The 467,755-nt window shown below is 42.9% G+C and overlaps 18 protein-coding genes and 1 long non-coding RNA gene across 92 annotated transcripts; 9 read left to right on the forward strand and 10 right to left on the reverse strand.

The window, feature by feature from the left end:
- The first annotated feature begins 1,719 nt into the window (after positions 1-1,719).
- Positions 1,720-49,576, forward strand: rims1b (regulating synaptic membrane exocytosis 1b). Of its 43 annotated transcripts, XM_078108958.1 has the most exons (34): positions 1,720-2,356; positions 13,971-14,184; positions 22,656-22,957; positions 23,188-24,092; positions 26,533-26,573; positions 26,711-26,821; positions 27,536-27,635; positions 28,516-28,639; positions 28,739-28,795; positions 29,093-29,139; positions 29,281-29,396; positions 29,590-29,720; positions 29,836-30,007; positions 30,270-30,423; positions 30,664-30,720; positions 32,025-32,178; positions 32,992-33,108; positions 34,181-34,243; positions 34,652-34,729; positions 36,200-36,319; positions 37,063-37,152; positions 38,133-38,210; positions 38,691-38,756; positions 39,570-39,683; positions 40,174-40,280; positions 40,480-40,583; positions 40,686-40,846; positions 41,092-41,244; positions 44,030-44,247; positions 45,177-45,321; positions 45,580-45,692; positions 46,264-46,365; positions 46,588-46,727; positions 46,845-49,576. In XM_078108958.1, exons 1-34 carry the CDS (start codon positions 2,190-2,192, stop codon positions 47,061-47,063), a joined length of 5,040 nt encoding a protein of 1,679 aa, XP_077965084.1. In that variant the 5' UTR covers positions 1,720-2,189; the 3' UTR covers positions 47,064-49,576. The 43 variants fall into 43 exon arrangements, with proteins under 43 accessions (XP_077965084.1, XP_077965091.1, XP_077965088.1 ...); XM_078108965.1 differs by lacking the exon at positions 41,092-41,244; XM_078108962.1 differs by lacking the exon at positions 39,570-39,683.
- Positions 49,577-52,827: 3,251 nt separating this feature from the next.
- On the forward strand, positions 52,828-121,502 carry kcnq5b (potassium voltage-gated channel, KQT-like subfamily, member 5b). Of its 9 annotated transcripts, none has more exons than XM_078109006.1 (16): positions 53,027-53,543; positions 53,640-53,800; positions 103,629-103,719; positions 103,914-104,040; positions 106,086-106,261; positions 106,368-106,493; positions 108,086-108,196; positions 108,400-108,495; positions 109,326-109,420; positions 111,318-111,344; positions 113,130-113,186; positions 114,306-114,529; positions 116,138-116,246; positions 116,687-116,818; positions 117,355-117,481; positions 117,747-121,502. In XM_078109006.1, exons 2-16 carry the CDS (start codon positions 53,679-53,681, stop codon positions 118,989-118,991), a joined length of 2,865 nt encoding a protein of 954 aa, XP_077965132.1. In that variant the 5' UTR covers positions 53,027-53,543; positions 53,640-53,678; the 3' UTR covers positions 118,992-121,502. The 9 variants fall into 9 exon arrangements, with proteins under 9 accessions (XP_040041621.2, XP_040041623.2, XP_077965132.1 ...); XM_078109005.1 differs by having other exon boundaries at positions 53,414-53,543; positions 103,629-103,767; XM_040185687.2 differs by lacking the exon at positions 53,640-53,800 and having other exon boundaries at positions 52,828-53,543.
- On the reverse strand, positions 121,359-126,050 carry LOC120824718 (elongation factor 1-alpha 1). 2 transcript variants are annotated; one of them, XM_040185699.2, is made up of 8 exons: positions 125,931-126,050; positions 124,533-124,701; positions 124,207-124,386; positions 123,690-123,986; positions 123,121-123,271; positions 122,615-122,871; positions 122,287-122,521; positions 121,359-122,163 (listed from the first exon to the last, which is right to left on the reverse strand). In XM_040185699.2, the coding sequence occupies exons 2-8, from the start codon at positions 124,674-124,676 to the stop codon at positions 122,039-122,041; spliced, it is 1,389 nt and encodes a 462-aa protein (XP_040041633.1). In that variant the 5' UTR covers positions 124,677-124,701; positions 125,931-126,050; the 3' UTR covers positions 121,359-122,038. The 2 variants fall into 2 exon arrangements, with proteins under 2 accessions (XP_040041633.1, XP_040041634.1); XM_040185700.2 differs by lacking the exon at positions 125,931-126,050 and adding an exon at positions 125,558-125,702.
- A 905-nt stretch (positions 126,051-126,955) lies between these two features.
- On the forward strand, positions 126,956-131,595 carry LOC120824720 (uncharacterized). Its single transcript, XM_040185702.2, has 3 exons — positions 126,956-127,086; positions 129,139-129,325; positions 129,745-131,595. Exons 2-3 carry the CDS (start codon positions 129,308-129,310, stop codon positions 130,876-130,878), a joined length of 1,152 nt encoding a protein of 383 aa, XP_040041636.2. The 5' UTR covers positions 126,956-127,086; positions 129,139-129,307; the 3' UTR covers positions 130,879-131,595.
- Positions 131,596-132,898: 1,303 nt separating this feature from the next.
- LOC120824716 (glutamate receptor 2) lies at positions 132,899-168,374 on the reverse strand. 4 transcript variants are annotated; one of them, XM_040185690.2, is made up of 20 exons: positions 168,089-168,374; positions 162,145-162,285; positions 158,380-158,619; positions 158,041-158,162; positions 157,023-157,097; positions 156,404-156,457; positions 155,726-155,884; positions 155,303-155,470; positions 154,843-154,947; positions 154,641-154,748; positions 154,455-154,518; positions 153,987-154,129; positions 153,467-153,682; positions 152,839-152,993; positions 152,506-152,704; positions 151,904-152,151; positions 144,903-145,017; positions 141,241-141,375; positions 139,784-139,959; positions 132,899-136,652 (listed from the first exon to the last, which is right to left on the reverse strand). In XM_040185690.2, exons 1-19 carry the CDS (start codon positions 168,189-168,191, stop codon positions 139,789-139,791), a joined length of 2,721 nt encoding a protein of 906 aa, XP_040041624.1. In that variant the 5' UTR covers positions 168,192-168,374; the 3' UTR covers positions 132,899-136,652; positions 139,784-139,788. The 4 variants fall into 4 exon arrangements, with proteins under 4 accessions (XP_040041624.1, XP_040041626.1, XP_040041625.1 ...); XM_040185691.2 differs by lacking the exon at positions 144,903-145,017 and adding an exon at positions 143,878-143,992 and having other exon boundaries at positions 133,502-136,652; positions 168,089-168,363; XM_040185692.2 differs by lacking the exon at positions 139,784-139,959 and having other exon boundaries at positions 168,089-168,363.
- LOC120824722 (uncharacterized) lies at positions 167,825-169,233 on the forward strand. The gene is made up of 2 exons (XR_005713038.2): positions 167,825-168,200; positions 168,313-169,233. It is a non-coding gene; the product is annotated as an uncharacterized LOC120824722 (long non-coding RNA).
- Positions 169,234-174,745: 5,512 nt separating this feature from the next.
- Positions 174,746-179,804, reverse strand: ankrd49 (ankyrin repeat domain 49). 5 transcript variants are annotated; one of them, XM_040187242.2, is made up of 3 exons: positions 179,604-179,804; positions 178,617-178,865; positions 174,746-176,155 (listed from the first exon to the last, which is right to left on the reverse strand). In XM_040187242.2, the coding sequence occupies exons 2-3, from the start codon at positions 178,851-178,853 to the stop codon at positions 175,676-175,678; spliced, it is 717 nt and encodes a 238-aa protein (XP_040043176.2). In that variant the 5' UTR covers positions 178,854-178,865; positions 179,604-179,804; the 3' UTR covers positions 174,746-175,675. The 5 variants fall into 5 exon arrangements, with proteins under 5 accessions (XP_040043176.2, XP_040043174.2, XP_040043177.2 ...); XM_040187240.2 differs by having other exon boundaries at positions 179,442-179,617; XM_040187243.2 differs by having other exon boundaries at positions 179,477-179,607.
- A 2,533-nt stretch (positions 179,805-182,337) lies between these two features.
- On the reverse strand, positions 182,338-188,824 carry gpr83 (G protein-coupled receptor 83). Its single transcript, XM_040187681.2, has 4 exons — positions 188,254-188,824; positions 187,762-187,887; positions 184,700-184,833; positions 182,338-184,324 (listed from the first exon to the last, which is right to left on the reverse strand). Exons 1-4 carry the CDS (start codon positions 188,695-188,697, stop codon positions 183,604-183,606), a joined length of 1,425 nt encoding a protein of 474 aa, XP_040043615.2. The 5' UTR covers positions 188,698-188,824; the 3' UTR covers positions 182,338-183,603.
- Positions 188,825-198,141: 9,317 nt separating this feature from the next.
- cdk2ap2 (cyclin dependent kinase 2 associated protein 2) lies at positions 198,142-201,700 on the forward strand. Its single transcript, XM_040186509.2, has 5 exons — positions 198,142-198,404; positions 199,273-199,428; positions 199,831-199,922; positions 200,553-200,673; positions 201,338-201,700. The coding sequence occupies exons 2-5, from the start codon at positions 199,374-199,376 to the stop codon at positions 201,403-201,405; spliced, it is 336 nt and encodes a 111-aa protein (XP_040042443.1). The 5' UTR covers positions 198,142-198,404; positions 199,273-199,373; the 3' UTR covers positions 201,406-201,700.
- A 554-nt stretch (positions 201,701-202,254) lies between these two features.
- Positions 202,255-205,852, reverse strand: aip (aryl hydrocarbon receptor interacting protein). Its single transcript, XM_040186506.2, has 7 exons — positions 205,599-205,852; positions 204,835-205,017; positions 204,556-204,744; positions 204,031-204,207; positions 203,771-203,912; positions 203,217-203,446; positions 202,255-203,121 (listed from the first exon to the last, which is right to left on the reverse strand). Exons 1-7 carry the CDS (start codon positions 205,695-205,697, stop codon positions 203,116-203,118), a joined length of 1,026 nt encoding a protein of 341 aa, XP_040042440.1. The 5' UTR covers positions 205,698-205,852; the 3' UTR covers positions 202,255-203,115.
- A 689-nt stretch (positions 205,853-206,541) lies between these two features.
- Positions 206,542-209,885, reverse strand: tmem134 (transmembrane protein 134). Of its 2 annotated transcripts, XM_040186508.2 has the most exons (8): positions 209,584-209,885; positions 208,921-209,186; positions 208,762-208,829; positions 208,595-208,681; positions 208,370-208,446; positions 207,759-207,803; positions 207,009-207,062; positions 206,542-206,896 (listed from the first exon to the last, which is right to left on the reverse strand). In XM_040186508.2, exons 2-8 carry the CDS (start codon positions 209,140-209,142, stop codon positions 206,814-206,816), a joined length of 636 nt encoding a protein of 211 aa, XP_040042442.2. In that variant the 5' UTR covers positions 209,143-209,186; positions 209,584-209,885; the 3' UTR covers positions 206,542-206,813. The 2 variants fall into 2 exon arrangements, with proteins under 2 accessions (XP_040042442.2, XP_077965134.1); XM_078109008.1 differs by lacking the exon at positions 207,759-207,803 and having other exon boundaries at positions 209,584-209,811.
- A 1,879-nt stretch (positions 209,886-211,764) lies between these two features.
- Positions 211,765-215,749, forward strand: serping1 (serpin peptidase inhibitor, clade G (C1 inhibitor), member 1). Of its 2 annotated transcripts, none has more exons than XM_040186684.2 (11): positions 211,765-211,919; positions 212,195-212,312; positions 212,482-212,590; positions 212,688-212,855; positions 212,993-213,283; positions 213,376-213,591; positions 214,061-214,204; positions 214,333-214,536; positions 214,613-214,752; positions 214,919-215,141; positions 215,388-215,749. In XM_040186684.2, the coding sequence occupies exons 1-11, from the start codon at positions 211,780-211,782 to the stop codon at positions 215,633-215,635; spliced, it is 2,001 nt and encodes a 666-aa protein (XP_040042618.2). In that variant the 5' UTR covers positions 211,765-211,779; the 3' UTR covers positions 215,636-215,749. The 2 variants fall into 2 exon arrangements, with proteins under 2 accessions (XP_040042618.2, XP_040042619.2); XM_040186685.2 differs by having other exon boundaries at positions 211,820-211,919; positions 212,148-212,312.
- Positions 215,750-215,827: 78 nt separating this feature from the next.
- Positions 215,828-242,190, reverse strand: doc2g (double C2-like domains, gamma). Of its 2 annotated transcripts, none has more exons than XM_040186686.2 (11): positions 242,051-242,190; positions 239,672-240,077; positions 239,092-239,171; positions 238,458-238,532; positions 235,363-235,472; positions 229,793-229,919; positions 229,540-229,596; positions 228,715-228,839; positions 222,488-222,569; positions 222,144-222,240; positions 215,828-219,536 (listed from the first exon to the last, which is right to left on the reverse strand). In XM_040186686.2, the coding sequence occupies exons 2-11, from the start codon at positions 240,057-240,059 to the stop codon at positions 219,397-219,399; spliced, it is 1,281 nt and encodes a 426-aa protein (XP_040042620.2). In that variant the 5' UTR covers positions 240,060-240,077; positions 242,051-242,190; the 3' UTR covers positions 215,828-219,396. The 2 variants fall into 2 exon arrangements, with proteins under 2 accessions (XP_040042620.2, XP_077965135.1); XM_078109009.1 differs by having other exon boundaries at positions 217,554-219,536; positions 239,672-240,143; positions 242,051-242,178.
- Positions 242,191-251,065: 8,875 nt separating this feature from the next.
- cabp4 (calcium binding protein 4) lies at positions 251,066-268,711 on the forward strand. Of its 5 annotated transcripts, none has more exons than XM_078109011.1 (11): positions 251,066-251,138; positions 254,517-254,573; positions 255,091-255,192; positions 255,539-255,665; positions 260,533-260,563; positions 260,797-260,940; positions 264,033-264,142; positions 265,513-265,660; positions 265,804-265,863; positions 267,561-267,630; positions 268,038-268,157. In XM_078109011.1, exons 2-10 carry the CDS (start codon positions 254,518-254,520, stop codon positions 267,587-267,589), a joined length of 807 nt encoding a protein of 268 aa, XP_077965137.1. In that variant the 5' UTR covers positions 251,066-251,138; position 254,517; the 3' UTR covers positions 267,590-267,630; positions 268,038-268,157. The 5 variants fall into 5 exon arrangements, with proteins under 5 accessions (XP_077965137.1, XP_077965138.1, XP_040041564.1 ...); XM_078109012.1 differs by having other exon boundaries at positions 268,046-268,157; XM_040185630.2 differs by lacking the exon at positions 265,804-265,863 and having other exon boundaries at positions 268,038-268,711.
- Positions 268,310-278,807, reverse strand: lonrf1 (LON peptidase N-terminal domain and ring finger 1). Its single transcript, XM_040185628.2, has 12 exons — positions 277,706-278,807; positions 275,531-275,637; positions 274,711-274,833; positions 272,878-273,069; positions 272,546-272,759; positions 272,317-272,422; positions 272,113-272,227; positions 271,898-272,019; positions 271,626-271,784; positions 271,263-271,425; positions 270,905-271,057; positions 268,310-270,037 (listed from the first exon to the last, which is right to left on the reverse strand). Exons 1-12 carry the CDS (start codon positions 278,310-278,312, stop codon positions 269,879-269,881), a joined length of 2,220 nt encoding a protein of 739 aa, XP_040041562.2. The 5' UTR covers positions 278,313-278,807; the 3' UTR covers positions 268,310-269,878.
- A 2,494-nt stretch (positions 278,808-281,301) lies between these two features.
- dlc1 (DLC1 Rho GTPase activating protein) lies at positions 281,302-346,404 on the reverse strand. Of its 7 annotated transcripts, none has more exons than XM_040185622.2 (18): positions 345,614-346,404; positions 342,949-344,759; positions 338,314-338,448; positions 337,940-338,059; positions 327,773-327,806; positions 296,614-296,685; positions 294,834-294,915; positions 293,654-293,717; positions 289,972-291,737; positions 289,120-289,299; positions 287,472-287,631; positions 286,732-286,939; positions 286,107-286,323; positions 285,643-285,757; positions 284,521-284,736; positions 283,411-283,628; positions 283,111-283,284; positions 281,302-282,985 (listed from the first exon to the last, which is right to left on the reverse strand). In XM_040185622.2, exons 2-18 carry the CDS (start codon positions 344,698-344,700, stop codon positions 282,886-282,888), a joined length of 5,613 nt encoding a protein of 1,870 aa, XP_040041556.2. In that variant the 5' UTR covers positions 344,701-344,759; positions 345,614-346,404; the 3' UTR covers positions 281,302-282,885. The 7 variants fall into 7 exon arrangements, with proteins under 7 accessions (XP_040041556.2, XP_040041555.2, XP_040041557.2 ...); XM_040185621.2 differs by having other exon boundaries at positions 294,834-294,930; XM_040185623.2 differs by lacking the exons at positions 327,773-327,806; positions 337,940-338,059; positions 338,314-338,448; positions 342,949-344,759; positions 345,614-346,404 and adding an exon at positions 320,478-320,701 and having other exon boundaries at positions 294,834-294,930.
- A 7,402-nt stretch (positions 346,405-353,806) lies between these two features.
- slc44a1a (solute carrier family 44 member 1a) lies at positions 353,807-360,567 on the forward strand. Its single transcript, XM_040186146.2, has 16 exons — positions 353,807-354,080; positions 354,285-354,371; positions 355,158-355,300; positions 355,909-356,045; positions 356,229-356,322; positions 356,578-356,747; positions 357,196-357,285; positions 357,397-357,539; positions 357,719-357,905; positions 358,388-358,556; positions 358,677-358,833; positions 358,933-359,016; positions 359,101-359,238; positions 359,328-359,564; positions 359,804-359,878; positions 360,105-360,567. The coding sequence occupies exons 1-16, from the start codon at positions 354,057-354,059 to the stop codon at positions 360,126-360,128; spliced, it is 1,959 nt and encodes a 652-aa protein (XP_040042080.2). The 5' UTR covers positions 353,807-354,056; the 3' UTR covers positions 360,129-360,567.
- Positions 360,568-364,211: 3,644 nt separating this feature from the next.
- Positions 364,212-378,624, reverse strand: spock3 (SPARC (osteonectin), cwcv and kazal like domains proteoglycan 3). The gene is made up of 11 exons (XM_078109013.1): positions 378,374-378,624; positions 378,079-378,201; positions 370,977-371,016; positions 369,409-369,517; positions 368,613-368,721; positions 368,364-368,472; positions 367,992-368,105; positions 367,620-367,841; positions 367,174-367,236; positions 366,942-367,079; positions 364,212-366,431 (listed from the first exon to the last, which is right to left on the reverse strand). Exons 2-11 carry the CDS (start codon positions 378,199-378,201, stop codon positions 366,274-366,276), a joined length of 1,185 nt encoding a protein of 394 aa, XP_077965139.1. The 5' UTR covers positions 378,374-378,624; the 3' UTR covers positions 364,212-366,273.
- Positions 378,625-387,327: 8,703 nt separating this feature from the next.
- ugt8 (UDP glycosyltransferase 8) lies at positions 387,328-400,872 on the forward strand. Of its 3 annotated transcripts, none has more exons than XM_040187112.2 (6): positions 387,328-387,753; positions 391,053-391,885; positions 393,777-393,919; positions 396,492-396,568; positions 397,488-397,707; positions 397,889-400,872. In XM_040187112.2, exons 2-6 carry the CDS (start codon positions 391,055-391,057, stop codon positions 398,268-398,270), a joined length of 1,653 nt encoding a protein of 550 aa, XP_040043046.2. In that variant the 5' UTR covers positions 387,328-387,753; positions 391,053-391,054; the 3' UTR covers positions 398,271-400,872. The 3 variants fall into 3 exon arrangements, with proteins under 3 accessions (XP_040043046.2, XP_040043045.2, XP_040043047.2); XM_040187111.2 differs by lacking the exon at positions 387,328-387,753 and adding an exon at positions 390,610-390,776; XM_040187113.2 differs by lacking the exon at positions 387,328-387,753 and adding an exon at positions 390,703-390,845.
- The last annotated feature ends 66,883 nt before the right edge of the window (positions 400,873-467,755 follow it).

Below are 467,755 nucleotides of genomic sequence, written 5' to 3' on the forward strand. Positions count from 1 at the left end.
GATAAACGTAAATTCTTATAAAAGGCTTTTGGATATCTAACTTTACTCCAGAGTAATAAGGCCACTACTTCTTCTCAGCCTTTCATTCAACGTGTTTCTCTCAATTATTTGCCATTACAATTGATTTCATACTGCACATGTTCCCTGTCCACCACTCAGGAAAAATATAGTTGTGGGGAAGTTTTTTTTTCAACTTTCTGTGTTGTTGCTTGGTTGTTCCTCATCATTCGCAGTAAATGAGACACATCTCATGCATTAACCTTTGGCATGTAATATTTCAGAACTGTGCATGTTATCCCATATATCTTCCTTAACATAGTAGCGTTTAAGCTGAACACATAATAAATCCAGAGGAAAGAGCCTTTAAAGCAGGGACTCTCAGTGCCCTATATATATATAGACTCACACTTTATTTATAGTCAGATGTCTGCAGCAAAGATCTACTCTGCTGTGGCACGACTGTGTCACTCGAGGCTGGTGGTCCCTAGTCACGACACGAAATCATGACAAAATTCTGCACCACGGCAAGTTGACGTCAGCGCGGTACGGTCACCTCTTCGGTGACGTCACGTGACGGAGTCTTGGTGGCAACAGTGGGAGTTGATGCCATCTGCTGGATGGACCCTGCCACTCACCCGGCATTACGTCATCGGGGAGAAACCGGTGCCAGCTTTGCAATCGGTATAGCCTGGGAGTCTGGATGTGAATGCACAACGAGCCGAGAGGCGGACTGGCCTGTAGTAACAAAGGCTGTTATTGGACAGGGTACGTTCGATCGGGCAGGGGGCTTCAATCATTCGAGATAATCTGACATGAGAAACACCTTTTGAAAGTTCCCCTCAAATAGGAAATATTCTCCTGCGCCCCATAGTTACATTTTGTTTGGCTTATCCGATGTGGCAAATAGGAAATAATTCACAGTTGTGGAATTGTATTACAGGCAGTGTAAATAATAAACAATAACACACAGCATAACATAAGATATTCGTGTTTTTATTGAGTTTTATGAAGTCGGTTTTGCAGCCAGGTGAAACAGACACACACACACACACACACACACACACACACACACACACACACACACACACACACACACACACACACACACACACACACACACACACAGATTGACTTATGCTAACCATAAGATACATAGAAATATACAAAGAAAAGACAATGGTAGAAGCTGCATGTGCAAAATGATAAAATAAGATCTCTCTGTATCAAATTCTGCCAATTTCTTTTTTTTCTTTTTTTGTAGGTGTGCTGTTCAGACAAGCTGCTGTCCATGGTGCTGAAACACGAGTAGCCGAAAGATAACGTTTGCACGTCTACTGCTTTAATTCTTCATTTATTGGAACAGACCAAAAACAATACCGCCGAGAAACGGTCGATTAAGGTTGGTTGTGGCCGTTACACACATCCTCTTGTGACCAACTCTGAACTTGGTGTGTCAACTGTGTGTGTGTGTGTGTGTGTGTACAATTGCACAGGATAGTGATGAAAGCCCCATTCTCAAATGAGTAAGCGTGCCTCCGCAAAACGGGAGAGTGAGAAGGGCTGCATTCCCATTGACTGAGTGAGAGACATAAGGTGTGAGAGAGAGAGAGAGAGAGAGAGAGAGAGAGAGAGAGAGAGAGAGAGAGAGAGAGAGAGAGAGAGAGAGAGAGAGAGAGAGAGAGAAAAGCAGTACACAGACTCCGCCTATACCGCCCTAACATCCAGCTCCAGTCCGACGACGGCACCACAGACCAGCCGGTGATCCAGCCCCTCCTCCTCCTCCTCCTCCTCCCCCCCACACACCCCCCTTAGCTCGACTCAACTCCCGGTGTGAAAAAAAACGGAGATGGGCTCCACGTGAATCCGGGCGGTGGAGGGCAGAGGCGGGCAGGCGGGGGCTGGGGGTGGCGGGGAGGGGGGTGGCGGTGGTGGTGGTGGACCGACGACGAAAGAGTGGTGTGAGAAACACCCGAAAGGACAAACAAAGCACAACCGAGCGTGACCTGCGACCATGAGCGGCGCGCACTGCTCGCCGGAGTAGCGGCCGCCGCTGCCTCTATGCCCGCGGACCAAGTCGTGAGGTGTGGCTCGGAAACGCTCCGGGAAACCTGTCAGCCGAAACGACTCGCCGAGGGGAAGGAAGAGGAGGAGGAGGTGGTGCGGCGGTGGTGGTGGTGGTGGTGGAAAAAATGTCCGCCTCGGTGGGGCCCCAGGGTGGCTCTCACCCACCCACCGTGCCGACAACCATGCCGGATCTGCCGGACCTCAGCCATCTCACCGAGGAGGAGAGGAAGATCATCATGGCAGTGATGGCTCGCCAGAAAGAGGAAGAGGATAAAGAACAAGCCATGCTAAAGTAAGACCAACCATTCGTTTTCTTGCCTGTGGAAGTTATGCGTCGCGTAATGCGAGCGATCCCCGTCACAGACGTCCCTGGTGCACGCTGCTGCCCAATAACACCCGGGGTTGGCGTCGTTGTGGTTAACACCGCGCACAACCGGCAACCAGTATGGCTAGCTGATGCACATGCAGCTCCGCCTCGCAGAGGTGCTGGTGTGCTCCTAAACATGTACCCGGAGAACGCAAGAGCGCAGGATGGGTCTATATTTAGAAGTCCTCATCATCAGCAAGACGGCGAGTAGCCTTCTGGGGCTCGATGCCGTTGAAATCAATCGGTAAACGCAAAACAATATGCAGCCACCGTCAATGGAGATGACCCGAAACAAGGGTCAAACGTGTTACAGGTGTAGATAGGGCCGCGGGGATGGGGTGTGACGGCGCTGGTGGAGGAGGAGGAGGTGGGGTGGTGGATGATTCATAGCGTTATCCATCATTCACCTGCTCGTTTTCATCAATGGGGACTGCACCCCATCCCTTTAGTTTACACCGCTCTGACTCTCCCTTTACGCACGCACGCACGCACGCACGTAGGATTGACTTTATCACTGTAGATTTTTCTTCTTCTTTTCACCGCGGAGTGAACGCGTGTGCGTGTGCGAGAGATCGCTTTGACAATAATGGGAACAACAATGACATTAGAGCTCGCAGGGCTACAGCGACACGATCCGTTTCAGAGGCGCGACCGACGCATGGCGGTGAAGCGGCGTGGACGATCGTTCGTGCTCCCCTCCGGCTGAGAGAGGAAGATGGGGTGTGGTTGGCAGTCTTAGCAGCCCCGAACCGGACACGGTACAGACGGGGAAAAGAGACCGGATACATCGTAGCACCTTTGAAAACCTTCTGCATATTGATCAAATTGGCGAACCATCGCCGAAATCACCAAGAATCTGAGCTGCGTAAGAATACTAACCAGAAGGAAAGCTCTATAGGCTCTACTGAAACCTCCATACCAAAGTAGCATTGTGGTGAAATGCAAGGAGACAACCAGGTCACTTCAAACTCAGTGTCTGTTCTTTTAGAGGAAGTGTTTTGTCCTCATACAAAGCACTGGTTGCATTTTGGTTTGACAGCTCAGGTGTTTCCACCACGAGCCATGGCTGTATAATCCACCCAAGCTGCATACACGCCTGCACTGAAACACGTGAGGGCCCAATGTCTGGCTTCACGGTGGAGGATGTTACAGTAGCAGACATGCAGCATCGCAGGGCACTCTGGCTTGCTTAGATTCTAATGGCTGTTTTACAACGCGAAAGGAAGCTGGGTGGGAGATGGATCTGGAGAGGAAGTGATGTATTTAATGTTCCACACAGGCTCGGGTTCAGTCAATAATGGCTTCATCGTCTGGTTTACCAATGATGGGATCTGCCCACCATGGTGAAACTATACTACGTACGGACAGAGTAAATAAAAGAACAGGGAGGAGAGGAGACAGCAAGTTTATCCATTTTTATTAATTTAGGTAAACTTCATGTGATCAACTCAACTTCTTTTTTAATTTGAATACGTACATAAGTCAGCGATTTAAGCATTTCACACACAATTTTAAAATATCAGAACCCCCACATTTTAAAATCTCTGGACTACCTTTTGTGTTTCCCACTTTTTTGTCAGTGGGAGGAGGATGTCAATGGTGTCACATTTCCATTTTCCATACCCAGTATCTTACGCTATGAATCAAATGGCATTATGGCACATGCACATGTTTACACAAAGCACTGCGAGCATGCATAATATCTCGTACATAGAGCATTGTGCATGGATTGCACCCTTTATTAATATGTTTATTAATGCAGAACAAGCTCAGTTGTGGAGTAATACATATTATTGTATGAGCAAAAGTGAACAAGTCCTTTAGTACTTATAATGCTGTATGGTCTTGTAATCATGTGTACTGGGCATCTGAGAAAGCCCTTTTATGCCACAATCCAGTTGGATTACAGGAGAGTTTTGGTCCCTTGAATAAAAGAGATAACTGGCATTGATGGGAAACATGGAAAGATTCATATGTGATAAGAAAAAACATGCACACTGACAGGCTTTATTTGGTCACAGATCTAGTGATATACATTGTTGTCATAGTTACAACAGTCTCCATCTGTACTGGGCTTTGCTGCCACGCATATAATCTTGGTAGACAAAGATATGTTTGGTTTCCACACTTTTGAATTCTCGGTCACAGGAGTTGGACAAGCAATTCAAATAGGTCTGATTACTGAAAAGTAACTGAAAAATTGCATCAAACGCAGATTTGTATCAATGTTATCTGTTCAAAACAAAAGGTCAACATTGACTCATTTTAGCTAAACGCCAAACATACCTTATTCAAGCCAAACCGACATGTGTAACTAAACATGACGAAGTAGTTTGGTTCCGTTTTGTTATTAATTGTGTCGGTTCACATACGTTTCCCACAAACGTCCTGTAGCTTACGTCAACACCATTCACCTGGTCGTCACTGGTCTCAGCGTCGCCTGAGACCCGAGCAGCCGGCAGCGATAAGGTCACAGAGATACGGGACTTTATCTGAGAGTGTCCCGGTGTGTTACTGAGACAGAACACCTGTTTCAAGGCCAATTATTGGCTGAGAAGGCGGCACCTTCGCCGATTCACTGCGCTAACGAACACTCAGTCCATGCCTAGCACACTATAGACTTCCAAGACTCCCTCCATTGACTTGCTAAACCTTCCATTGAATTCCTAATCCAGAGGATGTTTGTGGAGGGGAGCTGTCACGCTGTGGAGAGCGAGGGAAGTGCTGAACGCAGCAGCGACCGACCTGTTTGATGCTGTTAACGCGCCACCTTCCCATCTACCAATGGGAACATGTAAATAAAGAAACTATGTGACAGTAACTTTCATCTACTCTTTTCTGATGCGTGGGCGCACAACAAGGGTTCGAGTGGCTGGACTTTGCTGCTGCACACCAGATGGACAGAAGAAGAAATGAGGACCCGGGGCGCAGAAGGAGGCAGAGCGCGCAGGATTTAGAGGTTTTAAGGATTAGAGTGGTGGAAAGAGAGAGAAAAGGGGGGGAGACGGAAAAAGTGGGAGGAGTCTCTGTCAGGGGTCTCACATGGACACAGCGACACACACACAATGACACACACACAATGACACACACACAGGCACACACTGAGAGTTAATCTCTTTACCCAGGACTCCCCGAGGCTGCAGGCTTCAGGCTGCATGTAGAGGGCAGCGTACCCCCCTGCCCTCCCCTGCTGGATCTCTGATATGGCTGCTACTGGTCACTGGGAGGTCAACTGGTGGCCAAGGTCAAGCATAAGCTTTAATTTTTTCTTCTTTTTTTCTACTATGGTAAGGGCTGCAGATCAATATCTTTACATTAACAATAGATAAAAGGAATTGCTCATGACAATGAACCCTGTGTTTAGTTATCACTTCACTGTAGTTCCTCTCAACTCTATAGAGCAGATTGCCGCCCTGTAACAGTCATTACAAGATACTATTTCTTTGGAGAACAACATCTATCGTCTTAAATTTAATATCGTTACCTGCAATAAACATTGAGCCACATGAAGAGTTTGAATGCACTGAGTGCACTATGTATTTATTGTGTGAAGGGTCAACTTCATTTTGCAGAAAAAAAGTTGTCTCAGCTGAGTTTAGGTTGTTCATATGTTACTTATGAACGTCTTACCGTAGATTAAAAAACTAGGTTTGCCAACTCATGAAGTGGTATGTTTCTATATCAACATGAGTTTTTATTCATAGTAAGATTTCATTGTTTAAACCAGTGAGCTTCAAGAATTTCTCAGTCAAATCATTAGCACCATTACCAATGCAGCAAAAGTCAAAATGCCAAAACGTTTCACAACAAAACATTGACCGCTTTTGATAGCAGAAATCTTTTTTCTACTGTCTATCTGTCTATTGTTTCCTACTTTTATCAAATATTCCTCACTATTATATCTCCTGTATCATTATATTCTTTTAATAGATACCTATCATCTAGGTTGGATAGCTTCACTGAGTTGCACAGTTTAACCTTGTTGCAGCCAGCATATGTCAAGTTACCAAAAAAAAAAAGAAAATCTGATTCCTACTAAACCCAATTTGGTACTTTCAGCTGAGATAAAGAGAAACATTTTCCAGAGCAGACCTAAGAGTTTTAAGGTTTCTGTGAGAAAAATGCTAATGTTGAATTATGGATCAGGTCTGAAAATAGCACTCACTTGGAAGCAGTTCCTGAAATATTAAAATGTTCAGTTCACTGGTTGCTGTTGATGTTCTGAACCTCCTTTTCTTCTTGTTAACCTCTTTCAGTTTTTACCCTCTGTTGTAATTTAACTAATTACTTTGTGAAATGCAGATATCTGATTGCGTGTGTGTGTGTAATGATTTGAACATGTGTTTGTGTGTGTGTGTGTGTGTGTGTGTGTGTGCGTAATCATTTAAACAGGCTCGTTCTTATACATACATACGTCAACACATGTGCTTATAGAAGTACACTTTTTCACACACATACACCCACGGTATCTACACAGTTTGTCGTACTGCAGTACGTCTAGAGGCAGCTCACAAAACCCACCATACGCCCCAGATGCTGTTGCTGTTTTTGGATGAAAGCTTCCAGAATGAATGTTCGCTCTTGCTAAGACAGAACCCCCCGTGTTGCTGTAAAGTTTGTCCTGTTGCCTTGCTGTAAAACTGACAGCTGGAGAGGGTGACAATCCACTTCATACATGTGTGTGAGTGCGCGTATTCAGAGTGTTCACGCTTGGATCTTCACACACTTTGCTCTTAATTAAAGGAACTCAAAAGCAGTCGGGTGTGTCTGCAACACCTGGAGGAATGGAAGCCAGTGTGTGGTGGGATGGGGAGGGAAGGGGAGGGGAAGGGTGCTAAAGTTGTCTGCGTGTACAAGATTTCTTTGTGCAACGCTATTGTGTGTGTGAGCAGTTTTGCCTACATGACTGTCATTTCTGCTGCCCGTCTCAAAAAACCTCACTCTTATGATCGCTTGTCGGTTTTTCGTTCACTCACGCGAGTATGCTTTAGTATGCATGTGCACCTGTGTGTATATAAGTGTGTCCACGCATGTTTTTAAAATGTTTGATCCTATGTGGGCCAGACTGTGAGTCAAGTAGCCAGACATCTTAACACCAATGGACCTAAAAGTATGACATTTTTATTTTAGTGCACCAGCCCCAATTACATTCACGACCCTGCTTTATTCTGAAAGGGTTACTGTAAAAAAGCCATAATTTCACTTAAAAGTGCTAATTATGCAGGTCCTGCATCATACCCTTCGTGTTCATCCATAGGGTTATTTCAACATATTGTGTGAAAGAACTCAACTGAGGTGCTCTACCTCGCCGAGCCTTGGTCTTTTACCATCTGGTGCGATCTGGGAACCGGCCTTGCAGTTGTGTGTTTAAACAGCGGTGCAGATTTGGTTAATCATTAGCGATAGCAGCTGATAAATGGGGAACAGCACATGGCCTTTCTCCTTCACGGAGATGAGGGAGGAGATGGTGCGGCTGGGTGTGACTCTGAGCGAGTGAGTTGAGAGTGCGAGACCCTGAGCGAGGCTCGGCGAGGAGCCTCTTTAGAGCTCTCAGACGTCCCCAGCATTAAAGTTTAATGAGAATGCATTCTACTTGGGCTGACCAGGCTCTCCACATCTCTCTCCTTCCCTCCTGCCATCTCTGTGTTTGTTGTCAGAGGAAGTGATGGGATTATATCATAAGCAACCACATTTGTTTTTATTAATCAAAACAGTGACCTCTAGTGCTCTGAATGCCTCCCTGTTATCCGTAAAGTGGCCATGCTAAGCTGTGAGCATGATTAAATACGACACGCTATATTGTATGCATCTGACTGTATATGTTAGTTCACTATTAGAAAATAACGTTAAATAATTTGCTTTATCAGCACCGTTAAGGGTAAAGTTAGTGCTTTACTTTAATAAGGATAAACAAAATGAATCGATGAATCAATTTTTGACATAAACAAATCAGTGTGCTCGTGCTGGATCGTGCGCAGCAATAACGATTCCATTTAACGGTATGCTTTATTTGTAGCTTGTTATGTGAGGAGTCATATTTGGCCGTCTAAGTGTAGGAGGAGGGGGGCAGTGGAGGAAGACGAGGCTGGTGGGATGGAGTGAGGCGCATAGAGGTCGCCCATAATTACTCGATGACGACTCCATCGACTAGATTCATGTTTCACAAAGCATCTGACCTCACGCCCAGCAAGCCGCGTGAGGTCAGATGCTTTGTGTCTCAGTATCCAACAGAGAAAGACACAGAAGAAGAAAGTGCAAAGTGAATTATATATGTATGTATATACGTATATGGAAAAGAAAAGAAAAACATATGAGAATGAGAGAGATGCAGTCACATACTAAGGATGTCATGTCAAAAATGCACTTTGGTCTATAAATCTGGGTGAAATATAAATTAAAAGAGTTACCCACATCTGAGCACTACGGGAAGGGCTGCTTAGTCTGATGCTATAGGCCGAAGAACTTTATAGGAAAGTGAACTGAAATCACACAATACTCATCACAAAGTCTGTTCATTTAATGTCTTTGACAGCACGAACCCTTCCGTGACTCGTTCACGAGTGTTGTGCGAGTCTTGGATCTTACTGTACTTGATTTGAACTCAACTGGTCAACATCATGTCAGACGTCCTTCAGTCTTCAGTCAATCCCCAGCTCTGCTAACCAGCATGGCAAAGTGTCCTTGGGCACGACCCTTAACCCCTTGGCTCCTGTGACTGTGAATAGTGTGATTGTTAGTTACTGACAGGCAGATGGCCCTGTGTGTGGCAGCTCGTGTGACCAGAGTATGAAAGAAAAGCACTGTGAGCTATGCAAGTACACACCATTTACTGTTTAGCAGGTGTTTTCTAATTCTTAGCTTAGCATCTTAGCATCGTAACACCAGAAAAAATACAGCTGAAGCTGAAATGTGATCGACAACATTATCTCAGTTTATTCTGAGGGCGGCACTTCTTAACAAAATGTTATGGTAATCCATCTAAAGGCTGTTCAGACATTTCACTCAAAATAGCAAATTTGAACCCTTATTTTCAAAGTCTGTAGGATTCACAGTAATGAAGATATAATAAAGCACAGACTAACACCATGTGGCTATTAATTTAATGCATGTATCCTTTCTTTTATATAGGGGGACCCAATGATTCACAATTACCTTACTTAGGATTGTTTATTGTTCACTACAAAAAGACCTTCTTAAAAACTTTGAGCCTCCTCAACAAAAGTATATGGTTGAGTGATTTCAGATTGTTTCATGGTCATTTTAAGAGCTTTAAACATATTTTGATGGATGGCAAATTGAATCACGCTTCTCAATAGCAGTCTAGGTTCTTCTAATAAATGATGGGTGACATGAGTGCTTACTTTATTTAACATAGATAGCTGTGTACTAGACCAGCAGCCAGATGTGACTGTAACACCGGACTCTTTTACAGCTGTGAATCTGTGAACTCTACCAAGCCAAGAAGGACCGGACAGATTTCTTGAGAAATCGCTGAGCTGTAGATAGATACAGACTGGCCATCTGTGTGATTTATTTCTGCTAGTATTATGACATTGTGCCTCTTTTATTGCCTTTTTGACGTTGAAGAAAGCCAAACACATAACAGTTGTCATGGAGAACATTATGTCAAGACAAACAGGAAATACACAAAGAAGTCGTTTGCATTTGGTTTTGCACCCATCTGTTGCTCTCCTTTGCTCTCTTTGTCTCCTTCTCTGTTCTCATCACTTTCACATGCCACATTCCACTCCAAATGTTTGGTTATTTTTTTCCCACCTAATTATTTATTTACAATAAATCACTCATTTTATAACTGTAATCTTTCCATCACACTGTCTTCATCCTCTTTCCATCATCCTCTCCTCTTCTCGAGAGGTATTTATAGAGTGGCTCCGGATGCATCGGCTTCTCTCCTCCGGTGGTCTCTGGCCTACGCCTGTTTCCGGCTTGGCTCTCATCCTTCATCCTTTTCCTTCTCCGATCACCTCCTCCTCTCCTGCAGACAGACGCTTTTCAGACGCATTCATTTACCCCTTAAGTTCACCCCCCCCTCCACCCCTCCACCCATGACTTTGCTTCCTTACAGCGGGTGTCAACCTGTCTGCTGTCTTCCCGGTCTCTCTCCATCAGAAGCTTTTCCTATCCAGCATGCTTGTTTGGTTCTTCCCACTAAAGGGCCTCTTACGAAGAATGCGACAATAGTTCTATAGTAAATGTGTTTGAAAACGTCTAGCAGAGCTGCGGGGCGATCCAGGGCGCATCTGTCCCACGCTCGCACTAACAGCACCGCTCGCACACCTGACATGCCAGACGGCGGCTTCCTCCCTCGCTCCTGATACGAGAGCAAACTTTGTGAAGTGCACTTCAAGAATTCAGACAGACACAACACAGTCTTCATTCTGCCTTCGTTTCTTGGCTAGAAAAAAGCCAAAGCCGTGGTGCGGTGCAAAGCGCCGAAATAATGGGTTTAATGCTGCGTTTGAGTCTGAAGGGACGTGTTGTGTCTCCTCAGACTGAGGAAGAGTCTTCTGCAAAGCGTCACCAGGAATCAGCTGATGAGACCAAAATAGTACTGCCCTACACACATACACAAACACACACACACACACACACACACACACACACACACACACACACACACACACACACACACACACACACACACACACACACACACACACACACACACACACAGCTTCCCTCCCCATCCTTGGGCAATGTATTCATAGCAGTGCTAATTAACAACACCATACCAGTGACTGGTGAAGGGAGCGGAGGCCTGAGAGGAAGGGAGAAAGAGAACCAAAGAGAGAAAGGGAGAGAGAGAGCAAGGAGGTCCTTGGACTTTTTTTTTTTTTGCCTGTGTCATTGTTTATATTTGTGTATGTATGAGTGTGTGTGTGTGTGTGTGTGTGTGTTTTTGCAGTGCGGCACCTAAATGCACACGGGCCGACCCACCTATACGCATGCGCACGTTACCCACAGAGAGGGAGAGGACCAACAAAGTGTGAGCCGCTCTTAAAATATTTTTGTTTTCTATCACCACATTTGATCCCAGGTTCACGGTTGCTGATCCCTGCAGAGGCAGCAGGCTCACACACATTGAAAAGGTTTAAAGCCGTAGTGTGTTTCCACATTTGTAGTTGGGAAGGTTATGCAGAAGTCATTTAATGACTTCTTTAAAGATTATTTAATGTTGTCTGGGGTGGATCTCTCTGACTCACGATAGACGTTTATAGACTTTATCAAAATAATGATTGAGATTTTCATTTAATTTCATTGTAGATGTGCAGGACACTGTCCAGACCTGACATCCTAATTCCCCCCTGCTATATTTAGAGATTCCCGGTCAAAGAGGATGAGACCCTAGTCACAGCTGTAGATCACCTTTTGTGATTTAGGCTAAGAACAGATTAAAAAGTCACCTCGTGCAGCTTAAACAGTGCACGTCTATGGAATGTGTGGAAGTCTTAAAAATATTGCATGAAGCTATGCAGAACAGCTGGTGCGCTGACACCCGCTGACTCTCTGTGGTTGACGCCACCAAGTTACCATGACAACGGCTGTGCACCCTCTGTTTCTGACAGCTGTTCCCATGGTGCCTGAACTTGGCTCAGCTGCTGGACTCCCGTCGGAGGGATAGATTGCTCTTCTGGGTCAGAGGTCATGTTTATGACGTTGCTGCTGTGTCATGTAATGTTGTTTTTTCCTTTAGAATAACGCACAGATCAGTTTAACATAGGTTTGTGTCAACTCAAAGTTCCATTTATCATTATTTCGGGATATTATGTTAACAAAGCCAAACATGAAACATTTCATGTGAGAACATGCACATGCAATTCAGATTCTATTTAGTATATTTGCATGTACATACTTTTGTCTGTCGATGTCCAAAAACTAAATTTCTACAAGATTTAAAGCCCGTTTAGAGCCTCACAGTGAAGCACAGCCAGAACTGCTGATGGTTAAAGAGCATTGTTTAATGGTGTTAAACAATGCTCTCATGGTATAGTGATGATCTCCGTTGGATTAACATTTTGAATGAACCTCTGCATTGAAAGATGGCACACATGCTTTTATGCTGAGCCCCGCGGTTATTACAGCGAGTCCCCTTCGGGAATTACAAAACTGCAGCATTCAAACTTACACATTACAAACCAAATATTTGAGCAAACCGCAGGGAAGACATGCTAATATTCAAAATATAATATATATATATATATATATATATATATATTTATTTATATATATATATATATATATATATATATATATATATATATTTGTTGTGATAAAAATGCTGCATTAAACTTGCCCCGTCCCCAAATAGCTGTCCCTGTTCCAGCCTTCTACTTGTGTCAGCTGACTTGGCCAGCCAAAGATTCTTTTCTTGAGGCTGTAACCATCGCGGTAACACCGTTTAGTTTGGACTGCCCGTTCTTCAGTACAGACAAAGACCAGCCTCTTTTTGCAACTCAAACGTATTTTGAGAAGGCACAGCATCGCCGTGGACTTTGGACAAGTCATGGTGGAGGACCGTTATCTCTTTTGTCTTCTTTACCAACCAAGAGCTGCTGACCACGGATCAGGTGTAGGGAAGACATGTCTGCTTTCAATAAATCAAGGTGATCAAGTTTGACTGATGGTGATGAGATTGTTGTAAACTGATTGTCTTTGGGTTTATTTGACTGATGGGCTGAAATGTAATTTGAACATTTTTTTTCTTGTTGTGTTTGACGTTTTAAAACGGTGTCACCTTTATTCATCACCTCCACCACTAATCACGTGAAGGAAGTATTCAGTGTCCTGCTTAGCAGTGGTCCTCCCGCTTACTCAACTTTGGGGCATTTCTTGTGTGGATTTCTCATTTTTACCTTGACAAAAGTTTGAATGCCAATGTGTTTCATTGTCTTGATGAATTTATTTTTGACAGCCCACGGTCTGTGTGCCGACAGAGGCTTAACTAAAGTTTGTGCGCTTTCACAAATAGGCAAATTGGCTGCAAAGCCGCAAATGAATCCATCGCCTTCCTCTCTATCTCTCTCACTCAGCGAGGCAATTAAAGGGCCTGCCTCGGCCCGCTATGCGAGAGTCATGGTATGGTGATGCGGTATTGCTTTGACAGGTCTGTTGAGACAAACATTGCGGGTGTTTTCACATGAGGCTGATTTGCAATTGACACTCTGGCTATTTCCATCATAGGCATCATTGGAAGCAGGCAGGGTGAAGGCTGTGAGCCTCAGAGGACAAAAACTGAGCCGAAGTCTAATTTAATTGCGTTTATGATTTCTGTTGTTACCTTTAAAGTGGAGCTCTTAGTTATTTATCATGAAGTAAAAATGTTCTTCGTCGCTGCTGTTTCATTTATATTTATTATAAAGAAATATTAAGTTCTCCCGCTATGTATTTGTGCTGAACGTACGGACATTTAGCGAGGAATGTCTGCCTTAACTCCACAGGTGGGTACAAACATTTTGTGAATACATGATGTTCCACTAACGGGCCATCTTCATCTTCCCCCCCCCCCCCCCCCCCTCAGAACACTGCACCAGCAGTTCGAGAGCTACAAACAGGAGGTGCGTCGCATCGGGGCGGACACGCGGCGCCAGCCGACCCAGCTGAAAGACGACGCGCCCACCTGCGGCATCTGCCGCAAGACCAAGTTTGCCGACGGCTGCGGACACCTCTGCTCCTACTGCCAGACCAAATTCTGCGCTCGCTGCGGCGGGCGGGTCTCCCTGCGCTCCAACAACGTGAGAAACAACTCCACCCATGACCTCCAACCTTTTCCTTTTTACCTCTCACACTCACACCTCATTCCGAGGAGCTGGGTTCATCCGCTTCTGCGTCTGTCTGCTTTGATGCCTCCCGGTCACACTTTGGTCCCACCAAAGGCACCAGTCACAGGCCCCTAAAAGGCCCCTCATTTCAAGTCTGAGGCTGCAGTGTTGTGGAATGGTTATAAATCGTTCGAACCACTTGATCTCACTTGAACATGAAATCATTTATGTTGTCCTGTGTCTCCTGTGACGTTACTGCAGCCATCAAAACATGAACCTCCTCCAGCAACGTGGCTGAACAAAGTAAAGACAAGCACAAGGTTCAGATGGGCTGTAGACAAGGCTGTTGGGTAGTAACTGCGTAGCGAGGCGTACATCTAAGCTAAAGGCTTTAGAGGCCACACTGTGATAAAACAAAGGCACACACCCCGAAAAACATGATCAGATCCTTGTTTGATTTGCGAGGCCTCCATTTCTTAAACAAACACGTTTGCACTATTTTAAGACTTGGCCCTCATCCATTCAAGTATTATATGGGCACCAATCCAGGAGAAGAGCCCCCCCCCCCTCCCCCGGGTATACGGTACCTGTCTGTGGGCCTTCCATCCTTGGCCTGCCGGTCCCCAATCTGTTCTGGATCCGCCGAGCCCAGCTGGGTCTCATCTCACACTGGCACCACACGCACGGAGAGCTCAAAGACCAGGGAGAGAAGGGGGTGAAGATTATTCTCCCTGTTCCTGGAGCCCTTTGTATTACTTTCACAGAACCTATAAATGATAGTTTAGAGGGAGACTTCTCATGTTAACATCAATCAACACAGCAAAATATTTTTAGCGTTATCACCCTGCTTTTAGTTTAGCTTTTGTTTGTCCGGGAATTTTAACAGGTTTCCTCAGGTTTTACTCCTGTGAGAAAAGCTTGGAGAATAAAATCTGGCATCATGTCTTCTAAAAACCCAGATTTCAGTTTTGTGTAAAATCAATGTTAACATTTTTGTACAACTACAGCCAAAAATCTAGTTTTTCACAAGTTTGCAAAAGTATTACATGTAATCACTTGCTTTGATATGATTTAATAAACTAAAACATATTTCTTGAGGCTGTTAAATAACTCCCAATGACAAACTCCCAACAAATAATCAAGCATTATTTATTAAAATGATTAATATTATTAAAATTACTAAATGATAAGTCACCACCTTGCTAACACGTTTAGCCAGTTATTAGTTTTTTAGCTGCTTTGCTGCAATCATTTAACAATTCCTAATGATATTTTCTCTCTTGATGTGAAACCAAAGTACTAACATCTGAACTGCCTCCATTATAGAGTAAGCCGTAATTTCCTCGGTGACGCATCCGGACGCTGTCTCAGGTCATGAGTCATGCCAACGTCATGCCAAGCTGGGTCATGCATGTTGCCGCATTCAGTTGTCACATCAGTTTTCACATTCATCCACATGCTATTGTCCCCCACCCGCCCGCGCTCAGTCATTGAATATGAAGTATGTGTATCGATTCTGCAGAATGTAATTAACAAATGTTTGCACCTCGTCCTCTTTCCCCCTTTTTCTCCTTCGTTCTTTCCCCCTTTTTTCCTACAATCTGTCCGCTATCGCATTTCCCGAATTCACCCTGTCTGCATTTCTGTTTCTTAAATCTTTTATGTTCTTTTATTTCTCTCCTTTCTATCCTCTCCTGGTCTATTTCCACCGTCACTTTTCTCAATACTCACTGCTACCCGGACTGCATGCCACAAAGGAGGACAAAGTGGTTAGCATCTTTTTTTTTTTTTGTGTTCTTTCTGTGCTGTGACTTTGATGTTTGTGCCAGAGGTTTCTCTTGTCTGTTTACGCTGGAAAGGTGATGTAGAATATTTCTAGGATTAATTTTCTTTTTTGCTCAGACCTATAATTTCACAGCTGAAAGAAAGAAAAAGGATCGGACATGCAAGAGATAAGAACGGAGCCCGCGTGTGTGCGTACGAACCCACTCATGGATTACTGACATAACTGAACATGGGTCGCCCCTGATCGGCCGTGGTTTTTGTTTTTATGATTTCTCGCTGCATTACTGTACTGTGCGGGGCGGAGCCACTGTGTCCTCGGAGGATTTTCTTCCGAGTGTAAACCCTGACTAACTCTGTGACCGTTGTCTGTCTCCTCCCCTTGCAAAGTATGTCATAGTAAAGGACAGGGTAAGGCTTGCTGGGTGATGGATTTTGTTGCATGGGCCACTATACTGTTGTCACCCCTCCCACTCGGGTCTGTGCTCATTCACAGTATCAGAACAGGAATTAGATCCCACTATCGGTTTTTCTCCTCACAGATTGTTGGGGTCTAAGAGGCCACGGGGCAGCTGAGAATGACTGCAGACCCTGAAAGTCAGCTAGTGGGCAGAGCGAGCATGAGCCACACTACAGGGCGTCTCAACCCACCTGACCCATCCTGACCCCTCCTCCTATGGCTGTAAGGCATGGCTGTGCTGAAAGAGGGCCAATGGATACTGGTTGAAATCTTTGACAAAAATAGGGGATGGGAGATTGGCTTCTCAGATGGCATGCATATATGAAAGCACCACACCCGCAGACTGTTTATCCGAATGCATAACGAATGCACACTCATGCCTGTGCATGCTTTTACCTGCCTGTGTGTTTGAGGCCAGACCAGCCTTGCCATCGGGAGACGGGTTGGGCCCAGGTGTATGTCTCACTCTGTCCACCTCCCCTTAATGTTTGGTTGCTGCGAAGCCAGGATCATTGAGTAGAACGACATTGAATGTTCCTTTTGAGATTCCTTGTTTGTCCACACTTATGATTTCAGATAAAGCAGCAAATATGTCAGAGTAGAATATAGTGAATATGGTGCACCTTTGGACAGTTTCTTCATCTGGAAAAAACAGTGTCGCAACTACTTTTTGGCCTTTTTCCTCTAAGAACACGAAACACGTTATTGTATTTGAAGTGTTTTTCATTGCCTCTGTGCAGCTGCCCTGCCGCTACTGGTGCTCTAGCTTGTTAATGGCTAGTGTTTGTTTATGTGTGTTCAATGACAGCTCCAGATTGCTTCCAGAAACTGACCAAACCGCTCACAATCTTTCTCCTTAATAGAGGAATACTCCACCCCAGTGGATAGCAGGCGGGCACTGAGTCCTAACGCACACAGACATATACAATCTTGGCTTCATAGATTTAGAATGAGACGTATGTATTGTATTTAAAAAAAGACTATTTGCTTCTCTTTGAACCACAGATTATACCAGTGGCCCTTTATAGTTGTTATATGTATTCAGTATGATAGAATTAGTTTCACGCCCAGTTTACCCATCGTACACCGCAAAGAGACACAAGCTCAGACTCTCACTGATGCCCACTGCATTAAGCTGACACAGCACTTTCTCTTTTTACCGTAATGGAGAATGCAGCGCATAATATTCTGGTTCCCAGTGCCAGGTGACTAATAGCTCCCCCTCATTCTCAATTCCTCTCCTATAATAAATGACCCGTTGTTGCCCCTGTAAACTTCCTTTCCGTCATCCGTCCAGTCAAAAGCCTGACCGACATTATTGCGAAGTTTGATTTTGTAGCTGACTGTGTCCCTTCCCAGCAACTGCCTGTGTGTTTAATAATAGGGCCGCCCTTACTGGATCTGGCCAAAGCAAATAGCAATTTTATACAGCTAATTAATTGCTGATCACTAAATAGTCTTTTGAGGCCCGAAATATGCAGTCTGACAATAAAAGATTTAAAAATGGCTGAATTCAGTCATTTTAGTATTAATGTCACTATTCTGCGAGCTCCTGTTCCAGTCTGGTACCCTCGAATAGTGAATATCACACTGACTTTTTAAATTCATTTTGTGTGTTATCTGTTACGGTACGTTGGGGCCCAAATGACCAGACTAAGAGGCAGAGGGGAAACTTGTTTATTCCAGGCAGACAGACCGGGGAACCGGGAGGACGGATAAATGCAAGGACACAAATACAGGGTCAGCGGAAAAGCGGGCAGACAAACAATAAACTGAACACACTCTTCAAAGGAGCAGCCAAGCGCAGCCGCTACCAGGTCGGCCTGGCGACCGGTGGACGAAGAACCGGGGTAGATACACTGCAGGGCGATTTCTTGATTTGAAGACAGCTTGGTTACCTGAGCAGGTGATCAGACTAGAGCCACGCCCCTAAGCACGCCACACAGGCAGGTTGCGTCATTATTCTATAGCCATTGCGTACAATCAGCATCCACGTCACAGTGGTAAGACTTTAACAATGGACTTATTTATCATTTTTCAAGAGCCAGGTGTAACAGGGGCATCCTGCCACGTGCCGCTTTAGACGGCAGTTACACACATCGTACGGTATGTTGTTTATTTGAATGAATTGTCGCTGTGAAAAGCGAGCGTACTCGCCGCTATCTGGAGCTCTGCTTTCCTATTGGGCCTCCTCGCCACTGAACGCGTTGCATCCGCTCGTTGAGTTGATCTACCACCTTATTAGAGGAAATGGAGCATTATGTCGTTTGCGTCATCGCTCTTCCCACCATTCAGGATTTACCATTCCCTGAACGATGGCGGTTTACACCCAGTGCTGCCTCATACATCATTCTGTCGAGGTGTGTGCGTGTGTGTGTGTGTGTGTGTGTGTGTGTGTGTGTGGAGGGCAGGGTCACTGCACGTGCTTACTGAAAGACCAACCCCCCCCCACCCTCCGCCTCGCCACACCTAAGGCTCCTATTCATTCTCCCCATTTAAGGAATAGCTGATGTTCACACAATGCCAGCCTGAATGGGTGCTGTTCTTGTTGTAGAGCTGCTGTTGCTGCTGTTGTGCGCGCCTTCACCATTTTGTCAGCAGATTGATAGAGCGTTGCCGGGGCGGCAGATGAAGGGAAGGGAGTAGAGTATGGGATGGTATGAGTGACAGGTGTGTCAGCTGAGGCAGTGGGTGAAGAAAGGAGGAGTAATAAGACGGGGAATAAAAAGAGAAGAAAAAAGACAGCACTGAAAGGAAGTTAAAGACAAAAAGCAAAGCATGCATATGTGGAAAGAAGGAAAGAAAAAAGAAAAGTAAATACAAAAGTAAATAAAGCACATCCGGCCAGATCCCTGCGGGGGGTCCAGTGAGGCCCGCCGGAGGACTTTGCTATTGTGAGAAATACCGAAAGGTCCCCACGCATGCCGCTTCGCTGCTGACAGACGAGAGGCTGGTTGTGTTTTTTCATATCGATCCGCTTTGCGTTTCTGGCATGTAGTGCAGTCGTTCCGTACGGTTACCGCTACTTCTCGTAATTACCATTATTCGGGCGATTAGAGGAATTAAAAAAAGAAGAAAAATGTAAAGGAGAATGAAAGAACATAAACTAAACAAATAGCTAAATGTAAATGAAGGCACAGAAAAGGAAATCTGGACTCTGGATGTTGATATTAGATACAAAAAATAATGGTAACTTGAGGCAGCTTAAATTTCTGCAGGTTTATTTTTTCTCTGCTGTTATTGTACTTCAGTACTGACGCGTCTTTCACACACACCTACACACACTCACACACGCACACACACACACACACACACACACACACACACACACACACACACACACACACACTCATACGCACACTCAAACACCACATTGTTCCCCTTTCTCTCACTAGCTCTCCTTGGTTTGGTTACCATGGAGAAGCACATTTTTTAGGCAGAAGGAGGTTGACATTATTACATGAGCGAGATGGCACCGTTAATTCCGCATACACACAAACACATACACACACGCACACCTACACATCTCGCCAAGAGGCGGTCGCCCACGTCACGCGCTTCTAGGCAAGAAGGTTTCATAAATGTCCTACATATAGGTACTGTTCATATATCCGCACGGACGCAGAAGAATTCTCACAGCACTTTGCACTCCACAGTGAAGAGATGAACGTGAGGTGACACCTTAGTCAGCTGCCTCTGGACGGAGGGAGCCGATTGGTCGATTTGGCTGAGGGTCTGGCATCACGCTCCGCCTGGTCCAGCACCTAATAATACGGCAAATACATCTGTCACACACACTATGGGCTTTTGCTGAGGACACAAACACACACACCTAATTAATTCCCCCTACAATATATTTCAGGCTATCCAGGAACACAGAGCACAATCACTCCAGTGAAGGATTATATGTGTTATATCCTATGCGTGCGTGTGTATGTCTGTGTGTCTTTGTGTTTTGTATCTTCTTTATGGTTCACTACCGACCTCCATACAGTGCAGGCTTTAAAGAACATAACTAACACATGGATGAGAGCACTTACAAAATGAGATCTTTCAAATGTCTGTCTTTGTCCTGTTTGCTTGTGGAGCACACTGGGCCATCAACAGTCGGCCCATGATGTGCTTTTCTTCTATAGGATGCTCTCATTCAAGGATTAAGATTGTGGATTAGAGCATTTACTCTTCCTCACGGGCAGCAACCATACAGCAAAGTATGCTATACATACCCACAGCCTTACAAATACATTAGTCTTTTTCTAAAATAGCCCTTTTTTTTCACAAAAGAAGTTCAATTCTAGTGCTATTCAATTCTGGAGTCTTTGAAGTAGGAACTATATAATTATGAGTCGATCACATATAGTCACATATACTCAGAACTGGATGCTGATTGAACCTTTGATACTATGATAATGGAATATTATGCATATGTTTTAATACTGTATTGTAAACGTGTTACAAGCAAGGCTTTATTTGAAGTAGTATCCAAAAAGTCAATAGGCCAAATATTACATTTTGTTTGCTTAGGAACCTTATTTTCATTGGTTGACCCTCAACGCTTCCAATACCGTCCGCAAGTTTCCTTGAACGGGACACTGATCCCCAAGTTGCTCTCTGGGTAATCTACAGCAGACCAATGCTTTCAAATCCCAGCTCAAATTTCATATATGTACATGACTTTTTCATTTATGTTCGTCTCTCCACATTTTGTTTTAGCTTAAATATAGTATCTTATATCCCATCATGCACAGGGAGGGTGGGGAGCAGGGATTGGGTCATCTGGGCTTTATCTCTAGCCCTGTTCTGCCCTGAGGGGGTTGACGGAGGGAGGAAGGGGGGGGGGGGTTAGATGTTACGAATTGTGCGCTAGTATTGTCATCTGATGATGAGTTGAATAATGGTGAGGGGCTGAAAGGATTACCGGCGACTGCTAATCTGTGGCCTCTCATCTGACGTTAAGAGGTGGAGAAAAACGGAGAGAAAGAGACCGTAGTGTTTAGCTGGGTGGCTGCCCGACAGCTGTGGGACGTGCGGGCAGCTGATTTACTTTAGATTAGACTGGACGTGCGCCAACAAGGACTCAATCAGGCTATGATGAATGTGCGTTGGCACGCTGAAGGCTAACTGCTAGCTGCTAAACAGTCCATCCCAGTGGTCGTCAGGGAGTAACATTGGGGGTTTTCCAGAGGTCCCACAGGGGGGGTTTGTTTTGTTCGAAGGTCCCGCAGTGGAATACGAGGGAGGACTTTGTTTTTCTCTTCACTTTGGATTTGTTCTCTAAAAAAACAACAACGTTGGGATTATAAATACGGAGGGAGATAAATCCTGTTTTTGTGCTGTCGGTGTGATATTCAGTAGCCATGGCTACATGTGAGTATTCAATGTTGTCAATATAGCTGGATTTAGAGGACGAAGGATCGCATGTTATCACATGTTACATTGCTGTTTGTCATACATCTTGTGATGTAGCATTTTATAGAGGCTGAATGAAAAATGTAAAATCATTGCCCGCATCTGCAAAGATGATGCACTGACTAGAATAGCTTTGCTCTTTTTTATGTTGTTCACAGTACATTTGGAGTTACATATAGTTATTTTCAACTCTCTAAAAAACCAACCAACCAACATGCGCATAATTCAATCCCAAAAAAATTAATACTTTTTATCGACGGGTCACAATACAATAAGATCCAGACCAATAGAACCACAGGGCCGGAGAAACCTGTTAAGGGGTTCACCGTAGTCTCAGCCGAGCCGTGTTTACAACAACGAATATGTTGAAACAGCACAATCTTTCATGTCTGAGTGCTCTCTAATATTTGATTAGCTGTAGCAAAGGTAGGAGGTGAAACACGTTGCCGGAATATGTTTTTCACAGGTGGCTTACCGACATTTATGGGAGTTGACAGACACTCTTAAAGATCTTTTTATGCCCTTTGCCTGAACAATGTTGGAAAATAGGTTTTATATTTCCTTGGCACTATCATGGATAAATAAAGGACACATAAATTGTTGATGTCTTTAATGCTGCCTTTGTTTTGCGCAAGCCTATATGTTGAATAAAATAGTGTTTTTTTCTGATTTCTGACTTTTGAGTCACAGGCATGCCTAACCCTTTTCTGTTAGCTATTCCATGTTTAAAATATTATGTTTTCAATCTATCAAATCCAGCTTTCAAACACTTTTGTCCTTTCGATCCGTGTAGGTAATGTGGGTATGCAACCTGTGCCGTAAACAGCAGGAGATTCTTACCAAATCAGGAGAATGGTTTTCGGAGTCAGGGGTGCGGCCTGGGAGCCTGGGCACCTCCTTGAACAACCCAGCCCGTGGAGGTGAGACCCAACGGGACAGGAAGCTGATCCGCTCCAGGTCCCAAGCCCCGCCCTCCAGCACCAACAGCAACGCCGGGCAGCTCGACGGCACGCAGCCGGCCGCAGGTGTCGCTGCTGCCAAGGGTGCCGAGACCATGCCCGGCTCGCGCTCCCAAAGCGAACCGCCTAAAGAAAAGTAAGGGGTTTGTTTAATGAACACAACTCCTTTGAAACGTTTAAACTCTAAAGAAGGTTTAACTTTAATGAGGGAATGGGAAACCAAACCCAAACAGATACCAAATAAAACAAAAGCAAGTCTTTTTCATTTTACAAATACCTGTTGTAATAAAAATGATGCACCTGTGTTTATCACTGTCTTTGTATACAACATACAACACGGGTATAATGAATCATCTCCTCACACAGGAAAAGGCCAGTTTCTCTCCACGAACAAAACGGTAAGGGAGGCATGGGCCGTGGCAGTGGCCGAAGGCCGGCTGGGAAGCTGCCATCTCAGTCATCCCTGGATGAGCGAGTGGTTCCTGGGGACAGAGGAGAAAGACGTCTGGGAGATGGACGGAGGCTGGAAAAAATCCATTCTCAGGACTACGAGGACAGAGAGGGCAACTTGGGTCGCGCAGAAACCCACCGCAGGCGACCAGAGGATGAGGAGCAGAGGGAGCGCCAGCGCCGCGAGGAGGAGTTCCAGAACCGTTACCGAAGTGATCCCAACCTGGCACGATACCCGGTGAAACCACAGAAGGAGGAGCAGGAGATGCGCATGCACGCCAAGGTGTCCAAGGTCCGCCACGAACGACGACACAGTGATCTGGCAATCAACGAGGTCGGACTTGGGCCCGGTGAAGGTGGTGGTGGCGGAAGTGGAGGAGGGGATGTGCCTGAAAACCGTCTGGCCAGAAGGGGTGGAGGTGGGGAGGGAAACCACAAGGCCCTCTTGGAGAACCACCACGTCTTCTCTGTGGATAGGACCGCGGGGGTTGGAGGGGCAGCTCAACCTGCAGGAGGCGGAGTGAGATCGGGACCTCAACCTGAGGGGCCGGTGGCTCCAGATTGGGGGACGAACAAAGGCCGCCTGGAGCCTGGGACAACGCGGACACCAAGGGACAAGGGTGGGGACAGCCTCCCAAGGAAGGACTCTCAGAGCTCGGACCAGTCGGAGTCTTTGCGGCCGCCCCCTCCGCGGTCATACAAGAGCAAACGCGGAGTCAACAAGAGGCAGATGTCCATCAGCAGCTCAGAGGAGGAAGGCGGCTCCACGCCCGAGTACACCAGCTGTGAGGACGTGGACATGGAAAGCGTCAGCGAGAAAGGTCAGTCAGACAGATGTGTTCACTCTACTAGCTTACTAAGCTAAATATATTCACACTTGCATACCTTGCACTGATTGCTAGCATCCATTTCTTTACATTAGACACTGTTTGTATAGTCACAGCTGTCGTATTCCAGGCATCGAATCTTGTAAATGAGCTGCTGCACTTCTCACGTACTTAGCTTGAATGCTCGTCCCTTAAATGTCCTTCAGTCTACCTAAAGCAAAAACGCACCTCTGCATATGTTGTATTCTTATCTTATCTTTTCAAGAGCACTTTCAGGCCGTTCCTGAATTAACATTTCATACTGAGTGCAGCGTGCGCATCATTAGAGTCACAGGCTTGATGGCAAATTGCAGTGGTTGATTGTTGTTGTATTGTATTGATCTGCAGCTAACAGTCTGAAGGATATGAATATCTTGATTAAATCATTGTACAAATGAACATACAATTTATTTTCAACCTAGGAAGAATTGTTACCCAGATTAAAAATAAACCTGCAAAGTTATAAACTCAACAAAGTTTCTTGATGAATTGCCTCTTCATGAAAAGTCGTAACCTTCTCCCACACTTGATGATGATTCCTTCCTAGCGTTAGCATCTAAAAAAGCCAAAAAAAAATGCAGCAATATTTTGACTCAAAAGATTATTCTAATACCAAAACATTCTAATTTGGCACCGTAAAACTGCGCGATAAGTGATGGGATGACGGACCCACCCAGCATACAGTGAATCACTATCCGCGTGTGTCATCTACACCCCTGTGCTGTGGCTAAACCCGACCGCTCCCGGGACGGCTCTCATTTATTTGAAGGGTCCCTGTGATTTAGGCCAGCAGATTTGTGGAATTAGGTCGGTGGCTCGCATGCCATGTAATGCTTCGCAAACAGCCGGCTGCACCGGCAACCCGCATGGACCGCCAGCGGAAACCAAGCCTCGCTGTGATCGCGTGCTGCATGGCCCCCTCCGGCTTTTTTTTCGATACCGTTGCATTTTGTAGCTCACCCCCGTCAGAGGAGCGATTCTATGCTGTGAGCTACGGGAGAACTCAAGTTCAACCGGCAGTGGGAAGAGTTGGATGTGGTCTTGGCAGCTTATCTCTCTCACTGGTCGCAGCAGGGGCCTGTTCCAGATGTTTTAATCCAGATTACTCTAACTCAGGGACTGGTAATGGGTAGATGGTGTGGATTGGGATTATTAGCTGTTTTAAACGGTCTTTAGCTAGCTGCGCCTCCAAACAAGATTCCTTCTTTTACTCATCGCTGGAATAAAGTGCGTTTTACCGGATAATGTGTAACGTGTTTCACTATGTAGATGCAATAGATTAAGTGAGATGCTAAGGCAAGAGCAGTTATATTTCTCTTTAAAACGGAAAAAAGACATACGTGATTTCCTCTGCAATGTTACTACTTTCATTCACAAAACAGCCAACGTATTTTCCCATGAATTATGACAATGTTTCGAGGTTGGAAATTAGTATTTCTGATATCTCTGAATAGCTATACCGCCTCTTATTTACACATGAGCCCATGCAGGAAAAGCTCCTGGACATTTAGGGACTGGGTAGCAATTAATTAAATGTCATGCCTGGGCTAGGATTAGTAAATTCTGTTAAATGACACTAAATTAGCCGATTCTGCTGTGTCAACCCGTTATTACCTCCAACGCTTCAAAAACACAATCGCTGACACGTGTAAAAATAATGTCAATTTTCTTTTAGATTTTGTGATCTCTAGAGCAATCCTTGTCACTCGACTGTTATTGCTTATCTTCTTACGTTTTGTTTACCAGAAATTTCTCTCTCACAATGCTGTTGTGTTTTTTTTTTTATCAGTGGTGGAAGAGTGGCCACAAATCGCTCAGACTCTCTGGTCTGATTCTGGGCAAGTTGGTTAGTCTCAAGCCGACCATCTGTCAGTGCTTATGAGAGTCATTGGTGTCCCTTGCCAGTCTCAGGCATGAGTTTTGGACAGGCCACTACAGTGAATCAATTGGATTATGAATGGAGTGTTGTTGTAATTAGATTTTTATTTACTACTATTATTGTACAGCTTGTATGTCTTTTGGATTCTTAAGAAGTCCTGATCAATTATATATACTTATTGTGTATTCTGTGTAGCTCAAACCACCACGATGGTCTGAAAACTCTAAAATGCACTCCTACTAAAAATAATGAAGGTTGTATCGATGATGTTTTTTATTTGACCGTAGGATGAGAGGTTGCAGCAACTGATGAATACATTTAATGACTTTGCTTTTGTGAAGTGTATTTAAAGTGTAAACAAAAGTATAAAAAATACAAACTTGAGAAAGGTGAAATCTGTTATCATCTGGATACTATATGCATTTTAAAAGTGTAATAGATTCAATGTTGCCCTAAACTGTATCAAAATGTTACATTTAGAAGTTCAGTAAACCCTCTTTCTCTTTCATTGTGCAGGTGACTGGGACTGTCATTCTTTAGATCCTACAGTTTGGCATGTAAGTTAAAAAAAAACGGACGTAAAATACACACTAAAATAATTACAAAACATAATAATGTTTAAATGTAGCATTATATACTATTTTCGTCCCTTCTTTCTGTTTTCCTTTACAATCCTAACAACCTTTCCCTGTAGCATCCGGTCACATGGCAGCCGTCCAAAGAGGGCGACCACCTGATCGGACGCATCACTCTCAGTAAGAGGTCAGCGATGCCCCGCGAGGCTGGCTCCCTCCTCGGCCTAAAAGTAAGCAGGGAATCTCTCCTTCCTTCAGACCTGGTACACGCCCAGCTGGCATTTCGCTCCTAATAATGTCTTAGTGCTCGTCTTAACTTCATTTGATCGCCTGATCAGTTCAAACTAGAAGAACATTGTTCCGGGGATGAAATCTTTTTGGAAGCCACCCAAAATCTTTGCGCTGGCTCATTTGATTAAGAGCCAATGGGATTTTTCCTTTGGGATTTCTATTTTTTTGTTCAGAAAGTTAACCCTCAACAATCAACACACTTTTTAATGCTTGTGGAAAGTGCAACTGCAAGAATTAAAACGCTATGAGTGTGACATGAGCGGAGAAATGGTTGGCATTATGATGTTTTGAAGACATGTTAAAGATTAAACAAATCAATACTGATGTATTTTTTTTTACATATTGAAATTTTGTTAACTACGGACCTCATTTCGGGTATTATTCCAAAAACTGACTTTGAGACAAGAGATGTGGAGTTGCAAAGATGCTTACTCAATTGGTTTTGGTACGCAGTGCTTTAGCCCTCTATAGCGATACTTTGTTACTCCTGTGAAAGCTGTGTGGTGTACTGGCTAACCAATATTTAAAGTTAAAGAGTATTACACAAACAACACGACACAAATATGTAGATTATTGCCAGTTGAGCAACTGCTGATTCTCGCAAACATCAACCTCTGCTGCTCTCCATTCTCCTTTCTCTCCCTCGTGTTCAGGTGGTAGGAGGGAAGATGACAGAAACAGGGCGACTCGGGGCCTTCATCACCAAAGTCAAGAAAGGCAGCCTTGCAGATGTTGTGGGACACCTTCGAGCAGGTGTTTATTGTTTCCTAGCAGCAGCTATCGCATCGCCGACTTTACCTTTTCATTCTTTGATGACGGTGGTTTAAGCACGAGGCAGGTTGTTAAAGCTTAAATGAAAGTGTGCTGTATGTCTTTGTGGGGGTGAACACACAGACGCCGAGCCAGTTCACGAGGTGACATTTGTTTTCCATTACTTTTTTACGATTTGACGCCTCCCTAAATAACCGATTGTCAATTAATGGTTCTTGGTTCAAATCATGTGTTAATGTTGAGGTAGAGATGTTATAGAGCTACCTTGTTGATGTAATATTTGTTATAGAACACTTCCACTAACCCCAGAGTGTTATTTAATACACAATAAAACCCTTTCTAAGATGTAGGCCCTTTTTAACATTTACATTGTGTTTTTTTTTGTTGCAAAATGTTCAGTTTCATCCATATTTGTTGGCGTTTAGCCTTTCAAAATAGATGTTTTTTTGCTCTCCAGCTTGCCGCACTCAAAGGGAGGCGCGCACCCGTACTAAGGGGGTACAGGGGGTGAACTCTTTCAAAGACCTGGTCTTTTTGGGACAGGGGAAAAGTTTAAAGATGTCACAGGCTGGATACGACTTTTAAAAAAAAATGACCTCTATTGACGTCTATTCCACTTCCACTACTTCCAGGTCATTTCACTCAGTTCGGAACCTTCCTGAGCAAATTTGACCATTCAAATCCAGCCACGGGTCACTTCTGCAGATTGTAGGAGCATTAAAGTCTATAATTCATCTGACGTGGGGAGAATTTGGATATTAAGATGTGCGATTTTCGTTCCCTGTCCTTTTCTAGTAAAATATACTACCCCATGGGCCTCAGGCTGGATCATCAATGTGTGTTCTTGTCATCTTGGTTCAAGGTGACGAGGTGCTGCAGTGGAATGGAAAGTCGTTGCCGGGAGCAACTAAGAAAGAAGTATACAACATTATCCTTGAATCCAAGGCTGAATCTCAAGTGGAAATAGTAGTTTCAAGACCTATTGGGTAAGATTAAAGTTTTAAATGTATTTCAACGGTCAGTAAAGTACTTAAGAGACGCCATTGACAGACACTTCCAATATATTTCCCTCCTTTATCTCAAAGCTCTATCAACAGAATTATGTCGAAAAACTTCTTGAGAAAAGTGTATAGAGCATATCAGTAAGTAATGCTGATTTAATGGGTGGACCCTTTTCCTTACGCCTTCCTGGAAATCCTGAGATCCAAGAGATGAATCCTTTCTTTCCAGCGATTCCTTCCTCCTCTCCTCCCTGACACGTCTGACATGTGAACCTGTGTTTGATTGACTGCTCGCTCTTCTTTTTGTTGACATGAATCTGTTCCTCATTCATTTTATAAAGATGAATGCACACTAAAGTATTGACTGTGAATTAACACTTCAAGTGTCTTGAAAGATATCCTGTGCATTCATAAATAATTCCCTGACTCTCTTTACAGAGACATCCCAAGAATCCCAGAGTCATCTCACCCTCCTCTAGAATCCAGTAAGTGTTAATATGTAAAGCTTTATTGGCTATGTACTCTGCTGTTATTAACATTCTATACTGCTAATGTAGTAGAAATACACCCCCTTACATGTACAAAGTATGCTTTAACTCCAACATCCGTTGGTCTCGGGCCAACAGCAGGATCCAGTTCCTTCGAGTCCCAAAAGATGGAGCGGCCCTCCATATCAGTAATGTCTCCCACCAGCCCAGGGACCCTCCGAGACCTTCCTCTGGTACTGCCTGGACAGCTCTCTGTGAGTATCTGAACAGGGCACACAGTATAAAGAGCGACAAAGAAGATTTCCACCCAGGAGACTGCTGGTTGTGTCTGTAAGATCCCAATGGGACATTTTGGGAGTGCGAGTGCGTTAAACTGAGACGGAGTGCTTCCTGTGGATCGATAGAGGTACGGATGGAGGCTAAGAGCCCTCTCAAAAACGTTCACAGGTGAAGCTGTGGTACGACAAAGTGGGTCATCAGTTGATCGTCAACGTCCTTCAAGCCATAGATCTGCCACCCCGACCGGACGGACGACCTCGTAACCCCTACGTCAAGATGTACTTCCTGCCTGATAGGAGGTGCGGTCGTGTATTTCATATGTACAGCACATCAACATTTGATCTTTTACAGTCCTTTTCAGAAACACGCCTTGCTCTTGTACTTTAAAACTGTTTTTGCACACGCCTCTGTTAGCGATAAGAGTAAACGGCGGACGAAAACGGTGAAGAAGAGCGTTGAACCCAAGTGGAACCAGACCTTCCTGTACTCCCACGTCCACCGGCGGGACTTCAGAGAGCGCATGCTGGAGATCACAGTCTGGGACCAGCCCAGAGTCCAGGAGGAGGAGAGTGAATTCCTGGGAGAGGTGCGACACACATTCAACGCATACGTTATTGCAAGCAAGGCAAATGCAAGCAATTGTGTATGTTATTATATCATGTTACTCCATGATCAGCGGCTCCCCCGAAACCGGAGCTTGGTTTGTGAGGAGGACGGGTTCTCTATGCAGATATAAAGGACTCATTCTAACCATAAGATAATTACAGGAAATGTGCAACAAAGCCACATGCCAATATATGTTTATAATACATAATACAATATGATTAAACCTTTCTATGCTCTCTCAGATCCTCATAGAGCTGGAGACGGCCCTGCTGGATGACATTCCTCATTGGTATAAACTGCAAGCGCATGACATGTCCTCCATACCTCTGCCCCAGCCCTCCCCGTACCTCCCACGCAGACACGTCCACGGAGACAGCCCCAGCAAGAAGCTACAGAGTATGTCTTTCTACATAGAGGTTTTTTTTTAATACTGTGTGTATTTATACGTTTTGTGTGTGTATGTATGACTCACCCTGTTTTGTCAAAATTGAGTCCTACTGGGTGCTTGGTTGCTAACCTTTCCTTTCCTTTGCTTAGCTTTCTCTTTCGTGTCTCTCAGTGTGGGGGGACTAACATTCACAACCTCTCAGCCTTACCCTGTCCTGTACGTGTGTGTGTGTGTGTGTGTGTGTACAGGGTCTCATCGCATCATTGATACAGAGTTTGATGATGGTTTGATGGTAGTAACTAAAGGTGGGTGGGGGGCATGGTTACTGAGCATCTCCTCGTATTAGCCTGTAGGGGCCCAGCGCTGGTTTGAGAGAGCATCTTCCTCGCATCCTTCAGCCCCACTTTGGCTCCACTGGAACAAATTGTACCCAAAATAAAACTAGTTAACATTTGCCCGTATCAGCTAAAGGCGAACGCTCTGCAATTCATCATATTTCTACGACTGCCTATTTCGAATTCCAGTGTTGTAGTGTGCGGCGTTTACAGCGGCTGAGGCTGCAGTGAACAGTTCCTCCTCCTCTGCTGGGCCATAGAAGCACTGAAGCACTGAGTGCATGTTAGACTGTAGAGCTGCAGTTGTTCACTGCCATTCCACTCAGTTTCCTGCCATTCCCGTGCATGCAAAGTACAACCGAACATGTAGAGTAGAAGCTGAATATGTATTATTGTTGTTTGACTGCTTCCGCTGTGGCTTCGGTCCCTGTCAGCTGAATGTTTAAAATAGTCATACTTTTTTATAATCTGGTTTTGGTGTTTTCCAAGTGCCACATGGCTTTTAGATGTTAAAGATAGAGTAATACGAATGCAGTAATGTTCAATATTGCGTTAACAATTTTACTTTTTGTTCTCAGTTTCTGACGTTCTACTGGTTTCAGTATACTGCTTGAATTACATGAATCAAATTGAACCAAATACAAAAGGCACCAATTAACAAAATAATTCACTCTTAAATTGTATGATGTGTTTGTTGTGCAAGTTGACATTGTAATGATGTTTAAAAAAAACAACTATTGTTCAGCCCAACTTTAGCCACTTTAACTTTAAATAGTGTAAAAAAAGCATCTTGCGGTTACCTATTCTACGTGGCTGTAGCACCTCTCAGTCATAACTCTCACCTCATCTGGCCCCCGAAGCAGATAAAAACAAGAACGGCGAGATGTAAATCTCACTGATCTCGGGTCTGACAGAGACATTGCAGAAACAGTCAGCTTCTCAGGCAAGCTCACATGTTAACTAAACTGTAAAACATCCGAACGTGATGTTCTACAGTCTGAAAGAGATTGGCATCTGTAGTGGTAGTCAGTAGCTTACAACTGGTGCATCCTTATTAAAAGAAAACACACCTCTAATGCCTGGATGTGTGTGTGTGTGTCTGTTTGTGTGTTTCTATGTGTGCACCATTGAATCCACAAACGTGATTGTATGAATGTATGCGTGTATGTGTGTATGTGTGAATTGTACTTTCTTTTGCCCTTGTGTGTGGGATGCTGGATCGGTGTTTGTGCGTGTGTGTGTGTGTGTGTGTGTGTGTGTTTATATGTGTGTAGGTGCAGAGCGTAACTCCAGGGAGAGAGAGCGGGGCAGTACGCTGGCTGTGCCTGAGCAGCAGCGGCCCGTCCAGCACCGCTCCCGGTCCGTGTCTCCCCACAGAGAGGACTCCTGCAGGGCTCGGTCACGACCTGCACACGTGCCCATGCAAAGGTCAGTAACACCGGACAGAACAACCTGGTAAGCGCTGTGTGTTGTCCATCAATATTCCAGCATTAGTAGGTTCAGTTGTACTTTTTACATTATTAGCTTCAGTTATACCTCTTAACTGATATTTAATTATAGGGAAGTTTATTTATTATGGCAAACCAGACTGAATCATGTCAACAACAACATGAGGTTGTGTGATGTTACTCAATTTACTCTATAGAAATGCTGTCACTTCCTCAGACGTTCTGTTTTTTTAAGGCCCGATTAGGCCTAATGTATATTCTTGATTTGTGAGGTGGCCAACATGGTCACTAGGAATGACCACGCAATAAACATGAGGCTGAACGGATTACGCTGTATTACAGTGGCTCAGTAGTAGTACTACTTCAACTAATTAATTTATTAAATGAAAAAGGAGCAATCATGCCCTTTGTGCCCACAGGAATGATTTCAATATTTACCTGTGCAGAACGTGTGGAGTTTCATTGATCGTACGTTAACAGTAATAAAAAAGATGTCAAAAGCAGTTGGTAATAATTTGTGAGTGAAAAGAAATATGTATATATATATATATATATATATATATATTTACGATAGATCAATTATTTTGCACAGGCACGCTTTTTCTAAATCTAATAATGTTTAATAAAAATAAGAAGAAAACATTGCATGGTTATTCTTGTTGAAAGTCTCCCATTTATATCCATAATCCAGGCAAGAATATCAGAACATCTGCACAGCTCCTCATTTTGCAGCCCTAACCCTACAAACCAGAATAAAATATCAATTTAAATAGAGATTTTTCTATTTCTTCAGGAGCCTGGATGAGATCCACCAGAATAGCCACCACTCCCACTCAACCCTCCGCTACCACGACTCCCGCTTAGAGCACCAGCGCTCGGGTGACTCGGACTACGAGTACTCAGAGGACAGGTAACCTGTTGTTGGGATCTGTGGGCATCATGACTGTCACGGAATGGGGTCATGAATATGTTTTGGTTTGCTTTTTACTTGTTAAGGATCATTCAATGGGATAGATTTGGATTTTATGATGTAGTTTATGACTACATTGCAGGCGGCGTTCCCTCAGTGTAGAGAAAGAAGGCTGGATTACCAGCTAGAACAAAGGAATCTATAAACCCACCTGCAGCTCATGATATCTTATTTTCAGGCAGTAAGATCGCCCTTCTCAAAGGCGCACTGGAGCCGTCATACCACTCTATGCTCTCTTCAATGCAATTTTACCCTCCACAACACTGGAGTTTGCAGGTCTACTGCTGCATCCGTTGGTTAGTTTGTTCATCTTCGTGTGGATTGAGGCAGAGGCAGACCGACGTGTCCTGTGTTCTGCAGCAAAATCGCTGGTGTTGTGAGAGGCGTCCGGAGGCTTTGAACAGAGCAATGATAACGGCTTCAACTGCCTCATCAGAAAAAAGGCTGCCTGGCGGTAATGCAATGTGGAGTAAATATTCTAAATATAGCATACACTTAAGCTGCTATTGATTAATTTAGGGCAGCCAAAATAAGTCTGCCTGCCGCCACTGTCCGCAGCGGTGCATTGCTTTGCTTCTGTGCTGGTATTCATGTCTGTTTCTCCAAACTGGGTGCATGCCGGCTGCCATCCAGTGTAGGTAAATACACTGACTGTGGATAATTACTTTATACAAGCCCACTTAACACAATCCAATCCATCACTGAAAGAATAAGATGCCCCACGCTTTGGATCCGGGCTCCTGGTGGGGTCTTCTGTGCAAAATAAGTGCGGTTACCTGTTTTGGTCGATTAATATGTGCAATGTGATATTGCCAAACCAATTTCTACTCATACTACTAACAATGTGAAACTATTCATTGCAACATTGCAGATTGAATTGAAATCTCCGATTTTAGATTTCCTGGTTTCTCTCATTCATGAATTCACTTTACCTGTCTGAGTTGCCATCCTCTTCTGTTGTGTTTTCTCGGGTTGTTTGTCATTTGTTTACCCATCGTCATGGCAATGACAGTGAGGTCCTGGAGATGCACAGGTCTATCCGTGGCGGGAGTGCCGAGTGCCTGCACACAAACAGGTAAAAATGATAATAAAAAAGGGACAACAACCACCACTTAGCTTTATTTCAATGAAATATGCCCTTTTATTTTATATCCATTCCCAGTATTCTTTAACAACTTCATCTTAACACATGTTGACATTTTCAGAATGTATGTGGGCTCATGGAAAACAAAAACGCACTAAAACGTTGTAGCAATGGGACATGAATTGGTATCACTGTCTCATAAAAACACACACAACATGGTGATCACTGTGTGAGGGGATTAGAGACCTGCTGGGTGGTTGACCTCAAATAAGGCAAAGCTCTTTTGATTCATTTATTTTATTGAATTTGATGTGTTCACTCACAGAAGTTGTATATTTTTCCACTTTTTTTTTTTTCTTGCCTTGCTTTACGATGCATGAACTCTACTGGTACAACCAGGGGCATAGGTAGATACAGCAACACCCTACCCCCCAAAATGCCCCTGTTAGTAAACGGTATCCATAAAGACATTTACAGGTAAGCATTTCCAGTGACAGGCAGTCTTGCATTCCCTTCTCCGTGCCTCTCCAGCTTTGTCATACTCATTTGTGGAGTTGGTGGGTCATTTAGTTTGCAGTAATGTTCTCTCAATACAGTAACTGCCCAAATGGCTCCTCAAGACCACTGTGCTGCTCGTGCTTGCTTTGCTCAGAGTGTTGTGGAGTTTTGTCATGCAACCCTTTAACAGACCATACTTCTGCTCTCCAATGTTGTAGTCCATCAGCCACAAACCACATACACTTTACATCACTTCTGATGGTTTTCTGAGACATTTTTGCGACACTTTTCCTGCCTTTAAGGTTGAAATTGAAGTTATTCGCACAGTTAATGTACCAGGCAAGACGACCAAAAACACCATTAAAATTGTGCTACTGGTAAAAGAATAGTGTTGACTCTTTATGTCAAGGTAAATTAGCTACACAACTTTTAAAGTGTAATGTCCCACTTGTCTCCGTTGTCACGTCTATAAAAACATCGTCATAAGAAGACATAATTTCTTTAAAATAGAAAGCTTAGGTTACGAGCCTAGACTGAATAAAATAACTGGACGTAGTTGACGGCAACCGTTAATGAACTGCTGTTTTGTGACGTTCGGCTGAGTCAAATGGACCATGTGAGGATCTGTTTGCGAACCTTTAGTTTACAAATAGTCAACAAAATGTAACAAATGTGTGCGATATCTGATTGCAGTTAATGAGCTAAAACATGCAAATTCACCTGTATTGTTCTTCAACATTTTTATCAGATTATGATACTGGGGTTATAGTGTATATTGATATGTAGCATACCATTACTTTTTATTTTCTCTACCAACATATATAACCACCTGACAGACAGACCTGCATCAGCAATTTTGTCCATTTTGCTTTATTCTGCTCTGATCCTTTTCGTGGCACTCCTGCACATTATACAGATCTACTGTAGCTCGGTTTCCTTGCCAGATGGCTCTAGATCTGTAGATTGTGGTATATAATCAGCATTACATGTAATCTCATGTGGGGTCAATCCACAGGGAGGGCGAGAGGAACTCTCTCTACTTTATTACGTAACGATTCCCTCATTCTGAGGTCACAGATGGGCGGATGCACTTCATCTCATGTGTTCGTTTAGTGGTTTTCCGTGTGTGGCGTTTTTGTTGATAACCAGCATCACACAGCAGGCACATTTCTGATCTGATCTTTTTTTTTCTTGTAAATTGGCTATGGTGAGAAAAAAACAACATCTTTTTTTTGTTGCGCCTTAGTGTGATGCTGAAGATGCTGCTTCTTTGTCTCTCCTCATCATTTTCAAGAAGCCCGCACAGTTTCACGCTTGTGTTATCTTCCCCTTTCACTTACTTTGCCTCTGCGTATTTCTGTCAGTTGCATGTGTCATTTTTGTTTTCCTTTGGCTTCCTTTGCACGCGGTCTTTCCCCCACCTCTTGTGGGCGGTGCTCCGGCGCACAGCTCCACCCTCCCAGCATGCCTAAAGAGAAAGCCCCCTCTCAGGCAGGAAGGTGGCAGCACCATGCCTCGTAGCATCCTTACTCACCGTGTGCTCAGGTTCACTGATGAGGTCACGGTTAGGTAAGAACACACCGACTTCGCACACCATCTACCCGCTCTTCCGCCGCGCCTTATCGCTTTTTTTTTTTTCCCCGGAGGATGACAATGCAATGGAAGAGAGTTAAGCGTCTCCGTGCAGAGCATTAAGCAAATACTAAATCCTAAGCCCTTGTCAGTGTGAGGCATTTGGCCTGAAAACATTATGTGCAACGTCATGCGATGACACAGAGCCAGACATCTGTTGAAAGCTACTGCTGTCACGATGCAGCGTGACGTGGCAAACGTAGCCGGGAGTAAACGGGAACGCTGGCCGGCTCTCTCTGCTTCACTCATTCTCCCCCTCACTCACTTACTAGCAGGCCCCTCTGCCACCTGGTTCCCATAGCAACTCACCAACCTTCCATCTGAGTGGTCTCACAGAGTACAGCCGCGAGGAATGGCTGCCTATGATAAATGAAGATACAGTATCAGAGCCATTACATGTTACTGCACTGTTTGTCTGATGGCCCCCCTTTATTTTTTTCTGTGTCTCTCCCTCAATTTCCTTTCTGCCTCTTTTCTAATCTTTTCCTTCACATTATCCTCCTTTTTCTCACTTTTTTTATTGCATTTACTTTCACCTACCTCCCGGTCATCCCCCCCTTTTTGTTATTATTCACAAACTCTTCTTCCTCCCGCCCTCTGTTCTTGTGCATCTTGTCTTCCATCTCTGTCTCTTTTATCTCCTTTCTCTCCGTCTCTGCTGCCATGTTGTGGTGGTGCAGCGACCTGCAGCCGCCGTTGGACAGAGTGAGGAGTGCCAGCACCACTTGTCTGAGACCAGACACCAACTTTCAGTCCCCTGACAGAGACAGGTAGAGAAAGAAATCCATACATTTTGAATGCGGGTGATGGATCAAGTACATTTAATGAGCACAACATTCTGACATTTTATATAAAAGATAAATTAACAAAAACAGGGATTATAGACTCCGCTGAAGTTTCATCAGATTTTCTGGGCTGCATGTGGGAACCATTCAACATTTGGCATTGAGGGTGCTGCATGTCTCTTTACGCCAGTTCATGTCATGTGTCCGTTTCATATGTGAGGGAATACGCATTGCACACTCCCATTGAAAATCGTCTACCTGCTATTTGAATTTGTAATTTCCTTTCAGTAATGTTCTGCAAGGAATAATTAGGGTCTAAAAAAATGACAGCGCAGGTTACAAAGCTAACAGATGAGTGTAGTCAAATGAGAAGGTGTTCATAAAAGACAGATAACAGCGGTAGAACAATGCACCTGGCTCCGTTTTATTGTTTTTCTAATGCCAAGCTTACTGTTTTCTGACTGTCAGTAAGCAAGAGATACAATGTATTTCCCAACATGTCACCCTATTCCTTGTAAAAAATAGTATTAGTAGTAAAATTGTCTTCTCAGACATAAAACTGCATTGTCAAAAAGGGAAGAGCATTTTCTTATGGATTTCATTTTTTTTTGCGGTGTCCCACATGAATTATTTTAAGGAACGCATACAACTTGTGTACCTAACTTTAGCCACGTAACAGGCCTACTTATGGAAACCCAAGCCGTGGTATTTCACTAAACCTAACACAGTAGTTATGTTTCTATTCATAACTATCTATTATGAAGTTCAGTTGTATTAGAACATAATTCTTAAGAGAGGGTTGCTTTGTACAGTAATTATCAGTCTAGTCAAGCTGAATCTTTTCACTGATATTCTGCCGCCAAATTCAAAGACAAGTTATAATTTCAGAACCTTTACTCACTAACGACCTCTCCCGGTGTTCCCACCTTTTGGATGCTCCTCCTCCACCCCGGCCGCCCCTCTAGGTGCTCCAACTCTTTGCCCCTCAAGACTCCCCCAAGCCCCCGGATCTTAGTAGAACATGTGGCCCCTGAGGAAGACAGGTATACCAGGCCCGCCCGCCCCCTCATGCTGCCTCCAACTCTTAAACCACGACGCTACTGCTCTGCAGCTCCGCTTTCCTGCCTTCAAAGCACATCCTGTAGCCTAGCGCTAAATCTAAAGCGACAGTGTTGTGCAGATCTTACGCCTGTCGCCTTTCCCCTGTAAATATTTGTCGTCTAAAGCTGTGTAATCCCTCCACCTGCCCTTTCTGTTGAGCGCCCCTTCTGAATTTCCCCCCCTGGCTTGAAAGCGCTTTTTCTTTTCTGCTAACACTTTAGCTGGTAGGAAATAATGTTTATGGAATGCACAATTCTCAGCTCTATTTCTTATGCAAACCGCAAAAAAAAGAAAACATGCCTTCTACATTAAATCCAGAACATCAGTCAGTATTCAGTTTTTCCATTCTGTGGCTTGTCACTCTCCATATTGTGTTTTTTTTTTTTCCTCTCTGTCTATGTTGTTGCTGTTTGCCAAAACAGGCAGTGTAGCAATTCATCAAGTCCAAACTGTCACAGGGCCAGCAAGGGAAGCCTGGAGGGGGACAGGTAAGATCATTCATTCATTCACTCACTCACCGGCTCGCCTTATTTAATCTCTTCTCATTACGGCTGCTTTTTCTCCTCTCGCTGGAGGGATGATATCCACCGTCTGTGACTGGTTGTTGTTATTGACTGGTTATTGATTTTTTTTCTTCTTCTTTGAAGTCACAACTTATACAGCACAAAGACTTGACCGCTGGCTGAAAATAAAAATACATGCTCCCTCGTAACGCTATGCAGAAACATATTGGAAACATGATTGAGAATAAACCTCTTCTGATTTAGTATTACCATTAATTTGTTACAACTATATATATATATATATATATATATATATATATATATACATATATATATATATATATATATATATATATATATATATATATATATATATATATATATATTCTATATTCTGTTGCACAACAACACATTTACTTTCTTAGGAGACAAACAAATCCTGGTATTGTTTTTCCAATCATTAATAAGTGCTGCGCTGTAGGGAAGGTTTTCTCTGTTAGGTTTTAACAGAAACAAAAAAAGGTTCTAAGAAATGTAAAACTGAGCTATTTTTGAGATCTAGTGATTATGTTTGGGTTGCTTGGTTATATCGTATGTTGTGTTTTCTTCTGTATGCAAAACATTGTACGTCTTGGGACGCAAAACAGATTCCAGACCAATATTACTGACAGTAAAGTAAATCAAATTTAGCTTAAGAAGAAATATCTACGACGTGCTTACTCAAAATTCCATTTGATTTCATTTTATTGTATTTATAAGGTTCTATATTTTCATTTTCTTTGTATTTGCTGATGGCAGTCGAATCCAGCCCACCTCTATCCTGAGGGGCAGTAGGGGGAGAGGGGGTCCGCTGAGGCCCTTTGGCCAGACAGCCTTGGCCGGGTCCGGCCCAAACTCGCCACGGCTAGAAAGGTGCATGCTACAGTCAGCGCTACGCCTCCACTCCCCTGTGTGCCGATATCACACTGAGTGTGGCAATGCTTTATGCACCAGTGTCACATCTCAAGGAGTCAAGGTCACATTAAAGTCAATTGCAAGAAAGACCGATATCAACTATGTTATTTGAGGTAGTGATGTGAATATATTTTACTGGTTTAGGTAGTTTTTGTAAATGTTGAGTACCTTGATGTAAAGTATAGCATAGAGGGGAAAGATAGAAAAACTCAGATACTGTGCATATCGTCTGTAAACACACTCAGTGCCACTTCCTTTACTTCTACTGCTCCTTTACTTATTTGGATCTATTCCTCCCCTACCTTGATCTTTGACCTACATTACTGAGCATCACTTTATTCTCTCTGTGATTCAGTTTTGGGGGCTTTGACTTCATTTAGGGTAGAAAACAGCTATAATGATGTGGCTTCTTTTATACCTGCTTTGTGTCTTTGTGTGCTTGTCTCAGAGCCCACCCTCACGGCAGCCCCTCTTCTCCATCGGGGACGCCCTCATCAGGTCGCAGGGGGAGGCAGCTGCCTCAGCTCCCTGCTAAAAGCAGCAGCATAGAGCAAGGTATGTTGTCCTCGGGTTTGGTTTCACAAATCGGGAGTGGGGGGGTAAAGTCAACCCATTCTCACTCCCATCTGGTCAACCGCCAAGGACGTTTTACACGTCTGTCTGATCAGTACACAATATGCTCCCATCTAGTGTCAGAAACTAGATGCTGCATCTTTTTTTTTTTTTTACCTTGTTTTGGTCTCTTTCTTCTCAGCCCTCGCAGTAGAAGAGCGAGCCCGACAACTGCAGGTGAAAGTACATTCCTACCGGCCTTCAGCTTCCCACGACCCCGAGATGGACCTCAAGACCAAACGGGAGGTTGGCCAGTTTTTCAGTCGATCTTCACATCCTATTTTTCTGTTGTCATCTTCAGTATTATCCTAATTCCCGCCCCCCACCCCTTTCCGCCTCCGTCCGTAGATGTACGCAGAACAGAGGCGTAGCAGCGACAACATGTCGGCCAGATCGTCCGACAGTGACATGAGCGACGCGTCGGCCCTCTCCCGAGCCAGCAGTGCCTCCCGTCTCAGTAGCACCAGCTACATGTCCATCCAATCAGAACGACCCGGAGGACGACTCAGGTCAGCTCCTCGTTCGCTGTTGGTCACGTTGGTCACTCTTTAAATCCAGCCACTCAATATCATCTTCGTCTTTGCATATTACACGCATGCTAATTATGTTTCTCTCTTTGTTTTATTTCTGCATGCCAACTGCTGCATGTTTCGGTCCTTGTGCATGTTTTATCTCCTTTTTCCACACCCACGCGCACACCAACACACACACACACATACACTGAATGGTGAAAATCGAAACAAATCAAACTCAGATCCAAGTCGTTAGAGGAGGAGAGGAGGGAAAGGAGGATCTCGTGGGGGTTGAATGGAGAGGAGGACAGGAGCAGGGCTGCAGGGAAGAGACGATTCTCTGAGGAGCTGAAGCGCCGGAGACACACTGTAGCTGGAGACACCAGCGAGTCCAGGTAACGATCAATAGATCCCCAATGGTGAATTTACTAATGATGGCGGACAATCCATCTTCTTACTGAATAACCAGATCTGGATCCCCACGATAGATTCCTTAAATCCCCCATTCGTTTAAAGACAGCCAGGCAAGGCAAGTGTATGTCTATAGTCTATTTCAACAACACGACAGTTCAAAGTGCTTCACATAAAACGATTAAAACCATCACAACATCATGTAAAAGTAAATTACATTTTAAAACATTTAAGTAAAAACGGGCATCAGTTTATCAGATAAACAGTAAAAACATCCACTTCATCCCTGAATCTACTAACTAAAAGCAGCGGCAAACAGAAAAGACTTCAGAAGAGACCTGCAGCTTCCCAGGAGTTTGTTTGAGATTTGTGAAAACTGAACACTGCTCCATGTCTGGTTCTGAACCTCGGAACAGAAACGAGACGCGTCGCGTCCCAGACGACCCGAGGGGTCTTGATGGTTCGTAATGTAGCATCATGTCGGAAATGTATTTTGGCCCTAAACCATTAAGTGATTTATAAAAGGGGAACTCCACTGACTTTCCACATAATGATTTCATTTGTCAATAACAGTCCTCCTCAACCCTGATGAATTAGAAATACCAGGACCTTATGTAGAATGCAATCGTGTTGCATTTTGAATGAATGAATTTTAATGTAAGCCATAAAGACACCCGCCTACCCGAGGGGAAAACTATTCACACCAAAATATGAAACGAAGGACTGAAATTTTAACAACACCACTTGTGGTGAACTTCTGGTTTCTTTACCATTTTGGTAGTGCAATAAACCATACAGCAAGGTTAAGGCTTTGTTTTGTAATTTGCCTTTGAATATAAAAAATAAATTAATATAGATTTTGCATAGTGCATACCATTAAATCATAAATCACAATCGCAAATTAAAAACACCTAAACTATAGCAAAACATTTGCAAAAATATAAGTAAATAATTTATTAAAAAGTAGAAACTCACAAAGGATCCCTCTGTATGTGCACACACTTTAACACACAAAGGCGACGCACACATCCCTGGCTGACCAGCAGCAGTGTGCTGACAGGAACAAACGACCCTATCCCAGTGGACGTCAGCGGGCCAAGTGTTGATGTAGTGCAGCTTATTAGCTGGTTAATGTATTGAGGTCTGGGAGAAGAAGCGAGAGCGGCCCCGGTCTTAATGGCTTTAGCACAGATCAATCCAAACAGAGTGTTAGAAAAGCAAAGCCCCACGGCCCTTGACACACTTTCTAGATTCAGAGGTGTGCACGCGAGAGTGGGAGACAGTTTTATACAGATAAAAAAAGATTTATTCTTTATATTAATATTCCTCAAAAACAAAAAACAAACCCTACCACAAGCATACGGCCAATCGTGTAGGATGCCCAAATATAGCCTTGTTTTCTAAGGCTGTGATCAGAGAAACAGTAAAACACATTTTTTATTTTACAAAAGCATCTTACCATTTATGAAATGAGACTAACATTGCTGATTTAGCTGTATTTTTTAAAGCAAATAGTTGGTAAGACAGTGATGAACAGGGGGGGGGGGGGGCTGGCCTCGGGTTAGCTTTCCCTCAGAGGAACATACTCACATCTGCTTCAGGCCAGTTGGATAAAGGAGGTGACTGAGTACCCACTGTACAGGAATGGAATCTCTTCTATCCTTCTTCCATCTTCATGTATTACTTATTCTCTTCAACCAATTCCTTGCTTATAGTTTTGATCAACTGCTCATCAGTTTCATAGAATTCTTTGAACATAAATGTTTGTTCCTTCTCTCCAATTGATTGAAATTAATCTTCAGATTATCCATCTTCTATTACATTAATTTGCACATACGTATCATCTCTTGCTGTTGGATGAAAATATATTTCAGAATTAAACCACATAGACGTTTTCCAACGTTCCATATGACACGACTATTTTTCTAAAGATTACACATACATCCAAAACTGTACATTTTATACAATTTTCATTTTTTTAAATGTTGTTTTTCATTTGTGTTTTTCATATTTGGCTCTTGTTTTCTGTGTATGTGTGTGAAATCCCCTCCGCATGTCTCAGATCCCTCCTTGCATGCGTCCTGTGTTGTGACAGCCAGGACCTCACCCATCCTCCAGACCCGGACCCTCCCCTCCGATCTTCCCCCTCCGCTGCGCGCCTTTCCTTAACCCCCCCGCAGGGGTCAGCTGAGAGGCCTCAAACCACCCTCCCCCTTTCCAGTCTATCACTGGACCCCCTGGCCCACTGGACTGTGAATGTTAGGGCCCCCCCGGGAGTCGGCGCTATGGGGGATAGGGGCAGCATAGCTGGGCTCTCTTGCAGCACTTTCACCCCCTTTGAGGGGACGGACATTCGGGGGCTCATCCGAACACCTCGGAGGCAGCGTCGATCGCTGGGCGGGCTTCTGTCCGGGTGTAGTGGCTTGTTGGAGAATGAATGAACTTTAATACATGACATGATTATCAGCTTTGCAATCCTTTTAACATGCCTTTCCAATTTGGTAAGATATGTCCTCATCATTGACCTTCTGTTGGATACCAGGTGTTTTCTGTTTTAATTCAGATGTAGTGTGATTAAGCATTAAACAACTCCTCAACAACAGGTAGTTTGAAATATTACAAGTGTGCACTTCTTCTTGTCAACTCAACAACTGTTTCTGAAACCTTGACAACAGCTCGGTCTCATTACACCAGATCACAGTGTCACTCAGCGTCTTCTCTCTCTCTCTCTCTCTCGCTCTCTCTCTCTCTCTCTCTCTCTCGCTCCAGTCGGCAGATGCGGTCGTCGGCTGGCCGCAGCATGCTGAAGAGCTCCAGCGTGAGCGGAGAGATCTACACCCAGGAGCGCACGGACGGCAGCCAATCCGACACGGCGCTGGGCACGGTGGGTGGCGGCAGCAAGAAGAGACGCTCCAGCCTCAGCGCGCGAGTGGTGGCCATCGTTGGCAACCGCCGCAGTCGCAGCACCTCGCAGATCAGTGGCCCCGGTGAGTTGCCATGGTGGACCTTTTCACCGCTGACTGTGTATCCCGCTAGTTATTTCAGATGTCCACGTGGCACAATTACTCATTTTCTTTCTCTATACATTTTAAATACGTCAATTAAACTTAATTTAATTTACTCAACCTGTTATCTGTCTGCAATTATGTATTTTTTTTTCCCGATGAGCAGACTGCACCGGAGCACCGCCGACGGAAGTGTCTCTTTGTTGTGTGCGCGACGAGCTTTTCATAAAGAACAATGTGAAATAACATGTTTCAGAACATTGTGGCTCAGCAGCTTTGCGCCCAGTCACATATTATTGTCTGGGGGCCGGGGGGGGGGGGGCAAAAACTGTACTCCTTCGTTTACAGAACATTAAGCCTCTTCCTGATGTAGAGAGATTCAAAGATAAACCTTCATCCAAAAAAATCTTTCCTTCAGATGATAGATGAGGGAAAAGGCATGAAACTTATTCTCAAAGAAGGAAAAATCTCATGCTGAGATTGCAAAGGGAGGCTCAGAAATGCTGCTACATTTTTGACCGATATAATGAGTCAAAAGGAGGACTTATCCCAGTCAGAGATGCCACACACTGGTGGTTATTCTGCCCAACCATTTCCTGTTTACCAGTGATTACCAGATTCAGCAGGACATGGGTGTGACTTTGAGTTTGCTCCAGAAACAGACATTGTGAAGTCCGTCTATGCTGCCATTTGGAAACCTTTTCTTAATCTGTGATTTTTCATGTTCTAAATGAAACATTCTGTGAGGCTGCACTGATTGTTCACATTAAAACACTATTCGGTATCTTCTCACATAACTGTTTTCAAGAAAGAGAATAAACGTCCTCACACCTAAATTGTGTAAAGACATTATTGATATTATTATATTCATAACTACACATAATACATTTGTTCTGTCCCCTTTTATCCAGAGGGGAAGAGTAAGAAGGAGAAAGGTGCACCCATCCAAAGGAGCACAGAGACCGGCATGGCAGTAGAACTGACCCGAAACATGAGCCGCCAGCCCAGCAGAGAGTCCAACAACGGCAGCATGAACAGCTGCAACTCCGAGGGGAAGTCAGTAAACCCAACACTTCATTCTTTATCCAACCATCCAACCACACTCCACTCCAATATTTTGACCGTATCACATTAAGGCCCAGTGTTCTTTGTCATTGATTCTCTTGCTTGCACAATTTCTGAGAGGTTTTTCATGTTTCAAAAGCATCTCCTGACAGCAGCAAGATGAGTTCAGAATTCTAGATGTAGTCTGTGTGGGGATAATTGACAATTGTGATGATTAATTGATTAATGTTGATGTGCTTTCTGTGATAGTTTGATCTTCTCTGGAGTCAATGTGGGGGCCAGCAGTCAGTTCAGTGACTTCCTGGATGGCTTGGGACCGGCCCAGTTGGTGGGAAGACAAACGCTGGCTACTCCTGCAATAGGTCAGATACTGATGATGCTCCTCAAGCTTTTTTCTGACGCTCCTCTCCTTGTATAGGTTTTCAAATAATTAATTCCTCATTTTCTTTCAATGCATTATTGCTAAACTTTTACATAAATGATAAACACTTTATTATTCATATATACAGCTTTTATTTTCTTTATTTCAAAATGTATTTGTTTTTAGTTTACACATGTGCCTTTTGATTCCAAGGGAGTGCAGTTGGATGAACTTAAATAATTATAATTATAATTAATAATAATTACATTATTAATGACAATAAAATAAAAAATATAGTGATAAAAAACATGAAATGAAACTGTTGTTCTATTTCTTTGATATGTAACTAGTCTATCCATAGACTAAAACAGGACGAGGTAATTCATATATTATGATAATTACTCATATGCAAAAAACAACAGTAATAAATATCCTGCAGTATGTTGGTATAAAAGGTTTGCAGTCACTACCACCCGTCTATTTTTTATGTATTAATGCTCTACTTGCAGATGCCCCTGATGTCTTCCTTTTGTATGACACACATATTATTTTCCTGTCTCTGTGCTTCCCAGGTGACATCCAGATTGGTATGATGGAGAAAAAGGGTCAACTGGAGGTCGAAGTTATCCGGGCTCGAGGACTCGTACAGAAGCCGGGATCCAAATCCCTCCCTGGTAAGAATGGGACAATCCTTTAGATACGACAAAGCAACTACGCCCTCCTTTCCTCCCTCTCAATACATCGATCATGCACTCTTCCCATTGGGTTATACCGTATATAAACTGTACATTCTACAATTAATAATTAGATGCACATGGCCAAAGCTTGCTCTGTACCTTCCTTTCCCATAACCAGCTTATCTAACCGGCCCTTTTATGCTTTATGTCTGCCTTCAGCTCCATATGTCAAGGTCTATCTGCTAAATAATGGAGCCTATGTAGCCAAAAAGAAAACCAAGATTGCACGGAAAACCCTTGACCCACTGTACCAACAAGCCCTGCTTTTCGAGGAAAGCCCCCAGGGTAAAGTCTTACAGGTGAGCCATCTTAAATCACAAAGTCAAATGTTGTATTCCAAATTCACAATGATTGATGTGTTATAGTGGGAGAAACTAGATCAATGTGTAATTTGACGAAAACCATTTTTCCTTAAGGTGATTGTATGGGGCGATTACGGCCGCATGGACCATAAAAGCTTCATGGGAGTTGCACAAATTCTAATGGAGGAGCTGGACTTATCAAGCACAGTCATTGGCTGGTACAAGTTGTTCCCCCCGTCATCCTTGGTGGATCCGACACTTGCCTCCTTAACGCGACGGGCTTCCCAGTCGTCCCTCGACAGTTCCTCTGGACCTCCTGGAGTCCGGTCATAGTGGACCAACACCTCTACAACCCCCCCTCCCCCCGACAAGTAACAAACTCAGAGACAAGACTAACAAAAACAAAAAAAAAGGTGGCGGATATGTAGAACAACAAGAACAATCGGAGGCGTCCCAACCAGAAAGCTTTGTTGAGATCTGACAATCACTCCTGTCGTGGGTTAAATTTGTTTGTTATAGGGAGCACCGCATTTCAGTGTGTCACATTCATCAGGAAAATGTCATCATTTTTCTCTGTGTATGCTGAAGAAGCCGGGCCGTCCACAGGCAGCGAGAAGTAGCTCCCAGAGAGGGAGGGAGAGGGAGGGAGAGGGAGGGGGGGGGGCGGGGGTACAACGACAAGGAATCAAATAAAGCAGGGTGATTTTTAACTGAATCAACAAATAGCAAAGAAATGTACGTTAAGCATCGGAATGTATGGACTCGAGACAGAGGTAATCACCCTCCACGCAGTCTCCATCTGCAGTGGCCTCCTCCAGAACCCCCAACAGACTGCCGGCGCTCCCGCCCCCCCCCCCCCCGGCTGGGCGCTGGCAACAGTGTTGGTATTCAGTCTGGAAGCACAGGGCCTTCTTCTGGTGCCTAGACCACGGAGCAGCATCACTGGTCCCTTCTCTCTGTTGAAAATCCTCTTTTCAGAATCTTTACCGTGGCTTCTCCGAAGCCGCCGTTTTAGCGTGTTTGCTTTCTTGCCTATTTCTTTTCCCCTTGTTACTACCGGCACAAAATGTTTTTTAGTACGTAAAATGCTCATGATATTGTTGTCAGTCTGGTGTGTGCATGGAGAGAAAAAAAAAAAACTAAACACAATAGAATTTTAAAAAACGGTTTAATGTCTGCAAGTGTTAATGCAGCGGGGAGATGATGATGGTTTAGAATTTTACACTTTGACAGTGAGATTAGCGTGCAACGTTGTTTTCCTTGTTTCACCACTGGCCAAACGTCCATGCCAGTTGTCTTTGTATAGATGTATATTAAGCCTCCTTGGAGGTTGACCAATAAATACAATTTATGTCACTTTGAAAAATCCCCATTGTTCAACATCACTGTAAAACAATACAAAAAAAAAGTAAACGCAAAAGCGAGGCCCCTTAATATTTTCGTTTCGGGGAATGCATTCCCTCACCACAGCACGTTTTTATCAAAACCTTAGTTTGCATTATTTCGCAATTTAAAGAAAAGCACAAGAGCTTGATTTTTTTACAACAAAAAGTTTAACTTTTTGAAAAAAACAAACAAACCAGAAAAACATGTTGTTAAAAAAAGGGGGAAAAAGTCAACAATCCTTTCACCGGTTCCATTCATTTCCTTGTCAAGTGGTTTGGAAAACAGACTAAGTGGAAAATAAGAATGACACCCAGTGTTGCTTCGTGCATATCTGCGAATGTGAAAGCAACCGATTAGACCGATCCGAGTCACGTCGCCGATGCTCGACCTCCGTTCGGCCAGCAGGACTCCTCCCAGCGGGAACACGGCGAGGCCAAAGCATGACTTTGGAACCTGTTCGGAGCTGCATGCACATTTTTGTAAAACAAAACAGATACAGAAAAAAAACAAAGAAGAAGCTGAACTAGATACGTGTGTTAGTTCCACATACTGTAGGGCCGCTTGTATGTTGCATGCAGTTGTACAGTTTTGCTCGTACTTGAATATTAAAGACATAGAAACCAAGAAACCGAAGCCATTCCCATCACACAGAGGCATTTTAACACAACTGCAGTCGTGTCCACATCACTCAGTCCGGTGCTGAATGTCTCTGAAACTAAATCCCAAGATTACGTTGATGTCTTTCCTCGACCTGCTGAGAGATGCACTGTACAGAAGAGCTGAGTGGACCTCGAAGCCCTTCCTACTGTTATTCCACATTAGAGGAGACCTCCACGGGGCTGAGATTATGTATAAATAAATATCTATAAATCAGATCTACTTATATGGAAATATGAATTATGTTTCAACATAATGATTTCAGATACACTAACACATGAACTGTTAAGATATATAAAGAGTATTGCAGATGCACAGAGAGTCACGCACTGTAAATACGCAGCAGCCATTGCCCGGGATTTCATTGGGTTCAGTAATAATTGCAATGGGTCCAAGTCACACAAGGAGGAGCGATTAATACGTCATTCAGGACCGTGCAGCGGGATAAAACAACGGCGGCGGACTACGAGTGTACCATTAGTCTAAAAGTCGCCGTCTGAACACTTTGTGGTTCTGAACCCCCCCGGCCATGTTCAGATGAGTTGACTTTTCTTTTCACCGTCCGGTGAAGCTGTTTTTTCTTTTCTCTTTCTTTGTCAGTATTAACAGGAAAAAAATTGCTGATTGTTTACAATTTCTGTGTTCCAATGAAACAAAAAGAGAATTATAAAAAAAGTAAAGCATTCACTGCAACATTACTTGTTTGTATAACAGATGTGGCTCAAATGATGTGTATGTTTTATATTTTAAAAAAAAAGGTTCATTTTTATTATTTACAAATAAAAAGAATGTGTGAAAGAAAACGGCCTCTGAACTCGCCTTATCACTGTTTCCCTCAAACTCGACCTGAAGATATCTGAAGGACAAAGTGAAAAACATATTTCTAAATGGGATATTTTACGTGTTAATGTTAATATTTTCCCTATTCCAACAGTGTATTAGGTTATTAGATTGAATCATGAAAATGAATAGTTCCACTCACTACATTTCGAAAATCTAATATTGTAGTCTTTATTCTGCTACATCTATCTGACAGCAGTATTTACTAAATATGTTCAAATGTATGGCTTTTAATTATTTTGAGAGAAACCGGACCTCGGTGCCATAGATTTGACATTCATCACTTTGGTTGAATCGGGTTATGGTTTATAGCCAGTAAATGTATTACATGTATCACATGGACCTTGTATCTTAAGCCCATTGTGTGCTACCAAACCAGCAACAGCAGACACACAAAGTCAGCAACAAGCTGGTGAACATACACTTTTGAATAACACGAGGGGCAGCGATTGAGAGGCTAACATGAAAGAGAAAAGGACATTTGGACAGGGCAAATATTACAGTGCGTTTGGCTTACAATTTGTATACCCTCTTTAAGTGTGTTTGAAAATGTGTTGAATGGGTGGTAATAAGTGAAAATAGAAAAATGCATGGTTATCTGCATGAGAAAAACACATCAGTTGTATTATTCCATTGTGAATCAAATAATACATTAATGATATTAAGCAGTAATTTGCTATTGAATATTAAACTTTCTGTAACATTTTGAGTCGCATACTTGTGAAGGAGTAGTCATTCCTTTATGTATCTTATCCAAATTATATCAGTAAAGTGATATTAATTGTAATTTAAACAGATGACAGCCGTGTACTAATAACAATTTAATACAACACCAAAACTCAATGCCCTCTGCTGCTGTAATACGTCTCACTGAAGAGGAAGTCCAACCAAAGCGGCCTCATGTGTGACCTCACATGTAATACAGTGCAGCAGAGGGCTTGGGAGATTTATGTTCCACATCCTCTCGTTAAATAAGCAGAGGGCCCCCAAAACAACATCTGCATGCAATCGCGACTAACCCTCCCACTAGGCCTGCCACGCCAGCCGGTCTCCCCCCCCCCATGTCACAGCATCGGGGGGGTCACAACCTCCTTCTACAAAGCATGAACATGGACTTTGGCAGGAGTAGAGAACCAAAGAGCCATGTACATGTCAGAGGCCAAGATGAAATTTCCACAGTGCTCCCAGGAAATGGGTTAATCTTTCAAATCAGGTCAATGGTCACGCACATCGATGGAAAAAGCGACAATGACTCATTTTTTTTGGTGTCTTATCAACTGAGATGACTTTTGGAAACAAACTGGGCAATAAAAGCAAAATAAAACCTAGATCTAGATTTGAGCCAAATCATGTCTCTAGAGAATATGGTTTACTTCGAGGCGGTATTTCTCCATTCTGGAGTCTTATTTGTTGAAAGTGTATTATAGGCGACATGCGCCGGTTTGCAGGAAGCCAGCCCATCATGTGACCAGATTAGATGATTACTGCACCGTTTGCAAGCTCACCACAGCGTTCTCTCGAGAGGAACACAGGAAAGGTTGAGTCCTACATAGACATACACAGTCACACTACATTTAACCAGTTTTTGCCCTCAGTTACTTTTTTTTTAAGTAGACAGTCAGGTTTCCACTCCTGTATTTCTTGTATCACCCCTAACCCCATGATTGTTATTTTGGAAAAACCCAAAAATTAGACCCACCATTGTGTGACAATATAGTAGTCTTTGTAAAGATGGATGTTATGTTTTTGGATTACATGGATATACATAGTGTATCCAACAAAGTGGGTACTTGGTGTACTTGGTGTAAGAGATGTCAACCACAAAGCAACGTCTCATCAGCAACTTGAGTTTGGATCAGCTGTTGTTTTGATGATGTCATACACAGTGCTTTGTTTGTGTCATGTAAACATGTTGTACGATTTTACTGTGTGAACTTTGTCCACCGATGTGGTTTAAAAACCGCGGAAAAACAAGTAACTGGACCCTTGCATGGAGGACAGTCATTTCTAAGGTCAAGAAAAAAAAGTCCATTTCCCCCTTTTCCAGCCACATTTGGTACGTTGGGATAACTAGTGTCATTTAAAAGGTTCTATGAAGTTGCACAATGTTTCGCTGCACTGCATTGGCTTTTTTTGGTGATGATTACTTCCCTTTTATTGCAACAGAGCAAAGGATACAGTATTTGAAAATGCAAAGGAGCAAAGTAACTATAACATGGTCACTCAGTGCAACACCAATACTACGCATAACATCCATCAAACTGTGTGATGTTGTATTATGTACTTAAAGAGCAAAATGAGAATCAGCAATGAGAGCGACATGGAAGATTTCGCATCAGAACCGCTGGAAGTTCTTCTGTAAAAGTCTGCGCGGTGCTGCAGCACCACCAGTAGATGGCGTAGTTTTGCTGAAAGAGGGGGAGGTGTTCAGTCAGTCAAGGCTCTGAGGTCGAGTCCCGCACGCGCAGCTTCTAAAAAGAAGAACTCACACTTCCGTAATCTTTGGCCGCCTGTCAAGTGACAAGATGCCGACTCTCTTCCGACAAAGCTGTCCGGCCCAAATGACCGAGCCAGTGCAACCTTTTGCCCAATAGCTGTTTGTAAGAGGACGCTCTCGCAAACAGATATTTGTTTGATCAGAAAGCCTTCAGATGTAAAGTGAAGAAGAAGAAGTCTAAAAGCGAGCACGTGCGCCTGTGAAGGAGAAAGTCCACGCGCAAGTCGTGACAGAAATTGCACTTTTGTGCCACTGTAGCACAAACGAAACACTTTGATTGATTTCACACCCTGAACAGACCGATACAGGTCACGAATCTTCACTGTGCATTTGTAATATATCATAAATGATTCACATGTGAATCATAAGACATCAGAAATGTGTATCTCAATCATGCAGCTGTTAACGACAGCAGCCTTAAAATAACGAGGCCTTGATGAAAGCGAAGGTTGCACAACGCGTATTACAACATGTTTTTTACACAAGTGAATTGGCTACTGCGTAATGTTTTCTGCAGGTGTTAAGTGAGCGGTCGTTGGTTCTGCCGACCAAATGGAAAATCACCACAACGTGGTGTAATTTGGAACTTTTTTCGGGAAATGAAATAGGCCGCCGCACACGGAACGATGGTTTACCATTTGTCTTGATCAACACTGACCAAAACTCTGTGGGGTTTGTGAAAGCTTTATTATTAAGCAATGTGGGGGTGAGATACAAATCCAGCTCTTTATCTATGCTACGCGCTGACAATCATCTGGCGTGGACGCGCAGCTGTGCACTAAAGCAACAGGCGGCACTGGAAACGGAGCTGCACCCCCCCCCCCCGAAAAAATAATCTACCCTCCAGCTCCAACGGACACATTTTGTAACACTGGCGCACGCCGCAAAGGCGCGTGGATACCGTTACGCGCGCATTGGTGTTAATGGCTCCAGATGCGAGAGGAAAGAGGGCGGTCAAAGTGTGACGGTAAAGCAGCTCACTCAGCCAGCGACTATTAGACTGCGTCTCACGCGTTTAAGGCACTGTTCAGTCCGGGGCGCCGCTCCCACCACGCGCATGCTGGTGAAGACCTCCGCGCACTTGATGCCCACTCCGGCGATGCCATGCCCCGCAACCACAGCGGAGACGAAGGCGCCACCGGGCTCTGGATGAGGACGTCGCCGGGGCACCGAACCGAAGGCTGCGGCATGAGAGATGTCGAGTACGGAAGGAAGATGATGAACAACGCGGGAGACGGTTTGCTGTCAGCAGGTGGTGCCGGGTCGGAGAGCCTGAGGGGGAAGCAGGGGGCCCGGCTGAGCCTCCTGGGGAAGCCGCTCATATACAGCGCGCAGAGCGGCCGGAGAAACGTGCACTACCGGCGGCTCCAGAACTGCCTGTACAACGTGCTGGAGAGACCGAGAGCCTGGGCGTTCATCTACCATGCCTTTGTGTAAGTCTATTTCCGTCATTCACGTGTAGCCTAAAGTCTGTTGTTAAAAGCGGTGCCGTTGCACACCTGTTGATGTTGTTCCACTAAACTCTGCAGGAAAACCTTTTCGCACAGAAAACACTGCAAATTGCATGAATGCCGAATGGCACCTGGCTTCGTCCAACAGCAACAGATCAGCTCCGCGAATCTGGTTTTACACATCACTTTGTCACTTTAGTCGCCGAGATGATGGCCGACATGCGACACGTGATAGGACGGTAAGACCGAGCTCATCTTTAAACATTACAGACTGGCTCTCTGTCGTTTCCTGGCTCTCTGTCGTCTGACAAAAAAAAGCACATCGAAATCCATATGCAGTGATACAAAGAGATCCTAACTATGCATTATTTTCTTTGATGACAGAAGTCTTAGTTAAATCTAATTAAATATATATGGAGATATATATGGACATACATAAAGGTTTCACAATGAACACCTCTCCATCGTTCTCGGCTTCCGAGCCACTTGTAGCCTATTGGATTTCCCTTGTGCAACTTGTTTTTTTGTTTCATCATGTGTCTCTGAGAAGAAGGAAGTTGAAACACATGGCCACTGAAGACGAAAGCACCATCTTTTTGGTGTGGGGGTGGCTATAGGTTCTGTCTGTTTCTGTGCACCAGGGGGAGGGGTTGGAAAGGGAAGAGGTTGATGGTGCGCTGCTTGAGCTATTGCTCTTTGTCCATGCAGCTCATGAAACTCGTGACTTGTTATTTAGAGCATCCTTGAAGAAGCGGCTTGTATATCAAATGGACACCACTAAGTGTGAATGATATGTGTGCCACTGCAATTATCCTTTGCCGCTGTTTAAAATCCGCAGCACTTTGCAGGCAGTTTCAGACTGTAGACGAGGTGGCAAAACAAAAATGAATAGTGAAAAGGGGAAGTATCCTAGAAAGTTAGGGATGTGAGGACTATTAACTACAGTGCGTCCACTGGCGAGCTAATTGGAAAACATAATAGCATAATTCCCTTAACTGTTTACTCCCACAGGCATTAAACAATCAGGATTCTAAATCTTTTTAATTCAAAACCATTTTTCTGAGTGGGACAATATGTTTATTTATTTCTTCATTCAAAATACACATTTGGACAATTGACTGTCCGACTCAATGTCTCCTTAATGGCGCGTTACATACAAGTCAAAGGCATGAAAGAGCAATGCAGCTGCAATGGCATCCTTAAATCTCTCCGCCTCTATATTTACCCATCTCAAAAGCATTCGCCTTCAACACGTCTCTCCCAACAGCCCAGTTTTCCACAGGAACTGGGCTAAATTAACGGATTTGCTTCAACTAAGGCAACTCTTATCTCCTGCCAATCAGTGTCTTGAATCCCAACATCCGTGATGTGCGTGATGTGCAACCTTTGCTTTAACTGGAGCTGTTAGGCTACATTTGGAAACCCAATCATTGTATATGAGGATTTCTTTGATATATTCTTTGCACAATGTCCTAGCTGTTAACAATAATCTGTCGCCGCTCCCTTATATTAACTGTTGCATTATAATTCTTTGCACAGAAGGATGACATTTATTGGATTGTGAAAGTGTTTTAGACATCAATTCAGTCTCTTTTATGAGGGATGTCGAGATTTGGTGCTCAAAGAGGTTTCGCAGTGATGTTAATGAGCACCAAGAGGATCAACCGGTCAAATGATGACCTCCCTTATGCTCTCTAATAGGGCCATCATTTAAAAGCGACACCATTGGAGCTCCAATGTGGTCCACAACTCTGCTGAGTCAAAAATGCTAATTTACATATCTTATGAAAGGGTTGAGTCACGCACACCCACAAGCGTCCTTAGACTCGGTTCCTCTTCACATGAACGCTCACGAACGCTCATGAACGTTAGGAACGCACGGCCGGGTGACTGGCAACTTGGTGAAGGATTTAACTTCCATTCCTGTTGCAACAAGCATGAGCTGGGAAATGGAGGCACTGAACTCCCGCTCAGGCCTTTGGTCTCTCTCCTCAAATGAATGCACGCTGTGGTCAGTGGCCTTGAAAGGTTTACTGGTCTGCTGATGGGACAATTGTTGCCGCTGAGATCCGCACAGTCATTGTTTGCAGCTACACAACACGATAATATCCACGACCAGTCGACGATGAAGCTAGCTGTAGTTTCAATTGATTGCTACGGAAAATCTCAAATTCATCAATGTGTCTTTGAACTAAATTTATGTTAATGGGACACTTAATAACTGCTGTTTAGAGTTACAAGTTTGCAAAAAGGAAGTAACTATTTGAAATTGACAGGAATTCAGAAAAGTAACCATAGCCTACAGAGCAAGCCGTATCTCTTCAGTGCCCAAAGGGACGTTTGGTTTTGGAGTCCTCTTAAAAACTGATGAAAAACCTACTAATACAAAAAAGATGCGCTCCCTGGGAAGGTGGCTGCCTTTAGGTTGACCTGTCAGCTTTTGAAAGAAGCCTTTCCTGATACGGGAAATCCCTGAATGACTAATCCCAGACCAATTACATATGGGGAGTTTGAAAATAATACCCTTTGATCATTATGGGAACTTTTTTGATCATTATTCAAGGATTTTCTGCCTCCCATAAACAGTGTATAAATGACACATTTTAAAATATGACAAGAAAAACTACTACCGTCATTCTGACAGCTGTTAAGGTAGTAGACCAAAACTGTAAAGTTGTAGTCGAGGCCGCTAATCAAGCTTTCACAAACTCATTTGTATTAACTTTAGCGATGATAATGTTTGTGTTCTGTTTGCATCTTTGCCCCCAAGTGGCTAAAAGAACAATTACTGCAGCTTTAAACTATTAATTAAATCCATATGTAAACTATTAATCGTCCATTGTTCTTGCATGTGTATGCGTTGTGCAAAGGTTTTTGTTGAAGTAAAATATATTCTTATTCTCATTAATATGGGTGGAGTTTATTCCAAAACACGTCATATGGAAGGCATTTATCAGCTGATAATTGATGTTCACATGCTGGTACATAACTTTTGATGCAGAGCTCGTACATTATGTGCCAACATCATCATCATCATCATCAATATATCATTGTCTAGGGACATTAGTATAAAACAAGTTTATGGCCAGACACATTTGATAATCCTCAAATGTAATCCTAGTTTATACCTCCTTGTCCTGCCTCCTTTTTTATAACTCTATCTCATCAAATCATTTAATCAAAGATTCTGTGGTCAAAATGCTTCATTGTCATTTCTTTCTCACAAAGATTGTTTGATTGATACTAATTTGGTCAAGCGGTTCTGCCTGAACAGTTAAAGCGCCGTTTGAATAACTCACACAAGTTCAATTTCACCATCCAGTGCTTTCAGTAATAAATAAATAAATAAATAAATAAAAGTTATTTTCCTTCCTTATCTGCCTACACATTGGCTCAGACAACACACGGGTCAGAGGAAGCAAATACGCTTGCAAGGTTGCCCTGGCAGCACCCAGTTATCCTCTGTCTGACGTGCCCAAAAAGCACATCCTCACTGCCTTTGATGCTCAAAGAGATATTTCACCTTGAACTGTTTTGGCCTTTAGTGACACCAATGCCTCCAGGGAAAATGAAAATTGTTCCAAAAAGAAGCTTCTCAGCAACAGGGTCAACTTCGGCATAGTTTTTTTTAAAATACAGGAAATGCTGGCATATCTACCGATTTACCGCTGCGCCATCGCCAACTTTATTCTAAGCAGTGATTGCTGACTGAATGTAAACATCTTTACATTATATGTCATTTTGCTGCCGCTTTTATCCAAAGCGACTTACAATATGCACACATGTGCACTGTATCGGCTGTGCTGTTGCATTTCCCCGTATACTGTATTGCTCTGGCAAACGTACACTTTTGTATCCTTTCCCAATGTGTGACAGCGGCTGTACTGAGCCGGTCTTTGTGCAGAGTTGAGTTGTGCCTGGAGTCCCAGCCTGCCTTGCTTCCTGCCTGCACACACACACACACACACACACACACACACACACACACACACGCACACACACACACACACACACACACACACACACACACACACACAGGGCTGCCATTCATCTCACCTCTGGATTAACAAGCTCTTATCCTTGCAAGTATGTTTGGGGGGGGGGGTGGTTCCTTCACCTTAGGTTTCTGAACTGGCACGCTGAACTAACCTGAGCGTTGACATGAACTCGCTGCCCTCACCTGTTAAATATTTATAACATAGATCCTATTTAATAGCTGTTTGGAAGACATTGTTGGGTAGTCGAGGCCAGCGGAAACAAAGTGTTCAGAAGACATCCAAGTGACTAATTACGCTGCTCAGAATCTCATTAATTTGATGTATTATATTTTGACCCGTCGTTTATGATCAAGCCATTGACATTCTGTCACTTACAAAATATGTTTCCCTGTAAACCCAGTTTTCATTATCTCTGTGAGAAACATGCCCTTCTCTGTAGGTGCTGGCGTCTCTCTCTCTCTATATATAGGCATATAGGCATATATATATGCCTATTTTCCATAAATGTAGCGGTGGACTTGACCTGTGTGAAACATAAGGACCTTTTGTGTCGACACACAGTCGAGGCCCACTTCTGCTTTTTGAGAGTGTGATCCAAAGAAAAGAAAAGTGCCTCATATGAACAGTGAGAGTTTATATCCGTACATGTACAGGCTGGTTTGATCAGCACATTGGAGACATAAAGCAATGCGTGATGTCTTTGTCCAGATGGCGGTGTTTCTTGACGCTGTGTCAGTGAAAGGGCGACGAGCAGAGGCGGTGTCAAGATGGTCGTGGCATTCGGCTGTGGTGTAAATTCTTCAATGGCGGCTTGATAAGAGGAAGGGGAAATTTGATTCAGATGTGGTAGGACAGGATTTGTCCGTTTAATGTAATTGCTTTCTATTGTGTGTGCATTAACTGTCAAAATTTGTTATAAGCATGAATTATATTATTGTGGTTTCAATATTTCATTCGCTTAGCTGTGATATATATTTTATATTACTGAATTCCTGAGTAACATGATTTTTGGAAATTGAGTTTCTGCATTTCAATTGGTTTCCACAGTAGGATATGAAGCCAGCACCATGTTTGATTGTCGTAAATATCTCAGGCAAGTAAAACCTGACTCTTGGGTGCAGATTTTTTCTCTTTTGTAGAAGATGTATCATCTGACTAAATAAAAAATAAATTTCCTCAGTAATTTCCTAAAACAAATGGGCTTTAGATAAAAAATAAATAAATAATTAAATAGTACATTTATTTCCAGCTGTGGAATAATATCAATTTCCGGCAGCGGGATGATGTTTATGGGAGTCATTGTAATAAAGGAAGACGCCATTCTCATCAACAGAATCGTCGATGTGTTTCCATTAGTTTTGGACAACAATAGTGCCCAATGGCACAGAGCAATAAGAAACATTAAGCTTTGGATACACAGTCAAGACATTTCAGTAGGATCAGTTTGTGCAGAGGAAATTCTGCACCTCTAACGCTGTTACTACTGGTTGCTTACTTACTCTTCAGCTCAATAAAAAACAAGAAAGCAGGTCTTCTACTTTGTAATTAGTTTCATTATTCGGAAGATGAACAAATTCAAATCCCATCATGACAGTAGTGATTAAAACTGACTGATCAGTTTTAATCACTACTGGATGATTAAGTAGTGAATCCATATGGATGGATTTATGTATATTTGCAAATCCCTTTGCAAATTTGAATTCAATCAGACTGCTTACTGAGATCGACGGCCTCAGGTCTCATATTTCAGGCTGGCGTTTACTCAGAGGGAGTTCCCCGTGCTCGGCTTTCAGAGACGTCCTCTCTGTAAACCCAAAGAACAATGCCCTGGTTGGTACAGGGTATCCTGCATGCCTACCTGACAGACCTGTACACTCATTTTTGTTTCCAACAGGTGCCATGGCCAACCAGTAACTGGCTGCGGCGTTCTCCCTGCCTTAAATCAAAGCTCATGTTTTTATCCACCTGGCTGCCATTTAAGTCTCACTACCTAATATGAGGGTTTTGTGGCGGGTTTTCCCAGCGAGTCATTTGAAAAAGCACTCAGTGAGTCATCTTCTCTCATCCAATCACACCATTTCACCTCATTACCTCTCTTTTCTCTATTAGGTCATATTTACTCTTCTGCCTCCTCCAGGTATTTCTTGTTAATCCTACCAGTTTCCTCGGCGAGTCTTTCCTCTCCCAAGAAAAGCCCGTAGATGCATTAAATCAGAAGGACCCACACCATCAGCTGTGAGTGGTGTTTAACAAACATCTCCGCAGTCTTTATCGTCTCTTCGCTTTCATTGTCCCTTCTTCGCTCTCCCCCTGTGGGCTGTGCAGACAGTGCTGCTCGTTTGCATTTCCGCCATCACGGCACCGTCGTGAGCGCCGTGGCAGAAGCCCTTCTCTGGAAGAAAGAGAGTAGCAAAATGTGCGCTCCAACCTCTCTCCGGAGTCTATTTCTGTCATCTTTTTAGTCTTGCCTTGTTTCTGGGACTTAAATCACAAATGTGCTGGCAGATGCATGCCTCAAGGCAAGAGATACGGAGGGACTTAGGCCGCTTGACTAATTTGGAGTGTAATAGTTCATCAGATATGGAGTGTTACGCAGGCAGATTGCGGCCCAGTAACTTGAGTTTATCTGATGGCTGCTGAGGTGCTTCAGCAGAGCCTCAAGTAAAACTCACACCGACGCAACCAGCCAGCCTCCTGATATATTTTCTTGTCTAAGAAAAAGTTTCCATCTTACAATGGCAATTGATACCTCCACCGTAACAAAAAAATAGATGTCTATTGTGTGTGTTGTCAATAAGAAATGTATTAAATAAATGGGAGAGTGGCCCTGTCTTTGTGTGCATGTCTGTCATATGCCGTCGCTGCTCTTTCACAGTGGCATCTAGTCCATCATGGCTGATACAAGCCATTCCCTAGCCACCCCTGCAATACTATATTTAGATATGCAGTTTAGTGTTCATGGGCCTATGGTCCTGTCATGGGAGTAACACAGCTACCCACAGACTCCTAATCGGATACTTGATGCAGGTCTTCCGTTGTTTTTATTCAACATCACATGTTTTTCTGGATTTCACTGTGGTTGGGCGGTTATTGCTGTCGCCTCACAGCAAGAACGTCCAGGGTTGAACCTCCCACACCCCCGACCCACGCCCCCAATCCCGTGATGCTCCGAGGGTAAGTGATATAGAAGATGACTGAAACACTAACTTTCCGTAACTGAGTTTGAGTTCTCCTCCAGGATAGCTTATTTCGCACAGAATACAACTCAATCAAACACATGTGAAGACCACACTTTGAACTGATACTGCAGCTGACATCCCCACGGCCCACAGTACCAGCTTGGTCCAAAAATAGCACCACTGTGGCTGGTCCAAGTGTGACGTAGGCTGCTCGCTACAGTAGTCATAATGTGTGTGTTTGGGGGCTTCTATGCAAGGACAAAGGATTTACCGCCATCTACACACACACAGTCAGGGAGAGCATAGATGCTGAGTATTGGCTCTGACTGGGATGGGGTTTGGAGGGGGGGTGGCATGGCAGAACATCATGCGGATTCAGGCTTCAGGGCACTCGGTTTGGCACAAGCCTGGTAAGACTGTTCTGTAGTTGGTGACCCGCCAGAGGCTCTCTGACCTCCATGTCTTACCCACAGGGCCACCGCCACAGCTGGATGCAATAGACGTTTGTTCATGACATAGTAAAACAAACTTGATGACATTAATGACGGTTCAGTGCCCTTAAGTGTCCCAGTGAAGCCCGGCATGCAGCAAAGGTAGATTTTCCTATTATGTCACATTGTGTTCTGTGATTTGTGTCTCCAAGCTAGGAAGAAGCAAAAATAAGAAACGTAAAGGAAAAATGGAGGCAGACCAATAGGGAAACAGAATAAAAAGCAACATGAAGACAATTTAAATGTCCACCTGTGATGCTGTTTTTCCTCCCTGTTTCCTTTTGCATTACAGAAGTTCTTCTATGCATTTCTTGGTCAGCCTCACAATATTGACTTTTAACCCGAATGCCCAATAGAATTTGTTGTTTGACAACGGAATAGCCTCTTTGTATGTTGGTCCATGCAAGTGCAATGTATGTAAACCTACAAGGCTTGTTTGTACAACTGTATGTATGATAAAAAAAACCTGTAATGGGTTGGCTTCTACCGTCCCCCCTTCTAGCCCCTTCTGCAAATACAAACACAGCTTTCAGGCCTTTATTTCCATCTCCTCACTTTACTCCTCCTGTAGTCCCTGTCTTCATTCTGAAGCTCAGACATACAGAAAAATAAATAAATATCAATATATTCCCGTCGCGCAATGTAGCAGTGAGCCTATACACAGCCCATCTGTTTGGGAACATAAAAAGCTCAGTGTTGGAACATCAGTGAAACTCAACTCCAAGACTAACAGCCAGCTTGGATAAGGCAGTATGTGTTTGTCGAGATCCTCGGCTAATGCAGGGAAGTCGGGTTTCGAGTCATTTTGCGATGCTCTATGATTTTTGCCACATCCCAGGTTCCCTTCGGTTCAGGTTTTTGTAGACCGCGCTCACAAGCGTCAGCGGTCAAATCAACCTGAGACTGAATTCTTTAAGAGGAAGCCATATTTTTCTGGCCGACACCAATTTTTTTCACTTTGCTGTGCTCACACACACACACACACACGACCCGGCGAATTAAATTCATTGTCTAAAAATGAGGCAAACATTGTCCATGAAAATGGTCGTCCGTGTTTACAGGACTGAGGTCAAAGTGCGGAGGTATGGATGAGCGCCGGGGTCATTTTAGCAATCCAATGTTTCTGTTAGCACTTCCTTGTAGCTCACTTGTCAGAGCGTGTTAGTGGTGAGTTTGGCCCCGAGGTCGCCTCAGGCGAAGTCTCCTGTCATCCAGACACAGTTGTTGTGTGCGTGTCTGTTTTTATTGCAGGAGGGGGGGTTGGGGGCTAAAGGACTGCACATGCTGCTGACACAAAGAAGTCTTCGTGTGCCACCACTTTTTAAAACTCTTCTCAAGGCCTGTGGCACTCTGTCTGTCTGTGTGTGTGTGTGTGTGTGTGTGTGTGTGTGTGTGTTTACTTCAGTTATGTCAACTCCTGCAGCTGCATCCACTGTGCCTTTCGCAATGCCATCGTGTGTACGTTATATTTGAATGTGTGATGAGCGCATATGATACCAGCATCTTTTGTAAAAGGACCTAAACTCTCGTGTGGTATTAATCGCAAACACAAATATTAGCTAATGTTAGAATGGCAATTCGTTTATCTTGGCCGATGTCATAGGGGCCTCAGCAAAGGCAAAAATAATCAAAAAGGCAGAAGAGAAGAAGGTCCCTGAAATAATGAGGATGATTTTTACAAACACAGGAAAACAGGAGCGTTGACATGAGCCTCAGCCTGCTAATTATTTAACATTTCCTTTGCTAACTTGGTCTGCCATTTTGAGATTTTTGATGGCCAGCAATTTTGTTCTGGCAACTTCTCAAAAAATAGGGCCATACATCCTCTGAATGTCTTCTCGTGAACACAAAATAAATCATTGGAGTAGTCTATGCGGAAAGCTTAACTTACTACATTTTGTATATTTTGGACAATTATGACAATGGTATTAACCTACTTCTTGGCAAGGAGTGAATTTCCCAGAATGTCAAACTACTCTTTGATTTTAAAATAATCGATCAAGAATCCATTGAAGTCTGCAGCTCTGGGATTCATAAGTGAAGTTTGAGAAGGCCGTTATCCAGACAGCACCCTTTCTCAGCTCTGCCGTACTTGATGTTCTGAAAGCTGGGGTCAAACCGTGTTCTCTTTAAATCCAGATTTACCGATGTTGACTTTGTTAAAAACTGTCTGCGCAGAAACCTCGTATCCAGGCCCTAATTCATGAGGAATCCCAGACAGCAGCTTGAATGTCAGAGACCACCCGACATAAATCTGTTAAATCGATTTTGAGCTGCTGCCCGTTGCATTCGTCTGCCAAGTCATGTCTGCCTGCAGCTCGACAAAGTGATAAGTGTTTGTCTTTGTAAAATAAGCTTGACCCCACAGCATAGGAGCCCGTGTGTCGGGAGGGGAAAGAGTAGCCGGTGTTAGATTTTGGGAATCAAGCTGAGCGGGAAGACAGAACAGCTGCTTGTTGGAATTACAGAGTGGCTGAAATGACTGCATTGCATAGGTCATATTACCCCCCCAGGCCTTTAATAGACTAGCTTGACTGCAGAGAGAAAAGATTAGCATGGCGTACAGTAGCTTGATCACAAATCATGGATGAAGAAGCTCAAGAAGTGTGTTGACAGAGGAACAAATTGCCTTGTTGTGTTCTTTGTAAAGGTTTGTTGGGAATAGAGAAGCTTATGATGAAGCACTTTTCTCAGCAAAATCCTTATATTTGCTAATTAAAAGTATGTGCTTTTTATACTGATAGTTCATTGATTCCATCCCAAGGGTTTTTCTGTTGAAATCTCCATCAGACTGACTTGTCACAGAAATTAAGTTCTGCTCTTGCTCCACTAAAGCTCCATTCTAGATTTGGCTATATACTGTGGTTTTTGGAAAAATATTTCTTATATTCTAGATGGGCTTTGCTGGTGAGGATTGTAAAACATAATTTTTCCTCTTGGCAGTTTGCAGGGATGGAAAAACAAATGTCATTATTATTTTTTATAGGATAATTAAATATATTTAATGAGAGATTTTATTTATAACTTGTACTTGCAGATCTGTTCTCCGCAGCTCTTGGTGCTTTGTCCGTTTTCTCCTTTGCGGAAAATGGATATTAAAGTTATAAAAAATGTTAAGCACACCCTCAGCTCCTGCCAATTTCCTGTCAAGATTAAGAAGTAGCGTACATTATATATACCCCCAAACCACAGGCATTTTAATGTATTCCCACTTTAAACTGAAATCCTCAAGTTATGAGTCATAAGTTATTGTAATCTAGCTGCATGTCTACCGAGAGTATTTCTCTGCATTACAGTTAATACGGTTGCCAGCTGTCAAATCCCATTTCTTTATATTGGGTGTTGTGTCGTGTGCGTGTGTGTGTTTTATGAATATTTAGTTTGACGGTTGTATTACAACTGGCAAACAAAACCTGTTTCCTTTTATGTGTAAGAACCAACAGAGACCGAGTTGGTTAAAGAACCAACAATAAACGTACCAAGCGATACAATGCTGTATAAATCATACAGTCTCACACAAGTTTAGCGTAGAGAAATATAAAATGAAGTACACATTTAACATAGCGTATCTATGAAGAATGTTCGTGAAATTGGTCATTACAAATGACAAGGTACCATTTTGAGGCCCTTTGAACATTTAGCAATTCAATATTGATGCTGAAAATGAAAGTTCTCTGCCATTGGATAACTTCAATCAGACTAATGCTTATCGAATACTATTTAAATGCACAAGTAACCTCGGATGTTCTCATCACAGTGGTTCCTTCAAAAAGAAAAGCCACCGAGCGTTTCCCATTAAACTCCCATCCGACTTTTGGTTATTGCAGAGAATAAACTCAACAAATAGAACGTAATGAACACAAGTTCACGATACTTGTGTTCTGTGCATAAAACTGCATGTTTTTTGTTCAGCACGACAAATAAACACCACATTTCTTATTTTTGAAGCGTGAGCGCAGTCGGAGGGAGTGGAAGTTCATGTTAGGCGATAAACAAGCTTCCCCATTGTTTAAGGGGCGTGAGCATATGCGACGGGGCTATAAAGGCGTGTTAGCTGTCTCATCTAGCCACTTGTTAACAAAAGCCTTTTTAAAGACACATAAAGCATCCAAATTCACAAGAGGTGTATTTACTGACAAGTTATATTGTAAAACAAAACGTTTAAAAATAGATTACTGTTTACTGAACAAAAAACATACTATCTTTAAGGTGCATTCAGGTTTGGGAATAGCTGTTTCTCTTTGGGAAAATGAAATGATTCCTTCACTCAGTGGAAAACAGAAAAACATCACACCTAACCGGCATATGTTGAATCCCACATTGTCCCAATTCTTTCCCTCAAAATCAATTTTTTGTTGTTATTCTTCTAATTGAGTTGAGTGTCTTGTTGTCGTGTGCATTCGATGAGTTAATACTCACTACATGGTCTCTAACAATTACCCAGCTGTAAGCAGGTCTTGCTCTTAGTATTTTTATACTCTATAAAAGTCTGAAAAAACAAGAAGTTGATTTTCTGGCACTGGTAAATGTATTTATTTATAAACTGAAATGAAACTGAAATGTATAATGCCTGATGATAAAAGCATAGTAAAAAGTATTATTAAAAACACAGCAGAGAGGACGGTTAACAAGAGAATATATATTTTTTATTGTTAAACACGCGAGAATTAGAGAGTGTCTCGGTCATAATGAATATATTCTTTTAACCTGAGACTGTAATCCTGTATCTTGACTTCTGCCTGGCTACTCATGAATAGAAGAATACAATGACTTTTGAACAGATCTCACTGCTTATGCATCGGTGTTGCTCTTGCTTTCGGTCTCTTCCTCTCTTTGTGCACCTGGATGAACATTAATGCATGCCAAGCAGCCTCCTCCTCAGCCATCTGCTGCTTCACCCTGAAAGGCCTTTTGCTCAGCCTGCTTCCACCACCTACCTTGTCTTCCCTGCAGGGCTTCACGCAGCGACCTTTTCTTAATGGTAACCCTGAACACAAAGTGCCATTTAGAGCAAAGTCCAGCATTTCTGTTGCCAGACCGACTAAACCGAAATGAGTTGACCTCGAGTTGAGTCCGTAAGCCCGTCATACAGCGGCAAACTCGGTGAATGTGGCCGACCAAAAACCGAATTAGGAATGTGAACCGGCGATCGCTGCTCATGAACTATCGACTGAAAAAGCAGGTTTATTTGCTGATCGATTGGTCCTCCTCCAGGTTGCAAGCAGTCTCAGACTGAATACTCCGTTACACTGGACTCAATGTATTGATATCTTTTTAAAATCTAATTTCAATTTCAAATCTAGTCAGGTCAGGCAGTTTTGTATCTAATGAAAAGAGCTCTAACCTGCTCCTGATCCTGTAGGATCTATTTTTCCTCGCCGTCCACAGTTATAAACCTTCCGCGGCGGAACAACTTTCCCTCCCGTGAACAGCTGCTGTTTACCCCTCTTAACCACAGACTGCTGAACGCCGACCCCGACCACTAATGAATAAAAATTGCATCATATCGTGCTCAGCCCAATGTAGCTTAATGATGCCCGTTGCCCTATCACACACTCTCACTGTAGCCCTTTTAACTGGGCCCACCCACTGTTCTTATGGAGGGGTTTACAAGCATTGAAGCACCGCGTCTTTGTGGGCAAGCGTCTAGAAGACTTCTCTGTCATGGGCATTTTGAGCAGTAAACCTACCACTAAGAGCTGTTAAATCCACTGTTTTACACACTGTTTTCCTCTTGCATGTATTTAAGACCTCCAGGCTTGTTTTGTTTTGGTTTTTTTCTACGGATAACTAATTTGCCGTTGTAAAATTTTACGCCGTTATGGTGTCTGCTGTTTCTTCAGAACTCCGGTTTGGTTAAATAATGGGGGTGAAAATGTCGAAGCGGGACTCATTACGACTGGACCCATCAGTGACAGCTAGAAAAGGCGATGTCTATGATAAAGTACAATAAACAGGGCTAAAAGTTGCCTGCTTATTGGATCTCTAATTAAACCGGCACACAGAGGGCGTGTTGAATAAACACGTATACATGGCAGCCTCTACAGACAACAGCCACGTTATTGTTCCACGGCAAATGTCACAAGGTTTTCGTCTTGGAGAACACCTGCTTTCAATTTTATTAGCCTTGGCAGCACGATTCACTAAAACAACAATTATAATGAACATAAAGTGAGGAGTGTGGGATACGCTGTCAAGTAATTTAACATTTGTAGATACATTTAACATAAATGTCACGATTGATTTGAAATGGTTCTTAGACAAATTTTGAATTTTGAAGCATATATATCCTTGAACACCGCCATTGATTGTTCTACTGTAGTTAATAGATATGTTGAATTAGTTTTGACTACATAATAGCTGCACTTTGGTTTCCATCTTACACAAAGCACACTCTGGGAATGATGAATGTAAATGTTAGGAGGTACCATGTCCACCTGCAGTGCGTGCCTCCAACACGCAGCTGGGCCCCACTTGCATCTGCTCCACATTATCATTAACGTAGGGCCCAAATGGCTGCTCCACTGCTGCTATTGCCCTGAGACACATAACAACACAGCAGACTCATTGTATGTTTTCTTGATAGCCCATGTTGTCATTATGGACTGAGACCCGGGACATGGCCTGTTTCGTCGGCATTGTCTCATTAGATAATAATATTAAAGCCCACTGGTCTACTGCGTGACATATGGACGTAGTCTCCATAACGTCCCCCAGAGGTTTTTTTGAAGAGCTCTTTGAAGCTCAAAGCGTGCTGCTGCAGCTGTCGCTATTTTGGCAACGAAGTGTAACTCTAGAGATGAGGAAGAAGTGGATCGTCAAGGGGGTCGAGCCTTTCTAGTCTTCTGGCCACTACACAAACAGGACATGTCATGCATCCATTCCCACCCATCAGTACATAGCACAGTCTTTGGAAATCAACTATTTTGCTCCCTAATATTTCACTTGGCATTGACACAACACGGGCTGGAGGAGAAAGGTATTAAACCACCAATATGCTGATGGAAGCCGATTTTGGTTTATTTCTGCTGTGAAGTTCTGCATTTTGACATTGGTCTCGGGGGTTGAATTGCCTTCAAAAAGCAGCCTTCAGTGGCCATTTGAACAGCTGCAAGTTCTCGCTCACTTTGCACATTGTTAATTTATCAGCATGGACAATGTCTGTGGCATCCTTGTGTCCTCTCTGCTGGTGCAGCTCGTAGAAGCACACTTGACTAGACGTATCGTGTGAAGACAATTGTGGAAACGCGTCGGGCAGCGTCTGGTCAATCGTGAAATGCGCTCAAAGGTGCGAGTGGCGGTTGTTTTTTCTACAATTTGGAAATCTGTATTAATCGTGTATTAATGAAAAGAAAGCGGAAAAGTGGAGCTGCCGCCTTTAGAAGGTGGTGAGGCAGACATAACGGCGCCCTGCAAAGCACCGGTGCTGTGGGCAATAAAATACAGGCACATTCCTGGTAGATTAATTTGTAATGCGAGCAATGTATTTCTCCCATTTAAATTGAGATCTTCACCACGGAGGATAAAACGATTGAAAAACTATTGTTCAAACCAGCCTTCCTGGAAGGTATTTAATTGTATGGCAGGTAGCTGAAACAGGACAGCTACACCAGGTGTAGTGGAGATCCACGGAAGGATGACGAAACTGAAATGTCAGACACAATCTGTAGTAATCGACTTCCCTCTGGAGTCTATAGGTCACTTAATGCTTTCAGTTTACCATATGCCATATGGACCGACTTGAGGAAAGATTAGGGTCAATCTCGACACTCAACCCTGATTTTTGAACTATTCGACCTGCGTTAAGGCCTGAAAGGCTTTATGACCAAACCTTTATAATTTTACGAGCGTCTACATTCCGAAAGAGGGGCAGAAAGACACTGGCACGTGTCCAACTGTTGACAGTTGATAAAAAGTAACCAGTGTGACAATTGCTGGCTGGCTCAGATAGCCCACATTTAAATGATAGAATCATCAAATAGATTAAGTAAGTAAAAGTTGTCAGTCCATTATTTATCCGCGTTACACGGTTCTGACAGTTACATTATGATGTGTTTAGTCTTTGTTCGGTAAGAATAAGTATTGCGCAAATGTGTTCACATGTAATCTCGTAAAATAAAAATCTAAATTGTTTTAGTGATTAACTCAAATAAACATAATTATTAAAGGAAATATTTTCATATAAATATAAAGTAGATAAATGATTCATCAGACTATATAATACTATTATTAAAACTAGTAATTTCTGTTAACAAAGTAAAACAATTACATTTTCAATTTTCGTTGGTTTGCACTGATATCAGATCAAAAAGGCAATCATCGGCAATTAGTAAAAAACATAATCAGGGACTTTAAAAGTTAGATTTGCTCTCCTTTTGAGCTGATCTGTCATGTGATCCAAACTGTGAGTTTGAGAATTCATTGCACCACTAAGTAGCTAGTATTCATTATGTAAAGGAGGATTAAATACGATAATCAAGACAGTGGTTCATAAAGGAATGCTTCCTGTTTCCACCAGGAAAGTGTAACACAAGAAGACGTTAGAGGACACTCCCCTGCTCTTTGACACTCTGACTCTGGAAACATCCTTTTAGGTTGAACACAAATCTTGTGTCCGACCGCCGCCTCAAGGCATCAGGGTTATTTCTCAGTCGATTATGTAGCATATTTTTGTTGATTTAGTCTCGCCCCCCGTTAAATTGTGAAGTCGCGTTGAACTTCTGAATACTTGTATACAAATCTTGTGGCAGAAATATGCAGGCAGTGAATTCAAAGGACAAGTGAGGAGGCATTTTCTCGAACACTTAAGAGTATAAAAAACATTTATGTGCTTAATTTCTGTACTTTTACAATATTGGTAATCACTTTTTTTATGCTCACTACTCTGTGAGCTCTAGATAATATGTGAAATATTTACTATTTAATATTAACAAAAGCATTTCTCTTATTTCTGTATGGAACAACGGAGTTGGACATTTTCAGATAAGGATTTATGTGATTTCAATGTGAAAGGCAGCTGCCGCGTGTTTATTGCTTCTCCCACACATTCACTGTCATGCTTTCAATTTGAACCCATCAGCTGTTTTGCACCCTGTGCTCCATCTCTCACACACACACACACACACACACACACACACACACACACACACACACTCACATATACTCACAATACTAACCCAGTGACCACTTATGTTTACAGTACACCCACCAGGCACGAAAAACCTCTCGCCCACAAACTCACACACAAACACGTACAAGCACACACACACACACACACACACACACACACACTTGAAGCCCACACATTATTTAATCCATATGCACGTCTGTTCATACCGCACAGTCACCTACAGAATATACAATACATCCACTCTGCATCCCCTGTGTGTGTTGCCAACAGACCAACAGTGTCTTTCTTCATATTGGACATGTGAACTAAAATAAAAGTGGGTCTGGGTTTGGGAGTACAAATAATCATAAATTATGGATTTAGGCTTCCGTACTCGCCCTTATCCCTGATTATCCCTTTGTCCTTGACAATCTAGAGTAGGGGCATTCGATTCAGATCAACTAAGAGAATCTCCTCATTCTACGGGTTGGAACATCACATGTTTTAAATTACTGCTTGGTTGTGCTTTTTTATATCTATTCGAAACGCTGACAAATCAAAATATGAAAGTGGAATTAAAAAGGAACCACAGACTTTTCACCTGTTGACTGATTTATAATAGAAATGTGTTGGAGTTGCGGAATTTGGAAACCGTATTTGAGGTGTAAATTGAAAGGTGCAAAACTAGTGAGGACACCTCTTTTAAGTGAAGATGTGAAAGTTCTGTTTTTGCTATCTTCAGGTCAGAGTGCATGAGTGCATCAACCATTTATCAGTGCAACCGGAGTTGGCAGCGTCTTCCTGGACGTCCTGTCAGCAGAGGCCATCACAGAATGAATAGCCTGCTGGGTCGTCTGGTTTCTGTTCACGCCTTCTTTTTCATTTTTTTTTCGGGACGTGCTTTACCAACTGATTCAGTCCTACCCACCAGGATCACATACATTTGGTAACATATGCAGATCATTTTAAAAGCAACTCGTGTGTTGCAGACATGAATGATTTGTGATCATGTGTGACGTTTGTCACAGCTTGGGTACATGTCGGGTCACGTTGTTGTTAGTCCCTTCTGACGAACGTTTCAGCACTGCCGACACCACTTGTTTTATGTCCATGTGCACTAATTTGTCTCTCACTAAAAATTAACTAGCTGTTATGTCACATCACATTTCTGGATTAAGTATATTTCCAAAGACACAGTAGTTAACATGTGATGCGATATGTCACATTCTCTAGAATTGGACTGCACCTGCTGTGTTAAAGTATTGCATAATTAAAAGATGCAACTAAGATGAAGGCAGATGAGTTACCCATACTTAACATATAAATGACATCATTTCATGAGCAGGCTGAATATACCACAGCTCAGTATTAAATGCTCAACAGCGAGATTTGTCAGCGTGCTGCAGACTTACGGTTCAGTTTGTATGCTCCGTGCAGAGAGAGAGAGAGAGAGAGAGAGAGAGAGAGAGAGAGAGAGAGAGAGAGAGCGAGAGAGGCAGAGCAAACATTGGACATTCATCTGCTAAACATCTACAGCCTCAATTAGAAGCCTAATTACACAGGGAAATAGGATGCTAGGGGAAGGAAAGCGAGAAGGATAGAAGAGGAGAAAAGGAGTTGGTGGCAGTGCTCAGAAATAGACCGCCGCCCTCTAAACCCCCCCTGCCCCTCCCCCACCAACACCGAACACCCCCTTCATCTGCACCATATGACCTGCAGGGGTTCCAAAACACAGCAGCTGCACCGGCCGCTGAAGCCGGCCCTCAAGCCGGATTCAACTTCCCTCACGCTGCGTTCACACCAAACGCAAAACGAAAACTGAAACTATCTCTGAGCTCGGCAACTAGATACCGCTAGGGTGAAGTGTCACACCATGTGTGTGCAACGTTAAAGGCAGGACTCCTCCAGGAGACCCGTCTTCGTGTTCGGTGTGAGACCAAAAGTCAACCAGTGACTTGTTGATTATGATGCTTAACTTGTGTAGTAATTTCATTAACAATACACTGCATGTTACAAAAGATGATTTTTGTAACCCAAACCATGATGTTTTTATCCTAACCTAGTTCCGTATGAACGGTCTGAAATAATGGGCTGGAAAACCTGAAATGCAATGAAAATGAGGATTAAATGACACATTAATATCCTTAAAGCGGTGTGCTGCCAACCAGAATATTTTTATTTATTTAAATATTATTTTTTTTATCAATAGACTAAAACACATGAAAACGTACAAATAACGGTCAGTATACGCACACGCACACATACAGACCCACCTATTAAAACCCCAGATTCTCTGATTATTATTGTGGAAATGTGTTTCCTGTGTTTGAAGACCCCCCGCCAAGTCTTTGTGTGCTTCTGCGACCGACGGACAAAACGACTGCTTAAAGACTCACAGCTCACAGTCGGCTCTAAAGCAGAAAGTGCAGAAAGAAAATTATTTTCAATGCTGTTATTCCCGGACTAGAACCACTCAGTTAGAGAAACTGGTGATTCAGGATGTCATTGGCATTATCCCGTGCTCCCATCAGAAACATGTTTTAACACTGTTAAGTTCTATTTTGTTTTTACTAAGACAACAGCCTATCATGTTTCGAGATGGTGTAAATTAAAATACAATAAAAGTTGTTGTCATCCGTGTTGTGCTGCTCACTGCACAATCATATTTCTGATTCTTTCCATTTCCTTCATACTGAGAAATTTCATACGCAGAATATCAGAAAATTACAGTATTCAGTCATCAGCAACGTCCTGTTCAGATTTACAGATGTCATATTGAGGTTTCCGTTGCTTTTTTTTTTTTTTGTGTATGTCCTATTTTCAATAAAATGCTGCTCGAACACATCTCGCACCTAAATTGCAGCTCCATTTGCTGGCTCTCCTACAGCAACATGATTAATGTAAATGATAAAGCAAAGAAAGACATGGATGCATGACTTGTAAATGAGTATCATCCCCACATAATCTCTCTCCTCTCCAGTAATTTGTATTATTCAGGAAATGAGGGAGTAAAATAGAAAGTCTCAGATAAATGCACTGTGTGAACCACTCAGCAAATGTAGATTCTATGCAGTGTCTCGGGACCCATTCAGGCCATTAGATTGTACCTGAGAAAGAACTTCTTTTGAATACAATTCTGCACGAGGACAGATGCTACTACGCCACACAAAGTCTGACGCCTTTATGTGTCAGTTTTAATCCAGCCAGCCGTTGTCCGCTCACTCACATTTTTCATTTAAATATAAAAAAATGGATTCTACCCCTCTGGTATATCGTATCTTATACTGACAGCCAAACTGCTGAGCAACACAGCAGCTAAGACGGCATTAAAGAAGACAAACACATGAAAATACGGACGAGGAAAAGAGGGTTACAATGACTCACTAAGTCTGCTTCTTTCTAGACCTACATCCCTTGAAAGCTCTGAAGAGTAATATGAAATTCAGCCCAATGTGCGCCTTCCCAGCTAGTCCTGAACAGTGGCCTATATCGTGGGCACATGCTGCTAATGCACCGATTGCAATGGGACAGACACGTGAATGGGTGCGATTTTTAGAATGTAGCTAGAAGTTTTGGGATTTTTGGGGGGTGACTTTGTGATGAATAAAGTATTTGCATTGCATTTTATACTGATATTCAATCCAACACTGCTGGCATTGAGAACTCCCTTGAAGTATTTTTTTACAATAGCTCAATTAAAGTTTTGTTGGGAACTTAAAACGACGACTCCTTTCCTGTCAGTTGACACACACACGTCACATTCATATCACAACAGCACGTCAAGGAAATGAGAACATGGTTATGTAATCTGTAGCTACTAAACCCGCATTATATCTTACGTGAGAGAGAGTGTGTGGAGATGTCCTTTTAAAGTGTCCTCCCGGGTGAACTGCTGCCTCGTGGGTTTAAACTAATTGGAGCAAAGTTCAGGATACGGAAAGAAAGAGCAGAGAAACGCAGAGCGGGAAAGAGAGATGCAGCTGAGCAGGACAAGGAGATGATGTGACAGCGGCGTAAACAAAAGGGGAAGAGTGGGTATCACAGTACAAAGTGTGTTTTCGTAGGGGCCGCAAGTCTACAACGGAGCATCGAATGAGTGAATGTACTTTATGTATGGAAATATATAAATGTGAATGAAAGTACTGTTTGTATATTTCAGAAATGGTTTAAAAAAACGTCAACGTAAAGTCAAGAATTCTTTTTTTTTTTTCAATCTGCAACCTGGTTAATTCTTGGGGAAGGGAAGAGCATCGCAGTCCTGCACCAGCTCTTAACACCCCGGCTCTTCATTATTGGAAATGTCTTGAAAGCCCACTATTTTAAATGCCTTCAGTAGGATTTACTCAAGTCACTCAGTCTGGTTTTTCAACCAAAGTGCAGCACCAACAGAGACTGTGTTTGTTTACCAGACGCTTTTACTGTTTCCAACATCCAGCCCACATGAATCAACCTTGTTAACCCTCTCCGAAGGCTGCTTTGCTTCTGTATACACTGACACTCCTGCAGCAAAATCCAAATATACAGCCAAGCAGCTTGTGGAGGCTGAAGTCAAAACACATTTACGGATTATATCATTAGTCAGAATAATGACTGAATGTAAAAGGGATTTAGGTGAGGACGTAGTTTAAGTTGACTGGTTTCAGAACTGCACTGTTTATGCGTGAAGTAGCATTGAGTCAGGATGCTGCTGCTCTTGGCCCTTTTCTTCTGTGGAAAATAGCAAATAATTCAACCGCAACAGAAATCTCTTCGTCCAAAAGCAGTCCCTATTTGTCACATAATTCACTCTATTTCCTTTCCTGTATGTCATTTTAGATGTATGTTTTTTGTAAATGCATCTACTGTGAAGTGCTGTCAAGCTATTTTGAACCAAAGAGTATTGTCCATTTGTCTCGTGAGACCGGGCCTGCAAACATACAGTAACCAAAGAATATACTGAGGTTATGAGGTGTGTTGATCCGCGTTTTCAGTGTGTCAGCGCAGTTATGTAGTTAAAAAAAGGAATTTGTCAATCTTGGATCTAATTATATGAATCCTTTACTGATAAATGAATGGCCACAGGCTTGCAGTATTGCCCCTGAACCGCACCAAGCTCTCATTATCTTTTGGGTTGTCTGAAAATTAATTAAAACCCTCAATTCTGAGATATCTTGCTGAATAGCATCAAACATTTCTTTGGTGTAGCCGCTGAGCCCAAGGCATCATAAAAAACCCTCTTAAATACTCTTTTTACTCAAGTCTCTCAGTCTGATTTTAATGCAAGGTGCCAGCACCAACAGATGCAGTGGTTACCCTTGTCTTTCCAATGCGACTCTTGACGTCCGATCGTGCCAGGACGCATTAACTGTTCGCCCTGAGAGCACATCTAGCTTTCATCTGGATCTGATCAGCCGCACTACGTGCCGAGGTGGCAAAAACGTAATTTGTCGAGAAATTAAACTGCTTCCCAACTGCCCTGTTGGCCCTTGCTCCTTCCTGTACAGTAGCGTTGTTGATGTGCAATGGTCTTGCTCCAGGGCATTGCTTCATTCCAGCAAATTAGCTTTTTCCATTGCCTGCGATGTCTCTGCACGCATCCTTCTCTGAGAGTTGCCTCTGAGCCTCCTCTTTGTTCTTGTTCTCCAGCTCTTAGAAACAGGGTTTGCTTTTTCTAGGAGCTTTGATGTCAGTTTGATATCTATTTTCAATACAGTGAACCTTCTTCTGGTATCTTCGGATATTCCCCAAAAGGACTGCTTGTATGTTTTTCTTGCATGCCTAGCACAGGGAAAACAAAAAAAATCTTTTAAGAATAGGAGTACATTGGGCCACGTTTGATTACAGCAAAACAATATAAAGGATCTGTTTAATTTCACACGTGCAGTACAATACAAGTGTGATTAATCTAGTCATCTGGACACTATTTTCTCAAACACGTACTATTTAATACACTATTTAATAATGTATCCTTTTTAATATTATAATACAGAGAGGTCCGACTTCTTGAATGATAATTGCACAAGAAAAACACTGCCGCATCTCTGCAGTGGAGGCCTGCATAAGAGCACAAGAAGATTTCCCCTCACCAATTCAGGGAAACACGTGATGAGTAATAGATCATCAGAGCCATTTTGGGAATGAGGTAGCATGGACTCAGTGAGTGTATTTGCCACCATATTTATTTTCATCTTCTCCTTTCTTCTTTGTTGTTTTTAATCTGACTGACTGAGAAGCCGGATTGAGGGGCCAGATATCCAGAGTGTAGGCGTACTCTGCAACCCATAATGCACAAGAGCCTTTTGTATAGCTCATAATGCAGTGACACACCGAATGACTACCAGCAAGATACATGCGCGTGTTCTTTTAGCGGTGCTCTGTGTGAAGTGAAATGTCTGAAGCAGTGTGAGGAGGCGAGAAGGGGAGGAGAGGCCGCTAAGTGACTGGCATGTAAGGACAAATGTGCATGCACTAAATAACCATGTGAACCCGCAGCCACACTTAATATGTTATATTTCTCTGCCAGTGTGCAAGGAATGGTTGTTGTTGCCTTTTTAATGGTCTGTCATATTGAAATGTCTGGTGGGGCTGGTGAGTCACGACGCAGGTTATTAGAAAGCTCCCTCAGTGAGTGCTGCACTCTGAATGTGCGGGGGAATGCTTTCAGGTGTGTGAATGTCACAATTTCCATGTGCAACGTTTCCAGAAAACCCACATTTGTCGTGATGGACTCTGTCTTGACCCACTTGTAGCTATACGTTCTGAAAAGGTCAAGTTGAAAGGGTTTATTAATTAATTTCATTGGCAGTACCGTTTTTCCTCAACAACCTTATTTTTTTCATTTCTTTCTTTCCTTGGTAATTATGTTATAATCTTTAAATCGGTGATGGAACGTAACAGCGTTAGATATTGTGGAGGGATAATTTTACCTTGGTACTTCTGCCCGGCAAAGGTCACTTATATTTTCTAAACGCTTAAAAAGTTGTTTTTTCTATCTTTAATTTCCCCTTGAGTTTCCAGTTGGCAGTTTTTATTATTATAAGTTATACATTCAGACTTAGCAAATACTTAAAGCTGTGTCATGCAGAGCACAATTCAGGAGGTTTTATTCAGCAGACATATTGGATTTTGCCAAAAGCTTAAAATGCCAACTGGCTGACTTGGATATTTCTTGTTTCCGAGGGAATAGGGAAGAGATTTTTTTAAATTTTAATTTCAGCAAGTCATTCACCCTTTCAACCAGACTATAAGGAGAAACCTATCGGGTTCTGTAGCTTTCCAATAAACTTTACAAAACAAATTGAACATCTCATTTGATTATTCATAACTGGGGAACTGAGGCCTTTAGTCTCACCGGCATCTTGATGCAATATATCAAGTTAAATACTCTGTAGAAGTGCCTTGTTGCAAGAACAGAATTAGTTTTCTGCTGGTTTGTATTCGGCAGAGTTTTAATCGCTTGGTTTCCAAGACATTGCAAAAATTTAGATCACTAGCAGGAAGCAAACAAAGTTGTGTTTGTATGTATTGGCATCAACTTCAATTGCCACCAACATTCATACATTACATTACTATTTAGTTTCAGAAAAATAATATACTTTTTTCACCTATGTTTGCAGTCATCATAATAACGCTTGTTTCTTGAGGAAACCATTAAAGGCTCTCTATAGAAAATGCAGAGCATATCATGTACCTCCACGCGGCTCTCCGCATGCAGACTGCTTAGCCAGCAACAGAATTACATCACACACAGAGAGACTTCAGAGGCCGCTCAGGTAGACACCAATCCCTTCAATCAAACGATGCAAATCATATTTTTTCCTTATTTCTTAATGCTGTGGATCCCCTATAGTTAATCTTTAAAAGGAAGATTGTACAGACACCCGTACCCAAACAGCATAAATCCTGCAAGGACCAAGAGCTTTTTTTTCTGTGTCAAATTCATGAAAATAAAACACATTTGCTGGTTATTAACAGTTGCAAACATTTCTCAGCTGATGATGACTATATGTTAGTTCAGTAATACAATGGATGGATAAAATGAGATTGGGTATTGGGATTTGAAAATGGCTTTCCTTCACAGTAGAATATTAAACTCTGATTGTCTGTGTGTATGTTCAGCGGGGTGAGCCTGTGACGTGGAGGGAGACCTGCTGTTCGCCTGCCTGTGTGCTGAAAAACTCAGTTTTTCTTTTGAATGGATTTTCTAAAGAAGCAGACTTGACTGACTGACATGACTTTGGAACTAAATGATTTAGCAGCTTGAAGCAGCTCGACCTTTTTAGTATATTGACGTTTTCAGGGCTGACTTAATTGTTAGTAAAAAAAAAAGATATGAAACATTTATTTTCACATCAGATAAAATTATCTTGTGTTAATTTATGTTTGTGAGTTATTTAGCTAGTTTACCAAATCCTCCAATCCGCCCATGCTCTTCCTCAAACCAAAAGGATTCTGAATTTCCTACTGCATTTTTAGAAAGATGCATGCTGGTTATCATATATTGACATGGCGATTAAGCATGGACTGAAATGGTCACAACTTACCAAAGTGTGCACTGCTACGTTTTGCAAAACCACGTCACGGTGAAATACAAACCTTTTGGGGGATCGTGACCTTCAGCCGACTGCACAGCACAAACAGCAATATGACCAGTTTTGACAGTTCAATGCCCTCATCTGCACAATGAAGCTCACAGATCCCAGACTGGCCTTTCAAAAGATGAGCCATTTTATTGACAAACACATGCAAAATATGTAACAGGAATCGCTGTGGCACCGTATACAACTCCTGTACACCACTGATAACAAGATTCCAGTGTGACACAGAGGGCCTTTGTGGTTATGAAGAATATGGGAAATTATTAAAGTAGTAAAGCGTATAATCCTAAATTACATGAAATAACAAAAAGATGACCACCTCTGGCTGCATTTTGTAGGGTTTTTTTTTAGTTTGAAGGCTTTGGCTGCTAGGCAACGGGAGTAGCACAGGAAAAGCTGGTGACGCAAAAACGGGAAATCCCCCCCGCAGGCCAGACCGTCTCATTTTAGAGAACACTCGGTTCAGCCCTCCCGGTCGGAGTGGGATGGGTCCTTTGTGCAGCCTCTGAATTGAGACACAGGTATCATCCCCCGTTGGTTGGATTGTTTGTTCTGCAGGCCTTGTAGTGGGACGTCTAGAGGAAGAGGACATTTGTAATGTCAACCGCCTTCACACTGGGGAAATCGGTTCTTCTTCATTTTGTAGAGATAACATTCAATGTGTGTTACCATTTTCTGGTGATAACTGCTGCGTGCAGTTTAAGCCACTCTTTTCTGTATTCCATTTCCTCCATATGCAGTGTGCGTAGTAAAGGGGTTCTTTACTTCAATCCATAAATTTCTCCTGCTATTAGAACTATTAAAGCTGATGAGGGGAAGTATTGGTTTCTTTACGTATTTATCTGCAGCTTGATTATCATCTCCGCCAGGCAGATCATGTATGTGCGTCTGTGTGTTTTGTAAATGGCTGAGCACGTACTTCTGTATATCTAATCTCTCATTCTGCTGCAGCAAACGGCATAATCTTTTCGGTGGCTATCAATCAATAGCTGCATGCTTCTAGGAGGATTCTAGTGGTTTGAGTGATTCACACTTTATCAAAGTACCTTTTACTGACTGCTTTGTACTGCCATTGACTGCCTGCTGACTCCTCACCCACCACTCATAATTGGCTCCCCGGCCGGTAGGAGCCGCTAGTGATAACACACGGCTCTGTGCCAATCCCCCAATCTGCTGCTCTTTGCTCACAGTGGGGGAATAACTGTTTGCAGAGTCGACAATGTGTTTCGCTCACGGAGGGAACATAGAGACGCAGCTTCTGAAATTTCATTTTTTTCACGGCAAGATTATATGAGGGGACTCACAGGATGACGTTGAGCCAATTCCCTGTATACGTGACCACTTGTTTGTTATTTTTACACTGTTGTTTTTTAGAGAGGGAGTCAGATATGGGTTGTATTGCTACTAACACAATACAACAGCGGATGCTGCAGACGCGCCTAGTGAAAATCTGTATGCTTTTGAGGGTCCCTTTTATAAAAAAACATTATATTTTGAGTAATTGGTCCTGATCAAAGAGTTGTTGCAGCACATTGGAAAAGCAACAAGAAAATTTCACAAGGACACAATGTTGAGAGAAAATGACTGATGCCTCTGCACTGGATGTTGTCCTAAAATGAGAAGGTAGCTAAGTATTTGACTCAATTCACAGTATTGGTTTATTTTCCCAAAGCATACGGGATGTTTTCAAGGTATCAAAATATGAAGTTTGATGTCTCTTGAAACTGGTCAACACCTGTTTTGTTTAGCTTAAGTGGTTTCAGCTGTATTTTCCATTGCATACACATCAAGTGAGATCTGTATTGAGTTTGGTATAAAGACAAAATCATCTTAATGTCCAATTCTTCACTTCTGAATAGTGGAATGTAATTTTTGGCCTGCGCCTCAATCCTAGCCCCCCCCCCCCCCGTACGCTCCTTTCTCTCTCTCTCTCTCTGTGTGTGTCTTATGCTGTGAGGCCCAGTAGTTGCAGCCAGCTGTTCCACTTCAGAGACAATTAAAACAAGCTGTTCTCTGCTACCGCTGATGCTGTTATTGCAGTACCATATCTGTTTTAACCCGAAGCACCCGACCAAAACAGCCCAGCGATCTCAGTTCTGCACTTAAGATTAAATTGAACAAGCTGCACCCGGCTCCAATTAATCCAGTTCTGGCCATCTCCATGTGATTTGTTTTCTCTGATTCATTCCACTTGTTTATTTCTCACTGTCCATAAATATTTTGGTCCCTTGAAAGCTAAACAGAAACTAACAATAAATTGGCCTATTTGTAAAAAGAAATAATTCTCAATTGGGTTTTACTCTTATTCTCACCTCAAACCATGAATGTCTTTCTCCTGAATGTCACTTGGTCTGGTCCGCAAGGCTTTTCCTAGGGTAATTAATAGTGCCCAAGTTTTCTTTTGATCAAAACCGTTCTCCTTTTTGTAGTAGAGTAGGAATAACGCAGTCTCGCCGCCAGCTTTGACCACACCTGAAAGCCAGAGGGCTGTCAACCGTGTGCTTGTTAACTTTTTGACCCTCCTCCAACACCTTTCTTTTGCTTGTAAAATGGTATCATGTGTGGTTAATTTTGGGTACTTTTGTTGTTTTCCACTATAAAAATCAGATTTTTCTTTTGCGTGTGTCCCTCTCACTCTCATTTTCCGCTCAGCCGGAGTTTTGGATAATGGAAATGCTGAACCAGAGAAAAAAACGCAATACACTGCATATAATGCCAAATACAATGCACAGATGCTACTGTAAAATGTGTTGCTGTTGCTCTGTCGCGTGCAATCCAGAAGGATGTCTCCAGTGTTCATTCAGGAAATACCTTAAAAATTGGCCTAGACACTTTTCAGTAGATTTTTGGTTTTATAACACCAATGTAATGCATGGTTAACTATTCACAGAATCCAGCTGTTCTGTCTGGAGTTCATATTTCCTCTTTGTGATGATAATGAGGCCATATTGAGCTAAATTTGGAATTTGGGTGCCGTTTCCCAATACTGAACAGTTTGGGGTATTGAGGGTGTGGAATTGACACACATGTTTCCACACTCTCAATACCACAGTAAAGTCGGCTCTCGGTGAATAGCAACTTTTTTTGCTGGAAATTACTGAATTTTCTTCAAACCTGAAGCCCAATTGGAGGAAACTTGCTGCTGCACATGCAAGACACATAAATACTGTAGATACGCACAGCCCAAACTCAGATAATGCAATGATATTGTCTGGACAATCCATCAACTCAATTTTGGTACAATCTTTGAATTTGACTTTTGGGCATTAATAATTAAACCCTTATGGAAGCCTCCAGCATTTAATGCTGGATTTAGGTTATTTAAATGACACTCCAAATCCACTTTCATTTTAGTACAAAAGGAAGACTTACTAAGAAAGAAAGACTGAGGCGTTGCCCGCATATCAAGAAATCACAGGAAAATTCACAACAACATTCCATACGCATTTCATGTGCCATGCTGATTTCATTGACTTGCGTGTGTCTTTATTGCTCCACTCGGCTCAGCCCCACAGAGGTCGTGCCTCTTTGGTGGAGAGGGGAAATTTGGGCTTTGCGTTCCTATGTTGACCATAAAGAGAAACTGTCAGCCAGTCCAACAGAAAGACAGACAGTTGGACTGGATGAAAGACAGAGGCAGGAATAGAAATTGAGCGGACGACCAGATACACAGCGAGAACCTGCAGACAGACAGGACGGCAGACGACTGAACAGCGAAGTGGAAACACGCCGGTGGTCTCTGCCGGTGCCGCCAAATGACCGTGTAACTCAGACGGAAAATAAGGAGGGGGATGAAAACGGAAAACATTGCCACAGTTGTCCACGAACTATTGCACCCGCTCACTCTTTTGGCCTCCGTCTCTGTTACCCTCTCGTTTTACTCTCTCCTCTGGTTTTTCAGTTTCTTTCTACTCTGGAGTTGAACCTCTTTTGTCTTACTTTACTCTTGTCTGTTGCCACTTTCTCTGCGTTGAAACCCATGTGTCCCTAATCTCTAGCCCCTTACCAGACATCAGCCCTGTCCCACTCTCTCTCTCTCTATTTTTGTCTTTTTTTGTCTCTTTTCCCACCCACCTGTCTGAACAGACGGACAGGCAGACCAAGGCGGCTTCGTAGCCTGTGATTGTGCAATAACAAGGCTCGGTAAACAGGAGTTATATGTATACTTACAACCGATGACAGCCAGGGCCTTGCCTTCTCATTAGCGGTCATATTAGAGTGGCTGAGAGAATGTAGGAGCATGATGATGGACTCCAAACTAGTTTTTTTTTTGCTGTCCTGACACTTGATGTACATACCTGATCACCAGCGTGACCGTGCACCCCTTCATTTGTGACCACAACTGTGATGTGGAAATACACCCAATAAGATTACAGATGCACTTGTGCGCTACGGACATGAGAGAGATAGACATCAGACCTGACGGACACATAACTCTCCTGCCCAACTGTAATTTTGAACTGAGGCAAATCTGTTATTTGTGGTTGATTGACTGTTGTGTGGTGGCAGTTTTGGGATTCTGCGGTTAAATACTGTATGTCAAGTCCTGTTTTGGGAATGACAGTCTTCCCTCCCCTGTGTCTGCCATTATGGCACACTTGTTTGTGCAGTCACGGGTAGATTTCATTAACTAGAGGTGTCCTCGCTCGCATGTGGACACGCACACACACACACACGCACACACACACGCACACACACACGCACACTGATTCCCTGCCAAATAGAGGGGTTTGGATGACATGCAAATCACACCATAACTTCTCTCTTGTGGAAAAAAAAAAGAGTGCTGCTGTTGCTGGCAGACACTAGTCCCACTCTCTTTCTCTCTTTCTCTCGCTGGGGCGGATATTCTTCAACTTCCAGTCTGCCTCGCACACTTTGTGCTTGCATCTCTGGCCTGCTCCTTTTTTACTGCCTCTGGAAACACACCGAGACTCCCCCAGCGGCCCCACTCTTACACAGTAGTCGTTCTGAGAAATCTCACTGCCATTTCCTTTCTTAACCCCCCCCCCAGTCTTTTCACCATCCGACATTAGCTTGAGTCTGTTACAATATTGTTTGTTAGCCTTGGCATTTTTTTCGTATTGCATACTTTTTTGCAAAACTTTACCATCATGACAAATTTGACACAATTGGGGGTGGGTGGTTCTGGGTTGCCATTTCTCAAGCGTATATGTAAATGCTCCTCTACGTTGAACCTGTTTTTTTTGGGTGACTGGGGTCCCATAGGGAAATTTGTCTAATTTCCTTGGCTCCTTCCTGTACGTTTCCTCTTCCATCATAGACAGCAGGGTGTGATTCTGTGATGCTATTTTCAGTCCTATCTATAGCCAGAGTAGCACGGAAACAGGGGTGTCCAGATTAATGAATGTAAGGGAATTATGAGGTCACTACTGGGCTGTTATTTTTTTTAAAAATCTAGAAGTTGTTTACGTTATTTCATCTTACTATACATGACGCGTTACCATTTAATCCTGCAGTTTACCCAGAATCACGTCAGGGTCTGATTATTTTGTTTGTTGTTCCGCACAAAAATGTGCGGAAGTTTTTGTATGTTCGTATTCTTTTTTTATTTAAATGCTGAATGCAGCAGTATTTATTTGCACAAGTGTGTAAACCATGTAGTGCCTTTGGGGGCCTTTGGGTTATAGTTCAACCAAGTGACCCCCAATTTGTGTCTAACATTCTCGCATTTACAGAAGGCAAAGTTGAGGGTGGTTCTTATTTTCACTGTAGAGAAGAAGGCTTATACTGGCATTATGTAACACTCTCCAATCCTTCTGGGACGTGAATAAAAAATATGCAGCATTGGTATTTCTGTAGTAGTTCTGTTAGCTGCTTTCATGGATGGGTTAGTTTTCAGAATGTTCTACATGCTGAGCTTCACTTCGAGCAAATTGGTGTGAAACAGTTCAATGTAGCATACAGTGAGATAAACATACAGGGATATGTATGTGCTTGAATTCCATGCTGCATTGATTCCATTATATATGTTGTATGAAGTACATCATACGTATTTGTTGCAGGAAGTACATTATATATGTTGCATGACACATCTTGCATGAATCCCATTATATATATGCATATACTTTATTTTCCATGTTTTCATACTTTGCGATAGCTAAAAAGGAAGTTTTTAGCTTTTCTGTCGCCTACTGTGCAGCACTTTAGATGTTTGACAATGTATAATATGCATAATATGTTATGTTCTGTATGTCATTTTCTCAGCTTGAGACTCCCATTGGATTCATGCAGGGTTTATGAGAACATGCAGGAGAGGGCTTTTAGATGTTTGAGTGCAAATTCTTAGCAGCATCAAAGTGTTGTTGTATAATCTGATACCAATAGCCTGACTTTGCATTATTCTGCTAACATTTTGAACATCGATGAATGTGATTATACACTGGAAGAAATCTGTGCAGTGTTTAGGTAGACTTTCAGTTCTATTCTATTCTATTCATACTCTGCTGTGAGGCTAATAATGACACGAAAGTATCTGTAAACTGATTTTAGGAAGCAAGTACACTAGATTCATCACTGTAAGAGTGATTATTGTGTTGGCTTTTGGCGGACATTTGTAAAGTGCCCCTGTAAGGTAGGGGCCCTATTGTTTTATCACTGAAGTGAAGCAGCGTAAATAAAGAGAACCGCATCAATTATTTCAGGGATGTTTCCTGAAATTAATTTGAAAAGAAAAAATTACATATTTTGAATTTATATCTTTAAAACGTGTCAGCTGAAAGCCAAACCACAACTCTGTGTCCAACTTCTTTGGCAGTAGCGGTGTCATGTCATTATTTTTCTAGTGTTCTGCTTCCCATTAGAGTCTTGCAGAAAGATCCTTTGTGGGTCAACCACAGAGCACAATCAAATTCTAGCTTTAATGTTACATAAGCGGAATTTGGTTTGGAGACACTTCACAATAAAAGTGCACAATAAAGCACGTAATAAAAGGACAAATAAACGACAACTAAACACAATAAACAAAAAATAAAAGCAGATGATGTAAAAAAGGGCACTTAAGAAATGCTACGACCTAACCGTTGCGGACAAACCGTAAACAGCTCATTGTGTTGCCATAAAAGTTGCCTTTAGGAACGACATACAAACTGTTGTTGGTGTAAGATAATCATCATTTCACTTGGTATCATGTTGCAGCTTCTTTCATCCTCTAGTGTTGGTACTGATGTTATATTGTGTTATGGAGTGAGAACTGGCTGTTTCTTAACTCATAATTAAACTACTCAGGCCAAACATTAAGAAAAAGCTTGTGTTGTTTCTATTCTGTCCTGAACACTCTCAGCTCTGCTGCTGTTTGGATTTTAATCCTAAAGCATCATGGATCTGGAGTGCTAATCGGATGGTCAAAACACTGATTAGCCATCCACTAAACCCTCACTAGCCAGTGCTCTATATCTGTGCCATGACAGGCTTTGCAGAAGGTGCCAGAGCCAGCAGGTCCTCATAATGGGCTCCATTCCGCTCCATTTAATGAGCTTATTCCCAGAGGCGGGGGGATTATTGGGTTTGTGGGGAATAAAGGCCCCCAGACCCTGCAGACCCGCATCACCACTGCATTGTTTTGGTGTGTAATATGCTAATCCCAATTAGCATATGTCTGCAGCAAGTCACGTCACATACCACGTATCCACATGAGTCACACAGGAGAGTGTATAGAAAGAAGAAAGTACGAGAATATGGTCAAGGACAGCCACCTTTCCACAGGCTCTGGTTGCAATATATTCTCCCTTTATCCAAATGACACATGATTATAAAAATAAGTTTTTTTAAATGTGTTTTTAGTTTTACATAAATTGTTGGTAAACAGCACCTAAATAACGAATACATGTTAAATCACTGCTTGAGATGTGTAACTATTATACTTGAAGAAGCATTGTGTGAGATGTATTAGCATCTAGCGAGGAGGTTGCAACCAACTGAATTCCTCCCCAGCTCATCTCTCCGAAGCACCGCAGCGGCCTTCAGCTAATGTAACTACTCAAGGTGCTTTCTCTCGAGCCAGTGTCCGTTTCATCATGGAATCCAAATCCTTGGGTTTGCTTTGTAATTGTGTTTCCCGAGCTTGAACCGGGTCAACTGAATCGGGCTCAATGTGATTTCAGGGGTGACGAATTTTTATTTGCTTTTTAGTATTTGTCCACTTGGTTTGGGTTGAAAGAAATAAGAAGAAAGGATTGCTTCTGTATACTTGATGAAGTGAAGTCTCTTTCACATCTACTTCAAAGTTGATGCTTTTATCTTTTACGGTTATTGACGCGGCAGGACGGGACCCTAAAATCTAATGAAAAAAACACCTCAAAGTAATACAGATTAGAAAAGGGAATTGAATTGCCTTTAACAATCTGGTTTGCCAATTTTGTTCAATAAATATGAAAACCAAATGAGCCAGAATGTGGCACACATACTGTACATTATGGAGACGAGTGTTTAGAACGACGCCAATCTGAGGTTATTTGGGGCACAAATTAAAAAGGCATTTTTGAAATTATAGTCATGCCTTTTTGTTTATTTTTTCTTTTTAAGCGAGCGGATGCGGAACTTTCCATCAATAGATGGTTCTTGGTAATATGCAGAAAAATGTAGACTTTTCCATGTCGTAAAAGCCCCTTATTTCCAACCACTTCACTTGGAAAGCACACTCAGCAAATCTCTTCTTTATGTCTATTTAACGTCAATAGGAAAAACAAAAGGAGGTTGTGGAGAACGTTAGCAGGAGGAAACATATGCTAAACCCTCATGCTGCCAATCACAGCAACATGAAAGAAAGAATATATGAAAAAAACACAGACACCAGGCTGTAGCCTGATTTATTTTCCCTCTTTCATCTCAATTCCAGGAATTTTATGAATGGAAAATGTCAGGGGAAAGGGCTTTCAAAGCCACTATGACCTGCATCTCATGAGTTTACCATGCTGTTCTGGTAAGTTCATGCTGTCTGTGGAGGGCCCCCGACGACACTGTTGTACCAACTTGAGGGTGCAAAATCTCTAAAATATACCACGCAACAATGAAAATGATGTATGTTGATAGAATTGATTTGAGGACTAAAGATTGAAGACCTGGAAAATCCATGAGTGAAGTAAACTAATGAAGTGAAGGAACTAATGAAGCTGAATTTATTTTGTTCATCTACTGGTCTGAACAAGCCCTCTGGCTGATTCTCCTTCAACCATCTGGTGGCCCTTGTGTTAAAGTTAAGTCTGTTGTTTCTTCCTCTTAGATAACATTGGACGATAGTTTTTCACCCAAAGGGCCATTTGTTCTGTCTAGAACAATATGTCTCCTTTGTGCAGGACACATTTTTCCTGTTGTTTTTCCATATGAATGACGGGAAGAATTGTCTTACAGCAGAAAGCCATTTGGCTAGTCAGCCTGATCTGTTGTCACACCAACTCTTAATTTCTAAAGAAGCAGAAAAAAATTGATCTTTTCTTCATCAGTGTGCTGTTAGGAAACTGCCATCTTCTGTTATATAATATGATGACACTACGATAGATGCTCCTTAAAAATGTAAAGCCTCTACTCGTAAAATCACTTTCCTATTTTCGCTTATGGCACAGAGGCATTTATCAAAAATACACTTTTGTGCCGTTTTGCAGAGACAATAACACTGAATTATTGAACATGTTGCTCACAATGTTTCGCCCCCGGCTTGGTATGCTCAGGTGTGTGCACAAACAGCTTTGTGTTGGGCACACAATCAAAGCGTTTACCCCATAGGACCCAATTTGAAATATTGTAATGTCTCCTTTTATATTCTCAACTATTCAGTGCTTAGGTTTCTTAATATGTTATTCCATCACAATCACTGAAAAGTGAAACGCATTCATTTTTGCTACGTTCATTGGATTATTGGATTTAAACATACTTAATTGCCTCCAAGGACTCTTTTAAGCATGGACAACTATAGTTAGTTAAAAAAAATGAGAGAAAGAGTGAGCGAGAAAAACAAATGGAGACAGAGTAATGCTGAGAAAGGAGACAGAGCTAACACAGCAGATCGAGGAGGACTGATCAAACGAAGGCAAAAAGATTTCTTTCTGCACGTTTGACTAGAAGCATTTGTTTTCAAAGCCTGTGGTGGTGGATTTTTCCCTCTTGTCTCCGTTGTTTGTTTAGGGTCCATTTTGATGTCTCGCCCTAAGCCTTTGTTGACGCGATTGTGATAGCTTTCTGTCACATGGCTCTGAGACAGACATTCAGCTGCTTGTGTTTCTGACCTGCTCATACAGCAGATTGTGTGAGAGAGACACTGATGCAGACGCCACATCGTTATCCTAAACCAACTTGCAAATCCTATTTCATCTACACGCAGCTTGCTCTGACAGTATGGATTTTTGAGTTGATACATTTCAATGTGTTTGTGAGTTTATGTGCAAGTCTATTTATTAATGAATGAACTTTCATTAAAAGCAGACTAGTAACCTACAGAATGAAAAAACATCAAATAACATAGCAGTCATTTTTCTGGTACTTTATACTGTTTGGTCCTTTATTTTTGAATTTGCAATTTCTGTTTTGAATAGCAGTGCTTTCACAAAAATATTATACAATGACATTTCTGATAAATAATTATTAATAATGTAGGTAAGTTGACTAAGGGCAAATCATAGAAAGCTAGTCTGGTGAGTTAAAAAAATGTAGTGAAACTACTCCTTTACCGTATGAAAGATCATATAGGCAAATATTATGATATTTACATCATTTGTATACATTGCCCAGCCCTACTTAAAGTTCACAGTATGTGGGAATACATCAGAGGCAGCAAGTGTGATTGAGCCATTAGGGACGACAAGACAACAGGCTTTTTGGCCCACTTTAAAAAGTGTCTGTAAAAACAATACTTTGGACGACACCTCATTCAAACCAGTCTCTCGACAGTTGATCATCCGACAAACATCGGCATCCAGCTACATGACAAAGCACACAATCAGCGAGTCATGAGCTGACAGGTGCCGTATAATTCCCTCTGTGTCAACAATCTCAAGAGAGAGGAGCGATCGCTCTCACACGTCCAAACTGTCCTGAGCCACGATGCCCACGGCGACATATGCTGCTGCTTGTCCATTTTTAAATGGCTTCGATCTTGATAAACAAAGAGATTCGACATCAGCAAGTAAAGACTTTGGCCATTGTATAGCAGCATGGGGGTTAGGCTCAGTTTGACAGCCAGCAATTTCTACGAGAGCCACAGCCAAAATGAGTTCAGGCGTCTTCCACTTCACCAAGAGATGATCGACTGCCCTCTCTATTTTCTTTTTTTCCCCCTGCTAGACTCAAAGGCTCTTCTGTTGTCAGCTCTCGAGTTATTGCTGACCTGAAAATAAAGTCAAAAACCTATTTTGGAAAGAAAGTCTGTGTATTTCTGAGATGTGGGTGTCTCATACAATATCGCCATGGCAACAGAAGTTATATGGCCCCTTCCATTAATGTCTGTTCATGTGCTGATAGAAAAACATTGGAAATATAAGACCCAGGTTGTAAAGAATTACCTGACTTATCAATTACAGGCTGTTTTTGCTTTCGAAATAGGTGAATCACAGAAGCCAAATATCTATGAAATTTCTTTTGTACTTTGTTTAGCTGAATCCTAGCTGTTCAGGAGTCTTAACATTACGATCTGTTCTGGTAGTTTATGAACAATATAGTTAAGCATTTAGATTAAAAAGTGTAAAACGGACGGAATCTTTTCAAAGCTACACTGCAGGTCCGGGACATGTTTTTATTACTGTTAACCAAACGTTTCAAGTGCCCGTCTCTCTGACCACTTTGTCTGTTTACATCTGGTATATATATAGTATGAGTGCTCGTGATAAAATGTTGACTCACAACAGAAATGTTACCAATTAATTCCATTAAGACAGTTAAAATATATATAAATATATATATACACATATAAATATGTGTATATACCGTTTACTGTGAAATGCACAAGCCAGGTTTTTCGGCCTACCTTTGCATAATTGGAGGAAATGGAGATGCGTTGCCCATTTATATATACGGTCTATGGTCTGGTGCAGTAGTTGAGAGTAATGCTGGCAACTTCTTACACTACTGCCTCCGAGTGTTTGTTCAGCCGGGTAATTTGATAATGAGATTGTGAGCCAATGGCTTCCAGATGTAAACAGTCTTGCACTTGTACTGTAGCGTGAAGTAGCTGTGCTGCCAAAGGCCCGAGCCAAGCAGCTACCTGAACACGTGATGTAGTTAAGAGGTCAGAGAAAAAATAATAATCACCAACCATGCTGTAAACAAGTCAGATGGAAGCACAACAATGTGCAAATGTTTCATAAACTTGATCAGCCAAACATTAATTAACCGCTAAATTGGGATGAAGATAAGAATTATACAACAGAAAATGAAGTTGAAGAACATGCACATGCACATATGCATATATATATATATATATATATATATATATATATATATATATATATAAGCATAAGCATCTTTGGTAACTTGTTTTAAAGATAAAGATGAAAAGGAAAACCGAAGGAAGAAGTAAGAAACGAGAGTTTGTTTCATTAATCCTCTAATCACAAACAAACATGTAAGCTGAAAAACCTTTCTAATAGATGCTTTAGGAGTTATGGTGAAAGTCAAATTGTTAATCCACTTTCTTGTTATTGTTGCCGGCTCTGCTTAAACGCACAACTTTATTGCTCTGTGTTTCACTGTATCACTGAAACCTCTGAAAGTGAAATTGAGGACAAGAAATCTGTCCGTACCTAATGTGCATGTTACATTACTGGCCAGCCACAGGTGGGTGAAAAGGGTTTTGTTGTGCATATTGTTCTTCTGCAAATAGGTCTGCTTGTAACCGTTGTTTTCAAATGTCTGCTCTGAGGGCCGTTTGGCTATGAAATGGATATACTGGCTGAATGGATGTCGAAATTCTTCGGTTTAAGGTCAATGATGCAGGATATGGGAACTAGAATGTCATTGTCACAGGGACAAAAGAACTGTAGGCCATTCTGTACCACAGAATGTCATTTTCAAATATAGTATTCTGCATTAAGCTGGCCAGTCTTGGTCATTGCAGATTTTTTTTCTGTTTGAATGCTTCTGTTTGCGACACCATCTACCAAATACAGCTGCTTTTTATTGACTCTGTGTCCTCTTTAGACTTTTTACCTTCTTTGATAGTTATTGTTTTAATCAAAATCTACACTTATATATTTCCTTTCTAGGGTTTTGTGGCATCAGCCACTTTATTCAGCCTCAAAGACTATAACAGAACAAACTCACCAGACTCTGAGCTAGGTTGGAAACGCCTATCGGACAAGTGGAACTTTGATGTTGATGTTTAGTGCAAAAAGGTATAAAATAAATCCCTAAAATTGGCCAAATAAAAGTTATAAGGCTGCAAATGATGGATAAAGAAGACAGTTTCCGTCTCAACTCGTTTGTCTTTCTGCTCCCTGCGGTGTGCTTTTGTGATTTCTGGTTCCTAGTCTTCTTTTCTGTGTTTTTGGCTTTTATTTTACTTGAGCGGAGAAGCTAACGTTTGCCAAAATGTCTTTGAAACCATTTATTTTGTAGCATCAGCTGTGATCATTCATATCCTTTGAGAGCACGCGATTTAACTCTCTGTGGCGTGTGCACGTGTGTGCGTGTGTCAGAGGGAGAAAAGCTTTGCTTGGCTTTTGAGGATCGATTACTTCTCACTCAAGTGAAACATCGAGCCAGAGCTCGCTCAATTATGATGGGATTCGTTAATTGGGTGAAACTGTGGAAAGTGAATTATGTCTGTATCTCATGCTACGCCACTGATGGATGGAAAAATACCTCCATCTCCGACCGCATCCTTCCCACACCCTCTAACCAGAGAACTCGTCATTTCCAAGTTGTGCCTTCTAAAGTGAACACATTCAGCAAATATTCATTACGTTTCTATTTGGCTTTCCTCATGGCCACGGCTCCTGCGTTTTATCTTCTTGACCCTGTGAATGATCTCATTCAAAGAAATAAGCGTGGCTTTTGGAAATGTATCTTACACCGGAAAAAAAAAAAAAAAGGTCTGGCTGTGTCTTTCCTGTCACTCTAAAACATTGGAAGGCCTTTTCAGTTGCTTCTTGATTTCTGTTTTGGATTTTGGATTTCTGTGTTGAACCGCCGTGGCTTGATGTTCAAATAACCTTGAACAGAAAAGTCAACAGTTTTTCCAGAAAGCAGCGTGCGAAATTACACGGGACCTCAATTATTGTTTCGTTTTACAAAAACTGAGCATCTCTGTCAGTCGCACGCATATGGTCTGACGCGTATCCACTTTGTAAGAATGCCGTGACAAATCCGTTTAACAGAGACACTGAGCACCTGCCAAAGAATGTGCTGTTCACCACTCTGCAGGAAGAGTACTGCTTTTTCCACAGGACTCTGCAATCGTCGTGCAATCAGGTGCATGCGTTTCCTCGGTTGTAATACCTGCTGTCAATCGAGCCAGAGAAATCAAAAAAGCAACACTCCCGCCGATTGTTTGTCATCCTTCTCATCGTCTCAACGGTGCAAAGAGGTAGAAAGGTGCTGAATTAGCAGAGCAAACGTTCCTCCAATGGTCGCATTGTCTACCTATGAGGCTGGAGATTAATGAGTGCATCTTCATCTCTTCACAGTTGTTGGTTGTAACTGCCTTAATTCACATTTCTTTATGATGCGAGGGGCAAAAAGCTGAACAACGGGCTGGGTCTAATCTCATCATTTCCAGAACATAATAATGTAAAAGCCATGCCTGACGTCGTAGGTTCATGATGAATATGCTTCAAAAAACACCATTGTGTAGATTTCTCTCTTCTGCAGTAGATGATAATGAAAGGGCCTAGAGGCACAGAGCTTACAAGGAACATCACAATGTAATGAAATGATGAAATATACAGGATGAAGAAAACCCCTCAAAGCCCTTGCTGGGAGCTTTGTTCAGAATGTTTTATCATACAGCTAAATATAAAGAGAAACAATATTTACAGTGACGTGTGTGAAAATGTGCTGGTTTTTAGTTTCTAACTGCCCGCTTAATAGACACGGCATGTCTGTGATACAAGTGTTTGCATGACTGTGCGTGTGTAGTTTTTGTTTGTTACATGAAGTGGGATAAATGATTATGTAAGAAAATACAAGTTAACTAATTTTGCTGCTGTTGATAAAAAGACGAATGTGAGTTGAAGCTGTTTCATTTTGTCCGCTTAAGTACAATAGATGTTATGTGTTTTTCTGCAGCAGTACTGCATTGAGTATTTCTTGCTGACACCTTCAGTTCGTTTGCATAGCCTGCAAATATGTTCTAAATGTGTTTGTATGCCAACACGTTGTTGACATACACATACACACAAATACACGTCGTATTTACACAAGTAGACAGAAAATCACAAGAGAAAGAAACCCATTCACCGACTAACTCAAAGAAGCAACAAAAGCAGGGTGACACAATGGAATTTTTAAACGGACAAAGACAACTTAATAGAACTCCACCAAAACAATGTTTGCAAATGAGATCACAATATCTATTTAGTTTTATCCTTCTAATTAAAAAATGTAAATCTTACTGCAGATAGTTTGGCAGGGACAACGTATTTTTGTGGGCCAATCCCCAAATTAGCATCACACTGGCTCCCTTAGCAAAAGTAATGATTAATTAATTAATAATTAATGTGGAATGTTTGTTTTTTATTTCAGTGACAGAGAAAAGGATTAGTCTGGGATTGCTATTCTTTTTTATTTAACTTTTGGTTTCATTCTTTCTTTTGTCTTTCCAAAAAATAAATTGTACACATTTTTGTACATTTACTTAAAAGGAATTTTATCTTAGACATGCTCCACCAAAAATCCCACCGAGCAACCATTTTAGAATGGAAATGATACATCAAGGATGCCGTACATGCATGTTTCTATTGAACTGTCTACACCCTGGCGCCTCTCCATGTTTCTATGAGATGAAGTTAAAAAAATCCTATGTTAAATAAACACCACAACTGTGATGAGAAATTATTTCATAATGTGTAGAGTTCCACAAAAAAAGTCAAATTATTTCCAGACTTGTTGATCCTTTGCTTGAAAAATGTAAGAAGGAGACTGCTTTCATTCGTATGTGTTACGGTCTTTTGGAATGCCTAGGTGTACAGGCTGTAACATGATAGAGCACTAGATTGTGATCAAAAGGTGGAACAAAGCAGACAATAACTAGAATAGGATATTGAGTTACCAGAAAATAGACCAACAAAGTAAGGACATCAGGGTCTCAATGGCCAAAACAATAAAAAAAAACTCCCTACTTAGTCACCAAACAGGAGAAAGCAAGTATCTTATAACACGTGGCAGAGAAGACGCACAAGGGCACACGTCACACAGCACCAACAGCAGAACAAAACGGGACAGAGAGGAGTTTATATGCAGCTTTTTGCTGATCATCTGATGCGTCACAGGTTTGCTCATCAGCAACTGAAGAGGGGCGTGACAGGCCTGAAACACACACCCATAGCTCATTTTTAAGTCTGGGGACGTTACAACATAATAATAATTCCTGTTGAAAGAATCTCTGGGTTATTGCAGGGGCCATTAGAGACACTCAATAATTGTCCTTGTTTGATGTCTGCTGAGACTCATTAAAGTCTCATGTTGTCCTCAGTGTTTTGGCTTCTCTGTAAAGTCCGTATTGCTTCCTTGAAGGTAAATTGTCATTCAAATTTCATTCATCACATTCCTAGTGAGGTTATAAGATATCGGACTTGTGCAAAACAAATCTGATTGTTGACAGAAACGTTTTGCAGTCCAACACGACTTCCTTTTGCCCAGGAAGTCATGCATTTTATGTTGTTAGAAGCAGAAACCTATGAAGAACTCTGCACATTTGACATGAGCAATGGAGGGCTGCACGGCACTTCCAAAAACATTATTTATTATGTTCGACTTATGCAGTGGCTGTAGGCAAACCTTAAGCCTCCATTGTTGCTGCTTGCACCCTTTTCAAGAGCTTTGAACTTGATACTGAGCTTCATCGGGTCCTGAGCGAAGCCAGCGTGAAGTCAATAAATATAACTATTATTGAGAAAATTGAAGGCTAAACACACAGAAAGACAGAAACTAGAGGACGGATTTATGTTCAAATTCCATCGCAACCGGAAAATAAGCACAACAGAGGATTTCAAGATTAGAAAGTGAAGCTTGATTGAAAAGCTGTCGTCATCTGTATAAGATTAATTATTCAGCTCTGGAACAGCAGCTCAGCCCATTTTCATGTTCTCAGCCATCAGTCTCATCCTTTGTTATTTACCAATTTCAGACTGCATTGAGATGGATGCTAGACATCAGCCCATCGACTGGCCCACTCTTGCATTGTTGATTAATGGGGTCCTTGCTACTTTGAGGGCACAAAGGTCTGCCTGGGCGGATATCGTAGAGAATGAGAATTTATTTCGCATCACTATGCCCTGCTCTTATTCTCCATATTCAATTAAAAGTATTTGTCACTACTATTGCACTGCACAGTTCTGCTGAAACTCTCTGATCTGGAATCAGAAACATTTATTTCCAAAATATGTCAGACATACAAGGAATTTTACTTTTGGTTGGTGCGTAACATCAGACAGTAAGACAATGGACAAAAAGACAGATAAGACAACATTGCAATTGCAATATGTGACGAAGAGTCACTCAGTGGGGGACTGATCCATCAGCAGATGGTCAGATTCCCACCTATAGGCGGACCCACCCCTACTGGAGATCAGTCCAATTAGGGTGGTGTCATCCGCAAACATCAGGAGCTTGACGGACTGGTGGTGCAGCTGTTTGTGTACAGGGAGAAGAGCAAAGGGGACAGAACGCAGCCTGGGGGGAACCGGTGCTGATGGACCGAGAGGCTGAGACATGTTTCCTCAGCTTCACATGCTTCAAGTCAGTGATGCACTTGCAGGTGGAGTCGGGCATGTGGAGCTGAGAGAGTTTGTCCTGCAGCAGAGACAGGTTGATGGTGTTGAAAGCAGAGCTGAAGTCCACAAACAGGATCCTGGCGTAAGTTCCAGAAGTCCAGATGCTGGGGGATGAAGTGAAGGGCCATGTTGACAGCATCATCTACAGACCTGTTGGCTCTGTAGGCGAACTGCAGGGGGTCCAGGAGGGGGTCGGTGAGGGTTTTCAAGATCTAAGCTCTGCTGACTATTAAGAATATTGTTTTCCGCTGCAGTCGAGCTGAGTGATATGGAAGGCTCTAATCTTGTTTTTCTACCATTTGCTGAATCATCCTCCGTATATGCAGTATGTGTATTTATCTATGGTTTTGACCTTTGGGTTTGCTTTGCACACGACAGCGGAGCGTGGGTGTGGTGGTTGCAGGTGCTTTTGGCCTGCGTGCCACCCGGGCAGGTGATTCCTTTATGTCCGGCATAAAGGAATTAGTTTTCTAATTTTCTATGGGTTTGGTCCAGGATGCTGCTTTCCTCCGCTTCCATGTGTGCCTCTTATTATGGCGTGACAATGAGAGCTCCCTGTCTCTATGCCACAGCTCGACCTCAGTGATTTTATTTCTAGGTGCCTCATTATCCCATCACATGGCACCATTTATACTTGTTTTTTCGAGAGCGGAGGTAGAGGTGGAGTACGGTCCAACTATTGACCCGTCGTTGGCTGGCAACCGTAGACTATTTTCTTCCATGTTGATCGATGGAAAGAGTCACTGAGAAGTAGAACACACCTTACGAGTCACAAGTCACCGTGGACACTTTTGACTACGGGATAGAATCAATAAACTTGCAACTGACACTGATCAATTTCTACAAATGATAGCTCTGGATAATATCCTCTCCCAGATCAGAGATAATGGGAGCGGTGTGTCAGAGATTCTAAAATTAATGTAGTGAGGAATCTGAGGATGAATCATTGTGGCAGTCGTATCCTAAATGGCCCTTTTATCTGCCTGTCTATCAATCTCAATTGGCCACAGGGTTTTTTGATGGTAATTCCTCTGAAGCTCTGTAATGAGAGAACAAAATAATAAATTATCAGAAAGCACTTATTGATACACAGTGAAACCATAGCCAGGTTTCAATTCAAGTGGATTGCAAAAATCAACCAAATTCAGTGGGAATCTGTAAAAGACAATGCGGAGGAAAAAAATAAGCTCTTTCCAATTTACTATCGTTATGCCCTTATTAAGAGTTGGGGTTAAGGAATAGAATACGGCTATTATCCAATGAAAAACATTTTAGCATAGAAGAAAAGGGCAAAATAGGATGATTTAATTAAACAGCTCCTGTCGAACATCAAGAGGTGAAAAGCAATATAGAAAACTATTTCATGTATATGTGAGAATGGACAGATCTGTATGAGTTATGAGGAACCATCAGTGGCAGTTAAAGTTACATTCTTGATGTATGTCAGTATTTATTTGCTAAAGCTGTTTACATTGCACTAACTTTACATATTTTAGAATTCTGGATGTTGCAACTCAAGTCTTTTTAAGCTACAAAATTGAAAATATTCATAGAAATAGGATGATTGACACTCTCCTAATGAGACCAAGTGAAAACATCACTGACACTGTGCGACACATAGCAACAACTGCGGCTCTTTGACAAGGTAATTATATCTGTTTCGGCATGTTTCCAAACACTGTTCCAAAATGCTGCACATCTCTGTTTCAGTCCAGCACATGACTGCACATGAAATATTCACAGTGATTCTGAGTTGCCAATTTTGCCGCATGGGTATCTGTCTGGTAGGAGGATGTCTGTGAGTCTGAAATGTGTTCTGTTTAGACCCCAGATGTCTTCGTAAACAACCACAAATGCCCATCACATGTTAGTGGTAAAGACTGAAGTTTGAACAGTCAACATTACATTACCTGTGTAAGGCCTTTTTTCAGATATCCTTTTTAGGATGTCAAATTGGGCATCTGTATTTTGCAAAGTGTAAATAATTAATGAAAATCAAAAAGATAATTGTGAACGATTAGATTTAGTATTCTTCAAATAAACGCACTGCTTTTTTGTGGGCTCCTTTGCATCAAGTCAGAATTATTCACTTCCTCCCGATTCACTTTCCCTTATAAGTGCTCCAATAGCTCTGCTGATGGAGTTTTTATTTGAACACATATGATTTTATCCAGGTGTGTTTTTCTGGTTTTCAACCAACCGTGTCAAAGGCCCTTGAATTTTCATTAGATACTTATGTATAGATAAGGGCTGCAACGATTATTTTGATAATTATTAAAAACGATTAATCGTTTATTTTTTATTTTTCGATTAATCGATGAATTGGATTAAAAAACAGCATCATAAAAATGCTGACAGATACATTCTGGAGTGAGCTGAGGTAGGAAAAAACTGTATGCGTCATGTACTTGCTTTTAACAGGACATTTCATAACACCACGTTAGCGCCATTTCAATCACTGTAATCATGTCAATGTCATAACAATTTAACATTTCACTTATTCTGCATTACTCACTCTTCCTGGGACCGTTTCTATAAAATATTGGTATAAGTCTGTGCTCATAAAGCATTAAACCAACTCCCAGCATCTTTACGGTTTAATATCCGCTCGGTAAATTTACTTAACTCATACAGTGTTTTAAGTCATTTTAGCTGTTCACGAGATTTAAAATAGTCCCCTCAAACTTGTCCTTTATTATCCTTTGTCTAAACTGCATGTTTGGTCTTCTTAGGTGACGTGCTAACGTTACCTGCACCAAAGAGCAGACAGTGAGGTAGCAACCAGATGTTCACATATTTCCGCAAATTTGAAACCGAAAGCAGAAAATGCAAAATGATCTTCAAATGGCCAAAAAATATGTTACTCCAAATGAGGAATACATTGATGTAAATAAGCACTGTAATACAGCAATTTCTTGTATGCTAAAAGGTTTGAAATGTTTACAATGGCTTGATTTAGGTTAAATATGCTATAAGCTTGCTACGAGAGCCTGAGTCTGATTAGAAGCAAATTAATCTTGTAATCACTGCCTAAGTCTCCCTGCAGTCTTTCAGAATATGTTAGAGGTGGTAGGTACCGGTTCAAACGGTATACTGGTATAAGATTTCCATACGGTATGAATTATGCGATAACAAATAATGTTGCTCTTCACCAGGCGAGGAGCGCCCAGCGGACGGAGCTACTTGTCTTACGTGTTGAGTCATGGTTATAACTTTATACAGCTCCGACTGTATGGGGACATTCTTTTAACACTGTGCACAGCAGAACACTTGACACGCCAACAAACAAACCCACAGGACTCCTCCTAAACACATTATCGCATCAATAGTAAGATGACGTGAAAATCCTTGCTCCAAGGGCGTCTTTGAGCCAACTTTGCGAGTCAATTTGCACGTTTCTAATCACCCAAACACATTCTGCTCTCCCTTTCAATCCTTCTCGCAGATTGAGATGCATAACATCAGCGTAATAGGGAAGGAGAAACACAATACCCCGCACCGAACAGCTTGACAAAATACAAAGTGCATTCCTGGCTTCATCCTTTCAAAGAGGTGCATTATGGAAATTGCTCTATCTGAGCTTTACAGTCACACTCACTGTCAGCACTGTGGCTTATAACACGTAGCGGCTGATGCACAGAAAATCTGCACATACTGTGCATGCTTTCTTGCAGAGTTTGTGTGTTTGTGCTTGATGCATTTTACTGTGAAGAAAGAGTGTAAGGACATATATATATATTGTAATATAACTAAACACGTGATCGCAATCTAACAGGCATTACTTGTCTCCTAAATTGAGTCTTCCACCATGTATGCTTCTAAAATGCGCTGACAGCACACACATCGTAATTGTTACCTGATGGTTGTTTGATGGAAGGTGAAGGGATCTCCAAAGTGACTACAATTCGTCCTGATGGTGGCTGTAATGTTTGTGGTTTTCAAATAGTTGTTGAGAAATTCCACAAATGGCCACCTCAACAGCTAATACAAATATCTGAGCATTTCTAATATTGCACTAGCATTATACACAATAATTTTATTTGGTTTTATACACACCCAATGTGTCAGAGGGTTCTTTTCGACTATAAAGTATTTTACCCACATACATTTGGAGGAGTTGTCATAATGCTGCAGCAGACAACAGGATATCTTGATTGTTAGTCTGCAGTATTGGCCAAACAAAAAAAAACGCCGGAACAATTCCCAAAATTCCAACTATTACCAGCTTGACCTTCTCTGCACAGTAAATGCCCTTTCAAACACCTGCTGCAATTCGTAGCAATGATTTTTCTGTGGAACCTTTACAAAGCCAAAGATAAGATAACCCTAACAACATCAGCAGTCTGTTGACCTACGGATGACACGGTACAACTCTTATTACCCGCTGAGTAGCACTAACCAATGCTATTTGGAAATGTTTGGAAACTAATTCAGCTGGATAGATTTTACACAGTAAAAGAGGAGAAAGGATTGATGGCACACAGGAAACGGCGGCATTGACGCCAATGTTAAGGCCTCAGCCTACAAGATAAATAGATAGTTTTATACTAGTTTTCGATTTGTTTAAAAGATATTGTAATTATTATTGTGCAGCCAATATCTTCCTCCCGGAGAGTTGTTTTCAGGACCATGGACAGCATCCGTCTGTGTCTATGTAAGGGAGATCTTCCTTTGTAATACAATTTGAGACAACAATTTGATTTTGCAGCATTATTCATCTATTAATGCACTGTGACACAATTATTTATAAATACTCTGGGTCTGCCTCTGTACCCAGTTGCCTTTCATATGTTCTTTATCAACCAATAGAATTGGAAATCACACAGTGTGAGGACATTAGTCTTAAAACTGCAACCCTTTTTCAAAACAAATAAATTAAATCCATCAAAACATATACTTTGTTTCTTAAAAGCCTTACCAGGGAGAAGAAATTGGCAAACTAGCTACGGCTGCATGTCCCAGATACATTGCATAGACGGCACTTTATTTAAATGTAACAATGCCTACATGCAGTTTTCCTGTCAAATATATTAATTTGATTATGCAAATCAGAGCAGCACTTACCCCTTGTTCAGTGGTTCGGTTTAGAACTGAGTGAAGGAAGGTTGAGGATGCATTCGGAAGAGGTAATTGGATGAGTAGGTGGAAGGACTGATGTCTCCGTGTTGCCATTGTGAGCGTGTGTGTGTGTGTGTGTGTGTGTGTGTGTGTGTGTGTGTGTGTGTGTATTAGCCTTCTTCATATTCAGCAGTGGCTAATTGGAAGGTTAAGCGCGATCACTCTGCTGCAAGTGTGGCGCGAGACACTTCAGATTAATTCTGCAGCCTATGAGCACAGGGCATGAGGACACACAAGGCCGCCTGAGAACACTAGTTTTTCAAACGAATTAGTAAACTTGGTTGAGAGCTTAATAGTGCTGCCAGGGTTTTCAGTTATTCTCTACCCACTTCTAGAGTAAATATATTCAAAATCAAAACATATTTGGCTATGGAGTTGATTGCCACTCTTGTATTTTTCGGTCTGACAACCTTGCATGTGTGAGAGGCGTAAGTGTGGCGGTGACAAGGAGCTTGCTGTTCCGATGACAGCGCCACAATAATTGTCACTGGATGTTTTTCTCCAAAATCAAATTCACATTATTCAAACCTTGGAAATGTCAACGTAGCAAACTTCAAACTTTTGATGCTTAACACTTCTGCTACACCCCGGACCAGCAATAGCTCTCAGCCAAACGACCGAGCCAGATGAGAACATATGGGTTGAGAAAAAAAGGACATAATCATCCAGATGGCTGTGGAAAGTGTTGACCTCCATTGTGCCTCTGGATGTCGAAGAGGGGCTGACTGAGGTCAGAGCGGCACAGTTGTGTGCTACACCGTAAGGACACTGGCCCACTCTGCATACTTACTATTTTCACGCAGGCTTCTTTCAAACAGTATTTGCTCAGGACAAAAAACACATTTTCCATAAAACGTGTTTTTGAAGAGATTAGGCCGGCTCATACTGTTGGGACACCGGTTCCCTGGGAGTGATCTTTACAACTGAATGTTTCTCAAAGAATGAAGATGCATAAAGGTTAGAGGTTGCTGTCTGCAGGAACTGTCTGCTCTCTGAAAGCCTGCAAAAAAGCATGTCAGTCTTTCTCCGAGAGGCCTACGAGGAGATCACGGATGATAAAACACAGATGTGCTCTCCCCGTTCAGCATCAAAAGCCACCCTAACTCCATGCTGCCGTTTCAGCCAGTGACGTGTTTTTGGAGGATCTATGTGATGGAAAACAACATGCTCTGGTTATGAAGATGGTAAGTTACGGTTTCCTGGCAGAGGGAGCGACGTTCGGAGTGTGGAACTGGTCGTTTTCAGTTTGTTTTCCAATAGCCGCGGTTTCACTGCTTATTTCTTGCAAATCGTGTTACACAAACAAGCCTGATTAACTTGATATCTCAGGATATTGAATAATAGCTGGTTCACTGCAGAGAGGAAATGGGTTCTGCGGTTTTGCTGCCAGGTTGTTCGTGTTCTGCTCAAACTTTATTGCCAGAATGGGTTCAAGAGTTTGACACAGGAAAATGCAGCGGTGGATTCCACTTTAGTGCACTTTGCTATGATCAACGGCATTTTTCTGACCAGTGAAAACGATCATTTGGAATTTGCCGGTCAGTGTGGTTATTTCAGAGGTCAGGCTCTTGATGTCATCTTCAAAGAATCTAGTTTTCTTGCATATGTTGTATTTACCATTCTTCCCTTTTTTTGTCTTTTCTGTTGCTCTGTTCAGGTTCGTCTTGGTCTTCAGCTGCCTGGTCCTCTCTGTGTTCTCAACCATCCCAGCTCATCAGGACTTCTCGTCCTATTGTCTCCTTATTCTGGTAACCAACACAACGCTGACGGCTGAAACCGTCACAGATCTTGCTGAAGTGTGTACTGCTAAGCCCTGAAAAGCTTGGTGAAATATCAGTTTTTTAGAGAATCCCTGAAAAGGAAAAGGCATGCTGAATGTTGAAGGTCATTACCATGGACATCCCGGCAAGGCAACAATTGTTTTCTGTGTGTTTTTGAACAGGAGTTTGTGATGATCGTCGTGTTTGGGTTGGAATACATCATCCGTATCTGGTCGGCGGGATGCTGCTGTCGCTACAGAGGATGGCAGGGACGGCTCCGCTTTGCCAGGAAGCCTTTCTGCGTCATAGGCGAGTTTTCGAATCACACCTTTTTGTTCACTCTGCTTTTGAGGCAGCAGATACAGATAACCCCCACCACCCAAACCCCGAAATAGAAAAAAGTATTCTGAATCAAAGCACCATTTGCTTTTCTTCACTGTACTCTTCGTTGCCTTTACCTTTACTTCCCGTTTATTGAACCTCAGTTGTGCCCTTTGTGAATGCAGTCAGATATTGGACGTGAGCACTGTTCCCCTGCACGCGATTGATCACAGTGTTCTCGTGTCATTATAGTTGTGGTCAGAGCTCATGAGAGCAGAGAGCATTTCCGTAATGAGGTTGCATTTACTGACTTTTATTCTTTCCACTGTCGGTTCCCTCTGCTCCTTCTTGGAAACTAGAGCGGGAGGCTTCGGGGAGGGAGAGGAGGGCGTAGACGTCACGCAGGGTGCCTCGAGCACACGCAGCGTAGTGGGTGCTGTAGTTTGCCAGCACTGAGGGAATATGAGCGTAAAAAATAATAAAGTAAGAGACGGAGGCAAGGAGTGTGAAATAGAGCCTAAAAAAGTAAGAGAGATCACGGGAGTGAGGAATAAGTTGAACACTGAGTAATACGGGATGAGAAAGTTAAGTAGGAGACGTGATGATCCGTCCTGTCATGCATTCGTGGCTTTGACATTTAGCTTTCTCTGTGTTCTATTTAACCAGTAATCAGAGGATCAAAGAGGATGTTATGATATGTTATGAGGATTCTATATATGAGATGGTCGGAATTGTACTTTCTAATGTTTTTTCCCTAATCGATTGTATTACATTTGTTATCTTATTTAGAAATTACATCAGTAGAACTCAAGGTTCACGTATTACCCTTTGTCGGTGCTTTTAACCAAATCTCATAGTCCTCGTCTGTGAATGGATGAAGTTGAATTACTGCTGGATAGTGCTCCACATGTAGGTCACATGAAGACACCTGAGCCTTTTCCATTATCTACATAAATAAGCCCTGTGTGTTACGGTTGAAAATCCTGAATAAATGAATAAGCACTTAGTTTTTCACATTATAAACGTATTGTTGTGTTTTTTGTTGTTGTCTTTTCAAGGTGATACAGACCCATTGGCAAACAGAATCCGGTTAAATGGTTACAAAAATGATGTAATGATGTGTGTACACCTTCAATAAAAACACAAATATTCGGGTGCTTAAGAGATTAGGGGCCAAATTTTTTGTGACAGTGCTTTCAACGGATTTATTTATCCTTATTTGTGCCTCTTTCTGCATTGCGTAACCTCTTCCTGCATAAAACAATGTAACTGTATTTGAGCAAGTTGAGATGGTGATGACATCACTGTGGTTCAAAGTTTAAAGTCGCAAGCCACAAAGCTTAATTGGCTTGAGTTGGATGTCTGGAAGGACTCCTATAGACTTCTGAACGGTATTTCATCCTGTACAGTACTTACATACACATGAAGTCTCCTGTGGGTGTCCCGGAGACTCATCTCCTGGGTGTCATTAATGCATTGTTCACGGCGCTATTGCTGACTTTTCCCTTTTCACACTCTGGGTCTGCCCACTGTCTCGTAGACTTCTCAGAAGAGAAGCCATTTAACACAGATCGGTCAGCACCTTTATTCAAAAGCAGGTTTAGTGGATTGACGCGAGCTGATGGGAAGTGAAATTTGCAGACGTTGTTGTATCCTACTGGCAGGCTGTGTTGAGATCTTGATCATTTCAGATCTGTGATTCGAAATAACCAGAACAATAGAATAGAAGCTTCAGAATATGTTTTTCAAGACATTTAAAAAAAACACACATTTACACAAAGATCCTAAAATTAAGTATTGCGAGTGGGGGAAAAAAAATTGCAGGAAGAGAGCTTTAATCATACCTTTACAAAATAACACAGCACATTAAGGGAAGTCATGGTCTAAAAAAAAATCCATCCAAGTTAAATATACAAATTCATAAGATTTAAATGTATGTTCATCACGATATACTGTACTGTATTTTGTTTTCCAGGGTTGAGTTGTAGCAAGTTATCGTTCTCCCTTGCTCATGTATCTTCTCTGCCCTTCAGACATCATAGTACTGATTGCGTCGGTGGCGGTGGTCTCGGCGGGTAGTCAGGGCAACATCTTTGCCACCTCGGTGCTGCGGAGCCTCCGTTTCCTGCAGATCCTGCGCATGGTGCGGATGGACAGAAGAGGAGGCACCTGGAAGCTGCTGGGCTCTGTGGTTTACGCACACAGCAAGGTGAGCTGCCACAGAGGCCTATGTGCAACCTTTGCTACATTGAATGAAGTGAGGTAGAACTGTTTATACAAAAAATGTATTTACTAGAATGAGTGTCTGCCTGCAGGAACTGGTAACCGCCTGGTACATCGGCTTCTTGGTTCTCATCTTCTCTTCATTCCTCGTCTACCTTGTTGAGAACAAGTTCAACAAGGACTTTGCTACCTACGCTGATGCTTTGTGGTGGGGCACGGTGAGTTTTTAGGAATATCTCCTAATTTAAGGATCATGTATCATCATTGTGCCACACAGGGTTAAACAAAGACGTGCAGTTGTAAACTTTTTTTCTATGCAGGATAAACCTGATAAACAACAACAAAAAAAGCATCTTCCTGTGCTTCTTTTGCATCTCGCATCAGGAGGAATGAAACAACAGCATCAAATCAATTCTCTTGGCAATATGGCTTACATCTTAACATTGAAATAAGAAATTTAAGATTAATATGAAGATTTAACAGCTGCCAAATCAGTTTCATTCCACTTCCAATTCATGTCAACATCTCTTGAATTTGTAGAATGCATTTCTGGGTTTCTTCACAGTTACACCTCTTACTAATCAGCGCTGCTACCTCTTCAAACAAATACGTCCTGCATTGGACGGTAATGTTTTTTTTTCAATTGGATTTATCTTTGCCTCGAGCATTTGAAAGCTCATCCATAAACATAAGCCATGCAAAGCTCCATTGACCAACATTTCCATACCAGCTCCAAAAATCACAATGATACCAAAAGGTTGTAGCCGTCTTGTCATTCAAAGCAGTAAGAGTCTAAATGAAAGAGAACCTAAACTCATCAGACTGCCAAAAGGAAGCAGTATAGAGATAGAGAAATGGATGGATGGATAGATATTAATGAAAGCAAGCAAGGAGTTTGGCCACCAATGCAAATTCCAGACCACAGGCAGGTTTATTTAGTGATTAAATTCCTATTTTCTTGGTATAACTGAAGACATTTGAATAGCTCTGTTCAGATGGAGGTACCCTCATTACTAAGAATCCATATTCTTTGACTGAATTATGTTCAATGCAATCAGTCAAAGATGTAAGTATTCTATAACTGCCTTCTCATTGTGTTTTCACCGATCATTTATGTAGCACTTCACACATAAATGAGGGCAAAAATACAAAAAAAAGCACCTCACAGTGCTTCAACATTTTTCTAGGCTGAATAAACATTTCAGCCAGAGGCTTTTATCATTGTTCTTCGAATCAAGGCCGTACTGTACAGACTCGTTCCCATAAGGGCCTCTACACAAGTCCAATCACTTGTACTGTGCTGCCTGAAGGCATCATTTTAAAACAAGCCTCTGTGTGGCAAGCTCAAGCATTATGCAAACTAACCAGTATATCCGTATTAATACAGTTACACCAGACCAAGATGCAAAACTCAAAAGTATTTAAAGAAGGCAAATACTAAGGGGTTAGTTGGACTAATTATGAATAATTCATGTAATTTAAAAGTATACTGACACATCGAGTTCAACCCTCTTAAAGAAAAGCTCAATTATATGCACCTGAGTGGAATTTAGTTTTTATTTTTAGAATCATTCACTAATACTTTATAGATACTTGACCAAATGAAGAATGGTTAATGTTTCTTCATAAACTAATTAATTTAAGCAAGCCAAGAAAGACTATAAGCTCTATAGCTAGCATATGGCTGTAACTAATTACCCGACTTTGTCTAATAAAGCTTGTAAAAGTAAAGCTTATACTTGTATGTTTTTCTTCTGCAAAAGCCTCATTCTGATCCTTCAGGACGTGATGATGAATTATGTTATCACAGATCACATTGACAACCATTGGTTATGGAGACAAGACCCCAAAGACGTGGACGGGACGGATGTTGTCCGCTGGGTTTGCCCTCCTGGGAATCTCCTTCTTTGCCTTGCCCGCTGTAAGTAAACCCTTCCTTTTTTTAAGAGTCAATGAATAAAGACGTTTACGTTTTATTTTGACATAACACGTTGTGTTTAACTCGCTGTAAGTTATTTACACAGCAAGGTAAGACATTTTTCACCCACTCACAAAGGGCGTGATAGTGGACAGTCTTTGGTGTGCACTCACATTCAGTATTTAATCCTTTCAATATTGTACCAGGGTATTTTGGGCTCAGGCTTTGCCCTGAAGGTTCAGGAACAGCACAGACAGAAGCACTTTGAGAAAAGGAGAAACCCAGCCGCCTACCTCATCCAGGTAAAGCATTACTGTCTTTGGACTATTCAAAACAAATGTTGTTTTAATGAGTTGTTGCTGTTATTCAAAACTATTTTAAACACCAAATCATCAATACAAAATGTCTTTGAACGATTTTTTCATTTTTCAGTTTCTTGTTTCTAATTGTCCTGTCTCAACCAATAAAAAGCCTGTAACATGTAGCATCACTCTGAAGGGCCCATTGGCCCCGTGATTCTCACATTGCAAGAAGCTCTCTAAACTCAGACTTGTTTTTAAGCCAAGAAACACCAGGTTGGCAAACCCATTATTGCCATTCCTCTCCCCATGTGCATCACACAGTGCATTTTATTGGTGCTGACTTCACATTGTCCTTCTCCTACATCTCTCTGTGCACTTCCTTATTTTCCTCTCACCAACTTTCCTCCTTCACGCTTTGTCATTTTCTCCCTCTTTGGTTCCCCCCTTCCATCCTTATCTCCCTTCTCATGTACCCATCCCCCCTCCACTTGTACTCCACCTCTTCTTCTCTCCTCTCCATCCTTTCCATCCCCATGTTGTACGAGGCTGCGTGGCGTTGTTACTCCACCGACAGCACCAGGCCCTACCTGGACGCCACTTGGCGGCCCTATAAAAGCCTCCTGACCTCTTAACAGGTCCATGTATCCATGCCGACCACAGACCTGGGACACACCTGTTCTTTGAGTTTTCAATTAGCTTTTTTAAATTTGTTTTCTATTCTCCTCATCCTCCCGTACCTTCTCTGTCATGTATTTATTTACTTTTTTTAACCTCCCTTTTTTCTCTTTGTGCTTTTTTCTTCTTTGTGGTTTTGTGTATTCTGCATGCAGTGTGTTTGGCGTAGTTACGCGGCTGATGAGAACTCGGTTTCCATTGCTACCTGGAAGCCTCACTTGAAGGCGTTGCATACCTGCAGCCCTACAAAGTAGGTACAACTGGCAACTGCTGTCTGTATGCGGTGCCACTTAAACCACGTTTCTAAAGTTATCTTTTTAAAATAATAATTCAACTGTTTTGCGTTTTCTTTCTCTTGATGGATGCATTTGTGTTGACCTCTTTATTTTGCATTGATTTTCTAATTATTATTTTGATGGCCAATTAGTTCACGGCAAAAAATATAGTTTCCAGGCTCTGTTAATATCAAAATAACAAAAACATCGAACTTTTCGCATTTTTTTCTGCTATTATATAAACCTCCATTTCATACATCCACATTGCAGTCAGGCTCTCAGTTGAGTCCTCAATGCAGTCGACAATATAATGCAGGTAGCATTATATGAGTAACTTTTGTTCCCTCAATGACATTTTTAATTTGCTGCACTTAAGTCCCCTTAATTTTAGCACTGATGCTCCGAGTGATTTAGCGGTACTCTCAAAGATACCTGACAAAAAGGAAGCATTAAAAGCTCTCGTGTACTCTTCTTGTTTCCTAAATTGAGGTGTTGGGTGTATTCGCCTCTCCGCCTCATCATCCCTGTTGATTGTAAATGTTGTTAGGGTTGCAGAAAGCTGATCACGTTAAATCTGCTTCATATATTATATCCATACACAGCTTGAAGCCATATTCATATCATGAATATTAGTTAACTAGTTATTGGGAGCTTAGTGGCTTGGGAAAAAGACTTCCGACTATCCGGCTCATAAATTCAGCCGGTCAGTGGAGTTGGAAGAAGAATCAGTTTGGATCACTAGAGACAGTCCTCACACAGCAGGGGGTCGGACAAACTTCAAAATCCAATCCTAAAACTACACCTCTCTCTTTGAAACACATCTGTCAGCGCTCGTAACTAACATACTAAAAGTGAGAAAGAGCCGCCTAAAGTTTCTGCTGCTCTCCATCTCAACATACCAACCACCAGTGTTGCTACCATTTTCTGTGTAAAACCAGCACTTATTCAAACCCACGGCTGTGACCAGATCAATACATGCTAGCTAACTCTTCAATCCCTTCCTTGCATATTGGACATTTTCCGACCATTATTTTGTGAATCAAACAGTTAGAATAAAGTACCAATTAAGTATTCATTCCCATTTTCTTTTTCTTTTTTTACCCCCATGTGTGTCCACACTCGTTTCTCAGAAGCCTGGAAATATTGTGAAAACAATCTCCATGGCTTATATCCTGCTTACATCATGCAGTCACAGAGTTATTGGAAGACACAGCTTAAAGTGATTACTGTTCCTCAGCCGATCCTCAGTCACCATCTCTGGTTGCAGGCGCTTCCTTAGTTTATCTTGACGCTGCATATTTATAGTGAGCTTTCCGGTTTGTCCTGGTCTATTTCCCTTGGAATGCTTATTGCTGAATGAGGAATCGCTACCCTGAAATCTTGTTAATGAACTCTTTCCACTGTGCTGATGAAGTGGACCCTACCGCCGAGTTTTAGCTTCTTAACTATAAATCATGTACAGTATGTCTATTTTTTTTTAAATGCAAGCTATTCAAATACTTTTCTTTATTTGGGCATCCATTGATTTCCATAATTTCTATTGACTATTATTGTTCTACTCACAAATGTATTGCTACTTTGACAAAAACTCTCTGACAAAACAATCCAGAATGGGTATTCAACATTGCGTTCTCAGCTATTAAGAGTCTGCTTATTGATTCTTATATTGTTCAAAAGTAAAAGGGAAAGAGTTGTTCAAATGTACATTACTCAGTTTGTCAACATGCTTAGCTCTAATTTAAGGTCTATGTAACTTGTAATAAATCAGCTAAAATAAGTAGAACCACTGGTCTGGTCCTTCAGACACAGTTGACACAGTATGATGAAAAGATGCTAATATTTTTTTTTCTTCTTCTCATTTTCCAACCCCAGGAAGGAGGCGGGAGAGTCAACCACAAGGTTTGTAACTACTGAACAAACACGGTCTCAGTTAGGTGGAACCGGGCTGGGTTTGACTCTTAATACTTTTTAGACTGAAAATGACAAACAGTACAAAACGTTTGTATTTCTTGATTAAGTTTTATGTTAATTGTTTTGGAAAGGTTATTCAAGAATAACCATTTGAGAAGTTTGACTTGTTAAAACAAAATCTTTGTAGAAGCACATGATTACATTCCTTGAACCTGAATATATTGCTTTTTGTCAATATATACCAGTAGGAGGGCAGTGCAACAAGCTGTACGCATAACACACTGTCACCTTGTAGAGCATTTTACTCTGTTGTGTTGCTGAGGACAATTAAACAGGTTTGAGCAAACTAAAGCAGTAAAGTTGTTGCCTATCAAACCCAAACCAAGTTAAATGATCGGATAATATTTCTTTGTTGGTTGGACCACTTCATCTTTACACATTGTCATTATTTTTGCTGTTATTATAAAAATACTCAATGGTGCAGGTTTAAAGGAACTTTCGTAGCAGAACTGAAGCTATTGTGTTGCAAGTAGTACAACATTTTGTCCAAACAACCTCCAGCCCTCTTTGTGGAATAACTTCAAGCATTACAAACACAAAGACCCTCGTGGTTCCACTTGTATTTGAACAGCACTCGGTTAGAGAGTGTCCGGTCGTGCTAGAGGCGGCCCGTAATGAAATGTTGACCCTGCGATGGCGACCCTTACGCTAGCCCTGTGTATGACTCATTGTGTCATCTTCTGGTTTGGTTCTATTCTCTATCTTTTTTTTATCATTTATTCTCCTCTCAAAAAAATAATAATCTCAAATGAAGTAGTCGTAGGCATAACGACATGCAAATGCCTGTTGTCTCAGGTATTTATATTCTGATAAGAAATGATATTTAGTTTTGAGTCTGTATTCAAAAAATTCTTAGGGATGTATTTTAGCTAATGCCACATGTAGGGCAGGAAGGGCTAATTTCATATTTGAAACCCTGAATAAACGTACGTCTGTAAACTACCACAGGACTCTGTAGGCAAACTTAGAGTTAGAGAGGAAGCCTAAGAATATAAAAAGTAAATAACCAAATTAAGCAGATTGAGGCAGGCAGGAGACCTCCAGCCTCCACCTATGATTTTGTTTTTGCAAGCCCCTAAATCTATTTACCTTTCCACTGCAGAGCAGGGGAGGAGATTTAAAGCCACACGGGGCCACAACTGGAGCTGACTCCCTTTATTTAGCATCTCGATTTATATATTAATCTTCAAAGCATTACATAACAGAAGCACAGTTATAAAACGCAGCAATAGGAGAAAAAAATTACATGAAAAAGAAGAACACTTCTGTTTCTTAATGCCCTCTGTGAGCCCACAAGCGTCCGTCGAAAGGTTACTGATCTGACACTGGTGACTCGTTCGCATTGCCCATCTGAATCGACATTGCTGGATTAGTGGTATCAGCACGAAGTGCGTGAGTCACCAAATTGCAGCCTTTTTTAAACGGTGCTGTCGATGTTCATTTTCCTCTACTAAGCTGAATTGCCTCCATTCTGCTGCTTCTAAATATCAGTGGTAACTGAAGCAGAACCTCAGTATTACCTCATATTTTGTAGCCTTCCTACATACGAGATTATAAAGAATATTTGCATTTATGCATCTGGCTAAAACAGAAAAATACAAGGGGAAATAAGGGTACAGAAAGACTCTATTTCAAAACTTTCAGAGTTAAATATTTCTACTTTGTTTCTTCATCATGTAACACATCCCCGTATGTCTCCCCTTGGTTTTTTAGTAAAAGTCATAGTAATAAACAGAAGCTGCTGAGGAGGCTTACCACATGGAAACATAGGTACACAGCGCTTCTGCTCCCGTGTTATATGAGCTTTTATTTGAGAATGCTGACTAATTCTTGGTGCATGGGTATCTGTAGGAGGCTCCGCAGCCTCGGAGGGGGCAGAGTAATTGAACGTTGCAGGGAGAGACATCAGTCACCTTGGTGGCAATACGCTATCTGCCTTTTGTTTGATCTTTGCCTGAGCAATGCGCATACTTCTGCCTCTTGTGATTTCCGTTTTAACAACATTTGCTCTCCGAATATGTGTACCAGTATTGTAAGTAGCAGATCCCCTTTGAAAAAAGACTGAATGTAGAATAATAATTTACTTGATGGATTAACATTGTGTTTTTCTTGCTGGTGTTACATCCCAACTACTTATCACACTGTACTCCTCGTATCGTAGGTCATCCAAACACGTCATGTTTCTCTGTGGCCAGAATCAAAGACAAGTTATACTCCATATTATTAAACTACTCAAACTCACCTAAAGAGCCACACCTGATGCTTGCGCACTGCTTTTTCAAGCAACTCCCCTACCTCCTCTTCTTCTAATGGCCCGTACCTTCACTTTCTCTTTCATGACCTCACTTTTGCTGAGTTGTCTCAATAAATCCTTTAGCGTTACATGGGGATTTGTGTGGTTAAAAGACATGTTACAATACGAACTTAAATGAAAGATACAAAATGTCACCATTTAACATGACGTTACAACATCAATTTTTGTTTTGCAACTTGCTACATATTTGGTCATATTGAATGATGTACTGTAGCTAATGCGGTGGATAGATTCACATCAAGAAACAACCTACACAACACAGTGTTGACATACCTAACCTGAGCCTGCATTTTGTGTAAAGCATGTGCTACAATGCTGCAAATGCATGCTGGTCTTCTCCATCTTGTCCTGCAGCCCCTCAGCTTCATAGTAGAAGGTCAAGTCCTGGATGATTACATGACACGATTGTGTAAAGGAACAGCATCATGCCATGAGCTCGGACGCTTTACGTTGTTTCACCTAAACTTTCGACTTTAACATAAATTCATGTCATTCCACCTCTTCACAACATCATTCCCTTCTTACTCTTCCCCTCCCGCCCGCTGTTCATTCGTCCCCCCCGTTTCGCCCCGCAGTCAGAAGTTGAGCTTCAAAGAGCGCGTGAGGATGGCGAGCCCCCGAGGTCAGAGCATCAAGAACAGGCAGACGTCTTCGGTGAACGACCGGCGGTCTCCGGTGGCCGAGGCGGGGACGGATGGCACCAGCCCTGCCAAGGTACAGAAGAGCTGGAGCTTCAACGACCGCACGCGCTTCAGACCCTCCCTGCGCCTTAAGAGCCAGTCACGCTCGACCACCGACGGTGAGTGACGCTGTCCCATTATTCCATTTCCAGACACGGTTGAGCTTAGTTATGGACTGATCAGCAGCCCTTTCATGGCGGGTAAGATTCATTGTCACTCTCGCACATGCGGTACTCAACACAGTGTTACCTTTAAACAAGATGGAAAAAGCTTTTTGATTAAGGTTAAATAATTGCTAAACGCTGAAATCATACAAATCTTAAAGAATAGCTTGACGTTTAGAAAATCTTGCGTGTGTTTACTCTCCTGCCTCCACCAGCGTTAGCTGGGAGCTCATTAACGGGCCCTTAAAGCTTGTAAAATAAAATGGAAAGTTGTGGTTTTATGTGCTATGCTTTTTGTTGATCGGGCACTTAAACTGACTATTGTCACTGTGAGGTTGCCAGTTTGTTAAATAACTATAGTATAGTGCTGACATTCTTTGGACCGAGACGAGTTTCCCCGTGCTTTTATTCTACGCTGACTGTTCTGTGGCTTTGACTTCATATTGACAAACATAAATGAAATCCCTCTAATCCAACTCTCAGCAAGAAAGAGAATAAGTAATGTCAAACAATTCCTTCAAGTCCAATTATGAGATAAGTGAAGCCCCTCAGTAGAGGTTTATTTATTGACCATCCAACCCACAACAACTCATTGCGCCCACTAATTCAGGCCAATGAGTTGGGGAATGCTAATGGTTATTTGTGCTTACATTCGGCCTTGCCTCTGCCGGCCTGGCTAACCCCCCCCCGGGTAACGGGCCAGTCGGTTGTTGTGGTTGGCGGACTGATAGATTGATGGAAGGTGGGTCTGTTGAATTCCAGCAGCCACGAGGGCCTCAGGAGCCGCCAGCTGGCTGAGGCCTGCTGCTGGAGACGGAGGAATAAATGACCCAGCTAGCCGAAACCAAAGTGATTGGCCGGTTCTTTCGGAGAAAATTACTGTCACCAACATGTTTGCTAATTGAGATGTTAACAGAGGGTTATATGAATAAGGCTTGTTTTGTTTAATGGAGCAAATCATTAATCCATTAATCGCTACTGTTTTAGATTTTCATCAGGTAGCTTTTACTCCTGTATCACACACATAACACACTGCGCTCTATCGAGAGGCCTTTTAAAGCATTTCATTAAACCGAGCAAATGGCTCGACCCTGCAGTCCAGCTCCTGTTCTGTAGCTCTGTGTGTACCTCCTCCAGGTGTCGTAACTCAGAAGGCCCATAAACAGAGAGAGGCATTGTCAAAAGGTTGCATTGTGAGCAATATATTTGCAGGTACACCAGAGGCCTGTTCTTTACTACTACTCTGTGTACTACATAGTAGTGTTTTAGACCAGCTCAAAACACATGGAGGAAGGAATTGCGTTGTTTTTTTGCTTTTTTTGCTCTTGTTACTGAAATATTACCGCAATTTTATGATTAAAAATGTCCCTTTTCTACTTTCTACTAAGACTGAAATCAATTAGACAAATCTGGTCACTGACTGCTGAGGTTTCGGAGTAGTACGACTAAGTCCCTGCATCACTATTGTATGCATCCATGTAAAATATGGCTGGGCACGTACTGTGTTCTTATCAATGAACACTGCTGAATTGATCTCCCTCCTTTGTACCCTCGCACGAGCAGCAGACTCCAACATGGCAGGGGAGGATAGCTACGATGAGAGAGGCTGTCACTGCGAGATGTCTGTGCAGGACCTGCTGCCCTCTGTGAAGTCTGTCATTAGAGCACTCAGGTAAGTCTCCTTTGTTTAAATCCTTAACATTTTGAGCCGGGCTTAGCTGGATTTCTCGCAGTCCTCGCGGATTTCTTCTTCTCAAACGAACACACTCAGTCAAATTTTTGGGGGATTTTTAAATGATGTGCACAAATTCAGAGTGGGTTTTTTTTCTTCGTTATGTTAGTTTTACATTTCTGCAGCTAAAATAATCAGCCACAACCTCAGTGGGTGTTTTTATAATGTTTAAGTGATTGTTCAGGTGTTCTGACCTGTTTCCATTTGTGTAATGAAATCATTTTTAAAGTAAAATAAATGTGCGGTTTGGTCTATTTTCAATTGCTACAATTCTTACAAAATAATCTCTCAGCTTCTGGACAATCACAGCAGGCCACGTGTAAACTGACTGTATAAGAGCTCCTCCTTGTGGCTGATGAATTCACCTTGGCTGTGTGCAGGATAATGAAGTTCCATGTTGCCAAGAAGAAGTTTAAGGAGACCCTGCGTCCTTACGATGTCAAGGACGTGATTGAACAATATTCTGCCGGTCACTTGGACATGCTGTGTCGCATCAAGAGCCTGCAGACCAGGTATGAAGACAGACTACACATAATGCAGGACAACAACAGCTGGAAGACGTCATTCATCAAGTCTTTGCTGTCCATCTAGAGCCGTTTAGGAACACACAAACTGATTCTTCTGTGTCTTGGTTTGTTTGTGCATGCACGTATGTGTGGATGTATACGTTCACCTGCACGCATACTTTATACATGCATTGGGGTATATGTATGTATGTTGTCTCTTTGTTGCATTTTGTGATTTTGTATGTATGTCTATGCACACATGTACCTGTGTGTGTGTGTGTGTGTGTGTGTGTGTGTGTGTGTGTGTGTGTGTGTGTGTTTGTTTGCCTGTGTGTGTGTGTATGTTGCATCACAGGTTGGACATGATTGTAGGCCCACTGACCCACAGCCGAGCCAAAACCTTTTCCTCCGGCAGTCTCAACGTTTCCCTGTTTGTTTGGATCGCATGGTTGATTTCTACTTCTAGAAATCGCTGTTTTTCTTTCAATCATTAATGTCTAATTTTGTTTGCTTGTGTGTTTGTGTATTTGTGTTTATTACAGAGTGGACCAAATCCTCGGAAGAGGTCAAATACCTTTGGATAAGAAGATCCGAGAAAAGCTGCTGTCTGATGGAGACATTTTGGAGGACATGAGCATGTTTGGTCGAGTCTGTAAGGTGGAGCGGCAGGTGTGTGTTTTCTTTATTGAAAATTTTATATCTGCTTCCCTGTTGTGTAATGTCCAGAGAATTAGTATATTGGGATGATGGCAAAATCAGCTCTTGTTTCACCAGAATTAGCAGCATGTAATCCTGCAACCAAAAATGACACTTTTTTTGTTTGATACCTTTACAAACCACGCCCGTTGTTCCACCGGAATAGTTTGAAAAGGTTATTATCCCATACAGAAGCTCCTGCTTTCTCATCTCCCATCCTCCCTTTCCCTCCCCACAGGTCCAGTCCATTGAGTCAAAGCTTGACTCCCTGCTCGACATCTATCGTCAGGTTTTGCGCAAAGGAGCTTCTTCAGCCCTCACACTCTCCTCTCTGCCCCTGTTCGAGTTGGAACAAACCTCTGACTACCACTCCTCCGTCTTTGGAAAGGACCTGTCCAGCTCGACTCAGGCCAGCAGCAACGCAGCCCTTCCCCCTGGTAGCAACTCTCACCTCTCACAGGGAGGCCTCCATCTCATCCTCGCGCCTCCCAACGAGCTCAACCTCAATCTCAATACCTCCCCATCCACGGGCCTCCCATCTTCCCCTTTCAGCCCGTCGCCGCTGCCTCAACATCATCATCACCAACATCGTCATGCTCATCACCTCCACCATCATCATAGCCAAGCTCAGGTCATGACACCTGAAAGTGGCACCGATGAGGCTGTGGGGAGATCTCCACCCATCCTCACCCCAAATAGTATTGGTATTGGTGGAGGAGTTGGAGATGGGGCGTTTCCTCTTCTGGCGAGGCTTCCACCACCACCCCCTCCCGGCCGGAGCCTGGGCCCAACCAACCTGCCGCACAAAACCTCCACAGGGGTGTCCCCTTACATGGACGACTTTGGTGGAAGTTTAAGAATGCAGATGGAGGGTAGAAGTTTTGGGAAGGACCTTGAGTTTGGGCCTGGCAGATCGGGCCAAAAGTCACAGAGCAGCACCAACAGCAACTGCAGGCCTTCGGCTAAGGAGGAAGGCTCCTGGAGGAGACATATGAGCCTGGAGCTGCACCCCCTGGTGGCGCCAGCCCTGGGATGCTGCTCGGGTCCCAGCCAGACGAACTGCTTGGGCAAGTCCATGTCAGTGCAGGACCTGATGCAGGCAGCTCCAGGGAGTGTCCAGGATGTCCTCCACACACACAGCATCTCATCTCCAAACCCCAGTACAAGCTGTGACTCCCCTATTGACTTCCACAGCTGTAGCCAAGACCCCGGGGGAGGTGGTGGCATTGGAAGGAGCGGTGGAGAGGGATGGGGTGAGGAGGACCTCTTTATCAGCGACAGGGACCTGGAGGCGCAGGGATTTGACTTCTTGTCACTGGGGACCACTGAGGCCAGCACCTTCTCATCAGAGCTCCTGATGGCTGACAACAGGGAAGGGACAGGTTCTCAAGGCTCTAACCGTAGCCTGGCCAGCGGTCCCACGTCCTCGCCCTCTGCTGGCAGCGCCAAATTGCTGAACTTGCCGCATGTGCGGCTAAAATAAAACTTGCCTTAATGTCTGAAGGCACATCTCACAGAGACCGTTTTTTTTGTATTTTTGGGAGGAGAGTGGGAGCGTGGGATTATAACTTTTTTTTTTTTATTTCATGTCGATCCATTTGATAGGAGTCACGGTATTTTCATACAGACTGATCATATGGCATGTGATTGCTATATGGTTTGTTTTAAACTGTGATTTGGAAATTGGAGATAAAAGATGAGGCATTGCATGTTTGTATTTAAAGATACTGACGTCAGTAAGTAAGGTTTATTTGTGTAGCACATTTTAACAACATGGCAATTCAAAGTGCTGCACATAAAACCATTCAAACATCAGGCAGAAATGACAGAAAATGACATTTAAAAACAACGTAAAAAAGTAAAAAACAGACATAAAACAATAAACAAAAAGAATAAAAAACATTAAAATTGCAGTGCAGTTTATGACCCTAACAGTCAAAAACATGCACTTCATCCATGAATCTGGTTTAATTAAAAGCAGCAGCAAACCGAAATGTCTTTAGTTCTAATTTGAAGCAGCTGAGCGTCTCAGCAGACCTCCAGCTTCCAAACAAAAGTGTGTTCCAGATATGTGGAGCAGAACGCTGCCTCTCCATCTTTGGTTCTGACCCTGGGAACAGTAGTAAGATACATTTAAACTTAAAGCAGGAAGGCACGGACGTCAAACACTCCCTCCGAGAACACAACTCACATTTTTTGTAAGTAATTGAAGAAATGGGGCTTAATTCTTAAATCTGACCGAAGAACATCCCCTTCCTGCCTCTTCAATCACATGACAGGCTTCAATATTGAAGGTGAAACGTCAACTTGTCGTTGCCAAACTGGCTTGTTTAACATCACCATTTCTATTTTATTTCCAGAATATTTTAGAAAACCAATGACTTTGGTTGTCCACAATCTTTTCAAAAATACCAAACACAAGGACCTGGTGTACAAGTTTAGGTTGTATACGACAGCTCTTATATTTTTGCTGACCATTTTTGAATATGGGCAAAACAGTTTTTTTGGGGGGGGGGGTACTTTCTACAGCTCCAGGTTGGCAATTGCGTTTGTAAAAAGGATCAGTTTGACTCCTGACATTTGCTTGAGCTGTGTCATTTTCAAGTATATAGTGTCTTTGTTGCAGTTTGCACGAAGAATAGTTTACATTCTACAACTATTTTATGCATTCTGATTTCCCCATATGTTCTGTAATTTCCTGGGGCCGAGCACATTTTATGTTAACTAGAGCCTTCAGTATATGACCTTTAAATATTTTTATATGTATTCTATTTACTCCTGACTGTAAAAAACAAGCCAACATTAACCTATATAAAGGCCCAGTAATGCCAAATACAAAATACATTGATATGCCAGAAAGCCACCAGAATCCAAAAAATATTGTGATACAGATTAACGCCGTGGAATCCGGGTACAGTTCAGACATCGAAAAGGAACCAGGTGCTGTTATTACAAATTGATTCTCTGATCAATTATGCACCGGCCAGTTGGTTTTCCAGCTGACTGACGGCCGTGGATTGACACACATCTTGAATGTCATTTCTTGGTTCACAATATCAGTTTGATGTTTATTCAGATTGAGTTGACAAGGCACTTTGTTTTGGTTCAAAAACAGATCCACTAAAATAAATGTTCAGAACTCTTAACTGTTTATTGCATTTGGCCTTTTGTTACCCTGTTTTCACATAAAATGATGGTATCTCATTTAAATCATCGTCAATGTTTTTTTTCATACAGTGTAATGTAGGATTATTGTTGCTTCCTTCAAGTGTATTTGCTGCAGAATGTATTCCTGTTGCATGGTACAGAATCAGGTTAATAAAGGTGGCACCACAATTGTCAGTTAAATAATACCAATAATGCATCCAAAGCCTCAGTGGTGAATAATCAACTTTAGCTTGCAGTACCTTAACAAAGATTTAAAAAAACTGAATATATGTGAAGGAATTTTGGGGTCAGTTTGCTTTGTGGATTCGCTTAGTGTATTTTTACTTTCTTTCAAATAATTACATTTATTTTGCATGAAGAGGTTGTCATATACAGTACAAATCAATAACTGAGAACGAACGCCACGTCCATAAGACATATTACTATGTATGGTTCAGCTTGATTGCATCAGAAGAAAAAGGACCTAAAAATGTGCAGTACATACAATATATTGGTGCCTTGCTTTTGTGGTACATATTCATCTCCATATCTACAATTTCCAGAAAAGTGCAGTATGTTCCTTTAAACAGAAATAGTTGTTGCACTGCCTTTATTTTGTAGATGTTCTGATTTAAGGAAATTTCACTTTTTTTGTTATTCCAAGATAATTTTGCTACAGGGCATAAAACACGTCAACATTCTGTCTCGTTTCTTTTAATTTATTTAAATTATGTGCACAGATTTACACACTTGTAATAACCTCAGTTGGATTCATGAAGCCTGTAATTAAATGGAAATACAAGTGAACTTTTATTCTTATTCATCAATAAAGGAAATTCTATGACGAGTTTGTCATTTGCTTTCTCATCATTCAGTGAAAGTGAGAGGTTCTACAGACAGCAACGATTCCAGCGACAAAGACTTTCCGTTCAAACATTTAACAATTATTAAAGTGAACTAAAACTGCAACAGTTACATTTAACAGAGCTACTGCTACTGCACAAAGCATTAAGAATCCAAGTATCAGACAGTTTCTGAAGCTTGTTGAACAGGAAACACTCATCTAAGTGTATTATTACTGGTGTTTCGCCTTAATAAATGAGCAGCTTATCTTCAACTACAACAGCACACAATTTAGACAGCAGTGATGCAAATGGGTCGTGTTCTTCTACAAAGTCAGGGACACTGAATAAACAACAGTGTTGTGACGCGTTTATCACTTGACGACTTGGTAGTCTTTTTTTTTTTTTTTTTCCTTCTCCTGCTTTTGCGATGCATTGTGACAATGGACCAGACGCTGACTATTGAGTACACAAGGTGCAGGGTGCTTGAGGGTCTACGTCCACGATGACGAGCACGAGGGGCGGCGGCCCAGAACAACATTCATTTGACCTTCTGCGCCTTCTGCGCGGACTTGGTGATTTTACCGCTGCCGATGGCTTTCTTCTCCACACCTTTGATCACTCCCACTGCCACAGTCTGACGCATGTCGCGGACCGCAAACCTCCCTGAGGGGAGAAAAAAAAGGTTGTTTTTGCTTGAAGTTATGGGTCCAAATTGTCGGTGAAGTGAGGCTTAATGTTTTCATTAGAGTGAAACAACAAACCCTGCTTGCATGGTGGTTAACTCACCCAGTGGCGGGTACTCAGCGAAGCTCTCCACACACATGGGCTTGCCCGGGATCATGTCCACAATGGCAGCGTCTCCAGACTTCAGAGCCTTGGGGTTGTCTTCCAGCTTCTTTCCGGACCGACGGTCGATCTTTTCCTTGAGTGCCGCAAACTTGCATGCAATGTGTGCAGTGTGGCAGTCCAGCACGGGGGCGTAGCCAGCGCTGATCTGACCAGGGTGGTTGAGGATAATCACCTGGAAAACAGCAAGGGTTCATTAATTGCTCCTTTTCTTCAGCGGTGGCGTTTAAAGTCAGTATAATTAGCTCCGCCCCCCCTGTAGGCTGACCTGAGAGGTGAAGCTGGCTGCCTCCTGCGGCGGGTCGTTCCTGCTGTCTCCAGCCACGTTGCCACGGCGAATATCCTTGACGGACACATTCTTGACGTTGAAGCCCACGTTGTCACCGGGCAGCGCCTCGTCGAGGGCCTCGTGGTGCATTTCCACGGATTTGACCTCAGTCGTCACATTGACGGGGGCAAAGGTCACCACCATGGCAGGTTTCAGCACGCCTGTCTCTACTCGGCCCACTGGTACGGTCCCGATGCCTGGCAGAGAGGAACATCAGCACCTTGGTACATCTGTATTGCACAGTGCTCTGAAAAAAAGGTCAGTTTCTGAAGGATATAAAGACCCAGAGGGAATTATTCCCAGAGCTAATTCAGTTCTGCTCTTTTTATCACACAGTGCTCTGATTCCCAAAATACATTCATGGTATAATCTGTTAAAAAAACGTCGTTATACATACAACCAATCACACACCTTTCACCCTTCAACCACACCATCGCCTGCCTCACCTCCAATCTTATAGACATCCTGCAGAGGCAGGCGGAGGGGCTTGGCGGTGGGGCGCGTGGGAGGATGGATGGCGTCCAGAGCCTCAAGCAGTGTCGTGCCCGAGGCATTTCCATCTTTACGGTTGATCCTCCAGCCCTTGAACCAGGTCATCTGAGACAGGAAGCTACAATGTTTACTGTGACTCTTAAATAAAAAAGCAGCCACACTGCCTTTGAAAAGGTTTTTGTGAATGCAAAAGCTCCCAATATGATTCCTTACTGTGTATTTCCGCGTTTCAATATTATGGAAGCTTTTTGTTAATTAAGGTGCTCAAAGACAGTGAGCAGAAGCCGCCCGGCATCATAAATGGCCCTTAGTCTGAACTTTCCAGCCCGCCTGCCTCCCACAGGCTGCTGCTTTTAAGCTTGTGAGCTCATAACACAGCTACATAAAGTTGCACCAAGTTGTATTTCAATTACCGTAACATTCTTTTATACTTTAATGTAATTGACGAACAGAATCCTTACTCCTTATCTGTAAATACTGTGAGCATACATACACCGTATTTTGGGTCTCACAGCGGACTCACATTGGGACTTGGTTCCAGCATATTGTCTCCGTTCCAGCCAGAGATGGGCACAAAGGGCACCGTGTCGGGGTTGTAGCCAATCTTCTTGATGTAGGTACTGACTTCCTTCACAATCTCCTCGTAGCGCTTCTGGCTGTAGTTGGGCTCAGTGGAATCCATCTTGTTGATGCCCACAATGAGCTGCTTCACTCCCAGGGTGTATGCAAGGAGGGCGTGTTCACGAGTCTGCCCGTTCTTTGAGATGCCAGCTTCAAACTCACCGACGCCTGCGGCCACGATCAGCACGGCGCAGTCGGCCTGAATGGGGGACGGAGATGATCAGCTTTCAACCAATCTCCGCTCAATTTCTAAACTTTTCAAACTTGTCTGCAACTAGTTTCAGTGGAGTGAAAAACGTCTTATGCTTTTGTTCACAAATATTGAGCTGTTCTGAACTGCTTTCCTCCTTCAGAGCTTTTCTTCTCTTTCTCATGCGTTTTCCCATTTTGTATTCTTTTTCTCTGCTCTCCCCCTGTACCTGAGAAGTCCCAGTGATCATGTTCTTGATGAAGTCCCTGTGCCCCGGAGCGTCGATGATGGTGACGTAGTACTTGCTGGTCTCAAACTTCCAAAGAGAGATGTCAATGGTGATGCCCCGCTCGCGCTCTGCCTTCAGCTTGTCCAGGACCCAGGCGTATTTGAAGGAACCCTTTCCCATCTAAAGGACAATAACACCATGTCATTTTCATTTAACTAAACATTATATTTGATAAATGCTTCAAATAGTTCATAAGCTCAATATACTTTAGAACTAGAACACTGCTGCTGTTCTAGTGGGAAAGTAGGACACAATAGGAGTCTCACCTCTGCAGCTTCCTTCTCAAACTTCTCAATTGTTCTCTTATCAATGCCCCCACACTTGTAGATGAGGTGGCCGGTGGTGGTGGATTTGCCTGAGTCGACGTGTCCTATCACCACAATGTTTATGTGGAGCTTTTCTTTCCCCATAGCGCCTCCGGACAACACTGTGAGACTGCAGCAAAAGAATGAGCAAAAACATCCAGCAGGAGACCAAGAACCCATATCTGTGAGGAGCTGTCACTTCCTTTACATATACCTGATGCATCCTGCAGGGGTACTGTATTTAACGCAGATTACATCATTACTATTCATATAGTAATGATGTAATCTGCGTTGGACGTTGAAGCTCAGAGTAACCAAGTGTGTAAGTACAGTACAAGTAACTTGAGACTTGCACATACTGAAGCGGCATATCAACCAATGCCGAGAAGATATTCATTAAATTTGGTCAGTTAAGCGCTTCACTCCCTGCTGAGCACGTTTAACCTGTAGGTACAGTAGTTACTGCAAGTGCAACTGGGAGAGAAGATTCTACGCGTTTGTACAAGTCAGACTGACCAAATAATCGGAAATTAAATTTAAAAAAAGGTCATCAATCAAATTAGTGTGTGCTTTAGTGCAGTGGCTCGTGTTAACGAAGTTAATCGGTGAGTTTAGCAATCAATTCAAGGCGGCTGCGTCGATCGATCCGTCCGTGGCGCGCACCGCGCTGCGCACGGACACGAGCGCGATTCCAAACTGCGCCGAACTTTATACGACTGCATCTTCATCCCACTACCGCGTATTCAAAACATACAGGGTCGTGATTTACAAAACAACAATTATCTGTACAGCTCCTTTCACGTTCCGAGATGCTAGAAGAGAAACACCACTCGACTGCCCCCTACTCGCATAAACGCGGCTTAGTTGATCTCCATCTCAGTGTCCCGATGGATTGGTGCTTACAGTATGTCAGGAAAATACATTTACACGAGACACTGCCACGACGAAGAAGCAGCGAACTGTTTGGTCGTGTCTGGTTAATCCACCTTGCAGACGGATACACGCAGCACCGTTTGGTTATTCTGCGGCGGCTGGATGTTGATGATGGACGGGAGGAGATCGGCGCATGAATGTCAGCTATCCGCTGAAACTGCGCCACACCGGCCTGGCCAGCCAGCAGCTACGCACCCCATGCACACCCGTCTGCACCATTTGGCATCAATGTTGAAATTACCATGACATCAGAGCCACACAATATTCAACTGTCCCTTTTTTTACTGTAATACACTTACATAACAGTTATTACAAACGCAGCTGATATTGCCAGTCTTTTGCAACATGCCTGATCGTGGATACTGAGGAAAAAAAGCATGTTAACTGTTGGTGTTAACATTGGAAAAGTTTCCTCTACCTTCCTACCTTTGTTTCAGAGGTGCGTTCACTGGTTCACTGCAATGACACAGGAGATGCTATTTTAACACACACGCAGCCAATGTAACACTGTGACAGGTGGCGTAGAAAGCGTCATGTGCTGAAGATGGCCACTAGGTGGAGTGCTGCCATAACAGAGAAATTAACCAGCATCGAACAAAAACAGGTTTGTTTTGTGCTTCGAGACAGATTTTATTTTTTTCAATTCCTGCTTCAGTTGTTATAGTACAGTACATAACAAAAATACTTAAATAAACACATGTTATGAGATACATTACTTCAAACATGCAACTTTTCCCTTTTACTTTTCTCAGATTGTCTTCATTTTCAACTTGGGGAACTGCAACCCAAGAAAACATGCAGTTTAAAACAAACTACAAAACTGCAAAATCCCAATACTAATTCAAAATGAAATCACAAAAAACAAAGCACTACATATTGTAGCGAAAATATGCATTTAAATTCAAGGACCTGTGGACTCGTGTCCTTATGACTAAAAATCGTCAACATGACAACGTCAAAAAATATGATGTACAATTGAGGGGATTTATTTGATACTTTTTACTCCCTAATTGGAACGTCTTCCAGTTCCAGGCTGTGTTCTTACAAGATAAGATGTAATTGTTCTTTTCCAAACCACTTCAACAATAAAAAGCAAAGATGGGAGACAAGATTGGAGGAAAAAACTATCAATGATACCAATGATACCAATCTACCAATAATTGTAATTAAATTAAATAAAGGTGAGACTATATATGTCATAAATAAAAGAATGATTCTGTCGTTAGATAATCTACGGCTCCACACGCCAGTCCACTAGGGGGCAGTAAGGCGCACGTGGGCTGGTCTGCCGGCCATCAATAAACACTAAAGGGAATTAGAATTATTAGATAAATAGGGTTACCGTAAATATCATTAAGAAGTATTCCAGAGTACGGAGGTTGCGGGATGGAATGGTTACTCGAGGGGAAATGATCTGGAACGAAATGAGAGGCACAGTAACGGACATTCCACAAGATGGCAGCAGCGAAGCGCCGCTGCGGTAAAACACCAATGAACAAGATTATCCAAGATGGCGATATTTGCGTGGCTGCTTCATAGTACGTTAACTGATAGCAGAAGATAACCCGTGGGGGAGCGAAATGTATGTGTTGTACTGTTTTAATGGCACGATTTGGATTCGTTGGTGGTTTAAAATATGGTATTAAAATGTAGCGCCTTGCTTTCCGGCTCCTCGCCGCTCTCTCTTGCTAGCTTAAATGCGTTATGCTAATGCTGGGCCGCGGCGGTGCTAAGCTAACGTTAGCCCGGTGATGACGAGCACTGTTGTTGTTTGTTGGAGCGAAATAATGAGATAACGTTACGTATATAGACTGCAGACTTAGCCTGATGGACCTCAAACTCCACTAACTCTATTAACGTGATCGACATCGTTGGACGCCGTGTCCCGTGTTTATTGGATGATGACACGTTAAGATGCAGATGGTAGATCAAATTGCGAGTGTTAAGGGCATTACGATCTCCCATTGCTTTGTGTGAGATGTGGGTGTCATGATAGATGGTCCAAAAGATATTTGCAGGTTTGAAACACCCTGTTTCGTTGCAAGCCATTTTCCTAAACTGTACCAAAGCACACACTAATCTGAAATGTGTCTGAAATGTGTCCATTGGAGTTTTACTTCTGCTCCCATTATTATACATATATCTTTTTTTTTTTTTTTAAACATACCACAGACAACATGTCAATGCAGGGCATGGAAAAGATTGCCTATTTTTACATTTCCCCTTCACACTAATTTGTGAGAGTTATATAATATAATAATATATATATATAACCCGCCCACATGCATTTATCAGTCACGATTCTTCAAAGCAGGTGAGGATGATCAGGCTTTGGAACTGGGCTGGAGAAAGTCCCGGTGGGGCTGTTCCACGTCAGGGGAACGCAACTAGTCTGAATAGATATTATACATTTCAGTCTGAGGATGGTACTTGAGGATAAGTCATGGTTCCTTAACATTGAGGGGATTCATTTACTCAGCATGAATTTGTTCACTTATTTCTTGGCAACCCACCATAGATTTAAAGGTGTACAGCATATCCATGGAGCAAAGTTCTATATGGCCGACTGATGCCGCCGCCGTTAGTTCCTGTCTGATGATACTCGATGATGATGATGATAATGAGCCGTAGCAATACTTCCTTTTTAGTTCTGTCTATAGCTTTTGTGGATTTTATCAAGACTTTGGACTAGAGCTGCATGGATTGGTTGATAGATTACAAAGCTGTTGATTTGATTCACAGAACCAGCCGTTGTCACTCTCTCTTGCTCGGGACGGGGGTTTCCGTGAAATGCAAAGACTAAATGAATCTGTGTTGCAGCCATCCTTTTGAATTCAAGATTCAGTATTTTTTTAAATGATGGAATAAAATATTTTAAATTGATCATACCTGTTTTATTATTTATTTGGGAGACCTACAATAAATCAAATATATTTTATGAATTAGTATATATTTATTAATACAAATATATAGTTTGGGTATTCCTTCTTGGGATTCTTTTTCTTTTCCCTTAAATATTTTAAGGGATCTTCCACAGGTCAATTCAGCAGTAGATACATTAAATTACATTTCTGGTCTCTAAAATCAATTATAAAACATTGATATTATAAAATAAATAATATAAAGAATTCTAGGATTGAGATCCATCATCACTTTTATTTGGGTTTAAAAATTACTGGATAAACTGGAATCATGATTGGCATTGTGCCTGCCCCAAATTATTTATGCTTACTAACTTTTGGCACAGCATGCAATTCACTTAAACCACCACAAAGGAAATCCTCTGATTGTTACTAATTTTTTATTAATATAACGTTACAACCTAAGGTGAGCTTCCAGCCCTAGTGTCAATCTTGTCCCTCCCTTCCACACTATTTCTAAAACTAAAAATCTCAAATGATTTGATGGAATTGATGGAGGGGAAGAGCTGATTCATGGTAATACACTGTTCTTACATTGAGAACATGTAACTCTTTCTCTCCACACTAATGTACTTTGATCGTTGTCCTCTACCTGCCTTTTTTCTGTAGTTTCCTGCATGATTTTAGGATATGTTGAACTGTCTCAGCCTCAACATTAAAATCCTTTCTTTGACATTGTATTTATTTTTACATGATCTGTTTTCTTTTGGCAGATTCCCCTTGCAACAAACTCTTCTCCTGGTGGCATTTGGCTCCCCACCACTCCCCAACTTTGTCAAGATATTTTTAATAACAGCTATGTGAACACGGCATCGAGAAAACTCTGGATTGCATTCAAGATCTGAACTTGGATAGCGTGACTTCCACCAATTAGCCAGTGAAATGAGTTCTTCAGAAGAGGTGAGATCAACAATATCCAGTATTTTTGTCATTACCAAAAACTCTAGCCCTGTCATCATCTTGTCCAATCATGTACTATTTCTCAGTCTGTTTGAAACAGAAAAGCAGTTGCAATATTGATGGTATAAAAATATATTGAAATCTATCACTGATTTACACAAAGCAGACTGAGTAATTAGGAAATGAAAATGTAGGTACATCTGCTAAATTTTGTTTGGACTCTAACAAGGTCCAAACAAATGTTCTGAGGAAAATGCAAAGCGACACAGCTTAGCAGTGGGAAGATGTATTGCATTACTTCATTGTTTCCAGTCAATATCAGAGACCAAGACAAAAAGGGACCTTAACCACCACCATTCATCAAGGTTGCCTTTCATATCAATTTCTCCACTGACATTTATCTCTCTCTTTTTCCTCAGTTGAAACCGAAGGACACAGACAGCAGCAGATCCCACCAGTGTCCGAAGTGTAGGAAATCTTTTAGTCGGATTTGCAGTCTAAGGAGACATGAACTCACTCACACAGCGGAGAAACTGTACACCTGTGAACAATGTGGCATCAGTTTCAGCCAACTAACAGTCTACAATAGACACTTGGAGACACATACTGAAGAAACTACATTCTGCTGTGAACAATGTGAAAGGCATTTCAGTGACCAGAGTTCATATAGAAAACACCTGCGCGACCACACTGGACCATACCAGTGTGACCAGTGTGAAAAGACCTTCAGTTACTTCAGTATTTACAAGATACACATGCGTGTCCACACTAAAGAAAAGCCATACAGCTGTGATCAGTGTCCGAAAACGTTTAGCTTTTTAAGTTCATACAAGCGGCACCAGCTGAGCCACACCGGAGAGAAGCCGTACCAGTGTGACTTTTGTGGAAAGAGTTTTACGCAGTCCGGGCATTTCAGTCTGCATCTGCGTAACCACACTGGAGAGAAACCATACGAGTGTGACCAATGCGAAAAGAGTTTCAGTGACCTAAGTAGTTACAAGATACATCTGCGTGTTCACTCAGGGGAGAAACCATACTGCTGTAATCAGTGCGGGAGAAGTTTCTCTCAGTTGGGTAATTACAAATCACATTTGCGTATCCACACCGGGGAAAAACCTTTCCGCTGTGAACTATGCGATAAAAGCTTCTCAATTTCCAAAACGTATAAACAACATGTGCGTACGCACACGGGGGAGAAGCCTTACCAGTGCAAAGAATGTGGGAAAGGTTTTGGTCGTCTAAGTAATTACATGCGTCACCTTCGTGTCCACACGGGAGAGCAACCGTACAGCTGTGACCAATGCGGGAAATCTTTCAATAGTTCATATAGTTACAGCCGGCACCTGCGTGTGCACACTGGAGAGAAACCGTACTGGTGTTCACACTGCAAGAGACTATTTACGCGATCTCAGTCCTTGAAGAAACACCGCTGTATTGCAATAGATGAAGACTACATGGATGAGCGAATGGATAACAGTCCAATGGTGTGTAAGAAAGAAGCACAACTGAGTTGCTCACCAACAAACGACGACCTACAAACAACAACAAAATAAGCTACTGCACGGTTACAGTCGCTAGGGGATGTGTCGCAAGTGTGGCTTTGTTTGTGTTGGTAATAGTTTTTAGCAAACAGTGGAGCCTTATTACACAGACGAATAAGGTAAGGCTTTGTATACACTCAATAACTAAGAATATATACTAATTGTTGTTTTTGTTCTTTTCATGGAACTTTTCTTCAAGTAATCTAAAATACATCAGCAAACCTTACTTAAATCATGTCTCTTTTCTGCATACTTTCAAGTTAGAGTTGGAAAAAAATAAGTTTTTATGTGTATGGCACATTTCTTACAAGACATGCAGCCCAAAGAGCTTTGAAGTAAAACGAATTCATCAAAAACAATGTTAAAAAGTGAGTTGAGTCACGTTATCCTGAATCATCTTTTTGAAAAGCTGTTTTTTAAACCATCAACTATTTAAGTAAAATACTAGCTTTCTAATTGTGAAACACCAAGCCCATGTTAACATTTGATATCATAATGTGACACTAATTTTCATAATTAGGATTTTTTTGAGACTCAGCCTCATTGATGCCTGTCAAAGGTTTAATTATGTCATTCTAATTTTAAAAGCAGTCAATTACCTGAAACACATCAGCTAATACTTAAAACACTTCAATATTGACTGACTTGTACTTGTGTATATTATACTATGTGGTGCTTTTCTGTACATAGTGGCTGACAAATTAAGTAATAAATGGAATATATTAACAATTGATGGAATACTCTTGTTTGAAATAATGGTTTTAATTGCATGTGCAATTTTTCATTCATTTATTTACCTACATTTTTTGATAATTTATGATACACCGACTTGACTAAACTATTAAATTGCGTCATGTCTTATCGTTCTTACTGGAACTCGGCTCTTATTATTCAATAAAATCCCCTGCATTCATATTTTTGCCATATTGATGTCATTTTTAGCCTTTGCTATACAAGCAAAGACATTCAGGTAGTCCTGTATTACAACGCATGCCTGCGGCTCTCCATCGTCTTGAAATACGTCACCGCCTGCTCAAAATAACTATCGGCCATGGAACCAGGACCATCCCCGCTGTGGTGCCCAGGCCGGTCTCCGCTCCGCAGCCTCTGTTCTTGCATCAAAATCATTGCAATATTTAAAACCACATGGTCACATTTCACACAAAAAAAATCCTCATCATCTTGTCAGGCATCAAGCAACCAAACAGCGCCATGTGAGGGGCTCACGTGCGGCCAGCTGTGGGCGGTGCTTGGACGTGTGCAAAACGTCATTAAGACGCGACGGTTTGTTCCGAACAACAACTCGTGAACAGGTTAGCGTAGATACTTCTAAAGCACCAGTTCTATCAGAAACTGGAGAGCCGTTATTTGTTGAAAGAAGAGCAAATGACTACAGTAAAAGGCTTGACTCGATGGCAAAGAGGTTCCTGCTCCTCTGCCGACCTGCTTCTGGAAGAGCTTGAGTGACAGATTGTTCATCCAATCACCTGGAAGTTGCTTTTTTTTTCATGGAACTCCATAGTTGCTTAAATTATTCACAACACGTCAACGCACCAGAGCACATACTCCTTCTTACATCATGAACACAGTGCTATTTATTTGGACTAAATTTGGACTAAATCTACCGCAAACACTTTACCCCATTGATATGCTCTTTTACAAACTAAATTGATGCAGCATTTTCCAGATGTCTTTGTTTTGAATAAATGGGCTTGGAACTGACTGAATAAGACAATACGACGAGAACACCTCATTTATCCTTTAGACAAGGTTAGGCAACTTATAATCATTTGGAAAAGATCCAGATTGCGCTATAGATTAATTGTCATGACTTGGTCCTCAAATGCATGCACACAAGCACAGTCAAACCCTACTAATCTTTAGTCTGTAAGGTGTAATTTATCAACTACAGAAATGCACCAACAAGACACACCTCTGGCAAGAACTAAATGCAGTTTTTTTAAATATTCCAAAAATTAAGTTAGTACAAAATTCAACATGCTTGCTGGACCCCAAGGATATACATCATACGTTTTAGTGAGTGACACTGAAGAATATCAGAACCTTTATTAGTTTACAAAAACTCCACAGTGGAGCTTTAATTGATGGTCCTCATGAGGATCTGAATGACAGTCTCCTACATAATAGTCAGATGCACCACAGACCTGTACACTAGTTCATCCAAAGAGAGCTGCCACCCTAAAGACTAACCTCCACAGAGTGCATCCAATGGGGACTCTGGCTGTGACTGGAAACTGTCAGCAAATATTTTACAGTAGACAAGAAAGGATGAAAAGTTCAGTGCGTCTCACGCTTCCTTCAACGTTTCGTTACTGTAATCTGATTCGAGCGGTTATGGTGTAATTTCTAGGTATAAAATCTGGAACATTGCAGAAGGTTGCCAGATTGCCAGGTTAACATTCTGATTTAAGGGGTGGGGGCGGTAGCCTCCAGGTTGACCGCATGGTAAGTCTATGGCGCCCTTCTATGCACTGCCTCTCCCAAACCTTTTGCACTTGTGCATTCGGTGCGAGACTGGTAACAGGTTTGGTTAAGTTTAGGCACAAAAACCTCTCAGTGGATTTTAGGATATGCAAGTGGCAAGGAAATATAGAATGAACAATGCTCTCCTCCGTCAAATTCACAACCCAGGCATGTTTAATATATAATGAAAAAGGTCATATCGCACAGAAGCTATGTGTTAATATTTGTAAAAAAAAACAACAAACACACTTTTTGGGGGGTCCAGTAATCCAATACTTAATTTGCTCTGTTGAAAGGCAACTAAAAATATGTTGTTCGAAAGTGATGAGTTTAATAGAAAATGAAACTGAAATTATACCAGAAGCAAAGCTGTAAGTGAAGGTGATCATGTCCACATTCCTCCCAGTGCTTGTCATGTTTGGGGGCAATCCCGTGGCAACTCCATGTCACATTATAACAACATCAAAATACCTCTGATAATTACAACATGTGGTCATTGAAAAAATGATACGAGACCATTAGAAGAAAAGGAAGTAGATCCCTTGACATTTTCTGCTCAACTTAAACCAGACGTTGATCACGTCTTGGGCATTTAATCATGTTGCGTGAGAAGCTTTTCAGCTACCGGCTTGCTTCTAACTAACAGCACAAATAACAGCTCCCTGGTGAAAGAAAGTAGCAGATTTGAGTTCTTAAAAACATACACTATACATAACAAGAACCACATTAATACTGCAATTAATATTGTTAATATTATTCTTATTACTATCATTATTAAACACTAAAATGCAGCCAGGGACAAAGCTTCAGGCTGACAAGTTTATCTGAAAGAAAAAACCCAAAGTGACATGCAAAAGTTCTCATCGTCCTCTTCATCTCCGTTGCCATCATCAGTGCAGTATATTAATTAGTAGAAAGGTCTTTTTTCACAGTTTCTTGTCCACCTCACAGCAGTGAGAGCTCCTACTGGCTCAGGTTTCAGTATCAGCAGCTGCCATTGGCTGAGCATGGAAAGCTCTGATTGGTTCTCAGTCTGTTTGGCACTTCATCCAGTTGGCATCAGAACTCATTTGACAATACGATGTGCCGCCTGTGCACAAGCAAAATGTGTGGCTCTGACTGTATATAAGTGTGTAGTGATATGTATATCTGATTGAGGGTGTGTCTTTTTGTCTGTATGGGTGTACTGACCTACAGACAGGGATGGGCAACATGTCTGACCGGTATTTAAAGTATTATATTTATATGAACATACATATATAGAAACTGACCCTCCTGGTGTCAGAGTGGCGTTATCTTGATCTAGAGAGATCACAGTGGCTTGTTTGGGCGCTGTTAGGGTAGACTTTGTGTCGATTTCTCACTTAGAAACTGGTATTAATTCACCTTCTTTCCCATCCTCTTGCTGTTTAATAAGAACAGAGGATCTCCACATACGGTTGAAGTTTTAATCAAGCTAACTGGGACTCAATGGTCTGGATTTCTTTACGCTAAATTTAAAATAGGATGAGAATTAGTTTTTCAAAGATCTTTCTGCCCACAGAGGGGACAAACCGAACACACCACAAGGGCACTGTGCCTTTAACGTTAGCTCGCTTAAGACAATGCAAATTTGTCTCTTTGTGTATCTACTTGCAACACGTCACATGCAGACAAAGAGGAATGATGCAGTCAGAGAAAAAGCTCTCTAAGTAAATTATGAATATTTTTAAAACAACCTGCACCTGGCCTGAAGCTTCACCTGAAGCAATGGTCTGAAACAGAACTGGAACCTGTTACAGCTGGCATGTGGCTCAAACAAATTACACCGTAATTAAACACTGGCATTAATTAAAGTGGTGCGTTTCTATCATATTTGACCAGGTTTAGATATTGCTACGTCCCCGTCAATCACCTGTCTGATGGCTGACCCGTCTCAATAAAATATTTATATAATAAAAAATGCAAATAAATATAATTCTGTTGCTAATATTCGGTAGTACCAAAGTAGTATAACAGTAATTTTACATGAAGTTTAATGGCTACAATGCCATTTTAAAATATGGGTTGTGTGTTTCGCAAGGCCAAAACAATCATTTTTTTTATGTTAAGCTATTATGCATAAACAGGTTAGTAAAAGTGGTTAAAGACACTATAAAATGTTTTAATGGAGTACTGCTAAATGCAAAGTATCACCACTAACTAAATGCTAATTTATCAAATGCGGTAGTATATTTTTGTATGGATATATTTGAAATATATTATTTTTACTTTTAATCCTTTAATCGATTTGTCATCCTTACCAGTGTCCTTGCAGCAGTCTAAATGTTGCTTTTGTTTGATGCTCTTTGGTGCTACAGGTCGGTGTAACCGTCAGAAATGCTAACATCCTTCAAAAACGGGCTTAAAATGTGAAAGCTACCAGATTTGGCCCATCCCTGTATATAGTGTATAGATTCATTCTGGGGGTTTTGTGTGTGTATTTATATGTATGTGTGTGTGTGTGTGTGTGTGTGTGTGTCAGTCCATGCATCTCCTGGGTCTCTACTAATTAGGGATATTCAGGCAGAAAAAAACAAACAATTAAGATCAATAACATCATTATCATTATTTGCTATTACAATTACTATTTTGTCATGGATGCAATTTTTCAGGACGTCAGGTTTTTTTCATTGCACTTGAACTCATTTAAACAAGATTCTAGTTTTAGACCCACAATGCCTGATCACATCCCTGATTAATGTTGTTATTGCGTTAACGTCAGCATCACTGTTGTCCTTAGTTTCTATAGCCTCCATGGCGAACATCTACGGAACAATGATGTGTGTTTGTTTAGAAAATTGTCCACTGTGCTTGATTGTTTTTCAGGAATTTGTATATGACCAACCATCTTTCTCGTTGACGGTCGAGTGATTTCGCTTCGTTGGTGGGCAGGTCTTTGCTAAAGCCTGACAGCCAAGCGGTGGGAGGACAACATCTGTCCAGTCTTTTTCGGCCAGATGTTAAATAGCAGATCAGGAGTCCTCAAAGAGAAATGATTGGCTAAACTCCGGATTGAGAATCAGGGCGGATCACCAATGTTGAGTGGTTAGTGGTCACCTGAAGGAGATGACAATCATTTCCACTCACTTTCAGAGGGGAAGGGAGGATGTGTGTTGATTGGCTGTAAGGCACTGGCTCGGGTGTGGTCAGGACATATCAGTCATGCTGAGGCTCATGGGTAATCCTGGACGGAGGTAAGCCACCGGGACACGACCATTCTCACTAGTCGATCCTGTGATGGATAGACGAGCTTTGGAGCGCATTGCATCTGTGAATTTCATCTGTACAAGGAAAAAATATGTTAATCGCGTTTTAATCATCAAACACCAAAACTAGATACACAGCTGATTCTGGCTGACCATCTGTGCTGATAGAAAGTTAACCTTGAAGGAATGGTTCATTGTTTTGGGAAACAAACATATTTGAGAAGACTGAGAGGAAAGCACAGCACAATTGAAGCATACAATTGTTAAATTGTTAAAATCATCAATCAATCTTGTGATAACAAAAGAGTAATTTGAATAGAAAAGCTATCTCATTCTGGTGACCCTTGAGAGTATCAAATCAAGTGTGAGCCCACTGAAAGAACGTTCTTGCAGAGACAGAAACCATTTACTCATTTACAATCTTTCCCATGACACTTATTCTGAATCAATGATATATTGATCGGTTGAATGGATCGTTGCGAGTTAACCAACCTCCTTTTAAGTATATTTTACATTTTCTGTATTGAAGAATTGCTGTTTCTAACTGGACCCAACACATTTCCCAATGACAGACGTAAACGTCATTTAACCGATGAGACAGAAGGAGAGAAGCAGAAAAACATAGTAAAGAGAAAAACGTGCAATCAAGAAACAGAGAGCGGGCAAAATGCCTATTAGGTGACTTGCATATATGGTAATGTACCTAATTTCTCTCGTTCATCATATGATGATATTCATCATTGCTTTCCTATCGGCTGAATCACTCAGCACAACACAAATAATATGCAATCCAAAAAAGCCAGTAATTAGCTTATTGAAAGATACAATAACCTTAGTTACTTCAGATGCATCTGAGCATAATATAAGCTTGAAACTACTTCCAGATAACTGCTAAGAGTCTCTCTTTGTGGAAGTCTTATTTAAAAGAAACCACAGTTTTAAATCTGTATTTAGGTGGAAAAATTATGACACAAAAAAGGTAACTGTTCAGATCAGATTTCCATCATATTTGGTGAAATTCGTAATTACAAGCAGGATTACCATTGTTTGATAAAGAACAATAGGCTGCTAGATGTAGAGCAATTAAAGACACGAAGCGGGTGGTGTGGCCCAAATGAGTGAAAAAGTCCCTATTACTAAGTACTTATATTTGTTGACGTTTAGCTTTTCAAAAAGTTTGGCACACACCTTTTAACAGGGCGGTAGAGCAGCAAATGTACCATAAATTACTCATTTATAACACAATGTCGATAAAACAAATAATTTCTAGGGGGAGGACATCATAAATATGACATCCAGACATTCAGAGCTTCATTCAAAAACCTCAACAAATCTTTGAATACTACTCAAAATCTCAAAATCAGGTAACAATAATGTGCCAAATGATCTGATGTTTTCCCTTCAACCAAAAAAAAGTTTTTTTTCTCTTGTTATTATTGCGGTAATCGAAAAGTAGTGGAAAGTAATCTGTTTACAACACTTTAACATTGTGACTTCACTGCATTGTTCATCGGACACATTGTCTGATTTGCAGTATGAGGCCATCGCAAAGGGCCCGAGCAGAGCCTGTCTGCTCCCGGGGAGTTTTCTACAGCGGCATTACCTAGAAACAGATGGCTCAGGAAGACTGCTCCCTGAGCCAGAGTGCTTTCGGAAGGCTCGACCTTCAACTCTGCTAAATCTTAAGGATATTCCATATGATTAACCCAGATACAACAGCTGGGAAATTTCTAAGAAAATGTATTTCGATGCAAGAAAAGTGTGTTTCCTAGCACTTACTCTCCAAATGTGGCTAATTATTGAAGGGTTGAGTACTGGACCTGACGACAAAATGCACAACTGAGTCTCAGTCAGTAGTTTCCATCACGCAATCATCCCAAGAAAGTCTGGTGTGTTCTCATTTGAGGCCGATGGAAAACGTTTTCTTCGCCTGTTGTACTTTAGTATTAGTTTTGTAATAGTAAACCAACCAATCAGAGCATAAGCTCTCTTGTCCTCGTGTAGGACATCCCACGTGTTGTAAAGGATAAATCAATTCAAAAGGAATGAGTGATATTCATCACTGTACTGCAGTGGTACTACGCATAATTGTTCAACCAAGAATCAACCAAGTGTTTGATGATGCTGCGAGTCCGAAGCATCCCATCTTCAAAATGAAATTGTGGGCCCGCCTACTGAAAAGCTGACATATTACATATTACAGATGGCAGCGATTGGCCAATGAGGTAGTCCATTAAAGAGCATGATTGGCTAGAAAGTAAGAAAGGAGGTGCGGGGAAATTAAAAAAGGGGAAAGTGGAGGTGGGTAAGAGGACAAGAAAGAGAGGAGAGGAGAGGAAAGGAAAGGAAAGGAAAGGAAAGGAAAGGAAAGAAAGAAGGAAGGAAGGAGGAAAGGAAAGAAGCAGGGAAGGAGTGCAGAAAGGGTAGAGGGTGCGGCTAACGGAAGAGGAGAGGTCAGGAGAGGTGAGAAAAAAAGGGATAGAGGAGGTGAGCAAGCTGTTGGGTAATGGGTGAACAAAGGAAAGGAGTTTCACAGCCATTTACAGTTTTGACAAAATACCTTGTATGCAGGAGACATTATTATTGTCTTCATGTTACTTTTGTTCATCAAGGACAACTGCTGCATTCACATCATTGCATGAATATGCCGTAGATCGTACCACTTTGCAATGCCAGCCAGCCTCAATGGCCACTTTTGACTTATTGTAGGGAAAATGCTGATAAGCAAAAAAACATCCATGTATATGGACATTAATGAAATCATACGCATTGGTGGGGTTTCACAGGTCATCCTGTTGATTGATTGTTACGTCTAACACCACCACCGATGAATTGGAAACAAATCAGCAGCTTGGAGTCTTGCTGAACTGAAACTTGGTACCCTTCTCCCTGGACAGTGGGAGATCAGTTTTATCCTCCAAAGGCAAACAGAAGGTTTGTTTAAATATGAGCAGCCTATAACGTTGCCTTAGTGGCTGTGGCAGTGATGGATGCATTTAAATGCGTTTAAATGATGGGTTTAATTCTTCAAGCAGTACTTGTAACATTTTGGCCCAAACGCCACTGTACCTTCCATGCACAACCATAAAGTGAATGCAGCTGTTGTTCGATGGTATCAATGGAAGCCAATTGAAAGTGAATTGTCTAAACTTTGTCTATGACTGTGAGGTTAGGAAATTCGTAGCCATCAATCATCGCTCTCCTACCCGTGTTAGATCTTGACACTCTCAATGCCGTAAACGTTGTAGCCCTCCTTATAGGTGGCGTAGTTTGGCTGGTGGCTGGGTGACAGCACGTTGAAGTTGGGGGCATGTTGAGGAGAGGACAAAGTGTGTGTGTAGTTTCCTGTGTGCTGGGGGGACGACAAGGTGTTGGCTGCCACCTTCATAATAAACAAATAAAGTCATGGTTATTACTATACTGATTGTAGCAATGACGACTCGGTATCTGCGCGATCGTAATGACTAATTCAACAATAGCTCAAGTTCTGACAGCACCAATGGCAGATAACTGCCGAAGCATTATGGGTTTGCAATACAATACGGTGTGAAAGGAATAGAAAGAGATAGAGAGAGAATGGCCTTTTGAGACCTGAGATAAAGAATCCTGTTAGTCTTTTTAAAGTAAATGACAACAGCATATGTCTTCTTCAAAGCTTAAATGTCATGCCGGAAATAATGAATGAAAACAAATAAAAGATGACAATTACATTATGACAGAAATGCATTCTGACTGCCCACTTAAGTGAATTGCCTAAATTTCCGTATAAATACAGGAATAATTATGAATAAGACAATATTTACTAGTTGCAAGAACAACAAGCTATTAACCAATATCTGTAAAGAAAATGCATTTTCCTGAAAAGTAATTGCAAGCTTTAAAAACCTTCCCATAAAATGTCTCATTTGCACCAATGGCCGTTTAGCCCGTTAGTCCTTTTGCAAATATAATGCAATATAGTATAGTAGGAGTGGTAATTTTGTGGAAAAGCTTTAAAAACATGCACTGTACACTAATCACTCAAAATAACCGCTCAAAATAAACAGTGTTGAATACCAACAGTTCTAAACCTTAAGTTTTCTGGTCCTCTCTAAAAACACCAAATCAGTGAAATGGCAAGGAACCTTGATTAATAAAGAACCTTGGTGGTAAACCAGAAGTCATTGCAGGCCGGAGGCAGTAGTTTGTAAATGCTTTGGAGCGGACAGACAGAGAGTGAGAAGATGAAAACATTAGTCTGGATATATACTGATGATGTTAACTTCAATAATAAGGTGTAAATCTCTTGCGTTTGGTGTGAATTTAAGGTGAGATTCCTAGTTGTACAGTTCAGATTTCCTATACACATTATTTGCTGATGAATTAAGTCAACAGAGTTACATTTAATGGAGTCTACTTCATCAGCCGTAAAAAACTGGCAACTGACTGGTAACTTAATAAATGGATGATATCAAATAGACACTGGCATACTATTTCTTATTACATTGAATGCACTTCTATATTAATGGATTTCACATATATCACATTAACCACACCGGATTTTCCCTTTGTTATTGTCCGACCAGAAGGCATTTGTTCAGACTCAGTATTTTTTTGTCAATAATCTTTAAAGTAGCAGATCTAAACTATAAAACTAATTACTACTTTAAAAAATGGAAGCTACCTTCATTTTTTTGGCCTCTGCACGGCTCTTGTAGCAAAACTCTACCAGCGCTACCATCATGGCCAGACCCAGACCTCCGACCAGGATGTAGAAGACTCCTGCTACGTTACTGAGGGACAGGGCGCTGGTCTTCTCCTAGTACACACACAAGCAAGAAAGGCAGCCAGACAGAGGAAAGGTTAGTTGGCTGTTGACATGAAAACAACTGACAGACTACCCGGAATCTCACATGTGCACACATTGAACTCATTATGAATACAGATTATTGGGACAACAAAGGGTACCAGACAACAATACTAAACCTGACCTGCACACACTTCAACCAATCTTACCTTTGATCAGTTTGTTTATGTGTTGATGTGTGTGTACCCTTTACGCAGTGAACTTTTTTCACTGATGGCACAGGAGTCCGCTTGTTACTTTGGTGTGTACAGTAGGATCCAAAATAATAGAAATCATGGAATCTGTTGTTCTATTGAATTCTTCCCAAAGGGCAAACGATGTGCGTAACACTGGACATTATCCTCCCTTTGTGACCTGGGATGAGGAGGGGCAGCCCGGCCTGCCGCCCATGTAGCTTCGAGCTGGAAATCCATGATTGCCGTTTAAAACTAAAAGCTTAGAATGAAAAAGCAGGTAATCAAAGAGTCTTTGTTCGCAGCCCTATGACTTTATGGACGCGGCAATGCTTAGGTCCTTCAAAGGCTGCAATTGGACAATCTCAGTTACTATTGTCTGTCTTAGCCCGCAGACAGGGGTTTACGCTCAGCAGAAAGCGTTATTGATGGGATATTGGCCAGCTATGAAGCTCGGCTACAGAGCTACAGAAGTGTAATTTAAACAATGCTTGCCTTTGTTCTTGAGAAACCTGTTCACTTTGACGACATGAAAATAAAAAGAATAAAATACATGCAAAATAACTCAAAATTACAATTATGAATATCAAGCAGCCACTCGGCTGGTTTAGGCATCATGGTAGCTATCTGCCAAAATGCCTTGGTCTCCAACAGATGATGCATGACTTGCATCTACATGGAACTTCTCCCTTCTGATGGGGTACAAGATGAAGCCCTGTTGTCAATGCAACTACCATATCAAGCGTCAAGGTGGTGTCATTTATGGGGACAACAAATGGCCCCACGACACATCACTAACAGGGATAATGCTACAAATAGTTCAGCAAGATAACCTCAATGGCCTCCATTGCACATACACTTGTCTTATACTACTAACCCATAGCATTATATTTTATTTTATTCCTCTTGCACTGTTGTTTTGTTGTCCATTGTCGAACTATCTGCCGTTATGCACCAACCAAATTCTGACATATTATGTCTGACATATTATGGAAATAGATGTTTTGTGATTCGTGATTCCTGATGATGACGACTCACAAAGCTGGAGCTGGCCGTCGTAATCCCAGGTCTTATGTGACTTTGTTCACATTAAATACTCGACCTGCGCATATGCACAAGATGGATAACATCCAGTGTTAAGCTGTGACTCCGGCGGTTACCCAGAACTCATTTACCTTTAATCTCCAAAATCGAGGGGAATTAGACAAATTTACTGTATAATCAATTAGTTAATAATTAGGTTGACGTTCCTCACTTACGTGTTGATGACACCTGATACACTTCTGTTTGCTAAAAACGCCTGCGATATGCCTGAAATGAGGTAAGTGGACCTGGGGAGTTAGTTCACGTACCAACACATTTCTATCTTACAAGAACCCCACATGGCTGAACACCAGTTTCAGCCACGTGACGAGAGCTTGAAGCTACAAAGGAGCTCTTTGCTGCCAGCAGCACTTCCTGATGGACCGCCGAACCACGGAGGACTGAAAACGAACCAGTTAGCGGTCACCTTCACAAAGTTCTTTTTATGCATCATATTGTTCTTAAAGATGCCTTGAGCTTGAGGTTACGGGAGTCATGGCATGGAGTCAGGCTAAGGAGTGGAATAATTAATACGAGATTTAAACAAAAAAGTAAACCAAATGTACATAATACAGTTGAGGTATGCAGGCAGTGTAAGGTTAAGGGTAATATTTTCCATGTAAAAGAAGCGAGGTTCCCCTAAAGGATCTGGGTGAAGCCTTGAGTCGATACACACACACCTAAACAACAACATAATGAAACAAAAACACATTGTCTTGATGCAACATACTCTCCAGAAAGTCTTTAACTCACAGGTCTGGTTCTCCCTTTCACTACAGCACATAATAACAGATTTGATTTTCTTGTACATGTATAGCTCTTAATTTGTAGACTCCAACATGGAAACTGTGTGTGTCAGAATCAGGTTTCAGACAGACGGTCAGACTTAAACAAAAGTGTTGAAACAGACAAAACAAACACATCAGTGAGCCTAACTGGCACAGTGAGTTTATCCTTTCAACACACTACTTGTTACTCTTCTTATCAACATTATACTTATAGAAAGCTGCACCCTCATGCTTTAACCTGGTGTTTCCTTAGCATTACACACAGTTGGAAATCATCTGCAATTAGCCATTCTGTACAAATTGGAACAACTTTAATCCTAAAGTACAAGCTATAGAACAAAGCAAAATGTGCACGTTGCATGTGTGAACAGACACTGTGTTTGATTGACCCACAGACATATAAAACTAACCTTATTGGTGGAGTCCTTGAAGCCACACTCTCCTTTATCGTACCACCACTTGTTTTTCATCTTGTCTAGGGTCCCTTGCTCATTCAGTTTCAATACGGCAAGGTTTATTGGAACTCTTTAATGGGAATAACATAAATAACATCATTATCAATGTTATCTTATGTTATTAGTGGGGCAGCAATTCTCACAATCTGGTCTAGTGACCGAGACAGGGCCCACTAATGTTTTTTTGCAGGGACTTCATTCGTCATGAAAGATACCAATGTTAAAGTTTGGCTTTACGATACCTCACCACATAACTTTCAAATCAAAGGCAGAGATGTCACATTAGAGGTTCATTTTGCAGAAGAAGGTCTCCTCTTCTCTATGGCCAGATGCTAACATGTTATATTGTGGAGATTATTTTAGCCACCAAGTGGAAGGAGTAGACGTTTAAGCCCGAAAAAAAAAACCCTGTAAAGAATGAAGTCGCCTGCTGCCATTGGCCCCTCTGTTTGGCCTCAGAGACAGAAAATGAGAGGTGCTGCAGTGAGAAAAACCTTCTGCTTTTTCAGCAGTAATATCCCTCCAGGCCAGAGCCATAGATAAACAGAGTTTGCCCAGGTTGCACAAACTCTTTATCAACAGCCCTTTCTCCTGCACTGTTGCTGCCATCTGGTATGAGGTCACCTGACCCTGACCTTGCCCCTGAAGCCTGCCCTAACCCTGACCTCAACCAAACAGGGTGCAACATATCTGTAGAAGAAGCAGCACAGACATCAACGCTACCTGCTGGTGGTGCTTATAAGACACTTCTGAATCTGGTATATGTAATAAAATTGAGCATTTTTTTTTTGGCGGGGGGTGGGGGGGGTTATTTGAAAGGCAATAGCTAAAGTACATTGGTACCTCCACATGTGGCGTTGTTACTGTGCTGCTTCTTTAGGTCATTTTTAACACCTGATAACCCAGAGTTACCTTCATGTTCGTGTGTTTTAGTGTGTATATGTGTGTGTGTGTGTGTGTGTGTGTGTGTGTGCATTAACCTTGCTCTCCCCTCCTCCGCTGCCGCATTCGCCCTTGTCATACCACCACTTGTTTTTCAGTTTGTCCAGCAGCCCCTGCTCGTTCAACTTTAACACCGCCAGGTTCACAGCATTTCTACATGAACACAGTGGCTGTTAGCAGTTCAGTTGTTGTCAACGTCAGTCCTCCTGCTGGTATGCATGTTAGCAGCATGAACTCTTAATCCTTAGCATAAACACAACATACACAGCTGAAACGCTTCTCTTTTCTAAGCAGCAAACTCATCAGCATTAGATTTAAGTAAGTAACCGTGGAAATAAAAAAGTCAAATATGGCTGTATTAGAGACACATTGTATGCTGTTAGAGAAGCATGGAGATGGGGTTGGGTTCTGATAGCCAGTCGTTGATTGATCATTTACAAATCTCTTATCGATTCCCTGCAAAATCCTTGGAACATTGAACTCGTGAAAATAATTGAGGTATTGGAATCTCAAACAGGAGAATTCCCTGACATAAAAGACCGTAAGTACGGGTTTAGGTCAAGTTTGTGATTACAGCAAGGGGTAATTATCATTTATAATAATAATATAAATGAACATATTGGCTCATATCTGGAGAATAGAGTTGTGTCATGTAAACTTTAGGTACATGCATGCTCAGTTTGCTCAGGCAGGTTAATATGTATTAATCAGAACTCTAGCTAATTGTATTAGGAAGCTTTTGATGAAACAGCAAAGGCTGCACCTAAATGCAAAAAAAATGTTTTTCAAAAGTGTTTGGTCTAACTACACTATTCTGAACGATACACCGTTTAGTCCTTTTATGTTTATCCAATTATATTCTAACATTTTTAATATGTTTAGTAACATTGTTTAGTTAGTTTAGTTTAGTTACATTGCCCTAAATTTAAACAGTTGCAGAACCATCCATTTATTTACAATTGTAGAAAACTGAGCCTGTCTGAATTAGAATCGATAAGAGATTTGAAATAATTCAGATTCAATAAGCTTGAAATATTGCATTCAGTTCCAAAAAACGCCAACAGATCCGAACCACATGTTAAATTATTTGCTTGCTTTGTTGACTCCACTATTCATTCTCCTCTTAGCCAGCTTCAGGGTTGTAATTCAGGGAAAACCTCTACATGAATCACTTTGAGCCTGGTAACAATCACTGATGCTGATTCTGGTCATTCATATTCATGGATCCTTTCATATCTCTGTAAGTCACTGAAAATGATTTTAAATGATTGCATGATTAGAGTAAATGATTTTAGCTTAGCAAAGGGAACGAGTGATGTATACTTTGGTGAGGCAGATAGATTTGGAGAAAATCAATTTTATAGCATACGTGTTAAGTCAAACTAAGGAATTACTTACTCAGAAATAATAGAATAGAATAGAAAGAAATAACCGCCACCAATGTGGTTAAGATTGAATGGATTTACTTAATTAACTATTTTTCAAAAATGTAACTATGCATACCTAATATTATGTATATTATGGTCATCTTTGAATCACATCAAATGTATGTCAAATTGTTGGTACAGCCAGTAATATTACAACTAGCATTTAACAATCTTTATGAAATTTGATTTGAAGAGTATGTATGTGTAAAGAGTTGGTAACGGAGTATCCTGGCTTGTGTAGCTTAACCAGTGTAATCATTTTGAAATGTAGGACGGTAACACACTCTCAAACAGTATTTTTTTTTTTTTCAAACTTAATTTGTTGTTTTCAATATGGCAACTGTCTTGGAAGCTCTTGTGACACCAGATTTGTCCGACACACCAGTCAAAGACCATATTTACACAGTCTCCAGATTGTGCTGAGTGTGAAAGAAATGAGCTTTTTACTGGTCAAATTCTATCACGCGTGATGCACAAAGGGCAGAAATGGATTTGCCCAACAACACAACCAAAGCCTCTTCAGCCCAGCCTTGGAGGGGGGAAGCTGAATGCTGGGTGGAGAAGCAAAGAAGACTTTGCAGCAGCAGTGCAGCAGAGGGAAGAGGTGCCAGAATGCAGGCAGGACAAAACTGAGACCCCTCGGCCTTAACTAAACCTGCCTTTGCTGCTGCACTGAATGGGAAATGTCATTTTTTTTAATGGATTCAGTGTCCATGTTGAAAAATAACAGCATCAGAATAGTTTCCTACAGTGAGGATTATTCGATTTGCAGTCTGGGATTCTGTGATAAACCATCCCAGGGATCTGTCTCCCTTCTTTATCAGGGGGAAAGTTTCAAAATGCCTACCCCCTATCTGCCTACAGTGATATCTGTTGTTACATGTGAGTCTTCATATGATGAGGGATTTTCAACATCTGGTAGCTTTAACCCAACTGTGCCCTTGAGATCCCGAAGGATAATAAAATTAAAAACATTGACTTGCATTGTCACCCTGCATCAGTGGAGGGACGTCAGCGTTTTTTTTTGTTGTGACAATGGACGCATCCCTGTTAGAGTGCAGTGCGACCACAACAGGCAGAGCAGTGAATGGCATTTGGTCCCTGAGGCATTATTTTCTGCACATCAGTCAACTCCAGCGTTCTGACTTCCATCAAGTTCCACAGTGGGCAACCCCTTTTGCGGGAAATAGATCTTCCACCCTCATGTTATGGAACAAATCTGGCAGAGAAAAGGTCAGGCAATCATTGATATCCACACCTTATAGGAAGGTGAACAAACGTGCGTTTTGTAGGGTACTGGGGTTGACATGCATTGAGAATTTGAGAGCTTATGAAGTCCAAGAGTGGTCTTCCTCTCTCAAAGGAAACACCAAACTAAGTTTGAAAAACAGCTTTGAGTTACTTGATGTTACCGTTCCTCTTAACAGCCTCATTTCTAAGATTGATGAAGTCTACATTTCTCAATCTTCATTTTCCAAACATTCTCACTAAGAACATCTATGACTGAACCAAATCTGTAGCGAATATATATATATATATATATATATATATTTTTTTTTTGATACCCAGGCAGGTTTATTTTTTTGTGTATATTTTAAAGATCTCTTACAAAGAAGAATAAGGGACAATCCAGGAGGAAGAGCTTATAACGTTAAAAGTAATGATGTAATGGCAAGACGAAAAGGCGGTGAAATTGATGCTAATGAGGAGTGGTATTTCTGTACCCCAGTGAATCAAGCCAGTGTGTCAATAGCAACCCTCATGTAGTATGTAGTGATTAATGCAGGCAAATGTTTTAAGACATCTAAAATAATGTTGGGTGAACAATGTGACTACTAAAATGGCATGGGCTCAGCTCACATCAGATTTGATGTTGTGTGATTTGAATTTGATGATTTTCACATTCCAACCGAGTGTGAATGTGTCTTTTTTCTGAACTAAACCCAGCATAGAAATCATATCAATATTCATCCACTTTGACTGTTATAGTAGCAACAAGGGGAAAAATACATTAAATGACAAGAGTAGGATCATGCTAGAAGCAGAGACATGGGAAGGTGTTGGAAAACCATATTGGCAGAAATTCTGAGAATAATTTGTCCACTATTTAGTTCTGATCAGCAGATTCTCTGACTGAAAGTCATGGAAATGAAGAATAAAATGTCTCTGGTTCTACCATGCTTTAGAATAGCAACAGTAGTCATACAGTAGACCTGTCAAGGGGTTAAAATTAAAGCTCCATTAAGCGATATAAATAATATTAGAATTGCGTCAAGTAATGTGAAGCAGGTTCACGGGCTGCTGGTCAGCTCACAACCGTCTTCCAACCTCTCTAAACTCATAGCGTCCGTTCACGTGTCCATCTGGTGGATCCCAGGTCCTTCTAATCAAGTCGTCATCCCCCAAAATCACAGCACCCAGTTGATAGATAAAAATCACGCTGTGCAAAGAGAGCACCAACACTCAAAGACGACAAAGAGTGTTGCTACCATCTCATATTTGGATTATGTCATCTCCTGAACCTGGAAAGATCCAGTGCACCCTGAGGGTGTTGAGAAAGAGTGGTCAAGAAGGCCGACACACTACAGATGCTTGACTGTTTCCAGGAATTTCAAAAAACACCATTTTTGACAGCCCATCCCGAGCATAAAGCTATGTTCAGACTCAAGAAGGCTACACGAGTCAAAGAAAAGGGACTACGGTAGTGCTGTGAGACAGAGCGTCTTTCCCTCACCCACTCCAGTTGACCGCACCAAAGGACCCTAGTTCAAGAGTAGAGAACTTTGGAGGACATGGTCCATGCCTAATGGGATGTAGAGTCCCATAGTCCCTTACCAAAGCCAATTAAAAATACCAACCCAAAGACCTAATGTGAAAAATGAGACATGAAAGACAACTAGGCAAGAAGAAACAAATTGCCTATGGGTTGTATTGTCAAAACTGGCAAAGATGGGATCGTACAATAAGTGGAAGTTAGGATGATACGGCACAAAAATGGGCAGATCTTATCAAGACCTCCCTCAGAGGGCCTCCTCCTTTAGTTAGAGTTAGGAGATGTCTGTGTGGCACCTAATGATGGGAATGAGCAGCCGGTGCACAATGAAGGCTGTAAAAATAACTCTTTTGGGAAGTACAAGCTGACAGATGAGCTGTAAGGGTGATAAGTGAACGTATATCATTTGCTGTATAAGACTCCTGCCCTTTGTGGTTTAGAAATCGCTTAATGCAGCTTTAACAAAAAATCCAACAAATACAAGGAACTGTAATTGTCACTGAAAACACTCTGCAGGGAAAAACTTTCGGATCCGACTGACAAAGACAGCAACACAAGGAGACAGAGAAGAGTGAGAAGGCAGGGCAGACGTAACCATTCAGCCATCTGTAGCGTGCTGAAAAGACACAAAGGTGAGACACAAACTCAGTGACAAGCATGCCGCTCAACACACAGACCTACACACACACGCGCGCACACACACACACACACACACACACACACACACACACACACACACACACACACACACACACGTATTATTATTTACACAAAGATAAGAAAATAAAAACTGGTTTGACGCAGTCGGTAAGCAGCAAAACCTTTTAGATTTGGATGCCTCTGTATTCTAGAATGTTGGATTGACATTGAAAGGTGACATTATAGTGGTTATTGTGGCTTTCAGTTCACAAACACATTTAAGTCAACAGTGCAGGTTATCTAAATTTTAGTAAAACAAAGAGGTAAGATTCTTTCTCTGTGAATTGCAAGCTGCTATTGACTGCATAGAATATATTCATTTTGATGACATTTAACGATATGCATGTGAATTTGTCCAATGCATTTTGGGTCCCAACCGTTGTTTGTAACAGTGTTTAATTCCTTCACTCTTCATCTGATGAGGAAATCATTTATTATCCATAGTTCAGTGTAAATCTCATTATAGTATTCTGAAGAACAAGAAAAAGATGCCACTAAATAGGGTTTGCACCAAAAGCTATGTCTTCAAATTTGATGAAAACATCCACCATACTACCATGATTACACAATTAATAAAAACGTTCGGGCAAGTGTTTTTCTTGTTGACTGCAGCTACGTGTGTTGAAGCTATTCCTGTACTCCTTTGGTGAACCGGCAACGCGGCGGTTATATCTGAAGTAACAGAGGTACCAGATTTGAATAGTATCAGACTGTATGCTGTCCCTGCTTTGGCCAAGTTTATCATCTTAGCAGTCAACCTGTCCCAATCACAGGAATAGCTCAGGCAATGAGCTAAAGTCAGAGCTTGGCTTTGCTTTATTATTATTGGGCAGCAAAGAAAAGGACCCTTAAGGGCCGGCATTGATGCTTTCAAGCCTAATCAAACATGTCCCTCTTAAGGCTCTGTGATAAATATGACAATAAAGTAATAGAGTTAAATGGAATTCTTAATGATACATTTTAGAAATATGTTGTCTAAAATTATAAGCAATAAGACTGTCTTCATTATTCCTTAAATGTGTACCTAACTAATATTCTTAGAAATTTCCTTTGAAAGAGGCTACAGTTACATATGGGTGTTGGTTAATAACTTTCCATTTTGCATAAAATCACCCTTTTTCCTGCTAGAAAACTCCTTAAAAACCTGTTCCTTTGAATCCTGGGATGAAGCAGTAACCAAAGATAGAATGTCTGGTGTTCAGACTAAAATACAACAAGAAATGCAATAAATTGCATTAGAACATTTAGATATAAAATATGTCTGAATAGTTATTTTGGAGGGAGACATAGAACATTTCTTATGGAGAATAAACACAGACATACACAGATACAGACGGACATACAAACACAGAAAAATGTTTAGGTCAGAAACTCAGAAAATACAATCCCTTGATCCAGGTCTTAAAGAGTCAGCTCATCATAATTGTTAAAAAAATTGCAGCCAAATTCTTCTTACAATAAAGAAAATGAATTTGTATTGGAAATTACTAGTTGAAATTTGGTCATTGTATCATGATATGCTTTTTTTGCAAAAAGAGACTTCATAATACCATTTTCACTTACACTCAATTAAACACCTCCTTTTTGAATTTTGGGATGAAGTATTTCATTAAGACCTGAAACAGCCCTCCCCGAGTTGTCACGGCAACCACCACTATCCGTTGGTCAGAGGTGGTAACCATGGTAGATATACAAACCACTGCGATGATGTCATCAGGGTAGGTGGATTATTATAACAACGAGTAAGCCGCCATGCCCCATTCATCACACTCGCATACTGCAACACCCAATTGGCACTAAGGCTTGGGACCCGACTACATTGCTCCCCACGGTGGGTTGTTTTTCCTGAGCGGAGCTGCACATAAACACAGCCACAGCTCACACACTGGCTAGAACCACCTGAGTCCTACAGCAGGTTGGTCAGCAAGTGTATTCTGATCATTACCATTGGGGCATCAGAGCACTGATTGAGGGAAAGTCTGAATCCACTCTCAACTGTAAGTGGACTCTTAAAAAAGCTTTTGAGTGGGTAAATGAGCTGTGTGAGTGGGGAGAGGGACGTTTCCTAGGCAGCATGTTAGTAGTGTGAATGGTACATGGCAGTGCAGGTTGGCTAGCATTGTTATACTGATCCACCCACCTTAATGGGGATCCTTTTGGCGTGGCGATGCCGTAGCCTTTGGAGTCGAGGTTTCCTCCCACTTTCATGGTGTCGCAAGGTTTCCGCTGCTCGATGTACTCGTTCATGGTGGATTCCAGCAGGTAGGCGTACTTCCCTTTGGATTTTCTGACGCGCAGGACGCCCTCTGACGTTTTCTTAACGAAGACAGAGGGCTCTGCTGATTTCATGTACTGCCACATTTTGTCAAACAAGGCAATTTTGGACCGCTGAAAAAGAGAGAGAGAGAGACACGGATGAGATACAACAACTCCAGTTGTGAAACTTGGTCACTTTTAAGTATATGTTAATAAAATTGATCACAGGGTACTAGATATACTGTAGAACATTATTTTAAGCAAATGTTTAACATGACTTGGGGAATAGATGTCCTTATAAAAAATGACAAAGACAACTTAAAGAATATTTGAAATGTCTAAGTCTCTCTGTTTCCTGCCTTGTGTGATCGGTGGAGTAGCGTGTGTAAAACACCCTCACACACTTCTGCGTAGCCATTATGTTATCATCTGTGGGGTTTTTAAACATCACATTTGTATTTTGGATCTGCCTAAAGAAGTAGTTACCCTGAAGAACTCTTTGGTGGATCCAGAGTCCAGCGTTCCATAACAAATCTCTGACTGTTTCGCCAGGTCTTCCGCGCTCTCGATGGGAGACACCATCCTCTCCACCGTCAGGAAGGCCGCCAAGTTGGCAGTGTATGAGGAGATGATGATCAGGGTGAAAAACCACCACACACCCCCCACTATACGACCTGACAGGGATCTGCACACACAAACAGACCAAAGTATGCCGTTTTATTGTTAAGTTATGTTCTTTGAGACTCATGACTTAAGACAATCTTGGGTATATATATATATACATATATATTCAGAATGGACTTCAATTGCCATACTAACCTTGGTGAAATATCGCAACCCTGCCGCATGAAAGCACCCAAAGAGAACCAAAGGGAGTTAAAGATCCCAAACTCATTGGTGGATTCAGTGGTCAGCGGCATCGCGCCATCCTCTGGTTCCTCTAGCGTCCACTCATAGGGGCTGAATCTGGATACCTAGAAGTCAAAGAATAATAAATTAAAGATTTGCTTTGTTCTGTAACAAATCATCCATGTTAATTGCAGAGTTGCAGTAACAAAGAGTCAGAGCAGTAAAACAAAAAATAACAAAGCATTTGACATAACGGGGCTTCTGTTGAAATGGATTCTGCATCTGCGTTCCTTATAAAACCCATTTAGGAAAACTACATTTGGGTGGTAGATGAAAATACAGGCCTGCAGATCTGCAGTTCAGCACCTTTTTATTTTTACACTATTTCATCAATTTTCTCCTCCATTTGTTGAAAAACATGCACTGTATGTATGTATAAGCCATAAGTCATATTACTGGGACCAGAATCTTATTATTGAGGTTCAACTACACATTTCTGGCAGAATTACTGCACACAACACACCCACATTAGGACCCTGGCTGCCGTGCTGACAGCAGGGTACAAACAAATACATCTACACACAACAGACTGACTTACCAGAAAGAGTACAACACTAACTCCAATATAGGCAAAGACAATGCACATCCAGATCTCATAGGCCAGTGGGTCCAGAAAGGAGAAGACTCCTGGTTTAGATTTCTGCGGCTTCTTGATCATGATGGAGATTCCCAAAGACATGAAGGGTTTGGAGAAATCGATCACCTCTTCACGAACGAGCGTGATCGTCAGAGGGGCAACGGCTATATCTGCTTTCTGTTGGGACGACAGAGACAGAGAGGGAGAGTGTTTAACGAGTCATTTTTAATGGAAACAGTTGGCATGAAGCTACAAACTGGCGGCCAACGCTTCCGCTACGTGACGGGCCTCACGCACAGCAAATCGAAGTTACTATGTCAACCAGCGCTTCAGCAACACTTTAACAGGGACTCACTGACAATGTGGCTGGTCCTGCGCGGCTGTTTTGGTGCTCACAGTCTAACCCTCTGTGATGCTTTCAACATTAGGAAATCTGAATGTTCATAAAACATAGTGTCATTTTGTGTCTTTTGAATCTTACCCCATACACCAGCTCTCCAACCATACCATTCCAGATCTTGGTTTCTGCATCTCTTGCTCCGTATTTGCCATCTCCCACAATTCTCAACTGGTAGCGGATTCCACAGTGCTTCGCAATCTCAGCAGCCAGGTCAACGCAGTAACCTGGCATTGGTTAAAATATTAAAATATAAAATAAACAAAAACAAAAAAACACGTGAGCAGGGCGACACAACATGTTAGATAAGTGTCTGTAATACAAAGAACAGTGATGAATACTTGATAATAAGATACCTATTTAAGACGTCTTGGGGATTGAAGACAAACAGTATATTACCAACATATTACGTAACTGTATGCAAGAACTGTTTTAGGACAGTGTGTTTTTTAGGTAGAGCTGAGTAAAAGGTCTGGAAAAACGTGACTGTAGAAATTATGTATTTGAGAAATAAAAACATAAACATGTACACAATATCATATACAAACAAACCTTCATAGCGCTCATTGTCTTGAAACTGCTCAGAGTTCTTCTTCAGCATTACATAGGGGGCTTCCTAAATAAATAAACACACACACACACACACACACACACACACACATTTGAGCTTGTGTACAGATACTGTTTTTTTCAGTTGTCCCACACATTCACATATAGGGTCATTCATGTGATTATTACCAGTATAGTTGAGACGATGACAGTCTTGTTTTCCATTCCCATGGTGTCGTTGGGGTAAAGGTCCGACTTTGTCACCACCATCTTATCTACCTCATTCCAATAGCCAATCTAAAGAAACACACGAGGAAACACAAAGGTGACATTATCATTACAGCTCTATTCTATAATTACAGTCAAGATGGCAAATTAATTCTTCAGTTACCTTAACAGGTCCACTGTTCTTCAGCTCCATGACGGTCACTGAGTAGTTGATTCTCTTCCCGTACTGGTCAAACTGAATGTTCCCTGTCAAACCATCCACACGCACCTACACGCAGCAAAAACACAAAAACTCTAGATTTAATCAATTTAATTGTGTCTGAGATACGTTTTAATATAGAAATTAATACCTGCATCGTAATACATTAAAAATAAAGAACAATAACAGCCATATTTAATGTGCAGTACCAGTCAAAAGTTTGGACAAACAAATTAAATTGATTTAAAAAAAAACTCCAGATCACTTGACAACAAAACACTTGATAGCTTTTTATAATGCTATATGCTTGCAGCCTAAAAGTGGGTGCAATTCTAGTTCATACTCATTCCATTAAACATTACATCAGGGTTCGTTGTAGACACATCTCTCTTTTCTTAGTGACGAGGGTCTAACCCATGGTTACCTGTTTGAGGGCACGTTCAATCTCCACCCCCTGTGCCCAGGGAACCGCTGGATTGGCTAGACAGTCTCCACTGTTGCCACGGCGACTCATGTCTATACTTTGCTTGTGAAGGAAGCGGAACGCCTCCGTCATCACGTGGACAGCATCATAAGTGAGAGCCGAGGTATACTGAAAGACAGAGAAACATTGGCAAAAATCATTATTACCTCTACAACAGGCTGCGAGCGGCAAGGCTGTGACGATTATAAAGACATTTTAGTAACAGTTCTAAAAGCCATCACCCGTGGCTTGTTGTTAGAAGTGGTGCCCGAAAAGAGGGGGAGGGGGGGACTATGTCTAGATAATCCTCCTTACCCAGTACCTTTCTTTCTTAAAGTAATAATAATTCAAACCAGCCTATGATGATAAACGTCCAACTCTTACTCTGATCCGTATATCAGCTCCAGGATACTCCTTCTCTTCGAGGGCCTCCCAACGCTGGTCAAACTTTGCCACCGCGGGATCATCAAAATCTACTATCTGGAACCCAGACACGTTTGCACCTCCATACTGGATTTTAGAGAGGTCGCCATCTACGAAACCCTAGAACAAGAACGACAGAAATGTTAATTAAATTGATGACTTTGTCGTGACAGGTTTGTGACCTCCCACTCGATGCAGATCAGCTATAGAACAACAAACAAAGCTTGTGAGTAAAGAATTAGGAGTCTACTGAAACTGGCTATGGCTATTTGAGCTACTACAGCGTGACCAGTTCATGCCTGTCGAGTCACAGCAGAGACAACATGTGCCATGGCACGACTTTTTAGATTGGTTTGATTTGGCTTTATATAGCTTGGCTCATTCACACCATTGACCAGACATTTAATGATTTTTTTCTTTCTTTTTTACAACATTGACTGTTTGACCGTGACCAACAACAATCGGCCCATTGCCAGTGCTTTGTTTAGCCTCTTCGTTTCAGAAATTCCTTCCTGTGAGTCTGTAAAACTGTTTCATGCCTGACTACCTGCCCTCCTATTGCAGCTAATGTGAATCTGCCAAAACTAGTCAAAACTAACTGGCTGAATGAATATGAATAAGAGGCAGACGGATACTTACCAAGTTAGCGATGATATAGTGGTATCCCTTCACATGTCGGCCTATAGTGATCACCTGATAGGAAAAGAGTACAACTTGTGTTAATATTGTCATGAGAAAATAACACATATATATATATATATATATATATATATCCATCATGTGATGCACACTGATTTAAAATGTTTTTTTCAAAGAGGTCTACTTTTCATAAGATGAGAGAAACAGTCCAGTTGGCAGCTTATAATTACATGGGATAATCATTGTATAATAGTATATTGAAGAAGTTAAATTATATTTCCAAACCATTATTAAACACTTGATCCATCAATTTCAGTCGGAAATATTGTAAATCACATATCTACCGGTTTTCATGGACTGTGAAACTATGATTTTGCTAATATTATGTAAAGTTTCTAAAAAATAATAAGTTGTCGTGCCATTTAAAGACAGCAATTAAAGTAATAATTGGGAACAAAGGAAGCCGTTGAGTATCACAAAAAGCTCTGCATCAGGCAATAATTTGGTAAAACATGAACCATAAACATTGGAAATAAACTGCAAATGATATCGTATTTGACAGAGATATAATGAACTGATACTATTACTTATAACACATAGTAAAAAGACTGGAATGCACCTGCTCCATGATGTCTCTGACTTTGTCTTGTTCACAGTCCAGGATTATGCGTCTCTCTTTACGGATCTCCAGGTCCTAGAAAACAGAAGTATTTCATTTCACGTTGTGCAGGCTGCCCGCTTGAAACAGCTCTGAAAACACTCAGAGGTATTTTCCCGAGGTGAAGTGAGGTTTTGGCTGGCAGTCTGCAGGGAGGTGCAACAGAGAGTGACGCATCCAGCTGGGCGCCGCATATCGCCTGCTACCGCGGGCCGGGTCAATGACAGACTTCGGAAGCTGTGCTCAAGTTATTTGTGCTATTCTTGTCACTTCAATTTGATAACCGCATCAATCAACGTAGACCTTCCTAGAAACCAATGACTGAAAAAATCCTTCACCTTACTGCACATTTATTTCACAGATCCGTAGTGAATTAATAATCAAGGAAGTGATGTCTGGCTGTTACATTACAGGTCATTTAGCAGACGCTTTTATCCAAAGCGACGACCACCACGACCCTATTAGTGTAGTGAGTATGGAAAATGGGCACTGTTCAATCTGTAACGTAATCATATATAATAAGTCAAATTGTATATAGTAAATGTCTTCACTTATCTATGTAATGACCATTTGTGTTTTATTTGGAAGGTATTTAACAATTGATTGAGTAAAGCTTCATTTGAACATGCGAGCAGAGACAGATGGCTCCCTTGCACCTCTGGGCACAAATGTACAAATCCAACATGGCTGACTCTCGCTCAGGGGAAAACATGGAAAATCATATGTGTTCGTAAAGATAAGAGCAACATTCCTCCAAAATTCCGACAAAAATTCTTCTAGGAGTTCTGAGAAGTTCCAAACCTCCAAAGAGCCAATCAGGGTGTATTGTCACCAGACCTATGACATCATTGTTTGGTGTTGAACATGGCATCGCAATTTAGCTTCAAATTAGTTAGGGGAATATACCAACAAAATTTATAATATGTTTGGCGTGTGTACAAACTGTGTGAGGTGTCGTGCAGGAGCAGAATATCAGTACCTGAAACAGCGAGCGGTAGGCTTCATCCTTCCTCTCATCTTTGAGGTTTCCTACATTGATTGCAGTGACAACCCATTTTTTCTCTGCTGCGGTGTCCAGTATTACCTGCAGAGTAGAAAGACCTGAACAAAAATGATTAGTTGAATTAAAACATTGTTTCGCAGCTAAATCAGAAATACAATCTAGTTCTCCCATCTTTGTTCTTTCAAAAACAACATGAAGAGGTCCTTAAATTAAAATTGTGTGAGAAGTTATTCTGTATAGGACACTAATATAATTGTACAGCTTTAAGCAAAAGCAATATAACTGCATAATCTATGATAAAAAATAGAGAATTACCTCGATCACTGTCGTAAAGATAGGCAAACTTTTCCCATTTGTAGTACTCAACTAGTGAAACCAGCGGCCCCTTGATGTCTGGCCTCATCTGGAGAACAAACTGATTCATTCCTTCAGCTGGGAAAGAAGGCGTGATGAAGGAGACATGTAATGTCTCACAGAAGGATGTGATGGTGTTTACTGACTTCTTGTCGTAGAAGCCAAAGATGGCGTAGACGCCTCGAGAGAACTGGGAACAAACTAAGAGAGACAGCGAGGGAAACATTTTAGTAAAACATGTATGGGGATGCACAGTTATCCAAAGATAACATTTAGCAGAGTGCAGAACTCTTTAATGCTACAGCTTCAAAGTGTTTTTTCCATAATCTGAGCAGGGGAGAGAGGTTGAACAGAAGAGGCCCGAGAAGGGAATCTGAGGGAATTCAACAACATAATTGTACCCTGAGACGTGCTCATCATCTGGAGAGCCTGATTGTCAAATCGGAGTGGATGATGACGGCTTTTCTAGAGGTTGGTATTTGCAGCGGGCGAGCTTCCTTTTACGAAGTGCGGGACAACACACTAAACGTCGTCTTTAGCACATGACGGACACTTTTCCCCCCCAAGTTTTTTTTCATTCTATTAACAAGCACATTCCAAAGCAAAATCCTACCAGTGAAATACTAGCGACGGTTACGGGTGACTGAGCTCGAGTGGGGAGCACGGCCATCCTTCAATCAAAGGATTGGCGCTTCATACCCCGGCTCCACTAATCCGTAAGTCGGTGTGTTCTTGGAGAAGCAGTGACTACGCTGTGTGAATGTTAGTAACTGATGGGGCGGCGGCTCTCTGTATGCTCATGCATCAGTGCATGAGTGGGTGTGAGTTGGTGATTGATGACATGCAGTTGAAAAAAGCTTTGAGTGGTCTGAAGACTAGAAAAGCACAATGAAAGTACAGTCCGTTTACCATTTATGTGATGCAACGCAAGCAACGTGAAGTGATTAAAGCAATAAATGCTTCAACAAAGGTCTTACGCAGTTAGATGTGTGTGGAATGTTAATTGTTTCCACAGAATTAAATGGCAATCAATCAAATAATCAAAGTCAGCATTGCCGCCCTTTGAGCTAGCATGGCTAAAAGCCATTGTATGATATTTGCAACACTAAAATATAATCATTTGGAAAAAGGTATGGCATATTGTTTAATTGCATTTTTGACCAATGAAGGCGTAAATTATTCTTAACAATTCTTGATAAAAGAGGGGTCTTTTTTCATTTGTAATATTACCATATGTTGTCAAACTGAGCTAGACTGGGCGATAATGTCATAGCACATCCCATTTAAAAAGGTGTCTACAGCTATATTTGGTTGTCCCACTTCAATGACCTGGTTTTTCCTCTAGAAATACAATGTCCACTGTCATCTCCCTGGGTACAATATTGCATTCATGTGCATTATATATCGTGGTAAGTCATATATTTATGTTGTCTGCCCAGATAATTTGTTCATGCTTCCAGATGACATCTCAATATATGAACATGGCTCAAAGACGACCAGAAATAACATCATGCATTGCTCGGTTTATGTAAAGTGGAGCTGCACAGATTTTGGAACGTAAAGTTACGCCATTAGAGCGTAAAACATAAAACAACATAATTGTGTCAAAATTTCTTATATTTAATTGTTGACGTTCTATCTACAACGCCTTCTCGTCCAGAGCGCTTTACATATGGATCAATTGGTTAATCGGTTGATCCATACTGGTTGTACACGGCGCTCAAGGCGCTCTGCCAAACATGAAAAAGCTCGGTCTATGACGGCGAGATGCTGAGCGGCGCTCAAGAACCTGAGACATGGAGCTTGTTTCAGGGCGCGTCGGAGAAACAAAGCTGTTGTTCTCGCCGAGCACTTTATGAGATTAAAGAGCGAGAGACGGTGCCTTTTTCTCTACAGTAGCTGAACCATCCTAACGGAGAAAATAAGTTTCTTCCTTCTAAAAGGGGCCCTTGGCAGGCGGCGTGGCTGGAGAGCAGCCGAAGATTTAAGGCGTGGATGGCGAGGTGGGCGGTGGGAGCGGACCCACCTTGCAGCATCGATCGGACCCTGAAAGCACCGTCTCCACCTCCACCCGCCCCGACGTCAAACTTTGACTGCAGTATCTTATGCGCCTTATAATCCGGAGTGCCCTATATATGAAAAATGTTCTAAAATAGGTAATTCATTGAAGGTGCGCCTTATAATCCGTTGCGCCGTAAAGTGCGGAAAATACGGTACTTATAACTTAAGTGGAAACACCAAAATTGAACCTGAATTGTCTCTGGCACACCTTGTTGGGGATCACAGCCATCACCTCTATATTGCGATTGAAGCGCTCCAGGCCACATTTTGGCAAACTCAAAGAGGAGGACACATGCAGCCATGACCACCAGTAACAGTTGATAGCAACAGATGACCTTAAGGGTGTTATTAGAAGAAAAAGGTTTAATTGACTAGCAAATTGTCATGGGACTGTGTGAATTTTGATCCTTGGATTTGTCTGCAACGGCGCTTTACACTGAAGAAGAAACTGTATAAAATAATTAAAAAAAACAATGTTTGATGTGCGCATAAGATCAGAAGTTCACTCAGTAGATCTGGCCAATTGATATCAATCCATCAAGCCAGAAAGAGACATACCTTTGACTCCATATTTTCACAAACTAGACTACTACTCCTTCAGTAGCTAGGACAGCATACATGTGCTGGTTAATGTGAATAGGGGAGATGTAGTGTTTTGAGTAGTGGGAAGACAAAAAAAGCGCTATTCGCCATTCTACCTCTCCACTCACCGGCCACACACCAACGTGCCTCCATCTCAGTCTAGAAAATAACCTCAGAGCGACCAAGTAAAATGTCAACATGAAGCCGTGTTCCTGGTCATGCACTGACACTAAGATAGAGCTTTCCGTTTAGCTTCCTTACATCCTAAACCAAAGCTTTTTATGCTGTTGATGTGGTGGTTATTTCCTTTAACAGTGTATCAAAAATTTGAACCTGAAGCACGTAGGTATTCCTGACCAAAACGAAACGCTCCCCCTCCCCCACCAAACATCCTGTTTTTGTGGCAGACTGTAGCCAGCGGAAAAGGAGGGCTACATGCATACACTGCTATCTCAACACTATGTGCTCAAATAGCAGAGCTTCGAGCCTCAGGCCGTCATTACATCACAGACTGATGAAGGCGGACTACACTGCGCGCTTGGAGTCCTCGTGCTCAATGCTACCCTTTGTCCCACAGCTGAATTTTAAAAGCAAAATGAATTTAGAGACAGTCAGTGCATAGATAGAGATAGATAAACTATAGGCATAATTTTAATCAAACTGCAGTATATGCATAATACTCATCCGACTCCCTTTTGTGACCTGTTTGTGTGTGCAGCAAACAGTTTTTTCCGCCTCAAAATGAGACCAGTGTGATGATGCAGGCCTCCACCCTGCGGACGGAGCTGCCATTGGTGCTCAAGGCTTCGTCAAGTGGTCCCCTGGAGTCTCTACAGCGCTCTCCACTGAAGTCACCGCAGCGGGGCTACCCTTAACCTTTATATCATTAAACTATGATCTTTGTCGCAGTTTTTGCGGTTGAATGTAAACATCAAGCTGAAATATATATTTTTTAAATGTATTTTTTTTCATAGAATAACCCCAGATCTAATAATGACATTGGTAGCAGCTTCAAAACACAACGCAGCACTCTGTTGAACTTACATTTCTGAATGAAGATCATTTTAAAAGAAAGATACTTACAGCAGTTAGTGACAGCAAAGCTGTTGGCCACCTCCAAGTTATCAATGTGTGGAGTCAGTCGGAAATCTGTCATCCCAAACTGAACCATGCCGACTCTGAATGCACTGTACTCCTGGTCTGCGCCCCTGGGGAACAACCCACCTGAGGCAGACACACAAGCAAGACCATGGTTAGGAAGACATTTTCACCGGATCTATTATATTTAAAAGAATAAACTGCTGTAAATCTGCACACTCTGCACATTATAATGAAGTAATATCACAGTTGAATCACTTTTTCCATTCCTTTTTTTTTGCCCCTGAGAAGCAGTGAATATCCCATGCAGGACTTTTGTTTAATTTTAACACAAAGGACCTGTTGTTTTCTCCAACAACCACCATGAAAAAAGCTCTGGAGTCTTAAAGCAACAGAACAATGAACTTTATTGCCATAAGAGGCGGTACAAAGGAAAGGAACAAACATTATGGATAAAAGAAAATGCCGAGGAAGATGTGCATTTTGCTACATTCTATTATTGGGCTACAAACTAGTATGTTGAAAAAGCATTTTAGAACAATCTTTACTTAAACGATCAATGCATTAGAGACAATGAGGGAATAATAACAATTTCTCGATCCATCCATTCATTAGATGTATCCTATATCAGCGGACACTGGCGAGGAGGAGGGGTTACAAACCCCACGCACACACATGCACACACATACAGGGAGCGACACTGTATTTATTTGTCTTACTTTGTTTTTGTGAATATATTTCGTAATTGGATATTATTTCATTTTATTTGTTGACTTTAAAATTTAAAATGTATATTTCTTTCTTTCTTGGATCCACCAAAATATATGCCTAGTGAATATTATCAGACCAGTAAGAACCAACCACCATGTGTTTACACAATGACAATAAAACAGAAAAAATTAAAAACAGAAAAAATGCAATTGAAATTGAAACAATTCTACCTCAGCTCAGCTGAACCACTTGTGGTGGAGTTGGCAGAATGAGGTCATTTTTCCACACACTCAATCTTTGGCCCAGAGAAGGGAGGCTGGGGCCATACAGGCCTAGTGTCTGCTTAGAGTGAGGCAGAGATATTGGCTTCTGTGACTGACAACTCTTAGCATGGTCGCTGAGCTTCTGTCCTCAGAAACAAGGCCTCCATTAATAATCGGCCATTGACTTTGTCAGGACATTGCATGCATTACTTCATCCGTAGCTTGCTGTAAACCCCAATGTTTGTAAATTGGGCGGAGGGTGCTTAAGTTGGTACAATGAAGTATACACTAAAATTGTGTTGTGTTGAATTCTCTATTTTAACCAAAGTATGTAAAAGGTAGAGTCATTTTTCCAAATCCGTACATATTGTATATTCATAGTGGGATCGAAAGTGGAATTTTGGAAAGTGGAAAGTTGTAGCAAATATACATCATATGGTCAAACGAATGTTCAATTGCATGCACCAAACATTCTAGAAACTATATATATAGTTGGACAAAGAGCGCAAAATGACCGATCAGGGGCATCAAAAACACAAAAAACTACTGATTTGAATGAAGTTCTGTGAGAAGTAGATATTGAAAAGGAAGTAAAAGTAGGAAGACCTTTGGTCAAAGTGGTGTTTTCTCCTTTCAAACGTAAAGCCTTCAAATTATTCCCTTGCAAATCAGCTGGATTCTCACCACATCAAGTCAAGTCAAGTGAATCACAGAGTCACATATCAAATCACAAAATCCATCTGGCTTGAAGTAATCAGTGTCCTACAAGCAGCTGCAGTCATGCAGTTATGGAAAATATATTTTTGCTTTTCTCCCAACTGGCTTTGGTAAGAGCTCTGATTGACAAATGGTTTGTCCAATCACCTGCCAAGTATTTCAAGGTCGGCATCTAAGATGGTTCTGTGAGAGCAGACCATCTGCTGTGTCAAATTATACAAAGACTGTCACACCGGCATTCAATTAGAAATCATTTGAGTCAAAACAACAGTTTATCACCACATAACAAAGACCGGCAACCTGGTTAAAATCACGACCAAATCAAAAAGGAAAAAAGAGGGGACTGAGTGGGTTCAGCCTCACATGCAGCCGAGCACACGCGCCCACCACATACACTCAAGCTCACATCGGCACATTTAAGGCTATTTAAACAAGCAGGGAAGTACTGCAGACAACCACGGAGCACCCACACAGTCCATATTCAAGGAGTCATTTTATAATCCACTTCAGGTTGCAGCGCAGAGGCCTCAACTCTGATAGTCCTCTCTCCCGCAGCTCTCTCTCTGTGGCGTGTACAGCTTGTGTTGCCCTCCATCCCCCAGCTCATCCACATTTTGTGTTCTCCTTCTCCACGCAGATTTGTATTGCAATTCATTTTTTAACTTTGTACAGGAACATTAGTATTCTCACAGGATTCTGGCTGTTGCCTAGCAACTCCAGGGCAATGTGGTCTACCTATTGCTAAGTGAGTTGTTTCTGGATTCTGGAAATGTGCTTCATTCCGACTGTCAAATAGTAAATATCTGTCGTGGTTAGTGGAAACCTACCTATAGTTTACCGATTTGATTAAACAAACATTGAAATGTTCATTTAATTCAATAGAATGTGAGGGGCCATGGTTCAAACAAATAGAAGAGGACAGGAGACCTCTGTGGGGGACAGATGAGGAAAAAGGAAAGAGGAGGCGAGTGGGAGTGGAAGAGCACACAGTAAAAATATCCATACGCAGAAAGTCTGGATGGGACTCAGTCAAGCTGTCAGTGCGACAATGGAGCTAACAAACTGTACTTTATGAATAAATATCTAATTTCTCACAAATAAAAAATGCATTTCAGAAGCAGACTAGAATGTGTTTGAAGGATATATCCAGGATGTCAAACTGATTCAGCTGCAAAAACGTGTTAAAAAGGTAAAAAGAAAAACTAAGGCCTAAAAGATCGCAGTGTTAAAGTAAACCAACACCTGGCGCTCAAGACGGAAGACAATGAAATACATGGGAGTGCTAACACAGTTAAAAAGGTAACACAGAGCTAGCATTGCTCTGCAGGTTTTAAACTGAAATGTTGGGCTTCAGAAACAATGGAGATTCAAATTTAAACAATTTGACCTCAATCACGTGGTTGGCAGAATGAGGGGTTTTTTTCCACACACGAGTTCGGAAACCCTCCTTAGAAATTAAGCCCTTTATTTACGCAATGCCATTGAAATATGAATTAGGTGCACATAATGATAAAAGCAGGCAAGCCATGACTGTCCAGATCATGTGCTCCATCATTAAAGGTTTTCTGGTACAAAAGTGGTGTCGGATGCTGAGGGAGCTCTCACTCATTCTGAGTTCAGGGACCCCTAACCAGACAGGGGCTTCAGGACCGAGCATAAAGTCACTCGGATCGCGTGTAAAACATGGAAGAATCAGTTTATATTATTCTTTCATGTAACAACATCAAGGTGTGCAACAGTAGTTGTGACAGGGGAAAAGTTATAGTTATCTACAACATCATCATCTTACGTGTGTAGGAATGAGAACAGCTACACACATTATAAAAACTGATATAACATATCACTTTCATCAAATATGGAGGAGGAAATTGATCAATCGACATAGGGAGTAACTTTGTGTAAAATAGAATCCAGTATCGAAGCAAAAAGTGTATGTATGTATCTAAAAGAGTATTACACTGGAACTGCTCCCTGTTAAATTACATTGTATCTGCGAATTGCAGACAAATCCTTTCAACTCATAACCACAGTCCAGGTGGCTGCTTCAGCCAGTAAGAGTAATTTTATCGCACGCCTCTCAAGGGAGCCAAGCTTCCTCGTCCCAGAGGCCTGAGAACGTCAGTGACTGGGAGCTAATTAAAGCTGCATGAGGTTGCCAAGCAACTGAATCATTTTCTTTTTAGAAACTGCAGACAGTTTGGCCATTTGTTTTTCACATGTGTCCCTTCAAGGCGGTCCGTCAAGTACAACTCCACACACACACACACACATATATATTCACACAGTAGAGCAGCAACAAACAGACCACCGGGCAGACGGTCCTTCATGTAAACAAAAACAGTTGAGCTGCGATACGGTTACACAAAAAGATAACCACTACTGTTGCTATTTATCTGCCTTCACATGAGGCTTCATGTCCACAATGACTAAAATACCACACATTTCTCCAGCCTGTGGACCTACATTAAAAGCATGCTAATGTTAACGCAACAGCTACAAGAGCAGAAAAATTGCAAAACTTACAGCTTCCACATTTGACGATGGTTGTAGCAGGTACAGATCGAGCCGAAGCTTCTGTTTGGAGGTGAATCCCGCACTGAACTCGCACTAATATAGTTTGAGAAGGAGTGTTCCCGGTGTGACTTTTAATAATAATATAATAATAATAATAATAAGTAGCGTGTTTTGCTGGTGCGAGCAGGTTCATGAGAAAGTAATGGGTGTTTTTTATGACAATGTGGGGGGGGGTCACACATAGCTTTTATTATATGTATATTTCATATTCATGTTTGAAAGCTAAGAAAATGTGCATTTTGCAGAATATGTGACCTTTAGTTTTAAAATTACCATTCTTAGACAGCTTGCCTGCAATGTTGGTATAGACATTAACATTCCCCTGAGGACAATTTGTAAAGACTAGTAATCATTTTTCTTTTCATCTTGAAGACTTGATGAAAAATGACCTTCCCATCTGCCACAGGGGCACTTTTTGTTTAGTGATATTGAGCAAATATTAGCATACATAAACACTGAGCTGCAGTAAACAGAAGTCTTGGGTGTAGTTAGCATATGGCGTTAGGGTTTAGCTCAGAACAACACTCAGCAGCTTCACAGAGTCACCGCCGTGTTCTCTTACGCCTGATTTAAACTCCTACGACCTACATGCGTTACATGCGACCGACTCCCACGTCTGGAATACAAAGTGCAGCAGATGGCAGTAGGATCACATCTCTGTTTAATTCATCACGGCGGTGATAAAATCCGTTGTCAGGTTGTTGTTTTCTTTCATTCATTAGATTGGAATCAATAGTTCTATATAAGTCTGGAACCCGTATATATGCACTTCAGGTGCATCCGGTAAAAAGATACGTTTCACATCCTTGCGATATTCAAAGTAGACAAAGTGTTGACAGACTTTGGACAAATGGGATCAATGGCACACAAGAATACGGCTTTGGGTAAACAATACTTGATAATACGTTGAATTCATTTTCATTCATTCAAGTTCGAAGAGTTTCATGAGAAATACAGTAGTTGACAGAAGATACACAATTTAACCTAATTTGACAACCCCTTTAATGTGGAATGATTGAAAAAGCAACACAGTAAGTAACCAATTTTGAAATCATTTTAATGGCTGACTAAATAGTCAAATATAATTCCAGCAATATAAAAATAAAGTAATGTGTATTGAACAATGGTAATATGAAGATATTTTAAAATAAATACATTTGTCTGAAAGTCCATCCCATTGTTTCAGGGCTTGTATGCAGTCCAGCACACAATGGAGTTCAGGGAAAATTCGTCTGGAGTGCTGGATTTGAATTATTGAGCGTTCACCTGGCTTAAGCCCTTGTGCTGTGCAAGCAACACCTTGAAGACAAGCAACACCCCGCACATATGCAAGCGCGCGCACGCTGCACTGGTACCCAGATGCACGCGCATACGGGCACATACACAAATATAAAAGATGAAATCGTTGAATAATTAGAACACTGCAGCAGCCAGGAGGCCTCTCCTTACTCAGAGCGGCACAAGGAGGACAGAAATACGATGAGGCCCATTTCCGAAGGAGGAAAGACACGGGGATGTCAGGAGGATGGGAGTGGGGGGGGCGATAATGGTTTGGGGGGGAATGAGAAAAGCCATCGGTGAGAACAGTTCAGACGGACGATGATGGACGTGCGATGTGAAGATGAGCGCCGTGGGGGCGACGACACACAGGGAGACAGTCCTACCGATCTGGACGCTCGGAGATCCGCAAAGCGCCTCGCTCCATAAGAGTGTCACCACGAACAGCAGCTCCATGGTGGTGTTCGGGCTCCTCCAGCGACGCCACATCAGCCGGGGGTAAGGGGGTGTGAGCGGTGAGGGGGGGTCGGGGGGGGGGGGGGGTTCCTACCAGAACATCACCTTCATCCCACCCGATGCGAGCTCATGGCGTCCTGTCCTCTCTCCTAAGATGCGCGTGCCGCTGCTGCCGGAGGATCGCACAGGAATGCCGATGGGACACGAAGAAGAACCGAGAGCAGCCGAGCGCGTGACGTAGGACAAGGGAGAGCAGCCAACGGCAGTGGCACGCCCCCTAGGGGCGGAGCTTGTGGTCACCTCTCTTTATCCCGCCCGAGATGCATGCGTCTCATTGAGCTAATGAACATTTTACTTAATCTCCCCCTTCAAACGAAAATCAAGAAGTTTGTCTTTAATTAAAATTTGTGTTGGGTTTGTCCATAATCCAAGTGGATAACATGGATGTGTAGAGTTCTGATTGCAGATTTTCTGTATGGTCTTTTGCAATTTTTGAGTGATTTGTGAATTATTTATTTTAAATAATAATGATTGTATTGCACTGGTAAATCGTGGCACATGTTTCTCTCTTTTTCTGATCTAACATAAAAAAGGATTAGATAGCCTCTTCAGATGGAAAATATTGTGTGGATTTATTTTATATTTGAAAATTAAAACAGGTGGCTTTGGAGAAGGAAGGCCATGTTGATATGGATCTACAATTTCACAGACAATTTAAATATTGGCTGGAGGCGGCCTCCTCTATAATTGAATATGTTAAGTGATAATTAGGGTACTTATAAAGTCAAAGGCAGCTGTAATCTTATATTGTTTGCAGAAATGTTTTTATTGCAACTAGAGACACATCTCTTTTTGACATGAAAAAGGCCATAGGATACTTCAGGTTTGCTCATTGTGTTGAAGCAGTTTAGTAGTCACAATATTTAGTATGCCAAAAATGCAAGGATGAGTACTTCATGCAGTCGCATTTTCCAGTTTGTAAGCCAGCATGTTTTTTGTATGTCTCAGTTGAATGTATTTTTAATCCAACACTACAGCGTCAATATGAACTAAAAGTAAAAAGGATTTTTTTTTATTTGTGCGTGCCTTTACATATTAACAAGAAAATCTATTTGACTCCTCATACATTTATCTGTACTGCCTGCCTTCATTGTCTTTATCCAAAGTTTATTTATCATTTTAGTTATTAGAAAAATGGTCAAGTAAATCATCAATTTCATCCCTTTTATTATTATTTATATTAATAAAATTAATATTTATTAATTTTCAACCAGTGTGTAATGATTTAGAAAATCGAAATAAAAGTTATGTTTCCATTGGTCCAGAAGATGGTGGTAAAGGGACATCATCTTGGTTTCCATCTTTCATTCTGAAACCACCTTAATTTATGGACAGGAAGGAATAGATTAATATTAACCCTGTCACGGCGGTACTGTGAGGTTGCAAACAAAACTGTCTGCCTGTAGGCTTATTAAAAAAGAAAAACTTGACATTTAACACTTCATTATCATCAGATCAGGGTATCAAGGAGCTGTATTTCACATAGTAATTAGTGTTTTAATCCTGAGTTCTCTTTACAGCTTGTCAAAGTGTCCTTCAGCAAGACACTGATTCCCAAAACCCCTTCAGATGTCGGACGCCATTGGGTGAATGTGAGGAATTGAAAAGCTCATTTACTCATTCACAGAATAAGTGAATTACAAATAACCCCAAGGGACTTACTGACGTCACTTGTTAAATAGAGAGTGAGTGAAGCTGCAGGTGGCTTGAAATGGTGGAAATAGGGATAGGACAGCACTTTGCAACAACATGTCACGTTACCATGACAATGGAAAAAAATATAATTTATTGTGTTCCAGGCTTTTTCCTCACAAGATGAGAGGTGAGTAAAATAAATGTTTCACTCCATGTGGCCTCTGATTCTGATCTCATGTGTCAGTATGTTCAATCTTTAATCTATAAAGTTTTTGAGTAAATGTAATATTATATATAATATATGTCTTGCTCAGGGACACTTCAACACTCAGGGACACTTCAAGACAGGAATTTGGGCAGCCGTGACTGGAATCATCAACCTTGTGGTTAACAGCATCCTCTCTACTCACCACGGTCGCCCCAAAGAGGCATTAAACACCTCAAATTCATGGTGTTGCTTGAAGAAGCTGCATATATCAAGTAATAGCACATTCATTTCACATCTCCATTCCATGTCTAGACAAAATGTCCCACGATCGTCAAATTGACTTATTTTTTGTCTTAGATTGTGTTAATCTGTATTAAATTGTATGGAAAACCAGCTCATACTTTTAGATATTTCCGTCTCAGGGGTTTAGCTTTTTATATATAAAATGTATATAAATGGAAGCCAATTTCATTAAAGTAGATTTAACCTTCGACCAAATTTCAGAAATGTATTTCATTCAAAACATGTTAGTGTTAACTTGATTTTCCTTTTATTTGGAAAAGAAACATTTCGGGGGAGTATCAGGCAGGCGGTTTTCAAGTCTGAATTCGAGGATCAAAAGTGTTGCTGGATCGAGCTGTAGCCTTGACGTTGTGAGGGAACTCATGCTGCTCCACAAGGTACCGTGATCAAAATGTAATCACACCTCTTTGAAGCCGTGTGCTTCCAGCTCTACTTTAAATGTTTTGCATTCTTCCATGTCAGCAACTCCCAACACATAATAATTAAATCATCCAATAGATGTTAATGTGTTTCTTTAGCAGGTACTGATCTGTTTTGGCCTTGTGGTGGACCTTAAGTCACAGGGTAACTTGCTACATCTCACCTGTTGCATGCTGGGAAAAGGACCCTTGCCCTGGAGCAAAGTAAGTGGGTGAAACAAACAGATTGATAGATTAGGTGCGTGACAAAGCATATGTTACTTTTTGTAAAATAAATATGAAGGCAAAGGAAACAAAGATCACTTGCAGGGTTGGGAAGGATAACATTCTTCTTCAGACGTTTAGGTAGAGCAAACCAAATAATTATGTTAAGAAACTGTAGTTCATCATCAAAAGTGTTTGACAGCCATTTAACTTTTGTTTTTTACCTTTTTATTTTGCTGTTGACATTTGTTTTACACATAAGATAAACTAGTAGCATGACGATGGTTTGAATGATATTATCGACGAAGAGGGTTTGGAGCTGGTTGACATGATTATACTGGAAAACAAAACAGTAACTGTGAACAGTGTGATCACAGAATCAACACTATAAAACATGCCTTGTGTACCACTAGATTAGATTAGCCGGCAGAATAGAAATGCTTTCATTGATCGGCCAGTCTCACAGCAGCGCTGCTCAAAGAGGAGAAACCTTGCTGAGTGTCTTTGGTCCCCTGTTTCTGTTCATTCTGTTTCCTTCTGACCCTTTCTTGGGAAAAAACTGTTGGAACAGAACAAACATAAGGTCTCATGATTGTATACAGCAGCATATGTAATCGAGAAAATTACATAGTGTTAATCCTTCTCACTAAAAATTAGCTGGTAATTATATGCGTCATCATATGCAACTGGAAAAATGATATATATCTTTGTTTTTTCTGACGAGTCCATAAGTAACTGAACCTTTTTTTTTCACCATATGAGGTGACTGAGTCACGGCTCTGTGACTCACACTCTGGAGGAGTAAGCCCACTGTGTAACAGGGTCTGAAGTGCAAAGATATTAACATGTCTTCTTACACATTTAATTTATTCTCCCAGACAAAATAAATCACTATTTGGAAAGGGTAGACCGGATTTCATGAAATTAAATTGGAGAGTTTAGAAATGAATGAATTACTTATTCATGTTTACTTATTACTTATTGATTTGTATTCGACATTGTTTGATATTTCAATCTTATATTTTAAAAAAGGTAAACATTAATAACACAGGTGATACCAGACTTGTGCACAGGCTTTTCTTTTAGTAGCGGTTTTGAAATTGCTCAGTTTGGGTTCATATATATTGAATTATAATTTGATGCTTATCTGTTTAACATTGCAACGGGTTTACTTGTATTTCTTTATTGCACACATACTATTATATATGCTGCCGGTCAATTACAGCCTGTGTTCATTGCAATACTGTACACTTTGTATTACAACTCCAGTCTAGAGAGATAGTTGTTTTATTAATACAGCAGGACAAAGTTTCTTCAATATTGTGCTGTTTCCATGAAAGGGATCTGCATTGATGACCAGATGGAGGGTCATGTCCTGTCTGTGGTCATGTGATGGCTTTGCAGTGGAGCTCTGAGAATCTGGAGACGGCGTCCAGTAGAGAAAACAAAGACTGTGAGGTGCAGTTCAAATTTGGGGAGAAAGCCGTGGGATGATTCGACTAGTCTATTGACTCTCTACCTCAGAAGGATTTGGCCAAGACAAAGGGCTTGAAAACAAAGTCCCTCTATACAAGCACGTGAGCAGCTTTATCCAAGTAATTCACTCTGCAGCCCCATGAGGCCCCTCGTTGTCCTCACCTTACTGCGCAATTGGAATTCACAACACAGACTTGGTTTCCCCTCGTTTTTTAATCAACTACCAGACAATTATTCAAACAGCAGTACAAATGTAATTACTTGGTTAAATATGTTTCTGTGAAACTACGGGGCGATCCAGCGGGAAGAAACCTCAGAACACATCCCTGGTAAAATCAATCAATGTGTTCCCACTTCAATTGCTGATTAGAGAAAATGCCTGGAAGCTATGAAATAATAAGCACTCATGCTTGGTCTTTCCCTCTACAACAGTATAACTAATAGAATAATAGAATATCCTCATCAAATATACATTATCATTTTTTTTTTAATGTTGTCTGCTCATCTTTCCAAATTCCAAATAAGTTCAGGGGAAACTTTGTATCCCCCTCACAGAGCTAAAGTTGGCATTTTGTACCTGGCTTTTTGCTTTAATTAAAAAACAAAAAAGATTGGTAAAATTAATAAATTAAAATAAATGAACTGCTTTGCTGTGTTTTAATGTAAATATCTGAGCAGGTTGGTATGATGTCCATGAAAGAAGTGGACACCATATGTGTGATCAAATGTTGCCATTCATTTGCAATGCGTGAGTGTGGACACCATATGTGTGATCAAATGTTGCCATTCATTTGCAATGCGTGAGTGTTTGGGCTCAGATTCACCTGGTGCATTACTGATTAAATGTTAAGCCAATTATCATCCGTTTCCCCTCCAAAGTAAATGACTCCACAAAAATACCTCATAATTGCCTCATCAAATACACATTGCAGATGTGTTGGTTATCTTTACTTTGAGGGTGATTGGGCCTTCGAAGTGACAGATGAGAAGGTTGGAAATACCTTTCATGGTGCTTTTATTGAGTTACTGAGTTTTCTGATCGCATGCTCTTCCCGGCAATATGTCCGCGCCTGAATGGTTCAACGCTAAGGCAGAGATGTGGTTATATTTAGAAGCTGAACATCCTGGTTAAGTGTAGAGAAAAATGATCTGAATGTTCTGGGTAAAATAATTACAAAGGAAAGAGAAGCATTGTTCTTTGGATTAAGGATAGAGGACCTTCGCCGCCATGGTTACAGCAATGAACACTCAAAGGGACAAACTGAAGGGTTTGTATGATTCAATGACACAATGCTAACCAAACTAACAGAAGTCTCTCTTGTTGAAATCTGATGTTTGGTGAACTTCTGTCACTTCTGCTTTGGCTGCTTTGTTGCTCAGATGTCAACAAGTGCTTCCACTTTGTGACCTTGCAAAAGCTGAAAAATTATATTATTTTGTATTATTGTGTCACTTAAAATAGGGACTAAAGCGAAAAGAATAACGAATACTGACAAACCCAAAGAAACTACAGGTTCTATGGTTGTTTTCATCAGCAGAAGGCAAATGTTTCCAGCTAATAGACATACAGTAGATGTTTGCTTACTCGGTCGCCATAACAACTCTATGTATGTTCATGTAATGTGGCCGGCTTATAGTATTACCATCAATTCACCAAAAATAAAGGAAAGTACTGGAAGTCTAATAAAAGGTTATTATAATGGTTTTTTACTTGTGTGGACCCTCATTGGCCCCTAAGTACTGGGTGGTGAACATCTTCACAGTAAAATGAAAATGTGAACCAAACATAGCATAATCCCCAAAGACAAAGTGTCCTCACTTGCTAATTTAGATTGGTCCTTACAAAGAGAGACAAACAATAGCCGCAGGCAGGTTTCCAGCACTTCATTTCCAGCAGCAGCTTTTGTACAGCGCCGCGCTACAGAAAGAGGGAGGTACAGCTAATGATGGGGACTCTTCATGGTTGTTGCACACTGCAAAACAAAGAATGTGGCAACGTATTGTGTCCTACGGTCGCAAGTGGAATATTAAAATGCAGGTAAACATCCTGTGACCTGTTGAGCAGCACAAGCAGTATTTTGTTCAATTCACAGTCCAAACGTGTACAAAGAGACATGATCAGGCGGCCCCTTGACTGACCACAAACCGTAAGGTCAACTCCATTCTGTGGAGTGGGTGGATACAAATATGTGTACCCAGGCAAAGGTGGTTAGCGCTATCCATGGAAATGTAAAAACATCCATCCGGATGAGATGAAGGGGAAGGAAAGGGGCTCTCATTCATTTGAATGTATTTGAAGCTTGTATTGGCAATCAGAAAATAATTTACTGTGGTTGTCTCTCAATTTATCTGCATTTTGGACAAAGGTCAATATCCGGAACTACAAAAAAATCCTTTTCAAAACGCTGGGGACATTCAGCACATCTTCTCCAAGCTGTAATGTCAACAAGGGGTCAAAACTGAAACAACAATCATCAGAGAAATGAATCTTGGAGTCTTTATCTGATGCATACACTTACTACAGCTACTGTTATCACGTTGAAGATAATATGAGAGTATTCTCACTATTTGCCTCAAATTCACTGGACTGAACTAATGTAGCCTTTTCATGTAATTTTATTCTACTCAAGTGTTCTCAAGTGTTCCATTCTGATTTCTACATCTCAAGGTGAAATGTCTTCAAAGTCTATGACCGTTTTAGCTACTACTTACTTCACAGATGAAGACAAACTTGGACCACAGATCCAACAGTTCATATAAATGTATCTCACTTCCACAATCAATGACCATATAGATTTTGATTTCTATTAATACTTTTGTAGTGTTACTTCTACTTAATAAAAGGTATGGACATCATTATTACAGTTTTTCTAGTACCTCGATGAGGAAAGTCTGACCTTTACGTTTTTCTTTTATTGAAATAGCTTTTTCTTGGAGTTTATACTACAACGTTGTACTATTATTATTTATTAGTATTAGTTCCAGGTAGACGCGCTTAGCGGAAAGAAATTCCTCAATATTTCAGCCAGGGGATTTAATTAAAGACACATTTTGATCTTACAGGGGCCACAGTTAACAGTAGCTCCAAAACACAACGCGCCTCGAAAGACTTTTACACAGTTCAACTAACGAATGCCAAGTGATATAACGCTCAACTTTAAATCCTCTCTATACCATCAGTGAAGTTCACGTAACCGCTGTCCACGGCCCTTTCAGGAATCAAAGGGCACCACTGTGACACAGTCCTCTACCATCTCAAACAGGGCGTGGTGTGGGCCGGTACGCCAGGACACCTCGCTGGCCGTCTCCCCGCTGCCGCTGCGGAGCCCTGGCTTCAGGCGCCGCTGGGCGAGGAGGAGCTCCAACGTGCGCGGAGAGTCTGTTCTGAGGGGGGTGGTGTCGGAGGCGGCCAGGTGCAGCGGCGTGAGTCCACCGTTGGTCTGGGCGTTCAGTTCGGCTCCGTGCTGCAGGAGGAAGCTCGCCACGGCGACTCGGCTCCAGCGGCAGGCGCTGTGAAGCGGCGTCCAGCCGTCGGCGGTGCGAGGGTCGACCCGGGACCCGGCGGCGATCAAGGCAGAAACCACATCGACATGGCCGCTGTACGCCGCGCGATGCAGTGGAGTGTAGCCGTCCTCATCGCAGCAGTGCACCAGCGAGGGATCAGCGGTGACCAACCTGTGGACTGTTGCGAGCTGGGAAAAAAAAACAAGCGGAAATGCTGAGGGTCAGAAAACTAGTAGCTAAAAGTAGTGCTCATGAGTGTCACGTCTGATCGGAATAAGTAATAATAATAATAAGCCAGGTAATGGGCTGGCTTATTCTAGCCCCCTTTCCAGACTTAAATGTTGGTGACTTTTACCTCTCTACACATTAAATAATCCACCTGAATGATATATTCCGCTTAGACTTATTCAGTATAATCACATATATTAGTATTTTCTTCCTTCAGCTGTATGAAGACCACTGTAGCAGAAGCAAAGGGGTGCTTGAACCTTTGTTCAAAGTAGGGTTGGTTGAAGCTTTTTTTGCAATGTATAATAAATAAGAATAAATAAATTAAATGATATGTTTACTGTGAAAAATGGACAAACATAACACTACCTGTGAGGTAAAAAGGTATGCAATTCTCTTTGCCAGAAATATTTTTTAGAACTATGACACTGAAAACATCGAAGGCTATTTTGGGGTTATTTTGGTGGCACATGGATGAGGAGACACTTTGAGCCTCCCCTGACGGACGTAGTGACTTCACTACAATTACAAGACCTCCTTGAGGAAGAGGACAAAATGCTCCACCCAACTAGAGATTTGAAGTGTTTCTTAAGATAATCTATTTGCAAATTTGCTGCACCAGAAATAATAATAATGCTTATTATATTTTATGGTCTTGAAACCTTTTATTCAGGGTTCAGAAAATGTGTTGGCTTTTTGTCAAATCTTTGCAGTGTGTTGTCTCGTGAAAAAAGAAAAAAACTACTGCTCTGTGAAGAAAACTGTTTTTAATGTTTAGTGAGGACTAACATAAGGGTAGTGTATTCAGATTTAGAGCTACATAAAACTTGTTTCATGTATACAAAAAGGGAATATTGGTCATATAGTAAAACACTAATACAACCCATTAGGATTTTTTAAATAATATTAATAATACAAGGAGTAAGAATAATTTATAACATAGTCATGTTGAGATTTCTGTGGTTTTTGGTTGAGAGAAATAACAGTAAATAAAAACGTTGGCTGTTTTTTGTTAGATCAGATTTAAAAGATCGCATTTGTACATGTGAAAAAGGATATCTGACCAGCAGCTGAAAGAACACTAAAAGTGAGATCTATCATTAAATCAGCCACTTCAACAAGTTCATGGATTATACATATATTATAAGTGTGAGGATAAATCAGGCCAATCAAAACCCCTATAAAAGCGGCACCTTGGGATGATTGTGTTTTCAACCACCTGCCGGTTTCTTATCCTCATTTTTCATTCCGTCTCAGGAAAAATAAAGATAAAGACACTGTGCCCTGTCGAATCACCCATCACTACATTGAACATGTTCTTTTATGTAAATTAGCCCAATATAGATTGAACAATAAGGGTATTTACTTGACTCATTGCTTAGACTGCAAAGTCTCTTCAGCAACAATTAAAAAAACAATCATGAAAATAATACATCACTGTTTGAAGCCCATTTAGTGGAGTGATGCTGTTTACTTTAGCGTTAATCATTATGGCCTCTAACAAACACATTTAATATGCTCCAATTGCTTTTCATTAAACAGAATAGACTGCTATCAAATAGCAGGGACACAAAAAACATTTCATTAGTAGTAAAATAATCACATGCAGTTTATGCACACTGTCTTAGCTCATCCTTTTTTTTTATATTATAAGCTTGTTGTGGTGAGTGAGGAGGGGGCGCGCTGCAGTGGGGGGGGGGGTACTGTTCATTCTTGCGAGTGCTCTTTTCAAGAGTTTATATCACTGCTTTGATGAAGTGCAATAGTAGTAGGGTTATTATTTGTATGGTCGATAACCACAGCATTTTTAAATCATTTTAACACAAGGACATGCGGCCGTCCCCACAATTAAGAAGCTGCATTAATCAGATGTTTCGGCATCATTTAAAAAGTAAAAAATGTGCATGTTTTTTTATTCAGTTGAGACCTAAATGATGTTAACTAATTATTATAGCTGTAAAATGGTTATCAGATGTCCATCTACAGAAAAGTACTCAAAGCACATTAGATACCATATTGCACAATGTTAATAAACACTGTGCAGCAACAGATTTCTTTATACAGTATAGACGCATTTTGGAAGATGATGATTATGACAGTCTTACACGTTTAAATATAAACCAATAATTTGTCATTAACCTAATTGCATTCCTACGAGCTTGACCTCCAGAGATCCCAAATCAATATTGTTTCTGAATTAAAATCAAGAGTTTCCTTTGCAGAAAAACATTTCCTTATACTTTGTCTTCTATTGTTCAATGAAAAAAGGTTTGTCGGAAAAAGATCCATATTGGTCAAAATAAGGTATCGATAGTGTATTGTTTTGAAATCAGTCCTAGTATCTTAAGGCCAGTTTAACCCCTGATTATCACAGCTAGAGGACGAGTCCCGAGAGCGGTGCCAAAAGGAAACATCACCTACACGGCTGTTCTGTGCCGCCCACAGGATCAGCAGCTTTGGTTCGTCTTTAAGAGTTTCTTCTTTTTCCAGATACCAGTCCTTGCCGCGGCATCCCTCCTCCTCCTCCTCCTCCTCCTCCTCCTCCTCCTCGACCTCCTCCTCCTCCTCCTCGGTCCACAGGCTGCTCGCCCCTCTGGGGATCAGGTGTCCATGTGTATCCAGGAGCTCCAGCTGGTTGAAATGTTCTGGAAACTCCATCGCTTAACATTACTGTTGTTTGACAGAGAATTGAAGACACAAAGAGAGAGAGACATCAGACGGACATACGGTCCTGACAAATAATGAGTCAAACTCACAGGTGGAGACGGTATGAGATCATTTGGAAACTGAACAATTTAGAGGAACATTAAAGTTTAGCACTTTTGTTTAAGTTGTCCTTTTTGCGGCTAATCAATTTACTCAATCTAGTGTATTGTGTCCATCAAAGGGGGTTTTAAACATCCATTCTGTCCCTCACACATACATGAACAAACATGTATCAGCAACTTTATGACCAAACCCTCCTTGTGTAACTGAACGACCGTTACACTGTAGCATTAGCTTTAGCTTTAGCCCAACTTTACGTTACTTTACGTTATTAACATGAACTGGCAGCCGTGTGACGTCGGGCTGTCGTGATGCCTGACGTGTAGATCAGCACTGGACAACGTCCCGGTTAACGTCGCATTCAACGCACACGTTCTGACGTTACGTTACGTCAACGCCGAGCACGGAACTGACAATTAAATTGCTGTTTAGCTTGTTGTTTGCTAACGTTGGTTAGCCAAATTAAATGACCTAGATTACCTTACGAGACCGGTGAACACAACTTCCCATGTTACCTTCACACCGCCCTGCGTAACGTTACAATGGTTGGTGTTAAACCTACAGCGCGAACATCTGCATAGCAATTCTCTAAGAAATGTAGGCTGATTTTTGACATTTTACCGTTGCCTGAATTTAACTTACCAGCGCTGCAGCAGCTTCTTCTTCTTCTTCTCTACTTTGTTCGGTAGCACTTTGCTCAACGGCGAATTACTGCCACCTTCTGCTGCGGAGTGTGAATCGGGCAATAACTTTACAATATAAAAGCCGCGCTGCACGGACTCAATGTAACGTTATCTTCCAAACTCTCATGCGATTGCCGCGATCCATGAGCTCTACTGCTCTAATTAATGTCTTAATTAAAGAGCAATTCATCTCCAGTTAAAGGGATGTTGCCAAGATATTCAACAGCCTCCCATTTATAACCCGTTTTACTCCCAATGTGCTTTGTGTCAGAATTCTTCATTCTTTTCATTATTAGTCCACTGGCATGCCGTCGAAATAGGTAAACGTATACATCCTTATTTGTGTTGACAAATTAGCAATCCGTGAAACCTTATACAAGCTGTAATTCATTCATATTTCACATCATATGCTTGAGAAAAGGGCGGCACGGTGGCGTGGTGGTATTTGACAATGGATGGATGGATGGATGCTTGGGTTTTTGGTGTTTTTGTTGATTCAATATTGTTCCTGGACTCAGTTCTCTCGCTTGATTTAAATTATTTTTTGTAATTTCATCAAAGCTTTGAAATTGTAAATTTGCTTTTAAGGCCATTCGACACTCAGTATTTCACCAAGGTAAAATTGAGCCTTCACCACTAATTTTTGCACCGTATATATTCTGGATTTAATACCATATCTGTTAATCCACCCTTCAAATACTCCACACATTCCTTATAGTTGCAATCTTGAAGATTCATTTTTAAATTAAAGGGTGTTAAGTCACAATGTGTTATCAAGCTTATGAGTGACTGATTAAGGTATCACATTATTCATTATTGGCCACTGCCCAAGACTCCAGACTGATCCACTAAATTTTAGATTAACAAAGACATATTGCTACTCTATATTTATTCCATTTAGCTCTAGTTTATTCTTGCGATGATCTTTTCCGGAAAATACCTTTGTATTTAAGAAGGAAGACCTTTACTCCTTAATTTTCTCTACATGCGTATCTTATACCATGCACACATTCTCTTTCCCCCTGTATTAACATGCTACGTGCACGCTACCACTGAAAGGAATATATTCTCTGACTTTCAACATTCCCAGATGGCTTTGCTAAGAAGAACATCAAAGAAATAGAAAATTAAGTATGATCAAGAGGTTCTCTCTTCTTCTCTGTCCCTTTCCTATTGATCGACCTTTGAGCTTCAGCAACTTGAAAACCTTTTTCTTTAAAGGTGGACAAAATGATTGAACAGATATTGGCTCTGTAGTCGTATGTTCTTAATGTGCATTGCAAGCTCAACTTTAAAATTAATTGCATTGAAATGACTTATCTTCATTCGATAATTTCTTTACTTTTCATGTTTTGTTCTAGACATTACTTTAATTGTAGGCATGCCTGCTGCTCTATTTCACAGAGTGAATTATTTTAGTTTTCTAGCAGACCGGATGCCTTGAGGCACATTACTGCTTCTCACGGGGATTGGGATTATATCCAGCAGCTTTTAAAAGAATATAGAGGAAGTCAGTGAAACAGTTGCATCCTGGTAGGTCCGATCTGTAGGTCACTTTTAGTGCAGCCAAGCATTTACCGTCATGGGTCTTTGTTCGGTAATGAGCAAGGCCAAATCACAATCTCCGGCGAACTCTGTGAGGGTTCAACGCAGTCTCACAGCAAAACGTGTAATAGCTACGTTGTGGAACGTGGTATTCTCACGCTTTTTCCCCAAAATTGTGACAATACTACGTTTTATTTCGGCCGGTTCATTTACATTGCCTTGCAACTATGTGACTAGAAACTAACAAACAGAAGGTCTTCTACATTCTCTGATAGAAGATTATGAAAATATAACACATACTTCTCGCTAGAAATGCAATCGAAATGCATACAAATGCTGATGCTTTCTTAAAATATTGTGTTTTTCACAGATAATAGACCGACAGTCTTTTCATTTTCTTTTTTTAGCTGAGGGAAACTTAATAGTCACGTGACCTCGTTGCAAACGAAACGTTGTATTGTCACGCTTCCTCCCCAAAAGCGTGAGAATACCACGTTCCACAACGTAGTTGTTACACGTTTTGCTGTGAGACAGGGTTGACATTACTGTAAGAATGAGAAATGTGAAAAATCTATTTTTGTCTCTGAGAAGCAGGTCGTGTGGACTTTGAGTGCCTGCAGTTGTGTTCCTTGTGGGTGTCTGTTGCTGAAGTACCTCACAACAAGACGAAGATGTGAAATCTGCCAGCCGACTACTGTGTGGTTTCATTACCAAAATAACCCACTGAATTTGGCAAGACACCAGGAGGACCCAGCTGCGTGACGACGAACAGCAACAGCAGTTAGAGTTTTATATTTTCCTCGAGACACACCAATATGAATTCGCGGGGTAAAGCGGGGTAGTCCAAGACATGCAGGGTCAGCGACGGGGAATCAGTCCAATTAGTGCGGGAAAGTCTGGCATTCACGCAGATTATAGATTTTATAATGGCCATGTCATCTTTTCCATGGTTACACTAAATCAGCTGACAACAGAAATAACTATGAGTGACTCCTTTTAAATGCAAGTAGTCGTTGTTAATATAAATGTGTTAATCATAGAAACATCAGGATTCACATGGTTTCTTTCAGGAATTTTAGAAGGTTTAACCATCACTATGATGTGTTTTCTTTCAGGAGATATAGACAGCAGCAATATGTCTCGTGAAATATGATCAAGCCAAATACCATTTATTTTAGTCAATGACAAACATTCACAGTAACAAACAGCAAAACACAATGTTGTTCGCATTTATGAACTGATGATAATTTCTTCAGTTGCCCAAAAGCCGACAATCCAAAAGTAAAGTAGTTTCAGTTTCTTTTAAATAAAACATGCACAAAGGAACATTTTAACATACAACATAACAATATATTTTGTTCACAAGGCAAACACGTGTTCTACATCTTCCCTGCAATCCTGCTTTTTGTTATATTACTGTTTGATTAACATACATTTCTATTTAACTTATTCAGCTACAAATTCTGAATGTAAAGATAATGCCTTTTTTTCTCAGCTAAATGCTGCTGTTCTTTTCTACTCCAGATTGTTCTGAAAATCATCAGCACCATTACTTTTATTTATTGTATCATTTCAGCTGCTTGGGTTTAAAAAAAAAAAACTAAAAATTGTTTTTGACCTTTTGTTCTCTCACATCTGTAATATGATGGAAATTTTTCAGAGGGAAAATCTGTTTTTAAAGTCATTCAAATTACTCTAGCAGAGGGCATAATACACATAGAAAGAAAACAAGCATAGAAGAACGACCATATAACCACTTTGTTTTTTAACACGCTATACTCTGGGTAAGCAGTTTGGGTAGCAACATGTACTGAATGGGACCAGTGGATCAATATGAACATGATTTTGTTCTTAACATGCACATATCGTATGTCCACTGTTCCTGTGGTCATGCAGACCTGTGAAGGCTGCTGAAAGAAATGACAGACAGACCTATTCAGAATATGAATATCAATGCCCGATATGTATTTTTGTACAATAAATAAGGTTTAGGTGACAAGATAAATAAGCTGCGTTTGCATCCCATTGTATTTATTTGACGTATTTTAGTCTCAATGATGCAACAGTATGAAAATCCTTTATACAAATTGGTGGAAAGCTGTAGAACATCTACTTAATGGACCATATGCTGAAATTGTTTGCTCTTTTCAAGATGAACATTTTTTTATGGACAAAATGAAAGCCAACTCGGGGGAGAGCACATTAAGAAACTACATTTTGAAATAGTATTCAAACTAATTCAAACTGATGCAAAAACAACCTTCTAAAATCTTCTATTTAAAGCCACTAATGAAACCATGTCCTCTGCTTCTATTAACATCCTGTGAAGACACGCCGAGCCAGCTCTGGCATTTTCTGATTTCCTGTCCGTTTTAAAACACCACCCCCTTCCAACTGCGGCAGTTATTTCCCACTCAGCTGACAGCCACGATGGGTTCCACCGAGAGGATGTCAATTTTCCCGCTGAGGACCTGTCTGGCCGTGAAGAGAACATGTGTATCTTTAAGGTTGTGGGAGTGACTGGAGGTGGTGTGACTCGGCTGCGAGGAGGCAGGCCCCGTGCGGGACAAAGCGGGCCTCGGCCCCGGTGCCTCGTGGTCGTCGGGCCAGGCGGTCCTGTGACGGGGAGGAGCTACTGGCCGCAGCTCTGGCTCCAGCTCGACCGCCGCCGCCGCCGCCCTTCGCTTCCTCCTGCAGATGTCGAAGAGGAGCCTCAGCTCGGCGCGGAAGGCTGGATTCAGACAGCAGTAGATGAAAGGGTTGTAGCAAGTGGAGCTCATGGCCAGCCAGTGGAAGCAGAAGTACAGGGCGTTAGAGGAGTGGATGGCCTGGCTGGACAGCAGCACCACGTAGCAGTTGAGGGGGAACCAGCAGACTGCAAACACCCCGACCACCAGCAGCAACATGGCCAACGTCCGCCGCCGCTTTCTCCTCTGCGCAGCGTGCTGCGCCGTTGTGGTGTCACCGATGGTGTTGTGGCTCCACAGCCGACAGGCCACTGTGGTGTAGGAGGCGGTGATGATGAGGAGTGGCAGCATGTAAAGCAATATGAAGGTCAGGAGGTCAATATACTTCCAGTAGACCTCTGCGGGCTCTGGGAAGTCTGGGATACAAAAACTGCGCTCTTTTTCCTTGCTGGTGAGGTGTGTTACGGGGGAAGCAAGAAGGACAGATTAGTGAGCAAGCATTAGGTCGCAGGAGAGTGTCGGCCTGCTCTAATAAAACATTTTTAATAAAACCACCGAAAATTGGGGATATAAGCCATTATGCTTCACCCAATGAGACTTGTTTATACAGCTTACTTTTGCTTGATAAAACCCTGAAAGAGTCCACACATTTTATATTGTATATGATTAAAAAAGCAGGAGGACAGTGTTGATGGAGTTGTCGACAACATGCTGGCCTGTAATCCCCTAATATCTTCTTCTATTACCAACCTTCTATATAAATGTTACACAACAATCAACAGGATCTCTCTTTGTTATAATGTTTGAGTGTGTATCATTTTACCTGTACATAAAAGTCAGGAGTTTTTGATAGATCGCATGCGGGAGGGAGAAGCAGCTAGCCATCATCCATACAACAGCAACCCAAACACCGCCTTGTGTCAGGGACATGCGAGGTCTCAAAGGGTGCAAAATCACCTGAAAGAAAATCACCACACAGATTTGAGTCCGTTTTTACATCTTTGAGTTTCTGTCTGAATTGAAGCCCTCCACCTCCATTGTCCTCATCTTCTCCAGTGCCTCGTGGCGCTGTGTAATCAGCTATGCAAATCAAACTCTCGCTCTTTTAGTTAATGCTGTTTTACAAACGGATCAGGTTCTGCTACACAAAATGAAGAAATATAAAAAATGGTTGCTGAAAATCTGTCTTTCACCTTGGGATTTGGTTCAACACACTCTGCTAATCCAAGTCAAAAATGATAGATTTTACCATAGATTTGTTTAAAAAATTTGAACTGTGTACAGTTTGGGGCGCTTCGGATCTCATCGTTGCTCTTTGCTTCCGCGTTCTGTGACCTCCAACTCTCACCGGAGCGGTTCGCAGCCGAGTGCGAAGCGTTCGGGGCCAGAAGACGAAGCACTCGACCTCCTGGTCAATCTTCGTTCCCACCCTCACCTACGGTCATGAAGGATCGATCATCGCCGATGATCGGGTTGCGGGTTCAAGCGACCGAAATGGGTTTCCGCAGGATGGAGGATGGATTTGATGAGTTTGGGGGGTGAACGTGTCGACGGCTGGAATAAGGCTGACTTTGGAGCTTCACTTCTCTCGCTCTAGATGTCTAATTCCCTCTCCTAGACATAACGAGTAGGGTAAGTGGTTCAGACCCCTCAAAGTGCTTTCTGCTTTACCCATTCACACACACATTTATACACTGATGCCAGAGGCTGTCATTCAAGGGGCCACCTGCTTCAGAAGCAGAATACAAACAGATGCTCGCTGACTCACAGACACAAATGGCACGGCCTTTTGGAACTGTTCAGGATTCTGAATGACATTTCAACATGAGGACGGGAGGAAACACAGGGAGCAGAGTAAGCCTCTTCACAGGTTTATGAATACTTTTATGCACCAAAAATAGGAAAACCCTTGGAAGCTTTTTCAAAGGGGCAACAACATCATCTTCTTCTCTCCCCTCGGAAAAAAAGTGGATTTAAACAGAATAGTTTGGACATTATTAATGATGACAAAATGTGCACTTTTTTTAAATGTTCGGGCTGTGGCAGCTGACAACGAGAATCATACAGACAACATTGTGTGAATCAATGTGTTTTAAATTAGGCATTCATAAAGTGCTTTGGAGGAATTTAAAACAATCATATAACATACAAATTATAACTGGGGAGCCATTCTAGCACTTAAAAATCCTTTTTTTCTCTGCACAGCAAAACCGTGCAGTATAGCATAGGAGGATCACAAAGAGGGTATAATAGGTGTAATTAAAGATTTAGTGGAATGAATAACAGCCTTAGGACATTCAAGGCCAATGAGTGTATGCATATAATATGAATTGCTATTGGAATGTGATTGTGGCCACAAGAGCATCAAAAGCACTGAGCTTTCTACCAGTAAAAAAGCTCAAACATATCTACATTTCAGTCACAGACCTGTCCCTTAGCTTTAGCCGAGCGCAAATATAGCAGAAATGCTGTAAAGTTGACATTCACAGATACACCGAATTAAATGATTTCACGGGAATGCCTGAAATATTCACTTCATCATCATCCTCAATCATTATTCACCAGCTTAACGATGTTGCAGCCTTCAAATTCAGCACCTCGGACAGTGTCACTGGTAGCAAACTGTGTCCATGCAGGATTTGAATCCAAACTTCGTTGCACTTGAAGAGAAAATACTAATGCATTGAGTAGGCACTGAAGTAGGTGTGTACTCGTAATAAAATACCTTTGAGCTTTGTAGAGCACGAGTCTCCCACAAAGCTTCGAAGGAAAGAAATAAAGAAATGATGAATGGTAATGAAAAAGCAAAGTCCTTTCCATAAGAGCTGTTCGAGGGTTGTATTTTCAGGGCAAATTTTAATTTCCCCACTCGCACTAAAAAGTGATGCTGGAATGAAAAGACTGTTGTTTATGTCGGCATGGCATTGATAATTAGTAGTATGTTGCCTATTGGTGTTTGAGAAATAAATATGTATGTATATATATGTATGTATATAATATGTATTATATTTATTGTTAAATGTTCATGTATATTGTAAATGACCTGAGCTTATCATACACCTACATTACAGTAGATTTGACAACATTTTAGGCAAATATCATTTGTTCTACAGAGGATTCTATTTACCATTTAATTTCTCACTGTCCATCTGCGATATAATGTAGTTAGTTCCCTTTCTTCTCCTTATTGCCGTGGCATTTGAGTTTTTTTGTTGCAATTCTTTGAACCACATATTGTGTGGCAAAATAAAACTATACATACATATCTACGCCTCCAGCAGTGAGACAAAATTGGGATTTATGAGAGTCTGAAATTGCTGTTTACATCTTCCTGCCCCCTATGTGGGCTTAGCATGTGAAGAGGGTTTTCTTGACATGTTAATAGAATCTGATTTGTAAGGGAAAGGGATCGGCTGTAAAACAAGATCAAAGCCTTTGATCTGTTCACAGGTATCTCCGCTGCTTACCAATGCTGAGGAGAGAGGGGTAGAGGGGGGAAGCTGGCCGGCTCATAATTTAATTATTATCTTAAGATGGAGTCAAAGGCAACTCAAGTTCTAGCTGCAAACCACTTTATCGACAAGATGAGAAGTTGACGCTGCAGCTGCTGCTGATCTCATACAAGGGCCCCTGTTCACAAGCCAAAGAGGTTGTGCCACTGGTTCAAGCTTAGGAAATTAGTTTGCCAGTTAATTAATAGGAATTGGAGCTAACTTTATCAGAAAAATGTGATGGAGTAAAAAGTACAATAAGTAAGCTAAAATAAAAGTTTCCACTACTGCCATGGACAAACATGGGAACCTTCCAGCTAAAAACACTTGATGGTATAACTTCAAATTGAGATCTCTGTACAGAACAAAGAAAGGTATCGAGCTGCAGACAAACCTGCCGGCGGTCCAGGGCGATGGCGGTGAGGGTGAGAGTAGAGACGTGCAGCGAGCAGTACTGTACAAAGCGACTGATGTGACACATTGTCCTCCCAAACACCCAGGTGCTGTTCACAAACCGGACCTGAGAGAAGAAGAGGTCACGTGGATCATTGCATCGAAACATCAACTGACACGGTTATGGTCTGTTCCTCTGTGACCACTAAGCGACTTGAGCATTCATGAAGCACATGTGTGTCTAGTTAATAGGCAATGGTAATCTGATTAAAAGCAAGTTACAAACTAAGAAATAGACCTCTCCCTCTCTCTCACACACTCACATATAAGGACAATATCCTGGAGATCATAACTACTAATTGCTTTATACAGTCATCCAAACCTTAAGTCTTTACCATACTATTTTAACAACTTTTTAAGGGTGAGTGAGTCTTCACGATGTTACTATCTAAACATATTTCTGTCTTCAGGTGAAACACACAGAAGTACTTACCAGGGTGAACGGAGTATTGAGGACGGTGATGAAGATATCAGCCACAGCGAGGTTCATGATGAACAAGCTGGTGGCGGACAAGTTGCGCTTGTTTTTGACCACCACGTGGCACACCAGGGTGTTCCCGAACAAGGAGATGACAATGATGAGGGAGTAGGCGGCCACCAGCAGCGCCTTGACGCCGCCGTCCTGCGACTCCCCGCCGCGGCGCTTCTTGCTGGCCAGAGAGCGCCAGTCCTCCAGCATCCCCTCGTCGAAGTCCAACAGGAGGAACCCTGAAGTACGGTTACCCGCCCGCCCCGAACCGTTGCGCAAATGCGCCGTGAGGGGAAACGTCTCCTCTCCCAGAAGTGAAGAGTCGTTGACTTTGCGTCCCGCCGCTACCGCTGCAGCAGCGCTGCCGATCCAGAGCAGCGCGCAAAACCAAGCGCACGGCGCTCTCATTTCAGCACTTTGCCCCTTTCAGTGTAATGTGAAAAAACTGCGTCCCCGGTGTCCCTGTGCGGATGCAGAAGCGAAATCAACAGGTTGTGTCAAGCAACTCAGCAGCAAGGCTGCTGATTTTAAAGGGAGAGAGAGAGAGAGAGAGAGAGAGAGAGAGAGAGAGAGAGAGAGAGAGAGAGAGAAAGAGAGAGAGAGAGAGAGAGAACGCAGACGCATCCTATCAGACACCAAAAGCTGGCAACCTAAAAAGGAAATAAAAAAAACAAACCCATGGTTGCATGGTTACTGTTCAATGGGTGATGCTGAGACACAAATACGCTTCCTTATAAAACGCAACACGTTCAATGAAATAACAACCAAAACCCAAGGACCACATAGAAGTGACAGCGTTCTTCTTGAATCCCTCCAGTCAAGCTGATTGAACTAAACTGAGTTGAAAGACTGACATATCTTTTTCTTTTTCATTTTTTTTTGGGGGGGGGGAGTTGAGGGGAAGACAGAACTTGACACAAGAGCCTGTGTGATTTAAAAACAACTGGCAGAGAGGCCAGTCTCCTGCCATCAGCACGAGACCCTGCGGGATAACAAACCTTTTAAACGCAGAGCTGGTTTATTTGGTAATCCATCCTGTTTCAGGATGGGTGTCAGAAGTGAACTCCACATGTAACCTTTATTTAATTCTAATCATGGGAGTGGATGTACTGTACAAAGGTTAAATTCTATGATTGATTATGATGATTCCAGCAGGGTTTAGGTCGACTAAGAAGGAACACGTTTATTGTCAACAACCAGTATCAGTTATCAGTGGTGTAGATGTGTATGTGTGTATGGCAGTGAGCACAAAACAGAACAACAGAGCAGCGGTCTCAGAGACCCCAGCAGGTCTTCTTTCTCAACCCCCGTTTGCCAAGTGGAGAAGAGATTTTAGGCCGTGCCCCCCCCTGGCTCAGGTGTGGCTCATCCAGCTGACGACACTCCAATGCAGCACCTGCAAAAAACAACTAAAACCACAAGGCCACCTGGGACATGGGGGGGTCTCACAAAGGTAAATGTCTAAAATGGAGTTGTATATGCAAAATACTAATAAGAAAGATGGTTCAAATTTGCTAAAGTTGTAAATGCTCGTTTATTCAAAAAAGCCTCTTTGATTATGAGAACAAAACACCTGCAAGGTCACCATGTTCACAGTTATATATTTTTATTTTGGTTGTTGCTAATGTGGACTAATGCAGAAGGATGTGAGCCTGAGCCTTTGTCTTCTTTTACTGTTTTTTTCTGTTTGACTGGTTTAAAAGGGTCTCCAGTGTCTGTCTGCACTTTGAAGAATGATGAGTGTCTTTAGTACATGGACTTTATACACCCCTACTTCCCTCGCTCTGTACGTGGCTTGTTGTAATGCATTACTTGTTCTACCAAAATGAACAACGCCACTATTTAACAAAAGAAAAAAGTTTGAAATGTTCTTTTTAAGAAGACTGTTGCGCCTATCACTGTGACAGGATTAAATCTAAGAAATATAGCTTGTTTGAAATGAGTCAGTGCACTATAGTAATCAATCAACTTGGAATTGCATAAATACAAACGGGTCTGCAAAACATTTCACGTCACCATGACAACGTAATTCCAACTGTGAGTATTTATTTCAAACTTCATTTGAATGTATTTCCTGGTCTGTCCTAACACGATGAAAAATAATTTCTCTTTTCTCGTTTTACAGTTTTCTGCCAAAATATCTTAAATGACGATATGATGAAGGAAACATTTGATGAATAAATGTGTAAATATCCTCCAATTTCATAAGGATGTTTTTCTATGTATCCATGCTTCCACACATTGCAATGACTTATGGGTCATTCCCTTCTGATGAGGTTCATAAAGGGCTCACAACGTCTGTCAGAGAGCCCTCAAACACTTGACGGTTTGACATTGGGAATGAATTAAATCCTCGTAATGTAAGTGTGCGCCCCCATCAGACTACAGGACTTCTCCTTAACAACCAAAGGGCCATTGTGTGATCCAATGATCACAACCCACGATGGGCTATGATTCTGCTTTCCTCTTTTCTTAAAGCTAAACTTTCTTTATATAATTATCTTCTTAAAGGACAGCTGACAAAATATGAGGAAAAGGTATACATTTCCACTATAAGTTTACCCTAATAGAATTCAAGATGTTTATTGTCACGTCTACAGTTAACAAGTTAGTCTGTACAATAAAATTCTTATTTTGCACAGTAATTACAATAACACACTAAGTGTTCACTTTTTTGTGAATTCGTTGTGAGACCAGGTGAGGTCCTCGCTGATGTGAGTTCACAGGATTTTAGAGGTTCTCACTCTTTCCGTCTTGATCTCATCAAGGTACAATTGTGTGTGCTGCATCTTCTTGGGTTGATAATCATCTTTCAGCGGCCGTGGTATCATCTGCAAACTTGGTAATAGTGGCGTTTTCCTGCGAGGCCACACAGTCATGTGTGAAGATGGAGTACAGCAGGGCACTCAGTAGGGGGGGGTCTCTGAGCACTTAGTTCTTGTGTTGGATTTACTGGTCCCTGCAGTGAAAAACACAATGAGATTCTCAAATTATTCTTATTCCCACAAGCAATAAATATGACTATTGAAGGAGGTTTGAGTACACATGCTCAGAGTATTATACAATGCAGTTTCTGAAAAAGAGCATCCTGTGTCTTCAGGAAAGCAAAAGAACGGATTTTGTTCAAACATTCAAGGTAATTAGAAAAGCAATCATAATGACGTAATGATCCCAGTAGTATGTGGTTGGAACTAACATTTTTCCCAATGAAGGACATCATATGAATCGGGATCCCCTGACTATCTTTTATAATTATGAGTTCCTGTTTTTCTGGGCAAGACCTGCACGCATAGCTTGTTGTTAAGGATTAAGCATAGACCTGATAAATTAGGTTGTTGATAACAGTGAAGAAAAGCAGTTGGGTTCACAATAAAGCTGTTACCAGGGTAAGGATCTAGACATGCTGGGAAGGTTCTATGAATAACATGCGATTGAGAGTATCTGAATTAAGATTTAGCCTTGTGCGCACAAGTGAGCGAAAACTCGAGAGGTGACGTCCATCATGATTCGAGTATTTACTGTGGGTTTTTTTTGCACCACATATGTGGAATAAACTCCCTAAAAGCTGAACATTTGCTTAGACTCTCAACGGCTTAAAAACAAGATAGAAAACTCTTCTGTTTGCTGCTCCCTCTAATTGAAGCAACTCAACTTTTAGCATACAGTATTTTATTTATTTCTTCAAACTGCTCTGCAAATGTTATGTTGCTATTTTCGATGTAACGGCAAAAATGTATGTAACCCTTCAAAATGTTTCATTGTACGAACAAGGTTATAGGTTGCAAGTGCTGGGGTGGTGTGGCCATGAAAAAGAGCTGGAGCGTCAGAGTCAGATGGCAGTCTCCTGGCCGTAGAGACACAACAGGTTGGTTTGGAGGCCACCTGCAAGTAGAAGAACCGCCTGGCCCTGTTGTGAGGGAGGGAGGTTCTTGGCAGTCTACTGAGCACGTAGCTGTTGTGACCTTTCCTCCCTAGCAAGGAAATAAACGGAGAAAGACGTATTTAATTCAGAGCCTTTATTCTCAGTTACCGATTGTCTGTGCAAAATCTTCTACCACATCGGCTTGTTTAAGGTTTTGACTGTTGAAAATTTTAATCAGTGTTCTTATTTGTTTTTCTTAGTTTTATGTGAAGCACTTGACAATGCCCTGTTGTTGAAATGTGCTACACAAATTCAAGGCCTTGCCTTGCCTAAAATAAAACAATACATAATGATTAAACATAAAATGGTATTGATCCCCTTGAGCTTCTTGTGTGTTCTCCCCAATTGTCTGGTGAGAGTGAAGTAAGCAGGTCAGTAAGCAGGTTAAAGAAAGGCTCAGTTATTATCGTTGTTTAAAGAACATTCATTTAGCAAAGCGATTGCAAAAGATTCCACTTGCTGCCATCGTTGCTTTCTTTCAAAGTCACTAAGATAATGTAAAACAATTCATTTTGCTATTAATTTACCTTTTCATCTTTTCCAGGAGCCTCAATCCATGTTGCATGCAATCTTTTCCCGTTCCGGCAGCATGTTTGGTCCGGTTTATACATAAATCGCATTAAAACTAAGAGACAAAAGTTGGCAAACGCAACAATCAAACAGATCTGTGAGTCCCAAAGTGACGACCAGAGAGAAAACTGTAAGAAAGGCAACTTGTTTTTCCGTACTTGCTGTGTAGGTCTATGAAATCACTCGATCCCTTTGGTTCTGACTGAAATGTGTGAAATGTGTGGATCCCCATGACATTTTATATGGGTTTGGCAATTAGACAATGAATTCAACTTTTTATTGCTAATGAGAACACTTTGCTTGCGCATCAATTATGTTTTAGGCACCAGAGGTCTAGGAAAAACATCATAGTCGAGCTTCAAAAAGGTTAAATTGATAAAATTGTGTTATATTTTTCTCTTCAGCATCCTTAAGTTAAGAGAAGGTAATTGATTTTTTTTTTCCAAAATGCTGTGCAAAAATTTTACTGGCCCTGAGGACATTGTTTTAGTCTTTTCAGAGCACTCATTGGGTTTGAATGCAAGAGAGTAAAGTATTGGTGAGGCAATTAAAATAATAACGAAGATATATGCCATTTTCTTCAGGTGAAAAGGCCTTTTATTCTTGTTGATGACTAAGTGGTGAGTGGAAAATGAAGTTTCATCATTACAAAATGTAAATGTCAGGTCAAAGTTGCAACACGACTGTCGATCCAAGACCTCAGTTCTCTGCTCAGATTGTTATCTGACTCTAGGCAGCTCAGTAATTAACAGCTAAAAGGTTCATATTAGGCTTCTGCTATTTCCTTAATATTTTTGAAAAAGTGTTCTGAATCGATTCCCTCTTAGTGTTTCCAGATGTACTTCCATTAAATTGTCAAGTGTATTTAAAGCAAACCTTTAAAATGTAGACGAAAAGGAAATGTATAATGGTCCTGTTTCTACCAGCTGGTTTGGAGTAAATTATCTCGGCTACAGTATAGTTTGTGGTTTAGGCTACATACTGCTCTGATCCACCAGTAAACAATGTACTAGTTAGAAGAACTAGAGGTTACAAACCAGGAACAATACATATACAAAAGCCCTTTCTGATCTAATGCAGCAAACCTAGTTGGTAAGGTATGAGGAAAGATCTGGGTTTAAATAAACCCTCTCTGGCTAAAAGCCTGTCAAACCCTTCTCCCTTGTACAGATTTATTGAATGTTTTTCCAGTTTCTGTAACCATTATTTTTTTATGTGCATAAAATAATAAATCTGCATGGCCAATGTTTTCAGGATGGAGTAGAATATATATAGTTAGAATTCCCAAACTGTTTGAAGTCATGGCCCCATTAATATTATTTTTTTCATGGCATACCTCACTCCAAACGAAACCAGGCTTACAGCACACTTTTGTATTCATGCACCGTTTTTAGCTCACAATTACCTTGTCTATCTAATATCATTCACATAATCCATCCTTCGTTCTCTGTATTTAACCCTGAACAAAAAAACTCTATCAAAGCAACATTTACTGCAGAACTTTAAAAGGTTTGTGATGTTATTTTTTTTTTAATTGAAAAAATTCAATTTGTAAAAATGCATCTTAAATAACTGCATTAATGGTTTTAGACTATTTTTGATTGATGTCTTCTGTGCTACACACATCCTTCCTGCTGTGCCTACACTGTTTTCCATGGGGACGTCCGTCATCTAAATCAAGTTCCACTTTTGCATCTTTTGAACAACTTACTACTTACTTGCAGCGAAGGTGCATTTACAATTCTTCTTTTCCAGCTATACCATGTCAAATTGATTAGCCTTTTCTATTATTACAGTCGAATAATCTGTTGTCCATGTCACAAATCCTTGCCTGAAGTATGACGATAGAAAAATAAGAAACTTATCGTAACAAAACACCTTTGGGGAATAATGAGATACCAACATAATTAATTCACAACCTTCAGATAACAATTTGAAAAAAACAATCCCAACTGTTCATGAGCACATATAACATGTGCATAGAGGCCAGAAACTCTTCTTGCAGCACAATGCTCCTTAACAGAACCCTCCTGAAGTGGGCAAACATACCTGATAAAAACTGTATGAAACCTGTCTAACTGATGTTGAAGACAAGGTCAAGAAAATGACAAGTGGACCTTGCCTAAAGGTAACTGTGAAACACCCTTGCAAAAATATAGACTCCTCGTCCTCAACAGAAGAGTTTTGTCAAAGTAGAAGTGGCCAGTATCATAGTTATTGCATTTTTTCTTTTTATTACTTTGTCACCTCCAATTTCGAAGAAAAAGCACAATATATCCGGTAATCTAAAGTAACACTTTATTTTTGCTGCAGAGTGGGGGAGTGTAATTACCCTTTTAAAGAGAAATGTGAAATGGATTATTGAATAAAATTGTCAAGTTACCTGGAAAACACTGAAAAATAGGGGAAATGAGATAACCACTGTGTCAACCGGCTTTATTTTAAACAGTAGGCTAGGCATGGTTCAGTTGGAATACCAGAGGTAGAAGCAAATCCCATCCCAATCCCTGTTTGCAGAACACCTGTGCACACCTTGGAGGTCGAGGCTCCGCCCCCTGTGATCTACAGCTTACGTTGCTGAATTTAGTACTGAAAGGTTTACAAGTAGATAGCACACAATAAATGAGTGGTTCACAGCGTATACGGTCACAAAACAAATACAAACAAGGAGCACCAAATAGTTGTATCATTTTCATCGCGCAAATGGAGCTTTAAGAGGGAGACAGGTTGTTTTTGAACTCCTGCAACTGCAAGTGAACCGTGTTCCTCTACACCGAAAGCCAAAACGAGTTTTCTCTGCATGAATAATCGAGCGCATATCTAAACTCTCAATACGTCTCCAACACTCTTCAAAAATGTCGTTCATGGACTTCATGTCGTTCTTGTTTCTTGTTCTTTTGGGTTTGTATCCTTATGGTTGAAATGCAATTATTGTCTTATAAATCGCTTTGGATAAAAGTGTCACCTAGATGACACGTAATGTGTTTCTCAAACAACCTTGTGTTCTTTTTCTCAAGACAGTGAGGTATATTTAAAACAAATTGTGATGGTAATCATTCTGAAGGCCAATTACGGTGGTAAGTGGTTTTCTGGTCATGGAAATTCTGTGCTCACGACCTGTAGCTGCAGTCCTTCATGTTCAGCAAAAGGCATTTTTTATTATCTGAAATCACACTGAGCAGAATATTGTGTCACATCAAAGCAGGTGTTTGTGTCATTAATTCAGCTCTTGTTGATATCAAATCGTGACAACCACTATGTAGTCAAAATATGTTAGGTTTTTACTTATGACTTAAAATTCTCCAACCTTTGAAAATAAATGATTCAAAAGTAAATTACATAATTTTAGAAAGCTGAACCAAATTGTCGGGCAGGGTGTGACGTTATCTCATCTGTCTCAATCTTTGTCCACTACCCAAAATAATATTGCACCACAGGCATATTATATATCCTGTTCTATTGAGTTTAAACTAACTCAACACACACCCGCCTCATTGGCATACAGTGATCTGGAATTAAAAAAAGAATAAAAAATAGCACACATTTGCCCCAAAAGCCAAACATGAGACATCGGCTCAATCAGATGGAGAACAGTACATTACAACTTAGAAGTCAGGGCTCCGCAGATATAGAACTGCATAATTTGTACTGTAATGAGGACACATTTTCAAAGGTTTTAAAGTCTGTGTTATTCAACAGTTGTGAACCAGGCCTGAAAAGGATGATCCACATCAGGTCTGAAAGTATGGAATGTTTCCAACAGATGAAAACCTTTTGGTTCAAACATGGAATGGAAAAAATGAAAGCCATTGAGCTGATTCACCCAATGTCACTTCTTTGTCCCAGTTCCGTGTCGCGGTTTGAGTTCATTCAACGAATTCGGCTAGTTTCTTCTTTCTTAGATGTTCTTTTGACCAGGAAATATCATCACAAAAAAGAAAATCGTGAATCATCTCCACCTGTTGGTAGAGGCCAAAGGTACTAGTTATTTCTATCACACACCTGCCAATCTTTTTGAAAATGTTTTTGAGGTACCATCTTGAGCAGCTGAGGAATGCTCATGCATTACATCTGGCACATTTCGTGTTCTCTTGTCAAAATAAGCCAAACTATCACAGCATTCATGCAGCCAGCGTTTGTAGCTTTAGCTAATAACACAAATCAAAGCACTGTAATTCAAAGATACTCCATTAAATCTGTTCATATGTAATCCACATAATCATGAACAAGGAAGCATAAAGACCTCGGAAACCACACAGGGTGGTTGAGAAAGGTGGATGAGTTTAATTACCATATAACATTTTCTGGGGGGGGGGGGGGTTCTTGCCTTTCACTGTAAAGTGTCTTTGGGTACCCAGAAAAGTGCTATAAAAAACTAAAGTATTATTATAACATCCAGCCTTAACCCCGCTGCCCTGATTCATTTTGACCCAATCCATGAAAACACTGTAGTTGTGATGCTTAAAGTTAAATATGTTGTTCAGTGTGAAGTTTCTTTTCAAAAGATGCATCCTGCACAAAAAAGGAGGAGTAACTTGTCAATAAGATATGACAACCATTGTGGGACACACAGAATGTACTCTACCCTTTCATTTTTCGATTTGATGCTATAAGTAGACTACAATTATCAGAACAATAGAAACATTTGGCTTCCTTATATGGCTTAAAAGTACGTTACGAATCAAATTACTGGATTAATCACCTTCAGCGGATTTATTCTGCACAATAACGTCGTCTGACCCCCACCGAGGGTTCCGTGTCTAGTCAAATGAGAAGTCACAAAATGATGTGGTCCTTTTGCAGATAAAACCGATGTTAATTTAGTTTTGAGAGTCTGCATTTATGGTTTATTTAACCTTTGCAGGAACATGGAAATAGATTGAGGTTATTAGTCCGCAAACTCCCCTCTGAATATGCTCGTGATCTGAGGATATAATGAAGATGAGGCAAAGGGAAACTTGGTTCCTCACATCCTCTGGTGGACAACATTATACGAGCACCATTTAGTTCCTCAACCCAGTTCGCTTCAAGCTGAAAGTAATGTCATGCTATTTACAGAAAATGTTGGTTTTGAACTTGAGGTCTCAAACCATTTTGTTTTGTTACAGGACAATATTGGCACTTAATGTTGAATTGAATGTATCTTCTTTCTCTAAATATGCAGGGGCTACAGTCTTTTATCTAAACAGTATTGAATGCAAGGAGAAAATATTTTTTATTTCCTAACTAACTATATTCCCTTGTGTTCTTCGGATGTGCAAGATCTAAGTGCCTTCCGGACCTCAGAGTCTTTCTTTCTGCCTCTTTCACGTTATGCTGTAATGGAATGAATGCAATAAGGATGACAGCGTTACCACATCGCCCAGTTGATACTCAGCCGATCAGACACACGTCGATTCACACATTTGACCTGTACTGTAGTGCGTTTGTGCTGTTGTGGCTTTTCCCTCGTGATGACAACACCTTATATGATGACAACACCTTATAGGTCCGTCCGTCAGCCAATCGCATCGCTCTAAAAGGAAAAAAAGGAAAACAGCGCGTGAGTTCACTACGCGTCTCTACTGCGCAGACTCACTCAGAGTCTCGCTTCCCACAGAGGATTTCTAGTCTCCTTATAAAGGTAATTCAAATCACACTCTTTTGAATAATTTCTAGTCTTGTCAAGGTTTAAGTAACCTCCGTGTCGTTCACCGCCTGTGCGTGAATTGTCATTTTTTTTGCGACTATTTTGCCTTTGACGTTAACTGTTAACGTTACTTGTGTTGTTATGCTAGCCGGTGACTGTTAGCTAATCTAGCTAACATCACCAAGTAGCGACGTTCGTTAGCTCGGCACCTTCCACTGAAACTAACGTCACGTCAGCTTTCGTTTCACTCGGCACCACCTGTCTCTGTACCGTGCTGACCGAGGATTCAGATAATCCTCCCTGTGTGTGTGTGCGTGTGTGTGCGTGTGTGTGCGTGTGTGTGTGTGGTGGGGGGGGGGGGGTTGTAAAACCGGACACACGAAACCGGTTAGATCCACATCATATTCATGTGTCATAAGGAAATAAAATGCGTTCGGTTGATTTTCCCTTCATGTGGTACAAAATGCACAAAAAATAAAACGTTAAACACGCGTTTGAAAGGATGCAGAACACTTTATTGCTGGACACAAACAACCGGGTGATAAAGTACAAGCTATGACATGATAATGATCAGTGGGGTTGGTAAATAAGTGATCAATTTAGACTGGAGATGATTACCAGACCACTACCAGAGGCCCTAAGGTGGTTCTTCCAGTATCAGTCAGAGATGTATTTGGTTCCCAGAATATGCAGAAAAACAAGCAACCAATTTGTTCATATTTAACAGTTAAAGGGGAACGGGGACGTTCATTGTTCTATCCCTTTCTATATCATCTGTTGGTTATTGGTTGGTTATTCTGAAGATGATTATTTAGACACGTTAAACCTTTTATTGTGTTTCTGTTTGTTGTCTTTTAATCAGCTCTTAGGAGCTCAAAACCACCAGTAAAGCTGTATAAGCACCGGGTTGACGGGAGCGAAGGAAGCGGCGCATCGTACGGGGAGCTGCCTGCCGAAATCGCCATGAGTTACAAACCCATCGCCCCTGCGCCATCCGGCTCCAACCACACACCCCCAGGTCCTTACACCACCCGGCTGGACACGCAGTTATTGGCCGATTGGCATCCGTGTTATGGGTGTAAACCACGTTAAGCGATGTCAATGGCCGTGGGACTTATTTTTGCTCAACACTCTTAATTACCATTATAAAGCTTGAGGAGGTAGTCTAGCCAATATTATAATGCAAAAAAACCATATCATCACGCTGTTATAATAGTTCAAATAATTGATGGTTAAACCTAAGATACTCACCGTATTTGTATTTTGGACTTTCTCTCATTGCATCACGGTTCATACCAATAATGAATATTTAGACACTACTGAGATCAAATAAAAGGTTTCAGAAGAATTTCTTCTCACTATTGTTAGTGTTACAACTTGAACCCATTGTGTGTTACATCCATTCCCTTCTTCTGTCTAGGCTCCTCTGTGCCCTCTCCATCCCTGCCCTCGTCGTCCAACTTTCGGCCAGCTTTTAGTGACTTTGGCCCACCCTCCATGGGCTTTGTTCAGGTATGTCTAAGGGATAAGACAGGGATAATAAGGGTTATTCATGCTGTAATGTTGTATTTGGCAGTGCATACACACAAAAGGCTGAAGAATATATAGCATTTTTTAAGCTATGTCCTGAAACACAATACATCTTAATATATTTTACGTGAAATAACTATTTGATCCATTTCTTTTATATGTATAATCATATCAGCATGAATGCTGTAATAAATTAATCAAAATTTAAAAGGAGCACTGCTTTCAGGGGCTTTAATTTTGAAATTACACATCAAAATCATGTGCCAATATAGTCTGAGTGGCACACAGAGTTGGTGGGCTTTTATTTTGAAGTAAACCTCTTCTTTGGAAATAGTCGTTTATGATTAAGTTGGAAGAGTCATTTACATAATTCATTCAATTTCCCATTCATTCATTTGAAGTCAGTTCACACATTCCTTTATTCATCTACCGCGAAACAAAGTGAGGGCTGGTTTGACCATCTTTTTCCATGTGGAGGCTGAACAATGGGTTCATGTGTCTAAAAGGAAAAGGTGTTTGTTGTTTTTATTTTTATTTCCAGCTGTAACAAAAGTAAATTCTCTATTTATTGTCTTCCCCAAACATGACTTGTTTGTGAAATTACACACACAGCCAGTCAAAGTTTCTCAAGGATCCACCTACAGTGAGCTTCTCTCTGTCATTGAGGAAATGAGCCGTGAGATCAGGCCGACGTACGCTGGGAGCAAGAGTGCTATGGAGAGGCTAAAGAGAGGTATTTTGACTCTTAACATTCCAATCTAAACAGATTGGAAATATGTTTTTCTAATAGACACCTGTAGATCAAAACCTTGCTGGTGGTTGTCTGATGTTTGGGATACATAATTTAAACTGAATATATTTTTGTACTTTTGTAGATAATTATGCCAACTGGAACAAACGTGTCTCATTAATTGTAATTTACATTGGATTTGAATGTACAAACAAAAAGAAAATTTTGATATTATCATTATTCTTATTAGTCTTTACTACACATACAGCAGTTGGATGTGTGCACACCAAACAAAGCGGAACTACGGCCATTGTCAACATAACATGAGAAGGTTCAAGAATTAAACTTATTATTATGCTACTCACCATTTATTTCCATGTTTTTAAATCCAGATAGATATGAAGTAATGGACTGTTGTGATTCAAATAGAATCACATGCATTAGGAAACCTCAGTAGCTTCTGCTGCTGTTGTGTCAATTCAAAAAGTCAGCAGAACTTAATTTTGCCTCTAATTTGACCTGCAGTTTTCCTGCATGCCAATAGTTATCTCAGCTATAAAGGCTGTATTGGATGAATTAGATTAGTTTTACTAGACGTATAAGACATCCCATGAATGTCAAACTGTTGATTTAATGCCTCCTTGCACCGTGTGTCGGTCTTTTCCAGGTATAATCCACGCCCGTGCACTGGTCAGGGAGTGTCTTGCAGAGACGGAGAGAAGTGCCCGCACATAACCTTTTCAAAAGCTCCCTTCACTCTTCATTCTTTCCCTATAAAAAAAAACCTGGTCTTCATTCAGATCCCCATCGTCTGTTTTCCAACCAGATCTTTTCACATTTTGCTCTTTTCTCAAAAGGATTTTATAGATGCATTACGACCTTCTTGTCTCCATTGTTCCCGGTGTTAAACTTTCTGTTTAGGCGAAATGCAATTTTGTATTCATTTTTAAATTTAATTTGGTGAATTTCTAAACAATTGAAATGTTAGCTGTGTGTGAAAACCTTATTAAAATGGATGGTAATATTTGAAGTAGTATTTGCTCAATAATGGAAATCAAGCCAAAAAGTCTGCATTTTTCAAAGATGAAATTTATGTTGCAACTCTACCATTGCTCAAGTTTGTTTTTGGATCAACCCCTGAATGTTAAGTTGATTGGGACATTTTCAATAGACCATTTCTATCCATCCTTGCTTTGCTTTAAGGTAATGTGAACACACATTACACGTTTCTCGATCCTCAAAACACTGTACATCTCAAGTCAATTTGTTAGTATGGAAATTTTGTAAACCGGATTTTTGCAGTTATGTATATCTTAATTAAATAACAGAAAAAAATACTTTCAGTGTTTGTTTCATTTGTGAAATAGATTTCTATGGAATAAATAAAATGGGACTGTAGTTAATTGAATCAATTACACAAGTTTATATCTTCCTTTGATGTCAAAATGGCTGCTGTGAAAATGGCCTAATCAGTAATGGGCTCCTTTTTTAAATACTTACAAAATGTTACTCTAGAATACAATGGAGAATGTTTGTTTTTATGAATTACGTTTGAATGTCAAATATAAATAAGTAAAATGCAAATTGGGGATAAACACATTTATTGTCATTTACATAATTGACAAACTCAAGAACGCCTCGCTTCAGAAAGGTTGGCCTAACAACCCGCTGCTTCACAACAAGGGTGATGAGTATCTCTTTATTAGCAAGTGAAGTAGATAGTGAGCGCTGCGTTGAGTGCATCTTGACAATAATGATACACAATGAACTAAGTTCAAAGGAAAAGTGAATATAAGACACAAGTCCTTGTGTGTTGTATGATGATTGTCGCAAGACATCTTGGTTTCCCAGTCGCATCAACCCAAATCGTGGTTTGAATCATTTTAGGATCTTCAAAACAGCAGTGCTCATATTTCAGAGAAAGCAAGACAACATAAAAATACTTAAAACTACTTGTTTAAAAAAAATCCTGTGAAAAGGATAACATGCTGTCGGTAATCGCTCTTTAATGTGCGCAAGTTATTTACCGAGAGTGCTGACATTTCAGAAGCCATAATGGGCCAAGTGAAGAACAAACAAGATTATTAAAGATTGGAAAGTATGACGCTCTAAATTGATGATGCTGTTTGCATCGTCAAGTGCATACCTGGGATTCTGGACTTTTAAGTATGTCAAGCTGATAATGTCAGCCTGCCTTAATCATGGAACTTAATATTACTTTGAGAAAGGGCATAAGGCAGCAATCCAAATCGCTCCGTCGTACATATGCGTGACTCTGCATGTAGAACCTGATTCCTTTGAGAATATTTTTGCGTGTTCCATGGAGGGCTGACTGGCAACAGTTTTTTGGCCTGGATGCGTGGATAAAAAAACAAAACAGCAGTGAGCGCTGTTTCTCCTCCAATCATGAAATCCACAGGCGTCCTCTCGATCCCACTGTAAGATTCAACCCTGCGAGAAGGAAAGAACAGACACCTCTGAATCCCTACACTAGATCCAGATTGGAGATTTGCAGATATAAGAAATACAACTTAGAGTAGACTGACTGTAGTGGCAGTGGCTGGTTGTGCGTTATAGTTGAACAGGCCTTTGTAGCGTCCCTTCTCCTCTTTCTCTTTGGTGCGGATCTTCTCCTCCATGGCCTTCAGCTCCTTGGCGACAGATGGTGCCAGAGAGGGGTCCAGCTCCAACACCTTATCAAAGTCTGCTCGTGCCTCCACCTCATTCCACACTGCAGCGTGGGCCTTAGCTCGCTTGTAGAAGGCCTTTAGATTGTCTATTAGCAAGGGGAAAATTAAATGAATAGACTGTCCTAAAAAAAACAAATGGCAGTTTATAGTATTTTGAAAAATGTGCTCTTGGGTTATGTTATGGTCATGCTATTACATGGCATGGTAGCTAAAACAGGTTTAATGTTTTTACATTACAAATAAATCTTCCCAACTAGCTTTAAAATGCAATTTAGAGATGTATTTGCCACATGATTAAGCCATCACTTTGTACTACACTTTATGTGGCGGACTCAAACCCTGAAACAACATAGTTTAATTCAATGGTATCAATCTACAAACTATGTACAGCACCAACAACCAAGCCTTACCCTCATATTTAAAGACTATGGACGAGCAGTGTTCGATGACTTCGTAGTACTGCCCCTGGAGGAGCTTGCACTGGCAGAAGTTGAGGAGCAGCGGTGTGATCATAAGGTCTAACTTCACCCACGATTCATCCCCAGGGTGCTCCTTAAATGCGAGACCAAAGATCACAGAAAGGTTTGCATATTTAAGTGCTTAGAATTAGAAATAAATGGATATTGTAAAAGCTGGTCTCCGGTCAGCTGGGATTCCACGATGCTCTAACCTTCATCTGCAGATTCTTGAGGCAGGCAATGCCATTGTAGTACTTCTCTGTGGCTTCCTTAATTTGGCCCTTTTTGAAAAGCATGTTGCCCTCCTCGTGGATCTGAGGCACAAGCTCGAGTTTCTCTTCGTCCGTCATAGCCCACACATCAAGCTGGAACGATCCTGGAGGCAGAACCTGAGCAGGGAAAGAAATAAAAGACCTTACAGGGGGGGCAGTTGTGCTTTGGAGCACACAGCAAGTTTATGAGATTCACATCGACACATTATCTGTGGAAAATAATCTTGTTTCAGTGATGAGTTTTAAGAACCTTTACTTCTTTTCCCCCACAACAATGGTTTGAAAATAACACATGTCAAAGAAAGGTATATAAAAAAGGGTGCTGGTAGTGGTACCAAAACTCAGCTACTGTGTGATAGAATAGAGAAGAACATCTTAACAATACTGAGTTTGCAACTCTGAATGGAACCCAATACAATGAGCACCAATGGTATTAAACTCCAGGTTCTCCTCTTGACTTCTCACCTCCAGCAGCTCGATGGAGAAGACCAGAGGCTGCAGATTGGCCTGAAGCTCATCCAGGTCCTTGTGCCCCAGAGAGTGGTGGGAATGGATCTGAGCAATGCCACAGCAGTGCCTCTGGCCCTCCAGGGGGTCCTTACCAGCACTGATGTTTCTCAAGGACTGGGACACGAGCGGATAAAGTGCTGTGTGCTAAAGAATACATTACAAATGGTAAATGCACAGAAAGAACAGAGAACAGAACATGACTGCCGCTCCATCCCAACTTGCCAGCTCACTAACCTTATTGTCACAGGTAAATTCTGCCACTTCGCCTTGTTTCATGGTGATGACCACTCTCTCCCACACAGCTAGTTTAAACTTCTTGCCCAAGATGAGCTCCATGGGTTTGCTGCGGCCCCCCATGGTTCTGGAGTCATCCAGCACTTTGCCATCACACAGGCTGGTGCGGTAGTGGAAGACCACCTGGTAAACAAATATAGGACGGACAGGGACGACATTAAAACACATTTCACACTGCTCGACAGAGCTATCCGGTTAAATAACTGAAAATGACAGCACCGTTTGAACGAGACGACATCGAGCTTGTTTACGAGAAACCAAAGGGCAATCTGTACGGATCTCACAGGCCTGACGAAGTGTCTACGCTCCATCCGATTCTGACCAATCACAACAACGGAAAGTGGACTGGCGTAGTATGCCGACCAATCAGCGTGCATAAACACATGCCATCCTGTCCCACCCCCTGCCTTTCCATCAGATGAAAAAATAAGGGGAAAAAATGTAAACCAGCAAAAAAAAAGGTTAGTCAGCATCAAACAAATCAAAGGCTTTAAACACAACAAGGGAGCGACGTTTCCGTGAGAGTCTGCGGTGCCAGAATAGTAGCGCGTTGCGTTTGCTGTTACGTTCACGTTACCATCTAACGAGTCTAATGGGTTAGCTAGCTACTGTTAGCATCAGCTAAAGTGCTTCATCGCATTTCTTAAAACTAATTCAGCGTACCGGACACTACAGTTCCAACCTTCGACACACTCTAGTTTTACCTTGGTGCCATTGGGGAATGTAGATAGCTCTCCTCTACCAGGGCTGATCACTTTCTTTATTATTCCTTCCTCGAGAAGCTTGCGTGCCTCTTCCTCCATCCTTGACCGAGTCTCATTAACGACGGATGACGATGTTTGCCGAAGCCGCCGGGCTGCTCGTTTCGTCAGACTTCGCTTTGCGCCTTAGAGCGCCCCCTAGTGCCAGTAAAGGCTCTGTGGCGCAAGACTATGTCAGATAATAATTCTGTCTACTATTTACTTAGTAGATTAATCACGATTTCCACATCGATGAATCACTATTCACAGTATGAGTTTTGCAGTTTGTTAAGAAAATACACTTGTAGGTTAAGGGTGCAACTTCTTTATCTATATGGTGGATGCATTGTTTCTTGTTTCATGTAACCCTAAATCTGCAGTCTAAATGTCACACCAGTTTCTTATCCTGATCAGTTTATTCCAAATCAGAGTAAGTTTACATTGCCTATTGTATAATACCTTCCTCCCTTTGCTGTTGTGCTGGTTTGACTTTCGTAATTCAAAACGGCAAGAACTGTATATCCAAGTCACAACGTTTACAGTTAATTGTCTCGCTTGCAACACACTCATCTTCAAACTCAGCCTTTGTTTTGATCTCAACTTGTGAAGTTTTGTGACTTGTATCTTACACAGTATTAATGTGTCATCTCTTGTAAGCCTTCAGCTATGAAGCGTTTCTCGCATTGGAACAAGCTCCCATTTTAAGAAAGGGAAGCAGCCAAATTTAGGAATAGGCTGAAAGCTTTTGTCTTGTATAACGCATATGGCCAGCACCTGTAATACGGCCTTTAAAGTCAGTGTTTTATGTCAGGAAAAAAATCCTGCATCAGTGTAATTTGCTTTAGAGACATACTGGTTAAAAACTTACTTTAACCTTAATTGGAAAAAAATCTCAATTGGCACAAAATAAAATGTACAAAAAGTTTTATTATAATTTCACAGTCATCATTCACACAACATAAAAACACAGGCAGGACCAATCTCCGTCTTTTTGTGGACAATTACAGCAATATCAGTTCATGTAGTGAAAACATAGTGAATGCACGGAGTGGTTGAATTAGTAGTGGTCATTACAATGACAAGAAAAAACAACCATGTGTACATACATGTGCTACAAGTGAAAAAAAAACACATTTCATTTTAAGATAGCAAACAAATAAATGTACTGAAAATGTAATGTCATTTTTCAAAATAGGGTAAGTAGAATAATTTGAAGCCTCTCCTTCCCCGGACAGCACAGCTGATGTATATCACATGGTACACTGTAGGACATACAGGTCAGGATAGTGTTAATATCAAGAAAACAAGATAAGCATTTAGTGGTACAGAAAAAGGCCAACAACACAAATTGTAGGAAACAATGGATACATTTACCTCCCGGGATGAAGAGAAGAAATCCAGGTACAAAGAAAATAGCACTTGAAACCCCTATAAGGACACTTTTATTAGTTACAACTCTTTGCAAATAAGCCGTCATCAACACTGGTCAATGAAACCACACAAATAAAAGAAAGTTCCTGGGGAGAAAATTATGTTTTTGTTGTCAAGAGCTGGATTAGAGGATTGATACCACTCATGTTTGCTAGTTAGCTTAGCACTGGAAAAAGCTATCCTGGCTCTGTCCAAAGGTAATGAAATTTGCTACACTGTTTAAATGTTTGTACTGGTTGGTTGATTTTAGGTTAGAGGGTTTTGTCCAGCTCTATTCCTTCATCCCATTTGTATATGTGGAGCTGGTAGATGAGCGGGACAGAAAACACTCATTCATAGACTCTGTTGAAAACATTCAAATCTGTATTCTTCTAGTACAAATGTTACGGAAATGTTGGTTTTGTAATTTTTAGTTTTGCGTCAAATATGTGAGTTAGGACTGTGGTTCGGAAATTTTGATTTGTATCTTGAAGGCATTTTTATTCATAAAAAATTTGTTTTACTGCGGTATCAGCTCAGCTCTGACAATCTATACATTTCAGAGGTTTAAGGGATAACTTCTTTCAATGTGTCCACCGTGCAAATAATGTGCTCGTTGATATAAATTAATCTATTGTTGATAATGTGGAATCTGGACCGGATTCATTGTGTCATTTCTAGACACAAAAATAGTTCATTATATTTTTTCCTTACCCGCATTTGGATTCAGCTGTATGACAACACCCGTGAAAATAAGAGCTAAAATGAAACAATACACATATTACAACAGCACAGTACAATCCTTATGAAGGAAATGTTGGGTTGAGTCCATATGAAATATATATTCAATAAGAAAAAATGATTCCAAGCATGTCACTGACTGACACAACACTAAACAAACTACCTGTTCTAATAATTATCTTTAAGTTAAAATAATGGAGCACAATTTCATATGAAGCATTTTTATGTCACACAAAAATGTCAGTGCAGTTTGAATAAAGATTTGACATTATGGTCATTTAAATTGGATCTACCTTATCCAAGAAGAAGAAGAAAAAACAGGTACTACATTTTATTTCCTGAACCATTGACTGTTCCTTTCAAGCCACTATTCTAAAAAGGTCAGAGCCATTAGTCACATACATTATTCATGTGACACTGGCCTATTCATGAGAAAAAAAACCTATGAAAATGTGATAAAAAGCAGGCACTTAAGACCAAATTAAAATAACATTATTCCTTTTTGAGACAAGACTTTGTCACAGCAAAACCGTTCTAGTTGGATATTTTATAGGTAATGAGTAAACAACTCTGTTAAGACTCACCAACTCCAGTGATGAGGAGAAGGAATGAAGCGAGAACAACTCTTCTGTTTTTCTTCACCATCGGATGGGACACCCACCTGAGCAAAACATTCTTTATGGTAAATGTGTTTGTCTGTTGTTGTGTGTGTGTGTGTGTGTGTGTGTGTGTGTGTGTGTGTGTGTGTGTGTGTGTGTGTGTGTGTGTGTGTGTGTGTGTGTGTGTGTGCTTGAGTTGTTTGGACTGACCCGCAGCAGTGTGCAGACAGCTGTGTGACTGAACTCAACGTGCTGAAGGACCACTGGGAGCTGCAGTAGGACAGCGTGGAAGGGTCGCTGGGGAGAGAGCAGGGACACACTTTACCTTCAAGAGCACACGCAAGTCTACGATCACAAACTATACCTACAGCACCCACCTGATTTTGAAGAAATTATTGAAGGAGGAGTTTCCATTGGTGCCCAAGGCATCTTCGTTTTCCAGATTCTGAAGATGCATCGGATAAGAAAGTTGTTGCAGTTTTAATTAAACATGCACACACATAACGCATATATTATTATTTTGTATGTCTGTGTACCTGATATTTTAGGTTACTGTGTTCAGGAGAACCAGCAGCAGCAGCAGCAGCAGGTGAGGGTTGAGTCTGAGGTTTGGAGAAAGCGAGAGGACCAAATGTCATCTCGCCTCCTTCTCGGTCGTTATCTCTGCCTTTCCATCCCTCCGGCTCTCCATCAGACACAGCTCCCTCCTCATCCCCCTCCAGTACAAAGGCATCATCGATACTGAACTGCGTCGCCATGGTGATAGCCTTTCACGCGCTGAGGGCCTGCGGCTCGGTGCTCACTGTTGATTCAGTTAAAAAAAAAAAAAAAAGAAGAAGAAGAAACATTTCATGGCTGTTAAATACTTTTATTATCAAGGATCCGTTCCCCCCCGGAGACCCCGGCCATTTCTTAAACACGTGCACACATGACGCAAAATGTTACGCGCAAACAAATAAACTAGCGCTCAATATTCCCCCTATGCAACACATTTAGCGTTAACTAACGTTACGTTGGTTCATATTTACAAAGAGAAAGGGGCGAATGTGCCCATCCACGTCCGGATTATCTACAGTACTGCTTCGACTCGGCCTGCGAGCAGACTGGGTCAAAGTTAACTCAAAATAAAGCAGCGGCTAACTGGCCATTGTTGGTGCTTTTTTCCGCTAGTCGATCAGATGACCAAGAGGAATACTTACTTTCTTGAGTAAACTCTTTCTGCGGCAAGGCTGTAAAACAACTCCAACTTGTAAACACTCAGTTCACATATTTGTACACTGCGCGTTATCTTTCAAGCCTTCGTACCACTTTTGATCTCGAGAGCAAATCGATAAAAGATTTTACAAAAGTTTTGAGGATCGCGTTCTGTTTTTAACCCGGTAATTGACTACTCATGTCTGATTACGCCCAAAGATATCTTCGAGAGGTCAGGCTACTTAATCGAGTGTCGGTTGGTCGATCGACACAGTGTGGTAGAGGAACGTTCTAAAACTATACTACACACAATACTTCCAAGTTTTTTTCTCAGAATAGTAATAGTTAAGAGTGCTTAATGTAGAAAAATGTGATATGCTAATGTCATAGGATACTATTATCTAATTAGAGAACCATTGATCACACATGCATGCGTGTGCTTGATTGTATTGTTGTTGCGTAAAATTAAAGTAAAATTTGAAAAAAACTATGTTATATCATATTGCATCTATTCATTTTCATAATAAATTATTTTATCTAGAATTTGGTAATTGTTTTTTTAGTTTGGGTTGTTACGGTGGAGATAGGAGAAGAGTTGGTTAAAAATCCCACGTTCAAGAGTTTAGGACAGAAAGGGAAGAAGAGATGGGTTGAGGGTGGGTTTCTTCAGAAGAGGGTTAACTCTTCCTTCATCCTTCAGATAACGGAGAGCAGTTAATGAGACAGGTGAGGTAAGGAAGAAGGTGAGGAGCGATAGATTGTAGAATATGGGATGGAACGGGGTCAAGAGGGCAGGTGGTCAGACGGGTAGAGGATACTAAGGTAAGGACCTGGTTTGGAGACAGGGGGGTAAAAGATGGAAGCGAGGGCGATCGAGGTGAAGTCGGTGGGACGCAAGTAATAGGAAATGGGTTTGAGAAAGAGCAGCGTATGTCAGCTATTTCTCTAGTAAAAAAATAGATTAACCAGAGGAGGCGAAAGAGGAGGGAGAGAGGGAGCGAACGTTGCAATAAACAGATACAGAGTCAGTTGATGGGACGGAGTCGTTAGTTAGAGAGAGCGGAAGAGATGAAGAAGTGGTGAGAGACGTGAAGTGGAGTTACAGAGAGGTTAGAGCCAGAGCAGTTTATGCTGAAGATGTAGTCAAGGTGATTGCCGGCTTTGTGAGTAGGAGGAGAGGGACTGAGTGACAGTGCAAAAGAAGAAAGTAGGAGTAAAAGGTCAGATGACTTCTCTGTCTGGATGTTAAAGTCTCCCAGGAGGATGAGCTGGTTGGACAGGAGGATGTCCCATTCTTCCAAGAAATGACACAATCTGAAAATGTGAGAATCTGAACCAAGAAATAGCATTTCAGTTTTTTATCACTATTCTCTCAGCTCTACTTCTATATGTATTGTTAGGTAGATTTGTTTAATCAACAACACAACAATACATTTGATAAGATCCTTGTATTGTTTGTTTGTTTTTTTCTAAAAAAAACTTTAATCTGTAAGAACTATGACTAACTATTCAAATTAATGGAGCGTAATAGAAAGTAGCATGTCTCTCATGTCGAAGTATAGTCATTCAAAGTAACACAAATTTACCCTTAAAATGTGTGTTTGGTATTTAGTGGCATGTAGTGCAGACTCCCTAGTCTCCCTAGTCCCCCCTCTCCCAGTGTTCCAAGGGTTTCAAGGGCGACCTTCGGAGAGTCAGCCAAAGTGAGACTGCCAGCTACTAATAACTTCATTTCACTTGCCAAGCTGAGCTGTTATGATTGACGTATAAAAAAATGGACTGAAGTACTGATATTATCTTGATATTTCCTGGCTCCGAAATGGTGGAACGAGCTCTCTGATGACATCAGGACCGCAGAGACTCTTTACATCTTCTGCCGCAAACTAAAGACACACCTCTTCAGACTCTACCTAAAAACACTAAACAAATTGTAGGACTTGTACTTACAATGGCTCTTATCTATAGCAAGCTGTAAATCGGCTTATTTGATGAAATTGCACTTTCTTGTTCTTCTGGGTTTGACTTATTGTAAGTCACTTTGGATAAACGCTAAATGACATGTAATGTAATGTAAAATACTATATATTTTCCATGCAAAAATAAATGCAATAAAGGCAAAGCAGAAAAATAAATGATAAACTTGATACCTTTAGCCAACATGTGAAGTCATGTGATTTCCAGCAAGTCAGAAGACCTTCATTATGCAAATAAACATCTCTAAACCAATAACCACAGATAAGTCATTGCATTATAGCTCTGAGGAGCAGACAGTCAGAGCTGGTATAGAGCGGACAGTGACGGGTGTGGCAGAAATTGAATTTGGATTCATTCAATTCAAGATGTGAGTTTTTAATGTTTTGTGAATTTTTTATTGTTGATTTTTCTTGAACCAAAGCGATAATATTTGCAGTGTAAACTACATTACTTTTGTAATTTATCCTCCATCCATCCTACACAAAGTTGTTGGCATTACTCTCTAGTAGCCTAATGGTGTATTTATTTCAAATGGAAGCTATAGCTAAACTAGTACGGTTTAAAAAGTTTCAATATTGGGCAACATGTTTCACAGATTGCACCACATTATTGACCCTCTTTCCGGCTTGGTGCCATATTCAGTTTGAAATCCTCACTTGCAAAACAACTGGCCGACTCCAACCTGCCCTCTCTGCTCTGTTCGCCGCCGAAGATGAAACCGAAGGCTTTGCTTTGGCTCTTGCTGCTGCTCAATTGGGAGGTAACCTTACCAGAACAATGCAGAACGAGCTCCTTACACCGTAGCTCAAGTTGAATGTTGATTTATCTTCAATACCTAATATTGTATTAAGGGCTTAAACCCCCTCCTTCTCGACGCTTGAAATCACCAACATTTGCTCACATGGATTTAACGCTGTCTTTCCACTTAGCTTTCCTCGTGCACACATCTACGGGTGATACCTGGTTCCTCACTGGAGCTGCCCTGCCTTTCGTTTCAAACTGGCTACACTGGAGCGGCCATCACCTGGAAATTCAATGGTCTTATTATGTATTTTTTAACTACCACCGGAACTGGACTGTACAGTTATATATATATATATATATATGTATTGAGTTGGGTCTTTTCTTAATGCAGGCGAAGATGTGCCTGTCATCGCCCAGTCACGTGACTCGCCTCGAGTTCGACAAGGCGGCTTGTATCTCTCATTATCGCCGGTTACTGCTGCCAACGAGGGCGAGTACTTGTGTCTGACGAAGGAGAACAACATGGAGATGACAAGGACATACCGCATCACAGTCGATGGTGAAGATAGACGCACACAACTCTTTCACTATACACACATATTGAAACATTTTGAATAGAGTACATAGAAAACGATTCAATATTTACCATTATGCAATACCTTGACTCTAAAAAAATGTCCGTGGTTCTGTCCGCAGTCTTCTTTAAGTATACTATAAGGGTATTTGAGGGCGTCAGTGCTCACCTGCCGTGCCATTTCCCACCTTCCAACCAAGTCAAGACCAATGCACTTTGGTTCAAAGAGACAAATCTTGACGAGAGGACACAGCTTCCCCTTGAAGACGATGATAGCAGAGTAGAACGGCTTTATCCACTGGACCACGATCAGGCCATCCTAATCAAAGACATTGTCAAGGAGGATGCTGGAAATTACATATGTCAGTCTGCTGAGGGAGAGAGTCTGAGCTCTGTGTATGTCATTGTTGAAGGTACGTTTGGTGACCTTTTCTCATGTACCTCAAATTGAATTTTAGTCTACATTAATGTAGACTTAACGTTTTTTGTTTAATATTTTTTTCAGTTTCTCCTACCGCTGTTCCTCACTCCTGCAGTGGCTTCACCACACCGTGGGAGCCCTGCCAGGACAGGAACAGTCGCACAGCGGGGCCCATGTTGCAGGAATCCATCACGGGGTTTTCCATGAAGCTGTATTCTTACCTCAGAGAATCACAACCCTCCAGCAACTTGCTCTTCTCTCCAATGAGTATCAGCGGGTTGCTGTCCCATTTGTTGTTAGGTAAGACAAACAAAAAGGTACACAATGATTTTGAATAATTCTTGTATACTCAAAAATGTGGTTTCCCATGAAAAGGCTAAAGCCAAAAATGAGTGAAAGTATTGCCCTGGTGTCCAAAGTCTGATATATGATTTCCTCTGTGCTTTTATCTCCTCTGTTAGCAGCACATTAATGAGCCACAGACAGCAAAAGTATTGAGAGGACACAAAGGGTTTGGTGGTTTTAATGGGATTTGTTGACAAATGAAGAAATTAGCATAACATCTATGTATACAGTACTTTACAATGCAATGGTCTGACAACTGTGGAGCTTGGCTGAATGTGTCCTTGTTTTGTGTTCCTCACTTTGACGGGCGACCGGAGTCGGTCACCACAAACTGCAGTACATATATATATATATATATATATATATATATATATATATATATATATCTTCCTACATTGTCTTTTCTTCATCATGTTACCTTCAGGTACAAGGGACGACACACGTAAAGCCATGGAGAGGGCTATCTGTCTGCCTCATGACTTCCATTGTGTTCACCTCCAGATGAAGAAGCTGAGAGAGAAGTTGGCCAGTTCCTTGCAGATGGCTTCTCAGATCTACTACAACCCAAGTATTACTGTCACGAGCTCAGATCCAAAACGGCTCCTCTGCAGTCAAAGAGATGCAGATATTCTGAGCGCTTAACAAAAGGATCTCGATCTCCGCAGCTTATCGTGGTTTTTCCGTTCTCTTCCTTAGAAATGAACCTCAGCCGGTCCTTTACTAACCAGTCAATCCAGTTCTATGACGCGGAGCCCGCCAGGTTGCTGGAAACCAGTGAGGAGAACGCACAGATGATCAACAGCTGGGTGGCCAATAAGACTAACAATACAATCCAACACTTGGTCGACGCCGTACCACCCAGTACTCAGCTGATGCTGCTCAACGCTGTCTCCTTTAATGGTAAGTGCCTTAAGGTGTGGGAGTGTTCATGTGGAAATGGTGGAAACTAATGAACAGTGTACAATGTGTTTGTCAGGTCAGTGGAAGGTCAAGTATGATACGAAACCCAAGAAAGGACTTTTCACAAAACTGGATGGCGATATGGTGAAGGTGCCGCTCCTCTATCACCCCAAATACATGGTGGCTATGAATTACGTTGTTGAGCTGAAGGCACAGGTAAGAAAAATCCTGTGAAATTGTGTCCAAATTTCTACATATGTAGTAACTCGGACGTACAGTATACTGTGTAGAGTACGAATATCCTCGAAGAAATGAGTGGGCCCACAGTGTGGGACATTAAAGACCTCTGCTAAACAGTAAGAGGTGTTTTATTTTTCAATAGGTGGCAAGGTTCGCCCTCACGGGAGATGCCAGTCTTTACGTCCTGCTGCCTCAGTCCAGCAAAGTGACGGACCTGCAGCAGGTGGAGGAGAGGATGACAGAAACGACTGTGCGTCAAATGATAGAACAAATGGAAGCAACATCTCCGCAGCATGTCGAGGTCACTCTGCCCCAAATTCGGCTGAATATCCAGACAGACATGAACACGCTTATCAAGAAATTAGGTTTGTTCTTATGTCATCATCTTTTCTGTCCGTCAGAATCATTCAGCTAAATATTGCAAAAAAAATGGAAAGTTTCAGTTTATAGAGCTTTATCTTCCAGCTAGTAGACATCCGTTAAGACTTTTTTTTTTACCTTCTGTGCTTTGATTTCCATCTGATCCACTTTGCTTCTGTCTGTTCTTTTTCCCTCCCTAAATGCACCTTTCCGCACTGTTTTATCCCTGTCCCCCCCACCCCCCCTCCCAGGGCTTTCGTCCCTCTTTGAGGACGCCAACTTTTGTGGTCTCTGCTCGGAGGAGAGGGTTGTTCTGGACGATGCCAGACACAGAGCCTTCCTCTCCCTGACCGAAACAGGAGTGGAGGCCGGGGCCGTCACCAGCACGTCTTACTCTCGCTCCTTCCCGTCCTTCTCTGCACTGCGGCCTTTCATCATGCTGCTGTGGAGTGACCCGTCCAACGTGCCACTCTTCATTGGCAGAGTGACCGACCCGTGAGAGAAAGGAGGATCTATTGTTGTATTAGCACAACATAAACTCAGTAGCAGCTTTGCTTCAAGTAGTCACTGAGCTTGATGATGATGATGATGAATAAACACATTATCAACACAACCTATAAGTTGCCTGACTTGTGTTTTTTAAGAATAAAGGTACAAGTGTGGATCACATCAAAGGAAGACGGACAACCGCTGAAACAACTTCAATTTATTTGGTGAAGTAGTTACACAAACCCACCACAGGATGGCAGCCATACTGTGTGATTGACATTGACAGTGACTACACAGGGACTGCAGTAGTGAATTCCCCATCTCAATTGGCCATGCCCCCCTGCATCATTACAACTGTAATCAATTTAAGGAAGACGGAAGTGTCAAAATTTGTGTTAGTAAAGGTTTTGTTTCTTAAAGCAATAGCTTGCTTGGTAAAGCACAGCAACTGAGCAAAAAATACCCTGAATCATTGTATTCACAAATAAACCCAAAACACACTGATGGCGTAGACTGTAAACACATCAGCATTCCGAATGATCAGCCATGGTTGCACTCTATTATACACGCACGATAGTGATTGCTAAACATGCAGCTGTATTGCAGGTAAAATGATTACGTAAGCAAAGCGGGGTCAATAGACAAGAGTCACTAAATTCGGTGACTGTAAACAAAACCAGCAGATCCAGAGGGAGGAATAAGCAACCAGCCTGAAATGTGACCTCTATTAGATCACTGTCACCCAGCCTAGACCCAATCAAAGTACTGAGTATTCCCAGAAATGCATCTTTGATGCCTTGATAACATAATAATGTCGTTTTGGTTTTATTATCTCACTGCCAACGCGCTGGGAGTTTTGATGTGCATAGAGAAAGTACTGAATAAATCTTGCCTAACCCTTCTTTTAAAGTCATTGATGAGCGAACAGAAAATATGTTTATCCTTCTGTTACACCCACATGGTTTAGTTCCAAGCTTCGATTATGGCCAAGCCCTTGTTTAGTCAAACCTAATTCACCACTGAAGGATTCTTTTTTTTTTTTTGGCAGTCAACGATGAGACATTCACAAGGTTGTTGAAGGACACCAAGAATATGAGCAGCCGGATCGATTAAACAGTTCCAAAAACTCCTGCAGGCCAGTGGCCGACTGTGGGTGTGCCAATGTGAACCAGTGTACAGCCGGAGCTGTAGAGCTAGAGGAACTGGGGGGAGTACATCTGTTATCCTGTCAAACATTTACACAGTTCAGTGGTAGTCTAGCCGCTATGTAGCATTGATGGTTCGAGGTGTGTTTCGAGACGCATAACAGACGTAAGGGTTAAATCCGCAATCTGTAAGTCTTTTTTTTGCATCTCCGATCCTTTGCCTGTGGTCCTCCACTGTCCCCGGCTACCACGCATGCAGGGTGAAATCGCATTTTATGTCCTGGGGTTAAAATGGAGGACATTTCTACTAACAGCAGGTAATCCTATGTCAGAGACATGGACACGATAGTGTCTCTTGTCCATTGGATGAAATACATGCCACTGTAGACCGAAGTAAGACTGTAGACTGAAGTAATGGGATGAATGCAACATTGAATGAAGCAATGATTCCCTCTAATGGTGGACGTAGACTCCAGCCACATTCCTTGCATAACTTCTGAGATCGTTGTCTCAAGGGTTTACAAAGGTACATCGTTCGTCGCAGCCCTATTCTTATAGATTAGATCACAGGACCAATCGGATGCCTGCATTTTGAAATGCATACAATTAGTGCTGCAAAATTGCCGTGCAGGAAGAAAATGTTGCATCATCCCTGACACTGCTTGAAGTAAAACCTAGAAGTGATAAGTCTTTTATGGTAGAATTATGAACCAAAAGAAGAGTCAGTGATAAGGTGTCAGCCGATACCTTTTTGGTCCGCATTTTTAGCATTTATTCTTTCCATTTTGATTAATTTCTTATTGCTATTGCTTCTTTATCACGTGTATTAGTTAATGAAATTTGTTAATGAGATCCAAAATAAATGATCTATTTGAGTATCGGCCTGTACTAAAACGTCTGCATTAGATCCTGAATCCCTACATTTAAAATACATTTCAGCCAGCATGAGATATTGCTGATGGTTTAAGTAAGACCGCTGGAGGTAGTAGATGAAGAAAAGAACTAGAAAAAGATGCCACGTCACACTAGGCCAACTGCCATTTGAAAATGGCCAAGGCCGGGTTCAAGTGCAGTTGAATAAGAGTAGCATAATGTGTGTGTTGGAGACAGAGAGAGCGACAGAGGGAGAGACAAAGACGCTGAATGCACTCAGAGTATTTTGGCAACAGGTGGTGGTGAGATGGGCAAAGTAATGGTACACCAACTGGACCGAACTGGAGAAACTGAGGAAAACCTTCCGTGATCCTGTTCTATCTAGATCATGAAGCTGCAGTGAAGCCACGGTGCAAAAGCGCCTCCAAAAAAAGCAATATCTGTTGGGCCAGAGGTAACGCATCAAGTCAAATTCCACTCTTAAAGTTGGTCTATGACTCGATGATGGGAAAGAGAGACGGCTCACATCGCTGACAACTTGAATCCTCCCGAGCCAGGAGCACTCACACCGATGACGGGTGTGGTGGGGAACTCTCTCCTGAATGTGGCTTTCATGTCCTTTACTCAATGCAGACCCCTGTCCAAAAAAACTATAGATAAAAAGAAAAGCATGCAAAAGTACCCTTTAGAAACCCCTCGGGTAGATAAAATATGATACGGTGCCCTTTATGGTGCCCTTCCAGTGGAGAAAACATGTTGAAGCGCCCTTTAAGGTGTCCTTAGAATTTAGAAGACATGTTGCAGTGTCATATAGGTCGCCCAACATGCTTGAAAACTTTTCTGCATGCTGCTGCCCTTTATGTTTTTTTTTTCTACCCCTGACCCTCAAGCAGCAAGAGTCCAGCGCTGCTTTTATTATTCCTAAACATCTCTGTGGCTCTGAAGTTGCATTCAGACAGTGTGAATGGGTCATGACAAGAACACACATTCACACAAAAATACACACAGTACAGATAAAAAAATGTACGCACTCATATGTTTAAAGCCCTCATGCACACACACGCACACACACACATATATTGATACGGAATGAGAGTGGAACGAAAGCCACTGTCACTTAAAGACAATGAAAGACGTAAGAACAAGAACACTGAAACAAACGGTAAAGTTTCAAATCCACCAAATGGATCCTTTTGTGCTTTATAATACGGCATGTTGTTTTGCATCAGATCAACAACCACTAAAGTCGAAACTTCTCAATATAGAATATCCCTTTCACAACATTCCCTCTACTGTAACTATACAGTATATCACATTATGATACTCTGGATTGCACATACTTTTAGTGCCTTTTACTGAATTCATTTTGAGTACATTAATCTCAAATCACTCCATAGGTGTAAATTTGACAGAATACGAGCGACTTCCACAATACAGTGAGGTCTTCAGAACAATTTTGTGAGAATTTTTTTGTTACGTCAACACTTTAATGAGGACATCGTCACATTTTGGTTCAACTTTTAAAAAAGTTTTCAGATCACACCTTATTACTATCAATAATATTATTATGAATATCATATTATACTAATAGTTGGTGCAGTAATTATTGGAGTTCTATGATCATTTTCAACATTATTATTATTGCATGTTTTGCTCTTATTACTCCTTTACTTAGTCTCTGTTATCATCCATCTTCCTGGGAGACAAATGTGTGTGTGTGTGTGTGTTTGTATGCATGAATGTCTTGTGTAATCTAGTCGGGTTTGTCACCGCTCGGGGCTCCTTGCTGTGTGAGCGTATGCCAGTACTCCACTTTCTTCCCTTTATTCTTGAGACAGTCAAACCAGTGTCTGAGTCTCTGTCCGCTTGCATTGATGCCCAGTTCCACTCCACCTACAAACAGACGGAAACACAGGAGATTAATCAGGACGGGCTGGGGAGTTATTGCAGGGTAATGAAAGGAGAGGAATCAAGGATAGGAAGTAAAGAAAGGCAGGCTAGTGTAGTAAATGATCACCTAATTGTAAATACTCGTGTTTCATTGCACAAGAAGCGCTTCACTGTAGCAGCAGGAGAACTAAACAATGAAGTGAAACTCAAAAGATGTGCTAAGCCAAAGGGGAGCGGCAGATTTAGGCGATAATTCTCTGTAGGTTTGTGTCGACCTCGTTGTCACATCGGCGTTTGGTACAATGTTATCAGAGAGACGCTTTGAAGACACCACATGAGAAGTTTCCAAATAAATCTAATCTTCAGTGGAATTTCAAACAACGCACAGACATGTAAGACAAGACAAGGGAACTAGACACTCCTTATTTTTAACAATGCCTTTCATCTTATAATCAATTCATTTTTGCATCCCGAAAAATCACTTTGGTTGTTTAGAATTACAAAAGGAATTTTAAACCAGTTCCAGTTCAAGTACCTGAAAACTAAGGTGTAGTTGTAGTTGGTAAGCCGTATATGTTGTTGTGGCGTTACAAAATGACAAGGGCATTTCTTTCTCTTTTTAAAATCTTTTTAATAATGTAATTGACCTTTGATAAAATTGTATATTGACTTTCACGCCGATAAAGATTATGATTATTTGACTGTCAGCAAAGAAGGAACCAAACAGACATTCAACACAAATTCCTCCGGGCAGAGAAAAAGAGGAATAGCTGGGGACTTACAAGAGATTTAGACAACAAATTATTTATTGAAAAGGTTCACGGGGGAAAATGGAACGCAGGAAATGACTCGGATGACGTCGGCGGAGAGGCGGACTGTGAAAAGAGAGATCAGCAGGCAGTTGTCTCACGGAGGCTATTGCAACGCCAATCCCTCGGCTGTGATTGCACGCTTAATGGGCCGTGAAGTTTTAAACCCGCTATTTTGGCAACGTTGCCGTCTGTTCTAACAGCGCCTTTGGAATATGAGAGCAACCAGGACACCGGGCTCTTTCGCTGATCGTTGAATGGTGTCTGAAACACTGCTTCCGGTAGGAGAACAGTCTCCTGTCCTGCATCCTCCTTTCCTTTCCTGACACACAAAGACACACAGTGAGTGCAGGAGAGGGTGCAGGGTGCAGGGTGCACCTTTTGGTCAACTTTGCTCCCACCACGTCCGGACAGAGATCGATGAAGTGTTCCCTGAGCCCGCAGGCTGCTAGTGAAAAATGGTCAGCCGTCCTGACACTCGCTCGGGGGGCCAGAAGAGGAATGAGGATCCGGAGCCGGAGGAGATTATAGAGACGAGGACGAAGGTCGACAGTCAGGCTGGCGAGCAGGTGTGCAGCGACGCTCGGCCCTGGTTTGACCCTGTTCCCCTGTTCCTCTCAACCGTTCCCTATTCTGCTCCACAGACGCCTCCAATACACCCAAACACAAGAACCCGCTGGTGAAAAAACAGGATTGTAAACCGGAGTGCATATGTTTCAAACAAAAAAACGCTTGTCGGATCATCGATCAGTTTGAGTAACTCATGCTCGAGTAACAAGCGTTTCCACTTTGGGGGTAAAACGACAAGACAAATCACTCAAAATCAGTTTGGGGCTTAATTCATGGTTCGGGATGAAATCTCTTCTTGTGTATCGATCTCTCCCACAAGTCATCCACTTGATTTACTGTGTTGTTTTCTTGACCTCTGTACTTTTGACCTCACATGTATTCTCACTGTCATCTTTAGTCTCCTTGTATTTCTGAAATCTCACCTTTCACCCCGATACCCTCTCTGACTTCAGCTAAGCCATTTAGCCCGCTTGTTACTGCCCTCACCCTGATGCAAATGCATGGGGATTATGTTCACTCGGGCTCTTTATCCACGCTTTTTTTCCCATTCTTCTTTGTTTCAGTGTCATTTTTCTCCCAGCACCAATTAACATAACTGGCAGGCTGATGTAGCTGAACCTGCAATGACAACGATAATGGTGAGGGGAATGACCGTTTACCTAATGCCTCGCGTTCGACCCACGGCCTTTTTCGCCCGGCAGGGCTGATGGCTCACCGAGTTGATCTAAACACTAGGTGTGTACCACACAACCCACCCAGCCCCTTACACACACACACGCACACACTCACACTGGCAAGGGCTTTGATCCGAAGGCCTGGGAGCTCATAGGGTGGTAATCCGTTCTCACCGTGCCTCCCCACTAGTTCCCCATCACCCCCTAAGCTCCCATGTGCGCCATTACCGTGATGTACACATTAGACCCTACGAAATCTGTTCAGCAGTTTCACTAAGCAGCAGCCATCTGATGTGCCAAGCCCATGAAGGACAGGGGCCCTTTTCTTGATTTCTAAAGCATTTCCTTTTCCTCTCAAACCCTTATTTTGCTTTTTCAAATCGTTCTCCTCAAGCCTCATGATTACCCCTCGTTTCTTTTCTCCACTCCTCCCTCCGCCCACGCTCGGCCTGGTTTTTATGTTTTCCGCAATTGCTCCGCTTTGATTCCAGCACTGATCGCCCTCCTCCCCCCCCCCCCCTTCATCTCCCCCACTCCTCCGTTTCTTTTGAGCCTACCTATGAAGTCGTTGCTCATTCCGAGGTCGTAGTCCCACACAGAGATCTCCAGGGTTTTCTTTGCCAGCTGGTCCAAGGTAACTTCGTATGAAAACTCCTGTGCAGGTGGTGCACACAAGAGCTTTTTTGTGTTAATGATTCATTAACGGAATTCAGAGGGGGGGGTTTTCAGAAGAAACATGTGGATTGATGCTGAGCGCGCATTCACGCGAGGAATGTTTAAAGTTGAAAAAGATATTTCTTAATTGGGATGCTCATCAGATGCACTACAGAATATACTTATGTGCTCGATAAATTTTGCAAGACGTATTGTGGTTATTTGTGGAACTGGAGTCAAGTTGTACCTCATTAAATTCCGGATTGAGAGTCTTTTTCTTCACTGTTGTCTTGTATTTGGACTTTTTCCCCATATCTGGCTGCAACATGCTGATGAGAGAAAGAAAGAGAGCAAAAGCTAAAGAGGACACATTCATCTGGGCCTTGTATGCTCTTCACCTCGTGTCCAACCTTTATGATTAGACATAACTTGATCTTTGTGGTGAGTTAAATGAGTACAGAGATTTAAACATGCAGTTTGGTGAGGTTTGCACAGTTGAGATCCTTACATGCACACTAATATGAAACAAGGCCAGAACAATCATTACTGCAGTTCAAAGGAATTCATCTTTTCCCTTTTTTCATTTGTTTGTCCCATTTTGATGGTGAACTTTGCTGAATGGGCGACAAAAGGGAGACGGGGATTTGCTAAATCTCTTCCCGAGAAGATTGTGACCCAGAAGTCTTTTGAACAAAGACGGGGTCAGTGGGAGAGTGACGGAGAGACAGAGGCCGACAGTAAACCACGGCGCGATTATAATCATGCCTCCTGCAAAGAGGCAACAGAAGGATCGCTAAAGGGCAACGGGAGTCATCATCAGCATAAATTCAAGATGTCAAGATGTTCAGGCAGTGAGATATCTCACTCTTGGAGCCCGACCTCCCACAGCCAGTGACGAACGCCGGCCTGACAGCCGACGCATGAGATAAGCTCGGAGAAACACGACGAGAGAATGATGGAGGGATCGAGGTGGGAAAGAAGCAGAATTTTAAAAAGGGAGGCGCAAAGACTTGAGGGACTTAATGTCGTAAGGGTTGAAAATACATTAATCATAAAATGTATTGATTCGGCTGAATCACTGTATCACTTTAAAACCAAATTTGGTGTAACCATCTCTTTTTTAAAGTCCTTCACTGCTCACCACTTCAATAAATGAAATTTATTATTGAATATTTCTTTCTTTAAAAATCTATTTTTAAACATTATTTATGATGATGCTGCGGTGGGGGGGTTAGAAACAGGAGCTGATGAATCTGCATATGGGTGGAAGGTGTCTAGTTTTGTCAGATGGTGCAGTAAACATATATTCTCAAGTTTATTATTTGTGAAATATGAGGATATTGGCTATCGTGTGGGAATAAACACACATTGTCCATTTGCAAATATTTATGTGAATTACGTGAAAATATGTATGAAGCCTTTCTGTCCGCTTTCATCTTCACGTATTATTCTCAACAGCAAAATACCGTATGTGACGTATTATTCTCAATAGTTGTCTCTCCTCTTTGGTGAAATACCTTTTTAAAAGATGTATACAGCTACTGTGTAGCTCTTACACGAAAGATTATACTGTTGTTCAATGACATGTAACCAAACAGCTTCTGGTAAAAAGCCAAAAGGTTTTTTTAGCTGTTTATTGTATATTAAAAAGGGCATTTTCTCCATAAGCTAATCAGCATTAAAATGCCAGAGCCTTATACAATGGTCTGACTGCCTTTGTGGGAAAAAAAAACAAATAAAAAGAACAAAAGAAATCCACTGGGACCGGCGGCTAAACAAAGCATCTTTTTCGACCGGCAGCATGTGAGAGGTGAGGTGACGGCCCGGGGGACATCTCAGGCTGAGCTGTGCCAAATCACGTTCCACATGTGGCTCCGAGGCCGTTCAGACAAGGGATTTCAATTTGCAGAGCAACAAAACATTATTTGACAGCAACATCCATAACAATGACAGCACAAATATTATTTTTTTTCTGCAGAGCGGCAACCAAACTATACCCAAATTACTGTGCTGAATTCAATGTGGAGAATAATTCATGACATGGGTGGCTGGCTCCTGGAGATAGTGGGGATTATCTTTTCAGTTATTGTTGACGGTTTCCTTAAAAAGTACGTTGTGCACAGCAATATGGCAAACTAACACCCTGTGCTGTACACTGTGTTCCATAAAATGTATATTTTTTCTTTCTCATATAGGGATGAACTCAATAAAACAGGAACACACAGAAAGAGCAGAGTCAAAAGTCGCATTCGAAAAGAAAATGCCGACCCCGAGACACGAGGAAGAGCAGCTTCTATGTTTGTTGTATTTTTGAGAACTAAAAAGTAAAAGAGAAAAAATTGGATTGGATTTTTGACCCCAAAAAGGATTTCATTAGATTTTTGAATTTGTTTTTATTTCATTTTTGAAGTTGAAAATTGAATTAAATTAGGTTATGTAACCGGACAGATTATAACACGAGTCCAAAACGTTACAATTCTTTTTTTTCATCTCTCAATAGGTGCATCAAACTATTCTGACAGCAAGCTTAGTCCAGGGAGAGACAAGCGGCGACCGAGAGCGTCCCTGTGACTCAGAGAAACAATAACAATTTAGCAGTTAAGGGAGCAGGTGTCAAAAACCGGAACCAAAGATATGACACTGAGAGGCAAAAACAAACTAAAATGTGATAGATAAATGAGAGAGGGTTGAAAAAAGAGCGCTAAATATATGCCTTCTGCAGGGAGGACTCGTGATTTTCACTTCACACAAGCGCAGGGCGAGAGAGAGAGAGAGAGTATGAAACCGTGAAGCTTGCCACTGTGCTTGGTCAGCAGGAAATATCTGACATGTTTTGCACTTTTTTTCTTTTACCGTGACATATCTTTTCTTCTGAGCGAATAATTTATTCAGTCTGAATGTTTTCCGGGCAGGGAAGAGGAATGTGGGTCATTCTCAAGGATGTAAACTCATTTAGTCTTCAAAGGCCAATTTGTCCTTTTGGAAGAAATGCAAGTTTTCCTTCTGCAATAATTCTGACCTTGTGTCACTTCGAAAAGCTGATTGAGAGAAAAGACAAATTTGGAAAGGCCTCTGGACAAACGCACACACACACGCGCACACACATGCACGCACGCATCCTGGATGAAGACAGACCATCTAGTTTAGCCTACAGATTCCTCATGAGGATTGCTGGTGTTACGGCTGCAACTCACTGACAGTGAAGTGAGCAAGAAAGCTAGCGAAGCACATTCATTCTTACATAATTGCTCAATAAGCACCTACGGCAGCAATACATTCACCTCATGTTATTGTGTGTGTTTAAAGTTAACTTTAATACAAATTCAAAGCATTAATTATGTTAGTTGTATTGGGTAAATGACATAGCAACATATACTCTACAGAATGACAAATAAACACGGGTTAGAATAGTCTCTTTGTAAAGGATACAGAGACCACGTCACAAAAGAGAACAAAGGAAGCTCTGGCAGACGGGGAAGTGGAAAAATGTGAGCGCCAGAAATACGATTAAAAAAAACTCATGTAAACTAAAAGAATCTGCACAAGAAGAAACATCTGCGTGAAAGGTTGCCCAACAAACGGAGGGAGAAAAACTAAATAGAATAAAATGCAAGTTTTGGGCGCGAGAAGGAAGTGACAGAAGGAGACAAATACTTTGGGTGCAACCTTTGAAGTAGAGGAACAAATCAATACCTCAGAGAGAAAGGAGAAATAATAGCCATGACTGTCAGAACATTTCTTTTTTTACAAGACGTGAGCTAACATTTTTTTTCTCTCTCTACAGAAACTACAGACGACCTTGAGAATCCAAACACTGTGGGTGATTATCAAAAATGTTCTGCTCATTTATGGTATTAAAGCTGATTAATTCAGACCAAACTGCACTTTCTCTCCCAACTTCAGTCTATTACAATTCTCCTTAATTAAACTACAACATAGTTCCTTATACATGCCCTCTATAACTATACACAGTAGCATTTGGTTGCAAACCTTTTAGATCTCCGTATTGTACAATATATTATAATATTTTCATATTACAATTCAGCCATCTTGTCTTTCTGCAAAACAAATTGTGATGTGTGCTTACGTAAATTGGCTCCAACTAATTTCAACATGACATCGGTCCATTATTTAATCTGCAGCCTTAAAGGACAAAGAAGGTGTCTGTGTGTGTGTGTGTGTGTGTGTGTGCGTGTGTGTGTGTGTGGAGACAGAGTCCTCTGCAGTTACAGTTTGAATCCATCCGCCTTTTAGTTGGATGCAAAGTATTTGATTGAAATCCCTCGACTATGTTCATTGATGAGATTATTTTTATAATTCTGGGGAATAAATCAGAGCACAAAAGCTCATGTCTCTCTAACTTCTGTTGCTCTGGGACTTCAACGGTTGATTAGGTTTACGGACAAATACTCCTTTGGTTAGGTAATTGTTGCATTTGTAAAGCATTTATTTCCTCAGGCGCTTCACAATTTGCCTCTCATTCATCTTTTCAACTACATAATGTGACCATTGGGAGCAATTTGGTCCAGCGGGTTTCCCAAGGACAAATCAGCATGTGCACAAGAGGGGGGGCAGAAAAAATCATGGTTTGGGTTCACGTGACTTCATACTTATAAATATATCCATGTGTTTAATGTTGTGGAACTATAACGTCCATGGTTAAAAGAAACCAACGTTGATGTGAGAGCAGGAAAAGAACAGTTGAATCCTGCGTTTAAGTTGTTTGTGGCTCTACAACAACGTCGCGCTACTTTCTCCTCCACGTCAGCCTTCTTATGCTACAGGGTTTTGTCATTTCACAGTAAACAAATGACATTCTTTTTGGCAATCGCTGAAACAGCCGCCGCTCCAATTTCCCTCGAGGGTCTTACACAGAGAGAGGGTGTTATGGGTAGGTGTAGATCTCAGCAGCTCACAGGGGAGCCAAAGTGAATACCTCAAACAACGTGTCATCCAGCTGTGTGTGTCGAACAACCTAATCATCCATCAATTCATTTATTCATCCATTCACTATTTTGAACCAATTATTGTTTTTCCTGCGTTTCGTACCACCAACGTCAGGCCTTGAAACAAGAAACCCATTGTCTTTGTCATAGAGATCAAAACCAGGTCCAGTAGCTTTTCTGAACCTTCAATTACTGTATTCCAACGGCATTTGGATGAGTTTGATCGTCTGAAGAAAATTAAAGCTATTTAATGGCCATTCAAACTTTAGATGTAATTACAGCGACCTGGAGCTCGATGCTTTGAAGCCTCCCACTGCTGGAGGTTTTCCTCTCACTCCCTGCACTGCCGGTATTTAAATGCTGCAGGCAGATCAGAGATTGACTTGTGTGGGGTTCATTTGTCACCATGCATGCCTCACAGGCAGGTTGGCTCAGGTGTGCAGTGTCTCGAACACTTTCGAAAACAATTTGAAAATCTCTGCATTGGCTGACAGAAGCTCTCAGTGTGGCAATATACTGTAGCAGATTGGTGAAAGAACTCTTGGGCCACAATCACTCGTTTTAATCATTGATTCATCTGTAGATTTTAATCAATTTTAATTAATGATTGAAATGTAAATGTAAGGTTAAACCTATTAAATATGTGGAAATTCCCCAAGACCAGGGAGGATTTATTTATCTGAACTTCAATACAATATCCAAAGATGGCGGATTTACAATGATATGAAAAAAAAGCAAAGTAGAAAATCCTCCCTTTGAAGAAGCTGGAACAAGTGAATTTCTGGCTTCTTTCTTTACGCTCTTTTGTTTCACAGTGTTCAAAGTAAAAAAAGAGAAATGTTGTTTGGTGAAATTACACCTGCAGCAACTCCTCAGATAACACGTTATAAAAAGTAATATATCTTTGAATAAACATCTCGCTTGCTCTTTTTGACTAAAGAAAGCCATTGAAGATTTAATTGGAACGTTTTTTCAGGGTGTGACGGCTCGTAGTCGCTCAGGGTTTTCTATGTTTTGTGAATCGTGTGCAAACGGTCTAGAATGCTTGTCTATTTAGCGCCCGTTGTAAAACTGAATAAACCGACCGCTCTGAATCTGCACACTATGCTTCCTCACCGAATAAATGTACATTACATACAATATTGGTCGATCTTCTAATTTATCCTACAAACTCAGATGCCAATTGTTTAAGTTGCATTTGCAATTGTTGGTGATTATTCTGCCCTTCCAAAGCTTGACAAGCTTTACTGCCAGTATTTTGGTTTCCAAACAGGGCATGCATACATCATGGTTGATGAACTGCATATGAAACTAATAATTATAATTATAATTAAAACATTAAAAAAAACAATTATGTCCAAAACAAAGAAAAACATTAATTATAAAAATGCCACAATACTGACAATACTGAATGAATTAAACGTTATTCAAGGCCGAGCTCGGGTCAAAGTTCACGGCCACATACAGTAGGGGTGCATGCACATCCCGCTATCACCGGGTCGGTCCACGACCATCAGACATGACTTACATTTTGACGAAGGGGTCAGAGTAGCCGTTGGAGTCCATGGCTGCCAGATGTGCACAGCGTATGATCCCTACCAGCAGGCAGCCCTTCTCTGTGTTATAGCACAGTGACACCAGGATGCGTCCCCGCTGGGAAACACAGAAAACAACAGTGTCAGATGCAGCACCTGTTTTCAACCTGACAATTCCCTCTTCAGTGAATGCAGAGTGGGGAATCCTGCAGCTTGAGCACCACTTTCTCAAACACTATTCACTCAAAGCAACACAAATGAAACTATTATGCAATCACAATAAACTTGAAATGATTATAAAAGAAAATGTAATTTGCTGCGACATGTTCCATCACCTAGTATACAGCGTTTCTTTTTGCATCTGCTGGCAACTAGTGCAGTTAAATTAAAAGCTTATAATTAAAAGGCCTCATTTGAGCCCAGCTAAATGGCACTGCTCATTTTCTCCTCTTAATCTGATTCTAATCAGAGACCAAAAGCTATTAGCCTCTGTCTTCGAAATCCTGAGCAGAAATTAGACAGCGTCCACCAGAGCAGGAATGCACCGAGCAGACAGCCGCGGTGTAATTTACCACCTGTTCCTACGGGGACACCTGGAGAAGTGTCCCTTTACGTTGGTCTACGAGAGGTCATGCCTTAGAAACATATACCAATTAAGAAAAAAATTAAGCTTTCGTTTCCTTAAAAGATGATTAAAAAGGGAAAACATTGCAGTTGCTGAACAGATTAATGGTGTCAGATATAGCAGAGTGATAGGAAGTTACAGTGTGTCTTGATGATGGTTATGATTGTGATGATAAGGCTGATGATACTTTTACCTCCTCCTCTGCCACGACCGCTCCCTGCTCCACCGTTGGGTTGTTAGCATCTTTATTCTGAAATGAGAAAGAGACACATAATGGTTATCGCCCACATAGCCGCCCCTATTACATCTATTACATATCATAATGCGGCGTTTTAAATTGATGACTGATTGTCCCCTTGGGAGATAGGACACGTCTTGACATACACGTCTACACAAACCCATTTGGTTTGCGTGCTCGGCCACACACACACACATAATGAACCTACCTGTGCAATTCTCTCCAGGCCCATATTGTAGCGCTTGTTCTCGCCCTCTTTCAGTTTCTTCAGAGCCACTCGCACCTCTCCAATGAATTCGTTTCGTCCGAGTCTGTCCATGTCACACACACACAGCCTACACACACACACACACACACACACACACACACACACACACACACACACACATACAGATGCAGACAAAGAAAAGAGAATTAAGACAGTCAGTAAAAACAGCTGGACCACCGTTTAGCTTTGCTCATTACTCGTAGACCCTGCAAAATGTATCCAAAGTGCACCTGAACCATCCTCCATCTGCAACAAAAGCAGGGTTCATGGTGGTGTCACGAGAGCAGCCTCGTGAATCGTTAGAAATTAAGTAACTGCTGAAGAGAAAAAAAGGGGAGGGGGGGGTAATTTGCTTGGGTCCATCAGACACTAATTTATTGTAATTGAAATGAGTGAGACTGTTTCGAGCAGGTAAAATACATTGATTTTGCGTTTTATGATAGCAAAACAAATCAAAAGGAGTGCTGATCTGAATGCATTATGCCTTGAATTTATAATTCAAGGTTACTTTCCAGGGAGTAACAGTTGGGAAATCAACTGTGATTCAAAAGACAAAACAAAGCTCCACAAAGAGTCCACAGACATTTGTAGACGTTTGAAAAAAAGTGACAACTGAATCCGTTTGTCAATTTTTCCACAGCTCTGTGAAATGATTTCCTCCACAGCGCACACTTACTGAAAGCTACGGCGATGCTTGATGGAGGGTGAATATTCCATCAGAGCTCGACAGCACAGGCTTCACAGCCCATCACCTGCTACGATATTCCCTCTGTGCTCAAATATTCCCAGACGGAGTGTCACCGCTCTTGATTTCTACCTTGCTCTCTCCGGCTCCTCGCACACACCTCCCCCCCCCCCCCCCCCCCCGGCCCCCCCATCTTCCTGTTCTCTTCCTGTCCCTCTGACGCTTGGATGTTTGACATGCTGGTTGGAGCCTTTTAGTCATAACGAATGAGTATCTCTAGCCGAAGCTTCAGAGTAACTCTGACTCATGAGCGCGGGCTGTCGGATGATTAACGTGCCTTTGCTCCGTCATACGTGCAGGGTGTCTGTGATGAAATGAAGGTTGCAGGGAAATGTGACACCAGTTCCGCCCGAAACCTCCTCACGTTCAAACGCTCCATTCATTTCCCCGCACCCCACTATTTCCACCCGTAGAATTCCTGTATGAACCGAGCAGGTGCTCGTGGAGTCTGTTCAACCTGTGGTGCCAAATTTAGTGTGGAGTCGCTGACAAAATCCGCAGAGTTCCATTAGATAATCAGAGAGTTTTAGCACGCTGGCTTGGTGTCTGTGATGGTGAAAGTGTCTCTTTATTGGTGTCAAAAAGGCAGGAAGTGTGAAGGAGAAAACGCACTTTGATTACAACAAGGACGACCATTGCTGTGTTTTTAAAATAATCATTTAAAGGATCATTGCCATAAAGTATTAAACAATGAGTCAATTTTAATGATAAAGCATGTTATATGCCACATGATTTTTGTGGAAAATCTGAAAAGCTGGTTGTAGAATAAAAGCAAATTGGACTTCAATAACCGAACAATGTTTTTAAAGAGTTAAAGGAATCTTCTTCTACCATCGTTCCACCAGTTTTGTGAGGCTGTAAGAAGTCTCACCAGTGCTTCGGACTAAATGCAATGACAACATCTACACAAGGGTTATTGTAGAATACTTTACAACATTCCATGGCAATGCATTAAATAGTAGTTGAGTTATTTCACTCAAAACCACAAATGTGGGCCGAGTGCTGGCGATAGAAAAATGTCAGAGAATCCCCCTAAATCAGAAGCACTCATCGTTTGTAACACATGCATGTCTGTATGAAACATAAGCAATTCATTCTAGTTGTTGAGATATTCCTTTGGGAAATTTGGAGAAGTGACCGACAGCACGACATTGCCGCTGGCAAATCTAATAGAGACACGAGCGTAAAAATATCACTTTTCGTGACATATTGCACCTAAGCAAAGTTGTTTTACTATACATCACACCGGAGGCACCCAGAAGGCAATCTCAGCCTCGCCTCTCACACAACACCACATCAGGTCCCATATTTATCCCCATCTTCCCACAACCGAGGTCACTGAGAGTCTATTAAGGCCCGATGGAGAGATGAAAATGAGAGGGGGACCATACATTGGGCCGACATCATCTTGCTACACCTTTAACACACATACACGCACATAAACACTTGCTTGAAGATCATTTTAGTGATGAAAACCACGAGGAGTAATAAAGATGAGATTCTTCCCAGTTACATAAATGTACTTTGCATCTTTTAGAAAGGCAAGCCTGAGCCATTATATGGGGGGAGGGATTGAGACGCGACATTACCGCTGTCACTGTGTCCTAAATCAACTCACATTTGCCCAAAGGCAGATTGCCGCCCAGACAGATAGCGTGAACCTAATCCCACAATCATGTCGGCCTCACTGCAGTAAAACAAAACTCGGAGCGACGCAAACTGTTGACCTAAGGACAGACTTCAAAGGAAACTACTTGTTCACGGTGCAGTTTTTCATGAAATCAGCACTGAAAAAGACACAGTTTTTACATGAGATCAGTAATGAATGTTCTTTCAAACTAGACCATTACACTTGGACGACTAAGTAACAGAGTAAATTACATTTTATGCAGCTCAGGCGGCCTTGCTGCACCATTTGAAGGATTAGCCGGTGTGAAGCCAAACCTGAAGTCTGGATCGAGGACACTTGATATTAGTTTAATCAGCTGATTCATTCTTCATAACAGACTGGACCTCCAGTGGCCCTTAGAGATTAAGTTTGCCCACTGAGGAATATTTGAGAATAGAATTCTCTTCCAGCCATTTCATAACCTGTCGTTCCTTTCTTTTTAAGTGCATGTCGCTTCTGTTTAATGGCTTTATATAATCATCGCAGCTGCAAATGAGTGAATGAACGGCGAAATAAATAAATAAATCCACGAGAGTCCTCTCTCTCCACTTTATTCAAGGCATTAAGGTTTTCCTATAATTTATCCTCCAGAGTAAGAGCAGTGCTGTGGGACGGACTTGACACAAAAGTACATTCTTCATCAAGGATCCGTTTTTCTGTCTCCACACTGGCAACAATAATTCAGCAATGTATCCGCCAATGCATTGTGAACAACCCATTGCAGTGTTTATTAAATATGCACGCCTCACTGTGTAAAAGAGATTGGGATCACTAAGGCAACGCCAGCCCTGGAAGCAACATTGCTATTAAAATAATTCATACAGCAGAAATATGTTAATTCACTGAAATTGCAATTAAATTGTAAAACGTTTTAATGCACAAACAAGTTGATGAAAATATGAACAGAAATTACTATTACAGTTTGTGATGGTGTATAAACATCTGGCCTGCTGTCGGACATTACCCGATCAAGCCATTTGAATTAATATCGGCTGATCGTCCAATATTGATATCAGTGCATTTCTACTTTTCATGTGTCAAATGTTTCACTATTATTCTATTGATGGTTGGTAGTTTAACATATTGATCACTAAGTATTTACACCCAGTAATTACATCTCCATATATTCGTATTAGCGGTTAATTAGTGGGTGAGTTCTTTATCTCCTAACTGGATTTAAACTGTTGATCTAAAAAAAGGCATTCTAAGGAAACGATGCATAAAAAGAATCCAGCCAAATTTTATCAATTTGTTCACAGCCTCTGTGTTTACTAAACACTATTGCTGATGCAAACCAAAGATTTCCCACAGCCACTCGCAGTCAAATCAAGATAAAGGTTTCACCAAATCCAATAGGAGTGAAGTATGGAGGATTGCAATTTACAATACCATTACAATTTACAATACTTTACAATACGGCGAAGCCTCTGAGGATGTGCGGAGAGTAGAAGATGAATGAAAAGAGCTGGTTAGACATAATCCCTGATCTGACTTGAAAACGCAGGATGAAATGGCTTTGCTCTGACGGCGGCCCGGTTTAACTTCACACCTTCCAGGCCTTCCGGCACGTTACATTCACAGGTTGGCTGGACAGAGTTCGCCTGCTGAGCAGTTTGCAGAGAACGAAGATCAAAGAGCACAGCTTCCTGTCGTCCGCACCCTGCTCGGACCTCCAGAGCGGGCGCACCCCCGTGAGTAAACATCTAAGCGGGGGGGGGTTCCCTCTATATTTCTCCCATCTCTGACTGTGAACCCGGTCTGTCTCTTGGCTGAGGAATCGTGCTGCACCTGAACACATCCACAGAGCGCTGGAGCAGATTCCCTCCATGTGGCTCTTGATCTATCGCTTGCTCACCCCTCCCCCCACCCCACGGATCCGTCCTGACAGACACTGTTTCATTCACTTTGGCTCGTTTGTCGTCTCCTGTGTTTATCGCTGTCCTCATTCTTTTGTTTTTTTTGGCTTCCCTTTGAGTAAACGCCTTCTCGTCGCTCGCCCTTTTCCTCGGCTAAATGAATTTCCTCATTCATCTCACTGCATACTCCACGAGCCAATATCTGTGTCTTTCTCTCAATGAACTCATGGATTCTATCCATCCCTCTCCTCTGTCATCTTCCTCGACGTTGGCCTCCCTAGTGACCTTTCCCACACCGGTTCGCCTGTCACTCGACATCATTCATACTTCCCCTCACTCTCTTTGTTGATGTTGGCAGACACCTCTTTACGTCTCTCTCTCTCTCCATCTCTCGCTTGACACTGCTCACACACCTCCTCCTCCTCCTCCTCCTCCTCTTCCTCTTCCTCGGTTTTGGCTTCCCCGCGGCCCCTTGCTGGTTTGTGTCTGTGTACCACGTCCTTGAGCAGAGGTCAAGTGGGTTCTCTCCAGCTTGCGGCGCGTGACCTTGCGTGGCCGTTTTTGCGTACGTGTGCGTGCGTGACTTTGCGGGGGGAGAGACAATGTTATTTCAGAATGTATGTGTTTGCAAAAGGAAGTGTTTTATTTGCCAATGTGTGTATTTTTTTTGCGACATACGGAGGAGGGGCCATTCGTGTTGTTTCCTGCCAGTGATTGCCACACACACACACACCTAACAGCCTGCATTTGTGTGCATACGCTGTATTCATGTGTGTGTGTGTGTGTGTGTGTGCGTGCATCTATGCATCCCATCCAACCCTGTTGTGAATCTGCTGAGCAGACTGACGGCGATCGGACGCAGCAGACACATTCACAAACAAAACACAAGTGTGTGTCTGAATTAACTTGCGCATGCAGGATGACGGGAGTGCGTCAGACTTTTTGGGCCAAGATGGCCACGCTTGACCTACATCCCTCCATACAAAGAGCACCGTGGGAACGAGGGGGGGGCGGAGACTCAACGCGGAGGCAACACCTGGGCTGTTACCGCAGCAACAGCGAGCGGAACAGTTGGCCGGCGTCGCCTGGTTGAGATCATTAACTACCTGGTAAAGCCCACCGGGAGGTAAAGACGGCTGATGGCAGCTTCCCCCGAAGGATCGGAAGCTATGGATCTCCTCCACCTTAACAAACTGGTCATCGGACTGCGGACTGACTAAAAACAGGGAGCAGCTCCTACCTGAGCGTTTTGGTGGTCATGTCGGCCGCTGTGATGCCATGGTACATCAGTGTTTCGTTCCACACCGGGTTCAGCGTGTTCTTCAGAGTTTTTGTGCGTAGCTTGTTGGCCTGAGGAGAGAAAGAAGCAGGAATGTGTAAAGGAACCCATGGACACCAGAGAAAAGAACAGAGGAGGAGGAAGAAGATTTCAAGCAAACTTCTCTGATCGGAAAGAAGAATAAAAGATCACAATAAGAAAGGGAGGGTAGTGACACTAAAATATTAAGAAGGGAAGCAAAAAAAACATCATTTATTTCTCTCCCTGGGGAAATCGCAGACATGTGCTGCCTGCTGTTTGGAGGACTCGAGGCTTCCCTCGCCTCACCTGTCCTTCTGTCTCCTCCCCAACATGATATCACAGCCCAACCTCTGAAACGAGCACTGTGTATCACACACTGCACGGCAGCCAATTCAATTGCATAACAAATACAGCATGAAATATTTAATCTTTTCCAAGAGACGCATTGCTCACTACCGCTTGATGTGGGAGCTTTTGGAGAGCTCCCTTTGGAGCCATAGGAGAAATTATACATACGACTAACCTAAAATTTGTAAAATCTGTGGAGTGTCCCTCCACACTAATCAGCCACGAGCACGCTAGTCTATTTTTGAGTCAATGCCACATCAAAAATGTCCTGTCACAATGTGTATTAATCCGCCACGGAAAATGGTCCCGAACAAATGCACAGTTTATCATTTTGCGGCTTGAGTGAACACTCAATCAGAATAAAGTGCCGAGCTTTTGGGGAGTTATTCCTTTGAAAGTGTGTATTTGTGACCCATTTAAAGTAGGAACATGTTTGCTCGGGGCTGAATCCTGCAGCTCGGCATGGAGGAGTCTGACAGTATTGAGGGACCGAGTTGATTTAGCTGTTTTGCAGAAAAAATGTGTAGCCCTAGCTTTAAAAATGTCAAGGAGGATATTAAAAATGTGACAAATAAGTGCATCAGTTAAACTCTTTCTTTCAAAATGAATATTTAACATTTGATTATTTTTATTCATTTAGGCCTTTACTTTTACTTCAAGTAAAGGATCTGTGTTCATACACTTCATAGCTTTCATTTTGTACTGAATATCCAGCTGCTGTACACTATTCTCTCCAAATACTCTTGATTATGTCTGAAGCTTTGCAGATAAACACTTCGTCTCACCCTCTCTTTTCATTTGTTCCACACTCCCAGTATTCGCAATTTTCTGCTGGAAATATGTGGCTTATCTAAAAGACTCAGCTCCCTCAGAGATTGTTGCATGAATGGAACAAGTGTTTTCAATTTATGTCGTTTGTTTGACTCATTAATGTGCAGGAGATGACGTTCGCAGGCAGAATCGGGAATTACAGCGGTGTCGCACAGCTGTATGTGGGCCACCGCTGCTCGACCGAACAAACAGCAGTGATTTCACAAATGATCACCACTACTTGACTTGAATGTTTTTTGACACATACTTCAACATGATCCATCTGCAAATATTCCAAACACCAGCTCCCTCTCACAGCCCTCCCTCGCTCCTTGCCTCCATCTCCCCTCCACTCGAGTGCTTTTGCATCTGTTTCTAAATGTTTTATCTCTCGCCCTCCATCTGTCCATCACACTCTCCATCTGTCCATGGATCTCTTTTACTTATTTCACACTCCCTTTTCTCTCTCCATCCCATACTTCCCAGAGCTGTGGATGACTGGGAAGGGAGCGATGAAAATACCAACGCGGAGGCTCAAGCAATTACTGGGGTCCACACGTGTTTGCGTCTTAACACCGAGTGAGATCAAGGAAGAATCTCTGTGTGACTAAAACGTTGGCAAGTGTCTGTATTTACGCAAGGTCATGCGCCGCGTGTGTTGCAGTAGATGTTCCACATCACAACGACAGCATGTAGGACTCCGCACTGGTTAAAGATCACGTGCAGGAGGATGAAAGTCTGAGAGAGAAGCATAACGAGTCGGTCAGAGGAGACACTCGCCTCTGCTCTCTGTGTGTTTTGAAACTGAAACCTTTCGTGTTCCGTAGAACTCGCTGCATCGTGGACACGGAGCAGGTGTGTTGTCGCGCGCCCGCTGCCCGCTGCCCGCTTCCACTTTAAAGGGCTGTTCATTGGTACTTACCTACTCATTGACGCTTTCGCCGCGCCCCCCCCATCTCTACACCCCCCCCCATCAACACTTGCCTGTTGACGTGAGCCGTGTAACAATCCTCCCTGTTTCCATGACAACCACCTGCTGCTGTCCTCCCCTCATCTGTCTCTCCCTCCCTTCATTCTCTCTCTCTCTCTCTCTCTCTCTCTCTGTCCCCCTTTTCTCACTCTCAGTTGTGTCCGCTCACTCCACACACTGTCGGTATTTTCAAGGTCAAAGAGGGTCACAGCCAAATAGTGAGGTACAGACGGGTAGAGCGGGGGGGAGAGAGGGGGAGGGCGGGGGTGCAATAACAATGGGAGAGAAAACAGCTGGAGGACAAAAGTTCTCCAGACGTTGTTATTGTTAGCACCTCAGACAGTTATTCAACCTATCCTGGCTGGGCGTCCTCCCCGTTACTTGTCTCATTTCGTGTGTCAACCTTAAGCCAAAATGGCCGACGACAAGTTGCATTCTGCCCGTAGCCGGGGGTTTCCTGTTGTGGTCGAGCCTTATCTTCCCTGCTTCCTGAGCTGCAAGACAAGAGCTGTGCAGCAGACCGGAACGCGCTTGTGCTCGATACAGCCGAGCATCGGACGAGCCACATTAAGCGGTAACCGAATGGAGTGCTCCCTGCTCAATGGATCAAAACGACACATTAAATTGGACCACTGCCCTTTTATGTTTCCCGCAAGAGCATATTGACCTTTTTGTGGCATCTAAATAAACAGGGGAGATCTTCAAAAGAAGTAAATAACTGTTTTTGTTTTCTCCTGTTAAATAATGAATGAAATGGTTCCTATTTTTAGTCTTTTCAATAAATAATCTTTTTTTTTTTTGGCCAGCAGCTTCTTCTGTGTGATGTGGGACTTTCCTGAGTGCGTCTCAGTGTCGGTGTGGTGGCATGTTACATTAATTGCCACTGAGGTGAGTTTGGAGCAGTGACCTTGCTTGCTCCAGGGAGAAGATGAAGCTTGACGTATGGATCAGCCAGTCCATTGGAGTCCATGGCTTTCAGTCCCTGTGGACACAAGCAAACACACACACACATTATGTTTTGGCAAAGGGAACGTCATCAGGTCCTCAGACGTTTTGCTCAACTGCTAGTGTCGCAAAACGAAAAAGAAGATAAGACAGTTGTCGTCTACTGTAGTGAAGGCTCAATAGTACTCCGGGGCACGTCTTTCCATGCCACTGTATTCTACCATCCTGGGCTCCTTCGTGTGGTCCTCAAAGGAACCGCCCAGTGAGATCTACATAACTAACATCATGTGTCAGAACACAGCAGAAGATACAAGGCGCCCTTGCACGATGTCCAAACAAAAATGTGACAGCTTCAGCAACATGGCAGCACTATCCCACATCTCACAGTGCCATTAGATGATTTTGTCTCGAATTGACAAGCTGCAGAGAGTTTGTGGGGAAAAAAGATCATTTAAAAAGGTTGCGAGGAAGCAGTCTGACGTCTCGTGCCGTTGTAAACGCCTTAAGGGAGATGTGTTTTCATTGGGACTTCAAGGAGGATTATGCGACTACGCAGATGTCTGTTTATATGGAGAACATATTAAAACTGTGTGTACCTTTGCCTTGTTAATGGTACAATGGAGACAGTTGTTCTCTTGATCAAAGAGCAGGGTGAACTCCAACATTCCCAAGTAGGCTGAAAACAACACAAACCACGGCAATTAGAGGGGACAGAAACGCATAGTCTCCAACACACAAACACACACACACACACACTGAAAAGCTCTGAGTCATATTTGTAGCGGATGGTCTTGAAAAACATAATGCTGCTTAATATAAATTGATCTGTCTTGTTTGATTACTCTTTGGGAATGAAAATAAACTTTGCAGGCTGAGTGTCCCTACCGCTACGATATCTAATAAATCACTGGAGAGGCCGAGTCACCCAAAGTGACAAACACTTGGAAAAATGCTCGACTCCACAATTACTCTGAAAGCATATGCTGTGCCTCGGAGCAAAAGACATGAAGTAGGTTTCAGTAAAAACACAAAAAGAGGACTTTCCTCTCTAAAATGTAAGAGGTGTTTATTTTTCTTCTTCTGCATTATCTTGAAATTTTCGCGTGAGTCAAAATACACACAATATGAACACAACTTTCACAGCACTAAGCTTTGTTAACCCCCATCAGAACTCACTGTCCTCATCGTCAGAGTCCACCGCCTCCTCTCGGTCTCCGTCGTTGTCCAACCTCCTCTCCCCATCCTTGTATCCTACACCCGTCTCCCCGTTGAAAGTCTCCTCTTTTAGGATCTTCTTCTCCCTCGGAGGCGGTGGCGTGCAGGGGTAGTCGTGGAAACGGGGGAAGAAGTCCGAGATCTGTGGGATGGGGAGGATTGGGCCCGGGCACACGTTGATGGCAAAGTGCTCCTGCATAGAGATCTTGACCGGCGAGGGAGGGGGCGGACCAGCGGGGTGGGGTGTCGCCGAGGGCGACGTGGCCGATGAGGAAGGGGCGGAGGTGGAGGAAGGGGGGATCGCCAGGTGGGAGGTGGAGGGGGGCGGCGGAGGTTTGGAGACACTCATGTGGACTGTGGAACGAGACTGCGGGATGATAGCGGATACGGGAGGAAGAAATGAACGAGGCGAGAAAGACAAAGAGAATAGCAGCTGGGATCATAGCGGAGGGATGGGGAGTGGGTTTGGGGGGGACGTGAGGCTCAGAACTAGAAGAGGAAAAAACTAAATAACTGTCAACATCGACAAGGCGTTCAGAAAAAAAAAAAAAAAAACACACCACATCTAAAACATCTGAAGATAAGTCACGTTTCTATTTCCATCCATTAATGCAAAATCACAACAGCCAAAATAGAATCTGCCAGAACCTTTGGCACTTGAAGTGTGACTCACACGTTGTGTCACACACCAAGTCTGTGCACTCAATTATTATTCAAACCGAGTGCTGTAAAGTATGAACAAGTGATGTCACTTGTGTATCTGCACTTCACTCTAATCCATCCCTTATCTCTCTGTTTCACTCCTCTCTCTCTCTCTCTCTCTCTCGCGCTCATCTGCAAGTCCCCTGAAATATTTACATAACACTATTTGAAGACATTCTCGGTCCTTAATATATTTGTAACCAAATGGAGCAAAAAAACTGCTGGCCAAAAATCCAACTGTGTTAACTGCTTTCCTATTTTCCTCACTTTGATTCAGAGAGATCAAACACACCTTTTATCATTTTTATCTCATGAGCCCCCTCTGTGCACCCGTGTCTTTATTGTTTCAAGAACAGGTGTTATTCCAGGGATCACAGAGACAAACCTCAACCTGATCCCCTAGTTTACTGGTCCTTTACAAATCCTGTTTAATAAAAATGCATATGGTCTTTACCTAAAATGCACCTTTATCACATGACATAGCATGCCACTTGTCACATGTCACAGCCCATCGATTAAATGCCTGTCCATTATTTCCCTGCTGTTGTAATGTCAACTTGAATCCTCTGTTCCTTTTGGTCGACACATTTTGTCTGCGTTTGCATCAGTGTTGTAATTTCCAAATAAATTATTTTCCCTAAATGAAATGAAATATTGCTCTTTTTGTTTTTGACTGATGCGTCTGTTGTGTGAAAGGAATTGGCTCACTGTCATTCATCTTGTGTTGCATTGAGAACCTCAGAGTGGACTCACGGCTACAACTACTGATTACTATTCGAGAAACAAGTTTAAAATACGCAGAATTATTGTGACTTTGCAAAAAGAAACGACTTTCCATCGCCAATCAAACATGAAGATACGGTTTCTGCTGGTAATGAGTGAATTGTTTGGGCAATGGTTAATGTCCTCCCTCTTTTGTAGCTGACAGATGCCGTTGAACCAGTGGAATTTTCCTTGTGGATAATGTGTTAAAATGATGAAATAATGTATATCCCACTGAATGTAGTCATATGCAGTATGCACGTTGCCAGCAGATTACATTACATACATTACATTGCCTCGTTATTCGTGAGGTAGAAGCCGCGGAGCAATGAACTGAACGCATAGTGGCTCGAAATACTGAGATTTGTGTTTGGAATTGTTTACATCAGAATTACTATGACACGCCTCTAGCGCATCACAGGACACCTCGTATCTCTTCCTCGCAAACGACACTGACGCACGTTGACATGAAGCAGACACGCTGCTCGTGGATGGTGTTTGGGCTCATTACCAAATGCTTGCAAACAGAATAAGACTTCGGACTCAGTTGTGAACTTACAATTCCGAGAGCACGTCCCTCCTCCCTCACCAGAGAGTCCCAGAGCTGGAGTCGACACACTTGTGTCAAGACCATGCATGCACACATAAGGACTGTCTGTTCTCATCTTCGACACCTCCACTCATTCAGTCCCTCGCACCGCTCTTATGTAACAACGCTGAAATCCACTGCTTGGGTACCCGCGCTCAAGCAGCATGTTGCCGCAAACTCAACCGCTCTCACTCTTCTTACATAGAGAGAGACACGGACATGCAGACACACACACACACACACACACACACACACACACTCTCACACTCACATTCACAGCTACGTACCCAGGGACAGTCTTCATCTGTGCCGGCACTCCATCTTGCCTGCTCTCACGTCCTCTGTCTCTCATTCACTGAGGAGCATGCAGAGCAGCTTTGAGTCAATATATCCCTCTGTACCCTTTCTCTCTCCCTCTCTCTCTCTCTCTCTCTCTCTCCCTCCCTCCCTCCCTCTCCCTCTCTCACATTCTCGCCCTGTGTCTGTGCTCTCCTCCTCTCCTCTCCTCTGTCCCTCCCTCTTTCTCTTCTCCAGTAGTTGTGACGTATGTGGTTAAAATCCGCGTCAGTCCTTTGCAGACTGTGCATGCCGTCGGTCACTTTCTCAGCAGCGGGGGGGGGGGGATTTAAGGAAAACCCGGGGAACGGCAGCATGAGTGTGTGTGTGTGCGTGTGGGCGTGCATGAGTTAAAACCCATTTATATTTTATAGGTTTATATATATATATATGGCCGTGCAAAGATTGAAAACTAAAAAAAAAGATCCAATAGCTGAAGAACAGAGAGAGGAAATGAAATGAAACGGGTTGACGGTGCTGACTTCATGCACTTGCACTGCCAGATGAGTTTGTGTTGGCTATGAATAGGCTACTGCCAAAATAACACAAGCATATGTGTGTGTGTGTGTGTGTGCGTGTATGTGTGCGCTTTGTCTGTTGGTGTCCATCAGTAGCATCCTTCGCGGTCGACACCTCCCCCAGTGATGACATTAATCAAAGCAGCAATACTCCAATAGCCACAGTAACAGTGTGCAAGCAATACAAACACCTGGCTGCAAGGGATGAATGAGGTGTGAGGGTTTTAAAGTTTAGACTTTGTTGCTTAATGACATTTGCTTGAAGACAGGATTTTAAACCAATGACATGTTTCAATCTGCAACAAAAACATCACTTCCGTTTGGAGTCTCAGAGATCTCACCTGTAAAACCTTGTGGTACACAATGTATTTAGATATTATCTCACTGGGATTGATGCTGACTGGAGTTTATTCACACGTGCCCCCACCAACTCTCAAATAATTCCATTCTAACTATTATAACAGTTTTGCATCGAGGCGTTTAACCTGACTCTGAACATTAAAATCCCTTTGGAGGATGTAGATGACTTGGTTTGTGAATTCATTTTTGAAAAACACAGGATATTTGTACATGAATAGTTCATATACTATATGGTAGTGTTAGTCAGGGGAAGGGCTATCACTATAAGTTGTTTACACATTAGTGTGGAATTAAATACGAGGAGAAGCATGTCTGAATTTAAAAATGGGGTCTAATCTAAATTAAAACAGCGCTGAGGGGAGAATAAACTTTAAGGATAGACTAGAGATAAAAGAAAGAAATGATCAAAGGATTGGACAAGGAGATAAAAATGAAAGTGAGAAATGAATTTTAGATTAGATTTAGTTGGTTCACGTCAAATGCCAGAGACTTCAAAAACGTGATGGAATATCAGTTCATTGACAAAGTGCTGTCTGGGAAACAATCAGCACACTAATTGATAACTATGGGATTTTCCACGGCCGATAAGTAACAGATGAACAACATCAAGCCTGTTCAATTAGATTAATGAAGAAGTAGAGAGAATGCATGTGGAAGCGTACGCTCGTCCATTTGTAAACATTTTGAGTTACTGTGCACCTTATTACTACCAGCTCATCAATATTGTGTTAAGGGACCGTTGCACGTATTAATTTGCGGAAAGAACATGGGGACTAAATGAGCTGAAATGAGATAAATGAAAGCTCACCCTACCAATGCTAAAACCATCTATCTCCCGCTAAGTACGCGCTTTAGATGTGAGCTGCGCGCTTTAGGTGGCTTGAAATGAACGCAGACGCGCTCGTCTCAGACTACAGAGCAGCTCGTCTCTTTGGTGGGAAAAAAAGAAAAAAAGCACACATGTGCAACTGTGCAATGGGTTGGGCCTTACTCCACCCACAGCAGCAGTTATCAGCCAACTGCAGAGCACTCACAGCTGACCTGCTGAGCACCAAAACTCTCAGATGCTCTCCGTGCAGCATGGCACACCAAGGGACGTGCTCTACGCCCAGAGAGCCGGCAGTCTCTGCATGTTCAGGTCACGAGTGATTTATACTGGATCGCTGTTTTCTGATGTGCTTGTGCAGGGTTGGTTTAACAAATCGGAGAAATATCCCCTGGGAGATGTCATGCTGGGGTCATAGCCCCCCGCCGAGGTTGTGTCTGCCGTGGAATTTATTGGGTTTGGCAACCGCGGGAGCTGATGCAAATCAAAATAGATGTAAATAAAAGTTTTAAAAAACGTTGTAAAGGGAACTTTTTTTTCTGGGAGTAAATTGGCACAAGCTGTGGGAGAAATTGAGCAAAATGCAATTTGCAATTGCAAAATGCAATTTGTTTTAAAACGCAACATATGGGGAAAGAAAATCATACCAAGCAAGAATCCAACAGCATAAGCACTGAGTATCTTTTTACACAGGTATGTTGTCTGAATGGAAAGATGACATTATAAAGCACAACTTGATGATGTGGTCACTTCGGTAATAAGTGCATCCAACAGGCATACTACTTTAAAATACTTCATACTTTGGCTTTTCATTCACAGCTCAGCAAACCACGTGGATTTGTCTTGTCTTAAGCATGTGGAGGGCAGTTCTGAGGATGAAGCACAATCAATTGTGCTTGAAGAATGAAGTCTGGACAATGGCACTGCAGTATTGATCTTTCACAGGGTTACACATTAGACAGCCTGTCAACACAGTGGCATTGCCCATGAGCTGACAAAAGTAAATCATAGTCAGTAGCATTCAAAGCTAGAATGTGTGAGATTCACACCAGCAGAATGACGTCTGATGACGAAGAAGTGCAGATGAGAGCTGGTGAATTCAAAGTGTTAATGACACAACTGCAATGTGTGCAAAACCAAATAACAACCTTCCTCAGCGACAAATCACAGGCTAAAAGAAAAAAGAACCATCCAGCTGCAAAACGTCCTTCAGCCTCCTTAACAGTGTGATTAAAGCATTCACGGGATGAAATTAATAATAAACATCTCGAGTGAGGGAGATTTGAGGGAAGGAGGGAGAGCGTACGGCCAATTTGTGGAGGAGCATTCATCCAGTCCTTCTGCATGCCAAGATAATCTCCTCCCATTACTACAGCACAAGGCAGTGCAGGTTTTCCATTTAGTGTACAACCACAACCTCCCCAGCCTCTCAGGCAGCCATTAGCTCTCGGATCAAATAAACCTTGATTTGCATACAGAATAGCACAAACACATGCAGAATTTTTCAACATTTTCAGCAGCACACAGTATGCGGAAAATGCATATATTTTCCGATAAAGATCAAAAAGGAACCGCTCACCCTATCCTACACTTGCCCTTGAAGGTATATGCAGACATATCTTGAATTCCACAGTTCCATCCACGTTTCTGTGCAGAGTGGGTGATGTAAGATGCTGTATGCTGTAAGGTTTTACTGGAACAATATGCGCATAGACTGGCGTAGTTGATATAAAGATATTAGCAAAAAAAGGCACTTCTTTGAGTATGGAGGAGATGTCTCACAGGATGTTCCAATCCATCTGACTGAAAATGCTGCAAATTCATACAAAGTGGAATAGATTTATACAATAATGGGAAGTAAATGTTTTCCACATTGTTTTTCAGAATCTTTAATTACATAATCTTGTTGCTCCCTCTGCAGGGGTTCATTGGCCTCAGGCGGTAGCTTCCTATACAGTAAAGGATGGATGGGCACTTGTTCTAGAAAGTCAATTATAACTTGTAATACGATTGAATGGAAATTTCTCAGCAGGTGTTGGAAAAAACCTTGACTCAAGGTCAAGTGAGAATCAATGCTGACATTGACAGGTAAGGGTAGGGCTGTGTCTGTGTCAAGCTATACGTGGTGTTAAAGTAGAAAAGCAACATACCCTTGTCAGTAACACAGCCGTATTACTGAAGTTAGCTAATGTTAGCAACTTTAAGCAACGAAAGTCCTAACTGTATTGAAATATGCTGCATTCACATGGAACAAAAAAACATCTTAATAAAATGGCAGGACCACAAAACTGAACCCCTATTTGAGACACACTCAGGCTTAGAAGGGAATTTCAGAGGTTCCTTTTCGTGAGCAATGCTTTCCAGCTCTCCCTGAGGAACCCCGAGGTGTTCCGAGGTCTGGACATAATCTCCAAAGCAGCTCTAGGTCTACCCTCGGGGCCTCTAACCAGTTGAACATGACCGGGAAACGGAGATGGGCAGTATTTCTATTACTTGTATTTCAAATACGTGTTTCAATTACTTTTTATCAGGCTATTTTGTAATTTCTATTTGAACATATATATATATATGTATATGTATATATGTGTATTCCTACCCTGGCAGGGGAGCTCATTTTGGCTCCTTGTATCTGATATCTCACAAAAAACAAAGCTCACGACCACAGGTGAGGGTTGGAATGTAGATTAACTGATTATTCCTCATCACATCCTCACCCGTGCAACACCTGCAGCAGTGCTGGCGTGCACAAAACCGTCTGTCCATCTCATGCTCAATTTTAGACCCCTTGAAACTCAAACGACTTGACTCGCTTGCGTCAGCGCCTCTCTACCCCCCCGCAGGGTACGAATGCCCTCAGACTCGGTTGTTCGCCGTCTGTAAGCGCGTGCTGAAGGTCACTTTCTGAAGGATCAGACCAAACTACAACTATCCGCCAAGTGCAGTGACGAAAATTTCAGAGGTCTTCAAAATCGGACAGTCTCCGCCTCCTGGCCTGCGCCTTGAGCTCCTGTCCATGAAAGTTACAAACATGATCGGCGACATGAAGTTACAGGCCTGGCGAAGGACAACACATGCCGCTAACGTGTTTGACTTTGTGGAGCACACCGATGTGAAGAACGTTTTCCTTAGTAGTATACATGGCAAAGAATCAACGTAATGCTCATTGGTTGTAAATTCCATCACAGAACGAAGAAAAAGTAAATTAAATACTATACCTTTACCATTAGTATTCTCTACCGACTTGCTTTTATGTTCCAACAAAAAGTGGATCTTGTTTGCCCTCTTTCATCTGCACATGTGAGTGCAGCATCAGGCATGTGTGCTTTTTATTTGAGGATAAATGTGTAATTTCTCCCTTTAGAAGTATCGGGTATTTCAGGAGCAGGACGGATGAAGCTCATTTTCCCCTGAATGCCTGACTGACAAATTGTTTGTGTGACATTTGAATTCAGAAGAGGAATCATTAAAAAGACGTCTGATCCGAGAGGCAAACGTAAATCGTGGGCAATTTAAGGAATTTTCAAAAGCAGTGTGATGTTGGTGAGGGCTTTTCTAAACAGGTGGCCAGTTGTTGGAGATCCCCCCCGGGGTGGCGGTTAGTGTCACAGGTGCGCTCCGCATTGCTTTGCGGGGAGGGTTTGGGGGGGGGGGGTCATGAGTGGTGTTGGCAGATAGTGCTGTTCTGTCAAAGTGCATTATTCTTTTCATCCTGCACCATCTTCTCTCTCTCTTTCCCCCCCTCTCTCTCTCTCAACCCTACCCGGGATTTGTCCTATACAGAGATTGCACGTAAAAAAGCACTGACGTGCGTTTAAAAAATAAAAAAAGCAAGTGTTCATTTTTCTAATGTTTTGTGACAGGCCCAGCAAGCAATGCAAAAGAAAGAATGACTCCTGTCAAATAAAATCACAGTGTGACTGAATGATCCTCCCTCAGGTTAAATCTATTTTTTCTTTGATGATTTCATACTTCTCCTCTTGCTCTTTTTGCTCGATTCCAGGTTTTCACATAATGGATAACCACAGGGTTTTGACTTGGAAAGACACTCATGATATCCGGGTTGCTTTATTTCATGTTTTTGTATGAGATTGAATCACCTTGCTGATTCTGTTCTCCGACCAGCCTGCTGGTGCAACTCCGAAGCAAAGCTCAGCCTCAACACAAGCACATTATTTGTCACTGACCCAATTAGATCCCGCAAGGATCCTGTGATACATGCAACTCCCTCCCTTCTCTTTTCCATCTTCACCCGCTCCCGATTGTTCTTCTGTTCCTTTTGATGAATGGTTTTATATTTTTAGGACAAATGACTGTGACACCGTGATTAACTGTGTTCTCCTTCACTGTTTAGCCTTCATCTTTTACATATTTTAATTTCTGCTTCTCAGTACGTGTAACTAGACATTGTATTTCCTTGTTTTGCTCCATCAGCGTATTGCCATAAATAAAAGAGAGGGGAGAGTGGTGGAGCATGTCTGGCCTGGAGGCAGGGCAACGGGTACTTGCTAAATGGACGGAGAGCGAGAGACAAGCCAAACGCTTCAGATGAGGAGTGTGAAGGTGACTTCAGTAAAAAGAAAAGACACAAAAAAAGAGATGAATTAAAAGCTAAAGGCCTACGTTAAAGTTAAGTAAATGGACTGAAGCAGACATTGAAGAATACAAAGAAACCGGAGGGAGGATTAAACGGTGGATTGTAAAAGGACTATGAAACAAGGGAATGAGATCACATGCAGTACATGCCAGGGGAATTAAGGGCAGAGCAGCAAATAAAGGAGCGAATTGGGTACTTGGGGACCAAAACAACAATGATGGTACCAAGGTGTGCAGCCAGTGCCCCCCGGGCGGGACCTCATTTTGTGCTTGACCAGGCAACGGTGCGGACAATTAGTTCCTGGTGTGGCATCATCAGTCACCAACCAGTGGAAAGGTCATCAACCATTCAGCCCACTCGCCTGACTGTCTCCAGCTCACATGCATGTCTTCTTAAACACAGAGACGTTACCTTTCATTTTCTTCTCAAAATCCAAACCTTGTATGCAGCCTTGAAATAATATTGGTCTGAATCCAAGAAGACACTTCCCTCCTACAGAGTGTCGTAGTTCTGTTTTGTTTCAAAGCATTACTGTTGCCAGGCTAGTCGGCGTCTTCCCAACAATTTGCAGTGTCTTTTGCAGTGAGTCAGCAACAATCATTTAACTTGCAGTAGTTTCTGAGGGATAGTGGGACATTTTTACTGCCTGTGGGGGAAATAAATAGTGAAAAACATTTTAAAAAACACATCCTGACAGGGACTGCAGGAAGAGACAATGAACCCAATCGTCTGTTGAGCAGCAAGGATGTTCAGGAAAATCATTTCACTTCGTTGAGATGTGGAAATGGAAGTTGTCTTTGTGAAACACAGAAAAAAAATCAACCGACTTGAAGATTAAAGTATTTTAACGTGTAACCCGAAAGCATGATCTTCAACCAAATGTGTCAACACGACATACAAACCATGGATGTCCCTCATATATCGCTGCATGTGAAAAGCATTTTGCCTTAAAAAGAAGAATTCCAAAGATTTGGCTTCATGTGGCACCAAAGTGCTGCACTGCTTTAAGCCAATCAGAGCAATACAAAAGTTGATTTAACAAGGGCGACACTCCATTGGGTGCTGACTAGTGCATGAAACACAACAACATTATTGCACTCTCCTGTTTTTCTGTGAAGGTGAGGGGTGAAAAATAATTTTCCACTTCTTTAAGGACGCAATGCGCCAAATAAGGGCTTTGGTTAAACGCGCTAAGCATATTTGAGGCGGCGAGGTTCTGATCCCACTGCAGCACTGGTTTGCTGAGCAGAGAACAGGGAAACAGAAAAATTGATCGTGCCTTGTTTTTTTTTCAGCTTAATAATATTATTATAATTTTGTATTATATTATGAGAAATATAAGATAATTCAGTATTTTTCTCTACAATCTACGTATTTAAAGTACTTTATATGGGATGTGATTTAATAAGGAGGAGGATTAAAAACTCAAAAAGCCATCTTTGAAATTACAACATATTTTGTTAATTTCAATGACAAGGCAGAAAAAACAATTGCAATTTTGGTTATTTTACTTATTGTAAAGCAAGGTACGACATTTACAAGAGTCACGGGTACGGCCACAGGATCCAGACGAGTGAAGTGAGACCAAGTTCAGGGACTGACCTCCGCTCAGCAAACAAAAAAGAGTTTGTATGAACATTTGCAACTCTTTGAGATTTGAGACTTTTATCCATCAAATAACAGACATCCACTTCATGGCTCAGTTAGACTATTCCTTCTACACGGGTTAAACTTAACGTGTCAGGTCAGCAGCTGGCATGTTTGGGACAAGTCCGCAGTCAATGCACAGTGTGGCCCACAATAGGAAATGACCCCAGAGTCACGAACTTTCTCTGCACCCTTAATCTGATGTAACTAACCTCAGACCTCAAATAGGGAAACCACTTTCATTACATGCGACACTTAACATCCCATCATTTGGCAAGTGGATCTGTTACATCAGGCTTAAATGAACGTCTATAGTTTACTTCATCTGTTATTAATAGTTAATTAACCTCTTGAACCTTGAATTCTTTCCCTCATTTTCTCTTTGGTTAGTTAAATAGATTGTATTTAATCTGCCCTATATTTTCTCCTTCCGCTTGCTCCACTTCATTCATATCCAATGATCATGTAACGATGCCAATAATTAACAGATGCAACATTATTGCAATGCACATCTGGCCCAATTTCCTGAATATCAAATGCGTTTTTGTAAACATTTCCACCAAAGTCAGCATGACATCTGTGGTTGGTCTTCCGAACCATTCAGACCAGTGGCACATGTTTTATAAGTTGTACTCATTTTATTCATGAACGCAGACCTGCCCGGCTTGTCCTCGTTTCTGTCCTATCTGCTGCCTGTGGACAACACAACGAAGCGTTGTACCGAAGCTGGATTCTCAGTTATTTACAAACAGCATTCTTATCCGTGCATCTGAAATGATGGACTCAGAGGTCGGTCGGTCAGGGTTTAAAGCGGTTTAAATCATTACGCATCTCTATTCTAAAGTAATTCAAACACAAACTGATTTAACTTAACAAAAAATGTATCTGGAATCGGCCTCCCCAACATATCTGGAGTAAGACGATGTCATTGCCCTTTTTGTTCTTGGGGACGGAGGCAGCCAGTTACATCTCTAATCCAGACATATTTAGCCGGATAATCACCTTGTATTTTATAATCCTCAGGTCAAGTGAGGCTTCAAAAGAGATACAGCTCATTCACATCGCTCAACAAAGGCAAACAGGGATAACAGAAGGTAAGCCAGTCTAAAAGTCCATTTTCTTCTGTTAACGATGTATCTGCTTGCTTAACTTGGCAATGATTCATAATTAAGAGCAATTTGTGGTGAAAAAAACGTAGAGGCAAATCAAATTTCACTGAAACGTCTGTTCACTGCTTTATAATATTTCATTAAGTGGATCCGGAGCTCATTTTGGTGTTTAAACTAACAGATGGCCAGCCCACTGTTTATGTTTGTTTTGGTTCAATAATCATCACATCTACAGACGTCTTTAAAGCAGCTCTGCTGTGTGATTATCAGGCTCGCCTCCAGAAATACAAAAAGGAAGAGATTGTAATTAGACAAGAATTATACAGCGTAGCCATGATGTATAATAAGATGGTCCCAAATGAAGAGACAAGAAAATATGTCCGGCAATGTGAACAATGTACGTTTCTCTCTTTTCCCCTCCTATCCAACCAATGATGAAGGTGACAGTCTCATTTCGGAGCCGTGACATGAAATCAGTGCTAGGGGGGGAAGTGGGGGGGGGGGGGGGTGTTGAGATAGGTGAAGATAAGATTGAGCGCCAGACCCGATTGCATTACCATCGGTTGTTTATGGATCAGACACAGGCTGTTTCGGCCCATTGATTGTGTTCTGAATCCAAACAATAATACAAAAACAAAGAGTAAATAGTGGGAGAGTACAAAGAGGAGTGAATACTCACCTGAGTTGCGCTGTGCAGGTTTTTTTCTGTCTCTTACTTTGTATGTTTTTTAACGTCTGCCAGAGAGGTTAATTTTTTCTCCCCACTTGTGTTGGCTGGGTAATCGGAAGCGCATCTCAAACAATGTGCCGCAATTACCCAGATCTGGTTCCAGGGAATTCCTGCTCCGGTGGCTCGGTGGCAGAGCGGGGTCCTGCTGAACTCTACTAATCAGAGAACCAGCAGTGCAATCCCCACTCCTGCTGTTCCTGCAGTGTTTGAATGAGCGTGGTTGGTTAGTCAGGTGGGCCGGTGGGGGAATGAACGAGCGATGGATGAGGTTAAAGGGTTAAAGTGCTCCGAAAAGGTCGGAAGACTAGAACAGTGGAATTCTTCTCATTTTGACACATTTTGCGTGAATAAACAGACAGGAGAAATATAAATAACTTCACACGTCAACGTGTGGCGTGCTACTGCATGTGGTAATGTAACACTGGTGATTCCAGAGGGAGCTGATTGAACTTTTAAAAATTGCCTCAATCAAACGACACTGGATTTCACTTGAAGAAAGAAATGAGATCACTGGGATCCTGCTCCGGATCTCTGGTTGAGGCAACCGGCTCACGGCTATCGGGACCCCCCCTGTACTCCCACCCAATTATCAACGAATTAGTTCAATTCTAGGACACGCAGGTTGCAGACATGACGAAGAACACACAGAATAAAAAAGGAGCCTCTGTCTTTTGGGCTTCTATATCATGAGCGCAGGGCGGTCACACCGTATGTGTATTGCTGTTTTTTATTCTCCGTCACAACCGAAAGCAGAACAAATATTTTTCTTGTGATATCGACTGAAAAGAATGTCTGGCGACCTTGGTGCAGTCAGACTTTGCTCAGTGTCCGTGCTGAATGTGCGTCTTCCTTGTACGACCGACACAATGCGGCTCTGGATCCTTCGCTCAAGCCGCCTTTGTGAAATATGTTCAGAATCCATCTATTTAGTGTTTAACTCCTGATGCTGCAGAAGGGACAACTCGAATGCTACCACGACATCGCAGCTCTTCAAGCTCGCTCTCCATCATTAGTCGGCGGGTTTAGGGAAGTCCACCTGGCCCTCCATTTCATTACCTCAATTAGCATAATGAGGATCTAAAATTGCTCGCGTTGGCTCCGTGATTGACAGCAATTGGCCACTTAGGGAGGAGAGCTGCTGCAGACACACAGCGATGCTGCTCTATGGCGGTGCGGTGAAACGCGCAGCGGTCGGTTTGTTTACCCTGATGGGAGTTGTGCTCACTGAGGATGAAAGAAATTCTTCAGGCAAACAATGTGAAACCAACGCTATGGAAAGTCAACATTTCTCACTTTACCCAGATGCACAGTGGTAATGTTTTGGAGGAGTGGAAGCGACGTGTGGATGTGGGTAAACCGGCAAATATGTTCCTTTATCATCTGCTGCATATATAAACCGTTATATAATACATGAAGTACTATAAATACAGTGCTAAAAAAACATAATCTTTCTACATTGTGGATTTTTCCATATCTTTTACTTGGCTATTTTTTGACCTGTATACAAATAAATGCTGCTGTGGCAAAATGAGTTCCACTTGCTCGATTAACGAAGCAACTGCAGAATCTAAATCATGTGCGACGTGACGAGTCGTACCTTCTCCCCACTACCAGCTTAACATGCTCCAAGCGTGTTGCAATCAGCAAGAATCACACGCTCGCTCATAGCGTGAAAGCGCTACAGACGGGCCGTCGCTGCTCAAGTCAGGGCACGTTTTCTCGGACCCGGTGGGAGTTGGCGATGCGGCTTGTTTGGGAGGCGCATTTAAACGGTCAAGTGTAATTTAGAGGACTAGCTGGTCTTTGTGTCCCTTCTCATTAAGGCCACAGCGGCCTCTGACGCGTGACGCAGCGGCCGATGGAGCGGATCTCGGGTATATGTCTTGGTGGCGTGCAAGTGGGGCATTATATTTATGGCGCGTCAGCACCGAATACAGTGCCGTTCATCATGGGGAGTTGATGGGCAGAACCGAGAGGCCCGTGACAGAACATTAATCTGCCTCTCAAACAGGCGGACATTAGTCATCCCTCCCCTTTCCCCGCGAGTCACACACGTGTGGATGTCATTAAGCTCTCATGTCAATGAACACGGAGTGCTGTGCAAATACAAAGGTTGAAGCTGTTCAGTGGCTTCATAGGAACAATGAATCCAATCCTTACTGTTCTCCTCAACTCTATTCCATTTAACGGCTTTGTTTTTATGGCCAACACATTTAGAGTTATGGTTAATCAACTTTATTTCCCACCAATCAGAAAAGCTCCAATAAAGCAGCTGTACCCTATTGAGACGGCATCGAATAGGCAGACTCAAAGAGTTAGCAAGTTACTCTGTACCAGTCGGAGTAAAGCTAAAAACACTGGACTTAAATCCACCAGACCGGCAGAAGCTACAAACGATTGGATGAATGGTACGGTCTCATTAAATTGAAAATACATAAAAATCCTTGTCAACACATTTTTTACTGTCGAAACATTTTCAAAGCTGCCGTAAGATCCTCATAAAGTGAAAGATTAGCTGTCCCTTTTGGTCGGAATGGCATAGCCGTTTGTTTTTAGTGCTCCGTTAGGGGAGATTTCTCTCCTTACCCCCCACACACACTAACACATTTCCACATTTATCTTTTCCCATCCAGGATGTCTGTAAAAAGTGCAAAGGGAGGACCAGAAAGTAGACCGTCCTCTGCTGCCAGGTAAGTGAGAGCCCACCGACAGCGGTGGACTAAATGAATGGGTAATGAATACATTTAGTAAAATCTGATTAACAATCTAATCAAATCCAAGAGGTGAGGCTTTGGGCCTCAATCCTGCACCTGGCAGGATTTCAATTTTAACGATTACATTAGTCGAAATCACAATGTTGGGCTCTAACAGAAAATAAAGGGATCCATAATCACATTTGGTACCTGACTGTAACGACGGCGCTGTCTGCAAAGATGAATAGAGTCTAGCCTGCTTTGGAAAGATATGTCTCATTTTCACAGAGTGTCTTGGTAACACAGTCCATGAAACCTCCAATATGATAACAATTGTCTCCCATTGCTGCTGCTGCTGCTCATCTGCAGTGTGAATCCGTCTTGTTTTCCTCACCAGGGCTCAGTGTTGCCTTTTATTGTTGTTTATGAGAAATCTTACTTAAAAATAAAAAAACAGTCCCATTAATTAGCAGTTAGTGCACTTCAAACTGATTGAAGCTTGTTTCTCTCCTAGCACGGCTCCACGAGGAGGGAAGGGTGCAGCAGCTGGCCGACCGCCCGCCTCTGGGAGATTTAAAAACAAGGCCCTTCAGCTCAGCCTCTCCAAGAAATTCTGGTTATTATCATTCTCTGTTACTAATCAACATTAACGCAAGAGTAGGGGATTGTGTAGATTTGTGCGGCCAATTAGTGTCAATTGATAAGTAAGCTGCCAAAAAAAAAAGCCTGTAGAATTGGACATTTTTCCACCAGGAAAAAACACTTCCTTCCTTTTGTGGTGACTGACGTAGCTGCTAATGTCAGCCGATTGGAGCGCTGACGTTTTTCAATCATTTCGCTCGAGCTGAGCAGTTATTTCAAAGGATACTAGCTTGGTAAAGTAAATTGGGAGGGAAAACTAACGACGTGACTTTCGTGATGATCGATCTCCACACTTGGCACGTAAATTCACTCCTTCGCAGCTCAAGGTCAGAGTCCTCCTCGGCCCCGGGGAAGGAAGAGGCCCGTCGGCACAGTAAGAGGAGCCTCAGCAACAGCTCAGCGGTGGCTGCCGCCTACATTTCCTACCTCAATAAACTCTTTGGACAGGTCAGTTCCACATCTCTCACGTCGCAGGTCTTGACACATTTCTTAGCTGCTAGTTTGTTTACTTCCGCTAGTTTAAAGCTTCCGGTATTCATATAAAACGCCGTTAGAAGCGGGTAGATGTTTCAGCATGTGGCGTGCTTGCTGATCACACGGTTGTTTCTCGTGTTCCTGAGAGATGATGCTTTTTCAAATCTCTCTAGCAAGTCGCGTCTCCCTTCTTTGTTTGAAGATACTGACTAAGAAAGCGAGAGGCTTATAGAGGCACAATTGTGAGAAATAGAGTTACACAAAACAGAGTTGGCAAATGGATCCATTAATTCAGCGCATTTTAAGTGGTGACTATCGCTTCAGGACACTACTTACAGCAGTTTGCAGCGTGAATTACCCCCAAAATAAATGCGGCAGTTAACAAACCAGCAATTGCTGATGAAAATCAAACCATCTGATTAGGACTGAGAGGTGCTACCTCATGCCGCATAAAAATAAATCCTTTCCAAGAAGTCACTCCAGTAATTCCACTTCACGGATGATTTGCTGCCTGGACACTGGGCTGGCTTCCATTCATGCGCTGGCTGGTTCAAGTGAAGCATTTGGCGCTGTTGAAGACTGATACCCTGATCCCAGGCTGCTGCAGGGCATCACTGAATTTTTTGGGAAAATTCCAACTGTAAATGGGGAGATGAAACGATCCTGCTCAATGGCACCTTTCCTATCTCTGTTAAAAACATTAGCTGATTTATAGAGACCACCGTTTAAACATCCTTAAATCTGCTAAATGTGACACACTATTAATAAAGGGACAAACAACATTTTCCTATTCAAAGATGTAGTGGAAGAATACCTGGGCAGATAAAGGGGATCTATGTAGACTATGGCTGCACGTGTGTTTGTCTGTATGGAGGGAGCTGATGTTAATGTGACCTACTTAAAAACTAAAAAAAACTGCAAAATTAGAAGAATTGTTAGCATATGGAAATGAATCACATGGTCTTGCTAAATTTGAAAAGCTAAAGCTTCACATGCAGATATAAAATATAATTATTCTCTTACAAATCAGTAGAAACGTCCTAAGATGTTAATATATTTAGAGTAACTAATTAAGAACATCATTCTGGTCAGTTGGTTGAAGGCTTGCATCACTTGATGTGCTCAGTACGAACAGAACTGGCATGTTTTAATACTTGTGATCTAATAAACTTAATTGAATACATTTTCCATTCAAAGAAATCGGTGATATTGCTTAGTATTTCCATTATTATATAGGAAGAGGTTCAGGTCCTTGTAATGGTGGAACCATAAGGGACCCTGGTCATGTCATACAACAAAGCAGAGCCAAAGCCGTTTCCATAAATGCCTTCATCACAGCAAAGGGATACACTGTAAAAGAGAACACTACAAAACTAAAAATCCACGCCAAAGGGAGTTATCAGCCGATGAATGCATTCATCATATTTGATAACTAGATTCCCTAATCACAAATTGGACATTGTCAGAGTTATGTCGGGAAAATGGAGACCATTTCCCAGTGACCTCTGGCTACAGTGGATCTGTGGCTCTGAGTTACTGCCTGACCTGCCGCAAGCGGTCCGGCTTGTTTCGCTGCCAGAGTCCGTGCTCTGTAGTTGGCAGGTAGAGATGTCTGCAGCGCGTCCACAGGACACAGGGTTTAGGCTGCTACCCTGACACTTGGGGAGGGAGGCCGTCCATCCCTCAGCAGAACAACACAAGTATTAATAACCCCCTGGGCAAGGTTCACTGTCAGCCTGCATTAGACCCAACTGAAGAGAGGGGCCCGAGGAAAGAAAACAGCGAGAGAACAAACAATCGATGCATTTGCAGGTCACAGACCAACGTTAAGCAAAAAATCAACCGCACCCAACGGAGGGCTTCGTGCGTGCGCCCTGTTACTGTTTCTTTGAGTGCGGTGACCATGTGTTTTGTCACACACCCACTTACGTGTCCGTGCGTCACGCTTGCGAAGCAGCAGGCTGCTCAACAGACCGTGGGAAGGCAGACGGAATGAAATTAACGCTTAATGGGATCGTTCTGACGGATGAATCGAGAACCCGCGTTGCATGCGGTCTTATCCTTTCTGGTTGAAAAAAAATAAAAAATCCAATTAAAGTGTTGACCTTGCAATCTTAATGTGCCCTTGCAGGCTGAAGGATCCTCTGCAGGGTAAACAGCACTGTTGGACTCTGGGCAATGTGTGTGTGTTTTTTTTTGTTAATGCTGTAATAAAAACAAAAAAGAAAATCCAGTTCCCGTGGAGTGAGGTAACTCTTGATGGAACTGCAACCTGGCACCGCATTTGTGTTTCATCTCTGTTGGCAATATTATACAGTGAATAATCATTTGAACGGCTGCCATCTAACGCAGCTTCCAAAAGAACTATGGGGGGGGGGGGGCTCTTCTTTTCCTCCAGCCATTGTGCTCTTGAGCAGTATGACCTTGTGTGATTTTTGCACTAGTCATGCTGAGCGCCAACGTGCTTTTCAGAGGGAAAATATTGAACTTCTAATGGCATTGCAGTTCCACTGCTACTCAAGTTAGCCTTTCTAGCACCGGAGTTAGAAAACTCATTTTCTTTACTTAAAAAATCCATACAGTAACAGAAAGACACTCCAGCTCGACTTACTGGCTTTGGCCCAGGTTTGATTTAGACCCTCCGTTGTGCGTCATCCCCTTTCCTGTCTTTTCATGTCAGCTCTAGTAAAAAAAACAATAACAGTCCTTCAAATGATTTCAAATAAAGAAACGCTCCCAAGCAAAGTAAGTTGAGCATTTTCATTGTCTATGATAGAAGATTAAACACTTGAATCGGATGCATTTAAATTATTTTAACACTAAAGGCTGTCCGTCTCTTTTAACAATGCAACATTTTTCTTACAATACCTTTCATCTCGTCGGCTGCTATGGCAACACAGTGGAAGGACATGCCTGATAAAAGAAATGTTAGGACCATGAATGGAGACCATGTTCTCACACTGTGCCCTTTCCTTAGTTCTACTCTGTCTCCGTGTTTTTCCCTCTCTGAAGAAGAAGAGGAACAACAAGCCCACAGCAAATGCGCGCTCGCAATAATCAGCTTGTGTGTCAAGTCTTGTTTATTTGAACTTAAAGATATCCTGCGGGCTCGTGCCATCTTTGTGCTGGGCAATATATACGTCAAGTCGGATTGCTCCATAGGAATATGGCTGAGTTTGCATGCTTCTTGCTTCCCGTGTGATGCTTCAGCAGAAGAGTGGCTGATTGTTAACAGGCCATATAATCAGGATTGACTTGAGGTGATGGGATGATGAAATGTCATTTCAAGGTTTGTACAGGTTTACAAGTGAGCTAATCAGAACATTGTTTCAATGTGCTGTTGATAAAATCAGAACCAGGTTTATCATCCAGTCATTTTTTACTAGGCCCAAAGAGGAAACTGCTTTGGGGTTAGAAGTAGTTTTGTGTGGAAATGTGCATGATTGTTGAAAGAATGTGCAAAGGTTCACAGCACAATGTGTGACTGCAGAATGCAACGTGCGTGTGTCCTCGTTCAAAGCTCCTAACATTTTCAAATCAAGCTTTGAATTTCTGCTGTCCCATTTTATTAATTCATAACCCTAATAATAAATACACATAGAATCCATAAAGAAAAACTCAAAATTGGAAAAGCAACGCATTGGGTGAGTGTCAAATTAAATCAACTTGCATCACTGAATAAAACCCAGTGAATCAAAACAGCAAATATGGTGGGAAAAACAATATTTTGGACACAAACCTACTGTGAGAAGCTCTGTTCAGATGTGTATGTATACGACTTATTTCACAGTCAACTTTGCCCCGACACAGATGGAAGCATATCGATCTACCGCGCGTGTGGTGAACGCGTCCTCCCAACCGACTGCACATCTACTAAGTTCTTCTCAGTGTCTATTTGACAGCATAACCAATACTTTAGCCAGAGTCGTCATCTCCCCGCCTGTCGAAATCTGTGCTTTCCCACATCCACACTTCTAAACGCCTCCCTTTTCCCAACCTTAGCTGCCTGAGTGAAGCTGAGAAGCAGAGTGTGTTGTTGTAGCTCTCCCTGCTGTGTAGTGGTTTACAGAAACTAATGTATCAGCACATTCTCGGGCCTATTTGACTAAAATAGCGTAATAGACTATTTCTTGCCTGAGGACTTGCATTGCAACGTGTCATTCAATCTAAGTGGATTCATGAATCGCCGACAACCACTGGAACCTTTTTCTTTTCCTCCAGCTACGTGCAGATTGGGCTAATGGCTTTCCTCTGCCTGAAAACACAGAATGAATTAGAAGGAGGAGAGATCCCCCTCAGCAAATGTCAAAACAAGGCAGAGAATACTCAATGATTCACAGACACACAACACACAGGGCTCTGTGCAATGCGTGTGTCTGGCAAGTGTGCGTGTGGGTGTTTCTGCGTCTTGGTTGACATGTATCCGTTTCTTTGTGACTGTGAGCGGTTCGCGCAGCTCATTGTCTGCCGGTTGTGCGTGGGTGTGTGTGTGTGTTTGTGTGCACACAGTTATGAGCTTATGCTGCAAGTCCTTTGGTATGCTGTAGTTGTAGCAAGTGTGTGTGTGTGTGTGTGTGTGTGTGTGTGCGCGCGCGCGCGTGCACGTAAGAGTGAGTGGTGGTACGCAAATTAGAAAGACATGTCGCAGGGTGAAATCCCACTAGAATTTACCGTCAGCGTGCGGCAGTGTTGACATGATGTGCATTATATTGTAATTTGGTTGTCAAAAACAGATAATCACGGGGGGGGTTTCCCAGGGGAATTTGCGGTTTAAAAGTCACCCTGATTTTACGTCCCATCCTCTGATGCCATCTTTTTTCTTCCCTCCCCGGCTCCACAGGAGAGATCGCTGATGCCAGAGGAGTTAGATGGTAAGATGTTGTTATTGGAATTATGACGCAAACAAATAACGAATGAAAAGTCAATGCACAGCTTTGTCAAACACAAAGACTTTTTCGCTCCTCTTTGTGATATTTTCCGCCGATGACTCAGAGCTACAAAACAATAAAACAACATAACTTAAAAAGTGCGACTGCGACGTGGAGACATATTTTATACTTTACATTTTGTTGCGATTGCTGTGATTTGTTTGTCTGTCCGTCAGAGCTCCAGGAGGCCTTTAAGGAATTTGACTACGATGCGGACGGCTTCATCCACTACAAAGACATCGCGGACTGCATGAGGACCATGGGCTACATGCCGACAGAGATGGAGCTCATAGAGATCATCCAGCAAATCAAGATGAAATGTGCGTACAGATCACCCCCGTTGAGTCAGTGTGCGTCTGGTTAATTAAAGCAGGCGCACGTGTCTCTCTGAAGCGAGTGGGTGCGAATGCCTGAGTGATGTGTCTGTGGTCTCACCTCACGAGTCTGTGAGCCACTGGTGTTCGTCTGCGAAGTCGGGGACATTGGAGACGTTGCAGCAGACTGATTAATGGCCGTTACACGGCGGGCGCGGGGTTGAACGAGTGCGGGTCTGCACGGAGAAGTGTGCGTTTGGTTCGAGATTTAACTTTCCTTCTTTGCTTCGCGGCCTCTACTGAATGATCGAGGATGGAGTGTGTGCGCGGTGTGTGTTTAAATCCTGAGGTGAATAATTGACTGTATTGATTTGGTTGATTTTCTGGTGTGGAGTCTGAAGCACGAGGTCCCGTTAGACACACACGTGTCAGAGCCACACCGGAACTACGTGCACTTACATGCACCTACCAATGGGAACAGCACGCTACAGGTGTGATGTTTTGTAATATTCTCATTTAGAATCACGTGTCCAGAAAACCAGCTGCATTTAAGTTAACAAATTGATGTTAATTCTAGTTCTGCTTTACATATTTTCTGGTGGAACTGATCACCAAATAATGTTCTATTTAAGCTAAACCACGTTTTGGCGTACACAATCATTCTGCACGCTCAGTACACAATGACGTCACTGCTGTGTGTGTGTGTGTGTGGTTAGAGGCTAAACCCCCCAAATACACCCAACCACATACCCCTTACCGTGTGTGTGTGTGTGTGTGTGACCAGAGGTGAAACTAACTTGACACTTTCATTTTAATGCTCAACTGAAATCAAATAAACGTTTACTTAATTACATTTTTCTGTCTGCCTGTACACATCTGCTCTGAAAGCCAAGCTGACAGTGGCACAGCAGCCACATTATCCTCCTCGTCTAACCTTTGCCCGATGCCCAAACGGAGGGCCGTGTCGCTATTTAGCCGATTAGCTGCAATGCTAAACGGCTCGGAAACTTACGTATGAATGTCATGTCGATCCTTTTTACGCGCTGCCGCGGTCTTTACTCTTCAACCCCGTTGCTTATTGAACTGTCTCTACCCATTTGGTGTAGGCCGTGTGTGTGTGCGTGTGTGTGTGTGTGTATCTCGTTGCCCAGCTGGGGAGCTCCTCTGTCGATGAAACACAAGACAAAGACATCCATCCACTGAGAATTAAGCATTGCTGGAAACTTTTTTTTTCTTTTTTGTTTTGATTAAATGTTGTTATTATTATTACTAACGATTGTTTCTAGCTCAATATTCCTCACGTTTAACCGGTGAAGACCTATGGATAATTCTGAGGGTGGGAACGTTATGACCAATACTAAAGGCAAGAAAATAGAAATAAAATTCACGTCATTGATTTATTTTTGTAAATGACTGAACCATCTTTTTAACAAGACGCGAGTCCTTTTGCTACGTATCGACCTGGAGGCATCCGTATGTGGCCACTTGGAAAAACATCCTAAACCCAGGTTCAATTCACCCAGAAAACAACCCCAACAATGTGACACACCGGCCTCAGAGCATCAGCATCACTTTGAATAGAGTGAGTCAGGCCGCTGCAGAGTGCAGCTGGCTTCTGCCCTGCCTGCTAGTTAATTAGCATCACCTGCTGTCCCAGGTGTAAACACTTTCCTGATCAGGTGGTTGGAACAACAACAGCGAGGATCTTCACGGCAGTCGCTGCATTAAACTCACATAAGTGGCAAATACATCACAGAATCTTGTTTTAAAGCAAAAACACCAAATAACATGAATAATTATTGCCACTTCACCACTGAATGTAATATCTGAAGGCTGAAACTATGCTGAAAGAGTTTTATAGCTCTACCTGAAAGGGACGTTGCTCATATTTTCAGCTATACTGTTTGATATGAATTATTCATCTGTTCATTGATGCCTTAATTTGACCCACGAGCTAGAATGAGTTTCAGATATTCCGAGCTTAATCTCTGAAGCGTAATCCCTACAGAGCCATTAATCCCATGAAATGCAGCCACTCTTATATAATTAGTGTTGCAGTATCATTAAGAATTAATAATAATCTCCCCGACGACTTTTGGGACAATTTTTCCGCTGCACGATTTAAACCGGCCTATTTAAGGCACAATTCTTCAAGAAGGTGTGAGGAAATCCCCCAACGACTGCTGCTCCACAAAGGCAAAGCCAGTCAGCGAAATAGATAAATAGATTTATATTGTACCTTCAGGCAAGTTTGACAATCCTTTGTTAGCTCCAAAAATCTTAATAATCAAAAGATATTCTTTAATTTTAGGATTCTTCAGCAAGCACAGTTTGGCTTAGATTGCTTTTCATCCATAACAGTCGTCACACTTTGAGCGCTGATTAGATCTGTTCAAGGACAAAATGACCGCCTGGCTTTATTGGAGTAGTCATTCACATCCTTCAAAAGGCCCACGCAATGAAAACCGACCACCGGTCTACACAATGAAATGAGCTTCGCTTCGGCTGTTGTGTGTGAGTGTGTGTTAATAATTGACACGCGGTTCACACAAACAAACTGTTTAACTGAGTTGATGGAAACATAATGAGCAGATAGAGGAATGCAATGTTAATGCCTCAGTGCACTCACACATTTATGAACTTCTAACACAGAAGGGTGGGATTAAGTTTTACTTTTACTTCAAACTTACTTTACTTTACTTCACTACTAACTAGTTTATTAGAGGAAATTGCACTTTCTTGTTTCTTGTTCTTCTGAGTTTGTACCCTATGGTTGAATGCACTTATTGTAAGTCGCTTTGAGCGTCAGCTAAATGACATGTAATGTAACTTCAATACAGTATTTAGGTAGAATATTGATGAACAGTACTTGGATTGGACTTTTAATACTTCAATTCTCTATATTTGAGAAGAATTTGTTGTACTTAAAAAAAAAAACTGCCTGTGAATTATCAACATGGTCTTTGTCTCGGTTTAACATTAACCAGTAGACGGTTGTGATCAACATGTTAACAATGCTAACAATCTTCTGACTAAAAGAGCCCCGCGGGCTGTTACTTTGTTGTTGACCTGTGCGTATGTCCTCTGTCCTTCTGCAGGGGGGGGTCACGTGGACTTTGATGATTTCTGCGAGTTGATGGGGCCAAGGATGCTGGCTGAGACGGCTCATATGGTCGGGCTGAAGGAGCTCCGCTGTGCCTTCAAACAGGTCAGAGGTCATCCGGCCACGAGCGGAGACGTCTGACATCCATTGTGACAGTCAGTCAAAAGACCTTCCCTGATAGTGGGAGTCTAGTTGGGTGGGAACGCACAGGCCCGTTTTAAGGACACAGAAATATTGTGATTGATGGTTCTTCTTTATGATGGATAGTCACTGCTATCCGATGGGCCAGCATATATATATATATATATATATTACACTTCTTTGAATAACATGTTGATTTGTGCTTCATTGGTCTGGAGGAAATTGTTGCTCTCTTTGACGTCATAATAGAGGCGTGCTGTTACTTTGCCTGAGCAACCAAGCAAAACAAGGGGGGGGGGGGGTAGTTATTCATAAGCACAGTGTCTCCCACCTGAGTTCCTCCACTGAACACATTACAGCATCATACGTCTTTAATGGTTACAGCCAAACAGATAACACTGATAATGTGCTCTTCATAATAAGAACTTAAAACAAATTGTGCTACAAGGATTCATTATATTATCATTGTAGCCCCCGGCAGTTAGTTTGACTATTTGGGATGTTAAAAGCAAGAGCAGGATTTGGACTCAGTGAAGTTATTATTGCCAATGAAGTGATGCCAAATACATATTTGAAAAAGGGAAAAACATCAATTCGCAAAAGCAAATTGTGTCAAACAAGTCATCCATCTTTTTACTGGTCATGAGCTTTATAACAACGTTTCCATCTCAACCAAACAATCTACTTGCTTGACTGAGGTTATGAAATCCATCATGAAAGAAAGACTACATTAGTACTTTGCATAAGAGGTTTTAAAACGCGTCCTCCATGTTGAGAATCCAAGGAGACGTAGTCGTCTGCTCTCGTATCTGGAGTTAATTTATCACACGTGCGTCATCGGCCTAACTAGGAATTCACATGTTGGGTTTGTGGGGCTGCACAGAAACAACATTAAAAGCTTTTTTTTACTCTGTGACAGATGAAACAAATAATTTCACCTCATCTCAACTCAGCCCTCAAATTCACTAAAAAAGTGGGTCTCACTTCGGTACCAACACTAACACTCGACTAACACCTCATGAGTCAGCGCTGCCCCATCTGCCTCGCAAGCTGTTTTCAGACTTCCAGGGACCTCGTGCATCCATGTTGTAGCTACGCTGACAATGTGAAACTTTTTTGCATATTTCTGAATCTCTACGTTTGACTCTTAAACCCCAGTAAGTCATGCCGAGCTCAACCAATCTGCAGCCTCCACATCGGAAACGGAGACTTTTCTTCCGTATTTCTTGTGTGATCTCTAAATCCTCTTCATCTCTGATCGGTTTGTCTCTCCTCGTGCACTACATGTCCCCTTCCTCCACCTCAATGCTCTCCACTGACCCCACGCGCTGCAGTTCGACTGTGATGGTGATGGAAAGATCACGCTGGATGAGCTGAAGGAGGGCATGAAGACCCTCCTGGGGGAGAAGATGAAGAAAGGTGAGCTGGAGGAGATCCTCAGCGACATTGACCTCAACAAAGACGGCAACATTGACTTTGATGGTGAGTGGCTTGGGATTTGGGGGGCGAGGGAGGGGGGGGGGGGGGGGGGGGGGGCTGTGGGAGAGGAGTCGGCGGACTTCAGGCGAGGTGTGAGAAGACATTGAAAGCAATGAATTCCAAATAATGATGAAACGCTGAAACAGGAGGGACTCCCGATCATGAGGTGTTTGAACCCCAGAGGACACCGCTGCAGTTGCCAGAGGGTACGTGGAAACTATATTCCACTTGGGGAGTTATTACTGTTATGATATTATATTTGTGTGAAGCACAATAGAATAGATGCCGAGTATATTTAAAGCCACAATGAGTAGAATATATCTAAATAACATAGTATGAAATCAAAAACTAATCTCTCTTAATCATCACTTAGGACACATCCACAAGTAGGAGTATCCCTCTTTCATTAGTATCCGGCCATAAACCTAAATGCTCGAGCAGAAACACAAGTGCAGCAAGGTGAAGCTAAAGGTGAACAAGGGCTGTTCTGCAATGAGAGAATTTGGGGTTGGCTTTCATCCGCTGGTGAGCACTATTAACATTAATTATGTTAAGTGCATTAGTACAGTGCCGAATCAAACTGCTAGTCTGCAGGATCCGAGGGAGCAAACTAAGGAGGAAAAAGCAGAGGAGTCAGTGAGTCTCCTCGGACTGGGTTCAGGACGAGGAGGACCGGAGGAGAGAATCTATAAGTAACAAGGGAGGGAAAAGGTTGCAATTGGAAAGAAGGGTTGGTTATGTCAAGGCGGGTGGGCTGGAATTGCCCAGCCGATCTAATCAGGAGTGCATTAAACCAATCAATACACATGCCTAGACACCCATCACATGAAGAACGCACACTTGGGCATTTCAAGGACATGAAAAGGCAGAAACGGCATTTCCTTTTGTTACCTTGCATGCACAGAAGCACTAGGATGGGATGCAAGCACACACACACACACACGTGAACACACACTTACATGTCTGCACGTGTGTAGGCGCAAGCAGCAGCAGCAACAACACACACACACGTGTGCGATTATGCACTGCAGCACACCAAGGGCTTAGAGGTGGGATCCTGTTTGTCCTGCCTCAGCAGTCCAATCAATTACAGTTATCGGGAACATATGAATAGGTTTGTTGGTCCCCGAAGGGATCAATGAGCAGGTGCTCCTCGATGTCCTCAATCGGCCCTCTGGGGAGCGTCTGTGTGTGTGTGTGTGTGTCTCCGTCCAGCTCAGCCACATGTGCAGAAAACAAGCATCCACAGCTGCAGTGAGAAGCTGGTTCAGGTGGCCGGGAGCTGGTGCTCTGCTCGATTTACTCCTTTTTGAGAAGAAAAAAACCGTCTGCAGCAGTATCTCAAGAGATAATGTTAGTGGCTTAGTGCGGAATTAAGCTTTACGACTCAGTCAATCAATAGATGCACAGCTAGAGTCAGAAGTCTTTCAGGGCAAAGTCTCACGGAGGGAAAGGGGGGAAATGGAAGACATGACCGGATTGATTTAGTGAAACCTGCCTCAAGCTTTCTGAAGCAGGGTTTCATTCATCAGGGACACATCAATAGCTGCCGAGATTGACAGGTGAATCTGCAATAATGGCCGGAGAGAGCTGAACACAACGTTCGTCAAACTGATGAACTTGGGCTCTCTTTCAAATAAAGAAATAAACAGATTTTATTTTCAATTTCAACTAAAATGCTGGTGAATCTTTTCTGCTGCTTTTCCCTTTTACATATCACGCCCCCGCTGCTTTAACTGTTCATTAAGTCAGTGATAATGGAAACATTACATCACATCGTGAGCTGTGTTAGTTTCCAGTTCACAGCCTGGAAATAATGCGTTTGCGTCCCGTCCATTTATGCTATCAGAGTGTCATTAGTCCTTATCAGTGGATCTGCTGCTGTCTCCGTCTTCCTCTACAGAGTTTGTTATGATGCTTTCTGCTCAATGACACGCCTGATGGAAAAAAGATGGGAACACACGACGCCTGACGTGAGTACTTTCTCCTTCCCGGGGTTGTGATTCCGATTTCTGCGACGTTGTGTTTGTGTAACGTCTGATTGGGAAAAACAAAACGGGGGCCAAAGAGATGTGATTATGTTTTGATTATGAAAGTTTAGTTTTACAGAGAACAAATGGGGGAGTTATGAAACGCTTGAATGTATCAATGCTGCATTATCGCCCCCTTGTGGTTATAAAGTATTACATATTACCTTAACGTTCAAGGAGGAATCGTAATGGGTTTAAATATATGAAAAACACTATTCCTAAACCCCTCTGTGCTCTGTGTGATGGAGTCCTACATGAACTCACTATTATCTGCCGGAGCAGGATGTTAATTGTGTCACATTAATGTTGTTTTTTTTCCTCTCCTCTTATGTTCTTCTGACCGGCTGAAGATGCGCAGCGCTGCGTTGGGAAAAGATGATGTTCCGTACTACAATGCAAACCATTTAAATTAGTACCTCGTATGGATAGTTTGGTTAGAATCAAATCTAATAAAGCCACAACCACACAGGCCCGAGTGTATATTTTTGTGTGTTGAATTTCTTGATAAATAATACATTAGACGTTTTTTTTACGTTGTTAAAATCCAATGTTAGCTAGAAATGCTTTCTTTGAACCCAATGTTTCGTGAGGTAAAAACCGGTGAAGCAGTAGACACTCAACCTAAAGTTGAAAAAAGAAGTGCATTTATTATTGAAAATTGATAACTTAAACATCCGTCCAAAGAGCAATTTTACAGATGATTTACATATAGAACGGCCTGGACTTGAATCACGTTTCTTTAACATGTATTTATACACATTGGGAAAAAAATAGTGCCTAAAGCTCAGAACAAAAATGCATACGTCTCACCGTGGCAAGAAGGAATGGTAGTAAAGCCAACGTATCGTGTAGTTTAAATCACAATGCAAAATGGTGTAAGGCAAACGCAGTCCCGTGTCAAGCACCGCAAGTCAAGTCCTCCAAGTAGACAAATATCCGCTGTGAATGAACCCACCATGTTGAATACACACGTCGTTTATGTCTGGTTTCCATTTGTCACATTATTGAAGGAACCCCTGCACACCGCTCATACAATCACATGGGAAGAAAGTACAACTAGTATTCTTACTTTTATATTAATTCGGTATAAGTGGACGTAACGGGCAGCGGGGTGTTTTGGTTCAAAAAGGAAGGCCAAACAGCACATGGACAGAAGCGCTGGACCTTCAACACTTCAGGATCTCCAAAGCTCCTCATCAAACAAAACGGTTTGGAAGACAGTGCGTACGATTCGAGGTTAGTTTTGAGAGGAAGAAAAGCATTTAAGAACCTCGGAGTCAGGTGGAATAAATATTTGCATGACAACTTTGGAGAAACTCAAAGTGGGAAACGATGGGAAGAAACACAGACCTCATTCTTTCAACAACGACGTCGTCCTTGCCACTACTAGGAGGCAGCGATGGAAGTCGAGCACGTGGGACAAGTGAGTTAGAAAGAACGCGATGCTCGGAAGATATCGATTAATACTTACGGGAGAGTTTGGTGCACACACACACGCACGCACGCACAGGCCTTAAGTTGCACTTGGTTTTGTAAAAATCTCCTTTCAAAAATGGTTCAGCTAAACCTCTGCGATCACTTTTTTTTTGGGACTTTCAGCATTTAGGATCTAGTTTCACAGAATCCGCTCCGCCCTCCTCCATAGTAACACAAATCTTAGAAGCAGCCAAAACACAACGAGAACAATTAAAAACTTTTTCAAAAGATCTCGACAGAGATGACTCAACGCCACTATAATGTTCTCACCTCAGCGCTGCACGTACGAGCCTTCAAGACGGTACACAAGAGATGGATTGTTACTCTACTCTATCAGCACATTCAACGGCAGCCACCAAGAATCTGCTCTTCTTATTTCAACGAGGTAATTCATGGATGTTCTTATGAAATTAGAAAATAGTGGCTGTCATACATCTCTTATTTCATGAATCATTTTTGAATGTCACAAAAAGGAAAATTGCATTAGTGGAATTATCCCTGAGGTGGTTTGGCCACATCTCTGGTTTCAGTAAACCACGGTTCAAGGACTTTGTTTTATCTCGTGTAGGCTTTTTTTCAATAAAGAACTGTCTTGTGGATGTAAAAAACAAGAGTTCAAAAAAGAAGATGTCAAATGGCGGAAGAATCCAAAACAGGGTTGCTTGAATGTCATTTAAGTCCAAAAGGATGTGTGTGGTGATGAGAAAAGGAAGCTCTAGTGGTTGGGGATGCTCTGCAGATATGTGAGGATTTGCTGGATCTTCACCAGGCGGTCTTTGAGGCTGCTCATGGAGAGCACGCAGAGCTGGTATCGCGGGTCGATGGGCAGAACAGCCAGGAGCCACCAGCAGCACGCTGGACCGTTAGGTGTTGCCTAGAAGAGAGGGGGAGCACTATTAGACCTGTGTGGAAGCCAGAGGAATCCCTGTGTGTGACTCAACTACACCACTGGAAAGAGACTGGGCCAATTACCGGATGTGCTTAACACTCCAGTGAAGGATACGTACGGCGCCTGTGCAAACTTTTACTTGTTATGCTGGAATTAGCCCACAAGCTGTTTGTTTCCTGGAACATCAACATTTGTAGTGTGTGTGTGTGTGTGTCTATGCAACAGGGATTCTCTCCATGCCACTCCTCTGACGCGACAGTGCCACTAGGATTAGGCATGAAGCACCCTTAAAGCTCTTTAGCCTATATTATCAATGGACTCCTCCCCGCGGTGGTCCTTAGAGCGGAGCTGTAATCCCTCCTGGCGCTGCAGGCCGTGAGGCGAGCGCACACAACAACTACGTTCCGGTATTATGACAAACATGGCAGGTGAATCCGTGGTAAAGCGGGTCTCCCATAATCAAGTTGCAGTGTCACGCGGTGGCAGATGATGTAATGGAAGCTTTACAAGCCCCTGCAGCACTTGACTTGGCAGAAAATGACTGCCAGAGATCAGCTGATACCGGTTCTGATAATAGATAGATTGGTGTTGCTTTGATTATCTGCATATCTAAAAATAAATTAGCATGTGAATTCTGGAGTTATGCCCCAAAATGTGTTTATTCAGGTCACAGTGACCTTGATCTCTGTTCACATGCATAGTAGCAGTTCATTCCTTGAGTCTATGGCGTGTTTGTGTCCAATTTGAAGGAATTCCAACATTCCTGAGAAACATTCATTGAAAGGAATCCTTTCAACATGTTGTTCTCACATGAACTAATGATGAAAGGACCCCTACGGGTGAGACGTGTACCTGGATGTCAGCTTCTCGTTCCGGCATTGGTCCAAAGTGCTGCAGGATCTGGTTGTGAAAGTGGATCTTGAGGTTCTGGAACCAGACGCGGGCCTGCTCATATACTGCATCGTGCAGCTCTTGTAGTCTCTGTAGCTCATCGCTGCTCTCAACCTGGTGGAAAATAAGAAATATTTAGTTACTTCTGGACTATTTAAACTTCAAAAAGCATTACTTTGAAAAGAATTGGAATGAATGATAACAAAAACAAATCTCCTTAAAGTGACAACCCACCCCAAATCAACCCACATAGCCTACAAGTGTACAATTGTACAACATATTGTCGATGACATTAATCACATGTCATTGTGGTTCTTACTCTCGTGTCACCCAAGTACTCGATGTTAGCAATACTGTAGCCATCCTTCATTCCTCGGGACACTACGCGGAAGCGCTTCCCTCCGATGGTGTCCACTACTGATCGTCCGTCGGGGAGGAAATGGACACTCCTGATGGTCAGCATGCAGCCGTAATCTACAAACCTGCAGTGGAGGGACACACACACACTTTCTGTGAGAATGAAGTTTTGGCATTTTGTGCAAGTGGTTCCTCTGACGTCCTAAATTGGAAGTCTTTTCTTTATATGGCGATATGTGTCGGGTTTCAAGGTTCTTCAATATGGAATATTACTCCACTTTTAAAGAATTCATATAAAAGAACGGGCTTGCAGGAGAACGCTCACCCTTTCTGGGGGTCGTTTATGCACATCCCGAACTGCCGCGTGCCCGTGTCCATGCAGCGGCGGATCATGAGGCGGTACCGTGGTTCGAAGACGTGCAGGGGGCAAGGCACGGTGGGGTAGGCCATGGTACACACAAAGATAGGCACGTTCTTTGTCAGACTGCACGGAGGGAGAGAAGTAGAAAGTAAAGAAAACATTTTTTTAAACTTTTGCTAGAGAAACCGGTCATGCTGAAGGCTGGAATCAACCAGGCCAGCGACGGAGATGCTTACTCAGAAAGCTCCCTGGCTTCCTCCAGGTGCGTTTTAGTCCTTTCTGCATACGCCTGACTCAAGTACTGCTTGATCAGCATGTCCAAGACGGTGGTCACCATGTAATTCCTACATGCTAGATACTGGAGACGGCGGCGTAGGCGTTGATTAAAACGAGATGCAAGGAGCACACATAAATATGCAGATTTGAGTTTGAGTGAAGGCAGGTCTCTCACCGCTTTCAGGCTCTCTTTACAGAGCGGACACTGGGGCGTGTGGTCCAAGCAGCGCTCCAAACAGTTTTTACAGAAGGTGTGGCCACATGGCGTAGTGACAGGCTCATAGAACAGCCTGCATTGATCACAGAGATGCAACATTCAGTTTTTCCATTTTCCATTTATGTCATGCATGCATTCGGCTGGTCTGCTTCGCTCCCTCACCTCATGCAGAGAGAGCACTCCAAGTCGTTGGGGTCCAGCAGGTCCTCAGGGACACTTCGGGGGGCCTTAGCTTTGGCGGCCTTTTGCTTGGAGCCTTTTGCGATGCCTTAAGTCAAAAAAAAGAAGAGAGGGTATCCCGATTACTTTCCTAAAAAGTCATTTTATACGTTCTTGGGTCGTTTTAAAAGTTATTGATATAAACTGAAAGAGTAAAATTCTGCCTTTTCACCTTGTTTTTTAAGCTTATTACTTCCACTGGCAGCGACATACTGTTCCGAGTCCGACACAGACAATTTCCTCTTCAGCAGGCTCCCCTTGTCCTGGTCCCCCAGCTGAGGGGCCGAGCAGACTCTCTTCAGTCCTTCCTCGCCACAGCTCGATCCGTGCGCCCGAAGCGAGTGAGTTCTGCTGAGACCCGGCCGCTCCAGGCTTTCCCACCGCTTCTGAATAACGCCAGAAGACCACAGTTAATATTGACGACGATTCGCTTATGGACCTGTGGCGACAGAAAAGCACCAAAGCCATTCCTCAAACAACGTGAGAGCATTACTCCGCTGATACCTCGAGGCTTTCCAGGTGGTCGTGTGCGGAGGCGGCGCGGAGCAGGTGTTGTCTTTGGACCGGGCTCGGCGGTTGAGTTTCAGCGTCGGTCACCGGGGTTTTATTACGCAAGTGAGGGGACGTGTTCTGTGCCGTCTCCCTCAGGCCGACCTTGACATTCTCATCAGCGGGGGAGAGCAAGTCGCACAGGATCTGTAAGGAGCATGCAGTCGGTCAGCAAGTAGACAAACCTTTTAAGTGTTTGAATTGGAAAGGAAAATGATGTCTGAAAGTGTTTGGGAAGCAAAATAAAAAGGCCTTTTCAAATTCCCTTACTTGGGGGAAAGGAAGGGCGGGGGGGTATTAAGCACTTTAAAACCGTGTTTAATCAATACTTGCAGTACAGGAAAAAAAAAGGTTCTTTCCAATGTGCACAAAAGGGTTATGTACCACGAGCTAAACTACACCATCCAGTAGATACAATTCCAACACCAAGAGCAAACTTGGACATGACAATGCACACGGCATTGGGCATCCTGAATGTTCCAGGTACTGCAGATATTAGTGTGACCTTAGTGTATATGACCCAGTAAGAGATCAACCTAATCTCCCAGTGCAGTCATTTACAAAGCTACAGCAGGTCCTGTGCGTAAATCACAGAACTTTTCCCCTGTATTTGCCTTATTTCCCTCTGTGTGAGTGAATTAGTTGGCCGTTTTCTTTTGAGCACTTCCTTCTTTTCATAACAAGGATTTAACTATATGCTCGGCATCATCTGGATACCTTGTCCTCTCATCATTTTCAATTGCATTAATTAGTCGTCTTCATTTGATGGGCCATGGGAAGGTCTTGGCGTGCGATCAGAGGCAACACAAACATGATTGGGCATGCCATCTGCCTCCCAAACCGATGTAAATTGATGTCCAGCTCAAGAAGTGCTTGTATTTTTTCTGGTTCATAATAGCAAGACATTCTAAACAAGAAGTCAATTCAGCCAGCGACCATTACAAACAGGCCCAATCAATTTTGCACACTTTAGATAAGATGAAAACTGGCACGAGGCTTTTATGCGTTGTACACAAAACTCGGGCAACATTAGCAACTGAGTGCAACACGGTGGCAACAAACTCACATCATTCTGGAAATGTGCTGCAACGAGGGTCAACTGTTGAGCACTTACTTAACTACAATCCTGTGGTCAATCTATTAAGTGGTACTAATGTCATTACCGGCAAGAGTCCCAAGATCTGTTCCACTAACAACTTTTCCATGACGCAATCCCATGACGGATTGAGACTTAGACTGATCCCTACACTTAACCGTATTTAGACCATTGCAGGTATTCTACATGGTCATTTTACACCCATGCTCTCGGGATAAAGACTGGACAGAGAGAAAGAGGAAATAAACATCAACTAAGTGACTGAAATCAATATGGATGAACAGAATCAAATGACTTTTGCAAAGACACAGCAGACAGTTGTTCTATGCAAAGATCCTAAAAAAAAAAAAAAAAAGGATTGATGCCGTAAGAAGATGTATCATTAAGGAAATGTAGGAGAACATTAGATGCTGCCTATGAAAACAGAACAAGTAATAACCGGATCTTATTGAATCAACTTGCCTTCATTGTGCAATACAATTTAAAAAAAGGAATAGCTTTACGTTCCTGGCCATCCGACACTAGAAGGACCAGGTTTTACTTAAAGCTTTGGCTTACGTTGCTTTGAAGCCAGCTGCTCCAGTGGGACTTCAACTCAACTGACTACAGACTTAAGGACGACATGCCAACGTCCTCTCTGTTCCCACATTGTCACAGACTGATCACACGTCCTTCCACTTAAATCATCTGACCTTTTCCACTTGTCTCTTAGCACCAGGGAAGTCCTTGTCCACAGCCAGGCAGTGGAGGAAGACTTGGAGGGACTCGTCCACTCGGCCCATCTCATGCAGCACCATAGCTTTCCTAAACAAAGCCTGAAAGAACAGAAAGCAAAGACGCAAAGAGAGAAATTAGACTTCTGGACCAACATTTACATTTCACTGTGAATCCACTGGTGAAAAGTCCCTTTAAGGACTGTGGACAAAAAAACACCAGTCCAGCTTAAGAACAATCGATCAAAAAACATGCTGAACGTTTTTTAGAAGCAGACAGGAACAGATGCAGCTTTGTCTAAACGCAATTCTTCAATGAATCGTGAATACAGGACATTTGGTCTCTAGTTACTAATCCAATAGTAAATGATGCCTTTGTCGTTAATCAAAGTCTTGATGCTGTTCTACTCACCATATGAAAAAGTCCCTTTTTTCAGTTATTTATAAATAGGCCTTGAAAACAAACATACGGGTCAAACCTAACAAATCATTTTTAGACAGTTATAAATTCAGTTTTGCCTTTAGAATCCGACACGTGTGAAAACGGTCCCAGAGTCGACTGGTCCCGAGGATCCCGGGGCATTAGAAACTAGGGGCTCACTGTGGCTTTGTGAGTGGCAGTCCTAAAATACAGCTGTCCTTAATAATGAGCGGCTGACTAACACGCGGCCGACCAGCATTAGGAAAGGCAAAAGTGGGGGTGTGTGTGTGTGTGTGTGTGTGTGTGTGTGCACAAATCCACAGCATACAATTCAACCCAGAGCAACGTTTCTGTAGCGCAGGGCGACAGACGACCTACCTCCGCAGAACAGTTGAATTCTGTGTCCTCCAAAGCCAGCCGGTACAGTTTGAGAGCCATGTACGCCTCGGCCCGGGACAGTCGGGCCCCGGCCGCCGACTCTGGATCTGTGGGAGGAGCGGGGAACAAGAGGTTTATCTTTGCTCGCTGAAGGTTTTTATTGGACGGTTGGATGATTATTTGGTGGATTATCAATGCCAAGAATAGAATAGTCATTGATTTCTTGAAGAACATTAGAGTTTGTGAATATATCTAGGGGACATAGAGCCATAAATACAAAAAAAACTTAACACCTCCAGAGATTTTGGGTTATAATTAACAGCGTGTCATTGATCTTTAATGAATGTGGATCACGTTAAAAGCACACGTTCGGCATCTCATCACTCAACTATGTCGCTTCATTTTGAGCAAATTTACCCACAATCTATCTAAAGTTCACTGGCATTTATTTTCCTCACAGACGGAGTTGTGGCTTTTCCCGGAATGGCTGCTACCAGTCCAAATAATGCATCACCTCTTACCGAGACAAATGGGACGAGGTTTAACAAATGCTAATGTGGGCAGGACCGCAGGCAGTTTGTCTGGGCCTCATTACATCAATAATAGACCTGTGAAAGTTTCTGTCCTGCTTCTCCTCTGGGGACCGAAACTGTCAGAAGAGCCCCAGTGAGCGAGCACCTTTGACCTGATGACAAGTGAGTCTTTCCCCTCATTTGACCTCCACACAACTTGGTTTTATTTCTTCCTTTATCTTGGCTTTTTTTCCAAAATGGCAGAAAGGGCGGACGGGAAATACGCGGAGGAGAGGTGGGATCGGGTACAACAAAAAGGGTCTGGAGGCCCGAACCAGTGGGCACGTAGCCCTGAATGCTGCGGGGCCGATTCGGTGAATCCAACAGTTGCATGACGCTGGAACATACTGGATTGTGAAACCAAATTTTGAAAAGGGATGTAATGTTTATTCAGCCGTTCCACCCTCCCATTCGGTCATTGTGCAAATATTTTGAGTTACAAGAAAGAAACAAAGTAAGTGTTGAACTCTTAACTGCTGTGTGTCATTACATTCGTGTCAGGGCCACTGAATTTGTTATCATGCAGAGGTTTCGGTGACGTCTTTCACTTTCCAAGGTCCAAGTAACGCCAGAGTTATTTGCGTGTTAAATCACTTGACCCAGATTCCACAGATGTTTCCGTGAGATCCCATAAACTGGGGGAAGGGCCCTGAACAATTTACAGCCATACTATCGGACAAACAGGCTGTCGGAGATCAGATGAGAAACGATCCCCCCGCAGCCATTTAAACAGTAACATAGATCTCCTGAGCATCAGGAAGTCATTATTCGTGGTTAGAAGTCATCTGTGATTCAAATACCAATAGTGCAAATATGTCCTTAAAAGTCCCACCGAAGGCCGTGATGACCAAAACACTACATTCTTTTCTAAATCAGGGAACTGCTCAGTGGATAAACAGGCAGTTTCCAACTTTTCCAGCAGCTTGGCGTTAAGTGCCTTGCTCAAGGGGTGCTTGAGATCATTGTTGTTATTGGGGAGGCTGCCGACCGTCTCTGGCTTGTGAACTCTGAATCTTTTGAACTAGGAACCTTTAGGATCTGTGACAGAAGCAAACTCACTGCCTGGTCCGCCTGGCCTGCCTCATCATCATCATCATCATCATCATCCTTTGACCCGTTAACGCCACATTTACGCTCATACGACGTTAAATCACGTGTGAACTTAAGCTTAAGTCAGCCATAACGGTTACAGAATCCTAATGCCCTTCAATAAGTTACAAAACCTGCCTCGCTGTGTGTCACGACCCGCCTTACGCAACTTGCGTCCCCAGCGCGCATGCGCGGTTTGTGAACTTTCGTAAGCAGGATCCAGCGAGCGTAACGCAGGGAGGAGGCCGGCGACAGGCTGCTCAAATACCTTACTGGTTTTTAAAATGTCGGCCAGCGGAACTCACTTTTCCAGGCCCGTCGGAGTCCACTAACGTCGGCAATAAAACTTAAACAGCCAGTGCTGCGTCATGTTGGGATGTATCAATTGTGTCATTAAAGTGCGCATGCGCGCGGAGGGTGCGCAACAAACAAACCCCGACCGTCGGTTAAAAAGAGAAAACTCCCCCATCTGGAAACATGCGTTTAACGTCAAATGCGACGTCTCTAAACTCACCAGACTGAATAGCATCGGTTGCTAACGACACGGCTTCGTGGTAGCGCCTCCTCCTACACAGCTCGTCCACTTTGCACAGCGTTTTCGACCTCTCCAGCTCGCCGGGGAACCACTTCTCCAAGAGTCCGCACAGAACCACGTTCACTTTCTCCTCGCCGCCGACAGCCCCGCCGCACAGCTTACACTTGGCGAGCAGCCCCCGCTGCAGACACCGCTTACAGTACGAGTGTCCGCAGCCTGTCGTCACGGGCTCCCCCAGAAAGCCGCGACAGTTGGGGCAGTCGAACGCGTCGTCCCCGCGGCGGCTCTCCTCCGCGTGCCGACCGCGACCCGGAGGCGAGTCCGGCCCGGCGGCTTTGCTCTTGAAGTTGCGCAGGACGCAGTCCACCAAGGTGCCCAGTTGCTCGGGCAGCACCGAGCCGTACCGCATGGCCACCGAAAACAAGTCGATGGCTTCTTTCAGGCAGTTGCCCGACGCCAGCGCGTTGGCTTTCTGCAGTATGAGCGGATGGCGCTCGCGCTCCTCCGAGTCGTCCGAGGAGCGGGCGCCGATGAAGAAGGAGCTTCTCGCCTCCTGCGCGTCCTCCGCTGGCGGCCGGAGCGACATCGTGGGGTCGGGTTGAGGAAAAGACGAAATGTTACGTGGATTTAGGGTTTCTTCCGTTAGCGTGTCTACGCATTTCTACGGCCGCCGCGGTCCTCCACCGACTTCACCCGTAGACGCACGTTCGTTACATAAAAACACCGTCACGTGAGCGGGGATCTCGCGCTCTGATTGGTCGGGACGGCTCGGTTACGAAACCCCCGTTGCGAAGTTTTATAACTACGGCAAGGACGTAGAGAAGTTAATTGAAACTGGGCCAAGTTGCATCGCACACAGTTTTTCCTGTTATGCTCATCTCCAGAAATCCCACTGGGTGTGCCAGTACGCTAATAATCAAATAATACAACGCGACAGAAACAGTAGTACACGTTCCTGGTTTATCTATTTATCAGTCGTTTTTGTGAGAGCTGTCAGAAAAACGTATCCAAAAACCCCCCATTCTCAGCTGGTTGTGTAATAGGATTTTGTAACACCCATGTTTCATTTATATATTACCATTTGATACGCCCTGTTCGTCTGGTGTCTTTATTGCACTTATTATTAAGGAATTCACTTTAACTATGAATGATGTGCATGCGCTGTTTGAGAGAGCACATTTTGCCTGAATAGAAAGCGGAAAAAATACAATGTAACACACGGCTGGACCCCTTTGTGAATCAAAGTTTCAAAGTTGGTGTATCAAATGTTGTATTTGTGGTGATTAGTAATACATGTTTTGCAAAGATAGATAGTCCTATACTACTAGAGTAGCCTAGTGTTCCCTTGTGTACCGTAATGTGCTCAAAAGTGTTTCGTTTTTTGATGTGCCTGCAGGTTTTTGTAGTTGACACAAAAAATGAAATAACAAAAAATAAATGAAATAAGCCTACAGATGTCTTCTTGATGATCAAATATAAGTCAAATTCACGAATGTGATTTCTTTGCATTACATTTTAAGCTTAAATCAGGGTGGAAACTATTTAGTCTTGTGAGGTAAAGCAGAAAAAAGACATTTATTCCTGCAGTGCTCATCCGCCTATTTAATAATGTATTTTGTGCCACAACGGTTAGACAGGCTTTGCATAATGTATTTGGGTTCATAGTAGGCCGAACAGGACAGGACCAGATGCTGATTTTTAAACTGTAGAGGGAATCCTGCCCTATAGTGCTGAAAGTGGCCCATAAATGTATAACCAGGGGTCCAGTTTGGCTGCTTTTCCTCCATCACTTGGTCCCAATCCCAATCTTCACCCCGAAGTACTCACAGAATTTGAGGCGCACTTCAGCTGACACACCGGCAGGAGTTTGAGGGCCCACCAGCAGACGTTGTGAGGCCCTTATGAAGCCTTTCCGTCAGTCACCATTGCCTAAGGGGATTACCCACAAGTCATTCAAATGTGACCGTAAAAAGGGGATATGCAGTGAAAGCATGGAGAAATAAATGTAGGTAAACATATTGTCATTTCACATTTAGACAGAAACATTGAGGGTTTAAAATGGAACATGGTCCATTAATGCGTTTATTCATAAGAACATTTCACAAAAAAACTGGAAAAACGTAAATTCAAATTACCTGTGATTTTATGACGTAAGAACCTGGAAGATGTTCAAATTAGAGAGTAAAAAGTATGAAATGATAGTTTTTTATGTGGTTGTGGTGATATGTTGCAGTAAAGTGCTGTCGCATTCGTATGCCCTGACGGACTCTCAGAACGTACACAACATGATGCGCTTGATGAGGGTCACATGAATCCAAACGACCACCAGAGGACAGTGTTGATCTTTAAAACAACTTTCAACGGTGATTTGGAGTTGGAGACCCCTTGTGTTAGACTCAATCCCAGCTGGCATTGGGCGAGTGAAGTGGTACAGCCTGGACGGGCCGACATGGAGATGGACCACCCTTCACTCACACACTGACCCACTTGCCCACAATTTAAAATCACCAACAAACAAACCTGCCTGCTTTGAGACTGTGGGAGGAAGACAGAGTCCCCAGATAGAACCCACCCAGTCCCAGAGATGACATGCAAACCATGGCCAGAAAGGCGGGTTTGAACGCTATAATGTGATATTAAGCAGGATGTCACTGGTGGTTCATACATATGCAAGGAAGAATAATGAACATGTGCAAGTAGAAGCAGAAAAATTTGATAACTGTTTGCAGTATTTGATAAGTTTATATCCTCTCCTTGCAGTTGGTTGCTGTTCTCTTTCATTCTTGATGCACCATTCACATTGTTTTAAACAATGCATCAGTTATGCAGAACATTTATTGGTTCAAGAGAAAAAAAGGAGGAGAGATCCTTCATTGTCAAAAATTGCTCCTGATATGGATCCAGCAATTACCTTCAGACCAAAAGTTGCACAATTAGTACAGCATTTTTGATAAATGGATGACAAACTGGAAGCACACACACACACACACACACACTTATCTGGCTCTGCATAATCCCCCAAAAGCGCTTGTGTTCCTAGCAAGAAACATATTCACGATGACAAGATGCACACGTGTGGTTTAATGTTTCATGAGTTTTTTGCTAATGTGTGGTTCCTGAGTCCATGGAGGGTTTATTCTCAACAGAAAGAGAAACCTGAGTTATATAATTACACGGAACAGGGTTTATAGATCATACAAAAGGTTTCTCATTTTGTCAAGTGATTTAAAAACAACATGAACCTCCACTCTGAGCTGTTGGATCTCGTCTTTGCTGCATGACTGCACCCCTAATTGTTGAATCCGTCGGGTCCAGACCGAGCCAGCTGTGGTACGACAAACTCCATTGTCTTCTGTTATATTCAATTGTTATGCAAGAAGCAAGACAACGCATGAGATCAGCATGTGAGAAGCCTGTTGATAGCCCCATGCATGCAGCTCAACCGTAGGATCACTGGAGTGAAGGATAGACACAGACAGATGTGGATGAGGAAAATCCAGTTAGATTTACTCGGGATTTCAGTAAATGTTGACACCCGGAGCAAAATGTTGTGTATACAAATGACAAATAAATCATTTCTTATTTTAATACATTTAATAGTGCACTTTGATTAACCTGTACAGAAATAATATTAATAAAAAAGATAAAACATTTGTTCATTTCTGTAACACAAAGCTTAACATTTACAATAAAATAAAATGGTATGATACAAAACAAACACATATCTGAGGTATAAATACATATGTTTTAAATTAACTGTAATTTTCATGCGTTATTATTTGGCAGAGACACAGCTAAAGGTACGAACATTTACGATATGAACAATGGCTTAACAATGAATCATACAACTCAACACGAAATATGCGCGCCCTCAGATTGAAGCATGAGTGTTATGAATGAAGAAGGTTACGAGGACCCAAATGTCTTCCTTTAAAACACTGACACGACAGCACAGAGATGCTGAAGCTTACACAAATATCGTTTTCCTTCCTTTGAAATCACACAAACATTCAATTGGCCCTCTTCTTTACAGTAAAACCTGTAATATCTCCCCCTTTATAAAAGGACCATTTTTCTCTGCTCACTTCTCATCTTTAGGACTCGCCGGAGGTTTCTGCTGCAAGTTAGAACAGTGCATTGTCTTTTTTTCTGTTTTCATGGACACCAAAATGATGGTGAAATCAAAATTAGTCTTATTAAAAAAAAATCTATACAAGTGATGCCCTGCCTTAAACAACAACAACAACAACAACATGTGCTCTTAACAACACTAACCTTTTAATAATGAAGAAAAAGCTGTATTTTGTAAAGCTACTTGTTTAAGCTCTTTCAGATTTGGTCCATTAATGTAGATCTGTTGGCATTAAATTCTAGCTTTGTTGGTGTGATCTTGTAAATTAGTTTCCGTTTCTTGGATCGTTCCCTTCCTCTTATTGGTGTGCCAGCCACCGATTCTCATCTGTCTTTGCCTTCCTTTCGTGAAACCCCTAAACCCTGCCATCAGCCGCCCCTTCCCCCCCAGTCACCTCACTAGGACACTCTGCTTTATACTCTATACTGTATTACCTGCAAAATCACATCTTTATTCACCCACGGATTCATCAATCAAATAGTCGCACTGTGGTCTGCTGTTCCTCTTGTGCCGTGCTGTAACACAACAATGCGGAGGGGTAACACGAGACGGACACACACCACCACTGTGAAGAGAATAATGTATGTACACATTATGCTGCTACTGGAAAAAAAAAAAACAATGCGAGGAATATGTATCTAATAACCATTGAACACTCATGTACATGTACACGTACACACAAATACACACACGCGCACACATACACCCTTGCTTCTCAGAAGCTATAGCACCCTTTGGATCACATCCTGTATCATCAACATCGTGTCTTTTGGCCCGGGTAAGTGTTTGTGTCACAAGTCCTCCTGGCAGCACACCGAGCGCCCAAACAGAACAGTTCTTAAACGATAACGTCAGTCTATTGGAACACAATGAAAGCAAAAAAGTCCTTCAATCTAGGATCTGTCCTTAAAATCTGATGGTTCAGAGGCTTGGACCCAATCTTGCTCACGGATAAAATGAGTCATTTTGATTCCTCTGTAGGATCCAAAGTATGACCGCCGAGTCCGCTGCTCCCCAGATGACTTTCTCATTTGTCCATGGGCACGTTGAAGGAGTCCCGTATCCGCGCCACCTCCGCCGCACACAGCTGTCCATATAGTTTATTGTACCACTCTGGGAAACGACCCCTGGGAGAAAAAAAAGAAGACATGATGTAAGAACCAACTTAAAACTATTGAATAAACAAATAACTACAATCAAATCTAATCCCCCAAAATCCGTCCTTGACCCTGTCAGTCAGTCAGGCTCTCACCTGCAGTCGTTCCTGGAAATATGCGTCAGTCTGGATTTGTTGCTTCCACAGGGCTCGATGAAGTAGCGGGAGGTCAGTACGTTGGTCCGAACGCCTACAACGCGTGCGCCCTCATGGTCCACAGATCTACACACAAGTGCGCACGCTCCCTTGGGCAGGTCCGTTACCCATGTTCTGGCAGGGAGAGTAATGATACGTTTTGATTAAAAAAAAAAACAACAACATTAAATCAGAGCAGATCATCGAATAAAAGCGAGAGAGAGAGAGAGAGATTGGGAGCAAGCGGAGGGAAATGTCTACCTGAGCACCAGGTGGTCTCTGGTGGGATGTGGAGCCATGGTATTCCTGACGTACTGGTAGACCTCCGTCCTCTCATCCAGGGTCTCCACCACCCGGCTCTCGAGCAGGTCCTCGTCCCAGTAGCCCTGCTCCCGCAGCAATCGCGTCAGGACCTCCTCAGGACTCGCAGGCACCTCCACGGTCACCTTCCACAGCCGCAGTGGAAAGCCGTCATGAACCTGGAGAAACGCGTGCAAACGTGTGACCCAACAGCTTAACCAGCTTTCTTTTATTCACTTATAATTATTCTGCTGCATCTTTTAAAAAGAGAGACAGGTGACGGCAGAAAGATGAAAGAAAATGAGCAAAGAGAATGAATGACCCTGGATGCTCGACGGCAGGCCTGGCCAATAATTACGTTCACATGAATACTTGAAATTAGCTATTTTTTAATCAAACTTCAAGTGCGTCATGCGAGGGTTTGGAAGCTTTTCTAATCATATTAGTCGTATTTACAGAGATTGGAAGTGCTGTTCCAGCCATTATTTCATGCACAACAGTCAGGCAGTGTCTTAAAAGCTCCCAACGCCTGCGAGCCAAGTCAGCTGCTTCTCTCGGGCTATCAGACGGTAAACAACACTCTGCGCCTTGTGACTCTGGAGACGAGATCAACTCACACAGGGCCCTTGCACACTAGACACCGGAAATGTAAGCTTGGGAGAACTTGCGAGGTTGTGCATGTTTGTGTGATGTCATTCTGGAATAGAGTCAAACCCCCGTGATGGGAATGAGGCGCTGAGGGCCGGGTCAGTTTCACACGGATGTGTTTTTATACAGGAAACGCTAACTGCGGGTTTTCCACTCAATGTTTGGGAAAAGGGAAAAACCATCTGTCAGAGACAAAGAGGAAAGGAGATGACGGGAAACACAGATATCTGTGCGCTTCATGGATGGCGGCTTCTTGACACGCTAAAGGCAGATTGACTGATGATCCGTTTCTCTCCCAGGGAATAATCCTCCGTCTACATTATAATCATCACCCTCAAACACAAAGATGGACCAGAAAAGGACAATGTTTTCCTCCCTAAAAAATGAACCAGAGAGAGTTGATGAACAAACAAGGGGCCTTACCTTCTTGCAGGAAAGTTCGGCGTGCTCAGGTGTGGAGCAGCTGTCGTAACCTTTGAACTTGTCCTTGGCGTCTTTGAGGAGGGCGTCTAGGCTGTCCTTCAGGTAGGCCCTGTAACCCCCCTGTACGGCGTCCTCGCCTGTGAGGTCTTCCAAGCGCCCAGGCAGCAGCGCCTGCTCCACGTAGGAGTTTCTGCAGCGATTCATCTCCTCTGGGATCTGCGTGAAAGGAGGAGGAGGACTATGAGAGTCGGGACCGGCCTTTGCATGTGGTTTCTGGAGGCCCCGTGCAGCTAGGATGCATGATGGCCAAACATGTGTTGACATTCCCCCTTAAATAATGGGAAACTATATTAAGCGTAGCTTGCATTAAGGATGTAAATACACCACATCCTGTTTTCATCTCCTTGTTTGCCTCGCTCACCATCATCATTTTTCTCTCTGTCCTTATGTTTGAGGGATCTTTCAGGTTTAATTTAATAACCATGATATCAAAGTCTAAGAAAAGGATTTTAATTAGATAAGAAAATGTTTGTTGCGATGGAAAACAAATGACAGTCAAATGATTTCATAGGTCATCCTCCTTTTTATCTAATTAAAAGAAAGTAATTTGGGAGTAAATTCAGTTTATTTGTTGCTTGATGTGACCAGTGACAGTAAGCCAGGAGGCAATCTAATCAAACTAGGACTAATGACCCGCTGTATGTGGGCTCTTAGCATTTACTGTAGCATGTCAGAGAAGATGGCACCGGGCGGGGACCGTTTCGCCTGAATGGGATTGAAATTGAATTAGCAATTGTTTAGTTTTCTGATTATTTCCTGTTTGTTTATTCTGCTTGGTTTGCTTATACACAGAACCAAACTGGATTGGGTCGGTTTGTATGGGGTTAAGAAGCTTTAACATATGCTTGAGTTTGGTGTAAGTTATCAAGTTAAGTCCCGTCATACAGAACAGGGCCGTTTGGAAGGCACAATCCCTTTATGTGTCTTAATAATATAATAAAAAAAGACATTGCTTGTGCAAATAAAATTACTTGAATCAACTTAACTCATTGATACCGCAGTAAGCCATTCTGAATTCATTTTACGGTTCCCATGTAAATTCGTCAATTAAAAAATACATACCCGGAAGAGCTTGCTGCACTCTTGGATCATGTGTGCTAGGCCGTGAGTGGCAGCCAGGTTCTCATTCAGGTCTCTCTGGTCCGGCTTTCCCAGTGTCTGCTTCCTGTTCATCACCCTTTGACCGGGGGGAGGGGTGGGGGGGGGGGAGAAAATAGGACGACGAGATTAGGACCGGCATCCATTGTCACGGTACTGGGGTAGGAGAGTGAAGAGTGGGAGCTTTACATTGGATGAATCCGCCTCTAGCTAAAGGTGAACCAAAGTAGGTGTTTTTTAATTAGGTACAGATATTTAAGTAACCTTTCTATTTCCACTCTCTCTCTCGCCTACCCCCCTGTAAAGTGCATCTCTTTTTTTCTCTCTCCTCCATCTACAATATCCTGCTCTCGGGTGAATTGACCACCTGATATTATCTAAGCTTCTAATCCAAATGAGCTAATTACGGTGGTGTGGAGGTCAAGCACCTTGGCGAGGAGCTCTCCTTGCGACGCAAGGTGTTGAGGTGGAAGAGGGACGGGGCCAGACAGACAGCCAGGTTGGTGGGCGTCATCTGGTTCTCGGACACGCTGGCCGTCACGTCGCTCAGCAGACACAGCAGAGTCCGCAGCGCCTCGCGGTTCTCGTCGGGCAGCAGCACCACGGCGGCACGGGCCGCCTGCAGACGGAGCTCTTTAGGCATGTCTGGAGAGGAAGAGAGCCGTGGTTCGTATTTAATACTGTGGCGACTAATAACTCCCGTAATGCTATTTTTGTGTCCGCTTGGTCAGGACATGTGTGTGTGTGTTTTTTTATGCTTTTTTTCCCCCTTTGGTAAACGTTCTTAAAGCAGCCGTGTCAATCATAGAACTTTCACGTGACAGTGAGTGAAAGAAGGATGAACCAATCCAAGACATCACATCATTCCACAGGTATTTCCTGCACTCGTCTTGTTTGTTTTTCCTTTTCTCACGGTTTCGCAATTTCATCTTCAGCTCTAAAACAAAACCGTGTTGTTTATTCCAACGTGCACTGTGTGTATGTGAACTAAAGGCATTTAATGTCTTGGCAAGATTTTGTTTATATTACACGTGAACGCGTCTGTTTTCTTACACTGATAAATCTGCAGGAAGGTCTCAGAGAGCTTGCTGGTGAGCAGGGGTTCTGGTAAATCTCTGAAATATTGCTTCAGCATGTCTGCGACGTCGTACGCCGATTGGCCCTCGTAGTTGACGCCTCCCCCGTCTACGCCGCTCGCCTCGTTCATCAGACGAAGAGCTTGAATACGAGATTTAACGCCCGATTTCCTGAAAAGCCCCACCTGCAAAAAAAGAGGGGGACAAAGGGAGAAAGAGTTACACCAAATACATATATATGAATATATATATATATATATATATATATATATATATATATATATATATATATATATATTCATGGAAACCCCATACGTCCGCTTTGAACTGTTGATCCCTTATTAATCTCAGTATAAGCACCAGTACAGTTTTCCTATCATTGAGGTGCATCTTAAGTGATTGATGTGCTCAAAGCACATACGAAGTTGGTATTGTAAATTCTCTCCTCACTCGCTCGCTCTTTCCTTTGTGAATGTACGTGCACACACACACACACACACACACACACACACACACACACACACACACACACACACACACACACACACGACAAACCTGTCAAAATATGTTCTTTAAGAAAGAGTGGCCGGTAAAAAATGTATTATATATTTGTCATTATCACCTTATATGAACCTTATAATTAAGCTGTATTCACACAGTGAAACTACACGCGTGTCCATACACAGTATGTGTGTTGTTTTGTATACTCAATGTTACCTGATCAAGGCACTGGTTGCGTAAGTAGCGCATGGCCTGCTGAATCCCCTGAGGGAGGGGCTGGCCGCTTCGCTGGACGATGACTTGGAGTGGAACACCGAAAACATTCCTGTCTTTGTAGTCCCGAACCTTGATGCGTTTCATAAACTTTGGCACGGCCCTGCAACACGCACAAGAAAAGAAAACTCTGTTTAGTTCACTTTAGCAACGCAGTGGTAAAAGGATTTCTCAATGCAGAGACATGCCGTCATATTTACTCGCCTACTTTTTAACAGCGATGCTAATAAAAGAAACACTAAACTAACGCAACAACATTTCGACTCAAGATGGATACGCAGACATAATCACTGCAGGAAAAAAAAAACGTAGCTACCACAAAGTGTGTGTTTTATGTGAGTGCAATAAGGATACCAAGCGGCCGCCGGAACCTGTCTGCGGTTTTACGAGAGGTGGATGAAGAGGGTGAGGGGAGAACGGGGACGGGGAGTCGGATGTACAGACGGGAGTCAAAAAGGGGAGGTTCCCACATCCCCACAAAGTGTCTGTCTTGGTTTGTTACTGTGTGTGTGTGTGTGTGTGTGTGTGAGTGTAGTAAGTGAACACTAAGTCCATAACCACAAACCCAAGAGTTGAAACACGCACACAAGAGAATGCCCCCACAGATATGCCTGTGTGTCCATCTGCATGGGTACGAGTGTGTTTAGCAGAGAGACACTAGTGTGACTCGGGACAAGCTTGGCTTTGTAAAAGCAGCCATCACAAGACTCCAAGAACCACGGTTATGGAGGAAAGAAATGGAAAAAGAGCAAATTATGATCTCGGCTCGGAATTCTGAATATGCGTGGGCCTCCAGCAGGGCAACAAGTGGCCTCTGTCTTCCATTGAGCCACAGCCTGTCATAAGATGCTCACGTAGCCTTGTATTCCGGTCCGGGGAAGGCCTCGGGTGGAAGAAAAATGGAAAGCCGAAATCACAAGAAAATAAATGTGTTTATTTTTGTAGTTACGGAGAAAAGTCAAATAATAAATGTGGTTCTCAGTAACGTGAATTCACACATCTCCTGTAATGTATGTTGGGACTGAAAAGAATGTCCATGTGGAAAGAAAAGGTGAAAAAACTAGTATTGAAAACATTAATTAACAGGGAAATGAGGTGCCATCGGCTAATCAAGTGGCCTGAAGCCAACGCCCTGATGCAGAAGGTAGTTTTGGAGGAATAAGTGTCAAGAAACTTGCTTTCCGGCCCCCAGCTCTTGTAACACCAAACGTGCAAACTGCCATGATTGCCCCGTTGAGAAAAAGACAATGTACGCCCCTTCCCAGCAATTATGGGCCTGGGAAAAGAATGTGAAACCCAATCTCTGCGGACAGCCGTCACCACACTACGCGGCGACCTGCAGACAGAGGGGATTGGGAGCGCGCTGGGACCGAGGGTCAGCAGTTGGATGGATGGATGGTCTGAATGCATAAATGTATGGGCATCACTTTACAAAGAATTAATTAGCCCCGACGCAGAATACCTTCCACATTCTAAACCCGCTTTAAATGATCTGTGTGGGTGTCAAACAACCCCAATATAAAATCCTCCTCTGCTATTTATTTCCCGTGTCCCTTAAACAAACGCTTCATGTTCCCTCCAGTCGACTCACCAGCTGAAGCCATGTTTGTTTGTCGGGGTGTGTCTTTCCAGCAGAGCAGTGAGCTGCAGCAGAGAGAACTTCTGAAGCAGATTCATCTGTAGGACAGACTGGCAGCTGATCTGGAGCTGGGCTGAGGCCAAACTCGGCCGGTGGGAATTCTGGAAGCTCGGCCAACGGAGTTTCTGCGGTCTGGAGGAAGTGAGAAGGAAGAAGAGAAGGAGAGAGCTCAAATTGACCACTTTTACTCTTTGGAGATGCGTCATGCTTTTGTGTACCCATAAACTGAGAAAACAACACAAAGCCACACACAGGCAGGTTTTATGTGCCAAGTGATCAGATCGGGGGATTGGGTGGATTTATGTACACATCAACAAAGAAAAACCTCGCACGTCCCCCCCGAATGTAATTTTGCCAGTGGATTCCTAAAGGGACAGCAGCAGTCCCCGTGGAGACCAACAGCATTCCAGAGCATCCAGCGGCATTACGTAAGGAGAGAAGTCTCAGAGTGTCCCCCTGTTTATCCACTGCCGTCACTCTCTATGTGTTAGTCTTTCTATTGCTTTGTTGTCCATGAGCTTTTCGTGCATATAGATCGCGTTTGGCAAGAGCTTTATAAGAAGACGCAAAGTACGGGCCTGTTGGTTAGAATTATAGTTTTCTCTGGGAGGATCAGTCCACCCAAAAAGCTAAAAGAATTTTATTACAACAGAAGAAATAGTCCCATTGGGAAAAGGTGTTCAGACTGGCTCACCTCCGGAATATCGGGAGTCCCCAGGCTAAGAGCCATATCTCAAAAGTAGCCTATATTTGTAAACTGACCCCTTGATGGTAGGACGACAGTATTAATGCAGCTTTACTGACCTGCTGGTTCTGGTTAGAGACGCCCCGACACCAGAATCCCTCCTCTCTCTCATCCCTTCCTCTCCCTCTCCCAGCGGGTTTCCCGTGCTGTCTTGGTCACTCCCGTTCTCTGTCTCCTCCAGCCGGTTCTGCAGGGGAGACGACGGGCACGGCGAGGCCGAGTCCAGCGCTGAGTCAGAGTCTCCCTCCTCCTCCTCTTCGTCATCGTCGTCCTCCTCCTCCTCCTCCTCCTCTTCTTCTTCTTCTTCGCCGGCCACAGCCTCTGACCAGGCGTTAACGAACCGCTGCAGGCCGCTGACGTGTTGCAGCACTTGCTCCAGTTTGTGTTCATCCCCCCCCTCCTCCTCCTCCTCCTCCTCCTCCTCCTCCTCTGCACCTTCCTCCCTCTCAGCGTAGGGCACGTTGTCATAAAAGCTGAGCCGACTGTCCACGGAGCCCGAGGAGCACTGGCGCTGCCGACTGCTTTGCCGCCCTCTGAGGATCACAGAGTTCCCGTTGTCATTCCCGTTGCTGGTGCGTGAACTCCCGTCCTGCAGGGCTGTGGGGAAGGTTCCGGGCTTGTGACCTTCGGGTAAGAAGAAGAAGATCGTGCCGTCCTCTCCCACCTCCTCCTCCTCTCCTTCTTCTTCTGCTGCTGCTGCTGCTGCTGCTCGTCTAATGTCGTCTCGAGCGGCGCGGTTGTTCCTGCGGTTCTGCTCATCGACCGTCATCCCTTTGCCGGCTTGGCAGGGGATGGGCGGGGCAGATTTGGGCGGGGTCGTCAGCAGGCCATCCGAAGCGTGTTGGGGAACGCTGAAAGGATCGAAACCCTCCAAATACATCCCTCCCCTTTTGCTGGAGCCCGCCGCTATGCTGTGACTGCGAGCGCGGGTCACCGGGCTCGGCGTGCTCACCGCACTCCCGCTGCTGGCTTCGGAATGGCTGCTCCCAGTGCTCCCAGTGCTGCCGTTGCTGGTCTGAGTGGAATAGGAGACGGAGCGATTGCGGTTGAGCGTCATTGTCTGAGCGGGAATGCGGTGGTGATTGAGGTTCTGGTTGAGGTTGATGCTGGAGATGTCCACACAGTTGAGCCTCCGCAGCTTGTCATCATCTAGACCCTCCTTGATGACAGGACCACTGATTTCTATCTTCCCCCCACTGGCGCTGCCCTTCTTCTTTCTCTTGGACGAGGTGCCGCTGCGCAGCCGCAGGCTCTCCATCCTCTTGAGGAAGCTCTTGGCTCTCGAGCGTGTGCTTTTGCTGCCGCCGTCTTCTCTGTCCAGACTTCCCCCCGGGCCTCCCGTTGCCGTTTTCACGTCGAAGGTGAACTGCCCGAGCGTCTCCAGGGGCGACGGGGGCATCCCGTCCGACAGCGAGTCCTCATTAACGCATCCCGACCCGCCGGTGCCCGAGGACGAACACATGCTAGCCACGGAGCTGGCGCGCGTTGCCCCGGCGGCCCCGGCTTCGTTTGCCAGGGCAGCGGCGTGGCTCTTCTCCTGCTCCTCCTCTCCTCCTCCTCTCCCTCTGCTGCCGCTGCTGTGGATAGAGCCCACTTCAGGCAGCTCGCTGAGGTCTGTCAGCATGCTCTCTGAACTGTTGGCCTCGCGCAGGGCGAGCTTGCTCTTCTGGGACGGATGGTCCTTGGGGAATGGGGGCGGCGCGGCATCTGCAGGCAGTGAGGAAAAAACCTCCAGCTCATCCATGCGGGACCAGCGCTTGCTGTCCCTCTGGAAGGTCCAGCGGCCGCTGATGGCACACGGCTCGTCCTCATCGGAGTCCTCGCTCTGGATTTAGGAGAAGGAGGGAGAAAGAAATGAGCGAGAAAAGGGAGGAAGATAGAGACCATTATAGAACATCATGCAGAGCGGTGTTTTCCATTTCTTTTTCAAACATTCCTCACATCGGTCCAGGAAACCTGTTGGACTTCGGGAAATGATTTTGCAGTGGTTGCATTTGCACATTGCTTGCATTGGTTTTTAAACGGACGTGCTGTGGTTGGGCAGATATTTATCGCCACGCAGTAAACAGGATTTTGTCACTTCCTGAAAACACGGACATTCACAATACAAAAGACAAAAAGTGACCATTGCACATGCACCTTTTCTTCACAATGCGCACACCTCCCCCAGTTTGGTTAATCTATCTCTGGGCCTGGAGGGAGCTCAGGAAATTCCACTATGACCCCCATCGCTCACAATGCAGACGGCCAGACTGGGGTCGTTCCCCCCTACAGTCTTTATGCTCTCTGTCTGTGCATACGCAGAGAAAGCGTCACTGATACGCGGATGGTCTATGATCTATGACAGAGATTTCCACTCGATTTTAAAACACTGACTGTTGTACACACAAGCTAAACTGGGATTTTCCAAAGGAGCTCATAAAACCAAACCATGCGTCACAATTTAGCCTCTTCCTTGTTACCTTTCTAAAGCCACAGCTACATAATCCCCAAAAGATTCATTGAGCAAGTGACTTTTTTAATTCAATAATAAAAACATTTCTTTGCAGTTCTGAACAGAAAAACTCCAGTTTAAAAATAGAATAATGCAGAAAATCCATGCTGCATTCATTTTTCACAGCTCACGAGGGCTCCACATCCAGGTCTCATTAACTATGTGCTTTTAATCATATGTTTTAACTCAAGTTCAGGATTTAAAGAGAGAACGGAGACTTTCATGACATTTTCATTCCAATGTGGCTTTCCTTTCCTAAGCTATGTTAGCTGGAATGTGCGGTTGCTGCATAGAGATTGTCAGTGGTTGACCAATAGTACGTCTACCAGTTATCAACGGGATATCTTATCCTCACAACATCAAACAACCCAAGCATTCACTGTAAGGGTTGGCACTTTAAACGTCACAAGGAATCTGCGGAATGAAAACGTATTATTACAATCAACTCATCTATTTAAATCTGCTGTTAACCTGTGATATCAACTGATAGAAAGATTAAACCAGAAAGTACAAACACAGATTTGAGATTTAAGATGGAGGGAATGTTGAGACACGAGGAGATCAGTGCATTCCTAAGCTTTCTAAGGAGGAGGGGGGACACCTCTACTCTTGTTGACTCCTGAAATAAAAGGTGACACAGAATACCACTGCACACAGAACAAGGATGCTACTATGAACCACTCAAGGCAGTTTGGGAATTAAGGGTCAATTAGTATAAAAAGGGAGCAGTATACAGCGCAAGTCAGTGAGGAGATCTCACATGGTCTTAAACTGGGATAGTCACACCATTATCCTACTTCCTTCCAAGAGCCCCGTTTCCTTGAAAGCAAAATCTAAGTTTTATGGAGTAAAATCTTAAAAGCTACTTAAGAACCGAACAGATTGGGCTCATTAAATGGCATTTAGGTGTGATCACAGTTCTGCAAGTTTGAAACAAAAGCAACATACAAACCTTTTTCATGATCAGCCAGAAGAATTTGAGAAAGGATCCATTTAGTGGGGGGAGGTTTTGGGGAATTCAACCCCTCCATTTAAACATTAACGCTATCCTCCTTCCCCTTAGGGTGCTCACAGCCCACTTGATATAGAAATAAAGCCAACAGGTGCCTTCTCATTAAAGAAGATGAGAGAAAAAGACAGCTGTGCCCTGTGGCCAAGAGTGAACCGATGGTTGAGGTGAGGGAATGCAGTTGTGGTTGGGGGCTTTTTCGGAAAGGAGTGGAGCTAAAGTGTGCACGTTCACTTACTCGCTTTCTTTGCGGCGATATCTCCAGTCTCATCAGAGCGCACTTGTTCAGTGTGTTCAGTCTCCTGCGAAAAACACAAAACACGTTGGCTAAGTTTAAAATTGGCTTTGAAATATTCCAGCTGCTGGAGTTTTCCTGAAACACAAACCTCTCGCCAACAGGAGGATGTATGATGGAATGAAACGATGAAACACGGGCGAAAAAACAGAAGAGGTGAAGGGAAAGACAGAAGGGGATTTTAGGTGCACCCCGGGCCGGCTAATGAGCTGCTGAAGGATAATCTCCACATGGAGGGGGGGGGAGTGGGAGAAAGAGAGCGAGAGAGAATGAAATCTGCCGGAGTGGTGACGAAAAACCCGGGGAGGGGACAGAAAGCTTATCCCCCCCTAGCCACCTGGAGAAGCTGAGCGAGAGCTGTAGGAGCAGATCATGTAACAATGGAGAGATGAAGGTACGAGAACAGGGGGATAGTCGGTGTCGAGGGGAGAGGGCGGGGGGGGTCGGGGGGGCGGACGGGTGAAAGGCTGCCATGGCAGGGGACATTGAGGTGATAGCTTCCAGATGTATGGAGGGACACCTGCTGTGGTTCATTACTGAAGAGTCTGAATCTGACGAAGGAGTCGACTCCATTGAAGAGCCATTAGCTTAGGATGCAAACCCAGTCCTCAACAATGACACTCATGGGCATTTAGCCTTTTCTCACACTAACTAAGATGTTTTGAAGACCAAACATCAGACAAAGCTTTCAGAGTACTTCGTCTCCAGTTGTCGGTAGCAAGTCAAGCAGTGTGCTATGTTTTCCTAAAGCATGAAAAGACTGAATGCAGTGAACGCTGCGTGACCGTAGCATCCAGAGACATGTGCTTGCAAGCATGATACGGAATGCTTGAGGTTGATAGTCACTGCCGCAGGAAGGAGATAACAATGTGAGAATGAGATATGGACATTGAGACCCAAATGGCGATAGGAAAATGTGCATTGCATGACTCCAAAGTGCTTATCATGTCCTCCTTTCATCTCATCTGCAACTTTCTAAAGCATGCCTCCTTTTGAAGTCATGCCCTCATGGTTTAATTCAGGGAGGGGGGGGAAGCAAGAGCTTGAAGAAGAGAAAGCATAAGAAGAGGGGCGCATAACATCAAAAGAAAAGAGAAAAGACGCATGGAAGGTTGCATCTCACCTGCAGAGAGCCTCAATAGCGTCCCGCTCGAGGAAGTCATGGTCTCTGGTGACTGAAGAGATGTCGATGGGAAACTGGGCATCTAAGAACAGACGGTCTGATTAGTGTGGGCATCTTCCTGCCGCTGATTGGATCAATGAGTTCAGTAAAAAAAAAAAAAATATATATATATATATATATACACATATATATAAAGACACAACCCCCTGGCGTCGCAAAGACCCACCCACCCACTCAAACACCCACCAGGGCCTTCCGTCCCACCTTCTACCCCCATACAGCCCCGATGAAAAGCCAGAAAGAGGAAGTCGCGTCTTAGCTGACCAAACAAACACAGCTGCAGCTTTCAGGCCCGGCAGGCAGGGGGGATGTGGAGCACAGAGGGAGAGAACAGGGGATTGATTGAAGAATGACAATAGGTACTCCACTGCTGCACAGAGGTCCCACTTCCTTTTCTCCTTGTCCTTCCATCTCCCGAGTCTGCCTCATTAACGGGATCACTTACTCACTGAGTCGATGCATTAGTGACGGTTAACAGTTAAGGTCGGAATATTAAAGCGGTCGGGCACAAGGATGGATGGCTGGATGGACGAAAGGATTTACCCGGTTTCCGATTTTCTGGAATGCCTCGACCCAACCCAAAACGGGATACGCGCATCTAAACCCCCCCCCGGGGGGGTCCAATAAGAAAAAAAAAGGGACAGCTCAAGGGAGGCCAGCACCTTTGGCCTACTGTACTGAATGAGGCCTATCAGGCTGCTCATCTTTAGCGGGGCGATAGTCCTGACAGCACGCACAATAGAGATGGTCCGACGGATACAGGGCAAGGAAAAATGTGTCATGCATCGGCACAGATTCCTCAGGGTGTTGAGGCGAACCGTAGACGGTTTAAATTCCGCACAGTGATTGATGGGGGTTTGCGCTTTTGTGTTGCTCTTTGTCTATGTATAAAAAACGGGCTCATCACCTGTGCAGAAACACAATGAGCTTTCCGTTCACATCGGAAACTTTTCACGGTTAAGTGGCAGCGAGCAGTGATCCGTTGACAATGGAAGCTTGGTCCGGCTGTCATCGTCCTGCAGTTACATAAGGGCAACTGGTATGTTCGTGGCATGCCGTAATAAAGCTGGAGTAGCTATATGGAGTGTAAAGAATGTTTGCTGTATTTGAGAGTGTGTATTTGAAACTCAAGGGTCGGGCAAAACATTCTTTCTCAACCACGTGTCATTGTATGAGTAACTTTTTGCTTAGCAAAGGTAAGAAAGACCTTTGGTCCTACTTTATAGGTTAGATTATTACATAATGGTTAATGTTTGCTATATATAGTATGCAATGGTATATGCAGCTTTTCCTGCAGAAAGACATTAAAGCACCGGGAATAAATCATGTACGCAAACACAGTGTGCGTGTTTTTGTGTGCTTGACATGGAGACGCCTTTTATAAGAGCTAAAAAATCCTGAGCTGTAATTGTAAGGTGTGTGATCACAGCCTAACAAGGTACCACTACTATTCTAATTTACCTGAAAAAACATCAAAGGTGTTCAACATGATCAGCTACGCATAATACAACGACACGTTTTAGTCACTAACTGCGCATCTACCTCACTGGCTTTTATTCAGCCTGCATGCATCGCTGTGGTAATAACAGAAAACTCACATGACACCAAAGCAAAACGATCTCACAGATTATGTCACGATTGGCAGCATAACAGTGGATTTTTAATCTCAGCACAAGGCCGTACCGCCGTTATGGCCACAAAGTCTCGGAGAGCTCCTTACCTTCGTAAAGCTGGGCGTACTGTGGGAACCCTGCTGCCCAGAGCCAGGTACAGGCCTCTTTGGCTTCGATCTCTGCGGAGGAGAAAATAAGAGAAGAGAAAGCAAAAGCATGTTAGTATTGAAGTGTCTCCTACAAAACTAAAAAGTGAAAATAAAACATTATTTTAACATTGCATAAGGACAAAACTCTGGAACTCCGACACGCCAGCGGCTTACCAAATGTGAACCCCTTGACCTTATTAGCTATCTCACACTCGGTCACTCGCTCTCTCACATGCTTCCAAAGCTTGAGCTCAATGCATCTTTCGTGCAAATTGTGTTGAACCCCCCCACCCCCCTAACACGCCAAGTGTGTGCCACTTAAGCTTCTTATGCAGGTACGGCAGTGGTTATTGCTGTTCACACAGTGGTCTTCAACAGAAAACGTCTTTTAGGATTATTTTCCTATGTGACAAATGCATTGTTCATTTGCTGGGTTTGATTTTACATAGAACGTCCTATTATTGCCGTGCTTGTCATCACAGTGACAAATACCTGCACAGACTTTCGTTGGCAAAGATGCATCCACCAAAGGTTTTACGTATACGTATCAGGTGCATGTTTCTCAAGTCACCATCAATGCCATTACTAAAGTCAAACATGTTCACTGTGCTTCTCCACCACTGCCAGAGACACTCCATAAATCCCTTTAAACACAAGGTGTAACATTTGGGGCAGATGTGCTAAATACCAACTGAATGTTGAGGTCCCCTGTGTTAGTGGAGCCATGTGATGTCCCCCAATTATCCGTGAAAGCCCTTTAGTAGTCATATGCCAAATGGCTGGACAAACTCAACAGCTCCATCACCCCCACGGGCAGCAGTTTGTAGGAAGGAAGACACAAAGAAACATGTCATCAGGCCTTAAGGATCTAACTTAACATTGGCCTCTTTAGTTGAATGACAGCAAGTACAAATGTAGCGCCACTGTGGGCAAAACAAAACCCGTGGAACAAAGGCAGGAAAGGACAAGGATAAACCATAGATGAGAGGGACAGCATACAGAATGACTGCAAAACATGAAAGCTAAATACTTATTAATCCTGTTACAAATGAGGGAAGTGTGTGTGAAGTCCGGAATTCTGGCAGGGGAGCTGAAACATTTCCATTTCTCATTCTACAATCCTTGCATTTAGACATTATGTACTTTACACTTGTACAAGGAGTGCTATATTTAGGTGAGCGGGCCTGAGCTAAAAGTAACTAACGGTAGAGAGATGAAGGGCAGTTTATTTTATCTTTGACATACCAGCGGTTGCACCTCATTTCAAGGTTACACTCAGGGATTGTTGTTGGATTTTTTTTTTTTACTTAAGAACTGGAGTATAAAAGGAGAACAGATTGTGCCCAAGAGAAATTTAAGGTATTTCGTATTCGTTATAAAATTACACAGACAGTATGAAGATATGTGCCACTCAAGTTAAGACATTGACACGTTGGAATTGACTTGATGTGGACAAATGAAGGGTAACCATGAAGTACTGCCAGACAGAGAGACAGACGGGTCAGAAGAAGACCGCTGCGTCAAAGGGTCTCCTCTCGACCGTATACAAGCATTTACATACCAACAACAAGCCTAGACGGCAGACAAACCCACTAACAACAAGGTGTGACACGACCAAAACAGGGTCTCCCCTTTGCCACTGCAGGGGCCGACGCTCCATGAAGAAACCACAGTGACACCGTCACGCGCCCCAGAGTCAAACAAAACATTAACACATATTTTTTTTTTGGCAAAGGAGCTGAAATGTTGCTTGTGGATGTGAAATTCTCCAAAGCGGTGTGTGTGTGTGTTTTACGCCTAGTATTTTTGGAGAGCAGTGAACTAACGGGTAATTATCCCAACATTCTTGAAAGCACTGAGCTAGATAGTGTTCTGTCCGCTTGCACATCTATGTGTGTGTGTGTGTGCGCGCGTGACTGTGTGCGCATGCAAAGCCTGTGTGTGTGTGTGTTTGCAAAGACAGACCTCATGTTTAAAGACAAACCACTCAAAAGACAGTAAAGCTATTGAAATGTAAATTAGACATACAAACACATAGTTTGCTTTCCACCCCCAGAAAGAGGGCTATGGGATCCATCAGGTATCTTTGGGGAGAAGCTATCCAGTGACACACCCCAGTGGGCTAGAATGTGTGTCAAATCTACTTTAGGGTGACATAATGTGGACTTAAAGGCAACCGTATTCCCTGGACAAAACTGAATAATATTTCTCGCCGCTCTTCATTCACAGAGTGAAGCAAGAATATTTTTCTATCTTTTGTTTGGCTGCAGGAAGTGGCCGGGGGCATAGTGCATTTGGCACAAACAGACTAACAATAGAGCCAAACATGGGTGGATTCAATACAGATATATATATATATATAGTTCCACAAATCCATAAAAGAGTTTTACGAGAATATCTACGGCTCACAAAAGTGTAACAATCCAGCACCAACCCAACTCTTTTACATGCAGTTCTATTCCATAAATAGAGATTCATTGGGGTGTTTTATTTTTTTGTCTTCGCTCACTGTCAATCCCAACTCCCTAGCCCTTGCCCGGGGAACTACCTCACTTCCTCTTCCTGCTTCCCTTACAGGAAGAGAGCCGCGCGGCGCTGCAGTGGCCGCCGACCACCCGGCTGTAAGGCCCTGCCTTCGTTTGTTCCCGGCCAGATAATAGGCGGGGAGGCAGCCAAGACAAACAACGGCTCCGGGGATTGTGTGTGCTTCACAAACGTACCCGTGGCTAACGACAGCTACAAAGCCCCACTGGACAAGTGTGCGTCTTACAGCAGGCGCTTAACATCACGCTGAGTTACCCTCTAATAGAAAACCAAAGTACACGGGCTTGATAACGGTAGTGATGGTGATATTTGGTCTACGTGGGCCATGTTGGCTGAAGTACAACAGTTAAAGATAAAGGATCCAGCAGAAATACGGTCCTGAGATGATCAATTCACCTGCAAACTAATCTACAACGGCACAAAACATTTCTTTGCACGTTGAGATTCACATTAGTTCCCTGTGTTGTAACAGCCGTATGGGATGAAAGTTAATGCAGAAACCTAAGAACTTTGAACCTTTTGTCATTTCGACCCCAGTGACTTCTGGGCTATGAGCTAGATGAGACAACACAAGGTATGAACAACATCCCTCTTCCCGACAGCAAAAAGTAGCCTGCTAGACCAAATCTTTCTCGTGTCGGATCATCCATTCATTCCGGCCTGTTGGGCTTGCACACGGACAGACTAACGGCTGGATGGGTGAATATGCGATTCTGAGCGCGGAGCAGAACCTCTGTTGCTGCTGAGGGAGGCCACACAGGATGTCTAAAGCACGTCCGTTAGGTGGGACAGAGAGACAGATGGAAACGTGGCTTGAAATGAACTGGCCTCATACAAAATAATAAAATAAATAAGTGTTACAATCGCTGACGTTTTAAGCTAAATGTATCCCTCCGTGGACTGAAATGCAGACAAACCTCCTGAGGTAACTGAGGTCTCTGGCTAATGGGAAAGAGTGAAACAACGCGGTGAGAAACACTGTTTCCAATCGAGGAACAAAGTTTAAAGCGATCGTCGGGCGACAAAATAACATTAATAAAAGCAATGCGACATTTCGACATTTCAAGGGGCTTTTCTACTGTATTTGGCCAAAGACGGACCGTTGAGTCGCCAGGCTTAAGGTTAACGTTCACCCACACTGCCAAGCTGTATCTACTTCTAAAATGATCCATCATAGTCTTTCATTTAGTTTTCTACACTCGCACTATCGTCTCCTCTGCTCTATTCGCTCCTTTCAATTCTGCTCGCCTCTTCTCCCTCTCTCCTTTTTCCTGTGACAGGAAATTCTCACAATTGCCGGCCAAAGTTTCCCTCCATTGCAGGAGGGGGGATCTGGTTTGGCCGAGGCTGAACACTCAGCTCCTCAGGGAGTTTGTCAGGATCTAGCAAGCAAAAGGATGCTGTTCCCCACCTCGAAGGTTATGCTACTGACACGGCAAACTGGAGGTCAAGAGTCTCAATGCAGTTGCCACTGCTGGAGGCTTTGAAGTTGGCAGATAAAGAAGAATGCTTGACTTAAAAACAGTTGTGAATTGAGGTGGCTTATCTGGAATTACCCCCCCCCATCATCGCTGGGTCTCAAAGTGCCGGCTGTGAACCAAACCAAAAGGCAGAAGAGAGGTTCCCTATCAACTCCAGGTCTGAGTGTCTCCTTTCTGAAGGAGCTGCAAAGTGGGTCTGGACAGGTGATGTGATAAACCAGGCTAGACTCTGTGGCTCAACTGTAATCTAGAACAAGCAAAAGCCAGGAGCCTGGATGCTGCCAATGTTTGTTCTTTACTTTAACAGGGACAAGGACAACTCTTCATGTGTCCTTGGGCATGGAGATAATGTTTCTGATTGATTCACGATCCGACACTTTTGAGTACAGCAGCTTGCATCTGCACGATGGCACCAGCACAACTGGATGTAAAATCCCCCCAGTATTCTACTGGAATGCAATGACGGGCAACTACAGATTTTCTTCCCAATGGGTATCATGTTTTGTGATTCCACGGCTGGGACAGCTGGTGTTTGCTGAGAAGGTCTGGCTGTAAGCTAAGTGAGACGATGGAGGGACTATCACCATCTGGCGGGCCTCAGGCTATGCCCTGCTGACACAAACACACACACACACACACGCACACACACACACGGGGAAAATGAGGCTACCACCAATGGTCCTTTCCAGTTACATGGACAGGCACGGATGCAAGCACGCAGCTGGCCCAGATGGATCATAGCAGAGTCCCCTGTGCTCGCCGATGACAGATTTATGCTCACACAGAGGGCCCTTGCTGTGGGATCAGGTGACCAGGCATATTCATCGCATTTCCACAACCAGATGACAGCCTACCTGCCTCCCCCCCCCCCCCCCCCTTGATAGATATCCATTCATAATCAGATCCCAGGCGCAGCCCGGTACCCTCAACAGCCAGAAAAACAGGACACGAAGAACCAGGGAGCCAGATGGATGTAAATCTTTCAGATAAGGCCCCAGCTCACTTCCTGTCCCACGTGCAGTCAAGTGAGTTTCCTACGTTTGCTCGCCCACCAACAAAACTATCCATCCCCGATAGACAGAATTACAGCGGTGGCTACTCTTTCTGCTCTGTAAAGCGTGTAGAAGCAATGTGCATTTGTTTCACACTCTCTACATGAGCAGTTCTTGAAGGTGGTGTTCATTCACCGATCATCATCATCATCATCATCATCATCGCGGCTGGGTGTCCGACGGGGTTGAAAGGGGTATTTATTCTTACACATCCACATCATATCCCCCTACCCATGTTCGACAAAAGGTCGGCAGTCAGGGCAAAAGGCAACTGGCAGTTAAACCAACTGGAGGCCCTGAGATGACAGGGGTATCACAACTTCTGACCATCTCAAGAGACGCATTCTGGTCCACGACACTGGTCAAGCTTTCTTTATCCAGGCGGAATTTAAACCAAGCACTTTGTTGGGCTGGAAGCTCCCATGTGCGTCTTTTTCTACTTTCTAAAAAGAAGCCTTTTTTTCTTCTTTTTTTTGCGGGGCCGCCGGAGACGCGGGGGAGATTTCTTATCTGACAGCCCGCAGCGCTGCGCCGAAAAGACGACTTAAAGACCGATTCACTTAGAGTCAAACCTTGAAGCAACACTAATTGTTACTAAAAATAACCGCACAGGAGATTTCGGAAATACCGCGACCAGCCATAGTTCAACATCTCCCGGATAGAACAGGAAACCCCTTCAAATAAAACTTTTAAATTAAAAATAAATAAATAAAAAAATATTAACTGAGGGTCAATCGTGGACATCGACTTACGTGTTAGTATCATTTTGTGACGTTGAGCTCGCGCTCCAGCTTCAGCTTCCCGCTGAACTCCCGGCTGCGCCCCGACAGTCCCGCAGTCCGCTCTACTCCCGCATGATAGATCCAGCGCAACGCGAACTCACACCCCGCACCCGGCTGCCAGCGCCCCCTGACCGCGGCACAGTACATCCATTGGCTTTTAAAAATAAAATAAAATAAATGTTATTTTTAAGTTTGACTTGGCCGCGAAATGCACGGGATTCCACAATGGTTCGAACTCCTTGCGACGCCGCGGGTCCCCGAGTGAAGCGCTGCCCGGCAGGAATGTGAATGGAGAGAGCAGCGATTCAAGCAGCGACTCCGCCGTGGCTCCACCCCCCCGTACACCACCCCTCCCTCCCCCGCTGCTGTCCACCTGATAAAGAGCACGGAGACACACGGACCTCCCCCCCTCCTCCCCTCGGGACACCCTCAAGTGATCCTAGACGATCCTAATCTCTTTTGGCACTTCACGTATGTTAAATCTCTATATCTTTATGTATCTATATTTATATCTATATTTTTATATTTACAATGTTCTTAACTGATTTGACTTTAGTCTACCAATCGTTACCCATAGAAAATCGAAAGCCCTGCTCCCCGGGACTCCCCTCCCCGTCATTTCGGCTTCAACTACCACCCCTAAAAAAAAAGGGGCAGTAATTGACTCGGAGGTCCGTCGCCCAGTTTGCATTTCACTGGAATCCACTGGAGACAACTGAGAGACACTCCTTTGTGACACGAGATTAAGTCTGAAAAGCGCAAGTGGCGCAGTGAAAAGAGAACTGTGGCAGGTATGGTAATGGCCCGAGTCCAACCCCTCTCCATGGCGCGCCTGGCGCACGCGCACCGCGCACGAGGGCCGACTGAAGAAAAACGACGCGCTTCATTCCTGGCCACGGATTTCAGGGGGCCCCGATGATGTCGATTCAAATAGCAGTGCAGTTGTTAAGCAATGACACACAAAGTCAATAGAACCACTTTTATTATTATTCATCATAACTCAAAATTTCCCCAGAGTTTCTATGTTGAATAAATATACAATGGATGCCTCATTTGGATAGGAAAAATGATCAAAACCTCTGTGATATATTTTTTCCACATTTAAATGCTGTGTTCCTATGCGCGGGTAACATATTACTCATTTATAATTGCGCCATTTAAAACACAGCCGGTCCTCCTCTAACTTTCCCCCCACAGTTTTCCAAGAACTCCTGAACGGGGACAACGTCTAGCATCAGCCAACTTTGTGTTATTGCCATGGTAACGCCCAGACACTAAGGTGGTGCAAAAAGGGAAAGCCAGACGTGTCACCATGTTGTAGAGAAGTGCATTTCGTCCCAGTGTGTGTGTGCGTGTGTGTGTGTGTGTGTGTGTGTGTGTGTGTGTGTGTGTGTGTGGCTAAAGTTGCAGCCTTCTGGCTGCCACATCGGTCACAGCTGACCGAGGAGTCGCAAGTGATTCACCAAGAAATTATCCTGCCAGCTTTTGAAGTGAGCAAAATCACATGCCGCATAGCATCGACTCTCGCAAAAATGTTCCACCTGGTGGGAATCATTTAAAATGTTTGCCTACAGGCACCAGCAGTAAAAGCTGGTGGAATACAATGGGGGTTTTTATATTCTTTACATATGTAATTGTTGTTGACAGTACTTTTTTTAATTCAGCACCACCCAAGTTATTGGAATAACATCATGGCCATCTCAACATTTTGTGAGCTCAATTTCTGAAGAGAAAAATTGGTTGATTTAGCACATTTTGCAGTTATTATTTCTACACGGACAGCAATGGTGTCTGTGGGAACCCAAACAGAAGTTAAGCCAATGTCAACAGAACACAAGCGGCTCTGCAGAAACATATGCCAGTCTAGTTTCTTGATTTTCTGATTAAAATGAGAAAACTTGAAATAGAAAGTCGACGCAATGAAACTGAAAAAAAGCAAACTTGGGATAATTGATGGTTGATAAATGTTAAGTATTAAACATGTGACACCATATTGATGTTAACCGCCCCCTCAGTTCATCCAACTAAAACATAGGCTGTATGTTATATATCAAACAATGCGTCGATGGAAAACAATGTCATGAGCTAAACCCAGAGGCTTTATCCTAATTCTGTAACCTGAAGGTAAGGAGAAAGATAATTATGGTCTGTTAGTGTGTGTGAGAAACCGAGAGAGGGATAGAGCGAGAGAGAAAACAAAGAGGGGGGGAGAGAGATGAGGATATAAGAGACTACCAAACAAGACGGAATCCCTGAGTCACAAAAACCCGACCACCCAGGGGCTTGCAACCAAAACCCACAATCCGAAGGGACCCGTCTGCTGAGATGCGTCAAAAGCGCAGGGTTGAAGGCGTTGGCGCAAAACAGATTTTGTTGAGGTGACGAATAAACAAAAATGCCAGCGATTGTTGCCGAATGTGTGTGACGAAGTGTAAGAGATCAAACTAGCAGACTGCGGCTGCTGCCAACAGCTCTGGGGCGAATAAGTGCGTCTCTTCAGTGTCTACAATTTTCATTCAGCAAAGCTCGTCAGTCATGCCCTTGTTTGGCTTATGATTCAGATACAGATCAAATACACAAAGGTATAATTAGGGCTTTGGTTGAAAGAGAGGAAGCGACGAGATGCATCAGTGTTACAGCAGGCAGACACGAGGGATTAAGCCCGCATTACATCTTTTCCCTGTAAAGAACTGAAACAAACACTTTTACCCTTCACGCCTATCACAGGGGAAAACTCAGTGAAGAATCCCGGGATTCATCCTACATTTTGAATCATGTTCCAAACTGTTTTACTTTTATTTTGAAACAAAAAAAGAAACGAAACTAAATCGGCAAAATTTGATTTAACTTGTTGCTGCAGGGTTGTTGGGTGAAGCTACTGTTGTGGGTTGTAAACATTACAGTGTCACCTTTGACCCTGAGATCCGCAGGTAGGGGCCAAGGGAGCAAAATAGAGGAAGTGAGCGGGAACTAAAACGTGTAAGTGAGATTTTTTACTGAGACAGAGACAGAGCGGGCTAGATTTAAAAAAAAAAAGACAAACTAACAGAAAAGATGAAAGATTTCCCGCCCATGAAGAGCCCTCGCCTTGGGGTTCACTCTCCCCTCTTCTACCATTCCTGAAGGCAAAGAGCGGGGCCAGGTGAGGGTCAGTGGATTGACGTGTCAGTCCAACACACTCAAACACCCAAGGCCGGGTCAACAAAGACTCACAAAGGAGATAACCAAATTATGGGTCTGCAAAGGTCATAGCGCCCATCCGGGAATAGGGACGACCATGTTAGGTGTGTCTGTAAGAGTTTGAATGGCTGCAATGGGATTTCTTTGACTCTTTCCGTAACATAAATGTGTCCATATTGTTATCAAAAACAAGGAAGACAGATGCATTCACGTCTCCATTACCACGCGACTCGGTCAGTTAAATATGGTGGCGGCACCTTGAAAAAAATAGGAAGAAATATGATTTCAAGGTACTGCCACCGTCTCTGAAAATGAAAAAGAAATGCTTCCACAGACAAGCATGCGAGAGACAGAGAGAGAGGAGGAGGGGGTGGAGGGTAATCATCTTTTCACAACAGGAATCTCCAGAAATAGCTCATCCATGGTCTCGGGGATCAGCCCAATAAGACACTGATTAGAGAGCAGGAGAGAAAGAGATATAATATGCTTCCATACGCACAATGGCAAGGAGGAAGTGCAAGGAGACAGAGGCTTGGACCAGCACACACACACACAAACACGCACACAAACAAAGGAAGTGTGAGGCAGACAGCGCACCAAATGCCTCGCCGACACCCTCTCCGGGCTTTGATGGACTGACCACGATCACAATAGAGGCAGGAGGCCGACACACACACACACACACACACACACACAATTGCACAAACAATGAGCCGGTGTTGTACACTCGTTTTTATGTGTCAACCACAGCGGTAAAGGTTTATCTAGATTATGGTGCAAAAATCTAATCTGATAAAAAAGAACCATTGAAGGAGGGTTGCTGAATATTGGCATTGTGCAGGGTGAGGGGGGGGGGGGCTTCCGAGTTCCAGGATTTTGTGTGTGCCCGCACAGGATTTTCTGATTAAAACCAAGTCTGAAAGTTTATTGTTCACTGTTTGTTCTGATCCCTATTAGCTCGTTACCTGGGAAACTACTAATCTCCCACAAAACCAGTTTAGGGGTCTTGGCGGGTCCGCTCAGTATCTTGTTATCGAAACCACAACCAGATCCACTCCATGTTCAATCTAACAGGGTGCGGTTGCGTTCCCACAGTAAGTCAAATGTATGACACCGCACGGATCCTGTGCAATCGCAATCAGCTCTCTCATAATCTTTAGAGGACGAAAGGTTTGTTTCTTTGGTGTCGGTGATAGCTTCTGTACTCAGATCAGTCGACTCAGTAGTCCTGTCCGATAAGGTGCCGGTTTGAGCTTGGTGGAGAATCATCTCTTCCCCTGATCAGGTCCGATTATCCCTCTGCGTCCTGAATACACAATGCAACACATCAGAAACGGCAGGGTCACGTTTAGTTTAGACCACTCTAACTGTAAGTGGCGAGGATCTGCTATAAATGTACTTTCATTTTACACAGACTGTAAATCCTTGATCACGACTGACACGTTAGAAGAGTTCAATCACTGTTCCCCCTGCAAAGCTCTACCATGTGTGGCTTCTGCTCAACCTTGGCTTTCAGTCAATGGCAGGGAGAATTATTGGCCAACACTAAATGTGTAAAGGCTAAAGCAAACACTCTGTAGGTTAACACAAACACACGCACGCACACACACTCCTGAACATGAAAACATGTAGAGTTAAACACACATGGCTGCAAGGTTAGGCACTTTTAGTGATTCTATGCTACACATTGACTCGACTTCTCTATCTGGTATAAAGTATGTGAATCAGAAACTATTTAACGTTTGAAAAAATAGGCTTTTATAAAGCCAAGCCACTAGGTATTTCGAAAACTTTGTTCACAAAGGAAGCTCTGGATGTCGAGGAAATCCACAGATCCGCTCCCCTCGCATGTCCTGATGAAGATAAAATCAAGCGCGGAAAAAGAGCACACAGTTCCAAATTATTGCTCATATTTTTCTTATTAGTCATGCATGGGGAAAGCACATTAGTGATGCTTTGCTTTGGAGGGAGGGGGGATGGCAAAGCAGGAGCAGAACCAGAGGGCAAATGTTGGAAAAAGATGTACGAGAACTGTGAAGGAAAGAAAAAGGGGATATTTAAAGTTCAATTTGAGGGATAAATACAAGAAAGGTCCAATAAAGCTGATCAGATGACAATAAGAAAAGTTCTCAAACCAAGGATCCAAATAGTTGCCAATAATGTTACAGTGACAAATAGGTCAATTCATAGGTGCGGCTGTAATCCCAATTTGCAAACGCTTGCTGATCATTTCCATCAATCTCAGACTCCAAAAGGTTTTTGATGGTGAAGTGCAGTTCGTCATTTAGTCATTTACATGTATCGTAACCGATGATGTAAGCTATTCTTTGGCGCTTTAACTTGACGTGGAGATAAGTGATCGAAGAGTTCTGCGGAGTTGCTGGAGGTGCAGATGGAGTATTGAATCCGCAAAGATGGATGGAGTTGGGCAGGAGGAGGGTAGAGCATGACTACAGCACATTTAAAGAGAGACGGCGACAAACTGATAAGCTAACGATGGGGTGGCTCTGCGCTATGGGTTGAAATGCCCAGCTGTTAACCAGCTGGGCGCGCGTGTTTCTGACGCCTCCACCAACGGGAATGTGCCGCTAGCTTGCGGAAATCCTATTACTAAGGAGGATTATGTATTGACCTTGAAGGAACGTCTTCCTGTCTGAACAAAAGGGATCAAGCTGGTTTGATTTATTTCTATAATCTTTAATACTGGAGCAAACACACCAAGAGTTACTCTGTTGTGACCATATTTGTTCTGAGAATTACAAGAGGTGGTCTTCCTGGGAAACCCATTGAATACTCTGAAACTGAAAGCACAGAGCAACATTTTTAAACGTGTGGAAAACTTCCAGAATTCCTGCTCCAAACCTAGTGTGGTATGATAATCACTGCTTGGAATAATTTTGTGGTCCAGAACGCCTGATTTGATGATAAAGATAATGTGGTATAATAAAAAGGTTTCAAAGCAACGCCTTGTGTATCCCATTTGGCTCTATTGCTAATTTGGCCTGATTTTAAAACGTTTTTGTCCCCTAAGATGATAGAAACTATTCATATCGTCGGAAATCGCAATAGTTGCCCAATCTTAAAAAACTACTTCACACCTAAAATGTGTTTATCACGTTTGTATATCAATTACTGTGAGTTCTAGAAAAAACGTTTTTTTTCACATGCCTCCATGTGGAAGATGAAGATTACAATAATGGACCGAAGGCTTTATGCATTTAGGTAGATGGGGCGTTTAGCAACAGGAAAACTATATGAAAACATCAGTTTACGTTAAAACAGGCTTAAATAGGCGGGCGGCTGCGTAAGTGGGTGCCAGGTTAAAGTTGCGAGATGAGATGACGAGCCCTGAAGCAATAACAGCGTATCATACGGTGACATTAGGTGGATGTTTGCTATTTGACTTCAGGGGGGAAATAATTGGTTGCATGTCTGTTTTGTGTCCGTTTGAGTGAGCGGTACTTTTGAAATATTTGCCTGTGTGTCCTTTACGTGAACGTCCATACTAAGGTGTCCAATGACACTGTTGACAATAGAAAGTGTGGAACTATCTTCCTTTTCTATTTTCTTTCCTGTTTTTGACTTTTGTCATGTGGTCCTAGAAATGTGTAGCAAAGACCAAATTCCAAAGTACCATATGGCCGTTCTTCCTCTTTGCAGTATCAGCCACTAAGGAAGTTGATGCTTTAGTCTTCCCTGTCCTGACCCGTGACACCCTATGAACCCTGACCTCCGACGAGTCACGTGACACACCACGCAGACATCTAGACTGTCATGACAAACACAAACCAGATTCAGTTGGGAGATTATCACTGATCCAGAGGCTCCTTTGCAAAAGTGCACGGACCAGGTTTGAATTTCGGAGTGAGTCCTTGCAGCTCCTGTGTCATGTGCCGTTTTTTTTGAGAAGATAGGAGATAGAGCTACTGTAGATCAAAGAGAGAGGAGATGAAGAACAGACAGCCCATGAAAAATCCTACGGGAAAACGTTTGAATTAAATCCATTTCATACTTCCAATGACTATTCTACGTTTAAGTGAAACACTTTTCCGTCCTCCAGCTCACGGCCAACACATTGCAGTAGGAAGACAGACATCAGCCGGCGGACATTCCTCATGTGACAACCCTGACCTACTTAGCTAGAGATGGACGTGGCACTCAAAAGGCAAATGCATCGCATGTGCAGGAATTAAGTTAATTTAGTGAGAGTTAACTCTTTGTGTGTGTCTGAGCTAACTTCTATATGCACATGGGGGTAATTGCACGCTTTACACACATTTTTAAGGGCAGCCGAGCAACAAGCAAGCTTTTTGATATAGTTATGAAAGGCTTTACTTCAGTTGGAGCGCCTAAATGTTTGTCTTTGTGCATAGCTGACCCAAATCCACTGCGCAGGAATCTAAGGAATCTGGTGTATTTAGCCAATTAGAAATAGACAGTGGGTGTTTAGCTGTCTAAGGACAAGGCAGCGTCCTTGTAGGTATGCAGCGGAAAGAAAGTTGTTATGAATGGAGAGTGACCCATTGATGATAACAAGGACTCATATTCCTTATTCTTCATGAAATTCCAATTATTTCTTGTGTTTCCTTCCAAAGCACTTATTCTAATTGTATATAAGCTTACATGTCTGCATCGTATTTTCTCCTCTCGCTCGTACACACTTTAGTGATGAGCCCTGTTGCCTTGAACCTTCTTTCACCCCCGATTTCAGCCATGTCCTCCACATGGACACAGATAGTTTATTTACTTTTGGAGCTAATGGACAGCACTGATGTGTTTGCGGGTGACGACTCTCGGTGATGAACAGGAGCCGCAGTCAGACCCGTGCCTCCCCCCCCACATCCCCCATCCCTCCTGTCCTCATCAACCCCTGGGGGACGATAGCTCGACTGCTGAGAAACGAGGAGGCCTAATACTGTCCAGCTGCAGGTTGGCAGGAAAGTGACAGGGCCTCCATTTGCCCAAGAGATTACGCTCTCACCCTGACCCTTCTCTGTTTACCCAGTCTCTCCAAGACCCGAGGAAGAGGAGCGGACAGGAAACTTAAAGCAAGAGAGACACAAGCGTTACCGTCTACGGTTTTATGGTTCAAATCAACATGCATGAGAATAAATTGTTATGTTGGTTGCAGATGTGATGAATAGAAATGAGACCAGACCACTATAATGTTAAAGTGCCCCGGTAGCAGATGTAATATTTTGAGTGTTTTGAGGCATCTTTTTTTTCACAGCAGATGAAAACAACGGAAGCGTTGAGGGACACTAAGTAGTCTAAGTCTAATCTAGCAGCTCAATGAGGTTGTAATTAGGCAAGGTGGTAATTTGAGCTAAATGCTAACATCATCGTGCTAAACACCGAATCACAATGACAATATTGAGATGCTACTACTTTGGGTGAAATAAATCAGATATCTATTTTCAATGTTATCATGGTAACATTTTATTCTTGGCACTAAACACAAACGTGCCCTTAGCAGCCTATTGGAGGAATCCAATCCAGGTACAATCCATGAAGTAGATAAAATAAAATAAAATATTTTACAGGATAAGATCAATAAAATCCTAGCCTGGTTGCACAAAGGAACATCTCAACAAGATTTCATATCCATCCACGTGTTTTAATAGATCAAAAATGTAAACCTTTTGGTAGCTAACTAATCTTTAAGTCTGGACCAAAGTGCTGAACAAACCTGCCGACAAAACATTGCCGCCCTAAGAGCTACACCGCTAACTTGGCTAAAAATGAGATTTTATTGTATAAATGTGACCAAACCTAACCAGTGTTGTGACAGTATGGCCACCAGTAGATTAAACCACATCACTCTCTAAGGCAAATAAACATGTCAGTCCTTAACAACAATAACAAACAAAGGGAAAACCTCCCTTTGCTTCTGGACTTTTAGTACTAATGGCTAAAGGGTCATTGCAATTAAAGGGAGAGGAGTGGCGGCTGGGTTACAGTGGACTGTGTTTTCGCCTTAATTCACCCACAGGTTTTGAACTCTACCACCAAAATAGTCGTGCTCAGGAGACTTCAGACGGCCAGCATTTGTAGCTCAGGTTTCAGCGTGTGGATATCGGTAAGAGGGGCTCAAGTGGTTCACATGACAGCCACATTGACCCTGATGAATGACAGGCAAAGACAAAAAACAACAACATTTTTTTGCCATTTGGAATAGTTTGAAATAAAAGCTATTTGAGAAAGGGACACACACATACGCACACAAACACACCCACAAAGGAATCTCTTTAGAAAAAGCAGAGGTCGGACGTCACCTCGGGCAAAATCAAACAAACCCTCATTTTCATAACATTCCCAAAATGCCTTGTACAGGACATTACAAACCTGGCGCTTTGTTTAACAACCGGTGAATAAAAAATATTGTTAGCAGATGGCAACGTTGTTCCCTGTCAGGGTATTTAGTCTAAGGGACATGTTCACTGACCCTCAACCTCAAGCACACACACACACACACACACAAAAAGACATTAAGTTGTCAAAGTGCCACTTATCCAACATGGTAATGCTAAGCGCTCCGTTGCTTGTATTATTACCAGCTGTAAGGTGTTAAAGTGGAGGTTGGCCAGGACATGGAGGGTGACAATACTCAGCTAGTGGCCTTGTGTTCATCCATTCATGGTAGAAAAGAGGTCACGATCCCTGAGTGACTAAAAGGTGAAAGGTCACAGGCAACACCCCTCGATCAGAGGGAGGAAAGGGGCATTGAGTGGGCGCTCAGTCTAAAGAGAGAGTATGTTTAAGCTCCTTGCAGGTCTCGGTTGTGATGAGCAGGCAACAAGACACAAAAAGACGTTTGGGCAGGTCAGCACCAGACCAGCCGCTCATGAAATGGCAAACACATACCTTCAGTAGCTCAAGATTTAGATTATTTACCACTGGATGAACTTTGTGTCATTCAATGATGAAAATCTTGCCCTGACACAGACCTTACCTTTGACAAAAAGCCTCCCAGAGGTTTCGCCGGTGCCCGAAGGAAGCCGTAACTCCTTCCTCAAAGGTTCACCAGGACAGCTCATTTTTTTGGTACTATTCACAGCTTCAAACCTTTGACCAAATTCTGATTTACTGGCCATCAGACGATCCCCGTAATGGCTCACATTTTGTTATCTATCTCATTTAATTGACCGTTTTTTTCCACAATTACATCAGCTGCAAAGAGTTGCAAGCCATGAAGCTGATATTTCCAACATTCTTCACCAGATCTATTGTATGCCTGGAGGACAATGTAGTAAGAAGGGGTCACCCTGGAGATGGGCCACTTAGCAGTGCTGCTTTTTTCTGTAAATATAGTCTCAACAATCAAGGAACGCCCAGTGCACCCTAACACAACGACAAATGCAGAATGGAAAGTAGAAGGACATGGACAAAGGACACCTCCTCCTCATCTTCCTGGTGAACAGCATCTGGGCGATGCCCTCTGTGTGCGTTAGCATGTTGGATGTGATTTTGAGATCAGCGTCATTCCAATGAATTCTTGGTCACTGAACAAAGCAGAAGAGTCCATCATGAGTCACACAATTGTAAGAAAATCCCCCCCCCCAATCAACGGCATTTGAGGGGTCAATAATACCAATAAGAAGAATAGGATTAGCTGAAAATCCCCTGCAGATTGAGTAAATTAAAGATGGCTAACCCACTGAGACCCGCTAGAGCCACAAAAAGCAGCAGACACACAGGAAATGAAGGCCCACTGCGGAGTAAACAAACAACATACCATGCGATCAGGCGCCCAGGAGGCAGTTCAGTCACCAGAGACGAGACCATTTTAATGGGGCACTAAAACCTGTAGTAAGAACCCATCTGGAAAAGATTCGTCTGGAATGTGGCTGTTTTATAACTAACGACCAGGGAAGAGCTGTCACGTCATCATCTTCCTCTTCTCTCACAAGTCTTCAACCCCTCATCTTTCATCCTACCTGGCAGGTGAGGAGGCACGTGCAAGTAGGGATGGTCCCAAACTCATAAGGTTTTACATCTCGGAATTCCGAAGTTTATGTTCCGTTGATTGTGTTCCGAATTTTGAGGTAAGGTCCTGATACATTGGAACTTCTACACTCTTTTACACCCTACTCAACAGTCCATGGCGCTGTACCACCTGCAGTACTGGAATGAAGACATGAAGACTCTGTCTCTGCCAACCGAGCAGCTCTGTTCGCACCGGCTCCTCACACCACTTGACGGAGGGAGGAGAGGTGTAGGAGTGGACGTCCCTGAAAGGCTGCAGTGTGAAATCAGACATTCTTGGGTGCCGAGGCAGGAGCGAATTCCACAAATGTGTGCAAATATTTGTGCACACTGCTTTTGGAATCTAGTGCTTTGCCAAGTCAGGAGTTCTGAGGGTGTCAGCTCTACGAGCTGTTACAATGTCGACGAGCACTTGGAATAGCGGTCCGGTTGTTCCAGCTCAGTTATATCTGGAGGATTCAGTGAGGGAGCCCAGTGTTTGCCCAAGTTCTGTGCTGAATAAGCACACTATCTTCCAGTTGCCGAGCAGAAAGCGCGGGCAGGGTACGGGTCAATGAGAAGTCAAGGGTGTATCAAGTGGGCTACTTGTGTTCTTGCTGAAAAGTGCTAGATGTTCCACTTGATGATAGGGTGGAGGAAAAAGGCTGATGAAGATTCTGCTGGTGAATCAGCTGCAGCTATGCTCATAAAGCTGAAGGTGCTGATCTGGCTCAGCGGGTCTTAGTAGTGCTCTCACCATAACATGTAAGTAAAAACTACATCAAAATAATGTATTAAAAAGACCAAGTTATGATTATTTGCTGCTCCCCTGATCTAACATCTCTTCAACGTTCAGACTTTTACTAAAGACAGAACAAATCAGATGCTCGATAAAACAGAGAGGGGTCTCATGATTAGAGAGTCAAAAGATTCATTCATTGGCTTCATGTGTTAAAAAGAGAAAGCGAGAAAAAGGTAGAGCAAGCAAAGTAAACAAGTTTGCCGTGCGCTTGCTGGAGTCACCGGGTTTAGGAAAACATTCCACAGTCTTCGAAACAAGCAGCCTTGTGAGTGCGCAGGGGCATAAACAAGAGGGCTTTAAATCACTGAACAGGAACAGCGTTGAAGGACTCTAATTCAATCACAAACATCTGCAGTGTTCATCCTCACACACAGACATGTCGGGCAAAGTGAGCGCAAGTGACAGCAGGAAAAGTCAGACGGAATGATCTACTGGAAAAGGCCAATATGGTTCACTTACACAAAGCCGCTGGATCAGAAATTATAAAATCAATTTCCAAATTGTGGTTCCTGGATTAATATATATATATAGACAAATGTTAATATTTTGTTAATACTTATTAATGTTGATATTTTAACTTTTAACGTTATGCTGATACAGCATGTGGGTAACATAACATCTAATTACATTTCTGAGATGAAACACTGAAGCTTCACATCACTCATCCAATGGATGAGCTAAAGTGCAGGTAAAGTTTCTATAAAATGAAAGAAAAAACATATTTACAGAAATATCGGTCAGTTCAAAAAAACAAACACAAGGTCAGACTTCCTCCACTGATCAAAATAATGTGTTTGGAGAGGAAAATTAATATTTTTTATTCTTCCACACACCTAGATTCATGCAGAATCAACAGTTTGTTCAAATTAAGCAAGGTGGAGCTCTGACTCTCATGCACAATCCCAGAGGGATTACAAATATCCATAACATACATGTAATAAAACAATAATACAAAGGATTTCTTAGAAAATGAATGCTTTAATTCAACCCAAAGACAGATGTTGTTCCACTATGCCGTCCAACAAAGCGTCAGTAAACATCCTACTGGGCGTGTTGCCCACGGTGAATATTGTCCTGAAAACTATTTTTAATAAAGTTATAGTGAAGTAGTAGTTGAACCACTTTTAGAGATAAGTAAGCGTTTTGACATTATTTGTTACTTTCTAGCATCTTGCTAGTTTGTTAAAAGCAGAAACTTCAAACTTAGGTATTGGAAAAATATATAGTACATTTACCCTATGATGGTCAGTAGAAACAAGCTTAGGGAAAAAAAAGGAAAAAAAGAAGGTATTTAGTGGAGCTTGTCGTTTTGTGAAAGAATGAACTATTGGCCAAATGCACGGATGAACATGAGGACCAGCTTCTGCTCCGGCGTGTCAAAAGATGACAAAAAACTGACTAAAAAAACGTCAGTTAGAAGTTTAAGTTTAAGGCACTTCCGCATTCGCTTCCCCTTTCAGACCCGGAGGATGCAACCTGCGCTGAACTGCAGGTTTTCAAAAATGTAGTCCTCAAAGCAACGGGTCTGTCGCGGTGACAGACTTATACACGGTCAATAGTTAGTGTAGTCAAAACACTAAACCCAAGGTCAAGTTTCAACTTCCATGCTTTATGTACCGTTGCCGTTGATTTGATCTATTTATATACACCGTGTATTTTAAAAAGTCTTGAATTTCTTCCTTCCAGAAGGAACCACAACACCAACTTTTAAATGACATGCTTTTAAAGTCAAGTGCTGGGTAAAGGAATGCTAAGCAAATATGAAGACATATCAGACGTAGGGAGAGATGGATGATGAGGTCGTCAATAAAAACACAGAATGTCCTTGGCACATGTCCAATAGTCATGTCTGGTCAAGCTTGAGTGTGATCTTACAGTGCACACATACACATGCTTCGACAGTAAAACAGTCTGTGCATGCTTTTAGGTATGCTCTGAATCATTCACACACCCGCAAACACTTTTTTCATCACTCTTGAAAGGAGGTAAAGTGTGCCAGCTTCACTCATGAGACACACATCGGCTTGAATAAAGTCTCAGGGATGAACGCAGATGACAGGAAACAGTGGTGTTAACCTACTTTTTCACATCCTCGCGGCTGGGATGGGACGCTGGCATAAAAATAGAGAGTGGAGCGGTTCAGTTCCCTTCATAAAATAATAAAGACGTGCTATTTATAGACGCACAAATAGAGCAGCTGGACTTTACGTGAAAGCTTTCAGAAGGAAAAACTGAAAAAACGCAACAAGAACATGACTTGTGATTGAACGACCACATGATCAAAACATCATCAGCAGATCTGTTGTGGAAAATGAGAGAGTTCTAGGAACGATTCAGCGATAATTGGAGAGCTGTGGTCTCATCTTTGCCATCCAGGTGTGGATGAAGAAAGTGGGTTTTGCGTGGTTGCTAATTCAAACAAGGATGCAAACACGCCATGTTTTTGTCGAATCCTACCTGAAGCTTGGTTCATTGTCGGGGTGAAAGTATCTTTGTTGAAGGCAATTTGTTACATGGTTGCCTGTTGCCGTCCCATTCAAATGGATCTGCACTGATGTCACAGCGGTGCGCCCTTTTTGACTTCCTCTTTGGCAATCCTCGAGGCGTGAAATGGCCCCACTGGGTCCCTGTAGAGTTCTGCCACGCCACAATAGGCCCGAGACATCTGCGTGGTTTAGTAGAAGGCAGGGCTCGAGTAGACCGGAACACGTCTATGGGCCTCCCACCGGCCTACACTTAAGCCCCACTACAAAAGCCTTGTTGCCACTTTACAATAACACAGTCACGCACAAGTGGGGGCACACTCGCACTCAAACACTGGCACTTAAAGATAGCAAATATATTAAAAAGCACAGTGACCTGCCTCATTATTTATTATACTTTTAGGATAACTACTGTATTTTTCCAGCTGGGCTTAACTGACAAAAAGAGACATATTTTTACATTACACAGTTTTGTTTTGCGCTTTTTCAGCAAATACTTGCAAACACATGACAAGTTCATAGAGAAACTCTTGTCTTGTTTCCTCTTGTTAGAGGCCAGCTGGACATTCATAGAACTTTTAAGTCTGCAAGAACAGAAAGTGAACTGCAATGCTCACCTTCAGAAAAAAACGCACAAATGTATATATTCTAAAATATTAAAGGTACGGGAACTGCTGATACCAAGGGGAAGTCCTTTTTACCAATGTTAGGGGAAACTCTATCCAAACTCAACGCATGTTATAGACCTGCATTCGTAAAGCGCATGTCTCGTCCTCCGACCGCTGTGCTCCACAATGCCTGTTTTCATTCACACACACATTTGTACACTGATGGCAGAGGTGATGCAGCAGCTGGATGCATGTTCCCACTCATCTGACATTCCTCAAGAGCAAAACATCACACATTCTTAAGCCAAAGGACATTTCATTATCTCCTGCGACTACAGACTTTTTTCAATGAATGGAAACAAAAAACAATAAGTGCATTTGTATCTTTGTTGAGCTAAAGCTTTCATGATCTTACGCAATATATAGAAATGTTCTAAAACGTTCAAAGCCAAGATGAATTAAACAAACCTAATAAGCAAGCTGATCACCTCACACGACCTTGGAAAATGAGTTGATTGACAAATGGGTGTTATGCAACAGCGTCAGCCGGAGGCATTATGATGAACTAATTAGACATCTCAGGTAACCAGCCAACAGCGTGAATACAGGAGCAGAAATAACCTCCACCTGGATGCCGTTGATGATCACATCACATCAAAATCCGTCAGAAGAGGCACTCCATTAAACATTGTCAGTTTATTATCAGAGCATATAATAGAAATAAATAACTGCCTGAGGATTGCCATTTTGTTGTTGGGCTAATAATTGATTCTTTGTACAATCTTTATAATTACCCCAATAGGCAAAAAGCCACAGTCCAGTTCAAACACGCTAATCGGAAATCTATTGGACAGAAAACTTTACGACGGGACATGAGTCCTTAATAAATGGACTAAGGGAAAAGTTTTTCAGGCAGGTATGATGACAGATTAGTTTGTTGGCCTCTTTCTGTCTAGATATCTGCGCTGATTCCAGTTGCCCTTTGACCTACCGAAAGGCATGCCACTCATTCCAGACTGTGTTCGCTTCCTCTTCCCAGTCGTTGCCGATTCAAAATGTCAATGTCTCCTACGAATCAATAGGTCACTTTATTCATATTTTTTTGGAAGTCATTCCATTTCAAACATTGAATGCAGCATCATTAGAGGAATCTCCGAACTAGACGAGTCTGTGGCCGTTACTGTTTCCATAGTAACTCTCACAACTATTAATCAGTCCCTACTGCGGCGCGGCCTCTATGAGGCAGTATGTGTGACTGGCTTGTTTGTCGAAATAATAAATTCCATTCATACATCTTCACTTCCTCAAGTTGATCGGGCTAAAAAATAAGGAGGGAAGAGGATTTAAGGGATCATTTTTTAATGACGTCTCCAAAAGAAAGTGCGCACAGGGACTGACTGATGAATGGGTTTCTCCCAGTGGATACTCTTCCCGTAAACATCCTCAATTATGCGATGTGATCATTGGGCCGACACAGGTGGGGAATATCAACGAGGCCATTGGATGTCCAGGGTGATGCTGCACACAGCTGACGTGCGGTCCTCCAGAGCCTGCCAAGTCAAAGGTCTGGAATAGTTTTTATTTGGTGCCAAACTACCAAATCAAAATGAACTGGTGTGTTCTCAAATGGCGTTAAATATTCCTGCTACCATGGAAATCAGTTGGCCACGATAATGTGTTTAAGATTAATGATCAATAGCAAAAACTACACTAGAAGCTTTTTTGATTTGGTTTTATTGGCATCAAGACTAAGAACACCATCAGCTCTCTTGTTACATCCCACTTTGTGCCCAGCAACACACGCATGAATTCACACAGTCATAATGAGTAACAGATGCATTTCCTGTTAAACCCACACCATTCTTTCTACATCGGGAAGAAAGAGAGCAAATGAAAAGAAGTTCAATTAGCGACAGGAGAGCCGTAATTAGATAATTAGACCCTGTCATAATTCTTTGACTCTTTCCTTTTTCATGTGTGACAGTGGGCTATGTAGCAACGGCCCGAAACATCCTGAAGGACGTTTATCACCTGGTGCTCTCCACTTCAATGGAGAGATCAGGCCACAGGTCACCGACCTCAGGGTTCTGTGGGAAAACCGGCTTACCTCTTTTGAAAAGAAGCACACCAACACCTTCACTGAGCCGGGAAGAGATTTTCAAAACATGATGCGTCCCAAATGCCACGTCACTCGGGACCCTGAAAGATGATCACACCCCTCTAAAAAGCACTTCGAAGCACCCTGAGCCTGTATCGGACATTTAGGCATCTGCGGCCAACATTCTGCAAGAGCAGCTGGGTTAATCCATTTTCTTTGCTGCTGCTCTTACGTGATAGAGAACTATCTGTATTATTTAAAAGCGAGCTTGCCAGGGAGTTGGAAGTCTATTCTAATGCACTCAGTCCTGCGTGTGTGCGAGAAGCTCATCAGTTATACATGGGCAGCAACCAGTTTTTCAAGACCTTTGCTTATTCAGGTGAGAGACCTGCACAGGAATGTATCCACGTACATGTATCGATACAAAAAGAATAACCTAAATGTGACACAAACCTGAGTAAGATCATCCTAAAAACAACGCCCCAAGAAACCTGAACGACTGTCCGTGTGTGTTCTTCTGAGCTGCGTTATCCCCACAAACCCATAAAACGCTCTCTATTGATCCGTTAACCAGGAAAAAAAGGTTTCCCTTTTGCAGAAGCCTTGCAGCGCATCTCGCCTTTTCTCTCCGATGATGACACAGCAGTTCCTCCACCGCGCTCTTCAGCTTGTTAAAGAACGTGAAACTCCACCTGCTCGGGGTAAATTCCAAACGCACGTTCCGGGACGAGTCATATGCATTTGCACAACAATCATACGCAAAACAGAGGCGAGGAAACACGTGGATGTACTGTACAACTATTAACGTGCATACGACTGCCACTCACCTGCTAGTTGACCCTCTCGAGCGGGCTTGCTCAGCCTGTCGAGGGCTCTGGTGGTGGAGGACCTGATGTGGTCACTGAAGGACTTCTGCAGTAGCAGCAGTCTCATAGAGCGAGACATGCCGTTAAGCATCCACCGAAATGTCTCCAAGTCGGACCCTGTTTGTACAGCTGCTCCTGTCACTGATCAGATGGAGTGTTGAGCGTTTGCACCATTTTAACCTCACTTTTTTTTCCACTGTTCCGCTATTTTAAGCTTGGTGAAATATCGACGTGTAAGCATTCGATGGTGACTGGTTCCTCCCTCCGACTGGATCTGTTCTGTCCTCCGTACTCGTGCAGGTTCTGCCTCTCTCTCTCTCTCTCTCTCTCTCTCTCTCTCTCTCTCTCTCTCTCTCACTCCACTCTGTTCTGTTCAGCTACACTCCCGTCTGCTGCAGTGAGCATCAGTGCAGTAACCGCCGGGACACATCCAGCCAGTGCAGCAATACTCTCATATTCTATTCTGCCCCAGCGTGTGTGTGTGTGTGCATACATATGTGTGTGAGTGCTTACCGACACAAGCTCCATCACTCTATAAGAATATCTGAGTGGTTTAGAGTCACGAACGGCAGCTTCATTTCCCTTTGCTATCTTTTTTTTGGTCTCTCTTCTTCTTATCACCTCCCTTCTCTCATCCGTCTCACCCTGTGTGGACAGACGGAGCGTCGATGCCAGTTATGTGGCCCAGGCGGCCTGCTTGTCATGAAGATGTGTCTTCATAGATGTATGTTCATAACAAGCACAAACAGCCAAAGAACATAGCACAACTGAAAACGAAAGACAGGAAGTGAGATCAGCAATGGAATGAATCCCAAAATGGTTGATGGTAAAACGTTTTTGAGGGAATTCCCCAAAAGGGTGCAGAGATGTCACGAGTGGCCAATTGTTGGGGTTTAAAACTGGGCTCTTGCTGCTTTCTCAGTTATTCCCTCTAGTCAATCACTATTTTTCCGGCGTCCAACAACATGATACGACCGGACTGTAATGTGCAGTGCGCACGAACAAACACACACTCACAAACACAAGTACATCCCATTAGTTGTTGGGTAACAGATATGCACTGCGAACATTATGTAACAAGACTTAAGCCCCCGAAATGGACAAAAACAACACAATGGAATCCACTACTTAGACTGCTGCTGAGTTGATCGGATAATGCTGATTTAGCTTCTATTAGGCAAGTGCAACTCTCTGTGGAGCAGCTTAGTCATTGGCTACGTGACGGGTGAATAAACGCAACTTTCCGGATCTACTGCAAAGCTGATGAGGCTGTTTACGCTGCGGCTCATGAAAACAGAAATCTGTCTTTCGATCAGGTATAAGTTTAGTATTACTTCTCAGGTCATATCTGTCATTCATGTGATTATATGGAAAGTTACTCATGGCACTCACCTGAGTAAATGAGCTCTATGTGCGTGTAGTTGTGAGTACTTATAGCGACCATTCAGATTACCCTCCATTACATTCCACGCTGAGCTCACACTTAAAAAAGTCAGCCAATGGTGCTGATTGCTCCAGCAAGTGAAGGTAATGTACCCAGCAATGGCTTATTGCAGCCTGCTGATAGCATTGTGCTCATCACGGCCAGTTTACTTTATGACGTCATAAGTCCTGATAAGGGTTGGATTCCCGCGTCTTTTCACAGCCGTCCAGCCTTCACTTCTCCCATTTACAAATGACCTCCTTAGCAACGTTGTAAAATGAGGATTAGGATGGGATACAGAAAAACAAACGTGCATTAAAGAATCACCTCTTTAGTATCCTCGCCCACACACCTGCTCGAACCGACACAACGTCCGAATCCCACCACGGCTTTCGTGCATCTGAGTTGGCACGCGTATCGCAACAACACATCAGTGTACTTTCCCTCTCTGTCTGTATACCTGTGATAAGGGGGCAATACACGGACTGTAACCTGGATGTGAGGGAAAAGGTCCTGAAGGGTCAGGGGAGAAGGGGGGCGGGCGGAGATGGAAAAACAATGGAGTTCTCATACCTCAGGAAGCAGAGTCCTGCCAAATGGCCCCTCTGTCAAACCGTGTGTGCGCGGCGTGCCAGGGGTGTGCGCCTACAGCTAACTCCACAGAGCAGAGGCAACAGAGGGTTACCTGCCAACAGGCTGGCCTGGAAATGAATACATCGGACGGGAAAAAATGTTGTTCTGGGTGGACTTCAAACAGTACACATATGAACAGTGCGCGAGAGTCTGTGGAAAACAACGCACCATCCTCTTTGCGACGCGGCCAAAAATGTGTCTGTTTGCTGAAGCACGAATGTGTGGATGTGCCCGAGTGTGATTGTGTGTGAGTCCCTTTGATGTGACCCTCGGCTCGAGGTCTTACTCCTTCGGTCAGATCCCTGTCTGTGGAACAATAAAGCTGGAGGAAGAATGAAGGCCTCGGCTTGCATGACTTGCACCATTTATTCCACATTTCTGTTTGTTAACAAATTTCGGCAAGTTTATTTTGGTTAATTAGTTAATTAGACTGGTGCTGGTATCTTAATTCGTGATCAGTTTTTATACTATGCTAATCCAATATATGGCTGGCTCTACCTCCATTGCTAGTGATATTCAACCACTCAAGTAGTAATGTAAGTATTTCCCAAAATTAACTTTAAAAGTGAAGTGACAATTTGGGTTAGGTTCACAGATTGATGTTGTCTCCATTCGGTCAAGCAGATGTGGGGTTCTTTTCAAGGAAAATTGAAATAACGGTACTTATGACTTACTTATAGATTACGTCTGAATGCACAGACGCAACAACAAAACAACGTATACAAGATCGAACGTGTTAAAACTCCAAAATATCACGTATACCCGTTATATCTTTGACCGAGATGAAGCATAAAGTGTCAGAGGAGCAGTTCAATTGCAAATGTTTTCACAGCGTGGAAGTGTGAAACATTAAAGGGAATGAACTCCAATGTGTTAGAGTACAGTTCCAGTCTCTACACAGGAAGCGTGTCAAATGGGAGGGGAGAGGAGGTGCTGATCGAGGGGAGGTGTTGAGGCTGGCGGAGACTGACGGGGGGGGGGCAGGAATGTGACCTTGCACAAGCGCAGCAACTCCGGCACTGTGTATGGAGGGGCGGCTAAAAGTGAGCTAAGGCGACACAACACAAGAGTAGGTACCAAGTAACCAAAAAACTAAAATAAATCAGTCATGAGCTGTTACTGACGGCTGTGGGCGAAGCTCCATTACATCAGTCAGAGCTCCTTCTCGGATGAGAGCAATGTCGTCAAAGAGCATGTTGCTGCAGGGTCTAAACAAGCAGCAAGTAGCACGGGTCACAAATGAGGAAAGCAAGTCAAACAGGGATCTGTGTGGAAATGTGTCGAGCACTGTTAGAGTCATGAAGGTCAATCACAAGATCTGTGGCGGAAAAGGGATTCTCAGAGCCTGTGTGTCTGAGAGGACTGTGTTTTCTGTTTACCTTGGTAACCAAGACTGTCAATAATAGCAGATATGGCAAATTTCTTTTTTTAAATGTAATATTAAATGGAAAAAAATACTGCAGCATCAAATGAGATGATTATTACCACTCTCATGTATGCCAGCATAAAGTGTGGAAGAGAGGGGCAACTCGCACCATGTATTCTACTTTTTTGTTTGTTAAAGGATTTCACAATAAAGGTTTGTTTATTGTGGAAGTGAAGTAGACTGCTGCTGGTAGACAGTTCTTTTCTTTTGATAAAGTCGATCTGTTAATCCGTGATCATTTTCTAAGTTAATATATGGCTGTCTCTACCTCCACTGCTAGTGGTATTCAACCACCCAGCAAAGTAATAGCATTAGTAATATGAGTATTTCCCATTAACTTTAAAAGTGAAGTGATTTCAAAAGAAACAATTTGGGTTAAATACACAGATTGGTGTTGTCTCCATTTTCGACGGTCAAGCGGATGCATGAGGGGACTTTTCAAACTGCATAATAATATGATAATAAACACTGAAATCCCCAGAGGTCAACACTTAGGTCAAGTGCTATTTTGTTTATTGGAACAGTAAAAAAAAAAACAGCTCCGTTTACAGAATCAACTTGTACATGTTTTGTCCCGGGATTTCCAAGTAGGGAAGCACGGTGACCAGAATAGAAGCCACGAACGAAAAGAGAGAAGGAAACCAAAAGGAGAAGCAGGCAGAAATGATGAGACGTGTTATTCACAGGAAATGGCAACTCCTAAATGTCAGCGTGCTGCCTCCCGACAAGACTGCACTCAGGGTGCTAAACCACTTCCTCTTTCCTCAGTTATCCTTCCCTCCCCTCTACAACCGAGGCAACTGCAGGAGACTATGTGGCTCTGGTCACAGGTGAAAAGTCGGGCTTGGTGCTATACTGCTGGTCGGAGGCCCATCATCGTGTTCTGCCTACGTATTCCCACCGGTTTATATTTAGATAATGTAATAAAGATAAGGAAGGCGAGACATGGGGGCTCTAACCTGTGCATCGCTCACTTCACAGTCGCTTCTTTCATCCCATTCATCCCGTCTTAAAGCTCCTAACACTGAATGCTTTACCCCACCGACCTTCAACCACCACACTTCACCAGCTCAATTTGAGGAGTAGGCCTACTGGGGATCCAATGGGCCAATTGTTTGGTCGTAAATTATTGAGAAATAGGAGGATAACTGTTTACCAGAATGAGGCTGCACAGTGAAAAACAGCGAGAGCACTTTCAAATAAACTAACCAGATGGTAAATATCTAAATCCCCGCATCTTATCCAGCATAGCATCTTGCCTCTTAATTTGTCCTTAATCTGTCACTCACACAAGGTAAACCTGTTAGCTTCCTGTATCAGAGGATGTGAGGTTGCACAGCTAAACAAGCTGCCTCTGAAGATAAGCTGGATGACTTGTGTTTTTGTAAAACACATGAGACTTTCATGTGAATCAATCTCATACCACAGTTAATGTGCATCCCAGAATCACACTTAACTGAATGATGAATGGATTCATGCGGTCTTTCTCACAAATAGTCTTTTGCAAAACTAATTTTAGATTTCAACCATTGTTTGTTTCCTCATTATCAACAGCCATGGTTTTAGAGTACAGAGATACTGAGAAGCCTAGCAAGTAAATAACCTCTATACAATTTCAAAAATCATATTCATATTGTATGAGCAGACAATACCATTCATAATGTGAAACACATTCCCTTTTATCCTGTACGTCATACAATGAAAGTTCAGATAAAAAGATTATAATGGCTTCGTCTCAAAAGGTAATTCACAGTGAGGCTTAAAAATAGCAGTAACTAATACTGACAGCACTACGTCGATTTATTGTGGCCTTTCCTTAAATCCCACTTCAGTGCTCCTGGGAGTTCGATTAAAAAAACTAAACACATAAATCACATCTCCCCTCACATCACAAGGATCATCTCATCGACCGTGCCTAACCGATGAGAAGGGCCGTCACGCAGCGACTTCTGCATGACGGGCCCGATCCTCCCCAGATGGTCGGCATGGTACAAGTTATGCCATCGCCTTTCCCCGCTGCAGATGCACTCTGCGTGGCCCCCCGCGGAGCACAAGGCTCCGACTATGCGGCATCAAAGGAGCCCCCATGAAGATCACATCACAACAACAGGTTGCGAGTTGTAACTGCACATCCTCTTTGTGCGCAGGAAAGCCGCGACACCGACGGCTCACCGAGGTTCTTTCGGCGCCGCGGGTGGGGGGTCGGGGAGGGGGGTCATCAACGGAGCCGCCACAAAGGCCGAGCTTTGGAAACGTCTTGTTGATCACTGGTGTGCTTCTGGTTTCACAGAGAGAGTAAAATTAACCATGAATGAGGTTTCTTTCATGCAGCAGCAGCAGCCTTTAGGGCACCGTGTGTGATGTAACACTGTCACAAATGTGTCCTTCCCAGGGGCCGAGCTGGTGGAGATACAGAGGGGGGCTTTGAAGTGTCACAATGAACACTGGGCTTTGTGCTCCATCAAGTCCCCCCCCCCCTCAAAACTTTGCCAATTCCCAATAGTAGCCCCACCCTCCCTCCGGCGTCCTGCGCTCCATCACGCGGGACGCCGGAGATGGAGGTTGCATAACTCGCTTATAGGAAGTCAGAATGATTTAAAGGAGGAAAAATGACCAAGGACCAAAATGACCCCTTTTGAAGTTGCCGCCGTGCAACTCGTCAAGCGTCAAGCTTCCTTTTAGAAGTTTACATTCACGACAAAATGCAGTGCTCACAAATGCACACACACACACACACACACACACACACACACACACACACACACACACACACACACACACACAAACACACTGACAGCTTCTGCACATTTTCCATGAAAGGCTTTCGGTAATTAGAGTGAGAGACGGAGTGAAAGTGAGTGAGGACTTCCAGCAGGCTTTAGACAGCGGGGGGATACGAAAGCCTCTTCTCCACGGCGAAATACCTCCCTAGCATTGTTTGACGACACAGGGGGGTGTTTAATGAACACTACTCCCGCCGGCTGTCTGAAAGCGCGTCTGTCCATCCGTAGTTTCCTGATGACGCTGTGCATTACCGGCAGACAGAGAGGTCGGAGCCAGGGGGGGGGGGGGGGGGCGCTTATGACTAATCAAGTTTGTTCTAGAGATCGATTAATAGTAACAGTTGTGCAAAGAGAACAACGGCACGCTTGGCAAAGTGATGAAAAGTGATGAAAAAGATCGATAGTTGAGGACCAACAAACCCTACGCAGGTCCAGTCATGTGCCAGGGCGTGTATATGTATGGATTTAGATATGCCGGGCTTTCAGCTGTCTGCTCTTTGTTGCTTTCTATATCAGAATGTGTTTTTGATCACAGAAATATCTTATCAGGAAGGCGAGTACAATGCAGTGGCAAAAGGCAAATAAATGCAGGTCAAAAGTGTTTGCCGTCTTTCACGACATCCAGTCTGGCTCTTATCTTGGGAAGGCGACTGGCTAGATGGTTGTGTAGATGAGTCTAGGATCTTATCTACATTCTCATCCAGCGCCTCATAGGAACACAGCATGTCCTCCTCCGCTCAATGCCTCCCTCCCTCCCTCCCTCCTCCCCCTCCCGTGAACACCGGGCAAGATTATCAATGAGAGATTGTCCCATAGAATCTTCTCCCGTGACACCAGACCCGACGTGGTCCAGATCAAACCAAGGACATGTGATGAAATAGTGAACAAGAAGTCGGACCAAATCGCAGCCTTTTACTTTGAGCCTGGTGGTCTCTGAGTTAACTGAACATGAACATGAGAATTTCAAAACGAAAAACAGCGAGGAACTCACCAGCTTTTTCTGTCACAGGAATGGTAGAGGTGCTCTGGGAAAGAGAACAGAAAAAAATGCATAGTCAAAATCAGCTGTATCATTGACAGGGGTTTTATTTCAGTAAAACCCCTTGATGGACGGACATCTCACAGTTTGGTTTCCGTGCTAAAATGAGAAAAAAGCATACGGCTGGGAACATTGAATACTAGTATTCTTGCAGTGCGGTGACGCTCTGTTCCGTTCTGCTGTGATTCAGATCTCCCTGTAATCGACAGACATCTTCTGATCTATGAGCAGCAGAATATATTTGTCCGTGTGCATTTCCTGTCCAATTGTGTATAATGACCCTTGCAAACAATTGCACAATGCTGATAAAACTATTTTAACAGCATGATTTTTAAATCAAGTCAAGTTGAACAGTGCAGACGTTGCACACTTGGTCCTGGTCTAACTGGACGTGTGAACAAGTAGAACATCTTCGAAAGCGAGAGCGCTCAGTTCACGCTCCTCACATTCAATGTTGATCCAACTCTTATCTACCAAAGAATTTACGGAATAATATGCAACCCATTTTGTAGCCGTAGGAGAGTCTCGTCATTCAGCGCGAATATCATTTCCTTTTTTGGCTATTTTGTGGGTATTACAAAATATAACTGAGTTGAAACAGGGTGTCTGGTAAAAATGGAGTGTTTTATCGTATTTTCTGTCTTTCTCAGTGTATGTGTTCGTCTGTGTTTATGTGTGTGTGTGTGTGTGTGTGTGTGTGTGTGTGTGTGTGTGTGTGTGTGTGTGTGTGTGTGTGCGTGTGTGTGCAGGGCAGCAGTCAATCGGAATGCGGAGGTCGTTCTTGCCCCTGACTTTTGACCTCGGGCTCCATGGCAGACCTCCACACCCTGACCTGTTTTAATCCACACTCCCCAGGACCGGATCAGACAGGAAAAGCAGGACGCGGTACATACGCGATTGCAGCTCATCCACTTTGTCCAGACAACCTTTGGTGTGCAAAATGTGTGAATATCTACTTTTCCTCCTGATATTTCTACTCAGATCTCAAACGCCTCTTCCAGTGGGATTTGTCTCTCCCGTCAGACCTAATTAAAGTGATGTAGCTGCGTCCCGCTGTGACTACTCTAAAGCCTGTTTACCCTTTAGCACCTACTTAAACGACAGATTCAGCACATCCTCAGCCACACCGACTATCATCTCAAAGGAACACTTATAAAACATGCCAAAGCTGGCTTCGCTCCTATAATGTTTACAAAATACACCGCACAGCAACTGGGAAGCTGTGAAATGATGTATTACTACAGGTTAAATCTGTCTTTAATTATGCTGGGGACGTTCCTGGAGTCATCGCCACGTGAGTTCTCCCGACCATGAAAGGTGGGCTTATATCTGCCGTGGTGTGTCTGTGTGTACGGGTATACCAGTGTGTGAACATGTGACGTTATTTGTGCACAATGTGTGGGCAAAAACAGCATTTAATCACTTTATGGGTCAAGGTCCAGACACGGAGGGGGTTATAATTCCCTGTGGGGCTTTCTAATTTATTGCTGAGTAATGACCTAAAAAGACACCTGGGAGAAGCTAAAGACAAAAACTGTACTCACTGCTCTGCCACTAAATCACCGGCACAAACAGAACAACAACAGTGAGGTTAAATCAGAGATAGATTTATACTGAGTGCTGTTTCAGCTGTCGGACTCCCGAGTAATATTAGCTCTGCTTTTTCAGCCACAGAAGTGTCCTTGTTGCATTCCCTGCAGTGTAGATAGTGTGAACCTGTTTGGTTTAGGCCTATTTATCTATTGCATGTAAACTGCCAGCGCGTTAGAAGCAGTATATTTCCACCACTTTCTTCTCTTTTCTAACTTTTCTTACCTTTTTGGGGGATTAAGAATAAAGAGCCTCATCCTTCAATTCAAACATAGAATCCTACATGTGTGCCAAAAGTTTACCCTGGTATGCAGAAGCACAATGGAGTTAAAATGAAGAAAAGCCTAACTATGTCGTCAACGTTCTGTATATTTAATAAGCACCTACAACTTACGTAATGAATGGCCTTGAATAATTGGATCAATATGGGAGGTCTGCGTGGCTCCTCTGCTCGGCACTAACAAGACATTTCAGTTCACCGGTGTGTGCCCTTCCTATTGTGTAAACACCACACCACGGGTTCCTGTCAGTGACCCATGAAGTCACTCGCGCACAGTGTAAATCCCACCTTCACGCGGTGCTGTTTTTTTGCCATTACGGTTGAATAAAAGGTGAGCGAGAAAGACCCCCCCCCCCCCCCACCTCCCCCTCCCGAGCCCAACGAGAATGTGAATGAATGGGTACCAGCGAGTACCAGTGTTTTCACAGCATTGTGTGCCTGCGTTCCCTCCCTGGCCCGCCACGGGGCGGGTTCGTCCGGGGCCGTGTCAGGTGTCCACCGGGGAGCTGTAGGCTGCAGAGCGCACAAGACAAGTGTCAGCTGCCTCATTTACCGCCACTAATTTACTGGAAGTGGGTGGTGCGGGGGGTGCAGGGGGGTATGGTATGTGTTTGCTTTACACGTGTCTCTATGTGTGTGTGTGTGTGTCTGTCGTGGCTTGCAAGAATGTTTGCCTGCGCGATTAAGCACGATGGAGGTCATTATAGTCATTACTGTAGCAGGAAGTAAGCCAGTTTTTAACAAAAAAATTACCAAATACCAACAGAAGAAGTCAGTTAGTTAGCTGTTGACGGTGTGTGGCCGGGATTATTTTATATCCAGGTGTCTAAAAGCCATCCACACAAAAAATAGTTATACTAAAGCTGCGTCTTTGTTTAAATCCAAGACTTGATGTTTCCATTGAAAACAATCAAATAGAAGCTATTTTGCTCCTCATTTAAGACACATTTCCCGCAAATTCAGCCTGACATATTTGCCATTTCTTTAACTGTAGAATCTATTCTATAAAATTACAATAATGTTCAGGAAAAAAAGTGACGAGATTCAAAAATTAACAAATATGGGAGTATTCGATCCAATAATAAATAAACACATTTTAAAGCTCACTACTACTTTTTTTTTCAATACCAAACCCATTTTGCACAGCTGTGTTCACACGCTTTTCTGTGCGAGTGCGTTACTCAGACACGTAAAGCAAACGATTGACATGTGGCTTCTTGCGCAACAAACCCAAGCGGTCCACCATGCCTCTCGACCCCACCGCCACCCCCTCGTCCCCAGCCCCCCTCCTGCACTGCAGCTGCAGCAAGAGTGTGTGTGTGTGCCTGTGTGTGTGCGCCTGCGTATGTGTGTGACCACCCATGGTCTGTGCAGACCAAGGATTAGGGGGCTCAAGCTAACCCAAACCTTTTTCTCCACCACTTAACTGCAAATGGCTAAATTGGTGCAGATGGATTATGGTCAGGTAAGCTAGCGGCTCCGGCACTGAGCATATAAAGGTAGCTGTGTGTGTGTCTGTGTGTGTGTGTGTGTGTGTGTGTGTGTGTGTGTGTGTGTGTGTGTGTGTGTGTCTGTGAGTGCATGGGCACGTCTGTCGAGATGTTATCTGCGGCTCATTTCTGGGTTTTTGACTGGCGTGAATGTGCTCTTGCAGCATTGTACTTATAAAAGAATTTATTCTCCATGCTCCGACGACCTCTGAGTTCACGTGTGCAGGGAAACGTGGGAAACAATTTCATTTCGGCCTCCTACTTGAGGAAACCCCCCCCCCCCCGAGTCCTCTCCCTCATACTTTCTCCCCTGTGTCCCCTTTCTGCATTAAATAGTTTCCACATGTCACACTTCAAGTGTGTCAACAGGAAGCAACGCAATGACTCGGTGTAATGATGCGTTGGAACGTTTCCCGCTGAAAATATATATTAGCGTCCAGATGTTGGACTTTACAGCCGTTTCAAAAGAAAACGACTCCAGATGACTCGGTAACGTCCACCGACTTGTACGATCCTAAAGGCCAGGTGAAATCACACGCAGTCTTCAGTTAGACTTAGTATTCAATTATTGATTTCACCACACCCACCGTGTACTCAATCACACACACACACACACACGCTGTCGGATCGCCGGCCGAGACCTCGTTCTCTCACTCAACCGAAAACCATGAGACATGTTCTGTGCGGAATGATGGTGGTTGAAAGATAGTGAGGAAGGTGGATATGCGTGCACACACAGACACACACACAGAGACAGATACATACACACACTTGTCTTTGTTTACCAGAGTAAGCCAAAGCAACAGGCTTCTGGTTTCAGGCAGGGTCTGGTGGGCCTCCGGAGCATAAACTGTGAACTGTTGACTGACCCTTGGAATCCACCACCGAAAAACAGTAGTGTGAGCATAAGACTCTGCCTACTAAAAGGCAAAATAAACGCTCACCGCCAAGATTAGGTGATACCTTATACCAAAACTGTTCAACTTTATAATGTGTAACTTCATCGTCAACTTCAATAGACACGAGCTGCAGCCAATAATAAATAATTTTAAAAAACAGTAAGTCAATTTATCAGAATAACAACTGCAGCTAGTGGGTCAATAATACATAGTTTTTCAATTCCAATGGTTTTATAAACATGATCTAACTGTGCATATTTCAAAGTACAGCATGAGCATAAACTAAACATCATTTTATCGTTAACCTTGTAATGTTCTAGTGTTTGGTAGTCAAAGTGTACAAACCTTCCTCTGATTTATCATGGCCAAAAAACAAACAAAGCTATTATCAACATCCAGGAAGGGCTTTGTGGCAGGATGCGGTTTTTCAATTCAGCTGAATTAAGTGACATAATCAACTTGGCTAAGTTGTTATCCACAAGTGGTTTTAAACATGCAAGATAATATGTTGCGAAATAGATGACAAAAACACACAGGGTTGTAATATTATGAATATATTATCAATCTTTATGTATACTGTATCATCTCTTTCTTACTGTTCAATCAAATTTAATATAATATATTTTCAATATACATTCATTTAAGCATAATTATACCCATAATTAATAAAACATCAAACACAAGTTCAGTAATTTGTCCAAAAAAATAATTATTGAGGACCTACTCAAATAAATTGAACTACCAACATCGCTGCATTGATGATGTGTCACCTGTTCCCGCTCACCACATTGAATTTTTGGCTTATGGAGTCAAAAAGGGATAAGTCTCATGATCCCAACTGCACCAACAATGCTAGCCTGTGGATTAGCCGCTTTTATTTTTGGGAGAAAGGAGAGAGTGGGTTACCAACACAGAGGGATTAGCTTGTCCTCTGCAGAAGACTCTGGTGGCCCCATGTAGTAGTTTGATGGCAGACATCCAGCTTAGTGACTTACCAGAAGGACCAGTGGGCGAGACCTTGCCGGGTCACGGACGTTTTTTGTGACATTTGCAAAAGAACGCACGGTATTGACTGTTGAGGGCATTAAATTGAGCTGGTCAGTTAGGATTAACAGTCTGGCTATTTGCTGGTAAATAAAAACCTACTCGGTCAGGCCACGTTCCCTCCTTTAACAGTACAGCTGAGGAGAAAGATGATTGATTGTTCGACACTTGCATGTGTTTATTGGCTGACCGAATGTCCCTTCAAGGCAAACGTGAATAGAAAACAAAAATGTCAACACATGCTCGTAAGAACGGTGCAAATAAAACCCTCAATCATCAGCCTGCATCAGTGTTTTATCGCAGCTGGTTTTACAATGAATTCCTGTCTACATGTTTCAGCATCTTTGGATGTGCGTGCGTGTGTGTGTGTGTGTGTCTGAGAGTCGATCCAGTTTGTTTGTTCGTTCTCTGATTGACGATGGTTCATTATCAGCAGGCTGCAGGGGTGTTTCCAGATGCCTGCACAATCCAGTCATCCTTAATATTTACTGTCAACAAGTACATCATCAGGCTACTATTGGCAGCTCTTTTTACTGCCTCCCATGTGTAGTAGATGTAGGTTACGCTCCACTGACTCAGTGCGCTCCTCTCTTAGCAACAAACACAGCACAGGTGATGTGGATGAGATACGATGATTCATTTAAGATGTGCCACAAAACACAAAAAGACAAAAAAATTCAGGCTATTTGGCAGTATGTTGTCATAAAACAAAGAGAGAGAGAGAGTTTTCATTGAGCACAGGAATGTAAACGGATTTATGTGACGTTTAACCTTGTGTGAAACAATACAAGGTATCACAGCTCACTGAACTAAAAGAGTAGAGATTAAAAGGAAAACAAGAATTCTCCTCAGTACATCCTTGTCTTTAATGTTCCAGGAGTGCTTCATGGCTTAATAGCTATAACCTCGAATCAACAGGAAAAGGCCAATTTTCCTTTTTGGGGTCATAGAGAAGCTCAACTTTTCACATCCATTTCCCAACACAAGCTTTTTATTTTTTCTTTGTGATATTTGTTTTCACACCACATCAGGTCTGTGTTTGTCTCCTTCTCACAGCTGGGCTCAGCACAGGAGCGACCTTGGGGGACGATGGCGCCGCACCAAGCGGCTAGCGTGGGCCGTGACTCAATGGCGTCCGGTTCCCCATTGTGGCCAACTACGGCCTTTAAGCTAAATATGTGCCCATGGTGTCGACTATGGCCGCGGATTACGGTAATGAGAGAGCGTGTAGAGATACATAAAAGGCAGCGAGAGCAGAACAACATTGAGCCCGCGGTGTGTTGGCGCGAGAGAAGGTGTGGTTTGGATAAAGGATGTTTGGGGACTGTGAGGCTGCCAAACCGGAACATGGAGGAAGCACAGAGCAGAGATCTGCTAGTGGCCTTAGCACGCAAACCGCGGCCCTCCCATTGTCCACTGAACTACAGACAGATAAAGAGCTGTATACATACACGACCAACCGATAGGGAATAAAGGAATTCCGTCAATCCGAAATAGAACATGTCTCAATATCCTGTGTATTGGAAACCTGGCGTTCTTAGATCTCCAACCAAAGAACCAGAGAAACCAAAACGCGTGTTTGTAGCACCGTTGCCGTCTGGACAGAATACAGATCCAAACAAAGGGTCAAAGGTCGCCTGGTTACGGAATGTATACCGAAGGCGACGAGGGCTGGGTTAGGACAGCGTCCCCATGCAGCGTTGGGCACGTAAAACACTCGCGTGGCAAATGCAACAGACGGCCACGGCCTGCGCCTTCTTCAGTGGCCGAGGTGCGCGCCGGATTGTGAGCGCGTCTCGCTGGTCGGAACGCGGTGCGCTGAAAGTGACTGATGTGTTGTTTCCGACTGTAACACCGAGAGGAAGGTGGTCAGGGGTCAGCCGCCTCCGCCTGCCTCTGTGGCCTGGCACATCCTCTACAGCCACTGAGCCCTAAAAATAGAGTCACGGAACAAATGGCTCTCACGCCACGCATACCTGAGGTTTGTTACTGCAGATTACGCGTACAAATCCAAATAACTGACAGCTAATGCCGCAGTGACCATCAATAGAAATCCTTTACAAAAGCAACAGTTTTATACTAAAGATTGGAAATAATTACACCAAAGAAGGAAATCCTTGAGTAAGAAAATGTAAATAGAGACGGCTGGGTGATATATTTGATTTATTATAGTGTCCGAATGTGTAGTCGCATCAATAGAGGGATTTGAGACTTTATTACAAGATTGAATCTTGTTAGATTTAACTTTAAACATGTATTATAGATGATTAACGACCAAAACCAATTAGTTGGTCCTCATAAACTATGATCGTCCCAATAGAAGCGATTTCATATTCTTGAGTTAACATTTTCTTGGTTTTCTTTGTTAGTAAACTGACGAGTGGCGACCCTTATCTTCGGCTTTAGCCATCTTCTATTTGTTTGACATTTAATCGATAGTTGCAGCCCTAAATATATTATAGAGCCAAATAAATAGATAGACATCAGTGTGTAAAGCACAGTAAAGCCACCTGTTGCCATAAAACAATGTCTCATGCAAGACACCTGCTACACTAAGAAAATAAGGGGCAAAGAATACCAGTTCCACCACAACAAAAAAACAAACACCTGCTGTGGCACAACATCCGCCAGATATCAGCCCCACATTCGATGCAAGAATAACAGCCACCTGCTGACGGCTAACAATAGCCATTCAGCTACGTTAGCAAGGCCCCAAGACCCTTTTTCACTTGAACCCAGTGCTTTATCCACAACAGGGAGCGGCAGACAATGTACATACGAAGTGAAAGTCCACTCATCCCCAACATGCACAGCCGCATGCCACCGCTTCACGTTTATCATTGTTACATAAAAGACAGAACAGCGCGGGCACGTGCTCGGTACAATGGCTCCGAAGAACACCAAGTTCCAGGAGGTGTCCGCGGGACAGGAAGAGCGCGGACACCGGTTACCTCTTGCAGAAGGCAGCAGACCACGGCAGGAATGCAAATACACAATAACACCCATTTAACACTGCCTGCACAAACGCAGATAACACATATCAGAATGCAAAGACACTCCTCTGCACATTCAGAGGAAAGAGTTACTGGGTTTTGCTCTCACTGGAAAAGGGAGGGAGAGATGCTGGTTGAGGATTTTTTGAAACATACTGTACAAAAGTTGACTTTATTTAGCAGTCTAATATACTCCAACGCCCTACATTAAATAATAGTATTCTGAATCTTAAAATGTTATGCCTTGTCAACAATGTCAGAGGGTTATTGACTAATAACCCCTGGTTTGCAAGGGTCGATTGCTGTGTTGTGAGCCGGTCTGGTTAGTCAGTCAACCCATGTATAACCTATAAAAGCAGTTAGGGGAACAGTGTAATGGTTAACGCTAGAAGAAAGGATGTCATTATGCCCACCATAACATTTGGGAAACAAATATTACATCATACCCAGAGCTGTATTTATTTACAACAAATGATAGAAATGATTCAGTTGTGTTAATTTTAGTTGTTTTAAAATAAACGTCTTCTTGTAAAAGTATTATGTCTGTAGAATTAAAACCTCAACCGCGGCTCTTCCTCACATCGGCCTTGTGTTTACATCATTTAAAGGATTTGTATTGTCTGGATTAAAAGATTAAGTGGCCGTCCCAACACTTAAGTTTAAAAGGGCTCCACAGTCCCTGCAACTATTAACCACTATGAATCCCCTTCATGAAGTCATCATCTCTTCGGCCTCCATCAATCACCCCGCAGGGCTTCCACTGTAAAAAAGCCTCCTATTAGGCGCAGTGAAAGCAATGTTTACTCGAGCTTAGTGAGTTACCTTGGGTTACTGCAGGAATGGAGGTTGGCTGCAGACATCATACCTCACACATCAGTGAGCATGTTGCTCTGCATCCCTTAAAGTAGCCGTTACGCAGGAGGCAAATATTGAGTTCCTTTAAAATTAGCATAAGAGCTGTGAGGTGGAAAAACACTAAGAAACGCCGATAAGAAACATTCGAAAAACAAGACGTCCTTTGTCTGCATCTGATGATAGAATTTCAAAGCAGTTCAAATCTTATTTTTTATTATTTTCATTCAAACGCGTCGTTCCGGCCTCGTTCACTTGGCCCTGACAGCATTTGCAAAGCGGGGCTGACAAAGTGAGCAAGCGGGAGCTTTTAGGATACACGTCTCACTTGAAGCGTGCCCCCCCCATCCCCATCCCTCCCCCCCCTGCCCTGGCTTTTCAACCCCAGACCCCCCTTCTGACCCCTTTGTTGGGGAGAAGGGGTCTAGATCTTTGGAACCAGCTAATTATAGAGTTTTAACGTCTGCTTGGCTAAGCCCTAAGTGCTGGGGGACATTCCTACAACTGGGGAATTCACTGGGAGTGTGTGTATGTGTGTGTGTGTGTGTGTGTGTGTGTGTGTTTAGGCCCTGAGTTTAATTTAAACTTTTGTACCACAATCGCCCAGGAGAAAAAGGTTGTTTTATTTGAGGTTTTGAAGTTTTCTAACAGTAGCTGTGAGTCAACTAAAGAAATATGCACATGAGAGACAGCAGCAACTAAAACAGCTGTTTTGTAGTTTCAAAAGCATAAAAAAGAAAACATTCATATCTTCAACGAACACAGAAACTCGGCCATCAGTTATATAAAATGCAAACATGGAGAGGCGGTGCAAAGAAGCCAAGAAGAAAATAATGGTGATTCACATGGTTGATAATGTGAGAGTGCATGTGTGTGTGTGTGTGTCTGTGTGGGGGGAGGGGGGTCTTAATTGGTCTCTAAGCAGTCGGCTGATCGAGACTAAGATGTGTGATATCAAGCTCCTGACTTACCCCACTCTTGGGTTTTGCTCCGAGGGCTGGTGGGGGTCCTGAGCTGGAGGCAGCGGGGGCCCCGTGTGGACGTGGGGGGTTTTGGGATGCTGCTGCTGCCACAGATCCCAAATCAGACTCCTGCACAGGAAAAATACAAGAATGTTGTGCAAAGAGCAGTGTTGGCATCCAATATTTCAGTATTTCTTCAAAGACGATTAACTGCTTAGTTTCATGACCATAAAGTTTACCAGCAGGTCAATAGGTTGATGAACATTTCTACAACTCAGAACTGCCACCGAGGGACATGAAATACCAAACGAAGGTCATTGCTGGAGTCAAAGGTTCGTACAAGGAGCTGGCTGAACCCAGCAGGGTGACGTGCAGGTGCGTACCAGGGGTTGTCGCCGATGAAGGGTCGGGGTGCTGTCCATGGAGGAGGTGGCACTGAGCGCATTCTCAATCTCCTGGTCCAACTGGTCCAGCTTCATCAGCAGCAGCACCATCGAGTCCAGACGAGCATGCTCACGCTGAAAAAACAAGACAAATAAAGTAGCAAAGTGAGTATGAAGAGATGTAATATCCCCTTTGCAACCAGCTCATAGATGTAGAAGAGACAATGGACCCTGAATTGCTCCTCATGGATTGGCCAGCATTTACCAAACTCCTCAAAGGAGGTAGAATGTGACAGGAGAGAGACACTGGAAATGCATTGTGAAGTAGGAAGCATTTGTCTTTCTGATTACTTCCGGGATTATTTTAATGGGTCAATAGAGAAATACTTCGAAATCAGCTTTCCAGCTTTCTCACTTGATCCAAGCAATGGAATAAATGACAATATACAACAGTTTTATTAAATCCTGAAAATAAAAAAACAGATGTGGACTTATTGGCTCGAAAGATATTAAAATAGGCTAAAATAAAGTTTAAGGTTAAATATATTTGCTGGATTTTTTTTTCATTTTGACAAAATAATATCTATGGCGGCACGGTGGCGTGGTGGTTAGCACTGTTGCCTCACAGCAAGAAGGTCCTGGGTTCGATTCCGCCCAGTGGCCTTTCTGTGTGGAGTCTGCATGTTCTCCCCGTGTCTGCGTGGGTTCTCTCCGGGTTCTCCGGCTTCCTCCCACAGTCCAAAGACATGCTCTGGGGATCAGGATCAGGATGTACCCTGTCTATTGCCCGAAGTTGGCTGGGATGGACTCCAGCCCCCCCGCGACCCTGTGTGCAGGATAAGCGGTTTGATAATGGATGGATGGATGGAAAATAATATCTTCATCACACTAAAATGCCAGTAATACATTTTCTTAACTTCTCCAAACAATAAACCTCAAACCAACTCAGACCTTTCTCTCGTAGCCCTTCATACCCAAAGACTGCAACTATGCTGATCCATCTTTCCCTGCTTCTTACTTCTCTTTCCTCTCCCGTTTTCCACCCTAATCCCGAAACTTTCACCCCTTGCTCTTCAGCATCCGTCTCTGTGCTGCTCATGATATGGCCCTGGTTGTTTCTTGTGCTTTTATATATATATATATATATATATATATATATATGTTGCATTATCTCTGATTACCTCTTTGGAATCATATGACCTTTTCCCCTCATAGTGCTCCAGTGTTTATCTATCCATTCTCACGCTGTGATATCAAGTCTCACAGTGACCTCAGGTGGCGTCTCATCAGTAAGACACGCTAAGTAGCGCGTAATCCTTGTCTGCTAGGCCTCAATTTGCTTTTGTTTGATGTGATATAAGCCCTTGGTCTGCGGATCAAACTTGTAAATTCCCTTGTCCGGCCTTCTTAGCAGAGTAAATGTTTTCATTTCCTTCTGCCTGTCTTATGCGCATGGCTCCGGGTGTGGCTCTCTCCGCCTGAGCTTCTCTCCCGAGAAGAAAAATGACATCACACCGCTGGCTCATTAGTCCCTACAAACCTCATTACAATATCCATCAACAGACCCTGTTAAACACTTTATGAGGGTGAGCTCACGGGACACACAGCCACTATGATTGTATGTTGCAGCGGTGTGGAGGCATGTCAGCGTGTGAATGCGAGCCAGTGGGTTTCTCTGGCCGTGTCTGACCTTGGGTGCGATCGATTGGAAACCAAGCTTATGGTTAAGTTATTAAACTGTGAGGTGGGTGGATGGATCTTGCTGTGGTTTAGTTTACAAAGGGTGTGTTCAGATGATAACATTCACACGGGCTGTGACTAATGCGTATGTGTGCGAGGTTGACACCTTTATGGATCCTAGATAGAATCTGCATCACGGCAAACAAACTCCAGCTCCACCCCAAGTGAGGTCTCATGACTTGCGCTTACATTTATGTTCCGGTTAGCGGCCAATCAGCCCGTCGAAAGTCGTTCCTATTGGATTTTCCCGAGAGGGCAAACAGACATTGAGGGCCATGACGCGTGTCATGGAAAAGTGTCTCATGCTGATGCATTCATTGGCATTCCGAGCGAGCGGCAGATCGCTACGTTCTGTGTCCTCTGCAAAGCGGCACAATGAGACATTGTGTAGCGCTAAAACAATGACATCTTTACGAGACCTCTCTGAATGAACAAAAGCATCTGGCTCGAGATGGCAATAACAACCTCAAAACAGCAGAGTGCAAAAACAAGTGCAATGTCGGGCGGGTTTTTTGGGGGGGCATTCTGGTGGTTTTAGTGTTCTCAGAAGGTTTTCTTTCTCTCCCTCCAATCTTTTGAGGTTTCTGTTACATTCCACTCAACTTCCTGTTTTTTGAGATGGGAGACAGTTCCCACACTGTTTGAACTCGTAAACCCCTCCTTCCCGTTTCCTTTCTATTTTTCAAACCCCCTCTTCTACCCTGTGGCCCTCATCCCATTTTTCAAACCTGTCCATTAAGCCGAGGGTCAATTTCTCTGCTGAGCTAAACACAGCGTGAACACGATTATGCATGCGCTGGTCAATGTGTGCGTCTCATTCATAGACATTGTAATTGATTGATGAGCGCTGAGATGATGATGTTGCCAAGAGGTCTGCAGTCAGATAGACCCTGGGGTCAAGATAAAGCCCTGTTGCTAAAACAAATAAACACAGTGACACAGCCCAATATCAGGTTAATCTGAAGCCATTACACAAACCAGATGGCTTCGATTTACAAAGTGCATCTGCAACAACACGGTTCACTGGGGACATAATCATTTGTTAGTGCAATATCTTGTCACACATAATTCCAGGTTACTGTTGCCATTGTCCCCAAACAGATAATGACACCAGTTCTGTAATTTCCGTCATGATCCAAGAGCTTCTTCTATTTTTTTCTTTATGCTAAACACAATCTGTCACCTGCCTCGGAGATGATAATGCTAATTTGTTAAACCTTATTTTGTCCCCGTCCTCATGGCCTTCCCCAAAGCACAGTGTCTCAGCAAACTGGCTTCATGCAGCATGTGAATGATGATGAACGCCCTGCGGTGCATTCAGAGAGGAGGCCAGCCATCAGCATATGGTGGATGAGTTGTATCGGTGCCCTACAATTTAATGTCTGAACCCCCGTACTTGATTTACAGGGGACAGTGTCTTTTTTTTTTTTTTATCAGATATTGAATCCAAACGCTGAAGCCGTTCTAAGAGTTAATCCGGAGCCAATGGAAATGAATGCGGCACTAGTTTCCATGTCTTTGCACTGGACTGTCATCTCTGGTTTTTGGCAGCTGATGGGAATGACTTCACTTTTGGTCATAACTGAGAAGGCCTCCAAAGGTTCTTTTTTTAATTTTATTACACACATGGACGGTATTTGTGTTTAAATAATCCCTCATCATAGCTCATTCCACGCTTTCCATTTAATTCCAAAGACATTTATGTTGCGTGTTTTGTGAAAAATCAGCTTTTGAAGTGTATATGAGCAACAACACCACATCCAACATTACTTATGCATAAATACACAAATTACTTTGAAAGTATATTACAGCAACTTCAGGCAAGAGAACACCAACAAACTTCATTACTGTATTGTTACGTTATATAAACCATGGCTTGATTCACACACTGACCATCAAGCCACTACAAGGCTCCACGATGCACACTTATAAGAATAAAGTATAAAACACTGACCATGATACCCTATGAATGGCCTCACTACTATATGAGAGTCTTTTAACAAGCGTTAAATTATTGTAAGAAAAAATCTAAAATGTACAACCACTAAAGCTGTACAAAAACACCCTTGAATACAACCCGTGATTGGGATTTTCCGATCAAACTGTTGTTGTTCACAAGTATCGTCTTCAGCTCAAACCAATCACAAGAATCCGACTCTCCACAATAAGGTGCCTGTCTAAACAACATCTTCTTTAATGCTTCCTGCCTTGATGATAATGCATTTCTTGTTGTCATTCCATTAAAGCAAACACTGCAACTATTAACATTTAATAAAAACCCATTCTCAGATTACATTGCTTTATTCCAATAAACCAAACTCCATGAACTGCTTGGCATTTAACTGCCCCTACAAGCACACATGCTACCAGTCTTTTTGGAGTACATGCAGTATTCGACTGGAGAGTAGTACAACGTGCAGTATTCAACTGGAGAGTAGTACAACGTGCAGTATTCGACTGGAGAGTAGTACAACGTGCAGTATTCGACTGGCAACAGAGTGCACTTTAAGTGTTTCACACCAGCGATTACTGGAGGTTCCAGCCCGATCCGTGGTCATGGTCTGCATGCCCTTATAGGACCTTGTTCAGCAATGAGCCGTTGAGAAAGAGTGAAACATTTCACAGAGCCCCCCCCCCCCACACACACACACACACACCGATTTGTAAGCACGTAAGAGTGAAGTCATTACTTTCCGAGACGATTGCCAGAGAGCGGGACAAAAATCATTTGGAGTCCATAAATGCCCGTGTTCATAAAAACAAAACGAGAGAAACTTAATTCTACGATGTTGAGGTGCCAGAATCGCAAACACGACACGGGAAAAAACATATTACGTAGACGTAATTGTGACCCACTCCATCTCCTCCACACCAATATCAAATATAAAGCCTTACCTTTCTCATACGCACTTGAACCACGCCGTCCTCATTTGGATCTGCGGGGTCCTTCGCTCCTTCTAAAACTGGAGCGGCAGGTTGTTTGCCGGGGAAAACGGCACCGCCTGCGGCCTCGCCGGGCTCCTCCATCCCAGGAGGACTGAGGACTGAGACTGTGGCCCCCGGCCTCTGCTGTTCCCCCCGACCGTCTGCCACCTCAGCGGCAGGCGACTCACCGAGGTGGGAGCCAGGGGCTTGGTTGCCATGGAGTCCCCCCGGTGAGAGGTCACGGTTGACCTCCTTAGAGCTTGGTGGCGAGCCTGCGTGTTTAACATCCACGCGGGGCCGCTGAACATGTGGATTATTGGAGTTTAAGACGGAGTCTGTGTTGTTCTGAGGTTCCAGGGCGGTGGTGTCCTCTGGCCCACCGGGGCCCCCCCTCTGGGTAGCATCCGCTTTTGAACAGCTATTTTCGGTTACATGGTCACCACAGGCCAACTCTTTGTTTCCCACTGGTTGACTAACAGAGGTGATAGTTTCCTCACAGCGGTCTGCGCACTGAGTAACGTTTGTCAGGACGCGGTTTCCTCCTGAATACCCGCCATCCGGTTCTTCAGACGACACATCGCCGCTGACCACCGCGGGGCGACGCTGACCATCGAGGCTGGTGCCGGATGGGGCGGTCGGCTCGCCCCTCACCTCTGCTGCTGCTTCCTCCCCGCCGTGTGCTTGTGCACTTTCCTCTCCCCGAGGCGCGCTCCTCGCCATCATTTCGACATCATGCAGTTCCAGCAGCACCTGGCGGGGTGTTTCACAGCCTCCAGCTTGACGGGAATCCTCAGCCCGGCGGTGATGGTCCTGCTCTACTCCCAGGGGGCCTCTCGAGTGAAGTCCTGCATTTCCATTTACAGTTTCTGGGTCATTTAATCCATCCGGCTCGACAGCAGCCTCTGCGCTGCGGCTTTCAGTTACTCCTTTGTCACCCGACGCCTCCACCGCTAAAGCCGCTGCTGTTTCCACAGTTTCGTCAGCCGGTGACATCCCATCGCGCCTCTCCATCATATTAACTGGACTGTGCAGCACACCAACACGTACAGCTACACTTGCATCAGCATGGCCAAAAGTGGAAATCTTCTCTTCCCCTGCATCTGGAGGGTCAGTCTGAGGTTCCAGTTCAGCGGCAGAGAACCGGTTTAGTGCGGCCTCAGAGATTTCAGGAGGTCTGCTGTAACCCTCTGTGTGGCTCTCCTTTGTTTCCTGATGATTTGGAGGTTTGCCAGGCGGTTCAACAGCGGATCTCGACAGTAGAGGCCCATTGTTTGAAGAGATAGAGATGCACTGTTGCCCTTCACGTGAGATATGTGGACTTTTAAAGACACCATCGTCATCGCACACGTTGGGACTCACGCTGCTCTCCGTGACGTTTTCCCCATCGGCGGTCTTCTTAGCGTTTTCCATCCCACCGTCGCGGCCCTCGGCCCTTCGGGGAATAACAACGTCGGCTTTTACGTCGCCGCCCGTTACCTTCGACTGTTCTGACGCGGTGTGATCACACACAACGGAGTCTTGCGGGGGCAGTCGGTGGCAGCCCTCCGGCATGGACGCACACCTCGTCCGTCGCCCTTGTTTAGAGGAGCCGGCTGCCACCCGAGGCCCCTCGCTCTGCACCCCGTGGCGGCAGACCAGGTCCAGGTCGTCATAGCTGTACTGTAATCCTGAAGCGTGAGTCACGTGCTCCTCCCAACGTCTTTTCCGTATGGCTACTGGCATCGTGGAGGGACGCGGCTATCCCATAGAGATGACTTTGACGGGCAGGCGAAAGAAATATTCTGCAGTGAGGATGAGAAATTGGGATTGGAAACAACAAAGTGTTGGAAGGTTAGGACTTTACGGAGCCTGAATGTGCAGATGACATTATGGTAAATAACAGGTCGCTCTCTAAGTACACAGTTTGGGAGTAGTGAGTTTAAAGTTCAAGTAGGGCGTAACTATAACGCTTTTACAATTCCCTTGAAAGTACAAACTGTTGGACCTGTATAAAACAGCATGATTCCCGGTTATGCTAATCCCACATGGAATTATCTTCCCGGCTCGCCAACGACATTGGATGTTCTCGATCTGAAGCTATTCATTTCGCCTGAAATGTCGAAAAGCTTCCAGGGAAAAAATCCAACAGCCTGAAACATCATAACTATGGAGAATAATGCCAATATCCCTTGTTTACTTTTGAAGTCTTTACAATGTGAACTGTAACCGAACCAGTTCCCCCTATTTGCGCTGCAAACCTTCATCATAACTGTGAAATAGTGGTCTGAACTAATTGGTGTTGCATAACTACCATTCTGTACACAGTAAAATGAGAATGATGTAACTAAAGGCAGTTCAAGTGTAAAAGACAGTAAACAGTCCCCGAAAAGAAGGGTGTCCATAAAGCAACATTATCATTTAGCATATTGTGGGACCTGTTACATAAATCAAACCCATGTTCTGTGCTGTGCCAAGCTCATTCCCCCCATTGCTATCAGAACAAATTAAAGTAAAGAAACACAGGGATCAACAAGCAGGATGTCCTCAATTCATGCCTCTGCTTCTGCTAAAGGAGAATTGTACAGTAAGTGACAGAAATCATCGTTCACATTAAGGAATAATCTATGAGCAGTAACAGTATCATCAACATTTTCACCTTTTGTTTCCTCAGGAGAAGAACCGGTTGGTACCAACAGACATGTTCACCTCCCGGCGTGAAGATGCTCCCGGTTGTTAGTTAAGTAAGGGGGTGAGGAGGGGGGGGGTCACAAAAAGTGTCCCAGAACAGTTGCTCCTTCTATCCGCCGTCGGTAAAGATGAAACCTCAGGACCAATCCGATTCCCTTACGCTGCAGCAACAATGTTTAGTTCTTTGTTGTTTTACAGAATAATCCAGCGGCTGTATATTCAGAGATCAAACACCGGGTCATAATCCAACCAAGTGTGTCATAGATCCAGAAATTGCTTTGAGTACAGTCGTCCAGAAACGTTGGTTTAAGCTGCCTTTTTCATTCATCCACAGAAAGCAATACCTAGTAGTTTTTGGGGAGTATGAATCCGTCTCTCCTCAAGTGACTTGACATCTGTCTAATTCAGTAAGCAATCCTCAGACTTTGTTTCTGCGGGCTGTTTTCTCCACTCCGGTCGGGATCTCTGCTGTGAAACTGTCGGGAAAACCTCGGAAGCCCCCAAAGGCAGTCAGAAAGCCGGGGAGCAGCGAAAAGTCCAAAGACAACTTCCATCTTGATCACATTAGGTTTTCTTTTTTTTTTTTTTTTTTTGCTGACGCCGAATGCGAGAGAGTCGGGGTGGTGTGAGAGGGGCCGGGTTTTCTCTCCCCCGCTCCACCCTTGCTCTCCTCCGCTCTTTCCCTCTTCTCATCAGGTTCCCTCCCCACTGGTTTTGACAGCGTCTGAGTCACATCCTCGGAGCCCCCCTCCTCCATCCCCCCGGCACAATGTATTCCCTCCGCCCTCCTCTAACGTGCTTTTGCTCCCCACCGTTTTAGAAACGTCCTATCTCGCAATATGTCCCTCTCCTCGCCTCTCCTCATTGGCCTTTTCTCACTCCGCCTAAGCTGGCAATCCCGCTGAATTGGGCAGCGCTCCAAGCAGTTGGTTTGGATTAGTAACAGGACAGGCTGCCTCGTCAGACCTCTGGCTGCGGCCCAAGCGAGATTGCTCTTATGTTTTGACAGTTATTTCAGGGGCTTTCTTTCTTAAATTGGTCATCTTGGAACCCTAGAAGCATTCTTACCCATTGGCATTAACGGAAGATACACAGAGGCTTTGAGAATGCATTTCTTATAAGACGTGGACACTGTTATAGGTGGTGTCAACCTGGCATCTTTGTTTTATAGTAAACCTTAAGGAAGAACAAAAACAAGGACACAAATGCCGGTAATTCATTTCCTAATATAGTTATTGGCTAGAGGCACTCGGCATGTAAAACAAGACAAAGCCTGGGATATTTACACTGGATGCCACTGAGAGAATTTAAGACAAATGTTAATCTGCCAGTGTGATCTTACGTCATTGGTCGAGACAGCGGTTGTGAAATTAAATACTGCAGACCCCCATTTGCGTCTCCAGTCGAAACCCCTTTTGATTTACATAAAATACGGGCTATAAATATCCTTCAACGACAGCATATCCATCAAAGTGTTAAAGTTAAACAACTGCATTTTACAAAACTCAAGCTACCACAAAATGCATCAGTAGAATTTGCACCAGTTGCCCCCAAAGAACAACGAGGACAACGCAAGAACGTGACTGAAGCCCCTCCGAGCATCTGCAGCCCCGGCCTCTAACCTCCGGGGGTCGTCCAGATGTTTAGGCGAGGCTCTGGTCTGGATGAGTCTTTTCTCAGGGGCCTCGCTGGGAAACTGCACACTGTCGTCAACGCGGTCTCTCCGGGGACACAGATGGTCGTATTCTGAGTTCAACAAGACTCTGTCCGTCACACGATGCGCTCTGTGGTCGGCGCCGAGTGCAGTGTAACCAAGTGCAGACCCTTTGGGTCGCGGTAGCTCGCATCCGGATGGTTCGGCCGGGGGATTGAAGGCCAGAGGCCGACACGCAGCGTGACTTGGGCTATCCACTCATTACCTCCTGTGGACGTCCAACGCGGGGCCTCTAATTTAAAAAGCCAGCCTACGTCACGACGCGATCCGTCTGTGGCTCTGTGCAAATACACGTCCGATCAACAACACGTGTGGGACTGGGTCCCCGTCGGCACCGTCTCCGTACAGTGTAGTGTGTGGTTGTGTTCCAGCTGCTGGAGTGGTGAAGCATTACAAAACGGAAAATGAAAAACAAAATGTAGCTTCAAAGCAGTGCTTTGAGAGAAATGCAGCCAAGCTAACGTGCTAATGTTTGTTGACACAGTAGCCTAAGCATTGAGTGTGTAGTGAATATGCTATTTGACTACAATTTCACAAAACAATATTAACTTTTTTTTTGCGCGTGCATGTGTGTACATTCTTTGTTGGAATCTGCGCAGACGGCTTGACACTGTACATGAGCGTTATATCAGAATGTTTTTTCCCCCTCCAGAGAGTCATCATTGCTACAAGTCCCACATCACACAGGACGAGCGTGAACGTCACGCGGTACCACTGCTCGGTGTGAGCGGTCACATTCATGGTTAAGAAAGACCTATTCATGATCCACCCTGCAGTCCCCCACTGTTCGACCCCTCGGCTTCTTAAGTGGAGCAGCAAGGGTCCAAAGGAAACAGCCTCACATTCCACACTGATATAGTTTATTATTGGAAAAATAAGCCGGGCTAAATCATGGGCATTGAAAACTGACTGTTTGCCCGTGTAGGAAAATGGACGTGACGTTTGTAGAAAGCAATCCCTTCAATAACTCAGTCATTTTTAGCCCATGCATTTACAAAGACTGCTTAGCGGAGATTTGATTTCATCCATTTTAATACTTTTTATTTTTCAGTAGTAATGCAAAGTTTTAAAAACAAGATCCTGGGATCCTTTACACTAAAATAAAAAATGAACAAAATGCCAGAATCTCATCTGAAGATCTAAAAATAACATCAGCAAACCACACCAAGAACCTTGCAATCCCTTCCTGCCTCTTGCCAGACCCCGGCGTAAACAACTCCTTCTCACAACCATGACCAATCATCACGCTTTAAATGGCCTGGGTTTGGCAATTGCAATATAATTGAACGAAACATCCCAAAGCAGATTATGTGCATTTACAAAGACAGTTGAGGGCTTCCTTTGTGTCTGAAATAAGAATTGCCCTTTAATCTTCTGGGTCTAAATGCAACAAGTCGTCGTGGGAGATACTGAGGGGGCCCTGGCCGCTGATCGTGGTTCCAGTGAGACTGTTACCGTGGGAACAGGAAGTACAAGTTATTGAGGATACAGACCATAACAATCTCCAGGCTAAAATAATCTATCTAATCTTCTTGTGAGAGTCTCCGTATGTGTGTGGGGGTAAGAGACAAGAGAGAACATGATGTACTCTATGTGTGTGTGTGTGTGTGTGTGTGTGTGTGTGTGTGTGTGTGTGTGTGTGTGTGTGTGTGTGTGTGTGTGTGTGTGTGTGTGTGTGTGTGTGCGTGTGCAGGTGTGTGTGTGTGTGTGAGTCTTGTAAAGCACTGTTACTGTTTTTTTGTTTTGTCAAATTAAGTGATAGGAAATGGGCATGGGCCTTTGAGTCTCACACTGAGAACTGCATACTTTACTTCAGCTAAATAGCAAACGAGCAACATCATTCTTTGCGACTGCCAAGATATTGTACAAAACACACATTTCCTTTTAATTTCAAATAGTGTGTGGCTGCTTTCAAAAGTCATAATCCGTTCTTAAATATTTGACCCGATCCATCTTCTTTTGAGGCGCCTGGAATCCAAATACCTATTACAAGCTCGTTAGCAAATAATGTGTTAGGGTTTACTTTAGGTAATTTCACATTATTTTAGCTTTGAAATGGATCAATCTTATTTCATTGATTAACTGGGCCCCTCCTCACTCTCTCTCTCTCACAGACAACAGACCCGACTGTGAATCGCTCCTCCTCTCCATGACCACGCTGTCTGCGGCAAAACCAGCATCATGCGACAGGAACGCCGCGGCCTTTTCCCTGCAGAGGAGACGTCCCGCCCGAATTCCTAAATATTTTCACAAATCCATTCAAAATCATAACACAATTGCAGTGGAATACTTTACGGAATGAATGAAAAATGGATTTGAGAACATAACAGGCGTTGGCATTAGACAAGATACAATACATTTTATTTTAATATTATTTTATATACATGTTAACATTGTTCCAAACGAGTCACAGTCAGCGCCACTAAATAGGGAAAATTCCCCTTCTGAAATAAAGTGACTCTATGAAAGGTGACATCATCAAGAAGAAAGCAAAAACGAATAGTCCAAGAAGTCTATCACCGTGTTTTAAGAACTCCTGCCTCTCCCTCTTTCCCTTGTTTTTTGTCATTAAAATGTTTCCTCGAGTCTGTAGACTGTGAACATCGTGTAGTGTCGGTCTTCTTTCCAGGTCATCATGGAAAGGGGGGAGGGGGGAGGGATGCGTGGCCCTGGTCATATATGTTTACAGCCCATCCACCTAATGTCATTGTTCTGCTTCACCATATTGTAGTTGTACTTGTTATTTTCTGTCCAGTTTACACACAAAAGGAACTATTAAAAGTGTGTTGCCTTTGCTGAGATTTTTTTTCCACATAAAAATGACTTTTGGTGGGGGGGGGGTTTCTTTATCTGAACCCAAGGTCTAAGCACCGAGGGTGCCATGTGCTGTGCAGATTGCAAAGCCCCTTTGAGGCCCATTTGTGAGTCGTTACGTTGGTCTGCATAGAAAAAACTAGACTTGACTCTCAAATGAAACAGCCCTCACCTCCTCAAAAGGTATTATATTGATTCAATTCTTTAAAAAAGACATGTGAGTGATGGATACACAATGTGTAAGTAAATGCAGTCTGCGGTGCATCGCTGCATCTCAGACAGACAGTTCCGTATGGATCAAGGCGGGGCTACTTGGCGACAGCAGCTGGATTTCATCTGCATAAATCTGCCCAGCAACCTTATCACCACTTGCACCTGGGCACATTCCCACACGTCTGTAGCGTTAAAATGTGCGCAGGAATGTCTGCGGTCGTACATATAAGCGTCTCGTGTACATCGGCGGTAAATGTGGAAAAGGGTTTCACGTCTTACATACAAATCTACTCCGGCTAACTCGGTCACCCAGCAGACGTTAAACTTTGGTCATTTCAAGTTTGAAAAATGACTCATTTTGAAAGCCACACTGCTGTTAACAATTGTTGAGTGATTCACAAAAGACTGCGGTCAAAAAGAAAAAGCGAGTCATTCGGGCGACAAAACAAAAAGTAGGTGCGATGTAGAACTTTTTGAAAGTCATCCCATCCTCTGAGCTTTGAATTCTCTAACAGCTTGAGTCTTGTAAGCATCTGGGGACAGAACCGCATAATATTTATCCTCTTGTCTTGTTGGTTATGAGGAATGATTCTTGAGCTTGGACCAGACCTAATGAGAGCCAGTACAGTGACGCACGACGCACGACACCCTCCCCACAAAGGATCGTGCTGAGCATATGCTGCGCTGGCATTGAATCTTCCAGCAGAGATCCAGCAAAGCGTGTTGTCCTTGAACACCGTTGCCAAAGCAGCATAAGCAGGAAATACTTGGGATGAAGAGTCAGGGATGAGGGGGCCAGGAGGAGGAAGAGGAGAGAGACCTCTAAACACTCATGTTTGCGCTGCATGTTAGTTCACATCTTGGTTCCAAATGTAACCAGCCAACATCTGGACTCGTCCCCCCCCACACGTGTTCACATAGTCTACCGTTTCTCAGGTCCTCAGGTTCAGAAAATTGTCCTTCCCTCCTTATTTTTATACTTTTTATCTGTACTGATGCAATAACAGCTATCATAAGGTGTGAGGAAAACCTGCATTTGTACCAGAATTCAGTTTTTCATAAAAGGGGTTCTTTATATGGCCTCAGGTATTTGGCACTTGTCAGAGACACAACTGTACCTGCGTAGAGTGTAAAGTGGACAAGATTGCCACAGTTAAATATTTATCTTCCCTTCTGGTCTACTACGCAATGCGGTAGAAACGTTTATAGTGCAGTAAGAGTGGAAGGACAATAATACGCAAGGCACTTCTTCTTTAGGACACTGTTTGACATTCCAGCCCACTCAGGAAGTGTGCAGCTCAGAGAATCTTCACGATGTGGAGGGGAAAGATCTGCAGGGACTGGGGCCGAGGCCTTCTTCAAATGCATGCTACAAAAGAAAAAAAACATCAGACTTTCTACGTTCTGGCTCGTACGTTGGTGGCTTCTGAACGTTCTTTGTGCGACTTAGAACGTTCAGAAGCCACGAGTGGAAACCTTTGTTGAGATAGCGTGTCGAAGCGACTTCAAGCACAGTGCGAAGAACAAAAGTCAGAGAGAAGAAAAGCTGCTGTTCCCGAGGCAGAAGCAATGACGCACGATGTGTGTTCGTCAGGATGACGAGATGCTGTAAGACTCCAAGTATCCAGATCACTGACCTTTGCGTGGACTCGTGTATACGTTTGGCTCATCGAAGGCTTCCAACCACGTGACCGGAACGCACACACGTGCATCAGCTGGAGGGCCTGTAGCGGTCTCAAGGTGAGCAGGCATCCAGCCCATGTAGACTCTAGGGCCTCGCTGAGGTGTGCCAGAGCAGGACGTGAAGTCCTGAACAACCCCACCCTCCCCCGGCAGCGTGGCTGTCAGAAATCCATCAAATTAAAATCAGCATTTGATGGTAGGTGTCAGTTGTAATAACATGACACGGACTGCTGAGGGCGACAAAGCGACATATTTATCAATATGGGGACACTTGCAAAATGAGAAATCCTCTGGTATCATGGGTTTAACGTTAGTTATACATTTAGATTTGTAGATGCAGCTAGATTTTTGGCACATCGATCCTGCGTTCATGCAGAACTGTAAGGTTAGTGTTGCTTGTCTTTAAGAGTAAGTAAAGACTTATCGCACATAATGAAATAAGAATGATTTACCATAAATAACTGTTACATAAGGTCTCATGACATGAAACTGAAGCCCTTGTATTCATTGGATACTGCTGTTTTGGGCATTCCGGGTCTTAATCATTTAATTGTGCTGCTAATAAGAGGGAAACTACTGGCCACGCGATGAATTATGTTCGTTCTCAAACGTTCTGAGTAAACCTGCATTACTTTACTATTGCAGCAAACGGCACCAAATTGAACACGTGTTTTATTATGAGGATACCCCTGAGACATTTACTGAAAGTCACGGCATCTCCATCCATTTTTTTTTTACATCGATTGAAACTAATGGAGCCTCTCAACAGTTCCTCGCAGTACACTATCAATTATGTTTTTATGCTACATCGCCACATTTAAAATTAAAATAAAACATTAGATTTTGTAGGACTCTTTTGTGTGACTGTAGATACATGCCTTTACTGTGTATAAACTGATTTTTGATTAATGGGAGTTTGATGTTGGCCGGGAAATTAGAAAAATCGTATTCATCAAAGTAATAATAAATACAAAAAATAGTACACTATTACTTTTATTACTAATATACTATAGTATTAGAAAATAAGCATAGAATACATGTGCGCATATGTATATATATATATATATATATATATATTATTCATATATTCATATATTTTGCAGGAAATACAGGAAATATTTTGAGTGTACATTTGCAACCTTCTTTATACTTGATGGAGGAACAATAATGCTGCAGGTCAAGATTCTCTAGTTGGCCATGGTGATAATAACAACATAGTGTTTTTACATAGGACAGAAATAACAAATCATGCAAATGTGTATTGTACTGCCCTAAAATATAGGGCGGATAATTTTTTTTTAGCTGGGTGAATAACCCAGAAAAATGTAAATAGTATATACTGAATTTGTAATACATATAATATATCATCATAAGGAATCATACTGCTAGAAATATATGCAGTCTCCAAAAAACAAGTGACGATCAGGAATTTTGATATTTTTAACTTTCGTTGACGCGACTCTTCCTTTAAACGGCTCTGGGCTGCATACGTTCAGTCTACAGAGAGCTATGTTGCCTTCACGTGCACCTTGTAACCTTCTAAACCCAGCATGGATTTCTCTTTTGATAGGGACATAATTCATGATAATGATAACGACGCAGATAATAACAATAATACCACTACTGAATTATTCTGTCTGTCTGTCTGTGTGTGTGTGTGTGTGGGGGGGGGGGGGGGGGGAGGGTATTGATTGAAACAGCAGGCTGTCTTAAGCTACGATTGTAATATTCCTGACCGCCCCTGAAGGCGGCATAATACATTTGACTTCTTCCGTGTTTACCTGCAGCTGGAGTCTCACTAATGGGCGGTAATTGCTGAATTGAACAAGTCACAAACGGAGCTACATATTTGTGCCCTTCGGTAGAAAAACAAAAACAAACGGGAAAAGAGAAATGAGCTAAAATAAGATTTTTTTTTTTTAAAGTTTCACCGATTAAAAGGCTTTTGGAGTTTTGGTTTCGTTGAACTCAGCCAAAGTTTTCCAACATGGGATGTTGTAGCAGCACCGAGGTAAGTTACCAAAACGCGACGGTTACTTATTCCTTCTTTTAAACTTTTAAACTGTAACGCTGTTCGTGGAAGACTTTCGCGATCCCTTCTTCTGCAGCCAACACACCCAGATGTGTGTGTGCTGATGTCGGAGGAGCAGTTCCGGGGTTTTCCGCCTCAGCTTTCGTCTTAAGTCTTATCTTTCATTCCTTTACGCATTTGCAGGTCAAACGTGACTGGAAACCGCTGGAGCAGCGCAGCTGCACGGACGTCCCGTGGCTCATCGTGTTCGCCTTGTTTTGTTTCGGCATGGTACGTTTTCAGTTGAACGGCCACTGAGATGCTCTATTTGAATCTGTGCTCCCACTTAAATCTGATTTGATTTATTGCAACAGATGTGCAATAAGTCATAAGCCATTCACGGGCATAGTTTGATTTCAAACTTTTTAGGTGTCTATTTAATTGCTTGGTCATTTGGATTGGTACCCTTTTTTAGTAATTTGTCAATCCTATTTATATTATTTAGGTAGATGTTGTATTGCAATACACTTCAACATCTCCAGCAATCATGTGCTTCTTCCAAATAGAGCACCCAGTTGAACAAACAGTCCCAAGAAAAAACTGAACATTAAAAACCTCCACAGATGTAATATTTGTTGCAGTTCTGGTCCGAGACCGCGTTACAAGCACCTGAAGCACCTAATAATCTGACCCTTTTGTGTATTGTATGATTGTCTTACAAATACTGACCGATTTGAAAGTACAGTTGGAGATCAGTGCTGACGTTTGCATCTGGAAGCCTCGAGCGATGTAATAGGCTCCGGTTTGGCTGAAGGGGATTTCATTGAAGTGTTGATTCGACTTCAAAGGCTGTCGTCCGCTGTGTCCAAAAATAAGATAATTAATATTATAAATAAAAAGAGCATTTACATTGCCACCTTCTAAAATGGACTCAAAACTGAAGGTTTGTATTGCACAAATGTTGCATTACTATTGTTGTTCTAGTGTTCCATATTGTGTCAAAAAGATCAGTGCATGTGGCTATTTGATTATTAAGGTTCTGAACGTTTTTGTTTTTTTATTTTGTCTTGTGTGCAGGTGTGCATTTGTGTCTTTCCCATCGCCACAGGAGCTGCGTCCAGGCTTATCTCTGGATACGACAGTTATGGCAACACGTGTGGCAAGAATAACTCCAAGGTCGAGGGAGTGCCCCTCAGTGGGCAGGACATGAGGGAAAATAGGTTAGTCTCATCTGTTACTGAACATGTGACCCAGATGTTCACTTACTTTATATTTACATGCCTTCCCTACGAGGAAGGAACATTTAGTTATAGGTTCAGTACTTGAAAGTTCTTCTTTTGCACTTTTGTGGTGTGGAGTTTTTGTGGCACTGACGCATTGCTTGTTTACACGCAACGATTGCGTCACGTGATCCAAATCTAGTTCACCACAAACAGCCGTTTGCTGCATACACATCAATGAGAGTGACTGCTTTAATGTGTCGTTTTCCTACACAGATAGAATCGTAACAAATTCTCCTCTTGTCATAATGAATCTCCCCGCGTTCGGGGCCGTAGCTTCCCATCAGCATGCAGCCTGTGGGCCCAGTTTTACTAGAACAATGGGTCATGCTTTATTTGATGGGCTGATTGCCCGTGGAAGCTTTGAATAAAAAGGCGTTTCTGGTACAAAGACGGATCTGTGCGACGGGGTAGCAAATGTCACCATCTTTCATTTGGTGCTCAGACAGAACGGTCCCCACTGGCATCGTAATTACCAAATATACTGACATTCTCATTCACTTAATTAATCTTCTTTATTTTTATTTTTTATTTTTTCTCCCCGGCAGGTATGTTTTCTTTCTAGACCCATGCAACCTTGACTTAATTAACAGGAAGATCAAGTCCATCGCTCTGTGTGTCTCCAAATGCCCCGCTGCTGAGCTGATCACTCTCAGTGATGTGAAGCAGTTTGCTCTGAAAAACGGTGAGAAAAGTGCACAATGATTTGGAGTAAAGGTATTAAGTGTGAGTTTGAGTTTGACACATATATTTACATGCATTTATTAGAATTGTTTGACTAACATGAGGCATAAATTCCATACCATTATAATTACCTACAGAAAAAGTTTTAACATCTAATCTAATCTTCTTCTTTTTCTCCGGGCAGGATCTCATCTCTGCGCTTATGATATTTCCCCTACAAGATACACAAACCATCGAGACGTATCCACCAAATGTCCCAAACTCCCTGTTCCTCCAAGGTAATCGATTATGTCCTTTGTAAGAGCCTTGAAAAGAGTAAGGAGATGGGAAAAGGGGAAACCTCAACAATACAGAAAATCGACCATTACTGCAGCCATTATTTATTTGTTCATTCATGTATTTCAGTGGTTAATTCCCAGCCTACATGTACACACTCCAGGGCCGAGTAAACATCGATATTGTGTGTGATTGTCTGTATTCCACTGCATCATCCAGCCATGAACCTATGTCCTTCTCCCTGGTCTCGTTTGTAGTAAGCCAGTCCCACTGTTGCACCGCTGCGTTCCTGTGGACGTCGGCTGCTATGCGGAATTCGCCGAGACGTTCATCAAATTCGTCGGTGACAACAGCGTGCTGCGCCGGGTCATCGCCGGGGTGTTGGCCAGCAAGGAGATCATAATGGGCCTCTGCGTGCTGGCTTTAGGTACAACACGTCCGGAATTATGCGACATAATGAATTGTTTTTATGACTTCCTAATTGTTTCTCTGCCGCTCCCAAAGCACAAACCTCGAATGCCCGTGAGGATTCGGTAGGAAGCCGAACTTTCGGAAGCGAAGCTGATTTTTGTCCTAAAAAAAACAAACAGGAAATGTCTGAGTGGTTGTATCGTTGGTAGTTTAGCCTACAGGCAACTTCCATTTAAGGTCTGCTCCAACTCCTCCCATTGGTCTAACTCATCTTTATCTCAACTATTTGATCCGTCTGGTGCTGTTGTGTTTGTTTAGGCTGCTCCATCCTTTAACCATGTGATCAACTCAAACAGGGAAAGCCCAGACATCCCGTAAAATAGGCAACGTTCTGCAGCTTGCTGTGACCTCGTCCACGTGGGTCTTTTGTGTATTCATGTGATGCGCCGTGTTCTTCTCGTCAGTTCTGTCCCTGATCATGATGGTGGTCATCCGCTACATCTCCATGGTACTGGTGTGGATCATAACGGTCCTGGTGGTCATCGGCTCCATAGGTAACCTCCAGAAGCATCTCTTACAATGCGTTGATGCCAGACAGAAGGAACGGGCCAGTTTCGGTGTTCGGGGTCACGCGTGAGCTCTTTCTCTGCTCCGGCATGTTGCAGGTGGGACAGGCGTCCTCTGGTGGCTCTACGCGGACCACAAGAAAGCCCTCGACCAGGACAGCTTGTCAGTGTTTGGGAAAGAAGTGGCCTCGGACAACGTCAAGGCCCTGCTGGTGTACGCCATTGTTGCTACGGTGTTCACGGTACGACTGAGTGTACAGGCAACGCATGCGAATGGTGTCTTCTATCACTAGTTAACAGCCTATGGGGACCCGGAGGGGGGGGCGTTTGTTTCCTAAGGTAAATGGGTTCAAATGGAATTCCCAAACTCTCCGGCTCACTTCAATGATTTCATTTGATGGCTGGTCTTTGGACCCTGCAGGTGGTTCTGCTGCTTGTGATGTTCTTCATGAGGAAGCGGGTGGCCCTCACCATCTCCCTTTTCCACGTGGCCGGTAAAGTGTTTGTCCACCTCCCTCTGCTGGCCCTGCAGCCTTTCTGGACCTTCGTCTGCCTCATGCTCTTCTGGATCTACTGGATCACTGTGCTTCTGTCTCTCGGAACTTCAGGTGAGGCGCCGCGATACGAGTTCATCCGTGTGCTTTTCGGAACATCCGTGTATACATGTTGTATTATCAACGCGGCACACAGAAGAGTTGGTGGCATCGGATGTGTCCCAAAATACAAAGTTTGCCACTTGTTTTCGTGGCATGAATAACCTCCTACGTTTGGAATCTTGTGATGTGGGATGAGGGAGCGAAAGAATAACTTCTCTCTTCGCCTCCCACTTCTCTTTTCCACTTTTGATTTTGAATTCAGCAAAGTTCCCTTCAAAACTGAAGCCAAAACCTCATATTTCCTTATGTTATTTTAACTGTTTTCTTTGTATTTTGGTTTGTATTCAAAAAGTGATATTTTTTATTTAATGTCAATGGCATTGAAATCTCTTCACAAATCATTAGCATTGAAATACATGAACAGCAGATGCAAACATCTTTGCATCCACAAAATGACCGATGAGTAAAACATTCTGACCAAAACTCCTTCGCAGGCACACCAGTGAAAAACAACTCTACGGGTCTTGTTGAATATCAAATGCAGGGGCCTCTTCAGTACTTGGTGTGGTATCACGCCGTGGGGCTCATCTGGATCAATGAGTTCATACTTGCCTTCCAGCAGATGACCATCGCCGGAGCCGTGGTCACCTACTACTTCACGAGGTATGAACGGAGTGACAGGATGTCATTACCACTTTACTCTTTTAGCGTCGTCTTATTTTCATCATGACCTTCCTTTTCTCTCTCTCCACACATACGTACTGTATGTATGACACGCTTAAGGAATAAGTCCCAGTTGCCAGCGACCCCCATCCTCTCCGCCATGGCGCGGACCGTCCGTTACCATCTGGGTACTCTGGCCAAAGGCTCCTTCATCATCACGCTTGTAAAGATCCCTCGTCTCATCCTGATGTACATCCACAGCCAGCTCAAAGGAAAGGTGAGCCCGCGAAAATGAGACACACTCCTTTAAGTAAAACTGGTCAGTACCTTTTAATGCGTACGCATTCAAACTCGCTGTTTTCTTGTCTTGTCCCAGGAGAACGCCTGCGCTCGTTGCATGCTGAAAGCTTGCATCTGCTGTCTGTGGTGCCTGGAGAAGTGCCTCGCGTACTTGAATCAAGTAAGTCCTTTTAGATGGGTGGAGGCAGGAAGTCTGGCACGTACGGTCCCCCCGCTCAAGTACTCACGGCGCATGTCCTTGCAGAACGCTTACACCGCGACGGCCATCAACAGCACCAGTTTCTGCACCTCGGCCCGCGACGCTTTCCTCATCCTGGTGGAGAACGCCCTCCGCGTGGCCGCCATCAACACCGTGGGCGACTTTGTCCTCTTCCTGGGAAAGGTACGTCCCGCCGCGGGATTCGCCCCCCGAAAGAGATGTGCGCCAACGGGAGACGCTCCCTCTGACGTCCTCCCATTCTGCTCCCTCAGGTGCTCATAGTCTCCTGTACGGCTTTCGCCGGCGTCCTGGCTCTGAACTACCAGAGGGACTACACCGTGTGGGTGCTGCCGCTCTTCATCGTGTGTCTGTTTGCCTTCCTGGTGGCTCACTGCTTCCTGTCGGTCTTTGAGAACGTGGTCGACGTTCTCTTCCTGTGCTTCGCCGTGGACACCAAGTACAACGACGGCAGCCCTGGACACGAGTACTACATGGACAAGGCGCTAATGGTGAGAGAAGCGTGTGTGAACGGGATTCAATGAGGAGTTGGAAAGTCTGATTTGGGACACTTTGGATTTGGATCAATATTACACTCTTCCCCACTGTCGCAGTGCTCGTTGTGGCCCAGGTACGGGAAGTTGGGGGTGCCCTGCCGAAGCTGTTGCCCCCGCGACCCGACCCCGGATAAGCAGTTTAGGATGAGATGAATAAAACAAAACTTTCTCAAACTCTCTGTTTCTCTCCCCAGGAATTTGTTGAGAACAGCAAGAAAATGGGTTGGTACAAGCCCGGTGATGGAGATGGACGGGAGATGAAGTCCATGGTGAGTCCTTGTCGTCTTCTCAACAGTATTGATGTATGGAAACGGCCGCAGTCCTGCCAGAAAGCAAATACAGAATATTCTTGAAACGGGACGTGGTTGAAAGTGAGAGTCACAGCTAACCGGGTCGATGTCCCATTCAAAACGAGACAACGAGAGACGTTTGAGTGTGATTTTAATGGGTGGCTGTAAAAGTGAGTAAATATATATATTTTTTTATTTCTGGCAGGCATCTGGAGGGGCGTCTGCTTGACCGAGGGCCAGAAAAAAACGCCAAAACCACTACAAAGACAACCTCCAAAGCATTCTAACATTTCACTCCAGGGACATTCTGAAGTAACAATGGTCTTTTATACTGATACTACCCAGAGTTTAAATGTACCTGGCGGAATTTTTGGGGGGAATAAGAGTGATTTTAATTAATTAATTAATTAATTAATTTGACACTAATATCTGTAATATGGCTAATTTGGATGTGGATGTCATATTACTAATGATGTGAATTTCTCTCATATTCCATTTTTGACATGGTTCAACATGTTTGGTCATCTTTGTTACATGTTTAGTGTTAGCTATAGTTTGAGTGGTTTCTTGTACATTTTTTAATGAATGGCTAACAGTGTTTTGGCAAAAGTTGTTCAAGTTGTTTTTTTACTTGTCAAATTTTATACTCAAATAAATTAAAACATATATTTGGATGTTTGATGTATTTTAACATAAAAACCCTCCATATGTAACAGAATGTCTCGTGAAATAGGGACGTCTGTCAAAATCCTACACATGAAAACAAAGAAACTAACTAAACTAAAATAACTCTAACCCTTTAAAATGGGTAGCTCTCCCCATAACTGGACATGTCCTAAAGACGACATGATAACACGTATCTTGAGTAATTTATAGCACGATGTAAACATAGACTGAAACTAGAACTAAAATATTATTGACATAAGCATGTCATTATAATTATCAGGTCTAATTACTTAAACAGTCGAATTTACTCTATTAATAGCATGTTACAAATACAGTTCTCTCTGTGTTTCCCTCTTTCTCTCTCTCTCTCTCAATATATAAATATACCTATAGATATATATCTATATATTCTGTTATAAACGTATTTTCTCAGGTGCATTCTCTTTGGAGGGATGGACAATTGAGAGTGGTCTTTTACTGTCAGTGGTTAAAAACAAAAAGGCTTTTAGATTTGAATGTCTAATGTGGAAAAATGTGCCTTTTTTTTCTAAAAGTGTCTTTTAGAATTCTTTAAAGCATACCGTGCGCTAATGGTTCATCATAACTGGTCAATACGTCAGTGGTCTGTATTATTGTAACACAAGTACAGGTTCTTGAATCTTTGCAATTGTTTAAAAACTGTAAATAATACAGGTGTGTGATAGGAAGTGAAAGGTTAATCGTGATGATTTGTTAGAGCGAAGGATGTTCTACTACCATTGAGGATATCACTGTTAAGCCATCTATAAATCTCAGGGTCAGCTGAAGTTGATGTGCAGCACTGATGGATAAAAGCATGCAAAAGCACTTATGTTGCATCAGAATAGTTTAAGTTCATAGTAAGGACTTTTCAATCGAAACAACGGTCCAAAACTGCCCGAGTTCCTGAAGAGACGTCAACTGTTTAAACAAATCCTAAAATCCTAATGCAAAAGAAATGCATCTCACACAGCAAACATTACTTGAGAAAGACTCACAGGATGAAGCCGTGGGATCTGACATTAACCACCTGAGGGCAGCAAACCCTGGTAAACAAATTATACATCCAATGAGAAGCCATTTAAATGTCATACCCTTCAAAAACAATGAGTGCAACATAACATTTCAACCTCAAACCAGAAATGACAAGTTTAAGAATCCACTTAAGGAGGATAAATGATGTTGTGATTTTATTTCCCCAGCACCTTTTGGCTGTTATTTGACATCCTATGACCCAATTCTGATTGGATGTAGAAACGGTGATACCTAAATGAAGTAGTTGGTACCCTCTGGGACACTGTTTTTGCATTGTAGAACCAAATAGCCTCCATATATACACTGGAGTTATTGTAGGCATCTCATATATTTTCAAACATATTTAAACGTGAGCTGTATGTACAGAGGCAGAAGCATTAAACCATTAATCTGCATCTTAAAAAAAAAAAATCAAACCTTCCAAAATAACGTATTTTCTTCCCATTCCAGTCAACACAGTAACCACTGCGGTTACATTGTTTGTGATCACCATGGAGGTGGACTGACCTGCCACCAATCGGCTTCCCCATGAGTGTATCCACGGTGTACACATTACTGCTTCCTCCCCTCTGGATTCCTTCCTGGCCAGCATTGACCAGGGAGGAATTAAGCCACTAAGCAGTTGGAAGTTATTGATGCGAAAGCTCTCGCCGCACACTGCCGTCTGCCTGCATGAAACGCAGGAATCCGGTGGAAAGCAGCTCGATGGCTGCTTGTGAGTCACAGCTAAGTGATTCTGGCATTACTACAGAATTAAACATTCCCGGAAGCCCTTTGTCATTGGATAGAAAGGCAGGAAGGCACGTTCTGCCGGAGGCCGCCTCAGCAGTGAGCAGTGTAATCTGATTCCCTAAATGAGATTTTCATCATGATTTGGATCTATAATAAGTTTGTATGTTTTTTGTATTTTCTCAGAAATTAATATTTCTTTGCACTTCATATTTACATATAATTTTCAGTCTCTATTTCAACATATTCTGCCTTTTATTTGTTAACCTTACAGTAGAGATACTGCATGATTCTCTAGTGTTCTCCAATAATGATTTGCTTCTTAAAGCAACGCCAATACTCTGAATACTCAACTGGTAAATACTTTGCGGCCAATAACCCCGTTCCGCCCCATCCTATCTGGATGTCTATTGTATGCGCTGACTCAGGCGCTGTAACAAGAGCCCGCTAAGTGTGTGTGTGTGTGTGTGTGTGTGTGTGTTAGTGTCAGGTTGTATTGACCAAACAGTGACTTCACCATTAAGGTGGGCCTTACTGCCCCCTCAGCAGCTTAGGCCTGGAAGCACAGCTCAGGCCTTTTCAGTGGTGCTTACATTTACTACACAAAAATGGGCTCAGAGTGCTGCTGCAAACCTCTTTAGATTTATAGGCTTGAACTACTGCTCAGAGGATGAAGAAGAAAAAAAGTCATTTATTTCTAATTTATTAATTAAGTTGTGACGGGTGATATGATGCAAATAGGCTAACAATAGTATATATATTTTTTAAATATATTGATATACCAGTACATGGTATGAAAATGCATCTGAAAGCAAAAAGAATATGTACACAAAGGGAAAGATCAGGGAAAATGTTTTGAGAAAAACTTTCCTTTTGGTGAGGAAGATGATCGTATTGATAATAAGCTCAAAACCAGCCACTAAAACCCCACTGAAATGTCTCTGCTGCCACTTTATACATATCGATATATTACATACAATAACACAAACACAGTGGGCGATCACACCTCAGCACTCACCTACAGCAACAATACCTCGTTGTGCACTAGAGCGTGGAAGTGATCAAAACAACCTGCGTCACCGGCTATTGCTTATCCAAGAAACCTCATTTCCAAACATCATAAGTGCTTCCTGCAATTTGAGGCTTTTCCCATCAGCTCTCAGTCATCGCGTCTCCCCACACACTTTTTACTGTTGGACGGCCTCCAACGGCGGGCCAATGTGTGGAAATCTGCCACAGAGATGGTATCCGTCTACATTTATGTGGTCTGCGCACAAATACGGAGGAAAAGTGTGTGAAAAGAACAGTGGATATTTACCCAGTGTCTTCCTGCGTCCCGCTTACACCGCAAACAGGCAAGAAATGTGTCCGGACCAATGAATGTGCCTTTTCTCCTGTATTGATTCCCTTGGTGTTTTGCTCTGCGTGTGTTACGTGTGCTTTGTGTATGCGTGTGGGTATGACGGTGGCTTATAAAATATTCACCTCTTCTTCACATAAATAATGCAGTAATGCTCCTCTACAAAAAAATGTGCTTACAAACAGTTTGTCCCTACTAACTCACGGCCTTCTCTTTCTTTTTAAAAGCGTCATGTAATAATGCTGTTAACTTCCCTGTAATAGCAGGTGTGTCATTTCATTACATCTCCCTTAAATACGAGGGAAACTTGTGGCACTTCTTTTTTTCCCAGTTCCTGTATTCTCATAACTAAGCGTACTAAACATGTATAGCGGAGACGCAGACTGTGCATATCTTTTACTGAATGTAAGCAGATAAATGCAGAAACAAAAGAATAACGGAACAGAAACAGGGAAAAAACAGTTGCTCCGTGTCCGTCCTCCAAATAGCACTCAGTCAAACAAATATTGGTCAATATAGCTTTTATTTCAGCAAATCATACATACACTGTAAAAAATGCATCTGTATCATAACCGTAAAACATAACAGAGCTGTGATGACGGTGTGTGATTGGTTGAGAGTGGCTACAGTGTCTGAGGTCATCAAAATGATTTGCATGTCATCGCGCTCATGAAACAGTACACTTTGAGACTAAAACCGTTTCCGTTTCTTAGAGTGAGTTGAAATTCCAAGTTAAAAGCAATGAAGGGAGCAAAAAACTAAATTACTGGACAGTTAGATGGCACTTTGCAGGTCTTAACGTGGAATTTCAATGGATGTTTTTATTCAGAATGAAGCCCGAAGGCAGATTATGGATTGAAAATGAACATAGGAGCTAATCTAACTAATCTATCGACTTGTCAAGAATACACAAATCTGGGATCAGTTTCAGTTCTCAGCCCTGACAGATATACACTTTAAGTAGTTAGAGCAGATCGGGTACAAATCAAGCTTTTAAAACAAAGTAAGAGCAAAACACTGTAAGATAATCATCCCTCTTTTCGTATAAAGCTCTCTAAACCAAAGCTTCCTCTAGCCGGTGTGCTAATATAAAAACATCTTTTAAAATCCAGCAGAATCTGGTTGTGTTCTTTACTCCTCGACTGCTAAATGTATGTGTGCTTTTCTACATTCTAGCTATCCTATGGATCAAATCAAAAGATCTGAAATATGGCCTATGTTACACCATTGCAAGAGAGAGACCCAAAACACAAGCCATATCAAAACCCAAATGGTATCAGGGAACGGACGGCTGAGTCCCAGCGAGCTTCCGTCCGTCCATAAAGCATGCTTCTCCCAAAGTCCCCGCCGTCTGTCCCCACCGGTCAAAGGCACACCTTTACCCTTCATCCCCAGCCAGACGGTTTCAGGAGGTCTGCAGGGCTCTACGCCGTTTTAATCCCTTTGCAAGAGAGTCGTTCAGTTAAACAAGTGTGCTCAGATAACGTGAACTTGCAAAAACATAAACTCCTCTTCTGAGGCCCGACGAAGTTCCCTTTTAGCCCACTGAAGTATTGAAGGAGAGTTTGTTTTTTTAATTTTTCTCACACAGACTCGTGTCTCAAGCACTTTATTTAACTATGCAAGTGTAGTTTCATCTGTACACGCTTGAGGGGCGTTTTTTCTTCCCTCAAGCTCCATTTTGTTTTGAGTTCCACAAAGGTTTGGCCTCTGGTTCTACAGACTGAGACGACATCACGCAGTATTAGACATGCTACAACAAATCTGTTTCATCATCTGTCTTCAACCAACAATGGATTAGAAAAATAGATAACAATAACACCCCATCACCACCGGCCAAGCAGTAATTTGTTTTTCCTTGTTGCTGAGTCTTTGAGATGATCTGACTTGATTTGTGTCTCTGTGAAAACAGCTAGCATGTCGGTTCTGATTGTTATCCCAACTCGCGCTGTGTTTTCTTTTTTCTTTTTTTTGTTGTTGCCTTAATTCTCCTAATGAAGCATGTCTAACTCTTATCTTGTTTTTCCACATAGTTACAGTCACGATTACAAATCAAGATCAAAAGAAACCTAAAGAGTGCAATATATCTACATCATCGACATCCCACCTATACACAGGAACATTTGATAAGGAGTAAAGGACGGCGGGGGATGGGAGGAAGAGGAGGAGGAGGAGGAGGAGGGGAAATCTCTTTAACATTGCGCCGCAGGCATCAACAGACTTAGGCATCAGAGTGCTGCACAAGGACACAACACACTATAAGACATGGACTGTCCAAAGCAGGTGAGAGGTCTTTGCACAGATGACCGAATCCCAAACACAGGATCGTGTTCTCTGATTGGCTGGTGTCAACCAATCACATTTTATACTTAAGAGAGGAAGAGAAATCATAAACGTTTCCCAGGATTTTTTTTTTTTTTTTTAACTTATGAACAAACAACACACAGAGAGTAGTCCGTAGGCTGTTAGTACGATTATCTGCCTGGGGAGTCACCTAGAAACGTGCAGTTTGACCAAACAAACAGTTTTCTCTTTTTTCTTTTTTTTTTCTTTTCTGTTTTTGAAATTACGACAAATACTCGTCGTTGTCGTCGTCGTCGTCCTCGTCTTCATCGTCCTCGTCGTCCATGCCGGCCTGGTCGTTGAGAACGAAGGAATCTTCGTCATCGTCGCTGAACAGCGAGTCTCCGCTGCCGAGGTCGCCGGAAGACTCCAGAATCACGCCTGGAGAAACGTACGAAATCTCAAAATTAAAGAGAGCTGTTTTGGGAAAATAGGTAGTAGACACGTACGCACGGTCAATAATAGCCAGTTAGCTCAACATAAAACCATCGAGTGCGGCTACCTCAAGGACACCGTGACCCGGCCTAGAAGTGCATGAACCCAATTAAAAAATAATTTAGAAGAAGAGAAGAAATTGTCCGTTAGGGAGCTTTAGAGGTGTTATTTTGTAACCTTTGCAGAGAGCCAGGCTGCCTGTTTCCACTGCTTTTGCTTCAAATTGAATTCTCGTCATCATATAACTGTTGACAGACAAGCGAATACTACTATCTCAAACCTAGATCTATTCCTCTAACAGTTTTATGTTCCAAATACATAAAAACACAAAAAAAGGGAAAGTAGTTATTAACACACATTGATTAATTACGTCCTACGTCCCACGCATACTCAACCGCAAATAACACTGCATCTCTTTGTTGTCTTACACTGACACATGACACACTATTGGCCTACCGCAGTTTGCAGGGCCATGCGTGCGAGAGCTGGCGTCCTCGTTGCCATAGCGATCTACACACCAACACTGGCCGCTGCTGCTGTGGCACTGGTGGGACCTGTAGTAACCTTCCTCATCACAGGATGGCAGGTACTGACCTGCGAGCCAAAGACACACGGAAGACACACAGTAAATCCTTGCAACACACTGTTGGGTTTTTTTTTTCAGTGTGTGCATGCTCAAGCGTCTCACCAATCAGTTTCTTCCCCGCTTGCTTTTTGTTGATACTGGACAGCTCTTCTTTACACGGGGAATCTGAAAGGGAGAGACATGGGAGGCTGGTAGCAAACTGCACGAGTCTGCTTTCCTCGTGGATGCATCTGTTTGAGTGAATTTGAATTCCTTTGTGTCATTTTTATTCAGCTGTGCAACAAGGCATGAAGAGGCAATGGTTAAGCTACATTTTGAAACCTGTGCATATTGATAGTAGTGCCTCTTTGCATGGACAATTTACTTGTTTTTTCCCTCTTGTGAGTTTCTTATTACTTATTACTAGGAAAAGGTTGACATGAAATCAGAGCTTGCTTCTAATGTCTTACAGCACAAGCCACAGAGAGTAAAGAGGGATAACATATCCAGGTGTGAACGGATTTTAGATGTCTCCAGGTGTTGCATGTCAGTGCATGGCGATACCGTACCTGTGTACCTCTGGAAGCATGTGCACCACTCTGAGCTGGTTATGACTTTGTCCATGTGCGTATCGCAGGATTTGAAGAAGGCGTCGGAGCACGGCTCGTTCCTGTCCAGGTAGAGGCTCTTGATCTCCGATTGGTCCAGCTGGACGTCAAAGTTTGTGTCCAGCCGGGGGAACATCCAGCCCACAGGGTCCTTACAAATAGGGGACGTGCCAACCTCAAACTCTGCGAGGAAAAGTGTTAAAAATAGAGAGAAATGTGGGTTACTGAATGTAATACATAAAGGGGGAATTTCGTCTAGACACAAATCTGTGTTTTATCCCCTCTATGATGTATTTTCTGGTTTCTCTGCTTCGTTTATGGATCATAACTCACTGTTCTTCTCTGGCTTCTGGATCTTGCCTCTCTTGTGGTTGCCATTCTCATGCAGCACCCGAAACCAGTCCCTCAGACGATTCACCACCTCCTTCAGGTCCGACTCGCTGCACACTGGGGAGCGACAGCAACACGGGTGATTAATGGTGATCAAGTGGCGCTTTACTGTCCGTTGCGTGAGGGAGAAGTCCCTGGAACTTGCAGGGATTCTGTGTCACTTCATCAGGGAGGGAGGGTTCAGCTTGTCAAGAAGGGGCCGTAAAAAGAGGGCTTTGAATGCCATGAAAGACTTTTTAATTGAGGACAATTTACTGTTTCTCCAGCTAAGTCTCCCAGCCTTCGGTGTGCAGTCATGTGTGCAGAACCGTGTACCTTTCTTCTCTGCGGAGCTCTGCTCGGGCTGGGAGGGGCAAGGACACATGCCAGAACACTTCACAGCGATCTTCTTTCCCGTGATGCACGCCTGGTAGTCCAACTTACACTGAGCCGGGAGCGGGAATGAGACAGATGGGACGGGACGGGAGAGGAAGTGAGATCAGGATGTGGGTCTCATCCAGAGGAAATGAAAAAAAGCACCTGCTCACACGGCCTTTATGTGATAGAGGCTGTGGCCGCTGTTACCTTGGTGGAGTAGGAGTGGCCGTCAGTTCCGCAGACGGGAGAGGGGTGAACCACAGGGCAGGGTTTGCACTTTGACCCTGGACTCTGGTACACGCTGGAATCTTTAAAACTAAAGAGGACATTTAAAATACTCAAGTTACAACCGGCTGTATTACTCCAAACGCTGCATCATCGGCACCTTTATATTCCCTGCTTCATCCCAAACATGGTTTTCTAAGCATTTTTCATTCGTGGTGTATTTTCTTATTCCTACTTCAATTTCCAAAATGAGACAGCGATTTGGGATTTGTGTGTGATTATTTTCTTATTTTCTGCCACAGTGGTAATTGTGTTTCTGGTGAGAATGGGAAAGGAGGTCAGTATGGCGTTACGGTCCTCCGTCCAGTCTGCAGACGGACACACACACACACACACACACACACACACACACACATACAAAGCCCATTGATATCACTTGGCAGGACTTTGTGTCCGTTGTAAGGCGGTGCCAGTGCTCGGGGTAATTGGACTAAGCAGTAATGTCGTACAACAACCCACGAGAGAGCGGGGCAACCAGTGCGAAAGCTAGAAAAGCCGGCCACCTCTCTGATGTCGTTGCTCATCCTGCCGTGTGGATAAGTGAGCAGAAAAACAAACAAAACAGGGAGGAGAAAAGAGATGGGAAGTAATAGAGATTTGATAAATCTCGTTCTTGTTTCATCACTGGCACGTCTGAATGTCACTTCAGAGGACCGCTCTGAGACGGCAGGACATTTTAAAAGAGCAAGTGTGTAAGAGTGTTTGTGTGCGTTCTTACCTCACTCTCCTCTGGCTGACACAAGTGGCAGTCTTATAATCCTCGGACACGCACACTTTGTGGCGACTGCACTTGATCTTAAGACAGGGGTCTTTGGCTGGATCAAGTCCTATAAAACATGAAACAGGGATATGGAATGAGAATTGTCTCCATTTGTATGTATTATCTGTGTCCGCCTTTCTATTGAAAGGGCTTTCAAGAAAGACCAATAAAACTCACGAGCATGAACAGAAATAGATCCATGCTTCTTAGCTAAACCTTGTACTTGTTTTTAATTTCTACTTATCCACGCTGTGGGGATAGGTGTTAAAGATCTCCATGTGTGTGTGTGTGTGGATGTGACAATTCTAACCTCTTCACACACTGGCAATGTCTCTCTCACGCTGAACCAAAAGCCATAATACCATTAAGTATCCTTAAGACTAAAAACAGATGGAACTGTTAATAGGCTACTTCTGACCTCACAACCTGCACCGAGCGTCAGTCTTGTGCGCTATTACTGATATCCTAAACTGATCTGGTATCAGATCTCACGGTGAAGTGCCAAATCTGGCTTTGAGAGCTGATTTTAGATCTGAGGGCTGAGGCTGAGGTCGCTATATTAGCTGGTACCGAGTAAGACAAACTTGCCGTTTTCTGACCGCTTTAAGGGCCTCAATTGTGCAAATATGACGCAGGAACTAAGGTGCTCTGCTGATCTCAGAACAGTCCCCTGTGAACGACCTTCTGCTCTAAAGAATCTTAGTGTAATCCCTGGGAAGCTTTAGCAGATTATCCTGCCAGCATCCTCCAATGCAGCATCTAATGCTTTTGTTTCCTCGAGTGTGTGTGTGTGTGTGCGTGTGTCTGTGTGTGTGTCTTTGGGGATGCACTGATAAGCGAGAGTGAGGTCGTTCATGTCCTGATGTGCCTGAGTGTATGTGCATGACCACCAGTAACTCATTTTTTTACTGTGATTACATAAATAAACAGATTTTTGGAAAGTTGGAGCTATAGCTTGGAAATAACACACAATCCTTAAGCAAACAATGGGTTATTTAGCGTGAATGCAAATGTATAATGAATGTTTTCACAAAAGAGGTACATGAGATGTTCACTGTCCTTTTCCTACTGCTGAGAATTCTGATGAGGGAGTAACACATTTAATTGGTTTTAAATCAAGCCCAGTGAGCAAGAAGTGATGTTTTAATTTAGTCTTCATGTAACATATCTAGGCGATCTTGACTAAGTGTAATTCTTTTTTTGATATGTTGTTCTCTTATACTTGCATGACCCATGACTATAAACTGCCCTGCCTTTTCAGTAGTTAGTGCAATTGCGACCCAATGATGCCGAGCACATACTGACTCTGAGCAACCTTCCATGGCCTTTTACCAATAGGTGGCTCTACAGTAGCATCATTTATCAAATTAGCTATGACTTAATGAAAATAAGTGGGACTTTATAATCAAAAAATAAAACTTGATTTAAAGATATTTTGATATTTGTTGTGGAGGAGGTGTCAGGGATTTATGTCCTTCTTAATGTTTTAAGCCAACAGCGCAGCCACTCGTGGCTCGAACACCCACCTTGATCGAAGGGCTTGGATGGAGTCCATGTTCCGGGCTCCTGAAGAAGTGTAAAAAAAAATTTTAAAAATACATTTACTGATCAAAAACTTAATGTAGGAAGAATTATACATGAAAAATACCATAGACTATAAGCAGCCATACAAACCTCCACTTCCTTTAGGAGAAAGCATTACAGAGAGAGAGAGAGAGAGAGAGAGAACAATGCATTCATTTGGATTAAGTTGGTCTTTCTTTGCATGATGAAATAAATTGACGGAAATTTAGGAAAACACACACTGTGGTCTGAAAACACGGAGTAGGCTTTTATGGAGCCGAGATAATGTTGATGTGATGGCAGCAGCTGCATGCATAAAAAGGGTGTTTGTGTCTGCACCTACTGCTTAAAAATACCGTAACGTCGTCTCAGGTGTGTTTTGTTTGTGTGCCATACGGGGAACTATAGAGAGAGAGGATGTCACACAGAGCGGGCTGAGTAGCTTAGAGACGCGAAAGAAATAGAAACGTCTAAGGGCTTTGGTTTAGGTGGTGAGAATTCAATCTGAAGTTAATTGTCGGTGACTGACTGTGACTGGCGTTAGAGAAAATAACAAATAAGGTTAAGTGAAGGCACGAGGCTTTCAGATCATTAAAATGGGGCCATCTTAATGATGGTAAGCCAATGAAATAGTTTTCAGAGCAGAAAAACCTGAACATTTATTTGCATGTGATGTGATTGACATGAAAAAAATACCTGTTTAAAGTTTGTAATGTTTTGCATTGTTTAGTGAATTTATCAACTTTAACAAACTGCCATTACAGAGTGACCTTTACATATAAAGTCGTTTGATTGAAGGCTGAACTGTGACCGCTGTGGAGAAATGTCGACTCTTCCAGGTGTGACGCGATATATTGGAGTAGTTAAATAAAATACTTAAAGAGCATGAAAAGAAACCAACGCAATGTCAAAAATGCTTTACTCTTTTTCAAAATGATCAGCAAATTTATTCTTTTTGAAAACCTTCCTCTCTAAAAACCAAATGACTCAAACATATTCCCGTTGAGTTGCCTGGTTTTAATAGAAGGACGAGGAGAAGACACACCCGGGGGGGGTGTTAGCTCGTGATGCAAACGTAAAGGAGATTAAGAAATAGTCAGTCAGTGTGCCGCTTGACGCCGTCTGAGTTCAGTCACCTCATTACTCTCAGTTCCTTCTCTGCGGCATTCTTTCAAACCAGACACAGCGTTTCTCTCTCATTCTGTCACAATGATTACCTGATATGCACGCACGTGTGTGAGTGTTTGCCTGCGTGTGTGTGACTCATTCAGATCTAAATGCCGGATCAAATAGAAACAAAGAGGAAGGAGGGAGAAGAATTATCAGCGTAAATCCCACAGTGTGGCCAACAGCTCCGTATTGAACATTCGCACATTGTTCTACCAATGTGCTCCTCCAATAGAATGTCAAATTAAAGCGTGATATTCCAACCTGTTGCCTGAACAGCAGTGAGTGGAGGACGTTTCCCGAAGCTTAATTTTTCTTTGGTGCAAATTTCTATGGACACAATTATCTTTAAAGTAGAGAGTAGATTTATTGTACCACTTTGTTATGTTTCTTCTACATACAATTTAGCAAGCAGAAGGATGAGGAAGACAGCAGAGAGGGGGCCAGCTGTCATTTACAGCTTATGATGCGATGAAAAAGAATAATGCAGCTAAATGCTTTAGAAAAGGCCTTTGTTTCAAAACAAAATTCATTCAATCAACTATTGTAAGGTACACACATCCAAAATCTACAGCGGCAGCTGCTGTGCTGGAACAGAACCAAGTTCAAGGCTGCAATATTTGCGAGGCCACAAGTGATTGAGGGAGTTTGTGTGGGTCAAAGGATGAGTGCGTGAGTCCTTAGTGAGTTGTAAGGTAAGTTTTAGGAAGTTGTAGTACAACAGTTGGCTGTGTGGTTCTTTGCCACTTTGGTATAAACGTTTGGTTTAAGTCTGGAAGGTTTTCCCCGTTGACAGGTCGTGTGAATGTAAGAAAGGCTCAACGCTGGTCGCGATGTGGCAGCAGATTGACTTCCTGCAGTACATCATTGCAGTTTTGCTGAACACTTTGTTCCAGGAAGCTTAAGTACGTTTGTACACCTGAAAGCTTGTTGTGAGATGCATTGATGTTTCCTGTATCAATGTCAATTTTATTTATATAGCACTTTTAAAGGCCAATGGCCAGCCAAAGTGCTTTACAGGATAAAAATAATCGGCAGCAATAAACAATACAAGCAAAAGTAAACCAACGAACCAGCAAAAAACAGTAAAACAGTAAAAGGCACACAAATAAAAGATCCAATAAAGGTGACTTAACTCAGCCAGATGTAATTACGTTATTATATTTGCTTTTAGTCAATTCAGTTGAATTGTGTTCGTGTCTGTGTGTCTAGTTCAATTTGAAACCGTTCGCCACAAGAACTCGGTTATTTTTGAAAAAGCAGGAAATGACCCGTCAGCACGTCTCCTCCCGGTATCACTTCCTTGTGATACCGGTGGACAAGGTCAACTCTTTCTAATTCCTCCCACCTGTCCTTCATTTCTGTGTGAACGTGCATCTTCAACGCCGACTCTCCGTTCCTCATCCACTCCTCCCTCTTCGTCTTTCACTTCTAAAATGGCCGTTACGTTGCGTTAATGGAGAATTCAACAGTGGTTGAGTGATTCTTACATTTTGAATTGAGCAGAGTAGCCTGCTTGAACATCACAATACGAAGAAACCCCACAAGATGAAAGGTTAGGAAGCATGAAGCCAAATAGAGAGGTGCTTTTGCTTCTTTCTCCCTCCAGCACTGCGGACCATTGAGACTGAATAATGAGAACATTGCATTATGGGGGCCAAGCCCTTTAGACCAGTCAAGACAACAAAAGTGCTTGCGGTCCGATTCCTTAATGGAATCAACGGAAGCATGTAGGGACACACAGGCGTACATACACAAAAACACACACCCACACGCACAAGCGAATGAACTTATCACCGCAACATTGACTGTAGCGCCAGGATCTGTCAGCACTGCAAAGCATCAAATAACTGGATGAATGCCCTCACCGTGCAACCAACCAACCAACCGTCCACTTTCCAAAAAACACAGAAATCCCCAAATTCAACATTAGAACTAATGGCCTCCTGAGTGCAGACTAAAAATAGAAACTTTTCAGTTTATCTCTATCCGGTTCCACCTCTTTTCCTCTCTCGCCCTTGCAGTTATAACTCTCTCTCTCTCTCGAATGTGCACAAACACACACATATACACAAGTGTGTTTATTCTGTTGGCTAGCATCCCAATGAGCTTGAGTGCATTCCGATTTTATTATAGAAACAAGTCTATAGATAACACGTTGCCTCTGACAACCACTTTTCTCACCTTTACTTGAGATTTTTACACGTCATTGCCACTAATTGTGCCCTAATGACTTCCTGACCTCGCCTGGCTCATTGCGGCCTAACACTAACATCCAAACAGGAGGCCATCATATGAGCGAGTTTCATTGCACTGGCTCCGCTCGTCTTGCTCAAGCTTGTCGCATGCACGGCCAAACACACACGAATATTCACTGAGGTGCTTTGAAGTGGAAAAGGCCTGAAGCTCTGTACCTTCCCTATCATTCACCCTCCACGGCACAAACAACAGAGAGAGAGCGAGAGAGCGAGCGAGAGATAGTAGAGGGTGATAAGGTGTATTCTTCTCTAATGAGGCAGGCCAAAACAATTTACTCCTACACTGCACAATTAAGAGCAACATGCTCTTTATCACACACCATTCATTGTGTATTACCGTACTCTGTTGAACACGTCTTCCTCCCCGGCGTACATGTTGCTCGGTGGAAGCGCTGTGAGTAAGCCAGGGAACCAGAAAGGGGAACAGAATGTCTGAAGAATGGAGGAGATGGCAGCAAAGAGAGCCCCGGGGCCTCTCCAGACAATCCTAACGGGACGCACAGTAAATCAGAGGCCAAGATCCTATCTAGAGCAGGAGACCCGCTTATGGCGCTTGCTGAAAGATGAAAGCCAAAGTGTGAAGTACATGCACATGTAATCTCAGTAGAGGAAAGTTTAGCAGAGAGTACCGGAACATGAGATTTGCATTTCTGTGCTGGACAACTGTGTTTATGTGATATTATTACTAATATCTATGTGTGCAAGTAAAGAGTTTGATCCCAAGCTAAAACACACAAACTACCATGATGACGGTCAATCACATTATAATTTAGTCTTGAGGTCAACAACAGGATTTGGTTACCCAGGTGTTTTCATAATGCATTTGTATTTATTTTGCCTTCTAGCTAGTGATTGCTAAATTGTTACTCTATTGGAATGGAAGGAATACCTTAACTAAAGGGGACAGTAGTAATCTACATGCTGCTACAGGAAACATTTGTAACTCTGTCACAGAATATCAGGGTAAACAGGTTTCTGTAGACAAATTTCATGAAGACGTGACTTCCAGAAAGACGAGGAAAGGGTGCGACATGTTGTTTTCAATGTCTGGGAAAAAAGGGCTTGAACATCATCTTAAGACAAACCGCGCTTTTCCAGTCATAAAATCTTCATCCATGAACCCCACTTTTTACGATTTTGATTTATGAAGAGTAAATGGATTTGTCAAAAGTGAAAAACTGTGTTTAGGCTATCAACAAACTACACCACGTTGTTCTAATAGCCCCTTGTTAGCACCCCCTCCCCCTTCTGACACTTTTACTCTTAAATGCTTGAAAGTAGGGTTCTCTCCAGCTAGCGTGAACCACAAACTGTATTTCGGGCATCTTACAACAAACCCATTCAAAAAACCCATTTACTTGCAGATGAGGGGAACAGAAGTGCAAATGTGCTGACCGATTTTCTTTGTTCTGGGGGTCGTTCCTGCATTACTCTGTGGAGGGATGACTCTGTTTAGGCATACATGAATAAATATGCTTCAGGCTTGGTTGTATTCATACAATTCACAGTGAGACCAAAATAACTTAATATATTTGAGTTAGATTTTGGTTATTGGCATAAATATTAAATAATAAAAGATCTAAAAAAAAAATCCATTTTGGAACTAAGCACTGTGGTGCAAGCTGTGCTAGTTTTGTGATGCGTAAATCACACATTAGGATATAGTGACTCAAAAACTACGCCATGTTTGCACTTACAAAGAGAAACAGCAAATAGTTACTTTCTAGGATGTAATCAAGCATGTTCATCCAGCTACACCTTGGAAATACATGGATATATAGGTTATGTATCTAAGTACAATTAACATGACAGCTTGGTTTTACTATATGTGCCATCAAGGAGAAAAATTAAATAATGGGCCAGTGCACAATTGGAAACATGGTGTAATTAGTATAAAACAAAGAACAGATAAATGAGCTTGCCAAGACGTATTGTCACTGCTTCCAAAATGTTTGTATCAGTGTTGATGAAGTCCTGTGTGCAAGAATGCAAAATCACGCAGTGACACACTGAGAATCTGGGGCAAATCAATAAACAGGAAATGACAGGCTCGCACATACACACAGAGCACATAATGTGCACCACCTCGATCTCTGATGCCAAAAGCCTCAAGGTTAAAACACAACTGTTAACGCACAGAGAGCTTTCAGTCCCCCGCTATGCACTTCACTCTTTCATCTTTGCTTTCTCATTACCTCGTCCCTCCCTCCCAGGTATCCTTCTATCTATCCGTCTGGCTTTTTCGTTCTCTTTGGAATAGGTAAGGTCCATTATCCTTGCGGTGCCACTAGAGGGGTATTTATAGACCTCTGTTTGAACACAATCACCAAGCGCTCTCTCTCTCTCTGTCAATTTGGTCTCCAAGAGTTCCAATTATCTTACAGAACACACGGCCAGTCTCATTTCCTCTCTAGCATTCGGTCCCGACACCTCATTTGCATAATCCAAATCCTGCTCAACAGTAGGACCTGCGGTTACTCACATGGGTCCACCTCAGCCGCTGGGTTCACACTCTTACAATAAGAGAAGGTCAAATGGAAGAAAAGCCTGTAACAAGGTACATATAGGACATGTGCCTGCCCTTATCTTTGGATATTAAAGTAACGCTACTCCTGCTTGGTTTTATCCATCTATCTATCCAGGAATACACCAAGGGCTCTAGTTCAGGAAAGAACATCATGCATGTGTTTGTGCAACATGCACATCTTCTTGTTTTTTAAATGCTCCTGAGCCAAAACGTTTTGCTTCTAAATGTATGCGTGCACATTTTATGTGCACAAATCTTTTAATTTGTTTGTGTGTGTGTGTGTGTGTGTGTGTGTGTGTGTGTGTGTGTGTGTCTTTGTCTGCTTGAATGAGTGAGTGAGTGCAATGGCGAGCGTGTGCATGTCTTGCTAATTGTATTAATGTCCAAGGACAGGCATTGATCGATTGATAATTTTTTCATTACTGATGTTGATAAAAACAGCACTTGCTTCCAATACAATATAAGGCATGATCCAATCGAAATTGGAACCTGTACTATTATATTGTCATTTTACTTCACTTGCATAGTTTTGTGCGGTATAGAGAGCTAAATACCTAAAAACAACTGAAAAGGACCACATTGGAATGAGTGAAATGTGCCAGATGTTATGGCCAACCAAAAGCTCCATCCAGCTATGAACAACAGTCATTGTGTGTTTAAAGTTGGATCTAATGAAATAAACCGCTGTATGAACCAACACGTTAAGTATCAAGGCCAAGCGTCTCCCGGCAGCACGCCTCGTCTTCTGGGACCCTTGGAAGGCTCCTTGGCTGACAAGGTGTCTATTCCTCTAAAGAAAAAGCACATCCAGGCCTCACTGAAGCCCCCCCCCCCCCCCCCCCCCCCCCACCCCCGCTCCATAGACCTGCCCATAATTAGGCCCCATTTCTGGGACTCGGTAGGTCCCCTTGGACGGGTGGGCTATATGTGCATGTGTGTTTTGCACAGGCCTCGGCTTGTCTCTGCTATGGCGAGGGAGGACCGCGCGGGGATCTACTGACAACGAGAAAACGAGGAGCGCGTGATCACAAACCACTGAGCTATAGAGGGGGGTACGGGGGGGGGGGGGGATTACGAGAAGCCGATGGCGTTAATAATAAAAGACAGACTTACGTCTCTGAATTGATCCCATCTGCCGGCGAGCCACTTATCATCCAAAAAATTGCCGCTGTCGGAGCGGGCGGAGACGCGTCCGAAGGAGACGGCGCACAGGCACAGCGCGGCGACGCACAGCATCTGCGGACACACAACAACATGCGGCGCGGTGAGAGGACGTCGGCATCGCGCCGGAGGACACGGCGACATCTCCATCTGCATCGCGTCAACGATGAGCGGACCCCGACCCCCCCCCCCCCCCCCCTCCACCGGACGCGGCGGTGTTGTTTGTGACGGTGTTTGTCTCCCCTACCTTGTCGCATCAGCTGCTATCCAGACTTCTATGCGCTCGCGTTTTCTGTCACTAGTAATAACAGCCCCCCCCCCCCGTCTCTCTCTCTCTTTCCCTCTCTCTCTGTCTCTCTCTCTCGCTCTCTCACTTCGCACCGGCTGTCTGTGTGCAGCAGAAAAACGGGAACGCGCAAGGCACCGTGCGCGCGGCCCAGCGCTCTGTCCCTCCTTTCATTTATTTCCTCTCTCTCTCTCTCTCTGATGGCTCACTGTGGGCTGTTATCAGGCCGCCGCAAAAGTGCCTTCCTCTGAATACCTCTTGCCATGCTGTGATAAACTAGAATTGGTTCATATCAGGGCAGAAATATAGATTACTAACAACGCTATTGATGATAAGATTAAACTATCAGAGTTTCTTTATGGGTTTCCTTGACTTCAGTATACTTGTGAGTTCCAAACACATTCCAGAGAGAAGTTAGGAATGAAATTGAATTGATTGCCACAGATGAAACAGTCTTCATAAGAATTGAAAAGTGGAAGCACCCTTTGTCAGTGCACCAGTCCATTCGCCCTGAAAACCTCCCCCCTCGGAGTGGGCATGTGTGCCAGATGTGAAATATCATGACTCTGTAAAGAGGGCAGAGGAGAGAACGATACGGGACCAAGAGAGCAAAACCTAGCAAAAGGTGGAGAGCCAGTGAGAGAGCAATGATATTACTTCAAGGCTCTTCACAGAGAAGCCTGATGGTCAGGTCAAGGCATCATTATGCACAGTTGCTGTAGAAACAACCTGGACCTCAGCTTCAAATTTTTCATCTCCGTAAGAGGCTGTTGTAAAAGTGTGTGTGGGCATGTGGAGAAGGCGACATGGGTGCAGCTATTTGAAAGTCAAATTATAACAATGAAGCATGCATGACTGCTTCAGGGAGGCGCACGGGAAGGTATGGTGGGGCGAGATGGTCATCTACGTTCACGCAGGCATGTACGGACGGGATCAAAGCTTTTTGTGTTCACTGCAACAGGAAGTTAGCGTCATCTAAACAGGAAACATGGTGGTGGAGATGCCTTTGTGGTTGGAGGCGCCTCGAATTTGCAGCCCGCTTTGTTCTCTTGGTTCAACCCAAGGAGATCTGGTCTGGGTTACAGCAGCTGGAGTTGGGTGAAGATGGAGCTGTGCAGGACCGTGCACGACACCTCCGTTATTGCTTGTACATTATGAGATTTGTGCAAATGGAAGCCGCAAATTAGGTGTTTTCTGTTTGTTTGTGAGAGTGTATGTGAGTGTGTTAGTGTGTGTGTGTGTGTGTGTGTGTGTGTGTGTGTGTGTGTGTGTGTGTGTGTGTGTGTGTGTGAGAGAGTCTTCCAGCTCAGGGGTTCATGCATTATTCAGTCACAGACATTAAAGATGTAGATGTGGTCAGAGACATATGAAGGAGAGCAGAGAGCACACACCTACACACACACACACACACACACTTCTGTTCTGGATTAGTGAAACTCTTCATAGATCTTTCATTCCACTGTCATTTCAGTACATTTGCACACTCTTGACTCAATCTCTACACGAGCGGAGATAACAGATGAGAGATGACGAGATGAAGGAAAAATAAGACAATAAAAGGTGTGCGCCGATGTGTGTGTGTTTGTACGGTGGAGGCATGCGACGTGTCTAAAGGAGCTGGCATTTCACAGCCCAGCGACTCTGTTTGCTGTGCACCTGATCACTGAGACGCTGGCAGGGGGGGAAACGAGGGGCAAGGCGAGGTGAGCTGGGGTAGAAAGGAGTTTGGGTGCGTGATAAACACTGTACTCTACGTTACCATAGGATATGTTGACATTTACCTGTATAGTCAAACGTAGTTGGACGCCCCGAACCATTATGATATATGATACCTTTACGTGATTGCTAAAATTCAGATTCTATGTAGCACAGTAACACGTTTTCCACCAGGCTGCACAGATTTGCTGCCAGTCTGTGTGTTGTTGGCAGTGCGGTGTTCCTTAATTGGAGCTGAGAGTTTGTTCACGTATGTGAGCAGCAGCTTCTGCTTGGCGCTGTAGAATATGAATCCCTCTCTCTCTCTCTCTCTCTCTCTCTCTCGTTCTATCCGGCTAAATTTAATACATCTTAATGGTATGGCTGTCAATCAAACAGTATTGGGGCGTTAAATTACAACGTTAGAAATGATTGAGTTTTATAATGATAATGTCCCTCTCTCCCGCCTCCTCAGTCTGTTTCCATGATGATGTGAGAAGAAAAGGTACCGAACTAGAGAGAGACTCAGGTGCGTCTAAATCTTTGATTGGATTCCTTGTAATCTTCTGTTCTTCACTGAAATGAAACATTTGCTGTGTGTGACTTCCTCTCTAAAGGTGTATGCGAGTGCATTTGGTTTGAACACGGCTGTGTGTGTGCAGTGCGTGTCTTTGGGCGAGAGCATGAGAAGGGTGTGTGTGTGTGTGTGTGTGTGTGTGTGTGCGTCGGAGGGGGGTGCGTGTTATCTTGGAGAGCAGACGTTTTGGAGCGTAGCTGTGACTATGAGGTCAGTGTGAGTCCTGTGTTTTAGCCCCAGGATGAGGAGCTAATAGCGGAATAATGACAGAGAGGGAAACTGCAAGCAGGAGATAAGGCAGGGAGAAACAAAATGGCCATTGCCGAGAGGGCTGATTACAGAGCCAGCAAGAGAGGAAAAGGAGCTAAACAGAGAGAGAGGGCGAGAGAGAGAGAGAGAGGGAGGCAAATAAAGATGGAAAGGGGGGAGCGACAATGCAGGATTAGCGATGTGTGTATGAATGCATGATCTGACCCCTTGACTCCAGTAAGTTTTGAATTATTCCCAGTGAACCCCGGCCTTTTCTGTGACCCAGAAAGTACAGAAATCCTTCCAGTTATGATAGAAAAATCCCCAAATAGAGAACGTAGCTGGCTCTCTGAGCCTGGATGTGATACCTAAATGGCTCTTTTAGCTGCATTTTAATGCATCCAGCTCTACTTTTCCATTTCAGTGTGCATTCACATATTACGCCATCTGTTTTCCCCACAATCAGAAATGTGTCTATAGTTTGAAGTTTAAAGTCTGGGGACCGAACAGGATGTCTTTGAATGTAGCTCGCAGTGCCACATGACACACGTTAAGGACAGTGCATATTTCGAAGACTCTTTGTACCTTTGTTCAGGGAATAGACGTGCATACAATTAAACAAATTAAAAAGAGTGCTGCCGAGTATTTACAATATTCATGGCATCGAGTGTTTTTACTGAACTGATGTTTCCATACTGCAGATTTCTTTGCCTCCGGTGTTTGTTCTCCCCCCAGTGGGGATTGACGTGAATTACACCAAACACAAAAGCGTTGTGACTGAAGCACACTTCCATGACGTTCACCACAAAAACCGGCATGAGAGGCACAATTCCTGAAATAAGTTGCTCATGCAGCCTGCGGATGGCAGGTCCATCGGCCGGGTACGACCAGCCATGAGCACAACGTCTGCACACTTACACAACTAATAGCCTTTATGTGTTGTGTTTGCTAACCGCCGACAGTGAAATACAACTCAGCTAAAATTACCTGCGCATGAGAGCTCACCTGTAACCAATTCGATCAACCGTCATGCACAGCTTGAACAAACAAGTATTGGGGGTTTCTCTTTAGTGTGCACAACAAGGGAGAGAATAGATGAGCTTTCCTCAATGTATTTGTATTCACAGGGTGCTAAATGACTCTTGATAAGTGATTTGTAGCATGTGGGACAAGCTATGCATTTGGTGTTTGTAAAGTAGTGATGCATAAAATGTTTTAGTTTATGTAGTTTACACTTTATTGTTTTCTTTTGCGAGAGATGTAAAAGCAATTGTATTTGTGGTTCTGTTGTCCTTTTCTTTTTTTATGAGTAGGGTAGCAATTGCAAACAAAAAGGTGAAGTTGAGCTCTAAATCAAATGAATGCATAACTAATTAAAAAAATAGATTTAAATCACATTTTGAATTGAACGTATCCGTCTGGCTTTCCCTCTCCAGGCAGGTCGGGGTGCAGGATAAACTACAGTCCAGTTGCAGCACAGATCAGTCTCTCCGTCCACAAGTCTTTATACGCTGTACAGGAATACCTGTACCTGTAATCTTCTGTTTTTGTTTCAGGTTTTCGAGCAGGTAGTGAACGTCATGACGTGGAGGGGTTTCTTAAGTCCGGTGAGCCCATGTTGACACACGTAATAACGCCTCAAACATTTCCAGAGACGCTGTCGGCAAAACACATGGACAAAGGCTGACTTTATCACATGTCCTTGGTAATGGCTTACGTCCCCATTGCACCTTATTAACTTCTACACGGTGTAACTTGATTGCTTCTCAACACACAGTAGATCATTACACACCCATCACATTCACTTTTCTCATTTGCTTGAACACATTTTCCCATTTGAGAAGTTATATTTTCGAGGATGTAACTCAGTAATACTCAGAAAATACAGGTGACATATTTCTAGAGGGTGAGGACGGATCAAGATAGGATTAAATTGTGCTACATCAGATATTTGAAAATGATGCAAGTAATTGCAATCCGCTATGAATAGATGTTTCCCTTTTGCTCAGCATAGTTAACGAAGAGAGTTTTGGGAGTGTGAGTAAAATCACATAGAGTTAACTCATTTACAAGTCACGACTTCTGCTGTGCTGAGATTGGGATGAGGACGATAAAGGAGTTTCATTAGGTATGTCTTTGCAATGGAGAAAAACGGTTCATTCATGTGAATGAACAGTTTTTTTTCTTTGCATAATTCCAGGGAGCTTATTTCAGATAGCTACAATAATTGGCTTTCGTGCTGCCCTTAACTCAATCAGAATAGACATTCTGGTTTAAGGCTCAATTCACTGAGCCTCATATGAACCCTCATCTTTACAGTATTTCCTCATGGATCAAAAGTTCCCTTTATTGTTAGTCTCTGTCTTACACGGTAAACATATTTATAGAGGTCACAGTTCTTTCAACAACTGTTTTACAGATGCTTATTTACAGGGCTGCGGAATACTCCAAACACTGTTCAGGGTCTCATATAGTGATGAGGACATTTTAATTTGTGAAACCAACAATTTGTAGACTGTAGCTTCATTAGCTTCATTGGGCTCTTCAGCTCTGTAAACTTCACAACCATGAGGACAACGGTACAAATCAACATACCACAGTTCACCTGTACACTTATTATGACAAACTGTAATAAATGAATAATTAACCACTTTCTATGTATTAGCTTTATATGTTTCAGTCACCATTTTTTAGATCCCTGAGTAAATCCCAGATGAAATAATTCCCATTAAAAATCCTCGGATTCCCCACTAAGATTGAGTACAGACTTCTGACCAGAGTTTATATAAGGGATTGTCCTTCCTTATTATTCAAACTGTAAGACACCACAACCATGAAATCAGCTACAACCTCATGAGGGATTCGTTCCAGCTCCTAAAAAATAAAAAATATCTGTGGACAACTGAAACACCGTCAATACTCCTGACACAAGCAAGCTCCTCCACAGAGACGACTACGTGCTCACATTTCCCCACGTCAGCCTCTTTTTCTCCAAAAAGAGCGCTCAGCCGTCTATCGCAGAGCACATGTACAACGTTGTCTGGCCCCTGCAGACCTCCGGGTTGTTCTTCAGCCGCCACTCATAAGCAATTATTCATATCCTGCCACGACCACACGCTGGCCTGTCCTTTCCCTGCGGTCATCGGGCCGTCACTCCACACGGCCCAGAATGCTGGGACTTGTGACGAGCCGACTGAGCAATGACCTTCCCAGTGTGCGCAGAACAGCAAATCCCTCCATGACCCGCTGCCAGAGGAAACTCATCCCCCATATCTTATCACATGTTCCCCCTCTGACTGAATGTTACTTTCCATAAAATATCCTCCATGAAACCACCTCATGTATTGCTCTTCAAAGTGAAAAGCAATTCAAATCTGCACACACACACACACACACACACACACACACACACACACACACACACACACACACACACACACACACACACACACATACACACACACACTGTGCAGTCAATAGCCAGCTTATAAAACCAAGCTAATGTCTAATACAGCCAGCTGATACTGTGTCCAACCCATTAATATCAATGAGGGTATAGAGTACAGTATTGTTTGATCAATTGCACGCTAAAACAATCAAATCATTAACTGTCGCAAACACTGCAGGTTTCACTGCAGAACTTCTCAATTGCTCTGCCCAAGGTTTTTAGATTGTTTTCTTAAAACTGTTATTTAAAAGGAGTTAACAGTAAGAACTGACTTTTTCTTACATTTCATGTAATAGTACTGTTTGTCCACTAGGGGGGAGAATATAACCTTTACAGAAGAAGAAGAGTTTATTTTATGGTTCTTGTTTTGCTCCCAGTGGTAATTTCTCCAGTTTAAATAGTTTTTACTCAGCAGATTTATGATGAGTGAGCAGTTCCCCCAAATGAAGACATCAAAACATTTGCTTTGCACGTTAAGTTTTACAATCCAATCCAATCTCCTTCTGCTTTGTCATGTTTACCCACTTGTTCCATCAGTCATCTCTCTGTTTGCCCCTCCTACTCTCCCTGCCAGCTATCCCTGCAGCATTTGACTTCCCAAATATGCATGTAAGTCTTAGACCCACCACCTTCTTTTGTCCCACTCACACACACGCACACACACACACACACACACACACACACACACACACACACACACACACACACACACACACACACACACACACACACACACAAACACGGACACCCGCACCACCACACCTCTCCATGGGAGAGTACTGTCATGCTCTGTAGATTGGGTTTCCCAGGGTGATAAACTATTGATAGCAGAGCTCAGGTAACACACCTGATATCTGGGGACACGGAGAAAGGAAGGGAACAGGACGGGGCGAGGGGGCCGTAAGAGAATATAAGAAGAAGGATGTAGGGGTAAGGGGGGGGAAGGGGGAAGAGAGAGTGTAATTGATCAAAGTGGGACAGAGAATCGTGGTGGGAGATGGTAAAGACAAACAGACAAACAGAATGTGAGTCAAATCTACCAAACAAGCTATTTGGGGATGGAAGGGGCTGGGAGGTTGCTCGGGCCCAGCAGCTAATAGGGGCATATTGTGATGAATCAGGGCATAGCTGAGGAAATAAGATGCGTACAGCTATGCGTGCATCGGAAGAGATTAAAAGTGCGTGTGTGTGTGTGTGTGGATGACTGATGGGTAAACAAATGCATCACTGTTAGACCACAAATGTCCATTTGTCCTAAACTACACACTTCATTGTACTATCTTCTAAATCCCACCCCCAAAGTTCTCCAAGTGTAGTCCGTTTAAAGGATTCGTCTGCACATGTGTGTGTTTACCATGTAAACAGACCTACCTTTGTGTGACAACTAAGTCTGTTTGTCAGCACATATACAATGAATTCACAGCTTGTCTTCTCTTGACTGTTTGGCAGGTTTCGAGCTAACCCAGGCCCCCTTTACCAACCCTGACCTAGTGGCACAACAGCTTTTCTCTCATGTACTTTGTACCTGTGGGACAGGGCGTGTATGTTTGCATTGTGCCGTAGCCAATGGAATGAAATGAGTCGACGGATAAATCAAGACTAAGTTGAATCTATAACACAGTCTTGACATTTGTCAGGTGGTATTGTTTGAACAATTAAAAGCCTTTTTGTTGAGCTAAGAAATACAACCTCGCACACACACACTTGTTGAGTAGGGGTGGAGACGCTGTAATCCACGGCTCAGCACAACTCTTTGCTTTGGATAGCTCATTATCTTGCTGATTATGAAGTTATATTACAAAGGATTATCGCCGATATGGTTTTATTAGAACAAAACACTGAATTCCAGCACCTCCAGGAACTTTATCTTCCAGCCATCGGTCATCAATTGTTTAGATCACACACAAACGCACACCGACAGATAGGTATATAGATAGTGGTATGCTAGTTAAATTATAATATTTTAACCTCCTTAAGGACATGGAACCTTAGAGTGTGCACATATAAAATGCGTCAGACTTTTTAACAAGGATCCGTTTATAAAAACATTAGTAGAGCCGTTTATACATAATATACTTATGCTTTATGAGTTTAAAGAATCATTAAAAAAGATTCCTGTGAGTTGCAGAATATATTCATTTACATGTTGTACAGCTGCAGGCTTGACGGATTAAATCTATATGTTAATCACGTTTTAATAAAATGTAAAGCTACTAACTGGTTTATTAGAATGTTCGCTTGATGGATTACATGATTTCCTTTCACACAGATTTAAAATGCGTACAAATGAATTATAAAAGGAATTGTTCAACCGTTGGTAAAAGTTCCTTCTTATTATTATATATAGCTGGTTGATACATGAGTCATTAACATACAACGAATCAAACCTGAATCAATCAATTAAGCCTTGACTAGTTAGTGGCGGAAATTCAATTTATATTGAAGAATAATAAAATATCAATCCAACAGAAATGGAATATGTTTTCTGCTTCCCGCCTCTCAACTGTTGAGAATTGCTGCTTTTCTCTGTTTAGTATATTCTAAAACTAAATTTTGAGTTTATTTGCTCCAAACCCCAGAAGCAAACTAAAGATGTTAACATTGGCAATTATGACACACATTCTGTAGAATGATTTTGCTAATCAATCGCCAAAAAGAATGGACAATTTAACCCATCCTTAAAAATAAAAGCCATTTATAAAAGGTGCCTTATTAGAAACACGTAGCTATCAACATGTGTCTCCATGCAAAGTTTTATTTATTTCACTCAGTAAAACTTCAAATTTTCAGACAAACGAGTTGTATTTGTTTCAGTTTCTCCGAGGCAATATCTATAGACACGATCACTCACTCTCTTAACACACCTCTTACACACATGACGTCACAGGGGGAAGAGACGTGCAGATGTTGGCCTCCTTCTAACCCGTGGCCAAAAAAGCTTACGTCATTCCAAATGTTGTCAGTGTCAATACACATCGAGTCATCTACATCACAGGCCGATACACCACCTCCCCCCCCCACCGCACCTTTATTGTGCTTTACCCGACCAACCAAGGCCCCCGCCTCCCTCCTCCGCCTCCCTCCTCCGCCTCCCCCCTCCGCCGTAGCCGCTCCCTTCGTCTCCATCTCGGAACACCTCTAGTCCCGCCTCTCGCCGCCCCGCCGAGAGCCCCTGCCCCGTCTTCGAAGCCCCGGCTTTCCATTTGACTGCCACTTTCCCCCCCTCGCCACTTGTTACTATTATTATTATTATTATGATGTTTTTATTTCTTTTACCTTCCGCGACACTTTAAATTGAGTTGAAGAGAGATTTGCACCACTTGTTGTGTCCATCGCCTCCATCTCTGCCCGAGCAACGTTCGAGCCGCGAAGGTAAGAGGAACAGGTGTATGTGTGTGTGTGTGTGTGTGTGTTACCGACGTGGCGACAACTTGGGCTGATATTTGCTACTTTTAGAAGTGGACAGCGGCCAACTCGACGGTTGTTGTTGTTGTTGTTGTTGTTGTTGTTGTTGTTGTTGTTGCTCGGCCGCTTTCGCCGAAAGGTGCGTCCCCCTCCCGGGAGCGCAGGTGAGACCCGGTTGCTGCGCTCGGGTCGGGTCCCTCGCGACCCCCCCCCCCGGGCGAGTAACCTTACCTCTCGTGTCCACGATGTCTTTTGTGAGTTCACTCGTTTTTGTTTTTCTTATTATGCCATGGCGTAATATATTGCGTGTTTTTTGTGTGTTGATTTCTGCGGTGGGAAAATGTACGGGTCACTATGTTATAAGAGTGTAAGAGTTGTTACTTGTGTTGTAACGTTGGATGCAGTTCATTCTGGAGCCTCTTTGGTTCTGCTTTGCCTGTCGCACCAAGTTGGACCAAGTAAAACGATCACCTGATGTTTAAACAGACACCAGCGTGACTTGTGTGTTCATTAACTTATTCATGCTATGGAGGGGGGGGGGGGTGGGGGGGTTGTTGCTGGTGTGACATCAGGTGAACCTTGTCACAGAGCTGAAGCTAGTTATATGCATTAAACTCATCTAGACTGACGTTGGCCGCAGCACTAAAGTATAAAGGTCCTCAATCGTAATTTCATAATACATTCAATGTCCATCACTCACCACTGTGGGCGGAATACATTGTGTAAAGATACATGGCAACCAGCACATTGTGCTAGTGAAGTATCGTTGATGTACAGAAAACCACGGAGCTTTGTCTCAGCCCCCTGCTTCAAGTCTATTAGTGTTAATAAATGTGGATTGTTGATTAGACCGAGATTCTCAGACCTGTTGCTTTTGTATTGGTGGTTCTTGTGCGTTGGATTTAATGGCATCTCATTGAAGGAAGAGAACAAGAGTAGTACAGTGGGATGTAAAGGAAAAAAACAGTTACATTGAAAACTGTATTTGACTGACTGAGTCAATGTGAATATTTGCATTGCTAGTGCAGACGTAGGCCGTTTTCATATTTCTAAAGTCTGTAAGTATGAGGGAGGCGTTGCCTACAGCCAAAAAACACTTTGTATCAAATGCTGGTGCAGCTGCAGGAGATCAGGGCATGCAGAAATACCATGTTGTCATTATAAACACCTCCATGGCATTGGAAGGTCCCACTTTGTTGTAACTCTGTTGTTACCAAAATAGTGAAATCAAAAGGCTTTTGACCTTAGTTTAATTTATATACAAAGTGCTCTGGGCAATATTTACCTAAACCGTCCGTAGATTTTGAGCTACCGTACCTGTTTATGAGATCATTTGCTGCACACATAGGCCAATATGTATTTTGAATTTCACTTTCAGTCTCACTCGTGGTCTGAAAAAGATCACTGTCTATTTTTTATGATTTCGCACTTTACAATTTTACAACTTCACACACCTGTCTCAAATGTGACCTGCTAAAATGAACCCTTTAAACCCAATTGGTTGAGGCTTTTCTTTAATTTTCGTTGTTGTTATAATCAAAGCCTGAACTAACTTAGTCTCGCCAAATTTGCCTTCGAGTGACCCCACCGGGATTATGTTGGAAGAATATTTAGTCACGCTGCATTTGAATAACGTGGGGCAAAAATAAACCGCTAGGACGGAATTGTTTTTGACCTAATATCAGTTCATGGAACACACACATCCCCTCTCAACGGGGTGCATTGAGCTAATAAGCCCCCACTGTGGAAGCAGCAGTGCAGCTTGTCCCGCTGTGCTAAATGAGAGAAATGTTAGACCAGATTATGGTATTGTAGAGTGATAATCATCGTGTAATTACATTCTTGCGTGACTCTTAATGGTGTCGTTATCAACAATACACAACTGAAAGGGCAAAATAAGGCAATGCATTTCAGATGATATTTTCAGAGTTTCCAATTTTTTCCATTTCTTTATATTGAGGCCTAAGTGACAGTTTGTTTTTCACCATGAACTAATTTGTGAGGTAGTTTGAACGGTTGCCATGAAGCAGGCCAGCATGGAAAAGAGTTAATCATATTACAATTACTTGTGTTTCATGGTTAAACCTTACATTTTTTAACTCATGAATTAAAAAAACCTTTTACGACTTAGTTTCTGCTCACTTAGAATTATGAGGATAATCACAAGATGATCATTATCATCATATAATCCCAATATGACGTATACATATATATCGTATTGTTGATTCGATAAGAAGAAGGTAAACATCTGTAACATGTTTAACAGTTTGCGTCTTATTCATATCCACCTCTTTTAATCGGATCATTTCCTTCTCTTCAGACGATATCCTCAACCCTCCCGCTGTGCGGGTTAACCGGACTCCATTGTTAATTGTAACTTAAGTAACGCCGCGACCCAGACCGCGGCTGACGCCGGCCGGTTTCCATAGTTACCGTCAACAGTCTGGGCTGGGAAGTGTTTCTAACGCTGTCCTCAGGGCAATGCTAAAGAGAATGGTGGCCGCCTTGATTCCTAGCCGGCTCGACCCAGACAGGTGTGGAATCACACACAACCGCACGCACATCCACACCGACGGACCGCTCAAAACGTCATGAACCAATAATCTGGAACACCATATTTAAAATACATGTATGCTGTATCCCAATTTGGCCCATGGAATCTCATTCATAGATATTTTCTTAAGGTGCAACACCCCAGTGTGAGGAGCACACGGCTCAGTCGTTGTAGATGCAGGAATGCTGGATATATAATAACTCTCCATAAAGAGGATCTCCAGTGTTAAAGATTAATCCAAGGCAGAGGGAGAGTGTTGGCGTAGAGGGCAGAGGCTGTGGCCTGATAATGGCTCTTTGTGTCTGTGTTTGTGAATAGAGTGGCCGGAGGTTTAGAATGACGTTGGGTGCTGCCCACGCTGTGCACAGAGTGAGCCGGGATGACGGGGGGAGGAATCGAAATACAGAGGAAGAGAGGCAAAGGTTGATTAGGAAAGGTAAACCATTCAGGGTAAAACAAATGCGATCACACCGATACCACAAACTATTGAACTGAAACCAAAAAGGTAGGTATTGAAAATGGAAGTGGAAATGGTGATTGGCCCCATTTGGCAAAAAAAAGAAGCCATTATTGAATTCTGAAAGCAGAATGTTTAAATACATTTAAACTCAACTATGACCCTGACTTTAGGAGTATTGATTCATATGTGCATTATGACAATTTGTTTTCTCTTAAATGCAAATTGTTGACGTTTTGTTATTGGTTATTTCAGCCATGCTACTACCCTCATCACTACTCCTCCTCGTCGGGCTACTCACTTGGAGTCCCAGCGCATCATGGGCCGCTAAAGTGATCGTCGTCCCACCCATCATGTTTGAATCCCACCTCTACATCTTCAAGACGCTGGCCACGGCTCTGCACCAAGAGGGGCACGAGACCCACTTTCTGATTTCAGAGGGTCGCGGCGTGCCCCCCTCCCCTTACTACCACCTGCAGCGCTACCCGGGGATCTTTAACAGCACCACGGCGGACAATTTCCTCCAGTCCAAAGTCAGCAACATCTTCTCAGGCCGCCTGACGTTTCTAGAACTGTTTGACATCCTTGACCACTACTCCCAGAACTGCGACGCTGTCGTCGGCAGTGTCGAGGTCATGACCCGCCTCAAGGAGGCCAAGTTTGACCTGCTGCTGGTGGACCCGAACGAGATGTGCGGTTTTGTGATCGCTCACATCCTGGGTGTGAAATACGCCGTGTTCAGCACGGGCCTCTGGTACCCCGCGGAGGCGGGCGCCCCAGCCCCGCTTTCGTACGTGCCCGAATTTAACTCGTTGCTCACAGACCACATGTCTCTGGTCCAGAGGATCGCAAACACAGCTGTCTACCTGGTGCAGCGCTTTGGAGTCCGTTACATCGCCTTACCCAAGTATGACCGGATTATGAAGAAACACGGGGTGACGCCTCAAGTGGCCATGGCAGACTTGGTGCAGGGCAGCCAGCTGTGGATGCTCTGCACCGACATGGCTCTGGAGTTCCCCAGGCCCACGCTGCCACATGTGGTGTACATAGGAGGCATCCTCACCAAGCCCCCCAACCCACTGCCACAGGTCAGTACGTCGAGACCCACAGACAGCTGACAAGCACGCGGCCAAGGCCGAGAACATGGTCCCGCGTGGGCTTGTGGACTAGAGGACTTACGCATTGTTTCCCTTCTGAGTTTGCAATAAGATATTCCTTTATTAGTCCAACAGCGGGGAAATTCACAATATTATTTTATTTATCACGTTATCAACGGCAAATCAAGAATTTGAAGGGAAAAATAACTAGACAATCAATGCGTGTTTTGGAATCATTTAGCAATATTAAGGTACTCTATCTAATTTTATCTCACCTCTAATGCACATTAACCAGTATTAACCATATTATCACAAATTCCGTGATGTGCCGATGAATTGATATCATCTCACATTAATCAGCAACCTGTATATTGTCATATGGCACAGCACCACCATTGAGTCAGTGTATTTACTGCTTGTAGGGTTCACTGCGGATGCTGCAACATGAAATGAGGGTTCTGTGGCATCATTAAGACAATTTAGACTATAACGTGAGACTATTTACTAGCAGAAGAGTTTATATGATGATGTTTTGCAAAATAAAGTTTTTATAGGCATGATGAGGAGCCAATGCTATAGCATTTACACGTTTGTCTTTATATTCGACAATTGGAAAAAGTCCACACACACAGTCTTGGTATTATCTCTCTGAGATTCTGTTCTTTTTTTCTATCTGTCCTTGCTTGTCCCCTTTGTCTCCCCCTATGATTGGTAGCTGCTATTACCCACGATGCCACAAAGCGGTCCTTCATAGGCGACGCTGGGGGAGAGAACAGCGCTGGGCGGAATAGGAAGCGGTGGATTTTGAGCAGAGAGAAAGGGGAGCCATGGAGAGCAGAGGCGGCTGGTGGCCGGGTGGGGAGGGGTTTAGAGCAGACTTTGCCGGGGCCCGGGACGCGCGGCCATCGGTATCCACTGCGGGGGGTTTGGGAATGTCACCCCCGGGCCAATAAGGAAACAGGAAGCATTGTGCCGCGTTGTGTGGAGGGAGTGATAATGGAATCGGAGGGAGAAACGAGGCCATTGTTCTGGGCCGAGCTCCGGGGACACTGAGACTCTTATATGGGGTCACTGGGGCTGCGTTGTAGGGACAGTAGGACTGCGCCGCGGGGACACAGAGCCCAGTGTGTCCCTGACGTCCCCCCCGTGCCAGGGCAAGTCTTATCTGCTGCAGCTGGATCCTCAGCCTCCCTCCATCTACTTGTCTTGCGGGTTTTTGTCACTCACCCACTGCCAGACCAAATCGATCAGTCCATATTGATCCTTATACTGACGTTATTATAATTATCCATATGTCCTTGGATTCTTTCTGTATTCTAGTCTATGGTGGATTTGAATATAAGGGAAACTTACTTTTACAAAAACGGGAAATGTTGCTTAATTCTCCGTTTTGCTTGATTTTCTTCTACTGTGGATATTTGTTCTCTGAAAAATTTACTGAATTCGAACTGGTCTTAGTTCTACATTTCTAGTTCTAATTGTACCAGCGGCAATGTGACAACTTCTACAACTACAGGGTTCTTATTATGGGATTCTCCCAGCTTACCCACCTCTTGCTTTTAAGTTTATTATCATCTCAATGTCCAGTAAGTGTATCTGTTTACCTCTGAATAATTCAGAATGCCTGTTAAATGAACTGTGGACAAAGGAAAAGACAACAAAGAGCAATACTCAAAGTTTTTGTTTTATCAATGTGATATTTATCTTATGCATTAATGGGGTTAGGGTAAAATACAGATCGATCATGAAAGCAGCAACTGTCGAGGTATAAACAAGATGGAAAAAATGGGTTTAGTAGTGTTTGCATTGTGTTATTATCCGCCCTTTCCATTGGCAAAGAAACTCTACAAAATGTAGACGCCTTTCTATTACATCCCCACAGGATTTCGAGTCGTGGGCGAATGACACGGCGGAGCACGGCTTTGTAGTGGTGTCGTTTGGAGCTGGGGTCAAGTACCTTTCCCGAGACATCGCTCACAAACTGGCCGGAGCTCTGGCCAGGCTCCCGCAGCGTGTCGTCTGGAGGTAAAGTATCTGTTTAGTCACTCAACGTGTGAACACAGATTTCTACTGAGCTTCAAGCTACTCTTCCCTCTGAAATGATATCCATTGTTTTATCCGGACTGCCATAATCAGCTATCGTACTTGTGGTCACAGACACGTTGTAAAATACAGACACACGTTGTTCCTCTGTAACGGCCTTTGTATGAAGTACACATTACCGCCTCACGTATGCTTCACGGTATCATGAGACGCTATCTAGTACTAGAACATGAACTCAAATAGGCCTTAATGCCTTAGAAGACTCTAATGCAGAACATGAGAGAAACCGCATGGTGTGTTCAGGGTACATTAATGACCAGACGACCATCACGGAATCATCTAAAACGCTAAATCTTGCCCTGTGCGAGGTAGGTGTGACTAAACCCGTATCTTTTGTGATCATTTACACAGAAATACCTACATACTATGTAGGGCAAGAAAACACAAAATATAGGAGGCAGTAAGACTGACTAACAGGAGGGCGGTTGAAAACTGTTAATCCTTAACTCTTATCTTATCTATCTTGGGTTTGTGAATGATTGACTACATTGATCTGGTTTTGTAACATAGATGACTACATAATTAGTTTATTAGGCTAGAGGTTGCGTAATCCTCTTTAAATGTTTGTATAAGTCTGTTATGCAGTGTCCAACTGCTGCGTTACAATTACAGAGCCGAGGATCAACGTGTCGTGCGTGCACGCAGCTCCCAAGCCTGCCTCTGCTTTAGGTGTATGGTGTAGCTGGTTAATGGTTGACCATGTACCTGCGTGCAAATGTGGATGAAGGGTTTCACGTGTACAAACAAACCTGAACGGTGTAAACATTTCATTCGGTATGTTTGGTCCACATTATTAATACTGTTTTAAAATGTGGGTTTATTAGGATTATTGATGGTTGCTGTTGTTAGTTTTCAAGCCAGGGTTTGCTAGAGTTTTCAATTAGTAAATATATGGGAACCATTTCCTATTTCTAAATATCATATGACATTACATGACGCCTTCCTCTGGCGAGGTATCTATATCGAGCATTTGCATGTCACATTTTTTGACATGCAAATATGTGCGAATGAGTCAAATTATATCCCTAGAAACTACATGTGACATAACCAACTGCAAAAAGAGAGGTTATGTTAAAAGAAAACCATTGTCATCTCAAAGAGAGCTCAGATGAGGGATTATGTAAGTTTGAGGATATCAGTTGGTAATGCTAAGAAATGTTTATTCTGCAAGATCTTTTCATATCTATAGCTGTATTTCCCTCAAAGCAGCATGCAGGAAATGTCATCAATTTTGTTTTTTTTAACCAGGAATCATCAGTTTGGCCTCTTAAGATCAGCTGATAAGAACCTTGTAACGGTTTCCCTGACAATCAGCTTTCCTTGTTGGTGCAGAGAAGTGCAGACTCCACTCCACAGCTAACAAGATGGCCTACACAGAACAAATAAATATGTAAAGGATTAAATTGACTTGAATCATAAAGCCGATGAGCAAATGAAGTACGTAGCCTATTGTAAAGGTTTTAAGGGACGCACAGATTCACTTTAGAGGTAGAAGTAAATACCCCCTTGAACTGTTACCATAGTGTTTAATTGTATGTAGTAAAGCTTAATACCAACATTTTCATAAACACCGGAGCACTTTAATTATGGGACTTCTTATCTTCCTTGCTTGTCTGTACCTGGGGAACAAAGCAGCCCACTGTGGCGTGCTAGGAGCAGGGTTCGACAATAAACAACGTGATAAAATCTAAATGGCTTGGAAACACATTATGTATGGTTTCATCTAAGAGGATCATATTGTGGCTGCAGTGGCTGGAACCGGCTCGCTGGAGCAGTAATGTGTGATAATATCATTTTTCATTTCATAATAATAAAGGACTGACAATGATGCTCCTCGTGTAGGTCCATGACAAAGCTTACAAGTGAAGTGGGACAATGCTATAAGCAGGAGCCTCGATACTTTGTATTTGACGTTGAATTGGAATCTGACTCTTAACTGGCTCTTCCAAATGGAAAAAGGGAGAGGGCTGATTAGAGGGACATGGACCTGGCCAAATGAATCGTGTCATTGATGATTGGCTGAATGAATGTAGGCTTTGATTGGCAGGACAGTGAATCGGGAGCTTTGTTGAAGAGAGAAAGAGAGATGAAAGACTTTGGGTCAGGGAAAGAAGGAGACAGTGAAGGACGGAGGGGGGTCGCAGTGCAGCATGCATACGTATTGTGTGCTGCATTTGTTGGAAAGTGCTTCCGCACACACAAGCAAACACCCCACTAGACTCACACACACAATGTTTTACACATGCAGCATCACCCCTAAAGGACAAAGGGTGGAAACCCTAAATGTCTTGGTGAACAAGAGATGGCCCTCTGCTTTTTGCAATGGTATTGGAGCATAACATTAGCACAGATCTGACAAATATGAACGGAATATGAAATCCTGCTTGAATGATGACTGAAAGGTGTCCTCTGCGTTCATACACTATGATGACAACAGCATCTACTAAAAGGTGAGCTGGACCATCTTATTGTTATTTCCTTTTTCCTCACTTAGATTCTCTGGAGTTCCACCCAGTAACCTCGGAAACAACACCAAGCTTGTTGATTGGATGCCTCAGAATGACTTATTAGGTGAGTGCATTTGGAGGGCAACACGCACAGTGGTGTGTACATCTCCTACTAGTTCTCAATTGTCAAATTGGCTTTTGGGAATTCACCATCTGAAGTGAAATGTGTGTGTCTGGTTCGAGCCACATTTGGACACATTTTACGCCTGGCATGTTTTATACAAGATGGCCCAACCGCTGCTGTGATGGACTGCTTTGTGTGGGTGGGTTTTTTCCCATACCTGCTTATTAACCAGCGTGGTGGATGGAATCTGAGTGTGAAAGCCACGTCTGCCGTGTTTGTGCATGTCCGGAATAAGCAATGCTACAATTTATATTTAAATGATGACACCCTGTAGCAATACGGACGTTATGCCGGTCTGGAGTTCTGGTTGCTCAGTAAAAGAGATTTTAGGGGGACGGTTCACCATCGAGTATTTTATTTGTTTAAATAAATGCCGCATTCGCAACTCCTTCCAAATGTAATAACATTTGTGGGCTACTTCCTACCTAATCATATCTTCCAGCTGTCTATCTTTTGTGAGGAAATAAACTAGTTATTATTTAGGTCTGTCAGTATATTTGGATTGCAAAATTGCTGTGGCGATACACTGTTTTGCTGTGTTTATGAAACTTTCCAACCAGTAAATCATACTGAAACTATGCTGGTTGATTTAAAGGGTAATAATTAAGATGGGACTTAAATTTAGCAATGTTTTAGGTAAATTACAACAGTTTATTAGTTGTTGAAATGGCTTTGGAGAAAGTAAAGCATTACCAATGCAATTTCCCTTCTCAAAAAACACGGACTGAAATATTTTGTTCATATTGTTCAGTGAAATACTGTAAATCTATAATGATGTATCTAAATAAGCAGCCTGTCAAAAAATGATTAATGAACCAAACATGCAAAATACCATCTCCTTGTCCCTTCTGTCGTCCAGGACACGCCAACACGAGGGCCTTCCTGAGCCACGGTGGCCTGAACAGCATCTACGAGGCCATGTACCACGGCGTGCCGGTGGTAGGGGTGCCCCTGTTTGGGGACCACTATGACACCATGACTCGCGTGGCAGCCAAAGGAATGGGCATCATGCTGCACTGGAAGTACATGACCGAGGAAGACCTCTACACAGCCCTGACCAGCATCATCAAAGACACCAGGTTAGAGTTCTAAGCTTTTTCTACATATACATACATAATAGTTTATCAGTGCCATCTGGTGACCGTTCATGGCAAACATGGCAACGTTCAACGTCTTTATCTCCCTTTCAGACGGTTGTGCTCTGCTGAGACTCGTTTTTTTTTGCGTCCTCGTTTCCAACCTCTTTCTCTCCCTGTCAAGGTATCGTCAGAGAGCACTTACTCTCTCCAGCATTCACAAAGACCAGCCCGGCCACCCCGTGACCAGGGCCGTCTACTGGATCAGCTACGTTCTACGTCACAACGGCGCCAGCCACCTGCGCTCCGCTGTGTATGAGGTGTCCCCCTACCAGTACTTCCTGCTGGATGTGATTTTTACTGTAGTGGCTGCCTTGGCTCTGAGCGTCTTTGCCCTGCGGCGGTGTGCCCGGTGGCTGAGGGGGAAAGCCGGGGACCAGAGCAGAGGAGGCGCCTTCACCGGGGACGACGGTAACTTGGCCAATGGACATTGCCATAGCGAGAGCATGGCCAATGGGAAGCACAAACGCAATGGCTCTTTGAAAAGCGAGAAGAAGATGAATTAATGTTTCGAATGGCCAAGAGGCGACGAGTAAGAAGTTGCCCCAAGGACTCAGCTCTTGGTTTTGTTTTGTGGTTTCATAGAAGCTTCGACGGAAGGCTGTTCTTAGGTTATGTGAGGCAACTGCTACTCAGAGCGAGCACACACCGCGCATTGGGTGCTCAAAACGTGTGTGTGTGTGTGTATGTGTGTTTGTGCGTGTATGTGTCACTGAGACAAATTTAATGAAAGCTCTTAACATAAGCAGCTACTGCAATACAGCACCAATTTGAAAAGTCATTCAGGATGAAACACGAGGGAAGACACATTTGGGAGAAAATTTTGTTTCTTCATGTGCGTCATCTCTCTTGCATTTTCTTGCTGTCTTCCTGCCCTCCTTTGCGTTTGAAGGATGCTGAAGAGGGGAAATCCTGAGGGCCAAGCACTCATCCTCAGAACAAAACCAGACAACAAAAGGATAACCTATAAATAGTTAGGATTTAATGCTTTTAACTACAAAGTCTGCATCAACAAATGTCCGGCAAACTGTAAATAGAGGAACCAATCTATTTATTACTGTTCACATTTTAACGCTGAACTGTTTTAACCTTTCTATTTTTGATTTATCAATAGTGGGACAGCATTTATGGTAGACGAACACTCCCTCCTTTAAGGTTTAATTTGCAAAAGATTCTGTGCTTCATTTTGGTGAAACAAACGAGACAATGACGGACAGCGGTGATCATTACAATTTTGCATGCCAGCTGCATTCTCCACAGTATTCACGGTGGTCTTGTTTTCAAAATGATCCGTGTTGAAAATATTGATGATTTTCCTCTTTTCACATAGCAGAGCCGTCCTGGGACAGCGTCTGTGCAGCATTGCCGTCATTGTTTCTGTACTGGCAGTTAAACTCGACTCTGTCGGGCTTATCGGTGTGAAAAGGTTCATCGTGATATCGTCGACAAATATAAAAATGACATCTGGGAATACTGTGGAAAGGCACAGCCAGACCCGAAGTGTGCTCCTGCTCATCCAGTCAGGTGATCGCGGATGAGTCAGAGCATTATTGAATTATGGTTACTTGCTTTTTCAGTCTTATTTCCGCTGTCTATTAACGAGTTGGGATTCATCCCTTGATTGCCATTGTTAGTGCTACACAGGACATTTCTATACGATTCATTTGATGGATCATTTTTAACAAACTATATGTTGTTATTTTTAAATTACACTTCAGGAGGAAATTAATTTAGCACCTTTTGCAAGTCTGTTAGATTTTCCTATGGAGGATTATGGATAAACTATGTGAACCTCATGCAATTCACCTTCACCTAGGAGGGTAAATGATTGATCCATATGTGGCCTTTCGTTATACAAACATTTGGTTATGCAGTATGCTTCACCGACGGGCCTGAGTGTGTTGATGAAACAATGTAAATAAGGTTTATTTTAGCCCATCGAGTACTGTTTCTCGACCACTGTGTCTTTTAATTCTCAATGCAGAATTGAGGAAGGGTGTAAGTAAGGTGAAAAAGGTCAACCTCACTACTTCCACATTAAGTGACACTGATCCCCGTAGCGGAATCTTCTTTTCTTTAACCCCCGTTGAGGAGATCAAAGTACAGGGCGAGCTGGCAGAGTATCTTTGTTTGTGGGGATTCGGTATCTTGCTAATAGACATTACAGAAGGCCCGCAGCTCAGACGAGGGATTGAAAAATCCAGACTTCCTGTTGGACGGCTCATCAAATGACCAGGTCACACGTTCTAGCAATTCAGACCACAAATATTGTTTTTAAAAACGTCAAAATTACAACCACGCTTGGCCTTCTGGAAAATAAATGATTGTCCAAAGCACCAAAGCCATCGGAAGGGGGACAATGTAACAACGTCTTTTCGAGAATAAATGCTATCACTTTACCTGTCAAAAGTTGTCGAGGATCTAACATCCAACAAACATGCGTGTTCACCCGTCCTGTATGATAATTGAGATAACCTTGATGATCTTCCTTTCACTGTGAGCTACACTTGCACCGCCCAACCCAACCCTGCTGAGAACGCACACTCGTATACTTGAAACATCATTCATTGTCATCGTCATCTGTAACAAGTTCAACTGTTGGGTAGGATAGGTGGGCCTGTAAGTGCTCCACAAGCTATGAACAGGGTCTGGAGAGGAAAATAATGTATATTGTGAAGTGTCATGTTTTTTTTTCATTATTAGTTTCAGTATTAATGTATAGTAGTGTCACAGTTAAAGCAGCGCCCGTCTCTTGTGTCTGCACTCATTCTCCAGTCTGGTGTGTCTCTGTTCTTGTGACGTTTGCGTTTCATCAGCTTGAAGTTTTTTCTTTGTTCTGTTTTCAATAGTGCACTTGGTCGTTCCATTTGTCTAGCTTTTTGTCTTACACGGTGTAATCTGCTGTCATTGTAGTTTTTTTCCTCCTCCTCCTCCTTTAATATTGGACGTCTTCACTCACTCACTTTTATTCTTTTAAATATTTATTTTACTTTCATCTTAAAATTATATAAAGCCCTCAATTTTTCTGTCATGTCTGTCCATGTTGTAAATAGAACAATGTAAACAAAAAACTAATGCTGAATAAAAATCACATATTTTGTTTGCAGAGTTGATTGAAACATTTTCTTCTCAGAATGTGACCAGGTTACATTGGTTTGTCTTCATTTTTGGGACATTTAGAGAAGATGGATGCGATGAAACTGTAGAAATATAGAAAAGGGTATATTATATATTATAAAGTACTTATAAAGTAAGTATATGCAGTTAGATTTGACTTCTCCCCGAATAGCTTGTTGCATGTTATCAGTGCCACTGATCAGCAATATTATAACACACGTGTGCTCACCGTCCATGTGTTAGAGAACTGACAAGGCCGGCGTTGATTCCATCACGCGATGCTGTCAGCATCTGTTTGCCTGGTGATGTATAGGCTTTCTGTCGGGAATTGTTACCAGGCAGCAAATAGGTTTAGCAGGTATCAAATGGTGGAATCATCTAAAGTTGCCAACAGCACAGACGCATGCACACGAGCCGGGTGCTTATCTAATGCTGTATGCTGGTGCCGAGTGAGGCCCGGGGTAACGAAACACCGAGCCTGGTGCTCTGCCTCGCTCACTGGTCCCGTTAATTATTCACAGCGACTGCAGGGGCCCTCCCATGTAACAGACACACACACGTGCACACGCACACACACACACACACACACACACACAGTCAAAAGCATCTGCGGGTATGTTTGATTTACGTTCGTGAACCTGTTTTCCTTTGTTGTCGCTGGTGGCCAAATCGGGCGCTGTTCTGTTAACTGAGACAGAGAAGGGGGAGGAAATGGAGGGCAGGCCTCTGCTGATGAGTCATTTGATACCCCAGAAAGCACAGTGGGCATCATTCATGACGTCCTCCATTCATTTTCAGCCACCCCTCCCTCGTCAGACGTCGCAAGTGCCTATTATCCACCTTTCCGCTCCACCTTAAAGGACAATCATCAGGGGCAACTAACCCCCTTGTGAGGGGATAAGTGGGCGCACTGAAGGGAGTAGGAGTCATCTGTCTTTGCACAAGATCTAATTGATGGATTAGCCAATAGTCTGACAACAGGGTGTTCTCCAATCTGTACACAGACATCCCAGTATTCACGTGAGAGTAAGGCTGAAAGAATATATCGCCCGTTTGCACCAGGGAAGTTGGGCCTAGCTTGAGCATGGTTGTGTACCAATAGTGTGACACTAGTGCGTGAAAATACATTCATACATTCAGACATACATTCCAAAAGCTCTACATGTAATATTCCCAAAAGCATATCATGTTAGTCTGCAACTAGTAAGAGACGAGTGCAAGACTTCGCCATAACCACATCAACTAATAGATAAACTGACCTTGGCTATAAACCTAATGGAAAAAGATGAGCTGGCTCATGTATTTTGAGAATTGGTTGGTTTTGTTACGGCAGAGTGAGCGCCGCAGTACGTGCAGTATGTACTTCAAGCTAAACCTATTGTTATTCTTCCGGAAGCACCAAGCGGCGTGTTGCCAAAATATATATATATATATGGACAACAGGAACACGTGTACCGTCTTTGTGCGCGTAATGAGAGGACTCATCATCATCATCAGCCTGCGAAATACTTCGCGAAAGGCTTCTCTTTAGTTGCCATTCACTCAGTATATTGCCTTTCTTTTATTTATTTATTTTCTAAATCCAGTGAAAGATAGAAAGTAGGATCGCTCGAGTGTCTAATCTTCCAAAGGCGTTGTGATCAATACGAGCAAGGCCAGCTTCTGCTTGATGGTTGGTGTAACAGGTACCTTGAGATGGGTGTTTGTGAGGAAGTAAAAGAGGGAAAAGAAAGTACTGAAGAAATGATTCTCGCATGTCACCCATGTGTCCAGTAGAGGGCAGTGGTAATCCATAATCACCTTCTCTGGTCACCTCATACTTTCTTTCTGATCTTTCTAAACAATTTCTCTACCCGGCTGCCTCTACCAACAACTGATGGAACTGTGTGACTTAAGTTTCAATTTTCAGAAAAGCTCCGAGTTCTGTTGCAAAGAACTTGCTATATGTTGTGTGCGTGTTTGGGTACATGTGTGAGTCTAGCGTCGTGAAGTTTGGTTGTGTGCAGGCGGGCTGCCACCATCACTTTGGCCCTGTATATATCCAGCTGATTAAATTCCCCCGTAAAATCTCTTGTCCCAGCACGAAAGATTTGCCCTGGTGGAAGCCGTGGTAGAGTTCAGCTCAAACATCAGAGGCCTTCGAGTGCTCTGCCTGCGTGTGCCAGTGAGTAAGATATCAAATTAAAGTTAAATGATCCGTGTGAAGAAACAGGGTCCCTTCGGCAGCCTCAAAGCTAGACAAGCCAAAAGGAGACAAGTGGCGGTAATAAATTATTGCAACAAGCACACACAATAGGAAGGCGCTGTATTGCCTCATGCAAGTGCGTGTGAATACATGTGTAAGTATATGCATGTGTGTGTTTGTGTGTGCATGCCCGTGTGTGAGGCTGTTTGGGATAGATGGAACCATGTCACCTTGTTACCATGGAGATAAGAGAATCCTGACAGCAAGGGAGAGAGAATGACGGCTTTTATATCAATCATACAGACTTATAACTGTGTGTGTGTAAGTTAAGGGGTTGGGAAAAAGGTATTAAGATAGAATCAAAAATAAATCAATGTCATACGGTTTGTATGTCAGCAGCTGTTGTCATTTTGGCCTCACTTCTCGAGGTAATCTCTAAACTCAAGTGACCACACACACTGTCTCTACACACACACACACACACACTGACATACAAAAAGGCCGATGCCAACGTGTGTCAACCGTCTCTAAGTGGCTGGAAAACAGCCAGAAAGAGCGGGTCGGCCAAATGTTATCCTGGCAACACAAATGTACATCTTTCAGCTTCTCTCTGATCCAATTCTCTCTGTCTAATTTACTTTCTGCTCCTGCTTGAATTCCTTATCCCCCCCCCACCCCCTCCCACCACACACACACACACACACACACGCACACACTCTGGCAATTCCTTTTCCATCCTCTCTCCTCTCTCTCTCTCCTAATATGCACTTTCATTCCCTGCTTTCAGAAACGGTCCGACCCAGGTCCTCGGTGCGCCCGTGAGCTGATGCGGCGTATCTGTGAGGAATTGGGAATTCAATTGGAATAAATCTGGCTTTTGAGTTTTCAGCCAGATATTTAATTATGGGAGTGAATTATAGCTGTGTCGCTGTAGGGACGCAGCAGAGAGGTAATGTGACTAAGTAAACAATAAATAAGCACTAAATAAACATAAAGTCAATGCCATGCTTCATTAGAAACACAACACCCACCGGTGCCCTTGCCGAACCTCCAATGCATACTTACTTAAGCCAACAAATGGTTTCCCCTCTATGTGTTTGTTAAATACTGTAATAACCATGAATAAACATATCAGTAATATTCCGTGAGCCCTTTTCCACACAGTAGATCTTAGACAGTAGCCGAGAGAGAGGCCTGTAGCGAGATAGATAGATATGGAAGGAGGGGATTTGGAATATAGTATGATACAAATCTAACCTCCCCGGTGGTTTGCTGCTGACCTCATAGGCCTGCTGTCTGAGCTGATAAAGAACCCGTAAGAGACGCAGACACCTACACGCCCTCTGCCCTATCCCTGATTTGGAATTAAATGATTTGATCCTGATCAGATCTTCAGTCATTTAATTTCTCTCTTGACTCTTTTGCTTTGGGTTTTCTCTCTTTTCATATCGCTGTCTATTCTCCCAAAAGCTAAGGGAAAAGTATATCTTGTCATCATCTGCGAACAAGGTAAACCCAACACAACTGGAATACTCCTCAGATGTCTTTGCATGGTTTAAAAACGAATAAAAACCCCAAAAAACTTTGCCAATGTCCTTTTGCTGATTCACCCGTTACAAAAAAAACAAGGTGCAACTGAGAAGACATCGACGGACTTCCGTAATCAGTCACTTCCAGTCAGTGCAGCGATACTGACACTACATTTTCATAAGCCGTGCTCTTTGCTGCTTCCGTGTCCCCGATGTCAAGTAACTGTGTTACCAGTCTCGTTGGATATCAGATATGCCCCTCAAACATAACTCGATTTAAAGTCTGGGTTTGAGCCGAGGATAACATGGTTATCTCATCTTACATATCCTGTATATCTGTTGCACCTACGTATTCACGAATGCACAAGCATGCAAAGACACACACACGCACACACACACACACACGCACACACACTCTTCCACTGAGTCAGTCAGCGAGCTCTCCATCATTGCCAGTGGTAGCCTAGCGCTCTTTGGTTGGTTGCAGGTTGATGGATGAGTCTCCCTTGAGCAGCTCTGTTAAAGCGCCTCTCTATCAGGCTGCAGCCGCATGGGCCCTCACATTTGATTAGATCCCAATGGAAGCCAGTTGCTCCCTGTCATCACTCATACAGCACAGGTCTGAGATGCAACACAGACAGCCAGTGGAGCACACAGAGTTTGACACGCTGAGGAAGCCATTTCGGCGCAAAGAGAGGATATTATGTGACTGGTGTACGACTCTGCCTCACATGGGTGGCGCTGCACTTGGCTGGAGAGGAGAGGCGGTGTGTGGGGCAGAGGGATGCTCATAAAGAGCCCGGGTGTTATTTCCATTCTTCATGGGGTACATTCAGAACGGGGGAAAAAAGAGCCTCATCCAAGATTCTATCAATCAAATTGCCCACCTATTCATTTAAATCACACCTGAATGAGAATGAGGGCGGCTACGGCTCTTCAAAACTCAACAGCCTTGTGTCTGCTCTGACTCCCCCCCTCTTCCTCTCTTCTCTCCATCGGCTCTCGTCTCCCTGCGTTGGTATTTACATGTCAATGACTTCTGCGTTGGTGCCTTTCTCCTTTTTCTTCTCTCCTATTTACATGTCAGTGGCTTTCGCTGCTCGACGGTGCAGCATTAAAATGAAAGTCATTTGCTCTGCGACAGTCAGACTATTTTACCAGCTATTACTCTCATCCATTCTGGTCAGTGAACACCGATGACAATGAAACCAGGGAGCGGTGAGGGAAACTTGGCAAGCGCTCACGTTAGTGATGCTGGCTCGCGTGACTTTGCAGCTCTGCCTCATTCCAGTTATTTGAAATCATATGCTTTTTTTTCCTGTTAATTAATTGCATCGGTTTAAAGCGTCTGCTGGGATACAAGGGGAACTATTTTCTCAACTCGGCGCAGTTGGGCCAGTGGTGTGGTTTACTGCTCCGAAGCTCCCTGGTCACTGCAGCCTTAAGTCAAGCCCGACATTCTTTATGAACTGCACAACAATGTGAAAGCCATTACACTTTCAGTAAATTGCTTTGAAAACTTGACGGCTGCACAAAAAAAAAATCAATTTCGGCGTGAAATCATGGTACTTCTCAGCGAGCCCTGAAGATACGTCTGAACTGATGATGCGGTTTAAAAATAAAGACTAATTTTCTTTTAATCAGCAGCACAGGCCACGGCCGCCCAGAGTCTTAAATCACTGTTGCACAAGGGATTTGAGGATGGGGCATGATATATGGGGATGAGAAGGTGCTGGCATGCTCGGGGTCAGCAGCTCGCATGTGGGGACGGGTCAGACACACAACCAGCCCCGGCAATTCTCTGTTGTGTTGTTTTTAAGAGTTCAGTGGGACATTAATGATTTAGTCTTACAGGCAGGACAGAAATACGACTGCTTATGACTGAAATATTGATGGAGGCGTGTGAATTATTAATAGGGCTGATTTCTGGAATAAAGATGCAGTTGACCTATAGTGTAGTCAGAGGTGATGTTCAGTGGTCCCACGGTTTTGTGCGATGGAAGGCGCTGGCGTCCTCGGTTTAACGGAGGGATTTCCTTTTTTATTTTGTGTATCTGACCTTTTCTTTGGCGTGTCTGACTTTTTCTTTTTGGTGCAGGACGACGGTTTGTTGGCGTTTGTCTCTTTCCCGGTGGCTTTGTGGGTGTGCGACCCAATACTCCCTAGTCCCTTTCCTGGAGATATGCATTTATGAATGAGAGCGAATGTACTGAGGCCATCCCACCCGTGTTTATTCTCTAAACGACTACATTGCACACAGACCGCTCAGTTTGTGTCTTCTGATTAATATTATTTAGCACCAAAAAGAGCATTGGAATGGACACATGGCACGTAAATAGTCAAAACACTGCTTGTTTTCATGAATATGTTTTTGTTTCATTGGATATATTCATATTTTCTTTCCACGTGTTCAGTTGAATCTCTCTTCTAATATCCTCGTCTCCTTCCCTTGTTCCCTTAAAGATTCATAAGCCCTCACGTTGTGTTTCTTCAGTTTGAATAATCCCAGTCTCCCCTTGTCTCCTCGTTTTGTGGCAGTTAGTAAACCATCACGTTGGGTTTCGTTGCTGGCTGAGTTCTCAGGCCCGTGATTGTCCTTCCTCAACTCCTCACTCTGTCCTCATTCCGCTCTCGCAAATTAGTGGGGCATTGGATTGATTTTTCACCCTTTCGTTTTATCTCAACATGAGCCTTTGCAGAGCGTTTGACGATGCAGTTTTCCTTTTTTTTATGGAGCTGTGATAGATAGATATGAAGTTCCAGAAATGAGTTTGACTTGAAGCTAGAGGCAAAGGAGACAGCAATACATGCTAATGATTCACAAAGATTAGGCCCTAGAGGTGCACAAAGAGTTTGGGCGAGGGGAAAAATTGTCCGGTGCAGGTATGTTTCAAGGAAGGGCAAAGAACAAAAGGAGATTCTTCTTAAGCATTTAGGCCTTCGCCAAGTTTGCCGGCATGAGCTGCTTTGTCCTTCCCGCGGGTCAAGAGGACAGGGGTGCTGGGGGAGGGGTGGACAGATAGTATCTCTCACCTCAAGGGATGGAGGGAGGCCGGGTGGGGGGGGGGATAGCACGCTGAGGAAATAGAAAAGATGGAGGGATGGAGATAGGAGCGAGTGGTGTAGAGGGACTGCAGAGCAGGGGATGGTGGAGGAGAGAATGAGGGAGATGTCCTCTGATGGGAAAGGAAGAAATATTTTGGATGAGATAGTGAGGAAGAGTGCAGAGGAATTTTTATTTTCCATCAGCTCTGATCAGCTTTGTTCGCATTCAAACTTTTGCCCTAATACATGGATTTAATAGATAAAGTGGATAAATATTCCTCAGTCCACGACACTCTTCAAAAGCACGACGGAGTGTGTCTTTAAACGGCGAAGTTTAGTCCCCCCAAGCCACCAGCTAATGTTTTCCATAGATTTATTGGCAGCGGCGGGGGCACTTTGTTTTATACTCACCAGACAAGTCGCAATATGTCACCTACTCAACCAGCCTAACAGACATCAGGCACCGGATCGGTCAGGATGGCTGCCAGGGTGAACGAACAGGGGGATGTGTTCAGCGGAGGAATGGAAATGAGAGCTACAGGGCAGTGGAAAACCAAGAAGTGTTAACTAGTATGAATAGAGAAAAAAAAAAAAAACGGTGCTGTGGTCGATTGCGCCCGTGGATGTTGGATATGACTATATGACCACCTGTGAGATCGCAGTACGGAGCGCTTGAAGCCTTTAGGAAAAGTACTCGTCTCTCCAACAATAGTGTTTTCATAACCAGCCAACTGGGACGAGATCTAAAGAGAGGCAGGAACACTAATCAATAGGAGAGGGTGGACCGGTGTCAAACGGAAAATAAACAAACAAGCCATTATCCTTACACACACACACACACACACACCGGGGTATAAATGCAAAAACAGGGACGCAAAAAAGGCTCACTTTTGGTAAATGTTGAATAAGAACTGCTCGTTCATTTGCATGATAGATGCACCTATTCAAACTGAACGCTTACGCTGTTTCCCCCTATGCGTGTTTCACATGCAAAAAAGGACGACTACACGAGTATGCGTTTTGCAAAAATATGGCAAATTCGGGTGTCATTTGTGTTTTTTTTATTTTTATTCCCGGGCAGGAATAAAAAGTGGAAAATGAAAGAAAAAGTGTGAGCCGAGGAGAGAACACTGATATTACTGTATTGATCAAACCCTCATATCTGGTGGCAGTTAAATGGCCCTGGAGCATGACTCTGTGTGTGAGCGTGTTAAAGTGATCTGTGCATCCTCTGCTGCGCATGTATGTGTGTGCATGCTTTACCCCCCCGCCCCCCCTCTCTGTCAACAATTTGTGTGCGTGTGCTGGTGAAGTTTGTTCTGTGCAGGGTGACAGAGCAGGGGGGGGAGAGAGAGAGAGAGAGAAAGAGAGAGAGAGAGAGAGAGAGAGAGAGAGAAGTGCTATTGATTTTTATCCCAGCCATGCTAGAGAAAGATCGGTTTGGATGGAACTTTGATTACCTCCCTTTCTCACCTCTCTCTCTCTCTGTGTCTCTCTCTCCCCTTTCACCCTTTCACTTAGCATACACGCAGTATCTGTCTATCCGTCCAACATCCCACCTGCTCAATCGTTAGGCCCTAAATAAAGCGTGCGATGTGCTCTCGCTGTCGTCACTTTCAGGATGCCAACACGTCTGGGAAAGAGAACTTTGACAACTTAGAAATTGTCTGTTTATGTTCTATTATACCACATAGGGATTGAGTGTGCATCCACAGCCTTTTGTGTCTCTGTGGGTGCACTTTCTGAAACAATGACAATAGAATCTGAGGTTTTAAAAGATTTAGGAGCAGTTGCCTGGCTACAGGAGGTTGCTGGTTTCATGCATACGCTTGCAGACACTTAAATAAAACCACACCCATATACATGAATGTGTACATGTATTGAACATGCACAGGGCAAACAGACAGGAACATTGGGTCAAACGTGCCCCACTTACTTTGCCAAACTTAATCCGGACTGCTGCGTAAAAAGGGACTGACCCCAGATCAGGGTGCATCCGTCTGTCTGCACATCTGTCTGTCTATCTCTCTACTGACCAGCTTGTCACTCCTCCTCTCAACCTGTTAGAATGTAACAGACCACAACACAAAGGCAATCTGTGTTTCACAGTGTGCGTACTGAGATAAACAGATAAATGATTAGTTGCAATAGAGTAGAGCGAGTCTTAGTCTCATCATTATGAGGGAGAGAGGGATCAGGATTAAAAGAGCCGCATTGTGTCTAACAGATTATTTAGTCAATGTGTGTATGTGCGCGTTTGTGTTTTGCATGTGTGCGTCTGTATGCCTGCATATGTGGTTGGCTGGTTTTGTCATTTCAGGATTAAAGAGCATCTGGTTCAATGTTCCTACTCAACACTGCCATTCAAAGCCACGGGGAGGGGGGGGGGGGGGGGGGGGGGGTAATAATACACTGTTGTCTAGTGCAGGTGAAGTGCACATGCTTTCTCAAAGTGTGTCCGTGTGAGTGAGTGTGCGTGCACATGCCACATACATGATTTGGCTGGCCGAACAGATAAAGAATGAATGGAACAAAATTGCTGCCTAGAGCCTGTGTCACACAGAGTGGAAAAGCTTGTATCGTGGGCTCTCTGTGTGAAAAACCCTCGGATCTATTTCTGGTTATGTAATGAAAAGTGGACGACATAGGTCCTAGCTGGAGATAGATGAAGGGACAGACAGGCCGACAGACAGACAGACAGACAGGCAGACAGATGGATGAAATAACCCTTGTGCCTCATTTCACACTTCCTGCTCTTTGTCTTTCCCGCCTGTGTGATGCACACATTTACTCAAATTTGTCCAAGGTCCATAAAATTCTAAATGCCCCGGCCCCTCATCCACTGCGCGACTTTGTGTACAGTCGCTCAGTAGCTTCTATTAGATCCTCCGGAATATCATCCATACGAGACCGCGCCGTTTCATTTCGCCGCACCGCATTTGGTCAATCATGTTTTACTGTAGAAGCCACAAATCAGTGGAACACTCCGCCTGACGTGGTGAAGAGCTGCAGCTCCATCAGCAGTTTTTAAAAGAGTTTAAAAATCAGTTAAAGGATGCTCAGCAGTGTAACACAGCAATGTGAATATGGTTTGTACTGGTTTAGTTTTTAATGTGCTCCATAGCTGTGTATTGTGTGTATACTTTTCACCTCTTAATATTCTGTATTGTCTTTCACCCTGTCCTGTTTGTTATTGTTTTATTCGTGTTATAACCTGTCAAGGGACCAAAAATGCAAATGAGCTGGAACTATAATCTGGTACAGTGCATCAAATGGTGACATTTATGTTTGAACTGTACATGGTCTCTCAGATTATATTGTCTATATATATATATATATATATATATATATATGTGTGTATGTAAAATAGACAGACTAAAGCTCTCCAGTACGGACAGTGAAAGCTAATGTGGATTATAGATTTTATGTCTAATTAGTCCATTGTTGATCTGCATTATATTAAGTGCCCAAGTATTTGACACTGTAAGCTCATTAATCCGACGGACTGAGAATATGCCTTTAAATGTTTTGTTTTCTATGATGCGATATCTGACATTTTCGTACACCAAAAGCTTCATTAAGGTGGTAGGGTGTATAAGAGATGGACGGGAGGAGTACAGGGCAGTAGTGGAGGACTTTTTGGTGTGGGCGGGCAGAAATCACCTGCTCCTGAACGTGGCCAAGACCAGAGAGATGGTGGTCGACTTCGGGAGGAAGACGACGGCTCCGCTACCGCTGAGGGTTCTGGGAGAGGAGGTGGCCATGGTCGAGGACTACAAGTACATGGGTGTCTCCATCGACAACAGACTGAACTGGAAGACCAACATCAACGCCGTCTACAGGAAGGGGATGAGTCGACTCTTTTTCCTGAGGAAGCTTCGATCCTTCCATGTGTGCAGCAAGATGTTGGAGATGTTCTATCAGTCTGTTGTGGCCAGTGCTTTGTACTTCGCCGTGGTCTGCTGGGGGAGCAGCATTGGAGCCGGTGACACCAACAGACTTGTTAAGAAGGCCGGCTTCATCATTGGCTGCAAACAGGACAGCTTGGAAAAGGTGTTGGAGGGGAGGTCACTGAAGAAACTGTCATCCATATTGGATAATCCTGACCAACCCCTCCACCACCTGCTCCAGGGACAGCGGAGCACGTTCTCCAACAGACTCCTTCAGCTCTGCTGTCACAAGGACCGATACAGGAGATCATTCCTGCCCAGTGCAATAACACTCTACAATAAATCATCCCTGGCTAAATAATGACAATAACAACCCTGTACTGCTGTGATATTGCTGCTCTTCCTCTTCTCCTTTTACAAATTATTATTATTGTCTCTTTCGGAAGGTTATTCTTTTGTTTCAGTTTTAGTTTATTTTATTTAATTTAATAATTTAATATTTCTATCTCATTATATTGTATATAATGTGTATCTTTTTATTCTATTTTCTTCCCTGTACATGCTGCTGTGATATCAAAATTTCCCTTTTGAGGGATCAATAAAGTATCTATCTATCTATCTATCAAATGTCTTAAACCAGACTTCTTTCTTTTCCTAAACGTAAAGAAATGCCCCAAAAAGGGAATGACTAACTTTTCCTAAGATATAACACACACCGTTTTATGAGCATTGTGGCATCTAATGGCTCTTCTTCTTCTTCTTCTTCTTCTGCGGGACAAGGGTCTAAGGAAGGGGAGCGGAGTGTGCTGCACGGACTGTAAAGACCCCTCAGGCAAATTTGTGATGTTGGGTGATAAAAAATAATGAATGGATTTCTGAATCTAGCAATGCGTCAACAAAGTCCATAAGAAAGTAAGCGTGCAATCATTGCCGGGATATTGAGTTGAGATTTAAAAGAAATATGCTTTGTAAACATTGTACGAAGAAGGAAATGTTTGTTAACACACTTGGTTTTGATGTTTATAAGTAAACTCCATACGGCACCTTTGTTGAATCCACATTGAAGCGATGCTTTCCAACGACAGTGCACATCTGGATACGTGGAATATTGCGGTGAACTAATACAGACTGCTAAAAACACTCCAGTGGTCCGACTTGGTTTATTAATGAAGGGTGAACATTCAGTTTTTGTCACATTTGAACACATCTCAACAAGTGTCTAAAATCATTTGGTAAATTCAAATGTGTAAATGATATTCCTGACGAACATCGCTCAAAATGAAATCATGAATCATGAAAAAATGTCTAAACCATCTACTTCACATGTTGTCAAAACTCCTGCTGCTTTTGCTTTTAATAGATGTGTAAATGGATGGATTGATGGATATTTGCAGAATTATGTCACCTGCCTGCGTTCCTTCTGGAAGGAAAAGGGCATCAAGTGACACAGCTTATCAGACGGTTTATCAGACAGCAAAGCCCAAATGATAAACCTGGAATGGTCGGCGTTTGTCAGTTGGGCTATTTCATTATATAAAATTTATAGTACGATAAGCAGTTCCATAATTTATTTAAGTACATATCACATCATGTGGGTTGAATATAACTCGTCCTTAAGAAGCATTCATAACAGGGGTAAAATGAATAATTGATAACATATGAGAAAACTATTATAGTTACAATTCCTTGTCAGATATGGATGTTATGACTGTACCTCCTTAAAAAAGAAAAACACTTCAAATGCACAAAACAAATAAAATAGTTACTAACAGCCTACATTTTATTTCATCTTTTATTTTATTTTTATAGAAACTAATAAATGAAACGATGGATGAAAATCTGGGATGCCAACAACAATTTATTCACTTTACTTTTAACTCAGCCAAAACATAGAATGTGCAAACAATAATAACACATCATTGCGATTGTGTTGTTGATGGTGGTGCTGGGCTGACGAGAGTTTGCCATTATTTTTGTGTGGTTATGTCTGTGTGGGTTTATTGCTTGTGCCCCTATTAATCAGAAGCTATCACTTGTGCCTAATGGAGATAGATTATCGAGCAGAGGCGACGTGACCGTCCCTGGAGAATGTCCTGTTTGTGTGTCTGTTACAGTAAACGCCGCAATAACTACACGATTTTCTGCTTGACTACCGGAGCAAACCGCCGTCCGTGTCACCTGCCCTCGATAAGGAGTGTGAGGGCGTGTCTCTGGATACACGGAGGTTAAGGACACTCATTTATTACACTCTGTGCGTGTGAAAGTGTGTGTGTGTGTGTGTGTGTGTATGTACGTATGTGTACAATGTTTGAGTATAATTAGCTGAGATTAAGCTCGCTGGCGTACTCCAAATGCATTTCCCAAACAAACAAGACTTTAACAGCACCTGCACGGGCTCCTTCTCCACAGCCCGAGGTAGAGAAAAGAGTTTTCCACCAGATGCAAGCAGAAGGCTTTAATCCCTCAGAGATACCTACATTATCCCCAACCGCTTAAGCTAAAATATGACTTATGTTTCTCTCCTGCTTCCCCAAAACATGTCCTCGCATGGCTCCCCGGGATACCTTCTGGCCCCTTCGTATCTGGGAAACGATTCAGCCGAGCAAAATTAACCACATGAAAGGCTAGAAAAACACAAGATCCCGTTCATTTTGAAGGAAGAATATTAGTGAATGGTTAAGTGACAATAATAGGTCGGTACGGAAATTGATCCTTTCCACGCACATTATCTCCGGCTAACACGCTCTGGCAAGGAACCTTACACTTGCGTGAACCCATTTTATTTTCGTTTAGTATTACTGAAGATGCATGAGGGCTGTCATTCTATGGAGTATCGCCAGGACGAAACCACAAATGTCTCTTTAACATGAAGACACACACACACATGCATCAACCCACATACTGTATATTCCACAGCCTGTGAGTGATGTCAGGGAGAGAGAGAGAGAGAGAGAGAGAGAGAGAGAGAGAGAGAGAGAGAGAGAGAGAGAGAGAGAGAGAGAGAGAGATTAGTGGACCTACAGAGGGGTTTAAAACAAGTAAATTGCATTATGTTGAGAGGTCAGAACAGCTGCACAGTAAAATATTACACCAAGAAGAAAAAAAGGGAGAGTTCATGTCAATGCAATTCACGAAGTATAAACCATATTAAACCCAGACCAGGAATTTAATATTTTTGTACTTTGTTTCCAGAATAATGATAATAATATTCTTTACTCATTTAGAGATTTCAAGACATATACATAAATAATACAGTTAAGGTTCATCCTTAGCAGTGGTCTAAGGGATGAGATGGCCCATAATGGTCTGCATATAAAGTATAATTTATTTGCTAATGTCAGATTAGTGGTTATTGCCTATCTCATTGGTCTTCTCGTGCTAATAGTGTGAGGATAGTCTGACGCGTGTGACTTTGATCTTTGAGAGCCAATGCTGCACATTGAATAAACACCGGCAAAGCAATTTCGCTCACCAAAACTTCAGCTTCTCACATAATCCAATTGTGATAATGTAAATTGAGTGATTGAAGTGGAGGGTTGGAAACAAAAGCTCGCCTTCAAACTATTTCAGTTTTTCAAACTAGCAATCAGTCTAAGGAGAGCAAAATTAAATGAATAATAAATAATTAGCATAACATGCCACTTTTTTAGGGGATATAACTGTCGCTTTCCCAGTCGACTCATGACTCATGAAATGATCAATTAGTCCTCTTTAACTGTTAGTGTGAAAGTCATAGGCTAGTGTTGAGACGTGTGCGGAGTTTGACTGTGGGAAGAGTTGAAATAAAGAAAGAAATAATAAATAATAAATACCACAATGTGACATTCTTTATTAAACAACATGAACATTGGAGAATGAATTGTACTTAATGCATGGAGCGATAGAGTTCCAAGGCCCACTTCGAAATCACTTGCTTAATGATTAAAATGCAAAAGGGAATGAAATGTTGAAATCAAATCGGAGCACCACTGATAATCAGGGCATTGAGGTGAGAATAGTGAAGATGTGCTCATATTTGCACGTCCTTGTAAGAACCTGCATTATTTCATGAGGTAGAGGCGGTTGATGGATATTTGCAGCAGTCTGACACACAAGGAGTTACAGTAATGTAGACGGCTGAAGACAAAAGCGTAAATGAGAGGCAGTGCCTCCATGAATGAAAGAAATCATGAAATCCTGGAAAAGCTCCTGATTAAAATGATTTGGTGGTGTTGCAAAGATGTAGAGGGAGGTTCCAATCAAAGAAAACTTTCAAGTTCCATTGGCCTCGCGGCTGCACTGCCATTTCTAAATCGCACAATCGCCGCGTCCTTCAGTTTCCCCCATTGTTCAGCATTAGGAGGTGGAACGCACAGCACTCCGGGCTTCAAACCTGCTCATCATGCACACCTGTCATCAATCATCTAATCAGGCCTCTGACTGTGCACCCCGTTTCTCATCAGTTAATCAGTCTGCAGCGTATCGACACTGAAGCTGTGGAATCTTACGATATGTTCTCGCAGGGCTTCATTGAGCAGCGCGTGTATGTAGGAATGATCTTGCTTTGCACCCGTAATGAATAAAATAAACACGCGCAAAAAATCCCCCTCAGATTCAACCAGTTTGTCCTTACCGCCGTGCGAATGTCAGTGAATCAGAATCTAAATCTAAATTGGCCATTTTCCAAACAGCAGACTCACCCGATTTTCTCTAACAAGGAAACGTGTTTGCTGAAAGGTTTGTCGTGAAGTTGTTACAAAAAAACATACCGAAGAAATTAGATCCGTAGTGTCAAGTGAAGGGAAGTAAATACATACACCTCCAAACTGTTTTCAGTGTCAATGACATAAAGGCAATTAGGATGCAAAGCTGTGAATGCTTAGTCCTCTCAGATATTGATTGTCTTCATCTCCTCTTCAACCCCTTATCCTGGGTCGGGTCGCGGGGGCAGCAGTTCCATGAGTGGACTCCATACGTCCCTTTGCCACATCTACCTGCTCTGACTGGGGGATCCCAAGAGGTTCCCGGGCCAGTTTGGAGATACAATCTCTTCTTCTGGTCCGGGGTCTTCCCTGAGGCCTCGTCCCAGCTGTTTGTGCCCAGAAAAGGCACAAACAGCCACAAGGCACAAGGCACCCGGGGGGCGTCTGTACCAGATGCCCAAACCACCTCACTGGTCCCATATTGATTGTGGCTTGGTTAAAAGAAAGGTGAAAGGTTGTAATCAGGAAACAAGTGGAGGAGGAGACAGACAAGGATTTCTGCATAGGTTGCTTACATATATATATATATATATATATATTAGTATTATAATTGTATTAATTTGTAATGTTGAATTTCAGTTGTAGCTGCCTAAGATTTCTTCTCCCTGTGATTTGTGTGGTCCAAACATTAACCATTTAACCAACTTAAAAAAAAGATGGATTTAAAAAATCACATTTTTATTTTGTGAAATATTCTGCCTGTTGACATTTAATCTTCCAAAAATAACCTTTTCCCCGGGGTCAAAAAATGATTTGCTCTCCCACTTGCCGGATATCACTCCCCCAGCCACTTAACTGACCCTGCTTACCTCGCTTTCCCCACATTCCAGCCTCAATCCATTCTTCCATTCCGCCACAATAAAACAGTTTTCTTATCACCACCTACCTCTTCGTGTCCTATGTTCGCTTCCCCACTTCCTTTCCACACCCAGGACCTCGTGGCCACCAGGCAGTGATAATTCGAGGGAGGTCTCAAGGATTAACATAATTGTTGACCATATTGACATAAAAGATCCTATTGAAGGAAATCTTTCCTTCAATATAACATTGTATGGTGTATTTTTCAAGTATTTTATTTCCTGTCTGTGCTGTCTTAATCTTGCTCTGTGAAACACTTGATCTTGAATCACTGCATGATTGCATGAATGCTGCTTAATAAATGAAGTTATGTTGAGATTAGTTGAGATTAGTCCTTAATAGCAACTCGGGGTTGAAATGATCTGCTGCAATAAGATTGTTTCTATTTCTATTTTTACATTTTTGTTAAAGCCCTTTTATGACATTGAAATTACACCATTATTACAAAGCTACAAATTCCCATTCCGTACATTTACTTGCCCTTCTAATACTGCGGACAAGGTCATTAGCCCACAGAGGGAGTTTCATTAAAGCAGGAAAGGCTTCAGACACTTAAAAGGAAGTGGCAGCCCATTTTTTAGTAGCCAGCTCCTCTGCAGAACGTGACAAATCTACTGCATCATCAAACTGCTGAGCGGCCTGACTGTCATTATACAAGTTCTCAATTGTCTGTAAAGTGATGAGTTGAAGGTGTCGAAGGCCTCTCTGGTTAGAGACTGCAGGCACAAGAAGAAAATCGAACCGGACACGACCGTGGTGAGAAAACTGCAAGACGAGAGTCTTGAGATTAACCAAATTAGATTAAGGATATGGCGTTGTTGATGGAGTAGGGGCAGTGCCTCGATGATACGAGGCACTGCCCCTACACCATCTACGGGTCCAGATGGAACCACTTCTGTGCCAGCAAACCATAGCTCCGCTCGTTCTTTGGGCAGCCGCATTGCGCCACAATAGGCGACATCGGCGGAGAGAAATCAGTAACTCAATCTTCATTCTGATGATTGCTAAGTGCAGACTTCACAATGACATATGGGAGAGCTTTACTAATCAGTGGCTTTTATATGCAGTAACTACATTACTCCACTTTATCTGGCAGCGCATCTGAACTCTACGACATCGAACACTTCACAACGTGACACCTGAAGAGAGCCTTGAGAGAAATTAGATATGTTTGGTAATAGCCTAAAAAAAAAGATGAAAGCTGTCTGCGGCCCGAAAACAAGTAACTATTGTTAACGCAGCTTTACAATTGCTGCAAGCCTCCGACAGGTGTTTAGACCTATAGTGTGCAAGAATAAGAGCAGAGCGTTGATTGGGACATTTGATCGGGATTTGGGGCGTCGAGGTACGTGTGGTAGGAGACGGACGCATCGGAGAATGCGCAGGAGCTTGAGGGACTGCCAGGAAGAGTGCAGGCTTTCTCTGAGGACTTTCCCTGTCCTCTTCATCCATTGCATTAAATCCATTTCATAAACTGGTACCGAGAAGGCAGTATGAAACAGGGCCTGTTTTATGACCGTGGACCAGGCCTCCGATTGATCCGAAGAATTCAGGTTAACCACTCTGATGTATGGATGTTAAGTTATGGTGCGCTGGCCTTGCTAAATATGACATTGTTCTGTGAAATGCTGGCGAGGCACCTGTACTGACCTGTACTTTCAGTTTGTAATTTTGACAAGGCTTTGATTGCTGCAAAGAAAAGAGAAGAATTTAATGAAATTTTCTTCAATGTTGTTTGGAACAAGGTTGCCATTTGAAGGTCAGGTGAAACATCAACCAAGTTTTTTGTCTCTAAAGGAACAAAATACTTGAAGCACCCAAATAGCCTCCTTGCTTATTGTTCCATCTTTTCTTTCTTATATCGATTGTCAGCGTTCTTCTGTTAGTCAGACTTGCTGATGACCTTTAAATTGTGTGTGTGTTAGTGTCTGTGTTTAGCCGCAGCATGTGCTCTCTTTGTATTCTGTCATGTTATCATATTTTTCTCCTGTTCTATTCATCGATTACCCGTCATCAGGCTAAAAAGTGGACTTATGTTTCACCAAGTTAACAAATAGTGCGCGATCTTCCCTCTCATTTCTGTCTCTTTTTTGTCTGTCCAATTCTAAAATACAAGATTCCTCTATCGTGCCAATCTTAACCTGCTCAACTATCCAGACTATAAAACTTTTTCGTGGGATACATTAAGTGATGGTTCCTCTCCCCCCTCTCCTCATCTGCAGAGTTGTTTGACGAGATAGCGTAATTGATTAAATACATCAATGAATCTGTTTCTTTTTCAGTGCCATTTCGTACCTGGAAGGAACAACTGAAACAGTACATCTGTTATACATTACTTTCTTTGTTTGAGGCTTTGCATGTCTTTTTGTGCATGTAGTTGTGTGTGCATATGGGTGCACCATGTGTGTGTCTTTGTAACGTTGACGGCATGCAGGCCATTTTTTTTTTTTTGCTTGCAGGCTAAACGACCGAGGGAAGAGAAGGTTTAGTAAGAAGGTCAACAGAGTGGAGAGGGAACGATATCCATCACAGAAACCACTACATTTCTTTGGACACCATGGCTATTTACTTATATTTCTATGGAGAAAAAAAAAGAGACTTTCTGTAGGTAAGCTGGCAGCCCGCCTGGGGCCAACATGACACATCCTCTGTAGACATTGGGAGGAAAACCGAAAGCCCCGGAGTAAACAAACTGACTGGGCAAAGCAGCTTGAAAGGTTGTGCCTGGAGGCCAGTTTATTTACTCTTTAAAACAAGAGGTCACTCTAGCTAGATGGAAGTAAACATATTAAAATTGTTTCATTAAAGCCATATTCTTTTTATTTATTTTTTTCCTTTTTGAAACTGTCCATCCAATGCGACAACGGGTATCTTGGTCGCTGGACAACAACCAGCGAGTGGGACCTATTCAAAACAAATTCGAATTTTCATTAAATGCAAATTTAAACGGGTTATTGTATATTCAATACTCTCACATTCGTCAAACAAGCGTGGAACACTCAAAGGATGGAGAAGCAGTCAGTTGTCGGATGACAGCAGCCAACAGGTGTGGGTCACTGGTTTGTCTGAAGGGTCGATGATTCTGGGAATGAGATGCTGCTCGCATACTGCTTCATTAAAGCAGCAGCATCGACTCTTCAGTATGAGCTTGTCAGTTACCTCTTCATGAGACTACACAGTGACAGATGATAACAATATCAGAGATGAATCAAAACTGTAAACAAACGATGGATTTGTTAATCAAATTTACCGATGGACTTTCCAATTGTCAATTGTTCTACTTTTCAAATTTCGTTTCCCCAACGTGCCACCTTTTCTCAATCCAGGCAAATTGAAACAGTTCTTTGTCCTACAGGAAAGCAACGTTGGACTTTATCTCTCTTCACCTCCCTTCCATATACTACCGTCACTACCCTTCTTCTGTTTTTTATTACCTTTGTCTGCTTCTGCTCTCCTCTTCCCGTTCTCCTGGCTTCTCCTCCTCGAACACCTCCTGTCATTATGGCTAACTCCTGCTATGAAAAGCCATGGCTTGATCTATTCCTATCTCCCCTCTGACAAGTGTTACATACACACCAACTGTTCATGAGAGAGAGAGTGTGTGTGTGTGTGTGGGTGGGTGTGCTCTTGGGAAAGTTTGCGAGCAAAGAGTTAAGGACATGTGTGTTCTTAGTTCGCTGCCTTCATGCCCAACAGCATGTTTAGTTTATTGAACATTGTTAAAATTCACATCACCGGCGTGCATATTGCTTTGTCAAGGCCGACAGTGTAGTGTTTGATGTCTCTGAAAGCAAAACGGTGCTTGATGTCAAGTAGTAACTGGCTAATTAATGCATATTGTCATGTTTGGACCTGTACGCACATTTTAAAATGTTCTCCCTGACTGCGTCTTTCATGTGGATGTTCGATTAGTGTTGATGGTAAATGTTGTCAAGTGAAGTGATATGTTCCTACGCACTGGCCAAGAAGGTTGATTTCTCTGACTGGCGGTGCACACATTTACCAGCATGCACTGCTCGCGAGTTTCTGTGCAACACGTTCCCATCGCAGCTTGTCGATTTTCGCCACTTGTCCACAACCCTAACCCTAACCCCTAACGCTAACCCTACCAGTTAGGTTACCAGGTAAGTTACCATATAACCTAACCGTAACCCCTAACTCCTAACCCTTAATCCCTAACCCCGAACTTTACACTATAACCGTCTTCGGTCGTCTTCAGTTTTGGACATGTCAGAGACTGCGAGTTAATTTTTCGATGAATTCATTGTCTCTTTGAAAAATGATAGTACATGTTCACAAGACATTTACAGTTTCCGGCGTGTTACATGGATACAGAATCCTTAAAAAAAACTCAAAATTTGCCTAAACAATGCAGCTGTTGTGCTGCATTGATAATCTTGATAATAATTCTTACCAGAGTGTAATATCGGTATTTGTTCTTTGATCCTCAAGTCACAGGCCTAAACTGTATTGACAATGCAGAATACCTATTTTTTTCATGTTGTCAATGTAACAATGTAAGTATATTGTGGAAGGCCCAGCGTGTAACCAAAACAAAGATGAAAGGAGACTTTGAAAATACCCAGGAAGGAGAGAATTGACGAGAATAGAAGATGTTGATGAATCTGTGTTGTTTTAATGCCTTAAATGTTCCAAATAGGTTTATAATAAAAGGTTTAATTGGGTTAAGTTAAACAGTAGGTGTCTTACCTGGATTTCTGCGACTAGGAATTTACAACATTTTAATGTTCTGGCAGCATTAATGTGGTTGAATAGACCATCATAACCCAAATGATGACTTCAATCGTTTTTTAATCTTTCTCGCTTTATCTATTCTCTTTGCATCTATTTTGAAAAACTACCTATTTTCTTTTCTTTTAAAATGCTATTTTGTACAAAGTTTAAAACCTACTGCGGTTCAAATCCTTTTGATGCTTCAGAATATTATAAAACAATAAAAAGTAGTTTAAAAATCCATGTATAAATCCCCCCCCCCCCCCCCGTGTCTTCAGTGCCACAACACAGTGCTCACTGATCCCCATGAATCCTGGATGGCACTTTTTTTCTTACAGCTGGTTGAAGTCAACAACCTTTTTAATGCATTTGTTTTTTATTGTCTCTATTGGGTCATCAAACACCGCTGTATTCCCTGGAGACCTTCCATGTGTTAAGTGTGTGTGTGTGTGTGTGCTATAGTTAATGCAGGACTCCTGGCTGTGCAAGCCAAAAGATAGCGTGGTTTTCTTTTTGACCTCCTGTGTACCCTTCCCTCAGGGACAAGCGATCCAATCAGAGGATAAGCTTATTTCCAGACCATCCCCCTGGGAGTGAGAAAGATCCAATCGGATAAAGGTTCATCTCAGATCAGAATCAACGGGGGAGGCGGATAAGGGACCCCATGGATACACAACCAGTAGAGGAAACGACAGAAAAGAAATTGACAAACACATTGAGGAAACACAAGAATGCCCAAAAAATATGAGAAATATCTAACACAGATGTTGCTTGTCATGTAATCAGTGGGTAAACCGCCATGTGCTCCAACACACGCAGTATGTGGGAGTTTCCCTTGCGTATGATCAGATAAGGACAGAGTGGGCTCTCGTTTCTCTGCTTCTCACTGCGGCAGAGGCCCTTTGTGACGCTTCGGTTGGGATGGCAGGCGCACCAAAGTGACGAAAAAACAAATAACTTACTCTAATTAAAACAAACAAAAAGTGAAAAGCAGCGGTGTCTGCTGGAACATGACAGATGGGAGATGATGGTAAATTGTGTGAAAATGATAATGTAATATTGCGTCTTCTCACGCTTGAAAAATATCTATCTGCCTTTAATTTCCTATTTTCAAGTTTTTGATTTGGATTTGGATTTTCTCGTTCCTTGTAAACATCCATCATAACATTCCTCTTGCCTGCAGCAGCTTCCCCATACAAAGTTGTTGTGGCTTTTCTAGTGTGTCGGTTTGCCATGTGGCACAACTGTTACCAATTTCCCTTTAATCTGTGCAATCTACTATTCACTCTCATGCTTTAAAGATTTAAAGATAAAAGCAGACTTCAACTTCCTCTTTGCTCACATTGACACCTGAATTTACACAGAAACACACACAGCCAAACATTCGGGGTTGACAATGTGTTCGTCTTTTAGCCGTACAGGAACACTTCTGAGCTGTTAATCTCCATCTGTAAGATATTTTGGATGTGATGATTATACGTGCTACAACATGCCGTGATTATCCTTGTGCAAGTCAATATTTGTGTGGGTGTGTAGACAATGGCCTGGTTCTGTCTGTGTGAGAGAGATAGAGAGACACTTTACTTTGTTTTCCATATTCTAGCTTCTTCATGAATACAATAGAATATTCACTAGGATTCTTTCAGTATGTAGAGAATTACTTTTCTTATTGTACAGATGTTTTCGAACATATTGAGTAATTTTAAAAAGTCTGGCTGCCATCAATTGAATTTGGGTGCTTTTCCGAGCGTGTTTTTCTGCATAGCTAAGGGCAACAAATGTCCTTTATCACTGTCAGAATGCCACATAAGTTATCCACACCTCCTCGCCTGCCGCTGTGACGTCTATGCCCGCACAGACCCACACACACGGACAACAAGTATGCAGGCAGAAAATATTACTCAGACACAGAAAACCAAGAGTAAGTAACACTGTGTATATTTTCATTAAGCAGAGATTTGGCATTTGAAGGAAAAACATTTATTTGTTGTTCAGTATGTTTTGGCGTATTCTTCCGCACACTTGTTTTTCTCTGTTTATGTGTGTACCGTGTGCTAGCATTTCATCACTGTCAGATAAAAACTGTTCTCTGGTATAAATGTAGATTTTCACCCTTGTGACACACAAACACTCTCTCGGCTGTATTGACTAGTGTCTTACTCAGAAAGCCAGAGGCCCTTGAGTGGGTTGGACCACAAAACATTCTCCCTGACAATCCATAATGGCTACTTTGGACATTGATAAAATGAATTAATTAGCGGTGCAAAATGAAAGGGAGTTGCGCTGAGATTAGACAACTTTTTTTTAAACAGTGTTCTCAAAGACCAGGAAAATGAATCACAGGCATTCAAAATGATCCAACGCAAAGATGATTGCAGTTGTGTTGTGTTAGGACACCTTTGTATGAGGTGATAATGAGAACAACTTTCTATTGCATCGAGATGCACCCCCTCAAAACCTAAAAATAGGTCTAATTCAATTGCTTTGGTTAATTTCACTCAGAGTGACTGTTAAAGCAATATATACCACAGATGGGTATAAGCATAAGCAAGATCTTTGTCGGGAGGCATATCAGCGTGTCATGTATTCTTTGTAATGGGTTTTTGGTTAGATGCCTGAAATTAGATATGTGGCTACGACCAACCTAAACAATTTAAACGTCAATAAATACCCCCTCGAGTTTTTAATCGTTTAAGTGTATTCAAAGTGTTGCCAACATGTGGCTAAATAAGACTACTTCATAGCTTCGTCCGCCTCGAGGTTAGTGGTGGTGACGTAGTCATATGATATCGTGGTATTCTTTCTGTTTTTGTTACTTCTGGCATCTGCGTGCATGCTGCAATAGACATTCAATTGCTGCTCATCTGTGATTTTATTTGATATTATATTGCTAAACAGAACATATAATCAGAATTCATTTTTGCCTGCCACAGACCTTATTTTTTGCAATTATCAAAAATGACATCACTACAAAAATAGGTTGTGCCTGCGCAACACTACTATTCTAAGTACATCTAAACGTTAACTGTTCAATTAAAGCCTGATGTATCATGGCAATTAAATATTAGATGAGGCTGGAAGCTAAATGTCTTCTCCCTTGAATGTATATTATGTGAATTGTGAAGAGAAGATTTTTTTTATTATTGTTGGTTTAATTCACATTTGAGTCAGCGAGAGAAATACCAAGTGTGTAAACATTTTAGCTTTCTTAGGTTAACAATGCCATAACCACAATATTCTCCCAACTATAACCATACTGTAAGCTTTAGAAAGGAATTGTACAGTAAATGAAATAAGACGTTGTTATTTATCGTAACCCACGGTTTTAAAGGACACTTTTAATGTTGATAGGAAGGTCGTCCTCTACTTTTTTGGTCTCTTTATTATAAAACATAGTAACAGAGAGTCTCAGAACTCAAGCTAAATCTCCACATAATCTCCACGCTGCCTAAGTACACGATTAAAAAGAATTACAAGGAATTAATAAACATCTGTATTTAATTTTCTCTTCTAATACTTCATAGTCACTCTCTCTCTTTTCCCGATATTTCATTAGACCGTCGAAAAAACGTCAAGAAAAGGAACATCCCGTCCTGAGAGTCATGCAGCATTTGATGCGCATTCATCCGCAGTCAGGAAGAGGATCTTTGGAGCCCGGCTGGACAACATGGCCTGACCCTGTCAGATCAAGTGCAAATGCAGTTTTAACCCCTTACAGTCTGTGTGTGTGTGAAACCGAGGCAAAGATCTACTTTCCACATTAGGAATGACCCGCCGTGCAGCTGGCAGAGTGATACGCTTTGCACATCGACATTGTGTCCCATTGAGGATGAGATTACATTAGAATGTCCGCAGGGCAGATTTTATATCACAGACGTGCTGTGCACCCTGAAGAAAGGTTCAAATCCAGTGAGCTATCTCAGTATCGGCTCATTAATCCCTGACACACGAAACCATCTACTTTTGTGTGTAATGGTCTTAAAAATTGCTTAGGCTCAATATTCCTCCGATGCTTCTACGAAACAATTAAACAGTTTCTTTGGAAGAGCTCAAAATGAACTTTTCATCGTTATCGATTACTAAATTACTGTAATTCATCTTTGTCAAACATTTTATACAAAACCTTTCCGGCTTTGAGAATTATGCGCTCATTACACCGTTGTATTATGAAAAGCTTCTTGTCAAGTTTTTAATGTATTCTTTGGTCAAAAATGTAAGTGTTTGATGTGAGGTTTAATTAATTTGAAGTACTTTGTTATTACAGTGATGCAAAATCAATGTAATACTTCCCTTAATATTGCAAGTGAGCCGTGAAGAATTCGAAACACACACTCACACTTTTCTCTTTTCACTTTTCTCCCCCTCCTTCTTCCTGCATTCTGAAACACACAAACACACAAACACACACACACACACATACCCACACCTAAACACACGCACACACAGGTTTCTGTCTTCCATACAGCACAATTATACAGCCCCGTCTCTGTGATCATTGTTATTTGTATACACTTGTAAACACGCTGTGTTTCTGGTTCACACATTTGACTAAAATCATGCAAACTAACCAATTGTCTTTTTTTCGCACACATAGGAAATGGTCTCACAAACAACACATTTGTAGTTGCCATGTGGTGGCGTGTAACAGAAAATGGGCCAGATTCATAAACATGGCCGAAACAGCTGAAAGCAGAAACACTGTACGTCTATGGTTTAAAGATATCGGTCAAATTGGGGCTCATTAGTGGTTCACACCAAGTGCCTTCACTCCGTGGGGAATAGTAATGATAAAGTACATGTTTATGGATGAGATTCACTGCATGCATGTTCCAGGTAAAGCTGCAGCGTGGTACGGGCCGCTGTCCAACTGTCCACGGAAATGTGACACTGGAAGATGAATGACGGAGTGATGAAGCTGGCTTGGTGGTAAATAAATTAGGCCTCTTATGAGCAAGCTCCCCAGGAGATTTCAGACTTCAGAAGGAAGGGAAGAAGAAAGGGACGCGGGGAAGGGGGAGGAGCCAAGGCAATTGAGGGAGAGTTGAACGTACTGAAATGGATGAGCAGAAACATTTTTTGAGATTGCCTCCGCTTCTTCCTCTATCTGTCTCCTCCTTCTTCCCCTTTTTCATATCTGTTTCTTCTTGTTTTCCCTGACTCATTGTCTTTCCTTCTCCCTGTCATCCCCCTTCCAACTGAATGTTTTTTCTTTCTGTGCTTCCAGTCTGTCAGTTCTCCTTTCAGGAACCAGGAAAATGGGGGAGGGAGACAGATGGTTAATGGAAGACGATGGCTCTCAAAGATATTTCAATATTAATATGGGTTAGAATTTCAATAATAGAAATCAACTTCAGATATTTTCTTCAGTGACTCGGTCTCGGGGAGCTTTTGCCGTCATGTTGTGTTGTCATTTATATGGGCTAAACTGGGGGCTAATCCGTCTGGCTGAACCGAGGACACAAAAAAAAATCGAATCTAACATTCCGAAGAAATGAAGATCACGTTTGGGTTGCATGCGGTCGAGGAGACGATCTGAAACACCGTGCACGGAAATACTCAACCTAGATTTTGTCTTCCGAGTAGTTGCAGGGCGGTTGGTGCATTGGAAAAGTAGTCGGCCTAATGGGGTGTGACTGCTTTTCATTTACGCTTCCTGCTCTGCATATCACGGCATGACATAATTCCTCTCTTCAAATGGTCTCCCCCTCTGTTCCTCCTCTGCCTAATTCATCCGTCTAGTTTTTTGGGCAGCTGTGCTACAATACTCATCGGCAGCTGCAAGCTGGCACTAAATTACCACAGCGCTGTGGTTGATATAAAATAGTAAATTTTGTTGGAACTGTCATGGTACTAACTTGTGCCCTTTAAGAGTTGGTTGCAATAAAAACCCCACTGTAGTTTCTTCAGTGGTATTTATCTCATCCTGCCAGCTCTAGCTGTGTTGTTAATTAGGCTCGGTTTTATTGCACCCTTCATTTATTGCCCCCTGCCACCCAAGCATGTTTGCATGATTAAAAAAAAAAAAAAAAGTACATGCTGACTTTATCATGCTAACAACATGATAATGCACACTGCCAACATGTATTCAATTAAATAACAATACGCATTTGTCACACAATTAACGTATTAAAAACAGTTCAAATGAATGTTTGAATTCTTCTCTTAAATTCAGTCACCAACATGATGCCTTCAGTTCAGCAATCAAGCAAAAAACGAAAAAAACATTGGCCTCGGAACATAGGTTTAAATTAATATGGAAACATAAAAACAAGGTTCTGTAGCCACACTTTTTATGTTGCCCTATTTTACAGTAACATATTTGTTATTTAACCAATTTGATTTCCTCCTACATCAAAATAAATGCACCACTGATTATATGTCTGTTTTATAGGAGTCATAAAATGGGTGCTAACATCCAGTACAGGACTTCAGTCAAAATCCCATGTTGCACACCAGCCATTCTAGTTGTTTTATTCAGGTAGCAAAATCCATACAGGATGAAAAGACGACAAAATAAAGTCATACTGATACTGGCTACACTGTCTATTTGTTTGGTTTGGAAATTATACGGTAGGAAATACAATTAACAAGTAAAACAAGTACAAATTTTATTGTAATGCTCAATATGTCATTACCAGTGGTTAATTTCTTGAAGTCTTATTGTATATAAATGGTACGTTGTAACCTCTCAACAGAAGATTGATGCCCATTTACTTATTTATGTTATGATATTAAAGGATTGTTTCAAGTTCCAGCTGTCTTCGTCCTGGATGTCGTCCATTAATTTGGCTGTCACAAGTGGTGATACATAGTTTTACCATGTCAATGCCATTTTCATCACACACCCACATCTTGGATACCACAATAACACACAACGCTCGTAGAACAAAACAGCAGAGCATTATCAGCCACAGGCACCAGTTTACGTCCATTATACCCAAGCCCATGTTGTCTCTTTCCGTCCTTTCATCCCACTTGTCCATTTACTCCCAAAGAAGAGGACAACAATTCCCCTGAAAGTGGAGCAGAAAATTCACACCGTCTGCGTTACAGCCTTCATCCTTCCACGACTTTGCAGTCTCAAACCTGCACACACTCTTCTCTGGTCCTTGCCCTTTAAGCTGAAAATATTGTCTGCAACATCAGTGCGATACAGTTTGTGTATGTATTTAGCAACGTGTTTTTGTGTGTGTGTGTGTGTGCGTGTAACATAGAGGGAGGGAAATGAGGACATATGGCTGTGAATTCCCTGAGAACCCACCTAAAACACTGCAGCATTCAATGCATAAATTATCCAGACTGCTGAAACATAACATAACTCTGTGATTGTGTTCATGCATCCGTGTGTGTGCACGCACCTGCACCTGCACCTGCACATGCTCGCACACACAAACACATGCCTGTGCACCAGGCCGGAGAAAATTTCTCCACAAGCACACACTGGGCGACGTGATGATCACACACACTCATTTGCATCTACGTGCCTGCACACTTGGGAGGTACATTACGAAGCGTATGTGGGTTCATATTTGTGCGTGATTTGTACACCAGTGTGCCATAATGGGGCTTCTGTACAAATCCTGGCCGGTCCATCCTACACCCTCTCTCTCGCTCGCTTTTTCAGGTTTATCAGTCTAACCATATGGTTGGAGCATCAGTTAAATTGCTGCTGTTTCAGCGCTGCCTGGCCCGTGTACAGATCCAACACGCATGCCCGCTCACGCACAAACACAGACACTCACACGCACGCATACTTTGGTTGGCGTGTATACAGATCCGAGCGAAGCCATATGGCCCTTCTCATGGATTGGATTTTCCTCATTCATTGTATGTAACCTGTGTACAGCTGAAGGACAAGAGGAACTGGAGACACCTGTCTGTGAACACAGGAAGAGGAGTGAAGTGAAACGGTGCAGACGGGACCTTCCATTTGGTACGGAGACAGCCAAGATTCCTGTCCTCTTACTGTCCACGGCTACTTAAGCTCCACCAACAGCCATACAGGAAGACTTAACGGGATTAAATTATGAGAGGGAATTTAATTCTCCACTTTATCGGCACCGCGTGTGTGTCGCAGATGCACTTTTTAGAAGTGTGGACCTGTCCTCTTAGGGTTGTTTTTGAAGTTGTGTACAAAAGGCCGGTGCCATCGGAGACCAGAGTTTATCCAGGAGAGGACAGGACAACAGCACGTCTTATCTAAAGCCTGGCTGCTGGCATGGATGTGCGTCTGTTTTGTGGGAACATGACTGTGGATGTTTCCTTTCCTCCTAGCCATTAGAAGGGGCTCATATAACCAGCCTCTGGGCCTTAGAGAGACACACACTCTATAAATACACACCACTTAAGGGCCTGTGGGGGACTTGGTACACACATGCACACATCGCACAAGTACCAGTTCCACAACTCCCTATTAAGCCTTCAAATGGATTTGCAATTGCTTAACAGGAAAAGGCCGCAAAACTATACGCTTGGAAATATAGTAAGGTAAAAAAAGAACTTTCATAGAGTTCTCAAGTGTGGCTTTGTTTAACTGAATGAATGAACCTTGTCATTCACATTGGGCTTAGGGGACTGGGGAACAATTTTAAAACAAAATAAGGTAGAACATTCTGCCAAAAAGGAGAAAAGAATTGTGGAGCAGATGTCCCCGTTGCCCCTGTTGTGTGAGTGTGTGTGTGTGTGACTGTACAAATCCTTAGCCATTAGTATTTTTTGACGTTTAGCACCCAGTTTTGGCAGCATGTTCACTACTTTTATCTGGTACCTGGGTAATGGCTCGAGCAGTATCAGGCATGCACATACACACTTACCTACGCTACACAAATACAAACCACTACCACCCATTAACACACGTTTCACCCAACACACACACACACTTAGTGTTGTTTGAGCCAACACACACATCTGCATACTGAGTCCTTCCTCATGTCGATGTTCTTCAGAGACACAACGTCCTCTCTTCACCTGGCCCCCGGCACCACAGCCCCATTCCTACATCGGAAAGTCAAGCCTGTTCATTTTTTAGCCTGCCCGTTTAGTGAATCCCAGCGGAGTCTGTTCTGTTTGTCCATCTCATCAAAGCTCGCTTTTTCTAATAGAAGCACCATCTGTCTGTCTGTCTGCCTGTTCAAACTATCTCTCCATCTGTTTGTCCACGCATATGGATGCCAGTCTCTCTTTGCCCTCGCTTTCTGTCTTCCTCTGTCCTTCCCTCCAGTTATCAATCGTGTTGTTAATTCATCAGATCGTCCATCCGTCTGATTGTCCGTCAGCAATTTGTCCATCTGTTTCTCTCGCTGTGTGCGAGGCGCACAAAAATGGATCTCTGTCACTTCACACACGCCAGAAAGCATCATCTTTACTTTACGGTGCCAATAAAACAAGTTGACTTTGCCTGTAGATGCTGTGAATTCACCGGCCATTACACTAAATGTCTGACATGGTTGGTATGCATAGGGGTCTGTTCAAGTAATATCTTAAATGTTTAACAAAATGTAATTCATTTGGAAATCATATGCTTAGATGCTACAACTTCAAGCATATTTATATCACTGCCAACTGACAATGTTTTAAATCAGATGAGTCACGATAGAGAAATCCATATATATTTGTACAATTGAGACTTTTAAAGGATTAGTAGACGTTCTGCTCTCTGTCCAGTAGATTATAACAATGAAGAAGGGAGGTATGGTTATCACAAAAGGATCTGTCCGTTTACAAAGAAATACCAAAGCAGTTAAGTAGCAAACAAATTGAACAATTTTGAGTATTTACTTTTATTGTAAAGATCTGTACAACTTCCAAAACAGATGGAGGAAAGTTACCTTAACACGGTGCATGCTAATATTTTCAGATCACATTATAAGATGTACAAACATGTATCCCCACAAGCATTAGTTTATATAGTCACAGTTTGTTGTGCATCGGCTGTGTCAGGAATATTCAAGCACAGCAACAGCACAAAGCCAACAGAAACAGTAGTGGCCCAGAGCGGTTCATTGAGACTGTGCAGGACAGGCAGCAGTAATTCATTTTCCATATCTGCTTACTCATTTTCAGGGTCATGGGGGTGCTTGAGCCGATTCCGGGGAATGCAGAACACCACCTCGGACTCTTTGCTCGTGCACCGCAGGCCAATGCATAACTAGACAAGCACATTGACACCTTAGGGGAAACTCTGAATCTTCAATTTACATGACTTGGAAATGTGGGTGGGGTAACCAACGCTAACTTCCCATAAAATAAACCACGGATGAGATTTAAAGCTTGCTTTGAGCGGACATCATTATCAACAAAGGTAAGGTGTCAGAATCCGAAGCCATTCATTTCTACGTATGTTGCACACGGAGGAATTTATCGTGTTGATCAGCGCAATAAAAGAGTAACAAATAATTAAAAATACAGTAAGATAAGATACAAATATACAAGCCAAATATAAATATTATGAACAGAGAAGTTCGTTGAACACGCATGTATGCACCCATGTTTGCATAGTGAGAAAGCGCTGTGCAAATGTACACACAGGGATAGAAGTCTTGGGGTGCAAGGTGCTCTTAGGCTCCATCAGTTTAAAGTTTGGAAACGTTGACAGGGTGAGTTCCGTGGATCGGCAGCATCCACACTATCTCTTCCCAGCTGACCAAATCAAAAATGAAAACATCGCTTTGTGTGCTTGTGCACTTGCCCGAGTGTGTAACTCTGCACGCATGTGAGTTTAATCCTTTCGACTCATCCATCCAATTCAACAGATGTTGGAGTTTAAAATCCAGCCTCTTACGTACAATCTGATTACTCACAAACACTGAAGCAGATTGGTTACGCTGAACAACAAGCCCGTTGCAAGCCCGTTAGCGTGAAGTGGTAACCCTTTAATACCGAATAGCTACTAAGTCGTCCCTTTTTGACTTCATGATGATCAGACCATCAAACGTGACCACTAGCCACACACTTTTCCATTGTGAGAAGAAGACATAGCATGTGAGCTTTTGAGAATTTTTCCCCCTTTACCTTCGTCTCCGTGTTAGAAAGTGAGTCCAAGTGTACACACGTGAGTGCTTCCCCCCCCCCCCCCCCCCCCCCCCCCTGCAATCGGTGATCGATTACTCTGTCAGCTCTTTCCCATGACGCTCAACAGAAACCGGAACATTGTGTCAGCAGAAAATGACTTCATCCTCTGGAAGACAATGCTACCCCATTCCATTATTTCCCACACTGCCGCTCTCACTTATTCCATCATTGTCTCTGTTACAGTCCAGCGTATACTTGTGTCTGTAATAGTGTTGCCTCTCTACCTTTGAGGCTCTACCTATTACCCGTCGACTACTTTTTTCTCCTTTCCTTTCTGACACCCATTTTGCTTTAAAGATGCTTTGGTGCCTTTTTTGTCTCGGATGCTGTGGAGATGGATGATCGAGCTTGCGGCTTCTACATAATTTTAATGATACACAGACACACACACACGTATACACCTTTTTTTTCTCCCTTTCTCTCTCACACAAAGAGAGGAACATTTATTCTGATATGTTAGAGTAATTCGTATTTTTTTTTAATTCACCGTAAAGACTAAAATATCTATGAAAATTATTTTTATTGTGAATAATGCGATATTAATAACAAGAGCATTTGCTCAAACAATGACTTAAAAGCGGTTGTTGAAGTGGAATATAATTAGGAGGTTTAATTAAAAACATCTGAGTCAACTTTTCTTTTCACTCTTATGCAAAACACAATAGAGGATGTTGAAAATTGCTCACACAGGAACTTTGCGCCTTAAGAAATTGACAATTGTAGACAAAAAGAGTTTCATTGATCTTCTAGAAAAAACCTTCATGAAACCCTTCATGATTTTTTGTTTTCTGTTTAATTAAACATTTCGTCGTATCCTGGGGATAAATGGAGTCCCTTGAGAAACTAATGCAAAATCGAGACTGTCCCTTCTTAATTGGACATCCAATCACTCTGGCGTCCCAAATCTGGGGGATCCCATGGGAAACTGGATGTACAATCTACATTCATTAGTCCTGTAAAACGCTTCAGATGGCTTCCTTTTGAGTGAAGCACGTGACAGGTAGTTTTACAAATGAGTTAAGGGAAGAAGGATTTACAGTCATCATTGTGTAAGCATGAGTCACTTCATCCATATCTAACAAGGTCGAGAAATTAAGCCTCTTTGAGCCTCTCAGTTGTTAAAAAAGCCTCAATCCTTTTTGCTCAACACTTCAAATACTAAATCCTAAAACAGTAAGAAAATGTACATTCAATCTGTTCAGATGTTCACACCATTTGTTGCTGTAATTGTTCATCTGCTAAAGAATGAAAAGAGAAAGCATTCTTAGTGGCCTTATGAAGAAGAAGAGGAGTCGGATTAAAAATGCAACTGTTATCAGGGTGTACATATGTTGTTTTAATGTCCTTTTTTCCAGAAGCATTTTGCGCTGTCATCCATGGTAAATTATTTGCAATTAGGTTTTTAATCGCACTCTCTGTCTCAATGGTTTGGGTTGTCATCTTGGTAAATTGTGAGCTAGAGCGGAGGGGCGTGTATTTACCAAATGTCCTACTAACATTATCTGCTGAAACAGAGGAGTCATTCCTTTATTCTTTGTTCACATCACTGTCATAATTGTTCTTTGTTCATTTAATTTGGCTCTATTATGAAGGGATGATTGCTTATGAGTGAATCCTTTTTTTAGCACGCACACTATATCAACACCTTCTCATGTGACGCCTCATTTATGAGCAACTCATAGAATCTTCTGCCTTCCCTCCAACCAGTTGAGCAGGACGGCGTATATCCAGTTGAAATTCTAATATGTCACAGTAATGATTCACTGACTGACTGATGTTCAAGGGCCTCTGCTGCCTGTTAAAAGTGAATAAGAAAATAAATGTATTTTGAAGTGTAATTACATTCATATTGAATAAAATGAAATATATTTTTATTAACGGGTTATGGCTTTCACCTATCAGATATCGCTGAATAAGCAAATTATAATTTTCCATTACAACAGGTTAATACGTTCTTTTTCTCGTATCCCATCTTTTACAATCACTACAATCTAAATGAAGCTTCATTTGGTTTAATATAATTTCTTTACAACAGGCAACTTTGCTACAGGAAACAGACAAACCGTCTGCAGTGATTGGCCGCCAATGAGCCGTGTTAACATATGTGCATGGTTCAAATGAACATTTTTAAGTGATACATTTTGTTGCTTCTCCAACACTGTGGGGATTCAAGTTTTTGCATGTCTGGGTGAGTGTGTGTGCACACACACACATGCAACAGTGTCTTCTCTCTACAGTATTTTTCCACCCAATGACATTCCATTCAAATCCAATTAGAGCAACACAGACGGCTTCACGGCATCATTTATTCATCCGTCACTCATTCTCTCTCTCTCTCTTCTGGTCGGCTGTGGACGACTGGGTGCTAACTGGGTGGGAGAACTATTTTTTCCTCTGAACTTCCTGTTGTTAGCTCATACTGGGTAAGGGTAAATATGTTTATCTGGTGTCAACATTACCTTTTTTCCTGGATCCACACACATGCTTTCATGTGTGGATGTGTTTGGATTTATTCTGATGGGCATTACGTCATTATCACTTTATTAACTGTAGCATTTGGTAGCACGACAGCAATCAATTAATGCTTGGTTACACAAAACAGCACACTATAATTTTGTTATTTGATAAATAATTTCCAAGTTGAAAATTAAGAGTGTATTAATGCATGACACACAACACTGAAATAAAACATAATGTCTTTACACATTTAGAAACAAAATTTCCCAACAAAGGCCCTCTTGCGTGTTGAATCGTTACACGTTGAATATTGTGTTGAATTAGTTTTTTCTAAAAAGCTAAAACATGCTGTATAATACCCACAAGTAAATCAGTATACACATATATTAACATTCAGTCAATTGAAAGCGGTTGAGAACATGTATGATGGTAAAGTTTCCATGCCCCATTTCATCTTATAGCAAAGCCTCCGCTGTGAAAGCAACAATGCTAATGTAGTTCTTACTCTCTTTTGGCAGAGTTTGAACCGCTCCTGTGCAGGCCTGCTACACTATCAGCACCAAACACACAAGTGTCCCGCTGCCAAATATCACCTCTCAGCCAACACGTCTTGGAATTACAAACCTTTTCAAGGGCCACAATCCTTTACTTGCTCTTTTGTCATTGCAGATTTGCATATTTAATTTAGAAATAATTACTTATTTTCCATTGGTTTACAATTATTTCTATGGCTTTACACAACATATTGTAACAGTTGATGTACTTAAATCACACGTGTTTCAATTGGGCCACTCGTGATTTGTGTATGTTGGCATCTGACTGCTTGGTAAGCATTTATTTCATGTGCACTTTGACAGCCAGGTTGATATAACTGTGTGTGTGTGTGTGTGTGTGTGTGTGTGTGTGTGTGTGTGTGTGCATGCTAGGGGGACACTGCAGGGAGCACAGTTTCCATTAATGTCTGTGCTAAGGTGCAACTCAGCTTTCTGAATTATGTAAATGATGTGCTGTAAATTCACGACAGAATCAATAGCTTTCATTTTTATCAAATCAATCAGGCCTCCATCAGTCAACTAACTCCGCACTGGAGAACAGACGGACACACACACACATACAGCAAGACCTTACATTAATCCTGCCAAGACAGGTCTTAGAATAATGAGTTTTGGAATGATGTGTATACGGTCATAAATATAATTTTTACTTTTAACCATCAGCTGATTCATGATAGCAACCCTGGGGAGAGAGGGGTAGAGGGAGCAGTACTGGTGGGGCTTTTGTGATGACTCAACTATTGGGCAGTTACCAAATGGACCTCAGCCTGATTCACTTTAAGTCAAGGATGATAAAGAGTTTGGACATTTTACAACACTATCCTCTAACACACGCACACACACACATACACACACACACACACACACACACACACACACACACACACACACACACACAAACAGCCCGGCCCTTTCTATATATATTTTTTTTTGCTTTGGCTTTTTCATTTTGAGTAAATGTTCCTTCAAAGTGTTTTCCATGTTATTTCAATCGTTAATTAAGTGACTCAACGTATTTCAGGGGAAAAAAAAAATCCCCACTTCACCATAATGATGATTTTTGAATGCAGAGGCATTAGGAGCCACTTTTATTTTCCCCGTGACCCGGCCCCTCTGCACGTAGGCCTCCATGTCCCCGACTCCTGGACACCAAGAGGAGACTCACTCGGCTATAAGACTTTTATGTAATGTTGGACACAGACCTTCGAGCCTCTCGGCCCAGAATGTTTTAATTGCTTTCGTCCATTAATTTTAATGAACTTTATCATTACAAAGACATACATCTTTGTGCTGTTTCGACCGAGTGCTCCCAGTTGGAATCCCTAGAAAAAACAATTAGGGAGTTCACCCAGTTACAAATTTAACAAACCGCCTTGGGTCCTATTCTGTGACACTAATGCAGCTCTGCTCATTCTGAGCGAAGAACACGTCTGTTGCTAGATCATACTTATGATAAAGATAAAATAATGGTGAGTTTCCAACCGTGATATTGAATGAAACAGAGACAGGTTTAGATCTCTGTGATCCACAACTTAAGACGAACAACAAGAAACTATAATAAAATAGGTGAAATTCAGTAAATCAAATGAGAAACAAAGATAACTTACTGAAAAATATAATTGGAAATAAGAACAGTTCACTTCACTTAGGTGCCACCAAATTATGACACATCAGATAACTTCCCTTGAAGCACCTCCCTTTAAAACTGTGTTCTGGGTTAAGTCACCTGAAAAAAACAGGTGAAAACCATATGCTGTTGGCAGTTTGTTGATGGAGAACCAGAGGCTACAACTGCCACCATCATCCGTCACGTGTCTTCATACCAGCATGCACCCCAAACCGGGAGGTGGTGGGACCCCGGACAACAACAGCTGACTGTAACAATTACCACGTTTAGGGGTAAATCACCAAATATGTCACTTGGCATGGGCCTTGTTCGAGACACGCCTGCCCCCGCGCAGAATTGTTCACATGTGGTGACCAACAATGAAGCTCAATAGAGCGAGTCGGCCGCAGCTTTAAGAGCCGGGCGATGCAGTTGCTCTCCACCGCATGACCCAGGGCATGATGGATACTTCCTGGCCGGTGCCAGATGAAAGACATTTGTAGAAAGAAAAAAAAATCTGTAAAATTAATTGGAACCCTATATGTCTTGTATTCCAGGCGGAGAGTTAGGCCCAATCCCAATCTCCCCCCTAAACCCTAAACCCTGAACCCTCAGGGACACACTACACTAAATGGAACAGCACTCTGCTGCAACCTGTCACGTCACCCAGACAACGTAAAAAAGTCTTGCAATCTATTCAATAAGTTTTATTCTCTGATTGAACATCTTTCAGACTCTTTTATTTTGAGATGAGAGGTGATCCTAAATAATGACTCATGCAAAGGGTTCAGAAAGGGCTTAAAACTCAGCGGGAGCGCGCCTCAAAGTCTGTGAGTGCGTGAGGGTGCAGATTGTGATGTGGCCGTTCCATCAATCACAGGTTACCCCTCCCTATTCACCAGTGCCTGGTGGCTACACAAGGTGGATTGCAAGCAAAACATTGCATAGAGAGAGAAAACGATGAAAAATACAGTAACAGCATTGGAAAGCAAGATGTGAAAAACCTTTGCCAGGAAACAAGGTCAGCAAGTTTGACGGGTGGTAGAATGGTCGGACAACACAAAGGGCTTTCCACCAAGAGACTTCTGTTTGTGTTAAACTAAAAGCAATTGTTGACTTTATATTTTGTACTGAATGTTTTTAAGCTTGTTACGTAAGAAGGCAAGTAAAAGTTGGTTGTTATTCATGGAAGGTAGTTACTTGACCCGATTATATCAACACAATACATTCCTGACCAAGTAGTTTTCTTGCCAATGGCGGAACCCCAAATAGTCAACTGTTCCAACGGGAGCATGATTCCAATAACAATTTCACACTAAAACAATTTCTCCTCCTTTACAGATATAATAAATAACTTTGAAGAGGTCAGGGGACGTATGTTTGAACAAATCATTTACTTTCATCCCATTTTTAAACATGCAAACTGGGAAAATCTGCCATGTTGAATCATCCAATGATTAGTGTGCTTTCACATGACAAGCATCTGCCCACATCATACTCTAGTGTGCCCCCACGTCCTATTCTTCTCCCGAGTCACATCGTTGTCATATTCCCACCTCCTTTTCATAAAATCCTGCGAGGGTTTCTCGGCACAACCTTGATCTGCCATTGAAGGCTTACTTGTCTGTCTCATCGTGTTACGCAAGCATCGCATTTGACTGTTTACCTCATAATACCAAACTTTATGTCGGACATCACCTTCGAATCTGTACCTCTTTTTAAAAGATCCAGTGACTCAGTTCTCCCTAAGTGCTACTTGTCAGTTGCAATTTTAAGCATTTAATTTGCTGTGAGTGTCACATTTGGATCCCATCTGTCGGCACGGTGGAAATAAATGGAATGAGGTTTAACATTTGCTGCAATGACAAGGCCAATGCCACAGCGGAATACGAGCACATTCTTAGTGGTTGATTTCAGAAAGTATTTCCACTGCTTACCTCGTCATCTTCACGGTGAAAGAAGGAGAAAAAAAAGAACCCGGTCTCACTCCCAACAGGCCAAACAGTGACGTTCAGTCGGGGCCACTTTGCGTCCGATGCTTTTAACCAACTCCAGTGTAAACCCGCCCTGGTCCATATTAGACTGTCAGAGCCACTCACGTACAAAGAGCTATAGAAAGTCCACACAGGGGAGGTTGGAAAAGAGGGGGATATATCAAACAAACAAAGGGTTTTTGTGCAAAAGATTGCTGTCTTTGTCCTTTGCCAAACTGAAAGCAGACGTAAAGACTTTATCATTTGTCACTCGCTTGTCAGGTATGTCACCGTTTATACTTCGGCGCCAACGCTGGTCCTTCTGCTGTTTTCATGGCTGCACTGCAGTGGGGCCAGTTACCTTAGTGATATGATTCACCAGGTTTTCTGGTTTCAGAGCCTCTGAGTTTAAAAGGATGACTTTGGTAGCTGTCAAATTATGGTGAAGTACCAAATGGATCAACGTATCTGAACATCATCTACGACTCTTTGGAAGGAGTAGGTTGTTCAATCATTGTTCATAGGATATGACGTTTCAAGGCATACCTGGTTGTTGACAAGCCAAACGTCATACCTGGTTGTTGACAAGCCACTAGCGTATACCAGATACTCCATTTTGTGATCAATCATTGAAATTAATTATGTAGCATCCTGACTTTATTATGACTTTCAATGCCTTACTTGTTTCTACAACTGAGGCAACTGGTATGTGGATGGTGCTCCAAAGTTCTTACACCTCAATCACTGCCAGCCCAAGATCTCGTGCTGTCTTCTTTAAGCACTGCATTTAGTTTGTTATTCATTCGGCATGTTGTAGGTCAACAGAGCAAAGAAAAGGCTCGACACAAGTTTCTGATTTCCTTGCTGTGTTTCGAAAGCTTTCAACCAAAAATAATGGCCGTCCTCAGTGGCAGGACTTCTTCCTGCCGCGGAAGTGCTTGCGAAACAACCAGGAGGTTTACCTGGTGGGTTCACAGGTTCTTTTTTGCTTTTGTGGTTGTTCGTTTCCCTGAAGCCTAAAACATATCTTCAAGAGAGAAAGTCTGTGTTGTTTTGTGATGTTGCATTTCAAACATGTGTTTATGTATTCATTAAATGATTTACGAATTATCTTCGTGTGCTACATTGGACGTATTTTTGGCCCAGTTTGGTAGTTTGCCTTCAGTTGTTCAGTGTACACTCCTGTGTGCGAGCAACAGTATTTGTGTGTGTGTGTGTGTGTGTGTGTGTGTGTGTGTGTGGGGGAGAAAAGTGCTGTTTGGGTGCAATAATTTCCTGTCTCCTGGTTTAGAAAAGATGTTGGCATGACAACATGACACTTGGGAAGGGTTGGAGGGTAGTAATGCAGAGAGTCACATAAATAGAAAAGTAGAAGATTCATCCTGGGCTTTTAGAAGGAACATACTTCAGATCTTAACTAAAAATATCTCTAAAAAAACAAGGGAAATCTATGTATCAAAAGCAACCAAAATAAGAATATATTAACATAAAACAAAACGAATTAAAGAACAATACTGCATATCAACATTGCAACCTGCACACTGTCGCTTACTTCAGGTATTCCATGTCTTTGTGATAATCCATGTTTTTTTGCGAGGAGATATTTTTTGTTTACAAATGAGCTTTATACCTCGTCTGCCTCCTCCTTTGTGCGAGGCTAAGACAAGATCAGCGGCAAGAATGAGACATTCAAGTCATTGAATACTGCTGGCGTATCCGTCGTGTCCATCTGTCAGTCGCCATGCAATATTCATGAGAAGGCACCGTGCTTTATTTCTGCGTAACCACGTAAACTAGCATGTTGGTTTCCACATGGTTGTTTGCCTTTACTGCTCATTTGGACACTTTGCTGAAACTTTGTGAAATACGCATGAACACTGCTGCATCATATACATAGTATAGTGCGTGCACACATTTCCACACCCACTAATACATAAACAAGCATACACCAAAACACAAACACACTCATACACATAGTTGTTATTGTGCACATACTTTTTTCTTGCCTACTCGATTGTTATCTGTTAATAAAAATGGGTCAAGACTAAATGTAAATCAAGAAACTTCTCATTGTGTGACTGAGATTGACAAGTAGCGAGACTGACAGACAGGGGAAGAAAGAAGGGAGAGAGAAAGAGTTGTTTGATAAGAAAATGATCCTTCAAAACTCACAAGATTGCAATGGGAAGTCACCTCATGTTTGTAGATGAAGTACAGCTTTCACGGTTTTGTGACACAGTGCACGCGTGGGTGGCTCTATGTTTGTGGGTGCAATGTTGCGTGGGCTTTGCAGAGAAACAATACATTCTTCCAAAAGAAACACAATTTAAAATATGTTGCTTACTAGTGTAACTTTTATTTTATAGATTGACTTATTTTTCCTGTCCGTTACCAAGACAACCAACATATAAAACTAATGTTTTGTTCAGCTCCAATTTACCCCAGGCTTTTTCTTCTCCCAGGTCAAAAGGTCTGCAAGCATCCACTGTTACATTATCACACGGCCAATGAAACATCAACTTTTTAAAAATCCACAACCACGCTTGCCTAATAGAGTTTGTAAAAGGGGAAAAAGCGAGAGGTACCGCAGTCCTCACTGAGAAACAGCGAGACTATGGGCGGAAGCAGAGGAGGGAGACGGAGCCTCGTGGCAAACACCCACGGAGACAAATGCGAGACGGATCGTGGTGAAGATATGATCTAATAAACGTTTGTTGAATTTGCATACGGTTTGTCTTTTCTGGCTGCCGAAGCCGTTTAAATAATCCAAAGCTGTTAAAACTGTTATTAAAATGTATCATTGCGTCATCCAAACATGCCTCAAAGCCATTCACTATAGTTTACCAGGCTGGGTTCTATTTTTTGTTTTTCTTTTACTGTAAACTCTAGTTTTTTTCTTCCCGCATTGCCTTTGGAGTTATAATAATTACATTTAGTTTATATTTTTGTAATATGCATAAATGGAATCAGGTTGGCATGACTACATCACAATTAAAATCATGACACTGAATTGAACCTGAAGGCGGAACGCTTTCGTACACTTTTAAATTTTCAGCCTTTTAGCTTCTTTCGAGACATCCTGGATAAAGGTCATTGAGGACCAAATGCATAACAATATTGCTTTGATAACGTGAGTGAAAGCTGTGGCTTCATACAGTCTATACCCGCATGCTTTTTGAGTCTTCCTGTGTCTGCTTGGTTTCCCAGTATAAGGTTATTTTTACCTCTGCCTGTGAAACATCTGTCTGATGTGTCGTGTAAAGTGTATATACGTCCTATAGTGCTCCTATAGTCTCGACGTGTGTGATCACACTGTCAGGTCTGACCGCTGTAAGATAATAGAGGCAGTGACAGAGAAGACCGTGAGAGCAGAGCAGCTATTTTAAATAGATACACCAGGATGTGTATGTGACGTTCGTACTCCATGATACAACGCAGATTGCCACAACTTTAAATGAGCTACTCCTCAAGGGACGGGAATTCAAAACTCATTTGTGGTTAAATTTGTGTTCTACTTTTTCCATCATTCACACTCCCTCAAATGTAGAGAATATTTAGGTTGTACACACATAAATCTGCATAATATATAGAGGTTTCATACAAATACACACATGCAGCAGGGACACCTTGGTGAGATGCTTCATGTCGCTGTTTGCACTTCATTTTGCAGTTTTGCTGCTCATACTTTTGAGGATCCAGCATTTCTGAAAATGTATCCATTTAAACATGTTTATCACGTATCCCACGCCGGCGGGATGACAGTCTTTTTACAGGTTGAGTGCAACGTTATTGAACAGGATAAAGGCCGCCAATAACCTGTTAGTAGGCTGTTGGACAAATCATCTTTTTAAAACCAGCCAACAAATCCTCCACCCAAATTATAGTGTACCCGTCCTTGTCACCACACAATAATGTACACACGGTATTGACAGTCGTCAAAACGACATTCAATAGAAAGCATCGCACAGGTTGGTGCATGCTGGGATTGGTAGAGCAGAGAGGAGGGTATTACCTGATTTTTTTTTTTAATATGTTGAATCTTACCCCCCAAAAATATTTTTGGACAAATGCAATAAGTGAAATAGACTTTTTTTGTCAAAGCACTTTAACACTACATGACATCATCCCCCCATTCACACCCGCTCACACACTGACGTGCAGGCGCTACCGACCTCATCTGGACTGTCAAACCATTCGTATCCATTCAGGAACAGCCAGCGGGAGCAATATGGGGTTTGCTCAAGGACACGTTGAAATGGACTACCGAAGAGGGGCATTGAAGCACCGATTCGCTCTAACTATGAGGCACAGTTGCAAAAACATGGCTGGACTATTTTCTGCATTAGCACTGAATCTTGTTATTAAACATGAACGGTCAGGAGCATGAACATCATTTCAAGGCTGGTTCAAGCCTCGTCGGCTCAGAGTTCCCCCTCCACAGCGGGGGCCCGCTACGCCCATTTGCCTCGGATAGTGGAAGAGTAATAGAGGGTAACATCGAGATAGGAGGAACAGATTCTTTCAATTGAGGTGCGTTGCATAAATTAGCTGAATTATCATAATAACAGCACTTTGACATATGTGAAATTTGTGGCGCATGATTAATTCGCAGTTTAAGCATCTTCTTCAAGCACATTTCCTTTAATTGTGTTCCACTGTGAGGGCAATATCACAGCTATTACGCAGCAGTCTGTGTAAGTCAGTGAGACACTTCATTTTTCAGCCAACTCTCGCTGATAATGGCATTAAACGTGTAGTCGGGCACCAGTGACTTTGGTACCCAGTTGCTATGGTAAATCATCAACACCACGGGGAAGTTATTTTTTTGAATTTGAAGATGTTTTCTAAAGTTCTCTCACCAGTCCAAGCAGCAAGTTATAAGCTATGAAAGTGTAATTGTAATAGTGATTATTTTGTAATACAATAAACAGATACTTTGACCTACCCATTTTTTAAATCAAATCTTTCAGGTCTTCGGTCCAAATGAAAATTGACATGTTCCTTTCTTTTCATGCCTTTTAGAATTTTCCTTTTAATGGGCTTCAATTGTTTTAGATTCATTATTGTTAGCCCCTCACCCATAGTAATCCTACAGGGTTTATTTGCAGGATAAAACAGAGTGGAACATGTTTAATAAGAAATTCCTTGACAGTATGTAAATTAATGGGAATCTTCTTAGTCACCATAATGTGGTGTGGAGTTCTTGGCAAGCTTTTTGCATGGAGACAACATATAAAATAGAATGTTTTCGGCTTACACAAACACAGTGCATTCTTTGAATTAGGCTTTTTATAACTACCAGTAAAACTATACTGAACTATACATTTTCTACACTGCTCAGCTGTTACTTTGCTGAATGGCAAATTTTTGGTATCCGTAATTTTTACATGGCAGCAACGATAATTGTTGCCAACACCCATAATTAAATGATAAATTTGAGTTGATCGTTTATCTAATGACTTAATTCGTATAGAGCCCCTTAAAGACAGAGAGAAATGGAAGCAACAAGTTATTCAATTCAATTCATTTTATTTTGTAGCGTCCAAAATTGCAAATTTCAAATTTGCCTCAGAGGGCTTTACAGTCTGTTCACATGCAACGATTTTTTCCTGTGCATATGTGAGGGTTTCGGGACTGAAACCCTCACATCCGCACAGGAAAAACTCCCCAAAAAAAGAAAGAACCTTCGATGGGAGAAAAGGGAAAGAAGCCTGAGGAAGAACGTCAGTGGAGGGATCCCTCTCCCAGAGCTGGACAGACAGCAATGGATGTCATGTGCACAGAATGAACAGCGTAAAGGATGAACAGTACGTTCAATTCCTACTACAGAAATGATTCACACATGGCGAGTATCAAGCCAGGTTTACGGCACGGACAACCACCATCAGACATTAGGGAAAGCACAAAGACTTGAGGAAAGAAGCAAAGTCATAATGTTGGTTTATGATGACAGTAATAGTAATGTGATTAATATTAATAATGATGGTGATAGCAGCAGCAGTTGTCAGCGGGGCAGGAAGCAGGACCAGAGTCCAGACATAACCATCTGGATCCATGGAAAACCTGCGAGGCGAGAAAGCACAAAAACTCTGGGGGCTGAGGCTGAATTAGTGATGTGCATTAATGAGAGTTGGAAGGAGAGTTTGAAGGAGAGAGAAAGGAGAGCTCGGAGCTCGGTGGGTCCTAGGAAATCCTCCAGCCGCCTATAGGCCTGTAGTAGCTTATTTAAGGGCTGGTCCAGGTTATGACTGCCTTTTTGTGTATCCAGCTATCTGCGGAGCTTTATGCTTTAAAAAACTATCAATAACATATTCAGCTAATTCATTTATGTGTCAAATAGTTCATTGGCTATTTTCTGGTTCTCTTCTTCTTTAGCACCTGGTTTGACGTGTTTGTATAAGCGATGCCTGGTTGACTAATCTGTGCCCAGATAAAGTGTGAGGGGTCAGGACTTCGACTCAGGTGCAGAGCAATAAGGCAACAGAGAATTCTTTCAAGGTTTGGAATCTTTTACTAGGAGAGTAAACTAATGCAAAACAAAGGGGGCACAGGCAAAGGCGGAATCCACACGCTCTTGTAGAAAACAAAAAGGAAGAGAGCCTGGCAACAAAGTAGAAACAAGATTACAAAAACAGCACTGGGAATTTAACAACAAACATGTACCTCTAGGAACGACAAAAGATAACCTGACACAGACAAGTGGGGAACTGAGGCTTAAATACAGGTGGGGGTGATTACAAACTAAACTCAGCTGTGGGGGGAAACTAGATACAGGAAGTGCCGTGGTTACAAAAATAAAACAGGAAGTTAATCTTCAGTCTCTTCGAGTCGTCACAGTACCCCCCCCTCTAGGGGCGTCTCCAGACGACCCAGCATGCTCGGGAAACCGTCGATTGAAATCCCTGATGAGGGATGGGTCCATGATGTTGCCCGCCGGTTCCCACGACCTCTCCTCTGGGCCGTACCGCTCCCAGTCCACTAAGTACTGACAGCCCCTACCCCGCCGTCGGACTGCCAACAGTCGCTTCACGGTATACACGGGGCCCCCGTCGACGAGTCGGGGGGGCGGAGGGGGTCTGGAGGATGGGACCAGTGGGCTCTCCTTGACTGGCTTGACACGGGAAACATGGAACGTGGGGTGAATTCTCATGGTTCTGGGGAGGCGAAGACGGACGGCTGCCGGGTTGATCACCTTGATTATTGGATAAGGGCCAATGTACTTCTGGGCCAACTTGCGGGACTCCACCCGAAGAGGTAAGTCCTTTGTAGACAGCCAGACCCTTTGTCCAGTTCGGTAACGGGGAGCGGGACTCCGATGCTGGTTTGCCCGCCTCTGGTACTGCGCCGACGCGCGAAGTAGGGCGCACCTCGCTCTTTTCCAGGTGAGGTGGCATCTGCGGACAAGGGCATGGGCCGAGGGAACCGAAACCTCCCCCTCCAGGTTGGGGAAGAGTGGGGGCTGATAGCCATACACGCACTGGAAGGGTGAAAAACCTGTGGCAGAAACGGGTAAAGAGTTATGGGCATATTCAATCCAGATGAGATGCTTACTCCATGCCTTGGGGTTCTGCGAGACTATGCAGCGCAACCCAGTCTCCATCTCCTGGTTGTATCGCTCTGTCTGGCCATTGGACTGGGGGTGATACCCAGATGATAGGCTGGCCGTGGCCCCAACCAGAGAGCAAAACTCCTTCCAAAAGTGCGACGTGAATTGCGGGCCCCGGTCAGAAACAACGTCCTGCGGGAGACCATGTAGCCGAAAAACGTTAGACAGGAGAGCCTCTGCCGTCTCCTTGGCGGAGGGTAATTTTCTCAGGGGGATGAAGTGAGCCATCTTAGAAAACCGGTCAATGACTGAGAGGATGACTGTATTACCTTCAGAGGCTGGGAGACCAGAGACGAAATCAATGGAGATGTGGGACCATGGCCGCCGGGGGGTGGGGAGAGGCCGGAGTAAGCCAGCTGGTGGACGACGTGAGGGTTTGCTCTGGGAGCAGACAGGGCATGCAGCAACATACTCCCTCACCTCCTTCATCATGGCAGGCCACCAGAACCGTTGTTGAAGAAAGCTCAGGGTTCGGCCGCTGCCCGGGTGGCAGGTAAGTTGAGAGGTATGTCCCCAGTGAATGACCCGGGACCGCAGGGACTTGGGAACAAATAGGCGGTTAGGTGGGCAACCCTTGGGGACTCTTACCCTCTTGAGAGCTCCCTTAACCTCTTCCTCGACTCCCCATGTCACTGCCCCAACTGTGCAAAAAGGGGGCAAGATGGTGGACGGTGCAGTCAATGGAGCGTCTGGGTCGAATAGTCTTGAAAGGGCATCTGGTTTTGTGTTCTTAGATCCTGGACGGTAAGAAAGAGAGAAGTTGAAACGGGTGAAGAATAAGGCCCACCTGGCTTGTCGGGAGTTGAGTCGCTTAGCTGATCTGATGTACTCCAGGTTCCTGTGGTCGGTCCAGACCAAAAACGGATGTTCCGTCCCCTCGAGCCAGTGCCTCCACTCCTCTAGGGCCAGCTTGATTGCTAGTAGTTCTCGATTGCCCACATCATAGTTTCTCTCTGCGGGCGACAATTTCCTGGAAAAGAACGCACATGGATGAACCTTATTGTCGACCGCAGAGCGTTGGGACAGTACTGCTCCCACCCCAAGATCAGAGGCATCGACTTCGACAATGAATTGAAGCTTGGGGTCAGCATGAGTCAGGATTGGGGCGGAACAGAATAGCTTCTTCAGGCCCTGGAAGGCCTGTTCCGTGGCCGGGGTCCACTGAAAGCTAGTAGCCGTGGACGTGAGAGCATGGAGAGGGGCGGCTATGGAGCTATAATTCCGGATGAAACGTCTATAAAAGTTAGCAAACCCCAGGAATCTCTGCAGTTGCTTGCGGGTTCCGGGCTGGGGCCACTCTGCTACAGCACTAACCTTTGCAGGGTCCATCCGCACACTTCCTGACGACACAATAAAACCCAGGAATGACACCTCTGGGGCATGAAATACACACTTTTCTGCCTTGACAAAGAGCTGATTCTCGAGCAGTCTTTGGAGAACCTGGCGGACATGTTGAGTATGCTCCTGCTCTGACCTGGAAAAGATCAGAATATCATCCAGGTAGACAAACACAAATCTGTTTAGCAAGTCCCGGAGTACATCGTTCACTAAGGCCTGGAACACCGCAGGGGCATTAGTCAGACCAAAAGGCATGACCAGGTACTCGTAGTGTCCGCTGGTCGTGTTGAATGCAGTCTTCCATTCGTCCCCTTGCCTAATACGCACAAGGTGGTATGCATTCCTGAGGTCGAGTTTGCTGAATATGGTTGCGCCTTGTAACAGCTCAAAAGCAGAGGAAATTAAAGGGAGGGGGTACCTGTTTTTGGTGGTTATTTCATTAAGACCCCTGTAATCTATACAGGGGCGTAGGGATTTGTCCTTCTTCTCAACAAAAAAGAATCCAGCTCCAGCTGGAGAGAACGACGGCCGGATGATGCCGGCAGCCAAGGAGCTCTGGATGTAGGTCTCCATGGCCTCTTGCTCCGGTGCAGACAGGGAGTAGAGACGGCCTCTCGGAGGTGAAGTGCCTGGTAGGAGGTCAATACCACAATCATAGGGACGGTGCGGTGGCAGGGAAGTAGCGCGAGCCTTGTTGAAGACCTCCTTTAAGTCCTCGTAGGCGGGGGGAACAGAAGTAATGTCGGGAAACTCTGAAACAATGTTAATAGGTTTCGGAGAGGCTGCAGCAGAGGTTAGGCAGGTGGCATGGCATTGATTTCCCCAACCCAAAATTAACCCAGACGACCAGTCAATATGGGGGTTGTGTTCCTTTAACCAAGGATTACCCAGAATCAGGACAGCTTGCGGTGAATGGATGAGGTGGAATGATATTTGTTCAGAGTGATTACCTGATAGTAGAAGGCCCACAGGCTGGGTGCGGTGAGTAACCCGGAACAGTAGTCTCCCGTCCAGCGCGTTCGCCACCAGAGGGTGAGGAAGGGGCTCTGTAGTCAGCCCTAGTTCCTTTGCCAAACTGTGGTCCATAAAGCTAGCGTCAGCCCCAGAGTCTATGAAGGCCGACAGACTTACTGACTGGGTCGCGGTGAACACCCGGGCACGGGTAAGAGGTCTGGATCCAGGAGGTTCGGACGTGGCGAGGCTCACCAGTAACCTCCGGTCTACTGATGAGCCCTGTCTTTTGCTGGGCAATGGGCCAGGATGTGGCCAGGTTGTACGCAGTAAAAGCAGCTCCCCTCTTTGAACCGGCGCTGTCGCTCGCCCGGAGACAGACGAGTGTGTCCCACCTGCATCGGCTCCACAGAGAGAGCATGCGCTGGCGCACCGCCTCGGGATGCTGTAACCTCGGGGTGGTGTTCTCCTTGGGCAGGGGGACGGACAACGTTAGAGGAGCGTTCCTTGCTTCTCTCCATGAGTCTATTATCCAACCGTACCGCCAGGTCCACAAGGGAGTCCAGGTCCTCTGGGAGGTCCAGAGGGGCTAGCTGATCCTTGATGTTGTCCGCTAGGCCATGGTGGAAGACGTCGGCAAGCGCGTGGTTGTTCCATCTGCTCTCTGCTGCTAAAGTGCGAAACTCAATAGCATAGTCCAGTACTCTTGTCTTGCCCTGCCGAAGACTAAGAAGAGCCCTTGAGCTCTTGCGGCCGGGGGTTCCATGGTCAAAAACCCTTGTAAGGGCTGAAGAAAAATCTGCATAGGACTGGCAGACCGGTGACTGTTTGGTCCATTCGGCCGTGGCCCATTCCCGAGCTCGGCCGGTCAGGTGGGTAATGACTGACGCCACCCTTGCCCTCTCCGTGACGTAGCATGAAGGATTAAGTTCAAACAGTAGCAAGCAATTTGTCAGAAAAGAGCGGCAGGTTCCTGGGTTTCCATCGTACCTCTCGATCTGGATCCCTCTGGGCTCGTGGATGGAAAAGCGCGTCCCAGCGGTCGGCCCCTCCCGTGAAGGTGGGCCCGAGGCGTCGGTTCGCTCTGGGTCAGCAGCCCCTACCACTCCTTGTGCCTGGTGTGAGAGTGAGCTGATCATGTCCTCCAGGGATGACTGGAAACGCCCCTGATTGGCATGAAGCTCCTGCATGGAGGCGGCGAGGGAGTTTAGTAGGTGCTCGTGGTGGTGGAGCCGTTGGCCCTGGTTCTGGATCACGGCTTGAAGTGGCTCTGCTGAGTCTGTCATGGTCAGGTTATGCTGTGAGGGGTCAGGACTTCGACTCAGGTGCAGAGCAATAAGGCAACAGAGAATTCTTTCAAGGTTTGGAATCTTTTACTAGGAGAGTAAACTAATGCAAAACAAAGGGGGCACAGGCAAAGGCGGAATCCACACGCTCTTGTAGAAAACAAAAAGGAAGAGAGCCTGGCAACAAAGTAGAAACAAGATTACAAAAACAGCACTGGGAATTTAACAACAAACATGTACCTCTAGGAACGACAAAAGATAACCTGACACAGACAAGTGGGGAACTGAGGCTTAAATACAGGTGGGGGTGATTACAAACTAAACTCAGCTGTGGGGGGAAACTAGATACAGGAAGTGCCGTGGTTACAAAAATAAAACAGGAAGTTAATCTTCAGTCTCTTCGAGTCGTCACATAAAGTAAAGAGCAGAGTTGGTTTTATTAGAGGGAATCTTCCATCTGGGTACATTTGAGTTCAATTCTGGGACATTTCAATTCAGTAAAACTAATTTAATTTACAAGCAACTTTTTTGCAAGGCATATTTCAGAGGACAAAGACATACTTACATACATACTCACGGACATATTATACAACTATGAATAAAAACCACTTAAATGTTAATAAGTGCAAAAAGTTCTTCAGGTGCATATTTTTAGTCCTATAATAAAATAAAATCGATATGTGTATGTATGTTTAACACAAACACAAATCATCGTGTGACCAACACCAATCGCCACTGATTTCTGCACTTCTCACACTCAGTAATAAGTGGTTTTCACACACAATTGCTCACAAATACACAGCAGCGCACACCAATAAACACTATGGCATGCCAGCGCACGCAGCCGCAGCCAGTAAAGCTCACAACATACACACTTCATTTGCGCTCTTAAAGGCCAGTACATGTTCAGGATGGAAGAATTGACATTTCAAGGTGACGGCTACCTCCAATCAGTCCAGCGTTGCGTTGTGTGATGTGAGCTCTGTGTACAAGTTGTGTGTGTGTGTGTGTGCAGGCTTGTGTGTGTAAGAACACATGCGTATGTCTCCTCTTTTGTAATGTTGGCCTCAGTAGAGGGTGGCTGACAGGTGTCCCTTCTTCTTAGTCATGCAATTTATCACCCCACTGGTGGTAGGGACCTTTGCTTTAGTCCACATGCCCATAGAGATGAATTCTCTTTCTCACTCTCTCTCCTGGCCTTAAAAACTACACTATAACTCTAACTATATATAAATTATTTCAAACCAAAGCCACACTGATAATATTCCCCTGTTGCAGCAGGACTTCACCATTGTATTTCTCCGCCGTCCTTCCCATCTCCCTCTCATGAAGACTTTGTGGCTTAGTAATAACAAGGGTTTTAGGGTTCGGTACGAACCAGCTGTCAGAAATAAAACACGGTTCTCAATATAACTTCTCAGATATCATTATTTTAGTTCTTTTCAATTAATTATGAGAGCGTGGTGCGACGGTACTTTAGATCTCATTTCAGGGCCTAAATTGGATTGTGACCATAAAAATCTTTATTGTGCATGCCCTGTGGCGCACACATGCACATACAAAATTGTGTGAGGCGTGAATTTGGATATGGGAGTTAAACGTGTAATTGTGTTGGTGAGGATCAGAACATTTTTCTGGATATCGACCAGCTCATCATCAAGCTATTAAAGTTGAAATCTCCATCTTCATAGTTTGTTCCACTAGATGATTTTCTTTTTTTCGTTGAAATGCACATTCCTTTCGCTCCCTCCTTGGTAACACTAGCTTTCTCTGCAGGGGGCCCCTTACCACCATTTCACCAACACCACCCCCTACCCATACTATTCTATTCATCCACGGCTGTACCAAATCATCTGGAGGTGAGGGCTTTAGAGAAGGCAGGGGGTGGGCGTCAAGGTTGTGAGGAAAGCACGAAGCACGGTGCACAATACAAGCACGACGACTCAAAAGCTGTGATGCAGATTGAAGTCCTTCTTTTTTCCATCTTTTTTTCCACCCTCCCCACTATTTCCATAGCTGTAGTCGTGTTGACTTCATCCGCCCCGTGTCCCTCTCTCTCTCTCTCTCTCTCTCTCTCTCTTTGGCAGTGGACGGAAGCAGTGAGGGTGATAAATAGGTGGTGTCCGATGTGCTTCTCTTCTCCTGTCCTTCTTCTTCTTCCTCCTCTCCTTCTCTTCCACTCTCCTCCTTCCCGGTCTCGGCTCACCGCACTCCGGGCCCAACAGCGTGTGTTCATTCCTGTCAGCAAAATGAGAATCACTAGAACCACGGCATCCGCGGCGCAAACACATGGGCGCTTTTGCACCTAACTCACGCTCAGATTGACCCGCACACATACATTTACATCACAATAGTGAGAGTGTGTAGGGTTGATTAAAAAAAAAAATGCTTAAAGTGCACTCTGAGATTCACAAGCAGGGAGGCTTACTGAGCTTACAGAACATGCACAAACACACTCACAGCCAAAGTCTATTAGTGTTCACAATGCACACAGTCTGGATGAATTAACATCAGCGGTCCCCATCATCGACACTGCGCGCACATTTATCACAGGCACTTTCTCTCTACTTACTGCTGTGTGTGTGGGGGTGTTTGTTTGGATCATGTGCTTGGATGAAAATTGCAAATTAAGAAATAAAGAAAAAAAAAGGAAGAAAGAAAGAGAAGAAGGAAGTCTTGACAGGCTAAGGGTGGTCAATACCTACCTCAGCCGTGATGGATAGTCGCCCTGCAGTGGAAGCTGAATGTAGCTGTATTCCTCCTACCCTCTGGTGACATGTGTTCTCCCGGAAAGCCATTATTAAAGTGAATGCCCGCGTCTCAAGCAGAACCATATACTTGAGCCTACGAGAGTTCACAATAAATTCCAAAACATCTATCCAGATCTGCTTAGTATATCTCAAATGGGAGCAACACATCCTCCACTGCATTCAAGTTTAGAATAAACAAAGCCTGCAGCGTCAGTTTCCTCTGACAAAACATTTTCAGTGTAGTGCACTTCCCTTGACCCCTTGCTAGGTAGTAAGTGTGTCATCTGAGCTTTATTGAGGAACAATTGGTGTAAGCATCGCCTCCACATTGCAATGCATCGCCTCTTGTATAATTGAAGAGGCTGAGAGCCCGTTAATGATACCGTGCTTGACCACGGGGCTGTATTTGCATAGTTTTTAGCTTAGCACATGGCTAATGGCTAGCCTGGAGGCCCACCGGGCTTGCAAAGGATCGAACACCAATTTCCTCCACGCCAAGGGCAAGCTTCTCTCATCATTTGGAACACAAGAAAAAGATGTGCTCCTGCCTTTACACAAACGCAGGGGCTCATTCTCTACATTTCCTGTCGCAACACACAGTGTCAAGCACACTTACACACAAGCACATTGTATCGCCGACTCCAAGAGGGCACGGGCTGAGTTGAGTAGGAGCAGTGATTTATTTAAGTGATGAGACTGAACCTGTTAGTGGATGGTCTCAGGGTGAGGTGCAAACACCTTGGGAGAACTGTGTCTTTCCTCGATTTAAAGAGGTCACGTTAAAGCAAAGAGCAAATACACGATGCTACAAAATCAAATTGAGCCTAAATGGAACACGCAAGCAAAAAAAAAAAACATCCCATACCCTCAGCCATTTTTCTAAACATGTCTTTAAATTGGGTTGTAAAAGTGTGTACCTCATAGGTTTATACGGGAATCCAATCTTCAACGAGGAAGAGGTGTGCAACAGAGCAAGTGATAAAAACAAATAAATCAATTTAGTTGCCGGGTTTATTTTCAGTGATAAAAACTGCATCACACCACTGTTAGGCTGCGCTTGCATTTTCCCGTGCATAGCATATGTGTGCGGCAGTGAATACATTTGTGCAAGACAGTTACCTTCTTCAGGGACAACTGCGCATTTGCGGGTGCGCTCGATACAGAAGACCAAGTTTCTATTAACAGCTGCACAGCGTCATAACTAATACACACTAAAAGTGACCTGGATCCTATTTAACAACAGCGAAATATCAGCCGTGGTGTGTGCACTCATATAAACATGTTATAGCCTAATCCCTGGCACACTGCTGTCCTTATGCTGTGTCTCTACTTTCTCTCTCTTTATGGCTCATATTATTGGAAAGTCGACATAAAAACACTCAAAGCCCAGCCAATGTTTTGTAGTCTCATTTGGCAAGTGTAGTGGGGAGGATATTGGGAGAAGGGCAGCAAAAATTGCCTCAAACCAAAAAAACTGTACAGGAAATAATTTGCTTGGACTGTACGTCTCTAGGCGCTCAACATTTAAAATGGGCTCTGCCACTTTAATTGAAAGGGAAAGAGAGAGGAAAGCTGTTACAAACAAGAGCGTGATTTATGAAATCCACCTCTCTGTTCGTCAGAGCGCGCTCATTATGCATGTGCAACAGTGAGAGTGTGAGAAGACGGATGAGTCGTCCCGGTGCTGGAGGAAGAGGAATGACGGAGCTAAACTCTGCCGGTAATCAACTGGTGAAATTAAACATGAAAAAAAAAAAATCTGGAAGGATTGTGTGCGGCAAAGCGATTTGTCTGCAATTAGCGAGCGGTCACATTACTCACACCGAAGGCACACATAAACACACACAAGCCTAATGGAACAAGACGTTTCACTGGATGTGTATATGGGTGCGTATGCACAAATACGCTACAGGATAACCATTAAAAGAGTAAGTTATTAAACTTGAGGGATATTAATAGGACTTAGGGCATTTGGTGAATGGCTACTTAATTTGTGGGCAGCTCTTATTGAGCGTTTTGTGAGGGGTGTAGCTGCTTGTATTTATAGCCTTGTCTCTTTCTCTGTTTACAGTCGTTTAGTTGACGTGAAAGAAGGGCGAGTGAAAGACCAAGCAGCAGCATAGAGACATTTTTGTGCACATGGTATTAACAGTTTATTGACAGTATCTTACGTCTAGGTCACTTGTTACATACCACCAGCTGTAGCTAAGACAGTGAGGTTCTACATACATTTATTGGTTTGTACTGTTTTATGTAAATAGATGCCACAGTTAGGGTGGGGCGGGTGAGGGTATAGGCTCAATCCACAGAGGGATGGCCCCCTTTACTGCACTCCAGTGGTGTAAAAAAAACGCTAACCACCAATGTCAATGCCGACAGTGTAGCAGGACTTCAGAAACCTCCTCAGTTTCTCTCCCAGGGGCTGAGAAGCTGCCCTCATACGTCTTTCCCTCTGACTAATTGAATTCCCTGTGTATCAGCGGATTACTAGCTGTCTGAGCTTAGGTTTGTACTCTTCTTAATCTTTAACATGATTGCCCGTGGTTGTCTCGGGCCGACGGACCTGTGCCATTACAACCCAAGAGCTGCAGTCACTTGCGTACTTAGCGACGCAGATTACTGCGCAGATGTGGTCACTCACAGCAGTTTGATAGGTCCGTGTGTGACGCCCCTCCCTCCGTCTCGGAGGCAGTCCCGGTTGACCTTTGCGGGCCAGTTGGCTGACATTGGTGGTTTGCTTGATTAAGCTCACCTGGGCCTTTCAGGCTATTAAAGCCGTGGTCCATTTGCTCTCTGCCGACCTCTCTTCCCGAAGCTCACATTTACCCTCCATCGGCTGCTTTGTGTTCTGCACCGCTGCACCACATATTCCTAATGTTCCACACTTCCACACGGAGTACTGTCATTTACTGACTTTGTTGCGTTTTTATTTACCTGTAGTTCAATTGATTACCAGTTTCCAAGTATAACCATGTGTGGATCCTCTCCTGTCGAATTCCCTGTGGCAGTTTTTGATAAGTGAACGAGAGCTTGAGATATTTTTTTTCATTTAATTTAATATAGATTTATCGCCAGGCAGGAATCGATTGAACCTAATGCGTTTTCTAACTGCTTTCGCATTGTCCGTTGTCCAGATTGTCCAGATTTTTATTTTGGACTCCCTAACTCAAAAACGTACCTCTGTGCAAACGGTTTGCAAAGGTCAGCTTTGTCTTCATGAGCAAACACCTTAATTGTAGTAAATCCATCGAAAAACTGTTTTTTCAAAATAAAACCATGATTTAAGATAATAAAATACTGGTCCCCTTTACCCCAATGTGACATTAGCGTGTCTCCATAGCTAAAACTGCCTCCAATGCTAATTTAGAGTTGGATTAAGACTTGATGTCAAATGAGTAAAGCACCAAATCTAGTCAATTTAATAAGATCTGAAATCTATTTTCTTTCTTATGTCCTCTGAACAGAAAAAGTATCTTACAGAGGGATGGTATGGAATGCCGTTTTAGTCAAAATTAAATAAAGGAATAAATACATGAAATATGCATTTGAAATACATCATGAAATTAATAAATGAGGCAATAAATACAGAAATATTAAATACATTTAATTATTTCATGGTACTTTTATTTCATAATGCCACTTTTCATTTCATGGTACGTTTATTTCATAATGCCACTTTTTATTTCATGGTACTTTTATTTCATAATCCCACTTTTCATTTCCGAGTCTTTTATTTCATAATGCTGTTTTACATTTCCAGAGACTTTTATTTCATAATGCCGTTTTTCATTTCCAGAGACTTTTATTTCATAATGCTGTTTTTCATTTCCAGAGACTTATTTCATAATTTCGTTTTAAATTTCACGTTCTTATATGCAAATCAGGGGGCGTGGCTACATCTAACATTCAGAACAGACAACAGAGCCGTGTGCAAAAGAAGGCTGGCTAAGGGACTGGATATTCCTGGCGACAAGCTGGCTAACTGTGTTGTCCGGTCTATCAACCTGAGAAATCTAATATCCAGGAATATCCAGAGGCGGGCGTCCAGCACCTGTGCTTGTAGTACCAGCGCTAATGTTGACTTCTTCAACTTGGTGTCAGGATCCGGGTCTCTCTCTCTCTCTTCCCCTCTGCCATATACATTCAGTGACACACTCATTTGCCCATTAGTCTCACCTCTGCACACACACCCACTTCTCACATAGCCTTCCCATCCACCTGCCGCTCATTTCAATCAGTGGCCGCGCCGTTTGCTGTTACACCTGTTTCTCGTCATGTCTAATCACCCTGTCTATATCTTGCATGTGTTCCCTTTGTGTCTTGTCGGATTATTCTTGTGAGTCAACCCTTCCCCTGTCCAGCAGCCTCAAGACCTTCTCTCTTTGCGCACAGCCAAGTCTTGCTCGTCCGGCCTCCAGCGTCGTGCCTCAGGGGCTGCATCCTGCGGGCTCCTGTCGAGCTTCGTTCTCCAAGGAGGAGATTCCCCTGTCCCGAGGATTACCTTTCGTTTTTCCTTTTGCCTAGCTGGTCTCCTAGAGAATACATTTTTGTTCTATGTTTTGCCGTCGAGCTCGGCTCGCTGTTTCTGTTGAACATTAAAACCCTTATTTTGTGACCTCCCTCTGCGCGTGGATCTTTGCCGCCCGTTACCGTGACCGAACGTGACAGAATAATCCGACCACACACTATGGATCCAGCGAGGGAGGAATCCTTTGCCACTGCCGTTGAGTTCCAGGGAGCTATGCTGGGTCGACACCAAGAGGAATTGTCGGCAGCCAGGCAGGCCGTTGAGAGCCTGGCCGCTCAGGTGAACGACCTCTCTATGCGCCTCACCCAGACCCGTTCCGAGTCTCCATTAACACTCTCTCACTCGTCGTCTTCGGAGCCTCGCATCAATAACCCCCCGTGTTACGCTGGAGAGCCGGCGGAATGCAGAGCATTCCTGACGCAGTGTGAGGTGGCCTTCTCTCTGCAACCGCGAACATATGCTGAAGACCAAGCCCGCATTGCCTACGTGATTTCCTTACTAACTGGGCGCGCCCGTGAATGGGGAACCTCAGTTTGGGAGGCTGGAGGTCCCTGCTGCAGACGCTTCCCCCTCTTCAAGGAGGAGATGATAAAGGTATTTGACCAGTCAGTCTTTGGACGCGAGGCATCGCGTCTCTTGACCACCATTCGTCAGGGGAAGAGGTCCGTTGCAGACTTCGCTATCGAGTTCCGAACTCTTTCCACTACCAGCGAATGGAACGAACCCGCCTTGGTGGCCCGTTTTTTAGAGGGGTTGAACATCGAACTCAAGGAGGAGATTTACGCTCGTGGGTCACCAGCCGACCTCGACACGCTGATCGAGCTGGCAATCCGCCTCGATCGGTGCTTTCAACAACGGCGACGAGCCCGCACTGCTGCCCCGACACCTCGAGAGTCATTTCCCCCTTTTGCTCCCGAACCTGAGCCCATGCAGCTGGGTGGCATCCACCTCCGGCCGGAGGAGAAACAACGCCGCCTCTCTAACAGACTCTGCCTTTACTGCGGTGCGGCGGGCCACTTTGCCGCTTCCTGTCCGGCAAAAGACAGAGCTCGCCAGTAGACAGAGGAGTACTGGCGAGCGCGGCGGTGTCTTCATCCTCACCCAGATCCCGCACCACTCTCCCCGCTGTTCTTCGGTGGGCTGGCTCATCTGCCTCCTGTCCGGCGCTGATTGACTCGGGGGCGGAGGGAAACTTCCTAGACGAGAGATGGGCGCAGGAACACAACATTCCCCTGGTGGATTTAGAAGAACGCACCACCATATTTTCTCTGGATGGTGGAACTCTAGCTGAGGTCCATCAGGTCACCAGTCCGGTGAGTCTGACTGTCTCCGGGAACCACCAAGAGACTATTTCTTTTTTTGTTTTTTGTTCCCCCTCTTCCCCCATGGTCTTAGGGCACCCCTGGCTTGTCCAGCACAATCCCCATATTAACTGGGTCAGGAGTACTATTTTGTCTTGGAGTCTTTCGTGTCATGGTAACTGCCTAGTGTCTGCCATCCCTGCCGTGTCTTCTGTCTCTGTGTTTCAGGAGGAGCCCGGTGATCTGACTGGCGTACCGGAGGAGTACCATGACTTGCGGGCGGTTTTCAGCCGTTCCCGGGCCGTCTCCCTGCCGCCTCACCGCCCTTATGACTGTAGTATTGACCTCCTCCCTGGCACCACGCCTCCCCGCGGTAGGCTATACTCCCTCTCACCACCCGAACGAGAAGCGTTAGAGAAATATCTCTCCGAGTCGCTGGAGGCTGGGATTATTGTTCCATCCTCTTCTCCTGCCGGTGCGGGGTTCTTCTTCGTGGAGAAGAAGGACGGGTCGTTGCGTCCTTGTATTGATTATCGGGGGTTAAACGACATAACGGTCAAGAATCGCTACCCCTTGCCCCTTATGTCATCAGGGTTCGAGATCCTACAGGGCGCTAGATTCTTCACTAAATTGGATCTGCGTAATGCGTACCATCTAGTTCGTATCAAACCGGGGGATGAGTGGAAGACCGCGTTCAATACCCATATTGGTCACTTTGAATACCGGGTCCTTCCCTTCGGATTGGCCAACGCCCCCGCCGTGTTTCAGGCACTGGTGAATGACGTCCTGCGCGACATGTTAAACATCTTCGTATTTGTTTATCTGGATGACATTCTAATCTTCTCACCCTCTCTCGAGTTACACGTCCAACACGTCCGTCGAGTCTTACAACGCCTACTCGAGAACCGCCTTTTCGTTAAGTCCGAGAAATGTGTCTTTCACTCGCGCTCGGTTACTTTCCTTGGGTCCGTGATCTCCGCTGGGGGAATCAGCATGGACCCCCAGAAGGTACGGGCGGTTCTCAATTGGCCAGCCCCGGAGTCTCGCGTTGCTCTCCAGCGGTTTTTAGGATTCGCTAATTTCTACAGGCGATTCATTCGCAATTTTAGTCAGGTGGCTGCCCCCCTGTCCGCACTCACGTCGACCAAGTCAAGGTTTTGTTGGTCAGAACCGGCACAGGAGGCTTTCAACCGTCTTAAAGGTTTATTCACCTCCGCGCCCATTTTAGTCACTCCGGACCCCGCAAGACAGTTTATTGTTGAGGTTGACGCCTCTGACGTAGGGGTTGGGGCTATTTTGTCGCAACGCTCCTCCCGTGACGATAAGATTCACCCGTGCGCCTTTTTTTCGCACCGGCTCTCACCCGCGGAGCGAAACTATGACGTCGGCAACCGGGAGCTCCTGGCTATCCGGTTGGCTCTGGGGGAGTGGCGGCATTGGCTAGAGGGGGCCAGCGTGCCATTCATTGTTTGGACCGACCACCGGAACCTCGAATACATTCGCTCCGCTAAAAGACTGAATGCACGGCAGGCCCGCTGGGCTTTATTTTTTGGCCGCTTCGACTTCTCCATCTCGTTTAGACCAGGTTCAAAGAATGTTAAGCCTGATGCCCTCTCCCGTCAGTTCGGCTCCACGGAGGATGCCTCAATCCAGGAGGGAATTGTTCCCCAACACTGTGTGGTCGGAGCGGTGGTCTGGGGAGTTGAACAGACCGTTAAGAGGGCCCTTGCGCACGCCATCAGACCTCCTACTGCCCCCGAGGGGAGGTTGTTCGTTCCCGAGAGCGCGCGAAAGTCCGTACTCGAGTGGGGCCATGCCTCTAAACTATTCGCGCACCCCGGCGTAAAGGGCACTTTAGCCGCTATCCGTCAAAGATTCTGGTGGCCCACCAGAGAGCGTGACATACGTAGTTTCGTTGCCTCTTGCCCTGTCTGCGCGCAAACTAAATCAAGCAACGCTCCGCCGGCGGGTCTCCTCAGACCCCTTCCCATCCCATCGCGCCCGTGGTCACACATCGCGTTAGACTTCGTTACCGGTCTCCCTCCATCCGCCGGCAACACAGTTATCCTGACGGTTGTCGATCGTTTTTCTAAGGCGGCCCATTTTATTCCACTTCCCAAATTACCGTCCGCCCGTGAGACCGCGCAGCTTATGGTCGATCATGTGTTTAAGATTCACGGCCTTCCCTCGGACATTGTGTCTGACAGAGGTCCCCAATTTGCCTCACTGTTTTGGAGGGAGTTCTGTCGACTGATTGGGGCTTCCCCCAGTCTGTCGTCCGGATTCCACCCGCAGACCAATGGGCAAGCCGAGCGGACCAACCAGATTCTCGGGCGCATGTTACGCAGTTTGATCTCTCAGACCCCGGCGTCCTGGGTAGATCAGATCTCCTGGGCCGAGTTCGCCCATAATTCTTTACCCTCCTCCGCAACCGGTCTGTCTCCTTTTGAGAGTTGCCTCGGCTATCAACCTCCACTCTTTTCGTCACAGGAGTCTGAGACTTCTGTCCCCTCCGTTCAAGCTTTTATTCAGAGATGCAAGCGCACTTGGAGGAGAGTGAGATCCGCTTTATGTCGCACCAGAACGCGCACTTGTAAGGCTGCCAACCGCCGCCGTGTAAAGGCACCCAGATACGTTTGTGGGCAGAAGGTGTGGCTCTCCACTCGCAATCTGCCCACACGCGAAGGCTCTCGGAAACTCATGTCTCGCTTTGTCGGTCCTTTTTCCATTGTTAAGGTTTTTAACCCGGTAACCGTCAAATTAAAGATGCTCGGTTCGTTACGTCGGATACACCCAGTATTTCACGTTTCGTGTCTCAAACCTGTCATTCGTGCACCCACCCGCCCCGCTCCCCCCCCCCCACCCATTGACGAGGTGGACTCTATTTATAGGGTTCGCAAACTTCTGGATGTTCGTCCCCGAGGGCGGGGCCGCCAGTTCTTGGTGGATTGGGAGGGGTACGGTCCTGAGGAGCGGCAGTGGATTCCGGCCCGGGACGTCCTGGACCGCTCGCTCATTGAGGACTTCTACCGGTCTCGCCAGACTCCTTCCTCGGAAGCGCCTGGGGGCGCTCGTTGAGGGAGGGGTACTGTCAGGATCCGGGTCTCTCTCTCTCTCTTCCCCTCTGCCATATACATTCAGTGACACACTCATTTGCCCATTAGTCTCACCTCTGCACACACACCCACTTCTCACATAGCCTTCCCATCCACCTGCCGCTCATTTCAATCAGTGGCCGCGCCGTTTGCTGTTACACCTGTTTCTCGTCATGTCTAATCACCCTGTCTATATCTTGCATGTGTTCCCTTTGTGTCTTGTCGGATTATTCTTGTGAGTCAACCCTTCCCCTGTCCAGCAGCCTCAAGACCTTCTCTCTTTGCGCACAGCCAAGTCTTGCTCGTCCGGCCTCCAGCGTCGTGCCTCAGGGGCTGCATCCTGCGGGCTCCTGTCGAGCTTCGTTCTCCAAGGAGGAGATTCCCCTGTCCCGAGGATTACCTTTCGTTTTTCCTTTTGCCTAGCTGGTCTCCTAGAGAATACATTTTTGTTCTATGTTTTGCCGTCGAGCTCGGCTCGCTGTTTCTGTTGAACATTAAAACCCTTATTTTGTGACCTCCCTCTGCGCGTGGATCTTTGCCGCCCGTTACCGTGACCGAACGTGACACTTGGACCTCTTCCACACACACGCGGTGCTCAATCAGTCTTAAACCATTTAAAACTTTGTCGTCTATGTATACATCTTATCCGCCCTAGTATTTCCAAAAAACCCTCAATATGTGTCAAAATCGTATCTGCAGAAAACCCATGTTGATCGATTTGATCTGCTAATGCTAGCATGCTACCTCGGAGCCCACCGATGTCTTCCATTATGTCAACACTCACGTCCCTTAGGCAGCCTTCTTTTGCACACGGCTGTCTGTTCTGAATGTTAGATGTAGCCACGCCCCCTGATTTGCATATAAGAACGTGAAATGTAAAACGGCATTAGGAAATAAGTCTCTGGAAATGAAAAACGGCATTATGAAATAAAAGTCTTATTTATAAGTGTTAGTTATTTAATGATGTATTTCAAATGCATATTTCATGTATTTATGTATTTATTCATTTATTTAATTTTGACTAAAACGGCATTCCATAGGATGGGGGTTGCTGCTCAGAGGTTGGATCAGGAAGGTTTTAGCTCCAAATGATTTGGGTGAATTGCCCACAATGGTGCTGGCCTTTCACCTCATGCCATGAAGCAGGTGAAATAGGGTTGACCTTAACCCATGCGTGTTCACAGCATGCAAAGGAAATGATATGATTCACATGGCTTGATAGGGTTCATCGGATCACACAAACGTGAGGCCCCAATGCAACATCCACATAGTCACAGTGTCTCTCTTTGGACAACACTCACACCTCTCCGTCTCTGTGTCCCCCTACAGTCTTCAATCTATCTTTTCCTCTTTACCTCTGACCTTTTCATTTTTGAGTTCCCCCGTACCAATCTGTTCCTCCATCATGCCGTATATACTCTCTCTCAATCCTGCCATACCACTGACCTTTCATTTTCATTCTTCCTCAATTTCTCTACCTTTCCTCTCCTTCTGGTCTGGAGTGTAATTCAGCTTGTTTCAGGACCAGTTAGGCAGCCAGCGGAGTTAATCTGCCTTTTCAGGTCATAAATCACTGCTTGGCATCTCTCTCTCTCTCTTTCTCACTCAATTGTATTTCTTCTTCCTCCCCTCCTTGCTCCTACCTGCTGCTTAGACATTGAGCACACTTTCAGGCGATTGCGGCTGACGGTCGATGCTGGTCTTCTTTGCATGCGTGTTTGTGTGTGGTTATTACTACTGAACACCACAACACAAGAGATATGGAAGCGAAAGCGCCTACTCCTGAAGTGCCACAGCCAATAAGAGAGGAGTGTTGAAATGTCGAGACCAATCACAAGTGGGGTTTCTCTCTGTGGTGCAGTTTGGATCTCTCTCTCAGTGTCTCTGCCTTTCTGCAAATAAAACAAGGGCTCACAATGGTAATACATGGAATCTACTGGGTGAAATGAATTTATTAAACGGCCATATTCCATTGCCAGTTTTTTGAGAATAACTTCTGTGTGTGTGTGTGTGTGTGTGTGTGTATGTGCGTCTGTGCATTCTGATATATCTAAGAACTGACAGGTGCATGGGAAACTGTTGGCCCCTAAATCAGACAAAACCACATCAGGAACTAGAACGGCAGAATTGGTGGTGGGGGGTGGGGTTCAGAAGAAAGAAGGGGAAGGAGAGAAAACAGCTTAGCGTAGCAGGAGGTAGGAGAGAGCGGGAGGAGAGTAAAGTTGAATAGGAGGAGGGCGGTAGTGGGAGAGTGGTTGAATGAGTGTGTTGTGGATCTATTGTGTCCAGCTCCTGAATGGAGTGTTAGTAAGCCAAGTAGTAACCGGTGATTTACAGCACCGAGGCCATATCAGCTGAAGTGGGCAAACAATACCCTTTCATAAGCAACATTCAGAAACTAGAAGGACCATGTAGAGGTACTCTGGATCTAAAGTGGGGTGAAAGCGTTTTAGAAGTCTGTGGTTGCGTTCAAGAAGACACGAGGGAGATGGAGGAAAAGCTTGCGATGGACAGCGAGAGAAATCGGGAGAGTGGAAGTTTGGAGAAACTAAATGAATCGTTTTAGCTTTACCTAAAGTCATTTATTGTCTCAGTCAAAACTGAAAGACAAAGAGGATGTCATTTTTAAGTTTCTTCTATCTTAAGTAATCACAGATCTGTGTGTTTGGGGGATGGTATTGCACGTAATCTTCACACTCTGTTTGTTGCAGGTTTCACAAGATTAGTTTCCCTTCTCCCTTAAAGCCTCAAGCTATGTTCAGCACCTAAAAGAACTTCCCCCATCACTCCAAATGTATAGACACACAATAACTGGACATTGAAAACAAGAAGCTGCGGCAAAATGTGCAGTTTTCACATGCTAAATTTGTTTTTAACCAATTTCTGTCACCCGTTTGCTTCCTCTGTCGGCTTATCCCCCACAGTCGGTGAGAAATGTTGAGACACCAGTCATTATGAGCAGAGCCGCACAGCATGGGGACCCTGAATGCAGACCTGTCCACGGCATTGGAACAACAAGCTCTGTGACGAATGAGAGAAAATAGAGGAATCACAGTCTGTGTGTGTGTGTGTGTGTGTGTGTGTGTGTGTGTGTGTGTGTGTGTGTGTGTATCTGTGCGAGTGTCCCCTGCTACACGTTTGCCATTCTGCTTTATTGAGAAAGAGGGGGATTCAGTTGACCATTGAGACTGCGGAATTGTGATTAGAGCCACACACGAACACACACAATCATAAACTTAATCAGCAACAGCAGTACATACTGCAGAGCCCGTTCTGCTAGGCATATAGATCAAAGATGGACCATCTTTGGACCATCGCATGTAAGGTTCTGCAAAAGTCTCACGTGAGCAGGACGCTCACAAGTGCGCGCTCTTGCACGTGCACTTTAGCAGGCATTACACACAAAAGCCCCAGGGACAACAGTTGGCTCTAGCGTTGCTACCTAAACCCACGAGACCTCCTCTCAGAGACCCCAGAGACCTCAACCTGCCTCTCAATGCTTCTTCCTCCCTTTCCAATTCATCCTCTCCTCTCTTGTGTTTGTCCCCCTCCTCTGCCTATCCCGCCCCAGAGAGTTCTCCTTTGCGACAGAACAGTTCATCACAAACTCTCTGCAGGTCTCATTCTATGTGTGTGTGTGGCTGTGTGTTTGTGTGCGTCCCTAAGTGTACGCAGGTCCAGATCTAAACCTTTATTTTCAACAAGACAGAAGATCTCTCCGTCTCCTGTCCGTTTTTCACGCATTTCTTTTCTTCTTTGGCTTCACCTTTCATATCTTCCCCATCAGTATTAAAAAAACAACAAGCAGACAAAGGAAAATACTTATTTCAATCAAAACCCCCAATGTATGGTTGGGGTCATTTCTGAAGATGTAGTAATTAACTATTTTTGTTGGAGAACAGCATTCATTCATTTCTTTCAAACATAATTGAAAATGCAATTTTGTAGTATTGTAACAACAAAAGGTATACGGTGATTAAAACATGCCTTCATAACTCACTCCAGGTAAAGGGTAAAGATGAGTTAAAGGAGAAGAAGAAGGATACGCTTGAAACTCCAACATCCCTTCAAGATACAGCTAAGATTTTGCCCCACAGTTTTGGAAATAAATTTGTACTCTGTATTTCAAAACTGAGACGAGCCACAGAGGACATTACCCAGCTGCTATTCGTAGGGTGAATAGGACTCTCCATTGGGAGTCAAATGGTTAAAATATGTAAAATTGATGGAGCAGTAGTAAAATGTCTTGAACTCCGGCACATTAAAGCTTTTGTCGCTGAAAAGAGATGGTAATTCCGTGTCTTCTACAGTGGATTTCTCCTTCTATGACTATTTTTGGTCTGTTTAAAGCTTGGATCTGTAACTCTTTGCACGTGGTCACCTTCATGGTCTTCGGCAATGATGCACGAGTTGTTATGGAAGGTTGTGTGGAATCAGCCATGGCAAGACTTGGAAAATGTCTCATCTAGTAAAGTGTGAACTTAGTGGACTAGTGCTAGATTTTCATGCGTGAAACCAAAAGAGTTGTGCGATTTTTTTTGCTTCCAGTATGCTGGCTCAGTTTTAAGTGGACATTATTGCTGCTACTTTACAGGAAAGAAGCAAGCTGAAAGTCACAACTTACCAGCAAACACACTCTCCCTCTAGCTAATTTGTAAACTTTAAAAGAACAAAAAAAGTGTACACATTTTATATCATAAAATTCTGTTTTAGAAAACATTGATTTTTAAAAATATTACATTTAAAAGGACAAGTTTACTGCATAATATTTTTTTCTATAGACTGAAGGCAACAGTGGCCTATTCCAGATGTATGTACAGCTGCAACAAACCATTTCAAGAAACTGGAACAAAAGTGTCGGCTCAAGTCCCTTGAGAGTAAAATATATAATATTGTGCGATAATGTTAATCTTGGAGATGATGACGAGTAATACTCCTCTTACATTGATAATTAATGAACCAAGTGGAGCCTAAGGTTACTTTAGGTAAACACGAGGTAAATGCTCCATCCATTGCAGTCAATGAATGATAATAAACTTCCCACCCTGACCTCCAAATCTCGACTTTTTACTACTCTGTGCACATATCCAGCTCTTTTCTCTGCAATGGCAATGACCGTAAATCATGTTGCGTGGAAACAACCAATATGAGCGTCATTTCTAGGATACTGCAGTTTATAGTGGAAACGGCCTTTTATTATGATGCTTCGACTGGATGTATATATTTCTTCTTTTACAGATGAAATTTGAGATATAAATTACCCAGCGTATCATGCGATTAAAGCCTTCAGGCATCAAGGACATTTCCAACGTTTTGGAGGCCATAAACATTTATACAGACCCAGTCTATTCTTCTACCTCATCTTTGTTTGCAGAT

Source organism: Gasterosteus aculeatus, chromosome 9 (genome assembly GCF_964276395.1).
Source record: "Gasterosteus aculeatus chromosome 9, fGasAcu3.hap1.1, whole genome shotgun sequence".
Classification (NCBI taxonomy): domain Eukaryota; kingdom Metazoa; phylum Chordata; class Actinopteri; order Perciformes; family Gasterosteidae; genus Gasterosteus; species Gasterosteus aculeatus.

Excerpts from the sequence above, each read along its gene's own strand:
- rims1b (XM_078108958.1), top strand. The coding sequence starts at position 2,190 with ATGTCCGCCTCGGTGGGGCCCCAGGGTGGCTCTCACCCACCCACCGTG. Across the intron at positions 38,757-39,569 it reads GGAAGCCTGGAGGGGGACAG|TCGAATCCAGCCCACCTCTA; the intron begins GTAAGATCATTC and ends TGCTGATGGCAG. Across the intron at positions 44,248-45,176 it reads CTCGCAGATCAGTGGCCCCG|AGGGGAAGAGTAAGAAGGAG; the intron begins GTGAGTTGCCAT and ends CCTTTTATCCAG.
- kcnq5b (XM_078109001.1), top strand. The coding sequence starts at position 53,215 with ATGCCCCGCAACCACAGCGGAGACGAAGGCGCCACCGGGCTCTGGATG. Across the intron at positions 108,496-109,325 it reads CAGCCGCCTACCTCATCCAG|TGTGTTTGGCGTAGTTACGC; the intron begins GTAAAGCATTAC and ends TTCTGCATGCAG. Across the intron at positions 109,421-111,317 it reads CATACCTGCAGCCCTACAAA|GAAGGAGGCGGGAGAGTCAA; the intron begins GTAGGTACAACT and ends TTCCAACCCCAG.
- LOC120824718 (XM_040185699.2), bottom strand. The coding sequence starts at position 124,676 with ATGGGGAAAGAAAAGCTCCACATAAACATTGTGGTGATAGGACACGTC. Across the intron at positions 124,387-124,532 it reads TTGAGAAGGAAGCTGCAGAG|ATGGGAAAGGGTTCCTTCAA; the intron begins GTGAGACTCCTA and ends ATTGTCCTTTAG. Across the intron at positions 123,987-124,206 it reads TGATCACTGGGACTTCTCAG|GCCGACTGCGCCGTGCTGAT; the intron begins GTACAGGGGGAG and ends TCCCCCATTCAG.
- LOC120824716 (XM_040185690.2), bottom strand. The coding sequence starts at position 168,191 with ATGTGGCGTCGCTGGAGGAGCCCGAACACCACCATGGAGCTGCTGTTC. Across the intron at positions 156,458-157,022 it reads TCAGAGACATCATGGAGCAG|GTGATCACTATAGGCCGACA; the intron begins GTGCATTCCAGT and ends TTTTCCTATCAG. Across the intron at positions 141,376-144,902 it reads GCGGAGGAGGGGAGAGCAAG|GAGAAGACCAGCGCCCTGTC; the intron begins GTTAATGCACAC and ends TGTGTGTACTAG.
- ankrd49 (XM_040187242.2), bottom strand. The coding sequence starts at position 178,853 with ATGGAGTTTCCAGAACATTTCAACCAGCTGGAGCTCCTGGATACACAT. Across the intron at positions 176,156-178,616 it reads GGGCGGCACAGAACAGCCGT|CTCGCAACAGTCCACAGGTT; the intron begins GTAGGTGATGTT and ends TTTTTTTCCCAG.
- gpr83 (XM_040187681.2), bottom strand. The coding sequence starts at position 188,697 with ATGAGAGCGCCGTGCGCTTGGTTTTGCGCGCTGCTCTGGATCGGCAGC. Across the intron at positions 187,888-188,253 it reads TCAATACTCCGTTCACCCTG|GTCCGGTTTGTGAACAGCAC; the intron begins GTAAGTACTTCT and ends TTCTTCTCTCAG. Across the intron at positions 184,834-187,761 it reads TCGCCCTGGACCGCCGGCAG|GTGATTTTGCACCCTTTGAG; the intron begins GTTTGTCTGCAG and ends ATTTTCTTTCAG.
- cdk2ap2 (XM_040186509.2), top strand. The coding sequence starts at position 199,374 with ATGAGTTACAAACCCATCGCCCCTGCGCCATCCGGCTCCAACCACACA. Across the intron at positions 199,429-199,830 it reads CTCCAACCACACACCCCCAG|GCTCCTCTGTGCCCTCTCCA; the intron begins GTCCTTACACCA and ends TCTTCTGTCTAG. Across the intron at positions 199,923-200,552 it reads CCTCCATGGGCTTTGTTCAG|CCAGTCAAAGTTTCTCAAGG; the intron begins GTATGTCTAAGG and ends TTACACACACAG.
- aip (XM_040186506.2), bottom strand. The coding sequence starts at position 205,697 with ATGGAGGAAGAGGCACGCAAGCTTCTCGAGGAAGGAATAATAAAGAAA. Across the intron at positions 205,018-205,598 it reads CATTCCCCAATGGCACCAAG|GTGGTCTTCCACTACCGCAC; the intron begins GTAAAACTAGAG and ends TTTGTTTACCAG. Across the intron at positions 204,208-204,555 it reads TCTCCATCGAGCTGCTGGAG|GTTCTGCCTCCAGGATCGTT; the intron begins GTGAGAAGTCAA and ends TTCCCTGCTCAG.
- tmem134 (XM_040186508.2), bottom strand. The coding sequence starts at position 209,142 with ATGGCGACGCAGTTCAGTATCGATGATGCCTTTGTACTGGAGGGGGAT. Across the intron at positions 207,804-208,369 it reads TCTCCTCATCACTGGAGTTG|CTCTTATTTTCACGGGTGTT; the intron begins GTGAGTCTTAAC and ends GTTTCATTTTAG. Across the intron at positions 207,063-207,758 it reads ACAGCTGAATCCAAATGCGG|GGGTTTCAAGTGCTATTTTC; the intron begins GTAAGGAAAAAA and ends GTGTCCTTATAG.
- serping1 (XM_040186684.2), top strand. The coding sequence starts at position 211,780 with ATGCAAATAAACATCTCTAAACCAATAACCACAGATAAGTCATTGCAT. Across the intron at positions 211,920-212,194 it reads GGATTCATTCAATTCAAGAT|TTTGAAATCCTCACTTGCAA; the intron begins GTGAGTTTTTAA and ends TGCCATATTCAG. Across the intron at positions 214,753-214,918 it reads TTGTTGAGCTGAAGGCACAG|GTGGCAAGGTTCGCCCTCAC; the intron begins GTAAGAAAAATC and ends ATTTTTCAATAG.
- doc2g (XM_040186686.2), bottom strand. The coding sequence starts at position 240,059 with ATGAGTGTCTCCAAACCTCCGCCGCCCCCCTCCACCTCCCACCTGGCG. Across the intron at positions 239,172-239,671 it reads GGACTCTGACGATGAGGACA|CCTACTTGGGAATGTTGGAG; the intron begins GTGAGTTCTGAT and ends TGTTGTTTTCAG. Across the intron at positions 229,597-229,792 it reads GCCTGGAGAGAATTGCACAG|AATAAAGATGCTAACAACCC; the intron begins GTAGGTTCATTA and ends TTCTCATTTCAG.
- cabp4 (XM_078109010.1), top strand. The coding sequence starts at position 254,518 with ATGTCTGTAAAAAGTGCAAAGGGAGGACCAGAAAGTAGACCGTCCTCT. Across the intron at positions 254,574-255,090 it reads AGACCGTCCTCTGCTGCCAG|CACGGCTCCACGAGGAGGGA; the intron begins GTAAGTGAGAGC and ends TTTCTCTCCTAG. Across the intron at positions 260,564-260,796 it reads GATGCCAGAGGAGTTAGATG|AGCTCCAGGAGGCCTTTAAG; the intron begins GTAAGATGTTGT and ends TCTGTCCGTCAG.
- lonrf1 (XM_040185628.2), bottom strand. The coding sequence starts at position 278,312 with ATGTCGCTCCGGCCGCCAGCGGAGGACGCGCAGGAGGCGAGAAGCTCC. Across the intron at positions 275,638-277,705 it reads AACCGATGCTATTCAGTCTG|ATCCAGAGTCGGCGGCCGGG; the intron begins GTGAGTTTAGAG and ends CTCCTCCCACAG. Across the intron at positions 272,228-272,316 it reads GAGTGCTCTCTCTGCATGAG|GCTGTTCTATGAGCCTGTCA; the intron begins GTGAGGGAGCGA and ends TGATCAATGCAG.
- dlc1 (XM_040185621.2), bottom strand. The coding sequence starts at position 344,700 with ATGCCAGTAGCCATACGGAAAAGACGTTGGGAGGAGCACGTGACTCAC. Across the intron at positions 338,449-342,948 it reads TTCAAGTGCGTATGAGAAAG|CGTGAGCATGCTCGTCTGGA; the intron begins GTAAGGCTTTAT and ends TTGTTTTTTCAG. Across the intron at positions 283,285-283,410 it reads AGAGACCACCTGGTGCTCAG|AACATGGGTAACGGACCTGC; the intron begins GTAGACATTTCC and ends TCTCCCTGCCAG.
- slc44a1a (XM_040186146.2), top strand. The coding sequence starts at position 354,057 with ATGGGATGTTGTAGCAGCACCGAG. Across the intron at positions 356,046-356,228 it reads GCAGTTTGCTCTGAAAAACG|GATCTCATCTCTGCGCTTAT; the intron begins GTGAGAAAAGTG and ends TTCTCCGGGCAG. Across the intron at positions 357,906-358,387 it reads TCTGTCTCTCGGAACTTCAG|GCACACCAGTGAAAAACAAC; the intron begins GTGAGGCGCCGC and ends ACTCCTTCGCAG.
- spock3 (XM_078109013.1), bottom strand. The coding sequence starts at position 378,201 with ATGCTGTGCGTCGCCGCGCTGTGCCTGTGCGCCGTCTCCTTCGGACGC. Across the intron at positions 367,237-367,619 it reads ATGCTTCCAGAGGTACACAG|ATTCCCCGTGTAAAGAAGAG; the intron begins GTACGGTATCGC and ends TCTCCCTTTCAG. Across the intron at positions 367,080-367,173 it reads AGCGGGGAAGAAACTGATTG|GTCAGTACCTGCCATCCTGT; the intron begins GTGAGACGCTTG and ends TTTGGCTCGCAG.
- ugt8 (XM_040187111.2), top strand. The coding sequence starts at position 390,677 with ATGACGTTGGGTGCTGCCCACGCTGTGCACAGAGTGAGCCGGGATGAC. Across the intron at positions 390,777-391,052 it reads GCAAAGGTTGATTAGGAAAG|CCATGCTACTACCCTCATCA; the intron begins GTAAACCATTCA and ends TGGTTATTTCAG. Across the intron at positions 391,886-393,776 it reads CCCCCAACCCACTGCCACAG|GATTTCGAGTCGTGGGCGAA; the intron begins GTCAGTACGTCG and ends ACATCCCCACAG.